General features: G+C 41.6%; 19 protein-coding genes and 3 long non-coding RNA genes across 36 annotated transcripts; 7 read left to right on the top strand and 15 right to left on the bottom strand.

Moving 5' to 3' along the window:
- Positions 1–23,900: 23,900 nt before the first annotated feature.
- Positions 23,901–27,451, bottom strand: LOC146511577 (uncharacterized). Its single transcript, XR_014876253.1, has 2 exons — positions 26,778–27,451; positions 23,901–26,151 (listed from the first exon to the last, which is right to left on the bottom strand). It is a non-coding gene; the product is annotated as an uncharacterized LOC146511577 (long non-coding RNA).
- A 426-nt stretch (positions 27,452–27,877) lies between these two features.
- LOC146511576 (B-type lectin plumieribetin-like) lies at positions 27,878–28,810 on the bottom strand. The gene is made up of 3 exons (XM_085173507.1): positions 28,650–28,810; positions 28,453–28,546; positions 27,878–28,354 (listed from the first exon to the last, which is right to left on the bottom strand). Exons 2-3 carry the CDS (start codon positions 28,540–28,542, stop codon positions 28,115–28,117), a joined length of 330 nt encoding a protein of 109 aa, XP_085029633.1. The 5' UTR covers positions 28,543–28,546; positions 28,650–28,810; the 3' UTR covers positions 27,878–28,114.
- A 22,960-nt stretch (positions 28,811–51,770) lies between these two features.
- On the top strand, positions 51,771–59,337 carry LOC146511575 (uncharacterized). Its single transcript, XM_085173214.1, has 2 exons — positions 51,771–58,212; positions 58,435–59,337. Exon 1 carries the CDS (start codon positions 52,067–52,069, stop codon positions 55,868–55,870), a length of 3,804 nt encoding a protein of 1,267 aa, XP_085029340.1. The 5' UTR covers positions 51,771–52,066; the 3' UTR covers positions 55,871–58,212; positions 58,435–59,337.
- A 1,726-nt stretch (positions 59,338–61,063) lies between these two features.
- Positions 61,064–61,874, bottom strand: LOC146511574 (B-type lectin plumieribetin-like). Its single transcript, XM_085173215.1, has 3 exons — positions 61,835–61,874; positions 61,639–61,732; positions 61,064–61,540 (listed from the first exon to the last, which is right to left on the bottom strand). Exons 2-3 carry the CDS (start codon positions 61,726–61,728, stop codon positions 61,301–61,303), a joined length of 330 nt encoding a protein of 109 aa, XP_085029341.1. The 5' UTR covers positions 61,729–61,732; positions 61,835–61,874; the 3' UTR covers positions 61,064–61,300.
- A 17,875-nt stretch (positions 61,875–79,749) lies between these two features.
- Positions 79,750–82,900, top strand: LOC146511573 (uncharacterized). The gene is made up of 4 exons (XR_014876268.1): positions 79,750–79,779; positions 80,154–80,306; positions 80,668–80,757; positions 81,359–82,900. It is a non-coding gene; the product is annotated as an uncharacterized LOC146511573 (long non-coding RNA).
- Positions 82,901–86,817: 3,917 nt separating this feature from the next.
- Positions 86,818–87,764, bottom strand: LOC146511572 (B-type lectin plumieribetin-like). Its single transcript, XM_085173216.1, has 3 exons — positions 87,689–87,764; positions 87,493–87,586; positions 86,818–87,399 (listed from the first exon to the last, which is right to left on the bottom strand). The coding sequence occupies exons 2-3, from the start codon at positions 87,580–87,582 to the stop codon at positions 87,139–87,141; spliced, it is 351 nt and encodes a 116-aa protein (XP_085029342.1). The 5' UTR covers positions 87,583–87,586; positions 87,689–87,764; the 3' UTR covers positions 86,818–87,138.
- An 11,697-nt stretch (positions 87,765–99,461) lies between these two features.
- On the bottom strand, positions 99,462–100,362 carry LOC146511571 (B-type lectin plumieribetin-like). Its single transcript, XM_085173217.1, has 3 exons — positions 100,211–100,362; positions 100,015–100,108; positions 99,462–99,912 (listed from the first exon to the last, which is right to left on the bottom strand). Exons 2-3 carry the CDS (start codon positions 100,102–100,104, stop codon positions 99,673–99,675), a joined length of 330 nt encoding a protein of 109 aa, XP_085029343.1. The 5' UTR covers positions 100,105–100,108; positions 100,211–100,362; the 3' UTR covers positions 99,462–99,672.
- An 8,695-nt stretch (positions 100,363–109,057) lies between these two features.
- On the bottom strand, positions 109,058–112,857 carry LOC146511570 (B-type lectin plumieribetin-like). Its single transcript, XM_085172596.1, has 3 exons — positions 112,058–112,857; positions 111,809–111,902; positions 109,058–111,706 (listed from the first exon to the last, which is right to left on the bottom strand). The coding sequence occupies exons 2-3, from the start codon at positions 111,896–111,898 to the stop codon at positions 111,443–111,445; spliced, it is 354 nt and encodes a 117-aa protein (XP_085028722.1). The 5' UTR covers positions 111,899–111,902; positions 112,058–112,857; the 3' UTR covers positions 109,058–111,442.
- Positions 112,858–113,030: 173 nt separating this feature from the next.
- LOC146511569 (uncharacterized) lies at positions 113,031–116,946 on the bottom strand. Its single transcript, XM_085172593.1, has 4 exons — positions 116,604–116,946; positions 113,713–113,823; positions 113,514–113,615; positions 113,031–113,317 (listed from the first exon to the last, which is right to left on the bottom strand). The coding sequence occupies exons 1-4, from the start codon at positions 116,901–116,903 to the stop codon at positions 113,234–113,236; spliced, it is 597 nt and encodes a 198-aa protein (XP_085028719.1). The 5' UTR covers positions 116,904–116,946; the 3' UTR covers positions 113,031–113,233.
- A 1,868-nt stretch (positions 116,947–118,814) lies between these two features.
- Positions 118,815–123,638, bottom strand: LOC146511568 (uncharacterized). Its single transcript, XM_085172591.1, has 3 exons — positions 122,777–123,638; positions 120,802–120,966; positions 118,815–120,517 (listed from the first exon to the last, which is right to left on the bottom strand). Exons 1-3 carry the CDS (start codon positions 123,236–123,238, stop codon positions 120,431–120,433), a joined length of 714 nt encoding a protein of 237 aa, XP_085028717.1. The 5' UTR covers positions 123,239–123,638; the 3' UTR covers positions 118,815–120,430.
- A 130-nt stretch (positions 123,639–123,768) lies between these two features.
- Positions 123,769–125,845, bottom strand: LOC146511567 (uncharacterized). The gene is made up of 4 exons (XM_085172595.1): positions 125,599–125,845; positions 124,464–124,574; positions 124,279–124,380; positions 123,769–124,064 (listed from the first exon to the last, which is right to left on the bottom strand). The coding sequence occupies exons 1-4, from the start codon at positions 125,788–125,790 to the stop codon at positions 123,978–123,980; spliced, it is 492 nt and encodes a 163-aa protein (XP_085028721.1). The 5' UTR covers positions 125,791–125,845; the 3' UTR covers positions 123,769–123,977.
- Positions 125,846–126,930: 1,085 nt separating this feature from the next.
- LOC146511566 (uncharacterized) lies at positions 126,931–128,183 on the bottom strand. The gene is made up of 4 exons (XM_085172594.1): positions 127,948–128,183; positions 127,657–127,761; positions 127,455–127,556; positions 126,931–127,329 (listed from the first exon to the last, which is right to left on the bottom strand). The coding sequence occupies exons 1-4, from the start codon at positions 128,143–128,145 to the stop codon at positions 127,240–127,242; spliced, it is 495 nt and encodes a 164-aa protein (XP_085028720.1). The 5' UTR covers positions 128,146–128,183; the 3' UTR covers positions 126,931–127,239.
- A 3,787-nt stretch (positions 128,184–131,970) lies between these two features.
- Positions 131,971–179,271, bottom strand: slc4a2b (solute carrier family 4 member 2b). 7 transcript variants are annotated; one of them, XM_085172584.1, is made up of 25 exons: positions 179,032–179,271; positions 165,747–165,826; positions 160,108–160,279; positions 150,657–150,825; positions 150,342–150,568; positions 149,492–149,616; positions 148,415–148,635; positions 143,590–143,726; positions 142,657–142,728; positions 141,459–141,639; positions 141,224–141,359; positions 140,067–140,340; positions 139,878–139,986; positions 139,236–139,420; positions 138,797–139,013; positions 138,499–138,705; positions 138,236–138,384; positions 137,935–138,129; positions 137,306–137,533; positions 137,111–137,200; positions 136,835–137,001; positions 134,962–135,215; positions 134,707–134,876; positions 134,171–134,344; positions 131,971–133,884 (listed from the first exon to the last, which is right to left on the bottom strand). In XM_085172584.1, the coding sequence occupies exons 3-25, from the start codon at positions 160,165–160,167 to the stop codon at positions 133,804–133,806; spliced, it is 3,828 nt and encodes a 1,275-aa protein (XP_085028710.1). In that variant the 5' UTR covers positions 160,168–160,279; positions 165,747–165,826; positions 179,032–179,271; the 3' UTR covers positions 131,971–133,803. The 7 variants fall into 7 exon arrangements, with proteins under 7 accessions (XP_085028710.1, XP_085028711.1, XP_085028712.1 ...); XM_085172585.1 differs by having other exon boundaries at positions 139,878–139,983; XM_085172586.1 differs by having other exon boundaries at positions 140,067–140,268; positions 179,032–179,270.
- Positions 179,272–185,922: 6,651 nt separating this feature from the next.
- On the top strand, positions 185,923–201,346 carry LOC146511564 (uncharacterized). Its single transcript, XM_085172209.1, has 17 exons — positions 185,923–186,077; positions 189,383–189,489; positions 189,621–189,760; positions 189,968–190,125; positions 191,323–191,481; positions 193,816–194,245; positions 195,183–195,281; positions 195,823–195,913; positions 197,261–197,484; positions 197,558–197,800; positions 197,922–198,020; positions 198,141–198,334; positions 198,429–198,603; positions 198,712–198,868; positions 198,956–199,109; positions 199,773–199,884; positions 199,974–201,346. The coding sequence occupies exons 1-17, from the start codon at positions 186,057–186,059 to the stop codon at positions 200,147–200,149; spliced, it is 2,739 nt and encodes a 912-aa protein (XP_085028335.1). The 5' UTR covers positions 185,923–186,056; the 3' UTR covers positions 200,150–201,346.
- A 437-nt stretch (positions 201,347–201,783) lies between these two features.
- Positions 201,784–207,981, bottom strand: abcf2b (ATP-binding cassette, sub-family F (GCN20), member 2b). Its single transcript, XM_085172211.1, has 15 exons — positions 207,866–207,981; positions 206,921–207,068; positions 206,603–206,815; positions 205,822–206,004; positions 205,558–205,729; positions 204,514–204,609; positions 204,330–204,432; positions 204,038–204,133; positions 203,775–203,894; positions 203,282–203,371; positions 203,089–203,199; positions 202,947–203,009; positions 202,700–202,828; positions 202,417–202,620; positions 201,784–202,337 (listed from the first exon to the last, which is right to left on the bottom strand). The coding sequence occupies exons 2-15, from the start codon at positions 207,054–207,056 to the stop codon at positions 202,218–202,220; spliced, it is 1,836 nt and encodes a 611-aa protein (XP_085028337.1). The 5' UTR covers positions 207,057–207,068; positions 207,866–207,981; the 3' UTR covers positions 201,784–202,217.
- Positions 207,982–208,028: 47 nt separating this feature from the next.
- On the top strand, positions 208,029–214,719 carry chpf2 (chondroitin polymerizing factor 2). Its single transcript, XM_085172210.1, has 5 exons — positions 208,029–208,144; positions 208,263–209,575; positions 211,041–211,605; positions 211,693–211,875; positions 213,373–214,719. Exons 2-5 carry the CDS (start codon positions 209,304–209,306, stop codon positions 214,645–214,647), a joined length of 2,295 nt encoding a protein of 764 aa, XP_085028336.1. The 5' UTR covers positions 208,029–208,144; positions 208,263–209,303; the 3' UTR covers positions 214,648–214,719.
- Positions 214,720–217,909: 3,190 nt separating this feature from the next.
- smarcd3b (SWI/SNF related BAF chromatin remodeling complex subunit D3b) lies at positions 217,910–279,690 on the bottom strand. 5 transcript variants are annotated; one of them, XM_085172215.1, is made up of 14 exons: positions 279,204–279,690; positions 246,605–246,828; positions 240,597–240,686; positions 238,511–238,553; positions 236,293–236,415; positions 236,042–236,167; positions 235,281–235,376; positions 227,000–227,101; positions 226,547–226,708; positions 225,037–225,134; positions 224,395–224,530; positions 221,078–221,200; positions 220,551–220,652; positions 217,910–220,457 (listed from the first exon to the last, which is right to left on the bottom strand). In XM_085172215.1, the coding sequence occupies exons 1-14, from the start codon at positions 279,213–279,215 to the stop codon at positions 220,404–220,406; spliced, it is 1,491 nt and encodes a 496-aa protein (XP_085028341.1). In that variant the 5' UTR covers positions 279,216–279,690; the 3' UTR covers positions 217,910–220,403. The 5 variants fall into 5 exon arrangements, with proteins under 5 accessions (XP_085028341.1, XP_085028339.1, XP_085028340.1 ...); XM_085172213.1 differs by lacking the exon at positions 279,204–279,690 and adding an exon at positions 257,766–261,075; XM_085172214.1 differs by lacking the exon at positions 279,204–279,690 and adding an exon at positions 257,766–261,075 and having other exon boundaries at positions 236,042–236,164.
- Positions 279,691–282,792: 3,102 nt separating this feature from the next.
- nfx1 (nuclear transcription factor, X-box binding 1) lies at positions 282,793–298,756 on the bottom strand. Of its 2 annotated transcripts, XM_085172208.1 has the most exons (23): positions 298,490–298,756; positions 296,808–297,653; positions 296,030–296,191; positions 295,506–295,583; positions 295,214–295,319; positions 294,451–294,522; positions 294,216–294,355; positions 294,026–294,125; positions 293,718–293,935; positions 293,160–293,257; positions 293,028–293,058; positions 292,867–292,949; positions 291,388–291,496; positions 291,134–291,253; positions 290,813–290,892; positions 290,494–290,724; positions 289,940–290,013; positions 289,455–289,556; positions 289,028–289,165; positions 288,845–288,911; positions 283,350–283,495; positions 283,139–283,243; positions 282,793–282,964 (listed from the first exon to the last, which is right to left on the bottom strand). In XM_085172208.1, exons 1-23 carry the CDS (start codon positions 298,506–298,508, stop codon positions 282,889–282,891), a joined length of 3,201 nt encoding a protein of 1,066 aa, XP_085028334.1. In that variant the 5' UTR covers positions 298,509–298,756; the 3' UTR covers positions 282,793–282,888. The 2 variants fall into 2 exon arrangements, 1 of the variants encoding a protein (XP_085028334.1); XR_014876005.1 differs by lacking the exons at positions 282,793–282,964; positions 283,139–283,243; positions 283,350–283,495; positions 288,845–288,911; positions 289,028–289,165 and having other exon boundaries at positions 290,442–290,724.
- A 1,822-nt stretch (positions 298,757–300,578) lies between these two features.
- asap1b (ArfGAP with SH3 domain, ankyrin repeat and PH domain 1b) lies at positions 300,579–381,358 on the top strand. 4 transcript variants are annotated; one of them, XM_085171611.1, is made up of 29 exons: positions 300,579–301,335; positions 328,273–328,345; positions 333,567–333,712; positions 338,278–338,352; positions 338,802–338,851; positions 339,055–339,184; positions 346,844–346,929; positions 348,183–348,258; positions 349,436–349,522; positions 351,098–351,198; positions 351,323–351,392; positions 356,881–356,968; positions 357,248–357,296; positions 360,104–360,270; positions 362,645–362,778; positions 362,975–363,066; positions 363,142–363,328; positions 365,549–365,634; positions 366,340–366,455; positions 366,543–366,610; positions 368,990–369,097; positions 371,609–371,837; positions 374,279–374,347; positions 374,863–375,024; positions 376,927–377,005; positions 377,113–377,177; positions 377,265–377,824; positions 379,176–379,298; positions 379,386–381,358. In XM_085171611.1, the coding sequence occupies exons 1-29, from the start codon at positions 301,210–301,212 to the stop codon at positions 379,458–379,460; spliced, it is 3,477 nt and encodes a 1,158-aa protein (XP_085027737.1). In that variant the 5' UTR covers positions 300,579–301,209; the 3' UTR covers positions 379,461–381,358. The 4 variants fall into 4 exon arrangements, with proteins under 4 accessions (XP_085027737.1, XP_085027734.1, XP_085027735.1 ...); XM_085171608.1 differs by lacking the exon at positions 374,279–374,347; XM_085171609.1 differs by lacking the exon at positions 374,863–375,024.
- Positions 381,359–382,203: 845 nt separating this feature from the next.
- On the bottom strand, positions 382,204–387,236 carry eef1a1l3 (eukaryotic translation elongation factor 1 alpha 1, like 3). The gene is made up of 8 exons (XM_085171612.1): positions 387,028–387,236; positions 384,155–384,746; positions 383,906–384,085; positions 383,536–383,832; positions 383,304–383,454; positions 382,901–383,157; positions 382,595–382,829; positions 382,204–382,509 (listed from the first exon to the last, which is right to left on the bottom strand). Exons 2-8 carry the CDS (start codon positions 384,296–384,298, stop codon positions 382,403–382,405), a joined length of 1,371 nt encoding a protein of 456 aa, XP_085027738.1. The 5' UTR covers positions 384,299–384,746; positions 387,028–387,236; the 3' UTR covers positions 382,204–382,402.
- A 204-nt stretch (positions 387,237–387,440) lies between these two features.
- Positions 387,441–428,091, top strand: cyribb (CYFIP related Rac1 interactor Bb). The gene is made up of 12 exons (XM_085171613.1): positions 387,441–387,575; positions 402,009–402,097; positions 411,825–411,907; positions 413,952–414,073; positions 414,802–414,907; positions 419,114–419,253; positions 420,664–420,741; positions 424,403–424,519; positions 424,618–424,697; positions 424,775–424,901; positions 424,979–425,049; positions 427,272–428,091. Exons 3-12 carry the CDS (start codon positions 411,835–411,837, stop codon positions 427,333–427,335), a joined length of 978 nt encoding a protein of 325 aa, XP_085027739.1. The 5' UTR covers positions 387,441–387,575; positions 402,009–402,097; positions 411,825–411,834; the 3' UTR covers positions 427,336–428,091.
- A 15,385-nt stretch (positions 428,092–443,476) lies between these two features.
- LOC146511556 (uncharacterized) lies at positions 443,477–453,076 on the top strand. Its single transcript, XR_014876172.1, has 3 exons — positions 443,477–444,462; positions 450,740–450,837; positions 451,725–453,076. It is a non-coding gene; the product is annotated as an uncharacterized LOC146511556 (long non-coding RNA).
- Positions 453,077–548,383: the final 95,307 nt, after the last annotated feature.

Genomic DNA, 548,383 nt, shown 5'->3' with positions numbered 1-548,383 from the left:
CTTCAAATAGGGAAAAATATATATCACATATGCAGGACACCTTAAACTAGTTTTTTAATTAAGCAGCAGAACAAAATCAGGGCTGTATCAAGACACGCGGACTAAACCCCAATTCAACCAGACCCAGAACTGATCCGGAATTAAAACAGGACTACAACAGTTCAAAATCAGGACTACTGAGGACTTAACCAAGACAGAACCAGAATCAGAACTAGATGATAGTAGCACTAAAAATCATCATAGACCTGCACCACACTTATTTTTTAATTCTACCAAAGTACACTATTTAGATTGAGAAAAGTTTATATAATTATTTAGCCTTGTTGTGCAAACAAGCCTACATAACTTAATAAATATAGAATTTGAAAAATAACAAACCTAAAAAGAAACACTAGATACGAGAAACATGAGTACCTATGATACGGTGATACTTTTGGTAAACAACCATTTGACTAACATGTGTGTCTCACCTGCTCTTGTTCCATCTTTGTGCTGTCCTCATTCTCTCTCTCCCTCTTTGTTCCTCTCTCTCCCTCTTTGTTCCTCTCTCTCCCTCTTTGTGCTGACAATCAATCAAGCCAACATCATCAAATATACAGTTGAAACCAGATATTTACAAACTCTTCAGATAAAAACACTTTTTTAATTGTAACATCAAATCAGACTAAATGTTTATTTTTTAGGTTGATAAATATTAAAAACATATTTGTTAACTTTAAGAGTAAAGAGAGAAACTATCTGTATTTCTTAATTGTAAATGGCACCAAATTGTATTCAAAATTGAGCCACACACATTCTTTTCCTGGTGTTTTGGTTGACATCTCTTGATTTAAGCCTGGGCTGGGGGGTTTTTCAGAAGAAAAAATTAAATGCCAGTGCACTTCAATCAACATTATCAAATTCTTTGTAACATTTATATGCTGAAATTATCGATGGCAGCGACACGCAAGCGCTCCCCCAAAATGATCTCAGAGCGACAGAAAGAAAAGATTTTGTCTGCTGGTGATTGTTTTGCTTCACTTTTGTTGTCACCGCACATTTTTGTAGTTGTTTACCAAGCAACAGATGTTCTGCTCAGTGGGTCTGTCCAATGACCCATCCACGCAGCTTCCTTCTGATTGGTCGAAAAGCCCAGCAGGGTCAGCGAGACTCACTGTGGAAATATTTGAAACATGTTTTTATCCTGTGGCTTCAGTTCAATTCAACAAACACGTTGTTTGTGTGATATGTTGCTTTGTTTTGCCAAGTCCCATTGCGGTTTGAATTTATATCTCTTCTTCACGCAGGTTTTGTTTTTTGTTTTTTTAACAGCTTAAACCTAAACCAGCAACCAAAACTAAATTTGGACTCAGCCCCAGACAAATGAAACAAAACCAGAAACCACAGCAGCTCCCGCAGCTTGTTGTGCTTTTATTTCCTAATTTTAAAAAACAGAGAATGAAGCTTTTGATCTATAAGAAGGAAAGTTTCTGTTTAAAGAATCGGCAAAGTTACAGGCTTTGAACATTTCTCTATTAAATTACAGCCTGAGGCTGAGGTGCTGTTTTCTTCTTATTTGTAATCAAGCAAGGCCTGAATGTTGGGAGTGGACTGTAGTTTTATATGGCAGAAATTAGAAAGCAGAAGGTGCTCTTGGCTAAGCTACAATTAAACCCTCCCACAGGAAGGACGGTGCAGTACAGCAGAGACCACAGAGGGACAGAACCAGCAGGATGATGCATGCAAGACTATTTCGAAACAATGATAATAAATATCAGACTTTCCCATAGAAGAGAAATATGTGAACAATGCATCTGAGGAAAATTACAGGAAACTGGAGAAGAAAATCATTATTTACAGCAATGGGATGACTTTTTTTTAAATAAACACAAGTGCTCAAGATCCTGCTCAAGATGATCAAAATCCTTAGCAGTGCACCACAGCTTTAACCCCCGTAGAGCCCCCATAACATTCTGATTCCTGGGTAATCTTTGGTCATGCATATCTGGTGAGGAGGCTTGTTCCAGCTATAGAGGGTCAAAGCCGTCTCAAGAGTTGATTGTTCTTTTGTTTACTCTCTGCACAAACGGCTCACACTCAGAGAAAGATTTGTTAAATGAAATTGCATCATATTAATGTGCACGCATAGAAACTGTAGGAGACGATGGATATTTGATTATTTCCACCTTAGTTTTTTTTTAGGATCAAAGAACAGAAAGAAAAGGAAAAGTAGGAGATTTTGAATTTATGGGAAGTTTTTTTCTGCACTGTCGGCATAAACCTCTGAACTCTGGCATGTCCCACTTCAACAGCCAACACAAAGTTTATGCATCACATCCTACACAAGTAGATAAAGGTCAACATTAAAAGATTTAATAAAACATTCTTTCTTTACTGATCCTTAAAACATATTTAGCCCATTGATCAACCAATCCCCACCTGCAGGGGCTAAACCATAACAATATCATGGCTTTCCCTGTTAAAGACGCTGTCTGGATGGAAGCATATGAACTATATATAAACTGAGTCAGATGGTCCGTTTCCTCTCCAGTCCAGAAAAGTGAACGATCTGACTCTTTTACACGTTCTCTGAATCCATCATAAACTAACTTTGGCCCAGAGAAGACGGCAGTGTCACGCTTTCTAGGTTTTTCCCAGTAGTCCCAGCTTCTGTGGTCTTGAATCGTTTTTGTTTAAGTTCTTTTATCTCATTGCTTTTTTCCAGTGTTTCCTAGTTTAGTTATTCATAATTCTAGCTCTTAATCTCTTGACTTAATTAGTTCCCTCTTGTGTCCTGTTCATTTTAGTCCAGTGTCTGTGTGGGTCCTTCCTAGCGTCCCCTGTTGTAGTCTGTCATGGCCCAGTGTTTGTTTACCTGTTGTCTGTGTCAAGTTCATGAGTCTTAGTGTCCGACTGTGTTTATGCTTCCTGTTTTACTTTGATGGTCTCTCACCTCATGCATTATGTTCTGTTTGTGTGTCTTGCCTCATTAGTTAGATTCAGCTCTGCTGCGTGTCTCCACTTCTCCTGATCATCTTCTTATTGTCTTATTGTCAGCGTCTCCCCTTGTTCATTGTTAGAACGTCAGACATCTTCAGTATTCCTGTTTCGTAGTGTAGGTTTCTGTCAATCAAAGATTTTCACTTCCCGTTTGGATTTTACTCTTCAGCCTAAATAAACTGCTCACCCTCCTGATATTCTGAGTTTGGGTCTTCCTCTTCACGACATGTTTTTCAAACACTGTATTTCTGGAGCATGTTCACACGTAGTTTCTACTTTATATGAAAGAGCTTTAACTTACATTGAACTGGATTCTCAAACAGTGATTTCTTTAAGTGTTCCTGAGCCCATGCATTGATTTCCATGACAGATTCATTCTTGTTTTTAATGTTTTGCCACTCGAGGGCCTGAAGATCTCAGGCATGCATTACTGATTTTTCATCTTGTGCCTTTGCACACAGATTTCTCCAGATTCTCAGGATCTTTTGATAATATACACTGTAGATGATGAGATCTTTAAAGGTTTCACAATCTTATGCTGAGGAACATATTTCTGAAATTGTTCTACTATTTATAAAGATGTAGTGTTTTCAGATTAATCAATCTTTGCCTCTCTAAGATGCCCCTTTTAAACCATCATGTTACTAATCTGTTTCCAATTAACAGCGTCTATTTTTCTAGCTTTTCATTGCCCCTGTTTCAAATTTCGAAATGTTTTGCTGTCATCAAATTCAAAATCAAAATTTTCTCTGATGAAACAATAAAATGTTTGATATGTTTTGTATATTCTATTGTAAATGCAGGTTTATGACATTCGCAAATCATTGTATTCTGTTTTTACTACGCAGCATCCAAACTTTTTTGCAATTAGGGCTGCATTTCTACAGTTGTATGCAACGCCAGTTCTTTTAAGCTATGAATTCATTAATTTTAAATGACCTCCATGTCCTTTTAACACCACTGACAGTATGAAAACTCACACAATAGGAAATGCCAAACACACAGCAGGACAAATTGAAGCTGACAGCACTCCTCTTTCAAATTAAAATCACCACATCCCTCAAAACTAAACCTGTAACAGTGCTGCTGTGCAGTTTTTCGTCCTTTGAGCCAAATCCAGAAAGAATACGGTACTCAGTCTGTGTTTCTATGTATGGAGCTGAGCTGCTTATTACCTCATGGGAACATTTTTTAGTATAAACCTAGTTTGCCATCTAGTGGTCCTGATTTGAATCACAGAGACACTGTCTGTACAGGAGTTAAATTTTCACAGTTAAGTCTGCATCACTTCTTAGTGTTTGCATTTAATGAGGAAAATAAATATCAAATGTTTGCTTCATTGCCTGCATACTCAAGTGTTTGGACGGGATCAGTCCTGTAGATTTGCATCACCACTCACCAGTTCATGTGTAATCACAGATTTGTGGAGTATAATCACCCGCTTTCTCTATTTTTAGCTGCCGAGCCTGTGAGCGAGCCCCCGTTCCGCCAGTCCCTCTCACTCTTAATGAGATTTACTGTTGGCACATGGAGCAGCGTAGAGCAGACAATGGAGATGTCTAGACCAACCACATCTAGGACACAAAATGGTCTTTCATAAATGGCAGCAGCAACAAGGGCAGGAGCAGCGCCAGCATGAATGCGGCAATATTTAAACGGCTCGCCTTGTTTACCAAGTGTGAAAATCTGTTCTAAATATATCCTCGCTGCAAAGGGCCTTCATGTGCAAGCTTTGTTTTTTTCTTTGTCTCTGTTCCCCTGTATATTTAGGACTAAAGTGAGTTTATTCCTTGTCTCCCTGTCCTACATCTTGAGGCCTATTTTTTGACTGGTTTAAAGTCTGTAAAGGCGTTTTATTATCGTTATGAGAAAGTAATCACTGTTTAATGCATCATCAGGGAAAGTTACCCATAAAAAGCTACAAGGTTTGCATTTTGATGAAAATAAAATATGATGAGGGCAGCATGGTGGTGCAGGAGTTAGTGCTATTAACCTTTTTATGTGGAGTTTGCATGTTCTCTTAACATCTGCATGGGCTTTCAGTACAGAGACAAGCGTGGGGTTAGGTTAACTGGTTATTCTAAACTGCCTGTTGGTGTGAATGTGACCACGAACGCTTGCTTGTCTCTATGTGATAGCCCTGAGACCGATTACCACAGAGCTAACAAATAAAAATAGGGTGACACCTTACCCACCAACGCAAGACGAATGACTGAAAACAGTGAATGTAATTTCTGTTATGGCGCAACTGACTCATGAGAAAAGACTTTCATGAGAAGAAAAATGGAAGAATGGGACTGTGTTTATGTATCAATGACAGAGTGAGGACAGAAATACTGATGTCACCGAAACAAACTGTAAAGACAAAGCAATCCAGACTATTCGAGGCTGATGTAATTATTGTTGGTTTGGTGAGTTATCCTTCTTTCTTTTGTGCATATCTGAAATTCAAAAGTAACAAAAAACAAGGTTAAACAATAATTAAAAATGAAAGAAAAAATGTAATTATTCGCAGAAACCACCTAACCCTGTAACACCAAGTATATGTTTGATATTTAATGTAGGAGTTTTTGAGACCTCTGCATCATCAGTGTGATTTTTATTCATGGGAAAACTTAATAATAATAAGACACATGCAGTGCTAGTGTGAGCAATAAATTGCACAAAAACTTTGCTCAGTTTTCTGACAGTTATTTCAGGTTCAGGCTTGGGTCAAAACTGATAAATATTTTTGCTTGTTATGAATTTGATGCTTGCAACATATTGCTAAAAGCTTGGGGCCAACAGAATGTAACGCTAACAAAACAATGGAAGATCTCAGTTAGTAGTAACTGGGGAATAAAAAGAGCATCACAGCCTTTCAGAAGTAAGGATAGGGGTACATCGCTCTGTGAAAGACTGTGTGGGCAAAGAGTTCAGCAATTTAAAAATAACGTTTCTGTTTCTCAAAATAAAATTTATGAGGAAATTCATTGTCATAATCGGGGTGTGACTGTGGCTTTCTGAGATTTGAGGTTCTTTGTTTGGTGCCCATAGACTTGTTTATTTAACTTCATGTTTTCTTAAGTGTTTTTGTAGCCTTTAGTTTTTGTTATAATTTAGTCTGGTTGTCTTGGCGATTCTTGTCTTATCCTCTTGCATCAGTTCCTCTTTGTTTAGTTTAGTCCTGTGTCTGGATATCCCTGTTTAGTTATTGCTCCTCACTTCCTGTTTTATTTTGGTAGTCATTTGTCTTCTGTGTTGTATATCTTTTCCTGTCTCATTGTCTTTGTCCACTTCTCCTTAGTATCTGTGTGAGTACTGTATAAATAATTCGATCTTCCCCTCACTCTTTGTCTCAGTGTCTGTAAACATACACTTGTGTGTTTCCTGGTTGTTCAAGATTGTTACTGGAGTCCTTGCGGTTATGGACTTTGTAGGAGATCATCCTATGCTCTGTAAATTTTAATCAGAGCTGTGACCAAATGTATTATATTGCTTTTTATTCAACATACTACTTATCAAACATGATCTGTAACAGAAAGATTTACAGTGCCAAAGGTTAAAACAAGTAATATTCAGAAAATGGTGATTTACACAGCTGAATAGTTTAACTATTTATAAAACAGTATTATTTCAACCAGAAAAGGCTGAAATTAAAACTGTTCGAATAATAAAGCTGGTGGGTTTATGCGTTGTGCATTGGTGAAAACCTGAGTGCAAGGGCAGAGCAAAGGAATAAAAGTTTGGGATGTTTATTGCTAAAGCAACACAGGAAAGCTCTGAAGGGTGGAGTGACAAGGGGGGCAAGTGATGTCCAGATGGCTACTCCGTCTCCTCTAAAACTCTTTTTCCCCTAACTTTGCTCCCAGACACCTTTATCTGACCTCTCTGCCGTGCACAGGTGCCTTCCTTCACATCAGTGGGTGTCACATGTGGTGCAACGATCTGGTGTCTCGAATAGATCACTGGTAATGAGCCGACTGGAACCAAGTGCGTACTCAACAGTGACTCACAGGTGTGACACCAAAGGAGCGGGAAGCCAGAAAGATACAAGGACACGCACATACATACAGCGGGAGATGGAAAGAAACGGGTGCATCGACCAGGACATCGTGACAGCATGTAGATGGGACGTGCAGTGACCTGGAGAGTAATGTTTATTAGAATGATTGTTGTGTGATGTAATGCAGATTCTTCATGTTTCTTCCTCTGTGAAACTCTGAGCTTTCTGTGTGAGAATAATCTGCTGGTTTGATGTTCATGTGTTGCAGTTGCTGGATTGAATGTGTGAGGACTGCAGGAAGAAAAGCTCAGCCTGATGTTAATGGGGATCCAGATTTAAATAAATAAATAAATAAAACATTCATAATAAAAATTTCCTAAATCACTACTGAATGGCTTTGATCTCCAGGCCCTCAGGCAGCAGTGCATCGAAGCAGTGAGTCTAAATCATCTTAAGACTCCACAGCTCATCACTGCATCCACAAATGCAAATTCAATCTTGTAATATAAAGAATAAAACTTCTTTAACATGTACTGACGCGCTCTGGCAAGTCACAGTCTGGTAACAAACCTGCTGGTCCTCAAAATTTCAAAGTGCAGTTTGAACGACGCCATCTGTGATTAATGCAGATGGAGTGTTTAAAGGTCTTCTTTTGTGCTCTGGTTTTTTATACTTTCTGATAGTAGTATGTCTTTTTTTCAGTCTGGTTTATGAAACCTTGGTTGTTCCTGCCTCCCTTTCTGTTTCCTCAGTCATGTCTTGTTTAGTTCTGTCAAGTTCACACGTCTTAGTCCTGTTTGTTTAGTTTTGTGTCCTCTTGTCTTGTTGTATTCTGTTCACCTGTCTTTTTCCCAGCTGTTTCCTCTCTCCCCAATTGCCTTGTGTGTATTTAATTCCTCAGTCGCTGTCTGCTTGTTGTCTTGTCCGTCCTCGCAGGATGTTTTGTTTGAAGATTCGTAGATGTTGGATTCTTTGTTTGGCTGTTTCTTTTGAAAATCTGGATTAATTTGTTCTCAGTTTAAGTTAATTAAGCTGCTTTTCAGTTTATCCCCGTGCACCCACACACATGTACACACATCGGGATTATGAAAATGTCATACCCTTGAATTGCTTTTTAAACTGACTCATGCTTGGACATTGCTTCATTTCTTTACTTAGTCTGTTCCACAGCTTCACTCCACTCACAGAGATGCAAAACCTTTTTAGTGTTGTACGGATAAAAGGATGTTTTAAATGTAATTCCCCCCTCAAATTATATCCCTGTTCCATTTTAGAAAACAAATTTAGAATATTGTCAGGAAGTAGGATGTTTATTGCTTTATACATAATTTGAGCTGTAAGAAAAAAACAGATCTGTGAATTTTAGTATTTTTGATTTTAAGAATAGTGGATTTGTATGATCTCTGTAACCAGTTTTTGGATTATCCTTATGGCCCTTTTTTGTAATATAAAGATTGATGATAGCAAACATTTATTATTGCCCCAAACCTCTGCACAGTAATGCAAATATGGTGAAATCGGTAAACAGTAGAGCATGTGGGATGATTTGTGGTCCAGAATGTGTTTTACTTTACTCTAAATGAAATACTTCTTGAAATTTTGTTATGTATCTGATTTATATGCATCTTCCAGCTTGATTTATCATCTTCTATCACACCAAGAAACTTGTGTTCAATTTCCAGACCATCTATATGAATATGCACTTGTGCGTTTCTCAGGGAATACCCAAATAAGACTATTTTAGTTTTACTTAGTTTATTCCTGTCAAACCATTTTTTACATTTTGCACATTTCTGATTTAATTGTATCCAGCAGCTCCTTTAGATTCCCCCCAGAACAAAAAATATTTGTCGTCTGCAAATAATACAAATTTTAATTTATCAGATGCCTTACAAATATCATTTATATAAATAATAAATTTTGAAATGCAAAAATATGAAACAACACGCCCAAACTGTCAAAGCTGAATAATAAACAAGAATGGATCTCTTCAGTTTTGAAAGGCTTCCCAGGAGAAGTCGCAATATATCCATAATGTCCTTAAATATCCTGCCTATGAATGCAGCTCAGGATTACATGTTTATTTCTTAGTGCAGCTGAGTTTGTGTGTTTCTGTGTGTTGCAGAAAACTACAACACTGTTGTTAGCGTTTAGAAATTGCAGGTTATAAAACAGTATGAATATGTTTTGAAACATGGCGGTGCAGCGTTTATCACTGTCAACTCACAGAAAGAAGGTCCTGGGTTTGAATCTGCTAGCTGGTTGGAGCCTTTCTGTGTGGAGTTGGTCTGTTCTCCCTGTACCTGCGTGGGTTCTCTTCAGATACCCCAGTCTCCTCTCACAGTCCAAACACATACATGCATGATTGTATGTCTCTGTGTTACTCCTGCGATAGACTGCTAACCTGTCCAGGGTGCACCTTACCGTTCACCTCCTGGCACCTGCATAGGCTCCAGTCTCACCACAACTCTGGATTGGATAAGTGAGTCAGAAAAAAAAAAGATGATTTTCAAATGTTTTTTATGTGAAATTTTTCACATGAACATAAACTACAGAAGCATTAGAGCGACACCTTGTGGTCTCTCTTTGCAGCTGCAAATAATAATCCTTTGATTTGAATCATATTCTTCCTCTGCACCATAAACACTCAAACTCTTGGACTCTGACCATGAGTGACGTCCTAGTGGATTCATGAACTGTCAGTGCAGATGCTTGTCAGACACCTCATGTGTGCTAGTTTTTAGTGTGATAAAGAAACAACAGACAAGACTTCAACACAGGAAAGAAGCAGCATTTGTTTCGCAGTGACTGTGGTGCACAAGTGTTTTCAGCATCCACACTTTAATCAGTTTGTGCTATAACGTATATGTACTTAACAAAAAAACCATGACAACCAGAGACTGTCTATACCTTTATGTTTATATGCTCTGGATGGGTTAGAGGACAGTGTCTTATTGCCTATAGAACATCTTAACATACATTTTATTGCCGTTTCTTTTTTTAAACCCGATTTTTGTCCGTTCAGCATTTCCAGCAACACTGCAGGTCCTCTTGTTAGGAATCAGTCTGCTCCACTGAGTGAGAGACACGGTTGTTTGAAAGTTTTTGACTCTGTGTTTATTTTCTCATAATTAAATCGGGACTTGTTCTCCTTAACATCCCGAAAAGATGGAACATATTTAATAAAAACACACATTTTATCACCATATCATGACTTCAGAAGCATCACTTTGTGCCTCTGGACCATGTGGAGCCCACCAAAATGACATTTTTTCTCTTCTCCCAGCTTTTTGAATTTCATGTGTATCATATTTTGCTACATGTGGCATTTTTTCAGTTGTATAAAAATGTGTTGTACAATTTCTATGTTTTGTTTTACAAGAAAAAAAAATCACTGATGATGTAGAAGTCTCAAAAACTAATCAAATATGATGCACTTTGCTTTACAGGGTTAAAAAAAAGTCTTGTTAAAGAGAGGGATGATGCAAAACATTGGGAAACCTGTCCCTGTTTTTCTTCTTTTATTGTTCCTCTTTTTTCAGCTGCTCACTCACCACAGGAAATCATCTGCCTCTGCATCACCATGTGAATGCCATCCTCCTCTGTCACACCAACCCTCTGCATGACCTTTTGTCCTGTATATCCCCTATCCCTCCTCTCCACATGTTCAAACCATCTCAGTCTTGGCTCTCAAACTTTCTCTACAAATCGCTCATCCTGAGCTGCCTCCCTGATGCACTCTGGCAATTACAAAATACATGTTAATAAACTAGCTGGGATAGGCTCTAGCATCTTCTGTGACCCTGAAAAGGATAAGTTATTTTTACTTGATACTTAAAAACCACAGCTGGGTTAGACTGGTCTGTTTACATGGTCTATACACAGTTTGATATGAGCCATAAACTCCACATACAAACATGACTGAGGAACAAAATGCAGGTGGAAGAAATATCAAACATGGGGGGGAACCAATGAGCAGTGTTGGGGAGTAACGGAATACATGTACCGCCGTTACGTATTTAAAATACAAAATATGAGTAACTGCATTCCGTTACAGTTACCGTTTAAAAAGGTGGTATTTAGAATACAGTTACTTTGTTGAAATAAATGGATTACACGGCGGTACTTCCCTGTTTCATATTGTGGCGGGTCAGGACTGTTTGGGTTTTGTTTGACAGCTGCATTCTGTTGTTCCAGGTGGCAGCGTTACGGTTGCCATGGTTACAGGGTGACGCTCTCTCTCTCTGCGTGTTTCCTGGGTGAGAGAGGCCTTTTTGTTGTTGTGCTAAGCTAACAGGCAGAATGCTACAGGTATAGCTCTAAAGAATGTATCCTCATAGGCAGTGTAGTCCGTGCTGCAGGGAGAATGGACTGCCATACACATTATGTGTCTGTGAGCTAGGGAGGGAGAAAAAGGAAAAGTACGAGCTGTCATCGAGCAAAAACAGGAGCTGGAAGCATGTAAATATAATAATAACCACTGCAGCCAAGAAGAGAGCCTGACGAGCCCAGTTGTAAGTAAGCTATTAAGACTCGACTGTACACCGTGTTCGTGTTTTCCTCCAAAAACAATAAGTTCCGTTGGAGCAGCCTTTCAACGCCTCTCTCTGTCTCTCGCAAGCAAAGTTGACCCAGACAACAAAGTAAAGCTAGTTTTCAGCTACGAGCCCGACACGAACCCGACGTATTATCCTAGGCTTATTGCAGCGTGACTACAGGAGGGTTCAGGGTCATCTAATCCAGCCCCTTCTTGAAGTTTTATCAAAAAGGAAAGTTTTAAGCCTGTTCTTAAAAGTGAAGAGGGTGTCTGTTTCCCAAATTCACAGTTTGGAGCCTTTGGAGACTCTACGATCCAACAAGTAAGCCCACAGTCTGACAGTGAAGTGCTCTAATGGGGTGATATTCTCGCCGCGGGATTTTGAATCAGCCGAAGACTACAATGACATCAGTTTTATATGAATTTAGAAGCAGGAAATGCAGGGGCTTTATCTTTATTATCCATGAAACATTTTCAAACCAGGATAAAAAACAAAAAAAAGTGAAGTCCCATTGATTGACCATCAATGGGACTCTTTTTTGCATTCACAGTCCAGAGACATCCATGTTAAGTTAACTGATGATTGTAAATATGTGATTATCTGTATCACCGCAATGACCTGTATCCCACCTCTCTACCTATGACAACCTTATTAGTTTTGTTGAATAAATCAATAAAAGCAAGGGTTGGATTTTTTACTAATAAATAAAATCAAATACTCTAATAGATCCATCACCTCACACATTTTGCCCACAAACTGCGTATAAATACTTAGTCTTAGGCAAAGAGTAAAGCAGACACAGACAGCTGGAGACACCACCGACGAGTAGTCATACCTGTTGTGCTTTCTCTGGAATCCACCTGAAGAGTGTGTGCAGAGTTGTTGTACTGTAGTCTATTGTCTCTCCTCATAAGAGTCTGGACATGCGCAAAAAGCTAGCAAGGACTCTTTTGGGCACACAAAGCCCTGCACTCTTCACCTGATGACGAAATTGAAGTCATATGGCCCACCGGAGTCTCAAGGATGCAGAAACAATAACACACCTTTACAGCCTGAGATTTGGTGGATTATGCTGTTTAATTACTGTCGGTTTTTTTAAGAAAACATCTAAGTTTAACAATAAGTCACTATGTACTGCTGAGCAGGTAAGTATACTTTGTACTATTTTTTGTCCAACCTCGCAAGCTGTAACAATCATCATTTTGTAAAGCAGACAGAAACTGCAGAGTAGGGAGATGATTATCTGTTGGGTTTATCATTACAAGGGGCTCATTTTACATACAGGCAGTCATGTGAGCCACTGGTGATCTCAGTATACAGATAAAAAGAATGCTACATATTTACCAGAATACACATATACACAACATAAAGAGGTAACGAGTCCTCTTTTAACAATATCAACAGCCAATAAAAAGCAGGAGAGAAACGCTTTATTGCTCACATTACACAGCCCAAACACCCCTCAAACACAACCACAGAAGGCTAGCTGGAGGGCACCTATGTCAAATACCCCTTTACACTTTTAGTCGGTGTAGGCTTAAGCCACGATTAGTATCTGCAGTGTTGGGGAGTAACGGAATACATGTACCGCCGTTACGTATTTAAAATACAAAATATGAGTAACTGTATTCCGTTACAGTTACTGTTTAAAAAGGTGGTATTTAGAATACAGTTACTTTGTTGAAATAAATGGATTACACGGCGGTACTTCCCTGTTTCATATTGTGGCGGGTCAGGACTGTTTGGGTTTTGTTTGACAGTTACGTTCTGTTGTTCCAGGTGGCAGCGTTACGGTTGCCATGGTTACAGGGTGACGCTCTCTCTCTCTGCGTGTTTCCTGGGTGAGAGAGGCCTTTTGTTGTTGTTGTGCTAAGCTAATAGGCAAAATGCTACAGGTATAGCTCTAAAGAATGTATCCTCATAGGCAGTGTAGTCCGTGCTGCAGGGAGAATGGACTGCCATACACATTATGTGTCTGTGAGCTAGGGAGGGAGAAAAAGGAAAAGTACGAGCTGTCATCGAGCAAAAACGGGAGCTGGAAGCATGTAAATATAATAATAACCACTGCAGCCAAGAAGAGAGCCTGACGAGCCCAGTTGTAAGTAAGCTATTAAGACTCGACTGTACACCGTGTTCGTGTTTTCCTCTGTGGGGTTATGATATTATTTTATGCCATGTTAGACCCCTAATTAAAGATTGTGAATTATTATGTAGTTTCAGTTTGCATTATGCTCCTGAACTAGAAGAAGGTGATAATTATTACATTTGGTAACTGATTTGCATTACATTAGACTGTTGATTTATTGTGAATGAATGATATTGTTTTATGATGCATTATACTGCTGAGTTATAAGAAATACTGTTCACAGAAAGTCATCGTCTCATTTGTCTGATTAGAAGAGAACAGAGCATACTGCCCCATTTCATCAGGAGCAGATAAACAGGGAGCCAAGGTCGTAGCTTAGGCGCTGTGTGAGAAAGAATGTTTAGGCTCTGATGATTAGGTGGGGGCCACTAGAGGCTATAAGAGTTTGATCAAGGCTCCACCATTTTGAGATCTGATGCTGTCTGCTGTATGGTGTCCATCTCCCACGCGTGTGTTCATTAAATCATTGTTTGACTTGACCCGGCCGGACCAGTGTTGTTATTTTGGTTTTCCTCTTGTATCCATTCCCAATATTTGAATCCGTAACAGTTTTGGGGGCTCGTCCTGTGGTATTGGGATGGAAGTTTTGGAGGCTTGGACGGTCCGAGGTGGTCAGACGGGCAGACATTATCCGGCAATCGAACTGAGTGGACAGGCGCCTTTATAAAAGAGGTAGGCACAGGCCTGTTGATTTTATCCGAAGTGTGCTGAATTGGACGATGAAATTAAATGTCTATTCAGTAAAAGTTGCCGGTGAGTGTCTGTTTTGATTTGATGAAAAATCTCATGAGTTTTGAAACTTGAAGTAAGGTTACAAGTAATAATACTGGGTTAGAGTCCCAAGATAAAGTAATAATACTGAGTTAGAGTCTCAGGTAAAGGTAATAATACTGGGTTAGAGTCCCAAGGTAAAGGAAAATAATACTGAGTTAGAGTCTCAGGTAGTTGGATAGGGAATTGGTCATTTTGTGAGTTAGAGTCTCCATTGGTTTAAAGGATTGCATCTGTGTTGGCCATGTTGAGAGTTAGAGGCTCCATTGTCCATAACGTTGCATCTGCGTCGGTCATACTCTTGTTTTAGAGGGTTGACGGCGGTTTAAAAGTATTATAAATTTTGTGAGAACGGTGGTTAGAGTCCACTAAGAGGCGCATAGCCCGGAGGTTACGCTCCCTCCTGGCCGCGGACGCGCGACCTTGACCTGTCGGCGAACAGGGTTAGTTCAGTTGGCTTGACTGTGGGGTACAGGGCATCCTGGAACAAGCTAGGAGTTAGAGTCTCCTTATCTGCGCTTTTTTGGGCACTGTAAATTGAGTTAGGGATTTTAGAGATGAGGCCAGATACAGTTAGAGTCTGATACTGGTTAATTGATTACAAAAAAGTTGGACTTTCTTCGGTTGGACCCGTTATCTTAAATTTGTCAAAATTGTGTAGGCGCTAAAACTTTCAGGCCTGAGAGTGAGTGTAAATATAAGACGTCTGTGTAATATAATAGAGAGTTGAGTGTAAAACGAGGCTGTGTGTGATGATAGCGCGCTGCGAGCTATTTTTAGATAGTGTGTGAACATGCAAATGAGGTGGCTGCTGTGAAGCCCACAGAGGACTTCCTGTTTAGCGTGTTATTGAGTTTTATAAGTATGATTTGCAAACAATGATACATGCCTGTAATTAAAACGCTGATTTTGCTGATTACAATATTACAAATAAAGTTTTAAATCACTACGGTGAATGTTTAATGTTTGGCTGAGTTTTGATATGGGAGAGACGGCTTCGCAGCTGCTGGGGGTAAGTGACCGGAAACTTGCATGCCCATAAAAGGCAACTGCCTGACTGTGAACTATGCACCAAGAGAGAGAGTAAAATCTAGGCAGATAAAGCGAAGGAATGTTTTCAGAAAAGAAAGAGTAAGTGAATGTTTTCAGAAAAGAAAGAGTAAGTGAATGTTTTCAGAAAAGAAATAGTAAGTGAATGTTTTCAGAAAAATAGTAAATAATGTTTTAGTCTCTTAATACAGGTGGATTTCTCTCAACCTGGAAACCTGAGTACAGCAGCAAAAGGATAGATTAATAAAATTGGGATGACAGACAGGCCAAGCTCTGGCTCAAAATTTTACAGTTTGACCTCTCACTTTGTCCCCACCCAAAAAAGAAGCTTAAAGGACATCTTCTCCTCCAGTTATCGGCTACCATCACTGGAAATTTTCAGGCAAGTTTTTCACTGAATTGTTTTTGGCACCATGTGTCCCTGAATCTCACAAGCAAGCTCTAATTCCTGGCTGAAGACATGGAATGCTGTTATTTAAGGTGGGAAATCAAAATTTGGGAAACAAAATTAAAAACATACACAATTAGAGAAATGCCTTGTTTGAGAAAAAAGTTAAAATAACCCACCCACAAACGCACATACACGCAATGAAGAAACAGCTTACATTCATGAACACGTGAAGATTTTCCAGCAAGTTTAAAGCAGCGAAACTTAACATACACCTGATGTTAAATGATAAAGTCTATCCACTACTAACAATTAAACTCTCTGGGTTGCAGGACAACAACTTGACTTCAAAATGACAGACACTGGTATGAACAACCAGTGATGAAATAATAAATTTAGTGGTTAAAAGAGTCTAATTGTGACATGTTTTTTTTTCTGATTGAATAATACAAGAGATTACTGAATGAAATAAAATTCCTTTTTTGAATTATTAAACATGATCTTAAGAATTTTAACGTGTACCTGTGTTGTCCTGTCAACTTGGTGGGTTATGAGTTGATTATATAGTGAGAAAAAACAAAAAAAAAAAAAGGGGGGGGAGAAGGCTGACACAGGGCCTGGCCCCTCTCTGAATAACATAGCCAAAACAACATCATTTTCAAACAACATCATTTTCCTGTTCGTCTGTTTTTGTTTTGTTTTGTTTTTTTTCTCTTTATGCTTAATTACAGGCTGCTTTGTCGGCCCGGAAAGCCGAGGCTGACCTGGACTCCTGCTCTCCCCTCTACCATCTTTGCTCTCCCTTCTACCATCTTTGATGTGACCCTGACCAAATGCTACAGCAGCTGGACTCACAACAACAGCCTGAGAATGTCAACAGTGCTGCAGGAAAGAGATCTCATGCAGCGGAGACGGAGACGTTAAATCCAAGGCCCGTTTCACTACACGGGGGGGAGATTTCCAGACAGCTTCAGCTGACAGAGCTGTGACGAGACGCCTATTAAGCCCGGATGAAAAGTGAGGCCGAGCAAAAGAATGCTGACCTTAACAACTCTGCATTAAAACTGTGCAGGACAGTGATGGACCAACACGGAGGATCGGGCAGCAAAAAGGGCGTGCCAGAGACACGAGGAGTAAATGAGGTCAGAAGGCACCTCAGATTGGACAAAAGCAGCAGAAGAACATAAGCTGAAGGCACAGGTGTCGGGGCAGCCAGGAGCTGACCTCTGAGAAGAGCCGAACAGCAGAGCTGCAGAAGGCCGTGGAGCAAAGCAAGGAAAACATCAATAAACTTCAATCTGACGTGTACGGAAAAGACTCTGAGGTTTCTGCCCTCAGTGAGAGCTCAAGACATCAGAGCAGAAACTGAGCATGCCTCAGGAGGAGCTGGCTGCTAATCGAACCCATCAGTCAGGCTTGGAGTCCCAGATACAGGACTTAAAATCAGGCCGGAGCTTGCTGGAGCAGGAGGTTGTCAAACCTGACGAGAAGCTCCAACACCAGGAGCAAACCCTGAAGGACCTACAGAAGCAAAAAGGGTCAAGTTAAGGAGGAGCTGGACAAGGAGAAGATGCAGGACACTGGAGAAAAGGACTGCCTCAATTGGGGTCAGAACCAGTATGGAGAGAACTTTGGGCAGCAGCACCAATGGACCCAAACGGACTGAAAAGGGGGAGGGCAGGACCCCAGAGCACGCTTCAGGCCATGGTTTACCCAGAACACCAGAACAGGAAAGTGATGAACACAAACACACACACAAACACACACATCTACATACACTGACTCAGAAGCAAGAGAAACACACATATGAACACATATGCACTCGTTGATTGACTGAGAAATGACACACACACACACACATAAATCGAAATGCTGATTCAATTCACTGAGAAGTGACACACACACACATACACACATACATATACATGTTTGTGCAATGAAGAGTGATACACACACGCTGTTGCAATGAAGAATGCTTTACTAACAAATGCTATGCTGATACGCAAAATGCTGCACACAAACGTCCAAATACAGAATTTGTTACAACAACAAGAAGCCATTGATTGTTTATTGGTTAAATGCATTTCATGTCACCCAGAGGGCATTTGTGTAATTTAGGGGACAGGGTCTAGAGCAGTTTGGTTATGAAAACAATGTCTGTGAGTGATGTCTGTTTATGGCTCAAGGCCTCGACTGAATTGTTTACTGTGCTTCACACAGCCTGATAAGGAGCAGTGGTACAGAGTGAAAATGATGAATTAACGGTGTGAGCCTTATTTCAGAGAGTCACATGTTTGTGATTGAGATTTAATTGAAGGAGGAACACACTGAAAAAAAATAAATAAATAAAAGAAAAGAAAAAAAAGAAAAGGGGGCCAGCCCTTGGATTTACGTAAGCATCCCACATGTATTTAACACAATTGCCTCAGGCTTTAAAGATCTGTACAAAATTCAACAGGAAATCATAGCTTCCCTGTATTTCCTACATTGTTGGCATGCTGGTGAGTGCTGTTGCTCCACAGTAAGAAGGTCCTGGGTGCAAGTCCACAGTCTGGCTAGTTTGCAGTGGTTTTTCTCTGGGTATTCTGGTTTCCTGCCACAGTGAAAAGTCATGCAGCTATTAGAGCTAGGTTAATTGATGATTCTAAATTATCCGTGAATGTAAGTGTAAATGGTTGTTTGTTTCTAGGTGATAGACTGGTGACCTGTTCGGGGTGCACCCTGCCTCGTAACCTATCACTTTAGAGTTATTTCCCAGCCCTCGTGCAATTAGGATAAAGATAGGAGGATGGTAGTTGTTGTAGACCCATTCAATTTTTTTTGGTAACCAGAATTTAGACTTTGTTGAACCGTAGGCAATATGAAGACAACATGTAGTATTTAAGGGACCAAGTAGAATTTGGATAAAAGTTATTGAATAGTGTTGAAATAAAATGACAGAATTGTGAAGGATTAAAATATTCCAGGAGCTTAACTTACTCCATATGAACATGTCTTAATCGTGTAATATGAACTCAAAATGCACAGGTTTACTGAATATGAAAAGGTTGTGTTGATTTAACTCAGTTGTTTAAGTTTCTACCAAAGCAAAACCTTTGTGTGCAACTAGTGTCCACTATTGAATCAAATAAGTCCAACACGTTTTTGTCAGTGCAAAAGAAGTTACGGTACCTGTATACTTACACAATATTGTCCCGGGACGGAGAAAAACTTTCTGGTGAAGTTTTGGTTGATTTTGGGTTTTGCTTAACACTAGGTTGATTTTATCAGTGAGGTTTGGATTGTTTTCTCTCTCTAAGAGAGAGAAAGGTGGTTTTATGTTTGGACATGTTTCCAATGGGCCCCAGTATTTGTTATTATATGAGTATTTTATTGGGTACGTTTGTTTTTGCTTTTGTTACAGTGCACTGAAATAAGAACATCTGAGAGGAGTGATCCACCGGTGGTGATATTTTGTATTTTGTGAGTTCCTGATTTAACAAATCAGCTCTTTAATCCAGGCCTGAGAGATTGAACTTTAAAGCGCTATAAACATTCTTACTGAAAACAGTTGCAAAGTATTTTTCTCCATGATTATAATGGGCTCTGGAGAAATTCACTTATATGGGACATTGATCACATGAGAAGTCCTGAACCTAAAAGGATTGCAGCGAGTCAATCCAGTCCAAAAAGAAAAACAAAAAAAAACAAGGAACTGTTTTCCTTTAAAATGATGACGTCATCTTGCTGGTGATGGAGGCTTGATTAGGTTGCGCGTGAGACTCCATTATCAGCAATATCTGGTATGAATGTGTGTGAATGTATGCATGTGACTGGACTGTGATGGACTGACGACTAAATGTTTAAACGGACTTGACACTGAGACAAAAACGATACCGACTTTAGGATTAGTACATGTCTACAAACAATTCACCCAGCTTGTAAAAGAAGGGTGGATGTTTTGTCTCGCTTTGTTTTGTTTTTGCAGGAGTAGGAGGACAGAGACTAGGGGGGGGAGGCTGTAGCTTCACATGAGTGTGAACTGCAGACTTAACCCTTTGGTTGCTAATTTTGAGCTACTGATGTTTCCATCAAGAAAATTGTGTTTATTAGCTGTGTTTCGATTAATGTAGCACATTATATTGTTGGGAATGTTAAATGCTAAAGTGAAGAGAAGCTTTGATTTCACTCAAGACTGACATGTTATTATTAACCATAGCAGGCCACTTTAAAAAGTTAATCAATTTTGATAGAAAAAGCAAGAAAAAAACTCTATTGATACCTACACAGCAAATCCAGCATGTCCAAATTAACACTGTCAGATTGATTTCAACACTTTTAAAGTGTCTATATGGGTCCAGAGTGTTAATTTGACTCTTTTTGGAGAGTTGGTACGTTAACTCTGATTTAGTGTTAAACACCAAATCTCTCTGGAGTTGATAATTTGACACTTGGTGTTAAGAGGTTATATATTAACTCTCAAAGAGTATTTTAGTTTAGCTACGTAGGGAGTTATCTTCTAATTAATTCTAAAAAGCGGGAATTTTACTGTTCTGAACTTCTAGAAATTTCTTTTGGAAATAAACATTTACTAAAAAGACGCAATGGTTTTTGAAAAAACATTATTCTGAACTGTGCACCACAATTTCAAAACATTTTCTGAAAGATGTAACAGTGTACATGTTCTCACTTTCATTAGAATTTCGTTTATCAAAAGGTCTGACATAGGTGAGCTGGTAAATGCAAATAACAGCATTCTCATCACTTATTTCAATAAATACAAAATACAATATGCATGTCCTTCATTCATCACTTTGTGGAACTTCAACGCACTTCTGCTCTCCCCCATATTCCATCTTCACAAGCATATCCTATGTGGAGATTGAATAAAAATTAGTTGACACTAATTAATGGTACAAATCAATTGCAGCACAGTAAAAAAAAAAAAAAAAAAAAAAAAAAAGGGAATCCTTTTGAGCCATTACTTGTGTAAAGTATTTTCCAAAAGACAAGGACACAGACAACAGGTAATACTGAACTAAATGTAAACCTCAACCTTTTTCATTTTTACCTAAAACCATGTGCACAAAACTCTGGAGGAATCTAAATGCTAACGTAGAACTCAGTCGGGACTTGGGACATCTGCTACTGCTGTTTGCTCGTTTTTTTTTATGGGAGATCGTTTTCAGGCTTCAAGTAGCATCATTATATCAACATTTCACATTCTAGACATTGTTTTAAGTGTATTTGACCAAGAAATTTGACTTAAAATTCACATGCAAGCTTTTTTCAAGGCTGTGGTATTTGCCCGCAAACAATACCTTTCAGCTAGCTAAAACAGAATATTATGCTATCAGCGAGCAACATGGCTAATGCCTTTCACACAGCTTTGTCTCAACTCCAAAGAGCCACAGAAGTAAAAGCTAATAACAATAATTGAAACAATCTTTGAAAACATGACTTACCAAGCATGGCAAACAACTCAAATATGTAGAGCAAATGTTCTGAAACGGCTTCACTTCAGCTTCGATTAGAGCCGGTGCTGGGGCGGAGTCTGTGAATTTACTCTATTGGTGTCATAGCCCTTGTAGGAGTTCAGAGTTAAGAGGTCAAGAGTTAATGTTTCCATTGTAACACCTCCAGATTTGAAATAGAAACACTCATTTTTAACACTCGATTTTAACTACTATCATTTTACACCTCAGAGTTACATTAAAAGAATGTGACTCTACTTAGAGTAAAAATTAACTCTAAGACTACTAACACCAAAACATTTAACACTTTTGAATTTGCTGTGTATGAATAACAGGGGAATCATAGACTGTCACTTTCAAAATAGAGATATGTAATGACAAACCTTGGTCCACGTCATTTAGGTTCTCCATTGAAATAGTCAATAATTTAGAAAAGTAAGATAGAACCGACAGGGGCATGTGGTGCTGCACAAGAACAAGAGCAAAATAAAGAAAAATTATTGTGTTTAGCTTTGATAAATTAAAATTAAAATGTACCATTACACCCAGAGGATCAATATGAAATTCATTATATGCTAATTTTGTATGAAGTACATGACTGATAACTGTTCTGTCCTGAGCTTTTGTGTTTACAGCGCCCACTTGACCACACCAACAGTTTCTCGCCACCAAAGCGGGTACTTGCAAAGAATAGGGAGGAATATCATCAGAAGTGGAAAAGGTAAGCCCCGATGGGGGTGATAATGTAACACACCCAAAGAAAGATTTAGGTCTGACCAACCGTCTCAGTCGTGGGCAAAACGATGACAGTCATAAAATTCTAAAAGATAATTTAGTGACAAAAATATCAAGAGATAAAAGATAAAACAGTCCAGTGTCCCATTCAGGAATCAAATAAAAACACACAGTCCCAAGGCTAGAGTCAGCTATGCCACACGGCTAGTTGCACTCCACATGTTGCCTTGAACAGGGGTAGAAGTTGTCCTTGGAGACCCACTACCCTGAAAGCATATAGCCAGTGATCACTGAAACCTGTGTAACTATGCTGCCTTTAGGCTGTGGCATATAATAGGCCCTGGCCTGCACAGAGAGCCAAAATGACACCTTCAGTATAAAATTCATAGCGCAAAACCCATTCATCCCAAACATATCAGATTATCACATTACATACATGCACAGAGAGACAAAATAACACAGCAGTGTTTGTAGTGTGGGCTATAAGTGGACTAGTGTATCAGTGCAATCAAGTACACCTGCCTCTAATTAGTCCAACCCGATTCCAGCCATTGGCTCACCAAAAATGTGACACACACACAAAAAACCACTCACAACCCAGTGCAACTTCACACAATAATATGGAGCTGAATTAACACAGGCACACTAGTCTACCATGTTACAATAACACCATTAATTTCACGTATGGTCAAATTCTTAAAACTTGACCCCAAACATGAAAAATTCTTCAAACATTTAGAGACAGAGTGGAGTTCTAGATAAACATAATGTAGCAAACCACATAAGGATGGAGCGTTGGAATCAATAAGATGGTGAAATAACATGCAGGAAAAATATTGATCATGTTGATTATGTTTATTCCAGTGTGGAGAGATTGGCTAATCTGACCAGGAAATGTTATAAATGGATTGTCGGAACAATCAGCGTTAAAATCACCTTTGACAGTCCAGACTAAGATGGCGTTGGACATCTTCAGGGCGGAAAAGGGTTGGTGTGACCAAGGTGTGGTTTGGCTTGTTGTATGTATATTTGATAATGATATAGCTCTGGATGGACCAGTTACCAGGGCATGGAAGGAGGACAGACTCATTAAATGAGGAGAAGGAATTTTCTGGGATTGGAGATCCTGTGGGTGAGTGGTTGACTAAAAGCATGCATAAAATAAAAGCTATTTTTTGTTATTGATTGGTAATAGATTGTTAATTGGCCACATTCACAGTTGTATTGACTTGTAGTGGATGTAGTCTACTTCATGTTTAAGCACTCTAATTAACAGATTGAAAATAGTGACATTAAAGGAAGAATATGCAGCACCACCCTGTCAGATGCCAGTGCCGGTGGGGACTCAGTGATGAATCAGGTGAGCTTCATGACTGAATCAAATCATAGAGGCCCCTGCTGTGGTCAGTAAGGGATAAAAAGGGTGTGTTTTACTGTTATTGTAGCATCAGCATTATTGCTACATCAGAATCATATAACGAGCATTGCATTGAACAATTATTGAAGCTATTGACATATTAACATTTGTATTACAGTGATTGTTATAACCTCATGTTAATCTTCTATTTACAGGTGTCAAAAGTAGTCAACAAGTTCATATTGAAGTGAAGTTCATATTAATACCGGTTTTGTTTGTAGACGATTGTGAAGACGCAGGCTCTGGGCGGAGCCCGGAGTTGAACAGATCTAACATGACAATTAAATTGATTTCATTCCTAACACAGAATAACAAGACTGGAGCAACGACACTGGATAGGAGAAAGTCTGATACTTTCTAAGATATGAGGTCACTAACCTTTTTTTTTTAATTTTCTAGCTTAATTGAATGGACACATGTTAGAATTAGAAATGGCTGCTTTGTCTTTGATGTCTTTTATTAGAATGAGTGGTTTTAATCATTTTCATACATATCTTGCAAATGTGCTTATAATGAGTTGGCACTCGGTCTTTTGAAGGTCATAAGCTTCGTTCGGCGATAGTCCGGACTGATAAAGTGTAAGAAATGCCTTGAGTGCAGTGGGTTACATGCAAACACGCTTACACACACATACACTAAATTAGGATAAGTCCTTGGGACATTCTGAATATTTTAAACAAATTCTGAATCACCAAAAGATCAGTAGACAGCAACATTAGATTGTTAGAGCTAGGAAGAGAGGTGTTTTGGTTTTCTGTCTCTTACAGAGAAAGGAACAGACACCAGACGAGGTCACAGATATACGAGGATCCTTCGCAGCAGAGACAGACACGGTGACTGCGGAAACATCAACTGGGTTCAAGTGTCATGGCATTTTGGGCTCCAGTTAGTCACCTCAAAAGGATGGATCCCATAAACACAGCAATAATCATGAAGGGGTTGACGGAAATCCAGGAACACCACACCAACGACGTTCGAGAGGCTGTTGGTCATAAGGAGAACACCTTTCTGTTCCTTTTCCTGGGGAACACAGCTGTGATCCCAGAATACACAGATCATTGTTTGAAATCGGGGCAGAATAATTCCCTGATCTGTGCAACGACTGAAGGGTTGTCTAACCCCTGAGGTTGAAGGAAACAAGAGCAGAGGATCACCCGACTGGAAGACACTGGTGCCTACAGCAATAAAATAAAGGTTAAAAGCTCCTCAGACAGAGGTTCTAGTCTGAGTACGTTTGGAGGGTATAAGGTAGCACCGAAATAAAGCTGTGGGAGAACTGGGGAGGGATGGGAGTATCATCTGTACCTACTGTTGTTGTTGAAATAAAAGTTTTTCTTGCATCTGAACTGCGTAAACACAGAGGTCATCTCACATATGGTTCACCCAACAGGGGGACAAAAGGCCTCAGGAGTAAGGAGAAATGAACCCGGCAACACTGGATTGCAGGGTGTAAGTGAGCTCTTTATGTCTAAAGAGCTCATCAGGGGGAATTGTGGGGTTATGATATTATTTTATGCCATGTTAGACCCCTAATTAAAGATTGTGAATTATTATGTAGTTTCAGTTTGCATTATGCTCCTGAACTAGAAGAAGGTGATAATTATTACATTTGGTAAACTGATTTGCATTACATTAGACTGTTGATTTATTGTGAATGAATGATATTGTTTTATGATGCATTATACTGCTGAGTTATAAGAAATACTGTTCACAGAAAGTCATCGTCTCATTTGTCTGATTAGAAGAGAACAGAGCATACTGCCCCATTTCATCAGGAGCAGATAAACAGGGAGCCAAGGTCGTAGCTTAGGCGCTGTGTGAGAAAGAATGTTTAGGCTCTGATGATTAGGTGGGGGCCACTAGAGGCTATAAGAGTTTGATCAAGGCTCCACCATTTTGAGATCTGATGCTGTCTGCTGTATGGTGTCCATCTCCCACGCGTGTGTTCATTAAATCATTGTTTGACTTGACCCGGCCGGACCAGTGTTGTTATTTTGGTTTTCCTCTTGTATCCATTCCAATATTTGAATCCGTAACACCTCCAAAAACAATAAGTTCTGTTGGAGCAGCCTTTCAACGCCTCTCTCTGTCTCTCGCAAGCAAAGTTGACCCAGACAACAAAGTAAAGCTAGTTTTCAGCTAAGAGCCCGACACGAACCCGACGTATTAGCCAGAGGTCCCTTTACTACGGTTCGGAGCCGCGGACCTTCAGTAACAGTAATAAATCACAGCAATAGTACATTCATGTAGTTGTAAACAGCATGATAATATATTAAGTAATCCAAAGTATTCAGAATATGTTACTCTCATTGAGTAACGTAACGGAATACGTTACAGAACACATTTTGGGGCATGTATTCTGTAATCTGTAATGGAATACATTTTAAAAGTAACCTTCCCAACACTGCCAATGAGGACGAAGCATAAAAGAGCAGGAAGCAAAAGACAATGAGACCATCTGTAGTGGAGATATCAAAGATAGGCACAGCTGTGGCACTGATTCACTCTTTGAGCACTACGGTCACCCCGGTGTGTCGGCCAGGACACCACTTAAGGCCAAATTGTCCCAGAGTAGGAAAGAAGGAGGGGGCTTGAGGTTCCGTTTGAGGCACTTTATTGTCACCACTCAATTTCTGGGCTGTAAACACAGCTGGTGTACATAGGTGTCTGTGTCTGTGTGTGTGGTTTCCTACAAAGGAAATAAACAAGGGAAAATAACAATAAATAAAGAGAATAGACAAGTCAAATACTCAAATATAAACATAACACAATATAGTGAACATAATCACATATAAAGATCAGAAAAATATAATACACTTCAAACTGCTCACACTATGCAACTAAACAGCATTAGTGCGAGGTTAAGCAACCGTCAATACACAATAACTACTTCCGGTAGTTGTACAAAATAAAAGCGTCCCCATCATAATCCGCTATAATGCTCTTATTGTGAAGAGCAAGCGGGACGCCATACTTCCGGTCGAACTTCGTTCGATATTTTATTAGTTCTTGTACCTAATTGTTCGCTACAAACTCCGCTACTTCAAAGTAAACAATCACAAGCATCACATACAACATACAGAGAAGGTCTGATAACACAGGAATGACATTATGGACATACGAGCGACCGTACATGCGTCGACAAAGCTAAACCGGTGTAAGCTAACAACATAAATTAGCATATGAAATGAGGGTGAACTCACGCGTTGCATGCGTGGCCTACCGCTCCAACTACGGACTACATTAGCTCCTAAATGGTAACATACTACAGCACTGACACAACAAAGGCAAAATACAACACAGGTCACTACTTACTTGTCATTTACGCACACATAACTTTCCCCAGGAATCAGTGCACCCCCGCCGGCCCAACACTGCTCATCCGACATTAAACTGCCCACCTTACTAACCGGATGATGTCACTAGAAGGTGGGCCGGCCCAAACTGACAGAAGACTGAACATTAAATGAACTTATATAAACTTATAAACACCATTAAAGCTATTATATAAACTTTGGGGCCTTTTATACACCATCAGTGCAGTGACTTACCTGCAGTTAACGTTTGAATGGTGTTTCCACAGTGTTTCTGAATTGTGTGGGACTACTTGAGAGGAAAAACTGTGAAAAATAAAAATATGTGTCAGGGCACAGCATGTGCTGGGCTAATGTCAAATGTATTCAACAGATATATTAATGATAAAACTTTAAACCTGTAAAATCTGGAGACAAAAACTCTCAGAATCAAATTTTTGGTTGCTATTGCTACAGTAGGTCAGTAGGTGTCTCTAGAGTCACCTTTCAATGCAACATCCAACACATGCAAAGAAGCAGATACACTCACCAAGGGTTTTATCACCATACCTGACGGTTTCCATGCAAAGACGTGACGTCCAACACATGCAGACACACGAAGACGCAGACACACTCATAAAGTGAGTCAAGTTTGTTTCCCTAGCACATTTAAAGTACAGCTGTTGGACAATATGCTGTACATCTAAAATAATTAAATAACAACCAACACAGGATGAAATTACAGAGTTTAAGAAAGGAAACATAAAATTAGAAAACCTGAGTAAAAACAGGACAAATAATTGTCATCTGCACAATAATGAATTGAGATGCTCTTTTATTAAAAACTAAGGCAAAAGAGAACATAAATTGAAAAAAACGAACTGGCTCAAGGAAAAATATCAGTTGCTAACAGGTCTAGACCACATGAAGATACTTTCAGGGAAGAAGAAATAAAAATGAAAAAATGTCCAGTGGTCAGTGGAGGAATTTACAAAATCTGTGTTAGTTTTATATCAGCAACACTCCTCAAAGTTTAAGACTGCTTCCTACAACCTTTGCAACAATATTAATACTTAAGAAAAACTGTTTAATGGCAGAAATATAAACACACAGAACAAGAGGTTGGTCAAATACCTTTCATTTTATTTCTTTATCTTTTTGCCACTTGGTTACAATCCTTTGTGTTTTACGGGAGTGAACATGCGCATTCAGAGCAGAAATTCAGAGTCTGCTCAAAGCTAACCAGAAAGAAAAAGGAAAGGCTTGTTTATGCGCTGGTATATGTTGCTTAAATAACATCGCTGAAGGTTTATGCCAAAGGGTGGTCGCACACAAGCATCACTTCATGCCTTTGGACTTTTAAGAGCTCCAGATGGCTTCGCACTCTCTGTTCACCACCAGTTTGCCGTCATCGGTCAGTTGAAGACGGCACAGGTTGGCGTGAGGTCCAAAAGAGTTTGTGCTCCACCTAGGTGTGTTAGATTTGTTGTACAGGACTAGGTTGCAGTCAGCCTGCATGATCAGACGGACAGCGTCTGATCCATAGGTGTCCGAAGCCCATAAAGGCTTCCAGCCATAGATGACAAAGTTACCATCATCCTGCAGCCATAAATTATATGTTAATTAACTGTCAACACGCATGACTGGGAAGCAAGGCTTTTATGAGCTTCTGAACTGAGAACATTTAAATTAGTCACCTGAAATATAGCTTTGAACTGCTTGTTGTTGGACACCAGGTAGTCTCCCCTGCGGAGTTCATCATTTTTGGACAAGAAGTTTCTGCTCATGATTCTAAAAGGAGAGAATATAGATGAGCTTGTATCCACAATATGCATTTTAAAAGTATCAGGAATGTGTGAATCCATCAGTCAGTAGAGATGCGTAGAATACTTACAGTTTTGAATATTTCACACCAGCCGGTCTGCAAGCAGAAGAGAAGGGAAGTGTTAAAATTGAAAGCAAATCACTTCATCTTTATATCATCTTGACCGGGGGTGGAGTCACACTCACTGCCCTTTACAGTAAAGGGATTGCATTTCCTAAGAAGTGTGTGTGTGTGTGAGGAGGGAGGGATTAGTGGAGCAGGTATGTAATGGAGTGGAGCAATCGCAATTGCTGACGTGTTGTACAGGGGAGTTTGCTGCTGTGTTCTCCAGCTGTCCTTTGGTTGGGTGAGGGAGGGGGGATCAGGGGGGTTATTTATGTGTTGTTGGAGTGTCTCTTTTTCAACCCACAGAACTCATACTGGGTGTGTATAGGAATTTCTTTTACTTGTGTATTAATCACATTATTTTCTTGTATAATGCCTTGGTGCCACTCACACTCATACAGTAAGACAAATGGTGGGGTGTAGTAAGGGGGAAGGGGAAGCAGGAACTCCACAGGAAGAGTCTTTTGTCTCTTCGAGGACTCTGGGAGGTAGCAAGGGAGTGTGAACCTTAAGGTGTGAAACAGCTGTGTACTGCCTTTTGTTCCTGGAGAAGGTATTTAACTGAGAGCCATGCTAGGCTCAGGGAGACTCTGCTGACCCTGCCCCGCGGTCATGTAGGCTCTCCACAAGCTTGGTTTTCTGTTCTTTGTGTGTTTGGATTAAAGAATGTTAGCTACCGCTCGTCTGCAGGCTTTATTTAAATGGAAAACTTCCACAACAAAATGAGCAGGGTGGTCCGTGTGGTCGCTGAACAACGGTTCCGTGGACGGGCTGATCACCCCTGAGGAAAAGGTACCTTTGTCCTACCAGCTGTTGAAGCAAAGGAAATGGAGGAGTCACGGAGCCGTTTTCCGTTCAGTCACCACCGAGACCATTTTGAGGGGACTCCTGCAGATGGGTGAGTTGTAGCTACAGTCATGGGGAGTTTTTTGTCTGGCCGGGGGGGACGCCTGCCGGCCCGGAGTTCGATTCTCCGGAGGGAAAAATCCTGGCGATTTTGAGGCCCCAGGCTTGTGTTGGTTACGGTCCATCACAAGGACAGTGGCTCGCGCACGTTGTTAGGGAGGAAGCTGGCCCAGGACCTGTGTTTCGGTCCAAGTACGTCACAGGGACAGCGATTCGGGTACACTGTCGGAGTCCATTTCTGCCTACTACAGTGCGCAGAGTGGCGGTGTTCGTTCCTTGGTCCATAGAAGGCAAGGACCTCACGGGGGACGCCTCGTGTAGTAAAATGGGATCTAGATCCACTAAAGCAGCCAGCGGAGCCGGATTAGCGGCTCGAGAGGCGGCTGCGGCAATCGCTACACCGGGCCGCCAGAGACAAAACTCAATGCGTGACTGTATGGTAAGCACTGAGTAAATGTGTGGTGTGTAAGATTGCAGAGAATGGTTGTGTGGGAAAAGTTGATGTGTGTGTAAAAACAGTGAAAAATGGGGTTAAAAAATGTTGAAAATGGGGAACAAAAACAAGGAAAAAAAATAGAGAGAGGAGTGTAGAAATGTGTGTAACAGTTGTTTCCAACTAGAGGGAGAGGGTGGTACTGCAGGCCACCAGCTCCCCTAGGGTGGACACACAAAAAATTCTTTTAACAGAATTGTTGATAAAAATAAACAAAAAAAAAAATAGGAAGAGGGTTTGGTGTTTTTTAACGTAGGGCAACTACAGTCTCACTTTCTGGGTTTTAAGAAAGGAGAGTTTAGAACCAGAGAGAGGAGATGTGTTGTTTTAAGCAGTGAGAACAATGATCAAAATGTCTCAGTGTGTCACTTGCAGGTGAAGAGCAGACCTGGATCAATTTTCCACGTGCAGCAGTCGGAAGAAAATTATAGGTTAACATGATTAGAAACACTCAAGCCAAGTTTTGGCTGAATTATTTTACAGCTTAACTTCCATGTGTTTGTTACCCTGAGAACACAAGCTCCAAGAATCTCTCCCTGAAGACAAGAAATGCAGTTCCAGAACAACGAGATGGATCTTAAGAGCTCACAGCAGCATCCTGAGCAGTGAAGAAAAGGTCCAGCAGCAGCAGCTGTGCAAGACAGCGACAGCAAGGAGAAAAATGGCATCATCATGACTGGATGGATGGATGTGCATTTCCAATGAGCTGCAACTTCACTGTGTGTGAATGGACCTTTGAAAAGAATGCATGAGTTGGACATTTGCCACTTTTGGAGCAAAATGGCAAGATGAGAGTGTTAAAGACACAGGACAAAGCTGAAAGACAACTGACTCTCACTGGACTGCTGCAAGGGGGGGAGATGAGATGAGACCACAGTGGAAGGAGCAGGGGAGGACATGGAGGAGGGCTTTTTTAGTGTGGGAATGAAATTTGGGTTTAGGAAACTGGGAAGAAAAAACGACTGCCTTTCGTGGAGAATTGAAAAGTGTCTGGAGCACCGCAAAGAGGAGAGGTACACAAAAATTACACAAACAAAAAAAAAATGCATTAATCCTACTAACACAAACACACATGCAATGAAGCTCATAAAGATCAAATAGTATTAAGCATGCATTTCCATCATCGTTACCATCATCTTGTCCATTTCACTTAGTAGGTTTAGAAGTGATACATAGACTAGTGAACTAGTATTATTTTTGGGGAAGGGTGATTGAATCATAGCAGGGGTGAACAGAATGCTGCATGGGGGTGAGATGAGTGGGGACTAATAGATTATTGAGTTTCTTCCCACTCTATGCAAGGCCACCTGGGTTGGCTGATAGACTGTTTACTTAGCCTGATAGGGCGAAGGACACTGTCTCAGCTGAACTATGGACACGCACACACATACACTTACACTGATAAGCACTCACACATCCCCCCTCCCCTTCCAATGTCTTTGATGCTTGTTGCCTCCTGGGAACACGAGGCGGGTCTGGGCCCGCGCTGGAGAGACGGCGCAGTGGCAGGATGGCTGCTGTGTTGCCTGGGATTACTCCTCATCCCCTTCCCAAACCTGTTGCTGGTCACGTGCTCTATAATGTTGTACTGTGGACATTTATGTACTTTCTGTGCAGAGGAGTTTTTTTTTGTTTCCTGTTCTCATGCTGTCCTCCATAGCCCAGCATGAGTAGAGGTCTCTACTCATGCTGGGTATGAGTAGAGACTTTTCCTCTTGTACTTTCCCATTGTAGTGTACAATTCAGTGTTTTTTTCTGTAATGCAACCGTTCTCTGACTTGTATCCCCATGTGATGTCTGTGTTGTGTGTGTAAGGTCGGGGGCGGGTTCATTCCACTGCAGGGCAACCTGCCACTGCATGTGAGTAAGTCATCCTCGCGTATTCATTCCGCTTTTTCTACATATGGGGTTAGGGATATTTGGCGACATCTTCTTCCGACCGACAGGGAGTATTCTTTTTTCTCTAACGTCCATCACACTTTTTCCTGGATAGGCAACCTTTTCTTAGATAACTATTTGACTAGCATCGCGAGTGCCTGTGAATACCATGCCATGGTTAAATCAGACCACGCCCCCCTAATTTTGACTCTGTCTATGACGACTTACCTAGAACAGACAGGAGTTGGCATTTTAACCCCACACTACTAACAGATAATACCTTTCTGGAATTTATGAATAACCAAATAAATTCTTTTAGACATAAACCTTTCCCTAAACATTTTTAGCCTTTTAGTTTGGGACTCAGTGAAGACCTATCTCCAAGGACAGATCATTTTTATATACAGCTATACAGCCTCACGTTTTCCATCGGATGGCGAGCATCTACAATGGGGTGGCTGTGACTCAGGTGATAGAGCAGATCAGCTACTGATCGGAAGGTTGGTGGTTCGATCCTTGGCTTCCCCAGTCTACATGCCAAGTATGCTTGGGCACGATACTAACCCCAAAATTTCCATGGTCCTGTTAGGGTACCTGGGTGGTTGAGCCACTTTTCTTTTCTGTTAATAGAATTTTGTTTTGTTTTCTGTGTATCTTATGTTTCCTAGTTCAATTTGTTTACACTCTTGAGTTTATTCAGTATTTCTAGTTCCTTGAGCTCCATCAGTCTGCGCCTCGGTGTGTGCGTTCCTCGTACTTCATGTTTTACTTTGAGTAATTATCTCCTGTCTGGTGTGCGTCATTTTCAGTTTTGCATCCACCTGTCTCGTCTGTTAGATTTTTGCCAGCTGTGTTTCCCAGATGTTTCCTCTTTGCCCTGATTCCCTCTTGTATTTAGTGTCTGCGTCTCCCTCAAACAGGGAGAATGAACAGTCGGGGGGGGGGGGACTGTGTTCTGCCAGCCTGTTTGTTTAGTTTTCCTATGCCTCCCAGTTTTGTTTTATGTACATTTGGTTAAAGCTGAGGATTAAGTTTAGCCTTATCTGAGAGTCTTTATTTTGGGTCCTCAATCCTACCTGCCTCACACAGTACATGACAGGTCCTGAGTGTTTGTCACGTTTCTCATAATGTTCTCATATGCAGCCCTGTCTAATTAGTTATCACATCATGACCCAGAAACACTTTCTGTAAGTCAGTTCATGGAAACAAACCAGCCACCACTAATCGGAAACAGAAATTTAGTTAACCAACTTTTGGGTGTAGAAAGTTCAGAAAAAATGGATGTGAAAGCATGAGTGCTTAATCTAAAATAATCTAACAAAAACTTACAAAATCAAGTTTGCTGATGGTTTGGTGTGCAGTGGGGAAAATTCTAGTTTTCACAGAATTTGTGTTTAGAATCTCATTCTAGGATTTTTGTATAACCTTTGCATGCTTGGATGAAGTATGTGTATGTGTCAATATGACCTTGTGAAAACTGCTTAGCTTTGCTTAACGATGTTTGACTATGTTATCTGTTAACTGTGTAGGACATAGAATTACAAAACTCCCAAGATGACCAGTGCCAGGAACTTCCTTGGAAAAGATAGTGGGAGTTGCTCTCTGCCCAGCAACAGCCTGTGGGACAAAAACCTGTTGTAACTAAAAGATACAGAGAGTTGTGTATGAGGGTATAAAAGGGATGCTGCAACACCCAAAGGGCAGAGCCCGCATGACTGTGAATGGCATGTTTGATCTCTGTTGGCTTTCCTGCATGCAATAATTAAAATAGCTTGACCACAGCTGACCGTGTTGCAGACTTTATTAACAGAAAATTCCACAACAAGCTTGGCGTCACGAACAAGATGCTCCGAGTGGGGGCGCTGAGGAATGGCCCCAAAGACAGCTGATCACCCCGAGGGAAAACGTTGAGCCTCGGTCCCACCAAAGCTTCAAAAAGAGGGAGTTGTGGGGCGAGTCCTCAGCGACACACTGAGATTATCCTAAAGAACTAGGGGAGAATCTGCACCGGTGAGCGGTGTCCAACCTATATTTCTACTTGATACATATTTATATAAGTCACTGGAGTTCTCTGTTTGGCCACAGGGTGGGTAAGGCATGATGCAGGCCTCCGTAAAATTTCACGGGGGAAGTTCTGTGTCTAAGTACGGAGCAATTTCCTGACGTCTTAACTAGACAAAGGATCTAATAGCCCCCGGAGCAGTGGCTCACGGGAGGTCAGCTGAGTTACTTAAAGTCTGCAGAAGGGACACCTTAGCGCCGGTGAAGGCGGTAGGTGACGGTATTTTAGCACTTCTTGGCAGTTAACGCAAAAGGGCCTCGCTAAGGACGCTTAAGTGAGTAACATGGGATCCGGATCCAGCAAGACAGTCACCGCGGGTGAGGAAATGGCTGGGGCATGGACTGTGGTGCATGCTCCACCGGGTGGCCAAGGAGAGAACTCAATCTTTGACTCTATGGTGAAAAATATGGATTACAATGTATTAAATATGTTACTAAATGGCAGAAAGAAAATGGTTTTCCCAAAAGGGATCTTTGAGCGTCAATCAGTTAAAGAAGACTGAGGAAAAGCTGCAAAAAGAGGAAGAAAAGTTGTGGGAAAAAAAGGAAAATTTCAAAAACTGCAGATTTACACAGAGTAGCAGATGGAAAAAGGTGTTTGAAAATGTGGATAGAGGAGGCAGTGAGAAGAGAAAAGAAAGCAGCTCTAAAAGAACTGCCTAAAGAAACGCCAAAAAAAATGAGAAAGGAGGAGTGCTGACACAGGGCCCGTGTCAGCGCCGCTCCTGCCTCCATATAACGCAGCACAAAACAGATCATTTCCCTGTTCGGCCATCCCTACCTGTTCTTCTGCTTATGCCCCATTACAGGGTGCACTGCAGGCCATAAAGCTGAAGCTGACCTGGACTCCTGTCCTGATGCATGTTTCATTTGCGGCCAGTATGAACACTGGAGAAAGGACTGCCCTAATCGGGGTCAGAGAACCAAGGGGTGACCGCAGTGACCAGCAGCAGTGGTGGTCGCAAGCAGGAAGTCGGCAGGACCCCAGGGGACTTCAGGCCGTGGTTTTCCCAAATCACCAGGACAGGGAAGTGATGCACACACATGCCTGCATACACACTGACTCTCAACTTGATGTACAAAAAAGAAGGAAGAAAACGGTAAACTATTGCTAACGGAGAAAAGGGAGAGAAAAACATGGTTCAATTGTACAAAAACGAATGGTTCTAGCTACAGTCAACAAGGGAACAAGGTTTGTAATGTACATGATTTAAGTTGAGCAATCTGAAATGCATAATATGTATTATATAGTTTAATAGAAAATGGATAGACCAGCGTAATGAGTGGTTAAAATGGTGTTATATAAATAACATGGTAATTGTTTTATTTGTTTGTCTAGCTCAAGGGTCGGCAACCTGCGGCTCCAGAGCCGCATGCGGCTCTTTAGTCCTTATACTGCGGCTCCACGTGGTTTGGGAAAATAAATTAGTATTTAGCTGAAGTGTATTTTATTTGTGTTTAGTTCTTTTTTTTAACTTGTAGTTCTAAATTGGAAGATTATTGTGATATTGAAATATAAAAATAAAATTATATTCTATTATTTTTTCATCGCTCAAAATAAGAGTCACACTCGCGGAAGCCGGTGTACCCGCCGAAACGCCGTGCATTTATCGAGACTTTTAACCCCAGGTAGGCCAATTATGGATCTTCGGCTCCACATTATGTCAGCAGCTATTCTCCACCGTGAACTATGTTAAAGACAAACACCGCTCACGCCTGACAGGTGACAGCTTACAGTCCTGCGTAAACTGACTTCGTACAGCCCCGATTAGCAGACGCTGTGTGCAGAGGTTCGAGACCATAAGTCTTATTGTAAACATAAGGGCAGACCGACGATATTTGCATGAACACGCTTCTCAGCATCTCTTTATTGACCACTTTTCACACACGGTTGCTGTACGCATACAGCCGGCTATAGCTTTTCACCTCACAGCCCGACATACACCACCAACAACACAACAGCACAGAGCGCAGACGTAAAGGCAGCGAGGCATGATTGCGGGTGTGGCTCAGGTGCGTCGCCTCCCCTGCAGTGGCGCTGCAGACCACGCCCCGCCGCACGCATTAACCTGGTAAAATACATATTTAGGCAGAATTTTGCAAATATCTATTTTCAATTTTTCAGCAGCATAGTGCTTTTTTACCAATAATTTTTTAAAAGTCAGGTCAAGGCTCCAACAGCCCAAAGGCGATATAAGGGTGGTGGCTGACAACAGTTTTTGTTTGCTGGATCATTTTAGTTCAGGTTGGTGTCTTTCCTTTTGTTATATTTCTTTAAGAGTTCAAAATGTGTTGATTACATAAATAAAATGTAATTTTCTCTGTAGCACTTCATGGATTTCATAAGCAACACACCTTAGTTGTTCACCCAAAGCATAAAGGTAAAAAACAATATATGCAGTGTTATCTTCATTTTAGATGTCAAAAAGTATTTGCGGCTCCCAGTGTTTTCTTTTGCGTGGAAACCGAGTCCAAATGGCTCTTTGGGTGTAAAAGGTTGCAGACCCCTGGTCTAGCTCTTACGTTGGTTTGTTGTCTGATACACGGCAAGGAATAATAAAGGTCATTCAACAACCATCAGTTCTGGCCTTCTCAGTTCGACTGGATGCTACAATAAGAGCTTGACCGCCGCCATTTTGCTACACCAGGAGGGCTCAAGGTTTAATGGCAATTCCCACAACGTCCAGCAGATGGCAGAAGCAGGTCAGAGAATAAAACGGCGAAAGGCATAAGGAAAATAAAGTTAAAATGGGAGTGACAAACTGCGCTACCCGTGACACTGCGGTACCCGTGAAACCATGCTGCCCATGAAAACGCTCTACCCGTGAAACCGTGATACCTGTTAAGCTGCGCTGCCAACTAAACCACGCAGGCAGCACTGCATGACGGGCAGTGTGACCGGTGTGACGGCAGCGCATTTCTAATCTGTGTGACTGATGTGATGTCATACAATTTTCGCAGATGTGCTGCATGCTACGTAACACCGCGTTGCCATCTGCAAAGGCTGCGTAACGTCACACCAGTGACATCAGATACACAGGTCACACCTCGCTGCGGTCATACCCGTCACACTGCGCTGCGTGACGTAACACTGTGCTGTCTATGAAGGTGTATGCTGTTTGTGTGAACTGACCATGTGAGATCCTGCGCCAGATGTAAACCTAGGAAACGGAAGCTGTTCCCTCTTTCCACAGCAGTGCCGTTGATGGTGATTGGGGTATGTGCTCTTCTACACCTCCAGAAGTCCACTATCATTTCTTCTGGTTTTGTAATATTGAGGGTGAGTTGTAGTCTTAGCACTGGAGTAAAAAGGCACTGACATCCTCCTTGTAAACTGTCACTCACCATTGCGGTGTCATCCGCAAACTTGAGAATGAAATTGTAGATTCTAGTGGCCGTGCAGGCGTAGGTGTAGAGTGAGGACAGGAGAGAGTTCAATATACGCCCAGTTCACACTGCGCTGCCGTCATACCCGTCACAACACTTGCACCTTGCTGCTGTCTGCGAAGGTTATATGACGTCACATCAGTCACACAGATTAGAAATGTGCTGCCGTCACACCTGTCACACTGCCCGTCACACCGTGCTGCCTGCGCGTTTTAACTGGCAGCGCGGTTTAACGGGTATCACAGTTTCACGGGTAGTGTGTTTTCATAGGCAGCGTGTTTTCACGGGCAGCGCGGTTTCACGGGCAGCGCGGTTTCACGGGCAGCGCGGTTTCACGGGTAGCGCGGTTTCACGGGTAGCGCGGTTTCACGGGTAGCGCGGTTTTACGGGCAGCGCAGTTTCACGGGCAGCGCGGTTTAATGGGCAGCGCGGTTTCATGGGCAGCATGGTTTCACGGGTACCACAGTGTCATGGGTAGCGCAGTTTGTCACTCCCGTCAAACTGTGCTGTCTATGAAGGGGTATGTTGTTCGTGTGAACTGACCATGTGAGATCCTCCGCCAGATGTACAGCTAGGAAACAGAAGCTGTTCAATCTTTCCACAGCAGCGCCGTTGATGGTGATCGGGGTTATGCTTTACTACACCTCTAGAAGTCCACTATCATCTCTTCTGTTTTTGTGACATTGAGGGTGAGATGGTACACCCCTGACGTAACACCGCACTGCCGTCTGCTAAGGCTGAATGACTTAACACCGCACCGCCTTCTGTGAAGGCTGCGTGACTTCGCACCGGTCTCACCGCACTGCCGTCACACCCGTCATACCACTCAGCGTGACGTAACAAGGTGCCGCTGTCTGCGAAGGTTGCATGACGTCACATCGGTCATACAGATTAGAAACACCCTGCCGTCACACCCGACACACTGTCCGTCACACCCATCACACCGTGCTGCCTGGCAGCGCGGTTTAAGGGAGAACAGACGCTTTTTGAGGAAAACAATTTTCTAGTGCTTGTGTTCACAATCTACATACAACATACAACTTTGACTCGTGCTTCGCTCGAGGCATGTTGGCATATGACAGGAGGGGCAAACAGTTGTTACCTTCCTGTCTTAGTTCCCATAGCAAAGGTAACACCTTTTTCAAGTAGGTGTTGGACAGTCACATCAGCCGGTGGGGTTTTCCTCACTCTTGGAAGTCTCATTGCTGCTCAGTTTGGGGCTTTCACTGTAGTATAAGCTCTCTCTTTTACGTGTAGCATAAGGACCGCCACTGGGTACAGGGCATTGAAGATGATAACAGTGGGTGGATTACATTCTTAAACTTAGTTACAGCGCTTTCAGAAAGACATCTAGTGTGATAAAGTCTACTCTCCACTGCTGTGTAATCAATTATTGTAAATGTAAATGTTATGAGGAAATGATCAGACAGGAGAGGGTTTTCAGGAAACACTGTTAAATGTTCAGTTTCTATGCCGTATGTTAAAACAAGATCTAGAGTGTGATTAAAGTGGTGGGTGGGTTCTTTTACATTTTGAGAGAAGCCAATTGAGTCTAATAACAGATTAAATGCCATGTTGAGGCTGTCATTTTTAGCATCTACATGGATGTTAAAATCACCCACAATAATTATTTTATCTGAGCTGAGCACTAAATCAGATAAAAAGTCTGAGAAATCAGACAGAAACTCTGTGTAAGGCCCAGGTGGACGATAGATGATAACAAGTAAGACTGGTTTCTGAGTTTTACAGCTGGGGTGGACAAGGCTCAGCATCAGGCTTTCAAATGAATTAGAAGTCTGTCTTGGTCTTTGGTTGATTAATAGGCTGGTGTGAAAAATTACTGCCACTGATGCTGCCGCTGATACTGTATTGTTCTTTCTTTGTGATTGTTTATGTTTAAGTTCTTTGTTGCTGGTTTTTAGTTTGTTTTTTGTCTTTTTGGGAGCTGACACAGTCTCTATTGAGGTGGGGTTTTTTTTTTTTTTTTTTGGGGGGGGGGGGGGGGTAGCAGGAGGAGAGAAGCTGCAGAGAGGCGTGTAAGACTGCAACTCTGCTTCCTGGTCCCAACTCTGGATAGTCATATTTTGGGGGGTTTAATAAATTTGTCCATATTTCTAGAAATGAGAGCTGCTCCATCCAAAGTGGGATGGATGCCGTCTCTCCTAACAAGACCAGGTTTCCTCCAGAAGGTTTGCCAATTATCTATGAAGCCCACATCGTTTCTGGGACACCACTCAGACACCCAGCAATTTAAGGAGAACATGCGGCTAAACATGTCACTCCTGGTCTGATTGGGGAGGGACCAGAGAAAACTACAGAGTCCGACATTGTTTTGGCAAAGTTGCACACCGATTCAATATTGATTTTAGTGACCTCCGATTGGCGTAACCGGGTGTCATTACTGCAATTATAATTGAATTATAATTTTACTAAATTTACGTTTACCCTTAGCCAGTAGTTTTAAATTTCCCTCAATGTCGCCTGCTCTGGCCCCTGGAAGACAATTGACTATGGTTGCCGATGTCTCTAGCTTTACATGTCTGAGAACAGAAGCACCAATTACCAGAGTTTGACCCCCAGCGGGTGTGTCGCCGAGTGGGGAAAAACGGTTAGACACATGAACAGGTTGGTGGTGTACCTGGGGCTTCTGTTTAAGACTATTCTTCCTCCTCACCGTCACCCAGCCGCCCTCTTTCCCCAGCTGCTTGGGGTTTGCCGGGGAACAGCTAACGGGGCCTACGCTATCTTCGGCTTCACTGCGTATAGGGGCCTGGCTAGCTACGGGTGAATGAAGGGTGCGAAGCAGAGTCTCCAATTCAGTAATCCTGGCCTCCAGAGCTGCAAATATGCTACATTTGTTACAAGTATCATTACTACTAAAGGAGGTCGAGGAGTAACTAAACATCTGACACAATGAGCAGAAAAGTGCAGGAGGGACAGGTGAAGAGGCCATGGTGCTAGCGAGTCAGCTATGATCTAAGCTAGGCTAGCGAAACAATAAAGACACAATGAGTGAATACTTTGGCTATAAATTAGGGAGTGACTACGATGACCTGGATGACTTAGTACCTTCACAGACACAGAGTTGAAAATGATAAACTAACTGTGAAATATTTATTTTGAAGCTTTACATTTGCTGTGCTTGTGATTTCACTCACTGAAGAACAAAATAGTTGTATGGATGCATTCACCCCACACATTTCCCTCACTGGGTCTACTGACTGCAGGTGGGAAGCAGAGATGGAGCCAGACATTTGAAACACCCGGGGCTTAGCCCTAAAGGGTAGAATGCATGTGGGATTTTTTTTTTTTTTTTTTATGGGGGGGGGGGTAGAAATGACTGAAAGATTAATAGGCTCTGTTTTGAGTTTTGTCCAAAAAAGAATGACTTCATATAGGAAAAAAATATATCACATATGCAGGACACCTTAAGCTAGGTTTTTAATTAAGCAGCAAGGCAAAACAAAATCAGGGCTGTATCAAGACACAGGGACTAAACACCAATTCAACCAGACCAAGAACTGATCCGGAATTAAAACAGGACTACAACAGTTCAAAATCAGGACTACTGAGGACTTAACCAAGACAGAACAAGAATCAGAACTAGATGATAGTAGCACTAAAAATCATCATAGACCTGCACTACACTTATTTTTTAATTCTACCAAAGTACACTATTTAGATTGAGAAAAGTTTATATAATTATTTAGCCTTGTTGTGCAAACAAGCCTACATAACTTAATAAATATAGAATTTGAAAAATAACAAACCTAAAAAGAAACACTAGATACGAGAAACATGAGTACCTATGATATGGTGATACTTTTGGTAAACAACCATTTGACTAACATGTGTGTCTCACCTGCTCTTGTTCCATCTCTGTGCTGTCCTCATTCTCTCTCTCCCTCTTTGTTCCTCTCTCTCCCTCTTTGTGCTGACAATCATCAAATGTACAGCTGAAACCAGATATTTACATACTCTTCAGATAAAAACACTTTTTTAATTGTAACATCAAATCAGACTAAATGTTTAATTTTTTTAGATTGATAAATACAAAAACATATTTGTTAACTTTAAGAGTAAAGAGAGAAACTATCTGTATATCTGTTCTTAATTGCAAATGGCACCAAATTGTATATAAAATTGAGCCACATTTATGGAGCTCCACAATTCTTTTCCAGGTGTTTTGGTTGACATCTCTTGATTTTCCCATGTTAAAGAAACAGGCTCTGTGTTTTGCCTTATATGCATCCACAGGTGTGCCACCAATTTACTCATATGGACTCTACGAATCTATCAGAAGCTTCTTCAGCTCAGAATGGAAACATCTGGAGTTTTCTTATTAATTAACAATAAACTTAGTGTACATGTACTCCTAAATTTGATGAAAGTGATAAAAAAAAAATAGACAGCTCTGTCTCTCTTTATTCTGACATTTAACTAATTCAAAAGATATTTCAATATTTATTTAACCAAAACAAAACAAGTTTACTCTAAATTGATGTTGTACAGTAAAAAAATGTTCTTGTGTTTTCCATAAAGTGTATGTAAATATCTGGTTTCAACTGTGAATATACTGCTGTGTATTGAAATTCCTCTTGTTTTGCATAGAAATATAGTGAACAACATACAAAGCATAATATATAAAATACTACCAGAGTTTTTTCTTTGAAAGAAGCTCCTCTTGTATATCAGTGCATTACTGAAACCGATTTATTTAGCCGTGGAGGGTAACAACTGAAAATATGAAATAAACACACATGTAAGCTAAGACTCTCTAAAGAAACAGCATTGTTGTTGTTCGGCTTTTCATGTCGCCATTTGTTGATTCACTTGAAGAGCAAGTAACGTAATATGGGACAAGTGATCAGTTTGACATCAATCTTTCGTGATACACCGTCATGTTTACATTATTTGTACAGTACGAATGATTTGCTTTGGTACCTGCTCAAACTTCAGTTCTCCTCTGTCTGCCTGGCTGCACTTCTCTAACAGCGCACTCGCAGGCAGCAGCTGCCCCGCCCTGCTTAGTGTCTGAGCTCGGATCATACCAATGATCCGAGGGGGATTTACGCACAGTCGTAAATTCCCACAGTGTGCACTATGTGCTTCGAATATTGTGTGTAGTTTTTGTTTTATACAGTTGTCAGCCAGGCATCTAACTATGAAAAAATTACACTCCAAAAGACCCCGGGCTTCTGAAAAAACAACCCAGGCTTAAGCCCAGTAAGCGCCCCCCCCCCCCCCCCCCCCCCCCCCCCCCCCCCCCCCCCCCCCCCCGCTCCGCCACTGGTGGGAAGACCTGGGCAGACTTGTGCGCATTTGTAACAGAACTTGCGACTGGCAAGTCAGGGAGGAGCCAAAAATGTTTTTCTTCTTAAAACTGAATGCTTATAAAACAGTTATGCTGTTTATTGTTATACTGTTCACTGGGTTTGCTCAGTTGAAACTGGTGGTTTCATTGTTTATTGCAGGTCACACCCTGTGCAGACTCCTCTCATGCACTGGTGTCTGACAGCCTGTGGGCCTCATCTAAATATGATGCAGGACTGATTAAAAATTGCAAACCAGTTTACCTCATCTTTTCCTGTCAACTTAGTTGGTTAAGAATTGATATATAAATTAGTTGATTGTTATTAGATCAGGGAAAGATCATTTGATCATAACACAAGTGAATAGAATGTTGCAAATGAGTGCAGACTAACAGACGGAGTTTCTTGTTTCTGATGTATGTGAAGCTTGCACCTAGACATACACGCACGCCTGCTTCAATGGAACAAACTTGCTTTGTCAAATACATGACAGCAATCTCAAACATTTTTATTTTACAAGCTAAGTACAATGATTGGGTGTGTGACTAAACTGAGTGCAACAGTACAAACCTGGGATGAAACATTACAATGAGGTGTTTAGTAAGCATCTGACAGCAAACATTAGTGTTGTGTGAACTGTGCAGCTGCTAACAAAATTTTATTATTGTATTTAGCAGGTGGAACTATGCCAGTTGACACCAGACCCCAGATTTTGTCTGTTAGTTTTGGTTTGTTTCCTCTTTCCAAGAGAAAGGCAGTATTTTTTTCGTAACAGTGCACTTAAATAAAACCTGTCAGGTGTCATCCCTCCAGGGAATGATATTTTGTGTGTTGTTGATTTAATAATCAGCTCTCTTTTCAGCAGGCCTGCAAAATTGATACTAGAGCACTATAAAATATTCTTATTGAAAACAATCAAGTGTGATTCTCCGGATTTCAATGGGCTTTGGAGAAATTCACTTATCTGGGACACTGATTACATCAGGTGGTAAGTCCTGAGTCTAAAAGTGTTGTAGCAATTGGTTGTAGCAATAATTTTTTATTGTTTTTTTTTTTATTGTTTTTTATTCAAATTATTAGATAAAGCTGTTTTGTTATTTTAAAAAACACACAAAGCAAATGTGCTCAAGTTGGCGCTCTGTATATTGAGGGTAAAGAGCATCGTTCAGCATTACTGTCTGGACTGATATATTGCAGGATGACGTAGAGTCCACAGGGGTTTTTTTGTAGCATGCTTACACATACACATGATAATGGGTAGAGTAGACTCTGGGTCAGGAAGTCCGAACAAAATGACCTGAACTAGCAGTAGGATAATATTAAATAATCAAAGCTAGGCAGAGAGATGTTTTCTGGCCCTTACAGAGGAGGGGGCTGAGACGAGACCAGGTTGAGACGCTGACAGAAGAGGATTGGCAGCTGTGTGGAAACACATGGCTACTTGTGGTGCTACCTTAGACTGACTTTGATCACTGATATCAGTTAGATGGTCTTTGTATTTATCCACAGGTCGAGTGGTATTCATTGTCCCTGATGTCAAACATGTAGACATGGCAAAATAGAATGTTGCATACAAATGTTAGACTTAGATGAAGAAAAGAGGTTAGTGAGAGTGAGGATGAACGTGCAAAATTTTACCCCTAACACTGTAGAATGATGCACATAGTGAAACTCTCTGAGTATGCAATGCTGTTGATGCTGAATGGTGTTGAATTGGAAATTTTGTTTTGGTGATTTCATAACATAATCAAAGGTGGGATGTAATAGAAAATTTCTATTATATTCATTTAAAGTATTTAAGTGCTTATGCATATGCTTAGTTGTGACACTGCGATAGACTGTTCAGTGAAAGTTTCTAAAACTACAGGAACCTATTTCAGCCTCAGCAGTTGGAGAAGACAACTCCCTTTACAAGTGCTGATAATGCCAAGGGCGTAAAACAGCAGACCCATTGTTCAGTTAGGTTTCATAGCGAGGCGCGTGATGTGTGGTATGATCAATTTATTACTTCCTCCCTCTTCCTTGGAATGCATAAAGGAGTGGGAGCACCACTTCTGTTTCAGAACGCTCATTACCTTGTGTCCCTTTCTATCTGTCCTGTCCTGTTTAGTTCTGTCAAGTTCATATGTCTTAGTCCTATTTTTTTTAGGGTGTTTGTTTGGTTTTGTGTCCTGTTGTGTTGTTGGATTCTGTTCACTTGTGTCTTTTCCCCAGCTGTTTCCTCTCTCCCTAATTGCCTTGTGTGTATTTAAGTCCAAAATTGCTGTCTGCTTTTCTGTGTGGAGTTGGTCTGTTCTCCCTGTACCTGCGTGTTTTCTCTTCAGCCTCCTCTCACAATCCAAACACATGCATGCATGATTGTGTGTCTCTGTGTTACTCCTGCAATAGACTGCTAACCTGTCCAGGGTGCACCTTACCGTTCACCTCCTGGCACCTGCATAGGCTCCAGTCTCACCACAACTCTGGATTGGATAAGTGATTCAGGAAAAAAAAGATGATTTTCAAATGTTTTTTATGTGAAAATTTTCACATGAACATAAACTACAGAAGCATTAGAGCGACACCTTGTGGTCTCTCTTCACAGCTGCAAATAATAATCCTTTGATTTGAATCATATTCTTCCTCTACACCATAAACACTCAAACTCTTGGACTCTGACCATGAGTGACGTCCTAGTGGATTCATGAACTGTCAGTGCAGATGCTTGTCAGACACCTCATGTGTGCTAGTTTTTAGTGTGACAAAGAAACAACAGACAAGACTTCAACACAGGAAAGAAGCAGCATTTGTTTCGCAGTGACTGTGGTGCACAAGTGGTTTCAGCATCCGCACTTTAATCAGTTCGTGCTATAACGTATATGTAATTAACAAAAAAAACCATGACAACCAGAGACTGTCTATACCTTTATGTTTATATGCTCTGGATGGGTTAGAGGACAGTGTCTTATTGCCTATAGAACATCTTAACATACATTTTATTGCCGTTTCTTTTTTTAAACCCGATTTTTGTCCTTTCAGCATTTCCAGCAACACTGCAGGTCCTCTTGTTAGGAATCAGTCTGCTCCACTGAGTGAGAGACACGGTTGTTTGAAAGTTTTTGACTCTGTGTTTATTTTCTCATAATTAAATCTGGACTTGTTCTCCTTAACATCCCGAATAGATGGAACATATTTAATAAAAACACACATTTTATCACCATATCATGACTTCAGAAGCATCACTTTGTGCCTCTGGACCATGTGGAGCCCACCAAAATGACATTTTTTCTCTTCTCCCAGCTTTTTGAATTTCATGTGTATCATATTTTGCTACATGTGGCATTTTTTCAGTTGCTTAAAAATGTGTTGTACAATTTGTATGTTTTGTTTTACGAGAAAAAAAAATCACTGATTATGTAGAAGTCTCAAAAACTAATCAAATATGATGCACTTGGCTTTACAGGGTTAAAAAAAAGTCTTGTTAAAGAGAGGGATGATACAAAACATTGGGAAACCTGTCCCTGTTTTTCTTCTTTTATTGTTCCTCTTTTTTCAGCTGCTCACTCACCACAGCAAATCATCTGCCTCTGCATCACCATGTGAATGCTATCCTCCTCTGTCACACCAACCCTCTGCATGACCTTTTGTCCTGTATATCCCCTATCCCTCCTCTCCACATGTTCAAACCATCTCAGTCTTGGCTCTCAAACTTTCTCTACAAATCGCTCATCCTGAGCTGTCTCCCTGATGCACTCTGGCAATTACAAAATACGTGTTAATAAACTAGCTGGGATAGGCTCTAGCATCTTCTGTGACCCTGAAAAGGATAAGTTATTTTTACTTGATACTTAAAAACCACAACTGGGTTAGACTGGTCTGTTTACATGGTCTATACACAGTTTGATATGAACCATAAACTCCACATACAAACATGACTGAGGAACAAAATGCAGGTGGAAGAAATCAAACATGGGGGGAACCAATGAGCAGTGTTGGGGAGTAACAGAATACATGTACCGCCGTTACGTATTTAAAATACAAAATATGAGTAACTGTATTCCGTTACAGTTACCGTTTAAAAAGGTGGTATTTAGAATACAGTTACTTTGTTGAAATAAATGGATTACACGGCGGTACTTCCCTGTTTCATATTGTGGCGGGTCAGGACTGTTTGGGTTTTGTTTGACAGCTACGTTCTGTTGTTCCAGGTGGCAGCGTTACGGTTGCCATGGTTACAGGGTGACGCTCTCTCTCTCTGCGTGTTTCCTGGGTGAGAGAGGCCTTTTTGTTGTTGTTGTGCTAAGCTAATAGGCAAAATGCTACCGGTATAGCTCTAAAGAATGTAGCCTCATAGGCAGTGTAGTCCATGCTGCAGGGAGAATGGACTGCCATACTCGTTATGTGTCTGTGAGCTATGGAGGGAGAAAAAGGAAAAGTACTAGCTGTCATCGAGCAAAAACAGGAGCTGGAAGCATGTAAATATAATAATAACCACTGCAGCCAAGAAGAGTGCCTGACGAGCCCAATTGTAAGTAAGCTATTAAGACTCGACTGTACACCGTGTTCGTGTTTTCCTCCAAAAACAATAAGTTCCGTTGGAGCAGCTTTTCAACGCCTCTCTCTGTCTCTCGCAAGCAAAGTTGACCCAGACAACAAAGTAAAGCTAGTTTTCAGCTACGAGCCCGACACGAACCCGACGTATTAGCCAGAGGTCCCTTTACTACGGTTCGGAGCCGCGGACCTTCAGTAACAGTAATAAATCACAGCAATAGTACATTCATGTAGTTGTAAACAGCATGATAATATATTAAGTAATCCAAAGTATTCAGAATATGTTACTCTCATTGAGTAACGTAACGGAATACGTTACAGAATACATTTTGGGGCATGTATTCTGTAATCTGTAATGGAATACATTTTAAAAGTAACCTTCCCAACACTGCCAATGAGGACGAAGCATAAAAGAGCAGGAAGCAAAAGACAATGAGACCATCTGTAGTGGAGATATCAAAGATAGGCACAGCTGTGGCACTGATTCACTCTTTGAGCACTACGGTCACCCCGGTGTGTCGGCCAGGACACCACTTAAGGCCAAATTGTCCCAGAGTAGGAAAGAAGGAGGGGGCTTGAGGTTCCGTTTGAGGCACTTTATTGTCACCACTCAATTTCTGGGCTGTAAACACAGCTGGTGTACATAGGTGTCTGTGTGTGTGGTTTCCTACAAAGGAAATAAACAAGGGAAAATAACAATAAATAAAGAGAATAGACAAGTCAAATACTCAAATATAAACATAACACAATATAGTGAACATAATCACATATAAAGATCAGAAAAACATAATACACTTCAAACTGCTCACACTATGCAACTAAACAGCATTAGTGCGAGGTTAAGCAACCGTCAATACACAATAACTACTTCCGGTAGTTGTACAAAATAAAAGCGTCCCCATCATAATCCGCTATAATGCTCTTATTGTGAAGAGCAAGCGGGACGCCATACTTCCGGTCGAACTTCGTTCGATATTTTATTAGTTCTTGTACCTAATTGTTCGCTACAAACTCCGCTACTTCAAAGTAAACAATCACAAGCATCACATACAACATACAGAGAAGGTCTGATAACACAGGAATGACATTATGGACATACGAGCGACCGTACATGCGTCGACAAAGCTAAACCGGTGTAAGCTAACAACATAAATTAGCATATGAAATGAGGGTGAACTCATGCGTTGCATGCGTGGCCTACCGCTCCAACTACGGACTACATTAGCTCCTAAATGGTAACATACTACAGCAATGACACAACAAAGGCAAAATACAACACAGGTCACTACTTACTTGTCATTTACGCACACATAACTTTCCCCAGGAATCAGTGCACCCCCGCCGGCCCAACACTGCTCATCCGACATTAAACTGCCCACCTTACTAACCGGATGATGTCACTAGAAGGTGGGCCGGCCCAAACTGACAGAAGACTGAACATTAAATGAACTTATATAAACTTATAAACACCATTAAAACTATTTGTAATGAACCGCTGATCTGTACCATAAGTCATCCTTGCGGGGGTTTGTCACTACCCGATCCGTACCGGAAACCCGATCGGTACCCCGCATGCGCGAAAGGTGTCTACTTCCGGTCGAAGCGTTTTACGATAGTTACGGGTCAGAGTATCTGTTAAAATGTTAAGAATAATAAGTATCTCTTAAAATGTTTGCAATAATGAAGCATTTCAGTACAATGTAGACAAAAACGAAAAATAAAAAGATAGTTACGGATCGGGACTCCCCGATCCTTACCGCGCATGTGCAAAGTCCGACCGTACAAATCGGGTCTACCCGATCCGTACCGCGCATGTGCAGATGTTTTCTTCTTCTTCTGTTCGTTTAATGGCAGTTTACTCCCCAGTGTACAAGGATACTGCCACCTGCTGACCGAGCGAATGAACCCTATTGTAAACTGAATTAGCGTCATTACAAACGTGTGTTAAATTTGATTTAGTGACAGTCGAGTGTGTTTATGCTTGTCTGTGTGGAGAGGATTGTTGGAATAGTGATGATGATGTCCGCTATCACTGTCAGCTGTCAGTAAACACTTAATCTGGCTGCTGAATCTTCACGTGACACATTGCTAAGTCAATGTTATTAAGTCTGTAATTAGGCGCCATTCTTCTTATTTTACGGCGCTGTTGTTCAATCGGGGAACGCTCTCTGTTGAGGAGTGTCACTACCCGATCCGTACCGGAAACCCGATCGGTACCCCGCATGCGCGAAAGGTGTCTACTTCCGGTCGTAGCGTTTTACGATAGTTATGGGTCAGAGTATCGGTTAAGATGTTAAGAATAATAAGTATATCTTAAAATGTTTGCAATAATGAAGCATTTCAGTACAATGTAGACAAAAACTAAAACTAAAAAGATAGTTACGGATCGGGACTCCCCGATCCTTACTGCGCATGTGCAAAGTCGGACCGTACAAATCGGGTCTACCCGATCCGTACCGCGCATGTGCAGATGTTTTCTTCTTCTTCTGTTCGTTTAATGGCAGTTTACTCCCCAGTGTACGAGGATACTGCCACCTGCTGACCCGAGCGAATGAACCCTATTATAACTGAATTGGCGTCATTACAAACGTGTGTTAAATTTGATTTAGTGATAGTCCGAGGTGGTTTATGCTTGTCTGTGTGGAGAGGGTTGACTGGAATAGTGATGATGATGTCGGCTATCACTGTTAATTGTCAGTAAACACTTAATCTGGCTGCTGAATCTTCACGTGACACATTGCTAAGTCAATATTATTAAGTCTGTAATTAGGCACCATTCTTCTTATTTTACGGCGCTGTTGTCAATCGGGGAAGGCTCTCTGTTGAGGAGAAAAGCATGACTTTGTTTGTATACGGATTATCCATTGTTTAAATGTCCCGGGCAGTCCGAAAAGGAGGCAGAGCTGTTGAGAAATGCTAGGAGCTAACTGGGCGCTAACCGTATCATTCAAATATATTGAATGTCGCAATGTTGGCAAAGAGAGGAAGTGACGTAAGATTTGCGCATGCGGGGTACCGATCGGGTTTCCGGTACGGATCGGGTAGTGACAAGGAGAAAAGCATGAATTTGTTTGTATACGGATTATCCATTGTTTAAATGTCCCGGGCAGTCGAAAAGGAGGCAGAGCTGTTGAGAAATGCTAGGAGCTAACTGGGCGCTAACCGTATCATTCAAATATATTGAGTGTCGCAATGTTGGCAAAGAGAGGAAGTGACGTAAGATTTGCGCATGCGGGGTACCGATCGGGTTTCCGGTACGGATCGGGTAGTGACACCGTTGTCGGAACTATATGCGCAGTCGCACTAAGGACAGATGTGCTCAGAGGCATGCCCCGTAACATGTATGGAGCGGTCTATCGCGGCAGGAATAAGTTGTACAAAGTCCATGTAAGTTACGATAATACTTTGATAAGTATGATAAGTGTGTTTCTAATGTAAGGTATGTTGCTGCATTTGTATTGTGAGCTATCTGAAAACCTTTTATTCTTTACTTACGTTACTTACTTATGTGCTATTTTTTAGCTAGACATGTGTGTCATGCAAGCTAGCAGCACCCCATGAGAAACGGGCCAAAGTGTTTAAGTGTTTACCGGAGTTTGCACCCTTGGCAAGCGGACTGAGGTATGTGATGAGAGGTGATCTGTTGTTATATTTTATTTAACTGAACTGTATAACCCCTTGATGCTGTTTGAAGTAACCCCTTTTGTTTTATTTAATCTGTGACTGTATATCTCAGAATTACTTGTTTGAACTTACCTGAATTGACTTAAGCTCATTGTTGTTATTACTCATTGTTATAGTTCAAAAGGACTGTACGGTTATCAATTTTTTCTTATTTTATAGTTTTCACGGTGCTCAATGTCCAGAGAATGAGCCGTATGTGGTGAGGAAATAAATGGCTGCACCCGTTAGAGACTCTTCTGTCGTTCTTGATGCCAAGGGCTGCTACAGTGAAAACTCATCGCTGCCTTGCAGCCATCTACACTCGTCTTATTCTTTCATCGAACTGTGAGTAAAGGAGTGTATCGCATCACCCAGAGACTGCTGGATCAGTAAAGGACTCAAAATATGGACATTATAAATACAATGTCATGCACATCTGCATCATGTAAGCTGTGTGAGCAAATGATCTTCAACATGGCAGTCTAAAGTAATGCAAGAAAGAAAGACCTCTTCTGTATTTAACACAGTAGCATGTAAACTTGTGATGCTGAATATCCCACATTTCTTGCATCAGAATGTCTAAGACTGAATCTGGGCTTTATGCTATCAGTTGTACTTCTGTAAAAACTTAAGTGGCAAATTGTCTGATTTGAGGGCATCATCAGTATTATTATGTGTTAAATTATTTGGGTTTTGTTGCCAGTCTGTGAGGTTAAAGGTGTAAATATCTAAGTTGAGTGTTAATAAGTCTGAAACCACCACTCAACCCATTTAAGTTCAGATATATACATTTAAAAGGGCAGGTGCAACAAGCCAAAAATAAAATTAATAATAATGTTGTCCCCCATTGAAGAAATAGACAAATCTACAGAGGCACAACAGGCCAGGTCCAGCTCCAGAGAGCGAAGACTAACAGAAAAGGGGCAGGAGATGCATGAACAGGAAGCCAAGAAAAATGAAAGGTCATTTAGCAAGGCATATGAGTCCTGGAAGGAGTTAGCAAGAGGAGAGGAACAAAGCTGAAAGGTTTCTGCTCAAACGAAGACCTTGTTAGAACACAAACAGACATTAAGGCTAAAGAAGCATTAGTGCATGAACTGTATGAGCCTATCCGACGTAATCATACTTCTACTCCAGATGTTGTCAAGAAAATGGATGCATGTGTTGCCCTAACAACAGAAATTTGTGATCTCATTAGTAAACGACTAGAAGATATAGATAAGATTTTTAATGACAGGCTCGAGAAGGAGCGTGTAAGGATGATATTAAGTAAGGAGGAGTATGGATCTGTTTTTGGGAAAACCGAAACAGAAACAGTTATTTCAGAGCATTCAAAGGGCTCAGATTCATACTCCAGAGCCACCTCTACGACTTCTAGCAAACGTGTGGATGCCGAAGCTGACCTTGCAGCTAAACTAGAACAGGCGAAGGCAATGCAACGAATACATGAACAGCAAGCCAAGTTGAGTAGCCTAGAGCATGAGTGGAAAATCAAGGAAGCACAAATGATTGCAGAAATGACAGCAAAGCTAGAGGAAGAGAGAACTAAACTGCAACAGCTACAGGCAGAAAATGAGGTAAAAGTAGCAGCAGCCAGAGTGAGAGCTTACAACAACTACGACGGATTGGAAAGCCTTAAGTATGAACTAGATGACAAATCACAACTTGATAGCCAAATCATTGAATCTCAGAATCCATTGAATCCACAGGCTGAATCATTTCGACCTCAGTGTGCACCACCTGAGATTTTGCAAAAGCAACAGGAGGTCAGCTTAACACAGGAGCTTGCAAGCTTGTTTGTCTCCAACCGTCTGCCTGCACCTGAACCCACAGTGTTCACTGGTAACCCTTTAAAGTTTATAGACTGGAAAATATCCTTCATGGCATTGATTGGCCACAAACCCCTCCCCGCAGGTGAAAAAATGTTGTACTTGAAAAGTTATCTTGCAGGTGAGGCACGGAAGGCGGTCGAAGGATTCTTTTATCGAAACTCAGAAGATGCATATCAGGGTGCCTGGGAGATTCTTCAGGAGAGGTATGGAAGTTCATTTGTCGTCCAAAAGGCTTTCAGGGATAAACTGATGAAATGGCCAAAAATAGCTCCCAATGACCCAGTAGCCCTCAGAGAGTTTTCAGATTTCCTTCAAAGTTGCGCCGAGGCCATCCCTCATGTTAAAGGGCTGGCAATTCTAAATGATTGCGAAGAAAATCATAAACTTCTCAAAAAACTGCCCGAATGGCTGGTACGCAGATGGGGTCGCGTTGTTGTGGATGAACTAGACAGATGTCAAGAGTATCCACCATTTGCTCATTTCACCAGATTTCTACAAAGGGAAGCTAGAATAGCCTGCAACCCCATTGCTTCTCCCTTCTTATTAACCACTAAAGTAACAGATGAAAGGCTTCCTAAGAGAACCAAGGCACTCAGCACCAATGCTCAAGCTAAGCACTCTGCAGGTAAACCAGGGACCTTAATTTCAAAGCCAAGACCACCATGCTTCATCTGCAACGATGAAACACACGGTGTCGCAAAGTGCCCAACCTTTGCCACAAGGCTTCCTGATGAAAAGAGAGCTTTCATTCGTGAAAACCGTCTTTGCTTCGGCTGTTTAAGAAAGGGTCACACTAGTAAAGAATGCAAAAGAAGGCACACATGCACTAAATGTGGTCGAAATCATCCAACTTGCTTGCACATAGAGAGAATTGAGGGAGCCAGTGAAATGTTAAACAGTGACTCACCATCTGCAGGAAATGAGACAAAGGAAGTCCGCAATGTCATGTCACACACATTGACAAGATACTCCTCAGCTACGTCTAGCATTGTTCCAGATTTTGTGTCATTGGCAGAAGATCCCCACAGTGAGATTCTCACATATGCTCTGCTCGACACACAGAGCGATTCAACTTTCATCTTGGAAGATCTGGTCTCTGCACTAGATGTGAAGACTCAGCCTGTGCAATTAAAGCTCAGTACAATGACAGCAGTAGACACAGTCATAGCTAGTAAAGTGGCTTGTGGATTGCAAGTTCGTGGGCTCCATAGTGAGTCGCATGTTCAGCTACGCCAGGCATACACAAGGGATTTCATCCCAGTCGATAAGTCTCACATTCCTACAAAGGACACCGCACTTCAGTGGCCACATCTGAGGCAATTGGCAAACAAGCTGCAGCCACTTCAAGACTGTGAAGTGGGATTGCTGATTGGCTATGATTGCCCATCAGCACTGGCCCCTCTAGAAGTCATTGTAGGGTCAGAAAACCATCCATTCGCTCAAAGAACCGTGCTTGGCTGGAACATCATAGGATCAGCAAATCCATATCTTGATAGAAAGGAACATCAGAGCTTTGCGCACAGAGTGGCAGTAAAGGAAATGCCATTGCCTCCGGTCAATGATGTGTTAAAGGTCCTAGAAATGGATTTCAGTGAAAGAAACTATCAAGATAAATATATTTCTCAAGATGATGTTCATTTTGTAAAACTCCTCGGCAGCACGATCACAAAAAGGAAGGATGGACACTATGAGATGCCACTTCCTTTCAAGGGCAGCTCTCCACCCATGCTGCCAAACAACAAGCGACTGGCTGAAGCTCGTTTGCAACACCTCAAGAGGAAGTTAAGGTCCAACAGGCAGTACCATGACCATTACACAGCATTCATGGAGGAAACCATCAGCAAAGGTGTTGCAGAACCAGCCCCCCCGGCACAGGCGGGAGAGACAATTTGGTACATCCCACATCATGGGGTGTACCATCCTAGGAAACCAGATAAACTTAGGGTGGTCTTCGACTGTTCAGCCAAGTTTCTGGGCATCTCTCTGAATGACACCTTATTGACTGGCCCTGATCTGATAAACTCTCTAGTAGGAGTTCTCTGCCGCTTTAGGAGGGAAGCAGTAGCCATCACCTGCGACATTGAAAAAATGTTCCATCAGTTCTATGTCCCACCCAACATGCGGAACTACCTGAGGTTCCTATGGTGGAAGGGCGGTCAGCTGGAAACAGAACCCCAAGAGTATCGAATGGCGGTGCACCTTTTCGGTGCTGGTTCCTCTCCAGGGTGTGCCAATTTCGGCCTTAAATATCTTGCACAGCAATGCGAAGCCGATTATCCTTCAGCGGGTGCTTTCATTGAAAAGAACTTTTACGTTGATGATGGACTAACTAGCGTCCCATCAGTCAGAGAAGCTACAGACCTGATTATCAATGCACAACAGCTGTGTAAAACTGGTGGTTTACACCTGCACAAATTTAACTCGAACAAGGTGGAGGCGCTATGTGGTGTTGCGCCTTCAGAAAGGGCAGTAACCACTGGACCTCTCAACCTTAGCCTGGATTCAACAGCGGAGGGTCACATACTTGGAATTCAGTGGTCAATAGAAAGTGACACCTTCAGCTTCAACATTGACAAAAGGGATCAACCCTCAACTCGTCGTGGTATCCTGTCTGCAGTTTCCTCCCTCTACGACCCTCTTGGTCTTGTAGCTCCCTTTATCCTGAGTGGTAAATGTATTCTCCAGGAGCTGTGTCGCATGGGCATAGGTTGGGATGATCAGCTCCCCGATAGCCTACATGCACGGTGGGAGCAATGGAAAAGGGATCTACACAGGCTAAAGGAAATAGCGATACCCAGATGCTACCATCCTCCAGATTTTGGCAACATAGTGAGGGTGGAACTGCATCACTTTTCAGATGCTAGTAACATAGGTTATGGTGCATGTTCCTACCTCAGATACAAGAATGGAAAGGATGAAGTACACTGTAGCCTTGTGTTAGCCAAAGCAAGAGTTGCACCAACAAAGCTCATGAGCATCCCAAGGCTGGAGCTTTCGGCTGCAGTAATCTCCGCAAGGCTAAGCGTCATGTTAAAAACAGAGCTCGGCATGCAGATTGACGAGGAATTCTTTTGGACTGATTCCCAAGTTGTATTGGCCTACATCAACAATGAGGCACGGTGATTCCATGTGTTTGTCGCAAATCGTGTTCAGCTAATCCGAGAAACCACAGACCCTGCTCAGTGGCACTATGTGGATACGGCAGAAAACCCAGCTGACCACGCTTCGAGAGGTCTATGTGCAGGGGACATTCTGTCAACGAACTGGTTATCGGGTCCTAAATTTCTATGGAAACCTGAGATACACCCAACACTACATTTTTCACCAGATTTGCTAGTCTGTGACCCTGAAGTTAAATCGGTGAAAACCTTTGCCACCCATGCCAATGAGCAAAATGACATTCTGAACCGTCTAAGCCGCTTTTCCAGCTGGACAACGCTCACTAGAGTAGTTGCAAGAATTAAGAGACTAGGCATGAAGGCAGATCGTGTCAGCAGCATTGTGACGGTAGAGGAAAGGAGAAAAGCTTGTGAGCTAGTAATCAGTCTGGTTCAGCGACAAGCCTTTTTGCAAGACATAAAGACACTTCAGAAGGGCAACTCTCTTCCATGCTCTAGCCCCCTAAGCTGTCTTGATCCCATCTTAGATGAAGGACTACTTCGTGTTGGTGGAAGACTGACAAAGGCAACGCTCAGTCGAGAACTAAAACACCCGGTTATCCTTCCAAAGGAAAGTCACATTACAAGACTAATACTGTCTCATTACCATGCCACCATCTGTCATCAGGGTCGCAGTCAAACCCTAGCAGAACTCAGAGCAAATGGGTTTTGGGTGCTTGGGGGAAGCAAAGCAGTTGCCAAGTTAATACATAAATGTGTGCAATGTCGAAAACTTCGGCGCCCCACCGAGGAGCAACGCATGGCAGAGCTCCCGAAAGAAAGGACTGAAGCCTCTGCTCCTTTCTCGTACTCTGGTATGGATTGCTTTGGTCCATTTTCCACCAAGCGGGGCCGTAAGGAGTACAAAAGGTATGGGCTTATCTTTACATGCCTGTCTTCACGTGCTGTCCATATCGAGATGCTGGAAGACCTATCAACAGATGCATTCATCAATGCCCTTAGATGCTTCATCAGCCTCAGAGGAGCTGTTTGCCAACTCCGCTGTGACCAAGGCACAAACTTTGTAGGAGCCAGAAATGAGTTCAGAGAGGCTCTCAAACAATGTGACATGCAGGCACTGGAGGCTTTCCTGGCAGACAAACAGTGTGAGTTTGTTTTCAATGCTCCTTCTGCAAGTCATGCTGGTGGCATCTGGGAACGCCAAATTAGGACCATTCGTAATGTGCTAAATGCCACTACCGCTCAGTGTGCAGGAAGACTAGACGATGCCTCTCTTAGAACTTTGTTTTATGAGGCCATGGCTATTGTAAATAGCCGCCCCTTGACTGTGGGCAGTATCTGCGACCCAAAGGCACCTGAACCTCTTACTCCGAACCATCTTATACTGATGAAGTCCAAAGTTGCTCTACCACCACCTGGGAAATTTGTGAGAGAAGACTTGTATGCAGCGAAGAGGTGGCGTAGAGTACAATACTTAACTGAGCAGTTCTGGGGTAGGTGGAAAAGAGAATACCTCATGAATGTCTCCACAAGACAGAAGTGGCACAAAACCCGCCGTAATCTAAAAGTGAATGACATTGTTATCATCAAGGAAGATATGTTACCAAGGTGTCAGTGGCAACTGGGGCGTATCGTTGAAACTATCGAAGGCGATGATGGTTTAGTCCGTCGGGTCAAGGTTCAAGTAGGAGTCCAAAGTCAGACCAAGAAACAGGACCGTGCTTTCAAGCCCCCCATTATCAAGCGGCCTATTCAAAAACTGGTGGTTCTTGTTGAAAGAGAATAATAACAACTATGTTATTATCTGAGAGGAACTGACATAAACAATGTAACAGTCCAGGTGGAACCTGCTCTATGATGTTTGTACACCTGTATATTGGTTGAAGTGGTTTCATTTTGTTGTTGTTCAAATCATGTATGATTAGCTAGTTTGCAATTCATAGCATGATTGGTGGGAGTGTAATGAACCGCTGATCTGTACCATAAGTCATCCTTGCGGGGGTTGTCGGAACTATATGCGCAGTCGCACTAAGGACAGATGTGCTCAGAGGCATGCCCCGTAACATGTATGGAGCGGTCTATCGCGGCAGGAATAAGTTGTACAAAGTCCATGTAAGTTACGATAATACTTTGATAAGTATGATAAGTGTGTTTCTAATGTAAGGTATGTTGCTGCATTTGTATTGTGAGCTATCTGAAAACCTTTTATTCTTTACTTACGTTACTTACTTATGTGCTATTTTTTAGCTAGACATGTGTGTCATGCAAGCTAGCAGCACCCCATGAGAAACAGGCCAAAGTGTTTAAGTGTTTACCGGAGTTTGCACCCTTGGCAAGCGGACTGAGGTATGTGATGAGAGGTGATCTGTTGTTATATTTTATTTAACTGAACTGTATAACCCCTTGATGCTGTTTGAAGTAACCCCTTTTGTTTTATTTAATCTGTGACTGTATATCTCAGAATTACTTGTTTGAACTTACCTGAATTGACTTAAGCTCATTGTTGTTATTACTCATTGTTATAGTTCAAAAGGACTGTACGGTTATCAATTTTTTCTTATTTTATAGTTTTCACGGTGCTCAATGTCCAGAGAATGAGCCGTATGTGGTGAGGAAATAAATGGCTGCACCCGTTAGAGACTCTTCTGTCGTTCTTGATGCCAAGGGCTGCTACACTATTATATGAACTTTGGGGCCTTTTATACACCATCAGTGCAGTGACTTACCTGCAGTTAACGTTTGAATGGTGTTTCCACAGTGTTTCTGAATTGTGTGGGACTACTTGAGAGGAAAAACTGTGAAAAATAAAAATATGTGTCAGGGCACAGCATGTGCTGGGCTAATGTCAAATGTATTCAACAGATATATTAATGATAAAACTTTAAACCTGTAAAATCTGGAGACAAAAACTCTCAGAATCAAATTTTTGGTTGCTATTGCTACAGTAGGTCAGTAGGTGTCTCTAGAGTCACCTTTCAATGCAACATCCAACACATGCAAAGAGGCAGACACACTCACCAAGGGTTTTATCACCATACCTGACGGTTTCCATGCAAAGACGTGACGTCCAACACATGCAGACACACAAAGACGCAGACACACTCATAAAGTGAGTCAAGTTTGTTTCCCTAGCACATTTAAAGTACAGCTGTTGAACAATATGCTGTACATCTAAAATAATTAAATAACAGCCAACACAGGATGAAATTACAGAGTTTAAGAAAGGAAACATAAAATTAGAAAACCTGAGTAAAAACAGGACAAATAATTGTCATCTGCACAATAATGAATTGAGATGCTCTTTTATTAAAAACTAAGCCAAAAGAGAACATAAATTGAAAAAAACGAACTGGCTCAAGGAAAAATATCAGTTGCTAACAGATCTAGACCACATGAAGATACTTTCAGGGAAGAAGAAATAAAAATGAAAACGTGTCTAATGGTCAGTGGAGGAATTTACAAAATCAGTGTTAGTTTTACAGTGGGGCAAAAAAGTATTTAGTCAGCCACCGATTGTGCAAGTTCCCCCACTTAAAATGATGACAGAGGTCAGTAATTTGCACCAGAGGTACACTTCAACTGTGAGAGACAGAATGTGAAAAACAAATCCATGAATTCACATGGTAGGATTTGTAAAGAATTTATTCGTAAATCAGGGTGGAAAATAAGTATTTGGTCACCTCAAACAAGGAAAATCCCTGGCTCTCACAGACCTGTAACGTCTTCTGTAAGAAGCTTTTCTGTCCCCCACTCGTTACCTGTATGAATGGCACCTGTTTGACCTCATCATCTGTATAAAAGACACCTGTCCACAGCCTCAACCAGTCAGACTCCAAACTCCGCCATGGCCAAGACCAGAGAGCTTTCGAAGGACACCAGGAAAAGAATTGTAGACCTGCACCAGACTGGGAAGAGTGAATCTACAATAGGCAAGCAGCTTGGTGTGAAAAAATCAACTGTGGGAGCAATCATCAGAAAATGGAAGACATACAAGACCACTGATAATCTCCCTCGATCTGGGGCTCCACGCAAGATCTTATCCCGTGGGGTCAAAATGATCATGAGAAAGGTGAGCAAAGATCCCAGAACCACACGGGGGGACCTGGTGAATGACCTGCAGAGAGCTGGGACCAAAGTAACAAAGGTCACCATCAGTAACACACTACAACGGCAGGGAATCAAATCCCGCAGTGCCAGACGTGTTCCGCTGCTGAAGCCAGTGCATGTCCAGGCCCATCTGAAGTTTGCCAGAGAGCACATGGATGATACAGCAGAGGATTGGGAGAATGTCATGTGGTCAGATGAAACCAAAGTAGAACTTTTTGGTATAAACTCAACTCGTCGTGTTTGGAGGAAGAAGAATACTGAGTTGCATCCCAAAAACACCATACCTACTGTGAAGCATGGGGGTGGAAACATCATGCTATGGGGCTGTTTTTCTGCCAAGGGGACAGGACGACTGATCCGTGTTAAGGACAGAATGAATGGGGCCAAGTATCGTGAGATTTTGAGCCAAAACCTCCTTCCATCAGTGAGAACTTTGAAGATGAAACGAGGCTGGGTCTTCCAACATGACAATGATCCAAAACACACCGCCCGGGCAACAAAGGAGTGGCTCCGTAAGAAGCATTTGAAAGTCCTGGAGTGGCCTAGCCAGTCTCCAGACCTCAACCCCATAGAAAATCTGTGGCGGGAGTTGAAAGTCCGTGTTGCTCGGCGACAGCCCCAAAACATCACTGCTCTTGAGAAGATCTGCATGGAGGAATGGGCCAAAATACCAGCTACTGTGTGTGCAAACCTGGTAAAGACCTATAGTAAACGTTTGACCTCTGTTATTGCCAACAAAGGTTATGTTACAAAGTATTGAGTTGTATTTTTGTTATTGACCAAATACTTATTTTCCACCCTGATTTACGAATAAATTCTTTACAAATCCTACCATGTGAATTCATGGATTTTTTTTTTCACATTCTGTCTCTCACAGTTGAAGTGTACCTCTGGTGCAAATTACTGACCTCTGTCATCATTTTAAGTGGGGGAACGTGCACAATCGGTGGCTGACTAAATACTTTTTTGCCCCACTGTATATCAGCAACACTCCTCAAAGTTTTAAGACTGCTTCCTACACCTTTGCAACAATATTAATACTTAAGAAAAACTGTTTAATGGCAGAAATATAAACACACAGAACAAGAGGTTGGTCAAATACCTTTCATTTTATTTCTTTATCTTTTTGCCACTTGGTTACAATCCTTTGTGTTTTACAGCAGTGAACATGCGCATTCAGAGCAGAAATTCAGAGTCTGCTCAAAGCTAACCAGAAAGAAAAAGGAAAGGCTTGTTTATGCGCTGGTATATGTTGCTTAAATAACATCGCTGAAGGTTTATGCCAAAGGATGGTCGCACACAAGCATCACTTCATGCCTTTGGACTTTTAAGAGCTCCAGATGTCTTCGCACTCTCTGTCCACCACCAGTTTGCCGTCATCGGTCAGTTGAAGACGGCACAAGTTGGCGACAGGTCCGCAAGAGTTTGTGCTCCACCTAGGTGTGTTAGATTTGTTGTACAGGACCAGGTTGCAGTCAGCCTGCATGATCAGACAGGCAGCATCTGATCCACAGGTGTTCGAAGCCCACAAAGGCTTCCAGCCATAGATGACAAAGTTACCATCATCCTGCAGCCATAAATTATATGTTAGATAACTGTCAACACGCATGACTGGGAAGCAAGGCTTTTATGAGCTTCTGAACTGAGAACATTTAAATTAGTCACCTGAAATATAGCTTTGTACTGCTTGTTGTTGGACACCAGGTAGTCTCCCCTGCGGAGTTCATCATTTTTGGACAAGAAGTTTCTGCTCATGATTCTAAAAGGAGAGAATATAAATGAGCTTGTATCCACAATATGCATTTAAAAGTATCAGGAATGTGTGAATCCATCAGTCAGTAGAGATGCGTAGAATACTTACAGTTTTGAATATTTCACACCAGCCGGTCTGCAAGCAGAGAGAAGGAAAGTGTTTAAATTGAAAGCAAATCAGTCCATCTTTATATCATCTGACTGGGGTGGAGTCACACTCACTGCCCTTTACAGTAAAGGGAATTGCATTTCCTAAGAAGTGTGTGTGTGTGAGGAGGGAGGGATTAGTGGAGCAGTATGTAATGGAGTGGAGCAATCGCAATTGCTGAGTGTTGTACAGGGGAGTTTGCTGCTGTGTTCTCCAGCTGTCCATTGGTTGGGGGGAGGGAGGGGGGATCAGGGGGGTTATTTTATGTGTTGTTGGAGGGTCTCTTTTTTCAACCCACAGAACTCAATATTGGGTGTGTATAGGAATTTCTTTTACTTGTGTATTAATCACATTATTTTATTGTATAATGCCTTGGGTGCCACTCACACTCATACAGTAAGGACAAATGGTGGGGGTGTAGTAAGGAAGTTGGGGGAAGCAGGAACTCCACAGGAAGAGTCTTTTTTCTCTTCGAGGACTCTGGGAGGTAGCAAGGGAGTGTGAACCTTAAGGTGTGAAACAGCTGCCGGCCCGGAGTTCGATTCTCCGGAGGGAAAATCCTGGCGATTTGAGGCCCCAGGCTTGTGTTGGGTTACGGTCCATCACAAGGACAGTGGCTCGCGCACGTTGTTGGGGAGAAGCTGGCCCAGACCTGTGTTTCGGTCCAAGTACGTCACAGGGACAGCGATTCGGGTACACTGTCGGAGTCCATTTCTACCTACTACAGTGCGCAGAGGGCGGTGTTCGTTCCTTGGTCCATAGAAGGCAAGGACCTCACGGGGACGCCCCATGTAGTTAAAATGGATCTAGATCCAGTAAAGCAGCCAGCGGAGCCGGATTAGCGGCTCGAGAGGCGGCTTGCGGCCAATCGCTCCACCGGGCCGCCCAGAAGACAAAACTCAATGCGTGACTGTATGGTAAGAACTGAGTAAATGTGTGGTGTGTAAGATTGCAGAGAACGGTTGTGTGGGAAAAGTTGATGTGTGTGTAAAAACAGTGAAAAATGGGGTTAAAAAATGTTGTGAAAATGGGAACAAAAACAAGGAAAAAAAATAGAGAGAGGAGTGTAGAAATGTGTGTAAAAGTTGTTTCCAACTAGAGGAGAGGGTGGTACTGCAGGCCACCAGCTCCCCTAGGGTGGACACCACAAAAATTTCTTTTACAGAATTGTTGATAAAAATAAACAAAAAAAAAATAGGAAGAGGGTTTGGTGTTTTTTAACGTAGGGCAACTACAGTCCTCACTTTCTGGGTTTTAAGAAAGGAGAGTTTAGAACAGAGAGAGGAGATGTGTTGTTTTAAGCAGTGATGAACAATGATCAAAATGTCTCAGTGTGTCACTTGCAGGTGAAGAGCAGACCTGGATCAATTTTTTCCACGTGCAGCAGTCGGAAGAAAATTATAGGTTAACATGATTATGAAACACTCAGCCAGTTTTTGGACTGAATTATTTTACAGCTTAACTTCCATGTGTTTGTTACCCTGAGAACACAAGCTCCAAGAATCTCTCCCTGAAGACAAGAAATGCAGTTCCAGAACAACGAGATGGATCTTAAGAGCTCACAGCAGCATCCTGAGCAGTGAAGAAAAGGTCCAGCAGCAGCAGCTGTGCAAGACAGCGACAGCAAGGAGAAAAATGGCATCATCATGACTGGATGGATGGATGTGCATTTCCAATGAGCTGCAACTTCACTGTGTGTGAATGGACCTTTGAAAAAGAATGCATGAGTTGGACATTTGCCACTTTTGGAGCAAAAATGGCAAGATGAGAGTGTTAAAGACACAGACAAAGCTGAAAGACACTGACTCTCACTGGACTGCTGCAAGGGGGAGAGATGAGATGGACCACAGTTGGAAGGAGCAGGGGAGGACATGGAGGAGGGCTTTTTTAGTGTGGGAATGAAATTTTGGGTTTAGGAACTGGGAAGAAAAAAACGACTGCCTTTCGTGGAGAATTGAAAAGTGTCTGGAGCACCGCAAAGAGGAGAGGTACACAAAAATTACACAAACAAAAAAAAAATGCATTTATCCTACTAACACAAACACACAGGCAATGAGCTCATAAAGATCAAATAGTATTAAGCATGCATTTCCATCATCGTTACCATCATCTTGTCCATTTCACTTAGTAGGTTTAGAAGGTGATACATAGACTAGTGAACTAGTTTATTTTTGGGGAAGGGTGATTGAATCATAGCAGGGGTGAACAGAATGCTGCATGGGGGTGAGATGAGTGGGGACTAATAGATTATTGAGTTTCTTCCCACTCTATGCAAGGCCACCTGGGTTGGCTGATAGACTGTTTACTTAGCCTGATAGGGCGAACGACACTGTCTCAGCTGAACTATGGACACGCACACACATACACTTACACTGATAAGCACTCACACATCCCCCCTCCCCTTCCAATGTCTTTGATGCTTGTTGCCTCCTGGGAACACGAGGCGGGTCTGGGCCCGCGCTGGAGAGACGGCGCAGTGGCAGGATGGCTGCTGTGTTGCCTGGGATTACTCCTCATCCCCTTCCCAAACCTGTTGCTGGTCACGTGCTCTATAATGTTGTACTGTGGACATTTATGTACTTTCTGTGCAGAGGAGTTTTTTTTTGTTTCCTGTTCTCATGCTGTCCTCCATAGCCCAGCATGAGTAGAGGTCTCTACTCATGCTGGGTATGAGTAGAGACTTTTCCTCTTGTACTTTCCCATTGTAGTGTACAATTCAGTGTTTTTTCTGTAATGCAACCGTTCTCTGACTTGTATCCCCATGTGATGTCTGTGTTGTGTGTGTAAGGTCGGGGGCGGGTTCATTCCACTGCAGGGCAACCTGCCACTGCATGTGAGTAAGTCATCCTCGCGTATTCATTCCGCTTTTTCTACATATGGGGTTAGGGATATTTGGCGACATCTTCTTCCGACCGACAGGGAGTATTCTTTTTTCTCTAACGTCCATCACACTTTTTCCTGGATAGGCAACCTTTTCTTAGATAACTATTTGACTAGCATCGCGAGTGCCTGTGAATACCATGCCATGGTTAAATCAGACCACGCCCCCCTAATTTTGACTCTGTCTATGACGACTTACCCTAGAACAGACAGGAGTTGGCATTTTAACCCCACACTACTAACAGATAATACCTTTCTGGAATTTATGAATACCAAATAAATTCTTTTAGACATAAACCCTTTCCCTGAACATTTTTAGCCTTTTAGTTTGGGACTCAGTGAAGACCTATCTCCAAGGACAGATCATTTTTATATACAGCTATACAGCCTCACGTTTTCCATCGGATGGCGAGCATCTACAATGGGGTGGCTGTGACTCAGGTGATAGAGCAGATCAGCTACTGATCGGAAGGTTGGTGGTTCGATCCTTGGCTTCCCCAGTCTACATGCCAAGTATGCTTGGGCACGATACTAACCCCAAAATTTCCATGGTCCTGTTAGGGTACCTGGGTGGTTGAGCCACTTTTCTTTTCTGTTAATAGAATTTTGTTTTGTTTTCTGTGTATCTTATGTTTCCTAGTTCAATTTGTTTACACTCTTGAGTTTATTCAGTATTTCTAGTTCCTTGAGCTCCATCAGTCTGCGCCTCGGTGTGTGTGTTCCTCGTACTTCATGTTTTACTTTGAGTAATTATCTCCTGTCTGGTGTGCGTCATTTTCAGTTTTGCATCCACCTGTCTCGGTACTGTTAGATTTTTGCCAGCTGTGTTTCCCAGATGTTTCTCCTCCCTGATTCCCTCTTGTATTTAGTGTCTGCGGTCTCCCTCAAACAGGGAGAATGAACAGTCGGGGGGGGGGGGGGGGGGGACTGTGTTCTGCCAGCCTGTTTGTTTAGTTTTCCTATGCCTCCCAGTTTTGTTTTATGTACATTTGGTTAAAGCTGAGGATTAAGTTTAGCCTTATCTGAGAGTCTTTATTTTTGGTCCTCAATCCTACCTGCCTCACACAGTACATGACAGGTCCTGAGTGTTTGTCACGTTTCTCATAATGTTCTCATATGCAGCCCTGTCTAATTAGTTATCACATCATGACCCAGAAACACTTTCTGTAAGTCAGTTCATGGAAGCAAACCAGCCACCACTAATCGGAAACAGAAATTTAGTTAACCAACTTTTGGGTGTAGAAAGTTCAGAAAAAATGGATGTGAAAGCATGAGTGCTTAATCTAAAATAATCTAACAAAAACTTACAAAATCAAGTTTGCTGATGGTTTGGTGTGCAGTGGGGAAAATTCTAGTTTTCACAGAATTTGTGTTTAGAATCTCATTCTAGGATTTTTGTATAACCTTTGCATGCTTGGATGAAGTATGTGTATGTGTCAATATGACCTTGTGAAAACTGCTTAGCTTTGCTTAACGATGTTTGACTATGTTATCTGTTAACTGTGTAGGACATAGAATTACAAAACTCCCAAGATGACCAGTGCCAGGAACTTCCTTGGAAAAGATAGTGGGAGTTGCTCTCTGCCTGTCGGACAAAAACCTGTTGTAACTAAAAGATACAGAGAGTTGTGTATGAGGGTATAAAAGGGATGCTGCAACACCCAAAGGGCAGAGCCCGCATGACTGTGAATGGCATGTTTGATCTCTGTTGGCTTTCCTGCATGCAATAATTAAAATAGCTTGACCACAGCTGACCGTGTTGCAGACTTTATTAACAGAAAATTCCACAACAAGCTTGGCGTCACGAACAAGATGCTCCGAGTGGGGGCGCTGAGGAATGACCCCAAAGACAGCTGATCACCCCGAGGGAAAACGTTGAGCCTCGGTCCCACCAAAGCTTCAAAAAGAGGGAGTTGTGGGGCAAGTCCTCAGCGACACACTGAGATTATCCTAAAGAACTAGGGGAGAATCTGCACCGGTGAGCGGTGTCCAACCTATATTTCTACTTGATACATATTTATATAAGTCACTGGAGTTCTCTGTTTGGCCACAGGGTGGGTAAGGCATGATGCAGGCCTCCGTAAAATTTCACGGGGGAAGTTCTGTGTCTAAGTACGGAGCAATTTCCTGACATCTTAACTAGACAAAGGATCTAATAGCCCCCGGAGCAGTGGCTCACGGGAGGTCAGCTGAGTTACTTAAAGTCTGCAGAAGGGACACCTTAGCGCCGGTGAAGGCGGTAGGTGACGGTATTTTAGCACTTCTTGGCAGTTAACGCAAAAGGGCCTCGCTAAGGACGCTTAAGTGAGTAACATGGGATCCGGATCCAGCAAGACAGTCACCGCGGGTGAGGAAATGGCTGGGGCATGGACTGTGGTGCATGCTCCACTGGGTGGCCAAGGAGAGAACTCAATCTTTGACTCTATGGTGAAAAATATGGATTACAATGTATTAAATATGTTACTAAATGGCAGAAAGAAAATGGTTTTCCCAAAAAGGGATCTTTGAGCGTCAATCAGTTAAAGAAGACTGAGGAAAAGCTGCAAAAAGAGGAAGAAAAGTTGTGGGAAAAAAAGGAAAATTTCAAAAACTGCAGATTTACACAGAGTAGCAGATGGAAAAAGGTGTTTGAAAATGTGGATAGAGGAGGCAGTGAGAAGAGAAAAGAAAGCAGCTCTAAAAGAACTGCCTAAAGAAACGCCAAAAAAATGAGAAAGGAGGAGTGCTGACACAGGGCCCGTGTCAGCGCCGCTCCTGCCTCCATATAACGCAGCACAAAACAGATCATTTCCCTGTTCGGCCATCCCTACCTGTTCTTCTGCTTATGCCCCATTACAGGGTGCACTGCAGGCCATAAAGCTGAAGCTGACCTGGACTCCTGTCCTGATGCATGTTTCATTTGCGGCCAGTATGAACACTGGAGAAAGGACTGCCCTAATCGGGGTCAGAGAACCAAGGGGTGACCGCAGTGACCAGCAGCAGTGGTGGTCGCAAGCAGGAAGTCGGCAGGACCCCAGGGGACTTCAGGCCGTGGTTTTCCCAAATCACCAGGACAGGGAAGTGATGCACACACATGCCTGCATACACACTGACTCTCAACTTGATGTACAAAAAAGAAGGAAGAAAACGGTAAACTATTGCTAACGGAGAAAAGGGAGAGAAAAACATGGTTCAATTGTACAAAAACGAATGGTTCTAGCTACAGTCAACAAGGGAACAAGGTTTGTAATGTACATGATTTAAGTTGAGCAATCTGAAATGCATAATATGTATTATATAGTTTAATAGAAAATGGATAGACCAGCGTAATGAGTGGTTAAAATGGTGTTATATAAATAACATGGTAATTGTTTTATTTGTTTGTCTAGCTCAAGGGTCGGCAACCTGCGGCTCCAGAGCCGCATGCGGCTCTTTAGTCCTTATACTGCGGCTCCACGTGGTTTGGGAAAATAAATTAGTATTTAGCTGAAGTGTATTTTATTTGTGTTTAGTTCTTTTTTTTAACTTGTAGTTCTAAATTGGAAGATTATTGTGATATTGAAATATAAAAATAAAATTATATTCTATTATTTTTTCATCGCTCAAAATAAGAGTCACACTCGCGGAAGCCGGTGTACCCGCCGAAACGCCGTGCATTTATCGAGACTTTCAACCCCAGGTAGGCCAATTATGGATCTTCGGATCCACATTATGTCAGCAGCTATTCTCCACCGTGAACTATGTTAAAGACAAACACCGCTCACGCCTGACAGATGACAGCTTACAGTCCTGCGTAAACTGACTTCGTACAGCCCCGATTAGCAGACGCTGTGTGCAGAGGTTCGGGACCATAAGTCTTATTGTAAACATAAGGGCAGACCGACGATGTTTGCATGAACACGCTTCTCAGCATCTCTTTATTGACCACTTTTCACACACGGTTGCTGTACGCATACAGCCGGCTGTAGCTTTTCAGCTCACAGCCCGACATACACCACCAACAACACAACAGCACAGAGCGCAGACGTAAAGGCAGCGAGGCATGATTGCGGGTGTGGCTCAGGTGCGTCCCCAGACCACGCCCCGCCGCACGCATTAACCTGGTAAAATACATATTTAGGCAGAATTTTGCAAATATCTATTTTCAATTTTTCAGCAGCATAGTGCTTTTTTACCAATTATTTTTTAAAAGTCAGGTCAAGGCTCCAACAGCCCAAAGGCGATATAAGGGTGGTGGCTGACAACAGTTTTTGTTTGCTGGATCATTTTAGTTCAGGTTGGTGTCTTTCCTTTTGTTATATTTCTTTAAGAGTTCAAAATGTGTTGATTACATAAATAAAATGTAATTTTCTCTGTAGCACTTCATAAGCAACACACCTTAGTTGTTCACCCAAAGCATAAAGGTAAAAAACAATATATACAGTGTTATCTTCATTTTAGATGTCAAAAAGTATTTGCGGCTCCCATTGTTTTCTTTGCGTGGGAAAACCGAGTCCAAATGCTCGTTGGGTGTAAAAGGTTGCAGACCCCTGGTCTAGCTCTTACGTTGGTTTGTTGTCTGATACACGGCAAGGAATAATAAAGGTCATTCAACAACCATCAGTTCTGGCCTTCTCAGTTCGACTGGATGCTACAATAAGAGCTTGACCGCCGCCATTTTGCTACACCAGGAGGGCTCAAGGTTTAATGGCAATTCCCACAACGTCCAGCAGATGGCAGAAGCAGGTCAGAGAATAAAACGGCGAAAGGCATAAGGAAAATAAAGTTAAAATGGGAGTGACAAACTGCGCTACCCGTGACACTGCGGTACCCGGTGAAACCATGCTGCCCATGGAAAACGCTCTACCCGTGAAACCGTGATACCCGTTAAGCTGCGCTGCCAACTAAACCACGCAGGCAGCACTGCATGACGGGCAGTGTGACCGGTGTGACGGCAGCGCATTTCTAATCTGTGTGGACTGATGTGATGTCATACAATTTTCGCAGATGTGCTGCATGCTACGTAACACCGCGCTGCCATCTGCAAAAGCTGCGTAACGTCACACCAGTGACATCAGATACACAGGTCACACCTCGCTGCGGTCATACCCGTCACACTGCGCTGCGTGACGTAACACTGTGCTGTCTATGAAGGTGTATGCTGTTTGTGTGAACTGACCATGTGAGATCCTGCGCCAGATGGTAAACCTAGGAAACGGAAGCTGTTCCCTCTTTACACAGCAGTGCCGTTGATGGTGATTGGGGTATATGCTCTTCTACACCTCCAGAAGTCCACTATCATTTCTTCTGGTTTTGTAATATTGAGGGTGAGTTGTAGTCTTAGCACTGGAGTAAAAAGGCACTGACATCCTCCTTGTAAACTGTCACTCACCATTGCTGTGTCATCCGCAAACTTGAGAATGAAATTGTAGATTCTAGTGGCCGTGCAGGTGTAGGTGTAGAGTGAGGACAGGAGAGAGTTCAATATACGCCCAGTTCACACTGCGCTGCCGTCATACCCGTCACAACACTTGCACCTTGCTGCTGTCTGCGAAGGTTATATGACGTCACATCAGTCACACAGATTAGAAATGTGCTGCCGTCACACCCGTCACACTGCCCGTCACACCGTGCTGCCTGCGCGTTTTAACTGGCAGCGCGGTTTAACGGGTATCACAGTTTCACGGGTAGTGTGTTTTCATAGGCAGCGTGTTTTCACGGGCAGCGCGGTTTCACGGGTAGCGCGGTTTCACGGGTAGCGCGATTTCACGGGTAGCGCGGTTTTACGGGCAGCGCAGTTTCACGGGCAGCGCGGTTTAATGGGCAGCGCGGTTTCATGGGCAGCATGGTTTCACGGGTACCACAATGTCACAGGTAGCACGGTTTGTCACTCCCGTCAAACTGTGCTGTCTATGAAGGGGTATGTTGTTCGTGTGAACTGTGAGATCCTCCGCCAGATGTACAGCTAGGAAACAGAAGCTGTTCAATCTTTCCACAGCAGCGCCGTTGATGGTGATCGGGGTATGCTTTACTACACCCTCTAGAAGTCCACTATCATCTCTTCTGTTTTTGTGACATTGAGGGTGAGATGGTACACCCTGACGTAACACCGCAACTGCCGTCTGCTAAGGCTGAATGACTTAACACCGCACCGCCTTCTGTGAAGGCTGCGTGACTTCGCACCGGTCTCACCGCACTGCCGTCACACCCGTCATACCACTCAGCGTGACGTAACAAGGTGCTGCTGTCTGCGAAGGTTGCATGACGTCACATCGGTCATACAGATTAGAAACACCCTGCCGTCACACCCATCACACCGTGCTGCCTGGCAGCGCGGTTTAAGGGAGAACAGATGCTTTTTGAGGAAAACAATTTTCTAGTGCTTGTGTTCACAATCTACATACAACATACAACTTTGACTCGTGCTTCGCTCGAGGCATGTTGGCATATGACAGGAGGGGCAAACAGTTGTTACCTTCCTGTCTTAGTTCCCATAGCAAAGGTAACACCTTTTTCAAGTAGGTGTTGGACAGTCACATCAGCCGGTGGGGTTTTCCTCACTCTTGGAAGTCTCATTGCTGCTCAGTTTGGGGCTTTCACTGTAGTATAAGCTCTCTCTTTTACATGTAGCATAAGGACCGCCACTGGGTACAGGGCATTGAAGATGATAACAGTGGGTGGATTACATTCTTAAACTTAGTTACAGTGCTTTCAGAAAGACATCTAGTGTGATAAAGTCTACTCTCCACTGCTGTGTAATCAGCAGTGGAGAGTACCTCCGCCGCCTGCTCCCGCTGGGAGCAGGCGGCGGAGGTGCGTCGCCAGCAGGCAGAGCAGCAGGACCAGTCCGAGCGCCACCTGCAACGGATTGGGGAGCTGGCGGCGCTGCTCTGGGCCTGGGCGCCACCCCCACAGGTTTGTACCGAGGACAGCGAAGCGGGTGGAGGAGCCGCGTGGGGCAGCCTGAGCAGGCCGGAGGTGGCAGACGAGGCGCGCGGGGATCTGCGCCTGCCGGAGGAGGGGGAAACAGCCGGAAGAGGTGGAGAAACCGGGAGGGGAGATGGCGGTCCCCGTGCCAGGGGAGCCTGCTCGACCTGTGCCTGAAGTCGAGTATCGAGCTGCCCGGGAGCGTCAGATGCGCCGGGTAGTGAGCCCCTCCCGGGGCCGGCGGGGTCGTGCCGGCTTGCCGGGTAGCCGGCCTCCGGACCGGTTTCGCCGCTGCTGCTGGAGGCGTGGCCGGACCCCCGGACAAGGCTCACCGCCATTGGAGGTGTGGGCGGCCTCCGCAACGGACGTTGCTTCCCCCCAACCGGTGGGGTGGGGGGGAGTAGGTTCGGCCGGATGACTCCCCGGGCCTCAATCGGGCGATGGGGTGTGTGTGGTGGGGCGTGGTCTGCGGGTGGCGTGCAGGGAGGGCGGACGCACCTGCACGGCATCCGCAATCACGCCCGCCACGTTAAAAACACGGGGACTCAGGTGTGTGTGGTGTGTGAGGTGTTGTAAATAAAATGACACAAAACGTTGATCCCTGGACCCGCCGTGCCTTATTCCTGCCACAATCAGATAAAAAGTCTGAGAAATCAGACAGAAAACTCTGTGTAAGGCCCAGGTGGACGATAGATGATAACAAGTAAGACTGGTTTCTGAGTTTTACAGCTGGGGTGGACAAGGCTCAGCATCAGGCTTTCAAATGAATTAGAAGTCTGTCTTGGTCTTTGGTTGATTAATAGGCTGGTGTGAAAAATTACTGCCACTGATGCTGCCGCTGATACTGTATTGTTCTTTCTTTGTGATTGTTTATGTTAAGTTCTTTGTTGCTGGTTTTTAGTTTGTTTTTTGTCTTTTTGGGAGCTGACACAGTCTCTATTGAGGTGGGGGGTTTTTTTTGGGGGGGTAGCACGAGGAGAGAAGCTGCAGAGAGGCGTGTAAGACTGCAACTCTGCTTCCTGGTCCCACTTTGGATAGTCATTATTTTGGGGGGTTTAATAAATTTGTCCATATTTCTAGAAATGAGAGCTGCTCCATCCAAAGTGGGATGGGATGCCGTCTCTCCTAACAAGACCAGGTTTCCTCCAGGAAGGTTTGCCAATTATCTATGAAGCCCACATCGTTTTCTGGGACACCACTCAGACAGCCAGCAATTTAAGGAGAACATGCGGCTAAACATGTCACTCCTGGTCTGATTGGGGAGGGGACCAGAGAAAACTACAGAGTTCCGACATTGTTTTTGGCAAAGTTTGCACACCGATTCAATATTGATTTTAGTGACCTCCGATTGGCGTAACCGGGTGTCATGCAATAATTGAATTATAATTTTACTAAATTTACGTTTACCCTTAGCCAGTAGTTTTAAATTTCCCTCAATGTCGCCTGCTCTGGCCCCTGGAAGACAATTGACTATGGTTGCCGGTGTCTCTAGCTTTACATGTCTGAGAACAGAATCACCAATTACCAGAGTTTGACCCCCGGCGGGTGTGTTGCCGAGTGGGGAAAAACGGTTAGACACATGAACAGGTTGGTGGTGTACCTGGGGCTTCTGTTTAAGACTATTCTTCCTCCTCACCGTCACCCAGCCGCCCTCTTTCCCCAGCTGCTTGGGGTTTGCCGGGGAACAGCTAACGGGGCCTACGCTATCTTCGGCTTCACTGCGTATAGGGGCCTGGCTAGCTACGGGTGAATGAAGGGTGCGAAGCAGAGTCTCCAATTCAGTAATCCTGGCCTCCAGAGCTGCAAATATGCTACATTTGTTACAAGTATCATTACTACTAAAGGAGGCCGAGGAGTAACTAAACATCTGACACAATGAGCAGAAAAGTGCAGGAGGGACAGGTGAAGAGGCCATGGTGCTAGCGAGTCAGCTACGATCTAAGCTAGGCTAGCAAAACAATAAAGACACAATGAGTGAATACTTTGGCTATAAATTAGGGAGTGACTATGATGACCTGGATGACTTAGTACCTTCACAGACGCAGAGTTGAAAATGATAAACTAACTGTGAAATATTTATTTTGAAGCTTTACATTTGCTGTGCTTGTGATTTCACTCACTGTAGAACAAAATAGTTGTATGGATGCATTCACCCCACACATTTCCCTCACTGGGTCTACTGACTGCAGGTGGGAAGCAGAGACGGAGCCAGACATTTGAAACACCCGGGGCTTAGCCCTAAAGGGTAGTATGCATGTGGGATTACCTTAAGCTAGGTTTTTAATTAAGCAGCAAGGCAGAACAAAATCAGGGCTGTATCAAGACACAGGGACTAAACACCAATTCAACCAGACCAGGAACTGATCCGAAATTAAAACAGGACTACAACAGTTCAAAATCAGGACTACTGAGGACTTAACCAAGACAGAACAAGAATCAGAACTAGATGATAGTAGCACTAAAAATCATTATAGACCTGCACTACACTTATTTTTTACACTTACATTTAGTACACTATTTAGATTGAGAAAAGTTTATATAATTATTTAGCCTTGTTGTGAAAACAAGCCTGCATAACTTAATAAATATAGAATTTGAAAATAACAAACCTAACAAGAAACACTAGGTACGAGAAACATGAGTACCTATGATACGGTGATACTTTTGGTAAACAACCATTTGACTAACATGTGTGTCTCACCTGCTCTTGTTCCATCTCTGTGCTGTCCTCATTCTCTCTCTCCCTCTTTGTGCTTACAATTATCAAATATACAGTTGAAACCAGATATTTACATACTCTTCAGATTAAAAAACACAAACACTTTTTTAATTGTAACATCAATCAGACTAAAATGTTTAATTTTTTTAGATTGATAAATATAAAAACATATTTGTTAACTTTAAAGAGTAAAGAGAGAACTATCTGTATTTCTTAATTGCAAATGGCACCCAAATTGTATATAAAATTGAGCCACATTTATGGAGCTCCACAATTCTTTTCCAGGTGTTTTGGTTGACATCTCTTGATTTTCCCATGTTAAAGAAACAGGCTCTGTGTTTTGCCTTATATGCATCCACAGGTGTGCCACCAATTTACTCACATGGACTCTACGAACCTATCAGAAGCTTCTTCAGCTCAGAATGGAAACGTCTGGAGTTTTCTTATTAATTAACAATAAACTTAGTGTACATGTACTCCTAAATTTGATGAAAGTGATAAAAAAAAAAATAGACAGCTCTGTCTCTCTTTATTCTGACATTTAACTAATTCAAAAGATATTTCAATATTTATTTAACCAAAACAAAACAAGTTTACTCTAAATTGATGTTGTACAGTAAAAAAATGTTCTTGTGTTTTCCATAAAGTGTATGTAAATATCTGGTTTCAACTGTGAATTATACTGCTGTGTATTGAAATTCTCGTCTTGTTTTGCATAGAAATATACTGAACAACATACAAAGCATAATATATAAAATACTACCAGAGTTTTTCTTTGAAAGAAGGTCCTTATGTCCATTCTTGTATATCAGTAAATTACTGAAACCGAACTTATTTAGCCGTGGAGGGTAACAACGAAAATATGGACATAAACACACATGTAATCTAAGACTCTCTAAAGAAACAGCATTGTTGTTGTTCGGCTTTCATGTCGCCATTTTGTTGATTCACTTGAAGAGCAAGTAACGTAATATGGGACAAGTGATCAGTTTGACATCAATCTTTCGTGATACACCGTCATGTTTACATTATTTGTACAGTACTAATGATTTGCTTTGGTACCTGCTCAAACTTCAGTTCTCCTCTGTCTGCCTGGCTGCACTTCTCTAACAGTGCACTCGCAGGCAGCAGCTGCCCCGCCCTGCTTAGTGTCTGAGCTTGGATCATACCAATATTAGGGGGGATTTACGCACAGTCGTAAATTCCCACAGTGTGCACTATGTGCTTCGAATATTGTGTGTAGTTTTTGTTTTATACAGTTGTCAGCCAGGCATCTAACTATGAAAAAATTACACTCCAAAAGACCCCGGGCTTCTGAAAAAACAATCCAGGCTTAAGCCCAGTAAGCCACCCCCCCCCGCTCCGCCACTGGTGGGAAGACCTGGGCAGACTTGTGCGCATTTGTAACAGAACTTGCGACTGGCAAGTCAGGGAGGAGCCAAGAAATGTTTTTCTTTCTTAAAACGAATGCTTATAAAACAGTTATGCTGTCTATTGTTATACTGTTCACTGGGTTCGCTCAGTTGAAACTGGTGGTTTCATTGTTTATTGCAGGTCACACCCTGTGCAGGACTCCTCTCATTCACTGGTGGTCTGAACAGCCCTGTGGGCCTCTCATCTAAATATGATGCAGGACTGATTAAAAATTGCAAACCAGTTTACCTCATCTTTTCCTGTCAACTAGTTGGTTAAGAATTGATATATAAATTAGTTGATTGTTATTAGATCAGGGAAAGATCATTTGATCATAACACAAGTGAATAGAATGTTGTAAATGAGTGGAGACTAACAGATGGAGTTTCTTGTTTCTGATGTATGTGAAGCTTGCACCTAGACATACACGCACGCCTGCTTCAATGGAAACAAACTTGCTTTGTCAAATACATGACAGCAATCTCAAAACATTTTTATTTTACAAGCTAAGTACAATGATTGGGTGTGTGACTAAACTGAGTGCAACAGTACAAACCTGGGATGAAACATTACAATGAGGTGTTTAGTAAGCATCTGACAGCAAACATTAGTGTTGTGTGAACTGTGCAGCTGCTAACAAAAAATTATTATTGTATTTAGCAGGTGGAACTATGCCAGTTGACACCAGACCCCAGATTTTGTCAGTTAGTTTTGGTTTGTTTCCTCTTTCCAAGAGAAAGGCAGTATTTTTTTCGTAACAGTGCACTTAAATAAAACCTGTCAGGTGTCATCCCTCCAGGGAATGATATTTTGTGTGTTGTTGATTTAATAATCAGCTCTCTTTTCAGCAGGCCTGCAAAATTGATACTAGAGCACTATAAAATATTCTTATTGAAACAATCAAGTGTGATTCTCCGGATTTCAATGGGCTTTGGAGAAATTCACTTATCTGGGACCAGGCACGTGCAGAGGGGGGGGGCTAGAGGGGCTTGAGCACACCGCCCCTTTCCTGATGGTGCCCAAGTGCCCTTTTGTTGAGGCAACTTAAAAAAAAAAAGAAAAAAAAAGTTTTGTTTTTTTTTTAATGTGTGTTTGCGTGCGGAGTCCTGTCTGTGCCCCTCAACAATAATATTTAACTATTATCACAGTTTTGCTAAATAAAAGGATCTGGCATGCATCAGTCACATGATCACATTTAAACCAATGATCGCTCTTGACGGCAGAACGCGCTGGTTACGAGCCGGGAACGAGCTCACAAAGAGCACGCGCAATTTTTAGCGGTCCGGAGCTGTAGGAGAAACACAAATTAACTCAGAGACACAAAACTGATGCGACAAAACCAGTAAGTAGGTGTACAGCGCACACTGTAGTGTATAGCACACAGGAGTATTAGCTTATTATGTACACGTTGGTAAGTTGAAACAAACGAGCGTGCTGTGTGTGCAACAGCGTGACAAACATTACCTGTCCTTTTATTAACTGCACATGTAGTGCTGGTCATAGCTGCTGGCTACCTGTGTAAGGCTGTCATGGGTCTGTAGCTCTGTCACCGTTTTAGGGAACATATTTAGTTTTAAAGTAAGTTTCCGGGCTTTTCCTGCCTTTCTGGAGGGATTATATTTCACTAAAAAATGATCTAATATGCATGTCCACATAATTATGCATTATTATAATTATAATATATTAAAAACACACGCTGTTATTTTAAAGAACATACATTAAGAAGCAGATTATATTAGATTTTATATTTTAAATAAGACAAAATTTGGTTTTCTACAGCAGTAAAAATTATTGTATCTCTACAGTTTAAAAATGTAACAAGCTTTGCTCCTGCACAGAGTGGATAGTGAAACAAATGGAATCATCATAAATACATTATTTCATATTTATTACTTCTCCCTCCTCATTGCTTTATTATTGTAGCTCTAATAATAAATAATAATGTAAGGATTCTGGATCAGCACCGTGATGCCCATAGTATATACAGTATTCTGAAGAAGGTCTAAAATGTCACTGTGTGTGCGTGCATGTGTGTGTTTTATTTAGATTTTTAAAAAAAATATTACTCATGATATAACATTGTCCAGACATGCCTGGTAAGGACATGAGGAGGAAACAGTAGGAGCTGTGTGAGGCTACTAAAGGCAGAGCTATAACATTTTTCTGTCATCATTAAGTGCAAGAGTTGTTAGGTGTGGATAATTAGATTATAGTTTATTGCAATAGCAAGTTGTGCCTTGTTCTCAGATAGACAGCAAGTGGAGAGTGATATATGAAAAGATGGGATGGAAGGAAGAAGAGAAGCAAAGAGTGATTCACAGGCAGAGCCTAAATTATTTCTCAGTTTTTTGTTGCCTTATGGTTCCAAGCGCTGTCACCAATCTTTGCATTTTGTTATTATCTTGTTTAATCAGCTACCATCTCTCCTATGGACTTTTTAATGTCTACAGTCTCAGATCAACACAGCCCTGCCCTCCAGCACTATCCACAGCAACCCCTCTACAGCAACATTGTACCCATCAGGTAAAACATCGGCTATGTTTGCTTGACTTGTTGCCCATATAGATTCTTGATGAATGTGTGGTTGTTATTCAGCCTGGTTCAATGTGCCCCTTTTTAACTTTGAGCACCCGCCCCTTTAAACCTCTCTGCACGGCCCTGTCTGGGACACTGATTACATCAGGTAAGTCCTGAGTCTAAAAGTGTTGTAGCAATTGGTTGTAGCAATAATTTTTTTTTTTTTATTGTTTTTTATTCAAATTATTAGATAAAGCTGTTTTGTTATTTTAAAAAACACACAAAGCAAATGTGCTCAAGTTGGCGCTCTGTATATTGAGGGTAAAGAGCATCGTTCAGCATTACTGTCTGGATTGATATATTGCAGGATGACGTAGAGTCCACAGGGGTTTTTTTGTAGCATGCTTACACATACACATGATAATGGGTAGAGTAGACTCTGGGTCAGGAAGTCCGAACAAAATGACCTGAACTAGCAGTAGGATAATATTAAATAATCAAAGCTAGGCAGAGAGATGTTTTCTGGCCCTTACAGAGGAGGGGGCTGACACGAGACCAGGTTGAGACGCTGACAGAAGAGGATTGGCAGCTGTGTGGAAACACATGGCTACTTGTGGTGCTACCTTAGACTGACTTTGATCACTGATATCAGTTAGATGGTCTTTGTATTTATCCACAGGTCGAGTGGTATTCATTGTCCCTGATGTCAAACATGTACACTGAAAAAAAGGCCCTGGCCATCTCTTGGATTTATGTAAGCATCTTGCATGTATTTAACACAATTGCCTCATGTTTTAAAGATAAATGTAACTGTATAGTGTAAAAACTACATGATATGCAGAAAGGGTGTATTAAATTGTTCATATCATGTTCAGGTGAAGTAAGTCAATAAGATAGCAACATTAAATCTCGTGAAACCATGCGTGATTTCATCTCGCGGGCTTTGGATCGTGGTTCAAAAAAGGCATCCATCTCAGTCAAGTCGAGCAGCCAACTCTACGTTTTTGGTATGTCTTGATTTTTTGAATTAATATTTACCATATTTCAGCCAAATGTAGTTAAACGTCTAGAGTGTCGCCATGTAACATGCTAAAAAAGAGCTGTTAGCTTATTTGCTGTTTTATCTGTTGTCAAAGAATTGGCGCTTTTTCATTTGAATTTGTCTTTGGCACAAGAGCCGTAATATCACATTAAACCTAATTATGAGGCACTCATAACATAATTTGGTTTTCTGTGTGAATAGATTTGCCAACTGACTCTTCAGTTACATTGTGTATGTACTGCACTGTGGTGTTAGTGAGATTTTGTGACATTGAACAGCTTTAGCTAATATCATTAGCGGCATATTATGCTAGCTTACATCCCTACCCCTCCTGCCCTCAACCTGCTGTCCTTTTGTTTTTGTTTTTTTTTTTGCTGCACATTGAGAGACGACTCTATTCTGCATTTCACCAGGAGTCAAGCTGATGGATTGTGGGTTCAAGGTGTTATGGTAAGAAAGTATATTCTATTTTCGCTTAAGGTTTCTGTAACTTAATTATAATAGGTTTTTTATAATTATTAGGTGCATGCATACTCAAATAGACCACCCTATTAATACAACTGAGAAATCCAAAATCTGCCATAGGTTTAACTTATACCTGTATGTATTGTCAGAAAGGTGATTACTGGACTCACATTAATGCACACTTGAACTAAAATGAGGTTGTAACTTGTGGGTTGTTGGGTTGCAAATCAGAAACAAACATCTTTGGATTTTTTTTAATCCCATAAGATCTGGAAACACAGTTTTTATTCAACAAAACATTACTGATTAACCAAGCACAGTGCCTGCTGTTATTTCAAAATAATTTTATGTCATTTCAGATAAAATGCAGCATACCAGTGCATCCCAAACATGCCTTTACAGTCAAGGTTTCTGACGGAGCTGAGTTTCTCTCTGACAGTCTGCTGAAAGTGTTTGCAAAGTGATCGGGGGAACAGGGCACAAAGCTAAAGGATGTAGCTGCCATGATGACAGTAAGAACTTTAAAATTCTTTAACTACAAAGTGTATATGTATTGCATTAGGTCAGTAAAATAATTTTATGCTGCATCCATTGAAACAGTCAACTATTACCTGTGAGTACAGATTCCACTGAAAGGATGCCATAATTTGTCATGCATTTACTGAGAAAAATTTATCTTTTTTTAAAAATATATGTTCTAGAAACTATATATCCATAAAGTTGATGTCGAACAGGAATTTTTGATATTGCTTTGTAGATGCTGGTGTTGCATGTTGACTGGTTTAAAAAGTCAAGAGTTTTTGTCTGGGATCATTTTCTTCTGTGCTACTGAAAAGTTCACAAATCTCTGTTTTCTTTGTTATAATACTTTAGGATGACATTAATGCTCAAAGGGAGTCCCTCATCAAAGTGCTCCGCGTCTGTGTGAAAGACAATTGCAACATCTTGGTGCAGGAGTTCATGGTGAGTGTTTTATGAGTAGATTGTGGCTTTGCAACATTTAAAAATGCATTTAGTTATCCATTTGATCCTCATTGGACTGGTTAGGACCAGTAGTCCTCTTTAATAATTTGAAGTTCACATGAGGCCTGGTAGCGAACTCGGCCGCCGGCCCTTGAGGCCCCACCCCCACCCCTGTATTAGGGGTCACATCAGTGTGAAAAAACTTTAAATTTGTCATTCTAGTGAACAAAGGAAAATCCCACCAATATTTACATTAGCTTTTGTTTGAAAAAAAAAAAAAATGACCAACTGACCAACAGCTAACCAAATTGTGGGGCTGAAAGTCTAAATTCTAACATCTTCTGAGTGACATAACCTGGATTTCTGATGGGCTGGTGTCTTTCTAACAAAAACTAATGTAAAGCATTTGAAATTATTATGTTTTTCACTCTCTCTTAGAAACTCTGTTAGACCATGAATGGCAGCATGGCAGGCCACTCTTTGGCTATAGCTATTTACTATGTTGCTTTCATTGGTTTAAATTACTCTAACATTAGAACTGGTAGATTCAAAGAGATGAGTTTAAAAAGGAATCTTAAAAAAATGTTTTGTGTTTAACCAGGACTTGACTGAGGCCACTGCACAGATTGAGAAAACCACAATGAACATCTGTCTCCAGAGGATGCGCCAGGCAATGACTTTTCTGATGTTGGCATCATCATCGAGGGTATAGTAGTTCTTCAAGATCTGGATAACGTGACCTTTGCAGTAGCCATGCTTTTTGGACCTTTTTTATTCCTTCAATATGAGTTACCCATCACAGCTCTGCTGCACTTTTGAGGTGATTCAAAGGGTGGTAATGGAGTTGGATGCAACTCAGCTCTCAAGAAAAGCTCACAACTAAGACAAAACTGCTCCTGCAAGGAAAGCTCACTGTTATGCATGCGAGGTGATCAGCTCTAGGTGAGAGGACATTTAAATCTCACACTTGTTCTGCTGCATTTTTGAAGCTCAATTCCAGGAACAGATTGCAGGGTTCATTGTTATATACTCTGCAACTGCCATGAGGACGAGCCGTTTTTTTTGTTGTTGTTTGTTTTTCCTTTTGCTCTGTACAAGTTCTCTGTTTGTCTGTTTGGCAGCATTTTTAAATTTCTCTTTGTATTTTTTCTTTCTTTTACTAGTGAAGAGATGTAGTGTAAACAGTTATACAGTCTAAATATCCCATATGGGTCGTGTGAAATGGTATTTTCATTTTCATTCAGTTGAAGTAAAGAATGTTGAATATTTCTAAGTGTGCTGTTTTGAACCAAGATGTCACAGTATGATCAGTGCTGTAATTTTTGACAGTCACTGTATCAATGTTATTTTTGAGTCTCTTGAATAAAGTTTTTGACCTGCAAGTGCTAATTTCTTTAGTTATTGGGGTAAAATGGGTAATGTTAATAGGAAGGTGTTTGCCAATTCAGTAACCTAATTTAATGTTAATGGAAACTAACATTACCTCAAATTGTTTAGTTATAATTGTTGTTTAACTGAATCTTGACGTCAGAGGCCTTAAATAGAATGTTTTGTATTGTCCTGTAACATTTTTCAAAAGAAACAGTCTAATTTCTTTGCTGTGATTGATTCCAGAGAACACGGAAGAACTGACATTATTTAACTGTTGATTTATATAGATTCAGTGGAGGAGTAATGTCAGTTTAATTCTTTACCTACTGTCAATGCAGTGAAATTGGACATTTTGTTTTGAAAGGTTACTGGTGGATGCCAGCAACCATCTTGGAAGAGAACAATACAATCTTTTATAAGGCCTCCATTTGAAAATTGTGTATTTGATACTAGAATATAATAGCAAAATGTAATTTGAAGATAACATGTAGTATTTAAGTGACCAAGTAGTATTGGGTAAAAGTTATTGAATAGTGTTGGGATAAAGTGAAAAAATTGTGAAGGATTAAAATATTCCAAGAGCTCAAATTACTTCATCAAAACATGTTTAAGTCACATTTTATCAACACAAATTGCACAGGTTTATTGAACATGAATAAATTGTGTTAATTTAACTCAATTGTTTAAGTTGCTGCCAAAGCAAAACATCTGTGTGCAACAAATGTCCACCATTGAATTAAGTAAATCCAACAACATATTTTTTTCAGTGTAGACATGGCAAAATAGAATGTTGCATACAAATGTTAGACTTAGATGAAGAAAAGAGGTTAGTGAGAGTGAGGATGAACGTGCAAAATTTTCCCCCTAACACTGTAGAATGATGCACATAGTGAAACTCTCTGAGTATGCAATGCTGTTGATGCTGAATGGTGTTGAATTGGAAATTTTGTTTTGGTGATTTTATAAAATAATCAAAGGTGGGATGTAATAGAAAATTTCTATTATATTCATTTAAAGTATTTAAGTGCTTATGCATATGCTTAGTTGTGACACTGCGATAGACTGTTCAGTGAAAGTTTCTAAAACTACAGGAACCTATTTCAGCCTCAGCAGTTGGAAAAGACAACTCCCTTTACAAGTGCTGATAATGCCAAGGGCGTAAAACAGCAGACCCATTGTTCAGTTAGGTTTCATAGCGAGGCGCGTGATGTGTGGTATGATCAATTTGTTACTTCCTCCATCTTCCTTGGAATGCATAAAGGAGTGGGAGCACCACTTCTGTTTCAGAACGCTCATTACCTTGTGTCCCTTTCTATCTGTCCTGTCCTGTTTAGTTCTGTCAAGTTCATATGTCTTAGTCCTATTTTTTTAGGGTGTTTGTTTGGTTTTGTGTCCTGTTGTGTTGTTGGATTCTGTTCACTTGTGTCTTTTCCCCAGCTGTTTCCTCTCTCCCTAATTGCCTTGTGTGTATTTAAGTCCAAAATTGCTGTCTGCTTTTCTGTGTGGAGTTGGTCTGTTCTCCCTGTACCTGCGTGTTTTCTCTTCAGCCTCCTCTCACAATCCAAACACATGCATGCATGATTGTGTGTCTCTGTGTTACTCCTGCAATAGACTGCTAACCTGTCCAGGGTGCACCTTACCGTTCACCTCCTGGCACCTGCATAGGCTCCAGTCTCACCAGTGAGGATGAACGTGCAAAATTTTACCCCTAACACTGTAGAATGATGCACATAGTGAAACTCTCTGAGTATGCAATGCTGTTGATGCTGAATGGTGTTGAATTGGAAATTTTGTTTTGGTGATTTCATAACATAATCAAAGGTGGGATGTAATAGAAAATTTCTATTATATTCATTTAAAGTATTTAAGTGCTTATGCATATGCTTAGTTGTGACACTGCGATAGACTGTTCAGTGAAAGTTTCTAAAACTACAGGAACCTATTTCAGCCTCAGCAGTTGGAAAAGACAACTCCCTTTACAAGTGCTGATAACGCCAAGGGCGTAAAACAGCAGACCCATTGTTCAGTTAGGTTTCATAGCGAGGCGCGTGATGTGTGGTATGATCAATTTGTTACTTCCTCCATCTTCCTTGGAATGCATAAAGGAGTGGGAGCACCACTTCTGTTTCAGAACGCTCATTACCTTGTGTCCCTTTCTATCTGTCCTGTCCTGTTTAGTTCTGTCAAGTTCATATGTCTTAGTCCTGTTTTTTTTAGGGTGTTTGTTTGGTTTTGTGTCCTGTTGTGTTGTTGGATTCTGTTCACTTGTGTCTTTTCCCCAGCTGTTTCCTCTCTCCCTAATTGCCTTGTGTGTATTTAAGTCCAAAATTGCTGTCTGCTTTTCTGTGTGGAGTTGGTCTGTTCTCCCTGTACCTGCGTGTTTTCTCTTCAGCCTCCTCTCACAGTCCAAACACATGCATGCATGATTGTGTGTCTCTGTGTTACTCCTGCAATAGACTGCTAACCTGTCCAGGGTTCACCTCCTGGCACCTGCATAGGCTCCAGTCTCACCACAACTCTGGATTGGATAAGTGATTCAGAAAAAAAAAGATGATTTTCAAATGTTTTTTATGTGAAATTTTTCACATGAACATAAACTACAGAAGCATTAGAGCGACACCTTGTGGTCTCTCTTTGCAGCTGCAAATAATAATCCTTTGATTTGAATCATATTCTTCCTCTGCACCATAAACACTCAGACTCTTGGACTCTGACCACGAGTGACGTCCTAGTGAATGCTTGTCAGACACCTCATGTGTGCTAGTTTTTAGTGTGACAAAGAAACAACAGACAAGAACTAGGAAAGGAGGAGGAGGAAAGGAGGAAAGAAGCAGCATTTGTTTCGCAGTGACTGTGGTGCACAAGTGGTTTCAGCATCCGCACTTTAATCAGTTCGTGCTATAACGTATATGTAATTAACAAAAAAACCATGACAACCAGAGACTGTCTATACCTTTATGTTTATATGCTCTGGATGGGTTAGAAGACAGTGTCTTATTGCCTATAGAACATCTTAACATACATTTTATTGCCGTTTCTTTTTTTAAACCCGATTTTTGTCCTTTCAGCATTTCCAGCAACACTGCAGGTCCTCTTGTTAGGAATCAGTCTGCTCCACTGAGTGAGAGACACGGTTGTTTAAAGGTTTTTGACTCTGTGTTTATTTTCTCGTAATTAAATCTGGACTTGTTCTCCTTAACATCCTGAATAGATGGAACATATTTAATAAAAACACACATTTTATCACCATATCATGACGGTTTACATGCAAAGATGGTTTCATATATGACTTCAGAAGCATCACTTTGTGCCTCTGGACCATGTGGAGCCTACCAAAATGACATTTTTTCTCTTCTCCCAGCTTCTTGAATTTCATGTATCATATTTTGCTGCATGTGGCATTTTTTCAGTTGCTTAAAAATGTGTTTCTGTATTTTGTTTTACGAGAAAAAAAAAATCACTGATGATGTAGAAGTCTCAAAAACTAATCAAATATGATGCACTTGGCTTTACAGGGTTAAAAAAAAGTCTTGTTAAAGAGAGGGATGATGCAAAACATTGGGAAACCTGTCCCTGTTTTTCTTCTTTTATTGTTCCTCTTTTTTCAGCTGCTCACTCACCACAGCAAATCATCTGCCTCTGCATCACCATGTGAATGCCATCCTCCTCTGTCACACCAACCCTCTGCATGACCTTTTGTCCTGTATATCCCCTATCCCTCCTCTCCACATGTTCAAACCATCTCAGTCTTGGCTCTCAAACTTTCTCTACAAATCGCTCATCCTGAGCTGTCTCCCTGATGCACTCTGGCAATTACAAAATACGTGTTAATAAACTAGTTGGGATAGGCTCCAGCGTCTTCTGCGACCCTGAAAAGGATAAGTTATTTTTACTTGATACTTAAAAACCACAGCTGGGTTAGACTGGTCTGTTTACATGGTCTATACACAGTTTGATATGAACCATAAACTCCACATACAAACATGACTGAGGAACAAAATGCAGGTGGAAGAAATCAAACATGGGGGGGAACCAATGAGGACGGAGCATAAAGGAGCAGGAAGCAAAAGACAATGAGACCATCAGTGCAGTGACTTACCTGCAGTTAACGTTTGAATGGTGTTTCCACAGTGTTTCTGAATTGTGTGGGACTACTTGAGAGGAAAAAACTGTGAAAAATAAAAATATGTGTCAGGGCACAGCATGTGCTGGGCTAATGTCAAATGTATTCAACAGATATATTAATGATAAAACTTTAAACCTGTAAAATCTGGAGACAAAAACTCTCAGAATCAAATTTTCAGTTGTTATTGCTACAGTAGGTCAGTAGGTGTCTCTAGAGTCACCTTTCAATGCAACATCCAACACATGCAAAGAGGCAGACACACAAAGTGTTTTATCACCACATCGGTTTACATGCAAAGAAGCAGACACACTCACCAAGGGTTTTATCACCATACCTGACGGTTTCCATGCAAAGACGTGACATCCAACACATGCAGACACACAAAGACGCAGACACACTCATAAAGTGAGTCAAGTTTGTTTCCCTAGCACATTTAAAGTACAGCTGTTGAACAATATGCTGTACATCTAAAATAATTAAATAACAGCCAACACAGGATGAAATTTTGAGTTTAAGAAAGGAAACATAAAATTAAAAAACCTGAGTAAAAACAGGACAAATAATTGTCATCTACACAATAATGAATTGAGATGCTCTTTTATTAAAAACTAAGCCAAAAGAGAACATAAATTGAAAAAAACAAACTGGCTCAAGGAAAAATATCAGTTGTTAACAGGTCTAGACCACATGAAGATACTTTCAGTGAAGAAGAAATAAAAATGAAAACGTGTCTAATGGTCAATGGAGGAATTTACAAAATCTGTCTGTCAGAGTCTGATCAAAGCTAAACAGAAAGAAAAAGGAAAGGCTTGTTCATGAGCTGGTATATGTTGCTTTAATAACATCGCTGAAGGTTTATGCCAAAGGATGGTCACACACAAGCATCACTTTATGCCTTTTGACGTTTCAGAGCTCCAGATTTCTTCGCACTCTCTGTTCACCACCAGTTTGCCGTCATCGGTCAGTTGAAGACGGCACAGGTTGGCGACAGGTCTGACAGAGTTTGTGTACCACCTAGGCGTGTCACACTTGTTGTACATGACCAGGTTGCAGTCAGCCTGCATGCACAGACGGACAGCATCTGATCCATCGGTGTCCGAAGCCCACAAAGACTTCCAGCCATAGATGACAAAGTTACCATCATCCTGCAGCCATAAATTATATGTTAGATAACTGTCAATACGCATGACTGGGAAACAAGGCTTTTATGAGCTTCTGAACTGAGAACATTTAGTCACCTGAAATATAGCTTTGTACTGCTTGTTGTTGGACACCAGGTAGTCTCCCCTGCGGAGCTCCTCATTTTTGGACAAGAAGTTTCTGCTCATTATCCTAAAAGGAGAGAATATAAATGAGCTTGTATCCACAATATGCATTTAAAAGTATCAGGAATGTGTGAATCCATCAGTCAGTAGAGATACGTAGAATACTTACAGTTTTGAATATTTCACACCAGCCGGTCTGCAAGCAGAAGAGAAGGGAAGTGTTAAAATTGAAAGCACATCACTCCATCTTTATATCATTTTGACCAGGGGTGGAGTGACAGTCACTGCCCTTTACAGTAAAGGGATGGCATTTCCTAAGAAGTGTGTGTGTGTGTGTGTGTGAGGAGGGGGGGATTAGTGGAGCAGCAATGGAGTGGAGCAATCACAATTGCTGACGTGTTGTACAGGGGAGCTTGCTGCGGTGTTCTCCAGCTGTCCTTTGGTTGGGGTGAGGGAGGGGGGAATCAGGGGCTTTATTTTATGTGTTGTTGGAGTGTCTCTTTTTTCAACCCACAGAACTCATATTGGGTGTTATTCCATGTTCTGTTCTGGGCTTCTCTCATGCTTTTCTATTTTTGCATCCCTTCATCATCTTTCCATAATCTTACATGATTAGTCCCATAAATCTGCTCAGCTGGAAGGTTAAACCATCCTATTAAGAGAGGAAAGGTTTTTGCTCAAATTAACCCTCTCAGGCTCAAATTACGTTTTAGTTGCTAATGCACAACCAAGTCCTGCAGTGGTACTTCTGAGTAAAAAAACTCATAAAATATGTATGTGGGGTAATCAGGTTGTTAGTTTTTAACTGTTGCAAATCGGCAACGCCTGCCTTGAGAGGGTTAAGCAAGAAAATGCCTCCATTGCCTTTTTACAAGAAACCCATGTCAGAGGTTAACACAGGGCTTATGTCTCGCTGGGTGGGGCAGCAGTTTCATTCATGTTTCGAGGCCAAGGCCAGAGGAGTATCGATTCTCATCAGCCCCAAGGTTCCATTCAAACAATATAATGTTATTTCAGATCGACATGGTCGTTTTGTCATTGTTTCAGGGAGGTTGTATAAAGTACAGGTAGTTTTGGTCAATGCATATCCTCCTAACACAGATGACCCCAAGTTTTCAAACATTTTTTTTCGAATTTACCAGACGTAGGCTCGTACTCTTTGATACTTGGCGGAGACTTAAACTGCTGGCTTGACCCTGTTTTGGATCGATCCTCATTAAAACCGGCCTGTCTGAGTAAGTCATCCTCGCGTATTCAATCCGCTTTTTCTACATATGGTGTTAGAGATATTTGGCGACATATTCTTCCGACTGACAGGGAGTATTCTTTTTTTCTCTAACGTCCATCACACTATTTCTAGGATAGGCTACTTTTTCTTAGATAAATATTTGACTAGCATCGCAAGTGCCTGTGTATTTTAACCTCACACTACTAACAGATAATTTGGTTATTCATAAATTCCAGAAAGCTATAATTTTTTTTTTTAGACAAACCTTCCCTGAACATTTCTAGCCTTTTAGTTTGGGACTCAATGAAGGCCTATCTCCAAGGACAGTTCATTTCATATACAGCTATACACCCTCACTGTTAAGGACATTTTGGTGATAAAGACACATGTTTTCCATCTGATGGTGAGCAGCTACAAAAATAAAAGGTCAGTGGTAGCCAAGAACTGCAAAACTCAAGAATAGCAAATGCAGGGGGATGCAAAAGTTTGGGCAACCTTGTTAGTAGTCATTATTTTTCTGTATAAATCGTTGGTTGTTACAATAAAAAAAAAAAAAAAAAGTCAGTTAAATATATCATATAGGAGACACACAGTGATATTTAAGAAGTGAAATTAAGCTTATTGGATTTACAGAAAGTGTGCAATAATTGTTTAAATAAAATCAGGCAGGTGCATAAATTTGGGAACCACAAAAAAACAAAAAAAAATGAAATCAATATTTAGTAGATCCGCCTTTTTCAGAAATTACAGCCTCTAAACGCTTCCTGTAGGTTCCAATGAGAGTCTGGATTGTGGTTGAAGGTATTTTGGACCATTCCTCTTTACAAAACATCTCTAGTTCATTCAGGTTGATGGCTTCCAAGCATGGACCACTCTCTTTAACTCGCACCACAGATTTTCAATAATATTCAGGTCTGGGCTGAGATGACCGTTCCAGAACGTTGTACTTGTTCCTCTGCATGAATGCCTTAGTGGCTTTTGAGCAGGGTTTCGGGTCGTTGTCTTGTTGAAAGATCCAGCCCCGGCGCAACTTCAGCTTTGTCACCGATTCCTGGACATTGGTCTCCAAAATCTGGTGATACTGAGCGGAATCTGTTAAGGCTCTGTGTGCGGGTAGGTGGAGATGTGGATCCAGGTGCAAGACTCAAACACAGAATTGTAGCTCAAAACCTCAGCTTTATTGCTGGAGAAACAGAAACTAAACTAAATTGAGGATACAGAAATAAACTAAGCAAGCAGACAGGCAGACGGAACACACAGAAAACGTGAGGGTGAACAGCCGTTAACGACGCGACACCGGCACAAAGACACACTGGGCTTAAATACACTGAGGGAGTCATCAAGGAATTAGAGACAGAAGGGAAACACAGCTGGGAGGAATAAGACCTAACGAGACGGGGAGTGCAAAGCTGGAACACTGACATCAGACAGGAACATGAACCTTCAAAGTAAAATAGGAAACAAAACACACTTAACTAAGACCCGGTCTAGACAGAGAGAGGCAGACTTGACGCTGAACTAAAATGGCAATAATAACAAAATACAACCCGAACCTTAGTCATAATGCAGAAACATACCAGAATAACTGAAACACAGATCCATAATAAAAAACCAACAAAGCACCAGAGAAACATAAAGAACAATCCATCATTCAAAAATAAACCAAAACATAAGGAACTCAAAATGCTGGGTCGATCCGACCCAGGACCGTGACAGAATCCATGTGTCCCTCAACTTTGACAAGATTCCCAGTCCCTGCACTGGCCACACAGCCCCACAGCATGATGGAACCAGCACCATATTTTACTGTAGGTAGCAGGGTTAGGAATGCTGTGTTCCTTTTCCTCCATGCATAACGCCCCTTGTTATGCCCAAATAACTCAGTTTTAGTTTCATCAGTCACAGCACCTTATTCCAAAATGAAGCTGGCTTGTCCAAATGTGCTTTAGCATACCTCAAGTTTGTGCTGTGGGCGGAGAAAAAGCCACCTCTGCATCACTCTCACATACAGCATCTCTTTGTGTAAAGTGCGCCGAATGGTTGAACGATGCACAGTGACACCATCTGCTGCAAGATAATGTTGTAGGTCTTTGATGCTGGTCTGTGGGTCGACTCTGACTGTTCTCACCATTTTTCTTGGTCTGCCAATTTGAGCCTTAACTTGAACTGTGCCTGTGGTCTTCCATTTTCTCAATATGTTCCTAACTGTGGAAACAGACAGCTTAAATCTCTGAGACAGCTTTCTGTATCCTTCCCCTGAACCATGACGGTGAACAATCTTTGTCTTCAGGTCATTTGACAGTTGCTTTGAGACACCCATGTTGCTACTCTTCAGAGAAAATTAAAAGAGGAGGGAAACTTACAACTGACCCCCTTAAATACTCTTCGTCATTATTGGATTCACCTGTGTATGTAGGTCAGGGGTCACTGAGCCAATTTGAGTTCCAATAATTAGTTCTAAAGGTTTTGGAATCAATAAAATGACAACAGTGCCCAAATTTATGCACCTGCCCTGATTTTGTTTAAACAATTATTTCACACTTTCTGTAAATACAATAAACTTAATTTCACTTCTCAAATATCACTGTGTGTGTCTCCTATATGATATATTTAACTGACATTTTTTATTGCAACAACCAAAGAAATATACAGGAAAATAATGACTATTAACAAGGGTGCCCAAATGTTTGCATCCCACTGTGACATTTATTTATAGTAAAACAAGCACATGGCATTAAAAAAAACCCCAAAGGGTTATCTTTGTCTAATAATAAAAGGTATTTAATGATTTATAACATGTAAGTGTAACAAATCTGCATAAAAATACAAAATAATTAAAGAAAGAGGAGAATATTCTTTTACAGCACGTTGACCAAAACCTATTGAGACTGGGAAAGGAAGAAATGAAAGAGGAAGTGGCATGATCAAGTATTGTGTCAACACCAACGGCCAAGCTTCTTTCTGTTCTTTTCTGACTAAACTGAGTGATCAACCAATGCAATCTTATTATCCATAAGAAGAGAAGAATAAAGAATGAATAAAGAAAAGTTTATTTTCTTTATTCATGTAATTACATTTATCCCTGACTCTTGTACAGCTTTGTCTTTTTATAAAAAAACATTAATACTAACACTAACACTTATTTACAACCTTACAAACATACTATTAAACAGCATTTCCATGGTCCTGTTAGGGTACCTGGGTGGTTGAGCCACTTTTTTTTTCTGTTAATAGAATTTTGAGTCTTGTTCTCTGTGTATCTTATGTTTCCTAGTTCAGTTTGCTTACACTCTTGAGTTTATTCAATATTTCTAGTTTAGGTTGTCTTGGTTGGTATTTGGTCCTGTTCATGTCTCTGTGTTGTCTCTGTGTCCTTCCCTCAGCGTCCGTCTTGTCTTCATGTTTGCCTAGTTGTGTGTTTTCCCAGTTTTCTTCTATCTGTGTGCGTGTCTCCCTCTCGCCCCTTGCTCCATCACCCTCCCTCTCCTCCCTCTGTTCCTTGAATTCCATCAGTCTGCGCCTCGGTGTGTGCATTCCCCGTACTTTATGTTTTAGAGTAATTATCTCCTGTCTGGTGTGCGTCATGTTCAGTTTTGCGTCCCCCTGTCTCGTCTGTTAGATTTTTGCCAGCTGTGTTTCCCAGATGTTTCCTCTTTGCCCTGATTCCCTCTTGTATTTAGTGTCTGCATCTCCCTCAAACAAGCAGAACGAACAGTCGGGGAGAGACTGTGTTCTGCCAGCCTGTTTGTTTAGTTTTCCTATGCCTCCCAGTTTTGTTTTATGTACATTTGGTTTCCAGTATTAAAGCTGAGGATTAAGTTTAGCCTTATCTGAGAGTCTTTATTTTGGGTCCTCAATCCTACCTGCCTCACACAGTATATGACTGGTCCTGAATATTTGTCACGTTTCTCATGTTCTCATATGCAGCCCTGTCTAATTAGTTATCACATCATGACCCAAAAACATTTTCTGTAAGTCAGTTCATGGAAGCAAACTAGCCAACAACAATCGGAAACAGAAATTTAGTTGAGCAACGTTTGGGTGTAGAAAGTTCAGAAAAAATGGATGTGAAAGCATGAGTGCTTAATCTAAAATAATCTAACAAAAACTTACAAAATCAAGTTTGCTGATGGTTTGGTGTGCAGTGGGGGAAATTCTAGTTTTCACAGAATTTGTGTTTAGAATCTCATTGTAGGATTTTTGTATAACCTTTGCATGCTTGGATGAAGTATGTGCATGTGTCAATATGACCTTGTGAAAACTGCTTAGCTTTGCTTAACAATGTTTGACTATGTTCAAATTCAAATTCAAATTTTTTATTTGTCACATACACAGTCATACACAGTACGATATGCAGTGAAATGCTTGGACAACTGCTCGTGACCTAAAGAAAAAAAGAGAAGGCTATGAATAAGATAGGAAATAAATATGAAAATAAAAAAAGGGTAAATTTAACCAGGAAGGAATAAAATAAAATAAAATATAAAAATTAAGTTAAGAATGAGATAACTGTACAACACAAATTAGAATGAAGGGTAAATTTAACTGGGAAAGAATAAGATAAAATATATAAATTAAAGTTGAAAATAAAATAACTGTACAACAAAATACACAGTATAGAAATATATAAGAATGTATGAAGAAATATAAATATAAATATAAATATACACACAATAACAGCAGCTGTACAAATATTAACTGGAAATGAGGAGTATAATGTCCAGTGTTGTGCAATCCACATTATATAGTGTCTTGTGCAGTGCAAATATGCTTAAAGTGGTTTAAGTGATGAAGTGCAAAACAATGTCCAGAATGTCCAGTGTGTGTGTAAGAACTATATGTGTGGGTCAGTACTGTGTGGTGGTGTGATTGAGAGACCGTATCGCCTGCGGGAAGAAGCTCCTCCTCAGTCTCTCTGTGTTGGTCTTCAGGGAGCGGAATCGCTTTCCTGACCTCAACAGAGAGAACAGTCCGTTGTTGGGGTGGCTGAGGTCCTTCACGATCTTCCTGGCCTTGGTCCAGCACCGCCTGCTGTAGATTGAGTGCAGGTCAGGGAGCTCTGAGCGGATGGTGCGCTCAGCTGAACGCACAACCCTCTGTAGAGCTCGTCTGTCCTGCATGGTGCTGTTCCCGAACCAGGTTAAGATGTTTCCCGTCAGGATGCTCTCTATGGTGCAGGAGTAAAAGTTCCTGAGCACCTTGGAGGGCAGTCGGAAGTCTCTCAAGCGTCTGAGGTGGTAGAGACGCTGACAGGCCTTTTTCACCACGGTGTTGATGTGACAGGACCATGACAGGTCCTGCGTGATGTGAACTCCGAGGTATTTGAAGCTGTCCACTCTCTCCACTGGGCACTCGTTGATGACGGGGGTCTGGTAGTTCCTCTCCTGCTTAGTGCTGAAGTCCACTATCAACTCCTTTGTCTTACTGACGTTTAGAAGGAGGTTGTTCCTCTGGCACCAGTTCTCCAGATTCCTAATCTCCTTCAGGTAGGGCGTCTCGTTGTTGTCAGAGATCAGGCCCACCACGACGGTGTCGTCAGCAAACTTGATGATGGTGGTGGAGCTGGTAGTGGCCACACAGTCATATGTGTACAAGGAGTACAGCAGGGGGCTCAGAACACACCCCTGGGGGGCTCCAGTGCTGAGAGTGGTGGAGGCTGAGACATGTCCGCCCATCCTTACTGCCTGTGGTCTGCCAGTTAGGAAGTTGGAGATCCACTGACACATAGATGAGCTGAGTCCCAGATGCTCCAGCTATGTTATCTGCTAACTGTGTAGGACATAGAAGGACAAAATTCCCAAGATGACCAGTGCCAGGAACTTCCTTGGAAAAGATAGTGGGAGTTGCTCTCTGCCTACAACAGCCTGTGGGACAAAAACCTGTCATAACTAAAAGATACAGAGAGTTGTGTATGAGGGTATAAAATAGTGATGGGATTTCCGGCTCTTTTTAGAGAACCGGCTTTCGGCTTGGCTCCCAACTGGCTCTTCAGGTTGTTTTGTTTCTTTAATTAATTTATTATTAACAATAATATAAAATTATGCACAAAAGGATTTACTAATGTAAAAAAAACAAACGTGGTTTTATTTATATATGTTTATATATAAATATATACGGTGGCCCCTGGAGACAAAGCACGTACAAACTCCAAAAAGCACGTACAAATTCCACAACTCTGGATTGGATAACTGATTCAGAAAAAAGGAGATTTTTTCAAATTGAGTAATTTTCTTTTTATGTGAAACTGAATTAACATAAACTACAGAAGCATTAGAGCGACACCTTGTGGTCTTTCCTTTCACAGCTGCAAATAATAGTCCATATTCTTCCTCTGCACCATAAACACTCAGACTCTTGGACTCTGACCACGAGTGACGTCCTAGTGAATGCTTGTCAGACACCTCATGTGTGCTAGTTTTTAGTGTGACAAAGAAACAACAGACAAGACTTCAACACAGGAAAGAAGCAGCATTTGTTTCACAATGACTGTGGTGCACAAGTGGTTTCAGCATCCGCACTTTAATCAGTTCGTGCTATAACGTATATGTAATTAACAAAAAAAAAAACGTGACAACCAGAGACTGTCTATACCTTTATGTTTATATGCTTTGGATGGGGTAGAGGACAGTGTCTTATTGCCTATAGAACATTTTAACATTTTATTGCAGTTTCTTTTTTTTAACCTGTTTTTGATACTTAATAACCACAGCGGGGTTAGACTTTTCTGTTTACATGGTCTATACACAGTTTGATATGAGCCATAAACTCCACATACAAACATGACTGCGGGACGGTTGTTTGAAAGTTTTTGACTCTGTGTTTATTTTCTCATAATTAAATCTGGACTTGTTCTCCTTAACATCCCGAATAGATGGAACATATTTAATAAAAACACACATTTTATCACCATATCATGACTTCAGAAGCATCACTTTGTGCCTCTGGACCATGTGGAGCCCACCAAAATGACATTTTTTCTCTTCTCCCAGCTTTTTGAATTTTATGTGTATCATGTTTTGCTACATGTGGCATTTTTTCAGTTGCTTAAAAATGTGTTGTACAATTTCTATATTTTGTTTTACGAGAAAAAAAAATCACTGATGATGTAGAAGTCTCAAAAACTAATCAAATATGATGCACTTGGCTTTACAGGGTTAAAAAAAAAGTCTTGTTAAAGAGAGGGATGATGCAAAACATTGGGAAACCTGTCCCTGTTTTTCTTCTTTTATTGTTCCTCTTTTTTCAGCTGCTCACTCACCACAGGAAATCATCTGCCTCTGCATCACCATGTGAATGCTATCCTCCTCTGTCACACCAACCCTCTGCATGACCTTTTGTCCTGTATATCCCCTATCCCTCCTCTCCACATGTTCAAACCATCTCAGTCTTGGCTCTCAAACTTTCTCTACAAATCGCTCATCCTGAGCTGTCTCCCTGATGCACTCTGGCAATTACAAAATACATGTTAATAAACTAGCTGGGATAGGCTCTAGCATCTTCTGTGACCCTGAAAAGGATAAGTTATTTTTACTTGATACTTAAAAACCACAGCTGGGTTAGACTGGTCTGTTTACATGGTCTATACACAGTTTGATATGAGCCATAAACTCCACATACAAACATGACTGAGGAACAAAATGCAGGTGGAAGAAATCAAACATGGGGGGGGAACCAATGAGGACAAAGCATAAAAGAGCAGGAAGCAAAAGACAATGAGACCATCAGTGCAGTGACTTACCTGCAGTTAACGTTTGAATGGTGTTTCCACAGTGTTTCTGAATTGTGTGGGACTACTTGAGAGGAAAAAACTGTGAAAAATAAAAATATGTGTCAGGGCACAGCATGTGCTGGGCTAATGTCAAATGTATTCAACAGATATATTAATGATAAAACTTTAAACCTGTAAAATCTGGAGACAAAAACTCTCAGAATCAAATTTTCAGTTGTTATTGCTACAGTAGGTCAGTAGGTGTCTCTAGAGTCACCTTTCAATGCAACATCCAACACATGCAAAGAGGCAGACACACAAAGTGTTTTATCACCACATCGGTTTACATGCAAAGAAGCAGACACACTCACCAAGGGTATATATCACCATACCTGACGGTTTCCATGCAAAGACGTGACGTCCAACACATGCAGACACACGAAGACGCAGACACACTCATAAAGTGAGTCAAGTTTGTTTCCCTAGCACAGTTTTTTTTTTTTGTTTTTTTTTTTTTTCCTGTCATGTTAGGTACTTTAGCAATCAGAATTGTTGTCTGAATGCCAGGAAAGATGCTCAACAGATTTATTTTTTCAAGTGGAGAAAATATGGCAATGCCTTATTGGTCTACTTGTTTGATCTATATTATTACTGTTTATTTATTTTATTTTAAGTTATTACAAATTGGACAGATAATTAGACAGGCAGGGAGAACGAGAAAGAAAGAAAGGGAGAAAGAAAAAAGAGGGGAAAGAGGGAAAGCAAGAGAAGGCACTGAGAAAATCCGTTGGATCAACAAGAAAAAAGAAAACAAACAACAAGAGAACAACACAATACAGAGATCAAAGCAACAACCTAGATAAGTGTGAGTAACAGTAAATACTAAATATTGATTGTTATTGAGCAGCATGCAAGACCGACAGCACATGATATGCGTTAAGGTAGAAGCCAAGGAAGATATAGTTTGTGTCTCTGAGCACCCCCGGAAGGGGCCCAACCTGGCAACAGGTGCTGCCACGAATGAGCCAGGTACATAACTGAGTGCCCAGCCCCGAACACCGAGAACTATAGTGATGGTAAATTTGATTCTTTTTACTGAATCGAGTTTTAATGAGTCACTCACCAAAGTGAATCGGGTTTTTTGAGTCATTTGATTCACTGAGTCAGTTGACCAGAGAGTGCAAAAAATTTACATTTTCACTCAAACTTAATTTGTTTCTCTTTTCACGTAAATCCCACTGCTAAGATGAATGATTCTAAAAAAAACAACTATTTTATAGAGCAAAAAAGAGCAAAAACATTTCTAAAATTAAGCAATTTCCTATCAAAATTGCTTAATAAACATTTATTTTGTTTATTTGTATTTTATTAGTATTTTCCTTAAATGTGTTAAATATATATGTTCTCATCATGTCCACTGAGCTGTTAGCCAGGGGGCGGTAATGCACCTTAGCATTGGTTGCCAACCAAGAAGAAGAAGAAGCTGTGAGCCAGGAGGGAGGGGGTGAGTGAGTCCTGAGTGATTCGCTTACGCTTACGATTCAGCACAGGAGGGAGGGGGTGAGCGAGTCCTGAGTGATTCGCTTACGCTTACGATTCAGCACAGGAGGGAGGGGGTGAGCGAGTCCTGAGTGATTCGCTTACGCTTACGATTCAGCACAGGAAGGGAGGGGGTGAGTAGCTCAAATGTGTTGTTAGCATGTTAGCAGAGCGATGCTACTGTGAACCGAGGAGCTATTTTCTTGATGTGAGCTTCTACTCAGGGTTTTTTCTTCCAGTTCAGAGCAGAAATGCTTTTGTTAGGAAACTGGCTGTTGCCCCCCCCCCCCACCCCACAATTTTAATTATAAGCTAGATATATTTCTACTAATGGAATTAGTTTGCTAACAGCAACAGGAATGAGTCAGTGAGTCAGTTGGGCTTGTCAATCATGATTCGCGAGTAAGTAAAGTGATTCTCGATTATTGAACGATTCGTTCACGAATCGCACATCACTAGAGAACTAGTGTGCGATACCACTGATTTCCTTTCCGATCCGATACCAAGTAAAATCCAGGGTGGTATCGACGATACTGATCCAATATCGATACTCTGTGCAAAAACTTAATGTTTCATTGTATTTCATAATACAGTATAGAATTGCATTATGTCATTGTAATAATAATATAATAATTTAGCTTCACAATGATTACAGGACATCAGACTACTTGTTCTTATTGCTTAATGATTCAGAATAATCATATAGAAATAAAAAACCTGAAGTTGTGCGCTATTTGAACATGTTGCCTGCCTGCAGCACTAAAGGACTCTGTGAGAGACGTCTGTCTTGCCCTAGCAGCACCTGTCCACCTCCTCCTCTTCAGTTCGCCTCAACATAAGCTCATCATATTCTGTGATATGATTTACTCTAAGGTTTTTGACGAGGTTAGTGGTGTTGCCTCAACACCTAACTGTCTTGCGACATGTATCGCAAACCGCATCTTGGCTGTTTGTGGAGGTAAAATATTAGGGGTGGGGGAAAAAATCGATACTGTGTAGTATCGTGATATTTTGTTTGCTAATAATGTATCGATACAGGACGGCAGAAATCGATATTCTGTTACAAAAAAGGTTTTGTGAAAACCTGAATAAAAAAAGGACAAATAATTGTCATCTACACAATAATGAATTTAGATGCTGTCTTTTATTTTATTTTTTTTAAAAAGAGCCAAAAGACGACAAATACACTGAAAAAAAGAACTGGCTCAAGGGAAAATATCAGTTGCTAACAGATCTAGACCACATGAAGATACTTTCAGGGAAGAAGAAATAAAAATGAAAAAATGTCTAGTGGTCAGTGGAGAAATCTTCAAAATCTGTGTTAGTTTTGATATCAGCTACTCTCCTCAAAGTTTTAAGACTGCTTCCTACACCTTTGCAACAATATTAATACTTAAGAAAAACTGTTTAATGGCAGAAATATAAACACACAGAACAAGAGGTTGGTCAAATACCTTTCATTTATTTCTTTATCTTTTTGCCACTTGGTTACAATCCTTTGTGTTTTACAGGAGTGAACATGCGCATTCAGAGCAGAAATTCAGAGTCTGCTCAAAGCTAACCAGAAAGAAAAAGGAAAGGCTTGTTTATGCGCTGGTATATGTTGCTTAAATAACATCGCTGAAGGTTTATGCCAAAGGATGGTCGCACACAAGCATCACTTCATGCCTTTGGACTTTTAAGAGCTCCAGATGGCTTCGCACTCTCTGTTCACCACCAGTTTGCCGTCATCGGTCAGTTGAAGACGGCATAGGTTGGCGACAGGTCCGCAAGAGTTTGTGCTCCACCTAGGTGTGTTAGATTTGTTGTACAGGACCAGGTTGCAGTCAGCCTGCATGATCAGACGGGCAGCATCTGATCCACAGGTGTTCGAAGCCCACAAAGGCTTCCAGCCATAGATGACAAAATTGCCATCACCCTGCAACCACAACAAAATCACACATTAGATAACTGTCAACACGCATGACTGGGAAACAAGGCTTTTATGAGCTTCTGAACTGAGAACATTTAAATTAGTCACCTGAAATATAGCTTTGTACTGCTTGTTGTTGGACACCAGGTAGTCTCCCCTGCGGAGTTCATCATTTTTGGACAAGAAGTTTCTGCTCATGATTCTAAAAGGAGAGAATATAGATGAGCTTGTATCCACAATATGCATTTAAAAGTATCAGGAATGTGTGAATCCATCAGTCAGTAGAGATGCGTAGAATACTTACAGTTTTGAATGTTTCACACCAGCCGGTCTGCAAGCAGAAGAGAAGGGAAGTGTTAAAATTGAAAGCAAATCACTCCATCTTTATATCATCTTGACTGGGGGTGGAGCAACAGTCACTGCCCTTTGCAGTAAAGGGATGGCATTTCCTAAGAAGTGCTTTTTGTTTTTTGTTTTTTTAATATCTGATGGTGTCTGGCATCTTTTCCAATCAGAATTGTGATCTGAATGCGCTGTGGTGCCAAACACATTTTGCATTTGCAAGAACAGAATCAGAATCAGAATATTTTAATAATCCCTGAAGGAAATTATGCAGCCTACAACCTCTGTAGGCTGCTGTTCATGTGAATCTTTTATCTGTTTATTTATTCATTTTTATTTGTGTTATTTGCGATATTAAATTGGATGAGGTGTAGTACGATGATGAAGGCAAGACAGTCAAGGAAAAATAAAGAGGCGGTGTGGTAGGATGTGGGATTTTGACTCGGCTGCAGGGGAGGAGTGGAGCAATGGGTTCAGGTGTGGTGTCAGGGGAGGCTGATCTTCGCAGCCGGTGAACATCTTCTAATCATGCCTTTCTTGTCTTAGTATCAGCTGGGGCCGTGGGGTAGCAAACCCAGTAGGAAGGTCCTGGGAGCCTTAGGGATGGCATAGGTCATGATTTCATCTGTTAACTTGGATATACTGTCCGAAAATAAGGTCAACTGTGTACACATCCAACAGATATGAGAGTGATTCATGTGACCACACTGTTTCCAACATTGTTGCTGGTGCCCCTGAAATTTCTTAGTAATTCCTTCAGAGTTGACATGAGCTCGGGAGTGACACATCAGGATTCTGGAGGTATGTAATGATATCGTCTGCGAAAAGAGCAATTACATGTTCAACTCTGGCTTTTCTCTTATTTCCTGGGTTAAAGGCTCTATAAACAAAGTGAAGAGCGAGCAGCTGAGCCCACAGCCCTGCCAGGTGCCTCTATTCAATTGAAAACTAGTGTATAGATGTCCATTAATCTTTAACCTGGCCACTGGATTTCTGTATAATGATTGTAAACATTTAGTAAATTTGTTGTTGAATCCTAGACGCTCCAATACCTTATACAGAAAGAGCCAGCTGACCCAGTCAAAGGCCTTTTCTGCGTCTAGACTTACTAACGCCATTCTCAGTTTCTGATTCTTCGCTTCTTCTATACAATAGAGCGTTCGTCTAATACTGTCATGTATTTGATGACCTATTATGAAGCCTGTCTGATCTTCGTGTATTAAATCCAGCAAATGGACTTCTAGTCTTTTAGAGATTATTGAGGTAAATAATTTAGAATCTGCATTCAAAATAGAAATGGGGCACTAAGATTCACAGTATTCTTTATTTTTACCCTCTTTACGTAGGACAGATATTACCAATTCGTGCCAGGATGGAGGTATTTCTGCATTATTGAGGGTCCAATTAAAGGATTTGAGTAAAGTGGGGGAAGGTTCCTCTTTAAATATTTTGTACCAATTGTCTGGAAATCCATCACTACCAGCAGGGCACATATTCACTTTTAAGTTACTGATTGCAGTATCTAATTCTTCTTTAGTTATGTATGCGCTTTAGGCTTCATTCTGTAATAATCCAAGAGAAGGAACGTCTAAAGAGGTTAAATATTGAATAATGAAATTTTCTGCTATTGGTGCCGGACACGAGTACAATGATTTGTATAATAATAGATACAGAGAAAAACCCAACAATCATATGACCCCCTATGAGCAAGCACTTTGGCAACAGTGGGAAGGAAAAACTCCCTTTTAACTAGGCTCAGGGAGGGGCGGCCATCTGCTGCGACCGGTTGGGGTGAGAGAAGGAAAATTGGATAAAGACATGCTGTGGAAGAGAGACAGAGGTTAATAACAGATATGATTCAATGCAGAGAGGTCTATTAACACATAGTGAGTGAGAAAGGTGACTGGAAAGGAAAAACTCAATGCATCATGGGAATCCCCGGCAGCCTACGTCTGTTGCAGCATAACTAAGGGAGGATTCAGGGTCACCTGGTCCAGCCCTAACTATATGCTTTAGCAAAAAGGAAAGTTTTAAGCCTAATCTTAAAAGTAGAGATAGTGTCTGTCTCCCAAATCCAAACTGGAAGCTGGTTACACAGAAGAGGGGCCTGAAAACTGAAGGCTCTCCCTCCCATTCTACTTTTAAATACTCTAGGAACAACAAGTAGGCCTGCAGTGCGAGAGCGAAGAGCTCTAATAGGGTGATATGGTACTACAAGGTCATTAAGATAAGATGGGGACTGATTATTTAAGACCTTGTATGTGAGGAGCAGGATTTTGAATTCAATTCTGGATATATATACATATTTGTTTAATATGTGCGTTGAAGGACATGTCTTGGTCAAAAATTACTCCAAGGTTCCTCACAGTGTTACTGGAGGCCAAGGTAATGCCATCCAGAGTAAGAATCTGGTTAGATACCATATTTCTAAGATTTTCAGGGCCGAATACAATAACCTCAGTTTTATCTGAATTGAGAAGCAGAAAGTTAGCGGCCATCCAGGTCTTTATGTCTTTAAGACATTCCTACAGTTTAACTAATTGGTGTGTGTTATCTGACTTCATAGATAGATAGAGCTGGGTGTCATCTGCATAGCAGTGAAAATGTATGCTATGTCTTCTGATGATACTGTCTAGGGGAAGCATGTGTAATGTAAACAGGATTGGTCCTGGGCACTGCTACCAATCCTGTGGAGCACCATAATTAACCTCAGTGTGTGAAGAGGACTCTCCATTTACATGCACAAATTGGAGTCTATTAGATAGATATGATACAAACCACTGCAGCACAGTACCTGTAATACCTACAGCATGTTCTAATCGCTCTAATACAATATTATGGTCAACAGTATCGAACGCAGCACTGAGGTCTAGCAGGACAAGCACAGAGATGAGTCCACTGTCAGAGGCCATAAGAAGATCATTTGTAACCTTCACTAAAGCTGTTTCTGTGCTGTGATGAACTCTGAAATGTGACTGAAACTCTTCAAATAAGCCATTCCTCTGCAGATGATCTGTTAGCTGTTTGACAACTACTCTTTCAAGGATTTTTGATATGAAAGGAAGGTTGGAGATTGGCCTATAATTAGCTAAGACTGCTGGGTCTAGAGATGGCTTTTTGAGTAAAGGTTTAACTACAGCCAGCTTGAAGGCCTGTGGTACATAGCCGATTATTAGAGATAGGTTGATCATATTTAAGATTGAAGCATTAATTAATGGCAGGACTTCTTTGAGTAGTTTTGTAGGAATGGGGTCTAAAAGACACGTTGATGGTTTGAAGGAAGTAATTATTGAAGTTAACTCAGAAAGATCGATTGGAGAAAAAGAGTCTAACTTAACATCAATGGTACTAAAAGTAGCTGTAGATAATATTACATCTTCATCCGATCATTGGTAATTTTTTCTCTAATGATAAAAATTTTATTTGTGAAGAAGTTCATGAAGTCATTTCTAGTTAACGTTAAAGGGATGGTTGGCTCAACAGTACTCTGACTTTTTGTCAGCCTGGCTACAGTGCTGAAGAGAAACCTGGGGTTGTTCTTATTTTCTTCCATCAGTGACGAATAGTAAGATGTTCTGGCTTTGCGGAGGGCTTTCTTATAAAGCAGCAAACTATTTCTCCAGGCTAAATGATGATCTTCTAAATTTGTGACACGCCATTTCCTCTCCAGCTTACGAGTCATCTGCTTTAGGGTACGTGTTTGAGAATTATACCACGGAGTCAGGTACTTCTGATTAGAGACCCTAGTTTTCACAGGAGCTACAGTATCCAGAGTCGTACGTAGTGAGGAGGTGAAATTATTAACAAGATAATCGACCTCTGTTGGAGTAGCGTTGCAGATGATGAAATCCTCGTTATTTGAGAAAATGTCCTTAAACTACTGTTCATACTCACTGAGTTCCCTATCTACTTCTTTACTATTTGAACAAGAAAAGCAACATAAAGTACACTTTATAAATATGAAACCCATAAGAATTTGAGTTCATGCACACTTTGAAACAAGAATCTAAATCTTTGTATCACAATGATTTTTATAAAAACATGCTGTTTAGGGGGATGATATGACAAATCTTTTGTGGTCCCTATTATTGATCAATGAGAAGAGGAAGAAGAAGAAGCTTGAACTCACGCTCTGGCCATTTTCATGACGAGTGACAGCGCAGACATCTGCTAACGAGAGAACATGTTTTTTCATCATCAAAAATTGTGATGTGAAGCATCAGCAGTAAGTTAAAGTGTCACTTAAGTAAATAGATGACTTAAAACACTAAACTGCAATATCAGGGCTTTATTTTAAATTTAAAGAATATAAGAACTGCTAAGATGAAGAGTTTTACTTCTCACTGCCCATGTTATGTTGTTGTATCCATTTAGCATGTATGCTATTTTGCTCTGTGGACTGTAAAATGTTTCACTGTATTCATGAAATAAACCAGACTTTCAATGTATGCATCTTTTACTGTTTTCCTGCTTTTGTTCATCCCAAGTTTGCTAAAACCCACAGACACCCAAAGTTATCTCACTAACAGCGTGGAGCAATCTCAGTGTATTTAGCTGTTTTTATTTCCCTAAACACAATCAGCTGACTGATAGAAATGCCTGTAGTCCTCCACGTTGGTCATTGTGAACATTGAAGATGTGTTCCATAGACACCTTATACTTGTGTTTCCTTCAATTACATCCAACATGTTCTATTTAAATCCAGCTTCCTTTTATAGTTTGCAGTGAAATTTGTTAAAGCATTGCTCAACGGGTCAGAAGTGCAACTCACTCTTTACTGACACCGTCTCTTCCACTTTTTTAAAAGATCACTCCATCTGCATATTTCTTAGGAAATTAAGCATGCTGCATCTTTATAAAGCTTTTATTTATAAATGTCTGAACAATAATAGAAATTGAAGAAACAACGTTTCTGACACATTGTAGAAGTTTATTGCCGGACAACACAGCTAACAGCCTCACACACTCTTTAGATTTTTGAAGTTTTGTGTGTGATGATTTAGTCTCTTACACCTTACCCTTTTCTCCCCAGTATCACAACAGTATGATTGCCAAAGTACGTGGTGTTGTGAGAAAGAGGACCCAAAATACAGGCAAAGGCTGATGATGCGAGTGAGTGTTGATTTACAGTGGAGGATAACAAACAAATGCGAGGCTGGCGAGGACAAAACTAAAACTAAAACTAAAACATAAACCAAAACTGGGAGAAACTAATGTATAAACCTGAAACCATACGAACACAAAATGAAGAGTTGAGACTGCACGGAATTTGTGGGGCAGAGAGACCTGGAGATACACCAGGTAACACAGACGGAGCGACAAAGAACACAGGCAGGCACACTATAAATACACAAAAGGGAATGGGGGAATGACATACCAGAGGAGGACACAGCTGAACCTAATTAGACACGAGAGACACAGACCTTCAAAGTAAAACAGGAAATTCACAAGCATTCAGGGACACTGGGGGAGGACACAGGTAGGTATAACAAAGCACTCAACAAAAGAACCAAAACCCTAAGAACAAGAAAACAAGAATTAGTCCGAAACATAAGATAATACTAATATTAAGCACAAAACACTGGGTTTAACGACCCAGTATGAGTACAGACAGTACAGTTCAAAAAACAAAGACTCGAAAGTCAGAAAAGAACAATGCTAATGTGTCAAATCCCCGACCCCCAACAGATGGTTTGTTACACGTGGGCCAGAAGGGCAAGTCTCTCGCTACTGACACCGTCTCACGCACTCTAAAATTTTTTGACGTTTTTGTGTACAATGGTTTAGCCACAGACGTAACTTCCACTTTTTGATAAAGATCGCTCCATGTGCATATTTCTTAGGAAATTAAGCGTGCTGCGTCTTTATTAAGCTCTTATTTATAAATGTCTACATTTAGAGTACGGATCTTGTCTTGTGTTTCTAAGATGTTTGCATCCCGGTACAATAACCTCAGTTTTATCTGAATTTAGAAGCTGAAAATTAAAGCTCATTATGTATCTAAGACATCCCAGTAGTTTAACCAATAACAGCGGGTATCAACTGCATAGCAGTGAAAATGTATGCTATGCCTTTTAAAGCATGTATAATGTAAACAGAACTGGTCTTAGCACAGAACCCTGTGGAGCTTCATAATTAACCTCAGTGTGTGAAGAGGATTCTCCATTTAATAATAGCTGTAATAAAATATTATGGTCAGCAGTATCGAACGCTGCACTTAGGTCTAGCAGGAAAGAGTTCAACATTTCAATATGAACGAAGGCTGAAAACTGATTCATTTCTGATGATCTTTTCTGTGTTTCTTCAATTTCTATTATTGTGTAGACATTTATAAATAAGAGCTTAATAAAGACGCAGCACGCTTAATTTCCTAAGAAATATGCAGATGGAGTGATCTTTATCAAAAAGTGGAAGTCACGTTTGTGGCTAAACCATTGTACACAACAACTTCAAATATCTTAGCGTGCGGGAGACGGTGTCAGTAAAGAGTGAGTTACCCTTCTGTCCCATGTTTAACAAACCATCTGTTGGGGGTTGTGGATTTGACCATAGCATTGTGAAAGTGGGGAAGAGTGAGTTGCACTTCTGGCCCGTTGAGCAATGCTTTAACAAATTTCACTGCAAACTATAAAAGGAAGCTGGATTTAAATAGAACATGTTGGATGTAATTGAAGGAAACACAAGTATAAGGTGTCTATGGAACACATCTTCAATGTTCACAATGACCAAAGTGGAGGACTACAGGCATTTCTATCAGTCAGCTGATTGTGTTTAGGGAAATAAAAACAGCTAAATACACTGAGATTGCTCCACGCTGTTAGTGAGATAACTCTGGGTGTCTGTGGGTTTGATCAAACTTGGGATGAACAAAAGCAGGAAAACAGAAAAAGATGCATACATTGAAAGTCTGGTTTATTTCATGAATACAGTGAAACATTTTACAGTCCACAGAGCAAAATAGCATGCATGCTAAATGGATACAACAACATAACATGGGCAGTGAGAAGTAAAACTCTTCGTCTTAGCAGTTCTTATATTCTTTAAATTTAAAATAAAGCCCTGATATTAGAGTTTAGTGTTTTAAGTCATCTATTAAAAAACATGAGTCAACACTTCTTTCTCCCAGCAGCATTGCTGAAGTGACACTTTAACTTACTGCTGATGCTTCACATCACAGTCTTTGTGATGAAAAAACATGTTCTCTCGTTAGCAGATGTCTGTGCTGTCACTCGTCATGAAAATGGCCAGAGCCTGAGTTCAAGCTTCCTCTTCTTCCTCTTCTCATTGATCAATAATAGGGACCACAAAAGATTTGTCATATCATCCCCCTAAACAGCACGTTTTTATAAAAATCATTGTGATACAAAGATTTAGATTCTTGTTTCACAGTGTGCATGAACTCAAATTCTTATGGGTTTCATATTTATAAAGTATTGAAAAGAAGACATTTATTCTGAAAAAAGCTGATTGGGGAGAGAGAGAGAGAGAGAGAGAGAGAGAGATCGTTAATACAAAGGATTGCAGCAGCTTTTGGATTTTCACTCTTTCCCTCTAAAATTCATTCCAAATTTTCAGCTTTGCTTCAGTTAAGTTGTGTCTTTAAATCTATGATGCTTTTCTTGTTCAAATAGTAAAGAAGTAGATAGGGAACTCAGTGAGTATTAACAGTAGTTTAAGGACATTTTCTCAAATAACGAGAATTTTATCATCTGCAGTTCGTGAAAAAAAGATCCCACATTAAAAACAAATCAGTGGATCAAAAACTTATGGATACAGACTTTTTTCAGCTACAGAAATAGAGGCACACTTCATGTACTTTTTTTTTTTCTGTCCCGTTCGGTACTTTAGCTATCAGAATTGTTGTTGCCCCCCAGAGTGCGAAAGGACAAGGAGGACCACCGGAGGGGCAACCCTCCGGGAAAGAGCTGAGAAGAGCCCCAGTGAGCCGGGTACACACCTGAGCACCCAGCCCCAAACACGGAACCACCAACGCACCGACAGCTGAGGGCATCGGCCACCGGCAGGTAGTTTGGTGGGTGGAACTGGGCCTCCACACCTGGGGGCGCCTGAGAGGCAGAGGTGGAGACTCAACCTGACACATAGACAAACTGGCACGCACAGATACAAGCATACATTCCCACCCTCATTCACACAAATACTCTGCACTCGCCCAATATGGAGACAAACAGAAACAAACACTATGCACTCATTCACACTCCCCAGACATACTCATGTACTTCATGTACTTATTAATACACACTTCAAAGGCCTGCATTAGAGTTCATTGGTGCACATTTAGGCATCTTTTATTTAGCATGGTTATACCATAGTGAATTTTGCTATATAAATATGCTTAAGAGTTTTGCATATTTTTGACATCCAGCTAAAAACTTGAAATTATTCTTTTTAGAATCAGTAAAATTGCATATCAATGGTTTTTATGAGACAACAAATGAGTCACGTTTTTAACACAGTTTGAATAATCAGCACTGACAGACAGACATTAATAGAAGCACAGGTTATAACAGACATGCGTGTGAAAGGACCGTGGGTGTCTTGGAGCAGAGAAATACCCTGTATTGTTGCTATGATCTGTTGCATAAGCAATGCCCAACTGTGAGAAACGCTCTGTGCAGGTAGCAAAGCTGCTTCCAATGCACGTCCTTGCATCAACTTTCCGCCAGCCTTTATACATAGCATATGCCAAGCAGAATCAGTGGGAGATAAATAATATGTAGCCTTTGAATTAAACATCTACAATTTAAAGAGACACACAGGTCAGTACCTCGCTATTGTCTCTAAACATTAAGATCCATAAAATATTCCGTTTCTTTAACCGAGGACACATGAAACGAGCAAAGCTGACAGTTCTGGAGGGGGGTGCGCACTCTCATTTCACAAGTTGGCTTATATTTTCCCAGAAAGACAGAAAGACCACACTGTTAAAACCTGTAAAAATGCTGAATCAAGAAAAAAAGATTCACATTATGTTTCACCATGTTAAAAACAATCCAGCAAAGCTGCTTCTAACACACACTTTTATCTTTCAGATCAGCGTCTAAAAAAGCACCATTAAATAAATTTGATCCTGCATCTATGAAAGTAATTCCTGTTTGTATAATTCACACTGAAACCAAAATACACACCACGGTTGATCAACAGAATTAATACAGTGTTGTCCACAGGTATCGGAGAAGTTGTTCTGAACCTGTCTCCCGGAAACCAAACACAGCGTATCAGCACAAACACCTCATAACAACTGCGCAGCCCAGTGGTGGAGGGATGGTGATGCAGGCTGGCTTTACACCCACAGGACCTGGGCGCATTGCAGTCATTGATTCAACCATAAGCTCTATATGCCTAATTACTCTAGATTCAAATGCGATGTCTGACAGCTAAAGCTTTACACCCTCCTACACCCCCCCTGCACCCCTGCTACAGTCACATGTGAAAATGATCCCAAGCACAGCAGCAACAACACCAACAGAATGACTGAAAATGAAAGAATGAAGGTGTTGCAATGGCCCAGTCCAAGTTTGAAATGCTGTAGTGCAGGGGTGTCAAACTCAAATACACAGTGGGCCAAAATTCAAAACTGGAACAAAGTCGCGGGCTAACGTTAATATTTATTGAAAAAAAAATCTTCCTCTAGATATGAGAATGAATCTTTTCTTATGGACTCAAACAAGTTTTGCTGAAAAACTGAATATGGAACAAGTAAAGCTTAATACTAAACAATATATATATTAGCTGTATAATACGGAGCCCCGCAGGGGACATGGGAGAAAAAAAAATTAAGACGGACTTTTGCGAGATCTCGCAAAACTAACTCGGGATCTTGCAAAACTTTTGCAAGATCTCGCAAAAGTTGAATTCCAACAATGGCGGCAGCTACTTAGTTGTAATATTACTCTTTCTGGGTAACAAAATACACTTTTAAGATATTTTGAGGCGTGAATGTAGTTGTGTAAACGTCAGATACCTGCTCGGTTTACAAGACATCACATATTTGCAAAAGTGCGCCGACGTTTTCGGAGATCTGACACACACTAGCTCGAAGCTAACGGGAGGTCGAGACCTACTACAGCCGGGAGGAGCACCGCTTTCCCGGCACATCGTGCCTCGACCTCCTGGTCGGCTTCGAGCTGGCGGCCTCCGAAGCATGCGGCTAAAACTTTTGCGAGATCTCGCAAAAGTCCGTCTTAAATTTTTTTTTCTCCCATGTCCCCTGCGGGGCTCCGTAGTATAATACCAGTAGGCCAGCTCTAATAGTAATTTGGTATGGCTTCGCGGGCCAAATGTAATTAGGCTGCGGGCCAAATTTGGGCCACGGGCCAGAGTTTGACACCTATGCTGTAGTGGAAGCTTAAGAGAGCGTTACATTAATAAATGTCCTCAAACCTCAATGGACTGAAGCCACATTGTGAACAAGAGTGGGGCCAAAATTCCCACACAATAATGTAAGAGACAGGAAGATGATTACTATGCTGAAAATTTGCACTCCGTACCTCCAATTAAAATAAAAGGTCAAAGTAGTTATTTCTGCACTGCTCACAGCCAGACGTTGTGGCATTAGTACTTAATTTAACAAAGGAAAAACATGTGTTTCAAACAGGTTAAAGAGTCTAAGGGTGGGAATGTCCTGATGGGAAGCAACAGTTTGTCTACAGTTTTGGAGCCACAGATTAAATGAGGTACTGTATTCGTTTTGTAAACTGAGCCAAAGGAGAGTATATAAACTGAAAAAAAGAACTGGGCCAAGGAAAAATATCAGTTGCTATTAGGTCTCGACAACATGAAGATACTTAATTCAGGGAAAAATAAATAAAACTGAAAAAAATGTTTAATATTCAATGCAGGCCAGAGTCATCTACAAAATCCGTGTTAGTTTTGATATCAGCTACATACCTCAAAGTTTTATTATTTATTAATACTTAAGAAAATCTGTTTAATGGCATGAATATAAACACAGGGAACAAGAGGTTGGTCAAATACCTTTAATTTTATTTTTATTTTTTGCCACTTGGTTACAATACTTTGGGAAGCTGTAAAGAGAAAAATTGCACATTCAGAGCTAAGATTCAGAATCTTGCAAAGCTTGCAAAGAAAAAGGAACGGCTTGTTTATGCGCTGGTATATGTTGCTTTAACAGCATCGCTGAAGGTTTATGTCAAAGGACGATCGCACACAAGCATCACTTCGAGCCTTTGGACTTTTCAGAGCTCCAGATTTCTTCGCACTCTCTGTTCACCACCAGTTTGCCGTCATCGGTCAGTTGAAGACGGCACATGTTGCACTTGGCAGAGTTGGCAGAGTTTGTGTGCCACTTAGGTGTGTCACACTTGTTGTACATGACCAGGTTGCAGTCAGCCTGCATGCACAGACGGACGGCGTCTGATCCTTCAGTGTCTGAAGTCCACAAAGGCTTCCAGCCATAGATGACAAAATTGCCATCACCCTGCAGCCACAAAGAAATCACACATTAGATAACTGTCAGCACGCATGACCGGGAAACAAGGCTTTTATGAGTTTCTGAACTGAGAAAATTTGAAGTAGTCACCTGAAATACAGCTTTGTACTGCTTGTTGTTGGACACCAGGTGGTCTCCCCTCCGGAGCTCATCATTTTTGGACAAGAAGTTCCTGCTCATGATCCTGCAACACACAACAAAGTCAGAATTTTATTTGTGCGCATCAATGAAACCTGTTCTTCTTACATTAGTTTGTATCCAAAAAACTTGATAACAATTGCAAACTTCTGTTCATTTGCAGATATTTAACAGAATGCATTTATTTTAAAGTATACTTACAGGCTTGAATGTCTTTGACCAGTGAGAGTTCAGCAAATTCAGAGAGGTGATGTGTGAGAGGTAAAATTTACATTTTTATATACCACAGATGAGGGCGGTGACAAAAAGTGAAAAGGGGGCTGAGAAAGGGGCATTAAGCCCTACTTTTTACGCTTTTGTTCGTCTGACATTTAAAATTTGACAGACTATTTGACAGACTATACTTTAATCGTTCTGACCTTTCCGTCTTGGCAAATCAGTCAGCATCTTTGTATAGAAAAGTGTGATTATACAGCATGCAGCATTCAAGATCATGCCTTCAGGGACTTTACTAAGTACCTCTTCAACAAGTTTTCTCCTGTAAGGGCAAATCCTTTTCTAGGCAGCCCTGTGCTTTGAGTAATTTTAAGTAGTACTTTGAGTTAACTACATTAAGAATTTGCATTTCTGTCTTCTCACTCTTTTCTCTTAAGACTATAACATTAAAAAATACATGTAATCTGTGCAGTTTAACGAAGAAAATTAAAAAAAAAAACCTGGCTGTCATTCTCACCTTTTTTAATTTTTATTTTGCGGTTCTGTTTTGCTCAATTGTTCAAGTAATACCAGGATATTAAAAGGTGAAGAAAAAAAACAATCTTCAAGGTTTTCAAACAACTTTTAAAGCTTTTAGGATTCAACTTTGAGCCAAATTGAAAAATCATGTTAATTAAATGAAATAGTATTTAGGTTATTGTAGAATTAAATTTAATTGCACATATTATTACAGTGACATCTGCAGTCTTAACCAGCTTAACGTTGCTGTGTTCCTTAGAAGCCCTGCAGAAAAGTGGTTTTTAGATGAGACAGAGTCTTTTTGTGGGTGAGCATGTTTCTATGGTGAGGAATTTGGCCTGTAAAGAATCTGGATTTCTAACAAGTTTAAACAACACAGTAATGCATTGTTACATTTCCTGGGTAATGCAACGGTTGGGTAATTTATTACACACACAGCTGTTTGTCCTCTTTTTATTATATGTCACACATGGAATGCAGTGAGTTCAAAAAGAAAAAAGCACTTCTTTCACACATTTATCACAAATGAGTGAGTGAATGATAATAATCAAAGTGGAGTATGCATGCAACCAGTTAACTAATGGTTACTACAGATTTCTTTCCTTATAGCTTTCTGGATATATTTGAGCTGCGATGGGGAATCTATGCTTTCACAGCCAAAAGTGTAGGAGCGCCACTGTGGTAGACCATTTTTTTGTAGTGATCCAACCTGGCTTTCTTCATCTCCTGAATCAAGAAAGAACACAAGAAGATGAATGTGTGAATATTATTCACACGTAGAAAACTACACAGAAAGCTAAAAAATGTCCAGAGTTTTAAAAGTAAAATAGAGAGCAGAAGAACATCAAAAGCAAAAACATAGAAAAGGACAACAATGTTTTTTTACAACCCAAAATGTGCTTCGGGACATGAGTAATATTACCTCTGTGACTCTCGGTTTCTGGATACAGTGAACGTATGGGTTGGGCTGGGCTTCTATCTGTTCTCCTGATGTTTTGTAGCAAACTGCACAATCCATCAGAGGCTGTGGAGCAATGACATCATGAAGAGCATAACAGTGGTGCTGATGCTTCGATAGATGGTAAAGTTAACACTCCTTTTTTAAAAACATATTTGCTCACTCGATCATTCCTGTAGGGGCATCTCTGAGGGTCAGTCTCAGTTGTTCCTTTTGGACACCTGGTGGGTTTCAGGTGGAAGTGGTGGTAGAAGTATCTCATACCAAATCCACCCTGAAAGAGAACATAGGATAATTTTATAAGGAGCTACAAACACATTGTTTGATATGTTTGTTCAGCTGATTTGTCAATGCAAATATCTTAACAGACAATCACATGGCAGCAACTGAATTGATGTAAACACTGCTGAGACAACCTACTAAAGTTCAAATAAAGCATAAGAAAGGGAAATTAAGTGAAACTAAATCTGGCATGGTTGTTGGTGCCAGACAGGCTGCTTTGATTATTTTGGAAAATGCAGATCTGTTGGGATTTTCCAACACAACCATATCTAGGGTTTACAACAACCGGTTTGAAAAAAAGAAACTATCCTGCAACCTCAACATTTAGATGAGAGCATGGATCCATCCTGTCTTGTATCAAAAGGACAAAGCACTGTGTGGACTTTGCATATTCTCCCCATGTCTGCGTGGGTTCTCTGCGGATACTCTTGCTTTCTCCCACTGTTTAAAGACACGCAGTTAGTGGGTTTGGGTGACTCTAAATTGCCCAAGTGAATGTCGTTGGGTTGTTTTGTTTTGTTTGTCTTTCAGTGTTAGCCCTACATCAGGCTGGCGACCTTCCTCTTGCCCTATGCTAGCTCGGAAACCCCGCAACCCTGATAAGGATAAATGGAAGAGAATTGCTGGATTGAAAAGGTCGAAAGCACGATGGTTAAGTGGAAACTGCATCTTGGACAGAAACAGCTGCATTATGCTGCTAGGACAACTTCAGCTCTTTCCAAGTATCCGCAGACAGCATGCTAACATTGAGCTAGCCAGACAGGATGCTAACGTTAAGCTAGCCAAAAACCCAGAGTGATTTTAAAGCCGACTGAATGCCGACCCCAGCCCAGCAGCCAGACCCTGAACTTCAACAGGTAACAACCCAATGAGCAGTCAGGCTGCTGCCTCTTTTTCTACCTGCTCATGTTTCTAAAGTTGATCATTTTAAAGTCTCTGTGGGCTGTTTTTCATTTTTGCTTTGTGTTTTCAGCTTTGTGTTCGACTACACGGCAGGCAATTAATTTGCACAAATGTAATGTCTTTGACATACTGCCTAGTAATTGTGGTGACTCTCAAAATAGAGCCATCCCAATGACAATCAATAAGTGGTAACAATAATTCTAACAAAATTATTGATTCGATAACAAAATTCTTATCATCTTTCTCATCCCTAATGGCTGATAAAGCCCATAAAATAAATGCAATAAACTGAATCTTTAATGTGTTTGTGTGGGAACAGCAGCCACAGAGAAAAGGTTCCACAGAGAAAACTGTTAGAAATGTAGTTTCTTGATGTAATTCCAGTTCAGTGTGCACAGCCCACTAACAGGCTTCAGAGCTTTTCTTTGGTTGTTTGTGATGGTCAGACTTTAATCTGCAGGGGCTGTGGCCTCCACTTCGCTCCACCTCCTAAACTATGAGACAGTTTCTGGAAAGAGGACACATGTCAGGATGCCAGGAGGCAGAATAAAAGTCCAAATAAATCTTCATGCGCAGAGGTCGTGCAGAGCAAGGCAAACAATCAAGGACTAAATTCCAAAAACAGCAAACTGATAAACAAGTAAGCAGGCCACAGGGAACATAAGGGAACCAAGGACTACGAGGAAGACGTGATGAGTGTTATAAACACAAGTGAAATGGAAAACTGGTGTACTAAATAGTAGCATATGGGTAATTTAAAGCAACTAACAACACCTAACTACTGATTTTATTTTCTGTTTATTGCAGGTTATTATGCACGAGCTCATTTTCATTAAAGTTTGGAGAATAAAGAACATATTTGCCTGAAATAGCAGATAATCCACTGCAGCTGAGCCTCTTGGCTTGAAAGTACATCACCAGATAAATTGCACTTACACTGGTGACAGCCAGAGCTTTATTATGAGTGTGTGGAGATATCCATCAAATCTCTCTCTGTTCTTCAGTATACGTGCCGGTACAGTAGCAATACTCAGCTGAAGTAATCAGCAGATTATCTGCCTCGCTCTCTCCCCACAGCACCCTGCATCTCACCATTCACACGTACCCACATGTACATCCTGATGTGAAATCCTACAAATTTTTACCAGATATACATCTTTTTTGATTGTAAATGGTAAATGGGCTGGTTCTTATATTGTGCTTTTTTACTCTACTTGAGCACTCAGAGCACTCTATACAACAATACCTATTCAAAAAAGCATGTTTTTTTCTATGCCTCTTCCTAACATTCATACACATTCACACCACAATGAATCCTTTAGAGGGCAACTCTGGGTTTCTGTATCTTGCACAAGGACACTTTGGTTTGCAGACTGTGAAAGGCTCCAGTGTTTGAAAGTTTCACATTCAACACTTTCAGTTTTAGCTAAACCTCCTCTGTAAGGCCTTATATTTGAAAAAGAAAGGAGTGAAAGGAGTCTTTAATGTGCACATTCTCACAGAGACACACCTCATCCTGTTTTTTTCTCTGCTGAAAACATTTTCCTCCCTGACATTTAACATCTTGCGTACAGATAGGAAAACAAGTATGAGCCAGAATTCCCCGGAGCAAGAGAGAGGAAAAGTGTGCCAAGTCAGTGTTAACTGAAAGCAGACTTTTGGGTTTTTTTCTCTTTTTAAGATTAAATTCAATGTTTGTCTTTTAAATTTAAGCTGAAAATATCCTGCACACATTTAGGAGAGTGTTGTCACAAACTTCATCTCACCCCATCAGTGACGCTACATGTTTTCAAAGTGGGTGTCATTATGAAACAAAAAAATCCGAAGAGCTTGTAAAAGAGCCGACAGCTAAAGCTAAAAGATGCTTACCTCAGTTTCTAACTTCCCCACAGTTTTCAAAAAGCGATAATGGTGTTGGACCCTAGCGTGGGTGCTGAGCTGTTGCATTGCCAGATCCACTCCTTTCTTGTAGATTTCAGGCAGACCATTGTAAGAATCCTGAGCTTCAGCAGAGTACAGCACAGCAACTGCACAAACCAAAATCAGCAAGCCAGCAGCCATTTTTCTCTGAGTCTGGGAGGAGAGCAGCTTAGAGAATAAAGACCCGAGTTCAAAACAAGTCCTATTATGGCTCTGGGAATCACAAGTGAAACTAAAAACATTGATCATCGACAGACCAGCAGCCGTACTCACTGTTTACTTAATATCCCACCCGCTTTCCTGTAACACTCAAGAGGTCATAGCTTAAAACTTTCCAACAGAAAACATGCTCAGTGCCAAAAGAGGACTTAGATTATTACAATTAAGCCATGGTTCACTGATTCAGATCCTGGAAACAAGCTAAGCATGTGGTGCCAAGCTTTTGGCACCAGGACAAATCTAAAGGTTAGCAGTGATTAGATGAAAAGTTTTTCTCTTTCCTCTGAACAAATTGTAAATGCTCTTGGACATGTATCAGTTGCTTTCATACAATTCTCTGCTGCCGACAACATTATCATTTGCTTATGTCATGTCAGTCAAAATGAACTATACTTTTAGATGCTGAATAGTCGTTCCCAATAAAACTAATAGTCTTCATTTCATTGCTTGAGTCATTGCATACAAAATTGGTGAATTAGATGTCAAGCAAATGTTATACCTTTTTTTTTTTTTTTTTTCCTGGAAATGTCCCCGAAATTGAACAATTTCTCTCAGGTGAACTTCAGCTTTCACTGACGAGGAGGTGTGTGAAGTATCAGTTGTAACCAGTGATAAGCCACTTGTTCACAGTCACTCATCAATCAATCCCATGAACCCTCAATTGGCAAGCATATATGAACCGAGCAGGACATAGTGTGTACCATTTCTACGATTCTGTGACACAGAAATGGAAGGTCAGCATCGTGGAAGAGGGGTGAGGATGTGGTGGGGACAAAACAGGGGAAGAGGGAGAAGACGCCAAATACATAGGCCGATTCCTAATGAAATTAGGGCAACACTTGTTGACCATGTTGTCAATCATGGCCTTACTGTTCTGTAAATAGTTTGAAATGTTTATTTTTAAAAAAATTCATTGGCTGCATTTTTAGGTTAACAGCTGCAAAAAACGTTGTTGTTTGCATAACTCAGTAACTTTTTAAAGAAGTAACTATATAATTAATTGCCCAACATTGGTCATTATTTACTGTATTTTGCAGACAGAGAGCTACAGGACTCTCTCCCAGACCACAGACTCATAATACAAGTCAGAGCTTTATTTAAAAAAAAGAAAGTTGTGTTTTCAAAATTGGAGTTCAAGTTATTTTTACTTCCAATAGTGTTAACATACTACACAGGTCATGAACAAGATCTTTTTACATTTTCATTGTAAGTGGGCTAAAGCACTTAATTAAAAGTCTAACATAAATGTAAATGCTGTAATTTGATTATTTTAATAAACCATGTAACTTGGATGGATTCGATCCTGGCGAGACCACAGTGCACACGTCCAATGTTGCTCACAGTGGTCCAAGGGATCGCTCAGGGAGTTTGTGTGTTCGCTCAGACACATGAAAGATTAGAGGGACTATTGCTGCTCACTCAGTCACCTGCTCAGCACTCTGCGGCTCCCACACCGCCGCCTGTTCCTGCTGGAGGCCCAGAAGAGCCCCTCCAGCAACCTTTCTCATTCGCCGGGGGTTCAGGAGAACCTCTCCAGACTCGTGCCACGTCAGCTGGGGGGCCCGAGGAGCCTGCCCAGCCTCATGCCACATCAGCTAGGGGTTCTGGAGCGCCCGTCCAGTCGCCTGTCTCCGCTGGAGGGTCCGAGGTTTGGGTTTGGGTCTTTTTCCTGCCTGCACACAGCCGTTTTATGACAAAACCTCATTGACCCAAAGCAACACTGTAAAGAAGACAGGGCCAAAATTCCTCCACAATGATGTCAGTCGCTGATAAAGTCAAACCAAAGATGATTACTTCAAGTTTTTGCTGCTAAACTCGTTAAAGTAGCACATAGTATTTGCAATTAAAGTAAAAGAATTGGGGTTTTTTTTCAGTTTTTGTCACAGCTGCGGTGGCAGATGTGCAGAGTGGTGAACGAAGGGCTCAAATGCAGGCACTAGCTTTGACGTGAGTAAGCTTTATTTTCAAAATGATGAGAATACAGAGTGAGCGAAGATGGGAAGGACAGAAAGTAATATAAACCTAAACTGGCAAAAACTAAAGAAACAAACCTGAAACCATGAATCGCAGAAGAAAATGCAGAAAGTATATGCAGAAAGATATGCAGGATAACACGCAGGGTGAAGCACAGGGTGAAAAACAGGATAACACGCAGAGGTAACACAGATGGATCAGTCACAAGCAGAGGAAAACACAGGGCTTAAATACACACAGGAGCAATCAGGGAATGGGAGACGGGGGGGAATCAGAGCTGAAGAGACAAGGAAAACCAGACACAGCTACACACAGGAAAGGGACTATCAAAGTAAAACAGGAAATATAACAGGTACACCCAGACACGAGCTAACACGAAGACATTAGACATGGGAACAGGGATCGAACACCGAGACGTGGGACCAGGACAGGCACAGAGACACAGAACAGAAGGAGCTCAAAACAGAAGCCAAACCCTAAGAACAAGAAAATCTTAAGAATTAACCCGAAACATAAGATAATAATAATTAAAACCAAAACCACTGAGTCCACAGACTCAGGACCATGACAGTTTTTTACCTTTTTTCAAAATATATTTTACTATTTTGTCCTACCTAATTGCTGAAATAATGGCAGGATGTTAAAAAGTGAAAATAATAAAAGTTTTTAAAACTTTCAGGATTCAGCCATGAGTAGATCAGCTTAGGTAAGTGAAATAGTAGCCTGACCTTGACCTGGGTTAGTATTTGAGTTATTATGGAATCTAATTTACTTGGATTTATTGTTATTACAGTATCTGCAGTCTTAAGTCGTTAAACACCAAACCAGTGCAAACCAGGGCAGCTATCCATGACAAGGATTCTGGTCTCATCATGGAAATCTGGCAGACACTAATGCATTGTTGGTCGCTGACCCAATGTTTTGAGTTTGCTCTGGACTTATTATTCATCTCTTTGGAATTAAGAGATTTTCATGTTCTAGTTATGAATTTGTCTTGAGTTTAGTATTTCCTAATACCTCTGAGTTTTGTTATTTCTATATCTAGCTGTTGGTTCCTGTTTGATTATGTTAGTCACCTCTTTGTGCCCAGTTTGTCTCTTCTCTGTCTGTTTGGTCTTTCCGTGCCCTGTGTCTTTTGTTTTCTTGTCTAGTCATATGTCTCAAGTCCTGGTCCCTGTGTTTATCACTTCCTGTTCCCTTGATCATCTCTCTGTGTTTCATTCTTTTGTGTCAGTCATGTCTCCATGTCTGTTCCCTGTATCACATTTTCACATCTTGCTCTAGGTCTCAGTCTGTGTCTTATGTCCTGTTTTATTTAGATAGTCATACGTTCATGTTCAGATTAGCTTCCCCTGTCTCGTAAATAACACACACAATTGATTTTCTTTTCATTGTGTAGTAGAGAAAGCATACAATTATTATTATCTTCAACACATTTATCATTAGTAAGTAAATAGTAGCAATCAAAGTGACACTATAGTTGAGTATGCAAGCAACCACTTGACTAAGGTAACTTATTAACTAAAGTATTTTCTTACAGCTAAAAAAAAACATATATTTGAGTTGCGATGAGGAATTTATTTTTAGTTGGCAGTCAAACCCAAAAGTGTAGGAGCGCCGCTGTGGTAGATCATGTTTCTGTAGTGACCCAACCTGGTTTTCTTCATCTCCTGAATCAAGAAAGAACACATAAACACATTTGGTTATTCACACAAAGGAAACTAAACAAAGAGATCCAACTTTATTCCAAACTGTCCCAATCTAACCATTTCACCGATGAAGCCATTTCACCAGGCTCAATGGTTTGGGGGCCATCAGAAGAGCAGTTTGAGACAAAAAGATTGACTTATTGCAACATTTGTTTGATAACAGGTCAAATATCTAGGAAATTAATGTAGGAGAAGAACATAAAATGTAAGACACTTTTTAAACATTTACATTTGAGTGATAATACCTCTGTGAGTCTCTGTCTCTGGATGCAATGAACGTATGGCTCGGGTTTGCCTTTTATCTGGTTTGCTATTGCTTTGTAGCAAATGACACAATCTATCAGAAGCTGTGGAGCAATGGTGGGTTTCAGGAGAAAGTGGTGGTAGATGTATTTCCCGTCAAATCCACTCTGAAAGAAAAGCAGCAAGTCAGTGGATTTGGGCAGGTAGACAAGGTCAAGCAAACCTGCTAAAGTTCAAATTGAGCATCAGAAAGAAGACAGGGGAATCAAGCGACACTGAACATGGCATGATTGTTGGTGCCAGACAGGCTGGTCTGACTATTTAAGAAACTACTTGTGTACTTGGATTTTGTGGTCGACGCACCACTGCAATACGGACCACAATCTCTGAGGAATGTTTCAAGCAACTTGTTGAATCTACGCCATGAAGTTTTAAAGCACATCTGAAGGCAAAAAGGAGTCTAACCCAGAGAATGGATGCATGCTTACATTAATGCTTAAATTAATGAAATGTAAGGTAAACGCATTCAGATTCATGCAACCACAGAGAAAAAGTTCCACAAAGAAATCTGCCAGAAAAAAACTGTTACTCAACGTAACTCCAGGTCTATGCCCACAGCCCACTAACAGGCTTTTCTTTGGTTGTTTGTGGTGGTCACACTTTAATCTGCAGGGGCTGTGGCCTCCATATGGCTCCACCTCCTAAAATATGAGACCGTTTCTGGAAAGAGGACCCAAGTGCAGGATGCCAGGAGGCAGAATAAAAGTCCAAATGAATCTTCATGTGCAGAGATCACGCAGAGGAAGACAAACAGTCGAGGGCCAAATTCCAAAATATATTACTGTGGTGAACTAAAAATAGAGAACAGTGATTTTGACCGGTGCACAGAGGCTGTGATGCTCATGGTCAGTGTCCGGCTACATCAAATGATTCAGAGACTAATTCATTTAATTCCACCTTTATACCAACTGAATACTGTCTATAGTACAAAGACAATATACAGTATACCACAGTAACAGTATTAAAGTAGGAAATGGCAGTCAGCCAAGATAGCTCATGAAGCTTATATCTTGTTGAACTCAGCTGTGTAAATCCACAAAGAGCAGCAGGTCAGCTGATCACAGTCTGTACACTAAGAAATTATTGTGAGTTGTGATTGTTTTCCTCACACTGAGCCCCTACAGTCAGTTTTAGGTTTCCCCCACTTGCTGAATCCCACTTTAACCCCTTATTGTACTCATTTTCCTGTTTAGATGTACAGTCAAATTCACCCTCTACGATGTAGGCAACAGAAAATAGATATTTACTTTCTTACTTTGAGTGCATTTCGGAGCCTGGACCTTTTCATTTTTACTTTACTAAAGAAGTTGATTCAGTATTTCATCTTTTACTGGAGTATTTTTTCTATATTTTTACTTAAGTAAAGAATGTCTCTACTTTTGCCACCTTTGGCTATTCTTAACTTTAATGTCTAATTATGCTGTCGTGGCTGTGCAATGCATTCATTATCTACAGGAAGAAATGTGAAATCCTGCAAATTTTCACCAAATACGCATCAGTTTTGATTCTAATGATCAGCTGTGTGGAAACATCAGTCTGTTAAATAGTACTCCAGTCTTTGCACCTCATTATCTAAACATAATCTGTCAACAGTTTCAGTTTTATCAAACCTTTTTCTGTACAGCTGCTATTTGGCAAAAAAAGGAGAGAGGAAGAGAGAGAGGAAAAGTGTGTCGAATCGGTGTTACCTGAAACCAACATTTCAAGTGTTTTTCTCTCTCTTTAACATTAGGATTTAACATTTGTCTTTTAAATTTTAGCTGTTTCTGTTCTTATGCAGACCTTTAGGAGACTGTTGACACAGTCAGTAAGGTTATCACACCCCATCAGTGTGGCAGCTACAGGTTTCATTAGAAAATAAAAGAAAAAGGGGAAAAGTTGGTGAAAGAGCAAACATCCAAACAAAAGGATGCTTACCTCAGTTTCTAACTTGTCCACACTTTTTAAAAACTGATAACGATGTTGGATCTTAGAATGAGTGGTGAGCTCTCGCCGTACCAGATTGACTCCTTTTTTGTAGATTTCAGGCAGCCCATTGTAAGGCTGCCAAGCTTCAGCAGAATACAGCACAGCCGCAGCACAAACCAAAAACAGCAAGCCAGCAGCCATATTTCTCCAAATGCGTGAGAAGAGCAGGGAAAACCAAGCACTGAGTGCAAACCAAGTTCTATTATAGGAGATTAAAACACACTCAGTGGGGAATACCACGGTTGTCAAAAGAGAAATTAGACTAAATCCTAATGTATTATTACAATTAAGTCCTGGTTCACTAATCCAGATCCTGGAAACAAGCCCAAATTGTGGTGACAAGCTTTTGGCACCAGGACAAATATAAAGTTTAGCAGTAATTAGTGCAAATTTTTTTTGTTTTGACTTCATTAGATGGCTCTTTGTTGTCACCTGCACCAAAAAACAGTTGTATTTGGGCCAGGAAAGCAAATGGGATGGTCATTTAAATATTTTATTTCCATGAAATGAAAACTCGTGAAGATTTCAGAGTCAAACATAGGCCTTATGAACACTTAACAAATGTTGAGTATGTATAGTGCATCCAGAAAACATTCACAGTGCGTCACTTGTTCCACATTTTACAGCGTTATTCCAAAACGGATTGAACAAATTTTCCACTTCAAAATTCCACACAAAAAAATGACAAAGTGAAAAAAGTTTGCATGTAAATTTTTGCAAATGTATGTACTAATATGTACCTTATGTACTCTCAGTCTTTGCTTAATATTCTGCTGAAGCACATCTGCAGCTATTACTTTTGCTGCAATTATCTTCCTTGTTGCTTGTTTGAAAATAAAATTTGGCCTGTAAAGAATCTGAATTTCTAACAAATATAAACAACACAGTCATGCATTGTTGTTGGGTAATGCAACGGAGGGGTGGTTTATTGCACACACACAGATGTTTTACTCTTTTTATTTCATGTAACACATGGAATACATTTAATTCAAAAGGAAAGAAGCCTCCTTTCATGTGTTTATCACAAGCGAGTAAGTGAATACTAAAAAAGTGACACTACAGATGAGTATACATGCAACCTCTTAACTAAGGTAATTAAAGATTGCCTTTATAGTTTTGTGGATATATTTGTGCTGCAATTAGGATCTTATTAGCCGCCAGTACGAGACAAAAGTGTAGGAGAGCCTGTGTGGTAGATCATGTCTCTGTAGTGCTGCAGCCTGGCTTGCTTCATCTCCTGAATCAAGATAGAACACAAAAAGATGTCTGGCGATTATTCACACTCGGAAAACTAAACAGACAGCTCCGGTCTCTACCACAGACCATCCAGATCTAATCTAGGTTTTTGAGTCATCAACAGCAAAAAAAAAAAAAAAAAAAGGTTTATGCAGCAAAAAGTATAAAATGTAAAAAAAAAAGAAGAATTTTTTTAATCACATGAGTAAAATTACCTCTGTGAGTCTCGGTTTCTGGATACAGTGAACATATGGATTGGGTTCATCTTTTATCTGGTCTTCAAATGCTTTGAAGCAAATTGCACAATCCATCAGAGGCTGTGGAGCAATGACAACATAAAGAGCTTTAGTTCTGATAGGCAATAAACGACTTTTTTTTTTTAATGTTAGCATTCGCTCACTCGATCATTCCTGAAGGGGCATCTCTGAGGGTCAGTCTCAGTTGTTCCTCTCGGACACTTGGTGGGTTTCAGGTGAACGTGATGGAACAAGTATTTCACACGAAATGCATCCTGAAAGAAACAGAGGTAAATTTTATGAGGTGCAATTGCAATATGGACTAAAACCTAGCAGGTTTCATCGCTGATTTTTCTGTAGTAGTCAGCTCACGCAAAGCACTGTGGTGCAGAGGTCATGTACAGGAAGGCAACAATTAAGGGCCAAATTGCACAAACAGTCTGAGAAAGTGGTAAACAAGCAAGAAGGCCAATGGGAAACACTTTAGCTTTAGTATGTTTCAGGCTTACTAAATCCACTGCAGCTGTGCCCCTTGGCGTGCATCAACAGATAAACAGATACATGTTTACTGTATGAGCCCTTGCGTAATTATGAGTGTGTGTAGATACGTAGCAAACATCACTGTCTTCTTGGCAACAATACTCAGCTGAAGTCATCAGCAGATCTGGGGAGCCGGGGATAAAATCTGCTGCAGTTCAGTTATCTGCCTCACTCTCTCAGTCTCACATCTGTACAATCTTTGTTGGCTTTGTTTAGTCTGTTTGCCCCCCAAAGCACCCTGCGTCTTACCTTGCACATGCAGCCACATGTACACCACTCATACCCCTGATAACAGTCTAAAAATCCAACATGAATTTTTCCCCATTCAGATTTGTTGCATTTTCAAAGTGTTCCTTTAATTTTTTGAGCAGACTGTAACTGTTTTGTTTTTCTGCACATAAATCTAAATGCTTGTGAATGTTTTAAGTTTCAAAGTTCACATAATCCAGTAGAGATGGGAAAACAAGTTTGAACCTGAATTCTCCGGAGCCACAGAGAACTGCGGCTGAAAGCAGAATTTAAAGTTATTTTTCTCTTTTTTAACATTATAATTCAATATTGTCTTTTAAGTTTTAGCTAGAAACATTTATGTTCTTCAGCAGAGCTTTAGAAGACTGTTGGTGCAATCAGCAAGGCTATCTCACCCTATTACAGATAGACTGATGTTTTTTTACAGAACATTAAGCAAAAACATTGATAACACTGATGCTGGTCAAGAGTTTTCAAAAGAGTCGACAGCCAAATCTAAATGATGCTTACCTCCTGTTCTAACTTCTCCACAGTTCTCAAAAAGCGATAATGGTTTTGGACCTTATTGTGAGTGCTGAGCTGTTTTATTGCCAGATCCACTCCTTTCTTGTAGATTTCAGGCAGCCCATTGTAAGAATCCTGAGCTTTGGTGGAGTACAGCACAGCAACTGCACAAACAAAAAACAGCAAGCCGGCAGCCATGTTTCTCTGAGTCTGGGAGGAGAGCAGGGCAGCTTGGAGAATAAAGACTCGCGTTCAAAACAAGTCCTTTTATGGCTTTAGGAATCACAAGTGAAACTAAACATACCTATCAACAACAGACCAGCTGCACTCACTGTTTATATCCCCCAGTTTCCTGTAATACCCAGGAGGCCACAGACTAAAACTTTCAGCTGGAAAACATGCTCAATGTCATAATAGGAATTTGTTCTTACAATAGCTAACTTATCCAGAATACGATCTAAAGTGGGATTAAAGCTGTGGATAAGCTCATTGACAATCTAATGATACATTTAAAGACGACCATCTTCAGCTTTTATGCTCTAGGAGCAGAAACATTCTCTGCAGGGATGAGGTTACATAACACCTGGGGATGCTTATGTAACTACTTCATTTCAATGAAACCACAACTCATAAAGATTTGTTAGTCACACACATTGCAGCAAATTATCACAGCAAAGAAAACTCATTTCATTCTACTTAAATCAAAGAAAAAGTAAATGCACAGGTATTACACTGTTGTAGCCGAGCCAGTTTTATATACTTCATAGATCAGAGTTCCCAAAGAGGCTTCATAATAATATAGTAAAGGAGAGAAGTAACAAACGTTTGTAAATATTTTATGGGGATTAGATGCTTTTATCCAGTAACTTTTCTGGACCACAAATGACACCATGTGACAAGAGGCTCCACTGAGGGACCTTTCAAAGGCTCGTGGGCTAAAAAGATTGAGAAGTTCTGGTTTAATAACTTGCCAATATCTTCTGTTTTAAATGCAAAACTTTAACATCAAGAATAATGACTAGTTGCAGTTATGTTCAGAAGATTAAATACATGTCATCAGATCAATAGAGTGGAAAAAAGTGAAATAATCGTCACTCACATGTTCTGACATAGAATAATTTATTTATGTATTTATTTATATTTATAGTTTTGCCTGTTGTTACCACCACAGTGAAAAATAAAAAAAGTAAGATGTGATCAAAGAACAGACTTCTAGCTTTAATTCAGAGGCTCTAATAAAAGTTTTATATTACCTGTTTATGAATTAGAGCCATTTTTATACACAGTCTCCCCATTTTCAGAGGGTTAAAAAATAATTAGGCAGAAGTAAAGCAGATAAAAGGTTTGGATTCAAAGTTTATTAGAATATAAAAAGAATGCATACATTTACTTAGCAAGGGAGCTAGGAAGGTTGCATTTGAATAAAATATGTTCTTCACATAATAAATGCCTCTCAGAGTGAATAATAAAATATATAATAATAGTTTAATAACATTTCAAAAGACAAGATGCAAACATCATATGTACATCTACCAAACTACAGAAAGGTTAAGTGCAGACTGACAAGAATTTACCTGTCTGATTGTAGTTTTTTAGATATTTTCAGAAGCAAAGACACTAAATGCAGCATGTTTTCTAACAAAATTTTCACTCTTTGCCTGTTGATCCCAGAAGAACTGTTGACCCGCTGCTGTATCCCAGCTTATTGCAGTGCTCCAGTCTGCCTGCTGTCATTGCCTGCCATTCATAACCAAGTAAAGATAAACATGTTTATCACTGCAGTGCGGTTTCATCACTTATGACAGGCCACAGTTAGAACTTTTGGAGAGACTGTATTAAAAGGTAAAGCAGGAGATACTGACTTGTGTGATGGCCGGTTTACGGAGGCAGTGAATATACGGTTTGGGCTCTGGTTCGATTTCTCCTCTGTGCATTTTGTAGCAGACTGCACAGTCCATCAGCGGCTGCATGAATGCACAAGAGCAAAACAGCATAGACAAGTTAGGGCAGGCCATTATCCTCACATTCCACAGTCCTGAGCCGAGTAACTTGCCGAAAACTTACTCTGTCGTTTCTAGGCTCACACGCTGAGGAGTCAGTGGTCCCTTTTTCACAAGTAGTGGGTTTAAGGTAGAAGTGGTGATAGAAGAAGCTTACATCAAAACCCATCTGAGAAGAAAGAAGCAAAGCAACCCAGATGAGTTTTAGTTCATGAAAGCATCATATTCTTTGTTGCTTATAGCACATTTCCTGATGATTTTAATCCAAATACACCATAAACCATTAAATAATAACCAGGTCTTACGAAACAAATGATAAAAACTGAGCAATAAAACTGGATTTGCTGTTTAGTACCTCATAGTCCGACTTCGAGACACTTCTTAAGAAGACATAATGATCTTGGATTCCAGAGAGAGAGTGGAGCTTTGCTAAGGCCAAATCTACTCCTTTCCTATACGTTTCAGGGAGTTCCTGTGCATTCGAGGACAAGAAGAAAGCTCCAACGCTGAACAGCCAAACCAACAGAGCAGCCATCGTTCTCCTTGTGGCCATAAGAGTGAGGGTGATGTGAAAAGAGAAACAGACCACCCCCTTCTGTACTGTTTACTCAAAGACAGAAGAACACCCTGCCCTTACAAGGGAGAAAAACAGGCGTTTCTGTTTTGATTATGCCTCAGTGTTGATCCACAGTAGATGTCTGCATCCTCCCAACTTCTTTCTTTTATCAGAAAGATTTTTGACATTTAAAAAGTAGTTTTCTATCAGCACATTGATAATAAAGTAGTACTGAATTTCATGTAGAAAATCACAAAATAAAGTTAGATTGATAAAGTAACAAAGAGAACACATACTAAACTGATTTACATTATTTTACTGAAGGGAAATCTATTGGCGCTCCACAGGGTTCAATTCTTGGTCCTCATTTTATTTAACAACTGTATAGTTTTGTACTATAAATAATGTAAAACAAATATAATAATTCTTGGCATAATTTTAAATGTTAATCGTAAATATTAGCTGAACTGACCACCGACTGTATATAAAGGATTAACTAACCATTGTGATATTACTGGTTTGTTTGCCCATTTTCAAAGGTTTTGACCTGAGCATTTTAGAAAAAGTGAGTGAAGTTGCAAACTCATTGGGAAGGTTTCTATCCGGTCATTAAGTCTGACGTCACTAGCCATGTTTGGCCTAAACTCTGCTGCAGGTCCATATATCAAACGATCACTATGGCATTACTGAGAGTTGAAAAACTGTCTAAAGTCTTTCATCTTTAATAAAATAATCAGCGTTCTGCTCTACCAGGTGTAACAATTGAGTTTAACATCCAGGCATCCATGAAAACGGAATTTATGACATTTAACGGAGTTAGAAGTTAGCAGGAAGTTAGCTCGCTAGCGTCTGTCTAAATACAATATAGCATGTCCTGACTGCGGGGTTTTGGAAACAAATTAAAACGTACAGCTCTGTTATCACTTCCAACATAAATGAAGACAGAAAACTAAACAGCAGTGACGTTTGTAGGGTTACTGAAGTTTAGCTAGCTGGTATATAATGATGTGCTACGTGACCGCTAGCGACACAGCTATGTTAGCATAATATAAACAAGCTAACTTTTTTTCCACTCGATAAAAGTTACGTGAGTGTTCTCGGTGGTCCGGAACAAATGTAATCGCATGGCAGGATGCTGTAAAAGGACCAAACTTCAGCCAGGAGAACAAGTGAGATAATCCATCCACAATACGAGGTTAGTCATTCATATACTGCTGCATGGGCTGGGCTGTAGTTACATCCTAAGGTTTTAAAAACTGAGCTTAAATAAATGATTAGCGGTAATAAAAGCCGAGGGAGGTCAACAGTGATCACTGACTGTTTTAGGAGCTTTTTGAGATTAAATAGAAGAAAATACAAAACATTAAACATGTTAACAACACAAAAGCCATATTAAACGCAGACTACTTTAGGCCCGGAAGTAGGATTCGTCACGTCATCACTTAACGACCGGATTGAGCTCAGTGGATCCAAACAGCCATTTTTAAAAACCAGTCAAAGCCTTTATGGTGCAATAGCAGTCACCCTCCAGTTGCAATTAAAAAGAATGTTGGTTTTAGGTACTTTTGCATTAGATAACAATTTCAGACCAGCAGCATACATCCATCCTTTATATATACAGTCTGTGGAAATGAGTGTTTTAATTTCCTCACATAATAGATAAAAAAAAAAACAAAGCTCATCTTCAGTCCCTGTCTATTAAAATTTCAGATCAAGTCAGGAACTGAAATTAATTGAAAACAGATACTTTAAGAACCATACAAATAAAAAGCGGAGTATAACATTTTAAAATACTAAATGTGTAAAAATATCCTGCTCGCTGATAAACTGCTCGAAGACGGCCAGATTCAAACCTGGAAACTTTCCCTGCAGATTCTGCTCCATATTATCATCATTGCACCATTTCACTCCTCATTCTAGCTGCTTGTCTTTGGTAGCCGCTGAGCTCATGAGTGAAGACAGAAGAGATGCTGTCTGTGTCAAAGCCTGATTCTTCTACCTCTTTAACCCAGTGAACAGGTATTCAGTCCCAGCCTTTCTAACCATATGTTGTTGTAACTATCCACTGTGTTTTCATGTTAAAACACCTATGTGCATAATAATTATTCTTCAACATTTCTTCAGCATAGACAAGTCATCATCTTCCATTGAAACAATGGCCGATCGCATTAAACTGCAAGGAAATTTTTACCGACCAATCGGAGGTTAGACATTTAGACCATAGTGCAGACTGGTCGTTAGGCCTATGTGACTTAGGCCTGACATTGTCACCATGATTGTAACACATCCAAAATGGCAAATAGGTTAATGTCACATGGTTAGGGGTCACATGCCTGCAAAACCTCCATATGCAAAGATGTGAATTGATGCAAATTCAAAAACAGATATTTGTCTCATGGCAGCCACAGCTGTTTTGTATGACTCAGGGACCATATAAAGGAATTTTACTAGTTAATAGGTTCACCATAGTTTTGAGAGCTTAAAGTCTGGTGAAATTTCAACAGATTTCTGCATTATATTGTAAAGAACCCAATTAAAGTTAAATGAGGCCTGGGCTGCGATTTCATGCAATTTCCATTTGTACCACTAGATGATGCAGTAGGCCTGTGTAAGCTTTCAACACATTTTTAGGCTAAAAAGAAAAGATGACCAAGTTAAACGGGGATCACTCAACTGATAAATTGTTGCCCCATGGTGGTTAAAGTTTTAGTTAATTTCTCTGTGTAATTATAAAAAGTCCCTTTAAAACACAGGAACACGTCAGATCTCACCCTGGGTCTACACACCTGAATCACATGATTAGTTCATTACCAGGCCTCTGGAGAACTTCAGGACATGTTGAGGAGGTCATTTGGCATTTAAATCAGCTGTGTTAGATCAAGGACACATCTAAAACCTGCAGGACATCGGCCTTTAAGGCCTGGAGTTTGACACCCCTGAGCTAAAGCATGCAATCTTATTAAATCAGAATAAGAACCAGAAAAGGCCACAGAGTGAAATCATGATGGCAATTTCCAGTGCCATGGTTTTCCAGATTTTTGGAATCGCAGCTTCAATAAATAAATAAATATGATCCAACCACCTCTTCAGTTTTGCTATCGCTGCACTACCAGCACATAAAAAACCTGCACTTGCTGTGACCTTTAACTAAAACTGAAACTAAAGCTTCAGGAATACTTTCATATCACTTCACACTTTTTGCTCACTGGCTTCCCTTCAGGTTCCAGGTTTTACAGCTGAGAATAAGAATGTTTCTTGAGCCCTCTGCTCACACACATTGCTGGTCCCTCACTTTTAATATGTGGCCAGCATTAGGAGTGAGACCCGTGCACCTGTCCACACTCTTGAATATACCGTCCATGTAATAGTAAATTGAATGCATGCGCACACTCATGCTTTCTTCATACTTCACAGGATATCATAGACCAATATGTGAGTCAGATTGTGTTCTTGCAGACTCAGTCTTGATGTTTGTTTGCACATTCATTGAAACCATCATATTTGTGCTGCCAAACTCTCTTTTTTTGCTATTTTAAAAACTCTTGGATGTTAATTTTACAACTTGTTTAGTCAAATACCACATCATTAAGGGAAGATTGCTTCCACCTGCATAATTTCTGTTTGGTGGTATGGCTGCTCTGGGACTTCGTCTACCTTTCAGTGGAAAAGCAGTGGAAAGCAGAGCAGCACCAAGACGTGATAGGTGACAATCAGAGCCCAGTTCCTTGTATGTGCAGTTGGGACTAAATATGTCTTCTGTGCATCTACCTTTTCTCCTTCCTCCAAGGTGTTTTACATAAAGACAGCCAAACAGACACAAACAATAGAAAAGAACTTTTATTCATCATCAATATTTGAACCATTATTGTACACGGGAACATCAGCAATAGCCTCAAGACTTTATTGCTTTGAAATGAATCCACATACTTTTAATCATCAGCATACTTTGACATACACAGACTGCCTTCACTCCAATCACAGGCACAAAAAGCAGACACAAAACTGACACTCAAATTCAACCTCTCATAAATATCGCCTTCACTGCCGTGGGCGTGCTGCAGCTGAACGTGTGTGTACAGAAGAAAAAAATATTGTGTGACATAACCCAATTAAGGCTTCTAAAGCAGCAATTACTCCACAGATAAATAACAGAGATTTTTGATTTATGCATGTCTCAAATGTGCAAACTACTGTAACGTGTGCCATCCTTAGGAGGATAAAACACAGGAGACACCGATCACTTCATGGTCCCACAGGCACTTCAGATTTTGTGAGACTGTGACATGAAAAAGGCAACAAGATCACAGCAACAGTGAAACTAGCCCGCCTGGAGAGAAAAAGTAGTGCTTGAAACATGTAGGTGAGAGTAACAGGGGCTGAATATTTAAACTATTTGACACAGTCAAAGCTTTAACCAATCCATGAGATTGTCTAAACAGGTTGTTTGGAAATTTTGTCGACCAGGCTGACACAATCGCGAGTGACATATTAAAAACGAGGAATGTCCTGCTGTGAAAATATTTAAAATTAGGCTGAAAATCCTTCAAGTTAGAGGAGATCTAACGTGACTGAAGTGCAGCTTATTTTTCTGACCACAAAACTATTTACACGAGACATTTGGCACAAAGAAACCACCGTTAACCGACCACACGAGAAATGAGACCTCAGAACAAACTACATTAGTGCCCTACACGTGTACGGGTGTGTGTATATAGATATATGTGTGTGAGTGGAGACATTTTAAAGTACACTTAATAAGCCACAGTGTCATTTTCCATTTTTAAAAAAGTGTTTTCACGATGAGAAATGTGATATGATGGCATTAGTTTAGAGAGAAATTGCATTTTTTGTACAGTTTTCTTTTTTCTTATGGAACGTCATAACAGTCCCACAAGATTTCCCCCTGCTGGTGATCTTCACTCACCACAGGTGAAATATAAACATTTAAAATGCTGCATTTTCTGCACAAAAACAACAAATAGTTAAAGTAGGCTAAAAATCACTCACAGATCATTTAAGAAGCAAACTAAAGCAACACTGATTAGATAAAATACAGTCATTGTTCAGATTTTGTTATGTTAAAAGTGCTACAAGCTTTCGGGTAAAGTGATCAGCTGTCTAAAATAAGACAAAATAAAGAAAAAAAAATCTTAATACCTTTATATTTCCTTCGTAAGGCGCTTGGTGATCTTAAAATGTGAAGAAAAGAATGAATAGCAATAACTCAAAGCATAAAGGAATGTATCCCGTATATCTTCCACATATTCAATGTGAATCAGAGCAACTTTCAGGGCTAAAAATCAATCAATCGTACACATCTATCTACTGTTAACATGTTTAACTCCGAGCTCGAGATAAAGTCATTTGATTCAGTATCTCTTGTCCCCTGAAATGTTTAAAATAAAAACAAATAAACTAAGCAAAGAGTTTCCAGCTGCTTTTCCATTATTTGAGACACAAACTGTTATTAAAGCAGCAGAAAAGCTTCTTAAATAGTGAAAAGTTAAAAGCCAAAGCAACCTTTGACATACTGCATTTCAATGTCTTGATGATGATGATGAGGGACATCGCTTGAAGGACGCCGTCCCAGAACTCTAACTGGTGATAACTGACAGATTTTTGGTGCGATTTGACGATGCGAGGGCTCGCTGTGGATCACACCGGCATTTGCATCTCCGAGTACTCGTCGTGACAATCACGCTCGTCAAACTTTGGCTCTGCGTCGTCAGCATCCAGCTAAAAGAAGGACAACAAGTCAGTAACCTGAACTAACTCCGAAACAGTTGTGACTCATTTAAACGACTATTTTAATCGCAATTTTGTTTTATTTTTTAAAAATTAGTCAAATTTTGAGCTGATGTTTTGTGCTACCCATCTCTCTGTGGATCAACATCAGAGCCATAAATGTTAGCGATATTATCAATCAGTTCTAATCATAACATTTAAATTATGTTTCCCTTTTTACCTCTACAGTGTGTGTCAGCGTAAAGCAGGGCACTGCGCCCCCCTGTGGTTAACTTACGCATGCCATCTCTCTGACAGTGAAGACTCGTCGCAGCACAAACATCTTGACGGGGACGGTGAGGATGAGGACAAAGGGGAAAGCCAGAGACGCTGCCGTTGACATAATGGCCCACAGCACCACCAAACACACCAGCTGGATGCAGGTGAAGAGATGCATGCGCAGCGTGCGGACCTAAAGGGTAGAGAGGTCGCTCACATATCTGACAAGGACAACAGTTTCTGCAGAGAGCGCTCAAAAAATTCCCAAATGTAGATACGTATAACCTTTGCAAACTATTTTAGGGGTTTAAATAAACGTTTAGAGGTTGTGTGGGTTAACATAGATAAAGTCTCCCCTAGCTGGAAACCGCTCTGAGGGAACTCAGGCGTTTTTAAGTATGCAAAACATCTTTTAACCCTTTTTTTTGTGACAGACCTCAAAAATCCTGAAACTTCTTTTTCTGTTTGTTGCTGCTACAGCAGAGCATCTCCATCCTCACGTCTCTTCTGGTCCTTTACTTTGGCTGTAAATGTGTGTTTTCATGTTCCTCTCACCTTGCGTACATAGGTGTGGTCAGGGTGATACTTTGGTGGCATGAGCAAAAGCATCATCCGCTCCGTTAGCTGGATACCGTTGAGCGACATCACTCCCATGTAGAGGAAGATCCCGAAGAGCACGGCGAGGGGGATCTGACACAGCAGGTCGCCGATCACGATCGACAGGCCTAACGGAGGAGAGCGTTAAAGGGTGAAAGTTCACACAGGACAGAGCCACGGGAGGAAAGAAAAGATGATAAGTCTGGAACTCACCAACTAAGATTGCAACCAGAAGCCCGGTGACCCGCTGCTCCTTCACCTCCTGGATGCGAGGTTTATCTCCGGGAGCGACGGCCTTACTCATGACGGTGAGGGCGTTGACGTGCGTCACCGAGCGAACGGTCGCAGCGGCCATCCAAGGCAGGCCGAACAGAGCTGAGGTGCCGCCCAGCACCACGATCAGAAGCAGGTCCAGATGGAAACCAGAACCTTTGACAAGCATGCGCTCCTTTTTACTAACTATCAGCCTGCAGGAAGCCGGGACCGAGCCAAACGCAAGAAACATATTTCAGATTAATCACATATGATGAGGTACGGCATTTTTTTTGTGTGTGTGCTTGTTTATGTGCATTTTGATGCGTTACAGAAGCTAAAACTCTAAACACATCATTTAGAAAATAGCTTAAACGTCTGATGGGTTGAAACTGTGAAATAGCTGGAAAATTCAATCTTTGCTACGACCACCTTTATTCTTCGCTCTGGGCAAACTTACTCCTTTTGTCCTCAACTTTTTTAAGGACACACTGCATACCGTGTCAATTTGACTAATAGTTTTTTGCAAACGACCCTGTTAGTTTCATAGATTCAACTAAAGGAATCAGAACTAATTGTGTGTTTTTGTGACAGGCTGCTAGTAACAAAATCCCTAAAGATATCATTTCAAACTGGCTCTTTGCTAAATTGTTGGTTATGTGTAGACACAACAGTAGTTCATCCCTTGAGTAAGGAGTTTATTTTATGCTTGAATGACTCATGAGGTCAGTGCTGAGCAATTTAAACAAACAAACAAAATATTCCTCTGAAAATGGTCAGGTACATGGAGTGGACTGGACATGAGTGGTAAAAGCAGCCAATGTCCAATAAAACTCGTCCAGAAATCTTGGTCAAGATGAATAAATGATAAGAAATTCTGGCTCCTTGGAAGAAAAACAAATAAATGAGCAGTGGTTAAAAGTTTAAACTTGTGCACGGTACTGTACATCACGACTAAAATACACAAAACTTCCAGAGAATCTCCTGATTCAATAAAATATTGGTCACTAAAGAACTCGGCTGATGTTTTGTTGCTGTAGTTTACCATTTCAGTTATGGTAAAAATGTAGAAAATAATGGAAAAAAATAAAAGAATACTGCCCCCGCAGGCCATTGTATAAAGTGTTAAACTGAAATAAATATATTTATACTTTAATATCCTGCATAAAAAAAAGCTGAGTGACATTTTCCCCGTGTTTCATCTGTTACATTATCTGCCTTCTTTCAGTTACAGGGTGTTTCTCTGTTTTTGGAAGGAGATTATTTAATGTGCAGTCTACTCTGTACAGCTGTGTTTAATTTAAAAATGATCTGGCTGTTTAGAAATATCAGTTAGGAAATAAATAATGACCAGGTGCATTTATTTCTTTCTTAGTAAAAAGTTACAAATAGTTCTCTACTAAACTTGTTTGACCCCACATTCGGATATGAATCTGATAGTTTTGTAGTTTTAAAAACGTAACAGATTTTATTTATTTGATTACTGAATGACGTTCATACAAAACTATTGAAAAAAAATCCAAAAAAAAAAGTTGAGGGAAAAACTGTCAGTGCCCTCCACCTGTAAAACCATTCCTGGTTTGGGGTCTGTCCCTCGCTCTGTTGTTGCACCTCTAATGTGCGTGTTGTTAATTTCATTAACATCAAAGCAGCTGAAACTGATTAACAACCTCCTCTGCTACTACACTGACCAGATCAATATCCCAGGATTTTGACTTGATAGTGTACACAGGGGAAAAAAATAAAGTGTTCCTTAAGGAGTTTTTGAGCAGCGTATAAATGTACACCACTCTTCAAACATCTGCCTGTGTGATGCGCCTCCAGCAAAACTCACGTGGTGATCTGAGTCTCCATGAAGATAAGGATGAAAACCAGCAGAGCGGGCAAGCAGCAGGCAAACATCATCCAGATAGGGAATTCCCCATTTGATCCAAGCGGACTGATGAACCAGCCGCGCTTGTCGGGATTCGTCACTGAAAATCCACTGGGGACACTCAGTTTCTGTAAGGAAGACACAAGACAAACTCCCATCAACCTCTGAGATAAGGAGGTTCCTTATTTTTCCAATATTTTACATAATAAACACACTGCACAGTCCACTGAGTCTCACCTGTGTGTATGTGTCTTCCAGTGAGTAATCCACCAGAACCATGATGAGAATGGCGATCGGTACCCCAAAGTCTCCAATAATCCTGCGTATCTAAACACCACAGACAGCACGGTTTAAAGAAGACTGCTAAATGTGTCACATCAAACAAGATCAAATATTTGCTGCAGATCTCAATTACAGATTTCAGCTCCTCACCCTTCCAGGGAAAAAAGCGCTGTTCTTGAATTTGCGCAGGTAGAAAGCGATAAAAAACGTCCCCGCCATGAGAACCAAAGAGAGCAGCGCCGTGTTCGGTTCCCCGCTGACCTTCACAGTCGCTGGCTGGCTGCTGTTTTTCATCATGAGGGTGATGTTTTCCGCCAAGGCGTCTGCATCGGTGCCGTTGTTGAGGGAACAGCGTTTCAGCGGGTGCTCATTGAAAATCTGCACACAGAGTTTCATATTATAAAAAGGTGCTCACGCAAACACACTGTGATTACTTTTCATAGACGGATTAACAGGTATCGCAACCACTCTTTCTTTGAAATGAGATTAGCTCGTAGCAAAATGCCTTTTAAGTCTGTGCCATAAAACTCTAAAAATAGCAGATCTTCCAAAAATCATAAGTCTGGACCATAATTAAAACTCTAAATCCATTTAGGATTCAGGCTCCATCAATCAGAAAAGATTTCAGGTGTGCTTGTTAGAAAAACACTCTCATTTCGACCCCGACTTCTGAACCCTGTCCAGAGATTAGTCTGCTCTGCTTAGCGTCAGCGGCGCAAACGCACAGCGTGCCAACAAAAACTTTTTCTAATCAGGAGCTTTTCACGTCTCAGGTGTACCCTGACAAGCTTGATGAAGGTCTCGCAGATGAAGATGAGGGAGATGAGGAAGGAGAAGATTTCCTGGGTGAAGCGGGAGACGAAGCGCACCAGGAAGCTGCCTTCGAAGGCCACCATGGTGACCACGATGATGATGAGCCAAAAGCCGATCCAGACGCGACCCGTCAGGTACTCTATTTCGCTTGATGTGCAGAACTGTGAGCACAGAGACATTAAGCACATTTTTTTTGCCTATTTGGTAAGTCACCAGCATTTTTAACATTTTTGAAATTAACTTCATATGTTTTTTTATGCAACTTACACTGTAAAAGGCTTCTTCAAAGACCAGCAGAGGTCCAGAGAAGCCCACAACCAGCAGTGGCTGAGCCCCGAGCAGACAGAAGACCACCCCCTGCACTGATGTTGACACAATCAGCTCAGAGACACCGATGAGGCCGTTTGTCTTCTCACCTGGAGGCAGACCCGGGGTTAAAAGGTTAATCAAGAGGCCACTATTACCAAAACACGGAGAGGATTTGCGATATGAGGTGTGAATACACTCTCAATTCCCTCACACAGACTCACCCAGCAGGCCTCCAAACGTTATGGCTGGAGAGAGGGCAGCGAAGTAGATGAAGATAACTGCGGCCATGCACTGGCTGTTCAGGGCATCCTTGAAGTCGCTGACATACTTTGGGTAACGCCGCTGCACGTCTCGTATCAGCCCACCAAAAGGCCGTCCAGTACGCTCTAAGGGGTCGTCTGACTTTTTCGAGGGTTTGAGGAGTGCCTCTGAGTGACGACAGAGCTTTACGTTAAAACCCATGAGAAGGCACCTAAAATCAAATCAAGTGAAATCCCTAATTGAAACGGAAACACTTACCTTTTTCTTGAAGGCTTTTAGGCTCTTTGGCCATTAGTTTGACCTCGAGTTCCTCCCTCTTCCGCAGCATCTCCCTCTGAAAGCGGGCGACAGAGCGCAGCAGCTCATCACCTCCCACCTCTGAAGGTGGCAGCACGATGCTACAGTCCAAGAAGCTGTTGATGGCGTTCAGCAGGTCCTGCCTGTCATCTGCCAGGTAGGCCGCCTCGTGGAATTGCTGAAAGATGATGGCAGAAATAAACCAATTTACCCAACATCATTGGTGCCAACTGAAACCTACAGGTGTTATTTTATTTCATATAAATGTAAAATTCTTCTATGTCCTCCTTCACATTTTTCAAAGTTGACCAGTGGTCCGGATTAGAGCCTTTGTTGGGCCGATCCTGGCTCCAGGGGCTTATTTTTGACACCCCTTGTCTAAATCAGCACCACCACTCACCTTATCAGACATGAGGGTGGAGATGGAGCGTCCTATCTGGTGGTAGTCCATGCTTGTAGTGGCGGGTCCCAGCAAAACAAAGAGAAATCTGACCGGCACTGGCACTTCCAGGACAGACTCCAGCTCCACCGCTTCCTGCAGCCTCACAAACGCCATGGTGGGCTGCTCCAGGAAGTCCACGCTGCCTGGGAAACCACAGAACACGATGGTCAGTGTGCAGAAAGCGCTACATGCAACCAAAGGCGAAGTTTTGTAAGTAGTAACCGGTTTTTAGACTAACTGTAGTTATATTAAAAAAAAAAAAAAAAAAACCTAGTGGTACAGCATTACCTGGCCTGTGATTTTAGTCTGTTGCTAGGTGGTTGCTGGGGAACATGATGATGTCATATATAATTCAAGTTTTTCTGGGTATAAATTAGATGTTACAATCATGATATTAAATTTATACCATGCTTTTATAAAAGTGTTGTAGGTGCATAAAAACCTATAAATGGGTAATCTTAGCCTGTTGATTGATGGTTGCTAGGCAATGTGATGTCATATTATGTGATATAGATGAGAACCTTCAGGGGCCTAAGATGTACCTGTGTGCCACAACTGCTGATGCTGTAAGAGAAGTTCATGGACAGATGAGTAACTTACCCACGAGGACCACTGTAGCCTCGGCATTTTCAGGAATCTTCTCCAGCAGCTTCAGTTCATGTTTGGACTTGGACCGATGCATGCCAGGTCCGATGCTCAGCTCTCTCTGCTGGAAACAACACAAGAAGTATAAATAAGGACGACAAAGATCCCTGTGATATTCTGCAAACTCTGCAGACTCGGACTTACCTGCACTTCATTCTTCTCCATGTCGATGTGCGTGTCTGTGTCCCCCGTAACGCGAACTGTGCCCATGAGGGGGTCGGTCACTGACGGCTCGGTCTGGTTGGTGTGGTTGACACTGTGGTGATGCGCTATCAGACTGCCGAGGCTGGCTGCAGAGATGTTCCTGGGGAAATGGCTACTGTGCTCCTTCTCATCGCTCGGGTGACTAGGGGAGGCAGAGGTGGGGAGAGAGAGGTTGAACAGGAGGAGGAGAGGTAGTGACCAAGCATGAAGCCATCTAATAGCAGGAAGTGTGTAGCGGCGAGGAAAAGAAAACAGTTTAACCAGCTTCCATTCTTAAAGCAAACATTGCTGATTATCACAAGGTTTTTTTATGACTCCTTCAGGAACTTTAAAGTTGATGTCATCTCATTTGATGTCATCTCACACCTCCATTTTTTTTTCACTCCACTAGTTTTTGCAAAAATAAGTTAAATGTTCAGGATACTTCACTTCAAAAGAAATACCCAACAGCAGCAGAATAATCCATGAAAAGCTGAAGCTAGTTTGTGCACATACATATACCCGGTCTCCATTTTGCACACCTTGCAATTTATTATTTAACTACCTTGAGACATCATCGCCATTGCAGTGCACAGCATGTGCCACATTTTTTCAGATCATTAACAAGAACAGCACGGTGGCACGGTGGTTAGCGCTGTTGCCGCACAGCAAGAAGGTCCTGAGTTCAATTCCAACATCAGGCCGGGGTCTTTCTGTGTGGAGTCTGCATGTTCTCCCCGTGTTTGTGTGGGTTCCCTCCGGGTACTCCGGCTTCCTCCCACCATCCAAAGACATGCAGCTTGTGGGGATAGGTTAATTGGATAATCTAAATTACCACTAGGTGTGAATGTGCGAGTGAATGTGAGTGCGAATGGTTGTCTGTCTCTGTGTGTTGGCCCTGCGACAGACTGGCGACCTGTCCAGGGTGTACCCCGCCTCTCGCCCTATAACAGCTGGGATAGGCTCCAGCGCCCCCCGCGACCCTGAAAAGGATAAGCGGAAGCGAATGGATGGATGGATGGATTAACAAGAACAGGTTCACCTCAAATGGCCCTGAATGCCTCTGTAAGATGAAATCTCTGCTAGCTTATTTGTACCACTGAGGCACTGCCAATCACCTGTGTTTGAGCAGCAGGGCTCTGAGGACGTTGGCCCGGTCCTCAGCTTTGATCTGGTCAGAAATAATCATCTGTTCCACCACCTGGTGGGCGATGCCAGGCAGGGTCTTCTGGTCCAGGTCCAGCAGCACCGCACCTGCAAATACACAAGCACGCTGAGCTCAGTCGTCTATGAACCAGACGGGAGACTTTCAGGCATACAGCTTACACAAACGCACTCAGTCTCTCTCTTTACCGTGGGAGATGGTCCTTCTGAGTTCCAGCAAACTGCGGAAAGACAGCGAAGCGACGTGAGGCTTCCCCCAGCGGTCCGTCTCCTCTTCAACATCTTCCTCAAACTTGATCCAACGGGCCGTCTCCTTCCACTGCAGCTCCTGGTTCTTGTCCATCGTCAGCTCGTTCAGCTCCACAAACACCTGAGGTGATTTACATGCATACGGTCCACACGTCATCACATGCACATTCGTGCCAAACACACAGAAACAGTGAGTAAAGCACTCTGACTGGTCAGTTTGTCCAACTTTTCTCATTTCTGTTTTGTGCCTCATTTCATCTGCCCTTGATCCTTCAGCTTGTGACCTGCCTTCAATCTCAAATGCCACGCTTGAGGATGTCTCCACACCTGAAGGAGAAAGGAGCTATGGTGATGGATGAAGAAACCCATCATTCACTTTAGCGTATTAAAAGAGGCACAGGATAAAGCTAGAATACACAAATGACAGCAGGAGAACCTAACAAATGTTGGCGCTAACATTTCTGATTCCTCCTGCCTCGACTCATACGTTCACATATCTGCTCAAAACTTAAGAAATGAGGAGGGGAAAATTTAGTGATTCATGTCATGCTTTCCAGAAGTGAGCTATCTAAAAAACATACTCAGCACACAAAGATAAGTGTTGTTAATCCTTAATCTTCTAAGTTTTAAGAGGAGAATCTGTACAGCCTTAACTTTCTTCCCCTTGAGCATCCAAAAGCAGTTTTTATAACTGTACAAATTTGTAGTTTCCGACAAAATGTGATGTAGCTGGATGCGCTTTTTACAACTACATTTGTCAAAAAGCTTCTTTCGATGCCAAAATATAGCTTAAAAGCAGCAACTACAACTACATGTTAATAACCACTTCAAGCATGCTTAAAATGTGTTTACAACTACATTAAAGTGGGAAACAATTTACACATCCAGCTGCACTTTAAAAACAAGCAACTACAAAGACTGCTGTGCATCAGCAGCAGCAGTCTCCCAGCTGCCAGGATCTGTTAGGGAGAGATTAATCACGCCATGCAGGGTCAGTTAAAGTCCTCCGAATAATGATGTCCAAAAAATAAATAAATAAAAACCAAGCTGCAAAATATTCTCTTGTTCCCTGCAGCATGCCTGTGAAGTCACGCTCACACAGGATCAAACCTGACTCTTGCCGGCCATCCAGCCTCACCTTCTGACGAGCCATCTGTCCGCATCTGTGGATGCCTTCTGTCCACGAGGCAGAGCGGTACAGAAACACCGGCTGGAAACGGTGCAGGAAACGACTCAAACGCTGACCCGACCGACAGAGCCACAAAGGACGGGACCTTGACTTTCACACACATCCCCACACAAGTAGTTCTTCCTCATGACACACACCTGACAGGGACCTGTTGTTTACTGGGGCTGCTGGGGGCTCGGAGCTGCGTATGGGAATCTGTGTGTGCGTGTTAATAAAACATAGCTCCCCCTTTCTCAGGAGCTCCCAGTGTCTGGTTACCCAAGCTCCCCTCTTTTTTCCTTTCCGTGTGTGAAAGGAAAGAACGAACTCATTCATTTTTAATTGTCTCCTTCTCTCCCCAGCCCATCGGCAAAAGAGTCGAGCCACTGCTAAATTTGAGAGTGAAAGAAGAGAAAACATTTCCTGGACTTTGAAGGATTTGAAATCTGAAGTAGAAAACAGAGCCAACCAATTACGACTGGGTTTAAAAGCCCTGCTATTTACTTTCTGACCACACAAACGTGTTTGTTTACTTCCACTACAAAAGTGGAAGATTTTCACTTTTAAAAGCCACTCGTCTTTAAACTCATCTCTTCCAAAGATCCCTGAGGTAAAGAAATCATTTGAAAAATCAAAGAAACTCTTAATCTTTCACTGAGGTGATGACAGCTTCCAATTCAAACTGACTTTCCTCAGTTTTATCTCGACATCTTTATCTCAATTAGGGTCATTCAGACTACCACACACAAGCTAGTTTAAGACCTTATTCTTAATTCAGCCCAGTAGATTATAAATGTGCTATAATACGATTTTTATGCAGTTTCTTAAAATGCAGTGCAGTGCTTACTAACAACATCAATTTAAGACACCTGTGCAACGTCAGCGTGTGAGGTGTTGTCTCACCTCATGGGGGGTGCGATCCTGTTTGCGACTGCGAGTGGTCGGCTCCTTGTGGTCCTTGCCGATGTGCACCACTTGGTTTTTGATGCTCTTCCGGACCAGGTGTCGGCGCATGCCAGGAACATCTTCAAAGCGATGACCTGGAGTAACGGAAATAAACATGCAGCAAACTGTAGCTCCATGCAACGCAACAGCATCAGGTCTTTCGTTTGTATGGCACATTTTGTTTCTTTAGCCCAGAGATGGCACACATTGACCTTCCACCCTTTTAAATCTCAGCCCATTTAATCACAGGCCTCTTCGCTTTGTATCTAAGGGAGTAGAGTTACTCATGCTGGCAACACACCAGACACTGAAAGGATGAGGAGAAAGAAACGTGATGACAGAGACATAAATGGTTCTGTCAGGTGTTGGAAGTTCAAAGATCAACAGATCCGCTGATTCATTCAAGTTGAATTCAGAAACCGAAGAGATGACAGCTTCGCACTGACAAATAAACTTGAGAAAATGAACAGGCCTGCTCTTCAACAAGAAATATGCAACAGACATCCAATTACTTAGGTTTTAACACTAAAACACTATTTTTGAGACCATAAGGGAGCCTCGACTCAATCCCACATTTAAATGCATTAACTGTGGCCATGAAAACTGGATCATTGAACAGGAAAGCCTACACAAACCTCAAAGCTCACATCAACCTTAAATGACAGTCTGCATCTGTTGAACAAGCATCTTTTCTCTGAGCTCACTCAAACATACAACCACAACATCCAAGTTTATTATATTTTCAGGACTTCTACTACAACCTTTTGTGACATCCTGTTTATTCTAAATTGGTCTGTTAATAAGTTAAAACACATTCAACACAAAAACGAGTTAAATTTTCCTTAAAAAATATCAAAGCTTACCATTATCAGAGCTTGCATATCCTATGTAAAAAACACTGAGGCTTTTCTGGTTCTTCATCAAGGCTTTAACTCATTATCTGATAACCGGGCAGGCCTCGCCAGGACAAAAGATGAAATTCTGTTCAGAACTGAGATTTTCATCTGCTACCTCATTCGTTCTCGCGTCACTCGTACAACCTTCAAGTTTTATTGGGAGGGCCCCTTGTCAGGTCACTACATGATGTTTGCCTGCACTTTGGGGCAGAACCTCGAAAAAAATGAGCCCTGGCTGGCGTTAAGGAAGAGGAGGGTTTCTGCTGCAGGCATCGAGAGCATCTGGCGCTGGCGCAGCCACCTTACTGCGTGACCCCAACCCTCCTCCCTCCTCGCTGCTCAAACTGAAGTGTGGGACTTGTTTTGACAAATTGGAAAAAGTCGCCACTTCTTGACCGGCTCCTGACCCCCGCCGGGGCTGAAGCTTTCAGAATGCATCAGTGAGCAGAGGTGCTAATTTGCTCGGGTCGAACAAAAGGGGAGGGACAGTGAGCTAATAATTCCTATTGTTGAGCGGCAGCCAGAGACGGACACTTTCCCAGGATGATTTAGGGTGGCGGGAGGTAGATAAAAGAGGACAGAAAGTATGTGACAGTGAACCTGTTTGCAGGCTCACCTCTTTCATAATGACCAAATATCACGCCCACACTTCCATCCTCAGCTGCCTTGTTTTGGCCCTCGGGTCTACTTAATTCTTCCTCTGGTTTCACTCCTTTAATGATTAAAGGTTGGAAACAGAGGTCCGGATTTAACAATTAGCCACCATGTTGGCTCAGGCCCGAGTCCAGGGGCCTCATCTGACAGCGGGAACAGCTAATTTAATAATGCAGGCCTGTCTGCCACAGTTTCTGATAAGCTGCTGCTCTCTGCGGAGGAGTCGGCTCCCTGACGCAAATCACCTCGGCCCTGGACACTACCCCACGCTGGGCTTGGGGCTGGGAATGTCACAGGGCAGTGGAAAGCAGTCTGCAGTCAAACAGAGAAGGGCCCCACACCTTCATCCTGATGTTTGCGAAGGAATCTAAGCAAAGTGACTAACTATCAGTTCAGCTGTATTTAATCATTCTTCCAGCTTCTTTAACACGCAAAACATGTTTTAGTACAAAGTTTGTGTTAATGCTGGTGAAGATTAACAGCAAATGATATCTACAAGAAAGAGCAATGCGTAAGTAATACCATATTTTTAAATGACATTCCCAACAGTGTGTTTAGACAAAGGTTTTAAACTTTTTGTAAAAGATGCACTTAGGAGATTTCCTGAAAACAAAAGAATAATCTACTCGCATCAAGGCACTTTTATTGTAAGGCAAAGAACCTAAAATATTAGATAGAAAACCAACAATCACACAGCCCCTCTGAACAAGCACTTAGTGACTGTGGGAAGGAAAAACTCCCTTTTAACAGGAAGAAATCTTCCGCAGAACCAGGCTCGGGGAGGAGAGGCCATCTGACAGTTAGGGTGAGCAGAGACGGACGGGAGAAAGACACAATGTGGAGTGCCAGAGTTTAATAACTGCTAATGCAAATACAGTGAAAAGAAATGAGTGTGGGCTTCCCACGGTGCTTCTTCTTCAGAGGCCTAGGCTTATTGCAGCGTGACTACAGGAGGGTTCAGGGTCATCTAATCCAGCCCCTTCTTGAAGTTTTATCAAAAAGGAAAGTTTTAAGCCTGTTCTTAAAAGTGAAGAGGGTGTCTGTTTCCCAAATTCACAGTTTGGAGCCTTTGGAGACTCTACGATCCAACAAGTAAGCCCACAGTCTGACAGTGAAGTGCTCTAATGGGGTGATATTCTCGCCGCGGGATTTTGAATCAGCCGAAGACTACAATAACATCAGTTTTATATGAATTTAGAAGCAGGAAATGCAGGGGCTTTATCTTTATTATCCATGAAACATTTTCAAACCAGGATAAAACACAAAAAAAGTGAAGTCCCATTGATTGACCATCAATGGGACTCTTTTTTGCATTCACAGTCCAGAGACATCCATGTTAAGTTAACTGATGATTGTAAATATGTGATTATCTGTATCACCGCAATGACCTGTATCCCACCTCTCTACCTATGACAACCTTATTAGTTTTGTTGAATAAATCAATAAAAGCAAGGGTTGGATTTTTTACTAATAAATAAAATCAAATACTCTAATAGATCCATCACCTCACACATTTTGCCCACAAACTGCGTATAAATACTTAGTCTTAGGCAAAGAGTAAAGCAGACACACAGACACAAACAGCTGGAGACACCACCGACGAGTAGTCATACCTGTTGTGCTTTCTCTGGAATCCACCTGAAGAGTGTGTGCAGAGTTGTTGTACTATAGTATATTGTCTCTCCTCATAAGAGTCTGGACATGCGCAAAAAGCTAGCAAGCACTCTTTTGGGCACACAAAGCCCTGCACTCTTCACCTGATGATGAAATTGAAGTCATATGGCCCACCGGAGTCTCAAGGATGCAGAAACAATAACACACCTTTACAGCCTGAGATTTGGTGGATTATGCTGTTTAATCACTGTCGTTTTTTTTAAGAAAACATCTAAGTTTAACAATAAGTCACTATGTACTGCTGAGCAGGTAAGTATACTTTGTACTATTTTTTGTCCAACCTCGCAAGCTGTAACAATCATCATTTTGTAAAGCAGACAGAAACTGCAGAGTAGGGAGATGATTATCTGTTGGGTTTATCATTACAAGGGGCTCATTTTACATACAGGCAGTCATGTGAGCCACTGGTGATCTCAGTATACAGATAAAAAGAATGCTACATATTTACCAGAATACACATATACACAACATAAAGAGGTAACGAGTCCTCTTTTAACAATATCAACAGCCAATAAAAAGCAGGAGAGAAACGCTTTATTGCTTACATTACACAGCCCAAACACCCCTCAAACACAACCACAGAAGGCTAGCTGGAGGGCACCTATGTCAAATACCCCTTTACACTTTTAGTCGGTGTAGGCTTAAGCCACGATTAGTATCTGCAGTGTTGGGGAGTAACAGAATACATGTACCGCCGTTACGTATTTAAAATATGAGTAACTGTATTCCGTTACAGTTACAGTTTAAAAAGGTGGTATTTAGAATACAGTTACTTTGTTGAAATAAATGGATTACACGGCGGTACTTTCCTGTTTCATATTGTGGCGGATCAGGCCTGTTTGGGTTTTGTTTGACAGCTACGTTCTGTTGTTCCAGGTGGCAGCGTTACGGTTGCCATGGTTACAGGGTGACGCTCTCTCTCTGCGTGTTTCCTGGGTGAGAAAGGCCTTTTTGTTGTTGTTGTGCTAAGCTAATAGGCAGAATGCTACCGGTATAGCTCTAAAGAATGTAGCATCATAGGCAGTGTAGTCCATGCTGCAGGGAGAATGGACTGCCATACCCGTTATGTGTCTGTGAGCGAGGGAGGGAGAAAAAGTACGAGCTGTCATCGAGCAAAAACGTGAGCTGGAAGCATGTAAATATAATAATAACCACTGCAGCCAAGAAGAGTGCCTGACGAGCCCAGTTGTAAGTAAGCTATTAAGACTCAACTGTACACCGTGTTCGTGTTTTCCTCCGAAAACAATAAGTTCCGTTGGAGCAGCCTTTCAACGCCTCTCTCTGTCTCTCGCTAGCAAAGTTGACCCAGACAACAAAGTAAAGCTAGTTTACCTTCAGTAACAGTAATAAATCACACAGCAATAGTACATTCATGTAGTTGTAAACAGCATGATAATATATTAAGTAATCCAAAGTATTCAGAATACGTTACTCTCATTGAGTAACGTAACTGAATACGTTACAGAATACATTTTGGGGAATGTATTCTGTAATGGAATACATTTTAAAAGTAACCTTCCCAACACTGAGTATCTGCTTGCCAAATGAGTCACACTCACTCTTGATGCCGTCCAGGTCAGCAGAGGCCAGCGTCTGAGCTTCGCTCTCATCAGTGGGGATGCGCTGGTACTTGGCCTGCTCGGCACCCGTCATGTTGCCCGTGCGTCGACGCTCTGTCAGGTCGTAACTGCGGCTGGCGGAGGAGACGCGGGTCAGCGGCGTGTGCTCGGCTGGGACTGACTGGGCAGTGGGGCTGGAAGGCTCAGATGAAGGCAGTTTACTAAAGAAGAGCAGAAAGATTCTAAGTAAAAAAAAAAAAGAGCTAAAAAATAAACAAGTGAAAAAGGAGGGATTGTTTTTCATCTTTTATCTTTAGGATTTAACATTTCCCCCTTAAAAACTGGGAACTGTGCACACTCAACCACACATAAAAATCCTCCCAATAGTTATTTCGTTTTAACAGGACTAACATTGTTGAAGTATTACAGCCTTCTACTGCTTCTCCTACTCTGATAAATGCATGCAAGGTGCAAGTTACACATTTAGCTGCAAAAAGCAAAAAAGTGGACAGAGGACAAAGAATTTTAACAACACATATCCAGCAAAAATAAACATAATTAACTTACCGTCTAGCGTAAACGCTACTTTACAACCTCGTCTTTAAGTCAACTTCTTCCACTTTAGGTAAGAATGGTTTAAAAGACAAATCTTCTGCGGTTAAGCTGATCTCTAATCGACTCAAAGTAAGCAAAAGGTGTATGTGCAGCTTCTTTCAAGCTCAGATTTCTTTAAAAAGGAACAAAGTAAATGTCACAGGTGGAGTCTGGGCTGCTGAGTAGCAACAGGTGATATATGGGTCTCTGAGGACAGGATTACTCTGGTCCATCTGATCATGCCCAGCAGGCTCACTGGATGCCTGAGACATGGTAACGTACAGTACATCACACACCCCCGCCCCCCGAACAGGCGTGAGCCTCAGTGCTCTCACCCAAACAGGATGGCTGTGAGGACATTTCATCAAAAAAGACAAAAACATGCATTAAGCAGTCATCGCGGCAGGTAAGGCATGATTACCAACCTAACAATCACGCCCTTTTTCACTTCTTTTTGAAGTCTATGAAGCAGACTTGACTCACTCTGTGGAAGTTGCGTCTTCATGTTCACCTCCCACACCGGACTGCGGTACGATGTCGAGCTTTCGGACCGAGTGTGGGCTCTCTTTGACACTTTTGGATACATGGTCATCTTCGGAAACGAAGAACTGTGGAGGGGAAAGGAAGCGTGAGAGTGCTGCTTACTGTAACACGGTCAAAAATAAATAAATCAATCAGATAAATCGAACGTCTCTCACATCCAGACAATGGAGAAACAAAGCCTGTGGAGACTTTTGCACATAAATCAGAGTTATTTAGATGTTGCTGGATTTCAGTATGAATTCAAAGGGAGCAAAAAGTTTCATGCAATCATATGATTATTGTTTGTTGATTTTATGCAAACTCATTCAAGTGGGTTGAGGCAAATAGCCACCCACTCCGAGTCCGGTTCTGTTTGACATTCCCTTTTATTAAAAGGGGGGATTTTGCCTGCTCAGTGTTGATTAGTGTTTGTTTAAGAGTATAGGGTTTCTTCTCAAATTCCACCAAACCTCAGGAACCCATCAACATTTATTCTGGTCTAAAGTCTCTTTATGTTTAAAGTAGAAAATCAAAGGTGAAAAGTTGTCAGATTATTGCAAAAGCCAGAATTCAACATAATTCAAGCTTTTAACCCTGAATTAGAACAAGCCTAAAGGTACACAGTAGGTTTCAATTTGGTTTAAAAGAGAAAAGTTACATCACATCGTTCCATTTTCTCAAAGCAAATTTGTATTTAAAACACATTTTCAACCAATTTTTGTATCAAATAACGCTTCTCGCTGGGTTTTATCTTATTCGCTCCCAAACACTGTTAAAAAGACTCAAAAGACTCAAATAATAAAATGATTACCTCCACATCTTTGGATCTCTCTGACTCTGACAGAACAGAATTTAGCTCTGTCCCCTCTTCTTCCTCTTCCTCCTCATCTTCACCTTCCTCTATGGGGACACTGCAGGGAGGATGGCTGCTTTTGTGATCTTTATCCTTCTTCCTTTTCTTGCTGCCCTTCCTCCTGCGTACGTCAGAGGGCAGTTTGGACAGAGGCCGGTGGATGTGGTGAGAGGAGTGCCGGTGGTCTGAAACACAGATAAATACATCAATCTCAGAGCTGTTCGCACACAACTGAAAGCATCTCCATGCTTTATTAAGCTTCTGCACGCTCACATTCAATGTCTTCGTCATGGTAAATGTGGTGCTCCTTATCAGGCACGGCAGCAGCAGGCGTGAGGATCTGCTGGAAGCGCTGGACACCCAAGGCTTTATTCAGGTCCCCATCATCCTCCTCTTCTGGGCGCGGAGACCCGTGTAGTGATGAAGCAGCAGGAGCTTCTGGCTGCAACAAAAGATGAAAATAAACAAGACAGCAGTGAAATTAGAATGAGGAAATGCTTCAGATTGGCAACCTGTCCAGGGTGTACCCCGCCTCTCGTCCTATGTTAGAAGAGATATGCATATGTCTAAGAGTGCATGCTGAAAACCCAGCTCAGAATGAACAAGTGTGCGCCTCACTTAAAACCACCACTAGAGGGCGTTCTGTCCTAGCTGTGAACACATCAGTTAGGTCATGTCTTCTTCAACATGAGCTTTAAAGTCAGAAACCATAGCTATGAGCTTTGATCAGTTCCAACAGGGATCACATGGGTGATAAGAGATCTGTTTTCCTGCAGCACGACGCAGCAACCCACTGAGCCCTGCTCTGTCTCTCCCGGTGAGATATTGAGAAAAGGATGGACTGCAGCGATATGACAAGAGTACCTGCTCAGACACCATTCAGCAGGTGGCAAAACTCAGGGATCGCAAGTCATTTGACACCCTGTTAAATGTTCCCAGGACACCCAACATGGTGGTCCTACACTAGGCTTTCCTGTGCTGCAGGGAGCAACAGCAAACGTGATCATACTTTTGTGTCTAGGCACAAAGTTTTGGCACAGATGGTACTGTACTTTTATTGTTATTAAATACTTTTCTGATGGGTTTAAACTATAAAACTTCTGTTTAACTACTAGTAATTCAATTAAAACGACAATAAAAATGTCATTACTTACAAGCACGCTGTAAAATATTATTAGCGTTTTTTTATAGCTCACATCACATTTTCTACACCTTCTACAGCACCTGTGTGATGTACAAAGGTCCCCTAGACACACGAAGATTATGAAGTCCATCGAGATGAGAAAATGTAAGCGGGAAACTTTCTGGTTAATCATAATTAAAGGTCAACAGATGATCAGACATGCAGGCATGTGCAGGAAGAGTGTGGAAAACTGACTCCCATAGCCTGTAACACCATGCTTCTTTTTGCATGCCACACAAAGGTGACAGCAGCGGTAAGCCCTCTGCTGAACGGAGGACGGGCTGAAAATAAAAGGCTTTCAAGCAAACGTTCAATATTGACCCAAGGTTCAATTTCTCAGATCTCTCTCCACCCCCCCCCCTTTTTTTTTACAAGTGCCTAAAAACAGGAGTAAGCAGACTCACTGCCCCTCAGTGACCTCCAGAGTCAAGAATTCAGCTTTAAGGACCAATAACCAAGCAGATCTGTGCTATTTTGCTATGAACTGAAGCATCAGCCTGCATCCACATCACCATCAACCGTTCAGCACTTAATTACTGATCCAAAACCCTGCAGCGCATTATCCGGACGAGTGAAGCCCTCAGAGTGTAGCTAAATGATCTCGTTGTTTGTTTTTACAGGGCCCTCATTCATATCATGGTTTCACGGTGAATCCCTCGAGGTGGAAGCAACGTGTGAAGGATTCTCGAAGGGGTGCAAGAATTTTCCACAACCGATGGCACGTATGAGAACAAGCTGAGGGAAGCACAGTAGGAAAAAAAAAAAAAAAAAAAAAAAAAAACAAGTAAATTGAAGAAGATCAACACTTCTTCTGCAGTTTCAGTGACTTACCTCGCTCATGACGTGAGCTTTATCAAAAGCACGGCTTTTGGTGACAACAAGCGTCAGCGCCCTCCACCATGACAAAACTGGATCTCTTACTTCACTCAGCACCTCTATTAAAGAACTGCAGGCAGGAGATATCCCTCTCCCCCTGCTTATCAAGGCCTCGTGATACCATAATCAGAACCCTATCGCCCAGCCTGCCACCTTCACCAGGTTGCGTATTGTGCCGAGGCCGAACAAACAAGACTCGCATTCTCGCTTTGAGGACAAGTGTGGCCTGAAAGGACAAGCCGTGTTTAAACAGTCAAGAACAAAACCCGACCCTGACATTCATCCCCACGTTTTCCACATGAAGTCTAAATATTTACCTGGGTGCTGTAAGTGCATATGATCTAAACCTCTAACACTTTTTTTTGAAGGCTAATATTGACAGAAGTAATGTTAAGCAACGGGCTGAAAAGAAACATGAAAGACTCAAAAGTGACTAAAATCTGACCTGTGAATTACAGTCTGTCTCAATTACAGAAACTAACAAATACAGCTGTTTTCCCCACATGTCTACAGCTACATTTAAGACTTTTTAACAGTACATTAAATGATTTTGATGCACGCTCAATCATCCAGGTAAAGAAAACCTAAAAAAGCTGGACACACGTTTTCTCACACTGAAAAGAGATGAACAGAATCTACTTTTTCGAGTACTACTTTAAATTAAACTAATTGAACTTGACATGGAACCAAAGAGCAGTGTGAAAATAGACTCTTTCCAAGAGCTCGAGTTTATGCACGTTGCTCAAATATATTCATTAAGGCGAAAAGAAAAACAAAAGTGTGACCCACCTTAAACACACAACACAGTTTGTTTCATAAGCATTTCCAGTTTTTGGCATGAGCTAGAACTGTTAAGTTAGCCATTTTACAGTCAATGCTTTTTTAAACATGTGAAAAGCCTGAAAGGTTGAGTCAGACAATAAAGCACACTCTTAATACTGAATTTGCATTGCATGATCCAAATGTGTAGACCAGGCTAGAGATGTGCGGTTTGAGACCCGGCAAAACTGAGTTTAAGACATTTTAATATTTTAGCTTTAGCCAGAAAATGAGAGAAGTTTAAATGCATTAGTACAAGCATAATTCAATCTAAGCACACTCTTCATCAATCCTGTAAAAGTGGTTCAGCTATTTCAACAAATGATCTATGTCCATGTATGAGAATTAGCAGTTGAGGGAGCTAATGTAATGCAATCTAATGGATCCAATACAGAGAAAAAAACAGTTTAGGATTTCAATCGTTGTGAGCTGAAGAAGGAAGAACATTGCACAGAGTCCTGGGAGGACTTGAGACGGGGTCTGGGTGCTACGGAAGAGTTATCAGATGACGGGGGAAAGTTCAGCAGTAGTGCCAAGAAGGTGTTCGGTGTGTCCTCTGGACAGAGGAAAGAGGACAAAGAAACTTGGCTGTGGAATGAGGGAGTACAAGAAAGTGTTCAAAGAAAGAGGTTGATAGAGAATAAGTGGGATAGGCAGGATGTTTAAGAAAGTAGACAGGAGTACTGGGAAGCGAGGTATACAGGAAAGAGAGGTGGTAAAGACAAGGAAAAAGTTTATAGTGAGTTGTATGTGAGGCTGGATGCAGTTCATAGCTGCACTGTGCTGTTCTCTTCAAGGCATTACCATTCCACTGCTTTGATAGCACTTTAAAGCATACACCTAGGTTAGAGCATTTAATATTAATTCAGTGCCAACTGAGTCATGTGTGATTCAGCGAATTTCAATTATTTACCCACATTAAGGCCTGTTTATCTTTGGCTCAGCTCTTTTGTGTTGGAGCAACCCGACAGGAGTCTATCCACTCGCGTTACATCTAAAATATTATAACGCAAGTTAAATCATCAGTCAAGTAGAAGTCAACACCAAGATAATAGTAGCGAGGTAGTGGCTGGATTTCACCTTTACACTTTGCAGATGATGTCATTCTGTTGGCTTCAACAGGTGGTGACCTCCAGCTTGCACCGGAGCCGTTTGTGGTCAAGTATGAGACGTCGAGAATGAGATTCAGCACCTCCAAGTCCGAGATCATGGTTCTCAGCTGGAAAAGGGTGGCGTGCCCTCTCCTGGTCAGGGGAACGTTTCTACCTCAGGTGGAGGGGTTTAGCGTGAGCCACAGAAAGGAGTTTCCTTTAGAATCAGTGTCCTGGACTGTGTTAAACTTGATTTTGACTTCTTTGGGAAATCTGATTTATGACGAAACCAGAAGTCACTCTTGACCCTACACTGCAACCCTCCACGCCATTCACACCGTTGTGAGCTGCATCAGTCTGATGTGTAGTTGAATTTCTCAGGAGGTGCACATCAAAGGTTATAGCATAAGGTTAAAATGAATTCACAATTACATTGTAAGTTACATCATAGATTTGCCTTCGAAGCATGAGTCACGCATTAGAAATGGGGTAAGGAGGTCTGTCTGTGTCAAAAGGAGCCAGTTGAGGTGGTTGGGGCATCTGACTAGGATGCCTCCTGGACAATTCCTAGGCATGTATTTCAAGTATGTCCTACTGGAAACAGGTCCTGGGAAAAACCCAGGACTCTGAAGATATTATCTCTCTCAGCTGGCTTGGGAACAACTTTGTATCCCCCTGGATGAGCTGGAAGACGTGGCCAGGGCGAGGAAAGTCTGCCCGACTGCTTCCTGCATGACCTGATCCCACATATGCGGCAAAAGAAATATGGATGGATAATTTTAAAAGGGGCATGTCTAGTTAGCTTCTCCTCAAAAAAAATATATTTTGTTAAAAGAGATTTTCAAATAGCTAACAGGGTTTATCAAATAATGTATTTGCCAATTTTAAAACCTTTATCCACTTGTGAAAGATTTCCTTTCAAAATTAGTTTACTGTGTCTGCCGCACTAAGACTGCTGAAACATGTAATGCATCCATTTTTAATGCAGGTTTTAGTAAGTGGCATGCATGTGCAGAGACTGTTGTAGAAAGAAACCAACACTCAGCATGTGGAGGCTGCAGGAGATTATTTGTGTGGTGAGGCAGTCTCAAATCCTCCACAGTCAGCACTTGGAAGCAAAGTGGAGGCGGGGGTGCAGACACTGTAGTGATCATGTTGTACATCGTGGCTGATGTGTCGCTGTATTAACTCATATCTTTAAAGTAAATCAACTGCAAGAAAATCCCACTGCAGATTGTGCTCAGTTTTCCAGAACAGTGTGTGAAAGCAGAAGAGTTGTAACCGAGGTGTTACCTCAGCCAGCGCTTAAATTTCTATTACAAACATTGATTTCAACAACCTTCCTGTTGCATCATGCATTAAAAAGGCCATGTTTAAAGTTTTGCTTTTCCCAGCCATCAGTCTGACGCAATTTGGTAGTATACACAGCCTGGGGTCGTGCTTCTACGCCTCATTTTATTTAAAATGTCCAACTGACAAACTGAGTTTACAAACTCAAGTGAGATGAGTCACATACAGAGGGAGTCAGATACACGTCACAGGAAGAATGAAGCTAGAATGATTAAAAAAAAAAAAAGTGTGAAAGAGGAGGTAGTGCAAACCACAGAGGGCTGATCCCAATCACAGACGACCAACGGCTCACTGAAAGAGTTGACTGAAAGGTCAAAGTTCAATGCCGCAAAGACAAAGTGTGCATTTCAATCTCCACGTGAAGTTCAAGGGAGATTGAAATGACTCCCTAAAAGGAATCAAAGAGGGGGGCGTGATTACGATTGTGAAATAGTCAACAGGCAAAGAATATTTTCATTTTAACCTGCAACAAGAGGCCATCTATCCTGTTTAAAGCTGATTTTTTAATATTTTTTCGTAGCATCCCTTAACATAACAATTGGAATCACGTGTACCATGTTTATAAAGCTCTACATACTAAAACCTGTAAAGCGGGAATGGAACCTCGTGAGAAACGCCACAGTTGTGAGAAACGCCACAGTTGTGGAGGGCAGCACCAATAAGCTGAAATAATTCTACTCTAACAGGCTACTAAGTTTTCTCTCCTTATTAGCTTATTGATGCTGTTCTCCACAACAGTCCGAGTGTCAGTTAAGTGTAACATTTCCCATTAAAAAACAACGTTTAATAGTCTAAACCTGCAGTTCTCAAAATCACTGATGACAAATTTTACGTCACTTAAACTAAAGTGGACCCAACGAGGCTCACAGACGTGTAAACTATAACAACTATTACAGGGGAGAAAATAAAGGATCCTCCCCAATAATTCTAACACTGACTCAGTTAATTTGCTAATGTGGACTGACTAAGCCATTTCTCCATGCTCTGTTTACATTCCTAACAAGGTGACCTACGCAGCAGCAGGGGCAGAAGGAAGCATGTGTTGCACCCCGAGAGAATGGAGTTAGCTAGCTTAGGGTCACCAACCAGCAGATGTTCTGTAAGAAACCGTGACTTCAGAATTTCCTTTCCAAGGAGAGAAGTAACAGAGAACACTCCCACAACACTTGCCCCGTTATTTTTTGTAGGAAGTTCATTTCCTTGTTTGCTTTGCAATTTAATAGTTAACTCGTTGTGGTTTGGTTACAACCACTAAAAAAATAAAAATCTCTGTAAGCCCCTGTGAAGAAAACTCTCATAATCTCACTGCTGACCATCAGAGGAGTGACTATCTACAACTACTCATGCATTAAGATGACATAAGGAAGTAATTATTAACTTCTATTTTTGCAGCTTAAGGAGAAAAGGAAATGAGCTACTGGGCATAGAAAAAAAAACCCTCAAGAACAATACTGAACATTAAACAGCTGCAGGGGTCGTGCTGAGGTTAGGTTTACCTTAAGAAGCAAAGTCAGACAACATTTGGAACAATCTCTGTTCGGGGAAAGCGGGGAAAGATAACATCAAGCCAAAATGTCACACAAACGGCCTATGCACAAAGGCGACAAACTCACCTTATACAGGAAGTCCATCAAATGACATTACAGGCGTTTTTGCGATGTGAACCTCAGAGACAGTTTTGGTTTTCTTGTATCAAGGTAGTGCTGGCTCCTTTCCTAGAAGGCGACGCGTTTCCATTTCAGTTTGCCCCAGTCACGTGACCAGGGCAGATCTTCACGGCAGGAAGGCGACAACCACTGATATTAGTTTCAAAATGTCAGCACATAAAATCCAGAGTGGAGTACCTGACCACTCCTTGACCACACACACACACACACACACACACACACACACACACACACACACACACACACACACACACCGCTCAGGAGTTAATCATTTACCCAGAATTTTTTTTATCTTTGTGCTACCAACTGGCAAATCTCATCACAGTCAAAAGAAATTATGGATCACAGGCTCAGTAAGACTGTTGACTGCCATAAACCTACTAAGTACAAACACAATAAAGACATGCAGAGTGCTGTAAATGAACACAGGAGCTCTGCCCTTTGCACCATGTTCTTCATAGCAACTAATGCCTTTGGTATTATACACAAACTGGATGTCTGTGCATCTAAAGGCACTGTATTAGGAATTTACTGCTTCTAAATAAACAGCATTTTACCCTTTTCACTTTGTCAGGAACAGGAAGTTTATTTAGTTGTTATCAGTATCATTATTATTATTTAGTTATGATGATTTTGATCACGGAAATAATCTGATCCTGAAGTGCTGATTAGATGTGAGCTGTGCAGAATTTAAGATAAACAGTCATACGCAAAGGTATGCATCCATCTATCCACAGCAGGGTATAATATTAGTCAGATGACTTCATTTAAATGCTTAAATGCAGTAGCAGCACAAACATGGTTGAGAGGTCCAGTTCACTGACTGGCAAAGGTTGCCCAAGTCGGCATACCTGTCAATCGAAGCAGCAACATCCCTAAATTTAAGCCTTAGTAGTATAACTCAAGGAAGAGTTGGATATAAATAAATCAATAAATCAATTAAAAAACAATCCACCCGTTACAGTTGTAGAACTATTACCTCCAATCTCAAGGCCACACCTGGAAATGGGTGCAGTTCAATGAGTTGGTGCTCCAAGTATCTCAGTGTCCTGTTAATGTGCGAGCAGGAGACTAACAGACAGATTAGTGCAGCATCTGCAGTGATGTGGATGCTAAATCAGTCTGTTGGGGTGGAGAGAGCCGAGTGTAAAAGTGAAACTGTCGATTTATCGGTAAAAATCGACAGTTTCACTTTCACTTTACTTTTGTGTTTTGATGTACGTTCCTACCCTCACGTATTGCCTCGAGCTGTGGGGAATGATTAAAAGAATGAGGCTGCAGAAACAAGCAGCGGAAATGATCTTCCTCTAAGGGCTGTCTGGACCCTTAGAGACTCAGTCATTCAGGAGGAGCTCAGAGTAGAGCCACTACTCCTCCACATCGAATGGAGCCAGCTGTGGTGACTGGACACCTCCTAGGTGAGGGGAAACAAGCATGTCCTGCAGGGAGGAGGCCCCTAGGCAAACCAAGGACATGCAGTAGACATTGCATCTTTTAGCTGGCTTGGGATCACCTTGGAATATATATCTATATCTCTCTATATCTGTATTTATCTATAGATATCTCAATAGATCAGTAATTGCATTTAGTGGATCAAATTTCATCTAAATGCTTTTAATTCTCTGCGTTAACTAGTGAGATTCGACTTCAAAGTGTGTACGCCTGGTGATTCAACCTTTGTCTAGTTCCCGAGTAGTTGCAACATTTGAAATGAAGTCCAAAGCTAGGCTCAAGGTGGGATTTCCTCGATTGGGTCTGCCGTGAAAAACTGAAAACAACGGCAGAAGACGAACGTGTACTCTCAGTCAGTAGTGGCCTTCATGACTGGTTATTCAGAAATAAATGTTTTCCCATTTCTACCTAGCTGCACATATAATTCACAGTAAAGTTATCAAAATTATGGCTTGTCATTCTGGGAAAGATAGAGAATCTTTAGTTTAATTTTAAAAGAACAAGAGCTCCAGGGAAAGGTGGGTAAATCAGTTAATAAAACCGCAATCCTGATATTTCCTGGTATGAAATTGAATGTATGCCTGGAATTTACAAGCCATAGTCATAAACGGATCAGCTCTAGCAATATGAGAGTATTCACGGCTGGATTGTGATTATTTTCTGCTGCAGCAAGATAATCACGAGAGGACCTTGTTGAGAACCTCTGTGGAGGAATTCTGCTTTCTTTGGCCACTGACCAGCTGTCCTCAGGCCTTTGCCAGCCATGTTTATCAACTCGTACACCACCAGCAGCCTCGCAATCAACTCTCATTATGTGCCAATATTGTTTTCACTGTTTTCAACAACGTCAACTTTAAGAAAAGAGGAAGGAAACAGATTTAACTGTGTGCCTGCTGATATTTTCCAGTGCTCTAATAAGAGGGCGATTTCAACAGGAGCTGCTCTCTGAGCGTTCCTGAACATTTTTATGTTGTAGTCAGAGCTGCTGTATGTTGGCAGGGAACTGGATGTTACTAGATTTGCACTGGAGGGAACATCACTGCCCAAAATACACACTCCAATGCCAGAGAGGGCAGAGGAAGCTGATGCAGCATAAATCCAGCACAAGGAGAACTGATAGGAAAAGACCAAACTAAGGAAAGACTAAGTCCTGCCAATGTGTTTAGTTTAATGTGGTTTTAATTCAGAGCCACTATCTCATATCCTTTATCATGCAGCCAGTGATAGTGTAGCCTGACCTGATAGGGCAGGCTGAAGCTTTTGTGCATGTGGGCGTGCGTACTTACTCCGTGAATAACCGAAGCCACGGCGTCCGTAACCTGGCTGGGAGCATCGGGGTTGCTCATGGCTCTGCAGTAGAGTCGTTGCTGGAGAGGCGCTGGAAAGCTGGTTTAGACTGGTGTGGCTTTAGCCCTTCTCTTTCTCACTGGGACTCAGACAGCTTTTGGGCAGCATAACCTGGAGCCAGATGCAGATCAGGGAGTTAGATCACATGATGACAGATTTAAAACTTCAAGGTGAACAAGAGTGCAAAAGCCACCAAATACAAATCTAGAAAGAATGAGGACGAAGATATCTTTGACATTTAAACAAAAATTGTCAGCATTACACTTTTTTTTCAAGGTCAGACAGTGAACTGTCCTAGTCAATTAACCCCAGGGGATGGGTGGGGTGGGGGCGGGGAGGCACTTTTGTTTCTTCGGACTTAAATTGGTCACTTTTATGATGAAGCAAAATGTAACGCATTCTATTTGAGCCATAAAAAGGCAACAACTTCAGAGAACTACATTACATCTTTCTTTTCCTTTTTATTTGATTCTTGCCTTGAAGCCCTACAGAGCTTCCCAACTACCATTCAAGGGCGTTGACCAATTCAGCTCGATAAGATAAGAGCAAGATAACATTAATGCTACTATGCCTTTGATAAGCGGCAGCATGTGCCTCAGCTAACCTCCGTCATTCCAGAGTCTCCGTCACGTATGGTACACATGTAATCATAGGTAGAGATTGTGTAAAATGTTATTGAAGGGGCTTTCGGTACAATACATACAAAATTAATTGTATCTCTCATTAGATTTTTTTTTTTTTTTTTTTTTTTTTTAAATCAAAAGTTGTGAAATGGTGTGGTTCTGACTTCTTCTGAATGCACCCTGAATGTCCTTGGCTGTTGATGAAAGCAAGAAATCTGAAGATGCTATCTTAAGCACCTGGAAAAAAATTTCTCCTAACTTACAAAACTGAATAAATTGGGGGGGGGGGGGCTAAAAAGGCTAAAAAGATCAACCGAAACTTTAACCAAATAAAGCAAACTGGTTACTTTTGTATATATCAGGTACCCAAAGAGTCCTTAAAAAAGGTTTCCCACTTGCAACAATATTAAAGCAGCAGGAGGGCCCTCTGTGGGCTCATGTTCTGCCAAAGCTGGCCGCGCTGGCTTTCTGACAGCATCTATCAAAGAAATGATAAGCCTCCTTGGTGCCTGAACGCAATCATATCACTGACCTTGTTCGCAGTGAGCGATTTCATAAAGGTTTCTCTGAAGTACAATCAATGATATAAATTTTAATTTAAGAGGCAGACTTGAACTTTTGTTTGGACATGGATTTAGCAAAGATAGTACTTCACTGCACCAAATGTTAATTACATGCATAGTTTGAGATAATCCCATCCGTGCGGCAGTGGTAATAAAAGAGTCCGCCTCAGTTTGAGTTTTGGGCGTGCATGAAAATTACTTTCTCAGTAAACCTAGACCCCACCACAGCGGAGGAGGCAGAGCTGGCTACACAGGGATAAAGTTACCAAACCCTGGGATTCTGGGCGAAAACTATGGGAACCAGCTCATCCACCTAAGGGCACGTCTGTAATCATACCTTTAGGATAACAATAATGATCAGAAAAGGAAAACAATAATGACTGCAGTTGCCTTTTCGAGCAGGTAGGTTAAGAAACAACATGGTCCTCTGTCTGACATCAGGTACACTCAGAGGACTGAATAAAAGAAAACTGGTGGGTCCCTTGTGCAGGAACTGAAAAAGGCACTGATAAGTGCTGAGGTCAGCATGTTCCTTTTCCCACCTGGAAGAAATCCATCAGGTCTTCCAAGAGTCACCCAGGAGTCTGGTACTTTGTAAAGAGTTTCTTAGATGAGGAGGATGGAATTTTCTCTTTATAAGCTTGAAAACCTTTCCGTGTTAGACTTAGTCACGGCCTTTAAATGTGCACACACAAAGCTTTGGGAAATCTTTCCTTCAGGGAGGAAGTAAGTATGAAAACAGGAAGAAGGTAACAGCAACAGACAGATGCCTGTCAGTAGGAGCTGTAAACTTATAGAAAGAAATGGAACAAGTGGTTTCCAGATTTCTTTCCAGCAGCTGAAAAATAGGTTTGGTCCACACATACACAAGTCCAAAGCTTCAAATACAACCAAATTAGCTGAAATTTTAGTGCCATGTGTGTAAACTAAACAGAAGTCAAAGACACACAGCAAATGTTGAAATTGTAAATTTTTAGTTTTGTTGAAAGGTATACTCTTACTTTGTAACCTATTAAAGCAAAAGGTTTCATAAAAGGCTAAGTTAAGGCACCACCTCTTCTTTGAACAATACTTTTGGTAACTGAGGAAACTTTTTACCAGCCAATTTTCCCGTTATTGCTTAATATAGGACTCTAGCTAATTAGCTAGTCAGGCTTCCTTTGTATTATGTGCCAAAGGTTTTACTTTGGTGCAAGGTCAGTAAGCAGCAATGAGACTGATGACACATGCAGAATGTGGTTTGGCATTACCTTGTTGGAACTAGGAAGGTTTGAATGGCACCATACACCAATCCAAACCATGCAAATACAGTATTAATGGAGCCTTCACAGATATGCAAGGTAAACACGCCACATGCATTAACTAACCCCCATACTATAATGGATGCTGACCTTTCAAGTGAATCTAATAACCTGCATGGTGCCTCTCCTCTTTAGCTCCAATGACTAGTCAAATTCTGAATTGCTCATTTTAAATGCGCTCTAGCCACCTGGAGCTTGTTTGGTTTGCATGGTAGTTGGATTTGTTGATGTGCTGCGTTCAACAAAAATAGCCTCTGTGTTACTGAGCCTTTGCAGTAAGTAGTAGGCCCAAAGACTTCATACTCAGAAACAATACTAAATTGCTTTAGCCTGAACTCTTTTCATCTGTATTTGTTAAAGACTCAGCCTTGTTTGAACGCCTTTTTTTGTGTAAATATAGCAAGTCTTGGTCAAAGGGCAATGTCTAAAGCTTGGCTGGGGGGGATCGAGCCATTGCAGAGCAACAAAAGTTGCAGTTCCTCCAAGGGTCACTAGAGGCTGGCTCAAAAAAATAACCTGGTGCAAAAATAAAATGAATACAATCACATTTACATTTAAATGTAATTTATAAGTAATAAAAACATTTTAATGTATTTATGAGAAAAAAAAAAAAAAACAAAAAAAACAAACTTCCACCTGACTTCTAAATTTAAATGTCATTCTGCTTGACAGGTGCCCCGACTGGTAAGTGTTCAGTGTTTTATTAGCCTGTTACTGAGGACATCTAAGCATTGCACCCATAGAGATTACAGATGCAGATTGCTGTATAGCCCTCTAGCTTCAGCTGATAAATGGCACTCCAGCCTTTCATCCAAGGTAACTTTAAGAAAACAGTAAAGTTGAGCTTTCAACACCAATGAGTGACATCTTTTATGCCATCTGTGGTTAAGACACTAGCCTAATCTTTTCTGAAGTGACGTACAAAGATGATTTGGTTTTTCATTATAAGCATACAGATTAATAAAAAATAAAATCAATCACATCTACCATTTTTCACCCAGATCTACCTCTCATACTTTTTATTATACAAGCACTGTGCCAACCAGGAGATTACCGCTTGAGAATTTAACATTTACACTTTTTCTTCAGCATGTGCAGCTTGACTGTGTCCCTAAGCATATAGCAACGTAATGGAAGACCACGATTATAAGTATCCCTGCAACAGATGGTCTGCCCCCCCAGAGACTACTGATGTCAGCATCATCCAGTCAATTTGGGATTACTTACTTATTAGAGAAGTCACTGCCCCAGCCTAAAAAAACAATAGAAATTAAGCCAGTTCTTCAAGATCCGCAAACAAATTAAGTACTTAATGCTTATGTGTGCCTATGGTTACCTTCAAAGGGGTCACACCCAGTGATGACTTGAATCAGATTTTTACAGAAAACAAGCGGGTGTAGCGTGTAACATGTTATTTTATAGTTTCTAACGCGAGACTGCAATAAATACCAACAGCAAACACTTCCTTTGCTTTTGATTACACATCAGATTAATCTGTAAATGCATCACACTTTCAGAAGAAGACGATAACAGAGTGGCAGAGTGATGAGAGCTTGACATTTTCTCTTTATTTGGATCTCTGATGTGTACTTTGTGATGACTCATCGCTCCCAAAGTGTATGAATGTACCTGACTCTTTGGCTCTGTGGTATTTTGTAAGTTTCCATTCCTGATGGAAATCCCTCCATGTTTTTAAACTTTTCTGTGAGGAAGAGTTCCCTACCACTTGATGCATATCACAGACACATTTATGGGTAAATGAAGACATCCTTCATTCCTTGAAGATAGCAGGTTATAGAAAACAGAGTGCTGGATTAGGAGTCAAGAACTGATTGTTCAGCACAAGAAAATCTCAGAAAAATAGCAAAAATGTCTTATACAGACCTACAAACTGCTTGTTCTGCACCTGTGCATCTTCCACTTTGATGTCATTTGACCGTTTGTGTTAATCACAAGCTAAAGGTTAAAAATATCCTATGTCGTGCCCTCATAAATACACAAGACAGTCAGACGACGGGACGGAGGTTATGAGCCAGAAGAAAACCCACGACAAAAGTCCACATGTGCGTTAAACCAACGTTCTGTCAAGACGCCGCGGCCGGGCCCGGCTTCAGTTGGCAGCTTGGCACGTGAGCGCCGACCGCAGTCTCCCTGCACATCTACAAATTCTATCAAAAACAAAGCATAATTAAAGAACAGTTCAATAAAATGTGCACACTGCCAATAAAAATGTCCGTGCACAGAAATAGAAGCTTGATCACAATGTCCAAACCTCAACCAATACACTGGCCTGTATTTATGAAAGCAGGACAATGACAGGGAAGAAAGAAGAAGTATGAGGTTTCATTAAAGAACAGAGCTTTTCCTTTAGCTGACAGTGCAGGTTTGAACAGACAACACTATTTTTTCCTGAAACACTGACTGTGTTGCTAACCTATTATTATATTATTAATCTTTTATTAAAAAAATAAGTTAAAGAAAAAAAAGAACTAAAGTGGGTGAAGCGACAAACACTTTAGAAAAATCACATCGTTTTTTGATGTAGCCACAAATGGTCAAATTCTGATTTAACCACAGCACTTAGAAAGCAATCCGGTCCTAAAATGTGTCCTTTGAAGGCACCAATTTAAGATTTACAACACTGGAAAAACATTTTTATGCTACTGAAACACAAGTGGGCAACAAGAGAGCTCATTTAAAGATCATTTAAAGGGCTTTTTGATGTTTTTTTGGGTTTTTTTACCCCCTTACCTTCCCTCCTTCCTCAAACTGTGTAATCTGTGGATCATATTTGATTTGTTTACAGCTGGCTACAGATCACTGTGGTTGAACCCTGAGTCAGCTCTAATCTCACCTCAAATGTTTCATTATCAGGAAGGATTAGACTTGACAAATAACAGATCAGGTTACTCTTTTAAGCACTAGCCCATATGAATAATGAATTAATAAACCAAATAAAAATGAATGGCAAAATCAATAATCTGTAAAAAAAAAAATACATACAAATGTGACAAATGCAAATAGTTGAAAACCTAGCAACTGTTAAAGAAGCAGAGAAAAAAAAAAAAAGAGATTATTGATTGTACCATACCTTTGTGTGCTTTACTGCAGAGAAGCCACCGCAGACATTGTAGTGCAATTCTGAACTCTGCTGTGAATACAGACCCGGGGCTGATCAGAGTGCAGGGAGAAAACAAACAGAGGGAGAGGAGACAGATAGGGAGACAAAAAAAAAGAAGGAGAGAGAGCGTGTTAGAGATGTGGAGTGTCTCGTCGAGCCGAATGCCCTCTCAGACCAACATGCACAGACTGATAACGGCAGCCTTCCTCCTCGGGATTACGTTTCCTCCTCCAGCCTGCTGACATGTAGCCATGTGACTCTAGGACCCATTCAGCACTGAGTCAGAGGCTGCTGCTCAGACATATATACACACACACACACACACACACACGCGCGCGCACACACACGCACCCTTGTGCAGAAAGTGGAAATGCAGCGATCGATATCTCTCTTTAACAAACCAAACGAGGGGAGTTGGATGTTTTGACAATTTTTTGCCTTTGTGACGTTGACTTGCATTTGCTTACCACTAACTGTGACCAGTTCAGCTAAAACTAAACAGTGATTTTCTGCAATTTAGTTATGCTTTTTTATTTTAGAGACCTTAAAATTTCAAATAACCCATAATTGACACGCACCAAAAAAAGAAAACAATGATTAGACGCAAGTTAGGAAGGCAAACATACTTTTAAGCAGTTGAAGTGTTATTTAAGAGTTATTGTAGATATATCCTCAGGCTCCAGGTTATGTTTTTGTGCTTTTTCACAGACAGTGCAGAAGTGCCTTAAATATGCTAACCCTTTAGGATTCATTGCAGCAGATCATCTGTCTCCATCTAGCCCCATCCTCAGCATCTTCCCGTCACACAAACCCTCTGCATGAACCCCATCCACTACACCAACGAATCTTCTGCCGTCTTTCTTTTCTTTCATGCTGAAAGCTCCATATTCAACATCCACTATCCCTTTCTCTGCACATGCCCGACCTCGCCGAAAAGATTTTTGGTTGTGTCTCTGGGAAAACACTTGCTCTGTGATGTCAGTGAACACTTTCCTCTTGGGTTTATGGACTCAGTTGCTCGGAGGATTATCCAGAACATGCTCATGTCCCTGCTGTCATTGTCATAGATCTTCTTGTCATTTTCATGATGGCAATGCTGAAAATGCTCAACTCAAGCCTAACGGGACTTCACTAACCAGTGGGTGACGTAATAGTGGCTAATTTCGTCTTTTATACTGTGCATAATCCTAACATGTTAAACTGAAAGGTTAAATTAATAAAACAACAAAATAAGCCAATATATTTCTGGCATGTTTGCATACTGATATTAACATCAAGCTTGGGAGGGGAACAGTTCGGGGGATGCTAGCATGTTTACAATGGGCAACACAAAGTACAGCTAAGGCTTATGGGTAATTAGTGACCAGTAATGAGCCAATAAGCACCATGGAAGTTACTAATGATGTTTTCTCACTTGTTGTCCAGCTGCGTGCTGAGACACCATTGCTATCCTATATTCATTATCTGCCTGGACCCACATCCTTTATCTCACTGAAATTGTGGCAATGTTACGGCTAACTAACACTAATGTTTTGTGCATAAACAAACCAAGGTGGGAAAAACAAATGTAGGTGTACACTCTGCGTACATACTGTTTGTTTTCCAGTCAGTTTAATATCCAATTAATGTTTTAAATGAAACATGAGGGGAATCACCAAAGCAATTACAGGTAATCATAAAGGAAATCTGAATATAGTCCACCCAAAGATTGTTGCTGAGACCTTTACTTCAAAACCACAAATGTCAAACTCGTGAAAGTTGGAGAGGAAACGTGAGGGGATTTCTAAAGTCAGTAGATGTCAATTTCTGGGGACAACGACTGCATGTCTAATCTAGCATCTGAGGGGCCATTCATAAGGGTAGGTTTCACCTGAGCTCAGCTCCAAGTTTCACAACAAACGGTCTGCTTTAAAATAAATAAAGAAACTTCTCATTGTAATTAGATGATAAAAGAAAAGAATTGAATGCACTTTATGACAAACTGTGCAAACTCCCCAGATGCACTGTAGGTGCTGTCAGCATGGCTAAAAAATGTAAATATTAAACATAAATAAAAACATAAATTAATAAATTAAGTGTTTCGTAATTGGTCGACCCAGTAAACGGTCAAACCACACAAGAATATTTTGTGGTTCTCCAGTTTTTCTAGCATCAAAGTCACATGAGGTTTGCACACAGTGCTTCCCATGTATTCGTTCTCAAAATATCCATGACAAATCTCTTTCTCAACCTAAAAAGGGTGAAACAAAGTCATGTGACACACAAACTTAACAGGTGACCAAAGATGGCAAAGAACATGACATCTTCTCATTTGGGCTATGAAACTTCTGCTTTTATTTCTAGCTCCCTCTGCAGGTTATTTACTACAGGTGTTTCTACTTCGCCACCCACACCTGGTTTTTAGACCCTGATGAAAACACATTGGTCTCTTTCTTTATTTTGTTTGAAAAATATATTTAAAACGTTATTTTACATGAAGACAGAGTGCTTTAGTTGTTCCCTATGGTTATATCTGCATAACAATAATTAGTACAGAAATGTGAGAATGTGTTAAGCCACCCCTCATTTCTTTAGATTTTACTAGGCAAATGAGAAAAAGGTGCAATGATTGGATGCAGTTTTGTTCAGTTCATTTTCAGTCCAGTTCATGTATAACTGGCTAACCAACTACTTCAACCTCCCCACTTCCCTTCCTTAAGAATGGCTTTTTGACAGGCACCGTTCCACTGTGAACATTTCTAATGACGCGTCCAACTGAAGGGCCAGAAGCATCTCTCAGGTCCTGTGTCGTCTCTTCACTTTCCTGATGGAAAAACACTGTTTTATGTCTCTAAAACTGTTATCTTTGGCATTTTTCATAGAATCACCTAAAGAGGTGGGAACAACTGTGACAGTGCCTGAAGATACAATTCAAAACAATTGTATCTAAATTGACTTGTGTGTAGACAACACTGATTCATCCCTTGAGTCAGGTGCCTTTTATATGCTTGAATGAGTCATAGGTCTGTGTTAAGTGGCTTTAGAAAAAGATAAATAAATACTAAAATAAATAAATAAAATCCTTCCTATACAAATAGTCAGCTACAAAGACTGAACTGAAAATGAGTAAATGAGCAAGGAAATTTTTTTAAGCCTTCAGAATCTACTGCTCAAGTCAGCTTAAAGATTACAGGAAAGTCTGCCTCCTTGGAAGCAAAACAGAAAGAAATGAGATGTTGAAATGTTGTTCTTTAAACGTCTGCCTGCTTCACTAAAGAGCACCTGTCAGATCAGCCACGCAGCTCTTCCTTTCTTCTTTAATTATTAAAGGGTAATAGCTTTCATCTAAACATGTAAACAGTTGGTGCTGAAATTAATAAACAAGTATTATTTTATTTTATTTTTTCCCCTTGCCTGCCGCAGCTTTGCAGCATAGTTGGCAATGGAAAAAAAAAATCCTCTCATGTTATGGAAGAATCAACACCATTACATAATTAATCCCACCTAAAGTCACAAAAGCCGCCACATTAATTGTGTTTTGCAGCGAGCAAAGAACAACCCTGTGATCTAAACAAGTTGCTTATCCATTCGTCAAATAATCAAGCACTGCATTCCACAAAAGCTTATATCAGCCTAAGGGCTAAAGAAAAACCAAACGCCAGCAGAAGTCGGAGGGTGTGTGTGTGTGTGAGAGGTATAGTTGTTTGTCTCCGGGGATGTAAGCTCACTGCGGAGTCACATGCATATCTTGCGGGGGAAAGAAAGCTAAAATTAAAGCCACTTCAAAGTCTGGGGCTTTCCTCAATAATAATAGCATTATCCACTGTGGCCAGCTCTAAAAAGGTGCGACTTCATACATGCATGGACAACAGGTAGTCATTTCTTAACCGCAACCACCAAATGAGAAGCTTACATCACATCACCAACCTGCACAGAATATATGTCAAGTTAATGTTAGGTTAATATACCGAGCCAGATTTGGCCCAAAAGCTGGACTAAATAAAGAAATCTGTACTTCGGTCGAAACATGAAAGCAAACACAAAAATGACATTTGACGAGAATTCTTGCACGACAACAAGCTGCCTTAACGCAGTGTTAGTGTTAACGCATTTCGGAAAACTCCCCTCAGCTTCCTGTAATTCTTTTCTCCACTCAAGTTTAACACAAGGCAATATTCTTAGTCATAAAAACACACTGAAGTGATGCAGCTGAGGCTGGACTTGCAAAGACTATGCATTAACACAGAGGTTCACTACAGCAGTCAGACCCCCTGTGCTGCCTTCTAATGCAGACTGACCTCGATGAAGCTGTATACCTCTGACAGCTGCCCTGCCTGTGGATCTCTCTGGGGATTTGGCACTGGTGTGTTGATAGCGTTCACTCAGTTGCCTCTGAGTGTTTTAGCCTAAAATAGCTCAGCAGTTTAGAAGTGACCCCGCCAACTCCTGAGTTTTGTAACATGCAGACATCTCTTCACAGCCCAGTGGCCACACCAGCTTCACTAAGGGTTTGGCACGGTCTAAAGACTTCAGCATGACTATGCTTGTTATGCGCACAAAGTCACTGGAAGAGCTCCAGTCTAACACAGCGAACAGCTGCTCTCAGTCAATCTATGCACATCTTATATCAAACTCCCATCAGAGGGTTCAGGAAGAAAATGGCTGTGCTTACAGCTGAAATGGCACCTGTCTTTGGAGTGACGAGAGATTTCAGAGACTGCTGAGTCCCAGCCAGTCTATCGTCCTCACCTCCAGAAAAGAGAGCGCAATCATCTCTCGAGCATTCACATGCCTCAAAAAGGCTTAGGGTATACGAGACACAGCGGCAGGCTAAAACAGACTTGACGAATATCAGTGTCCACAAAACCGAAACCACCCAAGACTCAGCAAGTTAGAAAAGGCTGCAAAGACTTAATGTTTCTGCTATAAATAGGAGGCATGGAAACTGAACAATGGATTCAATCAACATGAAATAGGTCTTTTTTTTTTTCTTTTTTTTTTTATCCTTGTTTGACCTTTATTCCCTGTTTATAGAGAAAAGAGATGTATTAACAAAAGCTTCCACTCTTTGTCCTCCTCCTTAAAAAAAAAAAAAAAAAACAGAGTCAACAGGAAGTAGCAAGCCTCTAATAAACATACAAAGTAAAATACATGTCTGTGTCTTCATCTTATATCTAGATATTAGTTTGTAAGGAGTCAGTGGTTAGCCAAAACAACCAGTCACAAGCTTGAAGGGCACAACAACGAGCTTAAAAAGTAAAAACAATAAAAATGTTAAAAAAGCCATAAAGAGCCAAAGGGTAGTGTTCATATTATCCACCCATTTCATCCTCTGTTATTAAAAAGATATTGATTTTTGCAGCTCTAACAGCCTCCAACAGCAATTGTGTTATTGGTCTCAAAGTACCCATATCAGATTGTAATAAAACCACTGAGCTAGCACTGTGAAGGTTCTCTCGTATTCTACTTCAGTGAATACTGAGATAAAGCACCTTGTCTGCAGCAATGTAATTACAATGCTGGATTACACATAGTAATATAAAGGGGGGGAAGCACACAGTGTAATAATGGAGAAAAGACGAGTTGGAGCCACCCGAGACCGGTCCTATCCAGCTCCAGTAGTCTTAGGGTGTGGTTCTCCTTCTCAAAATTGCATCAAGGGCTGCTCAGGTTGCAGAAAAACAGCAATTGTGAAGCTGTGACCCGGTGCACTTAGAATAACCACTTATTCTCCTGAGACTTAGAAAGGCGCGGGAATAAAATATCCCCTGGACTCCCAGACCCAAAACAAAGCCCTAAAAAAAAAAAAAAAAAAAAAAAAAAAGATAGATCTCACACTCTGCCAAATACAAGTCAGCCATTTATTCAGTTCTTGGGAAACAACGTAATGTGATTAAGTTTGTGTGGCTGGCAACACAACTTGGGAAACCTTTGCCAGACTGAGAAAATGAATGAAATTTGAACTTGTGTTTGCTTGGGAAAGGATGATGAAGGCAAAGATTGATCGAAGAGGAACAGAAAGGATGCCAAACCAGATCATATTTAGTCTGGTTTAGATGCTCCCAATAAACTACAATCTGCAGACAACTTAATGAGCTTTAATGTAACAGGACAGCAGGCCTAACAATGCACATTCCAACGTCTACAGCCAAATCACATAATGATAATTAAATGCAAATTAGCAGGATAGAGCCGAGCAACAGCCAAGCAAGCAAACGCCATGGTTCCAGATAATAAACAAGACAAAAATAACAGTGTTTAGGTTCAGATACATTTTTCAGGATTAATATGTTTATGGAAAAAGCAGCATGCTTGTTTATCTGCAAGGGGAAGGTAAAAACAAACATGAAGAGCTACAAACCCCTGATAAATTATTACCAAAAAAAAAACCATAATGCAGAAAAATGGGTTTGGGATAATGCAGAGAGGATATAATACTCAGTCCAGCTTCTCTTTTTATTGCTTATTGCACTCTCAGCATAACATGTAGCAGAATGTTAGGGGTGCAACGATACACAAAATTCACGGTTCTGTTTGATACTTTGGTGTCACTGTTCGATATTTTTTCGATACAAAAAAAAATGTTCATGCCCGTTTAATTTGTCATTTATTAAAATTATAAATATATATTTTAACTCAAATGTACAGTTTTTAAATTTAATGTTGCTGAAACAACAAAGTAATAAAAAAAATAAATCTGATTGAGAAATCACTCATCTTTGGAAAAGAGAGTTTATTACAGAGAAATGGCTCTTTCCAAAATAAAAGCTATACATTACGCTTCTTCTGGGCTATATTCTCAGCAGCATATTAAACATATATAAGGAGAATCATGTGCTAACACCTGTCTAAATGACTCATGTAAAGTTTGTAGCATGTGTGCTTGTTGTTTTTGTCTGCTTCCACTTGTCTTTGCACTAGGATGGTGTCAGAGTAAATGTGCAGTCATATTCGTTGTGTTCCCACTAGTGCTGTCAGCATTAATCTCGTTGAAATGACGTTAACGCCACAACTCCGCGAATCTCCGTTAACGACCTACCAGGGATCGCCCGGTGAGTGGGGCTGGACAGCCAACACTTAACGAGCAAACTGCGCTAACGCACTAGTTCCCACCAATGTAATTGAGCATTGCGTGGCACATCCAACATACTGTTTTACTTTTGTCCATGACAGGCTTACCTTCAGGGTCACATGAAAACCAAAATAGTTCCAAACGCCAGATCTGAATTGGGGGGGGGTGTCAATTTGCCATGTTGCAACTAGAGCTTAACTTCTGTCTCGCTAGCTTGCCCTGCGCTCAGTGAATCTGCGTTCGACTACTCCGCCTAGGCTGCACTGTCGAACGCAGATCCACTGTGCGCTCATCACAGACAGCATCGTCAGAAGAAAAGTTGATAAAATAAATTAAAAATTTTGTATTGTTCGATACATATGCCTACCGAACCGAAAGCACTGTATCAAACGGTTCAATATCGATATGAGTATTGTTGCACCCCTACAGAATGTGGTTTTGGATTGGATAACTGGACAATTCACCTAAATCCATCAATGAGCTTGTTTCTTTTTGAGGCAAAGATGTGAGATTTTTGTCATTTTATCTACCTTGTTTAGGTGTCTGCCTCCATTAAATCAACTCTACAAAATATTTACATGTGAGGTGCAGTGGCTGAAAAGCTCCACTACCCTACTTGGCTTATTAGATTGGGACTGTGCAATTATCGTTTTTGTTATGACTATTATTTTAATTACAAATTGTCCCTTTTTTACTAATGACCTGAGGTTGTGCAAGGGATCGCCAACCGGTCTCTAGGCCCGTGTGACTGATGCCCAACACAAGAAAATCAAGATAAAATAATTACAGTGCCACATCCTTTTCTTTTATCGTTGCTGCAGTCTGAAAATCCATATTCACATTGGCATCCATTTGTGGCTGTTCAGTTCGCTAAGCTATTTATTTATTCAGGTTTTTCAGTTGAACTGCCCTCCATACAGTGGAAAGTCATTTAACTGAGAAGATAACTTGTTTATGTATAATAAATACGCAGTTTCTCCAGGATCTGCAAATAATTGCGTTAAATGATCTCAAGCTTGTTACTGACCAAATTAGTTATGATCATGACTTTATAGAAAATTCATTATAAACATTTGGTATACTCTCCTGAATCATCAGGCGTAGCACTGATGGTGGTGGGTTAGAGAACTTCAGCACATAACCTGACAACTCTAGTTAACCTAAGACCCAAACTCTTTATGGGATGCATTTTTTATTCCTCTTTGCCATTTGGGCTTTATAGTGTTTGATAGAACACTATAAAGTCACAATTGAGTAATGATGTGCAAAACTCTATTTACAAAAACAAAATAAGAAACAACAATTGTGCGCCTTTGAGCAATATGGCTCATTTGAAAGCAATTTGCAAGAGCAAAATTTAGTATTGTGGTCTAGACAACCCAAAATGTGATGTCCCCATATTTGGACGCCAGGTCCTAGGAGATTAAAACAGTGTGTTCATATTAACTAATTTGCCAAAGTGTGAAGTTAGACATTAAAGATCATCCTTCTGATTCACTAATATCTACATATCACAATATCAGCATCAGAGCAGATATCCAGTGTCTGCCATGCTCTGATAAAAACGTTCAGCTCACCCCCCCCCCCCCCCCACTTTTCCTTCCTCCACTTCTGCATGACCAAGCAATTCACAAAAGGAATGTGGAGACGCTCAGCTCAAATATTTATCCTTCAGCATTTTACCCCCCTTTCCTCTAAAGCACAACACGCTGCTGTTGTCAAACCAGCTCGCAATAAGTCTGTTCGACATATTTCACTGAAGCAAAGGAAAACAAATAAAAGCTGAGACCGATGACACTGATAAGTGTTCAAGCATTGCAGAGCTTTATGGGACAAAAGGACATTGAAGGACTCTGGAATTTAATTTTTTTTTTCTTCCTCAAAGATCAAATAAGTTCAGATTGACCAAGACAAACATTTCACATTCCTCCATCTAGCCCTCAGGTTTTGAACAGTTATAAGGAAAAAAAAGCATCACTGTGGTTTATATCACTTAAACTTAATTAATGGAAAGGATAATCGGTTTAGCCAGTGTATTGGCCTTACATCAAAATAAAAATATCTCCTCAAATAACCTGCAGTGCACAGAGATTATACTGGTGAGTCAGCAGAAGAGACATCCTTCCTCCATCCAAGGTCCAGCCAGAGGACATGTGTCCTTACATTCATTAGACAAAATAAACGGTCCTGGTTTCCAAGCTGGGGATTTCAAATGGTGCAAATAATCATGAGTTATTAATTCACTTGAAATTACACCTATTTATTTATGAATCCAATTAGATGATAGACTAAGATGGGGTTTATTTCTCTTTTTTCTTGCATAAATTAGCTTATTTTCTGCAACATAATCTGTGGAAACCAGAAACAAAACCAGCCAAAATGGATTTTTCCTCATTAGTTTGTTGCAACGCTTTACTGACAGTGAATTTAAAAGGGATGTTGCCCATTTCCGCCTCCTTATTTTTATTCTTAGACTTTGCTAGAGTAGCTTTGCATTAGTCACAATCCACAATAATCCACTGTTCATCCACTGTCTGAAACAAGCTATTTTAGCTTTCTTCTGATTGGCTGCCCCTCACAAACTTGAGGTTTAAACAGCAGATGGATGTGGTTTCTTTGCTTGGAGCCAGAGCCTTGTACTTGAGATGACCTTATAAGGAATATCCACTCTCTGTGACATCATAAAGAGCCAAAAGTAGACAAAAGTCTAACTTTTGTCTACTTTGTCTACTTTTTTTTTTTTAAACTAGACATAAAGCACAAAGTTTTTAATATTTAATACATGCATGCACTATTGTAACACTCTGCATGTATGACAGAAAATAAGGAAGAGCATAGTAATAGGTACAGGTCCACTTTAAAAGCAAGTTAAGTTTGTATTTAACCTCAGATATGAGCATCACTGTTTCCTTTGTTTTTTCCACAAATAAAAACAAAACAAAACTATGTTACTCGTAACCGAGCCCTCCTGTGTCTTTGTTTCCCCAGATAAAATCAGATTCAGACCTCTTTTGCATCACGTGCTCTGCCGCAGCAGGAAACTCACAAGTGGCACTAACAACATAAATGATGGCTTCGTTCCAGTAATTAGTCTAAGGCAACATATCCTCACGTCTAATGACAAAGCGCCAGTCAACATTTCTCCTCTGGTCATGTGCAACCACCGCATGAGAGCCATTTACAGAAACGGTAGATGTTTCTTACAGGCTACAGCATCAAATGATACGCGTTAATGCTTTTCTATGCTGCTTCCTCAAACCTCAGAATTATCTCACGGTATAGGAATACAAATGAAAGAATGACCAGATCGTGTCTTATTTGGCAGAAATATGCCATTTTTCTGTCATTTCTCATAATCTGATAAGCCTAGATGTCTGTTATTCTTAAGTAAATTAAATCCCAGTTAACAAAACTGATTACAGAAATTATTTTATTACCTGCTGATTTCCTTTTGGCTCTAGCCAGAACTTGACTGCAGGGGCGGGGTATCTGTTGCCTCAAATCAATGTAAAACTTTTAGAGCAGTTTGTCTTTTTTAAAACAACAACGATATACATTTTCTTGAACAGACTTGCTTAACAAGCTAAATTAAACAAAACTGTTCCTTTGAACATTGGCACAGGCCAAATTTCAAAAGTGGGACATGGCCATTTGCCACCATGTTGTGTAATAACTTCAGGAAATCATTCAGTAATTTCTTGCTGTGGTGTCTAAAGAGAATACCCAAGAAACTGCTGATCGGCTGAGATTTTCCCCACACACCCATCTTTAGAGTTTACAGAGACTTGTCAGAAGAGGAACTATCCAGTAAGTGGAAGTTCTCTGAGCAAAAATGCTTAGTAGAGCTTCTGAAATCAACAAACTCAAACACCCGTTACAACCAAGGGATGCAGAAGAGCATATCTGAATGCACAACATGCCAAACCTTGGCAGTACCCACTCAATGCCTCTCCTGTCAGCTAAGAACAGGAAACTGAGGCTACAATTCACAGTTCACACAGACTCACTAAGGCTGGATAACTCTTATCATACTGTACTTTGTTATTCTCTCTGCAGAGGATGTGCAGATTTAAGTGCAACTATTGCAGTGTGTACTTGTACTTTAGATGGAGGAACTGTACAGAGAGATAGCCAGAGGCAGGAATGATTTCCTGTGGTGTTCAATGCTGCATTTTGGTAATCTCAGGCTCTCAGTGGACGTGCTCCTATGACTGGCCAGGAGGTATCGTCTAGCATTTGCCCACATCTTGGCTAACATCTGCCTCTCTGACATCACTTTTAGAGACTCCAGCTCCATCCCCACACATTACTGGCCTTCGGGATCAGTTTATTGAGTCTGTTGGCCTCTGTGACCTTCGACCTGTGGCCCTAGGATGCAGGGGCATGGAGGATGGCACTGGCCACAACAGACTCGTACTGTAGAAAAGCAAAGTTTCACTGATCTTGCATATTGCCTTGATCTCATTCAGATGGTGGAATCCGAATTTATTTCAAGCATCCATCCTGGCTAGTATCAAGGTTTCAGGCTTCTAGTGTAATAGTGTGGGGGGGATACTTTTATTGGCCACCTTTGCGTCACTTAGCACTAACTGAGCCTGTTTAGACACCACAGCCTTCTTGAGTATTGTTGCCGACCACAGATTATTCATCTTCTGATGTCTGCTTCCAGCATGACAACACACAAGGTCACAAAGCTCAAATCACCCCAACTGGTTTCCTGAACATGACAATAAGTTCACTGTACTCAAATGGGCTCCACGGTGACCAGATCTCAGTCAAACAGAGCACCTTCGGAATGTGGTGGAACAGGATATTCATATTGTCATGTCTGCAGCACTTGTGTAATGCTATCAAGTCAACATGGACCAAAATCTCTGAGGAAAGTTTCCAGTACCTCGTTGAATCTATGCCATGAAGCATTAAGGTGATTCTGAAGGGGCACACCCAGTATTAGCAAGGTGTACCTAATCAAATGTCTACAGAGTGTGTATTGAGAATGTGTCTTATCCTATGTGCGTTCACGGTCATGTTCCCAAAGCTCCACGCCACGTGGGGGCAAAAAGAAAAAAAACAAAACAATCAAATTTAATATTAAACTTTTGTCCCCTCCTAAACATTAAGTCTTGATGTTTCTTTTGAATCTTTATCTATAAATTTATATGCATACGTAACAGAATGATAAAACTGATTGACCATGCTTTCGTCATCAGGAATCTCAGCTTCGGAGTGACCTTCCTGAGAAGATAAAGCAAAGCAAAATCTACAACTTGCTCCAAACCACTTCTAAAAACAATGTTTGTTTGTTTTTTTTTTTAAAACCTGCTGTTATCTCCTCTCTCCATCTATTTTTAGATCCATCTCCCTCTTACTGTCCTTACATCATCTATTATCTTTTTTTTAACTGACTATGTGTTTTTCTTTTTACTCTAACTGACAATTTGTCTTTATTACAGGATGTTCTCCTCCACCCTAACTAAAAACCATTATTCTAAGAGGCAGAACAGAGACACTTAGTGTTCAGTGTTACAAAAGAATGAATAAGCCAGCAGATGGGCAGACAGAGAGACCCCTGGAGATCAGAGGAGAGCAAAACAACATGTGTGCATATATTAAACATCATTTAAAAAAAACAACAACTCTGGCTTCTTCAGTGGTATTTTAAATTCACACAGCAGTCATTTTACAGCTGTAATCATGTTTGAAAGAAAGAAAGAAACATAGCCTGTGCACCGTTGTATTCTGTAACTTTATAACTTTTGGGTGTATGATTAACACAACAAATAACCAAAATAGGATGAAACAGCTTGTTACAGCTCTTAACCAGTGCTGGTATGCCTCGTTTAATAACTGATTAATGTATTAACAGGAAGATAACCAGACTGACGACATCTGGATTAACTATTCCCCCTTATGACCTGAGAGACAATAATGCTCCTGTTGATCCAGTGAATGAATGAATGAATGAGTAAGACCGACCACACGTCCACTCCCTTCACTGCTGTGTTTAAAGCCGTCTGTCCTTCCTGATGACACAACGTGAAACAACATCCTAGCTCTTAAAACAAAATCACCAGCGTGGCTTTGGTCAGGAGGTGAAAAGCACTAGTCTATGGGATGAGGAACTCCCACGACATCAACAAAAACTCTCAGTCCGACCACATTTCTACCACTTTCCCCCCCTTCCTCTTTGTTTTTTCACATTACCTGGTCAACAAGCTGGGAAACAAAGCTAAGTCATCCACCGGCGGAGGTAACGGACACTTGCATGCATGTGTGGCAGTCGACCGGCTGTCAGCTCCGCTTCTTCACTACACAGCAGAACAAGACGTCGGTCGAAACCTGTTAACGGACTTCAAAATTGCGCCGCTCTGAGCGAAAAAAAAAAGATGCTTTTTCATAAAGCTAAAGTCGTGTGAAGCGCTCACTCACACACAGATTACAGCTTAATTACTTACCGGTGCCTGGTACTCGACCCCAAACTCTACGTGTGCTCGAGCCGGTGTTAACACTACCCGAAATAAAAGCATTTCAACTTCCGGCTAGACTTTCAACTTAAAACAATTTCACATCAAATTCGTGCATTTGCCACGGTCACGTTAGATGCATGGCATCTTGAAGCCTAAAGCAAAAAAAAATCATCAAAAACGTGACACTGCAGTGAGACAAAGGTCTTGATTCTTTTTATACGGCATCGTGCACCTTTATTTTGAAGTTACACCAATCTAATTCCGGTTTAATCTAAGTAACTTTTGGCAGCTGTCGCCGTTTTCTTCAAATAGAAGTTGCTGCGCCTGCGTGAACGATAAATCACATTTCAGACCTGTGACGGCGTCGTTCCGTTATGATGCTTATGACGTTAATATAAATAAATGTATGTAGGAAAATAAACATTAAAAAACAATAAAAGGTTTTCTGTTTCTTATATTTCTATTTCACATTTTACGCAGATCAAAGCGCGATATGAAATTAAATTAAAATAATAACGATAATTTATTTATCTTGACTTAGGAAATTTCCAGAAAACGCTTAGTTTAACCACCAGGAAGGACAGGCAACCTTTATTAGGATCACTAAAAATCATTTAAGGCTCATAATTTCATAGTTATTCTGTAACAATGTGAATTTAGTCATTTTGCCCTTAGTGTTAGTTTTCAACGACTTCACGTTTGTCAGATAATTCCCTTTTCTGTTCCCATTCTGTTCCTTTAGTCTCCGTACTTGTCTTTTTGTCCTTTCTTGTCTCCCCGTTAAGTTGACTCTCTCTTCCTGTTTTATAATAGTAAGTGTTGTTCTCTTCTGTGTCTTCTGTGTCTGTATGGAGTTTCTCTTCCTGTCTCATTATGTTAGCTGTCTGCAGCAGCTGTGTTCCCACCTGTTACCTTTCCCCTCGTTATCTTGTGTGTGTGTGTGTGTGTGTGTATTGAGTACTGAGTCACCCCTTATCCTTTGCTGTGTTGTCCCACATTGCTGTGTGCTACCTCGCTGCAAGCTTTGAGTTTGAGTATTTGAATTCCTGGTTCAATTTCAGTAGATCTTTCAGCAGATCTTTCCTGGATGTTGTTTATTTTTTGGAGTTACAGCATTAAAAGCTGATTTTGACCCTTTTTCCTGAGTCCTGCATTTGGGTTCAGCTTTGACTGGTTACACAGCTGTTATGACACTTTAGTAATGCTGTTCTCGAGGCTCTGGGGAGAGCAGTCCATGACTGGTAGCTTTCTGCTGTGTGTTTTTTTTTTTATATAAGGGTGAACTTGTATTGCATGGCCACCATGTTTGGGCTCATTCTCATGCTGAAAAATTAAGCTGCTGCCAGTTAAACTATTTCCAAATGGTATTGGTATTTTCTGCATTCATAATTCCATCAGTTTTGACAAAATTCTCCTACACCGCTTGCTAAAATGCAACCCAAACCATGACAAAACCTCCACCGTGTTTTACAGATGCTGTTCATCTGCTGCAGATAGTTTTAATTTTATATCTCCTCACAAGAGCATGGTAAGTTTTCAGCTTATATTTCTTCAGACATCAGTTTCTTTGTGCAAATATATGATTTTATGTCTGTCAAGCTGAGTTACCTTCAACAAATCTCTCATATCACATGTCGTTTATAAAGAAATATATCTGAACAACACTGCAGTGGGTTCATATTTTGCATTACTCATTGCTGGCAGCAGAAGTGGACTGCCTTGTCTTTCCTTTGTATACCAGCAGAACCTCAGGGGCTACCTCAGCCCACCTGAGCCACTTGTATGCCCTTGCATACTAATTATTAGTCACATTGTTTGATGACAGTGTAATTTCTGCAATTTTATTGAAATATGCACATATATGTGTACATGCAGGTCTACTTTAAATATATGTCTAGCTTTACCCAATATCTAAGAATTGTATAATAATCTAAATGTCTCCATATGCATGTGAATAAAGTAGTAAGTAAGAAAGAATATATTATGAAGGCTGTATAAGCTGTATGCCCTTTATCTAAAGGTCTTCCTTCTTCTTTCACACATATTAACCCTGTTGCATTACGGTCTGCTGCAGCTTTATGAATATCTTATCTCGCTTAATCACATTGTTATCTGTTCCCGTGTCACTCACTGTTGCTGTATTACTTATCCACAGCAGTCCTGCAAAAGCATTAAAGAAAGAATCTTTATATTAATTTTAAGTGTAGGGTAATATGAGTAATTAAATCCTACCTTTTTTTTTTTTTTTACAGTGCTTTTTAATCAGAAGAAATCACAATGATACAAGCGAATGGTGTTATTTCATTTTATGGTCTGTATCTTCTCAGTTGATCAAATAATTGGATAATCAGACCCATCAAATTCATGGGCATCTGAAAATCAGTGTATAAAGTCTATGGCCACATCACATAGAGTAAGTGTGACCCCTGCTGACAGCTTACTGCTAATGAACTCTGAAGTTACACCTGTTGTGTTTAAGCATTATAATATATGTAGTGAATGAATACCCACTTCATTGAGACAAAAAGACAAAAATAAGACAAAATAAATAAATAAGGGGGGGGGGGGGTTCAAACAAAAAAATCCAAAATGTAGTTTTTATTACACAGTTAAGTTCAATAAAGACATGAAAACAAGTGAAATGAAATAAAAGAGCTCAATGAATTAAAATCCGGCACTGACAAAAAGACAGGAGGTTGAGCTGGGGGAGCAGATGATGTTAAGATTCTCACTGTGAGAGACCAGAACGGACAAGATTGGGAATGACTATATCAGAGGGACAGCTCACATTTGGAGATAAAGTTGGAGATGCAAGGTTGAGATGGTTTGGATGTGTGCAGAGCAGGGACAGTGGCTATATTAGACGGAAGATGTTAGATGTTGGAGCTGTCAGGCAAGAGATAAACAGGAAGACCTCAGAAAACGTTCATGGATGTAATGAAGAAGGACCTGTAGAGGGTTGGTGTGACAGAGGAGGATGTTAGGGTGAGAGGCAGATGGTACCCTGTGGCGACCTGTAAAAGAAGCAGAAAGAGGAAGAATGAATAAAAAGATAAATATGATAGAATGAAAATCAGCATCAATAAAAATCTAAACAAAATCTTCTTGCTTAATACAAAACAAACATCACATCATTAGGGGTCTTTCATTGCTGATCATCATCTCTCTTCTTAATCTAGCTTCAGCAACTCTTTCCCACGTCTTCATGGCTCATCAGCTTTATCCCTCTGTAGTTACTACAGCTCTGCACCGGTGCTCTTGAAATCAGAACCAGAACAACTTTTCCTCTATTCCTGATTGAGGTTTGTGTTAAATAGTGTGGTTAAAAAGTGCACTGCCCTCTCTCCCAGACATCTCCACACCTCCACAGATATCTCACCTGGACCAGATGCCTTTCCACGCTTCATCCTCTTCATAGCTGCCCCACTTCTGCTGCATCCTTCTTCTGCTGCACTGCTGCATCCTCGATGCATGAAGGAGCGTTTCCGCAGGTCCTTCCTCCCTGCAGCTGTCAGACTGTACAATCAGAACTGCTCCCAACAAACATAGATGTTTACATCAATGCTGTAACTGCAATAAGTTAGTTAATTAACCAATTCGCACTACAACCTGGTTTGCCTCTTACCTGTAATTATTTTTATTTTATTTAATAACTGTACACTACTCTCTGTTTATAGTAACCATTGTCCTTAATGTAAATATGTAAGAAAAATTGTGTATGTTTCTGTTCCGTGTCCTGTGTACTGTTTGTTTGTATATTTGTCTTTTTGGCTGCTGTTACAACCAATTTTCCCCTTGTGGGACAATTAAAGGATTATTCTATTCTATTCTATTCCTCTGTACTAATCCTCTGCACTCCCTGATTCACTGTTACTATCTCACAGCACACAAAACGTGAAACACATACATACAGAACATAACAAATACAAAATAGTTCAATAAGGTCAAGATGCACAAAAATGGAGACAGTTAAGTAGTTTTGCAAATCTTCACTCATTTCGAATTTGATGCCTGCAACACGTTCCAAAAAAGCTGAGACAGGTGCAGCAAAAGACTGGGAAAGTTGAGGAATGATCAAAAAACACCTGTTCTGAACATTCCACAGGTGAACAGGTTAACTGGAAACAGATGTTTGTCATCACTGGGTATAAAAGGAGCATCCCTACAAGGCATCATTTTGTAAAGGATATTACCATGTGGGCTCAGGTATACTTCAGAAAAACTATTGTTAGTTAACACAATTTGTCCCTACATCTACAAGTGCAAGTTAAAACTCTACCATGCAAAACGAAAGCCATATATCAACTCCAGATACGGCCCAGAAATGCCACCGGCTTCTCTGGGTCTGAGCTCATCTCAGATTGACTGACGCCAAGTGGAAAAGTGTGCTGTGGTCTGATGAGTCCACTTTTTCAAATTGCTTTTGGAAATCATGAACTTTGTGTCTTCTAGGCCAAAAAGGAAAAGGATCATGCGGATTGTTGTCAGCACAAAGTTCAAAAGCCAGAATCTGTGATGGTATGGGGGTGTGTTAGTGCCCATGACATTGGTAACCTGCACATCTGTGAAGGCACCATTAATGCTGAGAAGTACATAGAGGTTTTGGAGCAACCTATGCTGCCATCCAAGTGACATCTTTTTCGGGGACATCCCTGCTTAAGCCACATTCTGCATGTGTCACAACAGCGTGACTTTGTAGTAAAAGAGCGCGCATTGTGAAGCACAAAATACCACAACGGAGATCCCAGAGTGTTGAGCAAATGAAGTTTCTGGTACACCTGTAAAATGATGTATACCAGATCTTAGGTAAACCTACAATCTCAGTAGGTTTACCTACTGAGATTTGGGTACTGGTCGTCCCAGTACCCAAATCCTCCACCATCTCCTCATTGAACGACTGGTGACCTGTAGCCTTGACCCCCATCGTGAGCAAATGCTTCGAGAAGCTGGTCAGGGACTTTGTTTGCTCTTCACTACCCGACTCACTGGACCCTCTACAATTTGCATACCGCCACAACAGGTCCACTGATGATGCCATAGCCCTGACACTACACACTGCCCTGTCACACCTGGAGAAGAGAGACACGTATGTGAGAATGCTGTTTGTAGATTACAGCTCAGCATTCAACACCATCGTTCCCTCGAAGCTGGACAGGAAACTGCAGGATCTAGGATTGAGCAGCTCCCTCTGCAGCTGGATCCTTAGCGTCCTGTCTGACAGACGCCAAGTGGTCAGACTAGGCAGCATCACCTCATCCCCCGTCATAATGAACACTGGTGCACCACAGGGGTGTGTACTGAGCCCTCTCCTGTACTCACTCTACACCTACGACTGCACGGCCACTAGCAACTCCAACATCATTGTGAAGTTTGCAGACGACACTACAGTGGTGGGTCTTATCACCAACGGTGATGAGACGGCCTACAGGGAGGAGGTCAGCGCCCTAACTCACTGGTGTCAAGACAACCATCTCACCCTCAACGTCGCAAAGACAAAGGAGTTGATAGTGGATTTCCGGAGGTGCAGAGAAGTACACACCCCCATCACCATCAACGGCGCTGCTGTGGAGAGAGTGAGCTGCTTCCGGTTCCTTGGTGTACATCTGGCTGAGGATCTTACGTGGTCGGTACACATAAACAAAACAGTGAAGAAGGCACAACAGCGCCTCTTCTTTCTCAGGAGACTGAAAAGATTTGGCATGAGCCCCCGCATCCTCAGGACCTTCTATCGCTGTGCCATTGAGAGCATCCTCACTGGATGCATCACCACCTGGTATGGCAACAGCACCGCTTACAACCGCAAAGCTCTCCAGAGAGTAGTGCGATGTTCTGAACGGATAATTGGAGGTGAGCTTCCCTCCCTCCAAGACATCTACAGGAAGCGGTGCCTGAGGAAAGTGGGGAGGATCATCAAGGACTCCAGTCACCCCAGCCATAAACTGTTCAGACTACTTTTATCAGGAAGGAGGTTCTGCAGCATCCGGTCCCGTACCAGCAGACTGAGAGACAGCTTTTCCCACCAGGCCATCAGACTGCTGAACACTTCATAGACACCTCACCTTCACTACTGGAACTTCAACATTATGCACTCCACACTGTATATAAATGCCACTGTTTTGCACATGTACAACTACCAACCTCTGTATATTTTATATATTTTATTTCATTGTTTACTCTGTTTAATTTGTAAAATACACACACACACATGTAGAAAAACATATTTAGTATACACATCCAGTAATGCATACACTCTTATATTGTGCATATATTTATTACTCTCAGATTTAGCCATTCTTATATTTTGCTTGTTGTATGTTGTATTTTTGCACAACTCGCACACAAGAATTTCACTCGCATGTACTGTACCAGTGTACCTGCACGTGTGACGTGAAAATAAAAGTGATTTGATTTTAGATAATAAATCATAAAGTAAGTGTGACCTATCTGTCATGCTGTTATTATTGCCAAACTACATAAATGTTCACAGACTATAGAAGCTGCACACATGTGGCCATAGTTGATGAGGGTTATTGATAAGGCTGATTGGGTTCAGTCTCTGTAGTTCATTGATCAGTTTATTGTGGACACGCAGGGGAAAACCCTCCACTATCCTATGTGCTGATAGGCTCTTGCTGTGAGTGGGGGAGGTCGTTGCAGCTAGCATACACAGAGGCTCTCCAAACACACCCGAGGAAGTCAATAAAGTTGCAAATGAGCGTCACTTTGACTTTGATTTCTTCACGGGAACCTTGAAACAACGCCATGAGTTCCTCTAACCCTGCGGTAAGCTCCAAATTATCTACTAGCTTCCGACACATCACCCTGTTTAGCACCAAAATATCAGCCTGCTAGCCCGTTCAGCTAACGGTTAGCTCATGCTAACGCTGTTGTTGAGAGACCTCCAAATACCAACATACTTAGCATTAGCTCTGGGCTAAGCTTGCTAGCTGCTGTTTTAAGTTTAAATGTGCAGTTTCGATTGTGAGTCGGTGTCTTTCACTCGGACATGGAATAAAATTTCCTACTGTAAACTTTGCGAACTAATGTTTAACTCAGAATTGGAGGGTTTAAAGGTAAAACAGATAATAAACAATTATGGAAATTATCCTTGTGAGTTGCAGCCCACACTGCAACACAGACAATGGTACTGACGTATAATGTTTGTATGCGTTAGGTTTACCGACAACAATTTAATAACACTATAACACCCACTTCTAGGGCCCTTATTTGGGACATATGGTAAAGTTTTTACGGTTTTATTATGCTATTAAAGACGAATGAGAAGAGTAGCTCTATTTTAGTATTGAAACAGTTTATAAGGGCTGGATTAGGCAATAAAATATGATCACTTCTTAGCATTATGGGAATGCCAATATAACAGGTAATTACTAGTTTGCATAGCTGATATCGCTATGGAGTAAATGGTTAATATTTCATCTGCAAATTTACTGTAACTGTTTTTTTTCTCAAACATTTTGTGTCCAAAGCACACCAAAGGGCAAACCTTAAGGCACGCATGCATTATACGCAGGAAGTTCTGATGTCTTCTGCAGTGTCATCAGTTCTTCTTTTTAGTTGCACTGGACTTTACCTCCTTGCTGTCAATCACACTTTTTATTCTACAGTGATACAATAAATTTAACGCTCATTCATGGGTTTTTGGGCCGACATGCATTAATGCACACGATTTGGGAGCTACCAGTGATCTGCAAACACTAAAGCCGCCTTTGGTTAACTTAATCAGTATTATTAAACCACTGAAGAAGAAAAATACTATTGTACCTTTATTTATGTTCGTCTTTGTTCAGTTCCGTTTTATTTATATAGCACCAGTACACAGCAACAGATGCTTTATAGTAGGGCTGCCACGATTAGTCGACTAGTCACGATTACGTCGACTATCAAAATCGTCAATGACTGATTTAATAGTCGACACGTCGTTTGAAGCTTTGTAAGATCACAAAAGACGCAGGAATAAGTAGTAGGATTTAAGAGTGTAATAACGGATTGAAACAGAAGATGGCAGCACTTCATGTACAAGGATGCCAGCTGCCGTTAAACCCCGAAGAAGAAGAAGCTGTGTCCCAGAATTCATAGCAGCCCACCTCAGTTTCCAACAATGGCGGCAGCTAGTTCGTTTTAATATTACTCTTATTATTCTTTCTGGGTCACAAAATAAACGTTTAACATATTTTCAGGCGAGAATGGAACTGTATAAACCTCAAATATCTGCTCAGTTTATCAAGACACCGCATATTTTCAAAAGCGCTCCGACGTTTTCGGAGACTTCTGTTACCCACTAGCTCGATACTTAGCCGGGGGCAAGGCTCACTAGAGCCCGTGAGAACTCCAGACTCCCGGCAAATCATTTTCAAACCCACCGCCGTCTTTCGCTACTCAGGTTAAATATATATAAATCACTTAGATAACTTAAAAATGTTATTGTTTGGCTTTTTTTAGTATTTTATTTGTTCCTTAGTAAATCGGTTTGGCTGAGATTAAAGTTACAGTTTTTACACAGATGAATAAACGTCAAGCAGACAACTGATTATCAGAAGTGTGAGATGCTGGAGAATATACTCCGGTGTCCCGTTATATTTTAGATAGCAAGGAGTTTATTAAACTTCACCGAAACAATCTGCAAATTTCATTAAAATTTAATAAACTATCATCTTGTCTTTATTTTTAGTTAGCACATACCTTACACACTTAAAGCTGTAAGCTAATGATAGTTATATAAGAGCAGTTGCTGCTGGTGCAGTAAGCTGTACGTTTTACGTCCAATGGATGCATGATCTGATTAGTTGACTAGTCACCAAAAATAATCGGTGACTTGTCAACTATCAAAATAATCGTTTGTGGCAGCCCTACTTTATAGTGTAGGGATATTAGAAAGACACCCAGCAATCAGATGACCATCTGTGAGTAAGCACTTGGCAATAGTGGTAAGGAAAATCCCTATTTAATAGAAAAAAAACAGTTGAAACTTGGCTCAGGGAGGGGCAGCCTTCTGCCATTACCAGTTGGGGGTGAGGGAATAAGAAACAGGACAAAACTATAGGAGAGAGTAGAGTTTAATAATTACTAGATTAAATGCAGTAGTGGTGTGTAAAAATACAGGGAGATGAGTGAAGAAGAAATGCACAGTGCACCATGGGAATCCCCAAGCAGCTAGAGCCTATTACAGCATAACTAAGGGATGATTCAAGGTCACCTGATCCAGCCCACACACTAACCTTTATCAAAAAGGGAAGTCGTAAGCCTAATCTTAAAAGTAGAGAGGGTGTCTGTCTCCTGAATCAAAACTAGGAGCTGGCTCCACAGAAGAGGGGCCTGAAAGCTGAAGGCTCGGCCTCCCATTTGACTTTTAGAAACTCCAGGAACCACAAGTAAACCAGCAGCCTGAGAATGAACTTCTCTGTTAGGACAGTGAGGTACTATTAGGTCTTTAAAATAAGATGGGTCCTGATTATTCAAAACCTTGTATGTGAAGAGAAGGATGTTCAGTTCACTTCTAGGTTTAACAGCTAATATGGGAGAAATGTGCTCCCTCTTTCTAGCCCCTGTTAGTACTCTCGCGTCAGCATTTTGGATCAACTGCTTTTCAGGGAACTTTTAGAGCTAACTTATAATAATGAATTACAAAAGTTGAACCTAGAAGTAATTAATGCATCAACTGGCTTTATTATTCTCTCAGTTTATGCCAAATAGAACATAAGAGCGTAATTTTTAGCTCCTCTGAACACTTTCCCTGCCCAAACCTGATGTGACCCAGCTAAACGCCATGTTTTTTTCCATACCTGATATCAGCTGGTTCAATATATGGCTGTATTTGTGTATGGTTAATCATACATCACAAATGTATGAGCCACAAATGGCTAATAGCATGCACATTATATACCAATAAAACACTAATAAAATGAGAGAGACCATATTAAATCACTTTTTACACGTCCTTTCACACATGACGACATTATGAGTCAGATAAACAGTATCTTAGTAGCCATTGTTTGAGCAGTGATCGATAAGGAGGGAAAACAGCCAAAAAAAAGCCGCTTTGTCAGCATTTGTTTGATCCTTTCTCGCAGACTATCGGGGAGTTATTCCTCGTCCTTAGCGAGATGGGATTCACAGAAGAGCAGATACAAGCGGCTATGCAGGCGGGGCATTTTTCTGTGGCTGAGGCAGCTGATTGGTGAGTAATCTGCCCTCTGTTTTTTTTGTTGTTTTTTTTAATCTGTGGAGCTAGCTAGCTATGATCTTTCTGTATAATAGACCACTTCTTTCAGCCACTTACTTCTGTGTCTCGCTCTTGCACGTTGAAAGGCTTGTACAGGGTCAATACCTGCGACACACGTTGGTCCCGCAGCCTTCACAGCCAGCTGGGACAGCTTTTTCTGCATTCAACCCACCCAAAGAGGCAGCACATGCTTCAGAGTCTCGCACATCTCCCACTGACAGCAGAGGTAATATCCCACTCCAAGCTATATAAAAACTGTTTCTTACTGTTGTTACTGCTCTTAATCCATCGGTTGGACTTCGAGTAAAGTTTTCTTTTATTATAATATCCTAAAATTGATGATTGTAATCACCCATTTAAGTATAACTTAAGGAATTGGATAGTTTAGTGTGTAGCATTATCTCATCAGATTTTCTTTTTCTGTCTTTAACAGCGGGTCCTTCATTGGTGCTAAGGTCACCGCAATCATGCTCCCAAGACCCACCACCGCCAGTCGAGTCGCGGATCAAATCAGACAAAAGTGACTTTGAGGAGAAAGAGAGACAACGCGTCGCTCAGGAAGTCAGAGCAGAGAGAAGGCAGAAGAAACAGGTGAGCATTGCTGAAAAGACTTCTGGTGCTTAATCTATCTGACTGGCAGTTGTCTTATAGATTTATAAGGCTGTCGATAATAATGGCTTAAGCTTTAGCTCATTCCCTGTAGCTCTCATTTCACTTTTATACTCACTGCTTACCCTATCGCATGGCGGCGTGTGACAAATTTGACGTCACATGTGCTGGGGTGTGCCTCCATGCTGGTGTCGCTTTGACCAGTTGTGCATATCTTAATTTGTATAACCTGTCACATTGTAGCTCTGCCAACGTAGAATGTGATGCTCATTTGCATCGAGTGTACGATTAAACAAACATCGGTAATTGATCATCTGCACCTTTTATTGTCCACCTCTGCCTCCTTTTTTTCATCTTGTCTACGTTTAGATATTTTTCCTGCTGTTTTCCTCTTTTCTGTTGTTTTCTGTTTTTTACTTGAGCCATATTTCTTGTTGGCATTTGCCACCTTACTAACCTACTGCAGCACGTCTGTTTTTTCCCATCACTCCTGAGGAAACACTTTGGAAAGGTGCTTTCCTCAAACACTGTTGTTTCAGTTTTTTCAGCTGGAAATTCCCTTGCTTTTGCTTTAGATGTGCCGCCTCTGTTTTTTGAAGATCACTACTTCCTCCTTTACATCTTGAAGTTAATGTGTTTCCAGATAAAGATAAAAGGGATTGTGGAGGTATGTGAATAAGCAGATAGTAGTACAAGCCTGTGGATTAAGAATGAGTCTCATTCACTGATGTTACACGTGGTGGTAAGAACAAAACTGGCCTGTGGGCACATTTCATAAAATGGTAAATTTGCCAGTGCACTTATTTTTTTGGAGCTTTTCACATATTAGTGAATGAGGCCAAATGCATCTCACTTTACATGCGGTCCAGAAACTTTGTTTGGGTGCTGCTGGTGCTTGCTGAACACTACATGGGGAAGTACGCTGCTCTATGAGCTAGAATAGGAGCATCCATACATTTTTCTCTGGGTGCACATTTAAAAAAACAGATGTGTACTACAGTGTGGTTGAACTGAAGCATGATGGTCACTGTGGGGAGTAAAAGAGGTGTCACATGCTCAAGCTGAGTTTGTTGTTGTTGTTTTTTTTAAACATGAATAATACATTTGAAAATTAATATTTGAGTATAGACCTCCTGTTTTATTGTTCTTAGAACATTTTGTGTTCTTCTGCATTCGCAGGAGCGCGAGTTGGTGCTGAAGCGGATCGCTGAGGATCGGAGGAGCCTGCAGGATAAGAAACAGACCAATGCTGCTGCAGACGCGTCTCCTCCCAGCAGTGAAGGGCCGAAACTTGGAGGAAAGATTCAGACAAATGTGGACAACAACTGCATTCTCATGGTGGGCCTGTGAAGAACCTTAATCATGATAGTTTTCAGTTTAGTCTCAGTTATTTTGCAGAGTGTATTATATTCTTTTATTTTACTTTTTATTGTTTGAAAATGTTTAATTGAAGTATACTACTTATTTGTTTCAGTGTCAGTTCAAAAATGGTGTTACAATACAAACAAACCACTTGTGAAGGCAGTTATTCTTTGCACAAAGGCCTTTGTTGGTGATGACCGCTTCAAGACACAAACTAGTTGGATGCATCGCGGAGGTTTGATTTTGGCCCATTCTTCCAAATGAACAGTTGTCAAATCCTGAAGGTTCTGTGGGCCTCTTCTATGAACTTTGACCTTAAGTTCTTTTCAAATATTTTCAACTGGATTTAGATCAGGGGATTGGCTGAGTCATTCTAGCAGCTTTATTTTCTTTCTCTCAAACCAACTGAGAGTTTCCTTGGCTGTGTTTAGGATCTTTGACTTGCTGTCCACTCTCGTTTCATTTTCGTCATCCCGGTAGATGGCAGCAGAGTTTTATCAAGAATGTCTCAGTACATTTTTCCATTCATATGTCCTCCAATTATATGAAGCCCCCCCAGTACCGTATACTGAAAAAAAGCCCCACACCATGATGAACCCACCTCCAAACCTCACTGTTGGTATGGTGTTTTTGTGGTGATATGCAGTGCCTTTGACCTCCAAACATGGTGTGCACTAGGGCAGTGCGATATGACCAAAATCTCATATCCCGATATTAGAAATCTATCGTCCAGATAACGATATAAATCACAAAAATGTAACATTTTCTGTAAATTCTGTGAATCTCGGGCAGCTCGACTTGCGGGAAGTGTTTCCAGCTGCGTGTCATGTAGCTGGAGTCGATACATTTTTAGACATAAGTTGTAAAGGCCTCCTTTTCTTTGTATTTATTACACAGCGTGCTGCGGGGAAAAGCCTGTTCTAACGTTTGAGTCTAAGGTTTATTTTTTAACACCTGACTTCTCTTTTTTACTTCTCATCTGTAAATAATCTGCTCTTTCACGTGATTCGGGTTATTTTGAAAAGTCTCAACAGGATCTTGAGCTTTATTGTGAAAGGTTTATGTGGAACATAAACAAGCAGACACGCGATGGTGTTACCGTCGTTGTTGCTAACCACAACGCATAAAAACAGGCGCTTGTCCGTCCGTAGTGTGGTTATATTAAATATAAGAGAAAGAGAGAACTTTAAGAAATTAATATAGCCACTACAGTGACCATCAAAACGATGAAAAAACATTGCCGTAAACAGTTTATTTTGCGACACCACGAAACAAACGATAGCGTAAAATTAAACGATAGATGTTTTTATATCGTCATCGATATATATCGTTATATCGAACAGCCCTAGTGTGCACCATGGCACCCTGTTTAATAGGCTTGTCTAAATGTTGTTCAGCATGTTTTTTCTTCAGCAATGGAGTCTTGCTTGGTGAGTGTGCATACAGGCCATGATGGTTGAGCGCATTACTTTTCTTTGAAACAGCTGTACCTGTCTCTTCTACCACTTTCTGTAGCTCACCACAAGTGGTCCTTGGCTCATACGCGACACTTCTGATAACTCTTTTCAGTTGTCTGTCTGAAATCTTGCATGGAGCACATGGTCCGGGGTGGTTTATGGTGAAATGATGTACATTCTACTTCCAGATTATGGCCCCAACAGTGCTCACTGGAACCTTCAGTAGTTTAGAAATTCTGCTGAAACTAATGCCTTCAGTATGGTTTGCTAAGTTGTTGAGAGAGCTCATTTACCCATCATGAGATGTTTCTTGTGTGAGACGTTGGTGATGAGACACCTTTTTTAGGCCATCAGTTGGAACTGAACCAGCTGATATTAATTTGCACTGAGTGTCAGGATTGCTTTCTAAATACTGACGGATTTCAGGTGGCGTCATGACTTTAATGATTTTTGCACGTCCCTTTCGTCATGTGTTTTTTCCCTGTGTCATTTCTCTATTAGGCATAACTTAGTTTATGGACATCTATGGTTTAATTTCTTTGCATGTGTGGATTGGATGTGTTGTAACCGATATCTGGTGAGAACTTCATGGCAATAGTGCCTTTATAAATACATTTACCTAGAAAACTGGTGATGTGTTCAGTACTTACTTTACCTGCTGTATGAGTTAATACTAATATGTTAATGTGTTGAAAGCGTGACATTATATTGGCAAAAACTAAAAATATTTCGTCTTTCTATATATATATTTTTTTCATTTTGATTCAGTTTTTAAGGACACAGTATCGTTTCTAGTTTTAGAAATGAAGTTGACTGTGATAACCTTGTCATGTATATTTGTGTTTTGCTGCAGATTCGACTGCCGTCTGGTGAGTCCATGCGTGAGCGCTTCCCAGCTGATGCCCCTCTGCGCAGCGTTGTGGAGCACATCACCGGACGTCACCCCTCCCTACCCTCCTTTTCTCTCCTTCAGGGTTTCCCACGGAAGCGCTTTGGGGAGGCTGAGCTTGCCTGTTCCCTCCGCTCTCTCGGCCTTACGCCTAACGCTGCACTGTGTATTCAGACCACTCCTCCAGAGACGCCTCAGGAAACAAGTCCAGCAAGCCACAGTGCTGAGCCGCCTCCTTGTGTTGCGCCTCCTCAGCCTCCTCCTGGCCAGGACATGGTGGGAGATCAGGTCCCTGTTATACCGCCTCCACTACCTAACCAGCTGTGGGAAGAGGCAGTGAATTATGCAGGGATTCCTGGAGTTCCTCCTTTACGGCGTGGATCCCATGACTGGGGTAAGTATGATTTACTTTATTTAAACCTAATATAAAAAGCAATAAAAATAAACTTACTAAATGGAATAAAACAAGTAGAGATTTGCTGTTTTCCAAACTTTTTTATTGAACGGTTTACTAAATGTTGGGACTTTGCACGATGATGTTAGAATCCTACAGGACTACAGTCACAACCATTACTTGCAGTAACATTTACACTTTTCTTGGCAAATCATGTTTCAATTATTAATTAACAATTAATAATTGAATAATTGAATTTAACAATTACAGCTTTAATTATTACACATAATTGACAAATATACTTTGACAGCCATTAAAAAATGTACAAGTATGAGGTAAAAGTTAATTTATTTATTTATTTACTTTCTTGGATCAGGTCTGAGTCAGCTAGAGGGGATTTCCTTATATGGCCATTATCTGTGCTCTAAGCCAATCCACCTGCTCCCTTTGACTTGTATTACAAGTACTCTGTTTGACAGATTTTTCTACCTCTATTGCGCTGTATGATGTTTGAGAGAGAGCATATACTTGGTATTACTTCAGATGCACAGCTTTGACTGTGAACACGGAAGTCCCACCCACCTGCTGTTGGCTGGGAGGGGCAGGCAATCAGTTGGTTTAAAGAACCTTAAAGGAGCTAAAACTGCTTAAGAGTGGGTGAACTGAGGGGGCTGCACGAGACCCAGGATAGGTCGTCGTGCAAGTAGAGTCCAAAAATAAAAGTAAGGAGTATGAAAAAGAGTATAACAGGTCACTTTTAATACACTTGGGTGGCCTGATCAGATGGCACATTGTATATCAGCCAATGGGATTCTTTACACCTGTAACATCGCACCTCTTCATGGTTGTTTGGGCTCAGTTATTTGATCAGCTGAATGTGTTAAATGTTACTTAAATGGCTGTGGAGTCATTGGATGACATTCTGGGGGTTCGACAGGTCAAGGCCAGAGATTGGTTCCTGGTGATGCTGAAGATCCTCCCATAGATGTTGATATGGACCAAGAAGGAGAGGAAGAACCGCTTCACATGCCGAACGGTACTGCTCCAGAGTGTGGATACTTCATCCCTCTTTTGATCTACATTTTTCTTGCTTCCCTCCTCCCCCTGTTCCTCTATTACTGTTTCCATATGTTTCCATTATTCATCCGCTATGAGCTTTTTGCACACACGTCAGAAACAGCTGACCCTGGCCTCTTCCTTTGAGCTTGATTTTTTTACTGTTACACTATATAGTGGCCTAGTGTACAGATTGGCCTGCTAATGTGTGTCACGCTATAAGAGAGATTAGTATTAGAAAATATGTAGGTTAATTCCCCTTTCTGTCAAACGTACAGCACACAAGTCAGAATTTCTGAGTTTACTAAGAACTTACAGGTGGGGTCAGCCAATCAGTGTGTGGTTGTGGTATTGTATTCCGAATGTGAGCCAGACACAGAGAAGAGCTAGTTCAAGGAGAATCAGAGATGTTAATCAGAGGTGTGTGAGAAAAGTTTTTTTCTCAGCATCTGTAGCTTCAGCTCAGTGGCATTAGAGTATTTTTGGTTGGATTACAGTTTTCGTTTGTGTAACTTTCACAGGAATGCCCAGGCTGCCTTTCTTTCCAGAGAACAGGATGCGAGGAGGATTTGAGCCCTGGCAGCGCTGGCCAGGGCAAGGAAATCGACTCAGGTGAGTGTTTAAATAGAATGGCACTAGAATGGTATTATAGGACCAAGGACTACGATCATACTGCTTTGTAATACAAAATAGTGTTAGGGGCCACATTAAGAGAAAAAGTGTTTTTTTTTTTTTTTAATTTTGCTTTTAGAGAGAAAAGCTGTGTTGAGAATCTTTTTAAGCTAGAAAGACAATCTCTTTCTTTTAGGACCCAAAATCCAGTGTGATATGAAATAATATTAGTTAATAATACAGTTACAAACTCACTATTACTTGGTGGACAGATGACTGTTTCAAAATATTATTTTTATTAATGTGGCCCTAACACACATTACACACGTTAATCATGCAATCTGAAGTGTTTTGCAAGTAGATGCATTTAATTAGTTTGAAAGTGCATGCACACTTCACCACTCCAACTTCTGTTGCATCCAGAATGATCCGTTTTATAATAACACCCTGTTAACAAAAGGAAAAAAAAGATGAATATTATCTTGGAGCTCCAGCTCAATCTGTGTCTGGGTATAGTCTGAAAGAAACTGTTTACTGTTGTGGAGATAGGGAAGGATGCTTTAATGCTTCTACTAACATTTTGAAAAGATAAAGTTTGTATGAGCTGCACAGCAGGAAGAAAAGAGCCAGAGAGAAAAGTGGATACAGAAAATAATATGTGAGAATCAGCAAGAAAATGGATGCTTATAGTCAGCATGTCTCATTGTGCAGCAGTGGTCAGTAATAAGCTAACCATCCAAATATTAGTTTTCGTTTTTAAAAACAATTTAAGTTAAGCTAAAGCATTTTGACTGTATACATCTTATACAAAAGTAAATGTGGATATTTCAGTTCAGTCTTTCCACTTACTGTTTATTCCATTGCACAGAAATACAGCAGGGGGTGCTCTGGAGATTATCTTAAATGAATAAAATTTAACGCAGCTAAATGGCTAAAACAGTTATTTACACGTGCTTCTAAGCCCCATATTATTTCAGATTTTACAAACAAAATATCAGCGATATTTCCTTTCTGATGTTCAAATACAGCAAAACACTTACGCCCTTTAGATTTTCTTATAAAGACGTCCATTTTTCTCATAAAACACGAGTGTTTGCTAATAAATGCTGATCAGTCAGCACACTGCCTGCATGGGGTCCATTTTCAAACAGTAACCACACGTTAAAAATTCTAACTATAGCAGAAACATGTATGTATGAGAAACAGCTGGTTGTGATGGTCAGACGTGACTGGTCTCAGGAAGCTGCAGCTGGGAATTTGCTGCTGCCGCTTCATGCTCACTACGGGCTGCTTTATCTGTATATTAAAATACAACACGTGGACACAACTTGTGTTTGTGTGTCTCAGAGAGGGCCCAGAAGAGGAAGCGGCAGACCCTGAGAATGCAGGAGGGCCGCTGGCGCCCGCAGCTGCAGGTCAGGCTGCTGTTGAGCGTCTTCAACGAGCCGCACAGCAAGAAGACCGCCACGCCTCCCAAGGACAGCCATCACCCCCTAAAAGACCCTTCAGAGCACCCAGCGTGCCCTCACTATGTGCCTTGGCTATCCGCGCAACGGTCCACCTCATGACTGGTAAGAGTCACAAAACTTCACAGAACTGTGCCTCACAGCTTTGTTTGCTCACTCTTGACTCTGTGTCTCACAGCTCCCAGCATGCAGTACAGCAGCAGTCTAGCAGGTCTGACCCCAGAGCTAGCAGAGCTTCTGCTTAACCACATGTCTCATGAGAGGCTGCTACATCCACGCACCCTGGAGCTGTTCTTCGGCTGCCCGATCCAGAAGTTTGTCTTAAACAGCTACCCGTACTCCACCAATGAGCTCCTACGGCAGTTGCGGGCCTTCACTGCCCTGAAGCACCTGAGTTTAGTCAACTCACCTCTCATCACTGGTAAAACATTTTATATCTGGTAGTTTTTAGGATTTTTATAAATTTAGTTGTCAAATTTCTGCAAAGTCTGCTCTTCAGTTTGTCCCCATCTTTGGATTTATTTATTTATTTTTATTCCCAGACTCTGGCCTGTGTATCCTGTCCACCCTGGTCAAACTCCAGTACCTCAATCTGGCCTCCTGTAGTAAGCTGACTGACTCCTGCCTGCAGCATATCACAGGTTGGACACACACAAACATCACTGTTGACAACATTTACAAAACTGGATCTCAGAATAAGCTGTTCTTATTTAAGTAGTTTTATTCAACATACATATTTTCCTTCTGCTGATGCCTTTAAGGTTTGAAGAACTTGTGTTTCCTGTCCCTGGACCAGACCAAAGTGACAGATGCTGGGATGGTACTGTACCTCCAGTCAGTGCCGTCCTGCCTCTCTCAGCTAAGCCTGAACCAGACAGCAGTGACTGAAACCACACTAGCTGTGCTCCCCACCTCTGTGCCACAGCTGCGACTTCTCAGCATCAAACAGACTAAAGTACTTTATCTCTGTTAGCAAGGTCTATTCAGCTGGTGACACTGCTCTGATCTTCAGTGATATTTACTCGACTTGCTGTGCGTTTTTCTTCCAGGTTAAGGATTTGACGGCTCTAGCAGCGATGTCCAGCCTGCAGACCCTCAACCTGGACGGGACAGGTGTGACGGAGGCATCTCTGGAGCACCTTGCTACCCACCCTGCCCTGACTTCCCTCACTTTGGTGGGAATCCCTGTAGCAGATGGCAGTCATGCCCTTCAGATCATCTCAGGTTTGTAGAGCATAAAGCAAAAGAATTAAAAGAATGAGGGTAGGCATGGAGTGAGCCTGCAGTATCAAAGTCTGTGGTGAATCTGTGAGGTGTCTACTTTACTTCTAGGTTTGAAGTTGACTCGCATCACCCTCCCTGGACGCCACTCTGTGACAGACAGCGGGCTGTCATTCCTCTCCGGACTGACTCTGCTCTCAGAGCTGGACCTGACAGACTACACACAGGTTACAGACCAGGGAGTCAGCCACCTCTCCACCTTGACCAGGTCCTTCCCACACTCACTGACGCCATCATATCAGGTGTTTCCTTGCGATTAAAATGCTGACAGGAGTTTTGTGTTTACTTTGTGTAGATTGAAGAAGCTGTCACTTAGCAACACTCAGGTGACAGATGCAGGGCTTCCCTCCCTGCGATGCATGCAGGAGCTGCAGGAGCTCTGTTTGGATCGGACTGCAGTCACCAGCCGAGGAGTGGCCGACCTCATAACCTGTCTGCCGCACCTTCAGGTGACTATCCCAATAAGTACTATCCAGGTGTTGCTTTATCCTTGTGCGAGTACAAATGTAAATAGTAGCCCTGTGACAACTAGGATAGACTGACTCTGAATTAGATAAAGAGAATGGATTTACAAAATAGACTTAATATTTTATTTAGTGTGACTTAAAATGAGTGTCTGATCTCATAAACTTACCAGGTAGGTGATTGTTGAGGTCAAGTCAGAGAGCTGTTTTGTTTCCTTTTGTAACCACAATTATGATCATCTGGTGGGCACTAAAAAAACAGGCATTTCTGAACTGGATTCACTCTTCAAACACAGAAGCTACATCTGTCTTTTATACTGTCAATGATTGAATGTGACATCGATCTATGGTACATACATGTTTGATTAAATTAAGTCATGTTAGTAAAGTCTGTGTGTCTGATCATCGATGTGATTCTCATTTCACAATTTGACACCCAAGCTGTCTGACCAGATAACCTGCTTATTTTATACTAGCTGGGTTCCAATTTATTATTTTAGCATCACAGTTAAACTCTTTTGCAGAATGAAATCGATCATCGGGCATTCAGAGTAGGCCTAAATCAAAATGTAAAGACCAGTTTATGATAAAAAATATTTGATGCAGAGGTTTTAATATTTTGCTATTTTTCTATTTTTTTTTTCCCAGGTGTTGGGGTTAGCCAGCACTCAGGTGGGGGACAACGTGGTGAGGAAAGGTCTGATCCGCTGCAGTCAGCTTGTTAAACTTAATCTCAGCCGCACGCGGATTACAGATCACGGTAACGTCCAGCTCTAAGGTGGTCTTTGATTTAATAGTTTTGTTTGCTCAGATGAACAGACCCAGTATATGTTGTTCTCTTCCTTTCAGGTCTAAAGTTCCTGAAACAAATCCACCTGGCTCAGGTGAACCTGGATGGGACCGGGGTGAGTCTGATGGGAATTGCTAGTCTCCTCTCCTGCACCAACATCAACAGTATTCGGGCCAGTAACACTCGCATCCTTTCCCCTGACGACGTCTCAGACGAGGAGTTGGAAGCCCAGTGAGCATCACGAGTTTCGGCTGCCCCCAGCCCCTCTTTAAGCCCCTCTGAGATGCTGACTCCAGGATCATCTGGGCAAAGCATAATTGATGAAACACTCCTCCTACTTGCACTGTTTCAACAGCAGCTAGTGCCACTAATCTGTCAATCATGCGCGCTGAGTTGAAACCTTAAACAGGAGCGTTGTGTTCAACAGCTGTTTTTTCTAACATTTACATTCACATAACAGAATTAATCACTATTTAATACTCTGCAGCCCCAAACGCCACCTGAAAAACTTTATAGCTTTATGCGCAGCTTTACAGGTTGGCGCAACCTGTGTTTCTCCAGGGGCCTGTACTACGAAGCAGCTTCAACATACCCCCGGATATCTTTTCCTTATCTGGCTTCACTTTGCCCCAGCAGTCAGGCTAAATGATCACAAGAAGGTGGTTGTTAACTGGAGAAGTCCACCCAGGATGTGTCTGTCTCGACATAAGCACGTTCACGTGGCTGTGGAATATGGATGGGTGTCCTGGCAGCAGAGTGACATGTTTTATGAAGATGGTAAAAATGTAATGCTAGAAGAATGTGAAGGGAAAAAAAACAACTACACAGCGACTCCAGCCAAAGCAACACTACTATATTACTGTAGTCTTGCCCCTCTTAACCCAGGATGAAAAAAATGGCTGTAAGTTATTAAACTTTTTAGTATTATAGCTCTGTCAGGTAAGGCCTGCATCATGTCACCCCAGTAAGAAGGAAGCATCTTTGTAACCCTGAAGCTTCGTATCACAGGCATCAGGTTGGAACCAAGTGGCAGAAATATACTTTATGCTGGGAATGTACAACAGCATGCGATGACTAACAGACTTTATCTAAGGTATTAAATGAGAATCTAAACAACAAATAGCCAGTTAAACCAAACACGGTTCAAATGTTTAGAGGGGCATGAAGGCAGATAAATGTCTTCCACTGATTATCTGCATTGAAATTAACTTTAATTTTGAAGCTGTATTCAAGTCATACTGGATGTACCAGTAGAAGTAATTGAGGTTTTTTTTTTTTAGCTTGACCGTTTAATAGTATTTGTATTGTTAGTTGTGATTAGGCAAGAGTTTAATAAAAATGAGCCACCATACAGTGTAGAATACTGCAATTAGCCTAAAAATGGGATGGCTAAATTTGATGTGAACGCAGCTTTTTAAGCTAAAAAACAAAACCCACATTTAAAAAGGTAAAATCAACACTGAAGAAGTCATGGTTTTTATAACTCAGCCTGCATGGATGTTAGCTCTCATCACCTGAAACTAGTTATTTTAGCTGCATCCTGGTGATGCACTGACCTCAGCTTTCTTTTAAGTAGCCCTCTTATTATCAATTATGCCAATGTTTTGTTTGGGGTTTTTTTGGGAAAGTTTAGCCATTTTCTGCTACATCAGTGAGCCTCATTCAGTGCAGTGTAATGGCTGTAATATAACATATCTATGCAGCCATGGGGCTCACTCAGGACCCAAAGCAACTTCTAACCCTTCCAAGCTTTTTTTCCCCCCGTTTACAGATATGTAAAATAGTTTATTTTCCTTAAAAGCTTTTGATTTTTTTTGGATACAAACACTGTATTCGTTACAATTAACAATAAAGTCTTCTCAAATGAAGTTGCTGTTTTTAATGTTCCATTTATTCAGACAAACTTATTGCATTACATTGTTAAATAAGGCAGAACTGTAATTTTACATGGGGAGGGGAGGAGGAAGTCAATTTTTAAATATAAAATATGACCTAAAAGCTGCTGCATACATGTTGGGATAAACAGAACGTGGAAAAATAAAACTTTCCTATGAAGACAGCACAATGGAATGCATTCCAAAATGCACCGAGATGCTTCAGGTGAATCAGCCAATCAGAGAACAGCGGAGGGGGTTTGGGTCATGTTCAGCACGGTGCAGCACTGTCAAACCGATGGAAATACAGTACAACATGTACAAGAGACCGTTTTAGTTCTGGCTTGGACGTTTCCTGCTCATCCCTTCAGGAGTTCGCAGGTCAAATCTGTGATGCGAGATAAAGGAGTGCCTCAGCATGAAGCTCCTCTAGATGTCATGTGCCTGCTGTTTTTCGATCTTTGATTTCAGATGCTCTTTGTATGCCAGGATGTCTCTGTTCCACTTTGTGATGGTCTGCTTCTCACAGACCCAGATCTCTTGAGCCACCTGCAGGAAGGGAGACCATTAGTACAGCGACACTTCTAATCAAGGTCTAATTGATTGCTTTTAAGTGATCAGTCCATACCTGCTGAATTAGCCTGAAGTCGTGGCTGACTAGCATCATACCACCCTCAAACTCGTTGATTGCTTCTGCCAACGCATCAATAGTCTCGATATCCAGGTGATTAGTAGGCTCGTCAAGGAACAGCATATGAGGGTTCTGCCAGGCCAGCCAAGCAAAACACACTCTGCACTTCTGACCATCTGACAAATTTCTGATTGGACTGACCTGGAAGATGTTTCAAATGTCAGAATGGTAGAGAGGAGACAAAATTAATGGTAGTTCTGGGAAAGTATCCCCTTCCTACCTGCTGTTTCCCAGTTAGACCATAGCGACCGATGATCTTCCGCATCTCCTCCTTTTCTTTGATCTCAGGGAAACACTTCATCATGTACTCCAAAGGAGACAAGTCCAGCTCAAGCTGCTCAGTCAGGTGCTATAGAGAAAATTTTAAAAACCCACACGTTTATCTTTAACTGTACCAGCCACCACCACCAGTGTAACGCCATGAATCAGATGGAGCCTGTGCAGCATGTTCAAAAGATTTGTTTTACCTGGTGATATCTGCCAATCTTGACGTGAGAATGTTTGCGGATCATACCATCAGTAGGTAGGAGCTACAGAGACAAGAGAATAAACCTCATCACTCTGAAATCAACTGGGAGTAGATCTAAGCTGATGATAAAGATGCCTTACCTCTCCCATAAGCAGCTTCAGAAGTGTAGATTTCCCAGCTCCATTGGGTCCCACCAGAGCCACTCGTGTGTCCAAGTCAATACCAAACTCCAGGTCTTTATAGATGTACGGCTAAAGGAAACAAAAATCACTAAGTGTGCCAAATAAATCCATATTTTAAAAGGAGGGAAAAATATAAATGCATTATACTCACTGTATTCTCACTGTACTTGAAGCTCACATTCTGAACCATGATAACAGGAGGAGGAATCTTCCCACAGGGAGGAAAATAAAATGACAGAGTCTGTGGGAAACAGGAAGGGTTACTGCTAAGTTGGTAGGTTTCACCACTAACCACAGTCCCTAAAAACACATACATTACTGATCCAGAAGTTGGAAAAACAACTGCCTGGCTGCAAGCTGAGCAACAGTTTCAAAGGTTGTAGAATAGGAGGCAGAACATTCCCTCTTGTCAAACCAGCTCTCATATTAGATTCAGGAAACCCTCTTCCTGTTAAAGGGAACTTCTTCCTTCCCACTGTCACCAATTGGAGCTCCAAGAATAATCTGATTGACTGGGTTCTCTCCCCGATATTTTAGGCTCTTTACAGTTTAAACTGGCTTGTGACAACCATTGTTGTGAACTGATACTATTAAGTTTAAAAAAAAAAAAAAAGATAAAATTTAACAGGCCACAGTTACTGTACCTTGTCATTCACGACTCTTTCAGTCAAGCCTGATGCAACCATCTTCTGCAGAGTCTTCTCTTTGCTCTGTGCTTGTCGTGCCAGTTTTGCAGAGCCATGACCAAACCTGGCTATGTAGTTCTAGAAAATTGGGATGCAAAAAAGATAATTGAGTGCAAATGTTGCTGTGTGGCTATCGCAACAGTAACTGCTTCATAAAAGGATGCCCAAGTCTCTGTACCAATCAGGCAGTGACACGTGGCCACATGATGTCCCTTTTTTACCTTCATGTGTGCTATCTGGTCCTGTTCCCAGTTAAAGCGCTTCATCTGGTTCTCTTCCAGTTCCTGTCTGGTCTTCACATACTGGTCATAGTTACCCTTATAATGAAAATAGATTTGCACTGTCATCCAACAGGGTGGCACACAGATATATTTAGTAATAGCCTGCCTCTGGTTTCCTTATTCAGCATTATGTGATTACATGTATAGCAATCTATTCATGATACTTGGAAGCCTACAAAGCATGCTCAGGGTGTTTTCTTTTCTGGCAGTCACTTCAGCTGCATGCCCTTACCGTGTAGTACTTCAGTTTCTTCTGATGCAGGTGGATGATATTGGTACACACACCGTTCAGGAAGTCTTGAGAATGTGAGATTAGCACGAGGATTCGCTTAAACCTGACAAAAACCATCAAGTTGATCAAAAATGAGTCTTAATCCATATCCGACTTAAATGAAGGAAGCAGAGGGAAAACTTACGACTTAAGCTCCTCCTCCAACCACACGCAAGCGTCCAGGTCCAAGTGGTTAGTGGGCTCATCCAGCAGCAGCATGAAGGGCTTGATGAACAAAGCCCTACAAAGATGTCAAACAGCTGAATTTAAAGTAATACTGATAGTTTGTTTAGATTAACTCCTCAAATCTAAAGCTCAGAACTAGTCTTGAATGCTCGTGCTTTCACATTTTAAAATGACAAAAAGCCCTGTGCTTTGTGTGCGATGGATGAAGATCTTCAGGATCAAAGATGAGCAAGTGGTAAAGGTCAAAGCAATATTTAACCAATAAATCTAAAATAACTTTAATTGGTCTTTCTGTACTTTGACATTTACACCAGGACATATATCCAACTCCAGCAACTGTGTCTGAGTGTACACACAAGTTCTATGAAATGTGTGCTTGAAGCAGCTTTATTATGAAATGAGCAAAACAATAGGATTGTTGGTTTTGGTTTAATATTATAGTGAATTTGAATATCAATTTCACACTAGTTTATCTCCTCTCCACACTATAACACAATATTGTATAGGCAGGGCACAATGAAGATCGAGAGACAGGCGAGATATTTTACACAAAACAGACTAAAATGTTAGGACTTAATACCACTCTGGATATCATGCCAACACCCTATTAGTCATCCAAATGATTCCATTGTCAAACAGGAGATGCTAGAAACGTGATAGTCCCCAGTCTGTGTCACTCACACCAGATCTACTGAGACCACTGTTGTGTTTCTTGTATTAGGGCAACACGTTACACATCACAGAGGGTTCATACTGCTACCTTAATGGATACATTATCACCTCATCCCCCTTCCTGTATTGGTTATCGTGACTACACAGAGGAAATTATAACTTATGCCCACTTTAGTTTCCTGTATGGTAGTGAAGTCAGGACAATGCTACAGTTTGCTTTTATCGTGTGCGTATTTCTGTCATTTGGACAAGAGACACAGGATCAGTCAAAAGCTGGAGAGACGAGGAGGACCGTAACTCAGTGGTACAGTACTATACGAGCTGTGTCTACCTGGCCAGAGCAACACGCATCCTCCACCCTCCACTGAAGTCCTTCAGTTTCTTCTGCTGCATCGCAGTGCTGAAACCCAAACCGTGGAGGATCCGAGAGGCTCGCATCTCCGCCTTGTCTGCATCCAGCTCCTCCAGACGCTCATACAGCTCCATCAGCTTCTCACACTCAGCTGTTTACAAAAAAGAAAAAGGGCATTTATAATACAGCTAAAGCATAATTAGAGAGATTTTTCAACTTCCTGCAGTTTATTTGAACACTCACAGTCTTCATGGGCAAGTCTTTCTGCCTCCTTCTCCAACATGATCCTCTGTTCATCCACCTCCATGACACACTGCAGAGCAGTCTTTTCGCTGGGAGCCATCTCTCGGGTCAAGTGGTAAATATCTATGTGCTCTGGAATGGGAATCTCACGATGTCCAATGGCTGACAACAGCATGGATTTTCCTGGCAGAAAACGGGAAAAAAAATAAATAAATAGAGAGAACAATGTTTTGTGGGATGTGATATAAGAACATTTGACAAATCCAAGCTACACAAGGAAGTGTAGCAGAACCAGTGTTGATAAGAGATTCCCTGCTGGCCACTCCCATGGACCTCAGGTGGGCCATAAAGCTGCCAAGATTTCTGCTTCAACTTTCTAATGCATTTACACCCTACCATCTGATGTGTCAGTCAGCAGCATCTTTCTCTCATTGGTACTTGCTTCAATTCAATTCAATTCAATTTTATTTATATAGCGCCAAATCACAACAAATGTCGCCTCAAATCCTTAAAACTCAGGAAGGTTTAATTTGGGATCCAACCATTTCATGTTGTCATTTCCCTGTCACTGGTTGAAGCCTAATGTCAAGTTTATATAATTCCTGTAATATGAACCCTTTAATTTCATCAGTTATTCAGGTTTTTCCCTTTGGCCTAAAGGGCCAGATGGCCAAATGAAATACTAGGTTTTGAAACAGCTGTTTTTTTTTCCTTTTGGTTTCTAATGTCTGTATGTTTAAAGTCTTAATAGAAACATACTGCTCCAGGATAAATTAGTTACCTGTGCCATTAAGACCAATGAGGCCATAGCGTCTGCCTGAGTTCAGCTCCAGGCTGGTGTCTGCAAGCAGCTCTTGACCATGGAAGGTGAGCGACAGGCTGCTTATATGGACATCAGTGCTGTTAGGGTGGGAGGCAAGAACACCCGTCACTGCCCGGGCCTCCGTTTTCCGCAGCTCAAACTCATCCAGCTCCTTTGTCAAATTTTCAACACCTATCAAATATATTTAAAAAAAACAAGAGAGCTTAAGTTAGAAAATTTACCACAGGCTGACAAATCCAGTTAGCAATCAGTGCTTTTCCTCAGTCTTCTTCTCACCATTGCTCTCTGCTCCATTAAGCTGGGCCTCTTGTTCACTCTCCCCATTTACTTCTTCAGTTTTCTTGGTGCGCTGGCGAGCTTTGGCAGCCTCCTTCTTCTTTGCTGCTTTCTTCTTAGCCAGGTCAGACGGCATGGTTGTGCAATGCTACATTATAGGAAAAGAAAAACACAGAAATGATATGGATGAAGAAGAAATTAAGACCAAAATAGAATCGCAGTGTGTCAGGAGAATCGTGATCATAGGTCGTTTAACGGTTTCGCAATTTTCCAATTGGTCTTAGTCTACCAGTTAAATGTCAGAATATAAATAAGGGTAAAAATGACTAATCGCTTACATAATGAGGCGCCAGGACCAACCTCGGTACACTTGCCCGTTTACCATAATGTTAAAAATGTGCCGGTAATTGAACTCACCGTATAACACCATTTTACAGATGACATTAAATAGTAGGGTAACTTTGAGTATAAAAGCCTAAAATGTCTAAGGGCAGCTAAATGACAGTAATAGCGGTGATAATGTTCCCTCCCCAAGCCCGCATATTGTTTCCTTTCAGTCCCACCTGCCCGCACGTTGGGCTTTTTGCGGTATAACGCATGATAGCATAGCTGTTAGCAGCCTACACGTCACACTTTGTCATTTCACAGTTAACTACCCATAATAAATATCATGGTCTAAGGAGCCCAGAGTGTCAAACATAAAAAGTAAATCGTAATAGTTTTTATAAGCCGGCTATTTAGCGCGTTAGCCCCTTAGCTAAGCTAACAACGGTAGCCAGGCCTGAGCAGCTAAAGCTAACTTGACGCAGGGCCCCAAGTAGCTTCGAAAACCTCTCAAATCAGCTAACTAGAGCTTACCCCCACATCTGTGTTTATCTTAAAATAAAACAGCTTACATGTCATACAACCGTGGCAGCTCTCATACAGTGTTATCCCCTCTCTTACCTAAATAATGAACCGCTGTTCTCCTGAGCACACCAACAGTCTCGTGTCCACTTTCGCCGGGTGGATGTAGCCGCTCGCCAAACCGCCAGACGGACCATATATGGTCAAGGAGGGCGGTGAAGATGTAAGTTCCCTCCTCTTCTCGTGGGACTGCAGTAAAAATGTCCCTTTACCCATCAACTGAACCTTAAATTAACTACTAAATAAGCCAAATGTATATATTTCTTAGGTAGAACTAAAGAGACGGCTTATGAGTTGAAAACTGGCACTGACAAATGGGTAGATATTGCATTTATGAGGTTTTGCCATCCTAGTAAGGCTTCTTTTGCCCTCTTATCACTAAGATGTTGTGTTGATACGTATCTAACACATTCGTGCGTTCAATGTGATTTTCTAGGGGGAATTTAAGTACTGCTTTCACTAAGAAGAGATCTGCCGGTAGCTGCTCAGTCGGGGGGTGATGCTGCGGCAGCACTCGGCGGTCGGTGATGAGGTTGAAGAGGGACGCTGTTTCAGCGCTGTCTGTGTGGCACTCGGATTTTTTGAGGAAGTCAGGAAACTGACGGAGATGGGCGACAATGTGCACGGCTGTGCTTCGTGGCTTTCCTCCCCGGTATGAGCTGTGTTACATGGGATCTCCTTCGAGTCAGCATTCGTGGAGATGGATCGTCGTTTGTGTACGGAAACAACGGACTCGACGCTAGCTCGCTAGCTCGGCTCCCTAATGCTTTCCTCTGGTGGAAAACGATACTGTGGAGTTCATACTTCCGAGTATTCTCGCTTCGGGTTGTCTTTTATTACTGGTAACCAGATAAACGGTTAACTTTACTAGTTCATCGTCTAGCTGCATTAGTTAGCTGACTTTGGCTTCTAGCTAACGCCATCCCAAACAAGTTAAGCTAATTAACGTAACGGTTAAAAAACCACCAGAGTAACGTTACACAATTTTTATGACAACGACATTTCTGAGTTTTTCTTCCTTTTCTGTTATTTTAAAATATTGACTCGCAATGACTGTTAATCATGCGAAAATATCTGTATGCATTTCATCTTTCAGATGAACAAAGTGCTTCATTCCGGTAGCTTTACAGTTTGGTCATCTTCCGTTGTGACGTTGGATTAAAAACTACATTTCTTGCATTTGTCAAACAAAAAAAACATTTAAAAGTACTGTAACATGTAACGTTTAGATTTAATCATTCGTTATAGGCTGAGTAGAAACTTCACTACCTCGCTGAAAGGGACTGGAACAGACTTTAATTTTAAGCCAGTTTTCTGTCATTTTCTTTACTCATTTCGGTTCAGATTTATCAAAGACGTGTTAACATATGGCATGAGTGTTGGCACTATCAGTGCTCTGGTTTTTTGTTGTTGGGATTTTTTTTTTTTAATTTTTTCCCAGCACAGCCACAATAAGTGTAGCTCATAACGGCCAGGGATGCGTCTCTCCTCATTTTTGGCCCTGTTCAGGCCTGCTTTACCCCTTATCCTGGGGCTGTCTCTTGGATGCAGTCTGAGCCTTTTGATGGTGTCCTGGACCCAAGGAGACACGGAGGACTCCTGTGGAGATGAACTGGGCAATGGCAGGCGGTTTTTGGGTGGGGGAGAGGGCCACAGAGATTCAAGAGATGGAGCTGGAGACGCAGACTTTCAGCCACGCATAGTGCCCTATCACAAGGACCCAAACAAGCCGCACAAGAAGGTCCTCAGGTAAGTGCGGGAGGTATGGTCACTGTTTCCAGGTGCTTAAAGAAGGATCACAGGAAGCATTGCTCGACTTTTAATTGAAAGAAGCTGGAGACTTTTTCCACACAGTGTGGATTTGCATTTAGTTAATTCCCCATTTTACAGTCTTACATTTAATTCCCCCCTGCAATGCTCTCATTGCACTGAGGGGGGTACAGAGAATAAGTGGCCTGTAGATTACAGATTATGCCACAAATTCCTTCAGAAAACCCACTGATGCAAAAGATTGCATCCATTTTCTTTTTTCAATTTTATTTCTTATCTTTTTTATTTCTTTCTACTGCCTCTGATAGTCATCCCACAAGGATGATCAGGTTTTCTCTGTCAGTACAACCATTCCTTGGAATAATCTCCCAGATGAGATCTGATTAGCCAGCTCACTGTGGTCTTATAAATGCTTCTTACAGACATATTTCTAAAAGCAGGCCTCTCCTGTGCTTACACTTTTTATTTCTATCAATCCTCTTTAATTATTGATATTTACGTTCAATTTGATGTTTCATTTCCTTTTTTCCTTTTTTCTGTTGTGAAGCACTGTAATTATTATTGTCATTATTTAGCAGCATTGCCAATTTTGGAGGGGGGAGATATAATAGTACACCTCATAGATGGGATTTTGTGTACAAATTTAATCCTACTATCATTGAAATTGTTCTTTTTACAGAGATACAGAGATGATGAATTTCAAGCAAATTCAAACTTTTAGAATTTTCTGTGGAACTTTAGCTACTCTTTTGAAGCTCCTTAAAGTAGCAGGACCTCAAAACTTAACTGACATAGCTTAAGTGGTTCTCTAGATATAGTTGTGTGTAAATGCCCCCACAGAAAATACTGCCCATAAAAGGCTTAAAAATACCACTGACATCATTGCAAAAATATATATTATATATAGTGTTGTTTCAGCTCATTTACTGGTTCTTTTAAAAACATCATGCATGCTCATTTTTACTACTTAATAAAATGTATGATTTACCAAGCCATTCCTAGAAGTGAAGGAGTCAAGGATGCTTTCCAGGGATCATCTGCATACATTTGGATATTAACATTTTGGGGTACAATAGGTAGGTTATTGCTATAAAGTGATAATAAAAGGGGCCTGGGTACGGAGAAGTGTGGGACTCCTGTAGACCACGCAAAATAAAGGAGATTTGATAACATCCATAAAATAGATTAACATTTTCTGCAGAAAAATTATATAGTGCCAATTCAGATAAAATAACTTGGTATCAAATTCCTTCTTTAAATCCAAAAAGACACCACCTACACAAACATTTCTATCCAATTATCTTTTATTTCATAGCCACTTAGTATCTGCATCACATTAGTATCTTGTGATGGAAACAAGTTCACGCTTATGAGAAGATACTTTTTATGCATCGGTGTTCTTGCTGTTTGCTGTAATTGCTCCCTCTTTGCCCTCTTTCTTCAGAACACGATACATCCACACTGAACTGGGCATCAGAGAGCGACTCCTGGTGGGCGTGCTCACTTCTCGGGCCACCCTCAACACGCTGGCCGTAGCGGTGAACCGCACAGTTGCCCACCACTTCCACCGGACCTTCTTCTTCACAGGCCTGCGCAGCCCCAAGGTGCCTCACGGGATGACTGTGGTTGCCCATGGCGACGATCGCCCGGTGTGGCTGATGTATGAGACGGTACGCCACCTCCACCAGCACTATGGCTCGGAATACGACTGGTTCCTATTAGCCCAGGATGACACGTACATGCAGGCGGATCGGCTGTCGGAGCTGGTGGGCCACCTCAGCGCAGGTCAGGACCTTTATATGGGCAGGGCAGAGGAGTTCATCGGTGGTGAGGAGAAGGCACGTTACTGCCACGGAGGCTATGGCTACCTGCTGTCCCGCAGTCTGCTGGCCCGTCTGCAGCCCCATCTCGACACCTGCCGCAATGACATCCTCAGCGTGAGGCCTGATGAGTGGCTGGGCCGCTGTATTATCGACTACCTGGGTATGAGTTGTGTGGAAGTGCACCAGGTAAAAACACAGACTTTGAAATAAGTAGTTTAATCAGTAGGAGGATTGTCCGCTATATTAATATTTATATGTGCATGTTTTTCGCAGGAGATGACCTACCGTTATTTTGAGCTTGGGAAAAATGCAGACCCAGAGCGTGAAGATAGCCCAGAGTTTAAAAATGCCTTCACAGTGCATCCTGTGTCTGACCCAAATCTCATGTATCGACTGCACAAACGCTTCAGCCACATTGAGCTAGAATGGACTTACCTGCAGATCCAGCAGCTGCAGGTTTGTAATACAGGTTTTGTTTTTCGCTTCTATAAACATTTCTTTCTGCCTGACTCATCACTTCTTAGTCAAAATTTAGTATACAGTTTGTTCTTATTTCACCACACCCTTGTCAGGACCTGAGTCAGTAACTCCTGACTGAAACAATATTTATGTGCCAGAAAACCAAGAGAAGGGATGTGGTGTTGTGCCGAGTATGATCTGCCTGAGAAACCTTATGTAATTAAAGTAGCTGCTAATGACAGTTCATTAGAGTTGTTTTGACTTAAGGTTAAATATAGCTTACAGCACCACAGAGCTATAAAATAAGTCATGACTTTATTAGACATAACTTATTCTTATGGCTAATTTTTGTGTATACTGGTTAAAGCACAAGGAACACTTGATACAGTACAGTACTGTGCAAACGTTTTAAGCCACCATTCATTTACTTACAGTTTACTACAAAAGTGGGAAATACTGCAGCATGCAAACATACATGGAAATACAGTATATAAGGCAAAAACAGAGTTTGTACAATTCTAATGGCTTTTAATGCTTTTAATTCATTGACAGTGTGGTTGGAATCATGGTCATGCTGAAAAACAAAACTGCTGCCAATTAGATATTTTCCACATGATACTGTATGGTGGATCAAAACCTGATGGTACTTTTTTGTGTTCATAATTTGACAAGATCTCCAACACCATTGTCCGTATATACTGACAATGATTTAAACCAAAAATGTCAAATTTGGATTGATCACTCTATAAACTGTTTTCAGTTCGGTTATTGTGTAATTTGGCATTTCCTCCCTGTTTCTCTTCCTTAATCAGATGGATAATCAAAGAAATGACCTGTGATATCCTTTTCCAAATCAACTTCGCTCGACTGTGATGGAAAAAACTGTGAGGGAAGGGCCGTAAAAAGACTTGGCTTAGACAAGGCTATTTAATAATTTCACGATGGATGTTGATGACAAGCGTCTGCCCATCTTAGATACTTTGCCCAACATGTTCTTACCATCTTCTTTTCTGCAGGTCGTATAAAAGAACCACGGGGGAAAGAGGCTGCATTTTTAAAGGACATAAATAGATGTTAGTTGCTCATCTTGTCAACTCGTGTTTTCTCTTTTGCTGGAGAAATGATCCAGTCTAACTCCCTACATTCCTCACACAAGACAACAACTTTATAGGAAGCAGGTTTTATCACAACAATACAGCGTTCCCCTATGGGTTTAACAGCCTGTCACTGAGGATGTTAAACATATCAGGTTATGTCATGAAGCACACTTTTAATTAACATTTACATGATCTGTGTCACCTGTCAGTTATGTTTATTATCTTTAGCGATAGTTGGGTTGCTGTGAATTCTTTTCCTGTATGCTCTGCTAATAAAGGAAGAATGTTTCATTTATATTTTGAGAATTTTGAAGCTCTTATCTCGTGCATTTTGGCTGTAGGTGACATATTGCTAGACACCTCTGATGCATTTCAAATTTTTGTGTGCACTCATCAGATGCAGATCAGTAACCTGAGTGACCTGACACCAGAGGGCAAGGCTGGAGTGACGTGGCCGATAGGAATCAACCCTCCCTTCAAACCCAGGACGCGTTTTGAGGTCATAAACTGGGAGTACTTTACAGAAGAGCACATTTACTCCTGCGTCGATGGCTCCCCCAAATGTGAGTTGAGAGGTGTCAACCGCGCCGACGTTAATGCAATCCTAGAGATTGCGGTCGAGCGTCTCAACGAGCGCTACCAGCCACAGCTACGGTTCCGCAAGAGGCGTCTGCTCAATGGGTACCGTCGCTTTGATCCCACACGTGGTATGGAGTATATACTGGACCTCGCGCTAGAGGCCTACACCCAGAAAGGCCACAGCCAGGTCATTGCCAAACGAGTCAACCTGCTGCGACCTCTAAGTTCAGTTGAGATTATTCCCATGCCTTATGTGACAGAAGCGACACGGGTGCAGGTCATCCTGCCTGTCACCGCCCAGGATCAGGACTTTGTTGGGAACTTCCTGGACATGTACGTGATGAACACTCTGGACACCCATGACAATGTTTTACTCACGTTCTTGTTCATCTACGATCCTTTCGATGCGCAGAGAGTCAGTCAGACTGACGTGTTTGCTGGCGTCAAAGCTATGATTGGGGAAGTGGAGAAACGCTACGGAGACGTGAAGATCCCCTGGATCAGTGTGAAGACCGAGGTGCCCTCGCAGGTCAAGCTAATGGACATCATCTCCAAGAAGCACCCGGTGGACACACTATTTTTCCTGGCCAGCGTTTGGACAGAGGTCAACGCTGACTTCCTGAACCGCTGCAGAATGAATTCCATCAGCAATTGGCAAGTCTTCTTCCCCATCCACTTCCAGGAGTACAACCCAGCCGTCCTCTACCGTGACCAGCAGCCCTCTGCTGCCTCCTCCTCCGCTGCTTCGGAGTCACTGCGAGACGGCCACTTCGACCGGCACGTCTTCGACGAGGCCTGCTTTTACAACGCCGACTACATGACCGCACGGACGAAGATGGCTGCCGACATCCTGGATAACGAGGAGCTCCTGGAAAGCATGGACGTGTACGACATCTTTGTCCGTTATTCGGGCCTGCATGTGTTCAGAGCAGTAGAGCCAGCGCTGATTCAGAAATACGTGCGGCGGACGTGCAATCCCCGCTTCAGCGAGGACATCTACCACCGCTGTGTTCTCAGCAACCTGGAGGGTCTGGGGTCACGCTCGCATCTAGCCATGGCTCTGTTTGAGCAAGAGCAGGCCAACAGCACATAGAGCACATAGAGCTTGGACTGAAGGACACTGAATGTGATTTTTGTTTCCTTTCTTTCTTTTTTCTTTTTTTTTTGAACGTGGTACTTCTTGCATCCACACACTGAAATTCTCACCCCCGAACAAGGTGGAAAGAAGTCAGGACTGTTTTTGACACTCCAGCAGCTGCAAATAAACCCTCTGACTTATGACTGTGTAACTTTAAACCTGTCTTGTCCAGACCTGTTGAACCATTACTGATGTTAACGTCACTTTGAGAAGCCGTTACTTGTATTCCGGTTGAACAACAATATTTATAGCCCCCCCCTTTTTTTTTCTTTTTTTTAAAGACAATAAATTAACATCAGCCTTTATTGTTAGAAATGAATAAGAGGGGAAAAAAACTTGAGCCATAAGTCTTCCTTTTGTGAGGATTTTTTAAGTAATACTGAAACAAGCTGCCTTTTCTTTAAACTTTGTTCTCTTTAAGAGATATTAAAGAGTGATACTTCTGCTCAGAGTTGTTGCTTCATTCATTCAAGCTCACAGTGTAAAAGCCTCAGTCTCATTAGACAAAAGGCAACCGTTTATAGGATCTGTACGCGGCGTGCTTGGACAGTTATTCCTGGAGGTATCTGTTGTCTGCTTGGCAGAACTGAAGAAAAGCCAGAAAAGATTCTGTGGTCAGTAAAGATGGTGTGTTCACATTCACAATAATGCATCTTGTAGCGTCCTCAGTTTTCCCAAAAGCTGCGTTGCAGAGAGCCCCAGAGGCAGTGAACAGTTTGTTCCAAAGCTGCCTGCTCGTCACATTAAGTCAGTGAATCTCCACCCCTGCCCGGGCCTCCTTGAGTTTTGGCAAGCGTTCTGCATGCACGTCTTTTTTTTTTTTTTTGGGGGGGGGGTGAACTCAGTGCCCGGAGGGAGGGTCGGGGTCTGCAGCGGCTGAGGTGGTTAACCTTGACATGGCGGTGGTTAAATGGTCTGAAAGGCTTACTTCACTCACCTTTCTCCTGTCGGCTCGGGAGAACGGAGAAGCAGCAGAGTTAAAGGAGCTCTTTCTGAGACGGGAGCAAAGCTGCAGTCAGCATTACAGCCACTGCTGCAGCTCCCCGTTGGAAGCGCCTCCACCTGCTTCCTCGTGGTGAGGCCAGTGAACAATAAAAGGCCTGTGTGCCACCTCTGAGGAGCGCCTGGCTCATGGAAGAAACGAAACCCACCAATGAGGCAGGGCACAAAGCCAGAGTGTACGGCAGGGCCGTGCAATCTCCCCCACTCCCACCCCCGCTTTATTCTGCAGCTAATTGAAGAAACTGAAAAATTCAAAAGGCCTTTACAATGACAGAGCTCACGGAGACTGGATTCCCTGTGATCATGTGTGCATTAGCTAGTGTTTGATTGCAGGGGTGAAAAGCAAATCAGCTCACACAATACAGAACCACTCTGCTGTTCACTAAGCCAGTATTAAAAGGACACTTCACCCTAACATATAATTCATGCCTTTCTCCTCTGACCTGTAATTTAGAGTTCTTTCCATTTTGGATGTATCACCTGTAGAGATGTCAGCTTTCTATTGAATATAATAGAACTTAATGGCACTCAGCTTGAGTTGCTCAAAGGGCCAAAAATTACATTTAAATAACTCAGCAGCTAAACCTGATCATTGAAAAAAAAGTCACAAACCCAGCTGCAGGCACTTTCTTCAACTGCAAGCTGGGAAATTAATAAAATTTTAATTTCAGGTGAAATTTGGTCTTCTACCCATCAATAAAATGACTACGGTGCAATGTTTTGTTTTGCCTCTCAGCCCATCTTTGTCATGTAGTCACATCCCTACTCACCAGGCTGTGGCAGCTTTGTGTCACTTCATATTTATCCATTAGTTTTTTAAAATGTTAATAATAATGATTAAAGTTCAAGGAAAGTCCAGATGATTAAAAGGCAAGTTTTCTCTTTTATACAAACTCTTTGCCTAATCATCTTCTTCCTGATGTTTACCTCTGGGAGTCGCCACAGCAGATCCTCTGCCTCCATCTCACTGTAGCCCCCAGCTCTCTCCATGTCCTTTCACTACATCCATGAACCTTCTCTGTGGTCTTCCTCTTTTCCTCTCACCTGGTAGCTCGATATTCAACATCCTTTCTCTGATATATCCACTATCCCTCTCCTCATGCCCAAAACATCTCAGCCTTTGTCTCCAAACCAATCAGTCTGAGCTGTCCCTCTGATGATAACTATTTCTAATCCCAACACTTCTGGTCACTGCCAGTGAAACTATTAAAACCAGCACATGTTTGTTAAAGTTTTATTTGGTTAAATAAGAATAAAAGTTGGAATCAAATTAAGGAATGAATCCCTTTATCAGGCCGGGGTCTTTCTGTGTGGAGTTTGCATGTTCTCCCCGTGTTTGCGTGGGTTCCCTCCGGGTACTCCGGCTTCCTCCCACCGTCCAAAGACATGCAGCTTGTGGGGATAGGTTAATTGGAAAATCCAAATTGCCACTAGGTGTGATTGTGCGAGTGAATGTGAGCGCGAATGGTTGTCTGTCCCTGTGTGTTGGCCCTGCGACAGACTGGCGACCTGTCCAGGGTGTTCCCCGCCTCTCGCCCTATGACTGCTGGGATAGGCTCCAGCGCCCCCCGCGACCCTGAAAAGGATAAGCGGACGCGAATGGATGGATGGATCCCTTTGTGACAAGTGAGATGGCAAAACTTCTGCAACTCCCACAGAGACAATCCAACCAATCCAATCCTATGAAACACTGTAGACAAAAACTGGTAAAAACACTTGGAAACTGGTTTCATATCTATGCAACAATATCACGTTGTATAGTAAAAGCTGGTTTTGAGTTTCTACGCAGTGTAACCGATAGGGTTTCACTTATCTTTGAGCCAAAAAACTGCAGATGGACCACAGAGTTGAAGACTTTTCTTCTAACTCCAAAAAGCTATTTCTATAATTAAATGTTTAAGTAAAACCCTAAAGTCTGAGAGCTTTATGGAGTCACATACTAAACTCATCTCAAATGAGCTCTAGTCACCAGATCAGGGATGTGGTGGGGACAGGAGATTCTGATCATGGCTGTGCAGCACTTGTGTGATGCTGTCATGTAACCATGGACCAAACTCTGAGGAATGTTTCCACCACCTTTCACCTTTCAGTGTGGAGTTTCCCTGCTCTCCCGGTACTCCGTCTTCCTCCTTCAGTCCAAAGACATCCATGTTAGGTTAAGAGTCAACTGAGTGTGAATGAAGTTGTAAAAAAAAAAGACACATTAGATCTCATGTCATTTACAAACTTTGGCAAGCGCTTCTTTATTTACATCCAGGCTGTCTCGCAGTGTCACAGCTGTTTTCCCTTTTTTTTCTGTAGTATGTAATCACCAAACAAGATTTGCTCTTTACAGATATACAGCATTATGTATACTATAACCTTCCTGTCGGCGACCCTCTGACAACAGTGTAAACAGAGAAAAAGAGCAGCTCCCGCTCTTCGGGAACACATGCACGGATCGAGACAGACATGTCAACAGTACACCAGGGTTTAGTGACAGAAGACACAGCAGTTTGTTAACACTTTTATCAGACGCCGCTCGAAGCCGAGGAGCTGCAGCTCGTAGATTCCTCCACAAGAGGGTGCTAGTGAACAGCAACGTGAAGGCTTCGGCCATCCATACAAAGAAAAACAAAATCATAATAATAAAATTAAAAAAAAATCACTGGGTCAGACACAGGACCGAGATACTACCTATGACTACTTTTTCTCCTCTAAAGAGTGCAGTTAATATAATTTAGTCCTAGTAACAAAAACACGCTCAGAAAAGTCACACCTACAGTTAGTTGCTGGTAGGGTATGTTGGATTTTTTTTGTAGTTTTTTTTTGGCAAAAAAGGTTTTCAGAAGGCATTTCAACAAATGTGACGGGTCTCGCTCTCGTCACACACTCACACACACACACTGGTATGCCAGCTTTTCATATTTACACAGACCGTCTCGCAAGGTGTGATAGTGAACGTCCATGGAGCATGCATAGGTCATCGTGAAATCGTCCAATCGCCTTTTTGAGTACGCTGGGATGATAAAAGGGGTCTCAACCGTGACGAAGAGAGTCCCGACAAAGAGTTACAGCACAGTGCAAAGAAGTCCCCCCCCCCCCCCCCCCCAATCTAGAAACTGCAGAGAAGAAAATCCTCCATCCTGACATTACAACATATACATACAACTCATGTGTCATTTAAAAAACAATAACAAAACAAAACAGGTGTAACATGAGAACGGTGCAGATTATATCACGAGTTACAGCTACTGAGTCTCAGAGCGAGGGAGGGCTCTCTCTCTGTTGCAGCTTCCAGCTCCCACGATGCACACGGGATGGACCTAAAATAAATCATCCCGAACCCAAGATAGTACACAGAAGAACACTAACATTCCTGCCCTACTAACTCAAAACTCATGGAGCTCCCATACTGCAACACCCCCTCCCGAAATCCTCCAAAACAAACACACACACACACACACGCTCGCACACACAGATAGTCTGTCGTATACTGTACAGCTGGCCCTCTTAAGGGGAAGAAAAAAAAAACATATTTACATTCACATCTGTAGAAAAGAAATTCATTTCTCTCTCTCTTTTTTTTAATGCGTGTGTTTGTAACATAAAAAAAATGCAGAAATAGACAAAAATCCACAGAGCTGAGCTTAAAAGTTCACTGATGCAAGAGTTCAAGAGTTAAGGAAAGCTTTTGAGAGCACTTTTTTAAAATACTCTGGCATGTTTGGATTTATTCAGTCGTTGCTGTTAAACCCAGGTCTGGGATTTTGACAACGTCTGTTTCAGTGATCGCTCGCTCTTCTCGCTGCAACCTTTGGTAAAACCTTCGGGACGCTAACGGGCAAAAAGTACGACGCGACAAAGAGGCAGTGAGTGACGGAACATTTAGAGGCATATCTGTTTCTCTATGATTATTATGTTCAGGATCAATACTGTTTGTTTTTTTTCCCTTCATCGAAACACTTATTCTTACTACAGTATAAACAGATGGAGCTGATAATGTCATAATACTTCAGTTTGGTTAATTTACTGTAAAAAGAAGTCTTTTTTTCTATTCTTCTTTTTTCTATCCACACCTCTGGTTTACGTGCAGCATCCTGTGCAACCACCCGGTGCGTCACGCTGTCGTCGCGACTTTGCTGGTGTAATTAATCGACAATTCGAGCACACTCTCCCCCTAACGAGGACAAAGGAAAAGCACTCTCTCCAAAAAGAATACGAAAACAAAATAAAGACTCATCCAGAGCAGCCGCGGGGCTCTGACTGTGTCAGCGGGTTACGTCATGAGCGTTTGTCACTGCACAGTCTTGAGACGAGAATCCGAAAACACAGTGGCGTGCGAGCAGCTGGTCGAGAAGGAGCTTTTCTAGTGACGTTTATTTACAGAGCGGAAACTGGCGTCGTCCTCCGAGGGGATGAATCCACGCTTTCAACCGCGATGCCTTCGCAGTCCTGCGCTAACACGGGACGTGGAGGAGATGGGGGACCACAGTACGCTGCTGCTGTCTGGTGAACCCCTCCTCTGATTTAACTTCAAAACACAGCTATGAAATTGATTAGTCACCTCTGAGATGAAGCCTCCTTTAGACTGTAGAGGTTTAAGGAATCACCAGACATCAGCAATGACCTCACACACACACACACACACACACACACACACACGCACACACACACACACAGGAGCGGCTCTGAAATCAGACTCAGGAATCCAGGAGGGCCTCTTTTGTTTAGGTGTTGCGGACCGCTAAGGCCTGTTCCAGCTCCTGTCTCCTCTGCTGGATCTGTCACGGGGAAAAGCAGAAGGAGGTAAATCTGACTGCTGTCATGCGAACATATGGAAGCAGAGCTTGCAGGTAAAGGTGTCCGCAAGTCACCTTGCAGTAGAAATAGCGGCTGACGGCCTCTTGGGACCAGGGTTCGTGGTAGAACGCCGCCCTCCGCTCCTCTTCAGGGTTCCCCACCACGTCTGTCATTAACTGCGGACGAAGAGACGACGAAGCCGTTACAAGCAGGTCTATTTTTAGCATTAATTAACAAAATAATCTATATAGTCTGCAGCGGGCAGCAATCGATCCGCTTGTTCTCCCGATAGTTCATCTCAAAAACTGCCAAACTGAAGCCTTGAGGGCACTCCAGCTGGGTTTGGGCTTTTAGTTGGTGCATTTATTGCTAAACAGTAATTATAGTTATTAATTGAATAAAGCAAATGAATACCCATTAGTGCAATTAAAATGTCAGCCAAAGAGAAATCATCACTATTAAATGACCCTCCGCCCCCTTTAGTTTCTTTAATTTACATTAATGAATTCTTCTGCTTTTTATTTTCCACTTTCATTCAACATCCACAGGACGTCTGTCGGCTAACATGCAGGCTTGATAGATGTAAAAAGAAGTGTGCAACCTTAAAGTCTCGGCTCTGGGATTTGAGCCAGTCCTGGATGTAGCCCTTGGGATCTCTGGAGAAACTCAGCATGAAGTCCCTCTGGATCTTCAGCTGATTGATGGACTCGATGGTCTCATGGATCTGAATGGAAACACACACATCACACGTCACAGTGCTGTTGGTGTTTGTTCATTTGACGCTGTAAATATCCTGTGAAAATGATACAATATCTAGCAGGAAAAGCAAAATATCTCAGGAAAACTGACTTTATCTAACAGTGGGAGGAGGACGGAGACTTCTGATCCGAAGCTGCCGACTTCAGCAGCACAGAGGCTAACAGCAGACTTAGACTTCTGTGTCAAATCTCCGCCGTAGGCTGGAAATGTTATAGAGCCTGTACTCTACTGTGATTGGCTTATTCAGTCGATTCCTCCTGTGCATTTCTGGCTACTTTTTTTGGCGCAATTTTTTGAATTTTTCAGTGATTTATCATCTCCTCGTTGCAAGAACTCACAGATGACAGCAAAGTCCTGGGAATAAATGTGAAGGACCATAAAATGTGGGGGAAAGTTGAGAACAAATAAGTTTGCCTGAGAAAAAAAAATCTGACCATGACAAAGAGTGGGAGGGAACAAAATCCCAGCATTTGTTTCTGTCATGGCAGGCTCTGCATATAAAGATCCCAAAGTCTAACCCACCTGGAAAAGTGACTAGGGTAGATTTTCACCGACCTGCCTCAACTGACTCGTGACATGCTGACAGGTATTCTCTTGTATTACAAGTTTTCTTGAATTTTATTGATCAAATATAAAACCGAGGGAATCTAAACACCTGATAAAGGCAAAGGATTTTACACATTTTCTTATCTTTTTAAAATTCACTATTTTAACCAAATTTCTGGTGAGTTTAAAGGTACTTTGGTGTATGAAGGTGGCTCGTGATGTAAGAAAAAATACAGACTGTATATAAAGGATGGAGGTAGTGTTCATTTGTTAAGTCTCAAGTTGAGCGTTCCTAGCGTTAACCATCTTTGCGAACACTGTACGCTCTGGACTCACAGGGTCCCAAGTTAGTCGTCGTTTCACTCTGACGGGGACTGTAGTTTTTCAAAATAAAACCACACCAAGTTCAATCTGGTCTGCAACCTGCGATTGAGCCCATGAACTTGTGTGGAAGGTGTTTACTGAGACCACAGATCAAGTGGGAAATAACACTGACTTCTCTGCAATTTGACTATTTTGTGCAGCCAGAGGAGTCGCCCCCTGCTGCTCATTAGGAAGAATGAAGATTTAAGCACCTTCACTTTTCACACCCAGAAGCTTCATCCGTCTTTTCGGACTTTTTGGGGAAACGTGAGTAGTTTTTGATGTGTGTCAGTGGGGATGGTTTTTTTATTAGTTTCCCCAAATTTATTGTTGCCCATGTTTGGAGTTATCGTTAGCTTTCGAGCCATCACAGACAAACGTGAGAGTAATTTTTTGCTTTAAAGGTCAAAATGTTAAGTAAGGTAAAATGAGAACCATAACTCTGAAAACAAAGCAGGTTTTAAATGTTGAAAAGTGTTGAATTTTAATATCAAGGTCGTAAATATTTATATTTTCTTCCTGCTACAGAAACATGTGACACCAGGGAGTTAACTCATTATTCATGATTATCCATCCTTCAGTGCTTTTACAGGTCACTTTAATTGATTATTTTACATAAAAACATACCGACTCGTGCTGACTCGGGCCTGTATTTGATAATTCTCTCACTGGTATGTCTTCTGACACTCTACTTGGTATTAGAAAAATGGCGAATTTAATTAGGTGAACACGGAAATTGATCCATCTATCCACCCATCCATCCATCTCATTAACAGCTTGTCTGTTTCAGGGTCGCTGAGGAGCGGGAGAGTATCGTAACAGCTGTCACTGAGCAGGAAGTTAGATACACCGTGGACAGCTGACCAATCCACACGGCCAGTTTAGAAATATAATTTAACCTAAAATATGCGTTTGGACTGTGGGAGGAAGCTTGAACACAAGAAATCAACTGTGTTAATGGAAATGCCGTTTGCAAGACTTGCATCATGCAGTATCAAGAGTATTCTCAGAAGTTCAGAAATAGGTTCTCTGCTATTATTAAGATACAACAACTGTGCAAAAGACTTGACTCACCTATAATTTCTTGGTACTTTACTTCTAAGGAGCCAGACTTTCTTATAATGTTTAAAGTAGTCTTGAGGAAAAGCTCTCCAGCTTTCAAGGGCGATCGTGGTTACTGGGCGATCGTGGCTCAAGAGTTGGGAGTTCGCCTTGTAATCGGAAGGTTGCCGGTTCAAGCCCCGGCTTGGACAGTCTCAGTCGTTGTGTCCTTGGGCAAGACACTTCACCCGTTGCCTACTGGTGGTGGTCAGAGGGCCCGGTGGCACCAGTGTTCGGCAGCCTCGCCTCTGTCAGTGCGCCCCAGGGTGGCTGTGGCTACAGTGTAGCTTGCCATCACCAGTGTGTGAATGGGTGAATGACTGGATGCGTAAAGCGCTTTGGGGTCCTTAAGGACTAGTAAAGCGCTATACAAATACAGGCCATTTATCATTCAAGTCTTTCAAAGGTTTTTCTTGGGGCATTTACTGCCATTTCACCCAGTTTCAGTCCAGTTCTTGTACCTGAGCTTTTTCATAGAAATTTCTTTTCCCTCATTCAGCCACTTAACACCGACTTATGAACCATTCAAGCACAAAAAGGCACCAAAATTTACTAATGTTGTGTCTACCCATAACAGACAACTGAGCAAAAAATCCATTTTAAATGAGCGGCTTGTCATAAAAAGACATATTTTGTTTCCATTTCTTGAGCTGCATCTACGAAAATGCCAGAGATACCACAGTTTGACAGGCATAAAATAGGATTAGCTGAAAATTTAAAGAAAATTTAAGAAACTGGACAAGTGGAAAATAAAGGAAACGAGGGGTGACTCAAGGCTTAATGGCTTTAAGCTGGACAAAATATTGTAAAAGACAAAGAAAACTGGGTCTCGAGCAGCAGTACATGTTCTCAGTGTGTTTTCTGTCACGTGTATTTTTGGTTATTTGTCCCACCCTTCCTTCCTGCTCAGCTCCAACAACAATGTCGGCTATAAAGTTAAAATCTGTCAGCAAAATGTAAATAACAGCCTTCGTGCTTATCACAGCTGGGTCCACAGCAAACAAACTACTGCAACAATAAAACTGTTCCCTTTGTGAATAATGTAGCTTAAAAGTGAATTATTACCAAACTTCAACCACACAGTGTGTAACACGAAAGAAGACGTGTGCTATACAGAGAAAGAGTATTCTGTGACGATGGTGATCTCACCTTGTTGTCGAGTGAGGCAATTTCCTGCTGGTTGGCGGTGGAGAGGAGGAAGCTGCTCATCTGGCTCTTCAGGGGGTCGTCCACCTCCACGTCAATGTCGTAGCAGGCTGTCTTCTTCTGGTCGTTGGGATCCACGCTGAAAGAAAATGTGAAGCGAGACACATCTTTAAAGAGGAAGCTTTCAATAAATCCACTTGGGAGTCCTCAAGTCCGTTCAACACATTTCCCAAATTAAGAGTTTATTTTCTTATTTGTTTTCTTTTGTGTAGAAAACAATAACCTCCCCATAATAAGCTTGCATCACACATCCCATTACTCTGGTGTGAACTCACCCAGTAATGGTTCAACATTGTTTGGCCTTAAAATGTTCTTTTTTAAAAAATGGTAAATGATGCCGTGCTTAATTTATTTATAATGAAAAAGCCAGTAGAAGGTTTCAAGGTAAACACATTTTCATACTATAAAGCTATTTGAATTTAATATCTCTTTAAATAGCACCTTTCCTGTACTAATGCAAGGGTAAATATGCAAAGCCTGGTGTAAAGACGCTTCTCAGTTAGTACTTGGTTGCGTTATTTATCTTCTGTGATGCATATTTCATACAGGAGACTCCTCTGTGTGCATTAAAGGGGGAAAATCTACCTGATAACGTGGTTGATGACGATGGGGTCAGGGGGCAGGAGGAGGTTGGTGAGGCGCTGAGGGATCTCAGAGAACTTCAGCCGAGGGCAGTCAAAAATCTAAAAATAAAAATAACTTTTCTTTTAAAGTGAACCGGTTATGCTTCTTCCTTATTTTCTGACATACACGAGACAGACCGAAGCGTTGGGCCACCTACACATTACACATACAGGAACTTTTATGACATCTCGCTCTAAATTGGTGCTCCCTTTGCAGCTATATCTGTCAGTACATGTGTCCACTCTTTTAGGAAGCCGGTGGAAATTTCATCCAGAAGAGCATTTGTGAGGTCAGACAGTGGTGTTGGACCAGAGAGCCTGGCTTCCAGACTCCATTCTAATTCATCTCAAAGGTGGGCTCTGTGCAGGCCAGTCAAGTATTTCTACACCAAACTCATCCAACCACACCTTTACGGACTTTGTCAGAACAGACAGGGACCTTTCTCAAACTGTTCCCACAAAGCTGGAAGCACAGAGTTGTCCAAAATATGTAGGTGAGGTAAAGATAGCAAACACTGCAAAGATTTGAGGTGTGGAACCTTGTTTTGAAAATTTTATGCTCACCAGAAGTGAAAATTCGGGGTTACTATTACAAACCTATAAGAAAATAACATGAAATTGAGGAAGTAACTTGAAATGTTGAGTTACTAAGTTGAAATCAGGCTGCCAGAAAAAAAACAGTAGAACATATTATGAAGAGGGCAGGAAAACCTATGCCATGAAGCGCTTGGCACACAGTTTTTATGCTGATGTTAATGCTGTGGTTCCTACATTTTTCCACTTTGCAACAAAGGTACTACTTTTTTCTACTCTTGGCTCTGTATGATGTCACAGCTTGTGATACTCCACCGACAGACATAGAGCTAACATGGAACAGACTAAATATGAGCCTTATTAAAAGAACCAACAAATCCAAAGTCTAGAGTTAGTCCAGAACAACTGGGAAAAAAGCCCAAACCATAAAAGAAAGCACCTGAATGCATGGTTGGAAAACACATGATCCCACAAAAGGGAAAAAAGGAAAACCAGAAGTAAAACAGGAACAGGAAGTAAAAGCAACATAAGACACATGAGGAAAACTAGCTTTAAAAGCAAACCAGAATAACCCTACTTATGACAGAGACATGAAAGCTAACACTAAACATAATGTCAGAGAAAGGGGAACACATGGAAAAGCTACTTTCGTAGTATCTAAGAATAAAAATATGGAGCGCTCATTTGTTCCTCTGCCAAAGCGAGAGCTGAGGTGGAGGTATGTGATCACTGCTGTTTGACTACCCAGAAGCTACTGAGACAGATTTTATGAAACTATAAGAGCGCAGGCAGAGGAGGAAGCAGTTCAATTATGGTGCTGATCCAAATCCCTTTCCTTAAAACTGTAAGATAAGACTCCTGCTTTGGTGGAGTTTATATACATACTGCTCATCTTGCCCTGGTGAAATCATATTTTCAGCAACAGCAGGAGTCCACACCTGTTGGAAATACTTGTCACAGTTGATGTACTCCTTGTCATGCGAGTCCTGCAGCTTGTTGGTCTTCACGTACTGCCAGAGGGCCTGGATGATGCAGGAGCGAGTCTGAGTGTGAATACCGAGCAGGCGAGCCAGGCGAGGGTCCAGCTTAAACTGGGGAGGCTGCGGAGACAACATAATCACATTACAGCACTTTCTAAAGCCGCCCACGTCAGAGGCTTTACATCAGCTCCATCACATCATTCACCCTTATCGTATTTCCCCGGCTTGGAAACAGATGTCAGGTTTATATGGCGTCTTACATGGACTGTAATGTTTGTGCAGGCCGGTGTTTATCGGCAACGTGAGGCCTGCAGGTTGTCACTACAACAGCTGATTTCAAGGCACGGATTAGTCACGGCATAGTAACGGACTATTTATGGGCATCGAAGCGAGACGGCGTGCCGCCCTCACCTGGTATTCCAGCATCAGCAGCAGAGTGCAGCGCACGCTCACGTCTCCTGGCCGCTTCACCTGGAAGCCGTCCGTCTCCTGGGTGGTGGGCGTGCGGTGCCACTGAAAGAGCAAAGAGAAGGCCACAGTTTGACCAAACTCAGCTGGTTTATAAATCATTTTGTTATTTTTCTACTTCATTTGATGCTCGTTTCACAATTTTTTCAGCTATTATAACACATATTTCCCAACACAAGGTCATAACTACCAGACGACTGAAGTATTACTCCGACTTCTACTATAGAGCCATCATGAAGTTGAAATAACAATAGCAGATTTTTGTAGGCATAAGAAATGAAAATAATGTAGTTTATACTTTTAACATGTGCAATGCCAAGGAATGGTCCAGATTTCATGAAAATCGTTAAAGGGTGGCTGTGAGAAGAGGTGGAAAGAATCTCTCGTTGGCTTTGGTTTAAGAGAGGACACGAACTGTGCTGCAGTAAGGCTGGAGATCACCTGATGACTTTTAAATCTATTTAAATGAATTAAATGTTATGAAAATTACACCTAAGCACTTTTACTGTAACACGCACATACCAATGAATGTATCAGGGGCAACCTGGGGTTCAGTATCTTGCCCACGGATGGTTTTACTAGAGGAGCTGAGGACCGAACCACCAACCCTCAGATTAGCAGACATACTCTACCTGAGCCACAGCTCTTGTAAGCCACATCCTCAGTCATGATTTTGTGGGGTAGTGAAAACTGAAAACTGAAGAGCCATAAACTTCCTCTAGTGACCACTTGAGGGTGTCTCCAAAAGTTTCTTGTGCCACAGAAGAAGAATTAAACACGTTTCCATGTTTACCGTTTTGGCCTCTATAGACAGTTTCCCCCTCACAACAAGGTAAAGGTGAATTTTATTTTTATTTTTGCAATTCATCGACGCTGATAGTGGAGTGGAGGGTTTTCTTTGGCCAGGCCACAGATTTCCCTCTTGGGGGTCCAAAACGGCAAAGCTATGCCGTGGGTCCCACATGGGCTAGCATACACGGGCCTCATATGAGTTTTCTATGGGTAGTGCACACTGGGTTTGCCCATAGAAAACTCATTTCGGGGTCCCCAAGGGCAAAACTGCTGTCGGCCCTGTGTGGGTGCATGCAATTTGGGCCCTAATGCAAATGTGCAGAAAACAAGAATGTTTTCAGCGTTTAGGTCATCTAACAGCACGTTTTGGGCTTTTTTTTTTTTTAAACAGAAGCACTAACTTAGTAGGTTAGTAGGTTAGCTTAAACATCTGCAAACTAACCACGCACAAGACAGAAAGGGTGAATATTATCAACCTCTGGAGACATAGTAACATCTATCGTTAGCAGAAAAATTCCATAAGCACCTGGTCACATGCAACTATCCCAATATTATTCTGTCTTTAAGTCGTTTTTGCATTTCAGAAGCTCTTCAGCATCTAACCTCTGATGGTATTTACATCTCTGTTTTACTTTAACCACTCAGAAAGGGAAAAGAAAAACACTTTAACACTCAGTCTTGCAGTACCCTGGCAAGCAATCCAAAGTGATGTTTTCCTGCAACCAATGGCTGATTCAGAACACATTACGTGCTTATTGTACCTCAAGGTAGAAACAAAATTCTTTTGATGGAAAGTCATTCAAACAGAAGCACCTGGGCGCCTGGGTAAAACACCCTCTTAAAAAGAAGGACCTTGAGAAGTCATAATTTTCACTTTGAAAGTCCTGAAGTGTTTTTTTTTAAGTCAGCACATTATGTGAGGACACAAAGTGAAGGGCAGCTAATGGTTGTTTTTAATAAGTAAGCAGTTGTTTTCTCGCATGTTTAAACAACCTTGTGTGTTGGAAATTTTAAAAACCCATCTCCTTTCTGCTGTTACAGAAAAGAAGAAGAGAGAGGGCAATCCACTCTGCCACTCTGTTTTAGTTTGAATGCACCCAACGGGAATATGAAAAGCAGCAGGTCAGCTGGGGTTATTGTACCTCGAGATTTAACCAGACGTGACAAGATAAAAATTTTCACTGAACATCTCTGGACTGCACGACCAAGAGGTCGTCACTGACCCTGACTGCACGGCTGAACGGGGAAGGTTCAATGATTTCTGCTACGCATACAAAAGCCTTACACAAATCAGTGGAGCTTCCAAGACTAATGGATGACACTTCAAAAGACAGCAAAGACCTTCCTTTGTTCTGCTGTGAATGTTGTCCAAACTGGGTGAGAAGATTAAACAGCATTAGAGTTCACTTCAGAAAACTGCCTCAGCTTTGAATTAGCAGTCTTGCCAAGAGTTAGACTGATGCTTTTCTCACATTAAGCCTCTTATGAAGGTAAAAACAAGCCGATCTAATGATACGTTGTCCAGCACATGAAAAGTCGGTCAAAGATGCCAACCACAAAAATCCCAAGCCCATTTCTAATTTGGATTTCAAATTTTTGCAGTGTTTGCTATCTTTACTTCACTGTCTATAAATATAGCGTCTGATGCAATCGCTCACTTTTTACCGCAAACCCTCGTCCAGCAAGCCTCTCGGCTATGAAGAGAAAACCCCCACTTAGTGTAGCCACACATGCCTGGGGGTGTGACCTGGCCTGTCAGCCAATAAAATGTGCTGCTTTAATGATGCTGGCAACTTCTCCATCTTTAGCCCGAAGCAACAGCACTGTGTGATCATTATTAATCAACGGGTTCTTGTAGTCCTTGTGGAGTTTCATCGGAAATTTAATCTACACCCTGACTGATATATCAGCAGGCCGATATCAGGCAGGTGCCGATATATCAGTATCAGCATTTATAACATAAATTCCAAAAAGACAAGAGAAACATCCTTCAACTGTGTTTTGAGTGTTGATGTTGCATAGTTTGCCCACCAGAGTGCCCTCAGGCTCTAGTTTCATCATTTACAAAAGTGCTACAAGGGAGTATTTATCTATTTGCATTGTTACTAAACCACAATAATTTAAAGAGCGTGCACATTCGGACATCTTCAACTTAAAAAGCAATAAAAAATGAATAAAGAAAAACTAATTTGTTGCATTTTATTGACTTTCCAATGCCGTCATTTTCAAAGGAGTAATTAGTGGAATCCTTTGAATGCATTTCATTGCATTTTAAGGGACAAAACCCCTGAATTTTTCCCACATAAGGAAATTAAAATTAAGTCTTATGTGCTGCACACATGAAAAAAAGTGATTTATTGTTGCAGGCAGTCGTGAAAACAGGATCCAAAGAAGTTTGTGTTCATAATCCAAGCTTACGCTTATTTGTCAGACAGCACGCTGAACAAATTTGTTTTCTTATCGACACACTGCGCTGCAGCTAAGAAACTCTGAGCTGTGGTTTTCAGGGGTTGTGCACTGGACTATTTCTTGACTTCCTGGTTGCCTCATAGGTATAAACTGACCATCCTTTTCTGTGTGGTTTCATTTCAGCTACTAAGCGTAAATGAGCTGGGTTCACTAACAGCTTAACTATATTACAGAAAGTCAAAAAATCATTAGGTTTTTATTAGAGGTGCTCTTTAACCCATAAAATAAAAACCCCTCCAAGCTACAAATCACTGTGTAGTGAATTCACTGTGAGTGTGAATTAGAATATTATTTTGACACAAGGAATCATGGCTATAAGAAAAGCCTGCTATCCTTTAGTTTGATTTCACTTGTATTGATCAGACACCTATCCCACATGATCATATGACCCTTTAAATTTTGCTCAGAAAGCAAATTTTGAAGTTTTCTTCAGTGAAAACAGATCAAACATCAAGGGTACCAATGCTTGATTCTGCTCCTCCATCATAGACATTAAATTGGTGCAGTTTTTGCATTGAAATTATGATGTATCCCACCGTACTGATGCACAAAGTTGGTTGTAGAAGGAAAATTGTGAGAACTGTGCAAATTGTGTGAACAAAAGTAAGATTTTGTTGTTTTTGGATAGTGACACTGTGAGTGAGTTTTTAAAAGCATAAATGTCTTTTTCAGCCCTGCTTTTGTGTTTGTTTTGTATCGTCTGTACTCATGAAGTTATGAGGCCTCAAATATGCTGAAAGCAATGAAGCTAATTAAAAGCACTGACTTTTAAGCCCAGCGCCATGAACTCCGAGGGCCTTTAACTTGGAAAATCTCATCATAAAAAGGTAAACTTTTGCATTTCATCATTAAATTGATGTTATTGTCAGGTGGGCAACACCGATTGACCGACTGATTGATTGATTTGTAATAACTATACAGGGTTGAGTTATTACTACAAGTTTTGTAGAGACACACAACACACTGTGGTCTCTAGTGTTACCCGCCACAGTCAGGTGTTTATTTTTGGTAGCTGCCACATTTGACGTAGATTCATCATAGCAGTGCTCAACATTTTTAGTTAGCCTTTTATAACTCACATTAAATACACCTGTGCTTACCCTGCTATGACATATCAAACAGCCTCCAGCAGAAAGGAGTGTATTAGGGCAGACTGAGGAGGTTCAGTTAATCCGTTGTTAACGTCACTAGCCGTGTCTGGGCCTAAACTCCGCTGCAGGTCCATATATCAAACGATCACTATGGCATTACTGAGAGTTGAAAAACTGTTAAAGTCTTTCATCTTTAATTAAATGATCAGCGTTCTGCTCTACCAGGTGTGACAATTGAGTTTAACATCCAGGCAACCATGAAAACGGAATTTATGACATTTAACGGAGTTAGAAGTTAGCAGGAAGTTAGCTCGCTAGCTTCTATCTAAATACAATATAGCGTGTCCTGACTGCGGGGTTTTGGAAACCAATTAAAACGTACAGCTCTGTTATCACTTCCAACATAAATGAAGACAGAAAACTAAACAGCAGTGACGTTTGTAGGGTTACTGAAGTTTGGCTAGCTGGTATATAATGATGTGCTACGTGACCGTTAGCGACACAGCTATGTTAGCATGATATAAACAAGCTAACTTTTTTTCCACTCGATAAAAGTTAACGTGAGTGTTCTCGGTGGTCAGGAACAAATGTAATCGCATGGCAGGATGCTGTAAAAGGACCAAACTTCAGCAGGAGAACAACTGAGATAATCCATCCACAATACGAGGTTAGTCATTCATATACTGCTGCATGGGCTGGGCTGTAGTTACATCCTAAGGTTTTAAAAACTGATCTTAAATAAATGATTAGCGGTAATAAAAGCCGAGGGAGGTCAACTGTGATCACTGACTGTTTTAGGAGCTTTTTGAGATTAAATAGAAGAAAATACAAAACATTAAACATGTTAATAACACAAAAGCTATATTAGACTACTTTAGGCCCGGAAGTAGGATTCGTTACGTCATCACTTAACGACCTGATTGAACGTTTTCACAGCAGATGTTATCAGATATATTCTTCTGGTTTGGATTTGCTGCCATTTATCCAGATTACATCGCTCAAATTGAATTAATCAATCAGTTTAAAATCTGCAGGATTTGTCTGTTATTTTTGTCCTTGTGGCTATAAACAGATGCTTGCTGTGCTGTTTGGGGGTAAAAAGCTAAAACAGCTTCTTAAAGCCCCTTTTTGGTAACAAGCTACTTGGTGAGCTGCAGGTCACCTGAACGCAGCGAGTAACAGCGGTGAAACAGTGCATACGTTTTTAAGGACTGCAATTACTCTTCACACACATTCGAAGAGAAGCACTTATGCTAGTTTTTGTGTGTTTTAAGTGACACGCTGACTGCCAAGGGGTGCGAGAAACAACAGCTAAGACAGGAAGCGAATTCGTTCAACATCCGACTGGTCTGCCACAGAGTGGCTGCACACATGCACTCCATAAATCAGGCTGCAGGGACAGACCGTTTTAAAGTGTAAGGACTGTGTGTGTGGGGGTTGTGTGTAATGCTGCAGGCAGTGTTAACATCAAGCAAAGCATGCAAAACTTGTAGATCCTTGCATGGCAAATACTTTTAAAATTTAAAAGTTAGGAAAATTACTTTCCAGGGAGATAGATGTGAAAAACTGAACTGTGTCTGGCCGATGTGGGTGCAAGAACAGTGGCTTTTCTTAAAGGAGCCGTTTTAGTCCAAAATCATATGTGAACATTTTTCTTCTGGCCTTTTGTGCCGTTTGTTTGTCTTTACCGTTCTGGTGCTCAGCATTGGTCTGGAAGCTTGTTTCCTCCACTGAAAAACACTTTTTCCCCATCTATGAGTCAAAATGTTCGGGCGTCTTCTTTATAAGTCAAATTTTCAACTTCTTTCCCTGTAAGTTTGAATTAGTACATTGAAATTTTGAGATACCCCAAATTTACACTTACAGATGGCACAAAAATGTGTTTTTCCGTTGAGGAAATATGCTTCGATAGCTTTGGAGATACCTCCACACACATATTATGTATTCATCTTTGTCTTCATTTGTATTTTCTGTTATTTAATCACTGTTTTATGTTTTCATTTTTGCACTCTCTCACGGTATAAGGCCCTCACACTGAGCTTCTGGCACTTTTATTTTAAATATGTTGTTTAAAAAGTATTCTAGACTGCATAATTTTTATTCTTTATCCTGCTCCTGTAGACAAAAAAGTGGCATGAATAAAGTACCTATATACCAATTTAATTTCCTGTTTTATTTTGAAATTCATTTTCTTGTTTTATTGCTGCTCCTTCCTTCCTGTGTCCCATCAGCTAATTACTCAGCGAATGTATGCATAACCTTACAGCTCAAGCTTTAAAGTTTCAGTGATTCTGTTGTGCACGCTGACCTCTGCTTTCTCCTTTGCTGATTTTTTTTCAGACCCTCTGTGCAACCGCAACCCTGATCAACAAAACCGAGACGTGGACTTTTATCCTGTGTACCTTTAAATCCAGTTTTCAGTCCATTATTTGGTTCAGCCACTACGCTGCAGAAAAGTCTGCCTTGTCTTGAATATAATGGAACTAAAAGCCCGCTACCTTGTGGTTTAAAAGTGCCAGAAAAACGTATTTTAAAAACTCAGCAGCAGTAATGTTCCCACACAAACTCTGCAACACTTTCGTAGGCAGGCACAGAGACACTTTCTCCAGCATGTGTTTCAGCCCTGATGTCACAAGGACGGAGACATAAAGACCTGCTTCACAGCCTTTGTTACATTTTTACACATTTATCTCCTTTTTGTAACGAATATTCCATTTGTATAACTTTCTAAATCGTGTAACACATTAATATAACAACTTCTGGGTTTTTGTCTGCGTCCACACTATCGTTTCAGTCGTCCACATTTAAACGGCCGAAAACTAAAGTTCCGGTCCTTTGCATGCGTGAAACGCAAGACGATTCGACCTGCCTCATTTCTGTCTGCCGTTTATAATCCCCTTCGCTATCTTAGTTTAATTGGTCACATGACTCCATCACATGACTAAAATGTGTCATAGTTTTCGAAAAGGCTCCGGGTTTGCTGTCCACACCGCGACACAAAAACGGCGTTTTCAAATGTATCCGCTTTGGAGAGCATTTTCAAAACGCTGCGTTTTCCTTGACCGAAAACGCCGTCTCAGTGTGGAATGACAGCCAAAACGGAGAGAAAAAGATGCGTTTTCAAACGAAAATGTATTAGTGTGGACATGGCCTCAGGGTTCAGTATCCTAGCCAAGGATACTTCAACATGCAGACTTGACCTCTGACCTTGATCTCGAGTTCACTGAAATAGACACTATTACTACCTGTGATTACAAAAAATACATAAAAATCATAATAATAATAAAGGCGTAACCATGTTTATTTTATCATTATTAATATATGTTTTACAATGTTACCGGTACAGCGATGTTACCGTGAGCGCTGCCTGGTGATTTCTGGAAACCGGCACTGACTCTGAGTTTTTCTAATAGACTTTTTAGGTGATTTGATGACCACAAGGTGAGTACCATCTAGTTTCATTATATTCAAGTGAAGCTCGATATGACTACAAAACTCACACCAAAACCATGCAGGTGGATACATTTCGATACAAGCCAAAGGAAAACACGTATATGTGATGTCAGGGTGAACTTCTACATGAAAGCGGACACCGCACACTTTTAGAAAATCAGCTTTCAGGTTTGCAAGGTTGAGTATTTTGCACTTGAAAGACACTGGGGACCCTTTCGAAGGTGAACATCTGTTACATTTAAAATCCACTGCAGTAGAGCAAAAAGTGTGTTTTTACTTTTGTGTTTTGTGCAGGTAAAAGTGTAAAATTAAAGCTGCTGTTCATCCATTTATTGATCTGAAAAATCACTGATGATTTCTGAGATCAATGCAAATTCCGCAGGTGAGTGTGTGGTTCCTCTTCTGTGTTTTGAGCTGACCTCGACCAGGTGGTTGTCGGGACCGTACAGGTCTTTATCCAGCTCGATCACCAGGCTCTTGAAAAATGAAGAGAATTTCTTCTTCTGCTTCCCCGGCTGCAGAGCAAACAGATAGCAATCAGAAAGACGTTGGTTAAGACCCATAATCAGTCACACATATGCATGAGACACTCATAAGCAGATTCACAAACTACTGTTGCCATGTCTTTGCTTATAGCAACATTACTCATCAAAAACCCACGAGAGGCGGGGTGAGATCAGAAAAAAAAAAGACGCAAGACATTCTCAGAGTCCACTTCCTCCGAGCTCAACCAGAAATATTTGTGGTCTGTGAAACCTAAATGCTTTGTGCCGCTGCTCTGAGAACATCAGAGCTTTTTGCAGTCAAGCTCGCGGCACAAGAAAAATGCAAAATCCTTCTGCTTTTAAGACACTCGCGGTCCCTCAAGACGCTCTTCTCAAAATCAGTCGTTCATTTCATATTCTGAGCCAGACGATACTTTTCTGTCCGTAGTCGTTTGAGCGCATCATTACCGAGCCGAAGACAACCAAGAGCAAGTCCAAGATCAAAGAGCGGCACACTTTAATACCAACCGGGATGATTTAGATGTGTTATTATTTTAGAGGACAAGCAGTTATTTGACTCATGCTGAATTCATCTACACCCAGCCGCGACAGCTCAGTATTCAGTTATTTTCCTTTAAAAAAAAGGACTGTATTAAAACTAAACCCATGCATGACTATGAATAAAACAAACTCACATCATCCAGCAACTTCCCTTCTACTCGCAGTTCCCATGACGCAATGCTGCCATCAGAGTCATCTGCGTCAGGTCTGGCAGGGTTGAAGGTGTTGGAAATGTAAAGCCTCAGTTTACGCTTCTGCTGCTGGGGCAAGGGCACGACAATAACACAGTTTAAAGGGAGATCTCTGTCTGTTCCTCTTTGAACTGCAAAACTATCCTTAAACAGCATTTTCTTGTTTGTCCCGAGTCCTGATTTCTTTTCGATACCTTCATTGGCCTCTTCAGGGCCTCCTGGATGTCCACGCGTTTGCGCATGATGGTCTGGTCCAGCTTGCGCTCAAATGCAAGCAGGTCCATGTAGGCCTGAGACTCAGGGACCAGCTCACGGATCTGCTCAGAGGGAGGACAGGCTTAGGTTAAAATCAGATAATGTTTCACACCCTGGATTAAGAAGTAAGATTTTCTTTGCATATCTAAATAGCACTAAAGAACTTAAGCTGATAAGCTGTCTATTCTGGTGCGGGTGCTGGTAGGGGGTCTGTTGTCTACTTTAGCCCCTTACATTCAGTATCCTGTAATTTAACCTTTAAGCAGCTTTAAGGTTAGAGAAAAAACCCATAGTATTCCACTCTAACTTTAAATATGGAGAAAATATGGCTATATGGCTAACTGCTAGCATAAAACAACACTACAAAAATGAGAACTTTAAAGAAAGCCTCCAGAAAATACAGCTAACTGCTAGCGTAAAACAATACTGCAGCTTATCATATAAAGTGATAAAAAAACAACAACACACAAATGAAGATAAGAATAGGTGGGAAAGAAATGAAGTTACCAGATTATGAAAAACAGCACTGAAGCTAGTTAGCTAAGAGAGTGAGCTCACTTGCAGCTAACGCTAATGCACGGTCATTCTAAGGCTTTAAGTATCAGGACAATCATCTGGTCTTTATCAGTTCTTAAGATTGAAAAAATACAACCTTAGATGACCAACACATTACCTGTGATACCTTTTAATTATTTATTTAACAAAAACCCAAAATGGAGAAGCAATGTGTGAAAAACTAAGTACATCCCATAAGTCAGTATCTTGTAGAATCAATGTTAGCAGCAATAATTTGAAGTAACTGTTTTCTATATAACGTTATCAGTCCATCATATCCTTGTGGTTGAATTTTGGGCCACTCCTCTTTACAGTGTTGCTTCATTTTAATGCGGGCATTTGTTTATGCACAGCTCTCTTAGCATCCCTCCAGGACATTTCAGCCAAGTTGGGGTCTGAACTTTGACTATTACATCACCTTGAGTAATGATGTTAAATTTGGCTTTGCAAATGTAACATACACAGAGCACACATCCTAACTGTCTGAACCTCTAAATTATTTAAAAAGTATTTTACATTTTTAAAAGGTTTGTGCACTATAGGGCTTAGCAAGTACAATTTTTTATTATCTGACTGTATTTGTAAGTTGGCATTTTTTAGAGTACTTAATGTGTTTTATAAGCGTTTCTTTTGCAAACGAACTGAAGCTGAAGTTCATTATCCCCACTGAATTTGAATTAAGGAGTGGCATGACAATGAAATATTCAAACAAAGCACAACTATCCTGAATGCACTCCACCACTGCTCCACAGTCTCTCATTATCGTGGTGGTCGACACCAGCCTTGTGACACCAGGGGATCAAAATTAGATGCAGGCCGTGCAGCCAAGCAGCCAGGAGTCTCAGGCATTACCATACTGATGAAAGTCCTCGGAGCATCAAGGGCTGCTGCTCACCAAGCTGGGCACACATGCTCCTACGGTTCCTCCCTCCCTCTTCGTTCACATTTCTTTCTAAAAGGCTGCCTTCATTGTGCTTCTCATTCCTCCTCTATCTCCATCTCGCTCCCTTTCACCGGGCCGAGGTGCCGAGCTGACGGAGGAGTGTGGCAGACATTCCCCGTGCCTGACTCATTATTGTGTAGTGGCGCCCCAGCCGTGCCTGCAGCTATCTCCCCATCTGGGCTATGTCAGGGGATAAGACCTAACCTCTCAGTCTCCAGATCTGCAAAGCCCTCTGTGTGCTGGCCAGGACGTGGCGTGGCACGGGTCCGAAAACCGAGAGCATGGGATGCAAACCACAGCCGGCACGGACTCTCACCTGTGGCAGCATGGTGTTTCTGCTGCCTCCTTCAGTTTTACTTGTGGTTGCGTCTTTTCAACATCCCGCTGACTACGCCGATTCAAAAAAGAAAATCAATGAGCCGCTGTCCAAGCAGCAAAATGAAACCCTAAATAAAAAAAGCCCCAAAACCTTCAGATCTGTTCCCCTCATCCTCCCTCATCTCATTTGGAAATAACAAATAATCACCTGGCCCTCTGCGCCTCCCAAGAATCCAAACATCAAAAAGACGACCGGGATTTTTTCTGTGCAGCGCACAAAGGATAAAAAACACACACAGAGAAAAACACACAGCAACAAAGGTAAAAATATGCAGCCTCACCCTTTGCGGAAGAATCTTGTCTGCCATTTTCCTTCTCTTAGCACTAGAGAGAGAGGGAGAGAAAGACAGGGAGAAAGAGGGAAAAGAGAGCATGTTACTATGGTGACTGATAGCGTAGCACCCAGGCCATCTGCTAAAATGCTGGGCCATATCCAGCACCCCAGCGTCCCAGCTGTGTGTGTGTGTGCGTGTGTGTGTGTATCATGTGTTTGTGTGTTCCCTGAGATGCAGCGGTACACCTGGAGAGCGAGAGCCTCTAACAGCCAAAAAAGTGTCACATCCCACATCTCTTCCCTGACATGTATTCACTGCACACACACACACCTTCTGCAGAATCGCTGAGGCCGCCGCCGCCGCTGCAGGACTCGGATGGTGACAGGATGTGTGCTCACGACTTTTCAGGATTTATGCGCGTGTGTGTGTGCAGCTCATTAGATTCATTAATTCCTTGCAGCATGAACACACTTCATATATTTTACTTACCAAGAAAGGGCTAAGAGCAACAAGAACATCTGTGCCAAGTTGTCAGAACTTTCTTTCCAGGTGACGCTGATTGCAAAAACATCACTACAGCTTCCTACACTCCCCCAAGATTTCCTTAAATATTTAATCATCTCCCCGTGTAAAGTGCTCTGTCGTCGATGCCTGCAGGAGGACGCTGCCTAAAAACAACAAGACGGCACTACACTGCAAAAAGAGCATAAAACGAAAAATAAAGAAATAAACTCGTCTCATGAGGACGGATCATTTCAACTCACTTTTCTCATTAAAGATAATAAATAATCTTGCCTTTAGGGTGTTACGTCCTCGGGGCGATTCGATTAATTTGTAATCCCGTTTTAGGATATCGAGAGCCAAACTGAGCTGAGTTCTTTTTAAAGCTGAATATTTTGATTTGCTTCCTTGCTAAGAGTTACATTAGAAGATGGAGTGGTAAATATAGACAGCCGGGCTTTGGTTGAGATTAGAAACAAGAAAGGTTCACTAATTACCCACACTGTGGTATTATCTCTCATAATCAGCTGTTTTGTGTTTATTTAAAGGCCTTCAAAGTGCACTATTGACCCCTCAAGTTCATAAGTAAAGGAGGTATCAACCTGAAATGTTGAAAAATGGATTTAAACAGTTAAAACCAGCAACTAAATCAATTTTACTAGATGCTAGATTTATTAGATACTTTATTAGGTAGCAGAAGCGGCCGACTTGAATTCAATTTATTTACACTGATCAGCCACAACATTAAAACCACCAGCCAAAACAGGTTCGGCCCACCGGGTTACAGACAGTAACCCGGTTGGCACTGGGATCCATCGGGTCCTGTCAGTTACTGGGTGGAGGCTGCTGCCGTTGGGGAGTGCCCACGTCAGGTTTGAGTTTCATGGCGTTAATGTTGTGGTTGATTAGTTTACACTGCGATGACATTTGAGTTTCAAGGAAACAGTCCAGTAAGGAATCAATTTAACAGATTAAAGGATTAACTGATCACACAAATCTAAGTACAGATTGATTTTTCCATAATTACATGAAACTTTAAGAGTTTAAACACTACAGGATCTCTGAAACTTTGCAGTGTGTTTTGAGTTCTCGCCCAGCTCTCTCTGTGGGTGGAAATTTCTCTAGTTAGTTAGATTATTTTTTGTATCTAGAAAAGATTTTTTGCAGTGTAGTGAATTTTTCTGTCACAGTGCACTACAACGGTCTGTGAAGCAGTATGTTACATCAGCATGCCAACTACTGAAACAAGACTGCTGCAAGGAGAATTGAAGGATCCGGGAGTGCATTGGAAAGGGGAAAAAAACAAAAGAAACACAAAACAACTCGCCATTTTACACTCTCTTAAAATGGTTTGAGACTGGATTTCTATTCTATTTATTTTTCTGCTCTAGCTGCACAAAACCGTTCCCATCATGCCATGCTCCAGCCCAAAGCATGCACCACTACATTTCAGGAGTCGGCTTCTACGACCTCTACGTTTGTTTTCTCATTCAGGAAGTGCTGGGCTCAGGTGAAAAGGCAGGAAGGAAAAAAAAATAGGCCAGAGTCATCAAACGAAAGAAAACGGACATGCAGCAGAATAAAATCCTACTTTGATCCGAGCGTGGGATCTGATTGGGGCTCTCTCATGTCCATCTGCCTCGCCGGCATCTCATTGGCTCCGGGGAATCCGACTGGCTTCCTAAGAATTGGTGAGGATTCGAAGGTTGTCCGATTAGAGTTGTGGCGAGACACACACTCAGTGGCAGCAAGTACGAGGGTAAACACCTGGTGGTTCTGTGTGTGTGTGTCTGTGTGTGTTGGATGTGTGTGTGAAGTTCAAGGGTCTGTTAGTAGGTGCAGACAAGGGCAGGCACTGGGCATGTAACGGTGTCCATGCATGCACATAGTGCAGCAGAGGAGGACCTGGGAGGCGTCCTGCTCGTCTGAGGGACACGCTCATCCTACAGTTTCTCAGTGAACCAAAACAATCATGCTTCACACACAAAGACAGACAATACACTGATAATGAACACAATGGGAACAGACAAGCAGCGTGTGGTGGTTTTACCTCTCTGGGTCCAGCTCAGGATGGCCCTATGGTGCATACATGGTTGGTGATTTATGGATAAATAAGAGCTTTTTGTCAGCCAGAAAAGTAGCTCCTGACCACGAAACTCAGCCTTTTTTTTTTTTAAACTGCTGCATAAAACCTCACAATCCTCCTAAGCAACATGAAGTGTCCAAGGTAACCGTGCGTTATGAGCAGTGAGGAAAGTTTTTACTTCAAGGACCAACATTAATAGCAAAAACCAAGGTTCGGGGGTTTATAAGTAATGTGGCACTCAGGGGAAATAAGAGATAAAATTGAAGACAAAAAAAAACCTAACCAAAATATAGCAGGGTGTGGATAAAGCTGGGGTCTGAAGAACAAAGAGGCAAAGCTAGAGGAGGGAACACGGCACGTAATCTTTAAATCTGCTATTTTACAGCTGCCGGCAGTGGTTTCAACTCTCCTGGGGCGGAGATTGAGGTGCAACACTCTGAAATCAACTGGAAGCTGTCATTCATTCAGAGGATGTACAGAGACGATGCAGTTCTTCATCTTTGTGCTGCTTTAAAGTGGAAAATTTATTCCAGAATGAGGTTTGAGCCTATTTTTGAGGCAATGGTCAAAGCAGTAGTGGCCAGCCAATCGTACATTACGTCATGTTGCAATATGCGAAGTGTCTGTGGCGAGCAAACAAGGTTTTTTTCAGTTGTGGTGCAACAAAACAAATGTTTCCCCTTTCTGAGAGAAACGGAGCAGAAATGCACTTGCAATACTCAAATGTGGGATTCTGTATGTTTTTCACACTATATCATTAATATACAGACCATAGACTGTATATAAAAGATGGACGTAGCCATTCATTGGATGACACTTCTACTCGAGAGCCATCATCCTGGACAAATGAGTGTTTTGAAGCCAGATGTTACGAGTGAGTGGCAGAGCTGACTTCTTTTCCACAAGCACCCACTCAGCTCAACTACACTCTACTGGACTCAGTTTTGGTCATTTTCCATTATAACTGAGTTCCACCTCAATGTGGCTGTGCTCACAACAAGACAACAATGGAGAACATCGTGGCGCCATCATTGGCGGGTTTGACTCTTGTGAAGCAGTCAGTCTTATGACTCATGCAGTGACGTCACTGCCTGGCCAATCAGTGGCATGCAGTCTGCTGGTGTCACATTTTCAGCTCAGCTCACTCAGAAACCTGGCTGCATAGGTTATAAAAAAGTACCAGTCGAGTCAAGTAGGTGAATGATGCAGTGACTTGTCAATCACGTAGTAGGCCCGCCCACTTCCTGCTTTATCCTGGAGACCACACTAAACATGCGATGAGTCCATAAACTCATCAGGAAGGTGTGTTTTTAGGTCATAGATTCAAGTGAGTTTTCTAATAGACTTTTATAAAACCAGATTTCTTTTTGCAGCCACATAAGTGGCTTTCTAAATGCTGGCATGGAGAAAAAATCCAGGATTAATGCACTTCTGCTTTGACTTGACTTTTTAAGACCTACATCCAATTTTGGGGGGGAGAGACCACCAAAAATACATCAACAGAGTCACAACGTTAGCTTATGGTGTGTGTGTTAAATTGTTCCTTTCTGGGTCCAGAAATTTCCAAAAATATGGCATCGAGTGTGCAGTCACCATGTTTAATTTAAGACAGATTTACCCTTTTGAACTTCATGCACCATATAAGTGAGAAGTTTACACCTACATGCTAGTTGAAGTACCCAAATTGAGACATAGTGCGTGTGAGTTACATATAAAGATAATCCGTCCTGTGGTGCTTCTTCACAAACTTTTTAGGAAAATATATACAGACTTTCTAGGACAAAGGGTTGAGTATTTATACCAATTAATGCAAAGTATTTGTAGCAAGACAGCGTAAGCTCTGCAGAGCACGTGTAGCTGGGACCATAAGGTCTCAATGACACTGCAAACACAGGTGGCCCGCCCTCGGCTGGCAGCAGCAGCAGCGTGGAGTCTGAGCTGGATGGAGGCGCCGGACCGTCAACGCGTTTGCCAGAGGACGCGCACTCCAACAGAGCAACAGGGAGCGAAAAAGACAAAGACACCTGAACAGGTCACCCTGCACCATTGATCAGAGCCTCCACAGCCGGCTGGGCTGCTGTGGGGGTTGAGGCCCCGATGCAGTGCAACATTTCCCCTGACCAGTTCGACAAGCCTGCTAAATTATAAGTGGATCAATCGTGCTGCACGTAGCAGGAGAATGAAACAGAGGTCCACAGAGTGTGCATATTGATCCCCTTTCTAATGACCAAACCTGGCATTCACTCGTCTCCTTGTAGTCATGAAGCTACTCTGTGAGCCTCTGTGTGTGTGTGTGTGTGTGTGTGTGTGTGTGTGTGTGTGTGTGTGTGTTTGTGTGTGTGTAGCCTTGAACTTTCCTAAACATTTCTTGGAAGGATCTGTATGTGAGATCATAAATGTCTGAATCATTCGGACCTGGGGCGATCTGCGCTAACTCACTAACGGAGATTTGCCGCGTTAATGCGGTTGTGGTGTTAAATGTATAAAATGTATAGTGTGAAATGTATAGTTTTCAGGGTTTTTATCGGTTTTTCAGCGGTACTCGGTTTTTCTTGGTCTTTTCACGTGTGTTATGAATAAATTTTTCTTTTTTTCGGTACTGGTACTACTTTTATTTTGTTGTATTTATCCGCGACACCTTAAAGGCCGGTCCATGAAAATATTGTCGGGCATACCAAGAAAGTCGGTCCGTGGCGCAAAAAGGTTGGAGACCGCTGGTATAGAATACAAAGTGGATTAAAAGCAGGTGCCACCCGTGGTTAACAGGACTAAGCTAAACAAAGCATTTCCAGTAGTAATGGTAAATGGCCTGCATTTGTATAGCGCTTTACTCAGTCCCTAAGGACCCCAAAGCACTTTACACTACATTCAGTCATTCACCCATTCACACACACATTCACACACTGGCAATGGCAAGCTACGTTCTAGCCACAGCTGCCCTGGGGCGCACTGACAGAGGCGAGGCTGCCGGACACTGGCGCCACCGGGCCCTCTGACCACCACCAGTAGTAAGTAAGTAAGTGTGAACAATTTCCTGTTGTCTGCTACATGTGCGAAAAGGCAACGACAAACAAAGTGTGAAAACAAACCCGTCCTCTATTTCATTTGATGGCAACTTCCACTACAGTTGTGGAAGAGGGGGAAGTACGAAATTCGACCTGTTTCGGAAAGTAGAGAAAACGAGCCATACGTGGATATTCAGCGTATCGCTGTAGCACAAAGCGTTTGCATGGACAGATCAGCTCCGTTTAGATTTAACCATGTGCGCGTCAAATTACCGTAACTCGTCACTATTTTGGGAAAGAGAGAAAATTTAAATTGAAGCAGAGAGAATGCTGCTTAGGTTTTAAACAGAAGGTCATAGGAAGTAATGCACAACTACTGCCAGAGGGTGCTGGTAACGCACCTGGAAGCTATTTGCAAACTGACATCAAACAAAACAATAGAGCAAGAACACCTTAGCTAGCAGAGGGCGGACTTAACGAATAGAATAGTTAATGCTAGTTAAATTTTCCTACTCTAATCACTTTGTTTCATGAATACATGCGTTAAAAGCATGACAAGAAACAGAATACGTGTTTCTCATACGTCTAATTAGAAAAAGAGCAACAATATGTGAATAAATTCTCCCAAAGCACTTGACGTCCTGCTTAGTCTCCTGCACGTGGCTCTCTCTCATCACCGTCTCCTTCACTGTGGGTATGTCTGCATGAAGCCTCGAGGAACATTAATGTAAAAGTGACCTATGTGTGAATGTCAAATGAAGCCTGCAATGTTACGTATCCCGCTTTGACAGTAGATAGCGTAAGGATAAGCCAAAGAGACTACCAGAGTCTGAACGTCTGCAGACAGCTGTGAGGACACCACGTTTATGCGATGGTAAAAATTTACACTACAAAGACGCTGAAGACAGCTAGAGGTCGAACCGAGAGCAAACATTCAGTCGTGGCAGCGACTGTGATGGTGAGAGTGGATGTATACAGCAGTGAGCGAGGCGAAGGATGCAAAACGAGGCGAGCAGCGAGAGAAGGGGAAACGACATGAAATGGAAGCTGAAAAGTGACACACACAAACACGCACAAAGGTCATGGTTTCACTCGTCACCGGTGGGATTTTTTAAGCTGGATTTGAAAGATTTTAGGAGATCACAGTGCGTAAATGTTGACGTACATGTTGGAGATACTTCGCTAACATTTTTTAAAATGATTTCATGACTGTTAAATTATATCGGCGTTAAAAAAAAAAAAATGAAAAAAAAAACCGATTCATGTCTGATCTCCAGCCAAATAGTTTCAATTTACAATGAAATTAAAGAGAAAAGCAGCAAATGATACATTTTATGATGGCGGACCTAGCAGTTATGTGGCGTTTTTTTGGTTAGTTGCACTAGCAGTGCAAGTCTGCGGCGTGGTTCAGTCCCCCCACTTTTTATCTAGAGCATTTCTACAGTTTTTATAAGGAATGCGATGAAATTTCATGCAATCATGAATCGTGATCACTTTAAGCAGCTACGGTAGCCAACATTTGCCCAAAGGTTGAGCATTCAACACCCTCAACCTGTTGGCAACAACTTTTAATCACAACATGAATGAAAGGGCCGTCTAGTGGGAGGCAACCTGTGTTCAAAGCCGGTCAGACTCGGACTGACTGCATTTACTTTCAGACAAACTGGCAAAGTTTTGCAAATCATTGCTAATTGCACCCTTTGGTTGCAACTTGTCTGCAATATAGGTTTTGCAAAAAGGGACTCGACTCAACTGGTTGCCAACCATTTGTATTCTGGTTATTTATAAAACTACCGTTGTTGAGTGCCAGTTTCACATTACAGTTACACTGGCGTCCTGCAGCAGCTACGTCACTATTTATGTGGGAATTTCTGAAGTTCTTTTTCAAATCTCTGAGATGGACAAACCGGACTCTGAATGCAGGAAGTTAGTGCAAAATTAAATGGGAATTTCTGTGTACGCAGACTGTGACAGGTTTGTGATTTTCCATGTAATTTCTAACCTGACCTCATTGAAATGGAAGCTGATAGCACGCGGACTCTCTCTTATTGCCGTATTAACGGCACCAAAGTTGCTTTGAAAGCAGCATCTAGACTGCGAGTGGTTTCAGACCTGGTCCCCATCTCCAAAGCAACCACTTTAAAAGCAACAAGATTGAAAATTTATTGCATGTTGTGGCAATAACTTTTTTTCAGTCCTAAAATATAAATGAAATAAATTTAAAATAGGTTACAAGTATAATATACATAATGTTACATAATATTAAGACATTCAATTTAAGATATAGAGTTATATTTCAGATTTTTGTGCAAAAATCTCTCCTTCCCATTGTTAACGCACACCTTGATTATCATCAACATCTAAGCTTTTCCCAAATCTTCCTCCAGATGAAAGTGTAACCACTGTTGAGCTCTTAGATCACATAAAAGCAGACACACAAAGGGTCACTGATTGCACACCATGCAGTGTTTTTGGCCGGAGTTGTAGGTCACTTGGATTCAAACTCACTTTCTGGCACGGTTCTGGACGGCCTGCTGCTGCTGCTGCTGCTGCTGTTGCTGCTGCTGCTGCTGCTGGACCTGCTGGGAGGGGGCAGGCCTCTTACGGCTGGGCTCCATCACTGGGGAGGGCAGGCCGGGCCGCACCGCCGGGCTCCCTCCGTACGGCGGGCCGGGGGGGCCCATGGGAGCTCCCTGGTGGGGCATTCTCGCTCCAGACGGCATGCCGGGACGCTGGAAGGAAAGAAGAAAGACAGAGAGCATGTATTATATAGAAAAGATTCTGAACGTGTTTTCATTTTAAGCAAAAACGAGTCTTTCTAAAAATACAACAAAGACATTGCAGTGTTTGATTCCAGGTGGAGTGAAGGGGGGACTCTTCTTTGAACACGCCTGACAAAAACACAAATTAGAGCTCCAACAAAGAGCTTCACATCAGCTTCTAATCCAGACGCCACAGACCTGACCCAAAACCCAAACAGCACGCTCACAGAAATAAATATTTTGACTTTCTTCCTCTCTTTGGCAACCTTTGATAACCTTTCAACAATCAAACAGCAGCGGCTTTTACGCAATTTATTGACGTCAATTTGCACCATTTCTGTTTGTGTGTGTCTACATCCTGGGCAGCGAACATGAAGATCAAACCCAGCTGTGAAGCTTCAACTGCAGCGCCGTCTAATATTGGATTTGTTAGACGGTAACAACAAATACAACAGCGAAAACGTCAGATAACCACAGATCAGTCACCTTAAAAGGAACCTGTTATGCTCATTTCCAAATGTTGATTCTTGGACTTTGCTAGAGTAGCTTTGCATGATTCAAAGCTAAAACTAATCCCTCTTTATCTTAAACTGCACATTGGTGCAGCCCATCAGTTCATCCTCTATGAGCCAACTTTCTTCTGATTGGCTGCCCCTTGCAAACAGAAGGTTTGAAGGTGGGGCTGTGTGCTTGAGATTACCATATTAATAATAACAGGAGGCTGTCTTGACCCCATCTAAGTGCCTAAATGTATTGAGCAGTTGAACAGGTGTACCTAACAAAGTGGCCACGAGCGTATATGACAGCATATACGAAAAACAGAACAAGTCCGCTTTAAGAAAACAACTGATTTCCAGAAAATACCAGAAACGAGAGCAGCTGCAGTGGAAGAATCACCAATATCTTGTTCTTTCCACCTTATCTTTTCTCCTCTAAACAAAAATCAGGGTTGGCAGCTGGAAATGAGAATGCACAGAGGGTTTTTCACAGCAGTCAAACTCTGTGACATGCACACTGAAGCGCTAACACACACACACACACACACACACACACACACACACACACACACACACACACACACACACACACACACACACACAAACAAACACACACGTATGTCTCCGAAACAATGCAAGCAGTGTCGGAGACCACACTCCCGTTCTGACGCCTGCGAACAACTGGGCACCTCTCACCTGTGCCTGTCACTCCCATGGCAACAGCTGCCTCCCGCCTCGGTTTATTGTCTGAAACCGAACAGGGCGAAAGAAAGCGAGCGAGAAAAGAAAACGCCTGACTTCATCCAGACCTCTGACTGTCTGTGAAGGGCTCCACCAGAACACGTCCACAGAGAATAACCAGTCCTCTAATTAAAAATTCTATTAATTGAAGTCATCAGAGAGGAAGAGCGGAAGAGGAAGACGGATGCTGGAATGGAAAATATCACAGCAGCAGCATTTTTAATAGCCGGGAGATGCTTTTCTTTATCTTTTTGATGCTTTTATTTATGTGCGTGCGCTAAAGCCACCATAGAAATAAAAGCAGTAGTTCCTCTAATGGCCATATGAGGCTTGCTCCAACAGGGAGTTGATTCCCATAGACTCCTATGTTAAAACGCTCAACTTTAAAGCATTAAAAAGCATTTTCGCAGAGTGGGGGGCACAAGCCGATGTACTCCTGATAGGGATAGGGGGAGATGGAGGCAGATGGCCTGCTGTGGTGACCCCTAAAGGAAGCAGGAAGAACACAAAGGTCAAGAACAAAAACAGTTTTGGCCTGCAGTTTCAAAGAGTTTTAATTATCTGACAATTTTTTCATGGCTCAGACTTCACAGAGGGCCCCGATGACATTTTGTAGAGTCACCATTTTTATTTGTTTCTTTAATTTTGTCCGTAGCGTCATGGCCACTTCTACTGGTCACCATTTAATATCAATTTTACTGACAACCTAAAGCAATTATTAAAACATCGAAATGAAACATTATTTATTTTAGGTTGAATTACAAGTTCAAATGAATCCATTATGTTTTCCACAGTCTCTGAGTAATCATGTTAAATAATAATGACAAAAATAAACATGATTATAGGTTTTTCCCTAATTGGCCAAAGAGCATCTGTGTCCCAAAAAAGCTGCATGACTTTGTTCCCATTGCTTCCTTTATAATAAATGCTTAATAGTTTCACAGACAGTGAGAAGTGATTCAGATTTGTCAAATAATTTTGCATAACTGAGTTCCTATAATGAAAGATCGTTTTATTGATGTATACTGAGGTGTCAAAATAAGCGATTAAGGGTACAGGGGAGGTCGTCAAACGTCGTCTTTATCAGGGAAACACTTGCTGCAATGGTTAGCAATGTGAGGCCAAAAATCTGTACTTTTATTTTATTTTAGGGAAAATAAATAACAGTTTTGAGGAGCGGAGCAGTTTGGCTTTTTTTCCCCTTTCCAGAACATTTAATAGGATCCTTATTGCATGATATTATTGGGCTGAAAACGGAGGACATCACTTCACCTTTTTACTAAAAATAATCTTCTGTGTGCTCTTAACAATAACTCAGTACTCCATGTAGCCTACAACAAGAAAAATTCAAATGTTATTAATAAACCACTCGTCCTGTGTTCACATTGTGTTTAAATACAGCTTTTTTTTCTAATAATACTTCTACGTGTAATTAAATCATAGCCTCACTCGGTAAATGTAGCTGAGTAAAAGTAAAATATTCCTTTCACACTTTCAATGTGGACACTTCATTAGGTACACCTTGGCAGCAGAGGTTGGACTCTCTTTTCTTTTCTTCAACCAGGTGCTGGAAATATTTCTCAGATTTTGGTGCATGTTGACATGACAACATCGCACAGCTGATCTATTGGACTGAGATCTGGTGTCTGTGGAGGTCATCTGAGTGCAGCGACCTCATTGTCATGCTCAAGAATCCAGTTTGAGTTGGTTTGAGCTTTGTAACACAGTGTGCTATCCTGCTGGCTACACTGTGGTCATACATGGATGGACACGATGAACAACAGGTAGTGACAAAGTGTGCTAAGAAAATAGTCCCCGCCCATCACACCAGCAGCAGCAGTGTAAACTGTTGATACAAGGCAGGATGGAGCCCTGCTTTTACATTGTCACCAGATTTTGACCCAAAAGTCCAGTTTTGGTGAGACTTTGCAAAATGTAGCCTCGGTTTTCTCTTCCCAGCTGACACGAGTGCTAACCAGTGTGGTCTTCTGCTTCCTCGCTGGGTGTTTTCTCTTTTCCACATTGGCTGTGTGGGAAAATCCACAGCAGATCTGCAGTTTCTCCAACCGGCACGAACAACCACGCCACCTTCAAAGCCACCTAAATCCCCTTTCCTCACTCCGACGCTCAGGTTGAACCTCAGCACGTCATCTCGACCACGTCTACACCGAGTTGCTCCCATGTGGTCGTTAACAAGCAGGCGTACCTAATAAAATAACACGTGAATGTACACTTCACATGTTTGCTGACTTTAAATGAAAGCAGAGCGCGTTTCCACGCAGTGAAATGCGCTCTATAAATAAAGCTGCCTTGCCTTGAATGAATCTACTCGCAATGTGAGCATCAATCGAACCAGAAACTTTTTATTTTGGAAAACACTCTCAGGATATTTTCAGTGTTTTTCTTCTCCACCTTCCTTTTACTCAAAAAAAAAAAAAAGCATATATACAATGTTACATACGCGCCTCATTACTGAGTGAATTTAATTACAGCAAACACATCAACACATTTACAGAGCAAGAAGCAGACGTTTCCTTTTCTTTCTGTGCCTTGATTAAATTATTATTTTTTCAATTATTTAAAAAGAAATCTCTCGGCGATAATTATGTTCATCTAAACCTCGCAAAGCGGAGAAATTTCTTCATCTGAATAGAAAAAAAAGAAGACGTCTGAGCACAGAAACTGCAGCTACATTTGGTAACATAGCGGGTAAATGTTGGAGGAGGACAGCTGAAGGATACAGCTCGAGGGGGGGGGGGGGTTCATGACCTCACGCATGCTCGCATTTTTCTTAAGTTTGTCATCTCTACATGTAGATTACAGCACGTTCGCACTTGCGCAGGTCTGAGGTGATCTTTAGACCGTTCACAAACACAAACAAAGAGCGGAGAGCGGAGGTAGTAAGCAGCAGGGAGGTTTAATAACTCCGCGCTGACTGTGGATTTTTATTTCCTGACGTATTGTGTGCCCTTTGAAATGGTGATCGAGCAGAGATCCTGTGATAAGAACGACCGAGCAGACGCTGCTGTCACTCCGGCCACTGAGGGGGGGAGGGGATGGGGGGTCAGAGCAACTGAGAAGGGTCTGGGGATAAAACAACATATGGCGGAGGCCTCCTGCTCAAAAGCTGTTAAGAGAGAGGTCCTTCTCCCACTTCCTAGCTAAGCTGGAAAACAACACCCAGACAGGCAGACACACAGAGCTGCTGCTGCTGCTACAACTCCGTCTGGAGAATGTGAGCCATCCAGATAACAGATACACAAAACCATCGCTGGATAATGTACACACGCACACACACACACACACACACACACACACACACACACACACACACACACACACACAATGAGCTGCGCTCTATAATCTGACCTGCTGAACTGACTCCAGCACTCTGCCCGGAGCTCTGCCAGCCAGCCAGCCAGCAATCGAATCTGCCATGTGGATGGATATCTGAGAAGTGTGTTGGCATCTCTGGGAAGGCTGGAGGGATTTGAAGAGGCCAAACTTATCCCACACCGTACTAAACATATGAATCTGTGGGTTGTTACATGCACGGTCCCTGAAAGGCTTCGATTGGAGCTCTGAAACCTGCTAAAATCTGAGGATGAGGCTGCTTCCTTAAGACTTGCTTTAGAACAAATTCCCCATCTTTCATGTTATTGTGCTGCTATATGTTTGGAAGCGCTTATAGAGCGTGCTTTTATTTTATTTACAAAAGGTGATTAAAGGTGAATAAAGCTGCAGTAACTGATTAATCGATTGGCGGATAATTCATTTTCTGGCATGGCTGATTAACAGCTTGAGTCATTTTTATTAACTGTGCTTTAATTTCAGCATCTAGCATGTTTTCACTTTTCATTTAGTCACCTTGCGGACGCATTTTTTTTAATCTAACTGATGAATATTTTTCTGAGTTTCTCTTAGTTTAGTTTCGCCTGCAACAAACCCAAAAGCATGGACAGAAAAACCTACGAGAGGCTAAAAATGGCCGTTTTTACGTTATTGCTTGCAAATGTACTCAAACGAGTATGTGACTGGATTTATCAGATGTCTTATCAAACCCTTTCCGAGCTGAATTAAAGAGCATTTGCAGGTTCCTGTTTTATTTAGTTTAGCGGCGTGGAGGGCAGTGAGAGCGGCTGTCGTTCAGATCGTCATTAGCTCATTAGATTTCAGATCAGCTGCTACAACTCTGCTTACAGTCTGGTGTTTACACGAAGCGACACATTTGATCACATTTGTCCTCCTTGCCGGCTATGTCATCTCCGTCGCGTGTTTGATTCGCTCCCCGCGGGAGGGTTATCAGTCATCTCGTCTGTGCTGTAGTTACTGTAAGTACTTTAATACTTTCAGAGGGCCCAGGCAGATGGAGGGCAGGCGCGGGACGAGTAAGAAGTTAAATCGTTCTCACTGAGCAGTTCTTTGATTTTGGTGTTTATGTGGAGCATATTTATTGCGTTTGGGCTTTTCAAGCAATTATTTTTAACCTTCAAGACGTCACTCAAACGGCAGGAAGACATTTATATGTGCTGTTGTGACATTTTTCTATTTTAAAAACGTTTCCCACCATGATTTTCTTTTTAAATTAGCCCGTTGGTGTGGCGAGTATTTATTGAATGGTTCCACTTATAATCACCACATTCTAATGTTTTGCATTTCATTTTGACAATTTTACGTAAAAAAAAAAAAAAAAAAATTTTGAATGTTTCTGCAAAAAATAGCTCAACTATAACATATTTTTTAAATTCTTGCCATTTTTCACTCTTTCTTTGACAGAGCGGTGCAGAGAGGAGGCAGGTAAGCAGGTAGTGAGCAGGTGTGGAACGACATGCATGGTCTGGGTTCGAACCCTGGTGCAACAAATAAAGATGTGTAAACCCTCTGAGGTCATTTAAGATGACTCAAACCCTAAATATATGAATTTTGCTTCTATGTCCATGTAAAATACTGATCACAACAAAGAGCGAGGAGCCAGGAGGGAACGAAAGTCACAGCATTTTACTAGTTTTTTGTTGTTGCACCGCATATAAACACACATTAATCTTACTATAACAGCAGTACTAAATGCATTTTTATACGTACACTATCTCCTCTTTACCGGGCGAGCAAACATCGTCACACACACGATTATTGACATCAATCCGAATTCTTTTCCTTTTTGTGTTCACATGTCACCTTCAACATGTCGCCCACAGAGATTCACTGAAGTGTAAACCGATTCAATTTGATTTACACAGCACCAAATCACAACAGCAGTCGCCTCTAGGTGCTTTATTTTGCAAGGTTAGGACCTATAGAGATAACCCCAACAATCACACAAGCCCCTATGAGCAAGCACTTGGTGATGGTGGGGAGGAAAAACTCCTTTTTTACAGGAAGAAACCTCAGGCAGAACCAGACTCGACCACGGGGAGGGGGAACCGTCTACCACAGCCGGGTGGAGGTGAGGGGAGGGAGACAGGACAAAAGGCACGCATCAAGATTTTCATTCCTGCCTGTTTTTCGGACCGCGTCAGTGTCTCCAGCTGTCCGTGTCTGCAATCGAGTATAATCCAAGCTTCAGACCTCAGAGACTTAAAAGCGGACATCTGAGCAAATGTGTTAACAGACACTTCTGTATTGTATCATCTCTGATTGATTCCTGAAACACAATCTTCAGGATGTTATTTTGGTTACATAAAGCAGGATTACACTTCAGGGGCTGGATTAGCCAAGACAGACTAACTCTGGAGTGTAGTGGTCAAGTCAAAGAGCCTCGGTTTGAAGGCCATCCGGTGTAAAAAAGAAATAAATATTAATTACACATGCTTCTATCTGTTAAGACATACTAGCTGATTATTTTATCCATCAACAGTTTTCAGTTGTCAGGAGAAAAGCTAATCGGGACGTTTTATTTGGTTTCTCACCCGTTAACAGTGAAACAGGATGCTCGGCCTCTCGTAGCCTAAAGAGTCAGCTCACCAAAAACTGCACTGAAAGACGCTCTCGTTCACTTTTAGAGGTTTTCCAACCATGCAAATGGCTTCATGTGCTGACATTTTGCAGATATTAATAACCACCCATTGAAAAGATCTTTTCAGGCTGCGCGCTGAAAACCATTAAACTTCCTGATAGAGAGAAATTTCAGTGAAAATCAAGGTCTGCGGATTTTTACTTGGGTTACCTGGACATTGTGTTTGGAAAGTCAAGTAGTTGTTGAATTAGATTTTTTTAACTGTTTTTATTTTGCATTTCAATACCGTGGCGCCACAGACGAAATGACTTTCACCTCTGCCGCATCACAGCGTGGAGGCACGCCGATATCTCACATCCCAAACAGCCAAACCCGAACCCCACTCGTCTTCCACTCGAGGTAACTGAGCTTAAACATTTTATTTGTGTAAATTTCTGTGAAGGGAACAATGAAGGCAACCCAGCTGTGAGAGAAACTGAAGTTTACATTCGCTCTCAGTTACACAAACACACTGTGAATCCACCGACGCCCGAGCCTACACTGTGTCATATTATGCTTTTGGTTTATCGGGGTTTTCCCACGGAGAGGGCTCGAAGGCTTCCTCGCCGACTTTCACGAGCCACAGAAGTTGCACAGCAGAAGGGAGGTGAGGGAGACAATGAGAGGAGAGGAGGAAGGGACTTCAGCCCACCCATCAGTCCTCGAACCGAAGCTCGGCCAAAGCCTGCTGCTGCTGCTGCGACCTTCAGGAACCGCAGCTATGACTGCATCCACAGCATTTATGTGTGTGTCTGTGTTTTTTTGCATGTAAATCCATCTGCGCACGTGTGTCTTTGCTTTATTCGGCCATGAAAGGAAAAGGAACGTCACCGCTCGCCACAAGCTCACAAACTGTGCCGAATCATCTCCCCCTCCTCATCCACCCCCCCAATCCCGTAGTGTAAATATTTCTCCATTCTGCAGTATACACGTCGAGGAACCTGCCACAAGTATTACAACAAGACTTTTCCATCTCATAATGTGGGGGAAGAGAAAGAGCAGAGGAGAGGAGAGGCATGGGAGAGGGGGGGAAAAAAGCAGAGGGAAATATTTGGCTTGGAGCAGCCAGAGCCTCATCAAGGTTAATTGGTCTGTTGAGAGGACACACTCATCTGGCTCATCAATCACCTGGTCCATTGTTTCCTAAAGTCGGTCTCCGGGCGCAGGGCTTCGGCTCCGCAGCCCCTCTAATGACCGCTCCTGTCAAAAAGAATATACCTCATCTTGTTTCGGTGTATAAATCTCGCCGTGTCGCTAAGCCTGACACCGGCCCTGATTAAAATGGAGTCAGCTCTAAAACCCAGGACTTAAAAGGGTTTCACAAACATGCTTTATCGAGTCATTTTGACCTTCCCGGTGTACTTGAGGCTTTGGAAGAGGTGAGAGTCAGTTCAGCTGGATGATGATGCAGATATTTAGGACGATGGCACCCCGGCTCGTCTTTAAGGAGCTGGAAACACTTCTGATCAACTTTACCTACAGACATGACGCACAGTCCAGCTTCCCACCACACGTGCCTGCGTCTGTGGACAAGCAGTCAGTGGTGTGACACGAGTTTCAAGTCTGCTTGTGGTCCACGAACAGAGCCTAACTGAACACACACTTAAAAATCCAAACGTTCATTTTAAAGCTTTTCTCGAGTAAAAGACTCAAATATCTAAATACTTTTAAATCACAGACAACCGGCCCATTTACTACAAATCACCAGAGGCCTCCAGGTAACACTAGACCCACGTGAAGGGCACACAGGGTGCTCCACAGGGAAGAGTTTAAAGGAAGGAGTGGTGCCAATGCAGAGTTCGTCCAGCAGCAGCGCATGCAGCAGAGTAGCATCACAGTGACCCAGTCACCTCTTTTCCACATGCGTGCACCTCAAGCAATCCTGGGTCCTCACTCATGCTCTAGTTATCAAGTCTTAAACTGCACAGCTATTAAAAGGCAAGCATCATTTCATCTTTTGAGGTTTCTCCAACCCACAGTCGGGCTAATTTGTGTGATTTCTTTAGTGAAAAGTCTGTTAGTTCTCCACTTTCTCAACAACGTAAAGATTACGATTAGAAAATGTAAAAACACTCTTGAGATGAGCATGAACTATCGCAAAGTCTTGTCACCTTCTTAAAAAGCTGTGCCCCGTTTCAGAATCTGAGTAAAGGTGAAGCTTAATTCATCTTTTTCAGGAAGTTAAAACCACAACGCAGCTCCAGAGTTAGACACTCTGCAAACTATGGGTTGTGACGTCCTGAGAGGAATGTAAGAGATGGCGAGATGATTAAAAATGATTCTTTTTCTCTCTTTGCTGTCATTTTTATTTTTGTGTATGTCACAGCTAGAGTTTGGCCGCATGTTTGTAGCTAATCTTTCGCCTCGTTTCCGGTCGTCTTCTGTTGACCGTATGAGAAAAAAAATGACAAAAGCTGATACTATTAGGCGGACAACACAATTGTAACATGGGCGGTTTGATGATTTACTGATTTGAATCACCACAACATGAGTTGAATTCATAAGAAAACGATGCCTCATGCTTTGAGAAGTCATGTTCGGTCGTTTTCCTGTGAAATTCTTGGTTCATTCATTTTTATTGTTGCTATTTTTCTCTTATGGGTCAGTAAACCACAGAAATCTTTTGTTTGGAAGTCTTTGAGCGCTTCGCTGCGCTATTTCTGAACACTTCAGTGCAGGGTGGATGCGGCACAACGAGATAAAGGTCAGATAACGCTATCTGTAAAAGCTACCTTATTCCCCTAAAAGGCCGATATCAACAGATACATCAGTGTTAGCTGCTTAACTGGAACAGGAATTGATGACAGGTGGATTTAAAAGGTCGAGTCACTGGCACAAACTGTATCTACACTCGAATCAAAGTTCTAACTACAAAGTGATGCTTGCAGATTTGTTTTTTCACCGCTCTCAACCCTCGAAATGCATTCGTCTCCTCACCAAAACAAACCACTACTGAAGCAGACTTTGTGTGCTGCGTGTGGTTAATGGCAATAGTTGCTTAACCTCTAAACCATGAGCAACACTTCACTTGACATTTCATGCTAGCTTTTGCATGAATGGGCTGATTGTACCCCCGCATCATTTCCGGCATGGCCGCCTGCCTCGGCTCCGTCTACGATACTACATCGGTTTGTCTCGTGACCTCACAGGTTCAAATTGTTTCACGCCGCCTGGAAGGCTGCTCCGGCTTCGCTGTTTTGAGCGGACTCGTCATTTCCCCCCCTTTTTCTGTCTGTTACTCCCAGGGAAGCATGCTCAGTGAGCGCCTCTGTTAGCCAAAGGGGGAGCTGGCTGCTTTTCGCTTCTACTGCTGCTGCTGAGCTTCTATTTCTTTTCTCTCGCTCTCTCTCTCTCCTTTTTTTTTATTTATTTATTTTTTATTAGGGGGGTAAGAAACCCTCTTCTCCACATCATCCTCCTGCTCCAGCCCCATCCATCCATCCACGCTGCTCCACTTCTCGCTCTCTCAAGCTATCTCCTCACAGGCTGGGATCCAGGGGGCTGGAAATAACCTTCACATGGCCAGCTTTACCCAGCTATCTCTCACACACAGACCGCCGCTGCTGCTGCTGCTGCACCGACTCATGCGCACACACACACACAGACACACACACACACACACAGATGCATGCCAGAGCCCAGCTCCCTTCACGGGAATGACGGACAGCGCCACTCACCACTCCATGGACCAGGAACTCAAACAGTTTGCTCTTGGTGGCTTTCCTGGCTCCCCCCGCCGTCTCCTCCATAGCCATTTGCTCAGTCCCCTCCGTTCACCCTGCTATGTCTCCCCTCTCCTTCTTTTGTCTTTCCCTCTCCCTTCACCCAGCCTCCTGTTCCCCTCCCCTGCTCCACTTTCCTTCTCTTTGTGCTCTCCTTTTCAGCACTGCCTGTCCCTGACTCTCCTTCTCTCTCTCTCTCTCTCTCACACTGCCTCGCTAGCTCTCTCTCTCTCCCTCTTCCCTCCCTCTCCCTCTATTTTGAATGTGCAGCAGCCCTGCCAGCCTCTCACTGTGTCTAGCTCACTTTTTAGTTGAGCTGCCTTTCAGGAGCCCAGCACGTCGCTTGGAGGTGGAGGGGAGGGGGGAGAGAGAGAGAGAGAAAGAGAGAGAGAGAGAGAGAAGCTGTGTGGGGGTCTGGCAGGGGGGTTTCAGCCAGCCCACTCTGCCGCTCCCCCGCACAGCTGTTGCATTCCAATGGTAGATAAGGGCATGCGGTGCTGCCAGGCTGCCGTTTGGGGGGTGGGGGGTAAACTCAGTTAGCCATTTCTCTGCTGCAGCCCCCCCCCCCCCCCTCCCCTCCGGTGACCAACCGAGAGGCCACGGTCAGCACACGCAGAGCTCCGACTCTGGGCTCATTCTCAAAAAAGGACATTGGGCTCTTAAAGGGGCCACGCTTGCATATCATTACCACATGTGCGCACTGCCACATATGACGTGCTGGTGATGAATATAGGAGTAGGTCGATGCCATTTCCTCAACTCAAAGCAAGACCACTCAAGACACACTTGAGTATTTCTGAGCGAGCCAACGGGCTCTGGAGCCACTTCACAAAAGGGGAAAAAGGCCACGTCAAGAGCACCTTCATTTCCTGCCTCCCTCTGCCGGCCCTCGTCAGGGTGCATTCACAGGTTACAAGTGTTTCCTTCAACTCGCTTCATTAGCTTTTACCTTTTACCCAGTGGTGTAGCCAGAGGCTACGCTCAGGCTGTAACAAACAAAACAAGGCCGGCCTGCACAGCAAGGTGACTGTGTCTCCCCGCACGTGTAATAAGGTTGTGTTGTGATTTCTTCCAGGTCGCTTTCTGAAGCTTCCTCAGCAAAAAAATGCAGGGGAAGGCGACAACGCATTTGTCCACTGAAGGTCACAGAGAGAAAGAGTAACACACAGACGGCTGCTTTGATTTCAACATGACACGCTGACACACACACACACAAAAACGCCACACAGGTCATTACTCTGACGCAAACCACGCCACGCTGAAGATTATGAGTCTTTCAAGTCAGCTTCAGCTCCCCCCCCCATTCTCACACTCCCCTTCACTCGGCCGTCAGATCAGAGGAGTGAAATATTCATGAGGTTATCTGACTGACAAAGGGGGCAAAGTGGGGCATGTTCAAAAAGGCGGCTTGGCTTTGTGACAAAGGACGGCAAACTGTCACCCTCCTTTTCCTCTGTTCTGCTGAAAAGAGCTGAACGGCATGCAAGCAGCCAATTAACACGCAACGTGCCGGCTAATCATCACTGTAAAGCGACGAGCTCGTTCTTTAAAAAAAAGGAGCAAAAACTCTTTGGTTAATGTGGGAGCTCAGAGGTCGTGACCTTCTCGAGGATGCAACATGCCTCAGGACCCAGGCCTGTTTTAGTCATCTGCATTAGCTCTTATGTGACTTAAAGCCACTGTTACTGAGGGTTAGTTAAGCAGCAGCAATCCATTAAAGAAATAAAAATAAATTCAAACACATGCCCCTCGAACTTCCTCAAGCTTCTGATTACTGGGTTATTGACAGATAAATGTTGGCCCTCGCATCAGCCGCTGACAGCTTGGTGGTGACACCTGCTGCTGAGATGAGTGTACTGCTGCAACCATTATTTCAGTCTGGGAAGGTTTCGAGGAGCAAAAACCTTCCTTGAATTATATATTTTTTCCTTTTAAAGCAGCATCAATCGACTTGCATTCTCGCATCCCGTCAGATTAACCTTTAATTACCTGTGTGGACTTTAAATATAATAATCGCACTGGCGTACGAGGTGTACGTCTCAATTTCCTGCAAGGTCAAAAGCTCAAACCCGCCGAGCTTATCCGTGCAGATCCAGGGATTGTGCCAATCTCCCGTTTCTCCAGCAACAACACGTGGGCGTTGAACGATAACAAAGAGATCTAGCAGCTCGGGCGATGTGAAAGGAAGCCTCGAGCGCAGGAGTACCCCCTGCTGGCCCCCCATCAGCTCCCTCACCAAAGCCAGTCAGTCTCACCAAATGGTAATGTCCCAGTGTGTAGCAGGGGGGGGAGAGTTACAGGGGGTAAGGGAGCCACAGTAGTGCTATTAATGCCCAACAGGGGGAGCAAACAAGCAGGCAGGGAGGAGCCGGCTGTTTGAATGGGAAGGAGGGCTCCATATTTAGGGTCTGGCTGTACTGAGGATAAAAACCCAATGATGGCAATCAAGGGACATTAGGGAGAGCAAAATAACTTTTCTGATAATCTGTAATGTCTGGAGCCAGCTTCCAAAAGAGGATTTCATTCCCAAAGCATCTCTTCAGAGGTTTTAATCATTCTTCACTTCCTCATTCGGCCACATGAGGGCATCAAAGAGCTCACCGTATACACAGTGCAACAGAAAGCAACAACAATGGCCTGTTTCTGCTCCTGCAAAGCCAACTGCACCACTGTGCTGCAGTACGTTCTCCTCAAAGACGGCCTGGGAGAAGAAAAATATTAGAAAATTCTCTCGGTGCATAAAACAGGATGTGTTTAACCCTGCAAGCTTTTACAAAACTTTCCAAGTTGTTCGATTTACCCATCTTTCTCTTTATAAACTCTTTAAACATTTGCCACAAAAACGACTCAGGACAAGGGGCAAACAACGATTAATGAATTATTATGTTGATAAAGATACTAACTGATTAACTATCACGTACCATAAAACCTTCGAGGAGGTTTATTATAAGCAGAAAAACAGTTTATGTTTTTTTTTTGAAGCAGTAAAAATATAAGGTGGGGTTGAAAAGAAAAAAAAAACATGTTGTAGTAAATCCACATTTTCTGTTATGAGAAAAAAGCAATGAAAACCATGAAAGGATCGCTCAGCGAAGCACAAGCTTTTGTTTTTTCTTAAGGGCAACTTATAAAAATCAGCTCTGTCCAACTGCAGCCGTTTGAAAGAGGTTTTTACAGAAGTCTGCAGTGCTGTGGAAAACTGGTTTTAATAGGGTGAGCAGCAGCCAGGTGCTGTCAATCAAATCCACTTTATTAACTGATCACCCGTATGTCAAACTGCGCAATACTCAGAGTAACTGCAAAAACAGCACAATTAGAAAACTTTAAAGAGAGTCAAATGTGAGGCCGTCTCTGCCACAGCTAAAGCCCAAATTTGATCATACAACAGGACAGTGATCCCAAGCACAGCAGCAAATCTACAGTCAGAAAAGAATCAAGGTGCTGCAACGACCCAGTCAAAGCCCAGACCTCAACCTGATTGAAAAGTGCCGATGGGACCTGAAGAGAGCGGAACAGAAATGAATGTCCCCAAACTGGGCATGTCCAAAACTGGGTAGCTTTTGGAAAAGCATATTTGAAACCATGTCCAACATATTTGGTGTTCCAATTGCACCCTGCCCGTTTATAGCTATTTTTGGGGTGACGCCTTGTGATGCCAGTCTTTCCAAATCACACTCTGATCTTCTGGCATTTTACACTCTTTTGGCCCGTAGAATGATATTATTGAAATAGAAAGAGCCACTTCCACCTGTATATGGGCAATGGGTTAAGGATGTCATGTACTATACTCAGCTGGAAAAGATCCGCTACACTGTAAAAGGTTCGGTTCGGAGGTTTTATGACACATGGCAACCTTTTCTTACTTACTTTGAAAGATTAAGTCCGGATACTATCGCTTAATGTGCGTGTGAGTGGTTGTTTTTTTTTTTGTTGTTTTGTTTTGTTTTTTCTTTTTCCCTTGCTGTTGTTCATTTATTTTATTATTTACTTTGTATCTGTAATTTTCTTTTATTTTATATCTTCTTTCCTCTCTGGCTGGGTTTTAGTTACACTGTTCTGGGTGGGTGGGCACGACTGTTTGTTAATATTGCCGTAATTGTTGTTGGAAGCAATTCTTTGTTCAATAAAAAGACCTTGATAAAAAAAGAAAAAAAGAAATGAAATGAATGTCCCAAAACTCAATAAACATTGAGCGTTTTAAAGAAGAGTGGGCCAAAAATCCAGAAAAACTTTAATAGGCCTGTGAAACCTTCCTTTGTGACATGACTGTACAGCATCTTAGCGATGATAAAAAAAATAGGTTGCCATTAGTGTATTGATGCAATTTCCAGCTTTATATATGTATTTTTTGACTCTACTAGAGCAGTTTCTATGATTCAGAATTAAAAGAGTTATCTTATAGCCCTGAGCCTGGTTCTGCTAGAGGTGTCTTCCTGTTAAAAGGGAGTTTTTCCTTCCCACTGTTGCCAAAGTGCTTGTTCATAAGGGGTCGTCTGATTGTTGGGGTTTCTCTGTATTATTGTACTGTCTTTAACTTACAATAATAAGTGCTTTGAGGCGACTGTTGTTGTGATTCAAATGCTATAGACAAAAACTGAACTGAATTGAATACTGGGTCTTGATTAAGGCCCTCAGTATATAAAAACAAGCTTTTTTAGCTCCTCCCCCTCTTTAAGCCAAATGCCTTCTGATTAGCTGACCCTTGCAAACAGCAAGTGGGCGGGGCTTCTTCTCTTACAGCCACAGCATATTAGGAATATCCACTCTAGCTGACATCACGCAGATCAAAGAGCAGAAAACAAATGTCTTAAATGGAGCGTTCAGAGGCATGTTTTTGTTATTATGTTTTCACCCGTTCAAAAGAAAAATCTAAAACTATCTATAGTCAAAAATTCAGGTATTAACATAAAATTCTGTCTTACTAATTCTGACGTCTGAGAACGATTTAATTTTCACAAGTGTATTTGCAGTGGTGGAAACAAGCTTTCTTAAGGAGCGGCCTATCACTTCCTCACACCCTGACCTCAGTCTGTCATGCAGGATAAGCTTATTATAGGCATCCATCACCGTTACAGTAGATGAAAACTACAACAGGTCACCTTTAGTAAGAGAAAAATAATAAAATACTAAAACATCGGCTTTTTCTCGCTACACCGACGGCTAAAACGTGTAGCATGTGACGTCACCTTTTCTCAACTCAGTCTCACCCACTTTAAACCAATGAGACAAAGAAAGAAAACAGAGAGAGAAGGATCTCCCTGAACTATATCTGAACTAACATGGCTTATAGTTTTATGTAAATACAGGACAGCATCGCTCAGAGTGATTCAGGAAACCGTGTCAGGGCTCTCAGTGTGAAAAGGTTGGCAGCTGTGGGTGTTTATGATCAAGGCTACAAAAGTTTGAACGCAGAACAAGTGGGTTAGATATGAATGTAGTCACATTTTTCTTTCTTTGTCTTTCGTGAAGTTCATAACAGGTAAGAAAAGCTCACCGAAGCTACATATACTTGATTTCTTTGCGCTATTTAACCAATGATGTGAAGCAAAAGGCCGAGAGAAAGAAATACAGAAAAGAAAAGGGGCGATTTTGCTGCTATGTGCAGAAAAAGCAAAGAGTAAAATTGGCACCGCCACTGAGGTATAACGTACAGCTCCCAGTGGCAAGGTTTACATACCAGAAGCCACGAACCTGCCCTCGTCAACATTATTGCCACAGACAGATGGGGCGCACTAGGGGGAATATGGACCGGGCACGAAGAAAAGTCTCACTCCCTCCCACCACTGGGCCCCTCTCCTCTCTTTCTTCAGTTTAATAGCTGCAGACAAAACCCAGCTCAAGCCGCTTAAAGGCCAGAGCTCTCGGAAAGCCACTCAACAGTCATCAGCCGCCATCAAAGGGACTGTACAAAAGCTCGCAGCGCTGCACCTTCGCTGAAGGGGGGATTAGAGAGAAGGGAAGTACGTTTTGGTACCGAGTCCTTGCAGCTCGGCATATGTAATGAACAGGAACCTGCAGAGAAAGAGAGAAAAGTCTCCCATGACGGCTGAAAATAATGGAGCATCTGCTGATATTTTTGTGATCAAAGTAGTTCGGCACAATACACTGTGAGGTGAAAAACGTCGGCACAAAGCAGCAGCGTTCCCATGGATATTTTTTGCCACTAAGGCATGTTAAGCACCGAACCTTAGAAGCCGCAGATAAGAAGTTTAGGGTCGACCTTGGCTTTCGGGGGTTGTTTGGGACAAAGCATCTTTATCCAGACAGCGTTTATGCTTCGGCTGCTGAAGAGACGCCGTGGGAGCAGATGGGAAGAGGACGCAACAGTAATGAGCCAAGTTTCCCCGCAAGCGACAAGCTCCACACTGGGACGAGCCTGCGGCGTTACCTGCCTCGGGGTATTTCCTGTTTGCTGTAGCCATGACAACGGGATAATCTGCCTTGTGTTTAGAGCTAACAGCCAATCCGGTGAAAGCGACTTCACCGACTTCAAAAGTGGAGCAGCAGCTGGTGAAGCGCGAGAGGAACCATTTCAGTTCTTAAGCTGTGAAACTGAAAAGAAAGCCGAGTTTTAGAGAGAGAGGGAAGACTTCGGCTCGTGTTAGTCAGCGGCGAGGTCAGCACGATCAGCTCTGACACAAGCATACAGTGAAAAACAGCCGCTCAGTATGAATAAACCTCGCCAGCTCCCATATAAAATTCCACAGGATGAAAAATAAAGCTGGCAGGATAATTCCCCCCCTACTCCAAACTCTCCCTCTCTCACTGCTTCTCTTCTTTCCTTCTCTGCATCCAAGCTAAGTGCTAGCCCTGATCTTTCAACACCACTCCGCCCGTGCTGGACGGGACACGGAGACGACAGAACGAGGGCAGGATCGTTACGTGCAGGGCAGAGATCAAAATCATGGATGAAGAGCAGAGCCACATCTTTAAAACTGGACCCACTCCTTCAGTGGTAGTTTGTACCTCCAATATGCAGACATACAGCTCTAATTTCTAAGCCAGCTTCATTAAAAAGTATTATCTAATGTGAATACAGTGCAAAAAAAGTCTGATTTGTGAAAAGGCAATTGCCTGCTAAACCCTAATAACCGGCTGTTCCACCCTTGGCAGTGAGAACTGCAGTCAAGCATTTGTGATAACTGTTAATGAGTCTTTCACATCGCTGTGGAGGAATTTAGTTCCACTCGTCTTTGCAGTACTGTTTTAATTCAGCCACATTAGAAGCTTTTCCAGCACGAGCAGCCCGTTTAAAGTCGTGCCAAAGCATCTACGTCAGATTTAAGGCTGTACTTTGACCAGGCCACTCCAAAACCTTCAGTTTGTTTTGTCTGTTGAGCGATCAGAGGTGGATTTACTGGGGTGCTTTGAGTGCTCTTGAGCTTCGAGGCACAAACTGATGTTCAGATATTCTCCTTCGGGACTTCGGGCAGAGATACGAACTCATGGTTCCCTTAATATTGACAGCTCTTCCAGTAATTGAAGGACTTTTGGTAGGCTGGTCACCTTTGGAAAGGTTTCTTGCTGTTCCAAATTACTCCATTTGTGTTTAATGGTTCTCACTGTGGTTCACTGGATGGTCTACATCCAGACTAATAGCTGCTTCACTTTGTCAGACAGGTTATATTTAAGTGATTTCTTGATTCAGCTGTGCTGGCAGTAATAAGGCCTGAGAAACTGAACTTAGCCTTCCAAACAACTTGATCATTCAAAGTTAATTTATGATTTAATAACTACCTGTTCACATAGGTCCAGGTAGGGCTGCATAGCTTTTTTCCCATTCATAAATTCAATCATCATTTGGAGACTGCATTGTGCTCAGGTAATCTTTGTCTAATATTAAAATTACTTTGATGATCTATAACATGTAAGTGTGACAAATATGCAAAAAAAACCCAAGAAATCAGGAAGCAGAAAATGCTTTTTTCATAGAACAGTAGGGCTGTGCGATATGACCAAAATCTTGTATCCTGATATAAGAATTCTATTGTCCTGATAACGATATAAATCACACAAATGTAACATTTTCTGTAAATTCTGTGAATCTCGGGCAGCTCGTCTTGCGGGAAGTGTTTCCAGCTGCGCGTCATGTAGCTGGAGTCGATGCATGAAACAACACATTTTTAGACATAAGTTGTAAAGGCCTCATCCGTAAATAATCTGCTCTTTCACGTGATTCAGTTTATTTTGAAAAGTCTCAACAGGATCTTGAGCTTTATTGTGAAAGGTTTATGTGGAACATAAACAAGCGATGCTGTTACCGTTGTTGTTGCTAACTACAACGCATAAAAACAGGCGCTTGTCCGTCCGTGGTGTGGTTATATTAAATATAAGAGAAAGAGAGAACTTTAAGAAATTAATATAGCCACTACAGTGACCATCAAAACGATGAAAAAATATTGCCATAAAAAGTTTATTTTGCGACACCACGAAACAAACGATAGCGTAAAATGAAACGATAGACGTTTTTATATCGTCATCCGATATATATCGTTATATCAAACAGCTCTATAGAACTGTATCTCTGAAAAACCAACAAATTTGTTTAAACCTTAAAGCTGTTCTTAGGTCATTTCCAAGGCCTGAAAATTAATCAAACTTTAATCATAACCTAAGCTTTTAGTAATTATTTTTTTCATAGTTGAATGATAATAAAAAAAAGTTCAAGGAAATCCTTTTTCCCCACAGACAGTGAGTAGATATGTTTAATAATAACAATGTCAGTAATAACCAAAGTAAAAAACTGATAAATCTATTTAATATTTCGCTTCAGCTTGTATAAACTGAAGCAGAATATTGAAAATAAATAGAATAATAAGAATAATAGAATAAGAAAGAGAAATGAAATACATTATAATCAGTTATTTTCACTCGGACGGTTAGGAGTTTGTGGTAAGTGACCTTCTGGGTTTTAAAAGATTGACGGGTTTTTATTTTTAGAAAAAAAAAAATCAATGTTTAGCTCTGTGACTCGAATGCGGTGGTGACACACGAGACGACGCACACTGGGGCTGATGTGCTGTACGGTTACATAAAAGCAGCTAACACAGTCGTGTTACTTTGGGCCTTGTCATCCATAGAAACAGCTCCTCGGTGGTTAGGTGATTTACTGTTGCGGTGTGAGTGAAGATGAAGTCCGGGTCATATTTTACAGAAACTTGTACGTTCCTCTCGGAGGATTAAATCAGTGTTTTGGTGCCTTCAAATCCACATGGCCTACTGTGGCTCATGTCACTGTGACAGTTTCCAGGTGATGCAGGATAATCAAAGTGAGCCTTAAGAACAACACAAGTTCAAAATAGCCAGGCTTTCTTTGTGTTAGATGGCTAACAGTAGGAGATAATGGGTATCACGACGGTGGTTAGCAACGTTCTCTGTTAAGCCAGGCTCTCTGCTTTTTGGGTGCTCGCATAAAAATGGGGCATTTCAGGCATTATCCATATCTTTCTGCCCCACAAAACGATCCCCGTGAGTGCCACCCCCTCCAATCAGAGGTACTATCGGATGATGACGATAAAATGGTGAATATAACAGCATAAAACATGTAAAAGTTAAATGCAAAACTGTTGCAAATAAGACATTAATGCTGCAGAAAATAATCTATCTGGTCATTTAGCCTACAGAACAATTAATATTTTAAATCTGAGTTAATTATTTTAAGGCTGCGTGCGCTCCCGACGTTGCTGTTTGTTTCTAACATGATGGCTGCACGTTAAAGCTCTGAAACTTTAAACTGGATACATTTAAACATTAAAGCTTACAGTTCCATAGCCTGATAGAGGAGACAGGGATATGATATATTAGTTTGTCAGCAGATCAAAGGGAAATTATTTTATTGACTGAACAGGTATTCTTGGTGTGTGTTCTGTGTTCTAGCAGTTAAAAGGCTTGCGGATATAAAACATATTTGCCCAGCAAATAAATTATATTGTGCTCCAAACATGCTGGAAATAAATGAATCGCTTCCAGATGATTTTACCTGAAACTTGAAACGTACCCTGAGGTTATGTGTTCATCATAAGTTACCATGGTGATTTAGCGAGGTAAAAAGAAAGCCGCTTTCATGTCACGAAAAACTCTTACTTTAAGCTCGACACAGCTGGCTAAACCATTAATCTGGCTTTATAGCATACCTCTCTGGACTATGAAGCCGAACTAGGAGCTTACTGGTAGCCTGGCTCAGGTGTTCTCTCCTCAATACACACACGAAAAAGCAGTAATAATATAAATATGTACTTTTATATATATTCTTTCTTTAGCATTCTTTAGGTTTAGGTTTTTCCTCCATAAGCATTAAAATATGATACAAAAAAAGAGAGCTTATTTGATTTTTACTTTATGATCTTACATTACATGAACCTTGCACAAAATCTATGTTTGAATCATGTTTTTATATTTATTCTTCACTTTTTCTCATGCTGTTAAAAACAAACAAACTGTCGTATGCATGTCTACACATGAATTAAATGCAATTTCAATTGTAATCCATCAGAATCTCATGTCTTAGTGGCAGAGCTGTGACACTGATACATCTGTTAACTTAAATGAGCTTAATTTCATTAATTACAGCAGCTAAAAAAAATGTTGCTCTCAGCTCATACTTTGTGATCTAAGTTTTTAAAATCAGCCACTCTGCTGCAGGCGGGCGTATCCATCACCGGTTTTTACGTGTGCTCGTAGCTAGGTCGGTAAACCTTGAGTTGACTCATCCAGCTGATAACCACCTTAGTCTGATTGATGTTGATGTCAGGAAGTGAAGCCAGACAAGAAAAAAGACACCCTGGGTTTTTAAAACTTGTCTTGTGGTACAGGCCCTGTGTAATTATTACCACCTTTGCAAACCAAATCAAAAGGCCCACACTTGATTTTTCAATCACAAACTTGTAAACTTGTATCCAGTTGCCTTTCAGCCTCTCAGGCTGGTTTTAGCATAAACTTATAAAATATTTTTTAAAAAATCACTTTCAGTTTCACCAGCATCACAAATGTTCCGCACTGCAATTTCCAAAATACCAAAACTTGCACCATCAACCTATCAGCAAACTGGGAGGAAGCGATGGTCCATGCCAATGGCTATATAAAAGGTCACAGTCAACACTGGATCTCCTCTCAGCAATCCTACTTTAAATGCAATTCCCGAACAGGGATAAGAAAGTTTCTCTGCGACTGGCATTGCCAATCACAGCTTTCATTGCGACATTACACCGCACTGTTACAGCTTTACGTTAGTAATTAAAATCAGCAGAAAGATGACCCCTTAAACCTAAATCAGTGTGATAAGACCTACTTAAAATGGAAGAAAACATCTCTGAGAAAAATGTGTCTGCTTTAGTTTGAGCACCTGAGATGATATAATTTAGTGCTAATGACTTGAAGCTTGAACATGAAAAACATGAGCATCAGCAAGGATTTCGACTGAGAAAAAAATACAGTCGATGAAAAACGAAACTTGATCCCAGATACTGACGAGACGCACAAGAGAACGGTTCACGCTCACTTTTGTCTGACAATAATCGCTACGAAGAATTCCAGTCTGGTTTCCACCAACTACACCTTTAACAATTCTCCTCTTCTTTGATCCAAATTTACACTAAATTTCATAACATTCTTCTTAATAACCTCAGTTGGAATCACTGATCTGATCCCAGCCACTTCCAGTTGCTCGGTGTTCCCCAAGGATCTGTCCTGGGCCCTCTCGTTTTTATCATCTGTAAATCGTGCCCAGAACTCTGCCATTAATCACTGGATTTGGTTAAATATCTTGTCAATTTCTAGACTTCGTTCTTCACCTTTAACCTCATCTCATCCATAACGTCACACTTTTCTGAACTTCTACACATCAACACACCCACTGACACTCAGCTCTTCTTCTTTCCTCCCACCGATCAATCTCCGCTGGCTCCCTCTCCACTTTCAAATCCTGTCTCAAAACTCGTCTCTTTAAATTCACATACTCAATAAAATCATTTATACTGTGAACCTGAAAACACTTAACAACTCCTGCACATTGTCTCATTTACCATTAACCTCCTAAGACCCGAACTCTATCACGGCATGCATTTTTAATTTCTCTTTGATATTTGGGCATATTGGGGCCCGATGAATGTAAAAATAAAGAATTACCAGATTATTTTTTTTACCTTATTTTTGTTTTTATGAAAAATAAGAGCCACATATGAGGATATTCGTTTAAAATTTTGATAGAACAGTAGCAGTATAATGTCCTCGTAAGTGGATATCAGGCCCATGTAGAGCATAATTGAGTATTTTAGTCTAAATAACCCAAAATGTGATGTCCACATATGTGGACGCCAGGTCCTAGGAGGTTAATACATTTATTTAACTGGTTTCCTCCCAGCTGACCATCATCAGGTAACTATTATATACTGTAATATATATTGTAATTTAAATTGTAACGTAACTGTTTTGTTTATTTTATTGAGATTTTTGAGAACCTCGAGAAGGTGGTGTTCCCAAAAACACCTAAAAATAAATAACATGTATTATTATTATTATTGTCATCTTAACATTGTTGACTGACATCAGCTTATCAGCAAATATTATAACATTATGATGAAGATAGTATTTTGGCTGGCACAAAATACCATCAGGGGCAAACCCAAACTGTGTTGATCTAATTATTTTTAATAGTGACATTTCTATTAAATTTTCACAAGCACTGCATGCCTGCTAGACACCAAATGAATCATCATTTACAGTGGGGCAAAAAAGTATTTAGTCAGCCACTGATTGTGCAAGTTCCCCCACTTAAAATGATGACAGAGGTCAGTAATTTGCACCAGAGGTACACTTCAACTGTGAGAGACAGAATGTGAAAAAAAAAAATCCATGAATTCACATGGTAGGATTTGTAAAGAATTTATTCGTAAATCAGGGTGGAAAATAAGTATTTGGTCAATAACAAAAATACAACTCAATACTTTGTAACATAACCTTTGTTGGCAATAACAGAGGTCAAACGTTTACTATAGGTCTTTACCAGGTTTGCACACACAGTAGCTGGTATTTTGGCCCATTCCTCCATGCAGATCTTCTCAAGAGCAGTGATGTTTTGGGGCTGTCGCCGAGCAACACGGACTTTCAACTCCCGCCACAGATTTTCTATGGGGTTGAGGTCTGGAGACTGGCTAGGCCACTCCAGGACTTTCAAATGCTTCTTATGGAGCCACTCCTTTGTTGCCCGGGCGGTGTGTTTTGGATCATTGTCATGTTGGAAGACCCAGCCTCGTTTCATCTTCAAAGTTCTCACTGATGGAAGGAGGTTTTGGCTCAAAATCTCACGATACTTGGCCCCATTCATTCTGTCCTTAACACGGATCAGTCGTCCTGTCCCCTTGGCAGAAAAACAGCCCCATAGCATGATGTTTCCACCCCCATGCTTCACAGTAGGTATGGTGTTCTTGGGATGCAACTCAGTATTCTTCTTCCTCCAAACACGACGAGTTGAGTTTATACCAAAAAGTTCTACTTTGGTTTCATCTGACCACATGACATTCTCCCAATCCTCTGCTGTATCATCCATGTGCTCTCTGGCAAACTTCAGACGGGCCTGGACATGCACTGGCTTCAGCAGCGGAACACGTCTGGCACTGCGGGATTTGATTCCCTGCCGTTGTAGTGTGTTACTGATGGTGACCTTTGTTACTTTGGTCCTAGCTCTCTGCAGGTCATTCACCAGGTCCCCCCGTGTGGTTCTAGGATCTTTGCTCACCGTTCTCATGATCATTTTGACCCCACGGGATGAGATCTTGCGTGGAGCCCCAGATCGAGGGAGATTATCAGTGGTCTTGTATGTCTTCCATTTTCTGATGATTGCTCCCACAGTTGATTTTTTCACACCAAGCTGCTTGCCTATTGTAGATTCACTCTTCCCAGTCTGGTGCAGGTCTACAATTCTTTTCCTGGTGTCCTTCGAAAGCTCTTTGGTCTTGGCCATGGCGGAGTTTGGAGTCTGACTGGTTGAGGCTGTGGACAGGTGTCTTTTATACAGATGATGAGGTCAAACAGGTGCCATTCATACAGGTAACGAGTGGGGGACAGAAAAGCTTCTTACAGAAGACGTTACAGGTCTGTGAGAGCCAGGGATTTTCCTTGTTTGAGGTGACCAAATACTTATTTTCCACCCTGATTTACGAATAAATTCTTTACAAATCCTACCATGTGAATTCATGGATTTTTTTTTCACATTCTGTCTCTCACAGTTGAAGTGTACCTCTGGTGCAAATTACTGACCTCTGTCATCATTTTAAGTGGGGGAACTTGCACAATCGGTGGCTGACTAAATACTTTTTTGCCCCACTGTATCTAAGTAGAAATGCCAAAATTCCCAAGGTTTAGCTTTCCCAATGCAAGGAGTAAAATTATTCAATTATGCTAATGACTGAATATGTTTGGCTTTGGTCAGATAACAGCCTTTTGTTAGGAACATTGCTAGAGGCTGAAGTGCAGTTCTGCTATTTTCTAACTGTGGGAGTAGAAAAATCATCAATTAATTGAGAAAATAATCAACAGATTAAATAATTACAAAGACAATAACAAGCTCAGCCTGTCTGCGTAAAACAAATACAAGTTTTTCTTATTTATTTTTATAAAATAATTGCTCATGCACCTTTTATAAGAATTAAAAGCTTTTGCAGCTTCATTGTGAAGATGCACACGTATTGCAGCTACTTTTAAACCAAACTCTACAACAAAGAGTGCTGCAGTATTGAGCGTTAACATCTAAATGGGTCAACCAAGCGCTCGGCGAACTGTAGCACCATTAGGACCAAGACAGTTTGTCTCAGAGCCGAGTGCACAATCTCATTATCTGCATTATAAATGGGTTTAATATACAACCGAAAAAGTAATATACAACTGAAAAAACACAGTACGAAACCAAGCTATGGCTTTAGGTAAGATAACTATGATTAAATAACACTGTTATAATCTGTTGGTTGGTATGGAAGTGCAATGTGAAATCAGGTTACAAAGCGCTCTACTTAAAACGCAAAAATCTATAATCTGTGAAAATGACACAGTGGAGGTTTGCAGGATTATTTGAAAATGGTGTTTATGGGTTCAGTGTTGTGGCTGCAGACATACGGCGTGTTTGTGTGTCTGCTACAGTGCAGTACTGCAGATATTATCACGGTACTAGTGGCAAAAAAAGTGCTAAATTTTTATCAAATCTATGCAAATATTAACACACATTATTTTATATGCTTAAGTTTGTTTTCTCAACTTAAAGTTGACCTATTGAGCTCTTATTTTCTATCATTAATATATAGTTAGGGTCACTTTGCATCCGCTCAACTGCTCATTAATGCAAATATCTAATCAACGCATTAAACATGTAGACACAGTCAAGATGACCTGCTGAAGATCAAAGAAAAGTGATGATCTCCAGGCTTTACAGAGAATGATCTGAAAAAGGGAAAATATCCAGCAGCTGTCTGGGAGATCAGAGATCAAAGGAGAATAACCATACTGGTTCAAGCTGATAGGAAGGGAACAGTAACTCAGATAACCACTTGTTCCAACCGAGGTATGCAGAAGAGCATCTCTGAATGAACAACATGTAGAACCTTAAAGCAGATGGACTACAGCAGCAGAAGACCACACCAGGTAGGAACAGAAGTTGGTGTCACTGACATAAAGCATGGATCCATCCTGTTTTGTATCAGCAGTTCATGCTACTGGTGGTGTAATGATGTGTGGGTTACTTTCCTGGCACACTTTGGGCCCCTTAGAACCAAATGACCATTATTTAACCACCATGTCCTGCCCGACTGTTGTTGCTGATCATGTCAGTCCCTTTATGATGGCAGTGTACCCATTTTCCAATTGCTGCCTTCAGCTATGTAACGAAGCTCAAAGACTCTCAAACTGATTTTTTGATCATGACAACGAGTTCACTGTACGCAAATGACCTCAACAGTCAAGAGATCTCAATCCAATATTGCACCTTTGGGATGAAGTGGAACAGAAGATTCTAATTATGTATGTGTAGCTGACAAATCTACATCTATATAAACCAAAATCTCTGAGGAAAACTTTCAGCACGTTGTTGAATCTGTCCCTCGAAGCATTCAGGCAGTTCTGAATGTAAAAGGGGTCCAATTGAGTATTGGCAAGGGGTACGTAATGAAATGCCAAGCAAGCATAAGTAAATGGCCGTGTTTTATATAATGAACGCAGCATTGCACAAGTAATCACTCTGAACCCAAAGTCCTTGAAATCGATGTAAATGCTGTGTTTCAAGCAGAGCCGATATGCCTAACATACACATCAAGCCTTCATGGCTATGGCTGTCTGCGAGGAGCAGCCAATCAGAGGAAAGCTGACTGAAATGAGAGGAAGTGAACAGCTTGTTTCAGACAAAGGATGCATTAAGGGGCTACACCAAGATCCTGTATAGGATAAATAGGGTTGTTTTGAACTATAAATCATGCAAAGCTATTATCGTAGAGTCAGAGAAGAAAAATATGGAGCTGAGGATGACACGACGCCTTTAAAATGCTGGAATAGACAAAAGAGTTGTTTTCCAGAAGCAAAGATATTCAATTTGTTATCAAATAAAACCATTAAAAGAAGCAAATCTTCATATTTCATCTGAATCTTTGTTTTTTTGTTACATTTTTCCTTGAAAACCTGATCGAATAATCATTACAAAAGTACTATTGAATGAAATCAATCACATTTCTAGGTTTTAGTTTAAGCGGACTTGAGTCCAGGGCAACAAACACCCATTGAACCAGCACATTCCTCTCCAGCCCAAAAAAACAGAAAGAAAAAAAAGGAAGTGCTCTATTGTTAATTTATCCCTATAAACAACACAAAACACAAAGCCAGGGAAAATTTAATTGGGTGACCTACTATTTGGGAAACAAAGCCAAATGTGTGTGGCTTCCAGTCTGTCTAATCAATCTCACGGCTGGTGGAAAAACAGCGTGATAAATAAGTTTGAGAAACTCTGGAGGTGAATCCACTCAGCGAAACATTGATTGACCTCGATGAGCGTCCCAAACTAAATTTCAAACGTCGCTGAACAAAGTGACTGGGGTGTAAACGTGCGCGTGTCCGAGGTGGGGGTGGAGGAGGGGGGGAGTCCTCCCGTGCAACTTTCCTTAAAAAGCCACGTGAAGCATTCAGCAGACTGTAAAAGGAGCCGATCCTCTGATCCCTTATCAGACCTCAGAAGCTGTGACGGCACCTTGCATACTAATAGGACTGTTCTCCGTTCTTTACACTGAAGGGAATATCTGTGCCAGCAGCTGGGTCAGGGAAGACTGCAGTTTGAAACTGAGCTATTTTAGTCCATTTTTTCATATACTGACAATATGCTCATATGCTGACAAGGACCAGCCGTTTCTACAGCGAACGCCACGCTGCAACTACTCCATTTATAATAAAAATCGAGTCGAGAGCAGCTCAAAAGCTTCCTATACCATCTCGAATAAGAACGAATGGGTAGGACATTCTTCCTCAGCCACATGGAAACCTAATGTATATGCCATATGGAAAAAGTCTGCTGGAAATATGAATGGGATCACTTCCAAGAGACTAAACCTATGGAAAATGAACACGCAGGCAGCCGCTTTCCTAAATAACAGCCGTTATGCAATATTCTTTGTTGTCTAATTGCACCCAAATGCCTGCGTCTGTGTGGTTTTTTTCATACAGCATCAAAATGAAGAGCATCTGATATCAGCAAGCAGCTGAGTCACCAAGTCCTTCATAACTCCAGAGAGCTGTATGTGAAATCAGAGTGGAGCGGCATAAATCAACACATTTACAGCTATTATGCAAACTGCTTAAAACCAAGTTTTAAGGCTCTTCTGAGCTTTTTCGCTTTATTGCCTCCCAAAGTATCCCGTCGAAGGAAGAATGGCGAGGGCAATGATGTGATAGGGAAACTGATCAAATGGCTTAGTTTGCTTTTTCAATTAAGGGTTGCGAGACCTCAAGAAACTGAAATGAAATGATACGCAAAAAGAGCAGCGTAGTCAACAGCCCATGTGCAATTTATAAGGTTGGAATTAAAATGTGGTGACTAGACAGTTGGCTCATTTTTAAAAGACATTTCACAGAAGGACAGAAGTTCAATTCATCTTCTACATTTCTCGGGTAAAAATAAAGCCACAGCTTAGCTTAGCATAAACAGGGAAACATTAGAAAATGGCTACCTAGGATCTCTCCAAAGATAAATCCATTTAGTAGACTGATACACTGTGGTCATAAAGGGATGGACGTGGTCAGCAAACACACTCAGTCGGTACTAAGAGGCCCAAAATGTGCTAAGAAAATATCCCCAACTCCAAAACACCACCGCCATCAACCCGAACCGGTGGTTCAAGGCAGGATGGATCCAGTCTTTCATGCTAATAAATCCAAATTGAGACCCTACCATCCGAATATCACAGCTGGAATCAAAACTCATCAGACCAGTCAATATCTTCCCAGTTTTCTATTGTCTATTTTTGGAGAGCTCAATTTAAATTTTATTGTTTTTATATGGCACCAAATCACAACAACAGCTGCCTCAAGGCGCTTTATATGTTAAGGTAAAGACACTACAATAATACAGAGAAAAGCCCAGCAATTGCATGACTCTCTATGAGCAAGCGCTTTGGCGACAGCTGGGAAGAATAAACTCCCTTTTAACAGGAAGAAACCTCCAGCAGAGCCAGGTTAAGGGAGGGGCAGCTGTGTGCCACGACCAGCTGTTCATAGCTAACAGTGGGGGGCACTCAGAGCGGTCTTCTGCTGCTATAGCCCATCTGCTTCAAGGTTCAGAGATGCTCTTCTGCCATAAACATTATCCAAACATTTTGTCAGTGACAGTATGCTTGGTTATTAATCCATAAAACTACAACTTCAGCCAAAATTGATGCCGCGTTGCTGCTCGATACGTACTCAATTTTCTCTAAGCACATGCAAAAAGGACTACGCTGCTTCCTTTCACAATAGAAGTCTTGACAAATACACTGCATAACTGCTGCAGATAAAAGGGTTTGTAGAAGTGTTTCAAAGAAATTTATATTTAAATATATATTTAATTTAACTAGTTATTACATAGAAGGTGAGCTTTTTTCTGTATAAAAAATGCACATTGTTTTCTGGTTTTGGTTAATAAACGGATCTAATTAAGCAAATAAACTCCATCGTGGTAAAGAATTTCTATGAAGCTGATTTTGTGCTCCATGAACAAGAATGTTGGCTTTAAAGAAAACAAACAAAAAAACACAAAGTATGAAAAATTAATTACATCTGTGTAAGTATTCATCAAATTGTAAAAAAAAAAAAAATCAAAATAAATAAAACATACTAAGAGAGAAAAATCTACTTAAAAAGATACGTGAAAAAAGCAAAAATATGAAGTATAGAGCGTTACAGCATTGACATAGATGAGAACACCGACATCTGGCAACAGCAGGAGACTAATTTTAGCCCAACACCTGCAAGAAAACCAGTCTTTCTAATGTGTTGCAATCTGCTGTGATGACAGGAAGTACATAAAGTTTTGCACACGTGTAAAACGAATCAGTTAGTGACCGTCCTTTTAGAAGCAAGTCGCAGCCAGAAAAACATGCAAACTTTGGCCCCAAAATGTGTTTTTCCAAGCTTTTTCCTCTTGGATGTTATACTTTGTGTACCCTGTCTCCTCCTTATATAATGTCTCTGGCTAAGATTAGCTTGAAGCCTGAGGGCAGGTGGAAACAGCAGCATGCACCTTGAAATCTGTACAGCTTAAAAACGAAAAAATAACATGTACGTAAAATCTATTTGGAATAGAATAAAGTGGCATTTACACACATTTTTGCTCTCTCATTGACCCCTCCAATTAATCTACACTACCCACCACATTAACCTTTGTAACGTGTGCTACACTGACCACACCTACAGCCAATGTAGAATCACCAATTACCCCAGTATTTTCAAACTAATTCTGACAGGCCAGCTGCTACTGAGGCTAAAAATAACAGAGCATGCAACACAATTTTTATCAATTATTAAAATAAAGATCCCAGATAAATTTTAGTGATACAGAGGACAAACTCTTTCTTTATATAGGTTTACCCTGCAATATATATCACCTGGCCATCCACGTCTACCTGCAGTGCCTTGGGGCCCGCCCCACAGTTTGAGAACCACTGAGATAAACAAAGGCACAGCGAGAATGTGCAAACTTCTCAAAGAAAAGCGGTCAGAAGATTCAGGAACAGTTCGATATTTTAGGACATTTCCAGCATCCATATTAAGACAGGCCAACAGGCTTCCTGTTAAATGGGAGTTTTTCCTCCCCACAGTCGCCAAGTGCTTGCTCATAAAGAATCATCTGACAGTTTGGGTTTTTATCTTTACTTTGCAATATAAACCACCTTCAGGTAACTTGAATCACATTTAAGAGACAAACATGGGAGTGGTAACTGTCCTAAGCCAGACAGCATCAATTATTTCACTGTAAGCTGCATAGAGGTGAATGCCTTAACTATGTTGGCAGACTCTCCTCAAAAAATAGAGATTTTTTTTTCCTCCAAATGAAATGTTGCTGACTGCAGCTTTAATATAAAAATTAGATTTTCCTTGGGATCAGCAGAAGCAGATCTGGCTTCAGCAGCTGTACACCCCCAAATCCCCCCCCCCCCCCCTGCTCCTGAGTGCACCGCAGACTGCCAGCAGATTAACACAGTGAAACTGAAACTTTCTTCTTTCTCCCCCCTGCACCGGACACACTTAGAGAAGCAACAGCACATTATATTGTTGTTTCAAAGCGGGGTGACGGGGGGGGGGACGGAGGAGGGAGGGGTAATGGATTAAAGGCATGCGTAAAAAAGAAGAAGAAGGCGAGAGGATGGCAGGAGCTTCGCCGTGCATCCCATCTATTACTCCTCAAGTGTCTGTTTCTCACACCAGTCAAGGTTAACAAGCCGAGCTGCCTGGTGTCTGCGTGTGCTGCAAAAAAAAGGAAAAAAAAAAAAACAAGGGAGGGGGTGGGAGGTGGAGGTGGAGGAGGGTGAGGTGCTGCAACTACACACTGTGCCGTGTGATGATGCAGACAGGCTGAGAGAGAGCCTACAGTCCCCCCCTTAAATATTGCCAACCACATCACGCTACATTTGTACACCGAGGCTAAAATCACCACGAGGTGGAAATTGCAGTTTCCCCTGTTTTTTCCCCCTTCTCTCTGTTTTTTGAGGCTCACAATAAATTGCGAGACGAGGTAAAAAACTCCGGTGCGCACTAATCCGCCTGCGCCTACAGGATGAAGCCTAAACGCATAAAGAGTAGTTTTAATGGTGGATGCGGCTGGCAGAGCAGCGGAGACTCACTGTGGGAATAAAACAAACCGCGCTAACGTATCGCGAGGTAGCATAAGCGTCATCCATACCTTTCTCTCCATCACTGTGCGCTTTTTTTCTCTTCCCTTTTTTCTTTTCTTTTCTCTTTTTTTTTAAGGGCTACTCAACAACGGCAACTGTAGGATGTGTTTCTGTGGAGCTGTCCGGTCCGGCGCGGCGTGGAGCTGCTTTTCTCCCCTGAACTTCCTCACGGGCTTTCACACAGCAGTAAGCGTCTCCCCCCTCGATCACTCCCCCATTACTGGACAGCTAGGCGACTTATTAGCGCTGGCCTGTGGGACGCCGAGCCGGGGATGGAGCCAGAGCCAGGATTGGTGAAGCCTTGTTCGGAAGGGAGCAGGAGCGCAGGCGCGGTCTCTGCTGGAGAGTCGATATAATGAAAAATTACCAGTGGCAGGGAGTGTCATCAAATTATCCTCATCTCTCGCTCTCTCTCTTTTTGATTTTTTTTATTTTAAGGGAGGAAGGGAAGATTTTTATTTAACCCAAAGCGCACAGTGAAATGATTTCAGGTTATCCTGCTCCAAACACATGCTGTACATGTAAATGCAGTGCAGGAACAAAAGGGAGGGAGGCGGGAGGAGTGGGGGGGGGGGCGGGGGGGGGGGGGGGGGAACCGGTGCACTACAGCAACAAAGGAGCAGCAGCACCACCAGCTCCCTAACCGAGAGAACTGTTCCACTTTCTAATGAGGAGCCGTCGATAAAGAGGCTGTTAAGTTGTGGCTAATTGCTGCTTTAATGGATAATTGACTAATGCTTCACGCGGCAGTTACAAGTTATCACTTCACACATTTTTTTAGTGCCAGAATGAAGATTTATGAATGAAATGAGCCAGATTTATAACACATGTGGTGGATATACTGTGGCAGCTCATTGTCCAGCTCTTACCTCTGACTTTTGAACTTGATTCTTTATAATATTGGACTTTCTTTGTATTTATTACCAAACGTTTTGTTCTACTAGCTTCATTTGAGCTGTAAAATATTCATGAAAAATGATTTAAACAAAACTAGAAATGCGTGCAAGAATTAAGAGGAGAGTGTCTGCGGATTGGGGACTGTCTGTGTAAATATGCACTCGTTTGCATAAAGTGGATAAAGCCAGCATAAATAATATCGTTTTATTTTTAGCAGCAGTTCTGCCTGAGTCCTGGTTATTATGGAGCAGGGTAAAGAAAATCATCTGTGACCTGAATCCGCAGCCTCTCCCATAGCTACTGGTGTCGGTGGTTTTAACTATGTGGCCCAGCAGTCTGCTGGTGCCAGGTTTCTGGCACTGGTAATGGTCCTTTTAAGGCTAAGGATGCATAGAACCAGTTCTAGATTGAACACTGGCACTTATGTGGAAAAGGGGTATTTGCTGACATATTAGGAATATCTTTTTATCACTTCATGAATCACGAAATGCAGACAACTGCCAGAAAAAGTTTATTCCTGCTGTGTTTCTATTCTGGAACTCAGGATGGGGACAAAAAAAAGAAACCTTCAGGATTGAAAGGAATCACTTTGGTCAACAACTGTTGTTTTTAAAAGTGCTATATAAATGAATAACCTTGAAACTTGAAAAAATAATTGAATAGTTTGGTGCATGCAGGTGCTGCTGAAGTGGACAAGCAGCATCATGAAACCAGACTCCACTTGTTCAAATATCTAAATGTTGAATTTGACTCAGAGTAGTAAAGTTAACACATGAATTACCTGTTATCACCCATTGGCCAATTTCAAACCAGTTAGGTCCAGTTAATGAAACATGGATGTTTCTGGACTGTGGGAGGAAGCTGGACTGCACAGAGCCAGGCGGTGGATTCAAACCCAGGACAGTCTTGCTCTGACCACTTCATTAAAAATCTCTCATCAGTAAATATACCATTGTACATTAATATTACGCACTGGGGTTATTTATTTATTTTGACATCTGAAACTCAAAATTTCAGGTCATTTTCTCAAAACTTAATAACGCTAACTCGGGGTTGGTGTGGGACAAATTTAAAACGCTGAGACATCTCTTGAAACTTGAAACTGACAAAAAATGGTCTCGTTTTCTTCTGCTTGTTTCCTTTTTTCTTTCTCAACAGGTGATCCAGGTGATTGATATATGTATTTTTTTTGTCTGCTTATTTAGTTGGTTTTTGTTTTTTTGCCCTTTATCCTCATCCCTTTCCCCCTCTTCCTTTCTCCCTTTTCTTTTCCTCATTCAAGTCTGTCCCGTATCTAGCAAGTGAAAATAAAAAAATAAATAAAATAAACAATAAAAGGTAAATCAAATAGACCATTATGGCAAGGCTGGGATGGTCGATTTGGTAAAGTAAATCCGTTGGGCATCTTTCCTCACCTTTAGACAATAATTCTGATGGCAAAAGAACCAAACGGGACAGGCAAAAAAAAGAAAAAAGAAAAGAAAAAAGAAACTGACAAAAAAAGGACAAAAACAACTTTCAGTTAATAATCTGAGATTTTGATTTAAAGATTTTGTTGGATAAGCAAAATTTACAAAAAACTAGAGTATAAATTATAAACAACAGCAACAAATCTTCTCCCACTTGCTTACTAACATTAAACATTTTTTTCATCTCGTGACCTTCATTTCTAAATGTGTTAAAAGTCATTGTTTATGCACTAATTTGACAACATGTGTAGAAATAAACACCTAAATGTGTATTCTCCAAATGTCATTGATGCAAAAAAAATCTTAAAAAGCCCTTACAATAAAAAAGATATTGAATTTAAACAAATATAGTTATGGAGAAAATGTGAGTTGTCATGTTATCCATCATGTTGTGTTTATTTATGCAGCTGCCAGGTCTCCACTGTGGAAGAGATTTGACCTCAGTGGGACTTCCTGCTTAAATAAAGGTGATAAAATAAAATGAGAACATCTGTACAGAAAGCTGGTTAGTATCCTGAAACCCGTTAGCATGTACCTATAGAGAGGAGAGGCCTTAATCAATGAAAACCTTTAAGTCGGCAAACACAGAGTGTGCGAGTAGCTGTCCATCCTGTAGTGCCCACTCAGTGCTGGAGTCTGCTTGACTCAGCATCCTAACCTCACAGACCGCAGGAGTGGGTGAAACAGTCCATTAGCTGGAGAACAGGATCTACGCTCTCATCTGGGCCGACACACGTCCTGCTGCTTCAGCTCGACCTCAGAGTGCCTTCACGTTTTACCCAGGAAGAGTTTTCACAAAGTGCAGCGCCACATCTGGGTCATAGTTGTGTTTGGAGCAAAGCTTTCTTTATGCAATGCAGCCCTCTGACTCTTACCCACCCGCCCTCCTGAAGCCTTGCAGAAAGAACAACACATCCCTGCCATACAGACTTAACCCTGAGTAAGCAATAGAGCACCTAATGTGGACATCGGAGATATTCTGGAGCCGCTGTATTAAATTTCATATCAACATCTGCACCCATTAAATAGGGAAGAATTCGCTTTTTATTAAAACGCATACCAGGGAGGCAAAGAAAACACGCAGGAGCTTTTCAAACAGGGAAAGTCATCATGGACTTTAATGTCAAAATTCAAGGGCTCAATTTATCCCCCCACATATAACAAGAGCGAGAGTTCCCCAGAGACCATTGCAGCTTTGAAATATTTCCAAACACATTTTTTTTTTTTAATCTATCAACAAGAAGCCAGAGAAATTATGATTATTGGTCTCAGATGAATGCAAATGAAACGAGTTTTGGCCTTTTTGGCAGAAGATTTGTTTTTACTTTCAGTCCTGGACGTCAAAATAATCGATCGCGGGCTCTTCTTTAACCATCTTCGACCAGGTGCTTCCACCGGCAGACCTGGCAGGAGATTAATTGATGAGAAAACACAAAAAGAAGAATCACGAGCAGGCAGAGAAAGACACTAACAAACAGCAGCATGAAAGTAAGACAGTCAGTCTGTCTCCGAGTGTTGTTTAAGGACATTTTTGGAGTCGTATAGAAGCGTCTCTCTAACCACAGATGAATACTTACTTGCTGCTGTGCTGTTTGATATGAGCGATGGGAGGAGGAGCCCGTGCAGCTGTCTCTCGCTCTATCAGTGAAGTCAGGGTTGAGTTCGGGCAGGCCGACTTCCCCCTGGGCGAGAAAAACAAAACAAGATACACAGGCACATCCTCGACTTCACGATTAGCGTATTTCTCATCATTGATAACGGCGCTCGTATATTTAGTCGCGCTCTCACTTGTGAGCCGTGATGACCACGTTGCGTTTGGGCTCGTTATCGTAGCTCACGCTCTCCACGCCGTAGACCTCGGCCAGCTCGTGGATGATCTTCCGATGCTCTCGGTTCATCGGCGGGAAACAGTGGCTCCTCTTCGACTGCTTTCCCTGCAGAAATGGATGCTTCATAAGGCTACGGTCATGCTCGCTTTTCGCATGTTTAGTTGCATTTCAGCTACAAAATCGCATTCGTGGTGATGTCGGGCACCTCTAAAAGGTCGCAGCTCAAGTCTGCAGTCACAAGATGACAGGGAAGAATCACAAATACAGATTTTTTTTTTATTTTACCCGACTTTCTTTGATTGTTGTTTTGATTTCTTATCTCTTCTTCAGGCCTTAAATAACACTGCTTTGTTTTAAGTGTCACAAGACAGAAACGAGGCAAACAAAGAAAAGTCTAATCTGGTGCTTAATTTAGTTTTGGGGTTTATTTTTAGTGGTATGTCTGTGTATGTTAGTCCTTATACCGACCCCTCATCGTCATTATTACCAATAGCAGTAAAGAGCAGGTCTGTGACCACTTATAACTCACTTCTGTGTGATGTTTTTGTTGTGTTCCTGTTCATATTTGTTCACTGTAAAGTCTGATCTGACCTGGGCTGGGAGTTTTGCTTCAGTCTGGCCCGTTCACATCTTATAGTTTCTGATGTCCATTAACAGGCGCTATCCCTGTTAATTAAAGAAATATATCTCCTGCTAACAACCTTGGTATTATTTCTGAGCAGCATTTGAATTTTTAAAATCTCACATTTCGAAGCTTCTTTCATTCATTTAGGAAACACTGCAAAAATCAAACATTTATTGTGAGACTAGAAAAAGTTACATTTCCTGGGAAAATGCCGTGTAGTGGAAATCACGTGTTGAAAACAGGTGAAGAAGCGGAACTGTCTGCTGAAGACGGCTTTATGTGAAGAGTGCCGAGAAAACAGAGAGCGAGTGTGAGTAGTTAAGCGGCAAAGAATAAAGAAACAGGAAAACAGCAGGTTTCACAAAGGATATAGTCTTCTTTAAAACATGATGGTGTTTGCTGGTGCTGATGGCTGAAGCTAAAACGTTTAGCCACCGCCTTCAGCACCTGGTCGTAATGCCACAGATAGCGGCTGTCTGTCAGAGCCTTTGGGCAGCTGCAGAGAAGATGGAAACTTGTCCAGAGCCAAGTTGGACAGGAAGTGTGCTCAGGTGATCTTGCGCTGGAGGGTCTCCTCCCATCTTGTCCATGCTCCTTGCTATCAGAGCTCCACCACTGCTCACGTTCTCCACCTCCACACCTGCTTGGACTTTTTTTCATGGCTCTGTTGCATTGGACCTTTCTGAGCAGACCTGGCTCTTTGGGAACCAGCCCAGACCTTGTGTACCCATCACCACGGTGACCCCCAGTGCCTTTTGTCTCAAGTGCGTTTCCACCACCTCCACCGCTTTTCTCCACCCTCCATTTCCTGCCTGTTCTAACCTCAGTGCCAGCTGATGACCTGCTGAGACCTTACCACAACAGTCGGCCTCTCTAATCATGCGATTTTATTAATTGCATATAAAGCCCTACACGACTAGCTACATAATGGACCCGCTGTGACCTTATAATAACAGTCTATAATAGCCTGGTCTGATCATGTGATCAGGGTCTTTTAAATGCTCCACACTCTTCTTCGAAATCCAGGGGTGACGGTGCTTTTGGAGCAGGCTCTCTCAGGCTCAGCAGGTCGGCTCAATTTGTGTTTTAACAACTGTGGAAAATTCCCCCAATATTTTCATCTATAGTGCATACCAAACGCTGCTATGAAAGTATGCATTTATGAACAGAGAGATGCCTGCATGTTTCAGTGTACTACATGTACAAAACTGAGAATTAATAAGCAGGGAGTCTGTGTTTCAGGAGCAAAATGCAAGTGCTTCATGTATAAGAGTCCAGACACAGTGAAGGCAGCTGACTCACAGTCCCACAGACACACTAGTCTCAATAAACATGATGTTCACATGCACCACAGTCTCCTCGGGCTGGTTGTGTTTAGTTAAGGACATTTCCTGCACAGGCTGTACACAAGAAGGGGATTAACAGGCTCCATTTCATAACGATTGTGGGGACTTGCTTTGCCACTTTGCTGTGGTCTGCTGATGACACGAGCAGACTGAATAAACTGATCGGGAAGGCTGGCTCTGTGATTGGCTGCAAGCTGTTGAAGCCGAGGTGGCGAGGATGTCGCTGAAAAAACCGTCATCTATCATCGATAACCCGACTACTCTCTGCACCGCTTACTGGACAGGCAGTGGAGCCTGTCCAGTAACAGGGTACACATCATTAACACATCTGTCCAGCTGCGAAACATCCTGCGCTTGGATTTTTCATGTTTTCTTGGCTTTTAAATGGCCCCAATTCAGTCACTCTAGCAGGTAAAGCTCCAACCACAAGGGGAGCATTTAATGAGCTTGTATGTTACCAAATGTAAAACAACATTTGGTTGGTCCTCTTTTAAAATGAAAGGTCCACAAATTTGAAATACACCACCGGGAATAAAAACACATCTGATCATTGGAATGGGTCTTATTACTGTCATCATCATCCTTCAATGTTTCCATTTTACTGTAGATGCCGTTTTGTTTTATTTTTGTTTTTTATATTTGTGTTGATATAATGCATCTTAAAAACAATGCCAACTTTTAATGTCTGTTTTTGTATAAATAAATAAATACATAAATAAATAAATAAAACAAAATACAAATACTTGTTTTGCTTTTTTTAAAATCACTTTTTCAAGTATTATCTCATTGTTATTGGTTTTTTTTTTTTTAGCAAGCACTCTTTTTATTTTATTTGCTGATTGATTTTAGGACACCAAACTTGTTATTTTGTTTTAATATAACTTTAAACTACAAATCACGATCACGATTTGTGAGTACAAATCACGTTTTGTGAGCTGACCTCTGGTATGAAGTGATACAAATCTATCACTTTCATAAATACTTTCAGCCTTGTCCTCACTGTTTGGGATCCTTCAGCCTTTTCCTGGTTCTACGTGACCGTTTCACCTGCGCCCAAAAGTCACGTCCATAAAGAAATGTGTTTGTTTTGTTTTAAATTTGGTGGGGGGCTTAGATCCGAAACCTTTGGGGTGAACTGGCCCGTGATCCAGTTTATGTCTGTCAAGATCTGTGCCGCCCTATCTGATGTTTCTGTGGCTGAATGGGAGCAAATCCCTGCAGGCAGGTCCCAAAAAACCATGTGAAAGGTTTAGGGAGAAGAGTGGAGGCTGTTACAGCAGCAGATTAATGTCTATACATACGAGTTGAAGCGTCCATGTACTTTTGAGCTAGTAGTGCACGCGTGGCCTATTTTCTATAGACGGGTCAGTAGGCACATTTGACCTGACTTTCCAGAGTAAAAGAGAACAACAGCTGGTACAAAACTGAATCGCTTTCTTTGCCAGAGGGCTGTTGGAGGGGATTTTAAGAAATTTAAGCAGAGAAGTAGATTTAATAACTCGTTTTTTTAGGGAAGAAAGAGCCCAAAAAAAAAAAAAAAAAAAAAAAAAGAAATCAATGAAGTCAGCGCAGCATGCCTTGAGAAAATAAGATAAAACATTTCACTAAGCTGACTCCCGGGCAAAAAAAGGTTTCATTCATGACCCGTCGTTCCAAAAGGAGGCTCAGCTAAGTAATAAACAAGTCCTTACATTTGGAAAAGAAATCAAAGCAGTAATGTCGGCCTCTCAGAGAGCCTCAGTGAATCACAGAGGACTGGAAGAAATAAATAAATACGTGGAGACATTTCCACCTGCCCGAGAAGTCACCTACTCACTTATTTGAGCTTGGAAACTGTGACAAAAGAGCTGAAAATACAACAACTGGGCCACAAAATAATGAAGCTAAATAAGCTGTAAAAGTAATAATCAATCATTTGTAATAAATATAAGAAAACTTTTTTGTTTTGCTCCTTAACAAACCAGAGCCATCCATCCATCACTCGTGATAAAGCCGTTTAAACACCGGCTGCAGCTCTGGATGGAGCGCGCTCAGTGCTCAGCTTATTTAGCAAGTCACAAATACACGAACACTGTGATAGTACAGATTAGCTACTACTGCCTCCTAGGTTTTACACATTTACTGATATTTACACACTGCTGCCATCTTGGATTGTGAAGTCGGGGTTGGTGTGGGTTCTCCAACTTCCCGAGTTAGAAATCCGACTTGAGGAGCAATTCCATAAAAATCCAGACTTTCCGCTTCAAATGGCAAGCAACAATACTGAGCTCGTGTGCTCAACAGAGCCACTTTAAACATAACATATTATTGTATTTTAATAGTTTTACTTTTAAACCTTCATTTTCTTTTAAGTTTTTAATACTAAGCCCCCTACTGTATTTTATGAAACTTTTTATATAGCATATCACTGAATTTTATTGAGATTCTTCCTAATTTTGACCTTTTCTTGCATTTTAATAATGGATTGGATTTATATAGCGCTTTTCAAGGCACCCAAAGCGCTTTACAATGCCACTATTCATTCATTCACTCTCTCGCATTCATGTCTACAGCTGGCCAACAGGTAGGGTAAAGTGTCTTGCCCAAGGACACAACGACCAGGACAGAGAGCCCGATCGAACCGGCGACCTTCCGCTTACAGATACGCTTCCCAACCCCCTGAGCCACGGTCACCCCATGTTTACATGTGTATTTTAAATCATCATATATTATTTTTAGACTTATTGTACTTAATCCATTTATTGATTTCTTTTATTATTATGTTTTTATGTTTAACCTTCATTAAAGGTTTGCTTATTAAGTGCTCTATATGCATTATACAGTGTTTTACTCTATTTTATACATTTTACCTTATCAAATTAAAACTTATATTTTTAAATTACATATTATCTTTTCCCTTTTCTTAAATTTATCTCCTATCGTCTCTGTAGTTTGTACATTATTGAGGTATTTTGTTACATCATGCCATTTTATTTTATTTGCGTACTCCACTTTACTTAAGCTAGAGGCTGTTTAATGTTTTGGCTGCTCTAACAGCTTTTTACCCAAGTTTGGGATTAATAAGGTATTTCTCACATTAAGCTTAAAGCCCAGCTGTTTTACTAATTATATCCCTTAGCAGTAAACAACAAAAATATAAAGAAATCGTGGCTAAACGGAGAAAATTACATTAATTAACTAGAAAGAACATGATATACATGTTATATTAATGATCATTAAAGTTTCAAAAATTTAAAAACTTACAGTTAAAGTTCAGTTTAAAACAAAATGTTTTATGGGGTAATTATGTACAAATGCTGCACTGACTTGAATGCAAATATACTGACTAATGCGAGTGACTCAGTAAACTGCTTCACAACTAAAAAACTTGGGACTACAGTAGTCTCCCAGATTCTCCACCAGATGGAGCATTACATCACATTAGAGCTCTTAAATAACACCTCACCCCTAAACAGGAAAAGGAGACTCAAATAGAGATCGTACCTTATTAGCAAGCTCTACAAGATTCTTGATCTCCTCTTCCACCTCTGTGACAAACTTCAGGTCTTTTCTGAAACGCAAGCAGAGCAGAGTTGCAGTTTCAGTGCAGCAGTCCCTCTGAGTTTGAAGATTAACCCAAACATGGCGTCACATAACCGTCACCATGGAGCAAAGCAGATATCAGACCTGGCGTCCTCTTTGAGGCTGTCGCTGTACGCAGAGGTGGAGCGAACGTTGAAGGGGTCAGAAGACGAGTCGATCTGCAACGCCTCCGCCAAGCGCCTGTTCCTCTCCAAAGTAGCGCACTCTTGATCGCACTCGAGCCTGAGAAAGCATCACATTTCTAGGATGACTGCTTTTCACACCTCAGCTGCAGTTCAAAGTAATCCTCTGAATGGATTGAAGAACAAAATCTGGCCCTCTCCAGGAAATTATTTACATAATTACTTTCAAACAAGAGCTGCATCTTGGCCATCACACATAAGCACTCGCCTGTTGTTCAAATAATCTTGAAATAATTAAGCTCGAACATCCTGTTCAGCAAATGTTTCACATCTTGAGTTTGACACCTCTGGGTCGAGCTTTAAATCCTTAATTCCCTGCACCACTCTACCTCGTCTGTTTCAGCTCTTTCTTAGAGATCAGCGGGCCGATATCCATGGAGTCACCGAGCTGCATGTCCGAAAGCTTACTGGCCATGGCAATGGCAGCATACCTGCACAACAAAACCAAAAATATCGGATAAATGTTGCTCGTTTCAAATTCTAATTCTATTCCTAGATGCTACATTAGTAGCTTTGCACGATTCACAGTCTAATATAATCTTTACTTATTATTAAACTGGGCCATGGTGGTGTCCTTCAGCTCATCCACTGTCTGAAACGAGCTCTTTAACACTCCTCTGACTTTAAGCCAGCTTTCTTCTGATTGGCTGCTCCTCAAAAACACTGAACTCCTTGAATCTGAGCTTTTACAGGAGCCTGAAGACTGAGGGTTTTTTTCACAGCTATAACAGAATATATATGTCGCCAAAAAGAGAAATGCCAAACGAGGTCTAGAATAAAACACACAAAAAAGCTGAACACACTGAGAGCTGACCTCTGGTATGAATTGGCTGCTTCTGCACAGGCCACGGTTTCCTTTCTACGACCGCACTCACACTGTACCGCAACCTGCGAACGACACAAAGGATTAGATTTCACGACTGCCGACACATGCACTCCACCCTGGAGAAGAAGTGTTTCTGTAAGAGCACAAATACACAAATTAAAAAAGGTCAGGTCAGTTCACACGAAGAATGCGTGCAGCTGTGAATGGCCTCCCTCTGGAGTCTGAAACCTGCCACTGATGTGTTATTATTTGTTCCAAGTTAACCATTTATGACAGTTACACAGCACCGCGCCACATGTCCTCAGCCTTCATGCAAAAACAGCGGGTTCACAGCTGGACTATTGAACAGATGTGACACTGAATTTATTCACTAAACATTTGCATGAGGGAAATAAGTTATTAAAGAGAGGAGGAACTTTTGATGGTGGGAAAATGTGCTGAAACACCCAAGCCCTGATGTGAAAGAGAACATCTGTACAAACTCTGTAACCTGTTTTTGAGCCACTGGAAGTCCAGCTGTTCTCAGTGGCACTGCTCTGTACCTTGGCAGTGCAGGTGGTGCGTGGGCAGCTGCTGCCTTTATGACAGGGAGCAGCGCACGGGTGGCCGCAGTCTGGACGAGGCAGCGTGCAGGGCTGCTGGCAGCCGCCTTCTGGCAGGCACTCTCCCCGGTGACAGATGCGTTTGCAGCGGTGCGTCTCGCAGGGCAGCGTTTTATTACACGTCAGGCCACAAGAAATGTCTTGGAGATGACACGGGATGTTGCTGCGTTGCTGTGAGTCAGAGAAAAGGGTGTCGCTTCAGTTGCAAGAACAAAAACAGGAAACAAGTCGTGCCATCAGTGGGCTTAGGGAACATTACCTCGTGCTTTCCCATGCACCATTTCTGCGTGAGGTAAGTGCAGGGAGGACATTTCTCCTCACTGTGGCAGTTGTGAAACACTAAATCAGAGGCAAATGTCAGGAGCATATTAACAGTTATTCGATACAGCTGCTGTGTGAACCGAGGTTATCTAAACTAAAACTATCTAAAACATACGAATGAGTCTTTGATGGCCTTGTTTACTGAGACTGAGTCAGTGAAACTAAAGAAAACTGAACTAAAACTGAACATTTTCAAATCTAACTGGGAGGTACACAAACTACAATAACTCTGATGTAAGGAGCTACAGCTAAATCCAACCTGGGTGGTCACACTCGTGTCTTCTCGTGCACACGTTTTTGCACTCGGGTGGCTTCGTTCCACAGGGGATGGGTGGATACAGCACAGTGGACCCGCAGTGACACGTCAGCTCATCAAAACCTAAAAACCCAGTGGGACTCGTGACACACTCGTGGCATCTTAACGCCAAACAAAATACAGCTAAAGCTTCAAATTAGTGACACAGAATAAATGTGTGGTACTTCAGAGACTTGGCTCATGAACTCGATACTCACTGGACTGCCAGCAGGGTTCACAGTTTCCACGGTGACAAGGTTCCTGGCAGCGGTGGAGGCCACAGTTGAGCTTGTAGCCGCAGATCATGGAGCACTTGTGCTCCACGCTCTGAAAACACACGGACAAAAACATTAACATCACCTCACGTGCTTCAAAAAACACTCTTATCAGAAGGCTGCTGCAAGCTGAAATTCAAACCTCCGCATGATGCAAAGTCATTAAGAGCTACAAAGCAAGTCAGCTTTCAAATTCAGTCATATCCCAACCCAGTAACATATCCTCACTATTCTTTCCTTCTTACTAATGTCCACCCATTTCCTTTATTACTGTTTGTTCTGGCTGTTTCTCCTCACTGCTCGTCTGTCAGCTGGATGTTGTTCGACAATTACACTGCAAGTCATTCCTTGCCGTGACTGTATGAAGGCAGCGAGTGTGTCGAGATGTTTTTAGACGTGTCCTGCCGGCTTTCCCTTTGCCAGACCCTCAATCTAATTAAGAATTGTTAACAAGAAGCTAAATTATGCATAAATCAAATACAGACTGGCTGCTATCAGCTGACGATTGCAGTCCGTGTGAAAGTAATAAGCATTTAATGACTCCCTAGGGCACGAGTGTCAAAGATTAGGACCCAGGAGTCAGAATCTGCCTGCCTAAGATTAAAACATGGCCCGCTTGGCACCATTTGCAGTTTTGAAATTGGGCTTCTTTTTCTGATATTAAAAATATCTCAGGGATTAAATTTGTCGTTAAAGTTTCAAAAAGGAGGTTTCACTGGTCCAGCCCACTTAAGATATAAGTGGGGCCACACCGCTGTTCACATGTGGTTAAAAAAAACAAAACAAAAAACATTACAATTACTAATAATGTTGATTGGCTAATTTATACTTAATTAAGGCAACACAGCAATAACAATATAGAAGATAAGAGAAACCATTAAGTTGAACAGACCAAACATTACAAATAGGTTGGTTAAGTAAGTACTCACTTTAAAGCAAAATATGCTCCATGCAGGTCTCTTTGGGTCTAGAGCTATTTAAAACCCTTCTGGTGGTATGGTTTGCCCACCGCTGAGACAAACCTTGTTTCTACAGATGGCACAAAGTCAGACTAACATATCTGTAACACCCCTGCTGCACCTGTCACATAATCCTGCTGGTTTACAATGATTCTGTGTCACATACACACCTCTGTTAGTGATGTAAGGAGAGCTGAATGGGTGCGGCACTGACTTAGGACAAGATTCACTGACCATCTCACTTAAACCAACCATGTGTGTCACATGGTTGCATTTCATTGAGATAACAGCTATTATGTTTAACACACACTTTCTTCTGGACAATAACAATGGTTAGTTGGTTCGGGTGAGACAAAAATGTTGGGGTCAGAACCAGTCAGGGAAAGAGAAAAAAAATGTATATGTGTGTGAGAACAGAGAGCATAAAGTCAAAAACACTGACCCAGATTCAATGAACACTCACCACACAACAAAGCTCCCCACACTTGTGTCGGCCACAGGAGCGCTTCTTGTTGCAGCGCTTCTCGCAAGTGAAGACGAGCTCCTCTGGAGAGACAAAAGTCAGGATTTAAACACAGGACGGCAGCTCAGGGTGGGCTATACTCATATTTATTAAAACCTCACCTTCTTTTTGGATTTTCTCACATGGGACCTCCTGGAAAGTAAAGGAGAAATCTTTCAAATCTTCAGTGTCTTCAAAAAAAAAAAAAAAAAATATGGGACTGAGAAAAAACAGCTGCTGATATTTCTGCAAACCTTAGTCTTGGAGCCACATCTGCACCTGATAGTTGAGGTCAGAGAGCAGGGCCCACAGCTGCCCTCGTGGCACAGCTTCTCGCACAGATGGATGATGTCTGAAATAACACAAGTTCATTATCTCACGTCAGGCTGCAAGAACAAAACAGGCCTAACATGATGTACATCCTGTTTGCACAACCACAACAGGCCACAGAGAAGAAAGCAGTTGCATTCTTTTAAAAACAAAAGCCAGTTGAAGATTGAGAATAAAAAGAAAAAACAAGATGTTTTACAGGGGAAAGATCAAGGAATTCATTCAGCTTTAGTGACATGATGTTTGCCGTTTTCTCATTGAACTTCCTCTGGCTTTCTTCTGGATTTTAAAAGCTTCATCGCCATTTTATCAATATTACTTTAAAACAGATGACAGAAAAGAACCTGTTTTCTCCTGCCACAGCACATATTGTCACACATTTTCAGATCCTGTTTTTGCAATCTTTATGAGGCTCGAATCATTTCCTAATTCTAACTGATGCTATAAGTATTTTGACATGACAGAACAGCACTTCTTCTCACCACTTGAGCCGCAGACCAGGGGTTTGTTGCAGGTCTTCCCGCAGGAGGGGATGGGATCGGAGCAGCTCCGTCGCTCAGAGTAGCCCAGCTCCAGGAGTTTTGTCAGCGGCGTCTGACTGCAGGGACACGTATTCACCAGGCTTGGTGAGCGCGGGCACGGCTTGCACGGGCCGCGATGGCATGCCTGCTGACACCGGTGGGCTTCACAGTTTAGCATCCTGAAAAGAGCAGTTAAATACACGCGGCTGTGACAGGAGCAAAATAAAAGCTTTAGATGGGCAGAATTAGCGCTGAACAGTCGGACTTACTTCCCACATATTTTTCCACAGGAGAAATGTCCCGAACCATCAAATCCTGCTTTATCTGTGCCACACGGGGCTTCCCGTGCGGTCACGCCACAAAAGCAAACTGCCCATAAAAACAGCAAAAGAGTTCATTACATTTAAAATGTTCCATAAGCTAAATTCAGCTATTCATCTGCACCAAAGTGAGACTCACCCTGCTGAACTTGCAGCTGGCATGGCTGACAGGTCCCACTGTGGCACACCTGCACACAGGTGTGTTCAGCACAGTTGAGTACAGCACCACACACTTTGTCACATTGGAGCACAGTGGCCTGACCGCAGCGCACTGGTTGACTTGAGAGACATAATTTAATTAGGATTAAGAAATATTTAAAGTAAAATCCAAAAGGATAAAAAGACAGATTCACATGTGATCAGAGGTCGAGTACCTCGTCTTCCCGCAGATGCAGGATTTCGTTGCAAAGGCAGGACACTGAGGACAAGGTCCAGGGTGGCATAAGCTGAGGAGACAAAGAACATATTAACGTACGGGTTTGAAGTATAAATGTGAACAGCAGGTGTGCGAGTTACTCTAACCAAACCTGGTAAGACAGGATTCTTACCAGCCTTGTAATACATTAATAAGTCCAAGTAATGAATCATATTTAAAATATGGCTCAGTCCCCATTAATTTAGATATATATATAAAATAAATGTCCACAAGCATTAACAACATGGCTGCAAAGTGAGAGTTACTAGTTTATGAAGCCACTGAAGTCATCTATAAAATCTGTCTGCAATTGAATTCAATTTTATTTTACATCTGCTACCAAGGACCGCAACCCCAAATGCAGATAAAATACATTTATTGGCAATGAAATAACAAGCTCGGTTAGAAACTACAGTCTGTCAAAGGCTTCACGAGTCTGTGGGGCGAGTAAGAGTATTTTTAGAGATAGAGGGAGTGTTTGGGGTGAACTTTAAATAAAATATCTCCCATACATGCAATCTGTCTCTTAAAATATAACCGCTTATGTTCCCACAGTGTACCATCAAGTAGACCTAAAAATTGCATCAAATAAAAACAGTTTCACAGCAAACCTCACAAAGAAATGCATTCTTAAAAGTTATCGATGAACTTCTGAAGCCCTACCGTCTTGTAATAACGTAATTTGAAGCTAGAAGCAGCTTTCTTGTGTTTTTAAGGCTCACATATTGCAGGGGTGGTTGCAGTCCACTCCACTTCTCTTCTTCCCACACATGTCACCGCAGCTGTGGGGAATCTCAGTACGCTGCCACTCAGGGTTTGTCACTTTACCTGCCAATGAAACAAACAGAACAACTCTTCCCATCACTCTCTGTGGCAAACTTAACGTAACGAAGCTTTGGGAAGGAGTCAGTGGGATATGATAACAATTTCATTAAATCGTCTAACCTGAGAGCAAGTTCATCACCATCTCTCAGCAGTGATGTATATCTATGCTTGAATTAAACAAATACTCACCACAGAAGCAGGTGTAGGAGGTCGGGTGTTTCATTGAAACGTTCTGGCAGGCTGGACAGCGCCAACCTTCAGCTGAATCTGTTACAAAAAAGCTGAACTTTAACATACATGCATCCATTTTTTCTTTCTGCATAATGCTGAATGAAAGGTTCACCCTCTGGGAAGGATGTGCTTTCCCAGTACAATCATCTGTGGCACCAAAGATTAATATCACTTAGCCTTAAATGTAGCTTAAAACATTTTTTCTATATTTTTTTCCTATGATGAAGGACAGAAGGTGACGTGTTGTGTTGTATAGCGCAGATTCATAATGGGAACAATAACAGAAATCCACTTGGCCCCTCCGTTTTCAATGTAACACAATGCACTGCAGAAGCAGCAGGAATTTCACTGCACGAGTTACCGTCACAGTGACCATCCCTGAACACCGAGTACCAGCCACTGTTAGGAGCTCGTTATGCGGAGTACACAGACTACACTAAAATGCTCACACACGGAGTAAACACCGTGTTCACACGCCGCACCGTCTGCCTGTGAGGCTGGCGATCGAGCCCATTTCTTGATGCAGTTGAGGTGGAAGACGTGGAAGCAGCTCTGACAGCTCCACACCGGCGCCATGACCCGGATCACGTCACAGCACACCATGCACTCGTATTTCTCCTCCGACAGCTGTTCAATCAGACACCCTGCAGAGGAAGAGATCAGAGGTTCAGAAGATGGCAACAAATACTTCGTTTCCACCCACAGAGCTTTATCCAAAACTTTCTGCTCGTATGTCCTTTAGTTCACTGACAGACTCATCAATAATTCAGGTTGCTTCCAACCAAACATCCTAAGATTTTTACACTAAGTAAGCACTATAAAACATGGGCTTGGACTTTTTTTGAGCTTGATTTGCATTTTTAATTATTTTCTGGCCTTTTTACAGACAAAATAATCAATAAAACATAACATTAAACATTGGTTTCAGGCCCAATATTAAAACTAACTGAACTATAGCTACTAAAAAGGGACAAAAAAATCCTCCAAAAACAACCAAAAAGGAACGTTTTCTGCAAATATAGTGAATATGAAATACTTAACAGCAAAATACGATTTTTACAAAATACGAAATTTGAACTAACTTATGTTAGTTTGTTAGGAAACCAGGTTTCCTAAAAAAAATAAATCAATAAATTCTGATTAAACATTTTGTGTCAGACAAAACTGTAACAATATAAAAATGTAAAACGTTGATAGAAATGTAAAATAAGTTGGAGAATTTGATCGCCAGACAACATTTTACAGAAGTAAGAGTCAAACCTGTCTGCGTCTCTTTGCTCTTTGGCATCTTGTTCCAGCTCCTCTGACCAGGTTTGTAGTTTTGATAGTTTGCTCTTCTCCCACCTCTGGCCTGAAGGGGAGCATTCCCTCCTGAGCCTCTTCCACCTTTGCCTGCAGAATCCTGAGATGCTTGCCCCTGATCAGAGTCATCTTGGCCACTGGCTCCCTTCTCTGAGCCTGGCTCCTCTTGCGATGGTTGTTTGGGTGGTTTGATTGGTCCTTGCCGTCGCTTTGGGTCAGTGTGTTTCCTCTGATTATTGTCATGTTGGGACTCTGAGTCTTCTCTCTTCCTCTGATCCTCCACTGTGGTGTTGTTCTCCTTCCAACTGCCATTATGTTCTCCCTTTCGCTGCTCCTGACTAAACTTCCTTGGTTTTTTAGCCTGGGCATCCTGGTCCTCATTAGTTTGTTCCGTATCCCTGTTTGCACTTCCTCGCCGCCAGTTGGGTCCATCAGCACCACCCATGGGATGTGCAAAAGCATGGACGCCACTCATGTATCTGTTGCTGCCACCGTATGGATCACCTCCAGGTCTTTGCCGCCATGGCACAGAACCTCCTCTGTTCCCTTCTCTCCATCCTCTTCCTCTGCCTCGCCTTCTGCCTTCATCTCCTCCTTGGTAAGGAGGACGATGATGATCTTCATAATTTGATCTATGGCTAAAAGGGGGATTAGTGCCCTGATTAAAGGGTCCATACTGATGACAGGTCTCATTACTGTTGTTACTGAGGTGTCTGTCATTGCTGTGTCTAGGTCGGCCTCTTCTGGGTTTGTGCTGATGTGACGTTTGATGTTGCGTCAGATCTGGATTGAGGTCAGGTGGGTCTGCAACAAGAAAACAGAACCAAGTTATGAGCAACATCAAATATATTTAGAGGAGCAAAAACACTTAAAACTTTAAACTAGGCAGGACAACATCATTTATTGTCATTTTGCAAGAATTTCGGGGATCGTTGTGATCTATTTACTTATGAGATGACATTTTAAATTGCATAGGACAAATAAAGAGTGCAATAATATTTTGCCATGAGCAAATAATGTTATAGACAGATTTTTTTTCCTGCATATGGAAAAATGTTTGCACCCGCTGGTGTAAAATTATCATGACCACTTTTTGTGGTTTGCGATACCGTTTTGTTTACGAAACCCTAAAATACATTTCGGTGTGTCAAATGGCCAAAAGCAAGAGTTCTGTTGAGTAGAGTAAACCCAGACTCTATGCCTTAACTATATGGGGACGATCTGTTCTTATGTGCAATTTAAAACCTTAAAGTCAGTATATGTACAAGAAATGAAACTATGGAGTCTGAAATTAGCATGACAGCTCTCGATTTTATGGATAGCAACATGTACCATCATCTGGCGTGCTGTTGCCTTTCAAAGTTCCCCGGCTGTCACGTGTCGTTACCTCATCCACGAACTGCACGATCACTCAGAGATGCTAAGCTAACATTAGCAACCCAGAGCAAGTGAACAGAAAACTGCGTAAGCTAAAAGTTTATGTTTAGGCTGCTTAAGGTTGTCCAGCTAACACAACTAGCAAGAGAGTGTGTAACTGTTAGCGAAGCTGCTAAAGTCAGTACTTCAGAGTGATTTAAGAGTCGGTTTAGGCTGCTTCAGGTTCCTGTGAGTCACTGTTATTAAAACTGCACATTAGTTACCTGAGAAGCCCTCGGCCATTCAGTCTGAGCACTGCTTGTTGCTTGTCCCGCAGCACGTAAAGGGCAGCTTTAAGAGAAATGACACGCGTGTCCACGCCCTCCTCGACCGTATCCACCCTGTTTCCTGTCTTCTGGTTCTTAAAAATGATCCGAAACCCCTTAAAAGCGACAGTAATCTTCCCTTGCCTGCCTCGCACCTTATTATTATGAGCTAGCTAGTTAGCTAACGTTTACCGCAGATGTCACAAACGGAACTTCCGGTCAGCGCTTAAAAAAATAAAACCAAAATAAAACGTTTTCAAAGTTGATATTACTACTGCATGGAGCACACACCAAGAAATAAACGGAGGGATTACTCCAAAGTAAAAAATAAGACAGTCGTGAGAAAAATACATAAGAAATGAAGTCTTTCATTTCTAAGGCTTTACACATTATGACATAATATGAAAATAACACTTTTTAGTATAACCTCAGATGAACACCAAGACATGACATACTACACACAACACATCGTGTCACAGTTACACAAAAAGCCAAAATGAAGAAACAGTGGGGCAAAAGCTAAGTACACCCACCTTTGTGGCTGCAAATGGAAGTTATTGTATATAAATGTTCGAGTCAATATATAGATTATTCCCATTATGCACATATGAACACTGTGTGTTCTTTCCTTTTGATCTCTGACTATAAAAATTTGCTTTCATTTTAAATTATATATGTATATATATATATATATATATATATCAACTCAAAATCATGCCCACAAGGTGGCGCTTCGTGTTTGGGTTTGTATACCAGAGACTAAGGAGGGCTTTCCCGATTGAAACTTTGGGGAAAAAACAATATCAATGTAATCTGTACTTCTGCTTATGCTTTAATATGCCCTGTGCTGCATACAGAGGTACTTTCATGGAGTAGATTTATGCAGTTTTAAAAAGGAAGTGAAAGTCAATATTAGTAACTAAAAACTAGATGGAGTTAATAGACTATACTTTGCCCTTTTCATTATGACCTGAGAAGTGATAGAGGACTAATTTGCAGATGTGTTTTGTAACCAGTGCAGTCCTCTGGACCAGAACCCCCCGATCATGGCCCCGTGGACCTGTACCTAGTGGGCCTATTTAGTCATCCCGGGATGGCTGGGAATCAGTGTCATTGCCTCAAACATTATGCAGATAAAAATAATAGCAAAATGTCCACCAGGCTCTATTACATTAATCCTACCTTTATATTCAAACAGGTGACCTTCAAACTGACACACATTTCCCTGAAAAAACAATTGTAACACTAGTCATTTTCCCCAGGTGACAGTTAACAAGCTAAACTACAAGAAAAACCGAGAACAAGGACCACAGAGCAATACTAGCATTAGGGCAATAATGCAATGGCATATTTGCTGGTACTAAATTGTAAGTGAACTTAAAAAGCTGCTACTGAGCAAATCCTAAAATTAAACTGGAAAATACTGTACTGGAAACCCAAAGGACATCAAGTCAACTGGCGATTTTTCCACCTTTGATGGCAGCTAAGTGAACCTACAGTGCTTAGATGGGTTTCTAGTCTTCAAAATATTACCCAAGAATAAAAACATCCCATAAAATAAAAATTACTCGTGTGTTCTTTTCCCTTTCAGGCCTACAGCTACACCGACGGACCATTCTGCAGTTACTAAGTCCAGATCACGCATGCGTACAGCAGCCCCCCGTCCTCGTCAACCAGGCGAGGTGGGCGGGAGAGATATTTGTAAAACATTCAGTTTATGAACATAAAAACGGATATTGTGGAATGTAATTTCAAAATAAAAGTATAAAAATCATGTGACACGAACACATTTTCCCCTTATAAATGCTTACTAGCCGCTATGATATGTTTTATATTAGTACACTGAAAATTCACGATAGAAAAATCAAGCTATCGTCAGCTCTACTGACAACAATCTGAACAAAAATGGATGATAAATGTTTAGACATTTTAAGCTTACCGCCTTTTATATATAGTCTTTTCCATTCATTAAAAATGCATTTACGTAATGTAAAAGCGTTAGCTGGTGTTTTATATTGAAATTACTTCCAGGAAGTCGCGCTTTGTCTCAGCGCAAACTTGACATCGCTTCTGAGCAGCTCCGAGCGCAGGAGAGAGTGGCAGTGAATGTGTCTGCGGCAGCGTTTAGCTTTTAAAAAACCTTAAACTACGACAGAAGAAAACGGGACCAAAGTACCAGACGAACTCGGCAGACCGTGGACTATGATAAAATTTAAACCGAGCCTGGTAACGTCGCGCGGTTTTGACGACAAGCGGCTTTTTGCACATCTGTAGAGCATAATGAGGGCATCCGCTATTCTTTACGCCGCTTTTCCCTCCGTGGTTTAGTTAGACGCAGAGTGACACTATTTATAAATGTGTCGCTTTTAGACATCTTCTCGCGGAAAATACACACCGAGAGGGGGACCCAGCCTGCAGATATTTGGTAAATTCCCTCCTGCCGTGGGCCCTTGGGAACAGTGAAGTCATTTGAGAAGTCACAGGAGAAGAAGACACGTCTTAATCATCTCGATAGTTCAACGCAGTTTTGCAGGGGGAAAAATCGGCTTAGCCTTTCCATCGGCCGTACAGCCCCCCCCATCGTGCTTTCTATCTATTTTTAAATCTTACATGGTTTTGTCTTTCTGAGCATTCATCGCCAACCCTCCTGTGGGCATTTACCCCTTCACAGTTAAAGGATGCCGGATCAAATATCGGTGTCCGAGTTTCTCTCGGAGACAACAGAGGATTACAATTCCCCGACAACATCCAGCTTCACCACCCGAATGCAAAGCTGCAGGAATACAGTGAATGTGCTGGAGGAGGTAAGGCCACGGTGTGAGCCTGTTGAGGATGGATGGATAATTACAGCCACACAGACTGTAATATTATTGTTGTTGTTATTTAATAAAGAATGATACTAATGAGGCGAAATGCACCATCTCTGAACGGGGATGCATTTTTTTATAGAGCCAAGGCTGCATGCAATCCACCTTAAATTCCGCTGGTAATGTTTGAAAGCTTTGAAAATCCCCTCAGACCTCCAGATGCATTAATATGCGCAGAGGAAAGGGGAAAATAATTGCACCTGTTGCCCCTAAAGTGCACCTATTTCAGCCTAAGACCTGATGCAAAATAGTGTGTTATCTTGCCTGATATGAAGAGTAAGAATAGACGGGGTGGATGGCTTTGCTGGAATAGAAAGATGTGCATTCAGGCCTGCAGCTCACTGTGTTCACTATTACATAACTCAAGGCTTTAGAGCATGCTGCCAGGCTGTAGCAGAGAAAACCCTTTTCCTAGTATTCAGATCTGGATTCTGTGTTATTCCTCATTCCTTGCTGTCACACAGGCCCAACACACTGATTTGTATCTCCAAAAAAAAAAACGTTTGCAGGGGAAACACACCCAAAGTCACACGCTGTGATGCTGTGTCACCTCTGATCATGCAGGAATAGGTGTAATCATGTCAGGCAGGTGAGCTGTGAAGTGTTTGCCTCCCTTCTTCCTGCCATGATTAAATGGAGCATCAAACCAGGGGAGCGAACACCTTCACCACCGTCCATTAATGCTAAAATGTGACCTCATTTCCCGCTTTGAAGCACATTTAGCTGCAGACGTGAATGACTCCAGGCTTGCAGGAGCGTTCAGTGTGATACCAGCTTTCCATTTAGGATGAAAATGAGCCGGCTGGTTAGTGTGGAGGAGAAAGCAAAGGCCCAGTCCCCTTGCTCCAATATACAAAATCACATATAAAAGCACACAATCTGTGCCATCTGTCATGTCTTCTTCTACAGCTTTATCATATCGAAACAATAGGAAATCTACCAAAACAGAGCCGGGCTCGTGTTTATTCTCAACCTGGAGCCGTCTCTCAGTCTGCTGACTGTAACAAGAAAAAGGCTCGCATCATGAATCACCTCTCTGGCTCTGTGCCTCTGAACTGAGAGACTGCAGCAGCACAAACGAAAAACATCTGTTAGAGAGGGCCGCCATGTGCGCTGGGCTTCAGTAGCCGCTCTGGAATTTTTTTTTTCTTTTGCATCGAGATCACATGACAGAGGAAGAACCGTTAAACTGGCACCAAAGAGCGAGCGACATGCTTTTCAGTGTTTTAAACAATGGCGAGATGCACCTGAAACATTCCTGGCAGAGAAAACGAGCCTGCCGGGTCACTCAGATTGGGATACACCCATCAGGCTGTGGCAGACACAGGGAGCAGACAGCCAGCTTAAAGCCCTGAATACTTCTTGATTCATGTCTGTTTTATTGAATTAGCAACCCTGTTTGATCCCTGCAGAGTCTTGAAGGACTCACTTGCATCATGCACAGAAAACCGCCTTCAGCTTCACTGTGCCTGAAGAGGAGTTTGTTTAAAATGCTCTGGAGCTTTTGTTCTCAATTCAAAGCATTCAGCCCTCTTTTTCTCCAAGTCATTTCCTTGGTATGTTGACATGGTGAATTATGCAAAGGTACGGTGTGAATATTTAATACTGTAACCTGAGGGGGTGAGTTGACCCCGCAGGAGAGTTGTCACTCTCTGTGTGCTTCCATTGAGTCATCTGGAGGTGCAAAGAAGAAGAGGGGGGAGGGGGGGGGGGGGTTGCCGCAGCATCATATCATCTTAATTCAACACCACATGTCAATAATTGATCAGTGCGTAGTGACACACAAGTATTTGTGACTCATGGACCTCCACCCCAGAAATTTTCTCTCCCTGTGGCCGCAGCAGATCACTCGTAGATGTTTACTGTTTACATTTGGATCAGTGCAGAAATGTGGAAAACAATGGGAAGTCAGATGTTGAGATAAAGTTTTAAAAATAACCTTCCTGGCTCGCTGTCTCAGCTGCTTGAGACACAGAGGATGGGGGGCATTGTGTGCATTCGGTGTGTGGGTGGCAGACCGGAAACAGGCTGATGTGTCTGGCTTTTATTTTGCGGTCATTGTTGGTGCAAAGCAGTTATTGCTGTGTTGTTTTTGTTGTTTGAGCAGTGTTTCCCAGAAAGCATTTGGCAGTCGAACAGTGTGGGGATGAGATTTTTTCTTCTTCTTTTTGGCTGTTTAAGTTTGATCACTCATTTCAATTTCTTATCAGCTGCAACTGCCTATTAACTTGAAATATTGTCGGGGCAAATCATTTGGCTAGAAAAACATCAGGAAATTGTGAAAAATGGCCACTGTGATGTTTTCCAGTATCCTGTTTTGTCTGATCAGCAGTGAGAAACCCCCCAAAATATTGAGATTCCTTTTTTTTTTTTTTTTGAAGGATGTCCTCAAATGTTTACGTGATTTACGCAGAGACAGGTTAGCAACCACTGGTTGGTATGGAAACTGTTCCCCAACTGGTTGCCGAGTGGTTTCTAGGTGAATCTGAAATCCAAAGATTTGTACAGTTGGCTCATACATTTGTGGATCAGGTAACCTATGTCAAGCCTCAGTTGCGCAGGCCCAGACACAAGCCAAGAACCACAACCAGTCACAAGGGAAAAATGTTCCCTGGCTGATTTTGATGCTGGTGCTGCAACAAAAACCTCCTTGTGATATCTTTGGTCACCCATGGTCTGAAAGTGGAGATTGTTCACCTTCAAATTAAAATTTGGACCTTTTCAAAAAGGTTTCTGTTTGTGATGTGCATCACACTTTCAGTACTGCTCAGCAAATAGTTCTTGAGTGTTTTTTGTTGTTGTTTCTTTTCCAAAGCAAAGCTTATTTGTATTTATTAATTTTCTTATGATTGTGATTATTATTTTATTTTATTTTTTTAGGATGTCCATGATTTAAAAAAAACAAAAAACAACCCAATGTCAACGCTCATTCTGTGTAAATCGGGTTCAGAGTTGGGCCTTTGTAACACTCGTGCAACCTTAGATTGCCAGTCCAGTTATTTATATAGCACCAATTCACAACAGGCGTTGCCTCAAGATGCTTTATATTTCAAGGCATAGACCCTACAATATAAAAGAGAAAACCCCAGCAATCAGAATCCTCTACTAGCGAGAGTAACTGTGGTAACTGTGAGGAGGAAGAACTCACTTTTAAAAGGAAGAGACCTTTGGCAGAACCAGTTTCAGTGAAGGGCAGCTATCTACTGGCACCAGATGGGGTAAAACTAAAACAAACCCAAGCAGAATACATACATATATACATACATACAGTGAAGCACAGAAAATAAATTGTTTGTAACAGGTTTCCCCCGGCTTTTATCGTGACTCAGCCAATGGGAATGTAGCATGGAGACAAAGAATAGAGCTCCAAAATCCATCCCCTCAGTCAGTAGGTATCACGATGCAGTCTTTTTTTTTGGTGCAGTTTAGTTTAGTAAGAGTTGAGTCTCACACTGTGAATTGTAAGATTACTAAAAATCACACACCTTAACAGGGAAAATAACTAGCAATCAAAGTGTTCATCAGTGCGGCTCAACAATCAGTGTAAACCTTGTGACAATGTGCGGATGGGTGTGTCTAAAAGTTTTCTCCATACACAGCAAAAAAATGAAAGAACAAACCAAATAACTCGACTCCCTAAAAATACCACGGCACAGATTGTTCAGCAGCAGAGAGCAGCAAACCTGACATTTGCTTATATAAAAATGCGGCAGCTTACTGCTCCTGCTTTGTCATACCCTCTCTGATGTAAGTTAATATTAGCAGCGGGCACTTGTTATTCCCTTGAGGGGCCTTGTATTGTCTCTACCCCACAGATGGCACTTTGCGTCACTGGTTTGCTCTCCTAAAACCACAGAGAGCCGCAGCAGCGATACAAGGGAAACCCTCACTGCATAGGCATTCCTTTGAGCATGCCTCTCACACCACATCACATGGGCTTGACCAGAAAAATGTTGACTTTTCACAGTCCCTCTATTCAAGCATGGCTGGGCTTGACCTAATGGGCAGGGGCCTTTTATACTTTTTACTTTTTATATAACAGCCTTTTCAGGCGCAGCATTTTAACCTCGAAGACACAGGTTCTGATGCTATCCAACGTTTGAAAGAAGAAAGAAATAAATGAATGGGGAGTTTTATTCCAAACCACTGCGTATGTATATTGGAATGAAAATCATTGCCTGGAGTCGTCACTCATCAGTGTGCGAGTCGTATATTGTTTTCTTTTTGCTAGAAACAGACTTAACATTCCTGCCATTCTTTTACAGCTCCTCTCTCTATTTACAGAAAGACATTTTATATGACACTTGACTCAGTTTTCGGATCTCTCAGAGATTCCCTGTGGAGTATTTATATATTTTTCTTTTACCTATTGATGCAACAGATATATTTTATGCTCAGCTACATGTGTGCAATGAATATCCACGATGGGTGATGATGAGAGGTCATAAAAGGTTGCAAAACACCAGGGAAAAGGGAAGAGAAGGACAACTGAAGCTGAAAACTGTTTTTAAATTATTTATGCGTTACTAGGCAGGCGCAGTCAGACTGAGTGTATTCATTTTTTATTTTCATTTTTTTTGGCGCAGTGTAGGAGGCCTAGTTGTCACTATTTCTGTTCAGTAGCTCCTACATTCACTTACCCAGACATAAATCAACGCTAATAATGACAGAGTTCGTGCAGGCCCTTGAATGGTCTCAAAAGGCAGCGAATTCATTGGCCTAAAAATAAAACCTTAGTTTTTCTGACACTGATGTTTATATTTTTAATATACACTTAAAAAAAGAGAGAAACGGGATGCTCAGGGCAGGTGCGATATCTGAAAAAGTGAGGATCTTGCAAACTGACCTGAAACTGGAACCATGCAAAAGTGTATGAGACTTGGTGTGTTTTGTGCAGGAAGTGTTTCAAACTATGCATGATGCCATGATGGGAATCGAGGCAAATTAGAGCCTCGATGTTACAGGCTGAAACTGCCTGCATGTTCCTATAAGACAGCCTACTTTCACCAGTTTATTGGATTAACGCAGATTCTAATCTAACTAGACTTGATATGCCTTTCTTTGTTAATTTGTAAGTCATATATATACCATGGTAATATATACTATACACAAACACTATCTACAGTGCTAAATTCTTATATTAAATATGGCTAAAGTTTCAAATGGCAAAGTCAACATAGTCACTCATATTACCTGTACCTATCTTAACACTGTTTCACACAGTTTTTCTATTCTTGGCTCTGTATGATATCATAGAAAGTGGATATCCATAATTGTAGCAGCAGAAGAAAGCAGTTTTAAGGCGTTGGCGACCTTAACGGTAGATGAGCTAAAACAGCTGGTTTTGATGGTGGATAAACTAGAAGGCTGCTTAAAAAAGGCCTTGTATGCGGAAAAATAAGGATTGTTTTCAAAATTATTGAGCTACTCTAGTAAATTTCTAAATAAAAAATGTTGAGATTCTCACAACCACAAGAAATAAACAGCTGGTGTCTCCAAGTGTAACTAATTAATGCTGTTTGATTTTTGTGTTGGTAATAAATTTGATGCGGCATTATTAAAATCTTAAGTATAAAATCTGACTTAAGCTGCAGGAACCTTACTAGTCACAGTCCCACAGTTTCCACCGGCACCCCGCTGGTCAACAGTACCAGCGGTGGCACTGTTAACCTGGGCCTCTGGTGATACAGTATGAACATCTCAACCCCTCCTCGATTCACACATTGACATAGTAAAAGTCACTAAGTAAACAACAAAAGTGTACTTGGTCCCAATAAAACATCTGTGGATGTTTAAAGAACATATTTTAAAGAACTCATCTGTGTTTGTTTGTTTGTTTTTTAATGAATCACATAATCATCACGTTGTCATTGACGTCAGAGCAGGAAGTAAAACATGCAGCGTTTAACGATTAAAATCCTCAAGCTGTCTGTCTGAAACGCTAACATCACCCGAGGATACAGCCCGGGTGAGACGCCGTCATGTGAGGCTTGAGCCTGTCACATGTGACATCCAGTCCAGCAGCAGGGGATCAGCTGCCCCAGCAACACCACAAATAAAAGATTTATTCTCATATATTTGGTCATTTAGCTTTAGAAAGCGAGTTGGCAGCTTCCACCCACATTCAGAAACAACCCAGTAGACTTTGATCATCAGTTTATCTGAAAGCTCCTTTTATTTGTCTCAGTGTGCTTCAGCTTCTTTTACTTTTTTACTAAGCGTTCAATATTTCAAAAGGAGGAGACAAGTTTTTACTACTTGGCTTTACATAACAAAACAGAGTTTTAAGGCTGCTTTCGGCAACATTTGCAGCCAGTGAGCACAGCAGTGTCACATTCAGTTATTACTGAAGTTATGGCTTTTTATTCATCATTTGTCCCTTGTGTCACCAAACCCAATGAATCACACGGTCTGAGAGAATGGCAGCATTTTTCATCTCTTGGCACCGTTTCTCACATGACATCTCGTTCCAGTTAAACCGCGCTATTTAAAAGTGGATGCTTCCAGGATTCTCAGTTCGCAGTAAAAGCTCTGGTATTCCTCAGCTGCATTTCCCAGAGATGAGAGTGTAATATAAAAGTGTTTAGAAAGGATCTGTAAACTGTAAGAAGCAAACCTTGCAGGTTTTTGTGAAGAAATATTGCAGAGTTACAGTTATATATATATATATATACAGTCATATTACAGCTCTTAAAACTGTAAGCTCTGGATTTATTCTAGAGCTTTCTATTCTAGCTTTCTATTCTATTCTAGATTTACTCTGAAACTCCACCAATGTGGCTTTGTATCGTATGCTGGCCCCTAACTCTTTATGCCGTAATACTTTGTGAATGCTTTGTGCTACCCAATATTCCTGTAAAGCTTGTCTTCTCTTCTTTCCGAAACGGCTTTAATTTTGTTTCTAGCACAAGAGGTCGTAGAGTTACATTAATTTAACGAGCACTTGTATGATTTTTTTTAAAAATAAAAAATATTAAGGACTCCTCCCTAAAGAGGAGATAGATTTTATTTGGGTAAAACTGAACTTGATGAGAGCTTTATTACTATTTTCACCAAGAGGTTTTCTAATTAGGATTGGGTACCTTTTAACATTTCTACCAATACCTGAAAATCAGCACCCAACAGTACCTTTATTTAATACTTTACTCATTTTGAAATAATAAATTCTATTTTTTTAGAAGTCTACTTCTGAATTGAAACTAATGACAACGAATAGTAAGCTGTAGTGTTAGTCTATTAGTGGTTATGGTTGCATACCAAGGTTTTAGAGGTACTAGCTCACATTACATGTTTGTTTACTGTAAATAGCAAGCTGATTAAAAAACTCGAGTGCAGTCAGGGTAAAAATCCAAAGTTTAAACACCCATTTCTCTGACAACAGAGAAGAAGACAACCTGAAGAAAATGCCTCACTAAAAGTTTCTTCATCATCATCATCATCATCCTTGTGTTCATCTTCTTATCGGTTAATGGTGGATGTTCTAACGTTTGCTCCTTTCTGTGAGTTTTGCTTACAGACGTTTGTTTCTCTCAGATTAGATGTGTTGCCTTGGCCAGTTTTGTAGTCTGCACTTCAAACGTTGCAGAGAGTGTTGTCTGCGTCGAGTTTTGAAAAGTGTAACCACATCTGAGCTTGCTTTTGGCTCGCCGCCACCATTGCCCTACATGTTTGTCATTCTTCAACATGTCGCAGTAGTGATGTGAGGTGGTCCTAAAATTCACCATAGACCATAGTGAATTAGTACTCGGTAGCACAAAAGTAATTCTGTTTGTACCCTAAAAAGTACAGCTTGGTACTTAACGGTAACCCTAATGGTGCATTCACGTCGAGTGAATGCATGCAGTTGCATTGGGAACCCATGATTATCCGGCTCTGCCGGTCTTGAGAGCTGGAATCAAGTTACAGTGATGTGTTACCAGAGCTTAGCAAGAAGTCCTACGATTTCACTCACTTTTTCCCCCTCTCCATCTAAAAGTGAGGTTGGATCATTCAGCTCCAGCTGGCCTCAAGCAGGGAGTCCCAGCTGATGGGCTTCAGTGATAAAGTGCATATTTTTCCAAAGCTGCAATATTTGAACTCACATGGATTCACTTATATTTCAGTTCTATTCAATGTTATTTATAAACCGCAAAATTACAACAACAGTTGCGTCAAGGTGCTTTACATTGTAATGTAGAGATCAAACAATAATACAGTGAAAACAGAGAAAATCGTAACAATCAGATGACACCCCCCCCCCCCCCCCCCCCCGACAGAACCAGACTCAGGGAAGGGCGTCCATCTACCATTTAATTCGAGTTTTAAATTGGATGCCCTTCCTGATGTAACCCCAAAGAGCTTGCACTACACTATAGAGCCACTGCTTAGGTCTGCACAATCTGATGACCTATTATAACCATCCCTTTTCTTAACCACCTATCCAATCAAGAGTCCCAGCTGTCTTAGAGCACTATGGACAGACCACTAGTCTGTGGCAGGGCTAAGATGGCCCATCTCCCTCACATGTACACTTATGAGCAGTTTGCACTCATCCATGTCTTTTGCATGTGAGAGGAAGCTGCAGTACATGGAGAGAACCCACACATACATGGGGAGAACATGCAAACCCTAGAGTTACAGTGTTAGCATTTGTAGAACGGCTGTTTGTATTTTTTGAAGATGTGTAGTGTTTTAGGCTCCAGGAATTCACAGAATGGTGATGTGAATAAAAAAAAAAGAGCATTTAAAGACGGGGGATGTGCCTTTAAATCTCCCTCTGTAAACCTTGAAGCCATTTTTTAATTTGTTCTGCCTCTGTCACAGCGGGAGGTGAGACTGTGTTGTGTTGCCTGTTTGCTGGCTTGTTTGCGTCTGTAGCTGAAATCTGATAATCGGTCTGTGGGCCACAGCTGTTGGCCTACCTTCCTGCCGCAGCTGCACCGCGTATATCATCAAGGGCTATTAGCTGGCAGCGGATAAGCTGTGGACCAGACTCTCCTCTGGCACTCTGATCCCCCCCGCTTTTCTCCCTGATTCAGACAAAGAAGAGTTGGTCAGTGTTCACATCTGTCTGCAGCCTTCCTCACACGGATGGATGGTGTTAAAGTTCCCCTCCATCGACAGCCATTTTAATCTCAGATGAGGAATGGCATGCGATGAAGGGAGCTAGCTAGCTGCAATACAAGTGCAGGAAATGATGATTTACATGATTATCAAATTCTACGTTATTTCTATCACAACAAATCACAACAAAAGTTGCCTCGAATCTCTTTATATTGTAAGGTAAAGATCCTAGAGTGAAACAGAAAAACCCCAACAATCAGATGATCAACTTTGAGTATTTGGCAACAGTGGGAAGGAAAAACTCCCTTTTAGCAGGAAAAAACTAGGCTCAGTGAGGGGCAGCCATCTGTTGTGAGACAGGACAAATACACAGGAATTATCTCAGGAATTATCCCAATTTAGGCTTCAGCAGTGGTTGTTTCCAATAACGTTAACTATGTTAATTCTTATTCTTAATTAAGTATTTTAAAGTAATGTACTTTGTTTATTTACTGTAACACATTGCTACTCTCAGACCTCGGTGGAGCCACTTGATTCAACCAACATGTGAAGCAAGAGAGTGAAACTTCCATTCCTTTAAGTCAACTTTCTTCTGATTGGCTGACCCTCATAAAATGAAGGTTTAAAGAGGAAGTGGGTGGGGCTTCTGTGCCAAAGCTGTGTGCTTGGGACGACCATATTAGGGGATAGCTGCTCTTAGTGACATCACATAGACCCCAGAGTAGACTCTCAGCTAATTTTTGTATTCAGTGCTAACTTAGCAAATCATACTGGATATATTACTTGCCACAGCCCTCAGTGATATATAATAAATGACGTATTCATGGTGGAACAGAGTTATCATAATGGCAGTTGGTGCCATAGATCTGTTAAACAAATCTGGTTTGTTTAGGTACATTTAACTTGCACTTTGTTGTTCTTTGGTTATTGGTGACACTGGTCTGCAGCAGTTGTGTTTATCTCTTGTATTTGAGTCTGACAGCTTCCATAAGCACATTAAATTACACTGTCATATGAAAGGCATCAGTACATTGGATGCACATTGGTATCGGCTTATATCACAGTGTCTGGCACATCTTAATCTGTTGTGTTACATCAACCTGTTTTTGCTAAATGTTTAAAGAATGTCTCAGTGAAAAGAGAGATGAATAAAAGCAAAAGCAACTAAACATTAACGGCTTTCTTAACTGGAGCATTCCTAATAGACAGTCTGAGCATTTGTCACAAAGCCCTGCCGTGCCTCAGTGGTGTGTGGTCACCCTCTTTGGTTTAGATTCATACAACTAGTCTTTTATTGATTTATTGAAGCCACAGGGGGAAAAATACAGTCTGACACCATCATGTAGTTATAAGCTACACTGGTACTCCGTAGTGACCCTTCGCCTTCTTTTCTCTGATTTTGGTTTGTACTTGTGTTTTAACAGTAACAAAGCTCACACAGATCCTCTTAACGTCCTCCCCCTCTTCCTCCTCCTCCTCGCTCTTCGGTTTTCTTCTCCTTCAGCGATTACATCAGCTCAGTGGTAACACTGTTGTCCTCTAAGACTGGCCTGCAGAACCAGGAGACGGTGTTGTCCTGTGACGGCTGGCTGTCTTGTTGTGGCCTCGGGGATAAACAGTGCATCTCTGTCTGCGAGCTTTCATGGTGTTTGGCCCTGGACTCTCTCTCCTTTGTGTGTGAGTGTGTGTGTGTCTGTATATTGCAGCTAAGCAATTGATACACACTTTCAATGTCGAATTTGAATGTTACCATTCCCAGAACAGCCGAGTCCCTGCTGAGGTCATTCAAGCCTGCAGGAAAAGGCGCTGATGGTCCTTTTAAGATGAGCTGTTTACCTCTTTCCCTGATGTCTTTTAATGTTATAGGAAAGTCTTACATCACTTCCTTTTCAAAAACATGACAGCAGCTGTCAGAGCTCGAGCCTGTGAGGGGAAATCGAGGTGGAAATGAGCATTGATGGGAGTTGAGGCTTTTTGTTGGACATCATGGTAGTGGGGCTTATTTTTGTCCATCTGTGCATCAAGTTGCTCAAATGTCTTTGCATCCAAATGGCCCGTGGGAGTGGATACACCTGTGGGTTTTGGAGTAGCTCACATGTCACCCGTTGGAGTCCCACAAAGTGTGAAATTCGAGACTCAACTGCAGGAAAAACATTAAGGAATGCCGTGAAGCGCTCTGCAGAACCTGTGCAGGAATTCAGAGGCAGGAAAAATGTTACTTCTAATACAGTGTGTTTTTCATCACCCTCTTTGGCTGCATGCCCTGAAGATTTACAACAGGGGTGGCTGGTTGGTAGGAAGCAGTGCTGGCAGGTTCATCAGCTGATCAATGATAAGTCAAAGATTAGAGTAGTTTATTTTAGATTTTTCTTTTTTGACCCACGCACTGTCGATCTGTTATGAAAGAGATGGGCCTTGGACTCTTGCCTACTCTGAGAGTGATAAATGTTATAAGTGATCAACATCCTGAGTATTTAATTTTAAGATAAAACGCTGGATTTTATCTCCTTGATAATGCATTTAAAATGTGTTTGTTACTGTTGCTAAAACCTTAAGAATCTCAGCTGTCAGTAGTTTAAGCTTGCAAGCAGTCATCCCCATTCTTTATAGTAAATATTTATTAACTAGAGTATCCTGTTTTGTCTGTGAAATGGTCCTCAAACAAAAATTATTTTAGTTTAGTGTCAAAGAAAACCAAGAAAAACAGTCGAGGAAGCCAGATCTTGACTTTAATACCAAAGCATGACTACGAGCCATGAATCCCCCCTTTTAAAACAGTTCAGACAAAGAGTTATTAAAGAGACGGAGATTATAATCCGCAGAGGAACTAGAGATTGTTAGTTGCTGGAGTCAGAGTGCTAAAAACAGCCTCTGCGTTGTTCCTCGGTGGTTTATTATCGTTATTATCATCATCTCACGTTGGTTAGTTCAGGTGGAGTCAACTCACTCTGAGGTTTGCGGGCCTAAAATCATCTTCTTACTAACAAACAAAGGCTCGTATTAATGTGAGAGTGACGGCATCCATGGCCTAAAGGAGATGGTCTTAACAAGATAATGTGATCAATCAGCCTTTTTTCAGTTGTCTGTTTTTGTTCTTTATTATTTAATGACAAACAAAATGATGAAACTGTGTTTTTCTCGGAGGAAGATGTTTCAGGGTTTGGACTTTGGTTCACAGTGGAGTTGCCTCCAACAGCTCTGGTTTCTTCCCAAAGTCCGATGTCATGCTTGTTGGGTTAATTCACCTCCTTAAGTGCCAAATGGTGTTGGCAGCCATGATCGTCCAAGATAGGCTATCTCTCACACAGTGCAGCAGCTCAATGGGTGTTTTCTTCCTCCACTCTCTCATTCCATCAATGATGGTTTCTCTCCTTCTGCCTTTGCTTCTCTCCCCTTCGATTTTTCCAGATGTGACATCATATTCCCATCATCCCCTCCTCATCACGTCTAATGAATCTTCCTCATCTCTCTCTCTTATTCTTGCATAGAGATCTTTTGGTGTTTGCTCTTTTAAAACTTCTTAATTAGCCTGTCTTTTCATTGATGAATCACCCTCCTGATGAACTGCATCTCTGCTGCATTGATGCTGTCCGCAGTTTTCTTGTTTATCGTCCATGCTTTGTTTCCGTACCTGAGGATAGGTGTTATGCCATCTAGGACTCTTTCTTGTCTTTAGGGGTATTTTGTCGCTTGACTAAAATATTTGCAAGGTCAAAGTAGTCTTTCGTGACAAATACAAATCTTGATTTCATGCAGTGATCTTCAGTCGATCTTACTCTTCAGTCAGGGGTTACATGTTGATTGATGAAGATGATCATTATCTCAGTTTTCTCAAAGTTGTCTGTAATTAGTGATTCTAAATTGGCCGTTTGTGTGGATGTGAGTTTGTCTGTTGGCCTATCTCTGTGTGTTTGTGAAAGGACTGACGACCTCCACTGTCACCGAAGCGCTTACTCATAGGGGGTCATCTGATTGCTGGGGTTTCTGTTTTCTCTGTATTATTGTTGGGTCTTTACCTTAGAGTGTAAAGCGCCTTGACACAGACGTTTTTTGTGATTTGGAGCTACATAAATAAAATTGAATTGAATACTGCAGTGCAGCAGACTTGAAGCTCTTTGCAGGATTCTGCAAACCTTTCTTTGCAGACACAACGCCTTGTTGTGACACTTGTTTGCCGTTAGCGCTAAAAACAATTGTTTGATTAGTTGTTGTTATTTTTAAGCAAAAAATGTCAACTCTTTCCTTGATGCAGCTCGTTTGTCTTGGAGCTATTGGTCGAACAGAAGGTATCACCCCGGACATGTATAGATTAAATTAACGGTAATTTAGCCAAGGAAATGAACTACAGATGGGTATGTGGTGAAAATAGTTGTTGATTTCAGTGTTGTTTGTTTTTATTTGGCATTTCATCAGCTGGAAGAGTTTGCTGCAGCCTTGCTTTTGCCACGGTTAAGGTTCAATTTTGCCCTGAAGCAAACAACCTTTCTGCTCTGCTGCTGTTTGTTTTCTTTCTTTTATCAAATCCTACACAAAAAGGATGCTAGCTCCCATTTTTTAATCATCAGCTTTGAGTTTCTCCCGCTATAGTAATCTAACAGCTGCTTCACATGAATAATGACTTCCTGACTGAGAAGCACAATAAACAAATAAAAGTATGCTGCTCGTCTGATGTTAGGTAAGTGCAGTCGATTGCAGCAGTGCGTAGGTGTGATTGTGAAAACATCGCTCGAGAAACAAGCAGTGGGCTGCGTGAGAGCAAGCAGAGCGGAGGGAAGCCGCCAAATGATGTGTGAATGTGATACTGCAGCGTGCACCGCTTGAGTTTTCACCGGCCGCAAGCATGCGTGCGTGAGCCTCTGGAGATCTGCAGCAAAGAGTCCTTGCAACTCAGGAAGTTGGCTTAATCCTCCGTGTGGCCTTCGCAAATCTGCAGAAAAGCACACGGCTGAACAGCTCCTTTCTCTGAGTGTTGAGAGAGAGCGAACAGCAATACGTCATGGAGTAATATCAGGGCCTTATTATTTATGTTAGTGACCAGAATCATTAGCAGGTGGAGATTTGTGTAAGAGATACAAGCTTGTAAGCCATTAAAAAAACTGACACACTGATAGTTTTGAATGCTGTTGCCCATAAACAGCATACAGCTCATGTTTATATAACCACAGATTTCCCTAAAGCAATTATTGTTTCCTTTCCCTAATATTTCTAATTCAACACAGTCTGTTTTATTTTTTAAAGGGAACATTATTCTCATGTAGTGTTGCAGCCGACAGCAGCGACTGTTGAGATTTCACTGTGGTTTTGGCTTCCTTGCGGGTCGTTCGCCTGCTAATGGGACGTTGCTGCAAATGGGAATTTGAGAGTTGGCGGCTGAAAGGCATCGCATCGATGAGCTTTGTTGCCGGAACATCTAATCGAAAGGAAGACGGAGAAGGCTCAGTGTTACAGGCTTTCACCGTGTTTAAAAGATGGGTGTAGCCACCAGAAAGGCAGTGTGGAAGTGCATTAACTGTTTACTTCTTCAAAGCCTATTTTGGAGCTCTTTTGTGAACGGAGCAGTGTGTCTCATATTTCAGGCCTGCTCACAAAACACAGTGACTGGGTGTGCATCAGACGTTAGTGAGGGTGGTCTCTGAATACGCAGCTACCCTTGGAAAACCCCAGAAGCTGTTGTCAAATTGTCCTCAAGCCGCACCTTTATTGACAGATGCTGAGGTGTCAAAACTCATCATTAAGGGTACTGGGGAGATCTTAACAATGCCAGGGAGAGAGCGTGAGAGCCTATACAGCTCATGGTGATGAGTTTAAGGTCTCAACAAAAGGAGGTAAACTAGGGTACAGATTAGGGTGGGCCTACTTTGTGATTGACAGGTCATTACCACATGTGTGTGCAGTGTCCCAAAGTTTTTCAGTCATGTCAGCTTGATGCTTCACAACTTCACTTCAAGCAACAGATGGCTCCACCCATCCATCCATATGGATGAACGTAGCTGTTGTAGCGCGACACGATGTCCCAAGATGAGGACTTTGAGCGTCTCCATGTTAGTGTTTTGTAACTTTTAATACTTTAATTTTTAAACACTGTCTTTAAAATTACATTTCAAGAACAGCTGATCCTGTCTTTGGAATCATTCTTTGGTCAATGTGCTTGTTATGCAAAACAACTTTAAAAATTGAAGAGGAACGAAGCGGCCGTGGCGAGCCGTCTGGTCGCTGTTTGTGATTCTTGAATAAATATTTCTTGACTCAGAATTTAATTCAAGTATCGCCAGCTCAATTGATCGGCTATGAGAAGCCAGGGGAAGCTCTGACTGAGAAACACATGGACACATTCATAGGGTAGCTACTTGTGAGTCACACAGGAGGCCCACCCTATGAGATCAGCATCATATCCATCCATCAAGAGGTGGGGTTCATCCGGGATAAGTTCCCAGTCTATTCCAGTGCTAACAGAGAGACAGACAACCACATTGCAGTGACTAAAATTTAAAACTACCAACTGAGATCATAAACCTAATCTGTGAAAGCAAGCTGAGGCCTTCGATGAAGGAATATGAAGGTTGATTTTTCTCATAGACCTCTGCACTACTTGACTTCTTTTTGCAGCTTGAGGAGTCGACCCTGCAGGCCATTAGCAGGAATGCAGGTTTACGGCACCTTTTATGCATTGGCTTCACTTTCCAACAGGGAAAAAACATTGCGATCCTTTTAATTTTGAAGTGAAGCTGATATATGAAATATTGTTAAAACAGAACGTGGCTTGCAATGCATCAGCTTGTGTGTTTTAAAAGCTGTGGGTCCGTGTGTGTGTGCAGGCCAAGCTTTGGCACTGACTGCACTGCAGCTGCTTCTTATTTAGGGATGTATAGATTTTCTCTCTAATTTGGCTGATTTGAATAAAATGATTTTGTTCCATTGATCAGATGTGGTTCCATAGGTTTCTATTAGCATATTGATTCGATAGACTCCATTGAGAAAATGTTCTCTGTTAGCTGTAGAAGAGATCTAACTTCATCCAGTTGCTGTGTCAGATACACCCAATCAGTCATGCGGTCGTCCCGATACACCTCGTAACCAAAACCAAAACCACTGGCAGTTGATCATTCTCTTTCTTCCTTTGTGTGAGAAATAGGCCATCTGACCTCAGCTGCTTTTGGAAATGTTGCATCCTCTCATTTTTCCCATTCCTCTTGGAGCGTTGATGGGCTCTCCGGCTGCAGGCCAGAGAAAGGGATGTGCATTTGTTTCTTGCCAATGAAAACGGCTCCCCGCCCTTCCTGCTTTTTGAGTCATGCCACATAGACTCAACCAGCAGGCAGACAAAATTACTTGACAGACAAACAGACTTATCTTTTATATGACTTAATCTTTATGACTAAACAAGCAAGGCGAGATTCGTTGCTCTGATATATATTATAATGAACAGGTGCTCATTTTTTGTGTGTGTGTTTTTGTAGTGATTGGTGTGCAGTTGGGTCCAGAAGGGAAATGAAAGAGCATTTCTGTGGAAGGAAGCAGAAATAAAACTCAGAGCTGGTGTGGATAATGTTATAAAAAAAATGCCACTGCAGATGTCTGAACTCTGAGGAAGTCCTTTGATAATTGTGCCCTTTTCCTGTTTTCTTCTTCTAGGAAATAATTTACATTTTAGCAGCTCTGAGAGGTTTAGTGTTCGCTCTTTGCTGGGAGGAGAGTGAAATGTGTCACAGTGGCAACACTGAGGCCCAGACAGCTGCTGACAAACAGGTTAGTCAGAGCAGCGTCCCTCAATCTCCACAGTGGAGAATATAGAGCTGCTGCTCGAGACGGCCACATCACATCTCTATCTCTATGGTAACCGCATAGTTATCCTGCTGCCAGTGTGATACCAAACATGGCAGAGGAGAGGAGCACGGTTCAAAAAGGGGGGAAAAAAAGTGGATGAAGAAGAACAGTCAGAAAGCGCCTTTTTTGTGTTGTTGGGTATTTTTCTGTTCCTCAGCTGTCAGCAGAGAGCAGTTGGTGTCATTAGACGGACACAGGACAGGACACTGACAAGCCTGGTCGCTTCCTGCTTCCTGTCAAAGGACGGCTGCAGGGGAAGCGGCAGGGCTGCTGAGGGTGGATAAGGCCTCGGGCAGGAAGCGTGAAGCTGAGACAGCCTCCAGTCAGTCATGCCCAGTCACTTGAGCCACCAGTTTCCCCTCAAAGCTTTGACCTCCTGGGCATGACTGTGTGTGTTTTATGTGGTGTTTGGGAGCCAGGAAGTCGGTCCCATTAACCTTTTTGGTCCCTTGGGTGGTCACTCTCCATCCCCCACCCTTATATTGCTAATGTAATATTTAAAGGCTGCAATTACCAAGAAGCTTCATATGACTTTTGAAAATTTTAAATATCATACTTTCAGTAAAGGAAAAAGTTGTTGAAAATGCCCTCACAGTTTGTGTTTTGCCTTTCACTGGGTTATAAAATTTCTGTTTGCTTAAATTATATGTTGGTATGTCAGACACTGTCATTTTGTCAGATGCCGCTCTTCTTGCAGAGATGTGCACACAGTTTTCTTTGTTGTTGGAGCCTTGATGCACTTGCACAATAATGGATGCTGCAGGATAATGGTCCACTTTAAAGGGGACCTATTAGTTCCAGCTGTCTACTTTTATTCTTGAACTCTGCTTGAGTAACTTTGCGTGATTCACAGTTCAAAATGGAAGGCAGCCCTTTTTTTGGACTTCCTGCTCCTTTCAACTCGGTGTTCTTCTCACTGGCTGCCCCCTTGCAAACAAAAGGTTTGGGCAGCAGGTGGGTGGGTCGTCTGCATTCACGACCGCAGCTGTGTGTCTAAGCTGTATGATATAATAGAGCCAAGAAACTGCCAGAAAGTAGGTGTAAAGCAGGCTAAAAGGAGATGAATTGCATATACAAGGTCTCTGGCCATGTTTAATATGAACCTACACCACTGTAACAGCATATATGTGACAGAAATTATTCAAGGTGTGGTGGATATTGTCGAGTGACCGGTAGGTTTCTTGCCCCTTTGGGAGGCACTGTGTTTCCGACTTAGTTTTGCTTTTGTTTTTGAGTAGTTTTGGTTTCACTTTCACTTGTTAATTAATTTTATGTACTAAAATGATTCCTTTTGTGTCAGTAAAAGAATTTAAAAGTGTGTCTATAAATAATTGTGTGACCAAGGAGTTCATTTCAAGCATCTATACTGTGGGTTTCAAAGAATGACCAAACTACAGGACATCGTCATCACATCTTGTATATATCAGTATAGGAGGATTTGTGCTCGTACCTTCTTGTTTTTTAGTGTGAGGCGTCAACATTTTTGGTTGAAGAAGTAATGTCTTCAATAGGGCAGGGTGATATGACCAAAAATATTTATCACGATATACATTTGAAAATTTGCGATAACGATATAACTGACCATATAATTGACACTAGACAAAATACTTTACAACTCCACAACTTTATTAGTGCGAAAAACCCCATCAATGTATTTTCACTTAAACAAGCAGCTGTTTTTTGTATGTGCATTAAAGTTACATAAAAATGTAACAGTGCAAATTCCTTGCTGACAGTTTAACCAAAAGGCACTTCCAGTGGAAACTGGTCGACATATCCTCAGCATAACCATGTGCTGAGGTGATACGTACTGTCGGACCCGTAATGCTCCGACAATCCATCAAGCGGTGTGGCTTCGTAGCTTAGCAAAGTTATACTGAAACATCTGACAGATTTTCGAGCGCCGTGTACATAAAATCGTTTCGAGGTCAGTAAACACAACCAGAATTCACACATAAGGCACACGGGATTATAAGGGGCACTGTCGATTTTCAGAAAAATCAAAGGATTGATTTTAAGTGTGCCGTATTTTCCAAACAACACTGTAATAACGACGGCCCGCTATCATGCTCTACCAAAAATAGTGCTTTGTTGTGTATCTGACGGACGAAAGCTAAACCAGTTCCACACCACTGAAGTTGCAGCATTTTAACAAACCAGTTCTAGTTCATCCGTTTCATTTAACGATCCGCTTTCGCGCTTCTCATTCTGCGTCGCCGCCATGTGCGTATGTAAACATAGGCAGTGCGCATGCGCGTTTTACCCATATTCTATCGCGATATTTCATTTTCCTATCGTTGCCCAAAATTACACCGGTATTACCGTGAACGGTATGATATAGCTCAGCCCTAGCCTTCAAGCAGGTTACTGAAGGTAGTCTAGGTAGTCTTTTACTCACATATGATTGATATAGCTGTCTAGAGTTATAACTATTAAAAGTGGCTAAACAATTCATGACATCACTTACCCCATTTATCTTTTATATTTACAGTTGGGGAATTTATCTGTAACTAACTAACTTTCTCTCCACTAACTTATGGTTGGGTCGTTTTTTTGCTTAAGGAAAAATGCCTAAAGGTTACAAACCTTCAACTCTCAAGTTTGAACATTTTTACAGTGTATCAACTAAACAGTAAGTCGATTGGTTACTGAGTCATGATCTTGATGATTGATATCAAATTAAATATCTTTGTTTTTTTTCTGTCCTCAGAAAGAAAAAGATTGCACAATTTTTTGCAAGTGAGATTGGCTCATTCTTCCTTTTTATACATAAAGCAAGTACGTGACTCTTTCATAGAGATGCTGCAGGAGTTTGAGTTTACTGGCCAGCAAAGGGTTGAAACGTAAAAGACTTAAATTGTCACTGAAGTGTCTGAATTTTTTTTAGCTCCTGATTTTTAATTGGGCATTTTATGAACTTTTAAACTCTGTGTTGCTGCTTGTTAAAAAAATCTCCTTTCAAGTGTTATCTCCCTTCTTCATCTCTCTTAAGTAAACTCTTGACTTATTTGACTCCATATCTCACAAACGTCCCATAAAAACGTCCTGACACTCCTGCTGGAATCTCCAGGATGGATCACCTCTTTTCTGTGCTTCATTTTCTCATTAAACACTTCATCAACATGCATCACTTTGTGTATGGGTGGAGAGATGAGTGCTTGCTGGCAGATAAAAACAATCCTTTGACTATATTGAATAGTTGTTGGCCTCTTGGAGAGCAGAGTTTGGAGAGTTTGCCTGGTTCCAAGCTCTTGCAAAGGCTGTGTGCCAAGAAAGCACTAGTTCATTGATTTCTGTGTGTTTTCTTTTTGCTTTGTTTTTTTTGTCTTTGCAATAAAAGATGGGAGAAATGGGTCTAACAAACTACTTATCAGTCACATTTTGCACTAATGTGGCAGCCAATGTGAAGCACGCAGCATAAAATGGATATGATTTATTTGACTTGCTAATGTATGGATCAATAGATGCGGAAACAAAAGACTTACAGAAAAAAGAAAAATGGCTGAAGAACCGTTGTGTTTTTTTCTTCCTCATGTTTAAACTGAATATTTAATTAAGAAAACACAGAATAGATTATGGGTGACCCTTTAGGTGGCGGTGCCAGCTGCTCTCAACATGAGCACCACATAGGTCATCCGCCTTATCAGCCTCTGTTTAGTGTCTTCATCCTAATCAGCGCACACTGCACCATAGCCAGATCTACTGACCGAATCCGAGCGACGAGGGTGGAGTTTGGCATGTTGCAGAGAGGCGATTTGAGAGGAAACGCGGCTTGTTAGCGAATGTGTCAGCTGTTACGGGGACCTAATCTGTTGTCTAATCGCTTACATGGAGTCGGCACAGTTAGAAAAAAATGAATAATTCCCCTTTACAGCATGTATAAGACACAAAGCAATAGTTCTGCTCTAATTTTGAAAGATCTGTTTGATAACTCTAAGTCAGATTCATATGTTTTCATAGTGGAATAGACTAGATTCTGTTTACATTTTATTGAAATAGAGGTAAACTTTTATACAAATCGAGGGAGGAGATGTCAGCAGAAAAATGGTAAATGCACAATAATGAAAGCTGAATGTGGTGAATGCAAAGTTTTGGCTGTTAAAGAGGAGAAAAAGACACAAAGTGATTCTCTAAGAAAGGTTGATGTTGCAAACTTATAGCATTTCCGGTTAATGAAACTTCACTTGTTCTTATCTGTGGTTTGATTAAAATATTTGATACCTCTCTTATCTGAAGGGAGGTAAATGGTTATATCCTGGTCTTTTGAGTTTTTCTGCTATGTTAAACTGCTTTGCTGCTATCTGTAGACTCAGTGAACAGAAAATGGAGTAAAGATGTTTGATTTTTAAACCCAGTCAAGACAAAAAACAAGTGCTTTGCTAACCTATCACACTACTCTATGTTGGTGGCTGCATGGACAAGGGGCTTCACGGTGTAGTGGTTAGCACATTCACCCAACATGTGAAAGATCAGCTGTTGGAGAGCAGGAGAGGAGATGAGCCTGACTCTTACAGATTCTTAAGCTAATACTCATTCTTTGGTTACAGCGTTTATGTCTATTTGCTTACACAGAGCCTATGTGACCAATGCAAACGCGGCGGAGCTGCTGATTTGTTGAAAAGTGCGCCGGAACAGGGATGGGCTTAACAGTGTAAAACAGCATCAAAGATAAAGAACTAGCATGAGAAACTGTTTCACTGCAGCTCTGTGTTATAACTTTGATCAACTCGGATGGTTGCCAAGGACTAACAGCAGAGTAACATGTAAAGGATGGTGTGCAGAGGTGTTAACTGGTTGTGTGTCGGTCACTGCAGAGACATGTTTGAGTCAAAAGCCAGCAGCTGAAAGTACCTCTTAGGGCGGTTTCATGGAGAACTCTTTGCAGTTAGCCTGCATGACTCTCGGATACATGCAGGAGCCCATTCCTGGAGTTTTACTGTATGGCATGATTGCTGTATTTCTTCTGTTTACTTTGGTGAACAGAACACGATAAACTAAAACATCAAAGGCTGGATCCATGAGTACTTATTGACACAATTTAAAAATGCTAAGTAGGGGAGGAGGTTATGACTGTGAGACACTTGTAATGACTTCTGTAATAAATTATCCGCGTATCCATGACCAGCGATCAGGTTTATCAACAGCTTACTTCTTTCTGTTAATAAAACTGTCCCGAAAGCCATTATATTTGTATGTTCCTGCAAAATAAAATGTCAGAAATCTCTGTGCCTATATACTAAACACCTTCTTAGATGAAGCTCTCAGTTGTTTAACCAGAACAAATAGGTGACAGGTGGTGTTTGATGGTGTGAAGAAAGAAAGGAAACGAGCACAAGTGAAAGTAGCTTATGCAGCGAGTACCCTCACAGCAAACATTTTATAATTTTCTCTGATAATACGCTCTATAGGTAGATATATAAACACTTGACAAAGTCCTCAAAACCACTTTTGTGGTAGTTCCTGCTACGTTCTCTGGGAGATTTAACCATGAAGCTGCACACATGCATGCACACAGATTTGCATGATAATATGATACAATCTGCAGTTCTGCAATCACTCAGCTGTAACTTGAATAAGACATGAATGAATGAATGAATAACTTGAATAAGACTGCTTTTTGAGGCTAGGCAGTCACTCAGCACACATGTTGTTATCAGAGAACAGGGGTTACAAGATATGTAACCTAATGTTTGTGTCATCATTGAAGTATGTCTTCATACTCTTTGAAGACTTTTATCATAGTAATTATCAGGATAATATCATATACGAAGGCATTATTGGAGCGATTAGAGGTTTATTAAATTTTGTACTGGCCTGTTTGGGCCGCTGTTTAGCCAAACAGACACGGGGCTAAGTAATGAGGCTGTGTGGGGAGGTATGTGGCTGCAGAGACTGTTCCCATGTGCAGAGGGTTCAAAGGGCTCAGCCCTGGCAAAAAGGGCCCTGCGGCAACAAGCTACTGCTGCCATAATTGGGGAAAAGCCATGTAAAACTGTCCAAGGGAGGCCAAGGACAGCTTAATTATGTTGTGAAATTTAATTAGCCAACTGGTGTGTGTGTGTTTATACGTGTATGTGCGCGTGCTTCTGCTTTTAACTGAGTGACCTTGATGCAATAGAGCTTTTTGCTTGGGTTTTATTGTCTATTTTGAGAAAACATGGCAGATTTATGGTTTTATTCCCCGCGGTTAAAATGGGTGGATGGGAAATGCTCGTGCGGTCAGAATGCATTATTCTAAAAGCGATCAATGCAGGCTTACAATTTAAATCATTCAGCAGAGGCAGGTAGCACAGACATGCATTTGTGTTCCTCGCGTGTCCACTTTTCCTGAACGTAGCATGTTTTCCAGTTATCTCTGCTTCTCCTGCAGCAAATGAGCCGATAATAGATGTCACACAGGCAGATGGTTTTCAGGGTGTCACAGGTGATTTTCATGCTGCTGTTTTTGCAACACATCCAGTTTGTTTAGCTCACTAGAGGGATAAATGCTTGACCTCAGCATTGTTGTGCCTGCTCTTTCCACGTGTGCAGCACTAATCTCTTGTATTAAAAGTAAACATCTACCTTTCATTTTATTAAGCTATCTTCTAATTAGTCACCCGGGAAATACGACAGGTAAACAACAATTACAGAGAAGGTGCTATGTTAGAATATTCCAGGGAATTATCACTCGATTAAACACGTTGTCCAGCATGAGAAATGCTGTCGAATTTAAAAATTTTTTTTATTTAATGAGAATTCACTGTTTTTATTGGGTGTGAGGTCATCGTTGTTCATTCACTCCCTTTTTTATTCTGGGTTAGATCATTTTGAGTAGGTGTGGCAGGTTGGAAATGGTCTTGCGTAGCTGTTTCCTCATGCACTTAGTTATTATATTGATCTACTTCATGCTGCAGCATTGCCATTCTGAAGTTATGTAATAAAGGCAAACAGCAGACTTATGATTGTTTTTCTGGTGTGTCATAATGTCATGAAGGGGAAGAAAGCTGGTAAACAGCACCAACTTTTTTGGATACTGGCTACCAATCTGATACCAGTGTTAAATTAATACGCTGTAATGGTCACTCTGAAAGAGAGACTATGAGTGCATTGTTTTACATGTAAGACCTCAGGCCTAGAGATTGGCTGGCAACCCCTTAGAAACCACTGGTTGCTAGGGTAAAACCTGTATTCCCTGACTAGTTGGCGCATTGTTAGCAAAGGCAGTAAAAAACTTGTGATTGCTTTGGTTCCTAGCAGATTGCAAGTGGTCTCCCCCAGTTCGCATGAACAATGCAGACTTGTCTGCAAACATGATGAAGTGCCAAGTGCAAAAGAAACTGGAGAAAAACTGTTCACCTTCAAAATAAAAGCTGCACTAGGTGATTATTATTATTATTATTATTTATTTTTTTAAACTTAGCCTCAGCCTGTACCATCCAGTAAACAAAACCTAACTGGTTGGGGGGATATTTTTTCCTAGCGACAAATGGTTACCAGGCGGTAGCCGGCCAGTCTCTAGGCTTAAATCAGGCCTGATTTAAACAGTACGCTCCCCTAAAATAAAACATAAAACTGTGAGGCGATCACTGCGCATCTGGACAAGAAAAAAAAATTTGAAAAATCAATATTTAAGTTGTGTTCAAGTTGTCCTGAATGTAAAGAAATGACTTCCCATGGGTATTGGACATTGTAGTCGTTAACACACTGAAAGGAGAGAGATTCCTGGTTCGATCCTGGGAGAAGACGCAAACCTCTTCAGGGTTACGTCAGGAAGGGGATCTAGCATTAAAAAAATCAGCCAAATCAAACACCTGCTACCTGCTGTGGCGACCCAGTGTGAATAACAGAGCAGCCGAAGTAGCAACAATCTGATCGGTACTAGAGATTGACCGATCCGATATTACGTATCGGTATCGGTCCGATACTGACCTAAATTACTGGATCGGATATCGGAGAGAAATAATAAATGTAATCCGATCCGTTAAATATCAAAAAAGCACCTCATAAAACTTGGACATGGCATAACTCGGCTCAGAACCATAGCACGTCGGAGCAGTGTGCCTCACGCGATAGAGTGGCTGTGGCGTGCAAGACCTGTCGGCGGTCTGGTTGAGCATTTGGAGCCTCGCTACAAAACTGGCATTTCATCTCCGAGGAAGTGATCCCAGAGAGAAGTAAAGCAAGTGTGTAAGTTCATCTCTGAATGTTTGTAAAGCGTTCCCACGTTAAGCTTAACAACCGATATATGGAGCGACTGCCTCTCTCTCTCTCTCTCTCTCCTGCTGCTACTTCAATCGTGAAACTGCTTAATGATCAGCTGTCTCTCTTCTTAGTTTTTGGCCCGCTTCTCACCAGAAAGAGGAAACCAGCGGCTGAACAACAGCAGCACTATTAAGCTTGATAAGCTGTTGTTAGAATTTATTAATATTACTTTCTACACCAGGATCTTTTTCTACGTAGCTGACGGCTGGTAACTGTGCAGGGGCGGATCTAGCAAAGTTTAGCCAGGTTTCTGTGCATTTTTTTTCACACTGCATCAAATTAAAGTTGATTATGTCGATTAAGCATCATGGGGGTGGGGGGTGGTTCCTTATTTATTTATTGTTTTTGCTGGGAGTTTTAGAACCCTATTAGTTAGGTTGCTTACTCTTTAAAATACCAGAATAGGGAGGATGGAGTAGGTTTAAGTTTATTAGATTGATCAGTATTGCTGAACTATGAAATATTTTGGGTGCAGTGTATTTTTTGCATACAGGTATAACAGAATAGCTTTAGTGTTTGTTTTTTTAAACTTGAGTTTGAACTTATACAAAATGCAGCAAGATATTAAAAAACAGTTTTATTTATTAAAAACACACTTTATTGGATTCATATCGGTATCGGCAGATATCAAAATTTATGATATTGGTATCGTATCGGGCATAAAAAAGTCGTATTGTGCCATCTCTAACGGTACTGGTATAAGAATTTGGAAAAGCTGGAATTTCTGTATCCCCGCCTGCTTCAAACAACAGTGACCACACATTATGAAGGCTGGGTTGCCAAGCTTTGCAGAGTCAGTTGACCTGTGAGTGAATAAATGCTGATTTTACCCTTTCCCACTGAAGGCAAAACCCAGATGTTCGTGGGTGTTTTGTTTTTTTGTTTTGTTTTTTTAACCAACTGAGAAAAGATTTAACAAGATAGGATGGGAATAAAGCAATAAAAATGTAAACGTTTATAATTAAATTCTGAGCTAAGAGGGCGTCAAAATCTAACATTCCACTTATTCACTGATGTAATTGACTTTAGTCTTTATCTTTAAGCGGTGCACAGGATTATGTCAGTCAGTGCTGGGATTTCTGACGGGGAAATGTGAGTTATGGGGTGTGTTCGAATGTGATGTGACTTCAGATGTAGTTGTTGTTTTCTCTGGCAGGGAATGAGCTGAGCAATACGGCCTCATGGTGAGATTTTCTTGCATGTGGATGATGTTTATGATGATGAATTTTCCTTGTGTGAAGCCATATTTTTTAGGGGGGGTGACGGTAAATCTGTTCAGGGATCACGCTTGTGGATTTTGCATTGAATGGCTTTTGTAGTACTTCTGTACATGTAACCACCGGTGGAAGATGCATGTGTTTTTATTATTAACACTGGTCATTATTTTAAATCCCTGGTGCTTTGTTTGCAAAGTGCTAAACATTAATCTGTGAAACTGCAAGAAAGTGAGATGTATATATACGCTATATGTATATAGCATGCAGTAACGGCAGGTCAACCTCATTTTCGTGTGAATAATTTGTAATAATAAACAACCGGTAATTGCACAAAAGTTCTGCTTGAAATGCTGATTGATGCCTCGTTCATTATGAATGAGCACTTCAGCTCTATTATTGAGCAAATATTTGTTGTTCTTATGCCGTAACCTCTTCTGGTTTGGTCTACCATTAAAACAAATATTTAAAGGTTGCAAAGTGTCTTTGCTGTTTTCTGATATGAATGTTCACAGTTCAAAGGTGTTAAAAAGCATCATCTCTTCCTTAGGCGCTGGACCAGGACCGAACCTCCCTGCAGAAGGTGAAGAAGTCAGTGAAGGCCATCTACAGTTCAGGTCAAGGTGAGAGAGTCTGTTTCTAAATCTGTCAGGCTTTGCTGTGCTTTGACTAATGTTTGGATACAGCCTTGTAGCCCTTTCCTGAAAGTCAAACCCCCAGAGCCCAGGATTTGTTAAATATCTTTAATAAGAATGAGGGTTGCTGCTTTTTTGGTGTGTGCGTGTCTGGAATGCAGCCTTGTGTTGGACAGATGGTGTTTGTTGCATGTATCGGGCCGTCCCAGAAACCAACACCTGAGTTTGTTTAGTGTGTTGCTGTGACATGGATCCTCAGTAATTTTCCACTGAACGCTTGCGAGAGCCTCCTCCCTGTAAAATGACAGTTTGTGATGCTTGACCCACAAAAAAAGTTTATTTTTTCTCCTCAGAAAAGAGTCTGTTTACCTTTGTCTCATTGTGGCTCTTCTGGAGAAACAGCTGGATTAACTTGAAGCCAGCTGTTACGCAGGTTTTTAGTTTCCTCCGAGTTAAAGTAAGATAAAGGCCTTAATCCTGTTAGTGTTTCATATGTGATACACTTGAGTTTTTGAGACCTCTGCATCATTGGGGTGATTTATTTATCTATTTTCCCATTAGAAAGCTGATGTATACTATCAGATAATGCACAGAAATGCCAATAATTTCATAATTGAGGCTTTAAAGGGTTAAAGTGATTGCAAAACAGAGACATGGGCGTCGCTCTGATGGTTTCTGATCACTGTGTTGTCATGTTTGGCATTGAACCCTGGCAACAAAGTCGGAGAAGCAAGATTTACAGCAGAAGCCTTGAGACTAATCCTAACCTAACCTTTTTTTCTTTCTTTTTTTGCATTAAAATGATTGAAAACGATGATCGAAAACTTGTATTAGAGCATTTTAGAATATGTGTCATAGATCTTAGAGATCTAACAGTCCTGCTACTGTGATATGAGGATTTTAAAAAAAATATCAAAACAAAACCAAAAGATGACCAAACGTCTATTGTCAGGGCCCCTAAGCCTGAGCGAGAAACTCCATCTCACTTTGTCCCAATCTTATTTTAAATAAATGCGATATACTTTTGTCCTTATAAATGTTTTCGTTGTTTATATTTTTAATCTAACCCGTTTAAAAATGTTAATGTTTTTTAGCTATTTATCTTATTTTGACATGTGTGTTTCAGTCTTGCTTGGCCTGGATTAAATTGATATGAAAATTGTTTATACAGAACTGTGCAAAAGTCTTGAGCCACCCCTGATTTCTTAATATTTTGCCATAAGAATGTGAAATGGGTGCATACACGCATATGGAGGTTCAGGCATGAAGATGGGTGCACCCTATGAAGCCACAGCAACAATATATTAATGTATTAATGGAGAAATTCGATTTTTTTTAAATGATGCTGGCTTTAAAGACACATCCCAGAAAGTTGATGGAGCTCATCTGGATTCAGTGTTTTCAGTGGTAGAAACTTTTTGTCACGTCATCCAAGTAACTTCAGTCTTGGTCATAAAAGTCTGAGTTTGTAGCCCATTGTTAGACAGTTACTTCTGGTCATTAAGCAACAGTATGAGGTTAGAGGAACCTGCAGTCAGCTAGATGAGTGATGAAATATTTCTCCCTCTGAAAATGCAACGACCAAACGAACCTGGATTTTTGAGCGTGCATCAAAACACCTCCAAAGACGCTCTTTACCAATCAGAAGCAACAGTGCTTATTATAAAATTACCAAAATTAATGAAGATGCATGTAATATTTTGTGTTCTGTCTTATCTTTGGTTTTGCTAGGATTTTATTTAAATCCTCGAGGTCGTTTCAATTTTTCTGTGAGCTGTTTTGTAATTTTTCCTCTACAACTCCAACAGCGAGCAGCAGCAGGTGCTCAGGTTTTATACGAGGCACGATGAGGTCACGTCGCCTCAGACGGAGACGCCAAGTGTAGTCTGCATAATGGCCGTCTTCCAGGTGGCTTGTTTCTGTGTACTTAAATTTTCAATTTCATTGATGTAGAAATCACATTTGTATGGAAAACAACAGAGAGCTTACACTCCTCCCAATTTGACCCTTTTGTGTGACTCCTCTTTGGCCTGAAACTCAACAGACGATGGAGAAAGTTTTCATGTCTCATAAAGTCACAGCAGCCAGCCACAGAAATGGGAAGTGTGCCAGGTTGAATTAAACTTATTCTTTAATCCAGTTGTCATGCAAGGTAAGCACAGTGAGCAATAAACATCCTGTGTTACATTGTTGTGCAGTTTGAATCCAGGGAAAGATTTGCAGAGTATGCAAATGTAAAGATAAAGAAATTATGAAGTACTAGTTACAGAACTAGGGATTGATTTTTTTAAACTGATTCATTAATGTAACAAGGAAAGTGGAAGGATATTAAGAACTTGAACTTTTAAGCTTGATGAATCTAAAAACCTCTCATGCTACCCCTCCACTGTGACCCACTTCTTTCCTGCTGGGCTCCTAAACCCCTTAAACAGCCAGAAAATCTGTAGAAAATACAGAAAATACAAAACGTCCTCAATAGTAACTTCAGGACTGTTTGAACTTTGAGTTTCCACTGTGACGCGCGTCCAAATTGGCTGCTGTGGGGACTAAGCTCTGTGGGTTTCTAGTCTCACCTGACCGCCCTGCCAGGTCTCCTCTCTAGATTTGGCAACAGTCTAAACACGTCCCCCTCCACCTCCTCTCCAGCTTAACGACAGTGACAGATGGATGCTGCTCTTTGACTGACGGCTCTCGGGGAGTTTCGCAGACCCTGAGAACAACGTGTCTTGTTCCATTGACAGTAACTGTATATAAAGATGACTTGCTATTGTCAAAATGTATAAAACAAAGTTTCTCAGGAGTGAAGGTCATGTGTCTTATTTTATTGCTCGTGTTGCTGCTCTGCTGAAGGAACTTTCCACTGCAGGATCTGCTGAGTATTTCTGCCACATTTGTCTTATTGGAAACATCCCTAGGAAAGATTTACACTTCTGTTTGTTTCAGGTGTGTGTCTGTGTTGCCTTTGAGAACAAAAAAAGATGCTGGACTGAAATCCTTTTTCTATCCACAGCCTTTTTGTTTCTCACTTTCTTTAACTTGAGCTGTAAAATCTTAGCTTTAGAACATTCTTGGTTATAAATTTACAAACCTCTCCAACTCACATCCAGATCATCAGAAATAAATATGTGCTAAGCTGAAAGCAGCTGAACTTGATTCTATAAAGTGAACTTTATGGTCCTTTGATTGGCTTTGTTAGTCCATGTTAGAGACCGGGTTTGCAAGAGGCTGCATATTCTTCTTTTGGTCTCTATTAGAGTAGCTTTGCATAACTTTCAGATCAAAATAATGCTTATTTATCTTATTCTGGTGCAGCCCCTCAGTTTATTCAGCTCCCTCTATGCTCCAGTCACATGATCTCAAACATTTGAGACTGATCGCATGACCACAAATTATTGCATTATGTTCACTGAACCTGTGATGTCACTGCCTTTGAAACAGTTCCTTCAAAGACAGGGATCGGGTCTGCGGCACCTCGTAGTCAGCTGCCGTCAACATAGTGAATTTGGTGTGCCAAGACAGCAATAAGACCGAGTCAGTCTGCTATCAGTTTGCTGTTTAATACGATCAAGTTGGCAGTTTCGTGCAATCGGTGACATTTTGTTAAATTCGCATTTACTAATTACATTTGGAGTCCAGCCAGAACCTCACAGATCTGAAGCATTAATTCAGAGATTGCTCCATAAATAGTCACGTAGTTGCATCAGGTGGCTATTTAACAGCAAAACCCCATAGGCATTTATTGCAACCTTTCTTTTGAATAGACTTATAACCATAATACAATCAGCTGGGAACCAGTTGCAGAGTAAGAGATGAGTTGCAGATGATAATCGGTGCAGACAGAGTCATATTTATTGCAACGTGTTGAGAATCTGTCTGCGCTTTTATATTAGATGATGCTTAGACTGGTGAAAGTTTGCAGTTGTCTGAGAGTGGCTGTAGTCAGTCCAAGTCAAATCAAAGATTGTGGGTGATGCAGTCTCAACTTCTGGGAACTATTTGGTTGCAATTTGCAATTGGTCGTTAAATAAGAAAAGACTCGATGTAATCACTGATCAAGCGTTTTGTTTAGTCTAAAGCAGAGATGTCAAACTCATTTTACATCATGGGCCACATACAGTCCACTGTGATGATGAGTGGGCCGGAGCATTGTATCAGAAACGGACAGAAAATAAGTAAAGGCATAACGGGTCCGCTTTAAAAAAAATGTCACAATACTGCCCACTCAAGGATTTGGCCACTGGGATGTGAAGGGTGTGGGTGAAGGGCCTCCAGGTGTTATTAAATGGTCCTCAATGAAATGACAGGGCAAGTGTGTGAGTTTTGAAGGAAGAGGCCACTCAAGCATCTACAGTTTCTGCTTCCCCGCTCTTGCTATTTGGAAGATAATATTATTATTATTATTATCATCAATAAAGTATTATTATTTTTTATGTCTCGTCAATTAAATTCTGAACTGTTCGTCGAGTGAAGAGCTGCGACTTGAGATCAAGTGTGTGAGTTGGCCCAAATCTCTGGGACGGAGACTGGGAATCTGGGTTGATGATTTCACTCGGAGTCCTTTGCCATCCACTTAGGCCCATCTTCCTATACCGGACAGCCAATGTGTGGTACATGGTGTGTGCGACACCTCTTTTCGATTGCAGCTAGAGTGGTGCGAAAGTAAGGATTTACACATGTAGACACAGAGTGGGTCAGCGACTGTAGCAATAACTACGGTATATCAGAGGTGTTGTCTTTTCTTTTCTTTTCTTTTTCTGAACTCATAATGCAAGCCGAGTGCTCTCCTCTGAGTGGGTTTTAGAGGTCATTAAAGCTCATTCTTCTTAGAAACATGTAAAAGGATCTCAAGATTTTCTGATAAACATATGTGATCATATATATATGATGTGGAGAAAAATGCCCCAAGAAGCAAAGTTTCTGGCTTTGTTCCCAAGTTTCTGTTCTCGATGTTTTTTAAGTTTCAAAACAGGACATAAGAGGTTTCACTTCTCTTTTTTTTAATAAGCTTATACTTCTTAAATATTAAATGTCTAAGCAGAAAGAGCTTTTAAGGAACTTAAACCCTAAAACTGATTCAAAAAACATATAATTCACTACCTAGTCGCTGTGTGTGCACCTGAAGAAGGACACTGATGTTTTTTCCCCGCAGGATGTCATTAAAAGTTATAGCATTTAAACTGACCACTGCCCCATCCCCTTCTTTACACAGACCACGTCCAGAATGAAGAAAATTACGCCCAGGCTCTGGATAAGTTTGGCAGCAACTTCATCAGCCGGGACAACCCTGACCTGGGAACAGCCTTCGTCAAGTTCTCTTCCCTCACCAAGGAACTGTCGGCACTCCTGAAGAACCTGGTGAGTCCAGCGTGTCAGCACTCAAAGTGTCATTAAAATAAATGGCTTGGAGAGCCTTTACTGCTGGCCTGGTGTATGCAAGGATAGAAAGAGGAATCCTTTCCATACACAGCTTATGTTTGCTGTCTTCACTTGGATCAGTGGGATAGATTAGGATTACTTTAGTTTAAAGGTGAAGATTGGAAGGTTGGATGAAGCAGCTAACACCTGAGTTATGTGTTTGTACAAGTCCCAGCTGAATAATACATGTTCATCAATCTCTGATCTCGCCTACGCAGTCAAAACCATCATGGCGACTGGACAGTATAGCTGACTTTATCCACCTTTTTCCTTACCAGACGGGCTCTTATCTGCGTGCTGTGGATTTCCCCTGACGTTTCTGTTGAATAATGTGTCCTGTTTGAATCCTCTGTGAATAATTGTTGTTTGAAGAGTCAGACCACGCGCTCTCTCTTTCTCTTTCTTTTGCTCGCTCTCTCATCCTGTGTGGCTCACGGGGAGATTAGACTCCATAAATAAACTTGGCAGCACCAGGAACAACTGCATGCGTGTTTGTGTGTATGCGTGTCCGTGTGGAAACCACCTTAAATCACTCACCTGTCTGAGCTGCCTGCATATTGAAACAAACATCTCTTGACTTTTTCATTTTGAGTATTTCATCGAGTGCGTTTTTTCAGACTTCAATAACGGCGCCCTGAGGGCAGCTGGTGTGTGCGTGTACTACAAATGAGTATCGATGAGCGGCGCTTGCCCTAGATGTCCTACATGTGTCATCAGCTGAAATTTAAGGATTTCACAAACAGATAGAAGCAGCTTTTCTGTGTCTTCTTCTCTGTTTTCCTTCTGAGAAGACAGTGACAGTTTCCTGGATGGCTGTTAGAGCACATCGGCAGCCGGCCAATGAAAGATTGATTCTGACAATAGCATATGCAAGACAGGCACTTAAGAAGCACATTAGCGCCCATTAAGCATTGTTTACTTCCTCGAACGCTGCAGTGAGGCACTGTGGACTTGGCTAACAGCAACAACCGGGACTTAAATGCTTAGTGGTGTTGTGAGTGACCTTGCTGATCCTAATGGTTAGAGCTGCTGAGCCTAGCTGCGGCAACCCGAGCTGCTGCAGACATCGTTCTTTGACGGACTCACTTGCATGTGCGCCATTTTCCTGTGGCGTTTGCTCGTTGCTTCAGTCAGCTGCAGCAGGAATGTGTTGATAAAGTGCAGTGAAGGTTAAAAAAACAAGGCTGGTGCTGTTTTGTTTTTCTCTCAAATCGAAAGATGCACTGAAGATGCACTGCTTTAAAACCGTGCTTTTTCATTTCATTTTAATGGGATCAAAGGCCTGTGTGTAAAGTGGAAGGAATGGTGTGTACTTATTACTTATCTGCGGACCGTTTTAGCATTTTTCAGCTCATTGTTTTAGTTTCACATTCAATTCAATTCAATTTTATTTATAAAGCGCCAAATCACAACAAAAGTCGCCTCAAGGCATTCCCCCCTTTGGTTTTGATTCATGCTCATTACTTGAATCTGACTCAAGATTCATTGTTTCAGTTGTCTTATTGATCCCTGATTTTTTTTTCCTCCAGTCTTTGTTAGTTAAAAAATGGGCTACTTATGTGTTTAGCTTTTTTTTTAAACATAATGTTGAAAGCTTGTATGTGAATCAGCTGTGCAAAAACTCCACCGACATCTTTGATGTTACTAATTCTGATTTATTGAACAAATCGGAGCTGGTTGCCAATTCCCATTATAGTCTAGCCCCCAGTAAAAGTTGTATTCAACACTCCATGACCCAGTAGCAGACAAAGCTGGTGATTTGCTGCCACAGCCTTTAGCAATTAAACCACGCAATGCTAACTGGAATAGTGGAAATCAAAAGTGGGGCACGCAAGAGATGACTCGACTTCCCGGCACTGGACATTCGATGGGAGAGCTCCTTTCCCAACAGGAGAAACTGGCAGTGTTATGGTGGGCTGCTATAATTTCATGTTATCTTTATGAACTCCTACTGCTAAGAGTAAATATTACACTAGACAGTCATGATAGATGTTGGACAGGTGCTCTCACGTCTGCAGCTTCATGCAAACACTGAGCTGAAACTGATTAGACGATCACCTCTTGCAGGATCTCTACTTCTGTATTCCATACTGAAACCAACATCACAGACTGCTTGCAAACTTTCAGTGAAACTTGTTTCTGAGTTCGTTTGAGGTGATGAAGAAGTCACGCAGATGTTGGTTATTTTTTAGAGCCTGACTACGAATAGATTCAGAGTTTGTCATGAGGTCCTAGAACAGGAGTGCCAAACATAAGGCCCAGAATTGACTCTGATCCGGCCCACTGACAGTTTTTCAAATGCTAAACATTTACTGTCAATTAATGAAAACTAGTTCTAATAAATGAGAACTTTATATGCTAAATTTGGAATTCCAGGACCGTCTATGCACGACTTAAAATGAGTTTCACATTCCTGTTCTAGAGGCATTGGATCCTGTCAGATGCATTACATTTGCATAAAATAAGTTTATGCAGATGTCCCATCTCTGGATGCGTTGCACAGGCAGTAGACAATGAACGAGAAACACAGAAGTGAGAGATCCTGTGGACACAGTAACACTCACCAGGCAGCCTGAAATGTGTCTAAGCCTTACTGTTGGTGTTGTGTGATGTGTGATGTGTACAGCCAGACTATTACTGCGTTGTTTTTTTAAGGGCGACGGATGCTGATCCCATTTTTTAATGTATCTGCACAGCTGTGATTCTATTCTGCTGAGAGTATTTGAAACAATGAAACTGCTCTGCTTGTCAACAATGTGCTGACACCATTCAGCGGCGTTTACCCCAAGTTTCTTCCTGTGTGTAACGTTGAGTATGCTGTCGGCACTTGTTGGACATCATATTAGCTAATACCGACATGTCTGTTGCAATATTTTTCTATCATATGCAAGGCTCGCAAAATTTCAAAATCTCTGGTAGCCCTTCGGGCAGGCATTCTTCAGTTTTTGGTAGCCCAAAATAAATTTAAGTAGCCCGAATAAAAAAAGAAATTTTTTTTACGTTTTGTTTCCTTTACAATATTATACATTAAAGTATAATATTGTAATATTGTAATATTACAATTATTGTAATATTGTATACAATATTATACATTAAAGTATAATATTGTAACGGAAACAAAAATTAATCAAAAAAAATTGTTAAAATACAAATCACAACAACTGTATAAAAATTAGAACCATCAACTCAAATACTTGGTTCTAATTGAACAGAAATTTCTATGAACTTGTAAGAACTGTGTAGAACATGAATCAGTCTGTGTCAGATCCTGAATCTGAAATTTTCACTGAAGTCACGGGTAAGAAGTAAGTGGAACCAAGATCTAGGCCATTTGCTTTTTGAAGTTTGCAAAGACTGCTAAATTCTGCCAATGGTAGTTCACTCTTTGCAATATAGCACGCTGTTCTAAACAGCTTTTTCAGGAGTTCTTGTTGTGCTTGGTTTATTTGTAGTATGTTTTTTTGCAATTGGTGTTTGTTCTGGGAAAGATACTGCAGACTGGGCAATAATGCATTTCTTGCATTTCTCATGGGTTCTGATGGGGTCTTTCTTAAAATGACTGGTCCCAGTAACACTGGTCCCAGGCGCTTGTCGACTCAGAAATCAAATGAAACTCACAACACACCTGGCAGAACATCATGATATTTAGCTCGTCATATTCCAGCCACAGAAATTCTTTTGTCCATGAAACCAAAAAAGCTGCGCTTTCTTTTTGCCTCATAGTCTGATTTGTCCAACACGTTCTCACTCCCAAAGCGTAACATTTTAGGCTAGGTGACAAATCGTCAATTTTCCTATGATGGCCCGACGGGCAGGGCTGAGTTAGATTTTGGTAGCCCAACTGGAAAAATCGCTAGCCCCGGGACGTCGGGCTAGCGATTTTCCAAGCCCTGATATGTGTGTTACTTTGTCTTTGTTTGCAACTCGCCCTACTCAATCACGTGTTCAACAGCCCAACTTGGCACACAGGTACATCTTAGGACCCTGAAGGTCCTTAACTATATTATGACGTCATCACGTTGCCTAGCAATAACCTGGCAGTGGGATAAAATTACAATGCATGAGTTGTGGTGTAATAGTATGAGTCGTCCTAAATGTACCTGGGGGCTGCAGTTTTTAATGTTACCCAAGAATTTAGCAAGGTCTGTTTTCAGCTGTGGATTGCAGTAAATAAACATTTGGTCCTCTGATGGCTGAAGGTTTAGTAGCAGGATTGTAACCTACAGTGTATTTATGCTTAGACTTGCTATGCTCATAAGTAAGGAACGTTTAACCCGGTGTTTTAATACTTTTGGACAGATCTGTGGCACAGCGGAGTGAGTTATATCGAGCTCTGGCTGCACAGACAATACTTGTTTGTAATAGAATTTAATTGTTGGTTCTTTTTGTGGTTTTACTTGGCAGTCCCTTTAACGTCTGCCTCTGACGCTATGGTTTGATATACGAACTATGTTTTCTCTCCTCATTATAAATCCTCTCCCTCCTCCTCCTCTTGTCTCTTTTAGCTCCAAAGCCTCAGCCACAATGTGATCTTCACCCTGGACTCGCTGCTGAAGGGTGATCTGAAAGGCGTGAAAGGGGTAAGATTTACTATAAAACTATTTCTCTTCTTCCTCCTCCTTTTCTCTCTCTCGACTCTTCCAGGGCCCCTAATAGTACATCTCAGTGGGGCAGGGGGATAGATGGCCGGTCAGCCCATCTCTCTATCAATTTCAAGTTGCGTGCCTGTGATTAAGAGACTTGGAGGATAGATGGGGGAGTTTAGAGAAGAAACTAAAGATCACACTGTAAATCTCGCTGAAGTAAACACTGCTTTTGTGTTGTTTAAGGCGAATAACTGGGCCATGAACTCTTGATGTTTGAGGTACAAGGAGGGGCGTGGGTGCTTGTTGGGCATTGAGGCCATAAATCGAGAGTGTAGTGAAGCATTTGCTGGGCCTCAAGCAGCGATCCAACTCTTCAAATAACTCCGTCCCTCCTGTGACCTCCTTTGTAGTTTGCTGATTCTTGTTCTTCTGTGTTTCTGCAGGACATAAAGAAGCCCTTTGACAAAGCGTGGAAGGACTACGAAGCCAAGTTGTAAGTGGATAACTTAAGTGTGCTGTTGTATCTGCGCTGTTTGTCATTATGAGTCAAGCTTTATCGACATTACAGCAGTTCTGCAGGGCCCCTTAAAGAGTATCACAGAATTTACAGCACACAAACCTAATGTGAAAGACAAATAAAGGTCACATTTAGAAATGTAGCCCTTGTAATGATTAGTCCTGTGGTTTTTTTGTCAGTACAAAGATAGAGAAGGAGAAGCGAGAGCACGCCAAGCAGCATGGGATGATCCGCACCGAGATCACCGGGGCCGAAATCGCAGAGGAGATGGAGAAGGAACGGCGTCTCTTTCAGCTCCAGATGTGCGAGGTAGGCCTTTGTTTACGTCTAACAGCTCTATATTTGCAGGAGGCTCGCTTAAGAGTCAATGATTAAGATTCAGTTTAGAGAAAAACAAAAAAAGATCACTCACTTAATTTAATTCAGTTCATATTTTTCCCCTGGTCCTCAACATCCTGTCAGGGTAGCTGTCCACAGTTGGTGTGTTTTCATCAAACCCACAAAAAGTCGCTCCAGCAGCCAATGGGGCAAGAGGAGCACGACCAAGAGAGCTGAAATCAAGTTACAGAAACAGATTTTCAAAACTTGACCATGATGCATTTCATTTTTTTTCCTCCGACTCTGTAAAAGCAAAATGTAACCACAGTTGGTAAGATTGTTCTCTATTTCTGAACATCAGTGGCGTCAGGCGAATCCACAGCCTGTGGGGGAGAATCCCAGCTGATTGGCTTTCGTGACGTAGCATAAAGCATTTTTTCTCTTTGACTCTTTTCTATTAAAACTCCGATATATTTCAGGATATCGAGGCTCAAAAGTTTGTCATACAAAAAAAGAAAAGGTGATTCAGGCAAAGACTGAAATGAAATGCAGGAAATTCAGTAAGATATAAATATATAAATATGTTTTTGATACTGATACTGTCACCTAATGTCTCCTGCTTCCTGTTAGCTTGAAATATTAAGACAAAACCACCACTATACACACACACACACACACACACACACACACACACAGGTACAACTGTCATGGTTTGGGCTCTTTTTCAGTCAGAGGTGTTGGTGTTGTCAAATTTGATGAAAGTATCAACACAGAAAAGTGCAATCAGATTTTGATCCTCCATCCAACACCAGCTGGAACGTGTCTGATCGGTAATGTCTGACCTTTTAGCATGACAATGCTCCCAAACGCAATGTAACACTAAGGCTACGTTCACACTGCAGGTCTTAATGCTCAATTCCGATTTTTTTGATCAAATCCGATTTTTTTGTCTGCTCGTTCACACTACAAATAAAATGCGACAGCAAACGCGCTCTAGTGTGAACGCTCAAAGCGGCCCGCATGCGCAAAAGAAGATGTCACACACAACGCGCTCTGTTTAGACCCAGAGCAAACAGTATTGTTTGACTGCTTTGGACTTTACGTTTCCCAATTTTGCTTTAAGTTATAAGGTTATTTTGTTCTTTACATATGGCCTAATAATTATCCTTATTGTTGTTTTAGAGAGGAGCGGTGCTTCAAAGGATAGTTGCAGATTTCTGTCAGAATCTGCAGATTATGCAGTACAAATAAAATGTTCACGTTTCTCCAACGTTGTCTTCCCAACAGTTTCACTAACATCTACACAGGATGGCCAGGAAGCGTTCGGGATGTCTTCCCCGCCGCTGATAATTGGCGTCTGTCTTGTGTCAGTGACGTAAAAGACGGATTTAATGCGACTTGACCGTTCAAACAGCAGTCGCTTTCTAAAACATCAGATATGTATTCGATTCAGTACCACATACGAAGGTTGGATTTGAAAATATCGGATTTGTGCCATTCACACTGTCATACCATGATCGGATATGGGTCGCATAGGGTCAAAAAAGTTGGATTTGATGCGCTTTCGCCTGCAGTGTCATGGACCGGCCTAAGAGAGTTCAGACTGTGCTGAAAAACAAAGGTGGTTGTCCAAATAATGACAAACTCTCTTTTTGCCTTTTATACTATATGTCTATGTATATATTCGCAAAATTTCTCCACCTATTTCCTATTTTCCTGTAAATATATAAAGAAATGAGGGGTGGCTCAAGAATACATGACAGTGAGGATCCACGAGTTTCTTCTCATTAATGTTGTAGTTTAGCAAAATATGAATTAGTCATTTCTTTTGGTTAAATTAGTGATTTGTCAAAACTGTAATGTGCAGCACCACGTGTAGGGTTTCAACATACAGCTCTGCTACAGTAATGCAAGAGAAAGGCGTGTATTTTCAGTCTTTGTTTGTCAGCGCTGGAGCTGAACTGGTTGTTGCAGTGATTGCATGTCAGAGGATAAGATTAAGAAGAAAAAGAGTCGATGACATAAGTTGGATATTTGAGCTCTTACTAAACAATCAAACGTTTGTCTTTAAGTGCTTTCAGATGTTCATCTGGTGCCGTGAACGTGTTTGCTGTTAAACATGTTGTAACTCTGTTTGATATTAGCGCACAAGGAGCAAACTTAAAGAAATCTGACAGCGAGAATTAAGTGTAAAACAATTGCGAGCTCCTTATGCGCCCATGAGAATCAGAACAAACTGTTAGAGCTCACTCTGCTCTGCCAAAAACGTCTCTAGTGGTGGGTGGTGACGCCTACGCCTCGTTCACTGTTTTATCCTGGTAGGATTTTTTACATAATGGACCAGTGGCTGCTCCACTGCTGTTGGCTGTGTGAATTATTCACTACAAAACTCGCTGCACTTCTTTTGTGCCCTGCCATGCTGATCTGCCCCCTTCTCACTGTGGTTCTCAAGTATTTCCTTGGCCACATTTTCCACCTGTCTTCCAACTTCTCCTTACTCTGTTACAGAGCACGTACTGAATGGCTGATCAAGTCATACTTGATTACCGCTGATGTTTTCCAACGACTTCTAAAGCTAAACATGAGCCAACATGAGAATATTAAGAATCTCTGAGCTAATCGCTAACAGCTCAGCTTCACATTAGAAAAGGAAAGTACACCCTCTATCAATTCTAAGGTTTTATGTATCAGGACATAATAAAAACAATCTGGTCCTTGGCAGGTTTTAAAATTAGATAAATAAAACGTCAGATGAATAGCAACACTTGATATATTCCACTGTTTTAATTGAGAAAAATTAGGAAAAAATCTAGAAGTAGTGTGTAAAAAACACTCTGATTACATCTACAGGAATTAAAAGGATGAGTAGCAGCCAGGAGCTTCCAATTCAAATGCACTTGATTGGCTGATTATCAGCAAGTAGAGCACCTCCATAAAAGTGAGATTTTGGCAGTTTGATGGTCTGAAGCATTATGTGTTCACACCCTGCAGAGGAGGATTGATACCTGCAAAGATTGCTGCTGCCCATCAATCTGAGAAGGGTTTTAAAATCATTACCAAACAATTTGAAGTCCGTCACTGTACAGTGAGAAAGAGTATTTACAAGTGGAAACCGTTTAAGCTCTTGTAGTGTTGCCATGCTTAGAAGAATTAGCCAATCTCGACTCTACAGGCCTCAGTTAGCATGTTAAAAGTACATTTAGAAAAAGACATAACAAGTATAGCTTGTTTGAAAGTATTACCTACCTCCCAAATCTCTAATGCACAACATATCAGCACAAATGCCTCATACCAACTGTTATGCACGGTGGTGGAGAAGTGTCGATTGGGGTTTTGCATCCACAAGACCTGAACACCTTGCTGTCGGCCATTAACTCCTTCAAAACGATGTGAGAGACCGATAAAGCCATACAGAAAATGATTACTTCCAGTTATTGCTGCTAAACGTGGTTCTACAAGATGTTTAGTCACAGGGTGTACTTAGTTTTTCACTGCTTCTGGACTTTGAGTTTTTGTTGAATAAATAATGAAATAGTGTAATCTGTCATGTTGTTGATCATCTGAGGGTTTTTTTTTTTATTATTTTGGTAATCTGGTTAGGTACCAAATTATATTTCATTATGTCCTGTTATGTAAAAGTGAAGAAGGTGTACTTTTTTGCACTACTGTAGATGCTAATATGCTAACCTTCTGACAGGTATTCTCACCAACTCTGTCAGGATGCCAGTGTGTTAGCGGTGTTATAGGTTTGTGGCTCTAAAACCAAAGCCCTTATCTTATAATAGTTTTAGCTCTCCTAGTAACGGCTTTTAATGTTGTAATACCAGCTGCTAATCCGCTTGGCTGCTCTGTTCAGTGTTTGGACATGCTAGTGTGCATTTTAGCTCACTTTCACTTGACCCTTACTTGCATTTTTTTTCTGGTATAATATATACTTTATTTGAATCTCAGCTTTTATAGGTCCCCTTAAGGTGTTTTAAGATGTTTTTTTTTTCTTTTAATCTTGTGTCCCTGATGCACATACTTAATGGAGTGAGCTCAGCTAATCAAGTTTATTTTCGCCTCTGAATGTCTTACAATTAAAATCGTGCTGCTCTTACAGAAAGACATGGGATTGTTATCAGCGGGAATCATTTACGCCTTTGCAAAGCAAATGATGTTTGCATGCAGCAGAACTTCTGTAAGACAAGCCAAGGTAAAAATAAACCTTGATTAGCTGAGCTGTCATTATTATGCAGCGGCTTTGTGCATCTGAAGTTGTTTGAGACTCATTTGAATTCATAATAAATTATATTGGGCACACAAGTTTTAAAATAAATACATTCTGGGACTTTGAGGAAACTATGGAGCTCCTAATCTTTAGCTATAAGTGTCTATGTGAGATTCCCTAACTCTTTAAGTTTTTATCAAGCGTAGTACTCACACGTTTAGCATTTAAAGAGCTTCATTATCGTGAATTTGAAGTTGTTTATGGTCACTTTATGTACTTATTTATTTTTGTTCTGCTTTTAGTCTCTTCTGACTTCACACTATGTTTATCAGCTAGTCACAACCGTTTCCTGCTGAGCAGCCACTGTTAAGAGCTGCAGACAGCTCGATCTGCAAATGCTGCTACAAAAGTGCTGAAAAATGAAGTGAAACAGTAAACAGTAAAAGAAGAAAAACATGAGTAAAAAATGTGAAAAAGTCAAATTATTAAAACATCAGATTTTCAGATTTTAGTAACTAGAAAATATTTAATGATGTGGACGAGTGAAAAAAGTAAATCCAAAATGGAAATGAATGGAAAATAATTAGTGCTCGCATTGTGTTCAAGAATATTTTGCAGAAATAAAACAGCTTGTAAGATAAATAATTACAGCTACAGTTCAGATTGTCAGCCAAACACGTGAAATGCGGCCTTTAATTCTTTGGTTATTGATTCGAGTTACTCCTGAAGAAAAAAGTAGTTTTAGTGGTTGAATGTTGTTGCTTGATTAATTACTGAGTTGTAGAGAAGTCCGGCTCAAATTTGGGCCTAAAAATGTGAATATTTAACAACATAATTTTTAGTTATAAATAAACTTTTGGCATATTTATAAAATATTTGTGTTTTCCCGTTTTGATCATTTAAATTTGTTGCACACTGTCAAATCTCCCAAAATCAAGATGAGATCTATTTATTAGAAGGATGGCACTGAAGCAGAAGGATGGAAAAACATTAAAACCTCCTGAATTAATTAAATAGAAAAATATGATACAGAAAGTTAAGTTTACAGGAAGAATGTCCCCAAAATTAAGGAGGAAGCGTTTGAGCTATTGAGATATGGCTGGAAATTCTAAATATCCTTTTTCTTTCTTGTAAGGCGGCATGTAAAAACATGTTGATGTATTTGGATACATATAATGTATTCCTACCCCCCCCCTTCAGATGGAATGTTTGTTTTTATATATAAATGATGTTTTTCCCCCTTTTTTCCCTTTTTATCCTTTTAAGATGTCAAGTGTTTAAAAAAACAAACAGGAAAGTGGTTTTACAGCTAATCACTCTAAAGCACCGTAAGAAAGAGGAGAAGCCTTTCATTCATTTCAGCCTACAGAGAAGCTTCATATTGTTTATGATGATCATCTGCAGGCTCAACACGGCGCCTCCTTTCACGTTGTGTTTTATACGCTGCTGCAGAAATGTTTGAACCGGCACTTGAGGGAGATTTATCTTCGCATGATTCCAGAAGACCATCACATTATCCAATTTAGCAGTCCGCCTCCAGCTGATGCTGAATGCCAAAGACGAGTTGTAGCTCCTACATTACATTAGCTCCTACTTCCTCTTTCTCTGGCTTCCTCGGCCCCAGATTTGATTTTAAAATTCTTGAGAGCATTGCACATCCGTGCTGATTTGCTTTGTCCTCCCAGACCGACAGGAGTCCTCTGAGCAGGATAAAAACATCTTTGTGGTTTTGACCACTTTTTGTTTTTGTTTTTTTTAAACCGGCCTCACTGAAAACGCCAGTTTGATGACTTTGTGGTTTCAAGAATATATTTATCTTAAAAAAAGAACATGTTAACGCACTATAATGAGAACATAACTGCTTGGTTCTGTGTATTCGGGACAAATATAGCTCAGTGTAGAGGCTGAACACTGAGTTTTAAAAACTCCATGACCCACCAGGCGCTGGTGTGCCTGTGGACTCATTAATATTTATATTCAGAGATGTCAAACCACTTCAGATAATGTATGAGCATGAGCTGGCAGGGCCATGGATGTTTATGTCTTTATCATCGTTTCACATGGTCGTGCAGATTTGCTGTAAGATGAGATGAGCTGCGTTCAGGGACGTTACCTAATGTATACAATGGTTGGTGTCTCTGAGTTATAACATGCATCAGACTTAAATTCTACTGATGGGAGTTAGATGATGCTGTTCTGTAATTTAAAAAAATGTTGTCTATGTTTTGAAGCATTTTGTAAGTGTACAAGGTGTTGTACCAAAAAAAGGAGGAGCTACAGTAATCATTCAGATCAAAAATCTCTTAATCAACAGCCACACAGGCTGGAGATATCAGTGGTGCTGCTGTTGTGTGCAGGGCGTTTGCTGCAGTCAGTGGTACAATCTGTTCATCCCACTTAACCTCATTTCTGTCACACTCGCTCGTGCGCTCGCTCTCTCGCCGTTACTCAATCACCAGATTACAGGACGCTGTCACTCTCTCACCCTTTTCATCCCACGTTGCCAGTGAACGAGTGCGGAAAGGCCGGGCTCAGCAGGCTGTGCTCTGCTCTGCCCAGACGCGGCAGCAGTGCGAACGTCGCTGCTCATTCACACAAAAGAGTCCACACTCGCACATTCGGCAGCTCGCTGCGAAACACTGAACCTGCACAAGCCTGGCACAAAATGTGGATAATCTCCCGTCCAACAGGCTGTGTGAGGCAGACAAAGCGGGGGTTGGGGGGCGGCACATGCGTGCGTGCGTGCATGCACACTCATATGCACGCATCCACACGCACTCAGGCGTGTGCTAATGCACCCAAGCATCCGAACACAATACTAGGAGCAAATTGAAACTGTATGTTGGCGTCACAGGCTTCAGAGCGCTATTGTGTAATAGAGTAAAATTTCCCGTAGAGCTAAAAGTGGTCTTTAGCTGTGACTCTTTGTAAATCTCTGTGGATTGGCACACTGAAGGATTAGTTTCAGATTAAGATCCTCTTTTATTTGTTTGGTCGGAGCATCGTCTGAAGGCACCCAGACTGAGCACATAGCCTACAAAGCACTTTCTCTAGAGGCTGTTCCTTTTTTTTTTTTTTTTTTTTAAATAATGCTAATGTTAAATATTTCCCATCAACCCTTTGAAACTTTATTTAGATCAAGGCAGACGGATGGTATTCTCCTGCTCTACAAGGGAATTTCACAGTGTTTGTCTGGTCTCGGCTCCCACAGTGTTGAGGCAGGCTTGGCTCGCACATCAAAGGTCTCATGAACATATGTGCACTCGGATGAGATTATCATAATGCAAAGTGCTCATGTTATAAGTATCTAAGGCAAAAGCAGAAGCTTTTACTGTCTTTGTAACAGTGCTGGCATGTTATACCTCATTAAACCCAGAAATCCTTTAAACGTACCCTACATTTCAACTCATGGCTGAACTCTGCTTCTCCCCTTCTTGCAGTACCTGATCAAAGTAAACGAGATCAAGACCAAGAAAGGAGTGGACCTCCTTCAGAATCTAATTAAGTATTACCACGCACAGTGCAAGTAAGTACCACCTTAATCCCCTGTAACGCTCTCCTGGCATGTCCATCACACCCACCAACGAAACTCTTTCAAAAGAAGTAGGTTGCTGCCTCACTCTCTGTCTTGCCGTGCAGCTCTTGATGTCAATTTTCTTGCTCCCGCATGAATCACAGCTCTGCAGGGTGCACAGGAACACATATATAGCTCTCATAAATATGCACAGGTCCTCACAAAGATGCGTTCTGACAGCTCCAGGGTTTGGCGGGTAAATAAATTGGGTGCTCTCCACGCCAGAACCGTGGCCCGTGACAGAATGACAGATCATCTCTCAGCGTTCTAGATCCTGTCATAATACCGGGAGAAAACAATACACTTCCCCTTTAATCTGTCCAACCTGGGCCTTGATGGAGAAAAAAACTGCAGTGGTGATGGATTAGAGGCATAAGGACGCCGGATGGCAAGCTGCGGAAAGTGCAGGAGGCAATTTTGTGTTCACTTCAGCTTTAATTCGACTTCTAAAATTAAGAAAGTTACGATCTAACACTACTGCAGTGTTAGATTAATGTTTCCCTCAATTCTGCACTAAAAGTGGCAAATAAAAGGTTGTCAGAAACTGTAGTCGTAATGGGTGTCAGTTATTAAATTACCCAAAAAACGGCAAGTAAAATGAATCCATCGCTAACACAGCAAAATGTGCCAAGGGAGGTCAAGTCAAGGGAGGTGAATCCTTTTCTAAAACTGCAGTATAAACACTTAAACTGTGCATTCTGACACTCTGCAAAGTCAACAGTACTTGACACGGAGAGCACGCTGGAGTGGGAGGAGAGATGTGGGCTCGTCGGTGCAGAGGCTGAAAGAAAACAAGCAGAGGGAAAGAGGTGGCAGCGAAAATAATGAAAAGAGGAAGGGAGATGTATGTTTCGAGAAGAAAAAAAAGCATAGACGGAGAGAGAGGGATGGCGATGGAGATGGAGGTCATTAGTGGTGATTTGCGGCCGTGGAGCTGCATCGAGGTGTGTACCGCTGACACATCTGTAATGGATTTCAGGATGTGCTAAGCACCTCTGCAAATCTGCCCAGCACTCCTGTGCCAGAACGAGCCCAGCTATACATTAAACTGCCTCCATCGCCCTATCCCTCTCTCTCTCTTTCTGTGACCTTCGTAAAGGCCAAACCAAGCTCACTGTAACACATGACATTTGATCACATGTCATGCATCTGGATGACTTTTAATGCCAGTGAAGTTCACGTCTTATCTCTGTTCCCCCCCCCAGTTTCTTCCAAGATGGCTTGAAGACAGCAGATAAGCTGAAGCAGTACATCGAGAAGCTGGCAGCTGATCTCTACAATGTAAAACTCCTCTTCGCTCTGGTTTCATCTCCTGCTCATTATAGGGTTTCATTTCTCATAGAAAACAACTTCTGAGCTATCCCAAGAGTCTGTCACCTGCTTTCCTGGACAAAACTAAGAAGTATCTTTACAATGAGCAAACCAAATTATTTTCACTTCACTTTAATTACACATTACATATCTATATATATATATAAAGCAAATGTAGCATTCTGACAGGGGGCGAGGATAATCCTTCCCCAAATGCTGACCACCACTTCTTATTTACAGCACTGCTGTGCTTTCTACTGAAGCAGCAGTTTTCTCAGAATATCATGCTCTTGCACTTTTTAAAGCAAGAAAAGTTGGGCCATCCTGCACCCACTGTCATGATTCAGGAAAATACCAGACCTCACATAACTTGTTGGGCTCAGGAGGTATAGGCTGGTCATCTACTAGTCTACCAGTCTGCCAATCCCTGACCACATCAGCCTGTAAACCAAAGTATCCACGGGCAAGACAGTGAACCCCGAGATCCTCCTAATGCGTTCAGCGGAGTGTAAATGTAAGATGGATATATGGATGGGTGAATGAGACAGGTAGTATAAAGTGCTTTGAGTGCTTAAGTAAAGAAGAAAGTGGAGCTATGACAGAACCAGTCCATTCACTATAACTTTTTCTCAGCACCTGTAAACTGTTGTTTTCAAGCCCTGAAATTTTCCTGATTTGGGCCACGTTTGGATCAGACATTATTCAGTCTTTCAGCTCCTTAGTACGATGTTTGATTGTGCTGACGTGAGAGCAGTGCAGTTAATAGTTTGGTACATTCACTGCGCCTAAGTGTATCTTCACAAATCAAAAGTAAACTCTGCGATTTAAGTGATTGGATCATTTGGGCTGTAGATGTTTTGCCTGAATATTACTGCACTTGTTTCTGGTATAAAACACTGTCTTTTATTGATGTTTCATTTACTGCCTTTAAAGTTTATACATACTTTTTGTTTTTTATTTTTATCAGCTAATTATACTGCTGTCTTTCTTGGCCAGGACACTCTTGTAAAAGAGATTTTTAATCTCAAGAGTCACACTTTCCTGGTTAAATGAACATTGTATAAATAATAAAGAAGGGAAACTAAACTAAAAGTGCATTATTAGCCCTCTTTGCTTTCCTCTTATATCTTTACTTCACTATCTGCAGATCAAACAAACTCAGGATGAGGAGAAGAAGCAGCTGACTGCCCTGCGAGATCTGATCAAGTCCTCCCTCCAGTTGGACCAGAAGGAGGTAAGCAGGTCACACCCTACCACACAAAGCCAAATTTAAACCCACAACTTGCCAGCCCAGCACAAACTCGGCTGTACTGGGCTGAAAACAGGCCTGACTCAGTCATCCCAGTCATTCTGAAACCTCCTTTTTTTTTTATGTCCTCTCACTCTGGCCACCACCAACTTTTGGAGCTTGTCTCCAGCAGCATAGAGCGAGTGCCCAGTGCTGTACCATGCTGGTAGCCAGTGTGTGGTAGGCTTTGCTGGTGACCAGCGTTGTGCCTCACTGGCTGCTCAGTGGAGAGCCACTCGCTGCCCGACTCTCACACACTTTCCAGCACTCATACTTGCCAACCTTGAGACCTCAGAATTAGGGAGACATTGAAAAGGGCTGTTGGGGGGGTGATAAATACATTTTACAGTGTTTATTTATCGGATTAAATACGTTAAATGTCACCGTTATCATTGGCTGGCCGGAAACAGCGGGGGTGTCCAAATTCAGAGGCTGTGTGAAAACCCCGGAGGAACCCTCCCAAGGGATTAATAAAGTTAAATTAATCTAATCTAATCTAATAACTTTAATCTCAGCCAAACCGATTTAGTCACGAACAAATAAAACACTGAAAAAGCCAAACAATAACATTTTTAAGTTATCAAAGTGACTTATATATCACGTTTAACCCGAGTAGCGAAAGACCGCGGGGGTTTGAAGACGATGTGTCGGTCGGCTCAGATATTTGAAGTTTACACAGCTACATTCTCACCTGAAAACATGTTAAAAGTTTTTTTGCGACCCAGAAAGAGAAATAAGAGTAATATTAAAACTAAGTAGCTGCCGCCATTGTTGGAAACTGGAATTGGCTGGGCCGCGCTATGAATTCTGCGATATGGTTTTTCAATTTTGTTGTCCGGGTGGAAAATTGGGAGAAATTCAGGAGAATGGTGGCTCCGGGAGATTTTCTGGAGGGGCACAGAAATTTGGGATTCTCCCGGAAAAATCGGGAGGGTTGGCATGTATGCCAGCACTGCCGGCTCGTTTTACTTATCAGCACAGGCTGCTTCGGCTGTGCGTTAGCTCACACCCTCTCGGTTCACACGTTCACACTCTCGGTGTGCCTGTCTGCATGAAACAATATATACAGTTTTTCACATTTCAGTTATTCTGTCTGTAGCACCACTTTTAGACAATAAGCACAGAGGATTGTAGGTTTGGTTAACACACGGGCAGGTAGCACACTTTCTCGCACCTGAGCCGGATCTTTCACGCCTCTCCCCTCTATCTCCCCCTCCTCTCTGCCTTCTGCTTGTCTGGAATCAAGTCTAGAAGAGTAAGTGTTGGTGCATGTTGAGCATGCTGGCGTCTGTGTTCTTCAGCTTGACAGTAGAGTGCTTTATCCCTGTAGAGATGTTGCAGAGCATGCCTTTTACCTCCTTTTATTTTTAAGTCTTCACTCTTGGTTTGTTTTTCAGAAGCACTTTGACGTCATCCTTTTTGTGTGTGTGTGTGTTGTCTGTGTGTTGCATGTCTTTATTAAGCCTCTCTGTTCTGTGCACACAAAGTGTTTATTTTGTGTTGTCGTGTGGGTTTGCGCAGGACTCGCAGAGCAAGCAGGGTGGCTACAGCATGCACCAGCTGCAGGGAAATAAGGAGTTTGGGAGTGAGAAGAAAGGCTACCTGCTGAAGAAGAGTGATGGGTAAGCTGCTAACACAGCGAATAATTTTAAAAAAAACGCTGTAGTGTGCGTTCACGACGCATTAAAATGTAAAGCAGGCAGGAAATATCTCTAATGATTGACCCCGCCCCTTCGCCTCTCACAGGCTGAGGAAGGTGTGGCAGAGGAGGCAGTGCTCAGTGAAGGGGGGCATCCTCACCATCTCTCATGCCACAGTGAGTACACACACACACACAGGCACAGCTGCTCATATGACCCCCGTGACCCTCAGCACTGACTGCGGATCAAAAGGAGAACATCATGTGGGGAGGTTGTGTTTTTTTTTCTCTCTCTCTCTCTCGTCACAATCTGGAGGCTGGCACAGTGGAATTGACATAAATGGGTTGTCATGGCAACCTTGCCTCACCCTCTTACCCCCCCTTGCTGCCTGCTGCGCCTCGGTGACTCATCTCAGAGCGAGTGTGAGGGTACCGCCACCGCTGCCGCTCTTGTACAGCAGGCACGTTTCAGTGTGATGTTTTCTTTCCCGCTCCGGACCTCGGGAATCTAACGCGGGGCTCATATATCTGGGTTAATTCTGTCAACCGCCGGCCCCTGAGGTGTAACCTACAGAGCCTCGAAACTCCCACGGGACCAGCTGGACTGTCGGGGGGGCTTAGCGCAATCAGTAGCTCTTAGCTAATTGTGGCAGAGCAGTGGCAGGTGTCTCATCACGCTCGGACAGTCCATCTGTTAACAGGAAACAATGCATTGTTCAGGAATTTATTATGTTTTTGGTGCTTTTAGTGTTTGCTGAAAGCTCCTAAAGGTTTTTTTCTTCTCTTGCCTCTTACTTACGTCAGTGTGGTCATCAAAAACATTTGAACCTTGTCAATATTAAAAGCAAGACTTTCTGATTGAAATTCCTCTTACAGCTTATAAATACAATTCAGATTAAAGTGACCCCCCCCCCCCAAAACAAACAAACAAACAACCTGATAACATAACCAACAAATAAACTGAGCTTCAACATTAACTTGACTTTTAATATTATTTAAATGTATCCAGGAGAATAGATTTAGCAATTAGTATCATTTCTATGTGATTTATTAATTCAGACAGCTTTGACAAGTTGGCGCGAGACAACTATTGTAATGTTGTTTTATTAATCCTTTGGGGGAAGGTTGGGGTGTCGAGAAGGGCATCCTGCACAGAAATCTGCCAAATCAAATCTGCAGAGCTACCAGCTGTGGCTTATTTTAATATATGCACTTTGATTATTTTTAATTAAATTCTTTCAGCCTTGCCTTTTGTTATAGAGCACAGCAGGTACTGGATATATGCCTTTACCAATATTCCCATACCTGTATTCAGTTCAGTTTAGTTCAGTTTTTTCCTTCAGAATTTTCATGGCACAGACTCAACAAGGCGCTGGAATCATTCCTCAGAGAGTTTGGTTCATATTGACGTTGCAGCTTCACAATCTTGCTGCAGATTTGTTGGCTGCGCATCCATGATATGAATCTCTTGTTCCACTGTACAGTACAGTGAAGCATCAGTATCTCACAGCAGTCCAGACTTCTGTTGTCCAGCTTTGGTGAGCCCCTGAGAACTGTAGATTTTGATTTTGTGGGATTTTTTTGTGGCACATCACTACTGACAGTGAAATTCTTAGACTCAGACCTCCCTCAGTATAGCACACAAGGAAGCAATATTGCACTTACACTGACATGTAAACTATACTGGTTTTTAGTAAAAATAGAAAAAAGAATACAAATACTATAACAGCTGTAGTGCAGAGATAAAACGTCAAACGTATACATGATGAGGTTCCTACGTTTTTGTTTTTATTGTCCAGTTTTCACAAACTGGTTGGTGACAAGCTGTTAGTTGTGACGCTCGTCTGCTGGTAAAAAATCAGAGCTTCTTTGCCGGACAGACAGTACCTTCCCTAACTGTGCATAGCAGAAAGAAAATAGCCAGTAACACAAATGCATCTTTGTACTGGCAGATTATATCAACCCACTGATTGGGACTGGTTCCAATTTGCAAGTTAACTGTGTGGTTTGTGCGTGCAGATTAAAAGTAGGACTGCTTAGATGCTGCAGAAACCCCCAAACTTCCAGAATTGAGCTTGAGGAAGACACACTTACCACAAACCACACATGGGGGTGAGAAGCAGAGTTTATACATATATTCTGTTGTTTGTAGCTGCAATACCGAACAGAGCAGATGTTATTCTCTCATAAAGTGTTTACATCACCAGGAAACCTTAGATGTGTTTTATTTGTCGTTATGCTAACAACTTGACTCTGGGTCAGTCATCGCTGCGGTCAGACTGAAATACCTCAACAAATAAACTAATGGCGCTCCCTTCAGCCTCAGCTGTACTTTGTGTTTAGAGCTAAGTAGCAGATGATGGCTAATGGTCAACACCATATCTGCTAAACACTAGCATATTGTCTCCGTGAACGTGCCGGTGTTAGCACAGCCTTACAAATCCGCAAGCATGTCTGTGTAGTAACAGCCTGTGGATTAAATCAGATAAATCATCCCTGACGGCTTTAAGCATACATGCAAATGTTTGAATTTAGCGTTATTTACTTCTAACCAGTGAGGATTGGCAGCGAGTCGGGCGTGTGGGATGAGCTTGGTGGAGTTGGCACTCTGGCGGCTTATTTCCCAGCAGACACAGCAGTTGCTCCAGCTGTAACACAGCGGGGAGGATCAGGATGATCGCGACTGACGTGAACGTGAGCTTTGTTGTTTTGAACTTTCACGCTGCTGCTGCAAAGACGCTCTGAGGAAGTGGTCACATGTGATGTGAGAGGAAAATGTTTTCTCTTATTGTGTTTTGTGATGGAGGAACTGAATCTTTGACCTCAGTTTCTAATTTAGCCCACTGAGCGGTTATCATACTGAGCTTGTAATCGTTTTTCTCTGTCCGAGAGCAGTTTACCACCGCTTCAGGTTTTTCCCTTTTCTTCAGGTTTTTCCCTTTTCTTCAGGCCTCAGTGCAGATGAACTTTAGGTGGCTTTAGTTGGATGTGGCATCTTGCCAGCAGGCTAACACCAACTCCAAGGCTCATAACAGCCTGTTAGCATTTCATTAGCACGTGCCCTCGTCCCCCCTCTGCCCGGGCACTGGCAGGAGACAATGCTCAGTATGTACGTGCCAACTGGACCCAATTATTACAGTACACAGCCCAGCCAGCTCAGTCCACTGTCTTAATGGGGGCACCTTGAGTTCAGCTTGTAGTTCGGACCGCAGAAGCTTTGTTGAATAATAAAAACATGAGTTCATACAATTATCTACGAGAATTATGCAAATCCTTTTAAAATGAAAATATACCCACCATCTGGTGGCTCCAGCTACTCAAACATGAGCATTTTTTTCTCCTTTTCTATATAATTTATTTTTGTTGTTTCTGACAAAATGAACAACGTGAAGACCCCTCAGTTTGTGGGAAACCCAAGTCAGCAAAACGAATTGTGCATATGTTACTCATATTTTATTTCCTACTTTGTTGTGTTTATGCGTGAATGTCCGGTGTTCTGGGAATCCGTCCTACCTGACAAACCATCCTACCCGTTGTTTCTGCGCATGCGCACAACATGAAATTAAGTGGCGAAGCGTCCTACCTTTATGAATATTAGCTAGAAAAATACTCTGCGGGTAAAATTAAGTGCCAAACCATGCTACCTTTGTGACTGTTACCTACAAGCATACTTTAATGGGTAAAATGAAGTGGCAAACCGTCCTGGCTTTATGAATATGAGCTACAAGCTTACTCTGATGGGCAAAGTTAAGTGGCAAACCATCATACCTACTTAAATTTGTGCTGGAATGACTCTGTGACAGCAGAAATGTGCATAAACTACTTAAGGTAGGACGTTTTACCAAAGTAGGATGGTTTGTCAGAACACCGGATCTGGAAACAAGATGGGCTCTACTGCCAAACATCAAAGGAGGTTTCTGTGCATTTCTGTTATCACTGTTACACCTGTAAAAACACATCTGGGTCACTCTACGTGCACAGGAAATAGACTTGAAGTGTTTCTTCCCTTCAACCAAACTTTTACTTTCACCCGCCATATTTCTGCATGTACAGCGTCAACAATCGGGTGGATTGTGTGTGAAAATGTTTGCACACTTTGAATTCAGCTTGAGGAGGAGCCTTGATCACTTGTTGAGGCCTCTGTGAGGCTGTGCTTGCTGTATTAGCTGAATGCTAACATGCTCACAATGACAGTGTTAAATGCTGATGCTTAGCTGTGTTCACGATTGTTGTAATTAATCGGCACTACTGCTAAGGGTGATGAAGTTTAACCTTTATTTGACCGTATGATGCAGAGAATAATCCATTTATTTGTATGGCACTTTCTAAAACACACAGTTACAAAGTGGTTCACAGTTTGAGTACAACCCCATATTAAAGATAAGACTACATGTTCCAGGACACAGACGCACAAACATACGGCCTTGCATTCATTCCCGCATACACACTTCCAGAGACGCTAACTTATAGCAATGACTCTTCAGCAGCTTCGTTTAAAACAAACCAGAGATTCGGCCGACCTGATGGGCTAAGGAAGTTTGTTCCAAACATTGGGAGTTACAGCCCTAAAAAGTGTGGAACAGTTTAAGGGCTGCTGCATGTGCTGAAGCTTGGCCATGTAGGGTTTCATGTGTTCTCAATAATTTTCTTTTTTAAATGGATTCTGAGTTTCACTGGATGCCAGCAAAGGGAAGCAAGAACAGGGGTGATATGTGAGCTGTGGCTAGTTACCACTCAGACTGAAGGCCTAGGGGCCGAGCGGGTGGGCGACGTGGACACCCAACTGTTTGAATGAAACCATAGATGCATCTATGAAACATCCTGCACGAGTTCTTGTGAACCCAAGTGTTCAAATAGACCTTTGACAAAAATAACAGGCTATGATGTAAAATCGCTCGTGTCATGACAATGCCGGTACAAATACGTTGTGATTAAGAGAGCATGCATACATTAAGGCTGAATTTGGTGATGTAGGCGTTTCAGTGGTGACCTGGCAGGTGGGTGTTCTTGAACTTGTACTTCCAGGCAATTTGTGCCACCTTAAGACGCTACTGCCAGGAGGCTTAGCCTAGCTGCTGCGTTCTGGACCAGTTAAAGACTGGCTGAAGAGAAAGAGGGAATCGGACAGGAGAAAATTAAGGCGACTGCTAAAAGTTCTAAATTATTGGGTGGCAGTAGAGGTTTGAGTTTTGCAATGATTCTTAGATTCAAAATTCAAATGCTGGGGAATAATATTGATAGCAAAATTCTTGGTGGGGATCGTAAGAACTGAAAATTAGAGCCTCAGTTTTGCCGGGATTAAGATGAAGGGAATTTGAAGAAGTTATTAACGGCAGTGAATTATTCAATGAGGTAGGAGAGGCTGATGGGTCGCCAGCTCATCCAGGTGAGCTGTAGCGACACCAGATATTACTGTTTTTGTGGGTAATACGACGATGATGTCACTGAACGATGAAAAGTGATCCACACAGTCACTGCAGTTCATCCGAGGAACACCAGCTTACATGCATACACGTGTCAACTGCTTCTCATTTTGAGATGTTTGACTGAACTCAAATCCCCAAAGCACCGAAATATTTATGTCTCTGAGGTGAGGACGGTGTTGTGCTTGTGTGTAATATTTCCACTGTGGTCCAGTGTGTGATCTTTGTGTTCGTTCTTACAGTCCAACAGGCAGCCAGTCAAACTCAACCTGCTCACCTGCCAGGTGAAACCAAGTACTGAGGACCGGAAATGCTTTGATCTCATTTCTCGTAAGTTACACACACACACACACACACACACACACACACACACACACACACGGTCACACACTTTAACGCATGCCTGAAAATGGCTCGGTGACAAACACTTGTAATATGATGAGAGTTGCCTCTTGTAAAAGGACCTGTGGAAACTCCACATGCAGTTTTCTTTGTATAACAGTGTATTAAGAACACAGATAAGCGTTTTAATCGTTTGCTGCATGCTGGCTATCATAAATACAAAAGTAGACATTTGCATTTTTTAACTCCACCGTTTATTGTTTGCAGATAACCGGACGTATCATTTCCAGGCCGAGGATGAGCAGGAGTTTGTCATGTGAGTACTTCAGAGTAACGACAGACACATGATCCTCGTTCTGCTTGTTATCGCTGTTTGAAGCAGTCTGACACCACTTCGCCTCAGTCTACACACCCATTTATTCTTCTATGTGTGATCTCACTAAAGGTGTCTTTAGCCGTCAGCTAAAGGTTTTTCATTAATGGGACGCCGGTTAGTCGCTGGTGTGTCGCTTCATTGTCACTCTTGAACACAGGAAGTGTTTTTCACTTTGTAGAGAGCAGTGAGGCTGCGACTCTGTGGCAGTGAGGATGGCAGTGCGATTGGTGGTCTGGAGTAATTCAGGTCGCTGTAACTTCATGCTGTTGCTTCCCCCTACCTTCACGCACGAGCAGACACACATACACAGGAATAACCACGGTTGTGCTACCTATTTAAGAGATCCTTTCACACACTTAACGTGTTTAAATTAGTTTTACAGCAGTGTTATAGTGACTGCACATGAAAAATAATGAGTTGTGATACAAAAAAGTGTCTTAGCTTTGTTCACTTTTGCCGTTTCTGTTGAAGTCGAATCGTATTTATGACACAAGAAGTCATATTGTTAATTGGCGAGTTGTCTGTATAGTCAGACTCCATGAGGACAAATTTAGTCGTCATTGTGGCTAAAAAACAAGCATTAATAATTTTTGGGAACTATATAAAAGCCTGTACGTTCTGCAGTGCAGAGTATACCGTCTGCATTCATGTGAAATTTGAATAATTAATATGTCACAAAGACACTGCTTTGCTTTTACCATGTGGGAGGACGAACAGAAAGTTAAATTTGTAAATTAAGGCTGGTTGGTCAGAGTAAAGCAGCTGCAGGCACGTTAAACTGTGCAACAGTCGTTTTTTGGTGTCTGCGGTAACCATGTAACGTCGCTTATTTGTCATCGTGTTGTGGAAACCGGCCACCATAATTTTCCAGAAAGGTCAAGTGAAACTATCTTTGTTAGTTTGTGAGAATAAGTCACAGGATGATGAATGGATGAGTTTTCCTGTTTGCTTGAAGGATTATGGATCAGATTTTGATTTAAGTAGATAAATATCTTTAGAAAAGTACTGGTATGTGTTTTGAACTACAAGTGCACTCGTTGCCAAATGCGTTGGTCAGATCTGGTTATTCACATGTGAAAATCTGAAAGACCGAGCTTCTACTGAAAGAATAAATATCACAGATTCATCCAGTGAAAGTATGCGGTCAGTGTGAGCGGCTGACTTAAGAATGAGTCAGAAAAATATTTTTAAAGCATGAAAAATTCACCCAGATTTTACACGACCAGTGTTTAAAGGCCTTCACTTCTCGAAGCTCAAAGCGACCTCACTTTAACTTAAAACAAAGGCCACAACACTAAAATAATAAAATAAAACACAAGTAACAATGAAAGAATAGAACTGAGAAACTGGGATTAATCAATTGTCAACATACGTATCGGCTCTAATGTGATTTTTAATGAAACTATTAACCCTGTTAATATAATACACGTTTAAGCATTAAGGATTTTTTTTAAAAGCCAGATTTTTGTTTAATATTTAATTCTTTTTTAAAAAAAAAAATTGTCACAAGGTTCAATTAAAACTCCATTTTAAAAAAATTATATTTTGGTGATTTTTGTTTTCATGCTTTACAGGCTTTTTAATAGCTTGCCCAACAAACAGGAGCTGGGATGAGATCAGCAGTTTTCATCACTTTTTCGGTGTTTTGCTACTGGAAACGGAATTTTCCGGAGGAACCCACCCGAGGGATTAATAAAGTTTCATCTAATCTAATCTAATCTAATCTCAGTTGCCTACAGATAAACAAAAACAGTTGAATGCAGTGTTGTGATGACGTTGTTGGACATAAGATGTGATTCCCCCGGAGCCGAATCACTCATAAACACAGAGGAGTGAAAACAAACCTTGAAGTCTGAATACTGTCGATCTGCCACTCTGTGATGGTGGAAACTTTCTTCCAGCCTCGCTGTGGCTTTGCCTCTTCGCTCAGTGCTGCTTGAACACTTTGTGTTGCTTGTACTCCTTTGGGATGCCACTCGCGGCTCTGCTCTGCTCCTTCCGTCACGCAATTCCAACTGCAGTGGTGTCGGCGACGGCGTCGTCTTCTTTGTAGTTCCCTTCAAATATTTAGTGTTTCATAGGGCGCTCGCTTCACGTAATCACGCTCTTCCTCAATTAGGCCGGCAGCATATTATAATGCATATTGTAAGCAAACACGCAAACGCTTTTGGCTTGGCATCTGCACACCTACGCATTAGTGGATTAAAATATCTTGTTTTTCCACACATGGAGATAAACAGACAATCGAATGCATCGGTTTGTGTGCCCACTGTCTGTCTGCTCTCAGAGAGGGGATTGAGTGGCAGTGACAGAGGAAGGGCTGCGATCGGCTGCGTGTGTGCCGATTGTGCTTTGTGTAGTGAATTGCAGGAGGTCGTGTTTGTACGCCCGCCTCGTTGTAACGGCCACAGGCCTGCGTGGGTGCGTTGGTGCCTCTTTAACCTTTTCAAAGAACCCAAAGAATGGGCAAATATTTGTGTGTTTTAGCATCTTTGTAAAGCAAAAATGCAACATAATCCCTCCTTTTAGCTTCCCTGTTGCTGCTTTTCTGTGTGTTTTTGTGATTTTGATGCATTTAGACAAGATAAAAGGTCACTGAAGGCTTTAAGAACCTGTGATGGGCGCTTTCCTGACATTTTATCACAAAATGATGCTATCCTTAACTTTACCCCTAGCTGTTTTTATCTCAATAAAGTAAAACTTTATTTTATTGTTTGTAATGTCTCTAACAATGTTCCCTCTTGCAGTTGGATCTCGGTGCTGACCAACAGCAAGGAGGAGGCGTTAAACATGGCGTTTCGTGGCGAGCAGAGCAGCGGAGGGGAGGACGGATTAGAGGACCTCACCAAAGCCATCATAGAAGACGTGCTGCGCATGCCGGGCAATGAAGTCTGCTGCGACTGTGGAGCTGCAGGTGTGTTTGTGGGGCTGCGTGAGTCCATTTAAATGTGGACCGTGTTTTATTTAAAGCCGCTCTCCTGTCTCAGTAGCTTTACAATGTCACCACTGCCTTGAACTCCGTGTCCTTCAGTTAGATGGTTGCTGAGCGAGCTACACTGCAGTGTGCGTGCGCGCATGCTGGTGTTGTTAGCATTCAGGACGCAGCTCTATCCCGATACTCCCCCTCACATTAGAAAGCAAAGAGTCAGCACTCAGGAGTGCCGTGGACACTCAGACCCTCTGACTCTCAGCACACACAGGCTTCCATCCACACACTCCACTCTGTCTGTATAAACACACACAGCAGCTTGCAGAGTACTGGGGCGGTGGACTTTATCTCTTGGGGGAGAAAAAAAAACATTTCTGGGCTTTGAGAAACAACATCATTACATCACGATGTTACATAAGTCACACACGCTTCGTCGACCCCTGCGGTCCTCAGAGAGCGGAGGTAATTTGTCATGTCTGCTCTCTTGTTGCTGCATCCATTCATATACATGGCTTTGGCATAACACATGTTCCAGATGTGGATTTAAGCATCTGATTCTTGTTGTTATCTGACCGAGAAGGTGACGCCCATGCTTCACTTTCCTCAACACATAAAATTAATTTGGTGGTTAAAGGACCTTTTTATGACTTTCAAAGGTCACCTCGTTGTTCCCTCTGCTGCTCATTCGATGCTCTGACTGGAAATTCATCTGTAAGATAGCATTAATCAGCTATAGAGGTCCCATAAATTCACAATGCATCTGTTAATTGTGTTGTGTAAATGTGTGCACGTGCCTTCCTGCTGTCTGTGTTTGCGTGCATGACTCACAGGGTTTTTGGGCTGTCTCTATCGTTTCCACCAGCCTCCTCTGGTGTTAAATTGTCAGCTTCAGACAGAGCAGCACCCCTCGCCTCACAGCATCAGCATCACTGAGGTCACAGTTTAAAGCTTCCTTAATTCCCCCGGATTGCATCAGAACATCAGTCAGCAAAGTCGCTCGGTCTCTGGAGGTTTCGAGGATCTGCCACATCTCTGTGCGTGTGCGCCTTTGTGCTTTGCAGTGGTGGTGCATTAATAAATAAAATCAATGAATATAGTGGAAAAATAAGCTGTGGTTTAGCAGCTGAATCAGGGCTGGTTTATTCACAAGATGGTTGTTTTCTGTTGCAGTGATTTGAGGATATGGTACATGTGGACATGCAAAGCCTAACTGGCAGTTTAAGCTTAGTGCTGTTACCCTTATGAATGGTCCGGCTTTACATGCATTTCAGTGTTAATGCAGGACCACAGATATTTCCAGAAAACTGAGGGAGAGAGTGTTGCATCAGTTAGAAAAGATGAGACATTCTGTGGAGGAAGAAAAAAACCTAAGCAATCGCTTTGCTTCCTGTTTCAACTTCTTCTTTTGTGTCATCAGAGTCAAGCACGCCTCAAGCATCACTATAAATGCTTTTGTGGCGATTTTAAAGTCACAGTGCGTGCGGCCAGTGACTAGTGCGGCAAGCATAACGCAATACAAAACAGGCATCAGTTATATAAGAAGTCAGGAAGAGCTTGAAAAGAGGCATCTGTAGCAGAGGTGGGTTGCAAAGCAGATTGCAGGGCAGCAACAATTTAAAAAGGAAATAAAACTGCATGCTGCATGTAAGATTTGCTGCATGTGGGGAGGTTTATCAGCTGAGCCCTCGATGCTGTCGGATAGGGTTGTCAAACATAAGGCCCGGGGCCCAGAATTGTCCCGGCAAAGACTCTAATCCAAACCACTACATGGTACTGGAAAATGTGAATGAGCGCATAAAGTTTGGACTTCAAACTACGGAAGAGGATTAGGGCCACTGGGGGGAAAAAAAGTGGGCACGTCTTTTTTTTTTCTTCTTTTCCTGAATTCTGAGAAAAAAGTCAGAATTCTGACTTTTTTCTCAGATTTTTTTCCCAGTGGCCCTAATCCTCTTCCGTATCAAACTGTATTTTCATACATTTTACAAAATTTTTACTGATCGCTGAAGACCTTAGAAGTCATCTAAAAGTTTCTGTTTGTTTGGGGTTTTTTTTACAGTATGTGCAGTGAAAACATTGTTTTTGAAGCAGCATTTCTTTATCATTTAGAAAAACTGAGATTTATTGTTAAAATTGCTCTTTTTGTATTAAAATGTCTCAGGAAATAAATACATAGTTAAAATTTAGACTGGAAGAAAGGCGAGTTTCTTTGGTTCGGCCAACTTAAGATCAAAGCAGGCTGTATATGTGGCCCACAATGTAAAATGAGTTTGACATCCTTACTGTAGGAGGTCAAATCACCACCTGTTTATATATCAGCCTCCTGTAGCCGTAATAACTTGTATTACACTGTTGTCTGTAGACCCAAAGTGGCTGTCCACCAACCTGGGGATCCTCACCTGCATCGAGTGCTCTGGCATCCACCGAGAGATGGGAGTCCACATTTCCCGCATCCAGTCCATGGAGCTCGACAAGTTAGGAACCTCAGAACTCTTGGTGAGTCAGACGAACGGCCTGTCGAGGGAACTGATCTTATTTTCGAGGCACACCCGTCACTGTTTTCACCTGAAATATGAGGAATCATGAAAGAGTATTGTGAAGACAGGATGGAGCCAATTTTAATCTGTAAAGCTGCAGGGATACATCATGTGTCTTTCTTTGGTTGCTGATGTTTCCTTTCTTTCTCCCACAGCTGGCCAAGAATGTAGGGAACAGTAGCTTCAATGAGATCATGGAGGGAAACCTCCCCTCCCCATCACCAAAGCCCACTCCCTCCAGTGACATGTAAGTTTTATATATAAACAAATCTTTAACTCTCAACTCAACTCTCTAACTTTTTGTTTGACATTTTGTCCACAGGACAGTGAGGAAGGAGTTCATCAACGCCAAGTATGTGGACCACAAGTACGCGAGGAAGACGTGCACGTCTGCGGCAGCTAAAATGATCGAGTTGTTTGAGGCGGTTCAGTCCAGGGACCTGCTGGCACTTATTCAGGTCTATGCGGAGGGGGTGGAGCTTATGGAGCCGCTTCCAGAGGCAGGACCGGTGAGTCAAAGAGACATCTAAAGGTCTGATTTATCCAAAGTTAAAAACACGATAAGATAATTTTGTTTCAAACGTTTTTTTATGGTGTCGAAATCAATGTCAGTAGAGGTGAATCGAAAAATAAACATTTGTGCTTTTAAAGAGTGACAGTGTTAGATTTGTCCAACAGTTTTCTTAGTCTTATAGATAGATAGAACTTTATTAATCCCTTGGGTAGATTCCTCTGGGAAATTCTATAATAACTCATGTTTTTTAAGAGAGATGTTTCCACTGTAGAAACTTTTTAGTTATTTGTTTAACTTGAAGGAACTCTCTCTTTTATTGTGTGTCCACAGTTTAGGAACTGTAGACTATCAAAGTTGGCAGAAACCTAAATTATAGGACTTTTTATAGGTCCTACAGGGCAGAAGAGAAACCTTTTATTGGCAAAAATGTACAGTGATTGGTCCAAGTCTGGATTGTTGTAGCTCTGGTGTACACAACGTAGTGTTAAAGAAAAGGCACTAAAAGTGGAACATAGCCCAGAAAATGGATCAACAATGAAGTCCAGGCTTTATTAACTATATGTTATGGAAGAAATGCACCATTTTCACTCTTGTAGGCAAAATAGAATAATTTTCAGTCATATTTCCCTTCAACTTGCTGCCTAGGACATCTCCCCAAAGTGATGCAATGCGGAAAGAAAATGGAGAAGCGTAATCTTGTGATTATGAGAGAGTAAAACACCACATCTGCTTTGTAATAGCACTACACATAAAATTGCACGCCTAAAACAATTTGCTGAAGATCATAAAATTGTGCCTTAAAAAGTGCATCTTTACAGATGGGGACCATTTATGCCAATAAAGCAAAACATTATATCCAACTCTGACGACACCTCGCTTCTCTGTAGCCAGCTACAGATCACACTCTCAGGTAACTCTAAGCCAAAATCAGCCACAGGGTTAAAAGTTTAAAAGGCCAGTAGAGGGTCATACAGCGAAATCACAAATAATCAAGAAAAAAAAGCACATGAATGAACCCTATATGGAAATGGGCAGTAATTAAACCATTAAATGGCTTGAGGAGCTCAAATGAATTGAACACTTGAAGCCAGACCTGTCCGCTTCTCCTGACAGGACTTAGAAGAAAATATGGAAAAACATGCCTGGAATCCGGGCTGCATCATAACATGTGCAGACTGCGACGCTCAGAAGCCGCCTGGTCAGTGCTCTGTGCGTGTTCCTGCAGTGGTTTCATCCTCATGTGAGGTTTCTTCCCAGCAACACCGCCGCTGCTGACACGTTCCTGCCAGCTGGTGAATTATTTGGCAGTTAGAAATGGGTGTAACAGTTGGAAAATTCTGAGTCATCCGGGTTAACTTCTCCAGCAGGTGGTGATAGCCAGCAAACCTCCACCACATTGCAGGGCATCATGTGTTTTGAGTCCACATATATTTAGATGGCGACATCTGTAGCGGCTCAGTTCATGCGTCTGTTTTTTATTTTGTGGTTCGGCTTGTTTTGGTTTTTCCCCCCTCTCGCTTTTGTTCTCTTGCCTTTTTGCTGTTTTTAGGCAAAAATGAAAGTTGAATAACAAGCAGTGTCTGGTGAGGATACAGTACCGTGAACAACATGCGTGATAAGACTTAATCTGACGTAAATGGGTCAAGGTTTTATAACCCAAACACAGTCGTTCCCTAATGAAAAATTAAGTGCACAATGCTGCAGAGGAAAAAAAGAGGATATCGTCTGGTGACGGAGAGTGGGGGGGGTGGTGCTGCTGAACGCGCTGTGAAGTCTGACTCACCGATATCTGATCTGCTGCTGTCAGTGCATCCGAAGGGGCTGCACCGTGACTTCCCACCCCCAACTCAAAACACAGACAGCGTGACAGCAGTGCGTGATTAAATCTGACCCCCTCTTAGATGCCAACAGATCCACTAAATGTAAGCGTTAGCTCCATATGTTTCGCCTTTACCTCCATCTTTAATGCTGAATCTAAAACACCACCACCTAGATCCAGCTTTGGTGCTGCAAGGCAGATGAAATAAAAGCAAGAGACTCCCAGAAATGGACAAAAGCCGGCATCAAGCCTGCAGAAGTATTATTTTTAGGAGCCATTTTGTTTACTGCAGCTTGTTTAAATGCTGAAAGAGTCGCAGACAGAGAGAGAATACAGAATGGATGCTGCCCAAGATCGCCCCACTGAGTCTTTGCTGTGTTTGATGGCCCCCTGCAGGAAGCTGGAGAGACTGCACTGCATTACTCTGTACGGACTGCTGACCAGACCTCCCTGCACTTGGTGGACTTCCTCGTGCAGAACAGGTACATTTCGTTTTTTTAAAGAGCTGCTAAACCTTTTAGAAAATGCAGCTGCGTCATTCAGCTTGGCTCAGGAGGAGTGTAAAGAGCTGTTCAACTTTCATAAAAAAACACGCGAGTACTTTGGAGTAAAATTGTGTATAAAACAGCACAGCTTGGTGTAAACACTCTGTATTAAATTTGATCCGTCTGTCTGCTGCGAGTCACTTTCTGTGCTCTAGTCTAATAAAGCAGTGCAGAGGAAAAGCTTCACGCGGCACAGCTCAGCTCAGATTCCCACAAGGCAAACAGAAATGGGTCAAGCACTTGTTCTCTGCCTTAATTTATTCCTCTCCTTTCAATTGTTTACCCACCACTGCTCCAACTGCACACAGTCTCCACTGCTGAACTGAGACCCCCTCATTAATTAAACCCATGTCTAGGCCTTGTCTTTTAATATTTTTTTTGTTGCCTTCATGGGAATTGCAGAAGATCTAAAGATTGCTACTGCGCCATTAGCTGTAGTTTGTAGTTTTTCTTGAATGATTTAATGTCTCACCTCTTCTCAAGACATCTAATGTGCTGTTTCCAATTCTCTTCTTTCATGCTAAACCTCAAAATCCTGAGCAATAACATATTAACCTAAAGCTGCAGGACTGTGGAAAACACCCTCAGGCATGTGACCTCACTGTGCGAGTCTTGTTTTTTTTTTTTTTTTTCCTAACTCAGCGGTAACCTGGATAAGCAGACGGAGTGGGGGAACACCGCCTTGCATTACTGCTGCATGTACGAAAAGCCAGAGTGCCTCAAGTTACTCCTGAGGGGCAAGCCTGCCACCGACATCAGTGAGTCACACGCCGAGCTTCGTCCTCCAGTTAATGTCATCACCTATCAGACTCCTAACTGTTGATTGTCCGTCCTCGCCCTTTCAGCCAATCAGAACGGAGAGACGGCGCTGGATGTTGCCAGGCGACTGAGGAACACTCAGTGTGAGGAGGCAGTAAGTATAGGACCGACCAGCTGGACATCTTAGTAGATCATTAAAGGCCCAGAAACATTACACAAACCCCCCATCCTCCCCCCAAACATACACACAGCCACATAAAGGGTGTTCATCAGTTACCGGGCAGTTTAGTGAGAACACTAGATGGCAGTCAGAGGTCTCTCCAGCCGCGGGCGGTAGCAGCAGCAGAGTGGAAGTAATGGTTGATATATGTTTGTTATTAACAGTCATATGAGCAAAGAAGACAGAAAAACACACTGTCCAATAAACACAATTGGACAAATCTTTTATTGTTACAGGAAAATGTGCCTATAACAACATTTTATTTACATATTAACTAGATTTGTACTTAAATTATATCTGTGATTAAGATTATTGGCTATTAGCTTGAGCACATATAGACGATCTAAGTTATTGCACTTTGTGTCACACATAAGTCCTTTTGTCCTCAGATGTAATTAGTGGTAAGCCGAGGGGACTTCAGTCTATTTCACCTGCACCTTTCCTGACAGGTAGACAGTATAAAAGGTGAAAACATCCTCTGTACTGACATCAAATCATTAATTTAGAGCCAGATAGTGTGCAGCATGTGTGTATTTTACTAGTGCGTGCCCATGCTGCAGTGTTATTTGGTCTATTTGTGGATTTGGTAAGCTGATATTTTTAATCACACTGAGAAAAGTAAAAAAAAGTATGGAGTTATCTTGTTTATATGAATAAACATAAATATTGGACTCGCTGTGTGATCATACACAACAAAGTGTATTTACCTCTGTGTATGATTAAGGGATCACGATCACTTATCATCCAGACACTGCCCACCGCCATATGAAGTATATAATGACAAACTGGCATGCAACACTTTGTCTGAATATGCACCCATGCAGTAGAAAGGGATTTCGTACGTTAGCTTTCTTTACAAATGTGCTTGCACATTTTCACAAGTCTGTAACATCCTGGAAAAAAGCTGATTTGAAATCTCATCTCCACACCTTCACAGCGCATTAATAGTCAGCTGTTGATTTGACATTAAACTTGTAAATACAGTGAACTTCACTTCATAGGCTGAGTATTGATAGTGTAAATGTCACAGTTCGCAGATACGAAAAATTTTATTTTTCTCTAAATAAAATGTTTTGTTGTGAAATTAATCTGATGCGATGCTTTTATGAGGTGTTGCAGGTGCTTAAACATTACAAATGGGTCATTTTTGCCTGTTGCTAGGTGGTTGCTAGGCAAAATGATGACATCATGAGAACCTGCAGGGGCCTAAGATATATCTGTGTGCCAGTTTTAGTTGCTCCCAATCATGTAGCAGGAATTTACAAGCAAACAGAGATTTTCTGTGTTATTTCAGGTCTGGTTCCTCAATAAAGAAGATAATTTTTATTCCAGTTATTTGTAAAAAATAAATGAAAGACTGAAAAATGAATAAAAATTAAATAAATAGAAACATTATCTAAAAAAATTCATGTTGAAGTGTTACTTTAGCTACGTTTTTTTCCTCAGTTTGATAAATTTGTTTAGCAGTTGTGTTGCAGTTTCATATTTCTGTGCCTTATTTTATATTTAAACAATTTTCAAAATCCCTCATCATATCTATTCCTCACATTTACCCCTTTTACAAATAAATTTACTTGAGTATTTTTCCTGCCCCCTCCTTTTTTAACATACTTCCTCCCCCTGACTTAATACCGTATATTTGTAATATCTCCATCTCTATACAACCTACAGATGTTCATGTTTGTGTCCTGTGCATCATCAGTGGCTGCAGAGAGCAGTTAAATCTCCAAGTCTCAGGGTTTTTTTTTTTTAGTTTAACGATGTGCCAGTTTCTTTTTTTTTTTCGACTGTTTAATGAACGGAGGGGAAACGAGACAAGAGAAAAGAAGTAAATAATAAAGCCAAATCAGTGACTGTTAATGATAATGGATGTTATTGACTGGGTGGGCAAAGCTGTGGATGATTATTGAATGTACAGGTGTGGGGAAAACAGTGAGAAAAGTAAATAAAATCTTTAAAATCTTACTGTTTGAGAAGAAAAAGAAATAATAATAATAATAATAATAATAATAATAATAATACACAACTGCTGTTGTTGTTTGTGTTGCGTTCACAAACTTGATAATTTCTGCCGTGTAGAAAAGAATGATGACTGATGCTTAGCGCTTACTGTGGCTCTGACTCAGTCTAACCTGTGACATTAGTCTCTTTATGCTGCCTCATTATTTCTTATTGCGCTGCTTGCTCCATTCATAATTTTTTGGGGGCTTTAATTAGCAGCCGGTTTTGATCCACCTTCTCTGTCTCGTAGCCGTAATGATCTGTTTGTGTAGAGCTGCGGTTTGAGTTAACGGATTTGTTTGTGTGTGTCAGCTCGTGCAGGCCGCAGAGGGGAAGTTCAACCCGCACATCCACGTGGAGTACGAGTGGAGCCTCCGACTGGAGGAGATGGACGAGAGCGACGACGACCTCGACGATAAGGTCTGAGCACGACGCCGAATTTAACAAGGAATCTGGTTATGAGTGAGGCTGAAGGTCAGATATGACTGTTCAGATTTCCTCTGCAGCCCACTGGCTGTCTGGCTTTGTGCTTTATTATTGTTGTTGTTGTCGCCTCCACATCACCAAAAAAAGAACTTCCCCATAGATTCATATGTGTAGAGCACGGCTGTGAAGCTCATTTTAGTACATATGTGGGTCACATGCAGATAAATTTGACCTTAAATGAGCCAGACTGATGATAATCTATGAAGAAAACATTTTTTTAGGGTTAAGAAGTCTAAGTACGTTCTGAAAATGTCCACATTTCTGGATTTCAAAAACTGAAAGAAAAAAACAAACAAATTAAGGATGACTAATGTTTCAATATTTGGCCAATCTAAGGTCATTACACAGATATGTCACTCTGGTAAATCAGCTGGGTACCGTTCAGCCTAAGAAATATTATATAGAAAGAAAATGTTCTATTTTTCCTGTTGAATAAAATATGAAATTGTCCACTGATTAATTTATGTTATAATCAGTGGACAATTTCATATTTTATTCAACAAAAAAACTGTAATATAATTTGCCTGATGGGGTTTGATAGACGTGTTTGAGACTCTGGATGTCGACAAGATTTGAAAAGGTTCTGTGTTTTTGTTGTGCTGAACACAGAAACTAAAACTAATAATTTCCACGCAATAAAAACTACTTAGAAAATACACTATTAGAATAAATCTGGTTTGACACCCTGACGCAGAGGCTGAAGTTAACGGTGGATGCAGATGCGTCTTCCCTTTAGAGTAGGTTAAATGCACCGTGGCGTAATGCGGCATGAGTCAGGAAAACGGTTTAATGTTGTAGAAAAAAAAAAAAGGTAACTGAAGATTTGTAAGACTATAAAAATGGAGAAATAAGGCGAGCTTAAGGAAATGAGACGGAGTGTAGTAATGCTGTGTCATTTGTAGGTCAGAACAAGCAGATGTCGGGCTTTCTTCGACAGGCTTTTACGCTTTAAGCAACAGCAGGTTAGATGTAAGCTGCAAACTACTCCAGAACCATACTCATCAAACTGCTCTACTAGGGCTGTTTGATATAACGATATATATCGGATGACGATATAAAAACGTCTATCGTTTCATTTTACGCTATCGTTGTTTCGTGGTGTCGCAAAATAAACTGTTTACAGCAATATTTTTTCATCGTTTTGATGAACACTGTAGTGGCTATATTAATTTCTTCAAGTTCTCTCTTTCTCTTATATTTAATATAACCACACTACGGACGGACAAGCACCTGCTTTTATGCGTTGTGGTTAGCAACAACGACGGTAACACCATCGCGTGTCCGCATGTTTATGTTCCACATAAACCTTTCACAATAAAGCTCAAGATCCTGTTGAGACCTTTCAAAATAAACTGAATCACGTGAAAGAGCAGATTATTTACGGATGAGAAGTAAAAAAGAGTCGCCAGGTGCTAAAACATAAACCTTAGACTCAAACGTTAGAACAGGCTTTTCCCCGCAGCACGCCGTGTAATAAATACTCACAAAGAAAACGGCGGCCGTTACAACTTATGTCTAAAAATGTATAGTTTCATGCATCCGTTAAAACACTCGACTCCAGCTACATGACGCGCAGCTGGAAACACTTCCCGCAAGTCGAGATTCACAGAATTTAGAGAAAATGTTACATTTGTGTGATTTATATCGTTATTGGACAATAGAATTCTTATATCGGGATATGAGATTTTAGTCATATCGCACAGCCCTACAGTTCTACATAAAAGCTACGTTTGTGTCGGTGATAAGCTGATATCAGCTCATAGTTCTGGCTGAGCAACATCATCTCAGGCTCTGCAAAGGATACCAAATGTTGTAGACTTGAGGCCTTATTTTAACACTTCAGTTTGCAAGCCTGCATAGAAAAGTGACTGAAGTAGTTCATAGTGACAAAAAACCTTCTCAAAGCAATAGTTATTTGTCATCTCTGTCTTAAAAGCATTTCAAAATAAAGTGTAAAAGCTCCCTTGAACATCGCCAAGAATAATACTAGAGGTTCAGTATTACTGATGCCATGTATATTTTAGTCATCTTAAAGCACAAATGTGTAATTTTTTTGTCGCAGCATCAGCTCTGTAGTATTACAGAGGAATTTTGTGATTGGTAAGTGGTTAGCCAGTGAGTATATTCTGTATAATCCTCCTTTATGACTCTTAGAATTATTTACAGTTTAAAAGAAACATATTTTAATAATTATGACCTGAAACTAGCAGGTGAGCTCATAAAACCATCATGGAAATGTTTGCAAACGAGCTGAGGGGCTTTTTACCAAAAATCTAGACGTCTGCTTGTAAACAGAGGAGTCTCCACCTGCTGGCCACTGTAAGGAATGCAGGTTTGGGGCATTTCTGCATTGGCTGAAAGCTGCATCGATCTTTTATCATGTCTATGCTCAGGTTACAGTGACTGATGTCAGCTCGGTCTCATCTGTCATGTGTCCTTCTGCAGCCCAGTCCCATCAAGAAGGACCGCTCCCCGAGGCCTCAGAGCTTCTGCCACTCCTCCAGCCTCTCACCCCACGACAAGCTCTCCCTGCCGGGCTTCATCAGCCAGAGGGACAAGCAGCAGCGTCTCTCCTACAGCGCCTTTACTAACCAGATGTACAGCGCCTCCACCGACCTCAGCTCCTCCCCGGTGGCCGACGGGCCACCGCTGCCACCCAGGAACCAGGGCAAAGGTCAGACCTAGCTGCTCCGAGCGGCTTTGAGCCTGCATCGGTTTTCCGACCGCATTCAGTTTTATCAGGCTCTAGCTCGAATAAATTCAGGAGGTCACATTCTGCTAATACCTCCTTTTGCAAATGTCAGCCTGTGATGCAAATGGTCTAAAGGTTGTATGCATGCTCTGCTGTGGCTGATAACTGTGGAGGAAAGATGGCCTGTGGAAATGACTTTATTATGTCTGTTAATGTTTGATTATTTGCAGTCAGGATAAGGTTTGTGGGAATGCTTTGTAAATGACTTTAATGGAAAGTTCCTTCTTTGTGCTGTCAGTCAGTTTCCACACCCTGCAGTGGTATGCAATTTGTCAGCACACAGATCAGAGGGCGGGAAGCGGGTGTCATTAAGATTGCTTACACTGTAAACGTTCAGGAAAACACAGCTGTAGCAGAGGGCAAGGTGGCAAAGGAGGATACACACTTACTTAATCGTTAGCCTGGGCAAAGTATCCACAGAGTATACTGTGGGCGTGCTGTCTCTGCAATATTGGAATTAAAAATAACACTCCTCCCCCTGTGGACCTGTACTAGCTTTCTCTGAAAACACTGCATAAGCTTAACTCTGCCAGCATCCATCTTAACAGTCATTTAATCCATCACATAGCATTCAAATCTTATTTTTCCTAAAGCAAAGGGGTGTGAAATTTCACTTGTTTCCAGTTCAAATTAACCTGTTTCTGGTGACCCTTGGCTAAGCCTGCTTTCCACAGTAGCACAACAAGGACCCAGTTTGTAAAAAGGAGAGAAATTATTACATAAAAATGTGAGATGTTGAATCAAAATGTGAATTCTTTTTAATACTATGGATACTAAATTTCACACAGAAGTAGATTACAGTAGGCCTTGCTTCTCCAGCCAACACATCTTAACAGGAATTATGCAAATTTTCAGGCCCCTGAACTCATTAGTTTCTTTAAAATGAAATAAATTAAAGGAAAAGGGAGTTTTATCTTCTAGCATCAGTTTTAAAACCCCATCATCTGGAAAACTACTTGAACTAAGACCTTAATTTTATTTATTAAATTTTTTTTAGATATCTCTACGGTGGCTCAAAAAAAAAGCTCACTTTAACACAGAGTGATGGATGAATTCCCTAAAATGTTTGGACGTCTGATCTCTGACAGCAGAGATGGAAACTAGAGTTCTCTCTCATTTTCACAAAATGACTTTTTGAAGTACTCAAAAGTCATTCACCCACACAGCTCAGTTAGAGGATGTGATGTAACGCCTCTCTCCCATACAGCAGCCACAGTCTTTGACTGTTATACATAACTATGAGCATATCACAGATCTAAACATTTTAGGGAGTTCAAGCAGTGCTTGTTATTGGTTTAGTAGCTGGGGATAGTAGCTAATAGCTAATGCAGCTTTATATTAGGTATGTTTGCTCCCTTTGCCTGAGAGTACAGATGAGCGTACTAAGCTATACAAACACAATTTTTCCATTCATATTCATTTTAGCATTTTTTTTCTCACATTTTTATCTTTGGAAAAGTGATGACAAATGCTCGTAGGTACCAAGTATCTTCCTCTCTTCCTCTTCCCCTCTGCGATCTGATATTTCTGTCAGTGTTGTCCCCAAAACATCATAATCAGAACTGACTGGTCGTGCTTTTGTAAGTCAGAGCTTTACGCCTGAGAAAAAGTTCCTGCGCACGGGGAAATGTTGTTTTTGAAACCATAATCTTTGCTTAAACCCAGCTGAACTTTGTCCATTATGTCTAACAAACAGAAGATTAATAATTCCACATTTACTTTTGGTTTCCTGTTGGTCACAAATCCCAGTGTCACGGGTGAAAGTCCACCATAACCTTATCTATAATTAGCCTTTATCGCTTCAGCCACGTTGTAGTATTTTTATCCTTGATCGTCACAATATGATTGGTCAGTCGGTCCAGTGTTTATGATGCTTAAGGGACAACACCAGCGGCTGTGTCAGAGGCGTCTTCTCATGTGAACTGTGCTTTGATCTTTTTAGTTCCTGTCCTACTAAATGTCCCTGAAGAATGAGCATTAATATTTATCACAGGTTCAGCTACCCGTAAATAACCCAAACGGCACTGGAAACAAGTCATTTTATGCAAAAATAAGATTAAGAGGGAAAACGTCCTAGATGCATTGAGAATATCACGCTAACCCTTCATTGGCGGCGCTCTCTCTTTCTCCCTCTCTCTCAGTGGGTGCTGAAGAGCTGGCTCCCCGGGGGCCGGCTTCACACCGTTTCTCCTCTTTTTTTTCTTCTTCTTTTTTTGCTTTGCTTGCCACTGATAAGATTTCATCTTGTTATTTTACAGCGTGTGGGAGCAGCTCTTTTATAAGACTGACATACTGTAGATTCTCTCCCACACTCCTCATCTCGCTCTGTTTTCTTTCTCTTTTTTGTTTCTCTATTCTTTCAGCTCCACACTTGGCATTCCTTGGCTCTCATTCGCACTACGCCACACTGGCTGGCACTCGACCATACATCAGTGAATATCCTGGTTTTATGTTCTCCCTCCTTACTCGGCTGTGTGCCCCACATACAGTTATCCCTCAGTTGTTTCTTCCTTTTACAGCTCACTTTTACGGGGTGGTGGCATTTATTTAAGTGAATAACGGCACCACATAGGCAAGCTTTTAATTATTTATTGCCTATGTGATTTTTTTAAATTATATTTTCCCACCATCCATGGGCTGTAAACTCCTAACCACAGCTGATTCCTCTCTGGCTGAGCTCTCTATTAGCTGCTTTCACCCTACTCTTCTCTGTACTGGTGACCAGTGACTGCTTTGGAGTCCCAGTAGATAAAGGCAGGCGTATTTAAAAAATAAAAGTCCCCGTCCAGACACTCCTGTGTGTATTTATATGTTCAAACAAGATTGTTTTACTTGCATTAACTTGTCTCCTCCTCATTATCCTCTCCTTTACCTGTTTTTTTTTTAAATTTGTTTATCTTTTTGGTGGGCTTCATCACCTCATGTGTCTTATGTATCGCTCCTCCAGCTCCTCCCCCATCCGGCCCTCCCTCTTCACTCACACCAGGAGGCAGCTCCACCCTGTCCAAGAAGAGACCGCCGCCCCCCCCTCCTGGACACAAACGCACCCTGTCCGACCCACCCAGCCCACTCTCTCACAGTCCACACAGTAAAGGGGGCGTAACCGGGGGTGAGATGCAAGCACATGTTCTGTAACAGTAGGGCTGGTTTCACTCAGGCGTGTGGTTCCAGTCTGAAGATAGAAGATCACAGAGAAGTTTTGTTCACTTTTTAAGTTAATTTCACTTATTAGAGGGTGAAAAACCAAATGTTAACTCTTCGTCCACTTCTAGGTTTTTCCAGAGCGTTTTGAGTTCATACGCTCTTACCCAGAGATTCATAGGTCATGTATCCCACCGGAGGTAGACTCCATTGAATAATTACCACCTTAAAATGTGTTTTTAAAGCTAATAAGTGGACAAAGTTTAGATTTTTTTTTATTTTAGCAGATTTTTTTTAGTATTTTGACTTTTGTTTATTAAGTTCCACAAACTGTTTCTTCCATTTTTGTCTCTTATGCAATCTGAAGAGTCATAAACAGTCCCTCTACATCCTATACATTTGTGTAGAGCTGCATTTGTCGAGTAATTTGTAGTTAATATCTACTGGATGTCCAGTCCAGTTATAGCACTAAATCACAACAGCAGTGACGTCAAGGCTCTTCATAGTATAAATATTATAGCAAAGACCCCAACAACTCCATAATCCGATGACCCCCTTTAAGCAAACACTTGGCGATAGTGGGGAGGAAAAACTCCCTTTTAACAGGAAGAAACCTCCAGCAGAAACAGCCTCAGAGAGGCCATCTGCCCCAACAGGCTGGGGGAGATGGGAGAACCAATTTTTTGTCACTGAAAGCATTAATCCACAAAACCTTAGCATTACAGTGTAGCAACAATGCTTCAACCACTTAGACCAGCGGTCCCCAACCTTTTTTGCGCCACGGACCGGTTTATGCCCGACAATATATACCGGCCTTTAAGGTGTCGTGGATAAATACAACAAAATAAAACTAGTACCGGTACCGAAAAAAAGAAAATTTATTCATAACACACATGAAAAGACCCAGGAAAACCGAGTAAACGATAAAAACGATAACAAAATAACGCTGAAAACCGATAAAAACCCTGAAAACCATACATTTCACACCTGAGCCTCAACTCTCGCGGCCCGGTACCAAACGACTCACGGATCGGTCCGAGGCCCGGGGGTTGGGGACCGCTGACTTAGACTATTTAGACTCGATGTCTCCAGCTGTTCGAGTCCACATCAAAGTATAATCGTGTCTTTAGCCTCTGTCGGGAAGCTTTCAGTTTTCTGGTTTAGCCAGATGTTACCCGGGCCGAGCTGTTGTTTACAGTAGCAGATAAATTTTAAAAAGCTAACAAAAGACAGATTTTGGTGGAGTTTAATCGATGATTCTGAAATTGTATTCCAGCAAATATGTTCAACCAAAGATCGCTAGATCCTGATTGGCCAACAGCATTTGGACTACAAATTGACTACAAATGGTACCAAAAATCTGTTCCTTTATCTACAGTCTGTATGTTTAAATATATACAGAGGACTTCCATATGGTTGCATTATAAGCCATCTAATTCACGACTTTTTGAAATACATCCTCAAATCACCATTCAGAATAGCTTTAAAGTGCATATTGAGACAAATATGCTTATACAACTGTGGATTTGATTTAAAAAAAAATCACATTTTACATGTGGTCATATCTTTAGGGAAATTTTTACTGTTGTTGGGGCTACGTTCCCATGTCTCTCACACACGCACACTCTAAACCCAACCACTAATAAAAGGATGGTATTTAGTTGCACAACAACCCCTGTTTCCAAATAACGAGGGGCTCATGGAAAGCTCAGCCAGATGACGCCTCCCTCATTGTTTTTTTTTTGTTGTTGTTTTTAACCATCACAGCATGTTGATTTATTTCCATATTTATATTAAATTAATCTCTTGGCCAGCGCTCCAATATGGTGTTAAATAATCTCGTATTGCCATCATCGATGTTAATTTCTAGGAAGCGACTCCACCCCTCCTCCGGTGACTAAGATGTCTCCTGTTTCCAACAAGTTTGAAGGCATTCCTCAACAGCAAAGGTATCAGACAGAAACTGTGTGGATGTTGAAGCCTCTTCTTTGTGAAATTGTTTTTGTTTTGTTTGTTTTCAAATATAGTTATTTCACTTCACCAATTTTTTTTCTAGCTCTACTTCAAGCAACACAAAGTCTACACTTGGTCCAAGGGTTCTTCCCAAACTACCTCAAAAAGGTACAGACGTTTGGATATTTTGTGTTTTTAGTGCAGGGAGTTGAATTAAAAAGGTATTAATGAGCCACTATGTGGTTATCTCTCCAGTGGCATTGCGTAAGATTGACACCATACACCATCCGTCTGTGGATAAGCCTAGCCTTCCTCCAGAGGTCTTCCAGAAGTCTCCGCCGCCAGCTGAAACTCCGCAGAAGGTTCCTCTGGTGGAGAGGCCTCAGCCGGGAGACCTTCCCCCAAAACCGCAGGTGTCGGAACTCCCCCCTAAACCCGGAGACCTTCCTCCGAAGCCGCAGCTCTCTGACCTCCCTCCCAAACCTCAGCTGGGTGACCTACCACCTAAACCCCAGCTCAAAGACCTCCCTCCCAAGCCTCATCTTGCAGACATCCCCCCAAAACCTGGGTCAGTCGAGTCTGCTCCCAGACCGCCCCACGGAGAGCCAACGCCAAGGCCTCAAATACAGCCTCCACCTCCGCCTCAAACTCATCCTCAACCACAACCTCAACCGCACCCACAGCCTCAAGACTCGCCGTCACCTAATCAGCAGGCAAATATAGGGACCCCATCTCAACAGTCTGCTGAAGACACCAACGGGACCCCTGCAGGGACCCAAGAGACACCTGTGCCCCTGCCAAGGAAGATCACAACGGTATGGACTCGCATATTCTTTCTAAGGGTTCCTCAAATACAGTACTTTTAAAAAAAGAAATAACAGTGTAAACATACACATTTTTACGTCTTTGTATATTTACTCATATATAATATTTCAGCTATCGCGTATATAGATGTTAATCATGGCAAAAGCCCCTCCAGCATACACTTTCTTAATGCAAACAATGTTAACACAATGCAAATAATGTTAACATCGACACACTACAAACTCCTGCATTCCTAAATGCCTGCCACTTTACAGTATATCAGGTAAACTTGCCATTGTTTTTGTCACCGTATAATCCAGACTGGACCTTATGTCTTTTTTTCAGATTGAAAAGTACAAAAGTTACAAATCTACCTTAAGAGCGTGGATGTTTTGTCCTCTGTGTCTGAGATAATTTGTAGTTTTAGAGTATAAATGGGTTGAATTCGTTCCCAGTGGAGACTCTCATTGACTCTGCCTCTGAGTGAAGCTGCTTTTATTTAATAAAGTCAGTGAAAACACTCCTACAGATCTTTTTATCTGTTGGTAAAACCCCAGAATATACATTTGCTCTGTCACTTCCTCTTTTTTGGTGCGAGATTTGTCGATAAACAGCATATTTGAGGTTAGGCGTGTAGGCGTTTGATACAATGTGCCAGATATGGCATGGACTTAATTTACAACGCCTGCATTTACATATCCAAAGATAACTATTAGAGTTTGCATGAACATGAGATAAAATGTACAGCTGTGGTGTATTTTCCACTAAATCAGCTGGATTGCACTATGCCAGTACATGACTATCGGATATAAAAGAACCACCACTTGACACCTGTGCGACATGTTTTTGTAAACTGTTCCTGTCTTCAAAGGTTTGTTCAGATCTCACCAGATGCTCAGGGAAATTTCAGTCTTACAACAAAAACATGGTTACTCTTAAAAAATATCTGTTTTATTGTGTTAAATGTGTCTGGACACATTGTGTTATACTAAATTTAAATACATCTCCATTATTATTAATAAATGGAGTAAACCCTGCAGGCTAGTTAATTAGCACGCCTCACTACTACTCGTCATATTCCAGAGACGCCATCCCAATATGTGGAGAGCGATCACCTTAGGTCAGCGCTGTCCCCGACACCATTAAAGTTAAAGTAAATTTAAATATAGCATCCCAGATACGAACTTCGGAGACAGACTTTTTATTTCATCATCACTCCCCGTTTTTTCGGTGTAACATATTTGTGGGGAGTGATGATGTCGAAGCCTAGATGCAAACTCTAAATGCGTAATGGTGCTGTTATGAATCACACAAAGCCAGAGTGGTCGGACTGAACTGGTTTTGCTGTTTGTTTCTGTCCAGGGGAAGAACAAAGCCCGGCGGGTGAAGACGATCTACGACTGCCAGGCTGACAACGATGACGAACTGACATTTGTTGAAGGAGAGGTGATTATAGTAACAGGGGAAGAGGACCAGGAGTGGTGGGTGAGTGTGGCCTAAGCGTATCTATCTCGCAGTTTAAACTAACAGAAAAAACCAAAATCACACAATATTCCTTTTCTTTGCCTCCAGATCGGGCACATTGAAGGAGATCCGGAGAGAAAAGGAGTATTCCCCATGTCTTTTGTGCACATCCTGAGTGACTGACAGCCAGAAAGACTTGCACTACACCTCTGTCCCTAAATTGGGAGGTCCTGTAAATAGCTCTCATAACACCTCTTGTCACAAGACAAGTGTCCTAAAGAAAAAAAAAAAACAACAACACACCAAGAAGAAACCCCACGAAGGCTCATCTAGCCATGGATGCCTCATCCATGCTGTACAAAGAATGTGTGTATTCTTCCTCTACCAGTATTATCTTAACCCTATAGCACGGCTGTGACGAAGCCACTCTCAAAACCCTAGCACTTACCTTAAAGTCTATGTTTATGCTGTTACTGTGTATATATGTATGTAAATATATATATTTGTGTGTGAGTGTACATACATGTTTTATTGTACAAAACATGTACCATTGCTCTCTGCCTGTCAGATTAAGCATCAGGGTGGTAGAGTTTGAATTTTATCTGTATTGATTTTACCGGCCCTCAAATAACTATCTGCTCATATTTCTGGGAAAAGGACAAATATGAAATGGAATGTGAAATAGGTCATGTCATTGTTTGTGTCTTGCATCCCTGTTTACCACCACAATTGACTGAAGAGGCAGGAAGTCTCCCACTGACTCTTCCCGAAATGGAAGAAAGAGAAAAAAAAAAAAAGTCATTTAATGTACTCCTTGTTCTTGCTTGCTTTGTGTGTACTCGTATTATGGTTGTTTTACAGTATAGAAACCTGCTGCTACTGTGTGGTGGAATATCAACGCCTGTGGTTCACTGTAGGTCACTAATTTACTCCTTGTTACACTGTTCACTGTATGTATGCTCTGTGTGTGAACTCAACGCCATCTCCACAGTCCTTTGACCTTTTTTCTGTGCATGGTGTAACAATGACTGGAAATGAGTGGAGTGCTGCGTTCGACGACGCTCACCTCAGGGTTTGAAGAGCCACTATTAATATAAAGCAGGACTGCGCAAAAGGTATCCTGTTGTTAAAAGCCACTATTAATGACATGTACGGGAAACTCCAGAGGACATCTTAGCAATAACTTGATTTTTCTGACAGGCTAGAAGTCTCACAACAACCTGTGTTCACAGTTCAGTGTCTTGTAAAAACCTCATGAGCTTGAATTTTTTTTTTTTAGTTTGAGTCATGTGATATCATTCTGTTACTGGATTCAGTCGTAGGCAGTATAAAAGACGGACGGAGATGGCCGCCGGTTTGGGACTCTGTATTTTTGAAGCTTCGGCGCTGTTTTAGTCAGTGCCATGTTGGCTTTTCAAAGCCAGAAGTTACCTTATATGGCACACTGCGTTCATAAACAGTATGGGTGTGCTGAGTAACACACTAATGATAATAATACTAGAATATAACTCTGCAAAATTGAAAGAGAAGCTTCTTGGATGGTCTCTACCACACAGCAAACTGTGATATTAGTTGAGATGATCTATTAAAAATGCTCTGAAAGGCACCAACAGCACAAAGTGGACGAGGCCTAGCAGACAACAATTGGGATGCCTTTCAATCTGGTCACACCCCTAACTTGTATACCTAGATGGATGAGTTTTAAAAAAGTTATGAAGGGGGGTAAGAAACTACCCCTGAGACCAAAAATGTTTGTGTTTTTCTACCAGGCTGTAAACATGCTTCTTAATGCTGTCAAGTTATTTTAACATGGGAGTCTACTCCCTTCTGGAGCCAGCCTCAAGTGGCCACCAGAGGAACTGCAGTTTCCCTGCTGGCTTCGTTTCAGCTCCAGCAGTTGCCCCTTGGATTTAGTACATTTCCAGGTTTACCTGTGAACCAGAGATGTCTTTTTAGACGAGGTGGACTTTAGAGAGCCGATGTATTTTCACCTGGTCCGCACCAACCTGCAGTTCTTCCCATGTTAAGGAACAAACCCATCAACCCATTGTATCATTAAAAGTGCTGTATTTAAACCTTGAGCCTGGTCTTTTATTTGGTCGCCATGTAGTTTTCAGGTCTTTGCTTTAAGCCAAGCATTTATTTCTAAAGTTGCTATTGATGTTAAGCCTGAGAAATATTTGGGATTTCTCTTGAATTTTAATTTTGGGGTTAGTCAGATAAAAATTGGCAACTTGTGTAAATGCCATCTTACCATCGTTTCTATATTAAAAACTTTCACTGCTAATGTTAAATTTACATACTTAAATATGCTGTTGCTTAGAAGCTGGCATTTTATTAGCATTAACTGATTTGAGTTCTCAAAGTGTATTTAAACATGCAGCATAAAGCACAGTTGCAATACAGTGGTGTATATTCAATTCAGGCTTAAACCACTTACTCTGGGTTTTCTGTTCAAAATGCACACCAAACCAAAAACATCTCAAGTAGCCTTAAATCTAGAGTAGAGGCTCAAGTTGTAGGGAGAGAAACGCTGAAAACTTTACACCCCCATTTAGCACATTTAAGTTTCACACTAGCATTCTTTTGCCGAAGCAAGGCACAAACTACCAGTACAGGACACTAAAGTGACTCCATGTGCCACTCAAAACATTAAAAGTTTAGATTTCAGATGCCAGCTGTTGTAAACTTAAAAATCCAGACCATACTCATTAGAACCAATAAACTCTGCATTTGGTGCTTTACAATTTAAAAGCATGACTTTATTACAAACTAGAGATGTTGTGCACCATGAGATGCTGAGGCTTCTTCCCCATTCAGCTTTAAGCAATATTTAAAACTATGCCTGAGGAGAGTTTAGTGGAAGTTCTTTCAGATGTACATTAAGATGCAGTTGACAGTTCAACAGTAAAGACACTTAAACCAGTTCTTCTCCACACTACTTTATTTTGAGACATTCAATTTTCAACCAAAAAAATCCAAACTCTACTTCTGGGTTTATCAACACAGGAATACTATACACTTTAAAGACAACATAAGCTTTGTGTGTCACAACACAAATACATTTCATCAAATAAAACTCTTCCCATGAAGCAGCATTACCAGACCTCTGGTAAACCAAAAACTTATTTACAAACTTGAGCTTTGTGAAGTTTTGAGCCGTGGTTCTTTTCCACCGACTTGATGACTCCTACAGCGACCGTCTGCTTCAGGTCTCTCGCCGCGAAGCGACCTGTGAAGAAGAGCCAGTCAAATGAGGGCACAACCAGGAGGATTCATACATGCAGAGTTGTGTGCATGAAGAGATCTGTGCTTACCTAAAGGAGGGTATGTGAAGAAGCTCTCCACACACATGGGCTTGATGGGGACCAGTGTGACTGTGGCTGCATCTCCAGACATGAGGATCTGCGGGTGGTCCTCCAGCTTCTTGCCCGTGCGGCGGTCGAGCTTCTCCTTCAGCTCAGCGAAACGGCAGGTGACGTGGGCTGTGTGGCAGTCCAGAACTGGGGAGTAGCCTGCTTTGATCTTCCCTGGATGGTTCAGGATTATCACCTAAGACAAAAGCAAGGTTTAGCAGAAACGAACCAAAAAAGGGAGGCAATTTCTTCCTGCAGTGAACCAACCTGAGCGTCAAAGCTTTTAACATCTGAAGGAGGATCCTGCTGAGCGTTTCCAGCCACGTCCCCACGCCGCAGGTTCTTCACGGACACGTTCTTGATGTTAAAGCCAACATTGTGGCCGGGCAGAGCCGTCTCCAGCCCCTGGTGGTGCATCTCAATAGACTTGACCTCTGCAGTGAGCTTGGCAGGGGAGAACGTGAGCATCATGCCAGGCTTCAGGACACCAGTTTCAATTTTACCCACTGGCACCGTCCCAACTCCTGGAGGAGTAAGAAACACTTCAATTTCAGCATGTTTACAGACATTTTCTACTCTAAAAACAATACTGTACTTCCTCTACTGCATTTTTCATAAATGAAGCTGTAATTGAGCTCAGACCAAGAAATCAAGCAGCGATTGACATCACCTCCGATTTTGTAGACATCCTGCAGAGGTAATCGTAGTGGCTTGTTTACTGTGCGCACAGGTGGTTGAATCGAGTCCAGGACTTCAAGCAGCGTCCTCCCACTTTTATTCCCTTCCCTTCGTCTCACCTTCCAGCCTTGAAACCACGGCATCTGTGCAGACGTCACTTTTACAGCATTGCAAGCCAACTTCTGGGGTTTTAAAGGGGGAAAAAAGCCTGAAAACATCTTTACCCTTTGAGATGCGGTGATCATGTTCTCCCCAGTCCAGCCCGAAACTGGAACGAAGGGCACAGCCGTGGTGTCGTAGCCAATCTTCCTGAGGAAGCCGCTCACCCCTCGCATCACTTCCTCGAAGCGGCTCTGGCTGTAAGGTGGCTCGGTCAAGTCCATCTTGTTCACACAGACTATGATTTGCTTCACACCTAGAGTATAAGCCAGCAAGGCATGTTCTCTGGTCTGACCACTCCGAGACACGCCGGCCTCATACTCTCCTTTGGCTGCAGAGACCACCAGGAGGGCAACGTCAGCCTGAAATGATATGAGCTTTAGAAAAAGGCAGCATTCATAGCAACAGATATTCAAGCACGCGTGTACTTCCTACCTGTGACGTCCCAGTTATCATGTTTTTGATGAAGTCACGGTGGCCTGGTGCATCAATTACAGTCATGATGTATTTCTGGGTGTTGAACTTCAGCAGCGTGATATCGATGGTGATTCCTCGCTCCCGCTCAGCTTTCAGCTTGTCCAGCACCCAGGCAAACTTAAAGGAGCTCTTCCCCATCTTGAAGTCAAGCAGAATGAGTTTAACATTTGAAAAGTTGGAAGTTTTGCAGAAATTGTTTTTACTCACTTCATTCGCAGCCTTCTCAAATTTCTCCAGCCTCCTTTGATCAATTCCTCCACACTTGTAGACCAGGTGTCCGGTGGTGGTGGATTTCCCACTGTCAACGTGGCCGATAATCACCACGTTAACATGAGTCTTCTCTTTTCCCATGGTTGGAGGTGGCGTTGCAAAACTTAATCAAAAGAGCTGCAGAGCTTCAGAAACTGTTGTTTTCTAGCAAATGGATCTGGCCATCCTCTTTGGAGAGCCTTTATAGCCCCCAGAGGATGCATAACTGAAGACAGGTGTGCTGCTTAATCAAGCTTAATTGGGATCAGTCACACTTTGATGACAAATAAATGCTGCTTAAAGGCAAAGTGGCTTTGAAGCTTGAAGTTTAAAAAATATATTGATCTGCTTTGTGGCTGTAATCTGTATTTTTTTTTAAAAGTTCCAACGTTTCAGCGCAATCTTTTGATCAGCGTGCAAAAACAGACCGTTACACTCGCTTCTCTCTTAGGGCCTCATCATGGATCCTCTGATGAGCTCAAATTACAGCCAGGTGAGTCTTTCTCTGGCGCTGGAGCTCTCTCAACACCTGTCTCACTCTTACTGATTGCTGAAGAGTGAACCGAACAGATAACGGGCACGTTTAGTATCTGTGTCAAAAATATAATGACAAAAAGGATCAAATCCATCATACTGAGAGTCTGCTGGTTTGTAATGTAGTGGGAAGAGCACAGCTGATGTTTTTAATGTATGGAGCTTAATCACAATGAGGGATAATGCTGATCCAACCATTCATAAGCCATGTTTGTAGCTGTTTTAATAACTATAAATCATTAAACATTTTGGCAGGAGGCTCACTTGATTTCAAATCAAACTAATGTTTTGTTGCTCAGTGAAATCTGCTCCAATGTTTGAATGTGAATATCTTAAAACCTACTAGAAATAAAAACATGAACTTTTCACTGGACTTTATTATCATCCAAATAAATCAGCATCTGTAATTTGGGACAAATAAAAAAGAGACAAAAGAAAAATTAAAGTTTTTTTTTATTTAAACTTTTGGGAGTTTTCTTTGTGTTTTTTTTTTTTTTTTTTAATTTTAATATTCTATTTTAATTTTATTTTTTATTTTAAGATTTATCTGAGTATTGGCTAGTTAAAATATGAAAAAAGAAGTTCCAGCACTCCAGCAAAGTCCCATATTTGAGCACACACTAATAAAAACGTCAAATTACAAAAGATAATTAGTGACAATTTCTAAATGATATATAGATTAATTTCACAACACTACAAAATAAAGCACGCGGAAGCCTTTTTAATAAGAATTTCTTAGTCCGAAAAATTCAACTTTCATGCTGGGTTGAGCAAATATGACAATTTGTACCACAGAAACAAAAATATCAGCAGAAAGTCAATTTACAGATGGTACTCTAATTATAAATCAGAAAATATTTTTGTTAATATGTGCATTTTGTTTTAATTTTCAAGACCCGAGTTCATCATCAATCAACCAGATTCAATTTCCATAAAAAACATTTTATGGTCCAAAGTTTGAGGGTACAGAATTTAACGATTTCTGTTCATTTTAACTTCACATACTAAATACCTTTCAGATATCTATTTTTGCATAAATGCGTGTCAACCCACTTTCAGGCCATTTTCCTTCCACAATGAGAAAAAAAATGCTTGAAAGAGGGTCAACGGACCATTTAAATGTCAACACAACCCAGTAAGAATTCAGCAGGTGAATGATGACAGGGAATAAAAATCAAAATAATATATGTTACTGTGATTATGGAAAAAACTATACCAATAGTATATACCAAATTACTGCAGCTCTTGTGGGGTGTTACTGGTCTGCAGTGGTCAGTATCGATCAAAAGCGGTCCAAGGAAGGAACAGTGGTGAACCAACAACAGGTTCACTCCCCACATGTGGGGAGTGAAGTGGTTCAATCCAACAGATGACCTACTGCAGACCAGTCGGGTCTTTCACCAGGATAATGCACAAAGCAAAGAAATTGTTCAGTAATGGTTTGAGATTTTGACTTTCCCCATATCTCAATCCAATCAAGCATTTGTGGGACGCTTACAAGACAAGTTACAAGACGTAAAGGATCTGTTGCTAAGATCTTGGCACCAGATACCACAGCACACCTTAAAGGGTCTAGTGGAGTTCACGCCTTAATGGATCAGGACTGTTTTTTTGTGGTCGTACTGTTATGCCTGATCTGTGTATGTATAGCCTTTTTAATGATTTGCATCTTCAGTGGGTGGAGATGAGTTATCAGAGTTGTTTAGGAGAAGGATAGCAGACCTCTTGTGCTGTATGGTTTGGAGAGGGTGGCAGAAGGAAGAACTGAAGATGATTTTCACTTAGCATCTTCAGGACTGTCCTGTGTTGGTAATAATAATAATAAACGGGGCCATAAGAGAGAAGAAGACACCCTACAATGAGTTGAAACATTAACTTGTTTATCCTACTTAAACCAGATTATTATAGATTTGAAAATCTTATTTGGTTTTCATATGTACCCATTTTCAGTGATATAAACTTTATTTTGTTAAGTAACCTGTATTTGGCAACAGCATAATAAAACTGGAAAATCTGTTTTTGGTGTGCCACCCCAATATTCTTAGTGGCCAGCATATGGCCACCCCTATAAAACAAAATCTGGAGGCGCCCCTGTCAGAGGGACAGCTCAGGCTGAGCTTGGAGACAAAGTTAGAGAGACGTGCAGAGGAGGGACGGTTTATATACCGGGGAAAGGATGTTGAAGACGAAACTGCCAGACAGGAGGAAAAGACCACAGACAATATTCATGGATGTAATGAAGACGGACATTAAAAGAGGAGAGTGAGATGCATAAACAAACGAATGAATAATCTCACCATATTTTGTGAATTAAAGTAGTCAGCGTCATTATTAGCACGAATAATTTCAATGACATGCATGGAAATCGAGGATTAAAACTCGCTGATAGATTCTGGGGCGAAATAACAGAACAGCGTCACCTAGAGGCGCTATGCTAGTTTATTGCCCAAGGGCACGTCGGTAGAAAGGCTTCAGCTTTGATGTCCGATTGAAGAACTAAGTGCAAACACTGCACCTACCGTCTGATAAGACCTAATTTACGCGGCGGTGGGTTCCATTAAATCTATTTTAGTAGTGATACAGTGGAGGTGACCGTTGACACAGTATCGCGCGTGTCGGCTGACCGGGCGCATCTATTTTCAGTTCTGGAGGGGGGAGGAAGGTGTGCAACTCACCCCCATCCGCGCTCAGAGGTGGGACAAACCGAACTCCCCTCTCGTTTGACGCTGGATAGCTAACCCGGAAACAGCGGCAGCAAATCGCTGTTCCCTTTCTTTGAGCCCGTACCGCTGCTTGTAGCGTGGTGTCCAGCCGACGGTTGCCGTGTTTCTCCGCGAGCATCAAGGTAAAACACAAAGAAAATACTACTTTATTCGCACTCTTTCTCCCCTTTCTGTTAGTCACCTTCGCTGTCCGCCGTATGCCATTCATTGAAGCTTGCTCTGAGTGTTAGACTTTGCTCCTCGAAGGCAAAACTGTTGAATTAAAAAGAAAATCAGGTAAAATCAAACCTAGGTAGGGTTAAGTTGGCGTTAAAGCAAAAGGAGGGGTAAATGCGAGCATGACGGTGTTACATCCTCGGTGTACCGTTAACTTCCCCTTTCAGAACAACGGACGGGTTCTCAGACAGGAGGCATTAGGCTCCGATGCTTAGCAGGATTTCCCTTAATTTAGCCACAGACGCTGAGCGATACACGCCTGACCCACAGCACTTCACCGATGACCAGGCTATCAGCTGTGTTTGGCGTGTGTGCACAGTTTTAAACGGACCGTATGGCTGTGGATTAGGACTGCGCGCTTACAGGCAGCAAATGAAGCTTCATTAAAGGAAATGCACACACAGTGACAGATGGGGCAGCAGGTTCAGGGCTGGGTTTGTCTTCGGTCATATTTTTATTTTAAAAGCTGTGGCTTGATTTCAAAGCGCTGGGAGTTCATATAAAGTGTCAGCAGTAGCAGCCGCAGAGTATACACATACCTGCAAAAGTCCGAAATTAGACCTGCTGTTGGTTAATTGAAGTCACCGCATGCTTTATATGCTCTTTATAGAGGTTTCTTACATGAATAGTTACTACAGTTGCCAAGTAATATCAAGTACCTGAAAATGAGGACCCTTTTTTTGCAGTCCAGCACTGGGATTTCTGTAGACTGCATGCTTAATCTTTGCATCAGTGTTTCAGTATAACCGCAGTATATAATTTCCTGTCTGCCCAGAAGTGGAAATGAAACATCCAGACAGTCCGATTTGTTGACAGTGTTTGGAAAGTGCAATGTCCTACTTCAGATTCCTCTCAAAGGTCTCAGGCTCGCTCTTGCTGCAATTTAGCCCTGAGTGTAGTCAGACATGCACAAAGTTACTCCACCATCTGTAAAGATGGCTCAAGTCACTTCAGTGCGTCACCCGGATATTGCAGACTCATACTTTATTTCACAATTGCTTACTATCACTTTCCCCTCCATGTGTGGCTCTAAAAGGGAGTGGAGAGGGGAGTGTTAGGGCTCTCTCAATAAGGCTTTTTCCAGTGTGTATTAAAAATTTAGGCCTTCCATGTGATTTATTTATTTATTTTTTTAAATGACAAAGGAAGGAGCAAACTGCACAGACTTCTGTTTAGTAACGTTTTCCTACAGGCACATTTTGAGACAGAAAAAGCCCTGCAGCCCATTTAGCTGAAAAGTAAAATATTTGCATTTTTCAATGCCGCCGCATATAGAAAAGGCACTGATAAATGTATAATTTCCTTTCCGCTCAAAGTCTACCGAAAGTGGAAGTGAAATGTCTGCAGACGGATGGATTTGTTGATTAGTGCAGCTTTAAATTTATCTCAAAGGTCTCACTCCTGCTGCACATTAGAAACCTCCAAGTTTAGTTAGACATGTAAAACGTTGCTCCACTATCTTTTCAGATGGCACCAGTCATGCATACCAACCGGATATTGCAGACTCATACTTCAATTCACAGATGTTTACTGTGACTTTTCCCCTTTTGTGTCGAAAGCACCTCAGATGTGGCTTAAAAACAAGTATATGAGGTCGAGAAGGGATGGAAACTAAATCAAGTATCGCCTCTTTTTATGTTTTAGACCTCTAAAGATTGACTGGAGGATGCAACAGCACCCAAGTGTTGCCACAGTCAGTTGTGAGATGTTAGACGAGGTGAAACTTGTTGCGCCCTGTCTCCTTCCCTTGCTGCTCTTGTGTGAACAGCTGGGATCATCGCCAGTTCCTCCTTATTTTTATTTATTTATTTATTTTCTTGATCTTTCTGCTGTCACAAAAAGTGTAAAAGCGGGTAGAAAAGACTGCTTGCGACAACAAACTGAAATGTTGTGTGGAGGAAGTTGTTTATGTGAGCTTTTTTTTTTTTTTTTAAATGCTCACAGTCTTGAATGAGAAAATATGGCTGACTTGGCTGTGTGTTTTCCCTCATAAATCCTGCAGGTACGGGCGTGCAGGTGCGCTTAGGCATGACCCTTTCTTAGAAATCAAATGTGGGCTGGATACTCTGACATGTCAGCAGCAAACCAAACAAATGTTAGGAGCCCTGGGGGTGACTTTCGCGGGTTTAATCTTGTGTTAATGGAACAATAGGCATTTGGAAAATAATGTAGTTTTGTAGTCAACAGCAGCAGATAGCCTTAGAATATAATAAGACAAGATAAGATAAACAAAGCCTGCATAAAAGAAGTGCACGTTTCTCCCGTGAGGAGAGGTTTTCCACGTTTTCTCCGGCAAATGTTGTTCGGATAGTTGTACACGGTACAGCTGGTAGAGTGAATGTAATGGTGGTCAGTTTTAATTATTTATAATGTTTCCAGGAGTCTTCCCGAGCTTTTCAGTCATCACACAGACCGACCTGCACTCAAAGCCAGGGTAATATTATATATTTTATATTTACTGTTCTGATAGCTTTACATTTCCCCACATTGTAGAGCTCACAGGACCCACTCCCTCAAACACACCTGTTGGCTTCAGCTTGGGTTACTGCAGTTATTCTCAGTATGCTGACACTCGGTCTGTATTATATAGAGTGTCTCTGATGGTGAGTGGATCGTCTCACGCTGAACACACTGAACATCTCTTCATTGTTGAGTCATTGTTGTAACACGTCCAGCTCATGTACCATTGTGTGGTTTTTGCAGCAGTGTTGTGACATTACAGGCAGCCCAACACATGTTTATTTACTACACAGTGACAGCTTGCTTCGAGCATTTTTCATGTTTGCTGTGGCCACGTAGCCAAGCGGCGCAAGATTATTTTCTGGTTTGGTAACGTAATTTAAGCTTAAAGGAGGCAACAACCCAAGCGCTTGTGCAACACCACACAACCCAACGCAGTCCCCTCAAATAACCACCAAAAACAGTCCCCACAGAAAAGATTTACGAGTATTTGCCTGTTTGCCGTGCTGTTCGTCTTATTGTGTCCAGCATTCGTTTTTAAAATAGCGCAGCGAGCACGGTTGGCAGAAAAACGTTGTATTGATCCATTTCTCTGGCATTAAGCTGTTTGTGCAGTTATTGGGATTAACTTCCTCGAACTCATCTGGCATGTTCAGCATTCAGCTCTAACACCATTATCATGACATGGCCTTAATCCAGAGGAGCCGCAGACTTCAGCATTTCAATTTTAAGATTGTTTTTTCCCCCCACATATGTGTTTAAAGACACTTAAATTATAAATCCAACATTCTTACACCATGTACTTTGTTTAAAAGTTGCTCGTTGCTTGGATCACTGCGGAAGTTGGTAACCTGCCTATCATACAATATTATCGCAGTTTTTGACATCTTAAAAAAAGCTGAGTATTGCAGTAATATGTGTTGTAATTTATCAAATGTTTTCAACTGCAAATTCTCCTCAGATTTAAACTTTGTCAGTATGTTTAGTCCAATAAGCTAAAGTTATTTGCTTCAGTTATTTTTTTGCTACAAAATAAGACTGTCAAGCACACCAACACCGTGTTACTGTTGCCTTAATACGGAGTCAGTTTGCAATTGGATATGCTTAGTTAGCAATTACATGCAATGTGTTTCTAATAATAAATCATAAATCATCAAATATCACGTATCTGTTGCTGTCTGCATGGACAGAAGTTCACATGTAAATATTAAATTTGCACTCAGTAAACTTCCTGTTCTTCAGGAACCTAACCAGAACGCAACCAGCTGGCAACTGGTTTAGTCGAATCTCCTCGAGTTGTGCTTGTTCGCAAAGACTGATAACATGTTGGCAATCCGTCTGCATTTATAAATTAGAACGCATGTATTCGCAAACCTTCTATAATCTCTCAGAGCAACTGCAGTCGGTCCAAGTCGGACTGTGACTGTTTGCAGAAAGGTTGCCACCCAGGTGACCTGTGCAGCCACCTTGCGATAAAAGTGGTTGTCAGTGCACAACACCCTCAAGCTCTGGGCGAGCATTTAGTTACCACAGTTGTTCACAGAATGTGAAAAGATTCAGTAGAAACACCAATCAGAGGCAAGGTTGCTGTCCTATTTTTATCCGTGTGACTGAGCTGTTAGCTTGCTCTGAATTAGGAGGTAGCTTTGTTGAGTTGAGTGTGTCCAGTGTTGGATGGTTTTTCGGTTGAGCTGACTTAATGTACGTTTGCTTGGCTAACATGATCTCAGGATGGCGGTGCATGAGATGGGCCCTTTTTCTTCTTATTCCCAGGGTATTTTCATTTATTTAATAAAATATCAATATTTTGTGTCCCTATCTCAATACAATATCACCACGCACTGTATTGGCCCCATTACACTCAGTGTTTTCCTCCATGCAGCTAGAAAAACCTGACACCCTCTAAAGAGTTTTTGCTCTTTCACTGAGGGAAAATAGTCAGGACTGCCATTAACATTATATTTTTGAATATGCATTTACTTACCTACATTTACTCAAGCTTACAATACATCTTTGTTTATCAAATGTCCAAAGGAATATCAGAAAAAGACATCAACGTCTTTTAACTGCAGTAACTAGCACCTTTTGCATTAATTACATGTGGGGCCAATTGTGGTTGTGTGCATAGGCACCTCCTCACGCAGGCCACACGGAGCCAGGAAAAACCCAGACTGTTATGACTAAAATGGGTGAAACCTTGTGGTCCTTCATGCTTCTGCATCAAATTTGGTAGAGAATTCTGACTTAGCTGACTGGTATTCATTCTCTAAAAAGTGTAAAGGTTTTTCCAAATCTCACACCGTTTTGATTATTCTTTTTATATATATATATATATATATGTATATATATCATAAGATTGTTCTTTTTTTGTTTGTTTGTTTTTTACAATAACATAGGTTTAAAGGATTTTTTTTTCAATTTGGGAATTAACAGAGAGAGGACTTTTGTGATAGCAGTCTAATATACCCTCTGATCACATGTGATTGTATTCCTCCCTTTGCATGCCGGCTCACGTCCTTAGATTTGAACTGTCGACTTTGAGTCATTTAGTAGTAAATCCTAACTGTAATGCCCCCTCATTCAGAGCAAGATCTAAATCTATTTTTCTTGCAGTTGTTTGGAACTTGACACTTTATCTCTACTGTTTTGTGGTCTGTTCTTTTGAAACCTCTTTGTTTCTTATGCACTTCCTGCTGCTGTGTTGGCCAAGACAACCTCGGCGAGGGACTTCTCCTGCCTAAATAAACTATTACAAAAGATGTCAAAGGGCACTGCATGCTCCCTGCTGTTCAGTCTGCAAACGGATATATTTAATAGTTTACTGATTAACACACGCTGACTGTATTTCGCATTAAATGAGCACAGAAAGGTGGTCTGAGGCTGCGGAGGTCCTCACTCTGGTTTGTGTTTGTAGCGTTTGGCGGGGACGAGTGATATGCTTTTGATATGTGGCTCTGATGTTTATGAGTCAGTGTGTGTGTGCCAGTTTCTAATCTGCAGGGCTGGCTGTGCTGGTAGACTTGAGCATTCCTCTCAACTTTCTCACTTCCGTCTGTGATCCTGCATCGTCTGAAGCCCAAAACTTGCACATAATGAGAAAAGAGGGCAATCTTGTTTCTTTTTTTTTTATTTTTCTTTTTGCTCCTGTAAGCAGGCATCTGACTGCCTTTAACGGGATGCTCACTATTTCCTGCTTGGTGTATGCACCAGCAGCAGCATCTCCAATGGAAATATGAAGCGAGGTGGACTTTGCCATGAGAAAGTGCTGTTTAAGTGGTCAAGTCTTCTCAGTATTCTTAGTTGTGTTTTTGGACACAGACTTTCAGATGTATGATTTGTTTCCAAGTAAAAATTTCCACTGTTAAAGGGCAAAAAGGTTACATTTGAGGCCTGAGGGGGACGGTGGTGTGTGATAGCTCTCAGTGCTCAAACCAGAAACCACAGTTTGAGTCATACAAGGAAGCAATTTTTACTCTTAGATTTGTGTTATTTTAAGTGTTATTGTCACTGGAAAGGAGTCGGTTAAGTTTAGGGACTAAAATCAACTCAGGTTTAGGAAGGAAAAACTACTCGTTAGGTTTAGGCACAAAACAGCTCGGCTAGGCTTAGGCATTAAATGGTTGTTCTAGACTTAGACTTAAATTGCTCAGTTAGGTTTAGGTTTTATACTACTCAGCTACGGTAAGGCATTTAGGAAAGGAAAAGGAAAACTATTATGTTAGATTAAGGCATTAAATTATTCATGTTGGTTTAAGTAGACTTGTTTAAGTTAAGGCATTGAAAACTACTTTAGGTATAGGCACTCTGTTGGGTTTAGCAAAAACTAAAAGTCATTTAGGTTCAGGTATTACATTATTTGGTTAGGATTAGGTATGAAAAACTACTGTTAGGTTTTAGCAATAAAAATGAAACTAGCTGATTAAGTTTGTAAAGAGCTCGTGGTTTGGGTGAGACTACCGTGGTTCCCACTTTTTCAAAGCTGGTTTCATCGGTTGCCATGGTGACAGGACCTCTCTGAGGAGTCTGGTGTCTTACATGGTGCAGAAGCGATAGACTTACCCTTACAATACATTAGTTTCCTAATTGACATCTTGCCATGAGACTGGGCTGTAGTATACCACATTAAGACTATAAATATCACTGCTCACTCAATGAGAAGGAAAAAGCACTGTGCTCCTACCCCCACATCTTTCACTCATGCACTGAAAACCCCTACAGGCTCACACTAGAGAAAATCTACTTTCACTTCATCCTGCTGCATTGAGAGAAATATTCACGACAAAAGCCACAGTGGGGATTTTTATTTTATTTTATTTTTTTGTGATAACATGTTAAATTCAACAGGCATGAGATTCTCATGCGGCTGCCTACATTTTCAGCAGACGCTCAGAGCAGACGTGCTACCACAGATGGCAAATCAGCATGGTACAAATCCAGTTTTTGCATGAAAGTGTTGCTGTGCTGCCCCCGCACCAAACCTCCATTTTCACATAGTATTAAAGCTGTTATATAAAAACGAGTCGCTCCCACTTTCACCCCAATAGCCTGTACATTGTGTAGTCAGATCTAGAATTTCCTTCTTGCTTCAACCTAATGTAGTATATCTGAATATACATCCTTATGTGAAATAATGTAATGGTGCTTAATATTTTGTTCAGCCAAAATACTCTATTTAGTCCATTAGTCAACAAAAATAATTTTCTCAGTTTTATGGCATTTTAAATTGAATATTTGTGGTGTGGGGCTTAAAAGGAGTAATTTGAAGACGTCCCCTTGGATTCTGGGTAATCTGTAATGGACATTTTAGAAATTTTATGACACTTTATTGATAATAACCAGGGTTTAATGGGATTTGGCATTAAACCCTGGTACTTAGAAGTACGCTTAGAAGTACATTTTGTTAGGTATACCTGTTTAACTGCTTATTAATGCAAATATCTAATCGGCCAGTCACATGGCAGCAGATTTAAACTGAGCATCAATTGGCATGGTTGTTGGTGACAGATGGGCTGGTCTCAGTCTTTTCAGAAACTGGTGATCGCCTGGGATTTTCCCACTTGACAATCTCTCGGATTTACTGAGAAATATCCAGTGAGCAGCAGTTCTCTGGGTGAAAGTGGCTTGCTGATGCCAGAGGGCAGAGGAGAAAGGCCAGACTGGTTTGAACTCAGTTGTAACATAATGTTTAAACCAAGGTATGCAGAAGAGCACCTCTGAACACACAACACATTGAACTTATAGCAGCAGAAGACCACACTGGGTGACCCTCATGTCAACTAACAGGAAGCTGTGGCTACAGTTTTCACAGGGTCACCAGAAATGGACAACAGAAGATTGGAAAAATGTCACCTCATGTGAAGATTCTCGGTTTCTGCCGCAACCTTCAGGTAGCTTTGGAATTTGATGCAAAGGACATGAAAGCATGGATCCATCCTGCCTTTGATCAAAAGTTCAGGCTGGTGCTGGTTGGGATGTACGCAGTCCAATAGAATACCTCTGTGATGTGATGAGACAGAAGATTCTCCTCCAGGATGTGCAGATGATGACAGCAACTTTTTTTTTATACCATCTTGTACCACCAGCTTTTTTAAATTACGATTCTGGCTTTCAAGTATTATGTTTAACAGTTCCCTTGTTAACTCTTTCAAATCAAATCTATGTTATTAAAAAAATCACAATCTAAGTATCTTCTTGGTATCAAAGACATTTATAATGGATCTGTGTGCCAGCGTCTGGTTGCGTGATTGATTGTAGATCCCTGGCACGGTGTAAATATTCCAGTCCAGCAGAGAGGAACGAGCCCTAAACAAGCATTTGTTGTGTCATTTCAGTTCAAGCATCTCCGGCCCGTGTAAGCGATCTGTGGGAGATTGCTTAATGAAATGATTTTCCACAGAGGCTCTGCTGTGCTCTGCGGGCTTCAGTAATTTCAGTCACACAGCCGATATCCCTCGTCAGTCCTCGGCTCTCGCTCGCCAGAGGGAAATGGGGAATACAAGTTGTCATGACAACCCAAGTTTTTATGGAAGATTTATTCAGAGGTGTCGAAACTAACAGCGTGAGGGACAGTTTTAAGTCCCAGTGTCGCTTTCTTCATTTTGGTTCTGGAGATGCTCACAAGTCTTTTGCCGCTCTCTCTCTCCTCGACTGCACAGCCAGCATTTTCCATCCAGGCTCCATCATCACAAGAAAACATCCGCCTTTGAAGTTTCATTTATACAGCTGCAGTATTGTAAAACACACTACACAGGTGAGATTGGAGGTGTTGTCAGTTTTGGAAAGAAAGTTGGAGCTTATGATCACATAATGTCAGTGACCCAAATGTCATGTTGAGTGTAAATGTTTAAAATCTCTAGGTTTCTAAGCACGTCACAAGTTGTTGTTGTTGTTGTTGTTGTTTTTTTTTTTTTTTTTAAATCACTCTGTATTTAAAAAAAATACCCATTTAAGTCCTTCAAACAGCTGTAAGTATTTAAAAAATCCATCTACACCTTGGTAACTTTCCATCCAACTTCTTAAACACTTATTCAGGTAAGGGTTGCTGGAGTACTGGGGCTTATCCCCGTATGTTGTTGGGTGTGAGGTGGGGTTACCCAGTACAGGTCAACAGGCAATCACAGGGCCAACACACTCACATTTGCACCTACAACCGACTTAACCATTTAACGCTTTTCTTTGCAAGCTCCTCTGACTTAACCATTTAACCTAACATGCATGTCTTTGGTCTGTGGGAGGAAGCTGGAGTACCCTCATGGACCCATGAAGGCATGAGGAGGACATGCAAGTAGAGCAGGGCGATATAACTGACGATATAATTGACACTAGACAAAATACTTTGGAGCTCCACAACTTTATTAGTGCAACCCCCCCCCCCCCCCCAAAAAAAAACAAAAAAAACAAACAAAAACCATCAATGCATTTTCACTTCAACAAGCAGCTGTTTTTTATGTGCATTGAAGTTACATAAAAATTTAACAGTGCAAATGCAAATTCCTTGCTGACAGTTTAACCAAAAGGCATTTCCAGTGGAAATTGGCCGACATATCCTCAGCATAACCATGTATAATATCCACAAAACTTAAAAAGAGGTTATACACACACATTACCGTAATACTATGTTGAAGCACAGTACGTGTCACTCTGCGAAGCTCCTGCCAACGATAGCCGTAATGCTCCGACAATCCATCAAGCAGTGTGGTTCGTAGCTTAGCAAAGTCGTACTAAAACATTTGACAGATTTTCGAGTGCCCTGTACCACATAAAATCGTTTCGAGGTCAGTAAACACAACCAGAATTCATACATAAGGCACACGGGCTTATAAGGGGCACTGCCGATTTTCAGAAAAATCAAAGGATTGATTTTAAGTGTGCTGTATTTTCCAAACAACACGGTAATAACGACGGCCCGCTAGCATGCGCTACCAAAAATAGTGCTTTGTTGTGTATCTGACGGATGAAAGCCAAACCAGTTCCACACCACTGAAGTTGGAGCATTTTTACAAACCAATTCTGGTTCATCCGTTTCATTCAATGATCTGCTTTCGCCCTTCTCATTCTCCGCCATGTGCGTATGAAAAGAAAGGCACTGCGCATGCATGTTTTACCCATATTCTATTGCGATATTTCATTTTCTTATCGTTGCCCAACATTATACTGGTATTACCGTGAATGGTATGATATGGCCCAGCCCTACATGCAAGCTCCACACAAAGGCCTCCGATGGCTTAGGCAGTCTAAATATTATTTTACAGCTGAAACATCTGAAGCTCAAAATTGGTTTTATCCATGTGGATGACAACCCGATGTGCTCCAAATCTCACTGATTACCTTATACAGCACATGTTTTAGTGTTTGTAGTGCACACAGCATCAGGGCCACACATGCTGTCCCACATTTATTGAGTCCTTCATGTGGCTGAGTAAAATTAAAGCCAAACAAGAATACATGGTGTGTTAGCTTATTGCTCCTGCAAACCGAGAGAGCACAGTCCAATATGAGTTTGCTACACAAGCACTTATTGTTGGAGCTTTTGTGATCCAACAGCAAAACTGTAATATTTTATACACTGTACAGAACAGACCAATCCAGCTCTGGTATGCAGCGACTCTGCCCCCCTTTTTTGTTTTTTCATAATCAAAACAAGGAAATAAATGAAGGAGCAGGAAGTGAGCACATGGTTAGGAGAAAGCTCGTTGCCATGCCACTCCAGCATGTAGTTTGCTGGAGTTTTGTTTATGTTTGTAACTGGGGTGTAATGAAAATTGCATTTAGCCGCTCCTTCTGTCTTGGTTTTATTTACATTGACCATGTTCGGATGAAGTACCTGTTGGGAAAAGCGTAGCTGCCTCTGAGGTGACTAAAACCCCAAACTGTGACACACCCACATCGGTTAACTGTTAACTGTTTTGTCTCTGATTGCTTTGATTTTATTTTATTCTTTTAAACGCTGCTTGGAAGAGTGAGCAAAGTTGAATCACCGCTCGCACACATGCTCACACACAGCCTGAGTGCGCTGAATGAGCTCATCGTGTGGGTCTTTTCCTGCAGCAGCACTCAAGTGAATGACTGTGTACTTCTGCACTCACAGGTTGAGCCATGCACCTCAAAAGCATGGTGGTGGTTAGAAGAACTGATCTTAGTCATTTGCCCCAGGATAATTTGATTTAATTTACAGGCGAGAGAGAGAGAGAGCGAGCTTGGGCAGCCTCGTATTTATTGTATTAGCTGTAACAAAGCACTATGAAGTAGCATCTAATCTATGTGCTTGACTTTTTAGCCAAGCTAGCAGCTCGCCTGCACTCAGTGCTTTCTTCACACGTAAATGTCTCATCAGTTGAATGGATTCTGATGAAGTTTTGTACAGTCACAACTCTGGCTCTAACACAACCACAGTGATATGTTGGATGATGCCTGGTTCTGCTGGAGGTTTCTTCCTATTAAAAGGGAGTTTTTCCTTCTCACTGTCACCAAGCGCTTGCTCAAAGAGCATCATATGATTGCTGGGATTTTCTCTGTATTATTGTACAATGTCTACCTTAAAATGGAAATGAATTTCTATCCACTAGCATGATCAGACAATACAATCTGTGTTGGGTTAAGCCCCTCTGCACTTTGTGTTTAGTACATGGACTTAACAACTATGTGAGCCACTGATTTATCATCAACATGTGGCAACCCCAGTATCAAGGTTGTGAAATGATTTAAAAATAAATCACTTCACTAGAATTGTTATGAAGAGAGTGGCGATTGTAACATGAGTCTATGGCAGGGGAGGAGAACTCCAGGCCTCGAGGGCATCCTTGATCCAACACAGCTGATTTAAATGGCTAAATTACCTCCTCAAAATGTCCTGAAGTTCTCCAGAGGCCTGGTAATGAACTAATCATTAGGGGTGCAACAATACTGGTATTGGTATTGAACCGTTCGATACAGTGCTTTTGGTTTGGTACGCATATGTATCGAACAATACAAAATTTTAAATTTATTTTATCAACTTTTCTTCTGAGGATGCTGTCTGTGTTGAGAGCTCAGTGGATCTGCGTTCGACTACTCAGCCTAGGCTGCACTGCCGAGCGCAGATCCACTGAGCACAGCGCAGTTGCAACATGGCAACTGCCTCAACAGCCTCCCCCACCCTCATTCAGATCTGGCGTTTGGAACTATTTTGGTTTTCATGTGAAGTATGACCCTGATGGTAAGCGCATCATGGACAAAAGTAAAACAGTATGTCGGATGTGCCAAGCAATGCTCAATTACATTGGTGGCATCTAGTACGTTAGCGCAGTTAGCTCGTTAATGTGCTGACACGTCCAGCCCCATGCACTGGGCGTTCCACGGTAACTCGTTAACGGAGATTTGCCGCGTTATGGCGTTAATGTAATTTTAACGAGATTAACGCTGACAGCACTAGTGGGAACACAACTAATATGACTGCACATTTACACCGACATCATCCTAGTGCAAAGACAAGTGGAAGCAGACAAAAACAACAAGCAGGCATGCTACAAACTTTACCGGAGTCATTTAGACAGCCGTTAGCACATGATTCTCCTTATGGGGACCAGATATGTTTAATATGCTGCTGAGAATATAGCCCAGAAGAAGCGTATAGTATAGCTTTTATTTCTGAAAGAGCCATTTCTCTGTAATAAACTCTCTTTTCCAAAGATGAGTGATTTCTCGATCAGATAGATTAATTTTTTTTAAATTATTTTGTTATTTCAGCAACATTACATTGAAAAACGGTACTTTTGGGTTAAAATATATATTTGTAATTTTAATAAATGACAAATTAAAAAGGCACAAACATTTTTTTTTTTGTATCGAAAAAATATCGAACCCTGACACCAAAGTCTTCAGGCAAGACGTGCTTTAATTTTAATAGTCTGTGGGACTTGTGCAGAATCACAAGTCTAATAGGATATCAAAATACTGTCTTTTTTTTCACTGCCACGCCTCTCTGCTGTAATGTATCTGATTAAATATCCTGCCATGCTGTGTCTTCAGCAGCTGACTTGCACTGTTTGATATTACAGAACCAAACCTTAACTGTAGCACCACAGCTGACATACTGCTCTGCATGATGTAGGCTTAAATGTAACCTCAAGCTATGATTTGGCTGTATGTTGTGACCCTAGCTGTGTTTGGCATGCATAGCAGACTCCCATGATGCCCTGCTACAAATGTTTCCTATGGTATGTCAGCTCTGTTGGATTAAGAGCAAGTCACATTACATTAACGGGGAGAAAAGTAAAATAGGAGAGGCTGTTACACCCCCTTTTTTTCAGGTTCACAAGGATGTATCTTCCTTGTTTAGTCTTATTTTCTTCTTCTCTGGTTTCTCATGTGTAGCTTAGCCCTTTGACAGTGTCTTATTTCATCACGTTTGCCCTCCGCTCAACAAGTCTCTCTCAGGCTTCACTGTTCTTGTGGTTCTGGGGTTTGAAGTCTGATCACATTCATGCATGACCAGCACTGATGCCACCGCTGTGCATTTGTATGCAGGCTGGCGAGAAGAGAGCTGCCTCGGTCTTAATGGTCTCACAGTCTACTGAGCGTGCACTCTCAATCAGGGCTGCATGACTTGTGAAACGAGCTTGTGGCTTGCAGAGACTGAATCTTGAAACTGAGAGTCGTGAGGTTATTCTTTTCTTATTTAGACCTAAGAACCAACCAGACACACAAAATGTGTGCTAAACGTTTCAGTCGCTTCGATTTCTTATTAATGTGGCGGGTTTAGGCGTTTCCACATCTCAATAAAAGGACTCAAACGTGAGTTGGCTGAGTGAGTTGTGCTGTAGTCCTCTTACAGGAGGAAGCGTGGAGTCTTGTAGAAAACCTGAAGTGAATCAGAGGAAGTGTTACACAATAGGAAGTGGTGTGCTTTTTTTCATGCGATTCTGTTTGTTCCATGCTTCTTTTTTTCTCCTTTCTAAAAATTCACTTACTCTGGCCCATATTTCTCAAGGTAGTCGCATTAGGATAGAACAGCCCAGTTATTGCCTATTGTTTGTTTGCATTTTCTCTGATAGTGCTGCGTTTCCTTTTTTGTGTGCTACAGCTCATTTTAAAAGGGAACCCAAAGACAGGCAGTCATTTCTAAAGGGTGTAACCAGTATGTGTGAAGTGTGCAACAGTAGTGTTGTCAAACTTTGGTAAAGTCAAAATGCACAAAATAGTTGCTTAGCTGTGGAGTTTTTTTGTTGTTTTTGTTTTGTTTTTTTGGTGCATTTCAAATAATTTAGTTGAACTTTGTCTGCAGGAGGAGCAGTGATGCCACGTCTTGTTATCTCTAGTTGCGGATGGTTTTTTTTTTAGGATTTTTTTCAAGCTCTAGATTGTAAAGTTTTATGTTTTGTTGCTGTTGATCTTTGTTTCAGAGGCTGACCTCTGCTGGAGGACTGTGACCCCGGGGCCACCTGCCAGGCCGGGCCTCCCTGTTCCTGCCAGACACACAGCTCCACTGCTGGTAAGTCCTAAAAGATGCTTTTCTGTTGATGTGCTAATGAAATAGGGAAAAACTGGAACGATTCATAATAATTTAAACTTTCAATGACAAATCTTTGTGCCGTGTTGTGGCAACATGTAAACACAAAGCAGGAAATTCACACTGCAAAGCAAATGCGTGTCTGGACAGTGCTCACTAAGTCGGACTGTTCAATGTTTATATTAGCTTTGAACTTCATAATGCACGATAGTATGTGGTTATTTCCATTGGAACAGTATAAAAAGCCCACTCAAAGTCCGCAAGTTGCACACGTGCATCATTTTCATCAATGCAAAAATTGAAGCTATTTTTATCCTCAGCATCTTTCTTTTCCCACCCCTGATTACCATCTGCTTATCTGCTGTTATTTTGTTTGCATGTCTATTTATACCTGCACATATTCACAACTGATATGTTTCCTTATTTGCATTCACTGCAGGTGCTTAAAGGCTTTTGAGATCACCATAAATACTGTCGTCATTCATTTGTGTAACTATATTTTTCCAGTTGTTTAGGTCATTGGCACATACTGAAGCGCGTTGAATTGAATGGAAGCATTTCCCTAAATAGAGGCTGAGTCAGTTCATTTTGCTTTCTTTCCACTGCTAGTGTTTTTTTTCCGTGCTAATGTGGGATCAGTATAGGTGGGAGAAAATTCAGTTAGCTGCAGTTTCTATTACAAAGGCTTCAATCACAAACAGAAGTGGCATACTTTGCATTCTCAGGCCAGATCTCAGGGTAAATTGATTATAAGGCACATTTATAAGGGAAAATTGAGGCCAGGTCACTAGGTGCTTGAGTTTCTGTGTCTTTTCACCTCAGACTATCCCAATTTAACAAATCTCTGAGCATAAAAGTGCATTCACTCGTAAAAATAATTAGAAAATCTTCACCATTTATCTTCTTGTCGCTGGTGGAAGAGCTACTGCTGTAATGGCCCGTGTTCATAAAATTTCAGCCTACTTTTCTGACAACCATCACCTCATCTTATTGACGTTTAAGCATTAGTAGCTCTCTGTGCATAAATACAGACATGTCATTATGTAAGACCGCCTGTGGTGCACCTATGCCTATTGTAGTCCTAATGTGCAGTGCTGTGGGTGTATGTGTAATGCTGGTACAGGAAATGAAATGCATTGTGGGCCATAAAAAGGAGTTGAGTAATGTAGGTGCTCCCGGCTTCCTGTCCCCCCCCCATCAAAGCCAGAGTGTTTATATAACCACAGGGCACGGGGTCACGGCTCCCGTGATGAGCTTGGCAGCTCTGGTGTTGGACGGTGTTTAGTAGTTGGTCAAATGTGGACTCAAACTCACTCCTGGTGATTTTAGACGAATATTTTAGTGCTGTGTCGTTCATCTCTCCCTGCTCGTATGTGTGCCCATCCCTGTTGTATTTTCCTCTGTGTCTCCTTGGAGATTGTTACCATGCCACACAGCTATCATTTGATTGGCTCAGCTGTGGAGCTGGAATGCTAGGCTGCTTTGACAGCTAAGCCTCAGGTGGTTCATATATAGGATTGCTAAGTCAGTGTGTGTCCCCATGTGAGGCTTGTAGTGCGTATGTGTGTGTATAGGCTAATGCTTCTGCGGTGCCTTATTGAGACTCAAATCTATTCTCTTAAATCGGCCTGAACGGTTGCTATTTTGGCTGCTGTGCAGTATACGACCCTGCAGCAGTGCAGGGGAACAAACATGTGATGGACTATACTTGAAGAAAGGGAATGAGTTAATGCAGCAGCCTGAGGTCTGTGTGGAAAGATGCAGGGCGGATTAACCCTGCTTAAACCAGGGGGAGGGTGGTAGCCATAGATGAAGCTGTTCTTGGCTCTTATAATTGGATCAATACTGCCCCCAGCTGGTGAAGCCTTGAAGTGTTATTGTTATGGACATGAATGCAAAATATGTGTAATTGTTTTCTATATATAGCTCTAAACTTGCACTAAATTACAGATAGATGCTGTTTTTTGACCAGTTTAAGTGATTCAGCTGGTAGATCACATAATAAGCTGTTATTATTATTATTTTTAAATACTAAATGAATATCAGTTTCTCCACTCCTGACTCAGCATATGGAAGCTGTTCTGGCCTCCTGCTCTCAGCCAACCCCACCCTCTGAGTAGGTCATTTGAGATGATGCGTCTGAAAGGGTGTAATATGTAGAGTGGCTCGTTATGTCAGTTAAAAGCTCCCAGCTCCTCCTAGGTTATCTATTATTTATGCCGCTGGAGGCTTGACGCCGTGTAACTTCCTGCCCAGGTTTTCCGTCAGGAAGCTCGCAGACTGCGGCCATACGCGCCAGAAAAACTGAACATCTGGAAAGCTAGTTTTAAACTTGGAACTGACATATATTATTTCTATTTCTTGTCAATGGAAATAGTGTCATTTTTTGCCCAAGAGATATGGGAGCGTTTATCCTTAAATAGTTGTTAACACCGGATGGCGCCGTTGGATCAGGCATCGGACCTTCTCTCCAACTTAGTAAAATGAAATTTGCAAGCCTTGCAGAAGTATTCTGCAGGGTTTCCATCAAGACAGTTTACAGTATAATCAGTTTATTGTAAATATTCCCACCTGTTTGCATTTGTAAAAGTAAACAAAAAGATGCATAAATGTGCCGGTACAAGCTTTGGGAGTGGCTCTCATCCTTCCTGCCTTCTCTGCACAGCTGCTTTCCTCCTCCAGATGGCACTCGCCTCCTACTCAATATAAATGTCAGTTCTCTACAATCTGACACTCATCATCACTCCCAAACCTCCTCTGTGCCCCACCCAAAATCCTGTTGGGGTAATATTCTGCAGGAGGAAAAAAACATGCAAGGATTATGTTTGATTCTAAAATTGAAATTAGGCTTAAATTGGAAATCCATCTCTTCCCGAATGCTTTTGTAAGTAAGATTAAAAGATGCCGCTGATGTTGGTGAGTCAGTCAAAGGTCAGGCAAGTAATGATGGTTTGGGGTGGGGTGGGGGCGTTGTTTCTGCAGAGGAACGACGGAGAATGTGTGTGAATGGATTTAGGAGGAAGATGCCCTGAGGGAGGTGGCACTTAGAACAGGACAGCGAGTCAATGCTTGCCCCCCTCCCCGTTAATGATCTCCTCACACATACCAGGAAGAAGTCAGAGGACTCTCAAGGGCAGAGTGGGAGGGTGTGAAGGGCCTGGCTCTGAGGTGGCTGGAGCAGAAAATGAAAAAGTAAATTTATATGAAAGATGATGCAAATGTCACTGAGCCTCCTGATTTGAATATTTTTAAAATAAGGAGGATTGATCTGAAATTAACATCATCCAGCTTGTGAGCCCTGCTCTCTCTCTCTCTTCCCTGTCTGTTGGTGTGACTGAAGAGCGGTACTAAGAGCCTCTCCACAGAGCTCAATGAAGCCCGCGTTTTAGCTGACTCTGGTGCATCTGCCTGTTGCCATGGTTTCCATCTTTCATCAGGTGCCGTCCAGAAAGCAGCGCTTAGCAGAGGATGAGGTGCTCCCGCTTTCATCCTTCCTCTCTGATCTGCTTCTCTGGACAGAACGGCAGTTTTCATAACTGAGTTCGTTACAGCTGTTGGCGACAGGGGATGTTTTTAGCTGGAGAAAGACGAGACGGCCGATACCGGATGTCACCTCAAGTGACGCCGTCTGTCTTCCTGTAGGTTTGTTTTGATTTGCCCCAAATCTGGGTGAGTGGGGTATTAGCCGATGTTTACGCGGGTGCAACAATACAGAGGCGTGGCTACGAGTTCAGAGAGTTCACCCACATAAACAAACAAATCGTAGCCTGCCCCCGCTGCTCCTCCCTTTTTCTTGTCACCTTGCATCCCCCCAAGCAATTTTTAGTCAGCTGGGTGAGATCGCTAGGAGATAGTTGGGGTGGGTGGGGGGTGAGGAGGAGATGAGTTGGGGGGGGGGGGGAAATGGGGACGCATGCCAGTCCCATTTGGGAAGTGCTCCCCCATTTTCTGCCTGTCGAGTCAGGCCAGTGTCAGTGAGCTCCGGCGGGTCCAGGCCTGGCCGAGTGGGCTAATGCGATGTGGCGTGTCACCCGGGGAATCTAGGTCAAGTTTAAAGCTGCCTAGTTCTGCCCGCCTCTGCCGCAGTGTGACGCTTCAAATCCCTCCCCTTCCACGCACGCAATAATATTCAGCACGCATCCATACCTGCACTTTTATTTTGCATTTGTTTTATATTTTAATCATTTCACCCTGATCAAAACGAGCTCTGCAATTCCTGTTACAGGCTGTGTTTATTGCAAACATAAACACACTCATCTCTCACACACATGCCTTGCCCCATCCCACCCCCACTCCTACCCCTATCCACACACACAAACACAGACAGACACCCCAGGCAAGCTCTCAGCCCGTCCACGGCAGAGCCCACGTGACGCTCCGCGCGGAGGCTGGGGAAGGGAGGGCGTTGTTTTTCCCTCCATAGTAAAGCAGCGGGGCACGTGGATTCTCATGCTGCAGCCGAGTAGTGGAATGTCAGCACTATCCCTCCCTCGCATCAGCCAGCTTTCCAGTTGCCCCGAGCCGTTTCTGCAAGGATGGCCACGGCAGTGCTCGGTTTCAGCCCTGTCCCGCTTCTTATTAAATGGAGAGGCACAGAGCTGAGAGATGTTTTAAAAAAAAAAAAAAGGCAGTGCCATTCTGAGGTCAGGCTGCTGCATGGGCGTGGCACTGTTTTGGTTTCTTCACCGAATGGGCTTGAACCTCCCTCCACCGTCTGTAATCTGCACATATTTGTTTTGGATTGTAGCTTCAGTCGGATGACATTTTCCTGGAATAATGTCAGGGTGTCAGTGTGAAAGTCCACCTTTATCGTGTTTTTATTGCAACGATCTGCACGTGTTCATCAGTAAAACTAGATTTTCATTTTTAATAAAAAATTAGAGAATTTGCTGAGCTACACAGAAAAATGAAATCACATTCAATCCAGTCACTAACAGATGGGTTCAGACACTTCTCCATCATCTGTAGTTGATTTTACTATCCTGCTAATCCGCTGTTTTTGGCGCATTACCTCATCTGTATTAATATATTCGTGTGCTTTCAAGTCTTACTACTACTGTACTCGCTCTTCACCGGGAGCTCGAACCTGATTGGCTGCTGCAATCTTTTCAATGGCACCAAATTTTTTTCGACTCCATGGATACAGCGAGCTGTTGGTTAGGCCGGCTCAGCCAATGGGAGAGCTGCGCGGGCTCCAGCTTGTCAGATTCTGCCCCCTGGCCTTGGAGGCAGCCCTCCCCTCCCTTCCCACCCTCATTGAGAGCACGCGATGTCTCAGCGGGGGGGGTTCAAAACAACACCAAGATTGTCGTTGGCTTCTCTGTGGTGCCCAGGACATGCCAGGACTGCTGGGTACTGCTCAAACTCTCTTTAATATAGTGTCTGCACTTTCTTCACTACGCTATCACTAAGCAACCAGTTACACTTAGTTACACAAATTGTTGGAAATACATCTTTAAAGAAGAAGTCCAAATAAACAGCAAAGTCGGTTATCTGTAAGTGGTTCTTTTGATGAATTTTGGTGGAAGAAATTTGCATAATGGACAGATTTAATTTGCTCTTTTTTTTTTCTTTTCTCTGCACTTTAAGATTCTCTAGTGGACTTTGAAATGCGGCCACGCAAATCCCCGTCCTTTAAATGACCTCATTTTAAACGGCACAGGGGAGCAGCGCCGGGCCTGCAAGGCTGCCAGTGCCCTCGTTGAAGCGCTGCGAGCCCAGGCTGCTCTGCCCAGTCAGCGAGCAGCTGAAAGGTGGCAGTAGAAGATAATGATGATGGAGATGGTGATGGTGTTGGGGTAGTGCCCACATCATCCAGCAGGGTGAAGTCGGTGACAGCTCTCATCGCTTTCCGAGGCTGCATCAGGTGCCGCTTTCCGACAGCCAGTGAGGTGCCGGCGTTGGCACGGTCAGACATTCAGGTCACATTAGGGGAGGGTAGTTTGATGAGACGGGACAAGGCAGGTGGGGCTTTGCAGGTGGTCGGTGGATTTGGCTAGTGACAGACAGTTTGTAGAGGCGCTTTTGAAGTAAATAAAAGTAAAAAAAATTATCACTGTTCATCTACTGATTTCATGCTGATGCACAGGAAATCAGAGAGAAGCTCATTTTAAATGCACACCAAATATTTATTAGTATATATTCAAGTTAAATTTAGGATTTCTACTAACAAATATTTATTTTTTGATTTAATCTATTACTTGTAACAAAACAACTAAATGAAAACAAAACAGGGCAAATGACGACTTGGACAAATTCAGCTTCGACTCGTCATTCAGTCATTTAAAAACTGTCTGCTCATCGCACTTCGAAAACAAAAAAGAAAGGGACATGACCCAGTGCTCGGTTTTCAACATTCAAGAATCCTCCCTACACGATGCATCTCATGCATTTTAAAAGCGCCCCGTCTCAACCTCTGCTCCTGACTGCTGAGTGCGTACTTTGCTCTGTCGCAGCACCTCCCTGTCTTCCAGAATCACCTGTGCTGGCGTGATTTGCCCCCGTCTCTGCAGACCCTCGCTCGAACGCTTTGGCTCTTCACCTGCCACTCATCTCGGGTGACATCTGCCTGCCAAAATTGAATTGCGTCACTGTTCTGCGCCGACCCCTCTCTCGCAAAGCCCGTCCATCTCCACCCCGTCACCAAGGGCTAAGGCTGCCACCGTTTCTCTCTCTCTACAAACTGCAGCCGATCTCTGACTTATCAAATGTCTGTCAGCCTCTGTAGCTCTGCGCTTTCGAGGAGTCGGAGGATTGACAGCAGAGAGCGGCGCAAGGGTGCCGCTTTTCATTGCACAACTCGCAGCTGACTTGTGAGAATGTGTGTGTGTACATATACAGTATATATATATATATACTGTATGTGTGGGTCTTCGTCTCTTTCGTCTGTCGCCTCCTCATACCTGCAAAGCACTTGAAGATATCATAGCCACAAAAACTGGGTCGTTTTCACTGGCCCTACATAAATAACCATAAATCATACTGGGTGGTAACAAATTCCAGTTAACAGGGAGTGAGGACACACTGGTAAATTTGTGTGACTTTGATTGGCCTACCTGCAGTAAAGTTAGGAGTTTGTTTCCAGAAACACACTTGACAGAAATCTTTTCATTGTCCTGCTCTCCTTTTTTTTTTTTTTTTTTTTTTTTTTTTTTTTTTGCCCATTATAGACAAACAAAAACTTAAACATATAATTGTATTGCAGTGCTCTGGTTTTTCCTACGGGTGTGGCAAAAACATTTTCCTCCAAGGATCAGACCCTGGTGCTGTAGATGTATAAAAGTATGACTCACTTCTGGTAGCAAGCCTCTAAACAAATCTCAGCTCTTGTCTTCAAATGCGTCTGGTCACCTATTTTGGGCATATTCATTTTTTGAGCAGAATTAACATTTTCCTTTGAAACTTAAAGTTAATAGAATAACCAGTAAAATCTGGTTAGATAGCTTAAAAAGTTTGTCTCTAAATGAGATTTATCTCCTGGAAGTTAACCACCATCCTTGCTGGTGCAGAAATCTCCAACTGATCTCAATTCTGGATAATTGGACTGCGGTGTCTCTTTATGTCCCTGCAAATACAGATTCTGTGCTCAGGCTTTGCTTTGGTTTTGGTGCTGCTCTATCTGTACTCCATTTAACATCTGTTTACCCAGTTAATATTAATAGTTTAAGGCACTTAAAACAAAAAGCTCAACACTGACCAGACTGACCATTGATCAGTTTTAATGATATCAATGATGTTATCATTTGTGCTTACAGGTCAAATTCTTTGACTCTCACTGATCAGCTTTCTGTACAGCAAGAAATTGGCATACCTAGGTTTCAAGCAGGAACTCATTTGTTTACATTGAGTACATAAAAAAAAAAGGAAGCTTGCACGTGGCTCAGGTGTGCAGAAGCTCCACTGAAATGAATTTGAGCTCATTGTTGTGTAATGTGACCGTCATAAACACAGCTAAGCAGCATTGATCACAGAACTTGGAGGGAGGCTGTTTGGATTTGGTTCTCGTTCTTAGCTGGACCTCTATTGTGATCCTGTCTGGTTCACTTTCTGTTCTGTAGAGGTTTTTGAAGCCTTTTGCTTTAGTAGACAGTTTAGTAGAGAGTGGGTCAGGAAAGCAGAGAGAGCGACTGAGGTGAAAATGCACGGCAAAGAGCTTCAGGTTGGTCTGCTGCTTTTCAGCCTTGCGGCGTATGGTCGCCTGCTCACCTTGTGAGCTAAACTGGTGCCTGTCCTGTACAGTTTATTAGTCTTAGAAACCATGAAGAAAATGTACAAATGACCTGCTGTGCTTTGTTTGATGGAAGGATGGATTATATGGATCATATTAAACAGCTGCTGTTCAAACCTTCTTTAATGGGGAGCAGCGAATCAGAAGAAACTTAAAGGGAGGAAAGCTAAACCAGCTCATTTCAGACTGACCCAAGGATTATTTTGAACCACGAATCATGCAAAGCTTCTCCAGTGGAGTCCAAACGTGAAGCTAGAAATGAGCTTAAGAGGTCCACTTTGATACCCTATGCCAGGGGTGTCCAACTACTGGCCTCAAGGGCCGGTGTCCTGCAGGTTTTAGATCTCACCCTGGGTCAACATACCTGAATCAAATAAGTAGTTCATTACCAGGCCTCTGGAGAACTTCAAGACATGTTGAGGAGGTAATTTAGCCATTTAAATCAGCTGTGTTGGATCAAGGACACATCTAACCTGACCTGCAGTACACTGGCCCTTGAGGCCTGGAGCTGGACACCCCTGCCTTATGCTCTAAAAAGGTGCAATGGTCACTGGTTAATAAATATTTTAAAAATGTATGCTTTAGGTTTCTGTATCACGCTGTTGTCTTAGGCTGGGATTATAGCTACACTCTCTACAGACACCACAGACAAGTACTCGATCCTATTGTAGTTTTCTCGAGGGTGTAGTTGGTGCCTTGTAGCATAGCATCTTGTGGACAAATCCAGGTGGTCACAAACCTGGTAGACACGGAGCCTCGCAGTCATCGCCTGATGAAGAAATTCACTCAACTTGCAAATTTATGGATGCCAAAACTGTAACTCTGGCCTTATATTTACTGCTGTAGCACAGTGCAAGTGTTTTGTTTATTGTACCACATTCATCGTACATGCTTGCATTGCCAAGGCATGTTTAATATTAATGTGATGTTTGGGCAGCTGCATTATCAGATTGTGCAGAGACGATTAAGTGAATTTCTTAGTACTGCTCTAAGTCTGATTCACTTACAGTAAACAGAGAAGACTTTATGAATGTTTGATTGGATGCACTGTGCAGCAAACAGCTACATACTCATGCATAACATAAATTATGAGCGATATCCCTGCGGACAAGGTAAAATGTATTAGTTTGCATGCGGCTGCCCGTAAAGGTTTGCCGATGCTGGGAAGAAGTTTAGCAAAGCAGAAGTCAGACTGTGTTTTTTATTTTTGGGCCTTTTTTTGGTTTGACATCTGGTTGGTGAGAGCCTGGGTGCAGGAAACACACACTGGGGAGTGTCCGAGGGGAGTGCTGGTGTATGTGAACGGTGGGCACATCTGGGGTATCGCTGAGTTCATACAGGCACCAGAGCAGTGAAGCAGAGCGGGAGTGAGGTGCATGGATACAACAATGCATCACCACCTGCTCACTTCACTGCTGCACTCTTCTTCTTCTTCTCTTTTTATTGATTTCTCTCTCTTCTTCTTTTTTTCTCTCTCAACAGGTATCATAACATGGGGAACCTACTGAAAGTTTTGACATGCACAGATCTGGAACAGGAGCCCAATTTTTTCCTCGATTTTGAAAGTGAGTTTTCTTTTTAAGTAATTTCTCCACATCTCTCCCGATATGGATCGCATGGATATCTTACCATAACATTACCAGCTCCAAAACTCCAAAACTCTTAAGTCGTTTCACCACCACTTATCTTTTACACTCTTCCTCCCAGCGGCAAAAGGAATCAAATCTACCACTAGGGCTGCTGCTCTTTTCCATCAACCTGCCTTTTCCATGCTGGAATGTGTGCAGAATATCAATCAGGGCAGAGGTGCAGCAGTGCCCCCTCCCCAAATATAAAGCACTGAAGTCAGGCTGTGGTGTAGCCTAAGGGCCCTCAGCGTGGCTTGAACCTGTGCAGTGCTATTCTCACACTTGGCAAACCCAGAGAGTCAGTCATACCTTCAGAGGAAACGGCTTCTCATAGAGCTCAGTGTTTGGAGGTGGTTTTTATACTGAAAGAATACCACCGTTTTATATACAACTGATGCTTTACAATACTGAGCAATGCTGTATGAAGTTTTTTCTTTAATAATGCTGTTAGAGCCTGAAATTTTATTTCTGAAGAGCAAATAGAAATAACTAGTTTAAAATAAAATGAATAAAAACTAGTTTTTTAACTAGTTTCATGTTTAAAAATAAAATGTATCCTTATGAACAGTTCTCCAGATCCATGGCTTGGTTCATATTCACTGGCCTCTTCACTATTTACACCTCTTTAGCTGCATATTAACACAACTGTCTAATGAGCCAATCACATGACAGCAGCTCAGGGCACTTGGACAAGTAGTCAAGACGACCTGCTAAAGTTCAAACCGAGGATCAGAACAGCATCTCAGAACGCTCCCTGAAGCAGACAAGCTACAGCAGCAAGCTACAACATCTGGGTTTAAAATGAAGTTAGAGATCACACAGACTGGAAAAATGTTGCCTGGACTGATAAGTTTTTAAAAAATTGTCATTAGATGTTGATGGTAGGGTCAGAATTTGACATGAACAACATGAAATCATGGATCCAGCCTGCCTGTATCAACAGCTCAGTCTGAGCTGGTGGTGTAATGGTGAGGGGATATGTTGTCGGCACACTTTGGACCCCTTAGTACCATCATTTAAACACAACAGCCTCCCTGGGTGTTGTTGCTGACCATGTCCATTATGACCACATTGTCTATCATTGTCTTTTGTGCAATGGCTGCTTCTATCAGGAAAACGAGCCATCTCCCAAAGATCAAATCATCTCAAACTGGTTTCTTGAACATGACAGAGTTATGTCCTCAAATGTGCAGCTTACAGATCTGCCGGAACCATTGACGTGATGTTGTCACATCAATATGGAGCAAATGCTCGGAGGAATGTTTCCAGCATCTTGTTGAATCGGTGCTGTGAAGAATTAAAGCAGGTTTGAAGATAAAACAGGTGTAGCTCCTTCTCTAAATGATAAAAGAACATGGCACTGGCCTGTAAGTCTGCCTACTTCTGACACCTTTAACTCAGTCGGACTGCAACCACCTACGAACTCTACCATGACTTTGATGTCAGCTACACACCTGTGAAGTCTTGTGGCTGGATCTTGTGTGGTTGCAACATTTTTGTGTTGGTGGGGGAAAAATAAAACAAAACTGTCTGCCGGCAGACAAACACCTGCCAACACCTGCTTAAAACTGCTTTTTGTGGTAGTTCCCACTGCAGGCTGTGTCTCCAGGACCGCATTTTCCCACACTAATACAGACACACACTCCATGCCATGCTGTTACATTTACAAATTTTGAGATAACCCGTTCCGTTCGTCTTCTCTTATCTTCCTCCGATTCCCTGCTTCCTGGCCGGGAAAAGTGGGTGGTGTTAAAACTTAATGGGAAGCAGTAGGAAGACACAATTATTTGACTGAACTTTCATTTGCATAATTGAAAGTTGCTCATTAAACTTTCTGTGATATTGAGGGTGTGGTAGATGTCCTAGAGCTGTATTTTACTTTATGTTGAGTCAGTGTGAATATGGATGAGATCCCAATCAGATTTGCCCAGCTGACTTTGTTGTTGGTCCTTTTTTTTTTTTTGGTGTGTGTCCCCTGCAGATGCCCAGCCCACAGAAGCAGAGCGAGAGATTTGGGAAGAGGTGGATGTGGTGCTGAAGGACGCGAAGGCGATCCTGGACGAGTTGCAGGCCTACAAGGGAGCGGGGCCGGACATCCGAGAGGTACGTTCATCCACCCCTTCATCGCAGGACACACTCATGCAGAATTACAAGGAGATGTGCATTTATGAGGTGGTGGAGGTGTCGCTTGTCCGTTATCAGGTGTTGCTTTAGTAATTTGTATCATTTTTTTCTAACACAAATGAGCAGAATAAAGCAGATGATCAATTTTGGATTCAAAGATCAAAGGAATGACCTTCACATGGGCCATTAAATCAGTTCTGTCTTTTAGCCTCGGTCTGTTTTTTTTCAAAGACTTGACCTACAAATGAACCGTTAAAATTTATTTAATTTCAGCTTCTCGTATCTCATTTTGGTGTTCAGCATCTGTAACTGCTGATTTCATCCAAGCCAGAGCCCTGATCAGTTTTATTGTCTCCTTACTGATACATTATGACATTACCCCTGGCCTGCTGTACCACACCAAAGTGGTCTGTCAAGGACCTGTTTTGTTTCTATGTAATGACAGAAAATGGAAAATATGAAAAACACAGACTCGTTGAGCTTGCTCTTATTTTTCTTAAGAGGCATCAAGTAATTTGTAAATATGTGACTCATTTTCTTTCAACATTTCTTTACGGTAAAAGAAAGAGGTTCTCCCCCCCCCCCCCCTTCTTTTCTTTTTTACATTATAATGCAGTGGTTTTTCTGCTCCAGCCCAGAGATAAAACTGGGCTGTATGTGCCCATGAGCATAAATGAGTTTGACACCCGTGTTGTCTTTCTTTCCAGGCGATCCAGAATCCAAACGATGAGGCGTTGCAGGAGAAGGCGTGGGCGGCCGTGGTCCCCTTGGTGGGAAAGCTGAAGAAGTTCTACGAGTTCTCGCAGAGATTAGGTTTGTGTCTGCCTGCGCCGTCTCTACAGTAACCGTGTTATGTAGGCCAGGAAAAATTACATCACTGCTTCTGAGATCTTCATCACTGAGCCTCAGACACGCACCGTTTCAACTGGAGCGAACTCAGGTGTCCTCTGAGATTTCTTTCAGAGCTAAAACGATCTTGTGTGCGACACCGCGCTTGGAATTGTAGATCAGTGTGAGCTGCTGAAACATCTGTGCGGTTTTGTTGTCTTAATGACTAACGGGGAGAGCCGGTGTCCTTCATGTGCAAGGCATTTTATAGCGACCTCATACCGATGTAAGCGCGACCTTAATTGTCCGCTTCTGCATCGGCAGGATTTGCTGCTGAGCTGCGCAAGACACATACTCATACTCATAGCATGCAGTCTTATACACGTGTGCTTTGAACCCCGCCTACATGCTACCGTCTCAACATGCCGCTTGCGTTGCACTGTGTATTGACCTCTGTAGGGTCTTATTAGCATGGATTCAAGGTGGGGGTGGGGGTGTAAGCTCACTGCTCCCTGATCTTCTTATGACCCTGAGGCTTGAGGGGAGGGGACCCGCCATGCGTCAGTGGCGGGTCCCTTTGACCCCGTAATCCCAGTGGCGGTGGAGAAGGCACTTAGGGGGGTGACGGCGGCGGCAGCAGCCTGGTGATGGCTGTTATGTAACAAAGTAGGTCAAATCTCAGTCTCGAGCGCTGCTCTATTTCCCTGCCTGGACTTTAGGCTTCAGGCGCCAGGATGGTGATATCCAAACAGGACTCCCTGAAAGAGGAGAACCTATGCATTTGGAATGAGCGGACACGTTTTACTGCACTGAAATCCAGACGTATACATGGGAAATCCTAAAATTTGTCACAAGAATAGATAATAACATTAAAAAAAATCACAAATTTTGTATACCGGGGAAAGTAATATCCTGCTACACCAACACTAAAGTTGGCTTCAGTATAAAAATATACATTTCTTAGAACAAACCTTCAGACTCAAAGCTCATATCTTTATACAGATTTTGACCAGAAGTCAAAAACTTAGGAGTGGCAAAAGTTGGACTGTGCATAGCTGGATTCATTTTTATTACAATGCTGAAACTTAACAGCTTACCTAAGCTCCAAGGTGACATCTTAATGTTACCATAGAAAGAAAACCATGTCATAGATCACAGATTATGCATTATTAAAAACTGAAAAAAGCTTCCTATGTTTATGCTTTTTTATGGATCCAGTAATTGTGAAAAGTAGCACTCCATTTATTTTGAGTGTGCTCTGCATGAACTAGGGCCCATCACAGTTCCTAAATCTCTGTTTTAGTGTGTTTTTAAGCCTTTTCCAGCGTGAGAGTAACAATGATGGAATGTTTGGTTCACACTTAGGGGGCCTGGATAGTTTGAAGACATGAATATGGCACCTGCAAATGGGATTTAAAAAAAAAAAAAAAAAAAAAAGGGGGAAAGTGTAAACATGACTAAAACATCAGACAAGACACATAAATTTTAGACTTTAAAAATGGAAGAAAACGGAAACTAAAGAAAAGTTGATCTTGAAGGACTGAAGGAGAAAACCTGCTGATAGCATCCACCACAGAAAAAGCAGTATAGAGAGAATTACAGGAGGATTACAAGAAAATGAAAGACCACAAAAAGAGGTGTTGTTGCTTTACCAACTGCTGGCTGTTACTTCACTCAGGAGTTCCTGTTTGCAAATGCAAACACAAGAACAGGACTGGGAGGAACCTGGGGACTTCCCCAGACCCTCAGGTAGTCCCCAGAAGCTGCGACCGGCTGTTTAATACACTTTAATTTGATTAATCGCTTAATTGTTCAGTTATGTCAATAGCTGGTGTTTTCTTTTGTAGAGCTGAAGACCTTGTTCAGGTAGCAGGCTCTGCATATGGCGTAGATGAACATTTATCCCCTTCCAGCTTGTTCTTTCATAACAGCCACGTAGCTTTGAGATACTGATCTTCACAGAACTTTTGTCGATACCTAAATTTAGATCTGCTCCTTTTAACAACGGTGAAAACTTCTCGAGTCTGTCCCCTAGGGAAAAGTAGGATCTAGAAAAGTCTGAGTCCCGCTGTCATCTGGCCCCGCCCATCTCAGCGAGTACAGTCTACATGCCTGCATTCTGCTCGCCTGCTCCGCCGTGACCTGACGAGATCAGACATCTCCCGGCGCCCCGCCCTCGCACGACTTCCCAACATACTAGAGTGGCTCATTTCTGGGGGCCTATAAGCAGCTCCATCTTAACTTCTGTTTTGACTATGATTGGGGGTGTGTGGGGGGGCTGCAGTGCTGAGGCCATTTTTAATCAGCTGCTTCGCTGCGAACGCTAGCCCAAGCAGATGGGAGTCATTACTGAATGGCAGACGTGCTCAATTTACCGCACTGCACTGCCAGCTCTGTGTCCTTCGAAAAGTCATCTTCAGATTATTTTAAGTAGACCGCTGTCTGAATCACACTGATCCTGGGTTACGCTAACATGCGCATCGTCATTTGTAATCAACAGTAACTGTAAAATACACAAGTCTATTTAAAGTGCCCATTTGGTAGCTTATTGCATCAGATGTTCAGCTTGTCTGGGTTATATCATTACTAAAGGCTCCCTTCGGCGTCTAGACTGAATTCTAAGCACTGTCTGCATCTATAAATAAAATTCCCTCTGGGCTTCAAAGCTCTTTTAGTTTTTCTTCTTCAGAACTATGTGTCTGAACAAGATCTGTTTGTCTGATAACTTGACTTGCTTGGAAGTTGTTTGCCACATTTCCCTCTCCCTGGTTCCCTGCCGGTGCTCTTCTTGCATGCTTAATCATTGGTCCGTGGGTATGCTATGTCACGGCATGGCACAGGCTTTGTATTTACTTAGTGTCAAAACAATGAGTGTAATCCTGCTTGAATGAAATCTTGCCCCCACCCATTTCATGCCAATGAGATAATTAGTCCCATGTCTCATTTGCATGTGAGCAGGAAAGCCCCCCCCCCCCCGTCCTTTCTCCTTTCTCAAAGGCCTCCCCATCCTTCCCCCCCCTTTGAGACTGGCACTGGGCCCTGGGCAGTTTGGGCACCACCGCTGCCTCATTATTTGTCTATGTCTTAATCAGGATGCTACAGCCTGCCGACACCCTGCACTGGTCACGTATCAGGCTGCTCCTTGACCTCCTACAAGGCCCAACAATAAAGAGACAAAGAAAGACTCGAGTTTTCTTTCTTTTTTCCACTTATACATGACTTAACTCATGTAATTATGTAATTGTATTACTTTAGGACTCTTTAGGTATTTTTTTCTATCATTTAATTGGAAAAATGTTTCTCCACTTATTAGCTTTTTTTAAATTAAAGAGTCCCAGAAGCTTTTCATTTTCCCAGAACTGCAGGAAATTCAATGTTTGTTTTTTTTTCAAGTTCTCTAAAAATGTGAGGCTATTCAGTTTACAGTGATATAACACATATAACGGAATCAGCAGAGCAAAAACCTCTCACAAGAATGGTTTGCTTTATAAACCATTCTATACTTGGGTACTCCGACTTTCTCTCACAGTCCAAAGACATGTAATTAGTGTTGTCAGGTTAACTGGTAAATTGCCCATAGGTGTGAATGGTTGTCTGTCTCTCTATGTTGACCCTGTCTGCAGATATTTGCAAATCTTCACCAATTGTTATCAACCTGTGTGACTGTATGTGGTTCCCCAGAGGTTGACAGATGTGAAAAATCTCTGGGCAACCACAGTTATTGTTTTAAATGTTAAGCACATTGAGTTTACATGTAATTAAATGTATCTTGCCAATAAAATTACTGTGGCATCCTCTTTTTACTTTAGTGTAACTGAGCTATTAACTATACAGTGAATATAACTATTAGCTGCAGCTGCATGTTTTCCTCCATTGTTCTTGCCCTGCTCTCCTTTTCAAACCTGAATATTGATCACTCTGCCATGCTACATGCAGCACTTCTTCTTTCCCCTGACCTTTGCATTTTTGCATATAGTGCTGCCTGAGCTGTTAACCTGGCGCTTGAATGGCAAAAACCTGAATGTAAAACTACTCAGTGGCTCTGACTGATGACCTGGAAGACTACACACATCAGCTAAACTGTCTCTGTTCAAGGCTTTTGTCAGGCTCTTCATTAAACGAGTAAAAGCCCAATCGAGGTCCTCTGACAGCGATGCAGGTTCACCACAGATGTCTGTCTTTTTCTAACAGAGGCAGCGTTGCACAGCCTCCTGGGTGCTTTGACCAGCGAGACTTACAGCGACCCGACTCAACACCTGGAGCGGGAGCAGGCGCTGGCCAAGCAGTTCGCAGAGATCCTCCACTTCACGCTGCGCTTCGACGAGCTTAAAGTATGGCTCTTTATTATATTAAGTGTCAAATTTTAGCTGCTTTTGTAGGCTTTGCTCTCAATCGTCCAACAAGCTGCTGATGCCCCTGGATTGAATTTTTTTTTCTTTTTTCTTAGCTCTGTGCAGTTTTAAGCTGCCGCCAGTGAGCGCATGATTAGCATTTAATTAGAGCCCTGATACTGCTCTGCTGTTTATGATACTGTGGATGTCAGTGAAATGGCCAATAAGGGTTATTGCAAGGGGAAAAAGGTCTGCAAATTGTTGTTGCCTGAGCCAAGTTTTGCACAGCGTGGCAGGTTTTATATAAACGACAGGCAGAGGGAACTTTAAAAATCTGATCTGGTTTGAATTGAGACACAAACTGCCGAAACAAAGCCGCGATTGAAGCATGTTTGTCGCTCAAATGCTCATTGTCAGAAACGTAATTGTGTGAACACTCATCTTGTAAGACACTGGGCCCACATCCCTGCTCCTTTGACACAAAAACGTTAAAAAAAAAAGGCTCCCCGACTCCCTGAGGCAGTTTGCAGCGACGCACCAATTAGTGCCCACTACCCAGGCTGGCAGGATGAAAAACATGAAGGTAGGGGGTGCAAGGTGGCATGCCAGGCCCATTCATCAATCTTTCACACCCGTGCACGGGCTTCTGACCTAGTTAAAGTGTCTGAGTGCCGTGCTGCCCCTCCCTGGCAAAGAAGCCTGTCTCTCCTGGTGGACGCGGTGGACGCAGACTGAGTACCAGCCTATTGTAGCAGGATTAGCATGCTGCCAGCGCAGCTTTGACTGTGACAAGCTCGTGCAGGAATGAGGATAATTAGCCACATGACGAGCACTCGCTTGTGGTGACTTTTGAAAAGAAGCTCTCTGGTTGGCCAGCTTCCCTTAAAAAAAAAAAAGTGGTCAGTTTGGCTCCACACTGAAAACCAGATGATTCATATATTGTAGGGAGTCATGTCAAAGGAGCCAATGGAGCCTTGTGGCTTTTATCTGAGGCTTTGAGGGTGCATAACGTCAGAGAATAAGCCTGCGTTTGTCCTGTGCTCACTCTAACCTCGCCTCTCCTTAATGAGACCCACAGCCAAAGCTCACGGCAGCAGGAAAAAAAAACAAATATTTGCTGACAGGGCGAGCAGGGATGTGGACGTAAAAGGGGGCAGAATGAGTGTCAGACATTCAAATCCAGTTCAGCACATAAAATAGTAATTGTATCAGTGCTCTTTTTATGTCATTTCCCCCCCCCCAAAGCTACATTTCTGCCTTGTTGGCTAAAGCTTTCTGTCATGACGATGGTGTGTTTGATCCAGAGCTGAATGTCCGGCTGCAGGCTGTCTCTCTCCCCTCTCTCTGTATTAGATTGCCTCCAAGCTTACATATATGTGTATATATAATATTTATATTTCTGTTTTGCAGATGACAAATCCAGCCATTCAGAATGACTTCAGTTACTATAGGAGAACACTGAGTCGAATGCGGATCAACAATGTACCGGTGAGCATGTTGCGCCCATCTCTGACATACAACTTCTCCTTTATCTTTTTTAGCATCTGTTAGCTCTTTGTTTTGGTTTAACAGCCCATTTATCTGCTATTAGAGCATAGCAGGAGGGGTTATTTTTGAGTAAATTTTTATTAAATTTTTGTCATAATTTAGTCTGTAATAATCTTATAATTCTTTTAGTTGACTAAAAATTGAAAGATTATTGCAGACTAAACTTGATTCAGTTGACTTAAATATAAAGTGTGAAAGTTTCTCATGGTTTTACTGGTGAGAGTCTTATTTTCCTTGTGAAATGCATCCATATGTCTCCTCTTCTCTTCCTCTTAGGCGTTGACATTTTGTCGCACTTTCATGAGAAACGGGGAGCATGGCAGATTGTGCCCTTTCCCGTGGGCACATAAAATTGTTCATATTTAACCTTACTGCGCAAGGAGATTACTTCCGATTGGATCACTTTTAAACTTGTCCCTCTCTGCACCACTCAGTTGGTTCTGATTGTGTCTCGCTTCTCCAGAATATTTAGGTTTTTTTATATTTTTATTCACTGACTAAAGTGTCAGTGCATTTCATCGTCTTCTTTCCCATGAGGAAAAAAAAGAACGATGAAAACTATGACTAAAATTACTGGTGTGTGATGTTGCAAGAACTTTTTATTTAAATCAAAATATGACCCACAAATTATATATTTTCTTTTATTTTACACTGACTTTACTGACTAAACGGTTTTCACTTCAGGAAGGCTTTTAACTGGTGCAGAAACTCAACACACGTGGTGCTGTGGACATGGTCAGCATCAACTGACCATCAGCGTTGGCCTTACTTGAGAATCAGTGTCGGTTTGAATGTGTGTTATATTTAGAACATTATCACTGCTTTTGCTGCCGACAGATGGCTCTCTCTGATGAAGAAGGGAAGCAGTTTCACTCCACCAGACTCCATTGGCAAAACAAGTATTTTTTTCTTTGCAAAACATGGGAATGGTTCATCTATTGCTGGCTTGACCAGATGGTTTGTCTGTGCTGTTGTGCATTTATGGTTATTAAAGCACTTAGTTTGGGTGTGAATTGATGCAAAAGTCACGCTAATTAAACTAACAACTCCCATGTTCTGTCAGGTAAAACTCTGTTTGTGTTCTGTTTTGTTTGTGTCAGTGGTGTTTTCGAAAGGAGTGGTTTGGGGCTTAATGTTCCCGATTTTGGTGTTAACACTTTTATTATGATTCAGAATTATATTTTGAAATACCAAAAGCACCCAAACAGACTAACCGGCTGATGCAGTGGTTAACCAACTGTAAGATTTCTGTTTTTGTCAGCACAAACTGGTGGCTTTGATGACTTCCGTTCCTCATCAGAAGGAGACATCTGTGACAGTTTATAGCTTATTTGCTATTCTTACATTGAATCAATGTATGACATAAGTCGCCTTTATGGTTTGCATGTGTAGCTCTGCAGTTTTGCTGCTGAAATACTGGTTGTTGTTATTGTGATTTCCTTCTTCAAGTTAAGCCATTATCTTCTAGTATCTTTCATAAATGGTGGCAGAGTAAAAAGTCGGAGGAAACAGCAGTATTGAATGGACCAGTCACAGTGACGCCTTCAGCACAGTTAGTTTTCTAGGGAAGTGCACGGCAGCTTCTGGCATAAGTTGTGGTGAAGGGTTTGTTGTTAACACAGAAGCATACATCTCGGATAAGCCCCCAAATTACTTTAAATACAGACTAAAGTTAAACTGACAGTAATTTATTTATTTTTAAACTGGCATAATACAAACCTCGTACCAAAAAAGCTGTGATGCTGTTTAAAATGTAAATTAAAAAAACAGAATGCAATGATTTACAGATTTTTATGAACCAGATTTTATTTACAATAGAACACAGGAAATATCGAAGCATAGGAAATGACTGTGGCAGGAATTTTAGCTCAGCATTTATTGGTTAAATACTTTCTTCTTGGAAAGTGGAGTAGTATTTATACCTGGTATTAAACACTTGTATAATCATTTCTCCTGTAATTTACCTTTTCTACACTTTGATAATGAAGGCCAATGCCAGGGTCAGTGCTGCGCATTGTGCTTGCTACCTCGCTGTTATGAATGACTGAGACAGCTTAAAGCAGCAGAGCTGCTTTAATGGACTTTGTTTCGCTTGTGCGTTTCCCGGTAAAGCGGTCAAAATGTCATGTTTTCTTTCCACCTGTTCATCACTGTGATGAGTGAGGTCCAGGTGCAAATTCAGTTTAATGAAGAAATGGGATCTCTTCATGTAGGTCTATGTGTGCCTCTTACTTACACGCAAGGACTTCGCATGCTGTCCATGTGTAAGGAGACCAGAGAAAGTCAATGTCACTCAGCACTTTGAAGTGAATTAAGATAACCTTGACCGACACATAAAGGGGTGGTAAATGCATTACAGAGTTACCCAGGCAACTGGAGCCTGAAATCTCCAATAGAGTGACCATCAGCTACAAAGAGATGTCCTTTGTGGATGCACCTTTAGGCTTTAGTTTACTCACCTTATATTACGCACCTTGCTGTGTGGACACCCAACTTTGTGAACATAACTCGAGAATGAGGTGATGTAGGATTTTCAAATTGATACCATAGATGTGTTTTTTGTTCTGTCGTCCTCCCTTCAGCCCCAACCGGTCATGGCAGATGGCTGCACCTCCCTGAGCCTGGGTCTGCCAGAGGTTGAGGGAAACGTGGGGCAGTAAAATTAGTCATTTTTAGCTGCATATGAGGAAAAATAAACCAAAACTGCACTCAGTTCAGACCCGCCTGACAGGAACTTTTATTTCTTAAAGCAGAACATGTCATTAGACAAATGGGCCCAGACAAGTTGTCGTTAGGACCTGTCACCGCTGAAAGACGCTCGGGCCGCTGTCCCTCCTCGCAGCTCCGTCGCACTCGGTTTAGTCAGCGCTCAGACGACTGAATCATTCAGACATCCGAGATGAAACGCAACTGTCCCCGCTCAAACAGTCTTTGAGCTCATGTGTCATCATCATTTGTTAAAAAACCCAAAGTGGTTTGAAAGTTTGGGGCGATTATTCATATTCCATCAGTGCTCTCATGAAGGCAGGAAGTGTTGTTGTTATTTAAATATGCAGACAAATTTAGAACAGGCTGTTCAAGAGACGCCTTATTCTTTTGTTGTCTGCCAGGTGTTTTCAGCGTCTCATCTGAAACGGCAAAGCGGCAGTCAGCTGGGAAACCGGGGGAGGGAGGAGCAGGAGGGCTGTGTCACAGGGTTTATATCAGTGTTTTCCTGTCGGTGTTTTATTTAACGAAGCAGCTTTTCATCTGCACAAACAGTCTGTTAAAGCTGCTTTGCATCAAATGAACTAATAATACATCCTGATGTTCTCTCGCACCTTTTCATTCAGAGGTTTTTAAATAAAATTTCACAGCATCGCCACAGTGTAGAGCGCAAAGTGGCTTTAATGTCCCTCCAAGCGTGTCAGCTACACGGCCACCTTCGTGGTCGCTTTCTTTTCTCAGTCTCCTTGTAAAGTAGCTTTAACTGGCAGCTCTTCTAATAACAGAGATAACCACGTTCGCCTGCGATATGAGTTTGATTATTTTAAGATCAGAGGTCCAGAACACTAAACATGCAGTCAGTGGATTCAAGCTTTGTTTTTTTTTTTGTTTGCAGGCAGAAGGTGAGAATGAAGTCAACAATGAATTGGCCAATCGGATATCTCTCTTCTACGCCGATGCCACGCCCATGCTGAAGACGCTAAGTGACGGCACAACGAAGTTTGTTTCTGAGGTGAGACTCTTTTAAAATATTGGATAATTTATTTTCTTTAGTGTGTGTGTGTGTGTGTGTGTGGGGGCATCCACTCAGTCATTCCTCCCTCCTTACAGAACAAGAACCTGCCCATCGAGAACACGACGGACTGCTTAAGCACGATGGCGAGCGTGTGCAAAGTCATGCTGGAAACACCGTAAGTGACCTCCTCCACGTGTTAAATACGCCATTCTCGACTTTGCGTCTAATCCCTCTTCCTCCTCCTGCTGTCAGGGAGTATCGCAGTCGTTTCACAAGCGAGGACACGGTGTCCTTCTGCCTCAGGGTGATGGTCGGGGTGATCATCTTGTACGACTACGTCCATCCCGTAGGAGCGTTCGCCAAGTCGTCCAAAATCGACGTGAGTGTAGACACGTTCACGCCAAACGTCTCACTCGCAGCTTCTTCTACAGCTAACGGTCTCTTTCTGTTCCACAGATGAAAGGCTGCATCAAAGTCCTCAAAGATCAGCCGCCAAACAGCGTAGAAGGCCTTCTCAACGCTCTCAGGTCAGTTCTTGTTCCAATTATTAAAAAAAAAAAAAAAAAATCCCTGCTGCCCAGCGTGAAATGTGATTGCAGCCCTTGAGCAGGCTTTTAAACTGAACAGGAGCAGGCTGCTCACGCTGTGAGTTGGATGAGTTGGTTCCTGTTCACAAGCAGCAGACAGACCTCATCCCCTTCAGCGCAGTGACTCATCCTCCACGCCGTCCAGCGGGGGATTCGGTCAGCTGTGAGCCTGATCCGGGTTGGGTGTCGAAGCCTCTCCACAAAGGCCGATTACATGTGACACCAGGTCCCCTCGCGCCCTCACAAATTTCACCCACCTCACCTCGCTCTCGCAGCTGCTGACAGGGCGGCTTTGAGTCGACCTTACATCTGTGTGTTTGTGTGTGTGGGAAGCCCGAGGCGGGCCGGCTCTACCGGGCCACACGAGGTTATTTTCATGCGAAAGCTGACAGATTTTCTCTCAGTGATTGCCACACTGATGTGACGGAGGATGATAGTGCATGTTAGACACATGCAGTGCTGGACAGTAATGAAGTCAAAGTTTAAGCTCACTTGAGTACCTCTACAGCTCAGAGGGGAACACTGCAGTTTTTACTGCACTATTTATCTGACATTTACTGGAAGATTTTCGAATTTACAGTTTTGTAACTGCCAACACAGCCAAGGAAAGTACAAACTCTTTCATTTCTAAGATGGGCTTAGACGAACAACATCATGACACATTACACTGTGTTGTTATTTGCAGTCAGTACATTCTTACTGCTTCCTCAGGAATTAAGAGGGTAAGTAGCAGCCAGCTGCTGCTAATCAAATGCAATAGACTAACGATCATCAGCAAGTGTGAGCAGCTCTATAAAAACAGAGGTTTTGACAGTTTGCTGGTCTGAAGTATTCAGATAAGTGCAACGTCAGTCTTAACAGGAGTGGACATCCCAGCTAATTCACTCCAGGGTCAGATCAAGCAGCGCTCAGAGAAACTGCAAAAAAACCAAAACTCAGACCTCAGGCTGTATTTACCTCATTTTAAAACCTGCTAATGACCAGATAACTTTTATGCCCCGATAGCGCAAACCTTAGAATTGACAGAGGGTGTACTTTCATTTTTTGCTATCAATGTATAATAAATAAATACAGTAATACAAACACTGGGGCTCTTTGCCATGTTTCAGATTCATTAGCAGCCGCATCAAAGCAGGACTGCAGCTTCCTGTTATTTTCATCAATGTTTAAACTGCAGATCGGGCCGGTGTGTCAGGTTGTTGCAGGAGTTCTCAAAATCTTGCGGGCAGATTTACATGAAGATTTTACCACCAGCATGGCCCAACTTGGAATTGATCCAGATCTGGAGGATTCTTCTTTTTTATTTAATTGTAGCGTTTATAAAAATATGGCCTCAGAGCAGGTTTCAGTATACGGGGCGCCCGCTCTCCCAGGTGAGCTGCAGACACAACACTTTTGGAGTCTTTAAAGGAAGCTGTTGCTGCTGCTGCTGCTGATCATGATGAGAACAATTAGTAGGAATTGGAGTTAAAGAAAATATCACAAACTGAGGCAAGAATTCAATGAATGCATCGTGTGGTGGCTTTGGCGTTGGTACGCAGCCTCGGAGCGCTTCTTTTGATCGATAAGACGTGGAAATGCTTCCTTTTGTTAACAGTGTCGACTCATTCCGAATCAAATTAAGCTTCACTTGAAAACACAGCCCTCAGATTTAAAGAGTGTGAATCTTTTAAAGGTACAAATACTGCAGAAACAATAACTCCTTACTTTGTAATAAGAGCTCCTGGCAGAGCAATAGTTCCTGTTTCTGTGTAGTCTATAAAGTCTATATTGAAAAACTGCTTCAAACTTTTAGCAGAAAAAACCTTGAACATGTTACAACTCAAGAAGCAGAAACCAGAGCATTCACAAGTGTGATTTCCCATCGGACGTTTTGTTTTTAGTAACAGTTTAAATCTTTACATATAATCCAAAAAGGCTTAAGTCGGATCAAAAGGTTAAAGGAGAAGAAAGCTGCCTTCTACTGTTTGGAGGAGATTGACACCAGATCAGGAACCAGTGTGGATGAAAGGAAATGCTTCAGTATTAACATTTACTCCGTTAAAGAGGACGTTTTCAGCTAAACGAGGACTTTCACTTTGAGAGCTCGAGCATATTTTGTATTTTCACTCTTTGTTCTTCTACTGAAGTGCACATTTGCTTTTTCTCTCTCTCGCCTGCAGGTACACAACCAAGCATTTAAACGATGAATCAACCAACAAGACTATCAAGAGCATGCTGCAGTAGGACTGAGCTGCTAGGACTGCTGAAGGGAGACGCCGCTCTCTCGACTGATGTCGCTGCACAGAATGTTTTATTTTTTCTTCCTTTGTTTGCTTTTTTTAAATGGAAAAGAGCTACTGCTCCGCCCTCTTTTATACTGCAAAATGCTACTGCCATTGTAAACGTCTTTTTTGGTGCCAAAAAGATGTCGCTGATATGTAATGTTTTCGATAAAAGCCCATGCCGCTATGGCAGCTAATGAAAGCATTGTGGATGCTCCGGTTTTTATTTTAAACATGTCTTCTTTTTTTTCCCTGTGTAAGGGGACGGGAGTTCTGACTTGAAAATTTAATACAGAGAGATATATAGAGACGTATATATTATTTTTGGTTGATTTGTTATTTAATTCCATCTTCTGCATGATTACGAAACAAAATAGTCTTTTCCTTGTATTTAAAGTAAAAAAAACAAACAAAACAAAAGCAATGGTTCCTCTTAATTTGTCTGGTCTTTTGTGCTTTCATAATTAAATGTTTTGTTATTGAAATGGTACTTGTTGAATTGAGATTAAGAGTACTGTTTTTATATTTTTTATAGGTTTTAATTTGTGCATATGTCTTTTTTTTTGTTTTGTTTTTTTAGTTGTGTTGTATTTTTTAGTTGAAAACTTTAAACTGTGATACGTTCAAAATCAAATTAAAACTGGGAGTGTGTACTGTACATGCACAGTATGTTGTGGCTGGAGAAATTAAAAGGAGAACTCTTGTTTTCTACGACCCCGACTCGTCAGGTTTGATCTCTTCTCGCCGTCTCCGGGCACCCGGAGGGGAAGATTGAGAACTCAGTGACACATACAGTTTTTTAAACTTAAAACCAAAATAAGCAACCTTAACACTTCAAAGCAATCCTCTTAATCTAATTGCCAAATTCTGTCTGTTCACCTTCATGTGAAGGTCAATAATGCTCTCAGGGTTGATGTTAAGTAATGGTAGTTACAAATAACTGAAACCAGCCGAGCGCAGCAGAATATTAATAAAATGGATGAAGTGAAATCCACCTTCACTACCTGCAGGATTGACTTAACATTAATGCATCGATAATTACAGCGCAGAAAAACCTTTTTTCCTGTATTTTGAGTGTAATTTAAGCATGATTTGATTTATTTACTGATAGTGGTTCTTGATGAAGCCCCTCAGTTCAGTCTGACTGAAACAGGACATTTTCGCTCCCCTATGCCTGCTTTTAGGAAGGAGGGTGGAGCTTCTGTGCTCGCAGCCCTAGATGACCATATTAGGTATTTCCACTCTTGCTGACATCACTCAGAGTCAACAGTAGAAAAAGAGTCTGGTGCCTAAGCACCATTTAATATGAGCATCCTTCATTGTGATACTTTATATTTGTGACACTTTGAGTTCCCATGGAAATCTGCTTTTAACAGTCCCTAAAGTGATGGCTCAAAACAATAAACTGCAAAAGCACCTGATGATCAACGCTGATGTCGTTGGAGGCGAAGTAGGTGAATTACAACCCCGTACTCCACTGACTCCGGCCTCCACAGCCAGTCAACACTAAGGATGAATGACGGCAGAGCAGGTTAATAAGGATGACAGAAAAAATTAGTGAACTGTGGATGTAACGGCTGATTATAGAAACCTGTTGGCAGTTTAATCTGTCAGCAGGTGCAACAGAGCAACCATTTTTGGGCCACCCGATGAACGTGAGTCTCTTATAGTTCTGTTTTTGGTCTCCACCACCTGTTGAGGGATGTATTTTTCTCTCTAGCTGCTAAATGTTGCACTGTGTTCACTAGTCAGTCTCTGATTTACAGTACAGGCACAAACTGAGAAGGCCCCCTCTTTAAGGTTCATTTAATGTGTTAGACTAACCTGCATATAGAGGGAGGTGTGGCACTCTCCTCCAACAGCACCAAACCCAGACCTGTTTTCTTTTAGGTGCCTGTTTGTTTGTTTCAGCTGATTCAGTTTAGACAAGAATCTTGTGTTGGGTTTTGCAGGTAATTGTTTTTGCATTATTAAACTGCAGCAGGTTGGAGGTATCCCATTTCAAATGGGCTCTGTGAGCTATCCATTTGGGGGTTTAATAATAGTACCCCAATGTAACCACAATGTCCACAGTTCAGTTCCTTGCCACATTCATTCAGTTTCTTCTTTCTGCCCGTGATTATTGTCTGTCCTCTTCAGACCGCTGGATGTCTGATAGAGGTGAAAAAGCATTAAGAGCTAGTACGAGGTTGAGCAGGCAGTACTTTTCTAATAGGCGACTGCAGGTGCCTGGGTTCTATCCACTTCCTGTGTGTCCTTTGCCCTGCTTTCTTTTCCTGATTTGTCTACATTTACACTTTACAGTTGTGGTCTCATCACTCATCATGGGCATTAATGTTTGTGGGGATTTTTGTCTTTTAATGTTTTCTTTCAACTGTTCCTTTTCCAGGGTGGAATGATCTTTAATGACTTTAAAAACAAGGACTGGGTGCACAAGTTTTAATCTATTTTAGATATTATAATCCACACAGTGTCCAAAGTGTACACACAGGCTCAAATATATGCATACAATCAAGTAAAACTTTTAGTAAGTTGTGCTGAAGGTTCTACAAGGTCTTTTAATTTGAGAAGGCCAAGGCCCATTAACCTCTGGTTAGAGCTCATGACTTACTACAGCTGGTAGTTTCTCTTTGGCAGCTTAAAGAGGATTTGTTTGACAGCACTCATTGAACTGACTAATACTCATTACTTCAAACAACTGAACATAAGTACAAATTATTCAGCTTTCAAATCCAAGACTGTACCAACTATCAGGCATGGTGGTGGTAGCATCATGCTCCGGGGCTGTTTTGGTGCGAATGGTACTGCTACATTACACATAGTGGATGGACTACCTCCAAATTCTTTAACTTGAAACTTGGACACAGTTGGATGTTCCTGCAGGACAATGATCCCAGACATATAAAAAGTGGTTTGGGATGGATAAAGCAGGCATTATTATGACATTAAGCTCCTGGAAAAACCTTCACAAAGCCCCAAACTCAACACTTTGGAAAATTTGTGGACTATTTACAAAAATTTAACCAATTCTGTCCAGAAGAGCAGTCACAAATCCAGCCAGAATTATGCCACCAGCCTGTTGATCACTACCAAAAAGGTACAACTTGCTAAGGGACATTTAACGAAATATCAGTGAAGATTTATGTATATATATTTGAGCCTGGGAAATGAAAACCTACAGACCCAATTCTTGTTTTTAAAGTTATTAAACATGTATGCTGTACAACCGATCCACCCTGAAACCAATAAATCATTAAAATCCCCAAATTACCATGACATTCGTGCCCACTATGAGTGCACGTAAACGTCACATCTGTACAGAGGGTTAATTACCGAGCACTAGAGATACAAACAGGCCTGCTGTTGTGCACAGTTTCCACCTTCATGCCGAGCTAAACTAAACAGCTGTAGTCTGTAGAGTCATATTTAGTGTACACATAAACAAGCAGTAGAATAATCCTCTCCTCTCTCCTATGCAATATGAAAATAATAGTAACAAGACAAAAAATACTGTTTTGTTTGTCTGCTAATGAAAAGCATCCATTTCCCCCAGTGACACCTTTGTTAAATGAGCTTTTCATTTGTCCTCATTTTCCCCTTTTAGACCACTCAAAGTCTGCTATACTTAATGGCTCACTAAGAAACATAATTACACAATGTCAGTGACAAGTGGTCATCTCTCTTTATCTAAAACAAAAAAAAAAAGCTTTTCAGGATCCATTATTCCTTTCCTCCACATTAAAGGTTTTCTCCTGTTCCATCCATGCTCCGGTAAAAAAGAAAGATCCTTTCAATTCATTCTCACTCTCCTAACCTTTTTATTTTTCCTCCTCTTTTCAGTCATGACACACAGAGAGAGGGAGCGAAAAGAAGGGGGCCACTCTCGTGTGGCCACTGCAGCAAAACTTCTCAGGGTCAAAGGCAGACAGACAGCAGAGTGTGCATGGGTGTGTCCTCTGCAGCATCGCTGCACTAACAGACTGGGAAAAAAAAGGGAAGGAAACGAGAGGGAGTGAAGGAGGAGATGGGAGGCAAGCGGAGCGGTTTAATCTTGGGTGGGTTTAAAATCCTTGAGGGAGAGTTATAGAAAAGCACGGTGGGGGTGGGGGTGTATAGCTTCTGTTGCATTTTTTAAATGCAGCTCAAACGTGGTTGCAGGGCATGCGACGCGCACAGAATAGCTGCCTTTTTGTCACCGTGACTCCTTCACAGTGGGGAGCGTTGACCTTGTTTCCCACCCACCGTGACCCTCCATGCAGAAGCTTTCACTGCAGGCGGAGACGGCGGCCCTGCTGTCCAGACGAATGAAGCCTTTCTGAGCTGTATTCAATCTAATATCAAAGTCAACCGTTCCTCTCACCTGAGAACGATCATAACGGAGCAGTGTGGAGGCGTGGAAGCCAAAAAAAGAAGTAAAAGACTGAATTAATGAAGTTTTTAAAGTGTATTAAACCTCCAAATGTTATTACAGATTGATGCTTGAAGCTACAGGATCAGATCATGTGTGAATATCGGTAAGTAGCTGATTACACCCACAGCATCCCTGCTCTGTCACTAGAGCCACAGACTTAATAAAAGAAGGAAAAAAGGGAAGGACCATGTCTATGGTATCAGATAAGAGCAGGAAGCTTGGGAAAATGACCTTCACGCAGATTAAATCCTGCAAACACAGATATCAGCTAATTAGTGCAACACACAGAATCTCACCCGCTATAACTGGAGTTCCCAGATTCAATCTATATCATCAAATTATGAGAACTTTCTTCTCACCTACCTTTGATCTGCCTGAAAATGTTTTTGTTTGACCATTAAAATGATTGCTTTGAAATCTGAGTTTCTCTTCTACATGCAGCTGATTGGAAACCCCGGGGTCCCAAGGTGAATCAGCAGTACTGAGAATAGTGGGAGGTGCTTAGGTAACAAAAGGCCACGCATCAGGTGTGGCAGCCCTTTGTCTTGCTCGGTGAGGGGTTTGATTCAACACGCTCCTCCATGATATGTATATGCAGTGAATGTGCTGTGGTGTTATAGGACATCCATAAAGTCCTAAATGGTTCTTCTATAGCACTTTATACAACTTGGCTCGTTCACCCAAGCCTAAATGCTTTCTAACATTCACACTCCGATGGATGCATCGTAGAGCAACTTGGAGTTTGGTATCTTGGGATGCAAGCTAGAACAGCCAAGGATCAAACCACTGACCCACCAATTAGTAGATGACCTGTTCTACCTATTGAGCTACACCACTGCCAGATGTTTTCAATAATTTTGTCATTATCTCAAAGTTTCCACTTATTAACTCCATATTTCTTTTTTCTTTCTGCTGAAGTTATTTTCTCAGCGTTTTAATTAATAGCCTGAAAAAACTGTAACATGGCAAAGAGCAGCTGGAGACAACTTCTGAATCATTTATAACTGTATTTCATAATAATGCAAAATAAAACGTACGATAAATTCCCCATCAGTTGACCTGGAGAAGCTTGATAATTCAGTTTAAGTTTAAAATATATTAAAAGGCATAAAATGTAAAATGGCCTTTATTTGTATAGCGCTTTACTTAGTCCCTATGGACCCCAAAGCACTTTACACATTCAGTCATCCTCCCATTCACACACACATTCACACACTGGTGATGACAAGCTACATTGTAGCCACAGCCACCCTGGGGCGCACTGACAGAGGCGAGGCTGCCGGACACTGGCGCCACCGGGCCCTCTGACCACCACCAGTAGGCAACGGGTGAAGTGTCTCGCTCAAGGACACAACGACCGGGACTGTCGGGGCTACAGGAAGAGTTCTCCATGTTTCTTGAAAGAAACATTTAAAACTCTTCTTTGGATGTTTGCTGCATTTTGTTCTGTTCTCTGTCGAGATGATGACACACTGCTTCATTATGTTGAAGTCTGGACTCTGGGGAGGCCAGTCTGATAGTTTTACATTGTGTGTTTTTCTATCCAGGTGTGCTTTTGCTGGATTGTCAGTGTGTTTGGGATCATGCTAAAAATGAAACCACTGCAAATCCGATGCTTTTCACATGTTATTGCAGGTTTTACTGTACTTTTAACAACACTGGCTAAAATGCAGCTTAAACCATGACGGCGCCTCCACCCTGTTTTACAGATGGCTGTAGATTCTCACTGTTGTACCTCTCTCCTGACCTCATTTGAATGTACTGTCAATGATGTAAGACAAGAATGTCAAATTTGGGTTCATCACTCCATAAGACCTGTTTTCACAGAATTTCAGTGCCTTTTCTCCCTGTTTGCTTTCCTCTTTGAACTGAAGAAGCTTCTCAGATGAGCGGTGAAACATCTTCAAGAAACTTAAAGAAGTCTAGTTGCTTTTCTCTCCGAACTCCACAGATTACCATGACCTGGACGACTGAGAACCTGCACAGAAATATTCTTGAATTCACCTTAAAGAAAAGGACAAGAAAAAAAGGCGGCTTGTTCAAGACTTTTGCACAGTAGCTTTGTAGCTGTTTATTTTATGTTAGCACTCAGCTTTATCACCAGCAAATCTCATCCATCTATTTATTACCAGTTTATAGTTGTTGTTTTATGTCATTGTTGTAGCCTGTATTTCATTATTATGTTCATGGGTGATTTTTATTCGCTTGGCTGCAGTCTACAAATGTTTTATTATAGGATTAAACTTTGTAAAGCACTTTGAACTTTTGTTTTGAACAGTGCTAAATTTATTCAATTTGCACACTATTAATACTTGATGAGTTATATCTGTGTGCACTGATGCTGTGGATGATTTGAGGGAGAGAAGGCACACAAAGGAAAAAAAAAGAGATAATCCTGAAGCTGTTTGAAGGTCAAGTGTTGCCACATTAAATTTTAAAGTATTTGTCAAGCAAATATTATATCACATCACACATATTTCCTGACGGGGATCTTGGCCTTGAATGTTTGGATTGCTGCCCCTTTGTCCTTGAAGTTTATAGCCTTCAAAATGTTTTCTTGATGTGACCGACTGAATTCGTTTGAGTCCTGCTCGTTCAGCAGGAATTCCTCATGATAAAAATCTCCATGCTCGTTCACGACCACGTTGGGATTGTTTCTGTAGCAGTAATTAAGATGTAGCCTGACAGCTTATTCTTCTTAAAATAAAATTTATTATATTTTCTGTGTTTTTTCCCTGGAAAACAAGAAAGGAAAAATTCAGTGCCAAGAAGTGATGTTTTTTTGTGTGTTCAGTTGCAGACAACAAGAGGCAGACTGCCAGAAATGAAATATGTTGCACTTCTGATCACCGTAGGTGCATTTCTGATCTGTTGTGTTATGCACCTTTTCCCTCTTTGCACCTGCATTTCTGCAAAAATCGTGCACGCATACTAGGTTAAAAAAAGAAAGAATTTTCCCTGGAATTTGAAAAGCCTCACGCGCTGTTTCCATGCAGATTTGTTTAGCTTTTGTTAGAAGATGTTAGTTTACTGATACGGAGCAGTTAGTTTTCCTTTAACGCGAGCAGCTGAAGAATGAATTAAAAGTAAAACAGATACAGTAGAAGAAGTAATGATTCGATCCAAAACTACAAAATCAACAAACTCACAAATTCAGCAGGGGATCAAATCATCATTTCCCCTACTGTATCCCGTCATTTGTGTTTGTTTGGGATGATACTTGGTGGATTTTATCCGTTATGTCTTCTGTCTAAAACACACCAGAAAAACCGGCCAAACACGGACGGCGGCCTTTCATCCTCAGCGATCCTGTGAGGCTTCCCATAAACGCCCGAGGGTGAAATCTTCCTGTGTCAGAGAACTTTGTGTTCTTTATACAGTAGGCCTTGGAAGATGAGCTAACACTTGGCCCCCTCGCAGGGGAACATAGAGCTATACAGCGGCGTCCAGAGGAAGTGAATTATGTTGTTGGTCACACCTCACAGAGAACATCTCACCATGCGGTTTAGTGTTTTAGAGAAAAGTGAAAAGGAGATTCGCTTTATTACAAAACGCTCGACTTTTTGGCTTCGTGGAGGGCAAAGCCGCCTCCTTTCCTCCTTTCTGCTCAAGTTATAATTATTTTTTTCTGAAGACACGTGTAAGTGATGCTCTACAGTTTGACATTTCCACTCCCATGTGTCACAGAGAACGGGCACAACTGTCAGTTTGTTTCCGAGTAAAGAGTTTCTTCTTTTATTCCAGTGAAAACCCCAGCAGCCTGAGAGCCGTGCTCTGTCCATAAACCACAAGGCCCTAACACATTGCTCATCTGTCTCTTGGGTGAGACAAGTTCACTTTTCTCAGAAAGACAACGGCTATCCTCTGAGACCACCCTGCCACCCTCACAACCACCCCTTTCACACACAAACACACTCACAGATGCAGAGACCCCCCCGCCCCTGCTCAAAAATCCCACTTCCTCCTGTACGTTGCTTTAATCGGGGGAGTCTTAGTTAATCAGTCGTGTCAAAACATTAACGGCTCATTGAGGATCACGTTTCATGCCAGCCAGACTGAACCAAGGGTGCCGTAATCTCGGTCCGTTGAGCAGATAGGACTATTTGCTTGGGCAAAGCTTCAACGCTTTATCAGGAACTAAGAGTCAGTGAAAGTATTGCTACACTTCAGTAAGAAGGCACAGGCCAAGTTCCTCTTAAACACTCTCAAAGAAAGTGGACGTTTTATATCAAGAAGCCTGTTTTTTAGAGAGGGAAGCATATTCCACATCTGGAGTAATAACAATAAAAGAAAATGCCCTAAATCCAACTTTAAGAAGATAAAACCTTTCAATTAGTTTCAATTATATATAAAATTTATATTAGTGACAGTTACGTGTCCAAAAAGAAAAACAAAATTATGAATATTCAATGTGGCAAAAACATTAACTTTAATTGAACTTTTTTCAACATTTAATCAACAGAAAATAAAATTTCCATGTTCTTGGGACATGACACAAACTAATCCAAACAAACCTTCAGGCTAACGTGCAAAAATACATTTACTTGTTATATTTTAAGCTGGAGAGTTCCCTAAAATAGCACATAGGATATCAGAATCAGAATACTTTAAGATCCATAAGGAAATTATGTATGTGATATGTGATTGTTTGTCTCCTTAACAAAACTCCCTACTGAGAATCTAAGAAGCTATGATGTAAGAGCAGAGCACTCGTCTATTTTAGCAAGAAAAGCTTCGGTATTCAGATGGTGTGAGGAATTATTGGGGTTGTAAAGAGGAAACACACCTAATTAACCTAACGGTCTCTTCTTATCAGGAGTGTAGAGAAACTGTCATGATTTGGATTGTGGAGTTGTTGAACATCCAAAATGCAGATGTTTCAATCAAAATTTCAATCTTTAATTTGCCTAATTAAAAAAAAACAACAAAACTTAAAGAGGTCTCCACAATACTGACATTTTTTTTCGGTAGTCTTTCTAACGCTCTTGTGCCGTTTGGTTCCAGACCTTTTACATGTGAACCATCTATTATCCTGTCAGCACAGATGCCACTTAATTGATGGTTACAGCAGTTTTCTTCATAGACCTCGTCCGTGTTGGCTTAAAGAGCTCGGAAACATAACGTGATGAAACCTAAATATCCACGTAGCAGCTGATAACCTGATTCTCTTTTTTTCATGCGTGCCAGTGATGAGACTTCAGAGGGGGCAGTGACGGTCTGTTAGGCTATCCACTGAACTGAGACCTCTCAACAATTACTGTCTGGCTTCAAAGAGCTCACGCATGTATGGCTAACTGCATTAATAATTAGATCTAGTTAAGGATTTCAGTGAGAGAACTTTGTTTTTATACCCTCCCTCCTGTTTGGTAATCCTGTCGTCCAGTTTTACTTCACACATTGGTGTGAAAAGACACCAGAGGAGTGTGAGAGTCTCCCTCAGCGGCTGTCACTTCCTTACTTAGAAACAGAAATGTATAGAAATGATGCGGAGCACGCCAAACCTCGCTGACCACCAGCAGCAGGCTCCAACCATTCACGCAAACTGCAAACAGCAAACAGCAGCATGTCAGGTTGCTGCAGCGTGCCACCGAAATTTCACTTAAGTTTCACTTTCCACAGAATTTTACTTTATAAGCTGTTATGTGCAAAGACACCGGGGAATATTTATCTGAAGGGACTTCTGCTTATCTTCACTTTTATGTACAAGTCTAAAAAAGTTATTAAAGTAGTGACGTGGGGGAAGAAGCACTTAAATGTTAATTTCATTGAATTTTTGACATATTTAAGTAATATGACAACATATAGCACATTTAAAGGGGATAGTTAATACGTTTTATCTGCTTGGATATTACTGATGAAATTAACAACAATGAGACTACCCCAAACAAGACTGATTTTACAGCTGGAGGCCGCTCACAAATATGCTTTTATTTCACTAGTATTTGGCTAGTGTCAGTGTCCCTGCTGGTAGCATGAGGCAATATCTGGACCCTACAGAGGTTGCACAGGTAGTCCAGCTCCTCCAGGATGGTACCATTGTTACCCAAGGAAAAAATTGAGTTTTAAGAGCATGGAGAAGATTGAGGAAACAGGCAGTTACTCTGGGAGAGCTGGACGGGGCTGCAAAACGCCCTTAACCCATCAGCACGACCAGTATCTGCTCCTTTGTGCAAGGACAACCAGGATGAGCACAGCCAGAGCACTACAAAGTGACCTCCAGCAGGCCACTGGTGTGAATGTTTAGATGTGATGTCTTTTCAAAGTGTTCCTTTAATTTTTGTTTGAGCAGGGCATATAATACTGCCAAGCTAAGCTAACAGGGGCTTGTTTGTGAGATTAAAGTAATCAATAAAATCTTCTTTTAACTGCAATCTGTGATGAACCACTGCTGGAGCGAATCATCTACTAATTGGAAGTTGGTGGTTCAATCCGTGGTTCCTACATGTTGAAGATAATGAACCCTGAGTTTACCCCGATTCATCTATTGGAGTGTGTTGGGTTAAAGGTGCATAAGCTTAGAGAAAAGGAGCTTGCGTGAATTTGTGTTATGAGACTCAGAGTTACTTACTAACAGTGTTGTTACTGGAGCACAAAAGGCCATGCTTTTCTTCTTTTTTCTCCCCCAGCTTTACCTGTTTTGTTTAATCACTAAAACACAGCTTAATCCTGAGTATAAAGGAGTAAAACATCTGATTCAACGTACTTTAACTGTAAACGCAGTAATTATTCACATTTTTCAGATTCAGAAAGAAATGGCATGTTATGTTAGAAAACGATTAACTAAATAGAGCTTTCCAATCTGGCAACCCAAAGATTAACATGAATAATAATGGTCAGTAGGTTTTTTTTCTCTTGTTTCATCCAGGCTAAAGCGCATTATTTCCAACTGATCAACTTCCCTTAAGTATGTTTAAGTTTGACACTTTTGAGAGAAGTTTTTCAGGTGTTTTTGACATGCCGGTCACAACACATAAATTCCAACTTAAAACCAAGATTGACCTCAAAGCTGCCTGGCTTGGACTTCTTTATTTTTTTTGTCTGTATATACAAAACTGTCACATTCACTTCCACTTGCAGTTTTCATTCACTCTGCCTAATGCAATTTCCTCCGACGGAGGTCCTGAAGGGAGTCGACCGTTTTCTGTCTTTCCATTGGTCCATAAATCATGACCCTGAGTCCTGATGACGATGCAACTGTGGTCACGGTTTCCACCATCAGGTTGTGCTTCCAGCCATCCTGTCACTGAGTAATATCCGACAGAACAGCACACGTTCATGTGAGAAGCCCGGCCGTGTGGTCTCACCGAGTTATTGTGATGGTGTATGGTGAAATAGTTCTGTTTTTTTCATTCTCGCAAGTATTTCACATGACGGTGTGGAAATGATGGAGACCCTCATACATTGAAACTCATCTTCTTAAGCAATACGAAAAAAATTCATTAAAGAAATGACACAGGACCTAAGAGAGATACATCTGGACCTTCAGTTGGACCACTGGTATCTGCGGTGAAGCTTTGACCGTCAGTTTTGGCTGATAACGGTGTTGCTCCAACCACTTTTGCTGGGACATCCTATCAGTCCTCTTATCGCACTCTAACCAAGAAAACGGATCAACATTTTCCCTAAACTGTAAACTATTCCCTTACAAACCCTTGCAGTGTGTGTGATAGTCTGCATTTAAACAAACGAGTTTATTTGTCTCAGGATTTACTCCTCTCACCTGTTCTGTTACATTTTGCTGAGATGTTTCATCACAACAGAGTCTCAGGAACTCAGTTCACAGAAGTAAAAATTGCTGAAAAAAAAAAAGCTGTTCTGATCTCATTGTCATAGTTTTATCAGATGAAATCGAGCCATCATCGCTGCGTCCTCGCCACGGCTTTGGCGGAAGAGGTTGTGGTGCAGAAAGCCTACCAAATCAATATAAATTATATATTTGCATCAATTCTGATGAAATTTATGATATTAAATTGCTTTGCTGTGCTTTGAAAAAAAGAAAATCGATGCATATCACTATGTCAGGCCTATGGAGCTGCAGAGTAAAGAAAAAAAAGAAGAAGTATTGATTGGAGAATATCTCTGATTATGTCCGATTATGCCACTCATAATCTCTTTAATCCATTTAGACTAGTGTAAAAAAGAAAAAAAAACACATACACAGTGTCTTTAAAGGCTGATAGAGTGTTTTTATATTGAATTAGAAACCAGGCAGCGTGTGTGCATGCTGTACTCTGCGAAGGGTATAAAGGGAAGGGAGTGTCAGCCGGTGCGCTGCGCTGCTGACTTTAGCCGAGATGTTCCAGCTGCTACTGAGCGTTCACATTACTGTAATCAAGCCATGCTGGCACTGGTTAGCTGTTCTTCGCCGCCTCCTCTGTGCTACAGCGTTATCTTACGTTACTAGAAAGGGAACAGTGAAACACTTTAAGCTTAAACAATACTCTTGTCAGAGGGAGCTTTGAGAGCTGCTTTTGAGAAATAACACCGCACATGAATCCAGCATTTTGAAAACATTCAAAGACTCTCGAATAATTGGCTTTTTTGTGTCGTTATTAATGCGTTTCATTAATAATTTAATCAATAATGAAGTCTGCTTTATGTTTATCATAAGCTTCTTTTAAATTTTAAACGCAGATCGTCCCAAAATCCTCTTGAATGCCGAGATGAACTTGGCAGAGAACTTCCTAATGTCAAGGCAGCGTTTGACCTGCTCACACCCACTGCGTAACTGTGCACGCTTGATCTGATGGTGAGCCTGCAGGTGGTGCAGTAGCATCAGCTTTGGCTCGCAGCTCTGTGCGCCGGCCTCTCCCCGACTGGGAGAGAAGAGCTGCTGACTGGAACACATTTCCCCGCCGCACAGGGAAAACACTGATTCAGCTCTTATGGGAGAGCCCCCGTCTCTGGGGTTATTGAGGTTGGGATAACACCACCGACGCTAAAGACATCCCGTCCTCATCACTCTCTGACACGCCGGGAGCGCCTGTGAAGGTTTTTAATCTGCAGCTATTGATTTACTGTTCAAACGAGAGTTGGCTTCTGGTGATGAGCTGGGATGAGATATATTTTGTGCTCCTTTTCTTTTAACTTCCTTCTAACTCTCTTCATGCTCTTGCTCAACTAATGTGTCAAAACACATAAAGTGTGTGTGTGAGAGAGAGCGGCCTCAGGGTGACGATAACAGACGGAGCCCAGCGGCTGGGTGGACGACCTTCTCAATAGAGCCTGGCAACACCCTTACAGCTTCACATACCCCTGCAGACCATACCTACCCCCCCCCCTCTTTTTTTAACCTCCTCCTTCTCCTCTCCTTCCTCTTTTACTACACCCCTCCTCAGCCCCCTCGCCTGCTACTCCACATGAATAATGCAGGGGCCCTCCTCGATCGTTGCTACCAACATGCCACGGCATGTTTTATTCACGCTAAACTCAGGCAGATCCCCCACCCCACTATCACCACCACCACCCCCTCATCGCTGACCAGATCTGTGAGCAGCCACCGGCCTCAAAGACATCAACGACAGCTCGCTGTGTCTGCTCGCAAGGTCTCCTTGACCCCCGCGTCCCTGCAGGAGAGCGACCCCGGTTTTTCTTGGAAGTAAATATTTGCATTTAATTCCTGAAGCCCCGTCACACCCTGCTGAACATAAATGCTCCTGATTCAGTCCAGTCCTTTTCTTTCCCATTATAACTCCCTTTCTTTTCTTTTCCTTTTGTTGATGAAGGTGGCTTTTTCAGAGATGATCCTCTTTTATCAGCGAGTCTGCTGCTATCACTTGGGATGCTCTGATACACCAGTGCCCTGTTTCTTAACTATAACCTTAAATCACTCGCTTATGGTTAATGGGTCTCTTTTACAATCTTTACACCCACCTGGTTACGTCAGAGCGATGCTTGTGGTTTGATTGCCTTCTAGAAACAACCCAAACACAAGAAGGTGTTATCCTTCAAACGAGGATTTAAGATTTTTCCATTATAAACGTCTCCATTTTTGCACGTCACATGAGTGGGTAACGAGCAGCCGGATTCCTTTGACTAATTGAACTACATGACCTCTGACCTCAAAACTGAAATTAAATTTTCACATGTTAATTAACGGATTAACGGCATTAGAAAAAACAGTCACATACATATTTTTCTACCTGGTAACCTCATATAATTGGCTTATAATTGACCAATGAACACTTAAAAGACAGTACCCCATGTTTTACATTTAATAACTTGACATACTTTACCTCGGTGTGCACACTGTTTTATTTTTGTATATATATTTGTATTTATTTGGCTTTGGCTTTGGCTTTGGCTTTGAGCTAAGCACAAAGCTTCCTGTGTGACCACACCCAATGTATGTGTGCAGATGGCAAATAAAAGATTTTATCTTTTATTTATTTTAAAGACAAACATAATCCTTTGTCCTTGCTCCACCTCTAAATTAAACTTCAAATCTGCCTTTTTATTTTATTTTATGTTTTTTTGTTTAATCTTGCTGGCACTTAAAACACCTAAACTAGTGGAACAGGTTAGGTATTATATATAACTGCCAAATTTAAAGCTAAAATCTTCTTATGACGACCAAAAGATGTGACGTCATAGCTGGAGTCAGTCTGAGTGCTGTGTTGTTTTGTCTTTGGGGTCCATCTGTAGGAAATGTTTACCTGGACCGTTGTCCTGAAGGTGAGACGTTGCACCTGTCCTGTGTATCACTTGAACACTCACGCAGCCGAGAGTAACCACCTCCGCTCGTGTTTTGAAAACAACACGCCCGCCTTGCTTTAACAGAAGCTGTTGCGAAATCAGAGTTTTTCACCCTTATCTGATGGCCCGATCACAGCGGTGCGAGAGCGGTTCTGGTCACGCCTCACTGACTCCCCATGGCCACGCCGGTGGGGATGACAGCGCTCCGATGAGTCATTTGTTACCCTTCGAGACTCATTCCTTTGCCCCCGTCTGAAATGCTTGATTGATTATTCATTTGTGCTCTCGTGAGGGCTGAGCGCATTAGGAAGAAGGTACCAGGTTCAAGGCCTTGAGCGCAGGTTCCTCCTGCTGTCTGCAAACATTAATCTTCATGGACTTGGAGGTGGTTTCAGCATATACAGCTATTTTAGCCCCTCCACAGGTGAAGGTAAACAACAAGCAGCTGGGGGGTGTTAAAGCCGAAACCCAGATCTCGGCCTGTTTTTGTTTTCACCAAAAACAATCTCTTGCATCATCTCGTGTCCTTACTATGCTTCCCCTGAAATATGATCCCTCACCTCCGAGTGGTGAAGCGTCCAGAGTCCAGATGGCCCGCCACGACAGCCTCTTCATCCTCGGAGGTGTCGTTAAGAAATAACATACTGCAAATAGCACACATGCTTTTAGTGTCGCACAAAAAAGGAAACCTTGGCATTATTTCTGATGTGTTTACGGAATAGCTTCCCTTTCCCTAAAGTCTCCTCATTTGAACCCATGTTATGAAGACAACTACCCGACCCGCATGCAGATTACACTTTGTTTTGTTGTGCAACAAAGGTCCACTGTGCAAGTACGATATGAGTCGCACCTGATAACAGGATGACTCCAAACTCAGCAAACAGGTCAAAGGCTAAACAACACCTTCATGTAACAGAGGAGGAAGCCTCTGTTACTGGAAATGTCCCACTCTAAGACTACGGCCACACTAGCCCGGATAGATTTGAAAATGGCGTTTTCACAGAGTTGTGCGTCCACGTTGAAACGCCCGAAAACTCTTACATTCCAGTACTGTGCATGCATGAAGCGCAAGAAGATTCGGCCATTTCTGTCTGCCCTTTACTTACTTTCTGGCAAAATGTCGAAGAAAAGCACCAAGTTTTTTAAATGGACTAACAATGAGGTGGAGTTGTTGCTGCAAGTAACACAAAAGTACAAAGTTGCCAAAGTGAGTGAGAATTAACTAATTTGAAGAAAAGCTATCTGGAGCATGTAAAGACTGATATTAATCTTTAATAGGGCTGTCAAAATTGAGAGCAAACAAAACAACTGCTGTATAATGCCCTCCGCTACCTTTTTTTAATCGGTCACATGACTGCATCACATGACTAAAATAAGATAAGATAAGATAAGATAAGATAAGATAAGATAAGATAAAATAAGATAAGATAAGATAAGATAACCTTTATTAGTCCCACACATGGGAAATTTGTTTTGTCACAGCAGGAAGTGGACAGTGCAAAAGTTATGCATCACTGTTTTCGAAAGTCTGCGTTTTAATTTAATAATGTATGTCTTTTGCCCCCTTCGTAAATAAGAGAAAATGACACTGCCAAGTTCTATACTGTGGTGATGCTTTTCTCACAACCCTAAAGGGGCATCGACACAGAAAGTGATTCATGCGTCGCTTTGTTACTGCCTCTAATGCAGGGGTAGGGAACTCCAGGCCTCGAGAGCTGGTGTCCTGCAGGTTTTAGATGTGTCCTTGATCCAACACAGCTGATTTAAATGGCTAAATTAGCTCCTCAACATGTCTTGAAGTCCTCCAGAGGCCTGGTAATGACCTAATCATTTGAGTCAGGTGTGGTGACCCAGGGCGAGGTCTAAAACCTGCAGGACACCAGCTCTCGAGGACTAACGTTCCCTCCCCCTGCTCTAATGTATTCACCACCTTGTAACCTTCTGTGATCTCACTGGTAGTTTCTTTAGTCGCTCGCGTTGAAGGTGAGAAAAGTTTAGAGTTGATCTAAAATGCTGGATGTGACCGACTTTCTTTGGTCTGTAGTCAACATGATGCTGTGAATCACTTATTTACTGAGTCACAATTATGCAAGATTGGATTACTGTTTCATTTACTGCCACCATGGGTTGTTATACCTGGGTTGGTGGGGCAGCTTCGGCTTGCCGAGTAAATCCGATTTGAGGGGGCATTCCAGATTTAAACTTGGACTCTGAACTTTGGCTTCCATCTTATTCAGGATTGATGCCACTCAGATCTCTCTTTTGTTAATGAGAATACTGCCATGATTCTATAGCTGCACCATTTCGTATATCTGACACCAACAATGGTTATGTGAAACGATGTTAATTTACAAAGCCTGAGAAAAAAGCTCTAATAAGTCTGAATGGACACTTAAAGCTGCTCATCTATGTCAGAGTAAAAAGATACAATGTGATTGTTGGTGGACGTTAAGGCGAGGTTTAAAGTTTTCAGATTAATTGCTCCTATCTGCTCCACTCACCACTGTCTTGTTTTTGCCCCTCCTCTTTCACTCCTCTTAATTTTCACTGAGTGGCTTTGAGTTTTGTTTAAACAGAATCATGGTCTCTGCTTGCAGCAGGAGTGATTGGATACATTTGAGGCTCTGCTCACTTCTAATGTCATAGCAAGCGTTGCACTTTGCAGTTTAAGGATTATCAGTCCTCGGGGAAGCCGTATCCTGGCTTGCCTAGTGGCAAGCAGTACCTCTGGTCATGATTTCCTAAAGAAGTGCTGTGACACATTTGTTATTTTTGCTCCTAGCCTTTAAGACTGCCACACAATTGGACATTTATAACAATTACTAATGTCACAGTTATACTCACTATTAAACTGGTGTGTGAAAACTATTTAGGTCTTTTGATTAATTATTTAATTGGGTTATCTGCATTATTAGCTTCTCCAACGGGTCAGCAATGTCAATATTTAAAGTTAAACATTTTATTTTGGTACCTTTTATCCTTTTTTTTTAAAAAACACTGCCCAAAATCATGGGCGTAAATATGCAGTCAGTGTGTTAAGCTTGGTTTAAAAAAATGACACTGCTGTTGGAGGATGAAACACCCTGAGCAGACGCATGCTGTCGTTATTAAGGTTTTGTACCAGGTCGAACAAATGCAACAAAAACCACAAAAAGGCAGATTTACTGAGTCCAAAACTAAAGAAGAAAATGTGAAACACACAAACCAGGAAACAAGAAAGCTCACAGGGGGGAAAACAGACAATTCACAGTAGTAGAAATAGAAATAGTCACAACCTGTAATCCACCATCAACGCAAATTTCCCCCACTTATCTTCATTTTTCATCTCTCCGTTCTCAGATGTGTTTTTTTTTTTTTTTGCTACAAGGTGAAAAAGTTCAGATTTAGAGACTTGAAGCAGCTACAGTCACACTAGTGAAAAGAGTGATCGGAGACAACACAATTAAAGTTATTGAGGATGTGTGCGCCTTTCTAATGGTTGCTTTAGAAACGAGGACCACATCTGCAGCCTCTTGCTATCAGCTGCTGTGTTCAAAGCAACTCTGGTGCATCCAGGCGAAAAAACAGCAACAAGACGGAGTCAGTCTGCTATCAGTCTGCAACCAATTGGAGTCAAGTTGGCAATTACACGCCATCCTGTTTATGATAATACCAGATAAACAGGAGGTCTGTTTTCTACATACACAAAAATCTACATGAACTTCTTGCATTCAGAGTTCAGAACTTCATAGATCTGAAAAAAGAATTCAGTAATTCAAGCACATAAAGTGTTGCAATTTAACTGAAAATGACACCTGCCAACCTTGCTTCTGTACAGGAATATAAATAGAAACCAGTTCAGTCGAGTCATCTGTTGCAAAGAGAAGCATTCAGACTAGTTCAGTTGCTTCCCACAAGGAATCTGTGCACCACATTAGAAACCGCAATTAGACTATTTTTACACGTCATTTGTGCAATTTTGAAAATGTTTATCAGTTTAATACATTCGTATCATTGAAAACCGCTGGGTTATGTTAGGAAATAAATCACTTGGTGCCACGTCTTACAACTTTTTTGTTTAGAGCCCAGACGGGTTTTTGAACCACTTCAGTTTCAAAATTGTGCTGACTAACCCAGAGAAACCTGAAAAAGCAGAAGCAAACAGACCTGTTGTAAGTACATAATGTTTTTACATGAGACCAGGTTGATATACATGAAGGAGTTTTTCATGAAACATAACAAAGGTGAGAGTGAGCCACAGGAGGGGGCAGCCAGCCAGAGGTGAAAAACAATGAGGGCGGGTCGGACGGTCAACAAAAAACCCCCAAACAAGATACACGAGTAAAGTAATGCTCAAAGTCGAGAAGAAAACCAAAACCAAAAAACAAAGACAATGAAAATTAACACTAAACAAAGACAGAGAATACTAAAACTAAATACAAGATGAGAACTAGAGACAAGAGAGAAAAATGTGAAAACAAGCAGAAAAATCCTCATCGTTATGGCACACAGACATTTGAGCATCTTTATTAAATGCGTCACACAAATATGACTTTTTAAACAGATTGCATACTTCCTCATTGTATATGAAGTTATGGGACAGGGGTTTAAAGGAGGCTATTTAAATCCCTCATTTATGGCTCACATGCATCATTTTATGGCTTGTGGATGCTGAAATGCCCTTTAGACTCAACAAGGAGCCTCCTGGGATTGTCTGAATCTGCTGCTGTCCAAGTTTAGTAAATACAGCCTGAAAACAGATGTCGCTGCTAAGAGGAGGAAGGACAGTAGGCCCAGTGGAGCGATTCTGCCCGACAGAGGTCATGTTCAGAGGTGGGAGAGTAACTGAGCACGTCATTGAGTGCTCAGCTTGACCCTCGGTGAGTTATTGTGTAGAGGTGGTCTGCTCTGCAGGGAGGCCCCACTTGGATCACTTTCATCCCACGCTACCCGTGGTGCTAGAAACTGTCCTGAGAGGGTCGTTATTGTTTGTAGGTGAAACATCTTTAAGTGTTAATAACATTATGGAGGCAGAGAAAGCTTTTCGCCTCTGCTGAGCCGAGGTCAGATAGCTTTCCTCCTGCCGAATTCATGAAAACCGGCACCGCCGTACACCGAGCTCTTCGCTTTCTCCCTGTTCAAAGTGTTCCCATCATTCACTCAAGGCTTACTTAACCAGCAGAGTGGAGATGAAAGCCTGATCATTCGAGTACCCCCAAGATCCTTTGATGCCCAACCATGAAGTATGTCTTAGGGCTTTTAGCATTCCTGACTCGGAGAGATTTGTTTTTTCTTTTTTCCCCTTTTTTTAAGGCTCGGGGAGCAGGAGGTCCTCACGGTGAACGGTTTCCCTGAATTGAAAGCATGTCGTTCGACTGTTGAACTGAAATGTGAAGTCTGCCTAATCTCTGCATGCTTGTTGCCGCAGATAGGCTAACTGCTGGATGCCTGTCGGGCAACCGTTCTTGAACATAACGGGTAAAATGGATGCAGGAACCGCTCACTTGTGATAACAGTTGTGCATTGTTTTCTCCAGCTGCAGTAGTGAGTCTGCCATCATGTCTTTTCTATTTTGAGCACAGCTGTCTCTTAGCTGAGTGCCTGCAAGCCAGTTTTTTTTTTGCTCTCTGCATTTTGTCGATTCTTCGGAGGTTTTGGGTAATGGCATAAGGAACAGCTCTGTGTGCAGACAGACTTCATCTCCTTTCCTCAACAGGCTTTGCTCATCAAAAAGCCGAGTCCCAGAAGCGGCCGTGTGCTGCCTGCCTCGGCCCTCGTGGTCTCAGCTGTTCGGGCTCTGGAGAGCATCGGGCCCACTCAGCTGCCTGTTCCCGTCCTAACCCCCTCCCACTGCTCTGCTCACCACAGGCTGTGTAACCCCTTCAGGATTGACAGCATCTGTCAGTGTCATTCATTCAGCAGCTTTTTGATGTTTGACCTTTTACGTTGGGAACGTGCTAGAACTATAAACACGGCGTTTTATCGTCATTATTCTCCGCTGTTCAGGTGCTTTAACAGCTTAACGTGGCTTTAAGTAGCCTTTTGTGTACAATAGAAGACTTAATGAGGAACTATATATCACATATGAGAGCGCAGGAGCAGATAAACTACTTCCCAGTGAACACTGGAAACCAAAAACAGACCTTCATGATGTCTGCAGAGAAGATCGCGCCTTCACCCGTTTTATTAGAAGCACTCGCAGTCTCGCGCTGCATGGGGGAAGTCGTTTGTCAAAGACAGATCCCCTCAGGAGCTCTGCTGGGCTTAGGGGTTTCCTCTGCTGTTCACGGGGCACATTTCCCAGAATTACACTCATTCATAATGAGTCCACCCATAGGGGGAAACACCCCCCCCCCAGAAGAGCTGCCTCTCCCCTCCATTCAGCTGCCCGGGCCCCTAATCTCTGCTAGGACGGCCCACAATGAGAAAGAAAGGCTGGCACTCACATCAAGCACTGGAATCTGCGATGATGACAATGGATAACACTTCATGCCCTAACGTGGACTGCGTCGTCTGGGTGTGCTGTTGGAAACTTAACACGCTTCAAATAGCCAGGATGTTTTCAAACCACATCATGTTAATGACCTTGTGTGTCATTTTTGGCAGTCTAGTTTATGATAACCATCTGTGTTACCGCTTAATAAACACAATATACAGAAGGGCTTGCTTTGCCCGTATATGATGCTATTTCCATAATATTACTGCTCAAATGTGTGTGTGGTCCTGGACAAAACACACACGATCGTCACCTCCAAAACATCAACAGTGAGTCAGCTAGCATATTGTTTTTCACCTTTACGCTCAATATGATCTTCATTAACGCAGCTAGGTCAATATTTAAAGCCAAGACCACATATGGTCATGAGCTCTGAGTGGAGAGCGACAGAATGACATCCTGATAGAAGTGGCACAGTTGAGCTGTCTCCCTGTCTATGGGTATTTGGGACTGCTATTCCTCAACATCAAAAGGACCCAATTTAGGCAGTTCAAAAATCTGGTTAGGATGATTCCAAGGGGAGATGTTTCGAGGAGGAGGCCATGAGGCAGACCGACGACACGCTGGCTGGGTTGGGAACATCTTGGTGTCTTGTATCTCGCTTAGACTGATGCCCCAGTGACCCAGACCCAGACAAGCAGCAGAAAATGGATGGATGAATGGATTACTGCAAAGCTACAACAAACAGTGTATCCATAACACACCATGTAGAAAACATGGATGTAGTTACATAAACGTAAATGAGAATGAACAGCTTGTAGAACTGGGGGAACCTATATAGATGAGAACCGGAAGGAGCAGGTTTGGCGGCGTGGTCCAGCTCCTGAAATTCAGATACTTAATCTCCAGTTATGTGAAACTAGCAGTTGGTGAGCGTTCAGACAGGTTGGTGTGAAACTACACAAATGAGGAAGAAAGGAGATTTAAGTCATTTTGGATGTGGCATGATTGTTGGTGCCAGGTAAGCTGGTCTGAGTATTTCAGAAACTTCTGATCTACTGGGATTCTCCACATAGCCATCTGAGGGTTTACAGAGGTTGGTCCAAAGAAGGCAAAACATCCAGATGTCATGTCAGAGGTCAAAGTAGAATGGCCAGACTGCTTCGGGCAATAGAAAAGCAACAGAAAGTCATAAAAATCTGCTTACATAAACAAGGTGTACAGAATAGTATCCCTGATTGCACAACATTCTCCAGTGATCTTGTGATCCTCTATGGGCAAGCACCTCTTGCCCCTTCCTGAGCGGAGTGATGCTGCTTCCTGTTAGAAGGACATTTTTCCTTCCCACTATCGCCACGTGTTCGCTCATAGGAGGTCATCTGATTTGTTGGGGTTTTGTCTCTCATTGTTTTGCCTCTATTATTTCACACTCTTTACCTTACCATATAAAACAACTTAAGCAGACTGTTGTTATTTTTTGACTATATAAAAAATTAATTGACAGTGGGGATGAAGAACTCCCTTTTAACAGGAAGAGATTTTTGGCAGAACCAGGTTGTGGGTGTGGGGAAAGAGAAGATACAAAAGAGGAACATAACGAGACCACCGAGAACAAATGGGATGATACAGAAAACTATGCGAAAGAGCATAAAGTTACTGTTTTGTAACAGTGTGTCAACATGTTTATTTCTGCTGTTAACATGGGGGGATCTCGAAGGACTGATTCAGCAAGAGGCTCTTTGAGGAGATGCAATTCACAGCACATCACTTTTTGCTTCATTTTCCAACCACACTGCACCGCTTCTTTAACAAACACCTCTGTGAAATTCTCCCTTTCGCGTGCAGTGTCTCCAGGACTTTTGGCATCTGACTAATACTTAACATTTAAAGGGACAGCATAAGTTGACCAACCTGCAACCACTGATTCTCCAAGGCCTCATGAGGTAAGAAAAACTTCTGTTTTAAGCCTTGAGAAAATGTGCATTCTCGTGTTAAGAGGAATTTCATAAGAGTTCTGTTGGTTGAAGAATACGTGAGTTTTCACAAGCCATAAAGGTTGGTAATTTCACAACTTCCCACCAAGTTTTGAGGTACAGTGTATTTTGGTATTAATTACAAGAAAAATTGGGTTTACACTGAAGGAACTGCTTCATTTACACTAAAGTATACACCCATTCTTCATTTACTTCCTGTGAACACATTTCATTAGCATTTTGCACATTCAGCTGCTGGTTATGCCGGCAAATCCTGTTATTGTGATTAATAGATTTAAGCTGTACTAATTGGACACGGCCTCTTTATTCCCTTTAAGTATTTCCAAGTTGTATCGTTGACTTTGAGAAAATTAATCAGGAAGAAACAGATCAACACCACGAAATGTTTTTGCATTTTACTACATAGAAATACAGTGTTCAATTAACCAATCATAGAGCAGTTTGTTTGAAAAGAGATACCTCCCCGAGGCCAAATATCAACTATAAAAGATCTGTGGAGATCTGTCTTCATAATTAATGACATGCTGTTGCACTGTTGGTCGTCTTTAATCAAATAAAAGACTCTGACATAGCTGGAAGCCTCGGTATTAATATAAATATACTGTACTGTTGTGATGAAGTGATAAATCCTACAGCTGCGTGTTGCATTAACAGACCTGAGGGGTGACCTGAGGAGCATCCCTCAATCGCACTTCACAGACACTGCAAAACATATTTTATATATATGCTTAATCCAGTTTGTCTTCTGTGTTTAAACCAGTTCAGTTTAGCTTTTAACAGTTTAACAAGAACTGGTGGCCTACTTTCTTTCTTCGTCGTTTTTTTTTTAAAAACAGCCAAACAAAGCCAGACGACGTTTTGGTAAATAGCAGTAGCCCTGGTGGAGCTGGTGGTGCTCTCGTCTTCTGGTGTTGTTGCTAGGAGACGGTGGGTCTGAAATCTGGCTTCGATGAGGTGCACCTGCTTCTCGGGGTCTGCCACATTCAGAGTCTGCACAATCAACACATGGGAGAAAAAAACCCCCTGAACTGAGCCGTGCTAATCTGAGGAGAGCTTCCCCCTCCGTCCGGCATCTCGTGATTAGATAACCGAGATGAGCTGGGTAAAATCTTCAGGGACAGATGTGCGTGTGGCGCAGGTGTTTTCTCATCATGTGCCCTCTCTCTACTGTACATAGTTCCTAAACAGCTTTTCCAAAACTGCAGAATGTCCTTCCTGTGCCTTTTGCGACTCAGTAAACACGCCATGAGCTTCAGTCAATAAAGGACAAAAGGATTTAAAAATCACACAGCTTCTGTGACTTTGAAGCAGAGTGGAGCATCCGCTCCTAAAGCTGTCACACCCGGTTACCAGCTCATCTGTTTGGTGTATAAGGAGGCAAAAGACAGAACTTTTTAGTATGAAAATAGGTCAGTCATATTAGAAGGGACTGACTTCTTGTGTGGGTTATAAAAGTATAAAACTAGAGGTTCAGATTTGGTGACGATGAGGATCTACTGTGCACACCATCACATGGGAGTGTTATGACTCTAACGTCCTCACACCCTTTAATTTATTCAGGTTTCATTCACTTTCTTCACCAACACAAACACAATGTCTGGAGAAGCGAAGAAAAAAAATCTATTCACCTTGAGGATGAAAATAGCTCGGCGACATCCCTTTCCTGGAGTCTCATTGGTCCTCATGTGCTGCTATGTGTGTCAGCCTCCTTCCTTCCATGTGGCTGCTGGACTCCACTGTACTGTGCATGTGTCAGACTGGAGCGCCTCCAGCTCCCAGTCTGGAAGATGATCAGCTGGGCGCGGCGGGGTTTGCCAGGAAACTAAGGCCAGCAGCCAATAAACACCTCCGTATCCTCACGCTGACCTGCTGAGCTGCAGAGTGTTAATTGTGCTGCGGGTCATTAGGCTGAACACAGGCATATTTCAGACCTGGCCTCTTAGCAGGCTTTGACCTTCTGCTGGGCTCTCTGGGTAGTACAGTATGTGGGCGCCAGCATCATCATTGGGTGTGAGCCCAAGCTAAAATTATCACTTTCGTCATTAATAATGATGAGGGTAACTGACCTAGTGGCCGTGTTATCAGACATATGCTCAATAAACTTCTGTAATAAGTTTGATTTTCTCTCTGTTTCTAGAGGCTGCAAGAACGTCAGCATCTGTTTGCTATTGTTAGTGATCCAAATAATAATGATAATAACTGGTATACAATAAGAGTAGCGAGGTCGTTAGCACCTATGCTCACACCAAGAAAGTTCCTGGGTGTAAGCCTAGCTGGGGCTGAACGTTTTCCTCAGCTCTCTGTGGTTTTCTTCAGGTACTTAGACTTCTTCAGATAGTCCAGAGGCATCGATGTTAGATTAGTTGTTTAGGTCCTAAATCAGCCATGGATATGAGGAAGTTAAAGTGCTTCAAGTGCATAGAACAAAGTGCTGCATTAACATATGGTTAAAAGTGTGACCAAACCACTCAAACCACTAGTCTAAAGTGGTTTAAGTGGTCAGTAAGACCAGATGTAAACACATATATAAATACATTATATATTCCTAAAAAAGATGAGCCTTTATTTTGGAAAAAAGAAGAACAAAAACCTCATGAAGTGACAAAATTTGCAAATGTCGTGTAGTAATTTTAGTACTTTTTGTACTTTTATTAATAAACTTTGTTGTTTGAATGCTTTTATTTTGGAAATTGGTGTTTGTGAGACTTCCTCTCCACAGCTCCTTGAGGCACACCTGCTCTGCATCCCTTTTTAGTAAAATAAATGGAGACAGGAGACCCACAGGGGGATGTCTGTGTGTTGGGTGGGGGCGTCTGTCTGATGAAAGACTGAGTGCATGCCGACTATATTGCTGCGATAGTTTCTAGAGTAATCGTTATAATAGTGTTGGACGTCTAAATTGCTCTGTGTGATTTTATTTTTGTCCTGCTCGTTTTTTATTATTTTATCTGTGATACTCATATCAAACAATATTTCCAAAAACATGGTTCTAAGGAATCCCTACAACCCAGAGCCTCCAGCTTCAGGTCTGCTCTGATTACTCAGTTTCAGGTGTTTCCTCTATTTTTGGCTTGTTGGTCCCGCCCACCTGCTTTTTAAGCCTTCTGTTTGCAACCAATCAGCCAATCAGAAAGACAGAGGATGGGTTTGTATAAATAAGGATGATCTTAAACTCTGAACTGTGAAAAGCTACCCTAGCACAATCCAAAGGATGTAAGAATATGGAGCTGGAAAAAAGCACAATTAAAATAAAACTTATCCATAAATTCAGTAAGGCAGACAGATGTTGAACTTTGTTTATTGTAGCCAAAGACTGCATAAAACATAGACATAGACATTATAAAGTTACCTACAGGTTTGAGATTCACCTTGAAGCTTCAGCTTTATCTTTCTGGCCACCACCAGAGTTAGTAATAACCTTGTTTTTGTAACCACTGGCCCAGCAGCAGACCTATTTTTTCAAGCACTCTTTAAATGACCGTAACTCCATTATCATTTATGTGAGAGATAAAATTCAAACAGTTTCGGAAAGAAGAGAAGATGAGCTTTACAAGGACATTCGGTGCATCGTGGCAGCAAAAAGCATTCACGAGGTACTGTTGTATGAACACGGACACAGAAAAACATTTTACCATGGGTCCTTCACATTACCATAACTCAACAATTTCAGGCTACAGAGAAAATTCAAATAGTTCCTCATTTCTGAGAATAATTTTATTTATAATTTTGCAGCTAATATTACATAATAAGCCCAAGCAGCCTGTATGATACTTGGTGATAAATGGTGAAGGAGCCAGAATACACAAAATTTGAATGAGGTGGTAGCTTGGTTAGCAAGCTGCCTCCCTAAAGACTATGAGTGAAATGCACAGACAGGCAAGCAGTCTAATTTGAGCCAAAAAAACCCAAATTATTAAAATACTACAAGTTTACTCACCATAACCGAAGCACTAATCTCATGGACGGCTGTATCACACAGAAAAATCACTCATCAATTAAAAAATGCATGCTAAAGTATCCTTGGGCAAGATACTAAAGCCTGAATTGCTCCTGATCTGTTCATCTGAGTATGAATTTTAGATAGAAAGCATTTAAATGTATATTATAAAGGTCTTGTATGAATGTATGTGAGTGAAAAGTGCTATATGAAGTATATGTCAATTCCCAGTCCGTCCACTGTCCACCCTCCTCTGTCACTGTTACCTGGCCTGCCTCGCTCACTTGTAAGTAACGAATCAAATCACATCTGAAAGAATAGCCTTGATTCCACAGCATTAACCCTCTCTCTCCCTCTCTCACTGGCAGTTCATCCCTGCTCGCCCAAGTGAAACACACCTGAGTCCTGAGTTCATTTTTGCTTGATTAACTCAAGCAACTAGCATTGATCACCTGGATTTAGCGTTTAAGTCCTTTGAATCTTGCAAATATGACAAAAGGACAATCGAGGCTTGAGGCTACGCTCAGATGAAGCTGGAAGAGAGGCTCTCTTCAAAGCATAAAAATCACTATAACAATGGGAATAGTTATTATTTCTCAGGACGTGAGCCCTGTTAGCCTTGATCTGCTGTAGTTGTTCTCGGATCACTAGTTTAATGTAGTCAAAAAAACAAAACAAATAAAAAACATGAATACTGGAGAGTACTTTTCAAACACGACAGCTAAATTCAGGTAGAAAAACACTTTAAAGCAATCAATTAAAAGTAACACAAGTGAAGTGGGTTTGAATCTCAGCTTTTATCAGAATAAAATGAAAACGATTCCTTCCTCTTACCCAAATTATAATGAACCAATCCAGACGAGAGCGGTTTAGAAGCACCTGTTCACCTTAGGCACTCGGTAATGAAGCTAAGCGACTGACAAACGGAAGAGAAGCTCAGTCATGTGAACAGTTTGTTCCATCTGCAGTTGGCAGGCGTACTTTTGCCGACTATAATTCACCCGAAGAGCAGCAAAACACGTTTGCAGGAACATTTCAGCACCTTTCTGACAAGCACATCAACTCGCCCATCTGTAAACCAGAATCTGCAGTTCATCTGTATTCTTAACTCGATGTTTCTCGATGTAGTGTCTGCATGTGGCTTGGAAGGTGACAGACGCTGAGATGCAATCTCATCGCTCGCTCCGCCGTGACCTTTGTTAGACATAATCGAGGAGACAGATGCTATTCACTGCTCTCACTCTCTAATGAGCTGGTGCAAAATCATTTAGTTTTTGCTCATAAGTTATTTGTTTTTTGGGTTTTTTTGTCTTTGTTTTGAGTGGCGAGTGCGACACATGCACCTCACCATCTACGACAACATCAAAATGATCAAAGTGATATAGATTTTAGTAATTTAGCTTTAATGATAACTGTTAGGGTCTCAGTCGTGGCTAAAGACTGGTCAGTGATCCCTTGGTAACCAGCAGTTGCCATGGAAACCAGAGTATTTTAACAGCCAGTTGGGGAGTGGTTGCTGGAGGTTGCTGGCAGTTGCTAACAAAAGAAAAATGGTCTCAAAGAGCTATAACGTGCTACATAAATGACTTCCTTGTGATTCTTTTAGTTGCTAGATTGCTGCGGTCACTCGGATGCCCAACCGGAAATCTACGTCGCAACCTACGACTTGACCGCAAACCCCTCTAAACCTGACGTTATAATCTACGTCGTAATCTGATGCACAATCTCCTGACAAATGTAACTACATTACTTTTTTTTTTCTGTCGGCTAGCACTGCACACAATATAATCAACACATAATGCACCAGCGCAAGCATAAATGCCGGTGACGGCTTGGTCCACTTACGTAGGTTGCGCCGTAGGCTCTACAAAAATTCCCGGCAGTAATCTAAATCAGGCCTTAACTTGCAGGGAAGACGCCAACTTGTCTACAACACTTGCCAACCACCAGTTTCACCAAGTAATAGTGAAACTGTGAAAAGTGCAGCACAAACTGGAACCGCAGACCACTCGCTTTCAAAGTAAAAGTTGCGCCTTTTGAAATGTGTTGGTTGCAGCAGAAAGGCACAAATTTTTACTTTGAAAGCAAATATTCTCAGACTCTGGTCTGTGTCACAAAGAGAGGAAGTTTGCAGGCAAGTTGGCAGCTTTTACGAAAACCACAGGCAACCACGGCAATCTGCTAATGACCAAAGCAATCATAAGGAGGTTTTTGTTGCAACAACCTCTTTGCAGCAACCTCCAGCAACCGGTCGCCATCCAGTCGGGAAATGCATGTTTTTTCTTACCAGCCAAAGCCTGACAGGACGACACCAACTGTTTTCTAGGCCTGTGTGACCGAGGCCTCAGCAACACCAAACCTTTTCATTTGAGTTTTTAAACATTCCAAAACTTTTTTTTTCCCCAAATAGAGGAAGAGGTGAGCTTTATGACCCTTTTATCTTTTGGAGGACCCACCTCTGGAAGCCATCAGAGTTATTTACAGGCTTACTCAGGTCAATGGGCAACTCCATTTATGATGCTCAGTGAGGCAGACCGGGAAAGACTACGACTCTGGAGAGGGCAGGAATCATCCACTCCGCTCATTTGATGTGGCTGACTGGGCCGACGTAGATGATATGGTGTGGTTGATGGGTGGTAGAGCCCGCTGGTGGTTTATTTTTTCCTGTTTTTAGGTGCTCTGTTGTTTTTGTGTGTTTTTGGTTAATGCCTATTTGCTCAGTGGGGCTACAGGAGTGGACGAGTATTAAAGTAAAAGATGGAGAAAAGCCTGAAGCTTTAGACCTATTTTACTCTATCAACCACAATCTAGGGTTTCTCTAATGCTCTGCTGGTGGTGATTGTGCAAGGTGGTAAAATGCATTGTGCTTATAACTTTGTTTTTAATCATCTTTTCAAAAATGTATGTACAATTTTTAATCAGAAAGAGCAGAAAGAGAAAAAAATATACACTTGCAGAATGACTGAAGCCAGGTTCTCATTCCGGGGACTGCCAATTTTAACCAAATTTTCCAACCCCCCCCCCCTCCCCCCACTATTTATGTGCCAACATTCAGAGTTGGATCTTCAAAAGATAACCAGCTGGTACTGCTAACTCTCCAGTCTGGTGCCTTTAAACCACAAGAGAAGGAGAGGCTTCAGCGAGCGCCAGCCAAGCTTCAGTGAATAGAAACAATACAGAAAAGCAGACAGATTTATGGTATTCCTGTTTGATTGAAGTATTTCAAGAACATTACACCCTCCTCATAGCTCCATGCAGGTGTGATGCTTCCGTAAAACCGATTTCTCACATCTTTTACATGCATTTTGTTTCTGATGCACTGAGTTTCCAATACAGTGTGATAGTTTAACTTTACCTGCTGGAATTGGTTCTTCTTCACAGTGTTCTAACAAAGGAAAATGTCTAGGATGTTTTTGCTAAAATCATTCTGCCATAGTGCAAAGGGCGACGGAAGCAAGAAGATGAAAAAGATCCTGAATCTATGATCTATGATCTCCACTGAAGATCATTGTTTTTAGTCAGAAATGGGTCCTACTATCTGGCCATAACTTTAAGGAACCTTAAAGAGGCCCTATTAGACTTTTTTCAGTGTATATATTTCATATATATACTGACACATTATTGGATGTTCACACTGAAGTTTCCAATAAAGTTATACAAATAATCCCTGTGACCCAAAAGCTGCTCTAAACGATACGCTTCAGACAGTTTTTCTACTCTTGGCTCTGTGTGATGTCAGCGTGAATGGTCACCTCTAGCCCCACCCACCTGCTGCTTAAACCTTCAGCCAATAAGAAGAGAAGCAGGGCATGTTTCAGGTATAGGGCAAAAACCTAGAGCTGGATATGAGCATAATATTTCTTCTTTAAATAACAACAAAGATCATCCGTAAGTGCAAAGAGAAACATCTGTATTTGCTCGTCTACCTGCGTTGCTGGGCTTTCATCACTTAAGGCAGACAGTCGCAATGGAGGAGAAGACAAAGGCGGGAAGCAAGAAATTGAAGTAAAACAGGAAGTAATCAAAAGACATTAGTGAAACAGGAAGACTAAAGGCCATTACACACCAAGCGTGTTGCAAAAAAGTGACACGAAAATTCTGAATTTTCTGGCTCTGAACTTGTTGTGTAACGTACACACACTGATTTACACACCAAATGTGTTTTTGCAGGAAATTCATTGTCACAAAATGCACTGTCAGACAAATGAAGTCAGCATCAAGTGATGAGCTGGTCCTGAAAAAAATGGAGTAAACTGCGATTTTGGGTTCGTGCAATTCTCACGAGAAGGCAGCAGCAGAGAGAATTTCATGGATTGATCCAGGAGTTGATGCTGGATCGCGATATTTCAGGATGTCAGTCGGGCAGTTTGAGCTCTTGTTAGCAGAGTTGTGACCACATCTGAGGAAACTGAGAACCGGTTGACCCGAAGCAGCGTCTAGCTGTGTGTCTCAGACAGAATAGTTTGATTTGACTTTTTGTATATTCAGAGCTGGTGCCTGTTTTGAGCTACGAGTGCACTTGCTGCCAAATGCACTGATCTGATTGGTCAGATCTTTTTACTTGGAAAAAATTGAGCTTGGTTTGGAAAAAATAAATGTAGCAGATTCGTCCAGCAAAAATAAGGCAGTCAGTGTGAACGGCTGCATCAGGAATAGACGAGTCTAAAAAATATTTTTAAAACACAAAATATTTGTACGGATTTTACCTGTCTGCTGTGTAAAGGCCTTTAGTCTAAATGTGATGACAGGGATTGGGGTGGATTAGGGTGATCTTCCTGGTGGATTGGGAATAAAATAACAGCAGGGAAAACTAAAGAATACAACCGGGATCACGGTGCTGTCAACCTGCAGGCACATTAAAATTCTGTTGTGTTTGCTGTGAAGTAATATCAGGAGAATAAAAGCTCCAACAAAAGCACCAACATGTCCACACCAGCTTTGTACCTAATATTTCTATTCATGGTTTGAACCTCTGGGGTAATCACTGATAAGCGATGTCATCTGCTGTCTGAGAGACACTGAGACGGCTCGTCGACAAGCACCGCTCCCACATCCTCTGCTCCCACTGTGGCGCGGCTCTTTTAACCTCGACTCCTTCCACACTAAACAGTATTTCCATCAAAATACCTCAGTGGTTTGCATTGATGTTGCAATCAATCACCTTCTTCCAGTCAAGTGGGAGCTTTCGCCGGTTAGCACATGGAGATCAGAAAGCTACCTAAGATCCCAACGTGTTGAGAGCCTGATTCAGTTTGAACATCCCACTTGGTATTCGCCAATCCTGGATGTTTGTTTTGTTTTCCTGCAGGAAAACCTAATAAATCCCTCCCGAAGAATGTTGGTTCAACTTAAATCAGAGATGCACAATAAGTTTTTCACAGTGCTTTACAAATGGCAAACTTGAGGTTTGAGGGAGAAAAAAAAGAAGAAAAACTACAAAAAAAGAAGCCTTGACACAGACATCCTTTATTGCCCATTTTACACCTGATTAAACATTTCAAATTCACACCTCATTAAGCAATCAGCTTTTCTTATTTGACCTCATGACTTTACCTTAATTATGGATTAATTATATGATGTCCAAAGCTGGCTATGTATATGTTTATAACTTCAGAACGGCAGCAATGACTGCGATTATGCAGAAAAAAAGGAAAAGGTTAATTGGAAATGAAAATCAGACCCACCAACCTTCATGCTCCTAGTTACAGCACACATACGGCTACTTGGTGTTGGCTTTAATGTTGGAATTTTATGTGAATACCAAACCCTGTAATCACTGAGTATGTATGTCATTTCTAGAGATGGTCTTCTGTGTTGGATGTGAAGGTCTACCTTCATTTTTCTTTTGGCTACCAACTTCTCCTGATCTAGCTTGGATCCGTTCCCAGACAGTCTTAATCTGGTGTTTATAATTGGCTCATATTGTCCGGTTTAAATTCCTCTCAGATAAAAACAAGTTGGAAATTAGCTGACGGTGGTTTGCAAATCTGTAGTGACCTAAAAGTCTGATTCAACTCTTAAACTTGTTCATTATCACCACAGACGGGAGGTCTCAGCTTAGCCGAATAAGCGGCGTAAAATAAGGTAGGAAGATCTATAATCGCTCATCTGCCTGCTTTCCTGGGTGTTCGGCTGCTAATTTCCCACGCTGTCAATCTCAGTACTGACATCACTATTCTAGTCCAATCGTCACACGTGCCTTTAAACCAATCAGCCTCCTCTCCACTTGCGGTGTTTACTTGTTTTAAATCAAATTCTGGTTCGTTTCCCCCCTTGCTGCTCGTCATTTGTGCACATGCGACTGCAGTAATCCCACTCGAGTGCGATTACAAACGCACTGAGATTTTTTGGAGGAGGTGGCCTCGCTGCGGTTCCAAAAAGACCTCCAGAGAGGTTCGTTTATGGCGTGATCCAACCTCGATCTGAACCAACTACCAGTGGCAGTGTGTTTAGTTACTTTAGTTACTACTTTGATTTGCTAGCCTCTTCCCTCAAGTGCGCAGTCTTCATTTTTTCTACCCCTCTGTCTCGTTAGTTTGATTCTGTTAACCTGTCGTTTTCCCCAGTTGTATCACCTCCTGTGTATTTAAGCCTCAGGTTTTTGTTACGTCATACTGTTGTTTCCTGTCCATCTCACGCATGTCGTTTGCATGTTTCTCTGCTTGGCTTTAACATCTTTGTTTTCATCTGCTGCCTGGACTTTCTGTTGCATAAATACAGGTTGTGTTTTGTTTATACCACTTTGATTTAATCGCTCCACATGGCACAAACTAACTGAGGACAAGGAGGAGAGGCTACAGAGAGAAAACACCCTGACCAGCCTTGAACCATTAGCTTATTATGTGTAACTTCTATCTATACTACTAGTATCTGATATTGCTGGCTTCTCTATGTTTAAGTCAGCTTGTTGTTATTATACAAATCCTCAGCGTAAGAAAACATACATGTACATACATCCCACAAAGGTCCTAGACAGTCGTTTCACTCAGACAACCTTCGATGTGAGAAACCAGAGCGCTTGCAGTTGTCATTAATATCTAAATCATTATTTTTCATATTTGTTTCACATTTTGTCCATTAGCAGCCAGGTTGTGAAATATTGTGTGCAATATAATCCTGTAACACATTTTCAGGTTAAATAAAGAAACAAAACAAAATAAATATAACGTCCTGAATCAGATCTGAAAAAGTGTTTCCAGGAAAAATAAATCAATGGTTTTCTATAAGGCGGACGTTTCAGGTTACTACCCTCCTCGGAGGTTTGGGTCAGAGCCAGAGAGGATGGGCTGAGCCACCATGTAGTATGTTCCCCGCATCGCCTGCCAACCAGCTCCTCATTCCTCAGCTTCCACTGAGGTCAGTGTGCAGATCCGGTGGAGGTCTCCCCACACAAAGTCAAAAAGAACAACCTGCATCTGAGAGGAATCTGGAGCACATCGTATCTTTCAGGTCTGAATGTGGCTCATGACCTTTGCCCAGTGTCACTGCGTACCCACATCAAGGAGGGAGGCAGGCATTCAAATTTCCACCTGTTCCCCACCTACACTGCTATAGCTGACCGTGACCTTTGACCAAGCAAGAAGAAAATTTCCATTGAACATGTGTTTTGATTTTATACCGTATCTGATGTCAATCTTGGCGGCCCAGTGGCAAGTGAGGCAGCCTGTGAGCGTACCTCAGAAAACACGCGCTTTTGTGAATTGGTACATTAATTGAGCAGTTGGATTCATTAGCTGTTAGTTAGCTAATTAAAAAATCTCATTTAGTAAATCATCCAAAGTCAAGTTGTTAATCTTAGCTTCTTTTAATTAAATCAAGTGTTTCCATCTAACTGCTACATGAGCATTTAATGGCTCAGAGGCATCAGTGGATAAATTTTCACCCAACACTGCAAACATTTCAACTCTGATTTAAATCTAATCCTGATCCTTAACCCAAACTTCGCCTCTTATTCTTCTAAATTGATTTTTATCTGTTGTTTTTTGTGAGGTGGAACACTGAATTAGTGAACACTGAACACTCTTAAATTCCTCAATCTGGCAATGGATGTCAGACTTTAGTTTATCTGCTGTTTTCTGGTTTGCATCTTCTAATACAAACCCACTCAGCCCATTAAAATCCTTGAAGAAATAATTCAAATTGCCTCGGGGAGAAATAAATTCTATGCACAGATGTTTTTAAAGATCTTAGCTTCACTGGGATCTAAAAGATGTTTTAGATCCCTTTTTAAAAAAAAAAAAGAAAAAAAGAAAAGTGGTTTGGTTTCTTAACACAATGAGTAAATAACAAGTAAAATCACTGATCTGGTGATTCACAAGAAGAGATGATTGCGCATTGATCTGCATCTCTCTAGGAATCCTGGAAGAAGATGCCAATACGAATTTACAGCCATCTGCAAACCCGTCGGTAGCACCAGCCACATGTAGACATCTCAGGGCTCCTCTGATAATGGGAGTTAATAAGCACAACAACCTAATTACACTTCATAATGGAGATGACTAGCATGTCTCAATAACACAGAGGGGGGTCCTCCAAGAAAATGGGCTCCATCGCCAGCGGGGTGGAGACCTCCTGACTGTGACCCTGACACATTCACCCACATCAAATCAAACTGCAGACAAACACACCGCCGTTGGTATGCGCGTGACGCTTTTTTTGTGCGTGTGTGTGTGTGTGTTTGTCTTTATTGACACTGAGAAAAGACCGCAGGCCATGGAGTCTTCTTCTTTTTAAAACCAGGCAGAGGTCAAACAAAGGATGCTGCTTCGTTCTGCGGTGTTTACTGGGCAACGCCTGACACAGATCTGTTAGCTCAAAATACCGCACTGGTAAATTACGAGGGGCCATAAATCAGGTGACAAATATTCTGTCACAGCATTTTGTCTGATGTTCGGACTCTTGTCCCTTAGAGAAAAAAAACGTTAACATTTTATAGCAAAATAGAAAAGATGTATATCTTAAAATCTATAACCAATCAAATAAATGGATGAATTTAAGTTTGTCAAAGTGTTTTAACGTCTGTTTTACTCTAAATTGAATCATAATTTAAAATACACGTTATGTGGTATTTAATGAGATTTAAAACTTACCATAGAGGTCATTTTTCACTCTGGTGTTGAAACAGGTGAAGCTTCATTTCTTGAGTTTTTAAGCCCCGCCCTGATTTTTCTCACCTATGTTGTCCTTCACACATGGATTCAGTTCGCCTGTCATTGTCCTAAGTATATGTACTTCAAGCTGTTCGCCTAACACTTCCCAGATTGTTGTTGTTACCTTTATTTAACCAGGAAGTCCCACTGAGATCAGATCTCGTGTTGAAGCCATACACACTTAAATACAAGATGAAATACAAAGAAAAAATCCCGGCTTCTTTGTTATGCTCCTTATGATTCTTATAAACTCAGCAACATATATGGGCATGTTTAAAACACTGAATCAAGACTCCATAAAAATGAGGAGGAGACGTTGTAAATGTACGGCGTATAACCAAGTAGCTTCCTTGTGTTTTCCTTGTACTTTTCCTCCTGTGTGACCTTTTGAAGTGTTTTTGGGGGATTTTGTCTTCTGCCGTCTGCCTTCTGCTTCGCTCCCGGCCTTCACGTGTATGACTGCTGCCTGTTTCCAGTTAGAGATTTTGATTTGGGATCTTCTTCGTATCCCTCTTGCGTATCCTGCATTTGTGTCGTCTTCCCTGTGATCCTCACACCACAGCACGTGGCCTCAACATTTTGTGTTATGTCCAACTAGAAAAAGAATAAATTGTTAAAATAAGCATATTAATAAAAGAAATACTACACAAATAGGAGCTGCCTCTGCTGCTGCTGCTGAGCCTAACCTTCTGTAGTGCACTCTGGCCCACTGTGCCTCCAGGCCATGGTTAACAATGTGCTGTTTCATGTCAGGAACAAAAAAGCCAAACTAAATCCTCCTCATATGTTCAGGTTGTGGGAATTTCAAGCCCTTAGTGTGGTCATTAAAGCGGCCTCTTAATGAAACTCAAACTTCACCTTGAAAAAACAAAGCCAAGCCGGACACGCTAAGGAAGTGTCAGAACGGACGCTCGTGCACGCGCGCAGCATTTTCACCTCAGGTAGAAATATTTCAGGATGGCGTCGTTCTAATGCAGCAGCAGTCGTCCACACACATCTGTCGCTCACGTGTGTTTCTGCTCCCTGCAGCTACTTTGCATTCAGGATTTCTGGCTTTCACGCTGATGTTTTCTCAGCTACTGTGTGTGCGTAGAGAAAACTTCCTAACAAGCTGATTTAGTGGGCTACAAGAGCGTTGTGCAAACCCAAACCTCATGTGAGCTTTTTTCAGCCTCTCGTGCCCCTTATAGGAAAACGCACGAGGTTGAGGGGTCAGCAAATTCATTGCAGTGAAGGTGCTACTAGTGAGACTGACTCGTTTGATCTCGGTATGGTACTTGTCTCCAGTAAATTAACCAGCAATCGAGGCCGCATAGTTTGGTTTGGAGACCATTTGTGCAGGGATCATTAAGTGGCCAAATTCAGGTATTTATGGGAAAATATCGGAGCTCTTTGTAGAGGGTAAGCGGGCAGCGCAGGGGTCTGGCTTAAAACTGAAGTGACTCAGTGTCCCGATGATGAACTTCAGGGAACAAGTTTAATAACTTTTTTTTAATGAAGGCTGGAGATGTTTTTCTCCACTTCAAAAGCCGCTCATTTCTCAAATAAATGAAGGGCATTTATTGCAAACAGAAGCTTCTGCGTTATGTTTGTCTCAATACATCAGTCACAACTACAGTGTCCTTTAGCCATTTAACCCAGACGTCCAAGAGAGCTGCTTCTTAATGAAAAATCACTCTCATTTTGAAAGGAGTAAAGCATACCTTGCAGACTGGTAGTGCATGCAAACACCCACCACAGACCCACCACTTCCCTGTTATGCCGAACCTGAGACGATGCTTCCTCCCTGCTGCTTCGGCAATGATCAGAACGATGCGTTTCAACACCACGCTCTCTCCCACACTCCTATGTTATGCCTAAGTTTGAAGGAGTGTTTTCCAGCCCTCGATGGACTTTACTTGAAGAGCTGCCATGAAGTCATCCGCCAACACGTGGCTCCAGGTGGTCAAAGTGTCTGTTTGTCCGCCCCCGTCTTCATACAGCTTTTTAGCTCAAGCAGGGGGAGGTTTCCACGTGGAGGATGTCTCAGCTGTGAAGTCTCATCCTTACTGGTTAACCGTGTTTAAGCCGAGCGCAGAAACATTATGTAATGTGGGCTGATGTATTAGCTTCACGTAGCAGCAGATTAACAGATAACCAGGCTGCCTTCGTTTCATTTTTTTTTGACGTAGTTTGGGTTAAGGGCGCTTTAATGTCACTGCAAATATTGGTTAATGTTGTTAAGAAGTGTGAAGATGAGTGTCACACTTTCATGACAGGTGGAAGATCTGCAGAGATCTACAGCACTGTGCAAAGGTTTGGAGCCACTCTTCATTTCTTTGTATTTTGCAAGGAAGACAGTGTATAAGGCCAAAACAGAATTTGCACGATTCTAACAAGCTTGAAAGTCGATATTTGGTACGAGAACCTTTATTTTTCAGCACAGCCTGAACTCTCATAACCAAGTGTTCTTGTCATTTCTCTAAGTAGTCTTCAGGAATAGTTCTCCGGGCTTCTTGGAGGACATTTAGAGCTGCTCCTTGCTTTTGTTCCTTTTCTGTCAAGATGATCCCACACTGCTTCAGTAATGTTGAGGCCTGGGCTCTGGGGAGGACAGTCCTTAGTGTGCTCTATTGTGTGTTTTTTCAATTCAGGTATGCTTTTACTGCATTGGCAGTGTGACTGGGATCACTGTCATGGTTAAAAGTAAATGCAATCAGATGCTTTTAGAATCGAAGACTCAAAATTAAAAAGCAAAATCTGATTGTATGTTCATAATTTCATACATTTTTCCACAAACTTTCAACACCACTGGTTGAAATATTGTTTCACAATGACCGTAGATGATCCCTGTTGCATCTCTGTCCAGACCTCTTCTGTACATACTGACAGAAATTTGGATTTATCACTCCATCAGACCTGTAGCCACTGATTTCCACTCCAGTTCTTGTGTGATTTGGCAGACCTCAGCCTTTTCTCCCTGTTTCCCTTCCTTAAAAATGACTTCTTAATAGCCACCGTTCCACTGAGACCATTTCTGATGAGGCTTCAGTGAACAGTAGATGGATCGACTAAAGGGTCAGATACATCTCTCAGGCCCTGTTTCTTAAAGACGTGACTTTAAGATGCTGTTCATCTGCTTTAGATAGTTTTTAGGCCTGACTCTTCTGCTTTTACCCTCCAATTTCCACAATTATTTAAGGACACACTGCTTACTTTTCCAAAAAATGTTTGTTGACGCAGCAATATAATTTTGTAGTACTTTTCACATCTCGAGTTTGGTGTTTTCATGCTTGAATAATTAGTATCTTCAGAAAGCTGGCAACTATTGCTCAACAACACTTTAAAAACAGATTCTGGCTCCTTGGAAGCAAAATATAAAGAACTGAATATTCTAGTAATGAAAACTAGGCCAAATAAAACTAATGGGTCAATATAATGTGAGCGATGAGCTACTTAAGAAAACGAATATGCTAAATTATTAAAAATAGATATATCTGGCAGCCTGGAGGTCAACATGTGAGTGAAAACTTCCAATGCATCAGAAGAAGCCGCCTGTTGATCGCACCAGTTCCATTCACAACTCGAGCCCTTCGGCCCCAGAGGATGTTTGTCTTTCATCCGTCAAACGGTGTATTTTCACAGTACTGTCTGCATTTCCTTTGCTCTGTAAGTGTCTTCGCTCAGTGGGAGCAGCTGATGGTGTAGCAGAATATGATTTACAGGGGACATTTGTATGCATGCCAGATCAGTGGGGAATCAATGGCTCTTCTTATACACATACATGACTCATGCACATAAATACCCCAAATCACGTGTATGCGGATGTTGCTGTAAATCTGAAACCCGGTGTAAGATGTCTGCGTGTAGGTTGTAACATAAGCTATCAGTGTATCTCCAGATTGTCCCTAAAAATGGGGAGATCTGCTCCCCGGTTTCTTGGAAACACAGAGCTGCCGTGCAGCGTTGCTTTCTAAGTAAGGGCACATCTGTCTGTTTTCACATGCGCACATAAAGAGATTTATGAAGCTGTTTTTGTGGAAGGTAAAGCTGCTTCAACAATTCCTCAAAGAACCCATATTACGTTAAGTTAAAAAAGACGCCACGAGCCCAAACTCAGATTGTGTCAAAAGTCGAGTCAAAGGTCATAAAAAGGGTAAGTGGTACCAGTCACATGCATTACCGGTCATATGAGTGCTTCTATAAACATTTAGTTCAGTATTGCGCCTATAACAAGTTTGATATGAATGGAAATTAAAAGCTATACTGCACCAGTGACTCATGCATCAACAAGCTGTGTATAATGTGCAGCTGACATGCTGATGTAGGCGCTGCTAAACAAGCGTCCTGCAGCATGTGTCACACGTGTATAGGCAGTCAGTCATGTGCAGATACGACACTGCTCTGATAAATATAGGAGTTCCAGGATCGCATCCAAACGGGCAGCTGTGCTTTTGTGACACTGATGGTAATCGAATACGACTGGAAGTTTGCTGGAGTGACACACTTCATAAGAAACATGACATATATGCATCATTTGTGGGGATTGTGGGCAATCTGTGGGCAGATCCAGGCCCTTTAAGGTCAAAGATGTTTTGCATTTATGTAAAGCCAACTCACATTTCGGTTTTGAACTTCACAGCAGGGGTTGCTACGTTAGTTCAGAGGGAGTCAGGGCCATGGTGGTCACAGCGTATCCTGTCCTGGCCCCCTCTCCTCCGGCGAGGGCCTGCTTGCTGACAGCGGAATGACATCACCAGGGGGGCCCTTTGTCCCCCCTTTTGGGAGCGTTGAAATTTTGCACACAAAGGCTGCGTGGCGCTCCTATCTGCTCATCTGAGTGGACGCAGCACTTTTGAAAATCCCTAACAAGATTAAACCATAGCGCAATCAGCTGTCAGTCCGCACACACTAGCTGCTTCTCAGAACTCACACAGCATCTAAGCCCTGCTGTTCAAACTCTACATGCAAAAACCACATCTAAAGTGGGACGAGTGGAAGGATATGCAGCTGTACAAAGCCAGAGAGCTCACAGAAGAAGTGTAACTGGGGAAAAAATGCTTTCAGACTGGCATTCATGCTCTGCCACTTTAGACCGAGAGCCTACAGACATGTTTTTTTCTCACATTTCCATTCAAACTATCATTAAACTATTTTAAGAACCGAGTCTTTGCAGCTGTCTAAATATCCATTTAAAATCCAATCAACTAAATCTATTTAAATAAAGAAAACATATTAACATGAAGTCAAACATGAATTTATAGTCTGCTAATCTAGTCTGATATAACAGCAGGTTAGCTTGGTTTTAATCTGCGTCTCCAGTGGAGTACGTCCTTACTTACTCCTGCTATTTTGAGTGCTTAAGTTAAATTTACACTGACAAGTACAGCCACATGAAATGCATGACGAGTATCCAGATGGTGTGCTTATAAAAGTCAAGGAGTTAAACGTGGAGCTCATGTGCACATTGCTCGAGAGTCATCCGCCATACTGGATGTGATACAACCGCTGGTTGCTAGGGAAACGTGTGTATTCCCGACCAGTTAGCAGTAGGGGGTGGGTTTTTATAATCGATTTATCGATTAAAATCGATTCTGGCTTGGATAACGTAAAATCGATTCATTAAAATCCTGAATCGATTTTTTAATATAAATTTATTTTGCCCGAAATGCCAGAATCTCTGGTGAAATCTCACAAAATTTCAACAACCACCAAACAGCTAAGACGGTAAATGAGCAGGAACACGGATTCTGCACATAGACTTAAACACACAGCGCAACCTGCGGAGCAGAATCAGTTAGATGTCGCCTTTCTCGCGGTCGGGGCTGAAAGCCGACAGCTCGCTGATTTTGAAGCGTCGGCGGGTCGAGCTTTGTGTTTACGTCCTTTTTGCGCTGATTCTAAAGCTGTTAGTTTGATCTCTCTCCAAACAATATTGACTGAACCAGCAGCAAAAGAAGATCCAAACTATGCTTCACATAAACATCGTCATGTATACTTACTTTTACTGTTTTGCCACGATGCACAGCTCTCTCTCTCTCTCTGTACTGTTTTCTTCATTATTCGCTTGCTTGTTACGCACAGGTCTACTGCTGTTTACAGCGCTGTCGCCGACGTTTTTTTCCCCCGTTTTATATACTTCCGAAAAGAAAACCTAATTTCTGCCGTTCAATACTGAACAAATTTAAACTTTTTAAAATTATGCAAAATGCAAAACGCTCAGCCGTGTCTTTAATAAAACCGCTGTAACGTCAGAGGTAACGTTCATGTGTTGATTAATGGTTTTCTTTAGTTTTTGATGTACTGCAGAGTATTTTTATAAAATCCCAGAAAAATCACCTTCATGTTTTTCTGTGTTTTATCCTCAGCTACTTTGACACACAGGCATCTGCTGTGATGCTATCACCTTTGATAAAGTCTTGCGTGTGTCAGCTTCCTTTTTATAGATACAAAAATATGTAAATGTACTGATCTGAATTATAATATTTCTGACTGTCAAAATTTCCCAGATTCAAATCAAATCGAATCGAATGAAATCGAATCGTGGATCGAATCGATTCGGGACTTTGTGAATCAGAATTGAATCGATTCTAGAAATCAGTGACGATACCCAGCCCTAGTTAGCAGTGATTCCTGGAAGTTGCTGGAATTGTTACCTTTTGTGTCTAAAGTGACTATTTAGTTCTTTTTTTTTCTTTCTAGTATTAGTTTAGTGTTTAAACTCTCAGAGTTTTACCTCGGTTGTTTACTTTTTACTCTGACAGCGAACTTTAGTCTTACTTCCTCCTCTCTTGACTGTTTGATTGTGTTCACTAGTCCCTCATCATCCAGCTGTCTTCACTCCCCCTCAGTTAGGGATGGGTATTGATAAGATTTTCACAATTCCGATTCCATTTTCGATTCTGTTTAACGATTCGATTCTTTATCGATTCTCTTATCGATTCTTTTTAAAAAAGGAGAACACTAAGGTCTAATAGCTTAGAACTTTGTTTTATATCTTCTCTTTGAACAAGATAGAAATTTAGGAGTAACATGGCCTTACAAACCCAATAGTGAGATCTTAAGAGATCCACAGCCTACGGCTCTTCAATGGGGTGTCACAGGGTCCCCAGGAAAAAAAAATTGTAAATGTAAAATAATAAAATAAATATTCTTCTGTAGCAATAACAAAGTATAACATCAATTATTCTGTAGCAATTACACAAGAATATCCAGTAATGTCCCTGCCTACAATTAAACACATTCACTTACCGAAAATCATCTGCTGTGGCAAATGGGTGCAAACCTTTGACCACAAACTTAGTCACTGCTCGGTGACATTCGTCTATCCTGGCCTGAAAGGAGACGCTAACGGTAGACTGCAGTGAGAACTGCCAGCATCTGAGCCAGCCATACTCTGTCTGTCTCTCTCATCATGGTCATCTAAATGCACAGTAATGGCAGGTTTTGTAATAAGGCAGATCGCGCTAACATAATATGCATTGTTAGTTGATTATTTACCTGCCGCATTAACGGGAGAGGACGTGCAAACGTTACCGCTGCTGCTGGGTTGAGATTCACGAGTCCAGAGCGGAATTAAAAACACGACATTCATTTAAGGTCATCGGGTGTTTTGTGAGCAAATGCTTTTGTATATTTGTAGTGTTTCCTCCCTTAAATGAAATATCTACTTTGCAAGTATTGCAAGTTGCCCTGTTGTCATCCATTCTCGTAAAGCAAAACCAAACTTTTGAGCGTTTGAGCCGCTTAGGTGCCGTGTTTCCTGCCAGGTAAATGACGCTCCGCAACGTGGTGACGTCATTCGGGGCGACTGGAATCGATAAGGGAATCGTTTGCAAAAATGGCAAACAATTCCAAGGAATTGAAACACTGGGAACCGGTTCTCAACAAGAACCGGTTTTCGATACCCATCCCTACCCTCAGTGTGTGTAAATGCTGTGAACGTCACACCTAAATTTTTCTCTGGGCTTCCTGGATTTTTGGCACTGGGTTTTGGGCTAACCAGCCCAACAACAGCTCACCTTTTGTGTGTCTCTGTGTATCCTGCATCAAGGCGAATCATTCAAAGGCAAAACATACATTTCAGTTGATATAGAGATGATACCCAGTTCCATCTATCCATAAACTACAAGAATAACATTTAAAGATCTGTATGACCTCTAATTTCCTGCTTCTAAATTCAGATAAACCTAAGGTTATTCTTACATGGCCTAAAAATCTTAGAAACTTGACGTCTAACCAAATGTTTACTGTGGATGGATTGGATCTGGATGAATTAGCTTGGCGTCCAGTAAAAGGAGGAATCTTGGAGTTGTTTATGACCAGGATATGTCCTCAAACTGCATGTTAAACAAATATATAGGAATGCTTTCTTGCATTTGTGCAATATCTCTAAAATTAGAAACATATTGCAGCAGCATGTTTTTCCATATTGGCTTCTCATCTCTCTCTCCCAGAATCAAATTTAAAATCCAGCTCCTCACATACAAGGTCTTAAATAACCAGCCCCCATCTTTTCTTAAGAATTCATACTACCATATCACAGGCTTACCTGTGGTTCTTACGGTACTTAAAAGTAGAATGGGAGCCTTCAGCTTTCAGTCCACTCTTCTGTGGAACCAGCTCCTAGTTTGATTTGGGAGACAGTCACCCTCTCTACTTTTAAAATTAGACTTAAAACTTTCATTTTTGATAAAGCTTTTAATTAGGGTTGGATCAGGTGACCCTGAATCCTCCATCAGTCAAGCTGCAAAATGTCCAGGCTGCTGGGGGATTCCCACGATGCACCAAGCATTTCTCACCCCTCCTTACCTCTTTTCACTCACCATGTGTTTTAATCATTAGTTATTATTAATCTCTTGCTCTCTTCCATAGTGTGTTTTTTAACCTGCCATCCCTTCTCACCCCCAACCAGTTGCAGCAGATGGCTGCCCCTCCCTAAACCTCTTCCTGCCAGATGTTTCTTCCTGTTAAAACGACGTTTTTCCTTCCCACTGTTGCCAAGTGCTTGCCCTTAGGGGGGCATCTGATTGCCCCTAAGGGCTGATTACCTTACAGTATAAAGCACCTTAAAGTGACTGCTGTTGTCTCACCTTCTGCTTTGAACTCTGCCTGTTCATGCCAAAGCATGACATCAGTGGTTTATTAGCTATAAAAAGCAGCTGATTTATCCAGTTTATTTCTGTTGTAAAGTTGGGCATGTTATCATTAAAGAAGCAGGTTTTCTCAGATGTTCTACCTGTGATAACAAAAGCTCCAGGACTAACAGGCAATCGGTCCAAACATAGTGTCAGGATTTCATTACGGCTACGTTGTGAAATCAGCATTTATTACATAATAAGTTAAAGAAAGAAAAAGAAACTTGTCTATTGTCCTCTGTGATGTTCTTCAGTACTGGTTTGAAGTATCTGCCATGTTTGTACTGGCTTTATGTTCTCATGGGCTGCTTTAGGTAAATATCCATCCTGTTACATCACCGCACCCTAGAGAGCTGTTGAGTACACGTAAATCAAGGCCATGCAAGTGGGATCCTTCATTGTCTTTCATTTCAAAGACATTTCTTCCCTGTACTCGTACACTTAAACCTTGTGCTAATCTGCAGAAACAGATGACTATCTGTTCTTGCTGCTGTTGTCCAGATGTGGTACTATAGTATCTCAGCATTTTCTCAGAACACGACATAACTCAAAAAAACAACAAAGGCACATCAATGTAAATAGTTTTGCGTTCTATATATAACAGCGCATGTCAGTATCTCACAGCTTATGTCAGGTTTTGCGTTTGTGCAGCTGCTTTTAGCTTTGCTCTGGCGAAGTCATTTTCTCAGCTAATTGCTGCGAGGATGGGTCGTCACGTTAAAGCTCATGTTGTCTCCATCGAGTGACATTTCAAGTTTGCCAGCTTTGACTTCACAGAGTCACGGAGCAAGAGGCTGGTGCAACATTCAAGAGCAGATGAAATACAGAAACAGCACCGTGTGAAAGCCTTGAAGTGTGGCCGAAAACTGAAAAAGAGTACAGTGGTGTAAAAGGATTCAAAATACACTGTTATCAGATATTCTTGTCAAAAAGATATTAGCATTTTCTTTCCTCCCCTGTTTTTAAACATACAAGATAAAGCGGAGAAGCTTCATGTTCCCAAACCTCCCCAGGGCTGTTTTTAATTGAAATTTTCTACCTCAAAAGAGTTTTAAACGAGCGCCTCTAACAATCAGCGTGAAGGTGGAGGCTGATTGGCTCAATTGCTGTTCAATGCTCATTTGTTTCCAGGCGACTCACTTTGTGTTTGTGTGCTCTGACCGTAAACGCTGAGCATCTGATGACAAGTGCATACATTATCGTACAGACATGAGCACCTTTTGCATAACATGAGATGATCTCCTTTATGCACGAAGAAGGAAACTAAAGGAAAGCCCCTCTAACGAGCACATTAGTCTACATATTTCAGTAATGTATAGCTTTATGTTGCAGACATGCCGTATGTACCTACTCCATCCCAGATTAAATTATTTAAAAAAGGAAAAGCTTTAAGCCTGACTCTTACCGACATGACGATCTTAAACAATGGTAACACAAATAGGTCAGGTTAAAGACGACAAAGCACCGCCTTTATGAGCCAGAGCAGAGAGGGCATCAGTGGATATTTGGCTTAACTTGTTTACATTTCAGTTATATACAGTCGTATGCCTTTCAAAGCAGTCTCAAGGATTATGGCTGAGGATTACTGACTGCAGAGTTGAAATAAACGCTGGTCTCACATGTAAACTTGGTGCTTTTAAAATAAAGGAAGTGTCTTAAATAATTCACTGCTCACACTGAGAAAAGCTTCCCGCTCTGGAGTCTCTACTCAGGAGTTTAACATCTGTAGGCTGGAGGTTAATACTGCAGACAGGCAAAGGATCTAATCGGGGTCTTTGCATAATTAAAAAGAAAATGAATATTGAGCAATTTAAGGATAATTTCTGCTTAAACGTTCCTTTAATTTATGTATTTTTCTTTCTTTTTTCTTTTTTTTTTAGCAGGCAGGGGCGATTAAAGACAGTGACACACAATTCGATGTTAACTTACAGAAGGTCAGCTTTATAATTCACCGGAGGGTTAAAGGTTGTGATGTGTCACTGATGCGACGTTACACATTTAATGTGACAGCAAAAAAATCAGTGAATACCCGTCTGTCAAATCACTGCAAACAAATCTTCCAGGAATCAAAGACCTATGAAAGTATGGATGACCTCTCCACCCCGCTGACCCCGACACGTCCGTCTATGGATTGAGCCGAGCAGGTCAGACTGGTGTCAAGCCTTGAGGTTCAAAGGTGAATGTAAGACCAGATCTGTCGTGGAAATTACACCAAAGTAATTGTCCATAAGTCCATTTTAATTACAGCCGAATCAAAGGAGAGTCTAGTTAACCCGTTCCAGGCCCGTGACACCAGTCATGGGTGGGGGTTAGTATGGAAGGAAAATTAGATTATGCATGCTGCGGTGCACTGGACACAAAAGCAAATTCCCAATTTAATTAACAAACAAAGGCCCTCAGACATGAAGCATCCTCTATAGTGGGCTGCAATGTTTTGAAACAGATTTTTCTTAAAAAAAAAACAAAAAACAAATCTTACCAATGAACAATGAAAATGGATCACTCTAACTCCAAAGTGTATTTACAGGAAGCCTATAGTTTTAAATTATGAGAAATAGGTTTGCTCTTTTCCCCAAGACATAGAGAGAAAAATCAATATACCCGAGGGATGCAAACGGGAACTAAAGCATGTGAATGAGTCTACCTTCTGGTAGATGGACTTTGACCTTCCTGTTTCACTGTATTTCAAATCTTATGCTATGCAGCTTTTTCATTTAACTCTAGGCTGTACAAACATGAATAAATTATGATACAAATAATATAGTAATACATATAGTATTTCTTTTGTTTTGAATTAACCTGGATATTTGAGTTATGGGCGTGGCTCGTGTCCCAACAGGCTGACTGACGTCTGCTAGGCTTCATCTGCTGCTGTTTGTGCATCTTTGAGCATTTTTATTGGATTAGCTGACAAAATGGGCGACCGTGGCTCAGGGGGTTGGGAAGCGTATCTGTAACCGGAAGGTCGCCGGTTCGATCCCCGGGCTCTCTGTCCTGGTCGTTGTGTCCTTGGGCATGACACTTTACCCTACCGCCTACTGGTGTTGGCCAGAGGGGCCGATGGCGCGATATGGCAGCCTTGCTTCTGCCCCTGGGCAGCTGTGCTACAACTGTTGCTTGCCTCCACCAGTGTGTGAATGCGAGAGTAAATGAATAGTGATATTGTAAAGCACTTTGGGTGCCTGGAAAAGTGCTATATAAATCCAATCCATTATAAAGATTATGTGTTGTCCAGGATGTTTATGTGTAAGCTTTGGGAAGTGAAATTAAAAATTTTCTTTAGTCCGTTATTAGCACTAACTAACCAATACATGTTCATTGCACCTGTACAGTTTATGAATGCAGCTTGCTAACCAAGCATGTATTCGTCCATAACTTCTGGTGATGGTGCCCAAAACGCTGATCTCGTGGCCTCAAAAAGTCCAAAAACAAATGGTTGGTGTCCAGCTGGTATCCTTCTTAGTTATCCCCACATTTTTTTTTGCTTCTTTTTATTCCTGTGAGTTTTGCAGTACAATTGCTGTACTGTAAATGTAACTCTACAAAATATATTGTAACGTTTTCATGTGAATATGCCTGGTAGTTTTTAAATCTATGAATGTTGTTACATTTATCATTCAAGCCTTTCCCAAAGGTGGAACCTGACCCTTGTTCAGTTGCTCATTACTTGAATCCCTGCGCCAGTGTGGATTGTGATTAGCATATCAACACCACCATATTAGCATGCTTACAGCTAGTTAGCAGTCTAGCTGATTCCTCCTGTCAGTCCCACTGCAGCCTGTTCAGCTTTGTCAGCAGCCGGGATCTCCATCTGCAGACAGCAAACGCTCCCTTGGTGAAAGGTTTAGCGCTCCTGCTTTGATCAGATAAATCCTCATGCCAATGGATGCGCTGCACCTCCTTTTGTTTCTGCTCCTTGTTGAACAAATGCTGGAAGACAAAGCCATTCGTATGTACTCTTGGTAACCTGGGCTTTAAATCTAGAAATGCTCCGGCATCAGAGCATCTAATTTCTGTGCAGAAGAGGCAACAACATGCAAAGCACTTAACCTCAAAGATGTCGTAAGTGCACTACAGACTGGAGTGCACTTTCTGTTGAAAGTGCCATCAGAAGGAGGAGTGTGCAGAAGTGGCTTTGACATGCATGGAGTTCGTGCCTGGTTGCTCCTTTTTACCCTGATCTTTGGATATGCCCAAGTTAGCGCTAAATGTGTTGCGTTAGCGACCACTAGGCCACATTCTTTATCTCTGCTCTGAGTTTGCCTCCCAAGATTTGAGCCACGTGTGGGTCTGGAGACCTGCTATAGAATATCATCCTGAAAGCAATTCCTCACATTGTGGAATGCCTATTTTTGGCCAGACTGGTGCATTTTTGTGCATGAGAGAAAAAAAAAGAAGAGTCAAACACTCTTGACAGCACTGCTGAGCAGTCACAGCCAGCTGTGAAGTGTTGCTTTTAAAAACTCTTAGTGTAAAACATCTGTCTGGCTTCCTTAAATCAAACTATTTGCGGCTATATAATTACAGTCTAGACACACTGTCTTTTCCTTAACATGAACCTGGAGTTACTTTACATGTGAATCTACAGATTTCATATACAGACGTGGTGGAATAAAAACATGGAGTCTGCTGCCTTGTCAGTCAGATTAGGGGAAAACGAAACAAATGTAAAGTGCTCAGTAAGACATCAGCAGCTGTTTGTTATGACTGACTCAGGTCGTGTAACAGAGCAGAAAGCTCACTGAAGTAATTCACCTTTGAAGGTTTCTTGTTTTTTTAAGTTTTCATTGAAATCTTGGATGAGAACATATAAACTGCATGTTCATTTCTACATTTAAGCCTTTTATTGTAACATTTATTTGAGCTCTTCACTTTTATTGTAGTTTCTATTTAACTGTTTGTTTGACTTTAATGAGCTATTTAGATCTGTTAGAGGGTATTTGTTTTATTGAGCTAAGTTGGTTTCATGTTTGGTAGCTGTAACATGGTAATTGCCCAACTTTTGGGTTAAAATATCTTTTACCTTCCTATTAAATATGAAACTATGACTAGGATGTGTTTAGTGTAGCTGAGATTTAGATAAAATCACAGACATTTCAAGTAACTTGTTAAATTGCGTCTTTACATAAGAGTTGGGACTATTACACAGCGAGGGTGTTGTGAAAAACAAAATTCAGAATTGTCTGAACTTGTTGTGTAACACACCACACAGGTTTTGTTTTTGCACAAAATCCATCCTCCAGAAAACGCACCGTGAATCAAACGATGATCAGCTGTTCCTGATGTTTCTGACAAGAAAAGAGAAAAAGGGAGATTCTGTGTTCATCCAATAATTTAATGGTTTGAAGCTGTATAGTAGTCACTTTCCTACATATTTCAGGATGTCAGCGGGGCAGTTAGAGCTTTTATTGGCAGAGTTGGTAACACATCTGATGAGGGAGAGAAATAATTTCAGAGAGCCGATTGACCCGGAGCAGCATCTAGCTGTTTGTCAGAGGTAAAACGGTACTATTTAACTTTTTGTATAGTCAGTATCAGTGCACCTTTTTTTGTGCTACAGGTGCAGTTGTTGCCAGATGCAGTGGTCTGATTGGTCAGATCTGTTTTTTCGGATCCCAAAAAAATCAAGCTTATTTCAACCAAGGTTTGCAGAAGAACATCTTTATGTCAACTTTTGTAGCAGATGAGCTACGCTGACTCCTGTCAGCTAAAAACAGGGAAACCGAGGCCGTGGTTCACCTGGCCTCACCAAAATCAGACCATAGAAGACTGGAAAAACATTACCTAGTCTGATATCTGCTGTGGTATTCAGATTTTGGCTTTTCTTGAACACACCCCTGAAGTCAAAAGGGAATGCAACTGAAAAGTAGCCATTTATAACTAATGAAGTGGCCGGTGAGGGTATAGACACTGAATGGACTCATTAGATAAATGTATGAACGAGATACTAATCAGGATGGAGCAGGGAAAAAGTCAGCAACTTTAAAATAATAATAAAACCTTGAAAACTGAAAAACTATGGCTGTGTATCGATCCAATACCAAGAAAATTAGGGGAAGTATTGCTGATACCAATACAGATACTTTTAACCTATAAAGGGAGCTTATGTAGTGGAGGGCAGTGTGTCAGGGTCTGTGAGCTGCTAAATTCTATATGTGCTATATAGATATAACACATTTATTGAACACCAAACAACAGTGTTGTCATTTTTAAAACATCAGGGTAAAAAAAAGTTGCATTTTTGGCCTCACAGATCCAAGATCAGGTCCAAGTAATGGATGTAGGAGGTGTACGGGGAAGTGTTTCAGGGAGAAGATTATTATATTTCACAGATGATGAAAGAAGTCTTACGAGATTTCTTCCAGATACTTATGAAAACAGAAACGCGTTCACACACATTTCCTAGACAAATAAAAGATCCTGTTATTTCAGAGTCATGTAAAACGCTTCATAAGAGCTTACATGCCAATTTAAGGCTTATGGCGCATATATTGCATCTATCAAAGACATAAGGGTACATTTAATGGTGCATGAATGGGGTAATGATAAATCTGTTCCTATAAGAAGGATTGAACGCAGACCCCTGAGGGAAGAGTAAGTACACTTAATGCGCGGGATAAACGACCGACATATGGTGGTGATATAATCTTAATGTAGACACCTAAATAAATCTGATTCATCAGGGATTGGTTTATGGAGTTGTTTTTAAAATATTGTAAGCAGCATGTCCAGCTGTCTTGTCATTTACATGCACTTTTAGGTCCTTTTGAATTAGTGATGACAGAGCGCGACTAATCAATCGTCATTTACATCACAGATCCCTTTTTAGTTTCCAGAAAAGTTCGACAGTATTGAGCCGCTACCGATCAGAAGCCGATCCGTTACTGTTCATGCTTTGAAGTCATGAACTGCACAACCACATCCTCTCGTACGCTTGGTATAAAAGGGAAAGTCCATCGATCAAAGTGTCCTTTGGGGTGGTTGACATTACGCAAACAGTAATTTGACTCGTCCTGCCTCTAACGGGTGTGTCACGCTGTCCCCCCCTGGGTTTAGATTCACAGTGGGGATCTATACAGCCCCGACCAGGATTTCTGCATCAATCTGGAATTGTCTCTTCTTTCGGAGAAGAGAGGCCTAATGGGAAAAAATGTACCACCCCATCACCACCTCCCCGGGCTGCCATAATGGAGCATCCATGGTCATTAATGGAGCGTACCTCCCAACTCAAGAGTCCCTATTCAGTCTCTGTCATCATTCACGGCCATCACTTCCTCAGAATTTAATGGTTTTGGAGGTTCCTTTTATCCCATTGTCTCTGCACCTCTGTGTCCCTTCCCCATTTAGAAGCGCAAACTTGAAGACGAGCCTGTTAGCTGGGCGTTGGGGCTGACCTCTGTACCCCTCCACTGGAGACTCCTTCAGCTTTGTTTTGGGCCTCTGTCCCCCTTGCCAAGGCAAATCAGACCCCAAACGGGTCACGGAGAGAGGGAGCAACTGGGGGTCTCATTGTCTTCCCATTCACATCAAGTGGCCCGGAGTGTACATCAGACGCTCCCTATAGCCACACACACTGACAGGACAATGTCCACACAAAGTGACAGCTCCTATTGCGTGAGGAATGCCTGTGAATCAAGAAGGTTCAAAGAAGCACGCCAGCGAACCAAAGACATGGGAATATTTGATTGCCAAGCGCTGTTCCTGCCTCTTTTATCATCTGATGGCTTTTATGCAACAATGAGGAAGATTACACTCACACAGTTTATTGTAATGTAAACTTTTATATGCAGAGGACCTTAATGCATTAGGAAGATGTCCATATGAAGCTATACCCTGCATGTTCTCACCTGCTTCGCTCAAACAAATGCCTCAGGAAATTAGTTTTTGATCCACCAGGACCTGCAGCACTGTGCTTATTCTGCTTTCTGTGCTTTAGGGGGCAGGAGAGAACCAGAAGAAAAGACTGGCTGGACCGCACAGGCAGGGCCGTCGGGTCGGAGCAAGCCTGATTAGGGGGCAGCTGAGAGAGGGCACGTGGCCGTCCTCCAATACATATTCCCGCCATGGCCCGAGGCCAGGAAATGGGGATTAATGCAGACTAAAGAGGGGACTTAAGTCACCGACAGTCTATGATTTCCATACATTTTATATAATCACCTTTCTGATGAAAGTGTGCATTCGAATGCATGCAAATCAGGGTGAAAGGATTCATTTAGAGGACTGTGACTGAACTCACATTTGCTCATTAAATTACAGATTCATTTGGTAGGCTTTGCACACTTTAAAATATGCTGCATGTTCCGAATATGTGCACACTAATTTGACTCAGTCGGCTCTTTTCACAGCCCATCGCAGCAGCGTATTCTCCTGTCTGTCTGACACAGCTTCTTGTAACTCATTTTCTCATCTTTTCTCCAGTGATAATGTAGTGAGATTAGAGCACCAAAGCCTCCCGTAGATCCACTGACCACCCATTCAACACCTCATCACAGGACATATTGCTGTTTTGTTAGGCCTGTGAAAAGCATCTTAAGGGGTTCATCCTCAGCAAAAACCTGCTGGGAGTGTGAACCTGAATGGGACGGTCTCTAATAGTCTTTTCAGTCTTTCCAATCTAAGACTAATCACATCCACAGACCAGGAAGCTGACAGTCCACATCTGAGCGCCAGGTAAGTGATGATTGGCTCTTTTTCAGGCAGCTTGATGTGCATCTGTGCAACTGGCACTGCGACTTCTGGCATCAAAAACCCAACATAGCTACATCAATAGTAACATTAAGGCTTCGAAATTCAGAATAAATCTATATCAATCAGCATGCATCATTTGTAAAGTCTGAGGTAGTTTTATAATTCACATAAGCAGACTTAAACTGCCTTGGATATATTCAAATTATTGGAAATATTGGTGTGGATTAGCTGCCTACATAAAATCCCACATTCTGAACTGCATCCGAACTTTGTGTTCTCGCATGCAGCTCAATGTTTTCATGTTTGTGACAGCTCAGTGCTGCAGTGCAGGTGTAAAAATGGCCATAATGTTCCAACATGTTATGGTTTTTGGAAAATAATCCAATACTGTTGCAACACAACTCCAGAGAGCTTCCATCAACTTTAAAACCCAAATTTAACAGGAATTATTTTTAACTTTTATATTTGAGTCTGACAAAAATTAAACACAGACATTAGGTGGCTACTCTTTTCTTTGAGATGCTTGGCAGCTCAGCTAATCAAAGATATATTTATCCATGCATGTTGGTCTGCTTTCACGTATGAGTCCAACTTCTTGGAAACCCAGCATTGGATTACTCTCTGGGCACTTCTGTTGAATAGTTGGCTATATCTAGTGCACCGAAGAGGAGAGCTTATTTCAATGGAAGGCAGGGAAACAACAGGATGTCCTGTGCTGGTGTTTCTGCTCTCGCTGCTCAGCTGCTGTCCTGGAGATGGTGTTACACTTCCCAGAATCAACAGGAAGAAAAGACTGAGCCAGCCTGGAGCGAACGCTCAGTGATTTAATGTGCTGGATTGCTTGTTTGTTGCTACCTCTGCCGCACAAATGCAGACAATCCAGAGCCAAAGCAGCATGTGTGGATAAATGTGCTGCTGATTGGGTAAGCCAAGAGGTATCCCTGGATAAAGATGCCTAATGCAGTTAGAAAAATGTCTGTTAGACATGAATAACTGTACAAATTATTATTTTTCTCTTTGACGTGATGTTACTTTTCTTTTGTGCAGAATCTTGATTTTCCACATCTGCAAAGTTAGCATGAGCCGCAGTCACACAGCAGCAACAGTAATGGGAACACATACAAGTTGAAATAAGGCACGCTCGTGCTTTAGAGCCATTTTCACAAATCAACTCTGGACAAGTCCGAAGAATTGGATCCAGTGGGCATCCAAAGTATAATTTTTACTGCACCTATCCTTGGAGATTTGATGCTGAAACCTTACGCTCTAACCAAACAGAGTGAAAATAAAACTAATAAGCAAAGTAAAGCGAAGCTCGTGGTCGTTGGTTATGGTATCAGGGTTTTGATGGCTTTTGCATTCATGCTTATTATTAAGTGTTTTCTGTTGTTCTAGTGCTCAAGTGGGTCTTTTAACCTAAAAAACTAAATGTACAGAGCTCTCAAACAAGACACAAAAATAAGGTCTGCTGACGGAGACATTATGACTGAGGATTCATGGCACCTTCTCATCTCTGCTATTTCAAAGAGAGCCTTTTGTTCTGAGTGTCTTGTATTGTATTGATTGGCACGCCCACTTCATCAAGCACCAACGCTGAAGGATATCTTGTGCATACACTATATGGACATAAGTACTGGGCCACCTGAATGTTACACCTACAGAATGTTGGTGACTTCTACGGCCCATGCACCTCAGCACTTGCCGATTCTGCTCTGTAGCTTTACATGGTCTGAGACACGGTGGTTCCTAAATGTTTCCAGTTTGCAATAATACTGCTAACAGTTGATTGTGGAGTATTGAGAAGGAAAGAAACTTCACAACTGACTTGTTGCAGCGATGGCATCCTGTTACAGTACCATACTCAAATGCATGGTTAGATGCTTGATATCATATACATGTGGCAATGGGACTGAAAACTCCTGAACTGACATATTAAACGTTTTTACACAACAGACGTGTAAAATCCATGTGAATCAAGCTCAGTTGTTTCCAATTCTCTTGATCCGAATAAACAGATCTGACCACTGCTTTTTGTCAACATGTACGCTTGTTGCTCAAAACACGCATTGCTCCTGAATATAGAACGATATGGAAATCATAAAGTAATACTTTTTTACCTCAGACACACAGTTTGATGCTGCACGGGGTCAATCAGCTCTCTGAATTTATTTCTCTGCCTCCTTAGATGTGGTTCAAACTCTGCACAGCAAGAGTTCAAACTGCCCCACGGACATCCTGAAATATGTACGAAAGCGGCCGTGATCCAGCTTCAACTCCCGGATCAAACCATGAAATTCTTCCTGCTTTTGTCTTCTCATTAGAATTGGATGATCTCAGACTCTCAGTTTCTTCCTTTTCTTGTTCAGAATATTTGGAGGACAAATTATCCACAAAAAAACCCCCATGTTTGGTGTGTATATATGTTATACAACAACAAGTTTGGATCAGAAAAATTCTGAATTTTGGGTCGCTTTTTTGCAGTACGCTTGGTGTTTCATGGCCATAACCCAACAAAACACTCACCCAAAAAACGTTATGTATCCGTTTATATATACTCCATTAAATATGTACATCATACAGCAAGCAGCAACATATTTATAAATGTTATTTATATATTTAATTATAAATGTTTAAAATCAAAGTTAAAGTCAGTACACTTTCATTTAAAGTATAGTTTCCTATAACATCTTTCTTATTAAAAACTTTTTCAAGTGCAGTTTTAAGTTGGAATGATTGCATTAGGTCTACTTGCAAGATACTACCAACAGTGTGATATTTGTAATGCTATAAAATAAGGAGAACCTGCATTCATATAAAGGAGCAGCTGTGAAAATTATGCAGTGGTGATTAAAAGCCACTGATAGATGTCACATGATCCTTTCAGACGGAGAACCATCTGAAAACAAAAGCTTTCTTTCCCTAACAGGGGCTTCTGAGCCCTGAGGCGTCTCATTTCCTCCTCCCTCATCTCGCTGCTATTCGCTGCTGTCAACGTCATGGAATGTATGATGTCATCCCCTGAGCGCACACACAGCACATGCTCTCACCTGGTTTCCACAGCAACCAAACCACAGCAGTTTCCTCCCACTCATGTCGCAAGATGTGTTCAGTGAAAGGCCCCCAGCATACCTAGAAAACACAGGAGAATCAAAAAGCGCTGCGGAGGTTTGCATGTGTCATCCGGGCTGCGATGGACAACAATAGCTTCTTCTTCGGTTTTATCTTTTCTTTTGTCTCAAACCAACGAGTCCTGTTTCTGCCTGTGTGACTCACAACAGCTAAAGTTAAATGTTCTGAGGCTTAAGATTCAGCACCTTTCACCAACAGCTTCTCAGCACATCAAAGGCTCAGTTTGTGTCACATTTTTTTGGCTGCGGCTGCAAACTCAAAAACCAGGACTTGGCAGTCAATTTTACATCCTGATGAGCTTTATCTTTCACTTTCAACCCCCTCAGAGCATACCAGCAGCAAAGAAACAGCTGAAGTTTCCAGCGTGATCAAAATATATCCAAAATTGTGCCACTCAGGTTTATGACAGTGACCACTGATTTATATTTAGACACACCTAAAAACGCATTCAGGCAGTGAACAAAACTCTGAATATATTTGAGCTTTGTTGCGTGAGAGGTAAGTTTATTTCTTTATTCCCCATTTGGTCAGAGCAGCTGTTATTACCAGATGTTTATAAGTAATGTAGTACACTATTCTTAAAAATAATGCAGTAAATTATTTAATTACTCACTGAAGAAACTCATTTGTTACACTACTTGTTACTTTCTAAAATGACATGAAACACATTCACATAAAGGCACCATAATGTAAATACAGTCACATAATGACCAGCCACAACAATATCAAGCTATAGGTTAGGGTCCCACACACCAGCACAAAATCCCAACACACACATGATCTTTCTTTTACTTTTAACATAATGTGACCTCATACCAATCGCTGTAGAAACATGAACAAGTAGAAATGGAGGCTACAGCCTGATTGCTCATCACTCCCTTTGTTACCTGTTGAAGTTCAGGCTCTGGCTGCTGTGCTTGGTGTCTGCATACACTCAGCTTTGAAATCACTCTTGGTTCTTGGCTTGCTTTGAGTTAGCATGCTGTCTGTGCAGATGTTTGCAAGGAGTCGAAGTTCTGTTTGCAGTATAATGTGGTTGTTTCTGTCCTGGGTGCAGTTTGCGTTTTACAGTTGTGCTCTTTTGATTTTGTACAATAAAAACGTATGTTTATATCTCAACTCCTGAAAATCTGTATCGCTGCACTGCTGACCTACATGCAGCGTCATCCAAGTGGAACTTTAAAAGATGACAGCATGTTTGCATGGGTCGCAAACTCCTTTGTGTGGGCTAATACACATGCAAAGAGATGCAGAATTCCCATACAGTAATTTTTTCAGTGGAAACAAAGTTTGAATCAGGACTTTTTCATAAAAAGGTGCTGCAAATCACTAAAGGCTTATCCAACAAGTCCCTAATGTGCGGCAGACACAAGATACCTTTTTAAACCCTGCAACAGACTGCTGACCTGTCCACAGTGTACCCTGAATCTCCTCTTATGGCAGCTGGTATAGGCTCAAGTCACTCCATAACCCTGAAACTGGATAAGTAGAAGAAAATTGAACAATGGATTGACTATAACAAGTTAATTTTAGGAGCTGTTTGAAGGGAAAAGTCTACATTAGTCTCAACAGGTAATGTCAGACCCCGTATCAGGATATTGATGACTAACTGGAAGGGATCATGTCAAAAATTCTCCTGGCTGTAGTTTTCATTGTCTTCTTCTTCTTGTCAGTTTCATATTAATTTAACCTACAGTTTAACCCTCATCCTACATCTTCCCTGTGCTAATAATGAACTCATATCAGCCTAACAATAGCTCTGTAGGTGGTCACTAGGTAGCACATCATTATTGAGGTTTTGCAGAACTGTGACCGTTAACGTCTGCACCATTTTGGATGTATAACATTGTAGGATTGTGTGAATAAGGCCTCGGTCACACAGGCTTAGACACCGGTTCATAACCATCTGGCAACCACTGGTTGTGAAAGAAAGATTTCTATACCCCAGACTCGGAGCGGTTTCTGAAGGTTGATGGCAGTTACACAGGCCGACAGGCTGGTCAGTGAGCCCCCCTAGCAACCGACTGTCACTAGGGAATAATGTGTATTTCTGAAAAACTTACAAAAACCCCTTTGTAATTGATCTGGTGAGTAGCAGTCATAGTTTTAATAGAAGTGATAGCTTGGACTACAAACACTGTCCAGCTACTCTCTGAACTGAACTGAAAAACTATACAAATCAGATGAATGCTATTTCCCAATAAAGAAAAGGTTGCACACTTTCAACAACTTTTACTTTGAAAGCGAATCTTCTCCATTTCTGGTTTGTTTCACATTTGATAGAGTTGCACTACTCTTTGGCTAGTGTTTGCAAAACTAAAGGAAACCACAGTAATCTGCTTGGAACCAAAGCAATCACTTGGTGCACCACCTTCTTTGGAGTGAAAGCCAGCAGGAAAGAATGAAAAGATAAACCATTTTCAAGCTTATTCCCTTGCCGGTCGTGCGATCTAACATTATAACAGACCACTCACGAGGTACAAACCTTAGCTGGTGTTATCTGTGTGCTTTCGTTCCTCTTTTGCTAGCGCTTTGTTTGGCCCAGAAATATGGCGCCTCAACCAAAAATCCTGGCCATGCCCCCTCCCGTGACGTCACGCTCCAAAGCCCTATAGAAACCACTGCCAACCAGTCAGGGAATAGACATTTCCTAAGCAACTGGTGGTGGTATCGCATCCAGTATGGTGGGCAACTCATGAGCAACGTGCACATCACGTGAGAAACCTCAATACTTGCCCAACTTCCCTAACCTTTCTAAAGTCTCAGAATTTTAATTTTTCAAGTGTCTTTATAGTTTTAATTATGCTGTAAACTTTAAAATATTTTAGTAACACATCACTCGGAACATGTCATCTTCGGATGTTCACTTGCTTGCTAACTCTCTGCTAACTTCTAATTCCACTAAACCGTTTAAATCCGCTTTATCATGGATGCCTGGAGACACCTGGGAGAACAGCCTCACTGATTGTTTTATTGGCTTTGTCCCGGTGCCTCTGAACAATAGCTTATGGTGAGAAAAAGTCATGCAGGCGTGCACGGTTTTGTGAAATAAAAAAAGGTAAAATGAACCGCCATGCAGTCATGCTGTATGCTACACAACCAGCATCTTACCAGGCTTCAAACAGCACATTTGAGGATATCAGTCTTCTCATATACTTTTTAGACTTTAAATCTGCCGGTTTTCCAAATGCCAAACTCTTCTTATTGTTCCCAAGTTTCCCAGGACATAATGCTACAGGTGACTTTCTCATTGCAGAGTATTTAGCCAAGTCCTGTGTCAAATCAGTGCTGCACGGACCCTCTACAGTCAGACAAAAGCCAACGTTCAGCTGCCTTTGGCCAAGTCTCTCGTGCACATTGTGTACAAAATGAAATACAGTACTGTGCTAAACCACTTAACTGGCTCAGACTGACAAACAGCTGGCGATGGCAGTTAATCAAGAACCTTTTTCTTTCCTTGGCGGTCGACACGCGGCACGGTTTGACTTCTAATAATACAAATGTGCATTATCCAGACACGCTCTTCGTGCACGCACACGAACACACACACACGTGCTCACTACACTCGGCCTGATCGGCGCAATGCCAGGCCTTATGGGTAACTGGCATGGCTGGTTATCTCCATGGCAACGGGAATGTTGGCCCTGGCGGGTGCCAAGAGAGCAGCTGGTAGGTAGTGGCAGATTAGTCTCTGAACAGATTTACAGCCAGTCAAGTACTGGATGCCCTTTGAACAGAGGAAGAAATTATAAAGAAGCCATTAGAGTGAAGCAAAACAAAGGAGGGATTGTAGTGCGACTGAGTGAGTCCACTGACTGAGAGGAGGAGAAACCTTTTCCTAGCTGATCTGCCAGCACACTGGAGGTGCTGAGTGCAAGTGAAGAGCTTGTGGCTCAGAGCGAATGATCAAAAGGAAGCCCCGGCTTTCTGAGAAAATTATACATGGCTGTGTGCATGCCCCCTGCTGAGACTCAGTAAGTGAGATCTGATGCACAGAGGAATGAATTTCAGACCAATTTATTACTCTCTGTTGATTTATCTCTAATTTACTAGAGTCTCTCAGGCATGTTTATTTGATTTTCTGGGATTTTAATTTGCGCCAATTTGGTGGTATATGTAATAGCATTTGCCTTATGCACACAGAAGAACAAAGGAAACAATGCAAAGCTGTTTAAAGCACATTTTAGGAGTTTAAAAACAGAAAAAGAGATTACTGCCTGAGGAGCTCATGGGGTGTTAATTATCCATTTTCTGCATCTTCTACACATCTTCAGCGCGGTTATCTGTACATTTGTTGTGTTTATTTGAAGGATCAAGGATGGAAAAACTGCAAAAAGGCTTCCATATCAGCCATTTCTTACTTGCTGTTTCATGGTCATAAACAAAAGCTAAATCCGAGCCAACATGAACCGGAAATCTTCAGATAAAAGTGTTCTGAATTCTATGGGAAACGGACAAAGTTACTGAAAGTTCCTCAGATCGGACCTGTTGTGTTGATTTCCACCTCTATATTTTTATTCTTGAGCTCTAGTAGAGCAGCTTTGAATAATTTATTGTTCAAAATAATCCTTATTTGTCTCATACATGCAGCTCTGTTCATTCACACTCTGAAAGAAGCAGTTTTTGCTCCTCTCCATTTCAGCTAACTTTCTGCTGATTGGCTGGCCCTTGTAAAAAGAAGGTTTGAACAGCTGGTGGGTGGAGCTCCTGTGTTCCTCTCTCTGATACAGAGGTTAAGGATACACATATCAGAGCCTCGTTAAACAGCTGCTAAATCAACGCTTCTGTGAGCCTCAGCTTCAGTTATAAGTATCAAGCCATGATCGCAGTATCTGCAGGTCTGCACATTATGAAATACACACCGACTGGACACTCTATTAGGTACACTTTGCTACTTTGTTGGAAACCTTCAGAAATGTCTTCATCCTTCATGGCACAAGTTCAAACAGATGCTGGAAATATTCTTCAGAGATTTTGGCCCTTTGTGACATGATAGCATCACACAGTTGCTGCAAATTGTCGGCTGCACATCCATGATGTGAATCCCCTGTTCCCCCATTCCACCACTGCCGATCTGACGGTGGAGGCCACTTGAGTACAGTGAACTCACCGTCATGTTCAAGAAACCAGTTTAAGATGATTTGAGTTTTGTGATATGATGGGTTGTCCTGCTGGAAGCAGCATCAGAAGATGTGTACACTGTGATAAAGGGATGGAAATGGTCAGCAACACCACTCTTTTAGGCTGTGGTGTTTAAATGATGCTCAGTTGGTACAACGGAGTCCAAAGTGTGCCAAGAAAATATCCCCCACACCATTACACAACCAGCTGCCTGAATTGTAAATACAAAACATGATGGATCCATGCTTTCATGTTTTTTACTCCACATTTTTGACCCTACCATCCAAAGGTCAAAGCAGAAATTATCAGAACAACACGGACAATGTCCAATTTTTGGTTTGCCCATGTTGATCTCTAACCCCAGTTTCCTGTCTGTATCTGACAGCTCATCTGCTTCAGGTTCACTGTGTCGAGTGTTTAGAGATGCTCTCTTCTCCATACCTTGGTTGTAGCAAATTGTTATTTGACTCACTCTTGCCTTCTTGTCAGCTTTAAACGCTCTGCTCATTCTCCTCTGATCTCTGGCATCAAGAAGGCATTTACTGTTGTTCACTGGAAAATTTCTCTTTTTCTGACCATTTTCTGTAAACTCTAGAGATGGCTGTTTGGGGAAAGTCCCAGCAGATCAGCAGTTTCTGAAATACTCAGATCAGCCTGTCTAACACCAACAACCATAACAAAGTCACTTGTATCACCTTTCTTCCCCTCTCTGATGCTCAGTTTTTAGCAGGTCGTCTTCACCATTTCTACATGCAAAAATGCATAATTGATGCCAATCATGACTGACTGATTAGATGCTTGCATTAACAAAACAGCTGAAGAGACATAGCATTAAAATAAGCTGGTTCGTACGTCACGTTTCTGTCCACATTTTAAAAAAGGGAACAAGTGCAGGGAAAGGAAATCGAAGAGTCTCTGTGATTGGGTCTATTTCAGTGTTCAGCATATTTTCAGGTCAAATGTGAACTTCACGCACTGCTTCGTCACCTTTGTGATAAGTTCAACCACTGCAGCTGCATCCTCAAGCAACGAAACCTGTTTTATATGCTGAGTTAATTAATGCCAACGCTTTAACATGTTATAATGCAGCAGTAAGCTGTCCACACCCTTCTGGTTTCATATCCTTTTTGCATATGCACATGCTTTTCAATTCAATTCAAATTCAAATTTTTATTTGTCACATACACAGTCATACACAGTACGATATGCAGTGAAATGCTTGGACAACTGCTCGTGACCTAAAGAAAAAAAGAGAAGGCTAGGAATAAGATAGGAAATAAATATGAAAATAAAAAAGGGTAAATTTAACCAGGAAGGAATAAAATAAATAAAATATAAAAATTAAGTTAAGAATGAGATAACTGTACAACACAAATTAGAATGAAGGGTAAATTTAACTGGGAAGAATAAGATAAAATATATAAATTAAAGTTGAAAATAAAATAACTGTACAGCAAAATACACAGTATAGAAATATATAAGAATGTATGAAGAAATATAAATATAAATATATATATACACACAATAACAGCAGCTGTACAAATATATGCTTTTATGACTTTTAAGAAAATGCCCAATCACATTCCTCAATATGGCATCAAGTGATTTAAATTTAACGTCAGTCTGTTTCACAAGAGTCGGTGTCCATTAGAGGGTTTTATGCCTGTTGTTGTTGTTTCAATTTACTGACTTTTATTACACCCTGACAAAAAAATGATAGCGTATGAGCAGCAGAGACATCATTTTGAGTGCTGCTGTTCTCTCCCTTTTATTTTATGAAAACAAACACATAAGAATGATTAGAGCCTATTTTATGACCAAATTACACTGAATTTGATTGGTATTCATTTTAAAACCCTGCAACTTAAAGCATCCATCACGACCCAGGGTGCCACTGGTGATTGCACTTTTTTCAGTTCAGTTTGACTTGCTGAACTATTCCCAATCCAGTCTGACTCAGGAACATCAGTCCTCGCTAACAAGCCTCCCCCTTTTTTTGCAGAGCTCATCAAGTTAACACTTCGCTGAACAGATAAAGGGGAGCATAACCGAACAACTAAACCAGTGATTAGGGTGCAATTTAAGCCTATATTTATCAATCAGAACTTACATAGGCACAAATTTTTAAGGCTTGTGAGAAAATAAGGGCTGTTAATATGTCTTGTTTGGTTGGCAGCTCGTCAAAAACTCCATATTTTAAGTTCTGGACTTGTTATTACTCCCAATATCTTGGTGTCAACATGGCAATGTGACCTTGTGTCAGCTTATCAAAGATAATCACACACACACACACACACACACACACACACACACCTACACACACACACACACACACACACACACACACACACACACACACACACACACACACACACAGGAAGAATAATACATTATGCAGGATTTCAGCTTCCAAATGAACAATCAGGGACAAGCCGAGGCATGTCCTGGTGAGCGCCCCTCTGCCATCACATCAGTGGCTGAGCATCAAGTGCGGCATGAATCCGCAGATTGTTGGGAGATTGAAGTCTTTCTGCAGAGCAGCAGCTGCCCTGCACAGCTGTCCAGGGATGCAGCTTGTGAAAGATGCAGCAGAACTGGTCAAAACTCACCACGAAATCAGAACAGATGAAAAAAAAGAGACCTGTGGCGCTTATTCTTTATTCATTAAAAACCTAGTGGCTGGAAACATACTGCGCTACATGCTACAGACATGCCTTTTAATGACTTTCCAGGAAGACATAATGGTAACTCTTTTTAAAAAAAATAAAAAAGAGATCGAGAAACAGTCACGCTGGCACAGTCCCTTTGGTAGCCGTTTGTTTTTAGTGCTTCCTTCCTGTATCTTCTGTGCTTTCCTTGTGTTCTTTGTTCATCCATCCATTTTCTTTCACTTATCCAGTTCAGGGTCGCTGGGGGCTGGAGCCTATCCTGGAGCTGAGCAAAGGATACTGCAAATCTTGGTATCAAACCGATACAAGCAAAATATAGGGCCAGTGTTGGCAATATCAATATATATATATTGCTGATATATGAGATCCGGAATGTAAATTTGTCTGACTCAGCTTCTGTTGTGTAAATGTGCTGGAGGCTATAAATAAAATAGAAATGGCAGATGTTTGAGGTGTTGATTATATCGCGTTAGTATCAATCCGATACCAATACCAGCATTGATATTGATCTGCTATTTCAATCCACTTAAGCAGTGTTATTCTGCGGTTTCTGCTGAAAGGGGTAGCTTGGCAGCATATGTGAGTGTATCAGCAGTAACGAAGCTAATTTAGATAAAACTATAATGTTAGAAAAATATGATGAGGTTACACATAACGCTGAGTGAAAGTAACACAGCTGCTGCAGATAAATCAGCTGTGTGAGACACGCTGATCAATATTTTAGTGTTAAAGCACTGTATGAGTGTGTGTGCACGCTTTAAACATTCTGCTTAGTCAGACTAGAAGTCTGATTTGAAGGCAGGAAGGAAGGCTGGCAAAGATGCTAACCGCCGCCCTCATCAATATCACAGCTTTATTTAGACATGGGATGATCTGATAGGTTATGACGGAGTATTCCACTAAATTGCTGTTCAATATTTGCATTAGACAGTTTATCTTATTATTATTATCTTAGCTGCAGCCCAGATGGTGTTTCATGGTCTGAGAGCAAGTACAGAATAAATACAAAAACAGAATTTAAAGTTTAACCTACATGTGAGTACAAATGAGTGTCCCAGATTTTATATCAATGCGTACAGAACAACAAACCTGTTGTAAAATTGTTTGCAGCCAAAATATAAATAAACATGTAAAATTGTATCTAAGAATCTGTATTTATTGCTGCTGCTCATTCGAGAAACCCAAAGACACTATTAAAAGTCTTTAGAACCTCTTGCTGTCGGCACGCTGAGGTCAGAGAGCTCCTCTTGGGAAGGTGATGCTATTTTCCATGGGTTTGATTGGTCAGTAGGTGGTAGATTTCGTACCTGTTGAGCTCTAATCCAGAAGCTAACATGCTTGTGAGCAGGATAAGTTAACAGCATTAGTTACCATGGTGACGGAAGAAGTGAACCATGTTTGTAGTACAGAAAACCCACAACTGATCCCAAAGTTACCTGGATGTGACCAATTCCTGCTTTGGAAAATCGCCAGTCAGTCACAGGACTAACACAGAGACAGACAGCTATTCACATTCATGCCTACGGCCACCTAACCCAACACATGTCTTTGGAGTATGGGAGAACCCACGCAGACACTGGGAGAGCATGCAAGCTCCACAGACAGAAGTAGAACCCAGACAGATGACTGTTCTAACAGTTCAGTTACCATGTGGACTTCTAATGTCTGGGTGTGTTACGTATGCATGTGTGTGTGTGTGTGTGTGTGTGTGTGTACAAATCAAACACCTCCCTTTTCCTAGTCGCCTTTTCATGGACCCGGTCCTGGTTGACCTGTAGTGAAATTAATTAATGATAATCCTAAAGACTAATCTCACTTTGATCATTTCAATAGCTCATAATCTTGATTTTAAGAGCTTTTTAATCTATACACTTGTGTTCTTCAAGCAAGTAAACAACTCCATAAGATTTTAATACAGAAGCAGAACATTCAGAGTGCCGAGGTTTAGATAGCTTGTCTTTTGAGGTTCAAACTGATTATGGCATGAAAGGAAAAACACACTAATTAAATAACAAGATCTGCACCACTTGTCAATCATGTTTGTTTTGTTGAAGGATCTGACAGTCTGTCATTATGAATTTTGGAGTGGCAGTATCATCTTTCCTTCCATAAAGGATGGTCAGGTCTGTAATAGATACCAGAGATGGAAGCACCTTTCCTTGCACTTACAGAGTTTGCTCTCACTGCTGTGCAGATCATGTGGATCATGTGAGTCAGTTAGGAACCTTCCTAAGTAAAAGATCTTCTTCTTCTTCCCATGCCAGATCTCAGTTTGTTGTGTGACATTAAGAAAGACCCCAAGACGACATTTTGCATCTCCTCGAATCTCTTGGCTGTCTGTCTCCTGTGTTGGAGTTTCCCTGGGGCGCAAACATGACACAGGGGTCTGTGTCTATTATCTCGTAATTCACCCGTGACAGGGTGGACAATGAAGACATTCATGTCATAAGCTTCGACACTCCGCTGCACAGCACTGCTCATGTATCAAACACAACTGTAAAATCAAACTTTTACAGCATGGAAACACTGGCAAACGGAGCCAGTGTCTCTTAAAAAAGCCTCTCCTGCGTAATTCTGTAGCTTGTAAATTATCCGGGTGCCTTGAAACCTAACGAAAGAGTTTACAGCGAAATTTGGTCCTGATGTAAAAATATGCTAGTTCTGCACATTAGGACCTCTGAACTTACAGAGGAGTTCAGAGGAGCAGGAACAATGGCTTTGATTTTAAATGCAAAGAGAGAATATCAGTGATGGATAAGACAATAAAGAGAGATAAGATATGAAGAAGACTTGCACTCGGTCAAATATCTGCTGAAAAAGGAAACGCCATAGCTGCACACAGCTTCTCCTAGAGTTTACCGGGAGTTCAGGGCTGTCCTTAAATCATAAAAACAACCCGTAGTGGTGGTGAGATGAGGGGGTGCTGTTTTCATTTTATCTGAAAGTCACATTTCATCAGTTAACAGCACATGTTGAGCCCCTACTGACACTTGGGTGGAAATAAATGGTATTATCACTCTTTGTTCAAAACAAAATTGTTGTTTGAGAGGAGGAAATCAAAGCCATATTTCTGTGAAGTGATTCTTTGCACACATGTTGCTGAAGATGGGATTCAAAGCTTTACCCCAGCTACCTATGTTGTTGGAGCCAGATTTTCCATGTAGCTCATGTGAAACCCTACATGTCAGGGAAGAGTGAAGTAGTGCAGCCACCAGCAGTTGATGGATAAACAATAGGCTGCATTCTCCCCTCTCTTTTCCTTCTTCCTTGTCTTTTTATAGACGCCTTTCTTTCTTTTTCACGTCTCCCTGCCTTCCCCTCTGATATGGGTTTAAACCAAGCCATATCATTAGGGAGTCAAGAGCATCTCTGTTGCGCCTGTGAGGTTTCCCCTCTCTGTTATATAATGATCTTCCCGTAGGCCTCTTCTGGTGTTGGCGGCGCTCCCTGCCTGCTAGCCTGGCCCAGCTCTGGCACGACTCCAGTCTAAACAGAACCCACTTTGTCCTCAGCTCTGTTTTTGGCACCAGCTGTTCATGCACAACTCCAGCAGCTGACTCCTTTGTTTTACTTACAGCCGGCTTTTTCTTCTTACATCACCTTTCTTTCTCCCCCCTCCTCTAAGTTTGATCTGTTTTTCAGGCCTCGCTCTTCCCTCTCTTTCTGTTTTTTCTCTTTCTTTCTTTTTGTCTCATTTCTATTGACATTTTTTTCCAGCTCTCGCCTCGAGCTCTTTCTCCCCCCGCTGTCTGCAGAAGAGGCTGTTAGTGCTGTGATGTATGAGGGCAGCTGACGCCCACCTGCTTCCCAGCAGTCAGTCCGGAGGGTGTTTCTGAGCTCCAGCATCAGCTATTGGCTATTCATTCAGCTCTATGGATGAATCAATACCAACGGTCACACCTGTCGCAGCTCCTGCTAAACTCTGACCGCAGACGCAGCAATAAACTATTAGTAAAAATGACTAATGAAGACATAATTATGTTTCTTTAGCACGGCCAATTGTCTCATGATTGGTTACCCTTTTACATCGGCATGATATCCCTCTAAAGCTCGATTAAGTTGTATTGCATGGAGGAAGGACAGCAGGCTTGTTAGGAATGATTTACAGCCTCACTAAGAGCTTTTATCATGGTTAATTTGAAGCAGGAAAAATTCATAACTGGAGGAAATTGGCTTAATAATTGAGAGGCACTAACAAGGGATTCTCCAATAATTGCTCCACTGTCTTCAGCTCAGTTACTGAGAATCAGTCACCGGTACAATGATGGCTGGCGACAAACTTCTCATTGGGAATAACTGATGAGGAGTCAGACAGCTTTAAGCATGAGGAAAATAAGTTTGCATTTCATGTTTTATCTGAAAATGCACCTGGGTCAAAAATAGTACGTTGGGCATGCAGGGAACAAAGATCCGAACACACATTTAGATGTTTTGGGAGGGATTCAGAACTTTTTTCTATGCTGGCAAACTAGCTGGCCTCTCAAATTCAACTGTCCCTTTTATTTTGAAAGGGTGTGTTCTGGTCCCACTTTTCTGTGTTTTTGAGTGTCTGATTCTCTGTGAATATATTTGAATATATCTGAACTTACTGTTTTTTTGGAGGGTGTTTGTTTTTTGTGTTTGTTGAACTTTTCAATTCTTGTTTTGATTTCAGTTTCTATTGTGACTTTTATTTTTGCTGATGTTATCACTGAATCTTTGATTCCTGTTTTTTGTCACCTGTTCCTTACTATCTTCCATTCCTTATATCCAATTCATATTAACGGTTACATTTCCTGTGCATCTTGTTTATATGTTAATATTTATGTCTGTATTCGTTTCCAGTTGTAGTTTCTTCCTGTTTTGGTTTTGTAACAACTTTCTTTTCACCCCCCATCTCTCCTATCCCCAATCTACATTTATTGTGTATAGATAGTCCTGCACCTGTCTTGATAGCTTTGTATCCAATGTTTCTTTGCTGTTCCTTGTGTGTAACCTACTGTGAGCTTTGGTTCACCTTCTGATTTGTTTTTTTGGTTGGTTTTTTGTTTGTTTGTTTTTTTTAACTTGAGTTTGTTTCCTTAAGTGTGAATCTAATGTTTTTAGTCCTGTGTTTTTCCCTGTCTGTTCCTCCCTCTCTCTTATTTCAATATTAACAGATGGTGGTTTTCCCATGTTCCCAGATTTGATGTTTAGTTATGAGTTAGTATTTATATCTATATTAGTTGTCTTTTATTTATTTCTTATTTTGTTTTGTACCATGTTTCCTGTCACGTCCCCTCCTATTCCAAATCCCCATTTAGTCCTAAGTGTATAACTAGTTCAGTCTTTTGCCTATATAACCTTGTCCCTTATATTCCTTCATTGTTCCTCAGTGATCTTCAGTTCTCCTTCTGATTTTTGGACTTAAGTGAGTTTTTGGAGTTGCCAGCTATTTATTAAAGCTTATTTTCCATTAAATCTTCTTGCTATCACTCCACACATCACACATCATTCTCACCATCTAAGCTTATAAAAATGGATCAGTGAGAACTTGTTCTTGACTTCATCCAATAGCAGAAGACAGAAACTGTTTTCAGTTGCTCCCTTATTCACAAGGGGTCACTGTAGCAGATAGCTTCACATGTTTGATTTGGCAGATCATCTATGCTGGATGCCCTTTCTGATGCAGCCCTGTCTCCATAATAATAATAAATAAATAAATTCAGAGCGGTGTATAAACATATAAACAGTAAAAAGAGGTGAGTGAAAAAGAAACACGCATTGCACCATGGGAAGCCACCAGCAGCCTAAACCTATTGCAGCGTAACTAAGGGAGAATTTAGACTCACCTGATCCAGCCCTAACTATACGCTTTGTCAGAAAGGAAAGTTTTGAGCCTAATCTTAAAAATAGAGATGGTGTCTGTCTCCCAAATCCAAACTGGGAGCTGGTTCCACAGAAGAGGGGCCTGAAGGCTGAAAGGCTCTACCTCCCATTTTACCTTTAAATACTTTAGGAACCACAAATAAGCTGGCAGCCTGAGAGCTGCTCTATTATAAGTGATCTGGTACTATGAGGCCTTTAAGATCTTTAAGATGTGATCTGATTATTCACAACTTTGTATATGAGGAGAAGGGTTTTAAATTTGATCCTGGGTTTAACAGGAAACCAATGAAGAGAAAGCAGTATGGGAAAATATGGTCTCTCTTTCTAGTCCCTTTCAGTACTTTTGCTGCAGCATTTTGGATTAACTAAAGGCTTTACAGCGAGTTTTTAGGATGTCCTGATAATAATGAATTACAATAGTTCAGCCTAGAAGTAAGAAATACATAAACTAGTTTTTCAGCATCATTCTGAGACAGGATTTCTAAATTCAGGGATACTGCACAAAAAGATTGCATGTTTAATGTACATGTTTGCTAGCTTTACTTTTAGGATCTGGAAACTACGTTTATCTTTTATACTGTCTGTGGTTGTGATCACGATGCATTTTATTAGCTCTTTTACCTCCCAGTTTAACGACCATCAGTGTTGCCCCATATTGTTACATGGCAGCCGCATTAACTAATGGAGGTTTTATGGAGGCAGGAGATATGTGAACACAGAGACCACACCGCAAATATGATTAGATGATGTTTACTGTACGGAGAGAGCACAGATCTAGGCGGAGACTGCGGCCTGTGGAAGAACTCAAACTGCAGTCAGTGAGGAAAACTGAGGAAGAGCGAAGACTCCCAGGCCGTGAAGATCCTGCTGAAACATCCAAGGGGAGGCGAGAACCAAGAAAGGGTGATGGAGGGTGGGACAGGAACAAGAACAAACACGCAGGGCATGAAGGCATTTACAGATGTAGAAACAGCAGGGGAGTGTATGAAATTGATATAAATTCTATATAATACTATCAATTTAAATCTCCTATACAACTTAATATTTTCACCCTTTTCAGCTGGTTTGGTTTTTATTTCTGAATGAAAGAAATTCAGAAAACATAAAAAGTCGTCTTGTTTTACTGGTGTAAATGGTCGCCATGTGTGTCTGTGGACTTCATACAGCACAATTTTAAACTTAAAGAGTAAAGTGTAGTGGCCTCAGTGGCCATGTGTTGTGGTCCCCCTGTTTATTGTATTTTATCCTTTTAAATTAAGGCTTTAATAACATGATGTCATGGAATCTGGTGAAAATAACATATTGCTTCCAGCACGTTTTGCATTTCAGTTTTCTTTTTCAGCTTTATGTTGAATAATGTGTGAAATTCTTCAAGTGTGCTTTGTCGACACCACATAGCTAAAACAATGTGGGGGGGAAAAAGTGTTGCGATAACATGTAGAATAACCTTGGCAGATTACTTTTCTTTGACTTAAAGAAAGATAAATGGAGTACAAAATAGAAAAATTCAAAGCCTAAGCTATGAAATTAAGTGAAATTATCTTCTTTCCTCTTTTTTTTCAGTGTAATAAAGGAATGAAAGAAAACCCTTTAGTCTCGGTGGGTTAAACAGGCAAGAAAGTCGCCTATTATCTGCAAAAGACACACAGAAAAGAATCAATTAAACTGCTAAGGCTCACCATGGGAGAGAACAATGTCAAATTAGAGTCGGATCTTCAGAAGCTGTCACCGCTCATCTTCATTTCATCACGCGCGGAAGAAGCAGCAGCCGGGCTGAAAGAAAGAAGAAAACGAGACAGTATCAACTGTGGGGTCAGATGTCGCTACCATGACTTTATTATTTCCTCCATACATGTCTGAGCATTAGTTACGGGGTAATTGAGCAGAGGGGTATTGATTTGATGTCCAGGCTAATTATGTGCTGGAGCTGAATGGCTGTGTAACTGGCCGCTGTGACAGGTTTAAGGGCCGAGGATGGTGGAGGGGGGTCTAAAGTTTGAATTTTATTTAGTGCATCTGTCAAATCGGGGTGTAAGAGGAGTGCTACCTGCTTGCTGTTAACAGCTCGGTGTGTTCGATTGATTTGTGCTGCAGGCGTCTCTCTGCGGCATGTGTGCTGTCAGCCTTTATTGATGTGTTATTTACTATTGCATCATGTTACAGATGGCTTTGGTTTAAAAATTGCACCCTATGAAGTGTTAACTGAAAAATGCACGCTTCTGATTGGCTGGCTGGTTGTCACGTATGCATGTAATGTTGCTGTGTTACCTGCTAAATTTTCTAGCCGTGAATATCAAATTGCTGTGGTTTGGATGAATCTCGCTGGGGTGCTGTGTCTTGTTATTGACTCGCCCAGCATGTTTCTGCATCACATGTAGCACGCAGAAGATTCATGCAGTTTTCTTTCTTTGAATTAGAAGATCTTTATTATGGAAGAGAACATGTTCGTTTAGCATCAGACATCTGTGTTTGTTTCCATCAGACTGAAGAACTGCTGTTGGCTGGTACAAGCAAACGTAGAACAACACTAAAACATTACAAAGGACCCAACTAATTTAGCGCATTGAATAAAAACATTACATAAAAATATTTAAAACCCTTCAGAGAAATCTGTCTATTGCCTCAGTTTGTGAAGTTGTTGAAAGGGAAGAGTTTTAAGACTCCTTATGAGCAAGTTGGTTAATAAAAGAGGGAATTAATCACTTATTTCTCATCATCTGACAGAACTGCGATGGCTCCTGGTCTTATGGTTTCAGCTTCATCTGGGACATCAGTGTCTCCCAGAGGAAGACGGCAAATATTCTTTTATCTTTATCTTAGAGAGGCTGTTTAACTTTTTCTGTCTAGGGAAACTAGCTGAATATAACGCACATGCATCTGCCACAAATAGGTGTGCCTTTACCTGTGGGAGGGGCCAGAGCGCCAAGAGAGACCCCACCCAGGCACATGAAGGATGGATGGAAGGATAGATAGACAGATAGAGGACCTGAACTTGAGGAACACACAGAAACCGCCCCTTCATGTGGGTGAAGGAGATTTTTTTTAAATGTAAAATAATGAATGCATTATGAATCTTCTTTGACCTTCATAAAGACAGACGTAGTTAGACAGATGTCCAGTAATTTACATCAGGTGGTACATTTGTGTAGATGATCCCTTTCTGATTTCAGTACCACTAATGCTGCTGAACTCTTTGATCTTTGACCTTTAGGTGAAATTTCTCAGACAGTTACATTAAATTTACATTCTGGCTCACTATGCGAATTTCTTTCCAAGTTAGGTCTTCTCCTTTGTAATTATCTGCCCCTCCCTCTTTAGTAACACCTGTATTTAATCTGCCACACCGGTTCCCAGTCACCCAGTCATTTATACGTAGATGGCACTGGTTTTCCACATCCCACTTGCTAGATTGCTTTGTTATTTTTCAGCTTTAAAGCCATTTTATTGTGTTTCCTATCTGCTTTTCTCCTTGTGTTTTTTAGCCACTGCCACCCAGGGATGGGCAGTAGTGCATAACGCTTTACTGTAATCTGATTACTTTTTCAAGTATTTCAAGTATTATTTTCTGTTGTGTTTTACTTGCATCTACCTGAAAGAGTATGCTGGTATGTGCAGAAAATACGTTTCAATATTAAACAAATTTCTTCCAGTCAAAGACTGTTACATATAATTTAATTTTTGCTTAATACAATTTGCATAAAGTTAAAAAATTAAAACTAATAAAACATTTTTTAAAAAGAGACTTTTTCATTTGATTCAATTTTATATGATGGGTTATATAAAATAGAATTGGGCTGAAAGGTCTATTGCTTTTGTGTATCATGTTTTTAAAAAGAAACTGAGTAATAAAGTAACTAATTACTTTTGAAAATAAGTAATCAGTAAAGTAATGGGATTACTTTCTTGGAGAGTAATCAGTAATTAGTTACTAATTCCTATTTTCAAGTAACTTGACCAACACTGCTCCCAACAAAAATGCGAGCAGAGGAGGATACACCTGCATACCCTCGACTGTACCTCCTCTCTCCTCTGTTCTCTGGATGCATTTCAAGAATTGACACATCCTTCAACATGACATTGATTTCTGGGTCATAAGCAGAAGAATGGAGGAGCGCTTTATCCTAACGGATAACATGCATGAGCCCTGCTTGTTCTAAAATAAAGATTTGGATTTCAGAGTCATACTTTTAGTTTCTCCAAATCATTGTGAAAACAATTATCTATGCAAAAGAACTGGTTAAACAATAAAGCAGAAATTTCCTCCACAGCCTGTAGATGCATTCTACCAAAGGGTGGTGCAAGTATATATTCAGGTGCAACCACTTTTAGAACCAGTGTATTTAGATGTTCTCTGTAATTGTATCAGATTAAAATATACAATAATTTCACTATAATAAGATAACTCCATTACAAGCTGCAAACATCTCTCCTTCTTTCCTTATACGTTATGGCCTCACTTCTTATTAACAACAGAGCCACAAGTTTTCATCGCTCTGCAACCACAAAATGCACCCGCTTTTGTTTCAGTCGTTTCAGCGGTTGCTCTGTTTGTGCAGGATAAACTGTGAAATGACCAAAAGCACAAATAACAATTTCATCTGTGCAGGAGGGATGGATGCCACTTATCATCCGGCACTCGCTCAAACCACAAGCGAGATTAGAGTGAAACGGAAACTCAAACACCACCACCACCCTCTGCTTTGTGGAGACACTCTTACTCCCGAGATGTTTCACTAATGGCAACCTCTGCTCCCTTTTCTGTCTCTCTGAACGTCTCCGCCTCTGCTGCCTTCTCATCTCACTCAGCACCGCTACTTAAAGAGTGATGAGGAAATGGCCTCTTCCTGATGTACCTTGACAGGATGAGGGAAAGTGCATAAACGTGCGGTTAGCGTGCATGTGTGTGGGAGTGTGCAACCGGCGAACATCCACAGCTCAGCTGCCTGTGGGGAGAATTTGCTGTGTAATTACAGAGGAGAGAAAATGGGAGAGACAGCTCGAGATAGGGACAAAATAGAAAGCTGAGAGGAATGTGCTGATTAATGGGCGATCGAAGGCAGCGTCCCTAAGCAGCCTGCCTCATTAAAGTTTAGTCTGACCCACCATTCCCTTCATTAGGCCTTAAAACAGCCTGTTAAAATGCTGCCCGTGTGTGGTATCCTCATTAAAGCTACAGATGATAACAAAACAAAGGCCAGATTCCTTTTTGTCAGTTCAGACCGCTATGTTTCAGCCAAAAAGAAAAAAGAAAAAGCGAGACAGACAGCAAAGAATGACAGGAAGAAAAGGACCCTCTTGTTTTGGGCGGTATAAAAAGAAACTATAATTAGAGCTTGGGAAATTACAGCTGGATCATCAAAATAAATACTTTGAAGTTCTACTAGTTATTGTTTTTACATACAGACTACTGATGAATCCAGAAAATTCAGGAAAAAACACCTGCTGCATTCTGTTCTATCATCTGCTACTGTTGATTGTGTTTGTGCTGCTGTTGGTCCTCCATCGTGGACCAACATACGGTTTTATTTTTTGCCCCCTTCTTTGTTCTCACTTCTTTCTCTTCAACCAATCAGCATTTGACCTACACACAGCATCATTGCCAAGCAAAAGCCACTGCTGGTTTATTGGAGGATAGCGTACAGTAGGAGCCTGTGTCTTCTATTGTACAGCACTTTGTGACTTTTGTTTTTTGAAATAATAATAAGCTTTAATTACTTAATTACTTAAATCAGGATCAAAAATCAATGCTTTTCGGTGCGTATTTGATAGCTAGGCAAACAGGCAGCATCAGAGTCAAGCAGCATCCTCAATAGGTTAGACGTGAGATCATCACAGAAATACCAAAAACAGCTCCTCAGCTGGACGCTTGACAGGCAGTTTATCCCCATTATTGCCGCTCCTGTGAATACGCTTTGGTGTTTGAGCTCCTTGCGATTTTTTGTAGACAGCCATAAGCAGCTCAGCCTGTGCAGGTGAATACATTCAATGATACATCAATGCTGGAGCAAAGAAATCCCCAAATTATATGGAGGGTCGTGCAGTAACAGCTAAAAATGATAAAATGTTCTGCAAAAAAATTTAAAAAAAGCAACAACTCAACAAAAAGAAACTATCAATCATTTAGGAGGAGACAAGTAAGCACACGTCTCAAGTGACAGTATAAATGCTTACTGGGCAGTGTTGACATCACGGTTAATGTGAGTGGTGACCGGAGCTGGATCCAAAAGTAAATCTATGCCCACAGTCTGATTTTAAAAGGCCAGACTTTACAGGATGAGAAAGTCTGCCTCGCACAAACATAACTTTGCTTTCTAGAGCTACCTTCACTCTATATTTAGGGTCATGTGTGCACACTTGGGTGACAGGGGTTGCCACTTTGCCTTCTTCTGCATTAAAAACTAATAACGCATAGTTTCATTTATACTGATGCCAGATTTTCTCCTAAACCATTCTCCATTCTCCTAAACTCCTGAACTCTCCTGAGGTGTCACCACTCAGATAAAACCTTCACATCAGTGCTCTCTAAACTCCGGTGTCTTCTACCTGGCTGTGTCGGCTACCTCATGTGCACAAAAGGTGCATGATCAGTTGGCTCGCGCCAGCATACATGACATTATTATGAGGGCGACAACAGCAGGTGCAAATGGACAATGCCACAATCCTGGCAGATCGCCTGATCTTAGTGCCAGCCCACGTCAGCTGATGCCTGAGCTGGTACCCTTCTACACGGCCAGTTGGCAAATCTAATATAACTAAGCAGCATTTCTTTTACATTTGCAAGCTGCTTTGCAACCCAGCACCACCGCAGCTCCTTTTCTCATGCAAGGACTTACTCAGTGTCATGTCTGTTGTGACCAGTGTTGGGACTAATGCGCTATTAAGTAACGCGTTACAGTAACTACGTTATTATTGTGATAACGAGCATGGTATCTAGTTATTATGCCAAAATCAGGAACGTGTTAGTCGTTACTGGGATTTAGATAGGCTCGTTATTCGTTACTTCGTGTGGTGGCTATCGCGCTATCGCAGTAACATTACCAAGTGGTGGAGGCCAGCAGGTGGATGAGGGAAAGGGGACGCAAGAGGAAGAGAGAGCCGAGGCGGCCACCGGTCCAAGTGTGAACTGAACTTCAGGTAAGAAGTTATGACCTGCAGTCTATCTGAGTCAGATATAAACCAAGTTTAGGTGGAGTTTATTTTCGTTATTCTGACTTTTTCCGTACTGCGTACTAGCTAGCATGACGGAGTTTCTATACAGCTGGGTGGGTGCTATGATGTTAATGATGTTGAACTTTATTTTGTTCATAAGGTTAATTGTTAGAGTTGCCAACTGTCCCCTAAAAACAGAATCGTCTCGTATTCAGAGAAAATATTACGGTTTCATATTGAGGTGAAAAGGAACACAGTTTGTCCCGTACTTCAGCTACAATGAAAAAGACACAAAGCTGAAGCTGCACAGCTGCCTCTTCTTCTCTCATTCTCTCCCCCTCCCTCTCCTGTTGCTATTTCAATCATAAAACTGATCGATGATCAGCTGACTGGCTTTTCTCTCTTGTTTGTTTATCGCCCACTTCACGCCAGAAAGAAGAAACCAGCGGAGGTCATGTTAAACAACAGCAGCACGTTTAAGCTTGATCAGCTGTTGTTAGAATTTATTTAATATTAATTTCTAGTATCAGCTGATGTTTGCTGGAGCCACAGCTGTAAAAACTGCTGGTCATAATATCGGTTTGGTTATCTGGTGAGAGGGAAACATGAAGATGAAACCAGGAGATGTCCTTACTGAACCATCAGAGCTGAACACGTGATGGAGAAACAGGTTTACCTTTTAGGTGACATGGATGAGTTGAAGGGAAGTTATGAACTGTTTCTGACAGACAAATAACACCAGGATCCTTTGTAGCTGACAGCTGGTAACTGTGCAGGGGCGGGTCTTTCAAATTGTTGCCAGGGGGGCAGGTAGGGCATTAACAGGGAGAGGTGGGCACAAAGAAATACTTTTCTTTCTTATTCTCATTTAAAATGTCTAGCTTTTAAAAAATAATTATCTGAGTCTTACAACAAACGATTGATAGATTGATACATATATACCATCAAGACTGTGTACATCACATGTTTTCATTCAAAGGCTTTATGATTTTTCCTATAATGGCGGCCGGTCTCTAGTCAAAATGCCCGGGCCAATTTTCTGTCCCAGTCCAGCCCTGTATGCAGCTCATCTGCAGTCTGGAGTTACCTACATCTTCCAATTCAGAAGGCAGAATTTCCAAGTTCTGAGTACAATCGAAAGCACCATGACTGCAGTTTTTGTGTTGGATGTAAAAAGCGCAAGTGACGCTGTGACGTAGGCTAGAATCATGGTGGCGGTCAATGACGGTCTAGGCGTGGGATTTCTCTCGTGGAATTATGCAGATTATTTTTTCCTTTCTATTGGTAGGTGGCACAGTGCACTTGTGGCAAGTAAGCAAGCTAGAAGACTGGCAATCTTGCTGGGTATCCAGTTACAGAAGCAACATATTAACAGGAGAATTCTGAGTAAAACCAAAGTAACTTTCCCTAGTAACTAGTTACATTGAAAGTAACAAGTAACTTGAAGTAACTAAGTTAATTTTGATAGAAGTAACTAGTAATGTAACTAAGTACTAATTTAAAGTAACTTACCCAACACTGGATGTGACTGATACCCTCAGCAGGCCTTGCTGATGCTTTCCCTGCCTCATGCTTTACAGTTATGTGTATGAAAGGGTGGGGAGGTCCCAGAATAGAGCCACACCACCATATAAAAATAACCACAGATGGAAATAACAATCTTCTTTTGACTACAGTGTTCATGACATTTTATTTTAAACCTTTTTTTTTGACCGATAGTTTGGGAGCCATTCATTATTACAGTGAATGATGGATCTCCCAGCTCGACCCGCTTGTGCAAATATCCCAGGTTTAGTTCAAAAACCAAAATTCCAATTTCAGGCTTCAAAACCGTAGTCCGTAACTGAGTAAGAGATGAATCATGGTGGCCATGTCAATCTTATACACACTGTGGTTGTTTTGATTTCACATCCTGTTACTTTACTGTTTCTTGTAATGCCTGCACCAGACAGCTGTTTCCAGCCGAAAAGCTCTAAAAAACAGCTGTACACTGCAGGCTTAGCAGCAATTATCAGGCAGACACAGTAAATGGTGAACCAAATGGTGCATTTAGCAGCCAAAAAGCCAAAAATTTCCACTGCATGTGGTCCAAACCGAGCGCAGTGATAAAAGGATAAACGAATCCAAATGAAACCAGGGCTGCTCCATATCTACCAGACGTCAACTTTATAAAGTAACAGCAAAGTCAAGTGTAACATTCGCAGCAGATTCGCCTCCAAAGTGGCCGAAAACTCAGGTTTAAATGAAGTGCTGTCTGCTGCCACAAACATGCCAGCCAAACTCTGGCACTGCGCTCCAAAATGAAAATTTACCACTTCTTCATGCACCTCTACTGGCAGCACAACAGCAAGTTTGTCTTTTTTGGAGGTTTTTTGTAATATTTTGCAAAAGTAATGCCTTTCAAAACAGTTACAAACTGACATGTAAAGGTTGAGGTTTGCGTAATAAACCTCAGTTCAGCTAATGAATCATATTCTGGAAAAAAACACATGCTGAACATAACCGATGTTCTTAGTAGCCATGATTCATTGTTTCACTACTTTAATTTTAGAGGCTTGATGCATTAAAATATCTGCAATGTCATAAGACACACATGTGCACAAGCACCGGTTTTCCCTCTTCTGTTCTTATCAATCATCTCCGGACTCCTGAGATTCCCCTTGTGACTTTTAGCAGGACTCTGATCACCGTGTGAGCTCGGCAGGACACCTCAGATTTGAAATGATTTCCTTCATTAGCAGACTACAGTTAGACTTTGGTTAGCTAGGCTCTGAGCTCATCACGCCCCACAAATATGTTCCATGAAGAAACAAACATGAAAAAACTGAGTGATGAAGGGGTATCGCCCTGCAGCGTGCAGGTGGAAGCTGCTCAAGGGCTGGCAGAAGCAGCATTAGCAGAGAGTACAAATCTCTGTGATGTGAGGAGAGTCAGGCATGTAGTGTGAAAGACACCGCACAGCGTGGTTGTCCCTCTGAACTGAGTTTCTTTGCAACTGAGTTAAGTAACATTTCACAACAGCTTTGATGTAAAAACCAAACTGATAGATTTATGAAGTGATTTGCACCTTCGAAAGAAGCAGAGCACGGATCACAAATGACCTTACGGTGATTTAACATCAGTGTCACAGCTCCTACATGCTTGGCTTAGTCACGATTTCACGTCAACGAAGGCACTTCCTGGATTTCTAATCAGAAATCAAGTGGCTGAAAATTTCCTTAGTGATGCAGACGTGTTTGTTCAAGAAAATTACAGCAAGACGTTTGATTGGGCGCAGAAAGGAAAGAAGTGGAGGTCAATCGAGGTTAAGTGTAAATGTTTCTACTGAATTTAAAAGGTCAGGTCAAGAGGAAGCCTTTTAACTTCCTGTATTTGTTGCGGTCTAAAGTATGAAAAGGTCATGCGCTTTTTAGCCATGCTGATCTTTGTCGAGACATCGCTTTACGAAACGTGACACAGGTGATGCGCCGCTGTCAAAAGCAGCGCTAACGTTTGTCTCTGCACATCTCGTTCACTCCGCTGCAGCGCCTCATCCAGATCTGTGAAATAAAAAAATAATTGTGAAATCTGTGCCGTTCTCTGTGCCCCCGTCAGGTCACATCGACCGCTTGATCAATCGTGCTGCGGGTGCTGTCTGGAGGATAAATCGCCGTGGTAACAGAGTCTGCCATGCCGAACAGCACATGGGAGAGACTGACTCATCACGCTCAATAAAACAAAGAGCAAACAACAAGTGCGTCAGGGACGGATGTGCCACAGCTATAAATGTCAAAAGCATCATTTCCCGAGGAGAGCGGAGTCGAATCACAGCAGATCTCTCCAGGCGGGATGTTATGACAGAGAATATGTTACAGCCTGATGACCTCATGGTCATTTTCCCTGCCTAAAACAAACAAAACAGGCTGGTTTCAGTTTGTATGTGCATAGCCCACAAACAGAAAGGTTTATGGGGTGAAAGTTACAGTTAATGGGAAACCTAAGCATAAGGTCCATTCAGTAGCCGCCCCAGAGCTTTCATTCAAAACACTGCCCGCCTCAGCAGGTGAAGTTTGACCACTGTTTATGGAAAAGTGTTTCCTGAGCAATTTAAAGAGAACCCGTTCCCCTCATTTCCAGCTTCAGAATTTATTCTTGGACTTTGCATGACTCACAGTTCAGAATACTCCTTTTTTTTATATTATACTCAACTTTTCCTGTGCAGCAGCTCAATTCACCCTCCGCCTGAAAAAAAGCAGTTTCAGCCCCTTTACCTTTGTGGCAAGTTCTGATTGGCTGCCCCTCACAAGCAGAAGACTTCAACAGCAGCTGGGCGGGGCTTCTGAGCTCATTGTGTAGAGAGGTTGTCAACTCGTACACATTGTTTGACTCTGCGTGGCAGTTGAATGCTGATTGGCTCACAAATGAGTCCGAAACGGGAGAAAACATTCAAACGTTTACTTTTCATTGTTTTTAACTCTCGGTTTCACATCACCCGTCCAACAACAGAACAAGAGTAGCTGGCATATTTTTGACAATGCCCTGATCTAATCACAGACACTCTCTGCACAGACTGCCAACGTGCTACCATCACTGAGCCATAAACTTCTCTTGAGATGACCACATCCCAGCTCTCTGACATCACATAGAGCCATGAGGGGAAAAATACAAAAAAACTCAATATCAGTGATGTAAAGCAGTCTGAAGCCTGAGCCTTTGGCTCACGGGGATTATTGACAGCTGGGATAGACTCCAGCCCCACCACCACCACCACTACCAGAGACCCTCAGTTGAAGCATCCACCGTTGTAGCAGTGTGTATTGTTTGAATAGAAAATAAGAGAAAGCATAATAACTCAGCCCTGGCTGAGTTGCGAGGCTGCTTACAGGCAGCCTCACACACCGGCTGCATACAGGTCTACAGAGGAAGCTGAGATGCACTGCCAGTGATGTAGATGCCATGATTTAAAGATTCAATGAAATAAAAGAACAGGTTTAATATTTTTTCTTTATTTCTTTAGCCTGTGTTTCGTGCCTTTATGCATTTTTTATTCTTAGAAAGAGCATTTTGTTTGATCTAAAAAGTGTTACACAGATGATTTTGTTTTTGTTTTCCTGAACATCTGCTTAAAAAAAAATAAACATCAACAGAATAACCTTACATTTTTTCAGCACTTCATAAAACACACCTTGATCCTCATCTGAAGTACTGTTTTTTTAAACGTGGATGTTGAAGCGTCGCTGAAACAATTTTAAACCCGGTGTTCATTCATGTCATTTTCTTCCCCCCACAGCAGCCCGCAGTCATGCTTCAACCGTGAGTTTCTATAGCAGAGAAATCTCCGCGGTTAATGGAGCTGAATTCAGTTTCTCCTGAAAACAGCGATGTAGCATCAGTCAGTGGGAGGATGGAGTCAGTGGGCGTAAAGAGAGACAGAGAGAGAAAAATCCCCATGATGATACTCTGTGATTTATTTATGTGGGAAATTTCAAGAATGATGTACGTAGAAAGCATCATAAGACAAACATAAACAGTGTTTGTTGTTTAAATTAAAGGAAACACGTGAGTGGAGGAAGAAGGGCTGTTTGTGCTTCCTTTGCATGAGCTGCCTGTTTGATTCACTGTTAAGTACTCCAGCTGACTTTAATGTTATAACTAAAGAAAATAACTCGGTGCTTACTACTATGACTGGTAGACCATTCAGTCTCATCCACTGGGGGCAGTCACAGGCTTGGCTGGGTCAGGTCACCTACTAATGGGAAGGTTGGAGGTTTCTTCATTAGAATATGAAGTTGTTATATAAGGACAATATCGTGCATTCTAGTGAATTAAAAGTACCAATTTTTACCTTTTCTGCAATAGTTTAAGACAGACGTCTTTATTTAGCAGGGCTCAGTAAGAAATTCTGAACTTCTTTCACATAATTATTAACTTGTCTTCATTTATTTTTTATCCCAGTTGAGTCAGCACACATATATAAACCTAATTTACCCTTCTGTCCTCTAATGTTTGCCTGGATCCAGATGAGAGAGTTGAGGAGGTAACCTGCTCAAATGTGCGTCTGTTACCTGTTCAGCTGTTTTAGGATGAAACGTTTTTAAAAGTTAGAAAGGCCATCGTTTAAACACGTGTGTTCTAAATACTTGGAAGGGGACAAATCCCCCCAATTCCACCCTGAAATCTAATCCTGTTTCTCGAACATTAGCTTAAGAATTTCACAGGATTTATATATATATATATATATATATATATATATATATATATATGTTTCTTGTGTGGGAAAATCCAAGCAGATAAGCAGTTTCTGAAATACTATGCGACATTCAAAGTCACTTTAATCAACTTTCTTCCCTGTTCTGATGCTCGGTTTGACTACATACTTTAATGCACTTTAATGAGTTTCCATTATGAGATTGACTAGTTTTTTGAGTTAACGAGGTGTACCTAATAAAGTGGACAGTTAGCTATATTGTTCATGTTCTTCTTTTATTTTTCTCTCACTCTGCAGAAGCTGGAATATAGAGGTTGTTAGTTGTTACGGTACGTTTCTGTGCTGCATGTAAAAAGTGGATTGTGACCAGTACTCAGATTACTTTTTGTTCCTCAGCAGCGCCACAGCCACGTAGCTGAAGGCTAACAGTGAGATGGGGTTAGCTTACATACAGTATCCCCACAAAAGCCTTTTGCACCTTTTGCGCTACAACTTCAAAGGATAATGTGCACACTGTCTCCACCCTACAAAAGCTGCTGCTCTATTTTTATATCCTGTGTGAAGTAAGATCAGGTGATCTGTGTTGTGAAAGCGTGCCTGAAAATGTTTGTTTGATGTTTTCTGTGAAATGCGCAGATAATTGTACAGCTTGTGTAACGCGGGTGACATAATTATTTGCTGACTGATCCTGGAGCTCTGCGTCTACGTCTGCTGATTTAACCTGCGCCCGCAACTGCCAGCATTTTCGGGTTTCTGGTGCGGCTGGCAAATATCTGCCCATGGTTCTGAGATGGTCTCCAAAAGTTGATTCTGTTCCAACTTTTGGAGATTTATTTTCCTGGATGATTGAGAATGCATCAAGACGTTCTGAGATTGTGTTTCGACAAGCGTGTTCCCCCTTTTCCTCGCCACACAGACTGTTTACCTGCATGTCATCAAAGTGTACTCAGACACGACTGGTCACCTGAGCTCGGATTCAAACGTAAGCCGGAGCGCTTCCCACGTCTACAGATCGGCATATTCAAATATTTGTTTAGAGGTTATTTGTGACTGTACTGAGATCGCTGGATACAGGAACTGTAAAATCTCTACTAGCAGCTCAAGAAAGTGGCCTTTGCTGCATCAGAGAAACGTGTCTAAACAGAAACAAATGGATAAATACATAAATCTGAGAACTCCTGCTTCTCTTTTGGTTTTGGTAGGTAGATGGAGCTACTCCCCTGTAGTTAACCTGGCTCAGCTTGAGCGACTCTCAGTGGGTCAGTCACACTCACACTTCCACTCATCACTGAGTTTCACTGAGTAATATGTGGCTTCACCGGTGGAAAGCTATCCTGTAAACTCACTCATTTCTCACTGTATTGGTTTGAAGATGAGTAATCATGTGCTCGTTCTTCTTCTGGCCTTCCCTTTGTTCACTTTTTTAATGAGAGGAGATTGAACAGTCAGCCTCAGCCCTTCCTTTCTTCTTCCCTTCTTCCACAGGTATCGCTGCCGGCTTTTATTTGATTTGCGGACAGTTCAAATGAAGGCTCGGTGCACCGAATGGCCATCTGCTCTAACCTTGTTTCATCGACCATAAACAGACCGGCTCCATCAGCGAATGAAAAAAAAAAGCCTTGGCCAAATATTTGCTGCTCTTCGACCCCATTTGGTTTACTGTGTTCTCTGTTTGCATTTCAATGACCCACGGTCAGTGTCAGAACGATGGCACGTGTGTCCCTGACGAGCTGTCCCCTGATAAGACGCCAGCGCGAGGGAAAGGCGCCGAGGCCTTGTGGGATAGGAGCGAGGGTGAAGGATGGAGCAAATACAGACAGGCTGCTGGTTCACACACACGTAACAGTCGAGCTCTGGTATCAGCCTCCTCACACACATCAAAAATCCCGCCGCAGTGCCAACCGGCTCCCCGATAACTGCAGAAGCCTCGTCCCCTTTTGTCTTGTGGTTCCCACCTTTATTGGCTTGTAAAATATCCTCTCCGAAGTGTCAGGAAAATGCGTAGCGGAGCAATTGTTATTCATTGCTTTATTATCTGAATGGCACTTGTCGACTAAATAACGCCTCCCACTGTGCTGCCTTCTCAGTCAAGCATAATGCAGTGCCTTTAATCCCAAACCTCCTAATTACTGCTCATGCAAATTGCAGATCAGGGGCTCACCAGATATTTTGCGAAAGAGAGGGCGAGAGGATAAGGGAATGCAGGCAAGCGGCATGCACGGGTGTGTTGCACTTTTTTTTTTTTTTGGGGGGGGGGGGGGGGGGGGGGTTGCTGCAGATATGGAATTAGCTGAAGAGGCCGGGATTGTGTGGATTAGAGATTTTACCCTGCGTGGTCTCCCTATGTGTAATTCATTTTGGCGGCCTTGAAATTGCTACTGTGAGAAATTCAGCAGCTGCAACAGCAGCACTCACTGCACTCAAAGAGCCCCCCCCCTCCTCCCCTTTCCCTCCTACACCCACCCACAACACCCACACCACCAACACCACTCCCACATTTCTCTGAAGCACGGCTGAAGCCGTTGGGGGTGTGAATGCAATGCTTTGGGTTCTTTTTGTGAAATTTGCAGCTCCTAAAAATATTTGAGTCTTTGTGGTGAACGGATGACATATTTCACAGACTGATGCCTCTCAATGTGAAACTGTAATCCTGTGAAAGTGTTCGAGAGTTGGTTTGCCCAAAACACCAAATATTTTTTCACCCTTAGCTGCATCATGCCGTGGAGCTCGTTTTGCTTTCATCTCTAGAGTTAGGTTTTTTTTAAAGCTTTTTTTTTGCTACCAGGAAACCCTGCTGCTAGATTTTCTTCTCCAGTTCTCCGACCATTAAGAAGTGACATCTGAGGAGCACCCTGGTTGCTTTCGCGTGGCCAGCCGTGAATGCTAACGGCTGGTAAACCGCCAGGAATCTCTGCTGCGTGTCAGAGCCCATCTTTTTTTTCTTTGATTTTTCATATTAATAATGATGGATTGCATTTATATAGTGCTTTTCTAGGCACCCAAAGAGCTTTACAACTCCACTATTCATTCACACACTGGTGCAGGCAAATCACAGTTGTAGCCACAGCTGCCCTGGGGGAGACTGACAGAAGCGAGGCTGCCATATCGCGCCATTGGCCCCTCTGGCCAACACCAGTAGGTGGTAGGGTAAAGTGTCTTGCCCAAGGACACAACGACCAGGACAGAGAGATCTGGGGATCGAACCGGCAAGCTTCTGCTTACAGATGAGCTTCCCAACCCCCTGAACCACGGTCCACTGCCCTTTAAAAGCGTAAAATGATTTTTAAAAATCAGCAGCTTGAAGGTTCTAGGTTTACAAACTACCAGGAAACTGTTTCTGGAACATCTGGTGCATTGCTGCAGAGATCTTTGGATTATTAAATTTACTTTCAAGTTTACTCTTTGACCACTGCGGCACAACGACAGATATCTGTGCATCGTATATTCATATTAGTTATTAATTAAAATGTTTTTTTTTCTGTAAAGTTGGGCGACTTCAGTGTGGCGTTTTACTTTTGCCAAGACTCAAAAATCTTCTTTTGATTGTTTATGTCTCATTCATTATGCAGTAAAAACAGAATGACAACCACCTTCTAACAAGATAAAATTGGTGGTTTCCTATTTGATTACAAGTAGACGCGTCAACCAACTTTAGATTGAAGTTTAGTTTGCCTGGTGGGAGGCAACCTGTCTCCAAACAATCACTGTCCAGCTCAGTCGACTGCGATCTCTTTCAGATTGGTGCAGATTTTTGTCACACACAGATGTGCCCTGATTAGTGTAACTCAACTCAACTGCTTTTATTCCTATACAAAAAGCCAACTTCTGATTTACCAACTTATCATACATAAGATCACGGTATTAAACAGATTGCCAACTTGAACCCATTTGCAAACTGATTCCATCTGACAGCAAATTTATCGCCATCTTGTCGCACCCAAGTCTCACTGATGACAACAGCTGACTGTAAACAGTTGCAGACCTTGTCATGAATTGGTAAATGAGGACTCAAATGCAGACTCATTAGGCAGGCATACATAACAAAAAACAGACCTTTTAACAAGTGCATGCACTGATGAACCAAGTCCAAACTGCAATGTCCAATAAATAAAGCCTGAATCCAGACACCAGCAAGGAAGCACTCACAGACATGGAGGTTAACAGATGCTCTGAAGAAACAAAAGGAAGACAGTGCTATAAATATTTACAGGGCTAATTAGGGGACGTGGACACAGCTGGGGAAAACACAGGTGCACAGAATCATACAATCAGACGGAGGTGTGAGATAAGGAGACAACTGTTACCAAAATAAAACAGGAAGCAACTAGCAAATACAAACGTTAAACACACAAGCCTGATGGGAAGACTACAAAGTTTAAACAAGAAAGATTCAAAGATTTTTTTTTTTTATTGTCAATTTGCTACAAATAAACATACAGGATAATTAAAATGCTGTTTCTCTCTCACTTTAGCATAAAAGTAGGATTAATAAAAGATAAAGGACACTCCAGAGATGTACAGCTACAGCAGCAGGTATGATGTTGGTGTATGTGGTCACAGCAAAGTGCTAAAGGCAGCAGAATCTCAAAATCAACAATACAAAAAACCATTAAAGCTAAAGACTCTGAGGCCATGACAGAACTGTTCCCTGTGCCACGCTCTCCGACCAATATTTTCTTTAGTATGACCGAACCTTAAGTGTCACCACAACGGCTCATCTGCCTCCATCTCACTCTATCCTCACACCCTCCTCTGTCACACCAACCCTCTGCATGTCTTCCTTAACTATATCCACGAACCTGCTCTGAGGTCTTCCTCTTTTCATCCCATCTGGCAGATCTTCATCATCCTCGTCGTCATTGAAAAATATTTATTTGCTTTGTGCTAAGAGGTAGGTGAGAAGGCTGCCACTGCTCTCACATCCTTTTTATTTGATAATAGCAAAGCTAAAGCTAACAGGCAATTAGCATACTTTTGTTCTTCTTCTTATTTTAAACAGAACAATATTAGAAAGTAAACTTCTTCCTGTTTAAAGGGAGTTCTTCCTTCCTGCTGTCACCAAAGCGCTTGCTCATAGGGGGTCATATGACTGTTGGGGTTTTCTCTTTATTCTCCGTATTATTGTAGGGTCTCTTCCTTACTGAGGGAACTGTTGTTGTGATTTTGTGCTGTATAAATAAAATGCAATTAAACTTAACTGAAATGGAAATTGAATAATCTCCACCCTATACTTTGCACTTTCAGAAACAAACTCCTAGAAATACTTATTCAATTCAATTCAATTTAATAAAACTTTATTGATCCTGAAGGTTGACCCAGAAGGAATTTGGCTCTGCAACAACTCTGAGTTTCCACATGTTACATGCAATTTTGTCACTGCTCTCTCTCTGCAACTATTTTATATTAAGCCTTTGTAAGTGGCTGACACTGCCTGTATTTTCACTTGCGTTCCATGCGCTTCCGTAAAGCTTGATTTAGACTTTTGCAGGAAATCTATGTCCTAACTTATGCAGTAACTGGAAACTCCTTTCATCCCTACACTGCAGCCTTTCACGCCTTTCAAGTCGACCTGACGTGTAGTTACGTTTCTCCAGAGGTGCACATCAGGTTACGTAGAAAGTTGCAGCATCCGGTTAAAATTTAGATCTAGTTATGGTGTAAATTACAACACAGAGCTGATGCAGAAGTATAATTAATGATCAGGGTTGGCCAGTCAGGGTTGTTGCGGTCTCCGCTGAGGTGACTTTTAGTTATATTTCTGAGTTTTGAAAAAGATTTAAGACAGTTGCATAAGTCTCACTGTACTCTTTGCACAAATCAAATCATCTTATTTGATTAGTTAGGAAATTGAGTAAATTAATCCATTATAAGCCAGCTGGTCCTTATTTCTTTAAGGGTGTCGTGACAGAAAAAGAAAAGCTCCTCAGGCACTGTGTGAATTATAGAAAACGTTGACAAACATAAAGGTTAGTAGCACAAGCAGCACGGCACAGCTCCGGGAGTCAGGTGTTCATAAAACCATCACATGCACTCATAAAACATGATTGCACTGCTGTTATAAGATAAACTCTGTTTCCAAGGCCACTGAAGGGAAAAATTAAAGCATTTTTTAAACCCAAACCAGAGTGTCACAAACTGCAGCTTTTAAAAATGCACGTGCATATGATGAGGGCCACATTTTACGGAGCGTAACTCACCGTCAACATGGTCCCCGACTGCTACACCAGTGTGTGTTGCAGGGGGTCATAAAGTTCCTAGATGCTACCATACATTCATAAAAAATAAAGACCAAAGTGTCTCAGCGTGTTTGATGTGTAAATTTGAAGCTGCTTCTCTCAATACAAACAGTTTTGTTTAAAGTAGACAGTAAGATGACTATCACCAATCATCTGACGTCGTGTAAAGCCACAGGGGCCTCAGTCGCAGTTAAAAAAAACAACCCCCGAGCCCTCCACACCCTCTCCTGTCAGCCTGAATGGTGCTGCAGATCTCAATCCTGCAACCGGTTCTCAGGTTTTAAAACATTTTGCCCTCAGGAGACAGGACGCACATGCTCAGATGCTTGTTTCATTCTTCGAGTGTTTGAGTGGCAGAACAACCAATGTTGAGGCCACAGGAACTAAAAGACCATATGGTGGTGCAGCATAAAGCCATCAAGCCATTTGCCCCTTGACACAGAGATACTCCTGCTGGATGCCCTTACACCGTAAAAACAGTAAAGCTTTTCCGTCATTATAGGGTAACATGTCTGGGGCTTGTTGGCCAACTTTTCCACCCCTCTAAAAAAAGAAGCAAAAACCATTTCAGTCTGTTAAAACATGTTTTTACAACCTGGAGTTTAATCCCACTCAAAAGGTCACAGAATTATCCCACAGTCAGGAGAAAAGGTGGGGAGAAGAACCTCACAATATCATCCACAGTTGTCCTTTTCTTACATGCAGAACACGACAGGAGTTTGGGTGAAGAAGGTGTCTGGATAGAGCGTGCTTGCTGTGAATTCAGTGGACAATTATCAATCAGACATCACACTGACTTTGTATAGGGATCTAAAGCAGTATCTGCTGTTTGATGTCTGATTCCATTGTGTCGAGCATTTGCTTTTGTTACCTGCACCACCCCCTCGGGTAATTCTCTAGAAAAGTTCAGGGCTGCGGTGCGTGTATGAAAACGGCTTATGAGGTCATGAGGTGATTTACAAGGAAGGGGGGAAAAGGAGGAACTAAAGGAGAGAGGATACATCAACTCTTGTGAGCTCCTAGCTCCCAGGCAGAGATCAAAGACTGAAAGTTAAACCTGCACACTCAGAACTCAGCACTCCTGCTTTCAACATCTGAAAGCTGATGCTTCTGCAAGAACTTTCCTGTCACTGTGTAGACAAACAACAGCATCAGATTTGTGAGCGTGAGATTTCTCAATTTTAAATTTAATAGGGAAAAACATGTTTCCAGTGGATGGAAGTCTTTTTCACTAATCCCTGCTTCTTTACTAAAGAATTACAGGCAGCATTTCACCCATTCAATCCTCTGAAAGTCATTCAAATAAAATGAAGGATCACTTTCTATTGAAACTATTTGGAAACCAACACAAGATGATTGCTGTAATTTTATTTTTTATCAAGTGGCAGTTTGAGGATAAAAAATGAAGCCACCACAGTAGTACCAAAAATTCTTCTGTCCATTATCTTAAACTTATCCAAACTAAGTAGGATTTTCCAGATGTCCTTCTCCCCGGCTCAATATGACCTTTCCAAACAGTTGGCATTAATGGAAAACCTCCAAATGGGGGCACCCAGAAAACCAGATGCCTGAACCGTCTCAGCAATCTACTTTTAACACAAGGAAGCAATGGCTCTGCTCTGAGCTCCCTTTGGATGTCTGAGCTCTCGATCCTTTCTCTACCGAAACTGAACTTGGCCGCAACCTTTTTATGACTCTTTCAATCAGTATCATGACCCCACGTCCTACGCTGCAATGTAGTCGGACCGTTAAATTAAAAAGTTCGCCTTTTGACTCAGCTCTCTCTTGACCACAGCAGTCCATTATAACACCTGCATTTCTGCTGACGCCACAGCAATAGCCCGGTCCAAACCCAACCCAGAGGGACTCTTAGATCCACCATACTCACCATGGCCTTAGACTTGGAAGCGCTGACTCTTATCCCAGCTATTTCACACTCGGCTGCAAGAAACACTCCAATGGGTGCTCAAGGTCATGTTCTGGCACATTCCAGTTCCTTAAATGGCTCCATAAGCTCCTTTTATAAAATGGTGAGCTTTTAACATATTGACAGCCTGCTACAGAAACTGATATGGTTTCTGTAGCTAATTTCCCCTTTTTGAATTGTATTAAAACTTAAAGTTATGCAATATTAGACACTGGACTGCTTTGAGTGACATTTAGGTGCAGACTAGACTTTAGTTTACTGCCGCTAATCTGAGTTAGCGACAGTAACGCAAAGACTGTTTGCTGTATTGGTGCCTGTTTTAATTGATTCATCTACCAAATAAAATGGCTTGCTGTCGTGTTAATTGTGCTAACAACTTATCCGAGCAGTCATTTCAGGTAATTATCAGGTATCTGCTAATGCTATGTATATATCTTGCTAGCTAATGTTAGCTAAAAGCTGAGCACTGTGATCTGTTCAATATAGTCCTTTCCCACCAACACCAAACATCCAAAATGCCTTCAAAACATTAGGTGTTGTCACAGTAATGACATTTGTCTCACATATTTCTAACATATCGTCATGTACACATTGAGGTTTTGGTTGCTAGGGAAATATATGTACTCCCAGACTAGTTGACAGTGGTTGCTGGAGGTTGCTGCCTCTCACCAGGTGAAAGCAGCTTAAAAATAAGCTGCTACACTAAAAACCTCCCAGTGATTGATTTAGTTGGTAGCAGGTTCCCATGGTTGCCTGTAGTTTTTCATGTTTGTTTGCAGATATATTTCAACCGGTTTCAAATCAGAGCTACAACCATCATGTTTCATAAGGCAAATGGTCGCTGTTTCTGGTTTGTATTTCACTTTTCAGTTTCTCCAGAGCTCAGCGAGTAGCACACAGTGTTTGTGGACAAGTCCATCACATGTAAACTACAGGTGACCGCAGCAACATGCTAGTGACCAAAGCAATCACAAGGAGGTTTTTGTCAGTCCGTTGTTGAATCCACATTTTAAAATACACAAGGGTCACTGACCTGTGTAGGCTTGTGTGACTGGGGCTTTCCCATTCGTCTGTCACAGCAACTTTGGCATTATACAGAGAAGCAGTCGTTAAACTGCACGCTGTCCAGCACAACACAGCAATGCATTGCCATCACAGCCTATATGTGCTGAGTGGGTGGTGGTAACCCCTATGTTGCAGAGACCTGTTTGCTCATTGGGAAGTAAACATTAATGTTAAATGTAAATGTCAAGAAGTCAGCACAACCTCAACACAGCCTCTGATCTTTAATGTCTCAACAAACACCAAAAAATGACCAAAATAAGGGATACAGAGTCTGTAGAAACTCTCAAACATAAGCCCCAACATAAGCTGACTGAAGAGGATTTATTTGTAATTTTTCAAGGGTTAATAAAGCAGCAAACTGCCGACTGGAAAAAAAGGTAGGCCAAATGGCCTGCAGCTCTCTGCTGCCGTCAGTGTCAAAGACAATGAGGATCTCTGTATTAAGCTGCGCTGGCTCACCTTGGCTTGTAAGCAGTCTCTCATCCAGCTCAGTCCTCTAAAGCGCAGATGGCCCTCAAAAATGACATCTGCCAGGTGACTGAGGCCCCATTTTTGCAATCTCAGCATTTTGATTGAGGTTAAGTGAAGGCTGTTCATTGTGCTTTGGGCCCCAGTGTGTGACTCTTACCTGGGATTATATCCCTCCATTAGTTAATCACCCACGCACTAAACCTCCTAAACCCAGCGCTCGAACAATAGAAAACATCTCACACAATCAATCAGCTTTTTACGGCAGCGCTCGGAGAGATTCTTTGCCGGGCCACATATTATTCATATTGGCCATAAATTGGTCGTTTCTGGTGTCACATCTGCTGAGCTTTATCTCTTAAAAGGAAGTCTGGCATCCACGTGTAGGCATTTTAAGTAAATTACTAAACGCATTCCCCCTTTACCGGCATGATCACTTTATTGTCATTAAAGAGGTTTTACTGCTTTGATGTGTGAGGCTGTAACTCTCAGTGGGTGGTAAACGTCCAGACGCGGTGGGAACATGATTGCGTAGTTCTGGATGAAAGTTCTTAGATAACAGCCCTGTTTCATTCATTGCATAATTTACCCAGAACCCAAAGCACCGGGTCACTCTGATCACATCTGGTGGACACCCACATTACAGGAAGGGTAAGTGAATTCCTATAAAAAATGAAAAAGAAAAACACATAAACAGCATGAGCTCATTATTTGCCAATGATTAAGCAAGGTTCCCCTGATATTATGACATAGTCACCATGCACGTCTCTTTCATCATTTGCTCACTTTTGTCACATTCAGTGCATCTGCAGTAAATGGTAAAGATGACAGTGAGCTGCAAAGTTTAGTAACCTGTGAGCTTTGCTTTATCCCTGCTTCCCAAATGAGGCAGGGCATGGGAGAGTGTTAAATGTCTTCAGTAGTGCCATTCATAGTCTCTCTACCGCTGGAAACGCTGGCGAGGAATTCAGGGAATGCAACTTCTCGGAAGAGATCAAAAGGGTTGAACATTAACTGCTCTGAACTCTTCAGCCCTCCAGTGCTGCTCCCAGGGACTGCTCCTCAAGTTCAAGGGTCCCGCAGGAGCCCTGTTGAATGCTCAGTGTCAATAACAAGTACGTCACATGGAGCGATTACACGTGAAGCCGCGGGTCATCCCTTTTTTGTGGCTCCAGTGCCCTGCCAAGTGCCTCCAGCATCACACACACACACACACACACACACACACACACACACACACACACACACACACACACACACACACACACACACACACAGACTGGGAAACCTTCTGATGATTAGGTCCACTTACACCTGGAGCAGGAAGGAGGTGATAAACAGATATATAGAAATATGTTCAAGAAAAATCAGCCGCAGATGAAGGATGTAGTGCCATCATTCTCAGGAGGACGTTATCTAAACTTTTCATTTTTGTAACCGGTATTTTGCAAGAGTAGACGGCTACTCTCCAGGTGATATTTCAACACCTGCCTGCAGAGGTTTGTCTTCATCAGTCACGGTAAATAACCCCAAATGGGTGCCTCACATATCTAGGAACTGTGTCAGCAGCCTGCAAATGAGTGTGCCTAAAGATAAATGAACCAGATTAGCGACCATAAATACGTGATCTTTGCACTGAGATGCCTCTGGTCCCTGCAGTGCATCATCTCTGCTGGATCACTTGGATCCACAACACAAAAGCCCTGAGAAAGAATAACCTGGACCAGAAGCTGCTTCTTCTACTGCTCCTCAGTGGACACCGTGCTCTCCTACTGCCTGGGTGTTTGCGCAGAGTGTAACTAACACTGTCTAAAAGATCATTAGCTGCCCTCTGCCACCCCTGGAGGCCATCGCCAGTTCCTCCTGTCTCCAAAAAACCAGGACCATCACAGATGACCCCTTGCACCCACCTCACCGCCTGTTTGACGCCTCAGGTCAGTTAGGTCCCACACCTCCAGGCTCACAAACAGCTTCTTCCCCTGGGTCATTCAGACTGTTAAAAAACACTGCCCACCCCACACCCCACTCACTGCACCAATCTGAGCGATGGTCTGAGTAAACCCTCACCACTCAGGCCACTCACTCCATACTCAAACCAAGTCCTGCACGCTCCTTCCAACCACTTTGTTCTCCATTGTGTGCCTTTCTCTTTCCTAGCAGACTTTCAGGCCTTTTTACTTTATGAGCCAATTGGAAATCTAATTCAGGCCTGTTAAATTCACGTTTTATTTCAAGCCACATAAGGAGGGAAAAAAAGCCACACACACTTACAGTACGCACACACTCATAATACAGCTGAGAAGGGATTAGTGTCATATGCTACAACTGTCATACATAGAGTATCTTTTTGCGGATCCTTGGCAGTCCTCCCGAGTAGTAAGCAGCTACTACTGAACAGGACTTTGGGTGGGTGCCATGTTTTGACAGTGAAGGATTGCAACGTTCGTGCAACAGCTGTGGGTCTCTGTCACAGGGCAGGAATCAGAGGTAACAGAGTTCATTGGGTGATGCTCCGGTGGAAGCAACACAACCAGCTCCCCGCTGGGCGCCTGGACAGATTTATGACCCAGCAAATGAACCTTAGATGCTCCGAGGAGTCGGAAGCTCGGGTGTGGACAAATCTCAATGTCAGCTATGGTTGAACTTATTAAAACCGTTGGCCTAAAAATACTCTGCTTTAAAGATCTGCGTACATGTGATTTAAATGTTATAAACTTTATTTTCCAGCATGTTTGCCTTTGATAGGGCAAAGATGATTGGTGAATATATGCATGCATGTCTACTGAGTTTCTTTACAAGACTTGTGGTTCTTAGAGTATTTAAAAGTAGAATGGGAGGAAGAGCCTTCAGCTTTCAGGCCTCTCTTCAGTGGAACCAGCTCCCAGTTTGGATTCAGGAGACAGACACCCTCTTTACTTTTAAGATTAGCCTTTAAACTTTCCTCTTTGATAAAGAATATATTTATTTCTGGATCAGGTGACCCAGAATTCTCCCTTTGCTACGCTGCAATAGATTAAGGCTGCTGGGGACTTCCCATGATGCACTGTTTCTTCTTCACTCGTTTTTTTTCCTCCACGCACCATGTATTTAATCATTACTTATTATTAATCTCTGACTCTCTTCTGCAGCGTATCTTTTGTCATATTTCCCTCCCCTACCCGAGCCTGGTTCTTCCTGTTAAAAGGGAGTTTTTCTTTCCCACTGTCACCAAGTGCTTGCTCATATGGGCTTGTCTGATTGTTGTGGTTTCTATTATTGTAGGGTTTTTACACTATAAAGCACCTTGAGGTGACTGCTGTTGTGATTTGGTGCTATATAGATAGAACTGAATTAGAATTAGAACTGAAGATTGTGTTTCTATCGTCATTTTCACAAATGCACTGAAGGGCTTTCTCTTCAAGACATTACCAGAAAAACATCGGATGCAAATGACTAGCTAAGGCAAGATAAATGATCTTTAACCGCTTAGGTCTGTGTGATGTTGAATTCAGCAATGTGTGAAAAGAGCTCACTAATACACCATATTGAGGGGGCGTCCATAGCAGTGCTCCTTCCTGCACGCTCTAAATCACGTGGAGTGTTTCCAGTGGTCTGAACCTCTGTGAAGTGGACTGCTATGAGGTACATGTGAGAAAGGATAACTGTAAAAAAAAAAAACAACAACGAACATCTGATTTTCCCCCAAATACCATGGGACATCAAAGGCCTGGCAATTTTCTGGACTCACGTTAATTATTAAGTTTTGATTTCTCTTGATGATACCAGAATTATCATCATCATTATCACGACTGTCTGTCTATGTGCATGTTTTGTTTTTATAGCCATTCCATGTAGTTAATACTTCCTCTAAATTTCAGACACAGCTAACTGGGCACAGCCAACATCTTTTGCCATTTTTTTTTCCTGAATGAGCTACATACCCACTTCTGCTGTTATTACAACAAGAGCTGGATTTCCCTTTTTCTCAGTTTTTATTTGTATTTCATTTTGACTTTTTATTTCAGTTTAGTTTCAGTTAATTTCCAGAGCGGTTTTATTGTTTCAGTTTAATTTTTTTTTTTATTAGTTTCAGTGGCAGTTTTAGTCTTTTTACTTATTATTGTATGGATGGATGTGCAAGAGGGAGGATTTGGGAAAATCCTTAAACTCATTTTAATGACGACTAAATCACTGTGATTTTTCAGCTTTTCGTGTATTTTGAAACTGGGTTTGTTGGAGATCTGTCTTGAAAGCACTTTGAATCATTTTTTCATTTCTCAAGAAAAAGTTCAGTGGGCTAGATCGTGAGTGGACATAAACCAAGTATCAACCCTGTGGAGCTAGTATCGATCTGACACCAATATCAGCGTTGGTATCGATACTATCGATATTTGGATCTGCCCACCTCTAAATTTATTTCATTTACCAAGTTCATAAAATTGTTTCATTTAGTTGATATTTTTTTCCAAAAGTCTCATTTTTAATTTAGTTAACTAAAGTGCTTTTAGCTAGTTTTAGTTAACTATAATAACTTTACTTTCAACTGACTCTTGTTGGGGCTTCCTTTCGATCAGCCAGGTACAAGAGTTTGTAAAGGTCTGCAAACATGTATTTACAACACAGTCATGTGCAACTGCTTTCAGTTCTAAGGATTTATTTATGGGGACATTATAAAATATTATCTTGCCCTTGCATGCTAAAATTATCCAAACACAACCGCAGAAGAACAACAACACGTAACATATGTGTTGTTTATTTATTAAGAAAAAAACAAAAGCCAAAATGCAGAAGTAGGGTGAGAAAAAAAAGATTTAATATCTCGAAGAACTACATTTAGCAGTAATAACTTGAAGCAGTCGTTTTTTGTGAGACTTTTATCTACATTTGTTTAACGATGCACGATTCTGCCACAGCATTTCAGTGGGGTTGAGGCCTGGACCTTGACAGCACCATTGCAGCACCTTGAGACGTTTCTTATTCAGCCATTCTGTTGTAGCTTTGCTGTTGTGCTTCAGATAATTGTCCGATTGCATGACCCAGTTTCAGCCAAGCTTCAGCTATCAGATAGGTGCCTCACATTTGACTCGCGAGTACTTTTATATACAGAGGAGCTCGTGGTCGGCTCTCTAACTGCAAGGTGGCTAGGTCCTGTGGCTGCAAAGCAAGATCATATCATATCATCGCCCCTCCACCACTGTGCTTAACATTTGGTATGAGTGTTTTGTGCTGATATGCTGTTTTCTCCAAAGGTGCTGTAGTGCATTATGGCGAAACATTTCCACTTTGGTTTCGTCTGTTATCATTGTTCCAGAAGTCCTGTAGTTTGTTCAGATGCAAACATAAGCAATGCTGCCACATTCTTCTGCAAACCCTTCCACGCAAACCGTACTTGTTCAGTCGTTTTCTAGTTGTACTGTCATGAACTTTAACATGCTAACTGAGACCTGTAGAGTCTGAGATGTGGCTTGTGGGGTTTCTTTTTCAGTTTCTCTGAGCATCTTTCTTTCAGCATTTGTGCTTGGGACGAATTTGAAGTCCACACATGGTAAGATCATGTTAACACTCACCTGAACCTCAAAACGTCTGCTTTTATAGAGGTGCTCATGCTTGCTGACGATCAGTTAATCAGGTGCATTTGATTAGAAGCACCTGGCTGCTACTTACCCTCTTAATTCATATAGAATTGGTAAGTTTTTCACAACACTGATTCTGCATTTTGTCTTAATTGTTGTTAAATAAATAAAGACACACTGTAAAAAAGTGTAAAAAATCACATTGTGCTGTTTACCTGAGGTTGTATTTCACTACAGTTTTTTATGTCCTCATATGTAAAACCTTAGAAGTCAGGGCTCACTGTGTTTTCCACTTGATCTGTGGTTTATTTGCTACAAAGTGAATAAAAGAAAAAAACTGAATGAACAAACTCAAAGTGTGGTGATCCACTTTTTTTTTAATCAATGAATATATTTTTTGTCAGGTGTTGTTACAGCTTTAGCGATCGGAGTACCCAGAAATTTAGATCTTATACTTGTTGACTTTACACACAGATAGACACAATATTAACAATCTATTCTTATCTTTTCACCCAAAAGACAAAACTCCAAAACACAGACTTAACAATGTGGTGTATGCTGTACAGTGCAGCGAGGAATGCCCAGACCTCTACATTGGAGAGACCAAACAGCCACTTCACAAGCGCATGGCACAACATAGAAGAGCCACCTCCACAGGACAAGACTCAGCGGTCCATCTGCATCTTAAGGACAAAGGTCACTCTTTCGAGGATGCCAATGTTCACATTTTGGACAGAGAGGACAGATGGTTTGAAAGAGGAGTGAATGAAGCCATCTATGTCCACTGTGAGCGACCATCTTTGAACAGAGGTGGTGGTTTACGACACCAACTGTCTGCCATTTATAATCCAGTTTTGAGTTCCCTCCCCAGACGCCTTAACGCCCACTCACGTCCTGGGACATCTGACCTCAGGAATTTGCATGATAAGGTGGGGCCAGGTTTTACAATGAGCTCACCCGAAACCCTGGCTGATTGGGACCCACACCCAGTTTCACACCTTGCCTCAGGCAATTAGAGGATCATCAGGGGGTCCTTTTGTCCCTCTGTGGGGGGACACTCCCACTAGGTTTAAATCTGGGACTCCCCACCATTTGACCTTAGAACTGAAGAAGCTTTTCGGATGAGAGGTGAAACGTCTTCAAGTAACTTAAAGAAGTCCAGACGCTTTTCTTTGCAAGCTCCTTTGACTATGATGACCTGGATGACTGAGAACCTTCACAGACAATCTATTCTTACATAATCTAGCTTTATTGGTAAAATTGCTATTTTCTTTAGAATTTTGTGTGAATGTTGTGCAATATGTCAGCATATGTCGCCACATGTGGCGGTTTGATGTCTCTGTTGTAGTTTTGCAACTTATTGCACTTGTTTTCTTTATGTCTGTGTAGTTATTTCTCTTTATTTTGTATATTTCTTTAATAGCTATGCATCTTTTGGTAGATAATTGTGAAGTTCTTTTGTCTCTGTTGTTTGTTCATCTTATACTGCAGATCATTTTGGGTCTCCAGTCCCCTAACAAATATTTACGGTCACTTCATAAAAGGCTCTAGAGGAGAGGCTTGTACTCAATGGAAAAGCTCCACGAATGACGTGGTGGGTCACGTTTGTTGCGAGCACGGGTCAGGGCTCAGCTGAGGTGGCCTTAAGCCCAAAACCCTGCACGATGGAGCTATTTCGGTCGAAAGTTAGTAATGACATGCATACTTGTGTGCACGGCAGAGATACAGAGGGCCCTTCATGTACACACCATCCACGAGTCTCCTCCTCCGTGAGCTAACACAGCAACCCATTCACTGTCCGTCACACTGCAGCACATGATCCTCACGCCCATGGCCGTCCTAATCAGACCATTTATGAACGTGGTGGCGTATAAAAGGGACATTTCGTCTTGCGGCCGTGACTGTGCACAAAGACAATAATTGATTTATTCCGTTTCAATAATAAAAGCTTCTTCATGAGGTCAATGGCGTTATTCCCCCAGAGTCATCACTGTCTGTTGAATCATCAAATGTTCTCCCTCGGTGACCTTTTCTTTTTCCCTTTGCGTCTGATCACTTGATAGTAAACAGAGAAACTGTGGACTCAGTGATCTCAGCTTTTTCTGGAGCTGGACTGTCATTTGTGGACACACATGATTCTATGCTGCCTCTCCAGAGCTATACTCACGCACAAAAACAGCAGGCGCTATATTAGAAGGGAGATGCTGAAAATTACAAGCTTTGATCCACTTGTGGTTTCTGCGTGTGTCAGAGAGAGCAGGAACTGTTTTCTCGCTCTAACATCACAAGGTCTCAAAGGCTCTTCAGATCTCTGTGTGGAGATATCTGCTGCTATCTCTTTGTCTCCATGAGTCAAGTGAACGTGCCCAATTTAATGAAAGTGCACGGGTTGGTGTGGGTGCGCATGTTATTGAATCAGGAAGCCCTGTGATGTCATTGTCGAATATGCTAAAATTGGCGAATCTCTCGTTTCTTATCAGCGGCATCTGTCAATACTACTTCCTGTCTGATTTAAAGCACTCTGCTCTGACAAGAAGCGAACTGGAGCCAATTTGCATGCGTGACCTGAAGTACTCACATGATCTCATGCCCCTGACATTTCTTTTCCACTATAGTTCTCTCTAATGCAACTTTCAAATTGTGACACCAAGATGTCACTTTAAGAACTTTAAAAATAATAAAAAGCTGTTAAAGTGAAATAAACCTTTAATTAGATTTAATTTAATGTGTGGAATTGGTGACACAAATAAAAAGCCCATTAGAGTAGTAACTCTAGCACATGCTGTTTATAGTACTACACTGACTCACCTGTCCAGTAGCTGTTTGCACTTATACCTTGTTCATACTTCCCATGGTTGCCCTCACAAAAAGAGGGGAGTACAAAAAGTGCAAACATGCACCACGCTTTGCTGCTTCTCGACCTCCCAATTTTTGTAACTCTGCACAAGAGGTGTAGCAAGGCTGAAGCGAAAAGTGTACAATCGATGCCAGGTAAGCGTAGGAGCTCAGATATCCCCAGGTCATACAGACAGGAAGACGCTGTCACAGCCTGAAAAGTTACACTCTGGAAGGAATTTGGAAAAATCTGCTACGCTGCTTCTTGTCTCGACAGTAATGAGGCTGTGGTTACGTCACAACTGATGCGTGCAACATCCAATGAGGTGGATCCATCAGCGGGTACATTCAAAGAGAAGAGGCAAAAACATATTGTTGTATGTGTCATTAATAGCAGTATACTGGGGTTTAAAGTGGGCCGGAATAATCTGGAACAGTGTTTTTGGTGCAGATGTTCCGGTCACGGTACTTCAGTATCTAGCTAGCGCTACGGAAGAGGAGTGAGTGGAAAGAGAGTAACAATTTTGAGTGTCAGGTAATTTCAAGTGCAATGTTTCTATCAGCTCAACAACTATCAGCAAACACGTAAACCTTTCGGCTGCAGTTTGCTGCACAGTGTGTTGCTAGCTAAAGGTACAGCCCCTGGATTTCCCAGGGAGAGAAAAGATGTAAGAAAGACAGGACAGGAGATGATGAAGAAGAGAGGTTATATTTAAAGGTAAGGACTGCTCATGGGCATTTAATGAACTAGAAAATTAAAGCTCACATCTTATATTTGGACAAGATATTGAATATGTAATATATAGTATGATATTAAGTTTTACGTTCTTTTCATATTCTGAAACATCCTGCAAGACAAACTGTGATTTTCTAAGTTTGTCTTATTAAAAGTTTCTATGAAAGTACTTAAAGGGTTTAGTGCGACACAAAGCTGATCACACTGTAGTGAATTTACAGTCAACAACTGTGTTACACTGGTGCAGAGCAGCACGGTCAGAGTTTGGTTATATCAACTGTAGCAGAGATCAATTTGAACAAAGTTAATGATAAATTTATTCATTGAATTCCACATTTATACTAACTTTATACTGACTGGTAGAAAGACTGTAAAAGAAAAAAGTATACTGTCAGTTTAGGGTGATGGAAATCAGCCAGTATAACTCATGAAATATTACGTAACATCTTGTTGAATTTTGTTGTGTAACTCCGCAAAGAGCAGTAAACCTCGGAGCAGCAGCGGCAGAGGCACAGGTCAGCTGATTACAGATGATTCTTTTCCCCGTGCTGAGCGACTAAAACCGATCTTAAGGTTCCTCCACCTGCCAATTCCACTTTAATGCCTGAGATTTCATTTTTCTGTTTAGGTGTGGAGGCAATGTTTAAAAGAAAAAAAAATTATTTTCTTATGTACTAACATAATTTTATTGTTATACTAATATAGCATGAGTTTCGGTTAACTTTGCACAAAAATTGCTGGTACAAATATCCTCCAAAGACCAAGTATCTGTACTTTAAACACATCTGGCTATTTCATTAGCATAATGAGAAATACTGTTAACAGCTGCTATGTTGCTGCGGAGCCTGACTCCATCTGTTCCACAGAGATCAAACACAGAGCCATGCTAGCCAGAACCAGCCCGCTGGAGGATCTAATCCATTCGAACTGAATAGTTTTGCAAAGAAGTCAAAATTGCAGTGAACGTGGGTGTCGTTTTTCTTCCCACTGTATTTTGCACCAATCGATCACATCATGAGAGCAATTTGAGCCAGACATCTGAATCGCTGTCACTTTTACAGCCTTGTTACTGACTAACACTGAACTGTGACAGTGAAACTTGCCTACACATTTCTTTAATTTACGATGGTAGAGTTTCTTTTTAATGAGGCAGACTGAATCAGGAAAAACTGAGACATATTGTTTAAATGGCACTTAGCTTTTTTAAGACGTGTCAAGTTGATCAGCAACTGTTTTTCTTTCAAGATTTCAGCACTAACTCTATGCTAAAAGGATGGGAAACCTCTGAATCGTGCTTTGGTTCAGCTGGAGAGACTGAAATCCATGTGACAGATCCCTAAACATATATTTACCAATGGAAACAAGAAGGGATTTCTGAAAATACTACCTAGAATAAATTGCACAGGCAAAAGTCAGACGTATAAAGTCATAGTCATGTTTTACTGAAAGTCACACATAAGTCTAGGGAGGCCGTACTTATGGGGAATGCTGTTTGTGAGTCACCACTTATTAGAGCAATATCATCCGCGAACGGAAGTAATTGCAGTCGGCAAGCAGTGACATGATGGATGGAATCGCAACACGTATGATGATTTATGCTTTTCTATTTTTTAATTTTATGCATTTATTTATTAGATTAAAAAGACTGAGGTAGGCAGAATATTTGGGTGTCAGCATCACTTCCAAAAGTAACTGTATTTTAGGGCCTTAAAGGGCTGCAGTGTTGTGGACGTCAGGTGAAAGCGAGGTTAGAAAAACTTCACCTACATCTGAGAGCTTTCATCGGCAGACTGACTATGAGGTATACGAATATAAAACTTATATATATATATATATATATACATATTTATATAATGAATTATGAACAAAACAACATAAGCAAACACTTGTGAAGCAACTTAAAAATGTTGCTTGGTTTGTGCATGCGTGCAGACACAAACGCACTCAAGGTATATTACTAATAAAGACTGAGCCAATAACAGCAACAAAGAAGAAGTTTCAGCACTTAACCATATTTAATCTGACTCGCAAATGGGAAATGTTCATCTTAGATTATCAGTAACTTTAGGGCGCAGTCACTGCCCCCCTTATCGGTGACATAAAACACAAAAGATGAAATCTGCGATAAACAAAGGTAGTGAATGAATGAATGACTCTGGTTATCACACACTGAATACACAAACATTACTCATGTATTTACACTCTCGATGTTCCTGCAATTACAGATGTGGATGGCGCATAACTGGCATCGACTCCTCAGTGTTTTATTGGTGCATAATTTGCTTTTAAATTACAGTTGTACCAAGTCAGGAACATGCGGCCTTAACCTGCCCACAGAGCTAAATACTGTGGTGCTCGTCTGTGAAGTGAAGCCTCCCTGGGTAAACTTCAAACAGCTTGGTCATTAATAATTCTGATTAAGGATGTAGTCTGCCCAATATTTGCAATTCTGATAACTGATACTTGGCGAAGACGGGAGATGGGCGCATTAAGGCGCCCTGGGGTAATTTAACTTGGAAAGGTGAGTGGTGTCTAGTACTGCAAGCTTTCCTCAATTATACCTCAGAAAAAGCTGACAACACCCACAGAGCGCTTTGGTCTTGAGGGAGCTTAAAAAATATCTCCACAACTGCCTCTTAAATTATTCTTGTCCAAATTAGTCTGTGTGTTTTGCTGATGAATATTTCATGCACCTTTTTTCCATTTAATACTTTTAGGTTTTAATATAGGTTAATACTGCATGTTAACTTCTCACCCGTCATATCAAGGCTGGACCGAAGTATGCTGATTTAAACGCACAAAGGGGAAACTGCAGTTTTATTTTAGGTCCGCGCTACGAAGAATATGGTCTACATTCTGTGAACGCGCGACACCATCATTCCTAGAAGTGTCAGAGCTGATGAACGTGCGAGGGCTTCATTCAAGTTGTGATATTTAAAGCGACAAGTTTTTTTTTTTTTAAAAAAAGACACGCTGACTTCCTTCTGAAAATGCAGTGATGCAATTTCCTTATAGTCTTGTGCAATTTAAATGTTAAACCTCAAGCCTTTAAGATTAACAGCAGTTTGTCTGCTAAATGCGTCCCCCTTCCAAAACAAGGCTTAAAGTGAAAGGGGGGTGTTTGTTTTTATTCTGCTTTCACATTCTGTCACCTGTAAAGCAGTTCTGAGAAAGCAGCTCTGACTTATGTTAGTTTGCCTAACCAGTGTTCACACACCCGTGCCAACTGACCCTTTCTCAGGAGGGTGGGCGAAGAGCGGCAGGGAAACCCACTAACGTAAACCCAGCAGGTAAACACGCACGTGAGAAGTCTCGACCTCGCCTGAGCCGACAAACCAGCCCTCAACAACACGCTCGGCTCTCTTGGATTTCACAGAGTTTGCTCGCTGCCTGCAACCTGATCGCCGCTTTTCTCCTTTCTCATGCCCTGTCTAAATGTCAGCATCTGTGTAAACGCTAAGGTAATTCGCATGTGGCCTCCCTGCTGCGAGCGTGGAAAGAGCAGAGGATGATTTAAAGAGGATGAGTCAGTGCGCACATCCTCTTAAAGATCAGCTGCCTTCTGTGTTAATTATTATTACCAGATAATAGGGCTTCTCATAGTTGTCGCTTTTAAGGGGAGACCAGGTGATATATGAATGTACATTACTGGTATGCGTAATTCAAAAGAAGAGTCTTGAGTCAGGTGTGATTGGGTGGAACACATAATGTGTTTCAGGTTAGGGGTACAAAATATTCAGTGGATGCTTGAAGAATTGAAAGGTTACCAGGGGAAGCCCCAGGCAAACACCAATGTCATTTACAAATCATTTAGAGTGAGAGCAGCACTAGTTTTCATAGCCGGTACATATGCATAAAGAGAGCAGCAACTTCCCCTAACCATGACTCAGAGTGAAGATGCTGAACAAAACAGATTAAGCTAAGTTGAATTTTTCAATACCTATATGGCTGTGCACTTTCCACAGCCATCAACGGCATCTTTCTGAGGAATAAAAAAAAAAAACCTTGTCGTGTTTTATTGTGTGACAATGTTTGAGGTTTTTTTCTTTTAAGCTGAGGTGTGAGATGAGTGTAATGCAGACAGTTGTAGACTTGTCAAAAGTCTGCGTGACAGTTTCATTTAGCCCGTTCGAGACAGAAAAAAAAAGAAGCATAAATGCAAATGCATGTCAAGAGTCACTGCAAGTGTTTGTCATCATAAACTGTTTTCGCGCATGAACTCCAGACGATGTCGAATCAGGTCAGGGCATCATCTGAAGGTGTCGTGCACAGATTCTCCTGAGCAGGAGGCAGGTTCACTGCGAGAAACACTGATTGGTTCGGGCGAGGGCGCTTCCTGGATTGAGAGACACGTGACGTCCACTCGTTCTGCCAGGAGTTCTGTTACTTGTGCTTTTCTCGTACAGATGCAATCAGACCGCACACAGACTGTTTAATTTTTGTGATCCCAAATGCACCGCCGTCAGGTCATCTCTAAAATATTTTAAATTAAAACAAAACTCAGGGCTGAAGTTGTTTTCTTCTGCATGAGTTGAAACAGCCATAAAATTAGTGTTTTTGTGTTGTTACAAGTAACAGGTATTCTTTACTTTGTTATATAGAAACAAAATTAATAGAACACATGTAAAAGATTATATACTTACTGTCCACTTTGTTAGTTTCAGCTCCTCATTAACTAATCAGCCATTCACGTTATAGGAACTCAATGGACAAAGGCATGTAGACATGATCAAGCTGATAAAATGATGGCTGAAGTTCAACCTGAACAATAGAATAGAGAAGAAAGGCGCCTTTGAATGCCTGTTTGCTGGTACCAGATAAGCCGGTCTGAGCATTTCAGAAATTGTTGATCTACTTGGATGATCAGAAAAAGAAAAAATATCCAGTGAGCAACAGTTCACTGCGTGAAAATGTCTAGTTGATGTCAGAGGATAATGGTTAATGGTCTGCTTTAAGCAGATGGGAAGTCAACAGTTACTCAAATAACCACTCATTACCACCAAAGTATGCAGAAGAGCATCTCTGAATGCACAATGCTTCACACCCAAAATCAGATAGTCTACAACTACAGAAAACCACACTGGATGCCATAACTGTCAGCGAAAAACAGGAAATTGAGGCTGCAGTTCACAGTTGGGGTCACCAAAATTGGGTGATTGGAACTTTTCCTGGTCTGAAGACTCAGTTTTTGCTCCGACATTCAGATGCTAGGGTCAGAATTTAGCGCAAAACACACAAACAAGGTGTAACGGTGTGGGGGATATTTTCTGGACAAACTTTGGGCACCTCAGTACAAACTGAGCATCATTTAAACGCCACAGCCTACCTGAGTGTTGTTGCTGACCATGTCCATCCCTTTACGACCACAGTGTACTGCTTTCAACTGTTAGACAAATCAGACTGTTCACTGTTTCCAGCACCTTTTTGAATCTGTACCACAAAGAATTAAAGCAGCTCTGCAGGAAAAAACAGATCCCAAGGTTTACCTAATGATGCCTAAAAACGAAATTAGTAACATATCTAACGTATTGCTTCCCGTACGCTGTGTCTGCTCTGAGCTTTACATACACCGGTACATCTTTGTACTCGGGGTAGAGCCGCTCTGACTGTTTCCTTCTGTTTTCAGTGTTTATGCTAGCTAAGCGAATTACTTCTTGGATCCAACTCCATACTTTGCATACACAGTACACACTAAGTCAGACTGATCTTATCACCTTACTCTGGCAAGAAATCAAACTGTGTTTCCCAAAGTCAGCTGTTTACCTTTAACCCACTTACAGTGTTATGTGAACCTAGCAATAAGGCTACCTATCAGTGTTTACATATATGATTGCTCCCAATGCTTTCCACCCTGGAAGAAGTAAATCAGAAGAAAAGATAAAAATGACTGAAAAAGCACTAACCTTAACTTTCATAAACATTATTACACTTTTCATTTGAACTCTTTTTGCGTGTACTTTTTAAACTTAAAGGTCAGGAAATTCCTGATGGAGTACAATGTTTTTCATAAAAGCTAGACAGTATGACTTTCAGCTTGGTTCAATTGTTACCAAGCTGCTAGATCCCACAAAATGGACAGAAAAGTCCAGGCGACCTGTCCGGGGTGTGCCCCACTTCACCCCTAATGACAGCTCAGATAATCCCCAACCCTGCTGTGACCCAGACTTTGATAAGTTGTTGAGAAAATAAATTCAATCACACATGCCTAGATCTGATCTGTGACCTCCTCTGGTTGTTTGTGAATATGTGTATTTTTCTACACAACGTTGCTGGCTCTTGCTGGGTGAAATCAAGCACAAAGAAGGTACTTGAAATCAGAATTACTGATTAACCCTATCCAAGTGCAAGTGATCGGACCGTGGGAGGAAGCTGGAGTACCTGGAGAGAACCCACACAGAGAACATGCAAACTCCACACATACAGGCCCCGAGCTGGATTCTGTTACTCTCTTCATATCTGGTGACTTCTTCAATGAGCATGACGCAAGCTTAAGATTAGATTTTCAAGTAACCCCAGAGCTCATAAAGCACATCAATCGCATAATTTCATTCTCTAGAGAACCTTGGTCTGTTTCTCTGCTGCTTAAATGATGAAAGAACACAGAGGCCTGCATTACCTATGATGTATCGCTTTTGGGGATAAATTTCCATAACTACTCTAAACTTCCACATTGGAATACAAACCTAAGTGAAAGGCCCGGCAGTCATGGCAGTGACAGAATCTATATTTCAATTCGCAGGACCGAGCGGGGCTCACTAACTGGGTCGTTTGATATCTTGTTCTTTAAGTCTATACAAAAAGACAGCTCTGTATACCGTGACTTGTTCAGCAGTGTAAGTGTGCGCTCCCAGCATTACAACCACTTTCAGTTGTATCATCATTATTTGTGACTCTGGGCCAGACCTTTGATTAAAGGCGGCTGTTTAAATTGAAGTTGGAACTTTTTAGCCTTTTACTGCGCCTTACGGGGCGCAGTGTTATTTTAAGAAATCTTTTTAACCCAAACAAAGTGATGGCTTTAAATGAAATAAAAGTGCCTGACTGGGCACAGAGACCGATGGAGCGTGATTCCTGGATAGTGCTTTCCCATGTGTGGGCGGGCAGATCAGTTGGACAGGAGCAAGTATCAGCCTGTGCTGGTGTTTGACTCTTGAGTGGGCAGACTTTTTTAAACACTCCCACTCCTGCCAAGTTGCAGACCTCCCACAGCTGCCTTACTATATTTTATTTACACCCAGCCTGGGAACGCAGGGTTAACCACTCACCTGCAGCAAGTCTGGACACTTCTTAATCTACAGATACGCAACTTTGGGGCTGTGCAGGAAGTATCGCACCTCTATGACCTGTGCAAACTGAGGGGGGAAAAATAGACGATATAATCTGTACTGTAGTGGCTGTATAATATTACTTGATGATGGTTAGATACCCGATGCAGTCACATACAAATGTATAGGCTCACGTGGACATGTGCACACACACACACACACACACACATGCACGGGTGTAGAGGACCAGATCCTATAGATAAAGGGATTAAATGACTGCCAGTCTGCGCAGTTACTTTAATTGAAGATTTGCTGATGAGGGCATACTAATGCTTAAATGCCCTCTCTATTTTTATCTTTCCACACCCTGGCTGACCTTTAATAGTAAAAAATACAGAGCAGTAAAGTCACAGTATGCTATGTTACTGATATTAAAACCATTAAGTAAGTCTTTCTATCATCTGAAATCGGATCCACAGAACAAGATGAAACAGAACATAGTGGTGCATGCTGGTTTATTACACTATATGCAACTAACATACTGCACTGGAGCAGCTTTTTATGCATGAAATATGTTTAAAAAAATGTTTTAAGTCTAAAAAAAAAAACATTTGTTAATGCAATACCCATATTTGCACTTTTTGCAACAATCCTGCAAAGAGAAGGGTATATTGCATGTAGCCTTTTTTGGTTTTTTGCTGTGGTTTGTTGGTGTATTTTGCTGTCTGGGTGCTGCCTCGGGTTCATCGAGTGCAAATCTGTGAATGAAACTCCTTCCATTTTTAATGGTGGTGGAGCTGTTGGTGCTAGATAGTTTCCGCTTTAGTTTCAGCCACTGTTTTCTTGTCAATGAACTGTAAAGCTGCTGAGTTCCCTACAGCCCACTCTGCTGCTGTTTCTCATATTCAGTAAATACTGTAATAAGCAGTGCACTGTAGGCCCTTCCGTTAAGTTGCTGCCCTGCAGTCTGAAAGGCATATTGACGAGTAACCAAACTGTTACATGTAAGCTGGCCATATCATTTCTGTCTCTGATGAGTCAAAAGATTTTAAAAGCACCTGTGGAAAGTTACTGTTAACAACAACATACTTTTACTTTTAGTTCAACAAATACTGGGAAGATGGTGGTAAAAATAAGCCACCATCAGAACTGTGGTCACGACCGTTTGTCAGCCATTTCCTGAGCAATTTGAAAACTGGTAGGATGTGAGTGAATCATGGTTTCTGTTACTTACTGCTTCCCTTACAGTTGCAGTTTCACAAAGTACCGGTCCTCCTTACTTCTAACCAAACTTATTTGATTTGATCTTTGGAGAAATTTCCAGATCTTCCAAAACGTGTCAGTTAAAAAGTGCATGCTCACTGCAGCAAAATAGATTTTCACCCACTTCTCCAGCTCATTTAACCGTACCATACAAAAATGGCAGGGATGCAGCTGTCTTATCTTGTCTTTTATTACTTGGAATTAAATGTACTGCAAGTGTAATGCACTGCTCAGCAGCTTTTGACAAATTGTGCAGTCATATGCAGGAAAACTCTGCAGTCCCGTGAAAAAATAAGTATCCTGTGATTTTATCGTTATAGAATCACATTTAACAGTAATAACATGAAGCAATCATTTTCCATATACACTGTGGAGAACTTTGGCCCACTCCTTTGTGCAGCGTTGCTTCAGTTCATTGAATTTGCAGGCATTTGTTCATGCACAGCTCTCTTAACGCCCCACCATAGCATTTCAGTTGAGTTGAGGTTTGCAACACCTTGATTCTTTTCTTTTTGAGCCATTCTATTGTAGATTTGCTGCTGTGTTCATGATCAGTCAGACAGATGGCCTTAAATTTGATTCTTGAATTCTCCGGTATGCATACAAGTTCATGGACGACTCGACGACTGCAAAATGCCCAAGTCCTGGGCCCAAATCATCACCCCTTAACCACCGTGCATGAAAGCTGGACTAAAAAAACTTAGCCTGGGTGGCTGTAGCTCAGGTGGCAGAGCAGGTCAGCCACTAATCAGAAGGTCGGTGGTTCGATCCCAGGCTGCCTCCTGGCTGGTTAGTACCTTGGGCAAGATACTAACCCCATATTTGCCTACTGGTGGTGGTCAGAGGGCCCGGTGGCGCCTGTGTCCGGCAGCCTTGCCTCTGTCAGTGCGCCCCAGGGCAGCTGTGGCTACAATGTAGCTTGCCATCGCCAGTGTGTGAATGACTGAATGTAGTGTAAAGCGCTTTGGGGTCCTTAAGGACTAGAAAAGCGCTATACAAATGCAGGCCATTTACCATTTAAGAAAATTTGTGCTGATATGCTGTGGTTAGTTTTCTCCAAACATGGCACTGTGGATCATGGCGAAACATCTCCACTTGGATTTCTTTGCAGTTTGTCTGCACGCTCTAACCTCAGGTGAGTTTGCTGGGACGTCCAGTCCTGGGAAGGTTATACACACACCTGAATACTTCAGACCAGCAAACTGCCATGTCTACAGAGATGCTCACACTTTCTGATAACCATTAAGTCATTATCAGCACCTGGCAGCTACTTATCCTGTTAATTCCAATGGAAGCAGTAAAAGTGCGCTTAGTTTTACACATGGATGGATGAACTCCTCTTTTTCACATGACTGTGTATAGTTTGAATGTTTAAATCCACAAGGTTCAAATGTTATAAACCATCAAATTATTTTTTTGGTCACAGTGCTCGTTTCTTAACTTTTTATTTATGATGTCAAGTGAAGTGACTTTATGGCAGCTTAGCTTCACATGGGTTATGATGACCTTTGGGGAAAACCCTTTTATAATGACATTACTATTACCATAATGGGCAACCTGGTCATCACATCAACTAAAGGTCAAAGTAAAATTTGCAAGTGCAACTTTTTTTTTTTTAAATGCTGTATACGTGTATAGCGGTCACACACTTAGCATCGTTTTAATAGTTTGACTAAATATAGTTTCAAACTAAACATTTGATGAGTATTAAAATATGACAACATGCCACAGAGGGACTCCTGGCAAGAAGATGAGCCTGGCAGATAACCCAGTCGATCATGACAATGAGTGGATTTCCTTCAGGATTAATAGAGTTTTATTAAATGAAAATGAAATCAAAATATAAACAGGAGACCTTTCTTTTGCTGTAACTTGTTCTGATCAGACGCTTTAACCTTTACTTAAAATGCACTTGTGAAATTAGATAAAACACCCAGGCACCAGTGCTTTTTTTCTGTTAAATACATCACAGAAATATGCCATGGTACTGGTGGTCAGGTATGCACTAACCTCCGGCTCACAATCTGTCACACCTCACAGGTTAGTGCACATGAAAAACAGCACACTTTGGCTGTAGACCAACTTGGTGATCAGTGTGTTTAAGTTTGATTAAAGTCTGACGACGCTTCAGGAGGAGGAGTGATTCTCACCATGGCATAAGCTCGTCGGTCTTTCAGTTGGATGAGCTAAAAGAACAAAAGATTTCGTCTTTCAGAGGTGACACTTGAAAAAGGTCTAAAACTGATTTGTTTGCAGTTTTAAACTGAGCTTTAATGTGTTTTTTAGCCTTAAAATTCTATTTTAAATATCAGTATTTATGAACTTATGATGGCTTAAAAATGCAAATGAAAAAGCGCCAAATTTCACCCCACCCCCGTGGACTTCCCTGTAAGTCAAACAATTTTCATATGAAGGTAAATAAAGTATCAGCTGATTGTCAGAGGATCAAGCTGGAGCACCTTGTTGTTTGGATAAAATTTAGAAGAATAGATGAAAAAATGCCATCCGATAATCGCTCTCGCTGTTTATTAAATGCTGGCCAGATTTTCTCAACACACTTGAATAAAAAGCGCAAGCTTTCAGGTTTTAGCTCCCAGTAGCATTAATGACAAACCTGCCACTTTCTTCAAAGTATGTGTTGAACTTGTGAGAAGTCACACAGTGGTGCTGCTGATCGCTCTGCAGCTGGTGACTGCAGCTCACGAGGTGTGAATGAGACGCAGCTCCTGGTGTGGAACTGAAACAATGGCCGCTGCCCGGTCAGAGTGAGGGAATTAGCAGGAGGCAGTTTGCTGAATGGGAGAGAGCAGACTGCTGGCGCTGGTGAACAAACAGAGCAGCCACATCAAAAGACGCAGGGCGTGAACATACAGATAAGGTCAGACTGTCAGATATTTCCTGACCTGAAACACTCTGGATGTGGACAATAAGGAAACTTGTTATCATGTAGAATAATATTTGTGCAGATTTAAACAAAAATATCTCTGAGAAGATAAGAAGGTCCTGATAAAGACAAAGGTGATTCTGTATCTTTCATTCATTCACTGGTTTGCTTGTTCTAGATCTAAAGCAGTGGTTAATGTGTGGTTCCTGATGGGTTACAGCATGAAAGTGAGTGGCTGCAAGATGTTAACTAAGAATACTTGGGAATTCGCTCTATTTTATAATAGAGCGAATTTTGTAATTTTCTCAAGACTCTCAAAAATGTTCAGTTCAAAGAAGGAAAAGTTTTTCGTCGTATTAGCCAAGAGCTACAAGGACTATCTTTAGAGCCCTTGAAAAATGGAAAAGAATGCATGCTTTTGTTGAAGGTATAGAAAAGCAAGAAGTCATTGATTTAACTATGTACATCTCTTTTTCTGTATGATTTAAGTCATGCCTTGAGAAGATAAATCATGGATTTACAAAGATTTTGTGTTGTATGAAGTAGAGATGGCACGATACACTTTTTATGTCGATACCGATACCATAAATTTGGATATCTGCCAATACCGACTATGAATCTTGATATAGTGTGGTTTTAATCAATAAAATCTTTTTTTAATATCTTGCTGCTTTTTGTATAAGTTCATACTCAAGTTACAAAAAAAAGCAACACTAAAGCTATTCTGTTATACCTGTATGCAAAAAATATACTGCACCCAAAATATTCATAGTTCAGCAACACTGAGCTAATAAAACTTAAACCCTGCTCCATCCTCCCTATTCTGGTATTTTAAAGAGTAAGCAACCTAAATAATAGGGTTCTAAAAACTCCCAGCAAAAAAAAAAAAAAAAAGGGAACCACCCACCCCCCACCTCATGATGCTAATCGACGTAATCAACTTTAATTTGATGCAGTGTGGGGAAAAATGCACAGAAATCAATTATTTTTCAAGAATAATTAAATAGATTCAGCATCTTTCTTCACAAGTACTATAGCTTACTAGGGTATATTAGACTTAACAGTTACTATATACAGTAATGGACTTCTATACATTTTTCATCAGATTAAACTTTGGGTGTAGATTCGGATAATAATTTATTAAAAGCTAGACATTTTAAATGAGAATAAGAAAGAAAAGTATGTCTTTGTGCCCCCTGTTCCCTGTTAATGCCCTATCGGCCCCCTTGGCTAAACTTTGCTAGATCCGCCCCTGCACAGTTACCAGCCGTCAGCTACGTAGAAAAGGATCCTGGTTGTAGAAAGTAATAATAAATAAATTCTAAACAACAGCTTATCAAGATTAAACGTGCTGCTGTGTTCAGCCGCCTGGTTCCTCTTTCTGGTACAAAGTGAGCCAAAAACAAAGAAGAGAGGACGGGAGTGGCGACATAAAAGCCGATCAGCTGATCATTGATCAGTTTCATGATTGATGTAGCAGCAGGAGAGGGAGAGAGAGAGAGGCAGTCGCTCCATATATCGGTTGTTAAGCTTAATGCCGGATGCTTTACAAACATTCAGAGATGGACTTACACGCTTGCTTTACTCTCTCTGAGATAACTTGTCGAGAGAAATGCGTGGGTTGGTAGCGAGGCTCCAAATGCTCAACCAGAGGTACTTTTTTGATATTTAACGGATCTGATTACATTTTTATTTCTCTCCGATATCCGATCCAGTAATTTAGGTCAGTATCGGACCGATCTCTAGTATGAGGTATGTCTTGTCAGTTCAGCGATAAATGGACAAGTTCCTGAAAGCTTAATTGTGGTTGAATGAACTGCCAACAGGCTAAAGAACAAGGACTGGGGTTTTTATAAGGTTTTAAAAAAAGAGGAAACTTGCAGTGTATTGTCAGAGAGCAGAAAAGCTGCGAGGTCCAGATACTCAGAATGAAAAATACTTAAATAGCAAAGATCAAAGATACTGGTGCACACCAGCTGATTTCTTAGGCAAACCTGTTCAACCGCTTGTTAAGACGAATATACAATCAACCAATTGCACTGCACCAACTCAGTGCATTTAGGCGTGTGGACATGTTCAAGACAGCCTGCTGAATTCAAACTGAGCATCAGAGTGGAGAAGAGAATTGATTTTACCAACTTTGATCGCAACATGGTTGTTCGTGACAAACGTGCTGGTCTGAGTATTTCAGAAACTGCTGATCTGCTGGGATTTTCCCATACAACCATTTCTAGATTAATTCAAATAACCACATGCAGACGAGCTACAACAGTAGGAGACGACACCTCCTGTCAGTTATGAACAAGATACTGAGGCAACACTTAAAACAAGCTCACCGAAACTGGACAACAGAAGACTGATAAACGTTGTCTGGTCTGATGACTCTTGATTTCTGTCTGGCTGCTGGTTTAATGCTGTAGGGGATATTAGTGTGCATCACTCTATACCAAAAGGAGGATAACACACTATGTGACAAAACTCAAATAATCTAAAAATGGATGCCTGAGCATGACAGTGAGGTTTGCTTTACTCAAATGACCTCCACAGTCACCAGATCTCAGTCCAATAGAGCACCGTTGAGATGTGGTGGAACAGGAGAGAGTTCATCCCAAATAAAGTGTCCAGCAAGTGTACAAAGGTGTTTTTACACAGGATGTTGGGATTTCTGTGGGAGTTGAGAAAAGTGGGCACACAGGATTTGTTTTCTGTACCTTCATCATTACCTCGAGAACTGTAATAAATCTGATGAGCTACTCGTAGGTACTTATAACAAATCTGAGATGATTACACATGTTGCTGACCTTTAGTGTTCAAACACACGCCTTACATATATACTTACACAGAAACGTGTTTCCAAGGAACAGCTTTGCTCCACCCGTCTCAATATATACTCATGTTGAATAAATCATTCAGTTCAGGCGTGTGATGTTGACTTTTCTCTCATTTTGCCACCCGTCTCTACAGGGTGTCTGTTCCTACTGGCTGCCGGGTGGCAAGACTTTCTCCAAGAAGGACTTTTGGTTTTAAAGAGACACGTTAAAACAAGTAGATGAGCTTTTAGAGGGAACGGTAGGTAGGGCTGTCACATTATGTCCAACTATTCACATTTCTATGACACCGTCGCTCTGTCCTTTACTTCACCTTGCTCCCTTATTGCGACCTAGTTAAAAAATAATAATCACATGTTAAGCAGGTTTCCATTAAAGTTTAGTGGACTGTAAAACAAGTGCATAAAATGCCACTGCAGCTACTACCCATCATTTAGATTTCATATTAAATGATCCCGAATACTTCTCATCACACCATAACCATTTTTAAGCAATCATTATTAGACAATCTGTACTCACAAATTTATTTTAGATACTTTTTCAGTTAGAAAAAAATTTTCATTTTAAAATTTAAGGGATAAATTTCACTATTTAATGATTAAATCAATCAGTATAGATCTCCACACTGAAGATGAATAACGGGCAGTAAACATGCTGACAAATGACACGGTGAGGTTACACGGTGGTGGGAAACTCAGTCATCCTTTACCAGTCTGGGAGTGAGTGTGCCCACTTTTCTTTGTTTGGTGGTTGCTGGGTGGGCATCCCCTGTTCATTCATTACCTGAAGGCCTGCAGCAATTCTGCGTGGGATGTGAAGCGCAACAACAGCGCATTCCTATACTCAGAAACAGGGAGTGGGAGTTGACAGAGGTTTATTTCAATGAGCTTTGAGTTTGTTTAACCTCCTCGCTTTTCTTCTAGATCCAACACCTTGACAAGAAGAAAAAAAAAAATCAGACAACTTGACCCAGCACAGTTTATGGCGGCAATCGCGCATAACAGTCGTCTTAGAACGACCAAAGCTGCTTCGGAGCGGTTCAAGTGAAAGCTGAAGTAGGGAGGTCTACATGCAAAACAGGGGTTCGGTTACAAGATAAAAGTAAAAAGTGATGGTGACAGAAGGATATACAGTCTACTGAGCATGACTCATTACTCATTACTTAGCTGACCACATCCAAAGATTTCTGAGGGGCAGAGAGAAAAGAAAAGGATGTTTTGCTAAGATGATCTGAGCCAGACATACCTGCTCTCCAGTCAAACCTGGAGAAGAAACTGGAAGTGCTGGCCATTCAAACGAACATGGCACTTCACCTCCAGCTGTGCGGTTTAAAGGAATAGCTCAACACATACCGGAAATAAAAGCCAGTGTGTGCTTTGATTCTGACGGTAAAATGAGAAGATCAAAGCCAGCGTTCAAGTCTGTACAGTAATTATGACGCGACAGCCATTAAACTGTTAGCTTAGCTTAGCGCTGAGAACAAAAGCAAAAGGAAAGTAGTGGTAATCGTTTCCTTTTCAAAATGAAAGGTTTAAATAAACATAACACATGGTGATTAATTTTATGTTAAGCTTCAGTTGTTCAGTTTGTTATGAACTACTAAAAGGGGAATTCCCCCTCGGTTTTTCCCATTTTAATCCTACTAAAAGATTTCTTTTTGTTTTTTGGGGAGGAAGTTCCTTTATTCAAGCCAGTTAATATACTACAGACATTGTAATGTGCTAATTTTGGGCAATAAATATAAAACTGTGCAACAATCTGAATTCTTTATTTTGTAAAATATTTTTACTCCAAGGATTTAAATCACAAAAAAGTACTCTTTCTTAAGGTCTTTTAAAGGTTTTTTTTTGTTTGTTTTTTTAACATTTGCTGCCTTTTTACCCATTTTCAGTCCAGTCCTTGTACCTGACCATTTTCAGAGAAATGCTTTTTTTGTTGTTGTTGTGAAGCCACTTATATCTGACCTATGACTCATAAAGTATTAAAAAGCCATAAAACTCAAGTAATGAATCATTGTTCTTTCTGTGCATAACTTAGCAAAGAGACAGTTTTTTTCCCTATCTTTAGGAACTTTGTTACTAGCCGCCTGTCAGAAAACACACTGCTTCTTTACTTGAATCTAATACCAAAAAAATAGCAGTTTGACAGACATAAAATAGTATTTTTGACAAACAAGGTAATTCCTAAAGAGATAGCAGAAAATGGGCCATGTTGTTTAGTCTGTCCTTAAAGTTGAGGAAACTAGACAAGTGGAGAACAAAGGAATAGGTAGCACAACTAAAAAAATATCTACAGCAGATTAACAGCATGTGAAAGTCTTATCCTTAAGAAACAGAAGAAAATCCAGCAAAAACCTGAGAGATGGATCTGGCCCTTCATTTGATCCATCACGGGGAGAACATGCAAACTCTGCACAGAAAGATCCCCACCTGATGGTGGGATTGACCTTGCTGTGAGGCTAACTACCATGCCACTGTACTGATCCATCTACTGTTCGCTAAAAACTCATCATAAATGGTCTCAGTGGTAGGGTGGCTGTCAAGATGCCATTCCTAAGGGTAAGAAATGTGGGAGAAGACTGAGGTATGCCAAATTCTAACAGGTCTTACTGAGTAACTAACTCAAATCTGAAAATGTATCTATAACCATCTGTAAAGCATGGTGGAGGGGAAGTCATGGATTGGGGCTGTGGTGTTGGAGATCTCGTAATCGATTGGCTTATGAACACAGAAGCATCATCAGATTTTGATCCACCATTTCACCATCCACCACCAGTTGGCAGTGGTTTCACTGTTCAGCATGACAGTGATCCCAAACACACTGGCAGTTACAAGCATAAAACACACACAGGAGCTCTATCAATCATCTGGGCCTCCCCAGATCCCAGACCTCAACATTACTGAAGCAATGTGGGATCAACTTGAGAACAAAAGGCAGAAAAATCCAAAGAAGAGCTTTGAATGTCCTTCAAGAATGAGAAGAAAAGCCTAAGAGAGTTCAGGCTGTGCTGAAGAATAAAGGTGAAAAAACAATGTGCATGTTTGCACGTTTCAATAAGCTGCTGTACCAATTTGTCATTTTCCTAGTAGCATATTTTAAAGATTGAGGTATCTCGAGACTTTTGCACAGTACAGGACTCTTTTCTTACCAACGTCTAGGTGCTTCCCATTCAGATGTTTAAAGTCTGTCCTACTTCTCTTAAGCATGTTATTGATGACAGTACTTTTCCCTTGAGGTTTTTTTGTAGTGTTCAAAATGATTGTCTTGTAGCGCAAGACAATCACACAGACTGAAAACACATTTAGCCAGATAATTATCGCTCCACTTAAGAGGCTGAAACTGAAAGTGAGAGTGGTTGTAATGTTTAATAATCGCTTGCAGCGTGAAATCTAAACATGGCTTCGATAATTGGTGCTCGGTAAACTCTACGTTCTTTAAACTGGA

This window comes from Neolamprologus multifasciatus, chromosome 9 (assembly GCF_963576455.1).
Source record: "Neolamprologus multifasciatus chromosome 9, fNeoMul1.2, whole genome shotgun sequence".
NCBI classification, from domain to species: domain Eukaryota; kingdom Metazoa; phylum Chordata; class Actinopteri; order Cichliformes; family Cichlidae; genus Neolamprologus; species Neolamprologus multifasciatus.
This window is presented reverse-complemented; position numbering and strand designations above follow the sequence as displayed.

Coding starts and splice junctions, on each gene's coding strand:
- LOC146511576 (XM_085173507.1), bottom strand. CDS start 28,542: ATGAGCAGAAACTTCTTGTCCAAAAATGATGAACTCCGCAGGGGAGAC. Junction 28,355..28,452: donor AGTTCAAAGCTATATTTCAG/GTGACTAATTTA, acceptor TTATGGCTGCAG/GATGATGGTAACTTTGTCAT.
- LOC146511575 (XM_085173214.1), top strand. CDS start 52,067: ATGGATGCATGTGTTGCCCTAACAACAGAAATTTGTGATCTCATTAGT.
- LOC146511574 (XM_085173215.1), bottom strand. CDS start 61,728: ATGAGCAGAAACTTCTTGTCCAAAAATGATGAACTCCGCAGGGGAGAC. Junction 61,541..61,638: donor AGTACAAAGCTATATTTCAG/GTGACTAATTTA, acceptor TTATGGCTGCAG/GATGATGGTAACTTTGTCAT.
- LOC146511572 (XM_085173216.1), bottom strand. CDS start 87,582: ATGAGCAGAAACTTCTTGTCCAAAAATGAGGAGCTCCGCAGGGGAGAC. Junction 87,400..87,492: donor AGTACAAAGCTATATTTCAG/GTGACTAAATGT, acceptor TTATGGCTGCAG/GATGATGGTAACTTTGTCAT.
- LOC146511571 (XM_085173217.1), bottom strand. CDS start 100,104: ATGAGCAGAAACTTCTTGTCCAAAAATGATGAACTCCGCAGGGGAGAC. Junction 99,913..100,014: donor AGTACAAAGCTATATTTCAG/GTGACTAATTTA, acceptor TTGTGGTTGCAG/GGTGATGGCAATTTTGTCAT.
- LOC146511570 (XM_085172596.1), bottom strand. CDS start 111,898: ATGAGCAGGAACTTCTTGTCCAAAAATGATGAGCTCCGGAGGGGAGAC. Junction 111,707..111,808: donor AGTACAAAGCTGTATTTCAG/GTGACTACTTCA, acceptor TTGTGGCTGCAG/GGTGATGGCAATTTTGTCAT.
- LOC146511569 (XM_085172593.1), bottom strand. CDS start 116,903: ATGATCAATGTTTTTAGTTTCACTTGTGATTCCCAGAGCCATAATAGG. Junction 113,824..116,603: donor TGGGGAAGTTAGAAACTGAG/GTAAGCATCTTT, acceptor GTTCTCTTTCAG/GGTGGATTTGGTATGAGATA. Junction 113,616..113,712: donor GCCCCTACAGGAATGATCGA/GTGAGCAAATAT, acceptor ATTGCTCCACAG/CCTCTGATGGATTGTGCAGT.
- LOC146511568 (XM_085172591.1), bottom strand. CDS start 123,238: ATGAAGTCAAAACAAAAAAAATTTGCACTAATTACTGCTAAACTTTAT. Junction 120,967..122,776: donor TGGACAAGTTAGAAACTGAG/GTAAGCATCCTT, acceptor CTTTTCTTTCAG/AGTGGATTTGACGGGAAATA. Junction 120,518..120,801: donor AGAGACAGAGACTCACAGAG/GTATTATCACTC, acceptor TTCTTGATTCAG/GAGATGAAGAAAACCAGGTT.
- LOC146511567 (XM_085172595.1), bottom strand. CDS start 125,790: ATGGCTGCCGGCTTGCTGTTTTTTGTTTGTGCAGTTGCTGTGCTGTAC. Junction 124,575..125,598: donor TGGAGAAGTTAGAACAGGAG/GTAAGCATCATT, acceptor TGTTTCTTTCAG/GATGCATTTCGTGTGAAATA. Junction 124,381..124,463: donor GCCCCTTCAGGAATGATCGA/GTGAGCGAATGC, acceptor ATTGCTCCACAG/CCTCTGATGGATTGTGCAAT.
- LOC146511566 (XM_085172594.1), bottom strand. CDS start 128,145: ATGGCCACAAGGAGAACGATGGCTGCTCTGTTGGTTTGGCTGTTCAGC. Junction 127,762..127,947: donor TCTCGAAGTCGGACTATGAG/GTACTAAACAGC, acceptor CTTTCTTCTCAG/ATGGGTTTTGATGTAAGCTT. Junction 127,557..127,656: donor GTGAGCCTAGAAACGACAGA/GTAAGTTTTCGG, acceptor GCATTCATGCAG/CCGCTGATGGACTGTGCAGT.
- slc4a2b (XM_085172584.1), bottom strand. CDS start 160,167: ATGAGCAACCCCGATGCTCCCAGCCAGGTTACGGACGCCGTGGCTTCG. Junction 143,727..148,414: donor TGACCTGGACGGCATCAAGA/GTGAGTGTGACT, acceptor CCGTTACTCCAG/GTCATCGCTTTGAAGATGTT. Junction 135,216..136,834: donor ATGGAGACTCAGATCACCAC/GTGAGTTTTGCT, acceptor GGCTTCCTGCAG/GCTGATAGTTAGTAAAAAGG.
- LOC146511564 (XM_085172209.1), top strand. CDS start 186,057: ATGAGTTCCTCTAACCCTGCG. Junction 194,246..195,182: donor GCGTGGATCCCATGACTGGG/GTAAGTATGATT, acceptor GGGGTTCGACAG/GTCAAGGCCAGAGATTGGTT. Junction 198,869..198,955: donor CACCTCTCCACCTTGACCAG/GTCCTTCCCACA, acceptor TACTTTGTGTAG/ATTGAAGAAGCTGTCACTTA.
- abcf2b (XM_085172211.1), bottom strand. CDS start 207,056: ATGCCGTCTGACCTGGCTAAGAAGAAAGCAGCAAAGAAGAAGGAGGCT. Junction 206,816..206,920: donor TAATGGAGCAGAGAGCAATG/GTGAGAAGAAGA, acceptor TATATTTGATAG/GTGTTGAAAATTTGACAAAG. Junction 204,134..204,329: donor AGAAACTGAAGTACTACACG/GTAAGGGCATGC, acceptor TTTCATTATAAG/GGTAACTATGACCAGTATGT.
- chpf2 (XM_085172210.1), top strand. CDS start 209,304: ATGCGTCTCTCCTCATTTTTGGCCCTGTTCAGGCCTGCTTTACCCCTT. Junction 209,576..211,040: donor CCGCACAAGAAGGTCCTCAG/GTAAGTGCGGGA, acceptor CTCTTTCTTCAG/AACACGATACATCCACACTG. Junction 211,876..213,372: donor TGCAGATCCAGCAGCTGCAG/GTTTGTAATACA, acceptor TGCACTCATCAG/ATGCAGATCAGTAACCTGAG.
- smarcd3b (XM_085172213.1), bottom strand. CDS start 257,843: ATGGCTATGGAGGAGACGGCGGGGGGAGCCAGGAAAGCCACCAAGAGC. Junction 246,829..257,765: donor AGTTCCTGGTCCATGGAGTG/GTGAGTGGCGCT, acceptor CTTTCCTTCCAG/CGTCCCGGCATGCCGTCTGG. Junction 235,377..236,041: donor AAGGGAAGTTGCTGGATGAT/GTGAGTTTGTTT, acceptor TTTGCTCTGCAG/CCGGGGAAGCAGAAGAAGAA.
- nfx1 (XM_085172208.1), bottom strand. Junction 294,523..295,213: donor TGCAACCACCCCTGCAATAT/GTGAGCCTTAAA, acceptor TTGTCTCCTCAG/CTTATGCCACCCTGGACCTT. Junction 293,936..294,025: donor TGTGGAAAAATATGTGGGAA/GTAAGTCCGACT, acceptor TGCTCTTTTCAG/GATGCTAAACTGTGAAGCCC.
- asap1b (XM_085171611.1), top strand. CDS start 301,210: ATGCCGGATCAAATATCGGTGTCCGAGTTTCTCTCGGAGACAACAGAG. Junction 362,779..362,974: donor TAGGAACCTCAGAACTCTTG/GTGAGTCAGACG, acceptor TTTCTCCCACAG/CTGGCCAAGAATGTAGGGAA. Junction 363,329..365,548: donor CGCTTCCAGAGGCAGGACCG/GTGAGTCAAAGA, acceptor GGCCCCCTGCAG/GAAGCTGGAGAGACTGCACT.
- eef1a1l3 (XM_085171612.1), bottom strand. CDS start 384,298: ATGGGAAAAGAGAAGACTCATGTTAACGTGGTGATTATCGGCCACGTT. Junction 383,158..383,303: donor GGATGTCTACAAAATCGGAG/GTGATGTCAATC, acceptor TTACTCCTCCAG/GAGTTGGGACGGTGCCAGTG. Junction 382,830..382,900: donor TTAAAAGCTTTGACGCTCAG/GTTGGTTCACTG, acceptor CTTTTGTCTTAG/GTGATAATCCTGAACCATCC.
- cyribb (XM_085171613.1), top strand. CDS start 411,835: ATGGGGAACCTACTGAAAGTTTTGACATGCACAGATCTGGAACAGGAG. Junction 424,520..424,617: donor CAACGAAGTTTGTTTCTGAG/GTGAGACTCTTT, acceptor CCCTCCTTACAG/AACAAGAACCTGCCCATCGA. Junction 424,698..424,774: donor AAAGTCATGCTGGAAACACC/GTAAGTGACCTC, acceptor TCCTGCTGTCAG/GGAGTATCGCAGTCGTTTCA.